The sequence below is a fragment of the Arvicanthis niloticus genome, chromosome 19 (genome assembly GCF_011762505.2).
Source record: "Arvicanthis niloticus isolate mArvNil1 chromosome 19, mArvNil1.pat.X, whole genome shotgun sequence".
NCBI lineage: Eukaryota > Metazoa > Chordata > Mammalia > Rodentia > Muridae > Arvicanthis > Arvicanthis niloticus.
In genome coordinates this window covers 39,932,828-40,509,543 of record NC_047676.1, presented here as the reverse complement: position 1 = coordinate 40,509,543, position 576,716 = coordinate 39,932,828, and the positions used below count along the sequence as shown (strand labels likewise).

Below are 576,716 nucleotides of genomic sequence, written 5' to 3'. Positions count from 1 at the left end.
TTGGTAATGCAGGAACTGTATTGCTATCCAGATAGGAGTGGAATGTGACAGACTCATGGGTCTGAGGACAAGAGGCAACACAGATCCAGACCCAGCCTCAGCCCTTGTTTGGGGGCATTGAACAGTCCTATGTGAGTATCTGGGTAACATTTCCAACTCTGGAGTCTCACTCTAGGCCCTCTGTCACATAGCAGTTAGAATGAATGTTCTAAAACCCAAAGCTTCGCTAACAATTTTCCCATGGTCCCCATTGCCATGAGGATAAAGTCTTCCGCAGTTCAGGAAACAATGCTTGGAAGAGAAGCTGGTGAGGGAGTTGGGACCTTGACTCTGACTGGACTTATCGCTTTGCATTCTTGCATCTACTGTGTTCTATGTTAGCCACATTGTCCCTTTAAAAACAACCCCTGAGCACCTCGTGGATATAAGGAGGTCAGGATGCAAGGAAGAATGTGGCAGCCATAGGTTCAGAACTTGTGCTGCAGAGCTAGTTGGCTAAGTCGTAAAGCTGTCACAGGCATGGCACCTTCAGCCCGGGCAGAATGACAAGGCTATTCTTTCCACACACACCAGGTATGGTTTTCCAGTAGCATCTGTACCCCCTTATGATGGCTCTTCACTTACGAACATATTTTTCTAAAAGCATGGAACAAATACCTTGGGATCAGAGGCATCCTGTTTCCATTTCCTCACAACAGCAAGTAGAGAGCTCAAATACGGCGGGTGAGTGCCCAGACCCCGAGTGCTCAGGCACAGTAAGTACTCAGAAACCATGAATGCTCACACTGAATGCTCAGACAAGGGGAGTGCTCACACACAGTGAGTGTTCAGTCATTGAGTGCTTGACATGGTGGCTGCTCAGACAAGGGGAGTGCTCAGATATAGTGAGTGCTCAAATATAACAGTTGCTGAATGAAAGCAAAAATAGAATGGTTTTTAGTCTGCTTTTCTGCATAACCCCTTACAAGGCTCTTGAATTCTGATCCCTTCATTTCTAAATAATACGTCAGTTCCATGATTTGCATTAGAATGAATTATGATACTTTGACAGGTTTTTAGAGTGGTCTTAGTTAACCTACCAACTAGCTATTGTTTCTGGAAGCAGAACTCTCCCCCGGGGCAAGTAGAAACAACTGATGCATTCTCTGTGTGGTTTCAAGAAATAAAATAAATATGCAGTCATCAACTGCTATCTTAGCAGAGATTCATTGTACAGTATTATAGCATCATCTTTCACGAAGGATACTGGCATGCTCAAAGACCATCTGAAGAGTCTTCTTTTGCTGAAGTTTTGTGTGTGTGTGTGTGTGTGTGTGTGTGTGTGTGTGTGTAGGGGTCTGTGTTTTTGGTCCAGACTCCCCTCTGCAGTAGAATCCCTCAGCCCTGGTCTTAGTTATGGGTTTTATTGCTGTAAAGGGAAACTCTTATAAAGGCAAACATTTAATTGGCAATGGCTTACAGTTTCAGAGGTCTGTCATCATTTAGTCTGTCATCATCATGGCAGGAAGCATGGCAGCATCCAGACAGACATGATTCTGGAGAAGGAACTGAGAGTTCTATATTTTGATCAAAAGGCATCCAGAAGGAAACTGGCTGCTGCAGGCAGCTAGGAGGAGCCTCTTTCTTTTGCACTGGATAGAGCTTAACCACTAGGAGACCACAAAACCTGCCTATACAGTGACATACTTCCTCCAACAAGGCCACACCCACTCCAACAAGGCCACACCTCCTAATAGTCCCAGTTCCCAGGGGCCAAGCATATTCAAACCACCATATCCCTGTCATTCAAAGTGGTGGGATGCTTCCCAGAAGTGTTGCTATTATATCCTCAAGGTCTCCTCTCATTCTGTCAGCTTTTATGCAGTGAGCCATGCCATTCATGCCATGATGTTTATGTTGGGAGCCGACTTTAAGCAGAAAGAGGCTAGAAAGAAGCTATCAACTTTGCAGCCATCTGGAACCACATACCCTGATAGAGACTTGTTTTTCAACAGCCTACAACAGCTGAGCACACTCTGACAAACATCTTGTTTATCCCACATAGCTTGTTTTGCTGTTTAGTGACCCCAGCTTCATGGTGCATGTGGTAAAATGTTTTCACCTGTGCTCTCCTGCTTGTGCTTATAAATACCTAGGATTTCCTTGTAATAGGGAAAAATAGGAGAAGTCAATAAGAGAGGTCAATAGGGGAGTAGGGGAAATAAAGGAGTAACCAGACTTGACCACACACCCGGTCTTGTCTTCATTCTTCGAATCTCTTGCGCCTCCATTCCCACTCTCTCTTGACCAGAGCACTCAGCCCCAAAACATGGGGTAGTGTGGACAGCAACATAGTAGCCCCAAAGCATGGGGCAGTGTGGGGCAGTGTGGTCCTCAACAGTTTACACTGTTCAAACCCTTCCATTCTAAAGCAGTTTCTAAATTCAGTTTCCCATTCCCGCCCCCAAAGTGAAGCCTAAACACAAGCTTTGGGGAATACGGCACTTACAATTTGTTTGATTTTTAATACTAACATAGTACTTACTTGTGTCAATGATGACCCCGTTTGCTTTATTTAAATTAATTTTTATTCTTCTTCACCCATTGCAAGTTATAGGCAGCTACTGGCCCCAGTGCTCTTCCCCTATGTGAGCACCAACAGATTATCTCCCCAAGTTACATGTTAGATTGAGTGAGTAGCTACCCTGACTGGCCTGGGACAAGGGGCTATAGGCTACCAGCATAGCATTGTTGGTCAGTAACGGCAGCTTTCTGGAATAATAGGGGACTTTAGAACTAAAAACCAAAGGAATGAATACTGGAGAGAAAGTCATGAAAAGGAAAACAAGTTGGCAAGGACACAGGACAAAAGGAGTTGTTCATAGAAGAAGAAAATACCAGAAAAATCAAAATTGACAGAAGGCTGGATAAAGGAAGCTTTCGAGACCTAGTTTGAAATATCTGAGAATAATCTTGGACAGAGTAAAATGTAAGGATAAACAGAAGGAGAAAAACCACATGTGCTGCACTGCCAAGGGGCACATAGGACAGCAACTGGAAACACACTCTTCTATGTGATGCTATCTCTCTTCTTTTAGGAGGTCACTTCTCTTTTCTGGAGTATGTATAAAGTATAGTCTTGGATATCATTTAGAGAAAAGACAGGAATAAATCATTTAAAACCAATTGCTTGTGTTGAAGTACTCCCTCCTCAGCCCTGAACTAGAGTTCTGTCATCTCTGGAAGATCACTGAGCCACCCAGTATTCAGTCTGGCTCTCGGGAGTAGCTATAAGCAGTCACGCCTTGCAGTTAATATAGAGCTAATGAATTACATAAATAATTTACAGAGTCCCATTCAAGTATTATGTAGTGACTATCACCTGTGCTTTACTGGGTTTTCCCTCTGTCTATCAAGAAAGAATATAAATTATCCTTTGTTCCTCAAAAGATCAGCTGAATGGCCCTTTTCAGTCAGTACAGCTGTAACGTATGTAGGCTTAAATATGATCGGTCCCCTCAGAAATTCATGGTGAAATTTGATTGCCACTGTGGTTGGAAGGTGGGGCCTTTAAGAGCTGATTGTGTCGTTAGGATGAATTAGGGGCTTTATGATGAGACTGGGTCCCATAGAACTAGATGAGCAACCATGGGGCTGGGTTGTTACATCATGACCATGTCCATCTCTATGGTCCATGCACACATGTCTTTTCACCCACTTGTGCTTCTACTTCTCAAGATGAACTGAAGCAGCAGAATGTCCCCACTAGTGTGCTCTCAGACATACTAGTCTTGAGGACTATAAGCCAGAAATAAGTTTCTTTCTGTAGTTAATGACCCAGTCTTAAGAACTCTGTGAGAGCAACAGAAAACAGGCTGACAGACTCCGTGAGGGATGATGGGTGTGTTCTATGTTTGTGGGTCAGTTCCAGCAGTCAAATCCCATGTTGTTGTAGAACACTGAGGCTTCACACCACTCTAGCCCATTGTTCCATTATGTCCTCCTGGGCTAGGTCCCTGCCTGGTATCCACTGTCTTTCGAGAGAGGAGATGCTCATTCCCTCTGTATCCCCTATTAGCACCCAAGGCTGGCATTCTTTATCACTTTAGTGGACCCACCTTTTCTCCACCACTGGAGACATAGCTTCTCTCATTTGTTTTCACCTTCCACATGCATCACCCCACCACAGCCCCTGCTTGTCACAGTCACCTTCTCAATGGGACATGAGCATTTTAAGGACCCTGTTTATTTTTGGCTAAGCAGTGTGGAATGTTGAATCATCCTGGTTCTCACGTGCCAAAGACCAAGAAGCCCCAGGCTTTGTGGCAATGCTGATGGAGAACTATTCCAAAAAGTGTTCTGTTGCAAATACCATGGGGATGTCAATCAGATATAGACTCAAGGACCTCCCTTCTCTTCTGGAACCCAAATCTACTTCTAGGACCTGAAAAATCTCTATATCACAAATATTCCTTGCCAGAAATGTTTGAATATACATAACAAGATGTACTGGGAACAGGACCTAGTTCTATGAGGTTAATTTACATTTTCTATATACCTTAGGCACATAGCCTGAAGATCATTTTATGTGCTATTTTCAGTGTACCGATACTCCAACAGCAACTATCACATCTGGACAGTTGAAAATTCTTCCACTTGTGACACCACATCAGCACTCCAAAGTGCTCAAATTCAGATTAACGATGCTCAATCTGTTGAGGGCCAAGAAACTATTTTGAGAAGAAAAAAAAAAATTAAAGAGCCGGAAAACTCTCTTCCTCTTTCTCTAATTTGTCAGCTGCTGGTTGTCATCCAGAAGTTTGCTACCATCTAGGCCCCAGTGCGAGACACGGGATGCAAAAGAAAAACATACATCACACGATGAGTCTAACTGGAAATGTTTTTTTATGGAAATACTATTTCCAAAGAGTAAACATGACTTAAATAATCTTTACCCTTGGCACATAAAAGAATTATTCTCTCTCCATTTCTTGTCATGGGAAGGTTTCTCATCCCCACAAAGTTGCTTTTTTGGAAGAAATTTGTGAAAGCATACTATCTCCTAGGGCGATGTGTAATGTTTTTGAAACTGTACTTCAACAAGCAAAATAAAGAATGGGACCATAAGAACTCAGAGACATGGCACTCACTCATCTCCTATGAAAGCAGTCTTACTTAACTTATAGTCACTTAATAAAGTGGGGATCTGCTGTTAGTCCACGTCAAAAACATATTTATGAAAATATTCTCAAAAACGTTTGAACTACACAAAATGGGGTGGTTATATTTACTGAACTCATACTATGTGTTTTACGCCAAGGGTTGACACCTTACATGAAGCCCAAATACCCTAGCTTGTGCAGAATGTCCAGTTTTAGCACAGCTTAGTCTTGTGTCCTAAGGAAGTTCTTAGGGTGAGCCAGATTTACTGGCCTCTCTATATCTGCATCTCATAATATTCAAAACAACTATAAATATAATCTGTATTCTGTACACATGTTGAAATGCCACATGGTACCCCATAAATGTATAAAATAACTGCACTTAATACAAATTTTAAATGTTTCAATAAAAATGCCACCTACCCTGATTTAACCATTACATACTATGTATGAATCAAATGATCACTGGGCCTCACAAATTTATACAATTGAAATACAATAACGACTAAAACAATCCTCAAGTGCATGACACAGGCACCATAGCTGTCCTCATTCTGAAGATGAGAAAATTAGGTGAGCAAACTGCCCAAAAGTTTCCAGCCTAGAGAAGGGCCAACTTGGAACACAAACTCCTACTGATTTACATTCATTTGCTTTCAAAGTTCGCATCCCTAATTATTCTGGTCTTGACCATGAAGCCACGGTCTTTGAAGGTGTCTTTATTTTTGTCTTCATCCCTGGGATCAAGTTGCTCTATGGACTTTGCACCCAAAGAGCTGTTTCAAATCTGCTGTTAAATTAGAAAAAAAAAATCAATTACACAAGAAAACTACTTGTATCTCATTCAGTAGCAACAGAAAATTGAAGGCACATTGCATTTTCCAGAGCTTTGAAATGTTGTTTGGAGAAATGGAGGAAGCTGACCTTGGAGAGAAAACACAGGAGCAGAGAGGAACCTGAGCCTGTAAGGATCAGTGTTCGAGGGACAGGAGATGCCAGCCAGCAGCTCCAAGATCAGAACAGCACGATACGGTAAGTCACAGAGTGCCACCATGGGCAGTCCATCTATCCAAAGCCACAGGGCAGAAAAGGGACACTCCCATCTCAGTGTATTGGTCCACGAAAGCACATGTCAGTCTGCTCTGGGGAGATCACTGGCAGGATCTGGGGCCTGAGGATCTTTTTGGCCTCTTCAATCCACCTCTTTTCATTACTGCATTGGAAATAATTAGAGCTGGATTCATGCTGGTATTTCCAAAGCCCTTTTACATTCTGTCTCTTGAGTCTGGAGATGGTTCACCTTGCTACTGTGACTTTCTTCAAATATGAGTGTAATTACAAAAAACCCAAACCAAACCAAACCAACCAACCAACCAACCAACCAACCAAACACCCCCACAATATATGATTTTGTCCCAAAGACCTGCTCTAGAAAGGAGGAATAAAAAGTTTGAAACTCTGAGGGAGGGGAAAGAGAAGTCTTAAATATCTTGAAGGCCCTTCTGCGCTCTATTTTAAGAGGCGGCAACTGAGAGAGGGAAAGAGCTACTTTTAGCCTTGCGGCTACAGCAGCGAATACAGCCTTTGCAAGGAGGGAGGACCCACCCCGGCTTCACTTACTGCGAGCTTCTGCTTCCGTTCTGTGAGTTGCTACATCTCACAGGACAGCTCAGCCCCCAGGAAGAGTCTGAGCTGCCCTGACACTTGGCAAGGATACATCAAACCAGAAGAGAAAGGAAAGACATAGATAGCTTCATACCCCACAGAAAGAGCTCTGTAGACCCAAACTAGACAGAAGCAGAAAGCCGCAGGTAGGCCGCGTGGGGCAGTTCAGATCCGGAAGGTCCACAGAGGGATCCTGTGTGAAGCACTTGGCCCCCTGGCTGGGATACGCTGGAAGGGGGTGAAAAGTTTAAGTGGGGCCTCAACACTGGGGGGATTCCTTGGAGAAGATAATCACACACTTTCTCTTTCATGCCTGCCTGGGCGGGGGACAGTTTGCTCCACTGTGTTGGAGCCGTGGTGTGCGTCTCATTGCCTAAAACAATGGTATTAACTAGTTATAGAGAGAAACCTCCAAAACTTAAGCCATTTATTTCTCTTTTTAAACTGATTTGCTCAAGCCTTTTGTTACAGTCAACAAAACCCTGTGCACCTGCTAGCTTATTTCCAAGTGGAAACGGCCAGTGTCGAAAGAGTGTTTGGATTTTGCCTGAGGAAGAAATACAAAATTCTAGAGACAGGAATCAGGCTTCCTGTGCAAGACAGGAAGTATCGGTGTGTGAAGCCCTTTTGGTTCAGGGAGGGAAAGATCTCCCTCTAGGCTCTCTGAGAAGAAAGAAAAAGTCACTGGACTCCATGCTTGCTTGATGACTGAATCTTTGATGTTGACAAAGTCACTTAAAAGCAGGTTTTCTAAAAATCTCTTCAAAAACCAGGGCAAAAGCAATACATGGTTCAACCTCAGTGATGGAAGACTGCTTTATAGTTGAAGGGGAGACATCAATTATCCTGCTACACAAAATAAGCCTAAACCCCAGACTTCCTAAGCACTCAGAGAAACCTACCACTGAGAAAATCAGAAACATTCATGCTGGGAACTTGATCTTCTTCAGTTGGAATTCAGGTATGGAATAATCTGATAAAGACATTGAAAATGGTTCTGTGTAGGATGCTCAGGGAGTTATACAAGGGGAAATATGTCCATATGTTACTTACACATGACACAGATAAGGACTGGTGTATAAAGAAAAGAACTCTATTAAACCCACAGGCAGGGCAAGGCACACAAAGAAATGTTACAGGTTTTAACACAACAGAAATGAGATCTGGCCTCTTTCTGGGCATTATTTCACACAGTGGTATAGTTTGAAAGTGTCACATCCAAAATCCAGGGTCTGTCAATGTGATGAAATTGAGGGGAATAGGGGGACCTTTAAAGAGAGACCAAGTAGTGAGCTGCTTCCTCATACAAGGGCCTGACAGAGGGGTCTGTTGTAATTTTCCCTCCTGCCTGGGAGACTGAGGAAGAAATATTCTGAGTGTATGCAAGCCACTATCCAAAAAAGAAAAGGCAAGAAAGAGTATAAACTATAAGTTAACACAAAAAATTAATATTCAATTCTTCTCTCCACCTTATTATTTAGTAGCTTCTAGAAAGAACAATGGCTATTGGTTAAAAAAAATAGATTTTGGTTAATCTGGAAGATTTTTTTTTTTAATGCCTGAGGTTGTATCACATTTTTTAATAGTAAGTATTTGTCATACCAAGTTCTACTAACAGCAATTTTCAGATAATCACATTAATAAGAACAAATATCCTGATCCACTGACTTTAAAAAAAAAAAAATCAGTTGCCCTTTATGGCTGGTTACTTTCAGGTTGTCCATAAAGATCCTACTTACATATTTTAATGTGTAAGTCTTCCACACATGAAGCTACCCACAGCCTGTCCTCACCAGAGAATTTTAAACAGGGGCAATTGTGCCTTTACAGAAATTCAATTCTGGAACAAGAGGCCATGGCTGTAACAGACACGTAAGACAAACATATAAGGAGGAAAGATGAAAACCCATGACCAAGGTCAAATTTTTGTAGGAAGGCCAAACTATTTGCTGAGAACATCCTTGTGAAATAAGACAGTACAGTTCATTTTTCAGTCTAATGATGAGGGTAGCAGAAGATACTAAGGGGCTTGGAAACCCAGTGCTTGTGAGGCTGAAAAAGAAGATTGCTAAAAAGTGGAGGCTAGCCTGAGCTACTGAAACATTGACTCACAAATCTGAGGGAGGGGGCATGATTATTTAGAATGAGAAAACAAGAAAAACTCAGCCAGAAAACAAATTCAAAACCCCTTTGAGGCGACTTTGAGAAGTGTCCTTGTGCTCCTGCTCCATAAGTGCACTGAATTGCCTGTATGATCAGCACTCTGAAGGCTAAACAGTAAGCTGGGACTAGCTGGACTTCTTTGAACAAGCAGGAACAAGGAGTTTCCTGCATGTTTTTTAGTGCGCTGCTGTGTTCATAGGTGGTGATGAGGAGAGCTGACGAGAGCCAGCTGGGAGGATGGTGTTCTTTGTTTTGTTGACCATACAAGGATCCCAGTGTTATCTCTACCTTAGAGGGCAAGCAAGTAAGAATGAAATCAAGGACAGATTCAAGGTCTGAGTGTAGCTCAGTCCCTAGGAGGTGAATGAGAAATTAACTCTTCAAAATGTCACTCACTTCTAGACTTTCAGGATGAGAGGCCGGCACAGCTTAACTACATACCGAGACAGACCAACTTTGGTTTACAAATGACAGGAAAACAAAATGCTGGAAACATTTAAGATTGTTTTAGCACCAGAGGGTTAAAATTAGATATAAAATGGGGCATTGGGGGCCGATAAAATTAGAAGGTAGCATTAAGATTCGGAGCAACAGATGCCATAGGCTGTCACATTTGCCTGCTCTTTGATTCCTGCAGCTCTAGGTTTGCAGGTGCATTTGGATGTAAACTCTATGTACCTTCCCACCTTTCTGAACGTGTCGCCTGCCTCCCAAACCATGCAGCTGCCGTTGCCTGAATCTTAAGACGTTTCCTGGGTGCAACTCCAATTCTCTGCTTTTCCTCTTTTTCCTATCTCATAAAATGCCACGCAGACCAGGTTCCAACCGGAAACAGAATTGTACTTCTCAAGACATTTTAATGAGCACACCATCTATGAAAGAGTAGCAGAGACGGGGAATTAACAAGGGATGAAGATATACCTGGGGCAGCAAGATGAGAAGGCCACATCTTCTGCTGAAGGGACCAATATAATCCCACATTCTCATAAGGACTGGGATAGCCTTTAGGGGTTTGTTTACTGGGGGACACTGGCCCTGGCGAAATCTCAGTCTGCTGCACTGTGGAAGTAAGTAGGAAAAACAAGCCCTGAGTGTGGGAACAAACTGTGGCGACAGAGCCCCGAGGCGGGGCGTTCTACACTGGCGGGTCCCACATACACACAGCGGCAGACGGCAGACCGGCAGACCAGCGGCTGGGTCGGGAAGTCCCCCACGCTGGCCACACAACAGCGGGTCCCAATAGATACTAGAAAGTCTGGTTCCAAAGGCTGGAAACTTGGCGGCAGGTCCCAGAAGACTCGTGAAGTCCAAGAGATCCAAAGCTTTATTGTTCCTGGAGAATGTGGATGGGTCTGGATGAACCCCTCCCCACCCCTTCACCCCAAAGCCAGGGGGGAGCTGGCTTAAATAGGGAAGGGGAAAGAGGAGGAACTTAATTGAGCTATGCCCTGGGCCTTTAGATAACTCATGAATATGGAAATCTCGAGGCTGAGGCCTGTAAGTCACGCCCTCTACCTGTAGCTGTAGATGGTGATGCAAAACCTCTTCTGGGAGGAGCTTCTGAGCCAAACGTGTCTGCAAGGCACAGGTTAATGAAAGATGTGGACCACATGGAGGAGTCTGGAATCCGGGGGGCGTGGGGAGATATATGCTGTCCCTCATAGGCCATGTCCTCTTGGGTCTCCGGCTATCTCAAACCCAGTGCTCTACCGGGGAGACCAAACCATCTCTTCGGGGCCCTACACCTGAGAATAGGGATCACCTCATGTCCTGCGTGGAAACGTTACCTGTCAATAAAAAGCTGATGGCCTATTAGCAAGGGGCAGGAAGTAGAAGGTGGGAGTTCCGGTAAATAGATTGGAACTCTGGGAGATAGTAAGAGGCAGGAAGTTTGTCCTGGACTCTGAGGAAGTCAGGGACATGAAACTGAGGCGAGGTAACCAGCCATGTGGAAAGTATAGAATAGTTTAAATGGGCTATATAAGTTACAAGCCAAAGTTTATGGCCTAGGCATTTATTCATGAATAAAGAAGTCTCTGAGTTCTCATTTTTTTAAGAATTGTGGCATGGGTGGAAAAGCCCTTGGGTACACCTAAGCTTGTCCCTTCTCTGAGCTGTAATCCCTCTGCTCCTCAGTCCGTGCCTCTCATTGGGTGAAGCCAATTGGAAACGAAAATAGTGTAGTTTGTGTCAGAGTGGGGCTAGGAAGCACAGAGAATGTTTGGGTTGATGGCGACCAGGATGTCAGATTTCATGCAAGGATAATTCTAATTTTGCAAAATCGATAAGGAAACATGAGCTGGCGATTTAAAGTAACCGTCTCATGGTGGTCGACAACGAATCTTTTTACTTTTTGGAAACCTAAAATGTTCACATATGACTTTGAATTTTATCTTAGAAACAAAGAAACGTTAACTGGAGATGTATTGAATTTTCATTTTTGAAGAAAAAAAAAATCCCCATGGGTAGAAGGAAGGTGTTGTCCAACAAAAGTTCAGAACCAAATGAGAGAGGCCTTGGAGCTATTTGTTTCTAAAACCACTATTGGCTACGCAAACAATGTTTGACGGCGTTACATTGTGTCCCACTTCTGACCCTGCGAGTGGGTCTGGTATCCCACTCACACTGGTTAGTTTCTTTGTGCCCCATTGCTAATCGGTGAGTTTCAATTTCTCAAACAAAAACATCTCACCCTAAACTTCATACCACAAATGTCACCTAGAGACACGAACTTCATACGCCAAAAAAGTAGCAAACGTCACCTCAGATTATGTTTGATCTCTTGTTTTCACTCACTCCATGTCTTCCCTGTTTCAGCTTGAATACAGGCGAGGCGAGCTGGAGGGGCACAGTGACAGCTGTCTGCATCCGCGCAGGTGTCAGCCACACTCTGAGATCTTCTTCTATTCTTAGCACTGTCCTGGGCTCCCTGTGAGCTCACATTGGGCACCCAGTGAAACAAAAGTAGTCACTTTCTCCACGGAAGTATTTAGAACGCACAGAATGAGATAGCAAATATTCTAAATGCCTACGAGCAGCTGTTGGCGGCAAGCTTCCCGATGCTGGAATTCTTAACTTCCACCAGCTCCATCTCTAGCCAAAGTGGCAGTTTGGAAGAACGGAGGCACTAATCAAGTTGTGACAAGCATGTGCTGTGTGAACTCAGATGGCTGCGTGAGCTCAGGTTCCTCACCAGCCACAAGGTTATTTAAAACTTTAGACCAATAGAGACAGCAGGTGCTGACACTTGCCATCTCCCCTTCGAGATAGCGAGAATTAAGATTTCCTGAATTCAGCAATTCAAAGTTCTAATTTCCTACATCTAGCATATGAGACAATATACACTATGGATTAACAAATATTACCTCGAAACAAGTAGTATACAATGTCTACCAGTAAAACTCCTGGTAAGGTTCAGTTTTGCTTTGAAAAACTGAGTGTGGTCTATATGGGAACTTTTAAAAACTAAAATACCTGAAAATTCCCACTGATGTTTATAACTAGATTCAGACCCAGTTCCCAGGCTCTCCATTTTTAAATTAAAATGTACAGAAATAAAAATTTCTCTTTAAAGCTGTCCCCTCTCTTTCTAGCAATGCAGAAACTTTTCGTGCAATGAAATAAGAATCAGATCTCTTTACTATTTTGCCATGGGTTGTACAAACGGCCTTTCTGGAATTTTAGACTCATCAAACAGCAAAGCTGAGCACTCTCTAGAACCAACCAGAGTCTGCTAGTTCTCTGGTGGTTTTATTGTAAAAGCAACATGACTTCTGACTGCACAAACACATTTGAAAACCTTCCTTTCTGGCTACCAGTAAGAAAGACAACCTCCACATACCAGGAACTGTGGATACATTTTTTAATCCTCCTACAAGTTACAGCGATCCATCTCAAAAGTTTAAGCATTCCCGGGTGTCACTGGCTTTCGTCTTCCTCCTGGGGTATGAACAGGAAGCAGAAAGCTTTCACTTGGTCCCTAGTGGATCCTTTACTTCCACCACCAAGATTCCATCATGACAGAGGATGGCAGATAAATCTTTGGTTTCGACTCCTTCTGGCAGTTTGTACTGTCTGGTGAAGCTCCGTGATATAAACCCGTGTTCGTCCATTCTGGTTCCGTGCTGTGCTTTGATCAGCAGCCAGCCCTCGAAGGTCTGGATGATGATGTCTTCGGGCAGGAACTGGACCACATCCAGCAGGATCTGGAAACGGGATTTGCCTTCTCCAGGTGGCGTCTCAGTGGAGGCTGAGTCCTCTGCGAGAGCCTGTGGTGTGCCTGTGCCTCTGACTTTCCTCAGGTCCTCGATGGTTGGCCCGGGCAGTGCGTATAGAGCATGATCCAGTCTGCAGTCTTCCAAGCCCCGAGCTTCAAACTCCTCCTGATAACGCACTGGGGTCTCTATGAGGTGCCTCAAAATGATTTTTGCCATCGCAGAGGCAACTCCAGCGTTGAACCGCTTCCTTTCCGTGAGTGGTCAGCCCCTGGCGTTCCCTGCACACTTGATTCCCTGTCCTAGCTGCTTCGTTTACAGTCCTGCCCAGACAGCCGCTTAATTGGGGCTGAATCAGACCAGCACACTGACTCTTGTCTTTTCACACACACTGACAATGAATGGCTATTTATAGCTACCTCTGCGAGTTGCATTTAGCTCACAGCCTGTACCAGTGGGCCGGGCAAGGATCGCTCTTACATGCTCCCTTAGCCTTGGCAGGCCTGTCTGCCTTGTTCACCCCAAGAGACAAAGTAGAAACCAGAAGCCACTCTTGAAGATCACAACATGTGACCTCCCCGCGTGAACCATAGGGTGTGCAATCATCTTAAGCTAGCTGGACCTCTCCCCCTGTCTGAAAATCCCATCCAGGGAGAGAAGATTCTAGCTCTGATTTATGAGAAATAAAGACAGGTGCACCAATTTCAAACAGCTAATAAACTCCAACTAAGTTCTTATCCTGTACCATTCTTTTTACTCGTTTGTGCTTAAGGGACATCTGAGCCACAACAGCTGGTTTTTGTATATCTGACTCAGCAAAATGAGATGGGTTGACTAAGCCAGAAGGGTGTGAAACTTCAGAGGGAGGACAGAGGAGCTCAGGACTGACAGAAGTAGTCAATGCAGAGGGAAAAAATTGTCAAAGCGTTCAACTATTTTATATTAAAGTTCAGAAAACAAAGACTTAATCCAGTCAATACCATGCTATTTAGTTTGGGCAAAGACACTACACGTTATTTCTCAACTAAGGCACCCACTCATTGTCCTTCTACTGGCAAAGAATGAGGCAGCAGCTACAGAACATCTCCAGGATATGCTATGCAAAAATGAAGTCTGGGTGCTCGTCCAGTGCTCTACCACCAAAGTACAGCCCTACATCTTCGCCCAGGTCCAGCTTGCAGGCTACATCCAAGACTTCTGCTTCACAGCCCTGCAATAGAGTACCCGTGACTCCACGCTTGGCTATGTCAAGGACAGCCTAGCCATCTTTATGTTCTTTAAGCTGCCTAATGTTTGACGTATACCAGTCAGCAGAAAGGAACATTGACTAGCTGTTGATTTGTTTGTTTTTTTTTTTTAACTATCTTAAGGGTACAGGTAGGGTAATTTTCTGAACTTTGCTTCCTGAATTCTCAGTGAAAGCTACATTACTCTGGGGGGGGGGGGCGGGCAAAAACTATAGTTATTATGAAAAGAGAGAGTGAGTGATGCATTTATATAGAGAGAAAGATTATATAAACTCTCAAATATTGTATGACTGTTCAATGGTTTGTGGGTCTCTATAGTCATAGGACACACAGATATATGTGTATCTGTGGCATTACATATTCATGAGGAAGATGGAAGAGAACTCCAGTGGAAAAATAAAATCTGTCCCTAGAGTTGGGGCAAAGGAACAGTAATTAAAAGATGAGACACACTATGTAGTCTCCTTTGCTAATTGCTTACTAAGGCTTCTGTGACACAGTGACTCATAAGGTGCTTGGAGTCTGAGAGAGTTTTCTAGAAAGAGCCATGGAATGTTCTGTCTAGGGTGCTTGAGCCAAAAGAGAGCATCGTGATTACAGAAGGCGAAGGCACCTGCACCACTACAGTGCAAACTTTAAAATAAGAAGGAAGGCATTTCAGCTGGAGTGTAAGCACTCAGAATCAGAGCAGGAAGCCTAATGCTTGGTTAGCTGTTTAAGGAGTTGTTTTAAAGAGAAAAAAATAATCTTCATATTTTGATAGTCAAAAGACCAGTTGAGGTATTATTTTTCCAAATAAGATTTGGATTCTAGACTAGTATAAAGGTGTTAACTCAAATCTGTGCCTTGTTTCTTTTTTCTTCTTTCACTTTCTTTCTTTCTTTTCTTTTTTTTCTTTCTGGCCATATCTGTAAGAAATACATTTGTCACCATGACCCATTGAGGACACAGATGCATATCTGGTGAGGATCATCCAGCTTTATTGCACAGAGACCCTCTAATGATGGCATTCAGGCTCCTGAACAAATTTCACAGCCCTAGGTTGGCTACCAGTGATAGTGTAAAATACACCCACTTAAATGTCAATAGTATTGGGCAAAGCAGAGACCAAATTTTATTGTCTCTGTAAATTTTCCCTCTGTATAATTTAACCTTTGCTTTCTCTTCTGTCTGTAGCTGTGTATGACTTTGAGCAGGTGGGAGGAAGCAGAGTGAGCGGGATAGAGAGAAGAAGCATGACTCAGTCAGCTGCTTAAGAGGTGAAGGGCGAGGAGGTAGGCTTAGGAGCAAGAGTCAGTGGCAAGGTAACACTGAAACTATAATCTGTCAGGAACTAATCACAGCCTTCAAGCTACTGTCTCAAATAACCTGGGTGAAAAGGAGCAGAATCAGCCAGGGACTACCATGGGTTTTGATTCATTCTAGTGAGACATCTTTAAGAAAACCAACTATTGTCCTGCTTGAAAGAATGGATTGGCAAGAGGTCCCTGTGTCCCTTAGTGGACAGAGTCTGATCCGTACATGGGCAATAGTCTATTTCAGATATTTTCTTTAAAGCCAGTATGAAGTGGAAACTTGAAGGGTTCTTTGGAGAATCGGTTGTGTTTGGTGGTGTTTTGCTGAGGCAAATACATGAAAGAACGTTTCACTGGAGCAGACACAGGAGAAAGGATGTTCTGCCAAAGCAAGCACACAGAAAAACACGTGATGAGGGATTCTTTGCTAACAACATGCATGTATTGGTCTGCTTTACATTGAGTAGTTGAGCTCCGTTTGTCAGGACTCCCTGGACTCGGGCTGACTGGATGCACATGCTAAATCAAGACATATACTGAGGCAATACCCTTGCTGAGGCAAGGCACACGGAGGACACGTGATGTTTGGAGGGTGAATAGAATAGAATGACAGAGAGATAGCTAGGCTTGCTGGCACAGCTAGCTGTGCAGCACTTATAGGTCTTGTATCTTTGCTGATCTTCACTTCTCTGAGAGAGGCACAGCCCAGAACTTCTCCTGGTGTCCCTCTGGGTCCCTCCTGCTGACTCGAGCAGAGGCAGAGGACTGACTGTCTCTGTTAGGTCATATCACCACTGTTGCTAACCCTACTCTACTGAACTGGACTTCGGGTGTATCCGTGAAATGTTTGCAAATGGATCGAGCTGCTGTTGCCTGCTAACCTAGGACTCAACTGTCAGTTTCCAGACAACGCAGGTGGGAGTTTTCTAAACAGGCCTACTTCCCCCATATCCCTTCTTTTCCACTACCTGTAGTAGATTATGGGCTAACAGGGAGGTTAAAGCACTTAAGAACCATCATTAAAAATAGGGTTTAAAAAAAAATTAAAGTTATACCAGTAGTTTCAAGTTTCAAGTTTCAGTAAGGTTCTATTCCAGAATGAAACCCAGTGCCAACTAAGCTTTATGGGAGTTAAGGAAGGAGGCTCATTTACTCTTTAAATTTGAGCAAAGGACTCTTCAGACTAGAAAAAGAATAAAACGCTGGGTGGTGGTGGTGCACGCCTTTAATCCCAGCACTTGGGAGGCAGAGGCAGGCGGATTTCTGAGTTCGAGGCCAGCCTGGTCTACAGAGTGAGTTCCAGGACAGCCAGGACTACACAGAGAAACCCTGTCTCTAAAAAAAAAAAAAGAAAGAAAGAAAGAAAGAAAGAAAAAGAATAAAACAAGACAAACAAAACAAGTCAGAACACATATCCATGCCTAAGGGTTTCTACAATTTGCATAGCGGGGTTCCATTGGCCCACGTTGTAGACCAGTAGGTTTCACTGTGGACAGGAGCTATACAACAAACACACATGCATGCTTTCAGAGGATGAAGAGAGTCATCTTCCAGAAGCCCTGGTATAATTATATCACCCCTCCCCAAGCAAATATAACCATCCGTGCTTAGCTTCCTTGTGTTAAAACTACCACTATACGATCTACTTTGATAATTCTTTCTGAATCTACATTTTTGGTAGTTTCCCTTTTTATACCGTAAACTCTGCTCTATCAAAAGGTTCAGGACTGTGGCTGGGGAGTGGTTTGTGGATGAGGGCACCTGCTATGCAACATGAGAATCTGTGTTTGGGCCCCCAGCACACATGTAACATTCCCCAGAGCTGTGAGGAGCAGAGGCAGGAGGATTGCTAGGGCTTTCTGGCCCAACCAGCCTAGCCAAACAATGTTGAGCTCCAGGTTCATCGAGAAATCTTGCCTCAAGGGAGAGCATTAGATGACAGGGCCTGATGTCCTCCTCTGATCTTCATATGTATGCACACAGGCATGTATGTGTGCACGCATTCATCCACCTTCCCCCACAGTCTTCAAGTTGAGAAGATGATTCAACTGGAAAGTATTTGCCCAGCAAATATGAGGACCTGACTTCAAACCTAGAAAGAAGCTTGATATTGTGGCATGGGCTGGCAATCCTGTTGTGGACAAGGTGGAAACAAACATGTTCCTAGGGTTCACTGGCCAGCCAGCCCAGCCTAATTAGAGAACTCTGGGCCCGTAAGACACCCTGATTTTTGTTTTCTTTTGTTTAAACCAAAGTGGGCAACATCTCAGAAACAACACCCAAGGCTGACCTCAGCCTCCATACGCCCTTGCACAAACACGTGAGCACACACATATGCTCGCTTCAGTTCTCTTTAGCTGTTATTTATGAATCTAGTGTGGGATGAGGGTAGGGCATAAAACTAATTTTCTGGGAGGAACAGCTTAGTGGAACCCAGATGGTATGTAACTGAGTAAACTCTGAATTTCTGGACACAGAAGAGTGCTTTTGACTATGCCACTGAATATTCAATGCAGCGTGTCTCCACTCCTCCAACGAAACCAGTATGTAGCATCTGTCTCGGTCCATTTTAAACACCCCTATATGAAGAAATGGTTTCTAACATGTCATATGCTCCTTTGACTGCCTATATTTTTTTTTAAATGTAGCAGAACATGCTAATTCAGACTTGAAAGAAACAGATCTTTTCAAGATGTAAAGTGAACTGCGAAACCAAATCTAGATTTAGTATAATCCCTGGTCTGACTCCAAGTACACAGTGGTTTATTTTTTTAATGTTGTGACTGCCCCCTGGTGGCAGAGCCTAGAATTTCATGATCCGGAGGCTGATTCTTGAGAAGTAACTTTAATTCGGAACAGCAACTCTTATATCATCTGACTACATTTTCCAAATTAATGTTTGCCTATCAGCACAGATCACTACTTGGCACGGCCCGTACAGATTTTTATGACGTGTATTATATGGTGAGAGGAGAAAAGATGAAATGGGAAAATTTTGAAGGATAGATTTTGAACTCTTGCTTTCTGATTGAAAGTTACCAAAGTAAGAATATGGGCCCTACATAAATGTGGCCATAAAGGCATCAAAGCTGTGTTGTGATCAAAGGGAACACTTAAGTGACACAAAGTAACGACTTTGCCCTTTACCACATGAGCCAATGTCAAACCACAATCTCTGGGACACTCTTTTTCTTTTTTTGCTAGTAGAATGGTAAAATACACCTTTTAGACTTGCAACAAGGTTAGAAAAAAAAAAAAAACAGAATATGTAAGATAGAACCTTAACCACAGTAAATGTTCAGTAAGAACTAGATGTCGGTATTTAGATTATGATATCTTTGAAAAAAAGATCAAAGTCCTTTGGAGGAAAGCTGATTTCATACAGAACTACTTCAAGTTAATAGGTTACATTGCCATGTTTCTTTAAACATAAATCAGGGCCTTGAAAAATGCTAGCTATTACTGGATAAAACAGTGAGTTCTAGAGCTGGGCTAGACCAGGCCAGACTTACGAAAGTACTGACTCGTTGCCCTAGCAACGGAGCTGTCTTTATCAACCAGGATCAAATGGTTTTCTAAGTTTCTTCCCACATCCAATCAGAAGCCCTTTGGAGTTGGTAACATGATTCTTGAGTGTCTGGAAAATTGATCTTGAGAACCTCAAGTCTGCTTTTTCGACCCTGAGGGAAATTCCAAAAAAAAAAAAAAATACTCAGTACATTTTGCTCACAAGTGGTGGTTCCCAGGACCTTTGGAGTTCTCTCTTCTACATCGGTGTTCAGCTGAGAGGTCGGGTTAAAGAAAGTGTGGAATGGGCTGGAGATGGCTCAGTGGTTAAGAGCATTGACTCTTCTTCCTGAGGTCCTGAGTTCAATTCCCAGCAACCACATGGTGGCTCACAACCATCTGTAATGAGTTCCGATGCCCTTTTCTGGTGTATCTAAAGGTAGCTGAAGTGTACTCATACACATAAAATAAATAAAATCTTTAAAAAAAATTTTAAAAACGGTATATGCCACCAGGCCTGGACCTAAATTTAAAGAAAATGTGGAATTGGAGATGTGAGGTAGAAGAACCATGGAGAAGAGAGAGAGAACCAACAGCATCGGATCAGTGAGCACCAGGAGAGAAACAACAGCATCCGATTTCAGTTCCAAATACAGTACTGCAAAGGAGTGGACTGGTTCATGAGGCTCCTTTGAGGTTTCCAAAATAGAGAAAGAAGGAAAAGCATCCATATTGATTCCTGCAGCCTGCCCAGGTGTTCTCTAAACACTGTAGATTTCTTCTTTGTGGGTTCATTGCCCAGCTGTTTCTTTCCCACACACCTGGTGACCATCTCCAGCACTGACCGCCAGTACTGGGGTCACAAAGAGTTGCTTCAAATGCACCTTTTCACAGCAGGATTCTGGGATCTGATATAAGAAGTCGGTTAACTGGAGGTAAGACATTTATCCCCAGGACACTGGAGGAGAGATTTCTCATCATTTCTTCTTTCCCAAGCCAGGAACGCTGTCCTTGTTCAATCCCAGTTAAGATTTGCTTGGGCAGCCAGGCGGTGGTGGCGCACGCCTTTAATCCCAGCACTTGGGAGGCAGAGGCAGGCGGATTTCTGAGTTCGAGGCCAGCCTGGTCTACCGAGTGAGTTCCAGGTCAGCCAAGGCTATACAGAGAAACCCTGTCTCGAAAAACAAAAAAAAAAAAAAAAAAAAAAAACAAACAAAAACAAAAAACAAAACAAAACAAAAAAAAACAAAAAGATTTGCTTGGGCATTGGGCGCAAACTAGTGGTGCTATTTTGAGAGTTTCTGAAAACTTTAGAAGATGGAACATCACTGGAAGAAGTAGGCCATTGGGGTAGCTCTTGGGGGTATCATCTCCCTAGCCCTTTACGGTCCCTTTGTTTTCTGACCACCAAGTGACGAACAGCTTTCTTCTCCACATGTGCCTACTACCATAAAGTTCTAGCATCACAATGGGCTCAAAAAATGGGTCCATGTTACTGTGGACTGAGTCCTCAGACACCATGCCAAATAAATTGTTTCTCTCTTAACCAGATTGCCTATGTAACTTGGAACTGGAGTCCCAGTACATTAGGTCTTTTTTGCACTTCTTATGAGGTGTATAGTGAATACTTCCCAGCATGCCATGGGACAGTCAAGGCAAAACAGGTGTCTTTGTATCATCCCTGACTCTTTATTAGAGGATGCAAACTCATCAAAAAGCATTGCCTTACAGTTGGGAACTCCCTATAGACAGAAACAAATGGCTAAGAATCAATTCCCAAGCTGTTATTGGCTTGCCACTGTGTCTTGGAAAATATCATAGATCATTTGGATTCGGGTCTTTTTTTTTTTTTCTAAAGCTGGTCTGAGTTGATTTCTGTTAGCCTAGAAACACAAACAAAGGTGGTCCAGGACTCACTGTGGTTTGGCTTGATGACAGTGTAAAGGCACTCACATTCAGTAGAAACTAGACTTCTGTTTTCCTGTGCTGGTGACACGCCACATTGTGCTTTCCTTTTTTTTTTTTTTTTTTTTTTCTTTTGTTTTGTTTTGTTTTTGTTTATTCGAGACAGGGTTTCTCTGTGTAGCCCTGGCTGTCCTGGAACTCACTCTGTAGACCAGGCTGGCCTCGAACTCAGAAATCCACCTGCCTCTGCTTCCCAACACATTGTGCTTTCCAATCCCAGGCAGCCACATGATTATGAGGAGCGATGCATAGCCTTCCCCTCTTCGAATCAGACAGAGATAGCCTCACCACCCTCTGAGCTTGCAAAAACATCTTGACTTTATCCAAAAAGGCATGGGTTCCATGTTGCCATTCCAGGTCTCTGCAGATAAGCTAAGGATGTAGGATCATCTTGGTACTAACTGCATTCTGGGAGATAGCAGAGGCAGAGTGTGTCAGCTGGGTTCCCAGCAGGAAACGGGGCCCCTTAAAACTGAGAAATTTAAGGAAAGTTCCAAAAATAAAATATCTATAGTAGCGGAATAACTTGGGAGTATAGGAACAATGCAGTTCTTTCAGGGGCGATTAGAGCAGAGAGTCATCAGCCTTTGGGGGCTGGAGAATGCAATCCTTCCAGGGCTAGTAAGAAAGGGAGCCCTTCCGACTGTGAGGCCTAGAAAAGCTGAGCAGAGGAGGTGACTAATGTAATCCAGAGTGAGCATTTTGGAAAAAGTCCAGTGAAACAGGAGCTGTGACCCTCAGTGGAGAAACAGATAGAAAGGCCTGTTGTCCTCTCTGAGACTCAGAGAGGACCAACCAATCAGGTGAGTTCCCCAGGGAGCAGTTCCATGCTGAGCTTTAACTACTGGAGGCACAATCTCCCTATGAGAGAGAGAGAGAAAAAAAAATGAAATGTCCTCCACAGAGGAACCCAGCTTCTCATCCAGTTAGTGAAATGGAATCACTGAAGCCCCCTTTGGTCTAAGAAACAAACCCCTGAACACCTGGGTTAATCAGCTTAAGAACAACCCTGTTTTCCACACTTCCTAGCACAAGTGGGTAGAAATTTATGGTGCATTCACTCTCAGTGAGGGTGGGGCAATAAGTATCATTATGATCTCGGGCTCTTTAAAGCCGTAATAAATAAATAAATAAATAAAGTCCATTCTGAAAGTCTGAAAAGTGAAATGACCCCAAATCTGAAACTTTTTCCACCAACACAAGGCTAGGAGATAATTTCATGCTAGCTACCAATCTTCATTCCATGCAAAATTGGCTAAAGTACTGTGTAAAATTTTGTGGCTATTTGTATAAGGTATAAAAAAAAGTCTCAAATTCACACTTGGGTCCCACTGTTGAGATATCTTCATATATATATATATATATATATATATATATATATATATATATATATGTGTGTGTGTGTGTGTGTGTGTGTGTGTGTGTGTGTGTATGCATATATATGTATATGTATATGTATATGTATATGTATATGTATATATATATATATATATATATATATATATATATATATGTATGTATATATGTATGCATATATTCCAAATCTGGGGTGCAAATCATTCTTGGTCCCAAGCATCTTGAATACAAGATACTTGACCTGCTTATGAAGGAATAGGTTGTGTCTGTGATTATGAAATCTCAAGAGGGCAGAGATTAAGATTATTAAAAAAAAAAGTCTATGGCAAGCATAATGTTGAAAGGGGCAACTGCTGAGCCATTCCCAGTAACCTGGTGTGCACAGCAACCCTTCTATCCTGGCCTCCAGCAGGACCCCTGGCAGACCTTTTCTCTGTGGCACTTGCTTGTATAGAAGCCTGTGAGAGCGAGCTGACACTGTAACGTGCAACTTTGTTTCTGATGTGAAGGGGCTGCAGGTGGCAATGCTTTTACTGGTCCCTATTCTGTCTCAATTCCTGCTTTTAGACATAAAAAGATTTACTAGGTGGCCCGAGAGCTTCACTGTTACAAACCTGAAATCATCTGCTCCCTCTAGCGAGCCCAGCATCTTATTGATGGGGTCAGTATGAAGAGATTTGGACCCATAAATCAGGAGTCTCATGGCTACTAGGCCATTTCTACAGACATCCCTGGAATAGGCGTATGCAACTTTACATTTCCTTCTCTTCCCCAAGAAAACTGTACACAAACTGTTCCTCATTGACCTATTACCCCACTCATTTTCTAACTATAATTGTATTTATTTGGGGGGGGCTGTGTACACATGCTACCGTGTGCTTGTAAGAGGATACCTTTCAGGAGTTGGTTCTCTCCTTGTTCTGTGGGTTCCAGAGATAGACTGAGGTCATCCGGTTTGTGTGACAAACTCTCTTACCCACTGAGCCATCTTACTAGCTTCCCATTAAGTTTTTATTTGTTAGTTGAACGTTTATGGATATAACATAGTTATAGCATTAGGTTATTTTGTGGAATATTTTAGAGGGACATTAAAAAGGTCACATGACCATGTGTGTTATTCTTTGCTGTCTGAGGTCATTTCCACTAACTACTCCTCTGCTGCCTTCCCTCTGAGGGATGAACTCCTTGATAATCGGACATCAGCCTGTGGCCTGTATCTCTGGCTTCTTCCCAGTCTGTCTGATCCTCCTGACCCCAGCGACTTCTCATGCCTGGCAGTGAGCCCTGAGGGGCCATTCCATATAGCATGTGACCATATCTCTGGGGCTCAGCTTATAAACTTATAGGACCTGGATAGAATATCTCATCAGAGCTAGATCAGAGTTTTTCTTGGTAATTAGAAGATTCTAAACACGGTGTGTCCTAGTTAAGGTTTTATTGCTGTGAAGGGACACCATGACCAAGGCCCACGCCCACAGTGCCACACCTACTCCAACAAGGCCACACCTCCAAACAGTGCCACTCCCTGGGCCAAGCATATTCAAACCATGACGCTGTGGCTATCAGAGAAAAAAAAGAGGATTCCCCCAAAAGTGTTCTCTCTCTCTCTCTCTCTCTCTCTCTCTCTCTCTCTCTCTCTCTCTCTGTGTGTGTGTGTGTAAGCTTTACAGCACTCGTATTGAGTCCGTTTGTCACAAGTAGAATTCTAAATAGTTCCCAAGACTTCTCTCCTGGTTCGCATCCTACACCTCCATGTGATCCCTTCTGCTTGAGAGTGAGAAGGAACTGAAAATATGGAGTATTACTCACAGAGCACGTAGAGCGCAGAGGGCAGCATTAGATGTCTTTCTCTGTACTCTCCTCCTTGCCTTTTGCAGCAGGGTCTCTCAATGAGTCTCTGGTTCACCGGTTCAATACACTGGCTGGCCAGAGAGCTCTGAGGATCCAACTATCTCCAAGCCACCAGCATTATAGTCATGTCCCCCACCCCCAAGCTCTGATGTTGGCACCAAGGATCCACACTCAGGTCCTCACGATTGTGAGGCAGGCTTTTTACTGACTGAGCCAGTGCCGTGATGTATTATAATACTCGGAAATACACGGATGAATTTCAGCCCCCAAATCAGTTGATTCTAAATTTAAAAGGAGTTTGCACTGAGGGAGCTCACTTAGCCAGACAAAATGTCCTTTAAGCAACAGAGAGTTTCTTCTGTCAGTTCAGAAGACAAACAACAGCCATAGTGGAGTGTCTATGGAGAAGGGGCTTAAGGGGCTGGGGCTTAGTCCAAAGATCTCAAGGAACCGAATCCTGTCACCAAACAAGCTGAGTGGACTTGGAAGAGGTCACGAGCTACAGTGAGAACCAGCATTGAGATTCTGTTTGTCTGTACCCAGACCTTGACCCTTGGGAGCAGATACAAATGTGACTCCTTCCGGGCTGGGAAGATAGCAGTGGCTAAGGGCAGGTACTGATCTTACAAAGGTTCTGAGTTTGGTTCTCGGTACCGCATGAGGCAGCTCATAACTGCCTGTAACTACAGCTCCAGGGGGTTGGACACTTTTGGTCTCTGTGGACACCCATGCAACCATGCAAGCTTCCTCTTCCTTTCCCCCCTCTCTCCCTCTTCCTCTCCTTCTCCCTCTTCCCCATGCCTCTCATTTTATCATAGCTCTAGGTACCAGAGTAGATAAAATACTGCCTATATTGTTCTTGGAGACTTCCAACCCACGAACTATATGCATCATCATTAGGACAAGGGATTTTGGAACAACTGCCAATCCTCTCATCTAAAGTATACCAGGTGTCCAAGGAGCCATTTTGTAAAACATGAATTCACTGTCTACAGCCAGAACTCTTACTCAGTCACTACAGACCAGGTATACATAGACTGGCCCACAGGCAATTGTTACCTTAAGGGGACTTAGGTATTCCTGGTGGCCTTGATGTCCACAGACTGCACTGCTCAGTCTTTTGAGCAGAGAGTGGAATTAGAAGGATAAACAATGAAGCAAGCCTCCAGGCTCCTGTCATTGTCTTCAGATTCTGTTCAAATAGCAGCTGAAGCCACATGTACTCCAAGAAACCACACTGACAGCTAAGCGTCACAGAGGTACTGGAGCCTCAGCCTTTCTCTGCAGCTCCAACAGGTCGTATTGATCCCTGTTGGATTGTCCTGAATTTTGTTATGCATGTATCATGATCTGATGTGGTTGACCTGCGAATCCCCTCATCTTGCCCCTTTTTCTTGAGGAGGCTTCTAATGTTCATCTTGCTATGAAGGCTTCTCTAGCCAACCTAGTTTCCTTACTTTTCTCTGCCATAAGCATTACCCGGCGCTTCTCTCATGCTCCTAACTCCGTCTCAATATCTGCTTCACAGAGAGCCTGGCTAACTGAATGAGCATCAGTGGTCATGTATGGGATGGGAAAAGAAGAGTGGTACAATCTATAGAGAGAGAAGGAGGGAGGGGTGTGTGTGTGTGTACTCATTCATGCCTGTATACTTGTGTGCCTGTGTGTGTCTATGTGTGTGCACTCATTCATGCCTGTGTACTCGTGTGTGTGTGTGTGTGTGTGTGTATGAGAAAGAGAGAGAGAGAGAGAGAGAGAGAGACAGACAGACAGACAGACAGACAGACAGACAGACAGAGACAGACAGAAACACAAAGACAGAAAAAGAGAGGTAATTGGATTTTTAATCCATGACTTCCATGAAAACGATTGTAGGGGCCTTGGAATCACCTCACAAACCACTCAAACACCAATGTCAGTCAAACAGGGATGGTTTATTGAACGCCACACCCAAGACTGATCAATCAGGACCACAGGTCAGACTCTGAATCCGACTGTGACCTTGAGTCAAGATTCTATAGGGCTTTTAAAGACTCGGATCTGCAAACATCTGTACCAAGTTCTTCCATCAGTCAGGCTTAGGGGCTTCCTTGGGAACAGGTCTTTGCTGTACACTTATCCCGAGAGCATTATCCTTGGGGTACTCAATTGTGGCAGGGGTCTTTCCTTGGCTAACATTAATGTCTTAACTTGCCAATCAGGATGTCAGTTACCCATGTACATGCTTCTTTCTGCCAAGTAGGATGTCAGTTCCCCGGAAGGTCTTGGGAACTTGAACTTTACTCAAACCCTACTCAAAATGGAAGTATTATTCTAAGTAGTTTCTTATATTGGTGCATGTGTCTTTTATGTTGGGGTCCATCCCAGGAGCAGCTTATAAGCAAATACCATAAGCTTATGCACAGGTATACAAAGTGTTCTTGGATGGTTGGTTTAGGTTCAAGCTTATTGTGGGTAACTATACAGAACAGTTCTACTGACGTCTATCATGACTGGTTTCCAAGGGCATGGAACAAAGCGGAATCTATAATCAACTTGGGCATGAGAAAGTTTCCTAGTAACAATAGAAACAATATAAGAAAAAGTTTCTTTATAATATTAGTAACAGCACAAAATGTCAGGTAAGCCACAGTTACCTAGGCCTTAACATTCCATTTAGGCGTTAATATTTTACCAAGGCCTTAACACCTTTCACAAATTTCCTTTTTTTTTTCTTTTTTTCTTTTTTGTCACAAGGATAAGTAATCTACACTTGACAGCCTCTTCAAAAAAAAATGTAAGGATAAATTAAGACCACAAAGTCATCATCCTAATTATATCCTATATCATCCTAATTATATTCTATATATAGCCCCACCAATATGCATCCCCAACACAACAGAATCTACATTAAGTCTAAAAGAGCTGGAAAAAACACCAAGAAAATTCCCCCAAGGCAAGTGGAAGAAGGGACCTAAGGAGGAGAGTCCACACTAATTGAGGTAATCTTCTTAGACATTGTCTTGGAAAAGACAAGCAATTTCAGCTGATAACATTAAAAAGAAAGGAAAAGAAAATATCTAATAGCTTAGCTCTGGAGCTATTAAAAAATAAGCTATTTTAAGAAACGTGCTTCACTTGCTCTGTGTGTGAGAAGCCGAGAAGCTAAAATAGAGCTGTCTGTTTGGTGAGCTCTAGCATTTGAATCTATTGTAGCAAGATATATTTGTTACTTCTTTACTTGTTATTAAACATGTATCTGAAAATTCTCTATCTAGGAGCAACGTTGTAACACAGATCTGAAAGATTCATATAGTTAAAAAGCTCAGATTAAGTCAAGTGTGGTGGCACAAGCATATAATCGCAGGGGCTTAGGGTTCTGAGATGGGAGGATTATGATACCCAGACCAGCATGGGCTGCATTACAAAACTAACTAACTAACTAACTAACTAACTAAATAAATAAATAAATAAATAAATAAATAAATCTTTCATTACTACAAGAGTCAAACAGACAAATAATGAAAAGGTTAGAGATTGACAGGATAAATTTGTTTTTGCTTGAGTTGTGCATTTTTAGTAGGAAAAAATAGGTATTAGCTAGATATGGGAGAAAAATTTTCAGTCACTTGGTAAAGCATTGAAGCAAGGAGAGAGAGCAGATCATGTTATAAAGAACAGATGGGTCTGCAGGTATGGTCAGTCATTAAGAACTCTTCCTGGACCACTAGATTCCACGAACCTAAAATCTAAGACCGATCAGACAATGCCGTCTGAGGCCCATAGGAAACCTTCTCCCTTCTTGCTGTAGTCACCTCTCTGATGTTCCCAACAATGTATTTCAAACTTGCCCTGACTTACGACTTTGTTCTGCAAAACTTCATGAAACTGCTTTCACATTGAACATGGAATTCGGAGTAACCTGAATCTGTATTCATGGGCCACGGTCACTAAAATTAGGCTCTAGAATAAACTACTTATTCAAAAAACAAAAAAGCTGAATTCCATTTCTAGCACCCACAACAGGTGGCTCTCAACCTCCTCTAACTCCAGCTCCGGAGAAGCCAACACTCCTTTCTGGCCTCTGTGGGTATTTTTCTGCATGTAGTCATATTTCACACACATACCTCCATAAATAAGAATTTTTTTAAAAAAGATTTTTTTTTTTTTGAAAATGAGGCTTAGTTGGAAATGGGAAGGAACCGCATAGTATGTGTAATAGCCACGATCTATCAAGAAAACCAGTCAGATTTGCTGGTGTGTGCCTATACTCCTGGCGCTGGGAGACTAACAGACTGCTGTGGGGTTGGGGCCACTGGAGACTACATAGTGAGTCGTAGGACACCCTGGGCTACAGAGTAAGAGCTATCTCAAAATTAAGAGGAGGGAGGTTGCATCCAGCATCAATGTCAACAGGAAAGTACCGGAAGCCATAATTATGAAGACTATGCGTCTGTGTGGTTTGAGTTAGAATGGCCCCCGTAGGTTCATATAGTCAAATGCTTAGGGAGTGGCACTATTTGAAAGGATTAGGAGGTGTGTCCTTGTTGGAGGGAGTGTGTCACGGTTGGGGAGTGGGGGTGGGGCTGGTCTTTGAAGTTTCCAGAGCCCAAGTCAGGCTCAGTGGCTCTCTCTTCCCGCTGCCTGTAGAACTCTCAGCTTCTTCTCTAGCACCAAGTCTGCCTGCATCCTGCCATGCTCCCGACCACGCTGGACTAAACCTCTGTAACTGTAAGTCAAACCCAGTTGAATGTTTTCCTCTGTAACAGTTGCCGTAGCTGTCACTCTCAGGGAAGCTGTCCCATTTTTGTGGGGACGCTGATACAGCCTTGAGCAGAGACCTGAAGGCAGAAGGGCTGGGCCTTCTGCTGATAAGAAACTATCAGTTAGGCTGGGCCCCCAGCTCGCCCCTGCACAAGCTGGAAAACCCCATCTGCTCTTCTTCCAGTCCCGCCCACTCAGAGAAAACTCCAGGCTTAACGTGTCTCTGCATTTCTATCAACCCACCCAAGAGTGCCTGCCCAGGGGCTCAGTTTTTGCCCATGTATGGGCATAATTCCAGCTCCTAGCCCAAGTTCTATAAAACCCCTGCTTTAGCCCGATGTTCAACTCCATTGAACTCCTCACGTAAGATTGGTGAACCCACCGGGAGAGTTGTCTCTCAGTCTCTCAATAAACCTACCTTTATATACTTGATTTGGCTTGAATTGGCCTATTGCTTCGGTGGAGAAGCCTAGTATTGTCCCACAGAAGATCTTCAGCCCCGGTGGCACTTACACACAAACGTTGTCCCAATAACATCTGTGCTGGGTTTCATTTGGGTTTCTTGTTTGTTTTCTTTCTGATGCTGGGCATGAACTCATGGCCTCCTATGTGCTACGACAGTGCTCTACCACTAAGCTACAACAGACACGTCCTACAGAAGGTCTTGACTTTAACTTTCTGAGGGCCCTCAAGCCAGAATCACATGCACATGCTCACACAGCGTCTGCTGGATTTCCGAGGGACAGAAATTGTGTGACTCGATGTTTACTATTGTGTTAAGCATCTAAATTTGGGAATGATTTACTATGAAGCAAAAGAAAATGAAGACAGATATTGGATCCCTGAAGTTGAGAGGTAGCTTTGGAATAAAGAAAAAAAAATTAGAAGCTGAAAAGATTTTGAGAAGTGAGCTCCTGAAAGCATTGACTAGCAGACTTGAACACGTAGTAGGCTAGCAGGAAGGTAAGAGCCCTTAAGAGCTCTTCTGTAGCGCTTAGCAGGAAGTGAGGAACTCTCTACTTGAAAACCCAGGGAAAGTGGGTGTTTGTTGCATAGCAGCAGAAAATTAGTGTCACTGATGCCTTCAAGAATGAGAAAGTTAAAAATATTCCTAATTTGCTGGACATTATTTTAGACAATGGAGTCTCTAGACAGACACTGTAGAGTTTTCCTATCACTGCACATTGTGTATGAGGCTAACGGTTTGTTCTTCAGATGAGGTGGAACTATTTGAAAGAACCAGATTTCAGGAACTATATACATGAGGACTGTCATTCCCCACCTGAGATTGATTCAGGTAATAAGGTGCTGTCTAGCTGGTGCTACGATGGGGTAAATTTTGGGGGCCTTGATGTAACCAGGGTACCAGAGATTGTGCTGCCAGACACTGAGGCAGGTAAACCAGCTCAGGACTCGGCGTAGCTTGAATTATACACACACCGCCTTGAATTATACCCAACAAAGCACAAAGCAACGTGAACCTTCACTTCCACCAGGCTGCAGACACGCCTTTCTAAACAAAGCATCTGGCTGCTCCATTCTAATAGCGCCCTAGAAACCTCTTAGTAATTTCTCTTCTATAAGCAAACTGGAATCTGGGACAGTGGGCCAGTCTAGCCTGGTCTCATTTGGGACACGTGCTCAGTAAAGCAAAGTGTGTCCTCTAAGTGAAGTTTTAGGGGGAATGCTTTATTTACCATCTTATGTCTATACATGAGTAGCCATGAATAGGATTAAAAACAGATGCATTGTGGGAAAGGGCACAGATAGTGAGCAAAGGCTTACATAACTCAAACTTACCATGAAAATGGAAAACCACTCCTATTCCACTAACAGCCAAACTCTCCCTAGACCCATACAGGAAGACCCAGAAGTAAGCCGAAGTTCTTGAGTAAATCCCACTGAGAGCCCACTGCTTTCTTGCAGTGTAATTATTCTGTGCCTTTGCTTTGCTTCTGTATAAAATCTGTTGCTACTTGACCATGCAGTGTGTGGTTCTTCAGGTCTTCGCATGAAGATGCCCAGAGTCTGCAAACACAGGTGCGGTCAGATACCACCAGTAACATTACCACAAATGCCAACGAGCAAAGGCAAAACCTGAGTCTTCAAGTTAAGCTTCATTTAGAATTTAGGAAAGGAATGTAGTTAACACCCTAGAAAATTTTCCATCGCCTTTCTCCAATAGACTCATAGGAGGGGACAACGGCATCCAGGGAGAGCTCTGGTTTGGTAGAGGAAGGTCAACCACATTCTGAGAGTTGTGATATCCTGCCTGTTATCTTCCTCAAGCATCAATGCCTGAACTCAGGCATGTCTTGAAATGCTGCAAGCCTAGTTTATATCTGCTGATATCAACTGTGAACCCTCCAGGTACCACCTGGGCTACAGAGTTAACTTGAAACAAACAACCCATTAAGAGAGTATATTTACTAAGCCATTAGTGACTTGTATGGGCAGATTCCTTTTTACAATGTAGAAATCAACAGTCTCTATCCTTATTCCCTGCCGTGTAGAGGAGGTGAAAGCACTCTATTATGGTTAAGGAGGTGACTCTCTGAGGACTAGAGAACACTCAGTGGAAACAAGTCACCTTTACTTCTTGGTACCCATGTCCTTGAGTTCTGCTCTCTCATGCAGGACAAAGTTCTATCCTCCAGAGCCCATGGGATACCATAGAAATGAACAGGTGGTGTTTCCAAAGTAGCACAGGAGATGCTGTAAGTTTTTCCTAGCTTGTTCTCACTCTCTTTTAGATCCCTCATAGTGGAAGTCAGACAGTGCATAGTAACACATCGTCCTATGGAGAAAAATCCACAGCTGACAAAGGATAGAGTATCAATGCTAATTCCCCTGAAGACTTGATTAAATAGGCTGATGCATGGGCACTGCTGGGCACACAGTAAGAACAGTATTTAAAGTCTTTGTGGCATAGTAAAATCACCAAATCGTCATTTCTATACCACTTCTCTTTAGCACCATGAGATCATAAAAGACCCTTGAAGTGATGAGGTGGAGGCAGGAGGATCAGAAGTTCAAGTTTGTTCTCAGGAATTTAACTCTAGCCTGGGATAAACACATTTCTCGGGGGAGGGGGAGGGGAAGCAGTATTCACCCCTAGATCTATGAATATTTGATGTTCATACCCACTTTCCTGGAGAGTGGTGACATTGGTGGATATTATAATTAGAATTTACTTAAAATGCTTGCATTAAGCGGAGATGAACATTCCGTGGTCATGAGTGGTTCCTTACACTCAGCCTTTCCCCTTGTTTCCTCCCAGCTCCTTGGCACGGTATCCAAGCTGTCCTCGGCTAAATCTGTCACTTATTAGAACCTTCGGGACACGGCCTGACCACATGTCTTGATATTATCACTTCCGGTTCCTAAACATAAATACATAGTCAAAATGGCAGCAGTATGCAAAGGGCCTGCAGTGGTTTGAATATGCTTGGTCCATGCACACACATGCGGTGCCCACAGAAGACAGAAGATGACATTGGCTGTCCTGGAACTTGAGTTACAGAGAGATGCAGAACCCTGGATGATGGAAATGGAACCTAGGTCCTTGAAAGGGTAGGTGCTCTTAATTTCTATCTCCCCACCATCCACAGCCACCCCCTCTTGACTCACCCAGAGATGTCTTATGCTTTTTTCTTTCCAGGCAAATCATTAGTGGGATCTTGGGCTTCTATACCATTTATAATACAACCAGAAGCATGGATAGCAACATGTACCCTGCTCATGGGACTCAAATACCATTTCTTTCCCCAGAAAAGGCAAATCAGTATTTTTTTTTCTTTCCAAGGACTCAATGGCATTTCCAGTGGCACTGAAAGAGGCATCTCTCTTGTGGAAGTAAAGTTTTGATATCTATGTTAATGCCACCCTGGTGCTGTGTTCTAAATCCCAACACTTAGATTCTGAGCTGGCTGTTTTCTGTGGAGATTATAAACCCATATATGCCAACAGAAACTCACTCCTCTTCCTACCTTACGGACCGTGAGAAGTGGCTTGGTGGGGAAAGCATTTAATTTTCAACGCTTCAGAAGTTTAACATGTTAAATGCTTTCAAGACGCACAACATTAGAAAACATATCTGTTTATGGTTCTTGGAGAGAGACCCAGCTCAGAAGTTAGCTGCACAAATTGCCTTAGATTTTGAAGCTTTCTGCTTTCCTTTCTCAGAGGGGGGTGCACAGCTCTATGGCATGCAAGAGCACTGACACAGTAAATCCATCCACAACCAGAGAAGGGCAACCAGACAAACACCCCCAACTTTCTCCCTGCCTGGGGTGGGGGGTGGGGCGGCAATTCTGAGATGTGCCCTGAAAGGTTTTCAGAGACAAGACCTGAGTTACCCACAGTGGTACCCTGCTCATTAATACAGTCTCATGCAGTCTTTTTTTCCTTCCTTGACTTACTTACCAGACCCATTACTATATTTCCTGATATTATCTCACAAGTAAATAATCTGCGTCCAAGTCCTTATTTGGAATTAGCTTTGGGGAGCAAATCATAATGGAAAAAAATGTCCAAGATTGTAATTCAGAAGTTGTATGTGCACTCATAGACCTCTCGTGAGAGTGACCTCTGAAATGTTAAGAATCAGCACTTGACTTTCTGACTGTTTGGAAAATTCCTTTGCCGTTGCTCCAGGCCTTCCACAGACCAGGAGAAACTGGTAGATTGCCTGGCAGAGAGTGGATTGCAGCAAAGACCAGGAAAAACATAGTAGGCCTTAGTAAACATTGCTGAAGGTGTATGTGTGTGTGTGGGGGGGAAGGTTGTTTAATACACCCTAATTAGGCAGTCCGTCTCTTTGACACAAGTGTATAGCAATTGCTTGAGATTGTTGGGCCATGGAGAAAAAGCATGAAGCCTGGATGAATGAAAAGGAAAGCAAGATTTTGCAAACCTATTACAGAAAGCAGAACTGGAAGAAGCATAGGAAAGGTTGGAGAAACCAGTCCATGCTGCTGGACCCAACTTGAAGAAACCATTTCCAGTCACTGGGGAACTCCAGGCTGTCCAGGAGAATAGACTGTGAACTCTTACTGCTGAAGATAATCTGGGGGAACCGAGGTAGGAAGGCAGCCTCGGAGGCCCACAGGAAAGCAGCTGGATATTCTCAGCCCAGAGGTTAAAACTATCAGTGGAAGGAACTGACATAGATAAGGCTCAGAAAGCTGAAAGTACACACAACTGACTGAGTTCCCAATGAACCATAAAGCTAAGGGACAAGGGGACAAAACAGCCTCAGGGGTGAGTCTTATGGCACCGGAACAGTGAAGAGGGCATGAAAGAGTCAGCTCTGGCCTCTGTCAACCACTTTCTGGCTTCAAGGAATCGGAGTAGAGGGAACAGATCTAGGAAAAGCAGCAAGACGTCCATAGGCAGGGGTGCAGCTCCACTGACAGTGGCTAAGAGCTGGCTGTTGCACGGCGCTGGGGCCCTGACAGCCCAGAAAGGACAGCCTCTTTTCTTGAAAGAGGAAAACTCCGGGACACTGGGATTTGGTCCAGTAGATGCAGCCATGGTTCTTTCTTAATGATCGCAGAGAGGAAGAACTTTAGAAGTAGAAATTCCTGCTGCTGCCCAACTGACTAAAATGTTGAGATCAGTAGGTGTGGAGAATACCAGGTCATGCTAGCACATAGCTACCTGGTAAATTTTAAATACGTTTCCCCAGTAGAGACCTGCTGTTTTGTCTTTGTAGGCATCACAGGGATCTCTGGGTGGGACAAGAGCCTTCCTTTTGCTGCCCTGATTATATCAACAGCTTTGTAGGTATTCTGACTTCCATCTGGATCCAGCCAATGTGTGACCCTAAAAGGAGATCAGGGAAAGGGGGAGATGGGGACCAGGGTAACTTATTTCCATGCATTCCTCCATACGAGGCCATTCCAGACACATCAAAGATTATTACTTCTCTTAAAGAAGCCAGAAGCCAAAACTCCTGATTACCTTCTGTCCGTCCCTTTGTCTAGACGCCCTTGAATAATATCTCTTGCTGCCAGAGATGGAGTTTTCCTCTCACCCTGTAGTTTCCTAAGGCCCCACCCATTCCTTCATATTTGGTCCTGTGTAGAGTCCTTCTTGAATAACCCGTCTGAATAGACTATTTGTTTCCTGTTATGGCCCATCCGTTGCATTGACAGAGGTAGGAAAAGGGATGAGCCAGCCAGCTGGGCACAGTGGGAAGAGACTGAGGGCAGTTCCATATTATTCATAGTTAGAGTCCTTGTAGACCTTAGTAAGAAACAGCACTCAATCATGTCTAGCCCAAGGACTCAAAACAAGGACCTACAAGGGCCCAAAGTAGCATCTCTGTTAAGCCTTTCTCTCCTGACCAGATAGATGCCAGAGAGGCAAGAAGAAGGTCCAAACCTGATGTGCACAGTGAGCTGGAGCTGAGAGTGAAGGTTAAGTCCGTCCACATGGACAGTGGTTGACAATGAATCTCTCCATTCAGGACCAACCAAAACCATTTCTGTCCTGCCCCATAATCCCCAGTAACTCCCTAGCCTCAGGACACCCACCCATGAAGAACCTGGTGCAGAAATAAAAGGTGAAGCTCAGTGGGAGATCAGCTTCCCCTGGAGAGACTGAGAAACTCCCTTAGACGCCATGTAAGTGAGGGTGGGCTTTAGAGAGCATTGGAGCAGCTGCACGCCATAAAGTAAGTAATCTTGGTGGTCCAGCTAGAAAGTTAGATAGTAAGTGAGGCTAGGAGTCTGGCTAGTAGGAAAAGTGGCCCATTTAGAAAGCATTATTTATTTGCTGTCCAACAAAAGGCTCATGGTTTGAGAAGAACACGTGATATAGGTGTAAGAAAGCCTCATGTGAGACATCAGAGCAGGGAGGGAAGGCTGAATTGAGCCTGGCACTGAAGGACCATTATGCAGTCCCCCCGTGGAGGGATATATATATGTGTGTGTGTGTGTGTGTGTGTGCACGCACATTTTATTTATTTACATTTCAAATGTTATCCTCCTTCCCGGTCTCCCCTCCACAAACTCCCCATCCCATTCCCCTCCCCTCTTGCCTCTATGAGGGTGCTCCCCCACCCACCCATTCCCACCTTACCCCTCTAGCATACTCCTTCTCTGGGGTATCAAGCCTCCACAGGACCAAGCGCCTCCCGTCCCACTGATGCCAGATGAGGCTATCTTCTGCTACATATGTAGGGAGAGCCATGAACTGGCCCATGTATACTCTTTGGTTGGTAGTTTAGTCCCTGGGAGCTCTGAGGGGTCCAATTAATTGATACTGTTGTTCTTCCTATGGGATTACAGTCCCCTTCAGCTCCTTCAGCCCTTCCCCTAACTCTTCCAAAGGGCTTCCTGATCTCAGTCCAATGGTTGGCTGTGAGTATCTGCATCTGTATTATTCAGGTGCTGGCAGAGCCTTTCAGAGGAGAGCCATACCAGGCTCCTGTGTGTAAGCGCATCTTGGCATCAGCAATAGTGTCTGGGTTTGGTGTCTGTATATGGGATGGATCCCCAGGTGGGGCAGTCTCTGGATGGCCTTTCCTTCAGCCTCTGCTCCTTTTTTTTTTTTTTTTTTTTTTTTTGTCCCTGCATTTCCTTTGAACAGGAATGGTTCTGGGTTAAAATAGGTGGGTGGCCCCATCTGTCAACTGGGGGCCGTGCGTAGCCACTGGAGGTGGTCTCTACAGGTTCTATCTCCCCTCTGTTGGGTATTTCGGCTAATGTCCTGGGACCCTCTTCCATCTCTGGCATCTGGGACTTTCTAGTGGCTCCCCAAGTTCCCCACTCCCCACTGCTACTTATTTCTATTTGTTCTCCTGGCCCACTGGACTTCTCTCCTGTCTCTTCCCATACCTAGTCCTGTCCCCCTTTTTTCCTTCCCCTCCCCTCTCCCACTCAGGTCACTCCCTCCCTCTGCCTCCCATGATTATTTTGTTTCTCCATCTAAGTGAGTTTGAAGCATTCACACTTTGGCCTTCCTTCTTGTTAAGCTTCATATGGTCTGTTGTATCGTGGGCTAATATCCACTTATCAGTGAGTGCACACCATGTATGTCCTTTTGCGTCTGAGTTACCTCACTCAGGATGATATTTTCTAGTTCTATCCATTTGCCTACAAAGTTTGTGAAGTCATCATTTTTAATAGCTGAGTAGTAGTTCATTGTGTAAATGTACCACATTTTCTATATCCATTTGTCCCCTGAAGGATATCTGGGTTGTTTCCAGCTTCTGGCTATTATAAATAAGGCTGCTATGAACATAGTGGAGCACATGTCCTTGTTATATGTTGGAGCATCTTCTGGGTATATGCCCATGAGTGGTATAGCTGGGTCTTCAGGTAGAGCTATTTCCAATTTTCTGAGGAACCTCCAGACTGATTTCCAGAGTGGTTGTACCAGCTTGCAATCCCACCAATGGAGGAGTGTTCTTCTTTCTCCACATCCTCGCCAGCATCTACTATCACCTGAGTTTTTGATCTTAGCCATTCTGACTGGTGTGAGGTGGAATCTCAGGGTTGTTGTGATTTGCATTTCCCTGATGACTGAGGATGTTGAGCATTTCTTTGGGTGCTTCTTAGCCATTCAAGATTCCTCAGTTGAGAATTCTTTGTTTAGCTTTGTACCCCATTTTTTAATTGGGTTTTTTGGTTTTCTGGAGTCTGTCTTCTTGAGTTCTTTGTATATTTTGGATATTAACCCTCTATCAGATGTAGGGTTGGTGAAGATCTTTTCCTAATCTGTTGGTTGCCATTTTGTCCTATTGACAGTGTCCTTTGCCTTACAGAAGCTTTTCAGTTTCATGAGGTCTCATTGTCAGTTGTTGATCTTAGAGCCTGAGCCATTGGTGTTCTGTTCAGGAAAATTTCCCCTGTGCCAAAGTGTTTAAGGCTCTTTCCCACATTTTCTTCTATTAGATTCAATGTATCTGGTTTTATGTGGAAGTCCTTGATCCACTTGGACTTGTGCTTTGTACAATGAGATTAAAAAAAAAAAAAAAAGGTTCAATTTGCATTCTTCTAAATGCAGACCAACAGTTAGACCAGCACCATTTGTTTAAAATGCTGTCTTTTTTTTCCACTGGATGTTTTTGGCTTTTTTGTCAAAGATCAAGTGACCATAGGTATGTGGGTTCATTTGTCAGTCTTCAGTTGTATTCACTGATCTACCTGTCTGTCTCTGTACCAATACCATGTGGTTGTTATCACTATTGCTCTGTAGTACAGCTTGAGATCAGAGATGGTGATTCCCCAGAAGTTCTTTTATTATTGAGAATTGTTTTTGCCATCCTGGGTTTTTTTGTTATCCTGGGTTATTTTGTTGGAATTTCAATGGGGATTGTATTGAATCTGTAGACTGCTTTAGGTAAGATGGCCATTTTTACTATGCTAATTCTACTGATCCATGAGCAAGGAGATCTTTCCATCTTCTGAGATCTTCTTCAATTTCTTTCTTCAGAGACTTAAAGTTCTTGTCATAAAGATCTTTCACTTGCTTGGTTAGAGTTACACCAAGGTATTTTATATTATTTGTGACTATTGTGAAGAGCGTTGTTTCCTTAATTTCTTCCTCAGCCTCTTTATCTTTTGTGTTAAGAAGATTACTTATTTGTTTAGAATTTATTTTATATCCAGACACTTTGCTGAAGTTGTTTATCAGGTGTAAGAGTTCTCTGGTAGAATTTGGGGTGGCTTATGTGTACTATCATATCAACTGCAAATAGTGATACCTTGATTTCTTGCTTTCTGATTTGTGTCCCTTTGTCCTCCTTTTGTTGTCTAATTGTTCTGGTTAGACCTTCAAGTACTATATTAAATAGGGAGAGAGTGGGCAGCCTTGTCTAGTCCCTGATTTTAGTGGGGTTGCTTCAAGTTTCTTTCTATTTAGTTTGATGTTGGTTGTATATTACTTTTATTATGTTTAGGTATGGGCCTTGAATTCCTGATCTTTCCAAGACTTTAACATGAAGGGGTGTTGTATTTTGTTGAAGGCTTTTTCAGCATCGAATGAGATGATCATGTCATTGTTTTTCCCTTTGAGTTTGTTTATATATAGTGGATTATACTGATGGATTTTCGTATATTGAACCATCCCTGCATCCCTGGGATGAAGCCTACTTGATTGTGTCTCAGCAGTTAAGAGCACTGATTGCTCTTCCAGGGGTCCTGAGTTCCATTCCCAGCAACCATAGGGTGGCTCACAACCATCTGTAATAGGATTGGATGCCTTCTTCTGGTGTGTCTGAAGACGGACACAGCATAACATACATAACATAAATAAATCTTCAAAGAAAGGAAGGAAGGAAGGAAGGAAGGAAGGAACAAAGGAAGGAAGAAAGAAAGAAAGAAAGAAAGAGAAAGAAAGAAAACCATGATTAAAGGGTGACACATGGCCAATGGACAAAATGTCCTAGAGGCATTATTAAGCAAATAAGGTACTATCCAAGGCCCCCTAGGAAGATGTGGATAAATTAGCTTTGTAGCAGATAAAATCTTCCTCCAGTAAGCAGGTAAGAGCTATGAACCAACAAATAGTAAGTAGCAGCCCTGATAAAACCTGTCCCCGTAAACGGGTAGGCACTGATTTTGCAGATTAGGAAAGCGTGGTTTTGCTTTATCCCATTTGCAACATGAGCAAGGACAGGAAGAGATTGGGAAGAAAGGCGTCACGAGAAAGATATCTCCATAAATCATTCATTTCAACCCTCTTTGGTAAAATCAAAAGGCTACACTAGACTGGAGGTCAAAGACAGAGACAAAACGTAAAGAAAAGCCCCCTTAATGATCTGCTCGGATGACACCAGGCTTCCTAGGTTCTCATTAGAACCTCATCAAAACCTGCAAATGCCCCAAGCTCCAGCTTCTGGGCATTGAGCTTCTGTGAGGACAGAATTTTGAAAAGGAATTGTCCAGTCACTTGTTATCTTGTAATTACTGGGAGTAAAAGTTGTCTCTCAAAAAGCTTAGCTGTCACTTCCTAACAAGATGGCTGACACGCTCATCAGAAGTTTAACTATATCCCGCATTACATCTTCGTATTTCCATCACACTTCTGCTGGATGTCTGTGAGGGGAGGGTGTCTTCCTAGAGCCTAAAAGTAACAGGGTGGTAACAACTGCAGCACATGTTCTAGCAAAATAGGAGGCACTGTATCTTCCTCTAGTCTTCACAATGGCCCTGTAAGTACTCTGTTTGAGCCCATTTTTCAGCTTAGAAAGTTGAGGATTATAGAGTTTAGGTTGCTGCCTGTAGGTAGAGAGAAGGGATATGAAGCATGGAGCCCTAGAGTCCAAGCCTTGAACCACGGAGCTACACTTAGAGGTGGCCGTTTACCCCCACACCCCACTCACGCCCTGTAAGATCAGGGGACTATGCTCCAAAGCCTTACAACGGAGGCAAATGCCAGTCTATCCCATGGAAACTTTTGGAAATAAAATTAGGGCAAAGTTATGTTTAAAATGAATGAACAAACCCAGTCTGTATGTGCTAAGCTCTGGTGTTGAATCTCTCAGAAGAGCCTTTGTCGTTTCAAACCAGCCTTCACCTTAACAAAACTGGTTTTGTCCACGCATTTGAAACTATCATTCTCCCATATATTACTTCTAGAGATTTCCATGAAACAGTTTCCTCTATTATTGTGATGGTCCAGGGATAGTCCTTCAGCTTCCATAAGTGGTGTGGACGTCAAACAGACATATACCAAGAAAAGAAATGACCTTCCCAAGGCAGATACGGTTTAAGGTCATTTCTTTGGGTTAAGTATGTACCCCCAATTACAAACCACTGGTGAAGAAGGTGTTAAATTTAAAGGAGACTGAGACCAAGCTTTAAATAAAAGCTTAACTAAAAGAAACAATGAGCAAGAATCTGGGTATAGGACCATTGACTACCACCCTCAAAGAAGTACCACAATTCTGATTAATATAGGATCAGAACCAATTCATATTATTTTAGTGTTTCCTTGCAGTTAAGGGCACTGAAGAGTCTCCAAGGAATTATCATGAAATACTGCCTTTCTGAAGTATTATACTGATAACATTTTATTTGTACAGATTTAACCAGTTGACTGTTTTAGTAGAATTAATCTACACAATGTGACACATTTAAAAGGAAAGAGCATGATATTTATCTTGAAGAAGGTGGATGAACATAAAACTAAAACTCCAAGCACTATGCATATTCCTTAATTATGAAAACAAAATCAAACTCGTGTTTGGTTTTATGTTCTAAACTAAATACAAATTAACTTCCGAGTGTCACATTAGCGCTTCGCTAAGCTACCACTAGAGGGCACTATAAACAGATTACAGAGCAAATCCCCTAGACCCCGACTTTGTATACTGCTTTGTCTACGTTTGCCTTACTGAGTTTTAAATAGTTAATGATAAAAGTAAGAAGATACTCAACTTTGAGACTTAGTTGACTCCCCCCCCCCATATCTAGTTTCTCCAACATCTTCATGAATATGACTTCGGAGATTTTCACCATGGTTGGATATGTGCAAAGAAACATTAGGCTGCTCCGCCTGAGTAACTCGGAACCAGACAGTTCGCCTCAGGTTTCGTTTACTCTGAGAGCTTTCAAATGTTTTCCGATGCATCATCAAATTATAGAACGACGCACATCTGTGTGCTTACCCTGAGATTTAACTAGGAGATACATATATTTATTTTAATTTTTAAAGAAACACATTGTGGAAGCTGACAAAATGGCTCAGTGGGTGAGTGTTTTTATTCCTATAAGCATGAAGACTTGAATTTGAATCCCCAACATCCACATTAAAAAAAATAATAAAACTGGCAAGGTTATGCAAATAACCACAACATTGGGGGAGGTGGGAGCAGAAAGGCAGATCCCAGAAGCTTTCTGCTCAGCAGCTTCACTTGTACACCAAGCTTCATGTTCAGTGTTCAGCGACCCTGCCTTAAAGGAACGGAGTGGAGAGTGATGGCCGGCCTCTGGCCTTTGAGCGGGCATGCAATAGTTAGATAGATAGATAGATAGATAGATAGATAGATAGATAGATAGATAGATAGATAATAAATAGAATTGTGGAGAGGGTTAAAGCCTTTTGAAACTGTATCCTAGGTCCAATCGTTTCTCTTCTCTATTTTCACAAGTTCCAAACAGACCACTACTGAGAATTGATACAGTGGGTCCTTCTCATCCTTGGAACGGATTCATATTACAGTCATCGTGGAATTGGCACCATGGATTCAAGTTATAGTAGATAAAAATTAATAGAGGGAAAACTCAGCTATACTAAGGATGTACAAGTCTTTTTTCTTGTCACTCTGTAAACAAAATGAGATAAAAGTATTTACATAATATTTAAAATATATGAGATATTATAAGTAACCTAGAGATCCATGGGAGGATATGTGTGGACTATATGCAAATTGTATATGTAGATTATATGCAAGTATACTTTATAAGAAGAGACTTGAACATCCACAAGGGGTAACTGCAAGAGGTCCTAGAACCAATTCCCCATGGATACTGAGAGACAAACGGTACCTATTGTTATGGTCTAACAGATACTGTTATCCAATAGGTACTTTTCTTTCATTCTTACTTAATTGTTTTTGTCATCCCATTTGATTGGAACTTACATTTTCCTTCTATTCTTTTAGTAGTTTATTTTCAGGTCAGTATGTACATTGCACTTAAATTCTTCAGGGCACTTTAGTATGTTCTCCCCTGTCCCCTTCTCTCATGCATCGATAACATTGTCCCCACCCCCACTCCTCTCAACATTATTATTACCCGGCACTCATAAGTATTTCATTCCAAAGTTTTGAGTGTTGGTAGTGGGAGGAGCATTTCTCTTTATCAGCTCTCTCCACTATATTGCTGGAAATTCATAAACAGCCTAATGCTCTTTCTTCCCATCTGTCTGAATATCGTTATCCCTTTCAGTTTTGCGAGGCGTATTTAGTGTTTTGTATTTTCACGATGTCTTTCTATCTCCCATAGACAGACACTGTGTACATTCTACCTTCACCTGTGGTGGCCTGAATAAGAATGACCCCATACAGACTCATTTACTTCAGTGCTCGGTCCCTTTGTGGTGGAAATGTTTGAGGGAGGATTAGGAGGTGTGGCTTTGTTGGAGGAGGTGTGTCAGTAGGTGTGGCTTTGTTGGAGGAGGTGTGTCGGTGGGTGTGGCTTTGTTGGAGGAGGTGTGTCGGTAGGTGTGGCTTTGTTGGAGGAGGTGTGTCACTAGGGGGTGGGCCTTGAAGTTTCAAAAGCCCATTTCAAACTCAGATTCATAGTCTCTCTCTCCCTTTCCCCCTTTTCCTCCCCCCTCCCTCCCCCACCCCTGTCCCTCCTCCTCGGCTCCCTCTCCCTTCCCCCCCTCCCCACTCCAACTATTGGATATAAGCCCTCAGCTACGGGGCTCCAGTGCCATGTCTGCCTGCCTGCTGCCAGGTGGCTAGCATGCTGGCCATGGACCCAGGCTCTGAAACTGTCGGCAAGCCCCAGTTAAATACTTTCCTTTAAAGGTTGCCTTGGTCCTGAAGACCCCCATACTCATGAGACCCTTCCTCAAGTCTCGGGAGATCACGACCACCCAAAGATCACAAGAAACCATACCTGGATGCAATCAGCAGAGGCTTTATTAGGGAAGTTAGCCAGTGGTCAAAACTACAAGCTCTTTAGCTCCAAGAGCAAGGTTTTGGCCCAGAGTGGTGGGTTAAAGGGTCTTTTATAGCATGGGGTGGGGAAAGGAAGGCATTTTTGTGCGCTTACACATGATTGGTTGTTTTACAAATTTTGAACATAGCACTGGGAAGACCAAGGGAGGGGTAACCAAGAACAGTGGAACATTTCAGAGAATCTAGCCCAAATGATCTAGAGTCATGTGAAAATCACTGCACACTCATTCTTCTCAAAAATGTGGTTTTTACCATGCTATTGTGTCCTATCCTGCCATTTACCAACTATTTCAGATGAACTATCTTCCGGCTATAGCCCCGCCTAGGTGGCAGCATCTTTTATCTGTGGTCAGGAATGTGTCTTCCTGCCTTGGGCCTCTCCCACCCATAGGTGGGAGAGGCTTGAGGAATGTAATCCAGCAAGTGTCTTTCACCTGGAATGTGAAGGCCTGAAATCTTATTTTCAGTTCCGAGTTCTGGAATCTGCCCTTTTCCGGCTCAGGTCTAAGGTGAAAAACCTACACATATTTCATAAAATGGCCTTTATAATTTTTCACTCTACAGTCCTAGTGTCTTATCACAGCAAAGAAGGGTAACCAAGACAATGTTCCAATCATGCTTTCTGATTTCCCATTCTTTCCAGCCTTGCATCCTCTAATATAGAACAAACTTCTTCCCCAGCTGTCCATCAAACCTTCTGTGTTTCTTTGTTGTGATTTTTATTACATCCGTGGGCAACTCTTTCTCTTCGTTACCTCTAACCAAACACTGTTCTTCATAGACTATTAAAGAATCAAGTGTGAGAGCCTTGTGCCAGCTACCCCGTATCCATTGTTCTCTGTGGAGGCTCTTAAAATCTGTCACACAATTTAACATTGATCATGTACTCTCTTAAGCCTTTCCTTAAAGGATCGCTTTTCCTAGATCACAAAGCAGGATGTGTCATTTATTGGCTCTTTCATTTAACTGACAGATGGATGTAATAAGTTTTGAATTTTAGTTCATATTCAAAACACTTCAGCAGTTATTTACAAAGCACCTGTGATGTTTGTAGAAAATTTGCTGGGCTGGCTTTACAAGTGGCTTCCAGGTCTCTCTCTCTCTCTCTCTCTCTCTCTCTCTCTCTCTCTCTCTCTCTGTGTGTGTGTGTGTGTGTGTGTGTGTTCCTTTCATTTTTACAGTCATTCAGATATCCAATGACGATGAATGTGCAGGTCTCTGTGTGCCATACATTATGAAGAAACAAAAAGATACAGGGGCTGGGGGTGGGCACAAAAGCTACCCAACCTATTCACACTCTTGCATCAGGCATGGTATAATCTGGACCTAGCTGTCTGAATATGTACATCACTTACTGGCTGTGTGGCTATGTGGTCTTGGCAAGTTCTTCTCCAAGCTGTAGTTTGCTATTTACACAATGACAAATGGAGCAGCACTCGCTAAGAAGTTTTATTGGAGAGGAACTAAAACAGAGATGTGTGGATCTCCAGTTACCCCACTTGAGACAGCACATGGCAGTCTGTTGACCTGGATATCATACTTCAGAAGAGAGACACATACTCCCCCACACAATTGGTTATAAGGCTTCTAAATTTCAAGGTTGGAAAAGCCCTGGCTCCATCTTGGCATGATCAGCACCTGGAATTCAATAGCAGTAAGATAGGATGGCATTTTGCCTACAACACCATTCAGCGTAGCGTTGGTGGCCGAGGAGAGGGCCTGATGATCTGTTTGCAAGATCAAGAAGCCAAAATAAAAGCTGTGGTAGAGCCCAGCTCAGCTTCTATGCCTGAGAAAGCCCCAGCTCCTATAAAGGCCTCAGACTATCTGGGCTTGAATCTCAGTTCAGCCATCTGCAAACAAGCCAGCAAGGCACAGTTTTGTTTTGTTTTGTTTTGTTTTCCATGAAACTTGGCAGTCAGCCAGCTCTTCTTTTCTGGGAGGTCAGCAATCATTTTCAGACCAATCAACACTCTCTTAACTGTCTTCATCTGTGACACGGGAATGAAAATAGTTTGGGTGGTGTGAGTTTTAATTGTTTGTTTAGAATATGCACAATAGGGAGACCAGAAAAAGGCCCATGCAACCTGCTTGCTTCTTTTCTTTACTATTACACAGCTCAGGACCAAACCTATGGAATGGTGTCTCCCAGAGTTGGCTGGGTCTTCCTCTATAGAGTAACAACCAAGACAATTCCCCACAGATCTACCCACCATCCAACTCGATCTAGAAAATTCCCCATGAAGACTGTCTCCCCAGGTGATTCCAGGCTACATCAACCTGACAGTTAAAGCTAACCAGTATACTTTTTCTGCCATTGCCCCACCCATCTCTCCTGTAAAAACCATTTGCGTACCTGAGTTATCACAGGTGGTCTTTTTCAGGGGGAAGTAGCTGAAGACAACACCATCTTTCCAGAGTGCCAGCATTTGAACAAAGGTCCTTCCCATTAACTCCTGTTTCTTGTGTATTCCTTTCACATGTATTGACTCTTGGGTAAGGAGTAGTTGGAATTAGGTCTGGTAACAAACCCAAAGCCAAACCACAGCATACAGTATGAGCCATGGTAAGGTACATGGAATAAGACATAAAGCTTTGCCATCAAGGAAATTATAGCATATAGGTATTGAGGTTGGTCTGTTGCTATATATTGTAATGCTATATGTAATACCAGAAGGTCTAGGCCTATGAGTGACTTCTCATATTTAAAAGCTTTTGTTGTGCAAACCTTCTTCCTTGATGTAAAACTATCGGTTAAATAAAGTTGGCTACAACCAATTACTGGAAGGATTAGGGGTTGGTGGGTTTGGAGTGGTCTAATTGGAGAGACCAGAGGGGAAGGAGGAAGAACAGGAAGAGAGAGGAAGCCTCCATGAGGGAGGGGAGATGGACGATGAGCACATGGCACGGAGAAACAGCAAGTATCTGGGGTACACAACTGGGCGGGGGTAGCCAGGCCAGGAGTTAGAAGAGTACATTAGGAGTTACATCCCAGTAATTGTCAAAGTCAAATAAAATAATCATAGTCTGAGTCTCATTTATTTGTAAGCTAGTCAGGGATAAGCTTAAACTGGTTATACTACATGTTGACACCCAATTCGGGGGCATGAACCCACGACCTTGAGGTTAAGAGTACCATGCTCTTACTGATTGAGCTAGCTGGGCTTTTTACCCCACCAAGCAGCCCACTTCAACAGGATTGTGGAAGACCAAAGGGCAGATATGGGTCTGGGTTCAGATGTGACTATCACCCTGTACCACCTGAACGTGATAGGAAGTAATAAAGATTATAGAGACATATATTTATCTTAATAAACCCGAGGATTAAAAACTTGGAATACAATAATTCTTAAGAGGTTAATCAATAAGAGACCAAAATCCAGGTGAATGGAGTTGTCAACAGACAGTTTTTTAAAATAAGGATGGCAGCCTGACAATCCACGGCCCTCCTACTTACCCCACATTTTTGTGTCAGATGATAAAATGGGGTGTGGTAGGTTAACGACAAGAAGGGTGAGCAATGGTCCTCAAACCACAGAGCCCTCTGCTGACTTCTTGTTTTTCATTGTTATTACATCTCTCCTCTTTTCTGTTACTCGGGACTTGATTTGTTCATTTCTACAAATGGATATGAATTATTCATATCACCGAGCTTCAGACTGATGCTTCTCCACACTCCTATGGTCTGTAATAACCTCATTGTTCACCCGCCAGTTCCCCACACCCTTCCCAATTTCTAGCCATCCCTACTCCATGTTTAGTTGACTTTTAAAGCTCCCATATATGAAGTACAACATGCGGTAATTTCAATCAAAATTAAAAGCTCTTCCAGTTTTCTTAGATTGACTCCTGTATTACTAATTGATAACCCTCTTATCCCTTACAGCTGTCCTTGTTCTTTAAAAAAATAAAGCAATACATTTCTTTGTGATAGAAGGGTATTTCAAACATCCAGGAAATATGAACATCCATGAGAAAGGCGTGTGGGAACGAGACACACACAGATATCATGTTTTAGCATCTACTACATGCCGGGTGCTGGCTTAGGAAAAAGGGACAAGAACCACTTTTTCATGTGTGACATAACTGGAACCCAAATGTGTAAAGCTGGTATTGGTAAAGGAAAAAAAAAGACCAATATATGTGTTTCTATACTTGTTTTGTCTATCTCATTTCATTAAACTGACATATCCCGCTGAACCATTTCAAAACAAATGTGAGACATCATGACATTTTATCCTTTAATACTCTAGCACGCACTTTAAAAAACACCTAAAGCCGTTCATGCTCTGATAATTACAACACCATTATCACACCTAACAATTAGTGATAATCTCTAATCCACTCTAAACACCCAGCTGTGCTTTAGGCTCCCCTTGCTTTTGATCCTCAGATGCCTCATCCTCTCATCGGTGTTCAGCTCTGATCCTGGAGATGCTGGCTTCGACAGCCAATCAGTGTCAACCAGTGGAAGGTACCCATAGACACGAGAGGCAGTGAGGCACACTAGCAAGAACCAGAGGGTCCGGGAGGAACCGGGATGCGTTTTCTCTTCCTCTCCCCACCAAGTCACTGCCAGAACTCTCTTGTTAGGCAGTACCGTTTCAACAGCTACTCTGAGCTCATCACTCTCCATAGGCTTGCTCCTTCCGCTCTCAGAAGGGCTGGCAGTGGCTTCTCCACAAAGCCACGGATGTGTCAGCAACTTACTAGTTCTTTTACCTCCCCATATATCTCCGCAGTCTCTTCCTTAGATGATTTATGATTCAGTTTTCTTGACCCTGCCCTCTCTTTCCTGGGAAGACTCCCCCTCATATTTGAACACTCCATAAACAGTCACACTTATCCAATGTGTATTTTTTAAACTTTCCCTTTAACCAAAATCCAATCAAAGATCTTGTGCTGGATTTGTTTCTGCCCCTTTAGTGTCTTAATCAAGAGTCCTGTCTCTTCTGAGACCCATACCAATCCTGTTACAGAAGACACGCATGCGTATGCATGCAGAAGGTGTCCAGTTGCTTTCTCACAGCGTCACTTAGATTTTTTTTTTTTTTTTTTTTTTTTTGCATCAGCTTTAACTTGAATCAAGTCAAATCTTTAGGTCCAACTTCCATTTTAACCCTGCTAACCAGAAGACAGATCATTTCATATAATTTATAAAGTATTAGCACAGAGTCACATGTGTTAGAAATAGTGGGATCATTAGATAGTAATTTCAGTTACCAAAAAAGAAGGGCCATAGTTTTCCATTGTGATTGTAAAAGGAGACCCATCGTGCTATTTACAAGTGAACTGTTGAGGTGATACATTGTGATAGTTTTTTTTTCCCCCTCTCCCTTGGTGACACAGACATAGGCCAGATTAGACCAGATTAAAAGTAGATAAAGGCAGGTTTATTAGATGGCAATTCTTCAGTGGGTTCAAGAATCTCACAGGTGGAGGTCAGTGAAGTCACCCATCCAGGCTAAAGCAAGGGGGTTTTATGGGTCTTTGGAGCAGGGTGATGACACAAGAGCTAGGAGCTGAGATTATGGATATACATGATCAAAAAAAACCGAGCACCTGGGCGGGCACTCTTGGGTGGTTTGCGGGAAACATAGAGACAAGGGTGTTGACATGTTAGCCCAGAGTTTTCTCCAAGCAGGTGAGGGAGTTTTCTCTGGACAGAGTTGGGGAAGGCAGATGGGATTTCTCAGCTTATGCAAGAGATGAGCAGGGGTCCAGGCCTAACACAGTGATGTGATGCAAATCTCTGTGCTCTGCCTGACCTTTTTAACATCGGCTATTTATCCGGGCCTACTAAGACTGTTTTGTTACATCTTGCAAAGGTATTGTTTTCTCCCGTTACTTCTGCTCCTATGAGGCAGCATCCCTTTGTATTGTGTTTCATTTATTTTTCCTGATTAGAGTTGCTACAGTAAGAGCAGGATAAAACCCCATCTCTCCCCCAATATTCAATTTCTCACTCTGAAATCAGGTAATCATTGCAACGCCAGAAACTATCTATACAGAATTAAATTAATGAGGTCTGACAATCCAATACAATTAAGCTTAATTGGTTACCATGGAAATTGAATGCTGCACCTTCTGATATGAAATGAATTCAGCAGATCTGCCTTTTCTACTTCTGGCTGTTGCTGCTGTGGTGTCATACCCTAGTCATCCATGCAACTTCAGCACTAATGGAAACAGACCCTGAGTAGCACAAACTGTAGGAAGAAAAACCATTATCAACAGCTGGCAATTATACCACAATTACATTGTGATCTCACAGGCGTACTCAAAAAATGCATGCTAAGGCCTACATCTTCTTTGCGTGGCAGCTGTTAGTTTCACAAATCTTTGATCATGAGATTCTGGGTGCTAAGCTCCACTGCCCTGTGCTTTCTCAATGTGTACACTGAAATAAGCCGTTCTGATCCCCTAAGTGCTTCTGTCTGAAAGAAATAATGGATTTCTAAAAGCTAAGTGCTTAGACTTCTGGATTCTGTTTGGGGTTTTATATGCGATCATTAGGGGCTAGCTATTTGGTGTCCTTAAGCACCCTTTTGAATGTCTTGGTCACTTGATAATTGCCATCACATGTGTTTGCCATAGGTAGCTACAGCCATTTGCCAAGTGTCCTGTGGAGAATATGACCTGCTAGTCAGGATGTCAAACCTCCTCTGGATGGCTCAACTTTTCTCTACAATTACCCTTTAGTAGCTATTCCTCAGTTGCAAACACTTCGCCAGACAGAGAGAACCCATCTGGGGGGGGGAGGGGGAAGCAGACAGTATAGCCACTCAGCAATTAACTAAATCATTCTCCAACAGGATCAACAATAATTACCTGAAATTCTTAACATCCCTTCATCATTGCAAATAAAACCTCCGTCTACAGGTGATGAAACATTTATGGCCATTGAGAATATATGCAGTGATTCATAGATGCCCAGTGCCTCTAGGCTATAGGATGTATAAACAGTTGCATTATGGTCTGTCTGGTTATTGGACTTCTGTTCTCTGAGCATCCCTTGTCCTTCCGTGTCTGCTCCTCCACATTTGCAGGACTTGTCTCCTGCAAACCACAATTTGCAGTGTGTTCATTTTTTGTGGAGGCATAGAAAATTAGGACAGACTTAGTGGCTTAAAACATCACTCGTTTATTATCCCAGTGTTTTGTAGTTCAGGAATTGGAGTTCACTGTGCTGACACTTGGCCCATGACCTCACCAAGCCCATGCCAAGTGTCAGCTAGCATCTTGTTTGAAGACTCGAGGTGAAAATCCACTTCCTAACTCATTCACGTCAATGGTGTAACTGAGTTCTTGACAGCTCAAGGACTCAGGTCTCCATTCCCTTGCTGGCCGTCAGTGGGAGACTAGGCTCTTCTCAGTTGCTGTGGGAACATTTTCTGCAGGAAACACACAACCCAAGCTGGAAGTAGAGGTGAGAGAAAGTAGGAAAAGCTAAGTACTTTGGGCCACTAGGTAACACCACGGCTAAACAGCCAATCCTTCCTTTTCTTGTACTGAGAACTAAACCCAGAGCATCAAGCATACTAAGCAAATCTGTCAGCCCTGTGGCATGAGCTCTTCACTGTGGCAGGCTCTAAGCCACAGAATAGCAAACTGTGGCCCATGGACCAAGTGTGGCACATAACATCAATCCTATAAGCTGAAGAGTTTTAAACATTTCTCTCGTTTGAAGATTTAATTACTCGTGTGTTCATATGGGTGCACATATGCATTGCATGGGTGCTGTTGGAGAGCAGAGGCGTTGTATCCCTGGAGATAGTGTTCTAAGTGATTGTGAACTCCCTGGTGTGGCTGCTGGGAACCAAAATCAGTTCCCTGCAAAAGTAATAAGCTCTCAGAACTGCTGAGCCAGCCCTCTAGTCCCAGGCTGAAACATTTCCAATGGCTACATTTTAAATGGCTTCTGTGTCTTTGTAATATCATGTTTTGATGCTTAGGTAACACAGGCTAAAGCTCACGTACTGGTTGGCTCTCTACAAGACAAAAAAATAGTGGAACTTTGAATTCTATGCAGAGCAGCTTCATATCAGCTCAGTCAGAAGAGAGGCAGATTAGAAGGGAGGGATGGGGAAGAGGGGCTTGATGATGAAGCAGGGAAGAGACCGAAGACATCTAACAGAAAAAGCGAGCTGGCAAACCTGATAGCAGGGCAGTCCTAAAAAGTAAAACTGCCATTCAAAACTCCCTGAAGTATAATATGATTTTTTTAAAGTCTTTGTATAACTTATAATAATAAAAAAAACCCTCTTGTTTTAATTTACATATCATTTGGTTACTAATAAAGTTGGATTTCTTTTCATATGCTAATTTGAAGAATTGCAAATGAATGCTACAAATAAAATGAGCAGATTTCTGAACCAAGGAAGAAGCAAAAATAGTTAATAGCCATAAAACTAGGTATCTACAGAATGGAACATATATTAAAAGTCTCAATTAAAAAATGAGCAAACATTTACTTTTAAATTAATTGGTGATATCCAATGCACGTCTGAAGCATTACTTCTGAGTTCAAGGATTCATGGTTGGGCATTCTCTAACATCAAGGGCAATTTCCAGTGTTTGAGGCCAGTTCACTCACTGCTGTCTTAGTCAGACCCTATAGTTGTATCCTCAAGGAAACACAAAAAGGACATATTTCCACAAAGGGAAAATAAAGTGTATAAAACTAAGCTTTAAATTTTCTATATAAATATTTTACCCTCAGACAAGAGTGAAACTCTCTGTGGTGGTTTGAATGAGATTAGCCCTCAGAGGCTCATGTGCTTCAATAATTGGTCCCTAGTTGGTGGAACTGTTTGGGAAGGATTGGGAGGTGTGGCCTTATTAGAGGCGGTGTGTCACTGCAGGTGGGCTTTGAGGTTTCAAAGTCTATGCCATTCCGAGTTAGTTCCCTCTGTCTTGTGCTTGTGGGTGAAGATGTAAGCTCTCAGCTACTGCTCTGGTAGCATGCCTGGCCACTGCCATGTTCCCAGCTATGATGGTTACAGACTCTAACCAACCCTCTAAAACAGTAAATCCCAAATAAACTCTTTCTGCTATGAGTTGCCTTGGTCATGGTGTCTTCTCACAGTAGTAGAAAAGTAACCAAGCCATTCACTTTAGGATCAAATTAGGGTCTCTCCATGGTCTCCTCCTCCAAGAGATGCCTCTTTGCAACGTTGGCTGTCTGTCTTCTACATCAGGACTTTGATAAAGTAGCTGGAAGTTTTTGTTCTTGAAAACAAGAAAACAGTCACGATCTAAAGAGCTCAGTTAAAAGCATACTGGTTCTAAATTGAGAAGGATCCTATCGGCACAGTGGAAGACTGTGTAAAATTCCATGTAAAAAGAATTCAGTGCTTAGCACAGAGACACACAGGAAGTCAATAGCTCACAACTGTACTCCGAACAATTCACGACCCCCGCCCCCCACCTAAGTCGCCTACTATACCACATTTTTTCCTTACTACCAAAATAAATAAAAGGATAGAGGCTTTAACTTCTCTGAAGAATCTATGCTTCAACTCACTCAAAATCTGAACAACCTCAAAAGCTTCCACCCAACACATGCAGAATGACAAACTTAGAAAAGTCACTCATTATCGGGCAATGGAACATCCAGAAAACTTGGTAAGGTCGAATGGATTCAGAAACTCCAGTACACACATTCTGTACCCACTCCCATTTCAAAATACAAGTACTTATTCTTTATATCCCAGAGAAATCTACCCTGGAAGTTTGGCTACTTGCTTCTTAGGTAGCTTTTTAAGGACTTTCTCTATTTTCAACATTTCCTATAAACTGGTTTCAAGAGCCCAAAGCTTGTCTAAGTCTGTCGACTGTATTGGTAAGAATGATTTATTACTGGAACTTTACCATCCCGATGGCACTATATCGTAAAGTGCAATGCCAAGGCCTGACAATTTTAGTGATGTTAAGATTGATAAATATATTAGGAGGTGCCTCCATATAACAGAAGTACATAGGATAATGATTTATCAACCATTTGCTGTGTTCTAGGTCTATTTCATTGAGATGAGCTGCTGGTCTGTGTGTTCAGCCCTTATTTGGGTCTCAGTTTGAAAGACAAATGCAGACTTAAAAAGCATTTGGGGTGATGATAAGTTTTAACTTTGAGTTAGGTATCCTAGGAAATGAAGAATGTATTATTAATACTGTTGGATACAATCATAACATTGTGATGGGGCAGAGGGGTTGGAGTGGTCCTTGCCTTCTACAAATGTTCTATTCAGTTTCCCTTGGTCCTCTTTAGAAGACATGTGAGCTTCAAAACAGGATGAACTTGTCTAAGCCAGCCTTTGTTCCCCTTGCTGGGGCAAACCACAGTAACAGATACACGGAGGAGTGAAAATTGAGTTGTAAATTTGCCTTGGTGACTACATGGTTTTTGCCAACATGTTGTTTGAGGTGGTATCTGGACCAGCTTTCTTGTATGTAAGGAAGGGCTTACAAATACATTTGGACCTTATCAGAAAATTATGTCTATACAGTGAAGAAGCAAATCTTGAAAGCAGGAGGTCAGTCACCAAATTCCCCGTTATATTAAACTATCTGGTGAAACTGTGAAGATGGATATGCTTGAAGAACGTGTGGCTGTGTGTTCAGAGCCTGGAGCAGAGTTGTCACACCAAAGCACATGGTCTCTATTGACAGTGAATGCCTAAGATCCTTCAAGAAGCTGGAGCCCTTCCCCCATGTAAGGCTGCAAGAGACCAGCTGTCCTGCTGATGGAGATGCAGCTATGCTGATATTTCTCTTGCTCTTATTTTTATTCGTATAATGGGGGCTTTTTAGTTCCCAATGGCAAAGCTTAGAACACTAATTCCAACTCCTTTCTTTCATAAACCCTATGAAGTGCACTACATTGTCAATCCCAAGATTTGTTGCTGTTGTTATTATTAGTTTGATTTTTAGGAATGTGTATGTCATAGTAAAATTAAGTATGCACCAAGGTCAAGTGGGTTTTTTTTTTTTTTTCCCTCCACTTACCAGAAACCTGATAGAGAACTAATTACTACAATTCCTCTGTGGCTGGAGAAATGGCTCAGTTGGTAAAGTGTCTGTAATACAAGCAAGAAGATCTGAGTTTGGATTCACCAGAACTCACATTAAAAAAAAAAAAAAAAAAAGCTGATATGATGCCTTCGTGTATAACCCCAGTACTGGGGGTAGGGGTTAGTGGGGGATTCCTGAAGCTCATTGACAGGTTGGTCTTGCTGAACCAATAAGCTTCAAGTTCAGTGAGAGACCTTGCCTTTCAAAAATAAAGATGGCAAGCAATTGAGGAAAGACATTTGATATCCATTGTGGTCTCCATAAGCAGACACACACACACACACAAACATATCACACTTTCCAAATATGTTAATTAATTTAATTTCTCTGTAATGTCTTGCTTTTTAATTTTGAAAAATAGTATTATCACCTGTCGCAAGGATTTCTAAAGCTGTGTATATAAAACACTCAATATGCTGTCTAACATGTGGGAGGAGCTGAATAAACAGTAGCTATTATTATCTATAGACAAGCTTCTGTTGTCTACCCACTGCTGTTGAGCCAGACAATCACAAAGAAACCAGGCCAACCAGTCTGCAGGTATTTTGACACTAACACTCAGTGGCTCTCATATCCTCATTTCTGTACTGCCAAGCCTCAGAGACACAAGTCTCTCTTTGTTCCCTCCCATAGTCTGTAGGCTGCAGCCCAAGTGAGTAGCTACACCCCAAGCCATGAGCCTGGTTGTCACAGAAGGCTCAGAAAACTCTGAGACCCTTGCAACAACAAAGTCAGTTGTGGTCTGGTAGACTGCAACAAGGCCCTGGAGACTTGCCGTGGCGTTTCCAGGTACCCTACTGCCAATTTGTGATAAAGCATGGCCGGATAGCTCTTCTCAGAGGAACTTCAAACTTCAGAGCCTCATTCAGGGACTCCATCGCCCCTCATATCACCCCATGCTTTCTTGTTGTTCCTGGCTGCAAAAGTTTGGTCAAAGGAAATCTTGCAAAGAATTCTGTCTACAGCAGAGTCTTCATTCAGGGAAAACAGATGGAAAGGGAACTTGGCGGGGCTCTAATAGACAGTTGGTCCATGTTCATCATGGTTGTCACATGTACATTTTTGGTAGAATGTAAGGGGAGTTTGAAAGCACAGAACTGAACTAAAGGCAGAGCTCTTGCCTCATGGGTGCTCTCCTGAGGGTTGTTCACTTAATGTAAAGAAAGACAGTCCTCAAACAACCAGTAGTGTTTACTCCAATAGGAATGTGCATAAACTGGCTGTATTCAGGAGGCTGATGCCAGGAGAAACATTTTAAAAGCCTAAAAGGAAAAATTTACAGCCTACTTGGATACAATGTTCTTTGATCATGGAGAGCCCAGCAGGAGTTTGCCTCAGCACGGAAGTGCCACTGGTAGCAGGGCACCTCTCTGAATTGTTGCAACCTTAAAGAATGTAAAAGACATACATTGTTACATATGGCTGGATATACACAGGAAGAAGCTTTCAAAATGCAGGGATGTGTGTAGAGGGAGAAATCTGTGTTGGTCCTTGAGAAAGCCCTGAAGAAAGTCATTGTCTCAAACAGACCTGTACAATTTCCAGGTTTTCCTGGAATTTGGAGAACTCCCTTTGTACTTACCAGATGATCCTGGGGAAATTACACTCCCTTTCTTGGGGTTTATTAATTTCTTTGTTTTATTAATGAAAGAATATAAAAACCGATTCAAGCAGAAGGTTGAATTTTATTAGAGTTTAAAAGAATACTCCAGGGTAGGAAAGCTCTGTAGCTGCCCAGGGGAGGTGACCTGATGGGAGGGGCCATTACTTTGTCACCAGCACAGAGATCACTAGTGGGCTTTTTCTCCCCCTCAGTGACACAGATCTAGGCAAGATCAGACAAGATTAGAAGTAGATAAAGGCAGGTTTATTAGGAGACAGCTCTTCAGTGGGTTCGCTGATCTCACAGTGAAGTCACCCATCTAAGGAGGTTTTATGGGTCTTGAGCTTGGGATGATGACGTGCAAGCTAAGAACTAGGATTATGCCTATACATGGAGAACCTGGACAGGCCCTCTTGGTGATTTGCTGGAAACATTTAGACGATGAGATGACATGTTGGTCACAAGTTTTCTCCAAGTGGGTTTGGGTGGAGAGGTGAGGTGGGGTGGACGGGAGAGACAGGGGTTTTCAGCTTGTTCGGGGCGGGGAACATGAGCAGGGATTCCAGCCTAATAATAATGTGGTAGTCCATGGTGTGGAAGGGGCTTTAGAAAAAAAGTAAGAAAGCCCAAGGAACCAGGAAAAGCATAGTTAAGGTTCTGGTCCTCATCTAAATGAAAGAGACGGGTGGTGGGGGCTGGAGAGAAAAAGCCAGCCCTGACTCAGAGAGGTGGACAGATCCATCCTACCTCATGGTGGCTCGACTTGTAAAGAGTAGGCTATCAGGTGGGGATTCTGGGAAAGAAAAGTACAATAAATACTTCATTAAAAGAAAGGTTACCCCCCCCCCCCATCCCTTTAGCATGGCTTACGGTAAGCCTGTCTTTTTAGAGATGATCCCTTGGCCAGGTGATTGACAAGGCCCTACTGGAATGTTAGGTCTCCATCTAGGCCAGAGATTCTGTTTTCTTCACCAGAAGTCCTTTTCTCTTATTGGAAGTTTATTGCTGATCTAACACTGGCTCCAGGTTTGTCCAAATCCCCACATAAAACTATTGTATTTGGTGTCACCCATTTTCATAGGGAAGGAGGTCTGGGGTTCCTCTGTGATGCTCCTGGGACTCTGCTCTCCTCTCTGGCTGTTAAGAATCTGACTAGCCCTCTTGCTGTGCACACTGCCTCACTCAGTCTCTCCTTGGCCAAGATATCACCATATTGCACCTAGGACCAGACTGGTACCACATCCCACTGAAGGTCTGGCTCAGGACAGTGACATGATCTGGGGAGAAGAAAAGGAGAAATGAGCAGTGGCTTCTGAAAGTCAGAGATAGAAATAGAGGCATGATATTCAACGTAGGAAGAAATTGCAGCCCACGCTTACAGTATTATGTGCTGATGTGACTGTCACACATTCCTCAGCTTTACAAAGATATAGAGGTTCTTTAGAAAGATCCTGAAAGGATTCCATTTTGGAGAAGCTGTGACTCTCTGGGACATTTGTTTCCCAACCTGGCCAGTCTTTAGTGTTATCTACATTTCAGTCAACTTGCTTCTGTCTGTTCATATTTTTTTCAAGCAGAGGTGATCATGGTGATGGATACATACTGTTAAGGAGATGCATCCTGCTAAGGGACACGTGTGTGCTGTCCATGCAGAAGCACCTGCTGCCTGAAGTGAAGCTCCCAGACAGTGTAGCATGCCCGTGGAATGTGCTAACAGAACTCCAATTGTTTCCTACAAAGTGCTTCTAGACTTGAGGTCTCAGTGCTTTGCTCATGAGCTAGAGAGTACAAGCTCTTACAGGTCCTAGAAAGGAAGGTTTTAGAAGCTTAGCGGCAGCTTGTTTTTTTTAAAAAAAAAAAAAAAAAAAAAAGAAGAAGAAGAAAGAAAAAGAAAAGGGAAAGCAGATGTTGGTTTGAAATTTAATTCTAGATTTAATTCTAAGAACTGGCAGTAAGAGTCTGCTTCTTCACTGGAGTGATGGAGAGAAAGGATGGTCAATTATAACCAACCCCTGTGTGCGTGCAGTATTAGGAGAGCATAAAGCCAATTATTTAAAAAACTCATTAGCTTTCACCACCATTGAAAACAAGAGTAAGGGGCAAAACAATATCAAAACTGACACAAGAGATTTGGGACACATAGACGTTATACATGTCACTTGCTATTCTGAAGTTCTTGGGCTATCTAGATGTCTTAAAAACATTTTCACACACAGAGAAGCAAACCTTAAAAGAATTACCACCAACTTTCTAGATTCCTCTTTCGAAGTGAATTAATAACACATACAGTAAAGGATTTTTACTTAAAATTTGGAGAAAGACTAAAAATATTCACATTCTTAAAGTCAGCCCAGTTTAACAGGTAACAGATGATGCCTAACTAGGGTTGCTTCTAGGTTAGATTGAAGAAAGTTTTCAAGTTTATTATTTGCCTAGATAAAGTATACTAGTAATGAGTGTGAATATTTTCTATCTGGAAAGTTGCTGCACTTGAGTTTTACTTCAAGCAGAAAGATTACCTCAAAGGGAAAAACAAAGCTCCCTTGAGGATGTGTCCCAAAAACACGGACCTCAGCTATTTATCCAAACAAGTTCTGTATAGTGTGTGGTGTAAGTACTATAACTTCATTGGAAGTGTATATTAATTGTCTGTGGTTGCATTAAAAACTTACTCCCAAATTTAAGAGCTTAAAACAACCATTATCTCACAGAGTCTTGAAGGTCAGGACCCAGGAGTGGCTCAGATGGATGCAGGAGATCATTGTCAAACTGTGACCAGAGGCTGGAGTCGTCTGAAGGGTTAGCAGAGGTTCCCCAGCATGTTCACATGGCCCTTGACAGAGTAACCAAAAAGAGATGAAAACTACGATGTCTTGGAAACTACGTAACATCTCGTCCTGTCTTGCTTTAATGCAGATGAGTTCCCATACAGTGTGTGTCTTAGTTAGGGTTTACTGCTTCAAACAAACACCATGACCAAGGCAACTCTTATAAAACAACATTTAATTGGGGCTGGCTTACAGGTTCTGAGGTTCAGTCCCTTATAAAAGCAGAAGCATGGCAGCATCCAGGCAGGCACGGTAGAGGAGAAGCTGAGAGTTCTACATCTTCATCTGAAGGCCTCTAGGATAAGACGCATTTCCAGGCAGCTAGAATGAGGGTCTCATTTTTTGTTTGTTTGTTTGTTTTTCGAGACAGGGTTTCTCTGTGTAAGCCTGGCTGTCCTGGAACTCACTCTGTAGACCAGGCTGGCCTCGAACTCAGAAATCCACCTGCCTCTGCCTCCCAAGTGCTGGGATTAAAGGCATGCACCACCACTGCCTGGCTAGAATGAGGGTCTTAAAGCTCACACCTACAGTGACACACTTCAACGAGGCCACAACCTACTCCAACCTTCTAATACTGCCACTCCTCAGGCCAAGCATATTCAAACCATCACAGTGTGGGAGGGACCAATACAGTGTGTAAGTACCAGGAGAAGGCCATGTTATAGACTAGCAGTCAGAGTCTGCCCTCAGGCCTTTAGGAGTCATGTCTCTCCCACATATAAAATGCATTCACTCCACTGGGCTAAAGTTCTTATTTTATAATGGTGTCAACTCAAGAATCAGAGTCTTGTGGTTTTAATCATGTCCAATTGCATACGTGATTCCTCACACATAGTTTTTTGAGTATTAGCTATATTTTCTCATTGCAGTGACAAAAATACCAGACAAAAATTAATCTAAGGGAGAAAAGATTTACCCTGACTCATCATGGTGGGGAGACACATGGGCAGGAGATGAGGCGCTGGTCATACCCAAGAGCCAGAGATCGATGAATGCTGACGCTCAGCTCAGGTTCCCATTCCTGTCTTGTCTGGTACCCTAGGCTTTGGAATGTTCCTACCTCCATGATCCTAATCTAGAGATTTCTTCACAGTTGTGCCCACAGGATTGTCTCCTAGGCAATTCTAGAGACTGTTCTATAGACAACCCAAACAAACCATCACAAGTGCAGTTCCCTCCAGAGGAAGGAACATGCAAACACTGACTATGCAATATTAGATCAGGAATAGAATAAGCATCACATGTATTCATATTTTAAAGGAGATAAATTGGATCAGCTCTCAAATCCAAGCAAGATATGTTGAATTGCCATGAGGCTCAGTCCTATCCTGGGATTTTCCTATGCTTCTTGACTATATCCTCTGAGTTATACTTCCTTTTCCATAAAGTGTAGTATATGGACACCATTTTTTTCTGAGCTTTTGGTACACTAGGGATAGGATGGGTAAAAGGGCCCTTGACTGTCTCTGTCCCCTTGGGTTCTTATTAGAAAGATATCTACTGATTTGAGTTTTTTTTTTTTTTTTTTTTTAAATTCATGATTCTTCTGTGACTTTTATCAGGTGGATTTCCTTAGACAAAAGTCACACAAAAATGTCTGCAAGATATTAAATCCCTTTTTCATCTTGTGATTCTGTGAAGGGCAATGTTCTTAAGCTTCTTAGAAGCCCTATTTTGAGAGGATCTATGAATCATAGCCTTAATTGGTTTGAAGTGTGATTCTCCCACAAAGGTTCACATATTAAAGGCTTAGTCTCCAGAGTGGTGTGATTAGGAGGGAGTAGAGCCTTTATAAACTGGGGAATAGTGAGAGATCTTTAGATCATCCGAGGCATCCTTGTTTCCATTCTCTGGGCATCCAATCATCTGTCTGCTTCTAAGGCATGTCCACCATAGCCATCCACCACAAAGTGAGGTAGTAAATGAGTTTTGCCTACCCTGCCTTTTTTGCCCTATTCAGAATCTAAGCCTTCAAAACCGTAAGCTAAATATACCATTTCCTTTTTATATGTTAGCTGCCTTGACTATTTCTCTGTAGTAATGCAAAGCTGACAAATACAATAGTCTCTTGTGTGACTGGTGTGGTGCTCCTTAGGCATCCTCTTGATGACTTTGAGATCATAGCAAAGAATTTATAGTCCCTCCCTCAGCTTCAACTTTTGGCCGTGTTACCATGACAACGCCCTGGATTTAACCTTTGCTTTTAAGGTACTTCTTAATTTTTAAAATCGTTTGTCATCTCTAGAGGCTGGGATTCTTCGAGTCCTGGCTCCTACCTAGTTAGTGGTTGTTCCTTTAACTTATCTCTCTCCACTTGTGTCTTATAAAGGGCTAAGGGAAGCCATATGGTGCCTTTAACAGGCTGTCTTGAAATCCCCTCAGCTGGATCATCCAGTTCTTTATTTACATGTTCTGCTTTGCACATCACTGCACGCAACACTGTTTTTTAAGATTTCTGGCTCTACCTCAGAATTCTAAGACCTGTTTTCAACACAGTTTTCCTCACTTTATTTTAAACCTCAACCAGAACATGACTATGATCCTTACATTCTTCCCACCTGCCTCCTTTGCCTAATTCCAAAGCCATGCCTGCTCTTTGGCTATTCTTTATGGCTGTCTCTTGCAATATTACAAATCACCCCAAAGTTTTTTATATTAAAATAATAAACACTTATTATCTCACACAATTTCAGAGGACTGGGAATCCAGGAATAGTTTGGTGGTGATTTTTGGGCTCAAGGTATCTCATGAGGCTTCACTCATATGTAAGCCAGGGCTGTTTTTGTCTTCTCGGGTACAGCTGAAGGTTCCATTTCTAGTCTAACTTATAGGGATGTTGGAAAAATGACTTCCTCTTAGGAATGCACATAAGACGGGGGAGAGGGGATAACACAATATCTTTATAACCTGATCTCCGAAGATGTTGCATCGTGTTACAACTACAATATTGCATTAGTCAGACAGATAAAAAGTGGGGAGGGTGTGAGTACTTGAAGTTGAGATTATTGGGGGATAATTTTGGAGGATATCAGAGGGTTAAATGTTTCTCTTCCCAGGGTCCACTGAAAAGTAACAGCAATGCAAGAACAAAGCAGAGAGGTCAAAATCTTAACTTAATTACTGAAAAGGCTCATCAGAGGAGGCTTAGCTGTGTGGATGCAAAACACATCGATACTTGACCACAGAATTAGAATTGGCTATCCAAATAAGGAAGTGCAAGACAATTTTTTTTTTTTTTTGCCTCCTCCAGAGTTTATCACATAGAGAGCAAGACAAACTTTACCTTTGACGTGATAGGAGCAATCTACAGGGGTAGGAATAAGTCAGAGAGAGGACTGGGAGAGGACATCGATGTGTCTCTCTCCTTCCACAAGAACGGGAATCTGGAGGTGAAAAAAAATCTATTCCTCCAAGCAGATCACAGGTGTAACTTGGTTCTCACAGTTGCGCATGCTCAGTGCTAGGCCTTATCCCTCAGGGATTTGCATGCCTTTACAAGGTCACAGGAAATGCTGGCATAGCTGGCCTGAGAACCCTAGTTTAATATTAGCTGAACACCTACAGTGCATGGGTGTTTTAAATGGCTGCCGTTTCTTATTTGCAATGGAATTAGTCTTCATAACAATATAAGGCTGGCCTCATCAACCTGTTTTCCTGCATTAGACAGAAAAGGAGACCAAGGTGCAGAAGTGAAGCAGATGGCCAGGTTTCTTCCCTCCTTGCCATGCAGAACCAATTTCCCAGCCAGGTCTGGCTCCAAAGTCTGTGCTCTTTCTTCTGCATCTGCTTATCTTCAGTTACCAAGGACCAAGTATTAGTAGGAGCCGGAGACTAAACAATAATTTCCTAGAGCTTTTTCTACTACCTCCACTTCTGATCTTCCTAGCTTGTGGTCTCAAACACAACCTGCTCCATTTCACTTTGCAAAGCAAATTGTAGGACTGAGGAAATGGCTCAGTCAGGAAAGTGTAGCATAAGCTTAAGGACCTGAGTTTGATCTCCAGTACCCATGAACAAAATGAACTATGGTGGCAGGTGCCTATAATCCCAACACTGAGGAGACAGAGAAAGATGGAGCCCTAGAGCTCGCTGACCAGTCAGCCTAGCCAAAGTTGGGAGCCCAAGACCCCAAAGAGAGACCCTGTCTCAGTTATTAACCCTAAGGAATAATACCTGAGGTTGACCTCTGGCCTCTACAAGCACACACACACACACACACACACACACACACACACACATATACACACATACATACACACACACTTGTGTCTTGTGTGTGCACATTGTATACTCTGCACAACATAGTCAAATTGATTTCACATATATGCATGGCAGAGGTAAATGAATGTATTTTTTTGCTTTTCACTGCCCAGAAGGTGGACTCTGCTACTTCGACAGCCTGCTTTGCCCTCTGACACCATTGGGTTTATTCTCCCTAGTAGTAAGCAGAGAATGGAAGAATCTTCAATCAGCTCAGACTGAATACCTTCCTCCACAGAGGACTCAAACCCTCCAAGAGCCATTGCTCTTAAGTGGCCTGAAACTCCTTCTGTTTTTGTTGCTTCAGACATAGGGGCTGCACCACAGCCCTCAGAGTTCTGCACTATCCATGTGGGTTTGTTCCCTGTCTGTGCTTACACGTTTGTGAATAATACTCCCCTCTTGCATATTTCCACTTGGATTCACTATTTCCTCAAGCTCCTCTGTGAGCATCTCCCTGAACACAGTTAAGAGTTTTGCTTTCCTCAATTCAGCCCAGGTGACTTAGTTTCAGGTTCCTGCCTTCCTCTTGGAACTAGGTAAATCCATGGAATCCCTGCTGTTGTCCAGATGGTCAGACCTCCACCAGCATTCTTGGTTTAAAGGTGCAAAACACCTGCTTCTGGCATATGTTTACTTTGTGGGTAGACCAGATGGCAGGAGAACTTGGAAGGTTCTGCTGGCAGAAGTCCTATCATCAAAATTCCTGCTGTGTTTTAGAACCCTCCAATTTTCTCCCTTACAACAGCCACTTATTCTAACAGCAGGTAAATTATCCCTGAAAGGAAAACAGAGATGAAATTGTCAGTCAAAGATTCTTGTGCTAAATGAGTTTCAGCTGTTTCCTATTTTGGCAGCCAGCTGCAAGCTGGGTTTTACAGAAGGAAATGGGAGATCTATCTAGATTTCAGAACAATGTTCAAGGTATGTGGGGAGGGTGGTCTTTTTGAAGGTATCCTTGGAGGAGGGATTAGATCTTGAAATGTAGATCAAGAGCCAGGGATGCTTATTTGCCTGCTATGAAAGAGATGATGCCAAACAACAGGGAATAACCCCTCAGGAACTTCAATGTTCCAAGAATATTTATGTTACTGAAAAACCCGTATATAATTATCTAAGCAATTGTGTTTTGTTTTATAGAAGGTAGAGGGAGGCAGGCAATGGGATGGTGAACATTTGTCTATATGCAACTTGAATGTTTACTGAAATTCCCATCAAATTCAACTGCCACATAAATTGATGCAATTGCAGCATATGTCCTGATGTTTTGTTTAAATTTTACCACGTTGGTCATGATTTGTGGAAGGCAGTACTACTCTCAGTCTATATAAATAGGTGTAACATTTAAGACAATTCTATAAAAGTACTTAGTGCCTGACAGTCAACTTCATTATTTGTTAGTCCCATGATGTTGTCATCTCTTGTGATCGTGGTGATAGATTTTATGACATAGATTCATGTATCCTAGGATGGCCTCCAACACACTGTCTAGCAGAGGCTCGCCTTTAATACATACCTTCACTTCCAAGTGCTGAGATTACAGACATGTACCACCATTACCCAGTAGAATTGCATCCTACTGTACATAATGAAATCTATAAAGAAAATATCCCTGCATATAACATTAAAATCAACAATATACTAATGAGAATATGCATGTATACATGTGTGTGTATGCAAATATATGCAAATAAAACACTTAAAATATTTCTTTTAAGAGCTTGGAAAGAGGGTTCAGTTGCTAAAGTGCTTGACATGCAAGTGTAAGGACCCGAGTCTGGATCTCCAGGACACGTGAAGAAGTGGAGTGCAGTGGTGCACACCTGTGATCCCAGGACTGGGGAGGCAGAGCCAGGTGCATCCCTGAACTCGGGTTCAGTAAAAGGCTCTGTATCAAAGGAAAAAAGGAAAGAAAAAAGAAAAAGAAAAAGTGGAGACTGAGGAAGACCACTGACAAACTGACATTGTCCTCCAAGCCTCCACACCTCCCACAACTCCCCCCACATAGATGTGTAGCCATATATGAGCTTATACCACATACATACATACATACATACACACATGCATATATACATACACACATACATAATACATACATACATACATACTTCTTTCCAGAATAGTTGAAGGAATATGGTAAAGTACTTACTATAGAGGTTGGCTCAGGATGTTATAGATTTGAGATTCCCACATAGACCTCTGTGTTCTGGTGGCTGAAGATGCCATGGAGAAGGTCCTCTAAAGGAAAATCTGTAGCAGGATATTTACTCTGCTACATTGTATTCACAGTGGAGCTCTGTGATTGGGCAGTAAAAGAGGAGGTGGAGCTGGGAGAAGAAAAGAGGAAGGGGAGGAGAGAAGGAAGATTAAGGAGGAGAGATTAGCAACATGGAGGAAGACAGATGGGTAGAAAGCAGCCCTGGGTAACAATTTATATCTAAAGGTTAAATATTGGGCATTTCCAAATATATAAATCTATTGGATAATCTTTAAGCATTAAAGAGTCTTTATTCTACTGGGTACCATGAAGATGGCGGGTATTGTCTGGGGCTCAGCCGAGCTATGTGGGCACAGCATGGTGGATTGGCAGAGCCATCCGCCATGCTGGTATCTTATGGGTGCCAGGGCCAGTGCTTCTAGTTAGCTGGAACTGCGACCAGAGCAGGAGCAGCAGGAACATGGTGGCTGCCCAGAAACAAGCCTGACAGGGCACCATTTTCTAAATATTAGCCATTACAAAAATCCCCTTTGGGGAGACGTCATGAAGAAAGTTATGTGGAAAAAAGCAAAGGGAAGACTGTTGTGCACAAGGACCCTTCAGATGTGTAAAAGACCTAGGAGTCCCAGTGGACCACATTCACTATTGATACTACCTGTTGTTATTGTGTAAGCTTAGGTCAAGACCCTGCCACATTTGTTTCTTCTTTTATCTGGTAAAAAATCAAATGTCCAATGAATGTCCAAGAGTCACTCAAACAAAAATCTCCTGCAATAAAGATTCTAGTGTTTATTTCTTAAGATTCTGTTTAACAAATAACTATTTGTAACTTCTTTGCAATGTAATTGTTATCATATTTTGGAACTTTAGTGCCTATAATTTTCAATATAACTGAGTCTGTGTAAGTACAGTAAGCACTCATGTAGAAGGTTATCTGGCCAAATTGAGCACAAATCAGAATCCGACTTACCTTCCTTCTTTTTGTTATATTTCACTTATTTACAAGTTAGGAGATACCTTTGACATTTTTTTTTCACTCTTCTACCAGATAAATTGACACAATGTAGCTTAATGTTTGTGCCTTCTTACGGAAAGTCAGTATGTTTTTGGAATTCCTGCTACTGTCCAGGAGGTCAGACCTCCACCAGTGCTTTTGGTTTAAAGGTACAAAACATTTCCTTCTGGCCCCGAGCTTGCTTTGTAAGTAGATCAGGATCAGTAGACCAAATAACCTGAGATCTTGCAAAGTACTGCTGGCAGAATTCCTGTCATCAAAATTCTTACTGTATTTTAAACCCCACAATTTTATGCTTTGTGGTGGTTTGAATATGTTTAGCCCACTGGAAGTGACACTATTAGGAGGTGTGGCCTTACTGGAGGAGGTGTGGCCTTACTGGAGGAGGTGTGGCCTTACTGGAGGAGGTGTGGCCTTGTTGGAGGAAGTGTGTCACTCTGGGGGTAGTCTTTGGAGGTCTCCCCTGCTCAGGCTCCACCCAGGGAATAAGCCAGTCTTCTCCTGGCTGCCTTGGATTAAGATGTACAACTCTAGGCTCTTCTAGCACTGTGTCTCTGGACACTGCCCTGCTTCCTGCTATGATGATTATGGACTAACCCTCTAAAACTATAAGCCAGCCCCAATTAAATGTTTGCCTTTATAAGAGTTACCTTGATCATGTTGTCTCTTCACATCAGTGAAAACCCAAACTAAGAAATACCTTATACCAGCCATTTATTCTAAGGGCTTTAATAGTAATAAAAGCTGAACGGGCACCATGCTCAACTGTACTCATTTCCCTGACTTCCTAGCTCTTAGGGAGAGCTCTCAGGATTTCCCCTGACACTCCCATCCCTGTCCTTCATCTTTTTCCTCAGGATCTAATGCACCCAATGAGTGACATTAATGTACAAGGAGCTACAAGCAATGACAATTGTTGACTGCTTACTTGTTACTCCTACTAGACCCTTGAGGCTTATCATCCTTTCTCATATACCTGCCCTTAACCATGGCTTGTCATTGCTTTGTTACTTGGCAACACTGACTCACTGCTGGCTATTCCAATGGAGAGCCAAGATCAGGTGCATTTCCCACATAGTCTTATCCATTTTTCTGTTTCAGTACCACTGAATGGGTAAGTCATTTTAAAAGGGCTGGGAGTGGTATTTTGGCTCTGGCTTCATATCCAGACTTGAGGGACTGTGCCTGGTGGTAACATTGTTTTTTAAATTTAATTTAGATTTCTTTATTTGTTGATTGATGGTTCACAGGAGTGGGTGCACCACAGCACATGTGTGAGATCAGGGGACAACTTGTGGAAGTCAGTTCTCCCATTCTACTGCATGGATTCTGGGGTTTGAATCTCAGTTAACAGGCTCGACAGCAAGTTCCTTTAGCTGCTGAGCCATCTCACTGGTCACAGTGATGACATTCTTAGTAGACAGCAATATTGTGAGCATCAAATGGAAAGACAGGAAATGCAAAAGACTTAGATGGGTTTTTGTAGCAGAATTGCTATCATGATAGTGAAAGGCTTAAAACTCTCTAGAAGAAGGACTGAGACCTTTATGTGACAGAAGATAAGGGACACCTAAAAGTCCACACCAGATCTCATTGACAGATCTTGAGAGAGCTACATGAGACCCCACTAATTTTGATCAAGACACATGGGGTTAAGCAGGGATCAGATGAGTTGCCCACAGCCTTTCTAGACTAGCTCACAGAGACATTCTGTCAGTATAGGCAAGGCTTCAGAGGCTAGAGAGACTACAAGATAAGTTATTAAAAGATTTAGTGTAAGTTGCTGAAAAAAATATACTATACCAGGGAGAAAGGAAAAGAGTGGAGAAAGAAAAAGAAAAAAGATAAAAGGTTTAGTGTAAGTTGCTAAGAAAGTCTACCATATCAGGGACGTGATAAAAGAGGCTGAGGAAATATATCATGAGAGAGAGAGAGAAACAGAGAAAGGAAAAGAGACCAGTGTGCACATTGCAAATAAAGGAGTCAGCTGCGGAGACCAAGAGTGCCCTAACAAATAAAAGCCAGGGCCAGGAAATCCCAGGCCTTGAAAAAATACCCTAAATGATGAAGATATTAACTCTGTGTGAAGACAGCAATTGAGATAGATGGGACTTAGACCCACTCCTCCTCCAAGCCAATGGACCAAAATATATTCATAGACTACTCAAAAAATAATGGACCAAGAGATGAGATGGGTATCCCATTCATTCATGGTCATCCTAGACTGTCCCTACCCTCTGTCAGGTCGAGACTTACTCCCCAAGATGGGAGCCCAGATACATGTCCTACCCAATGGGCTGCAACTAACTGACAAGAACTCAAAGATAGAGAAAAGGCTTCTCCTACTGATCCCGGACGGGAGCCGAGGCAACTTGCCTTATAGACGGAAGCAGTTTTCTCCATGCTGGTCAGAGACAAGCTGGTGCTGCTGTGGTGAATGACACAAATGTCATCAGGGCTGACTCTCCAACCCTGGACTTGTCGGTGCAGAGAGCAGCCTTGGAACTTGGAGCTGACAAGAAAATCAAAATCTACATGGACAACAGGTATGCCTTTGCCAAAGCCCATGTCCACAGGGCTATATACCAAGAGAGAAGACTGCTCAGATTGCTAGCCATCCTGCTAACTACTATATAGGGAAAAAGAGACAATGGTGCACACAAGAAGAAAGAACAATACTCCCCAGAAAACAAAAGACTTACTAGGCTAAATGCACAGATAGACTCTTGAGATATAAGTACATCCAAACAGTCAAGAGATCTAAAACATATGATGAACCTCAGGTTTTGGGCCAGAGAAATAATAAGACAATATAAGATAAGCCAGCAAGCAAATGCTTGTGAGACTTAGAATAAATAAAAAAAATACCTAAGAGAAAACAGCCCAGAATAGAGATCTTCCTGAGGTTTCAAGTATCTAAGATAATTAGATCAGATAGCAGTCTTTTTTTGTTGTTGTTGTTTCTAAGATAAGTCAGAACTTGTCAGAGATATGAGAAACTAATTAAAAACTCCATTGTTCATACTGTCTCCAGAGCTCAGGACAGGTAGAGAAAATAAACAGAACTCTAAAAAAAGCCTTAACTAAATTGCCCTCAGGAACTGGCGCTGGCTGGGAAGTGTCACTTCCCTTGTCCCTATTCCAAACCCAGAATGTCCCTCTTGTGAGAGAAATGATTTTTCAGGCTACTAAGAGACTGTTCCTGGTACTGTTGACGATCCGACCTCCATTGAAGTTCACCAACACCTGTGCCTGATGCCACTGAAGACCAGCCAGACACCCGAACAACCCCCTCAAACTCAAGGTCACCAGCTGTTCTACAAGGCCAAAGAGCAACAGGCCTTGACTCCTGAGATATCCCTACCCTAGAGACACAGAGATAATACAACCTTAGAGGGTGGGGCTTAAAATATATACACCCAAAATTAAATGACTCTTTTGGCCTACAATAAGATGACTCTAGAATCTAAAACAGATATTTTAAGATTAAGATTATTCAGAAAGAAGAAGAGGAGAATGAAAGAAATTTTTTAAGGGGCCCCAAACTAATAAAGTAACAAGGCCCTGTAGATTCTTTCTCCCAAACCTAAGTAACTGAAACCACTGCCTGCAGGGTTTGCTAGCCGGAGGCCTAGTTGATTAGTTACTAAAAATATAGAGTTATAAGACAAAGGACAAAGGCCTGTTAAATCTTCCAAGGACCTAGCTGGACATAAAGATAAAAAACGTATGCAAAGACACCTTTAAATAGAAAATAGAGATGTGCCCTGGAGTATGTCTAAATGAATAATGGGCCATCTGGTGTTCCTCCAAACCCTTCCCCCCCACCCCCACACTTGAGGTCTTCTCAAGGTCCAAGAAACTACAATTTAAGTTTAACTAGATACTATGCTAACTTAGATAAGCTTCCGCCTGCAGGAACTGCCCTCTGCCCCATTGACCGGTATAGCCTGCTGATGTAAAGCAGCCAATTGTGTACACCCGCACATAAGTTTCCCCCCTTTCCTCACCCCATGGCTATAAAAACCTTAAACCCTGGAGCCTTGGGGTCGTCCTCTCTGTCTCTTGCATGAGACACGTGTTGGGCAGCCTGGAGCACTCTGTCATTAAACCACCTCATGTGCTTGCAACAAGTCAGTGTCTTGTGTGTCCTTGGGTGCGTGCCATCCTGATACTCGAGTAGGGTTCCTGAGGTCCCCTTCTAGAGAGTCTTAAGCCTTTCATTAGCACAGTAACTTTGCAAACTCATCAAGTCACTACTTGCATGAATGGGTTAATCTATTCATGAGGTTAGAAACCTAGTCACCTTTTTATTCATGTATTTATTTGTATCATGTGTTTATTTGTTTCCTTTTAATTATGTGCACATATGTGGGGGTTGTGCATATGAATTCCCAATGCACATGGAGGCCAGAGGCCAGAAGAGAGTGCTGGACATCCTGGAGCTGAAATTACTGGCAATTGTGAGACATACCTTATGGGTATGAGGAACCAAACTCCCATTCTCTGTAAGACCAGTACACACTCTTTACCACTGAGCTGTCTCTCTAGCCCCTACAAGCACCTCTTAACACCTATTTGGTCCTACATTTTAATATGTCATGATGGAGATTAGACTTCAACCTAAATTTCAGAGGAGGCAACCATAGCCCACCTGGTCCCCACTGAGCACAATTTGTGCAAGTCCCATGCTTCCTCTACTTTCTCCTCAAGCCCTAAACCTTCTCTGCCTTATCTATCAACATGACTTCCAGTGAGTATGGACTTGGTGTTTAAGCAATTCTAAGTCACTTGTTTGACTGTCCTGTTTAGTATAAATAATCTTAAATTATACCACTTAGGGCCTTCCCTCAAGAGTTCCTAGTTTAGGAGGTCTGAGGTGGAGCTGAAGAATTTTAATGTCATCAATTTCCCAAGAATTGTTGGTCTGGAAACAATAGCTGCAGAATCATTGGCTAATTGAGAACATGTTTTGGTCACTGTTACCCCAACACCAGGCACTTGTCTTCAAAGACCCCCCCTCTCTGAGTGAATCTTAAAATATTAATCTCGAACTGGGTGTGACGATGCATACCTTTAGACCCAGCACTCAGGAGGCAAAGGTAAGTGGATCTCTGAGTTCAAGGCCAGCCTGGTCTACAAAACAAGTTTAGGACAGCCAGGGCTACATAGAAAAATTCTGTCTTGAAAAATAAAACTAAATTAGTCTCTGTCATAAAATTTGAAGATATCGGGACTTAGGATCATCAGTGTCCATGATCTCCTGAATACATCCCAGACTCTTCAAAGCAAACCTGGTTCTGTTCTTTGAGTTAGGTTTCTCTCTGGAATAGCCAAGTTGAGACCTAGTAAAAAGTAGAACTCTGTACGTCTTAGAGACCACAAAACCTTGTGTAGGTCTCTGCAGAGATGTCACCTCTTACTTTTGACTAAACAGGGACTTCTAAAATAAAGACAACTTAATGAGACCTATTCTTAAAGTAAAAAGAGGGTCAGAGATATAGCTCAGTAGCAGAACACTTGCCTAGTACGTAGGAGGGCCTGGATTCAATCCTGAAAGCTAAGTAGTTAGAGGTGTAACCCTGAAAACTCTTTATGTATCTACTTCCCAAAACATTATTTAGTTCACATATATTGCCTTGACAGCAACAAAATTTTGAAAATTTAAATGTTTTAGAATTCACGTTTACTTAATCTGTTGCATGTATGAGCAAGTGTGTTTTCATACAGATGAAAGATATGTGCATATGACATGGGGCACATGTGGATTAAAAAGGTAACTCTCAGGAGTCCATTCTTACTTTCTACCATGTGGATCCTAGGGAATCAAACTTAGATCATCAGGCTTGGTGGCAACTGCCTTTACCTTCCTTTAACCACTGAGCCATCCTGCCAACTCTTGAAATACATTTAAAAAAAACCAATCTACATCTCTGTCTTCCTCCCTTCTTCCCTCCTTCCTTTCCTACTCCCATCCTCCACTGAAAATTGAACCCAGAACCTCACGCATGCTAGGCAATTGAGCTTATATCCCCAGCCCTCTTCTTTATTTTCAAACATAATCCCATTAAGTTGTCTAGATTGTCACAGACAGACCTTGGATTTTCAATCTTCCTGCCTTGTTCTCTCAAGAGGATAGGCTCTTTCGTTTTAAAGCAAGTGAAGGTTTTGTTTGCTTATTTGTTTGTTTGGTTTTGGTTTTGGCTTTGCTTCTATGGTTTGGTATGGCAATACACACACCTTCAATCCCAGTATTCTGGAACAGAGCTAAGCAGATCCCTGTGTGTTGGAGGTTAGCCTGGTCTACATAATGTGTTCCAGGCCAGCCAGAGCGACATAGTGAGACTCTGTCCATTTCAAAAATAAAGTAAGTGCTTTTCTAATTATAATATAATTATAATGATTGCTCAGAAAGCTGTAATTCTGGCCAGATTTACCTAAGCAGCTACCTCTTCCCAACCTCTGCACCCTACAAACCTCTTACATGTTTATTTCCTATCTAGATTCAAGCCACCATAGGGAAGGGAAGTTTATGAGAGAGTAATGCTTGTGAAATTGCAACTAATGCTTCCTGTCTCACCTCCACCTGGCTAGTATAGGCCAAGCTTATATTGCCATAGAACAGTTTCTGATCCATTGGACAGCAGGGGAAGAGTATAGAGAGTCATCCAGGTGGAAAGGGCACATTGTAAAGGGTCAGCAACATCAGGTCAGGGAGGAGTGGAACCAGATGGGATTTCCAGGACTCACAGCACCCAAAACAAGCTTCCTCATTCTTCCTTACCATGGACTGGGGCCAGAAGGGGACTTAGAAAAGATGTGAATCTTTATTAAAGTTTCTTGTGTGGCTGAGTCTGGGACTGAAACTCATACCCATGAGCCATGAAAACATAATAACAATAACTGTTATCTTGTCTAGTAACGTTTATAAAGTCTCTTAAGTTGGGACTTTATGGTTTCCTGTTCTTAATCTCTAAAATAACATCATTAGCTTTTCTGTGGGGACCAGTCAATGTACTTCCTTTTGCTTCTTGACAAAACATTTTAAGCATCCAAACTTGTGGGTTGCCCTGGTGCTGTTTAGATTTTGATGTTAATTCTGCTTCCTCAAGAGAAGTTGTCCCGGACAAGGAGTAGATCCTATACTCACATGATCTCACTGAACCTTCTTCCCATTCTGACTGGTCAAATAAAGGCTAGAGCCAATGATTGGTCAGTGGAAGGGAAAGGTGGGACTAGCGGTCTCACAGAGGGAAGAGGAGAGAGAGGAGAATGGAGGAAGAAGAGGTGAAAGGAAGATGGAACAGAACCACACGGCCTGAACAAGCTGCAAGTAGCAAGAGGTCTCACAGCTGGGGAATAAATTAATATAGTGATAGATCTGCCCAATCTAGGCATATAGGTTATAAGTATAATAACTAGTTGTGGGGTTTTTATACGGGCTTATTGGGGTAAGAATATATGGCAACACAAAGTCTCTGTAATGATCACCTGTGGAGCCATAGAGCCTGAGGAATCATTTCAAATTAACTCGAAACTCTATGCACCCCACAGAGTTTCCCCTCATAAAACTAACTTAACCAGGGGCATCTTGCCTCATCTTCAAGAGAGAAGGCCCAGAAAGGGTGGTATCACTACCTACATTGTTCACTTTAAGGTGGCATTGAAAAGCACAGTGCTGATCACCCCAGTTCCCTTCTCACCCATCATGTATCACAATATGATGCTCCATACAGACGTGAGCAGTTCCAGCTCACAAATCTGTAAGGCAATGGCCACAGCTCGCCTACCATCTTCCCAACTGATTGCAGTAGTGTTTTCAATATTTTGTTTTTTACAAGGAACAAGTTGACGGCTACATGGAGAAACACCAACCTTCAAACATGTACAAAGCCTTACCTAGGAGACGTGCCAGGTGGTGGCTATGCACACCACCAGCTTCCCTGCATATTGTCAAGTCGCTTTCTAAAGCACCATGCCTAGTTTACTCTCTCAACAATGCTTGAGTGTTTCTATTTGTCCATTTCCTTGCCAATGCTTTGTACTGGTTTTTATACGTTCTGATAACCTTTGGGGTTTTAAATGATGTATTATTTTTAAATTTTATTTACCTGATTACTAGAGAAGCTGGGCAGTTTTTTTTTTTTTTTTTTTTTAATTTTTTTGCTGGCAGATACAGTATTTTTCTTGAAGAGCTGGCTAGCAGTGTTTGGGTTTATTTTCTTACTTTTCTTTTTCCTCCTCCTCCTCCTCCTCCTCCTCCTCCTCCTCCTCCTCCTCTTCTTTCTCCTCCTCCTCCTCTTCCTCCTCTTCCTCCTCCTCTTCTTCTCCTTCTTCTGTTTTATTGTTTTATAAGAGTTCTATTTTTTTAAACTATGGTTGGGAATTATATTTTCCACATCTATCCTTTCTCTTTACTTTTGCTATTTTAGTGCATAATTTGTTTTTAGTTTTGTGAAGACCAATGTTAGGCTTCTCTGTTGGTGTTTTTGTCTCATTTCTATAACCTAAGAGATAGAGAATACTTTCCATCCAAGAATTTGTCTAAGAGTTCTGCCATTAACACTTATATCTGTAATGTTCTTGGAAGTGATTTGTTGTTTGGGAGCCGACTTTAAGCAGAAAGCAGCTAGTAACGAAAATGGGGCAAGACATAAGTGAGTAAAAACAGATGAAAAAGGCTTTAAAGATGAAAGGAGTAAATTGCAGGCTGCTCTGAGTCAAGAGAGCCAAACAGATAAATAGATAAATAGAAGGTTGCTCTAGGCAGAGAGCTGAGAGAATGATAATGTTGATTGATTTAACTTTTAAAAAGGGTGTGATTCTGAGTTGTATAGTTATATTTTTCCTCTGGATAAAAGGTCAATATAAAGGCTTTTCTGGTTACTGGCCAAAGGATAGACAGATTTGGGAAAAAGGGTTTTTCTATGAGTTTTCTGATGAGGTCATTAAGGTAGTAGTTATATCTTCCAGAATTATATGGATCAGACATGACAGAGGTAGGCCTCCAGAACACTAGATTCCAGAGAAACAAAATAATTATCTTGATACTAAAACTTATTTTGAGATTTGTATATTATAGAATACACAGCTTTGGTGAATGAATCTTATCACCTGCATGTTCACTGATGCCCTGGACTTCCAGCTGGATGCAGTTAAGACAGACATCAGAGGCTTATCAATTTACCCTTCCCCTCATCCCTCTTCAAATATCTCTTTTTTTTTTTCTTTTTTGTTTTTCAAGACAGGGTTTCTCTGTGTAGTCCTGGCTGTCCTGGAACTTACTCTGTAGACCAGGATGGCCTCGAACTCACCTCTTCAAATATCTCAACGCCCATGTTCAGCTTGAAGAAGTTAATGAAGAGTTGACGCCCCAATTCCCTGGACTTGGGGACGCAGGTGGTTAATATTAGGGTGTCTTTCTAGGGAAAAGTAATGGTTTTATTGGAACAGGAAAGAAAAGCTAAAATTGATTACACAGCCATAATCTATTGGTAGAAATCTGTATGATTGTTACTAAGCTGATACAAATTCAGGGATTTCATTGGTATAATTTCTTCTATTGAAAATTTGTGGGTACAAGGCTTAGACCTTTTACTTTTCCAAAGGGGAAGTTGTGTGTTGCCTTAAAGAGTGTTGCTTTTATACCAACTATTTAGGCATTAAATCTCTTATCTCTTGGGTTGATGCTGTTCAACAGACTGATGGCTTTTGTACAGCAACAGATATATGCTATTCAAATAAACCCATACAGGTCCATTATTACAGGCTGGAAGTAGGGGACTCTGAAACCTCTGTCATCAAGACTGACGAGGATTAACCCCTAACTTATGCGCTAAGCCGGATAGTCAATGACAGGTAAGAGAACAGACCGAGACCCTTGCCCCTAAAAGAAGGGAGGCCTCACCATCCTAAGACAGGAGCTCAACCAATGGCTGTTGAGTATCCAAGAACGGGAAAGGGAGGCTGGGGTCCTTTGTTCTGACCTAAGGCAGGCACGGTTTCCGTAAGTTTTCCCAGCTTTCCCTTTTGAAAAAAATTTAAAAAGGGGGACCTGTTGGGAGCCGACTTTAAGCAGAAAGCAGCTAGAAAGAAGCTATCAACTTTGCAGCCATCTCGAACCATATACCCTGATGAGAGACTTGTTTTTCAACAGCCTACAACAGCTGAGCACACTCTGAAAAACATCTTGTTTATCCCACATAGCTTGTTTTACTGTTTAGTGACCCCAGCTGCATGGTGCACGTGGTAAAATGTTTTCACCTGTGTTCTCCTGCTTGTGCTTATAAATTCCCAGGATTTCCTTGTAATAGTGTCAATAGGAGAAGTCAAAGAGAGGTATGTGTGTGTGGTCAGTAGGAGGTATGAATATAGTCTGTGAGAGACAGTAAACGAGACTTGACATCCTGTCTTGTCTTCATTCTTTGCGTCTCTTGCCCCTCCATTCCCACTCTCTCTCTTGACCAGAGCACTTAGCCCCAAAGTGTGGGGCAGTGTGGACAGCAACATAGTAGCCCCAAAGTGTGGGGCAGTGCAGTCCTCAACAATTTGTTGATATTAGTGTGCAGTAGAGTCTGCTGTGATAGAGATCTTCCAACCTGGCCAATGACACTGACTATCATAGAACCCAAATTCACGGTAACAAGATAAACAGAATGGTACAGTTGTAGTGACCACAATAGTGACCACAATGGGACTGTTGATGGCATCATGAAAGGAAGAGGCCATCAACAGAAACTTACTCTAATCTAACTGCACTCCTTTCTGACCAGCAGCTACATATGGGGATATATATATATATATATATATATATATATATATATATACACACACACACACACACACACACACACACATATATCCTTTTTGTGTTATTACCCATGTTAGGGTATTAGGGTGGGACCATTCAGTGATGCAGCTGTCTGAGTCACCCATACTCCTATAAATAAATAGTGTCAATAATTCATTGGTTTTCTAAGTTGGACCTGAATGGTATCACTTCTCTGGCTTTTTGGTATCCTATTTCTAGAAATTATGCCTTCTTTATATCTCCCCAATAAAAGTGACACAACAGACTCTTATTTATTCTTGTGAACAGACACCAGTGTTTTCTTAGTGAGATTTACTTGTTTGTGAAATCATTTCTCCCATAAAATATAAAAAAGAAGCATGGCATTGAGTTAAGGACTCTGTGTGATGGTAATTAAAACAACATGTAATACCTTCTTTATGATCTCCAACATTATGTATGCATAGTTCTTTGTTCTCCCATGGAAATAATATAATTAGTCAAGTCCACAAAAAACAAACAAACAAACAAACAAACATATATCTTATAATTAGTCAAACTAACTTTTAAAAATCAAATATATTTGTTGAAAACTATTTCATTCACCACTGTGCCATTCATAGCTAGGAGAAACACACATTTGCTTGAAACTCTAGCTGTTCTAGGAACAAATGTTCCCATTCTTCCTGGACCCATTTCTGTGGTAGCTTTGAGACAAAAATGTCTTGGCCAAAGACTTTATTTTTCTAATCCCAGGGAAGATACAAACTCAGCAATAGTGTGTTGCTCCAAACTGGTCGTCTAAAGACCTCCCACTGAGAGCTCCATAAACTTACAGCTTGGGTTACTCAGTGAGGTCACCCCATGCAGGTCGGTGGGCAGATGGCCAAGCTTTGATATAAGGCTGTAATCAGATTCCAAAACAAGTATACACATACAGCCTTTTTCCTTGTCTCTAGCTTAAACTCGTGATTTATAACAACACTGCAAAACTCCTAAGAGGAGTAGATCATGTCAACTTGGTATAATGTTTCCAAATAATTGTTTCAAGTATATTTCAGGGAAGCTTCTACAATTTTTGTTTTTTAACCCGCATGTAATTTTCTATTACAGGATTAAAAAAAAACAAGTACCCTATTTATTTTAAATTGAGCATAATTTACAAGAAAATATGGGGCTAGAAGGAAGCTTACAGAGAATTTAGTTCAGTAATCGTGCCCAACTTTGCTTGTACTATTATCTATAGCCATAAAAAATATCTATTTCAGATTGGCAAGATGGCGTAGCATGAAAAGATCCTGCCACTTGGTCTGACAACTTGAGTTTAGTCCTCAGGAACTACAGGATACAAGGAGAGACTTAATTCCCAAAAGTTCTCTTCCATCTTCCACACACAGTCTGTGGGGTATATTCCCCAACCTCCTCACATACAAAATAAACAATTCAATAAGCTAATAAAAATATCAACGCCAAATAAACAACACTGGGAGGGTGTGCCTAAATATCAGCGTTTTCCAATGACTCTTGAGTGAATACATTATACAACTGAGGTTGAGAAGCTCAAACATCGAAATGAGATTCGTGGAATTTAAGTGACTTTTCATTATGTTTTAAATTTGTATGGCAGCCATTCACCACATGGTGGCTGTTTAAATTAAAATACATTCAAGGTAAATAAAATTTAACTTACACACATTTTGCAACTATTCAATATCTACATGTAGCTAGTGGCTACCATATCAAGCAGAGAAGATACAGAGATATCTGTCAAGACAGTCACTTCTTTTAGCTATTGCTGTGAGAGATAATTCCATATGTCTTCATAAACACATTTTTCTAACGCATGGCCAAGAATTGTCTTATGCCTCACTATAGGTTTCGATGAAAGCATTAATCAACTTCACACACATTAAAAGTCATTATTCCACAATGACAAAATATTTTTAAAGCAAGAAGATCTCAACAGTAGCTTGAAGCTCAACGAAGCACCTAATACCACAATAAAGATGAAAGCTTCATAGGCCAGCATGCATGTCACTCAAATCCGTACCCCCTCTACCCTTAAGTTCATGGATGACAATCCAAAAGAACAACCTGTTTCCTTGACTGGCAAGCAAAGCGTATTGGAAGAGATGCAAAAGCCACAATTCCCACTGAGTGGCCCATCAGGCCCAAAGCCGGTTCACAAGCATGTCCAGGCACAGCCCTGTCCTCAAGAGTGTCTCTCATAGAAGAGAAACCGGTGGAGGACAGTACGTCCTCTTTATGAACCAAAAACTAAGGCACAGTCGAAGAACCAAGAGACAACACCAAGTCTTCTCATTCTTAGTATCATTGGATTTATCACCCCCCGTTGTCCTGTTTTAAATTTATTGAACAGATTTTTATCCCTTAAAACATCTTGGCCTCTTAGGGTAAACATGCACAGGACAGCAGAACTGATACAGCAGGTATTGGTGCTGGAGAAATTTTTGTTGAGTTGGTGGTATTTTTGCCAGTGCAACTATCTTTTTTTTCTTTTTTTTAAATCAACATTTGCTAACTGTGTTTGTTCAGTTGTGTTATGAAATGGAAATGTAATACCACTGTTCCTTGTGAATATGTTGTTCCGTGTCATGTGGCTCCCATTCCCAAGTGTATTACATCAAGTCATGAGCTAATCAAGCCTAAGATGAAACTAGAGGAAGCCAGCTAGCCAACAGCATAGGAAGCCAATCTTAGAGATTACAGTGTCCCAAGCATTTCACAGAGATTGCATCACTTAATTCCCACAACTCACAAGAAGCTAAGTGGTAATATTATTCTTTTACAGATCCTAAATAACTTTAGTTAAATTCTCACAGCTAGTAAGTAGTAGACTTGAACTTTGAATCCTGTCAGTCTAGCTTTTTGTTTTAAAGACAGCAGTTTCCTGTTTTCAACATGGACTTCATAAAAAAGGTCATACTTGATTTTTCAGGGATAAGATCAGAGACACAGGAATGGACTGGCCATCTGGGCGAGGACAAGAATGCTACTTGGTAACAAGGTGTGGCTTGGACAGTTGAGATTCCAAGGTCTGCAAGGTTACCACGGTCAGAAAACTGCCTCCTAGCTAATTTGACACTGATACTTTCTGTTCTTTGGCAACAGTAGCAGTTGCAAAAGCCAGTCTAAGAAAAAGAAGGGGAGGGCAGGAAACAAAATAGCAGTAGTTGTAGGTGCCCCTTCTGTGGTTATGCAACATTCCCCAGTGTCTGGGTTCTGAGAAGACAAGGGGGAGGTTAAGGTTTCCTGCCCCAAGGCAGGGGGCCTGAGATGGAGAGATATCTGCATTAATTAGATCGTTATATAAAACATCACCTTTCTTCAGGCCATATTCTCGCTTTGGTAACCTTTACAAATCTCAGCGTGTTTCCACATTTCATTCCCAAATGCAAACAAGAAACACAGTCAGCTCCAGCATCACCAGCATCCCAGCTAGAGCAAACCAAATTATTTTCTCACCCAGGCGGCAGTTTGAGGTCCGTATCAGCATTAGAAGGCACTTGGAGTCATTTGTAGCCACTCTGTTTCTTTGCTCATTGTACCACAGCGAAGTACTGCAACTTTCCCAAGTAGTCTTGTGTAAAGCCCTTTGAACTCCTTCTACAAAGCCTCAAGGATTTTATTTTTTAAAAGGTAGACTTGGGCGGGGCTGACCAGATGACTCCAGCTGTTAAAAGTGCCTGCTGCCCTTGCAGAAGGCCAGATCTCAGTTCTCAGCACCCACATAAGGTAGCTCACGACTTGACCTATCTCCAGCTGTGGGGGCTCTGACTCCTAGCCTCTATAGGCATACACACACACACACACACACACACACACACACACACACAAAATCTATTAAAAGAAAATAAACTTGAAGAAATTGTGCTTTAGGAGGAGTTTGAGGTTTACCTCAGAACTGAGTTTCAACACACAGCTTGCATAACCTCTCCACATCCTATCAGCATCCCATGCAGAGCAGTCTGTTTATTGCAAGTGATGTGCTAATACAAGTCTAGTCATTGTTGGTCTTGTAGATTCCACGGGGCTAGACAAATGTGCAATGAATGACATGGAGCCACTATTGTAACATCATTCAATTATTTATCTTTAAATAGTATTGTCTTGAGTTTTCTGCTCGTGATTTTAAAATATACTTTATTTTTCAGAGCAGTTTTAGGTTCAAATCAAAACCGAGCAGAGAGTACCGAGTCACACACATACCCTTTCTTCACACACACTCTGCCTCCCTTACCATTAATATCCTGTGCCAGAATCCAATGGCTATAATTGGTGACCTGTCACTGGCGAATCATGGTCATGGAAAGCCCACAGTTGATGACAGGCCCAGTCTCCGTGGTATATGTCCTATGGGCTTTGAACAGATGTCTAATGGCATGTATCCACCATTATAGTATTACTGAGAATCATTTCGCTGCCCTAAAACCTTCTGTGCTCCATCTATCTACCTTTTCCTCCTGTTCTGGCAACCACTGAGTAGTTTGTGGTCCTCACAGCCTTGCCTTTTCTGGCACATCAGAAAGTTGAGATCATATAGTCCGTAGTTTTTCAGAAGACTTCTATCGTGGAGTAATGTACGCTTAAGATTTCAGAACATTTTATGCTCCATAGAACTTTTTTTTTCCCCCTCCAGAGACAAGGTCTCATGGGTCCCAGGCTTGCTCAAGCTCAGTGTTACCAAGGATGCCACTGAATTTTGGATACTTTTGCCTCCATCTATAAATGCTGAGATTACAGGCACAATGGGTTTTATGTGGTGATGGGGATTGAAGCCAGGACTTTATGCCTGCTAGGCAAGCACTCTTCCAAGTGAGTTAGACTCCCAGCCAGCTCATTTATCACAGCCCATAAATAATATCACATTGTCTGGATGCACCACAGATTATTTATCCACTCACCTACTGAGGAGCATTTTGGTAAAGACCATTGTAAACTTTTGTGAGAAAAACATTATAGGTGCATAAATTATCAGTTCGCTTGGTAACATATGAGTTTGACTGTTGCATCATCTGCCCATAACTTTTAGATCTATTAGGCAAGGTATATACCATTTATATTTTTTGGTGAAATTCTGTTGTGTACACCCAAACTCATAGCTGATTATGACTTAGTACATTTCTATCACAGAATATGAATGCATGGGGAATTTATAAAGATCAGAGGTATTTCACAGTTTGTGGGGACTGGGATGTCTAAGATGATGTCGCTGGTAAACTATTTCATCTCTGGTTCCAATATGGCACCTTATAGCTGCATCCTCCCGAGGAGAGGAAAACCATTTTTATATGGGAGAGGAGACGAACAAAGAGCCTTTTAACTCAATTCATAAGGGCAAAGTGCTCAGAACCTAACCCCCTTCCAAAGGGCTACACCGGAAGAAGCTGCTGCCCTGTGGATTAAATTGCCAACACACAAAGTTTGGAGGAGACAAATACATACAAACCATAGCAGGTACTGTGTGAATACTCAGTCCTGAGAGTCCCTGCTTGTTTTTGCTGGATAATTCATGAATTGTCTCATTGTTTATGGAAAGCTAAGAGACTGTGAATTCACTACCAGTTCCTTTGTGCTTGGTCTGACAGTGAATGACAGCAGACAAGGTTGGGGCTCTGAGACACTCCTCAGGCAGCCAGCCCAAGAGCCAGAAATCTGCAGTTGCCTTGGCAACAGCGGAAGTTTCCTGTCACGGGCTGAAAAGCTCGATGTCTCTTCATTTGTGAAAAGTCTATTTTACGCTCTCAGTCTGCCTGCAGCATAAATATGCCAGGAAGGGGCCCCTCAGGATTGAATTTCCTTTTTCTGATTTCGAAATACAGATTTAAAACTCATAGTAGGAGGTGAAAAGCAGACCTACACACACACACACACACACACACACACACACACACACACACACACACAGTGTCATCAGATACAAATACTCCAATGCAGCCAGAATCCAGTCCGGACAATTCCATTTAGATAGCAGCGACTGTTCTCGAACATCACAGAGAGAGAGAACTCAGTGATCTTCTCCCAGACATGCTCTATGCCACTCGTTGCATTTTTAAATTCTCACACAGAGCTTTTTGAATAGGTGAAAAAAACTGCGATATCCTTAGTAATAACATATTTGACAGCACCCACTATACCTTAAGTATCGTTGAAAGAATTCAGCACACAACTCCACATACAGCCTTGCTCTGGTCTGAATTACTTAGGAAGCTCCCCAGGCCTCGCATGGACAATAGGCATTCTCTTCTCAACCTCCTCTAATTGATGCTTCTGTTGGAGCCCAAAAGGGCTGCAATTTCCTTGATTGTCTCTTCCTCAGAATTCCCCCAGACTACTGCTTATCCCAAAAGCCTAAATTTCTGCCTGTGCCAGCTACAGGTATGTAAATAACATTTAAGCTTCCTTCCTCCCTTTGAAGAGTTAAGAGCCAAGTCCCTAACAAACATCCGCTGGGTTTTATTTTAGAACGGAGAGAGTAACTGGATTCCCTAAAGCAACAAGCTTCCCCTACATCTATTCTACCTTGAAATCATCTGGGGTGGCCACCACCCAAGTGGATGACATACCTGGGCAGGGAGGATTTACCAGGAACACAGAGGAGAACATTTGGTACTGAGTGGGTCTAGCAGGTCCCACGATCATACCCTGAAGTCTGAAACTGAAAAGGACAGAGCTTAGGTGGCTTTTCCTTTGCCATAGCAGAGGATAACAGGAGGGTCAGCGTTGTTAAGAGTAACATCAGAAGTGTCCCATTTGCAGGAAACAGACTGAAGTGAGAGGCAGGTTAAGTGTCCGAGATGTGTGTATCTGAGGCAGTCTCTGTTCACTGGACTCACCTCCCTCCCATCTTGGTCTGAGGTAAGCATGCTGTCTCTTTTGTTGGGGTTTTTAAGCACACTCTTGTCTCTATGAAGAATTCAGGGTCCTAGAGGACCCTGCACTGAGAAAGAGTAAAGAAAATTGGGTCTTTATCCACATGGTGCTTCCAAGACAGCTGTTAACATATTTGTCTCTCAACAAACACTTCACAACTAGAGGCTGAGCGATAAGCTCTCAGAAAAGGGTCAACGGATTCAAAGGAGAGGAAATGCCTGGCCATATGAGACAGGCTCCAGAGGCCAGCCTGGGACAGGGAAGGAACCTCTCTTTCTAAGATATAGATTCATTAACATTATCTGTTTGAAAAGAATTGATCTGAAAAGCAGAAGTCATGCAGACAAGAACAGCCAGTGCTAAGTAAGACAGAGCTGGGTGATTGATGGCTCGGCTACTTTAAAATTCCAGAAAGTAAGAGAGTTTGCCTGCCTAGAGGGGCCATAAACATCATGGCCCACTGATACAGGTCATAGGTGACAGTGATTGCTCCAAAGTCACTGAGGAGTAATAAGTCATTCAGCCCAACAGATGCATCAATGAACTTCAGAGTCTTGCACCATGATGCCTTAAAAAAAGTCGGTACACAATTATTGTACATGTAATAATCCAAATCTTATATCTATAGTTTTAAAATATCATGTAGCCTTTAACTTTGAAAGTACAGCTTTAAGAAACTTGTATGTGTTTATTCCTTATGCTACATACTTATATTTATATATAAATAAATGAGGCCTTGCAAGCAGGCATGAGATACTCACATTATCTGTAAAAAGTCTATGAATACAAAATCATTTTCTGTCAGTTGCCAGAGTTCTGAGATTTAGACACTGGGGAGCACAAGTCTTGTATAAGACTAGTCCAGCTGGACATAATTCTGTCGGTTTGTGTGTATTTGATATGTCTTTAGAGGTAGGCGACTGTAACAGTCATTGTTATGTCCTGTCCAGTGCTTGGTAAGTACATGCAACAACTATATGGCCTGCAGGAAAGTTTTGATTGGCAAGGTTGGTGTTCTTAAATTTAAATCCTTTGTTTGCGGCTCTTAATAGTCTACATATTCGATCCAAACAGCACCGGTTTATTTTCTGCACGGATCAACAATCCTGCCTAGGGAATGGCGTGGCAGACCCAGCATTGTTGAACTCCTTGACACCAAGGGCATTTCTATGGGTAGGAGCCGTGGGTATTTATTCCTGAATTAATGTTAACCCAGACAAGGGAAAAGATGGCAATCTTGCTGAAAACAGCACTAAAGTCTGCCAGACCACTTAGATATTGTGTTGTACATATTCCTCAAAATCTTACAGTATAATCTTCCTCCAGATACATATTTTATAGGAAGAAAATTAAATTTCAAATAGCTTCTCCAAGATGGCTAGTTACTCTATATTTCCTTACAGGTTTGACTCTGAAACCCACACTCTTAGAGTGTAATTAATTAATTAATTAATTAATCAACCAACCAACCTAAGGTATTTTCACTTGAGAAGGAAATAGGTTGACTTGATGAGCCCTGTAGATACTGTTCAGGGGAAATTTAATGTTGATTTTTTTTTTTTTTTTTTTTTTTTTTTTTTTTTTTTTTTTTTTTTTTTTTAACAATTCAGGTTCTTACAGGTTTGGTAAGTGAGAAAATCAAGTTACACACCTCTGACAGAATCTGTTTGCTTAACCTGCTTCATAAGGTATCGTAGAAAGAAATATACTCTGCCCTATAGGAGCCCTGTTAGGACATATCTCCCCCATGCCGCATAGCCCCAAATACCTGGCAGCTTCCCCGAACTCTACAACTCTACGTCAGCAAACCAGAAAGTGAAATATCAGAAAAATCTCTTCAAAATTTCACCACTCTAGACAAGAGCAGTCTTCCCACGCTAGCCAGAACCTTCTCTTCTGTACTCCATTGCTGGAGCATTCAGAAGCCAGCCTACTAGGAAGTCTCTGTCACCTGGGTGCCATGTATGACTTGGAACAGGCTTCTCAAGACTCCATTAATCGGGGCTTTTGTTTATCATCATCATCATCATCATCATCATCATCATCATCATCATCATCATGATGTCTCTAACCCACAAATTGCACATCAACAGTAAGACATGGCCCACAGTGAGCCTGCAAATGTTACAAGACTCTAAACATCACAGAATGGCCTTTTTTTTGGGGGGGGGGGGGGCAAGAAAACCCATGAGCTAATTGAAGAGAGAAAATGAAAGCTCGATTAACTAGAGAAGAGGAAAAACAGATCAATAAAGGCCGTTTGCTGATTTGGAAGATGGAGAAGAGCTGAGGAGGTGTGGATAAAGTACAGACCAGGGATCTATAAATAAGATAACAAAAGTTTTGGAGAAAGACATCTTAACATATTTTAATTACATTTAGTTATCTTGTATGTACACACACGCATACGACACGACACAGTGTGCATGCGGAGGTCAGGGGAAAACTTGTAGGAGTTGGTTCTCTCCTTCCACCACACGGCACACGGGGCACAGGTATTGAATTTAGGTTGTCAGGCTTGGTGCTGTCTTTATCCACTGAGCCATTTTGCTGGCCTAAAAGAGGACTTTAAAAGTCCCCTACATTCACTTGTATGGTCTTCAGTGTGCTTTTTTTTTTTTTTTTTTTCTTCCCCGAATAAGGCTTTTAAATTATCTGTGGGCACCCTGTTAGCACGTATCTTCCCACTCCATATAGCCCCAAATACTTGGTTCTCCTTTGCTGCACACAACGCCAGCAAATCAGAAAGCAGAATATCGCTCTTTGCCCCATCTACTGCGACAATGAAGACCATTCTCAGCAATCAGACTGTCGACATTCCAGAAAATGTCGACGTCACTCTGAAGGGGCGCACAGTCATTGTGAAGGGCCCCAAGGAACTCTGCAGAGGGTCTTCAATCACATTAATGTATAGCTGAGTCTTCTTGGAAAGAAAAAGAAAAGGCTCTGTGTTGACAAATGGTGGGGTAACAGAAAGAAACTGGCCACTGTCAGAACCATCTGCAATCATGTTCAGAACACGATTACGATGGGCTTGTTACAAGATGAGGTCTGCGCATGCTCACTTCCCCATCAACGTCGTTATTCAGGAGAATGGGTCTTTTGGTTGAAATCCAAAATTTCTTGGGTGAAAAAATACATCCGCAGGGTTCGGATGAGGAACAGTGTTGCTTGTTCTGTCTCCCAAGCCCAGAAGGATGAATTAATACTTGAAGGAAATGATACTGAACTTGTTTCAAATTCCGCGGCTCTGATTCAGCAAGCTACAACAGTTAAAAACAAAGATATCAGAAAAATTTTGGATGGCGTCTATGTGTCTGAGAAGGGAACCGTGCAGCAGGCTGACGAGTGAGGCCTCAGTTTCCTAGCTCCAGAGACAAGATTCTGATCAGAAGTACAATTTGGGCTCTTTGAGGACAATAAAGGACTTATATATTGAAAAAAAAAAGCAGAATATCAGAAAAATCTCTTCAAAACCATTTATATATGATCATACATATATGTATGTATATATCTATATGTATAAGATCACTCACTATATAAGTTACATAGAGATAAGGGGACAGATAGAGGAACACAAAGAATATTCCACTTGAGATCTATTTGAAGGAGATGACATGTCTGTAAATTTGAATTTTATGACCTCCATGGATCCAAGTCCGAGAACAGTCATTAAATGTACTCAGATTCTAAGAATTGTGCACTTCTGTTTGAGATGGCATTCCTGTATTCATGACATTGAATAAAAATGTAGACTACAAGATCTTTTATAACTTAGTCTGGTCATTCTTGCATTTCTCGTTGTTCATATAAGATCAACTCTAATTTAATGAAGAAAGAAACAGTTTAAGAACTGGAGTACCTAGAGGTAGGAACAATCCTGGGATCAGGCTTCTGACCTGGATTTTCAAATTTTACTAACTGCGTATCTTATCACACAAAGACACATAGAGAGAGTGAGGGATAAAGACAGACTAGGAAATCCTTGGGATGGTCTCTCCACCCAGACATCTATACGGCAGAACTTACGTGTTGGAACACAGGATCTGCGGAAGGCAAGGACTTCCTGGGGACACTGGCACGAGAAGCTACCCATCACGCAGCCACAGCCCATCGCAGCTGTGCCTGGAGCATGGCATGTTCCTACAGCAGCCTTAACTTAGCTTTGCTGAGGCCAGTGCGAATGAAAGGGCTCTGCCCTTCTAAACATTTCTTCCTAAAGATGAGAGATACACGCTCTGGTAACCGATTCTGCCTTTCCTTATGCATGTGCAGTGGTGGATGCGCCTTTAATCCCAGCACTTGGGAGGCAGAGGCAGGCAGATTTCTGAGTTCGAGGCCAGCCTGGTCTACAAAGTGAGTTCCAGGACAGCCAGGGCTACACAGAGAAACCCTGTCTCGAAAAAAACAAAAAGAACGAACGAACGAACGAACGAAAGAAAGAGAGAGAGAAAGAAAGAAAGAAAGAAGTAGACATTTCTTTCCTGCCTCTCCTCTTTCCCTTCCTATTGCAAGCCTTTTCCTCTTTAATTCAAGTGACTTCCATGACACTTTAAGATCTAGTGTTCTCTCTACCCCATCGCTTATCTCTCTTTCTCTCTCTCTCAACTTTAAAAAACCAAGGTAATGAGGTCTGGAGTATGTGACTAGATAGGTCATGGGCCTTAGGGGAAAATCTACTACTATTATTCTGCTAAATGGACATAGCAATAATCAACTCCTAATGACTTATTGCTATGTCCACAGCTCAGCTGTCACTCAGCCCTCATTAGAGAATCTTCCTTTTGCAATAGATGTACTTAACAGAGACCTACAATAGTCAGCCTACAGGGAATAAGAGACTAGGGGCTATTTAGCCCGTTGGCTAATATAACATGTCTGTATAACATGTCTCCCCTCAATGCTCAGAAATCTATGCAGAAGAGGAGGCAGAAAGATTGCAAGAGCCAGGGGCTGTGAATAGCTCCAAGGAGACAGTGTTTCCAAACACAGCGGGCAGGTGTACATATGACCTCACAGTGGTTGTGACTGGATGCACAGAACCTGAACAAGCTCAAGCCAACAAAAACTCCAAGCATGGAGGGAGTGAGGGAAGACAATGTCTCACCCTTAGCTGGGGACTTACTGGCATTTGATTGCTGCTGGGGGAGGGAAGTCAGTTTCTTCAATCGCATGGCACTGTGGTGACGATACTCCAGGGCAGGCCCCACTCACAGGAAGAGTTAGCCAACATAAACTGGGATTAATTTTTTTTTTAAGTGAGAGACAGAGAGTTGGGGAGGTAGGGAGGTGGGAAAACATCTGGGAGGGGTTACAGGAGAGAATGGATATGATCAAACACATTGTGTAAAGTCCTCAAAGAACTAATAAAAATATTTTTAAATGAGAACATTTTAAAGATAATTGCATATCTGGTGAAAATTAGAAAGTGATCATAAATCTTAGATTTACATACCCAGCTGATCACTGAAACATGAAGCCCACGATAATTTTGCAAAACCAACAAATAAAACAAAAACAAATAATAGTAAACAGATACCGAGATTGAAACCAAGTGACAAAGTGTACAAAAATCACTGAAATGGGAAGTCAACAGAATTAGGATGTGTGTGCATGCTGGAAGAGGTCACATGGCTAGATGATAGAAAAAGAATAAAGAGAAATCATTGAATCTAAACTTTGCTTTTTTTTAAATATCAATAAAATTGGTAGATTTTTAGCTAGATGCACTGAAAAACGGAGAAGACTCCAACTACTAAAATCAGAAAGGGAACGGATTTTCATGCTGACTCTGTGGAACTTACAGTAATTTTAAGGGTACTGCTTAGAGTTTGTGCTTCAACCAATTGGACAACTTATTAAATTGAACACATTTCTAGACAGCCCAAACCTATTAAAACAAAATCAGATGGAATTCATGCCTGGAACTTTAAACTGAGAGAAGAACCCGTGGCTGGGTAGACCACAGGCTCGAAGGACAGCCAAGTACTATTATTCTGCCAAACAGACATTGTATCACAGTGCTCCCCAAATACTTACCTTCACGCACATCGATGAGCGCATCTCTCCGCCTTCATTAGAGAAGCCTCATTTTGAAGTAGATGATAACAATACAGAAATCTAGTCAAAACACAGAGAATAAAAGACTATGAAGTGGTCACCCTTAAGAAGGACGTCTATTATCATACTTCCTTTCCCTAAGGGTCAGGGATCATCACAGAAAAGGGACTGGAAAGATTGTAAGATTGAGAGTTAGTGGAGAATCACTCTGCAGTGGTTGTCTCTAGACATGGTAGGGACGTAACTCACAGCCGCTGTGGTTACATGTGCATAGGATGTAAACAAGATCAACCTGCATAAAAGTCTGTCACGGTTGGGGTCGGACCTCATGAAGTCTTCTTACCAACAGCTGAGGAGCTGTTGTCAGCTGTGGATGCTGAGGGAGGCAGAATCAGTTTTCTTTAGATGTGGTCCCTAATAGTCTGTCCATGTTCCAGGACATATTCCTTCAGCCATGCACATACTGAAAACACTAAGTGTTCTTGGTAGGATTTAAAACAGTGCATGGGCCAGACACGGTGCCACACACCTTTAATCCCAGCCCTCAGGAGGTAGAGGCAGGCATATCTCCAAGTCTGTGGCTAGCTCAGTCTACATAGCAAGTCCTAGGCCAGTTAGAACTACATAGAGAGAACCTGTTTCAAAAAAAAAACAAAAACAAAAACAAAAAATAAACCCAAAATAATCAAACAAACACCAATACTGAAAGAGATGTTAGGAGGGAGAAGTAGCAACAAAGGGTGGTGGGAGGGAGTGGAGATGACTTTGAAGAAAAAATTATATTCATGTATGAGATTCTAAAAATGTAAGTTTACAAAAATGGAAAATTTAACTATACCTATAGTTAGTAGCATATTGAATGAGTGATAAGTTAATCTCTCAACAAAAAAAAGCCCCAGAGCTTACAGGATTTGCTGATATTTTCTACTCAATAATTAAAAAGCCAACAACAAGCAGAGAACACTTCCTCACTAGTTCTATGAGTATAGTTGTCTTCCTTTTTGTTGAAATGGTAAGACACCATGACCAATGCAACTTAGAAAAGAAAAGTGTTTGACTTGGGACTCACAGTTAGAGAAGTTAGAGTCCATGACCATCACAGCAGCGAACGTGGCAAGAGGCAGGCAGGATTCTCTGATTCAGGAACTGAGATCTCACATCTTGATCCACAAGCAAGGCAGAGAGAACTAATGGGAACAGTATGGGCGTGTGAAACCTCAACGCCTTCCCCCAGTGACACATGTCCTCCTACAAAGCTACACCTCCTAGTCTTCCCAGTGAGTCCTATCAACTGTGGTCAAGTGTTCAAATCTATGAGCCTCCCTTTCACAGCTGAAAACACACAGCAAACTAAGACTAAGAGAAAAACAATCTCAACAAAGTAAAAGGCACATGTGAAAGACCTACAGCAGACTCATATACAATGGTGGAAGACTGAGAACTCTGGCTGAGATCTGGCTGAGATCTGGGATGGGACCAGGATGCCTCTCATTACCACTTCTCTTGATGATCACTCTGTAAGTTCTAGCCAGAGCCACTCAACAAGAAAAACAAACCAAAGGCATCCAAGCTGGGAAAACTGTCTGTTCACAAATGGCACAACAGTATAACTACAGTTATAAATAGTCTATACACACTTTCCAAAAATCTGGTAAAGCTCTGGTGGCTTAAATGAGAATGGCTCTCCTGTAGGCTCATGTATTTGAAAACTTGGTCCCAGTTCATGGGACTCTTTGGGAAGGACCAGGAGGTGTGGCCTTGTTGGAGGACATGTGTCATGACACAGGGTTTTGATGTTTCAAAAGCCTGTGCCATTCCCCTTTAACTCTGCATGCCTTGCTTGTGGATCAAGATGGGAACTCTCAACTACTGCTCCAGCACCATGCCCGCTTGCCTGCTGCCATGATCCCTGCTGTGATGGTTATGGATTCTCAACCTCTGTAACTGTAAGCCCTGAATAAGCTCTTCCTTGTATTAGTTGCCTTGGTCATAGTGACCAAGATAAGCAACTTTTTCTTATCATAGCAAGAAAAAGTTACTAAGACAAAATGAATAAGTGATCCCAACAAAGTTAGAATAGTTAAAGTTAGATAGTCTGCAAAAGAACCTAGAGACTCAGAGCATACAAGTATCAGTAGGCTTTCTACATGTTGATAATAAACACACTGAGAAAGAAAATAGTGCCTGGGCCTTTAAGAGAGGAGACCTGGATCCAAGCCCTGGCTCGGATGCTGGACATTATGTAACCTGTGGAGAACTGCTGAGCCGGCCAGTCAGTTTCTCCCTCTTCTCTCCTCTCCCCTTCCTTTTCCCCTCTCCTCTCCTCTCTTCTCCTCCCCTCCCCTCCCCTCTCCCCTCCCCTTCCCCCCCTCTCCTCTCTTTTCCTCTCCTCTCTTCTTCCTCTTCCCCTCATCTCCTCTCTCCCTCCGCCCTGTATGTGTATGACGTATGTGCACACATGTGTATATACACACACATGTGTATATACCATGGTCATAAGACAGAGTAGGTGTTTTGCTGTATCACCCTCACCTTATTCCTCTGAGACATCTTTCACTGTACCTGAAAATAGGAGGCTGGCAGCCAGCAAGCCACAAAGAGCCTCCTATCTCTGCCCAGCACAGCCAAACCCAGCTTTTTAGATGGATCTGGGATCCAAACTCTAATGCTGTCCAGCAAGTGCTGTTACCCTCACCATCTCCTAAAGTCAGTTTTCTTCATTTTAAAAATGGGTCTCTATTCATAGTTCCAAACTGTAAATAATTTAAATGCCAATTATCTCATGTAGGGAAAGGCAAAAACTGGTGTATTCACAGACTAGAAGATTTTTTTTATAGCAATCAAAAGGAATTATCTACCAACAGGTGCTATAAAATGCAAAAAGACCCATATACAAGAGATCATTGGACATAAGCTATAGAATTCCATGTATATAAAAGGCACATTTAGAGCCGGAAATTATATTGTTGACTGTGTAGGCTTAAGAGTAGAAATAGGAGGTAGCTGTAAATAGAATGAGGAAATAAAAATGATTTACCAGGTCATTTCATGCTGATGAAAAAAAAAATCCATCAATAGAACATTACAATACTAAATATATATACACCAAATACGGACACACCCAAATTCATAAAACAAATTGTATTAAATGTAAAGCCACAGATTAACTCCAACACAGAAATAATGGGTGATGTGTTATTGATCCACACTGACCAACTAACTGGTCATCCCAACACTGAAGCATTTTAATTAAGTGATGTCACAGATCAAGTAAGCTAACAAATATATACAGAAGATTACATGCAAACACTGTAGAATATACAATCTTTTCTGCAGTCCATAGAGCTTTCTCTAAAATATATTATTAGGGCATAGAACAAGTGTTAGTAAATATAGAAAGTGAAGTAATTTTTTATATTCTGACAACAATGAAATAAAACTATAAATCAACAGCAAGAGAAATTATAGAATATCAGCATGCCCAAGAGACTGAACATTAGTGAACGATTGACGGGTCATTGAAGAAATCAAGAAGGAAATTAAAACATTTTCTAGAACTTAATGAAAATGAAGACACAACATGCCAAAGCCTACAGGAGATGATGAAAGCAGTCCTTAAGAGGGATATTTATAGCTCTAAGTGTCTACATTAATTTCAATAGATGCAGATAAAGCTTTTAACAAAATCCAATCATTATAAAAGTTCAGAAAAAAACTGGGAGTTAAAGGAATGAGTGTGAGCATAACAAAGGCTATACTTGGCAAATCTGTAGCTAACAGTACATCAAATGGAGGAAACAAAAAGCATTTTCTCTAAAATCAGGAACAAGACAAGGCTATTTCCCTTCCACAGTCTAGTCAATGAATGTAGTACTGAAGTCTTAGCTAGAACAACAGAATTGAGAAGAAAAGCTAGGAAATACAAATTGAAAAGAAGCCAAAGCACCTGTTTCCAAGAGATAGAATTCTGTATGCAAGACCTTGATGACTGCATCACTAAATTCTTAGAAAGGATAATCACTTTCAGCCAAGGGGCAGGATTTAAAATAAACATACAAATACCAGTAACCTTTCTATATGCTGATAACAAACACAGTGAGAAAGAAAACAGGAGAAATCTTCCCTCACAGTTTCCAAAGGGAGAAGCCTTATAAGAAGTCTAACCAAGGAAGTGAAAGATCCCTTTAACAAAACCCTTAAACACTTGGGAGAAACTGAAGCAGACACTAAATGATGAGAAGACATCCTATCCTTGTGGATTGGAGGAATTAATATTGTGACAATGGCTGTCCTACCAAAAGCAATCTCCAGGTTCAGTGCAAGCCAATCAAGTTTCCAGTGCTATTCTTCACACAAATAGAAAAAAATTAAAATTCATTTGGAAGCACAAAAGGCATTGGAAAGGGAGGGTAGAGGTATTACATACATCATATTACAGAGACACAGTAACAAAAACAGAAATGCATATCAATGAGACAGAACAGAAGATGCCGGCATAAAACCACACAGTTATAGCCACTCGTTCTTTTTACAAAGATGGCAGAGAGAGAGAGAGAGAGAGAGAGAGAGAGAGAGAGAGAGAGAGAGAAGAAGAAGAAGAAGAAGAAGAAGAAGAAGAAGAAGAAGAAGAAGAAGAAGAAGAGGAGGAGGAGGAGGAGGAGAAGGGAATGGAAGAGAAAGGGAGTAGAGGGGAGAGAGGGGAAGAGAGGAAAGCATTGTGGAGAAAAAAACCCAGCCTCTTTAAGAGATGTTGCTAGAAAAAAAATGAATACTCATACATAAAAGAATGAAATTAGATTCCTTCAATCTAGTTTCAAAAAGTCAACTCTACATGGACCGAAGACATTAACATAAGACCTGAAACTCCCAAATTTTTACAGTAAAAAGAAAAAATACTTTAAGATATACCATAGCCAACAACTTTCAGAATAGGACTCAAATCAGCCAGAAAATAAGGCCAATAATGAACAAGTGGGACTTGGTGAGATTTAAAAGATTACAGCAAGGAAACCAGTTACCGGAGTAAGGAGACAATCTACAGAACTTGGAAAATTCTTTGATCTTTAAATATCAGACATAAGAATAATACCTAGGATATATAAAAAAAATTTTAAAGATGAAATAAGGAATCAGACAGCCCAATAGATGGGATGATAAAAGGATCAGACAGTTCTCAAAACATGAAATGAAAACAGCCAATACACACACACACACACACACACACACACACACACACACACACATTCAACTTCATTGCCATTTGAGGAATGTAAACCAAAATTACAGGGAGATCCATTTATTCCCAGCCACAATGCCTGAAAAAACGAATGCTGATAAATCCATGCACTAAAGAGAATACATATGCATTGCTGGTGGGAATATAAACAAGTCAAACCAATTAAAGATGAAGAAGAAGGAGAAGAAGAAGGAGAGGGAGAAGAAGAAGAAGAAGAGGAGGAGGAGGAGGAGGAGGAGGAGGAGGAGGAGGAGGAGGAGGAGGAGGAGGAGGAGGAGGAGGAGGAGGAGGAGGAAGTGTGTCGTCAACCGGGCAGTGGTGGCACACGCCTTTAATCCCAGCACTTGGGAGGCAAAGGCAGGTGGATTCCTGAGTTTGAGGCCAGCCTGGTCTACAGAGTGAGTTCCAGGACAGCCAGGGCTATACAGAGAAACCCTGTCTTTAAAACCAAAACCAAAACCAAAACAAAACAAAAATAGCTTCTCCTTTTCTCCACCATCGTGTGCAATACATCTGATTCAGCTTCTCATCATGTCTTTTCTCAAAACTTTCAGAATCAAGAGATTTCTGGCCAAGAAACAAAAGCAGAATTGTCCTGTTCCTCAATGGATTTGGATGAAAACTGGTAATGAAATCAGTTACAACGCCAAGAGAAGGCACAGTAAGAGAACGAAGCTGGGTCTATAAGGATTCACACAATGGCAAGACTGAGGGTTTACATTGAATTATGGCCATCCATCAGTCCTACCACACAGAGTCTAACTTTTTTTTTTTTTTTTTTTGGTTTTTCGAGACAGGGTTTCTCTGTGTAGTCCTGGCTGTCCTGGAACTCACTCTGTAGACCAGGCTGGCCTCGAACTCAGAAATCTGCCTGCCTCTGCCTCCCAAGTGCTGGGATTAAAGGCGTGAGCCACCACCTCCCGGCTGAGTCTAATATTTTTAACCTAGAGACTTGCTCATGTCTAAACTGGAGGTGTGGTTTGTCTAGTAATAAAATGTAGGATCTTTCAAAAAAAAATCTAAAAATAGATCTTCCTCATGACCAACCTATACCACAATTTAGCATTTACTCAAAAGACTCCAAGCCCACTTGTAACAGAGATGTTTGCATGCCAGTGCTTATTGTAGCAGTATTTGCAATATCTAATTATGGAACCAACCCAGGTAATGAACAACAGAAGATGAATAAGAAGAATGTAGTATCTGTATATAATACTACTATAATATAATACTACTCTAACATGTGTAATGGAATCTTCTTTGTTTTAAAGAATGCAGTCATGCCATTTGCAGGTGAATGGATGGAACTGGGGACAACCACATTTAAAAAATTAAGCCAGTCATGGGGGAAAAAAGCACAATTTGTCTCACTTGCAGTTTCTAGATTTTTACATAGTTATATGAAATATGTATTATATAAAATGAAAATGAAGTGGAAATATAAGGGAGAAATGAAAAGGAAGAGAGAAAAAAGATAAAGGAGGGTAGGGAGACCTAGAGGAAAATATGTTTAACATGCAATATATACTTGCAAAAATATTTTTAAACTTTTTATTGTGTTTTATTATTTAAGGGTGGTATCCCAGTGCATACAGAGGTCAGGGGACAACTCTAGGGAGTTGACTCTTTTCTTCTTTCATGTGGGTCCTGGGAATTGAACTTGATATCAGGCTTGGTGGCTGGTAATTTTACCTGCCATGTTACCAGCCCGAGGAAATCTTTTAAAATATATAATAAAATGTTCTAAACCTGTTATACATTATTACCTGACTCGGTGAAGTTATGAGATATCACTGAATTGGACACTTGAACTAGATTAATTCTGTAATATATACTAGATTAAAGAAATTCAAATTACTCTTAGATTTTATAATATCCTAATCAGAATGGCTTAGATCAAGAAAAAAAACCAAACCATTGGTGAAGATGCAGGGTAAGAGGAATGCTCATTCACTGTTGGTGGGGTTGCAAGTTGGTGCAGTCACTATGGAAATTGGCATGCAGAATTCCCAAATATTTAAAAGTAGATCTACCAGTGTACCAGGTGACCAATCTCAGTCACTCCTTGGCATCTGCCCAGAGGACTTGACATCACATTCCACAGACATTTGCTCAGCCTTCTTCGTTGCTACCTCTATTCACAATACCTAAAAATGGAAATAACCTCAGTGCTTCTCAACTGATGAGTGAATAATGGAAATGTGGTATAATTAAACAATGAAATACTGTGCAGCCATGGAGAAAAATGGAATTTGCAAGTAAACAAATGAAGCTGTAGTAAGTGAGGTAACCCAGGCCCAGAAATACAAATGCTGCATGTTTTCTCTTGTTCATGGATCCTAGCTTCCAGCCTTTGGATTATAAAACTGGAAGTATTCAAGGAAGCCAGGAAAACAGGACCTTGAAGAAAGAGGGTGAAGGAAACCTAGACTGGGGAGACAGGCACTGTGCAGGGGTAATAAAGTACAAGATAAAAAAGGACCTTTAAAGGGGTGGGGAAGGGCACTGCAGAGGGAGAGGGAAAGAGAAATAACACTAAAGATGTTTGAATGCCATAGAGAGACATTATTTTAGAAGCTTACTTAAAAATAAATACATGTGTGTCCATATTCATACAAGCACACATATATGTGTGCATATTCAGACATGCTTATACATATATACATGCATACATATGTACATACATACATGACACATGGAGTATTTGGTGCTCCCTCTATGAGCAAGTCACTAACAAAAATCTCACTACTAAGCCATGGGAACTCTTCCTTTGAATTGAAGTTTGGAAGAATACAAGAGTTTCCAAAAATAGTATTTCTTAACCATTTAGCAGTCAAATGACCCTTCCACAGACCATCAGAAAGCATGAATATTTACATTATGATCCACAACAGTAGCAAAATTATAGTTATGAGGTAGCAGTGTAAATGATTTTATGGCTGGGGGTCACTACAACATGAGGAAGTGTACCAAGGGGTTGGTACATTCGGAAGGTTGAGAGCCTCCGTGCTAAAACGATATAGGCTATTACCGTAGCCCTTGGTTGCTTCCCCAAACTTGAAGGTAAGAGCACATTGCTGAAGACACCACACCCTTTGGAAACAGGACTTGGAGGAATTGAGCTGGAACTGACCTGGGAAGCTCTTGACTGGAGGCCTAGCTCACATAGAACAGAAGGTACTATGTAAGCTCCCAAGGGAGGGGAAGAAGTAGTCCTGCTCAGCTGTGAAGCTTATGAACCATAACAATGATTGGATCAGCAAGATATCCCCAGTGGTGCAGTAGTGGTACTTTGATCTTAGACTAAATCAACAGCTGTGACTTAAGGCAAGCTCAATAGGAGGAAATTCATGCATGATACTATAAACCTAGCCATGTGTTTGTAGATGGAGAAGTCATAGACCCGTGTCTCAGTTAGGGTTTTATTACTGTGAACAGACACCATGACCAAGGCAACTCTTATAAAGGACAACATTTAATTTGGGCTGGCTTACAGGTTCAGAGTTTAGTCCATTGTCATCAAGGTGGGAGCATGGCATCATCCAGGCATACATGGGACTGGAATTGCTGAGAGTTCTACATCTCCATCCAAAGGCAGACAGAAGATTGGCTCCCAATGGTTAGGAGGAAGGTCTCATTGCCCATCTCCACAACGACACACTTCCTCCAACAAGGCCACCCCTACTCCAACAAGGCCACACCTAATAGTGCCACTCCCTGGGCCAAGCATATTCCAACCACCACAACCTGGGATCAGAATCTATTGCCAGGTTCTTAAAACAATATAATTTCTAACTGTATTTTAAATAGTTATCCTTATACCCACAGATAAGTGTAACTGTCACCCCTCATCAAAGAAACCTCGTTTTGCAGCAGGTAGAGACTATTACAGAAATACAGAAATGGTCAAAATGTGGAGAATAAATAACTGGATGGGGCAGGGGGAACAACTCCAACTGATACCTCTGCGATGCACCTCCTATATGGAAGGCCCAGGAAAACACAGCAGAAGATGGGACAGAATGGTTGTGAAGTCCAGAAGCTTAGGATGTCTGCTGCTAGATACTGTCCTCTAGACATAACAGGGAAAATTTCCCTATGGAATCTTAACAATATGATTACCATGCTAAGGCTGGCATGACATCACCAGTTGACATGCCAATGTGTACAGAGGAAATTGCATGTATCCTTACTGTTAGATGAAGAGTTACATGTGGTCAAGCTGAGAGATACATGCTTTCTCTGGGGATGACTTCTGTATTGGATGTCCAATCCCAACCTTTCAGCCCTGGACACACACACACACAGACACACACACACACACACACACACATGTATATGTAATATATATGTAATGTATGTGTATATGTATGTGTATATGTGTGTGTATATATGTATATATATGTGTGTGTATATACGTGTGTATATATGTGTATATATGTATATATATGTGTGTGTGCATACACATACACACACACACACACACACACACACACACACACACAAGGAATCATAAACAGACTCCAAAGAAGATTCTATGTACATGTATATATGTGTAACAAAAACAACTACAGAAGAGATCATGAATTTGGGAGCGATGGGGGCACACAAGGATCTGGAGAAGGGAGGGACGGGGTCTTGTATACGTGATGCTTATGTATAAACTTCTCAAAGTATTATTTCAGAATATTCATTTTTAAAATACTGTTTTTTCAAAAAGATGGCCCAACTCACTTATTTGTAACAGTCTGCTTAAAAAAAAAAAAAAAAAAAAAAAAAAAAAACAAATGGCAGTATCTATGGCAGAGGTTAAAAGGATACAGGACATCCTGTGGTTAATGAGTGAGTGAGGAGATTTATAAATTTCTCAAGGTCTGGCACATGCAGACACATAAGCAATTGCTGTTTGCAGTAACATCCAAATATGGGCTTTTGTAAACATGGGAGGAAAACTCAGTACGAGATATTTTTCTATGTATGTTTAATATAAACCTACCGTATATAAATAAGTTCTACTTCTTGCCTTTACTCTGCTAATCACAACATTCTATGATGACACTGAGAACATTATATGGATACATATCATTTAAACATCACACTTAGTTTTTTCTATTTTGTTTCATAAGACATCGTAATAAAACCTTTGCCCATAACTCCTAAGACAGTCAGTCATAGGTGAGACCTAGTGGAGGAACTGACTTAGAAGCTCTGAATGGATGATGGGTTTTGCTGATGTGTGTCTCCAATTTCAGGACCGAAACTATCCTGTGTGCCGTCACCGACCCCACAATGGTACTGATCTGTAATGATTTTATCCTTTCATTCTGTCAGTCATTTTTGTGGTTCTGGGGATCAAACCCAGGGCCTCTTGCATGCTAGGCAAGCACTCTATCCCTGAGCTGTAGCCCAATTATTCGACAAGAATACTTTTCAAGGGATAGCTTCTTTGAGTTGAAATCTTAGAGGCTCCTAGTTGTTGCACCTCCATCCTAAGGTCGTAGTCTACCATGTCAGGACAGCTTTTCTGAGCTTGGTGCAAAACGGAGGACTCCCTTTTCTTAGCGGGGCTTCTTCTTTTCTGCCTGATCTGAGGATCCACAGCCCCAGTCTTCTACCTGAGGAATGTTACATAGTCCTTAGGGAAATTTCAGGTTAAACTTCCTGTAATGTCTCTCCATGCAAATGAGGTAGCCCCAAAACCCTAAGCCAAACTTCACCAAGAGAGCTGCTTCACTGAATAATTTCAGAGAGCTGTAACACTAAGATTCTCTGAGAAGGCCTCCACCCGAGCCCCACTCTGCATTCGCTGTCCAACCAGGATGCTGCTGACCCATATATTCTGGACTTTGCTTTATCTTCCCCTCATTGGAGTACAGCAGTGTCTAGACACCCCGAGGGAAGAAGCAGAAAATGGAACCACAGCTAGTGAGGCTTCACATTTCCTGGTGTTTAGTAGGCATGTATTATTTCTGTCGGTTGTTGGCTCATGGGTGGCCTTTGTGTCTATTTGTGTTATTTTAATTATTCATGTGTAGAAGTTTTAAGTGTTCTTAGAAATAAGGAAGCTTTCTGAATGCAGGTTTGTAGAAGCTACAGGGAGGGTGTGAGAGGGAAACAAAAGCCCCACATTGCTTTATAACTTAGTCAAAGGGCACGGCTCTGACCATAACTGCTATCTCTACAGTCACAATCTTGCTGTCAGCGCAACACCAGTTCCGAAATAACGGCCCCATAGGCCCAAAGTTCAAAAAGCTCCTGAACCTCAGGGCTGACTGAGGATTAAATGGGAATCCAAGACTTGTGAACATAGCGGCCTTCAAGTAAATTTTTCTCAAACTACAAATGATCGAGTCACAGTACAATAATATCTCCCAGATCACTAAGCAACTTATCAGGAACTCTGTTCTTATCTCACATCAAGCTTAGAGTGGAGGGCATCATAAACGCTGCAGTTTGACAAGAGCTATATTCGATAGTCATAAGCCAGTGTGCACCATGACTTACAACCACATACATCTGCACTGGTCCAGACAATTTGTTAAAATCCCACAGCATAGACCTAAGCTTCCTGAAAACAACATCTTTGTAATAAATTATACAATAATTCTAAAAATTATTTCTTAGCAACTTGGGAAAGTTTCACCTCTTGGAGTTGTTATTAATAAGTAAAAAAATATATTTGAGAGTATCCATAAATAAGGAACTGCTAAGACAATGGGGAAAACCCTATTCTTCAAAAATGATACTAGCTAGCTATGTGACTGGGAAAATGATTTTGGTTCCATATCTCATCAATAAAATAAATATTTTAGAAAGACCACCTTTACCCAAGTTCTATGTAACAGTTAAACAAAACAAAACAAACTATAAGTCAAGACCATCCAAAAATATTCAGATATTCTAGGCAAGTAAAAAATTATTACTGTTTGTTAGATCAGATCTAATAAATTTATTACTGTTTCTTTTTAAGACACTGTGCTTGAATGTTGTTGTTGCCGCTATTATTGTAGTTTTGCTTTTGTTTTTCAATGGGGTAGGTTTTATGTAGGAAAATAATTCTGTTAAGCTCATTGAATCACAATGTCGTATCTATAATCCCGTTTGAACTTCAGTTCTCATGTAAAGAAATGTAAGAAGGAACTTTGACCATTTCAAAGAGAAGGAAGCACAAACACAGAGTCCCCCAAATGACGAGGTCATGCAGTATATGAGAGAAAGTCCAGTGAGTCTGAGCCCAAGTTCTTGGGTCTACAGGGGGACTTGGAGGAAAACAGTAGAAGTCAGTCACCCTGAAATGTGTTCTGAACTTGCAAGAGAATATCTGAACAAGAGAAGATGTAGTAACTTCTCAAATCCTCCCTTTCCTCGTCTGTAAAAGGAAAATAGAGTCCTTTCTTGGCCTCAAGGCTGTGCTGGCGCTGATTAATCATTAAGACTCTATGTGCTGAACTCCAGTCTAAGCAGAGAACCAAGTGTGAGTGGGTGAACTTTGAACCCTTCAGAGGCACAGGGCAAGAGTTAAGACTTATTTCCTAATATCTTTACTTAACAGTACTTTTTGTTTTGTTTTGAATATAAGACTTATTTCTTTAAAGCCTAGTCTGTTTCTAAGGTTCTTTACTGAGTTCTAGGTTTAGATCTTTCTAGATCCAAGTCTGATACTTGAGGGACATGGAAAGATCATGTTTTTGTTTTTGTGTTCATGGACTACCTTGTGACACTGTAGTTGAAAGCATCCTCCGGAGAGCCCATGTCCAGCTGCTGTAAAGTCCTTCATTGCTCTGGGGGACATCCTTAGGGCCTGGAGAACTGGGTCTTGGCATAGAGAGTTAGCAGCCTATATCATATATATTATAGTTATATATTATAGCCTATATCATCTATAATATATATATATATATATATATATATATATATATATATATATATATCAGCCTGTATTGTTGGTTATCTTTTCTCCTGTATTGCTCTCAACTTGTTCCTTGCAGAAGCAATTCAAGGATTGTTTGTTTGAAGGAGTGGTATGCAATGGCAAGGAAATTATTTAATAACTTATACAATATTACATGTTAAGTTCTACAACTGTCGAGGAATGTTTAATCGCTTAATCTCGAAGATCAGGGTCTTCTTTTTTTCTTCAGTTTTAATAACATTTAACAATCCCTGTACTAATTGTTTGCCTTGCTGCTGAGACAAAAATGCGGCACCTGTCACATTACAGGTCAGGAAACAGAGATTCTCAGCTGGCTTCCTCCTCCTCATTCAGTCTGGCATTCAGGGTCTCTCTTCCCACCTCTCTAACCTAATCAAGCAATTATCCCTCACAGACATGCCCAGAAGTCTGTTTCCATAGTGACTTTATTTATTATGTATGTGTGAGTGTGTGGGTGCACACACACCCAGAGGACAACCTGTAGGATTCAGTTTTATCCCTCCCCTAAATAACATTTTCCTCCTGACTCTTCCTGCTTCATGGTTCTTCCGTGGCCCATCCATGGTGATTGTAAATCCTATCAAAATGGTCACAATTAACTGTCATAATCCCCAACTTTTGGATTCTTTTGGGTAGAAGTTAGGGTGTTCCACACATCCTCCCAAGGGGTTTTACAATTAACAATGGATTAGGCAATTTGTACAAGGCCATCAGCATAATAAAGAACATAGTCAGACCAGAGGCCCTCTGTCTCAAGAATTTCTTCAGATTCTGTTCCTTTTGTACTTTCAAAAGACATTTATTTGTATACTGTCAGCCTGTGGCAGGACCTCAGGGCATATCCTTTCTGAAAAAGAAAAGCTTCAAGAAGAGAGGTGCTGGCAAATTTTCTTACTTAAACCAGGAATTAGCATCCTTTTTCAGTAAAGGTTCCAGAGGTAAATATCTCTGTAGGTTGATGACCTCTGTTGCCGACCATTCAACTCTGCCACCACAGTGAGAAAGCAGTGTAACAACAGTACTGTAGCGGGTACCATCCATATTTGTATAAAGCTCAGTGATTGGGTTGCATGAGAGGTCGGCGGAGTGAGGAGAGGAACAGGAGAAGGAAGAGGAGGAGCTAGGGCAGAGATGTAGGAGCCTTGGAGAACCATGGGTGTATTGAGAGCAGTCTTGGGTAACAATTTATATTTAGGTTAGGTAATTGGTTAACACTTCCAATTGTGTGGTCATCTTGTTAATTTGAGCGTTACCAAACATATAAAGCCTTTGGATATCTTTAAGCATTAGAGTCTCATTTCTACTGGGTACTGTGTGGATGGCGGGATGGTCTGGGCTCAGCCCAGCCTTGTGAAGACAGTGTGGTAGATAGGTAGAGCCATCCACGCTAACGTCTTGTGAGTGCCAGGGCTGGTGTTCTGGCCCACCTGAGCCAGCGGCCTGAGCCTCGGTAGCAGCAAGACCAGCCTTGTCTAGTTGGTAAGATGGTGGCCTGTCAAGGCCCACTCTGTCACTCTGGTCCAAGGGTCAGGGCCTAGCAAGAGACTCGAAGAATGGAGACAAGACAGGGTGTGTGATCAAGTCCTGTTTATTGTCTCTCTTATTGTCGCCCCTATTGTCTCCCTTTTCTCTTATTGTCTCTCTTTGAAGGGAAGTCTGGGGTATTTATACACTTTGTCACATGCCTTGTAGGTGCGTGGATACCACATGACTTGCAGTTGTGGATATGAAGTAAGCCTTACAGGCGTGTATACCATGGATAGCACGTGCATCATGCACCTTGCAGGTGTGTATACCAAGTGCGCCTTGCAGCTGGGGTCACTAAACAGCAAAACAAGATATGTGGGATAAACAAGATATTTATCAGAGTGTGCTTCAGCTGTTGTAGACTGTTGAAAAACAAACCTCTTATCAGGGTATATGGCTCGAGATGGTTGCAAAGCGGATAGTTACTTTCTAGCTGCTTTCTGCTAGAAGTTGGCTCCCGACAGTGGCCCATAACTACAAGCCAGATCAGGTGCGCCGTTATAAATATTACCATCAACACAGTACAAAAACAAATAAGCTACATTCAACCAAACAGGCTTGGTTTGTCCCAGTTAGTTTTCCCGAATCTCTGACCTAGGCGTTGGTACTATTAGGACCAATCACTCTCCTATAAAATGCTTTAGAAAACGTTAGTGAAAAATGTTTGGCCCTGAGTCTTAGTCACATAGGGAGGTAAGATTTCTTTCAAGATATATCCATTCTGGTATTTCTAAAAGGCCACTCCACATTTACTGCACAAACATACAGTGCACATTCGACTCAAGTGTTGTGAACTCATGAAAGATTAATGCAGAGTTAGCCGTCTATGTGCAGGTGAGGAAGCAGATAAAGTCTTGAATCTGCTGTCTGAAAAAAAATGTGTGCAGAGGAGTTTATAAGATAAGGAACTGATGAGGGTTGTGCTTAAAGAGCTGTTGAGACGGTGACACATTTTGTCTGAGAGTAAACTATATAAGTGATATAAAACAATAAACACACACCTGACATTTATCCCAATAACTCTTTCATCTTAATCATAGTACAATGAGTTTGGTTTGCCTAAAAGAGAAGACAAAGCTCACTTTTAAAAAAATCGTCATAAAGATGAAAGACTGTGGTCTTTTTTCTAGACTCGAACAAATGTCTTTTCAAAATGTCAGGGCGCTCTTCTGTACGTGCTGGTTATCGGCTGAGAGATGCTAAGCTTGCTTTGCCGGGCTCTCCCACTTGTTGCCAGCTAACCAACTGTCAGTCTGGGTCAAGACAGAATACAGATGGTGCACTCAGAATAAAGCCATTCTGAGGGGTCAGCGGAGTTTTGCGGAATCTCTAGGGTGTAGAACACTAAAATGAGGTGGGGGAGTAGAGGGTTAAAATGGGCGGTGACAGTGAAAATGTGTCTTTTTTTAGGCCCCAAAATATAACACTGGACCAGCACTCATAAGATATAGGCAGTCTCAGAGGAAACAGTAGTCTTCGCTCATGGGTCAGGTAGGATCTGACAGTTGTCAACTTAATGCTTGTTCCTGTCCATAGCTGGGAAGTCAGCTTGCCAGGATCCCTGTCCCAGGACAATTTCAGTAAGAATTAGTGTGCAGAGAAACTCACTTGACATTTGCAAGAAAGAACATAACTTTTTGAAGGTCATGTGGACTAGACAGTGTGATGGACAGACATAGATGTCGCTGGTGGGTTCTGCTATTTCTCTTTCCTTCCTCTGTCTTCACCTCATTTTTTTTTTTCAGGGTTCATGCCACTCAGCTCAGCCTCCAGTCCAGCTTTAGACACCTGGGGGTGACAGTTTCTACAGACTTCCTTCCAATCTCCTATCTATGTGTTCCACTCAGCCACCAAGCATACTAGGACGCACTGACTTTTCCATGAACTCTGCCTTGCTTAGATGCCTTGGTGCTCCATGAACTAGCTAAAGACACCATCATTATTTCTTCAACCATTTGTCTCTACTGGAAACCTTTCCAGGCCAGAGCCGCCCACGGTTTGACTGAGAAAAGTCATCATCTTTTGTTTCAGTAACTCCTTTCTCCCCGAATTTATTTTTATTTATTTACTTCTTTGGCTAGCAGTCCTCTTCTCCTAATGGACCTCCAGGCACTCAGCCTTGTAGGGAAGGAAGCAGAGGCTCTGATTCTACTCCACTCTACAGATCTTTCCATTCACTAAATAAAGAGATCTCTTAGTACAGACCGTCCAGGTCAGCTACAGGGGCAGAGAATTGGTTCAGGGTAAGAGAGGGCCCAAAGAGGAAAGAAAAAGTCTCTGGCTGAACGTCTAAGAAAACCAGAGAAATTACAACTTCATGGGTTAGAGTGATGGCTCAGTAGTTAAAGCACACTTCCTGATCTTCCAGAGGACCAGAATTCATCTCCCAGCACCTAAGTTAAGCATCTTACAACTGCCTATAACTTCAGCTCCAGGGGATCTGGCATCTTCTGTTCTCCACAGGTGCCCACATGTGGTAAGTAGGGCTCTACAGATGTGAACGTGGGATGCCTCCCTTGTAGTTGGTGTAAGAGCTGTGGATACTACTCTGCTCCCTTCCTCTGCAATGATGTCTGTGGAAACGTGTGTTGGTGCAGTAGAACTTCCAGGTGAAAGCTCTCTGAAGAGCTGAAGACGGCTGCACTGCCTGACCCCCATAGCTTCCCCTCCCTCCCTTGCCTCCCTCGTATAGAGTGCTGGATGCTCCAAGACTAGCAATTCCTACTTGCTCCTTCAACCTAAAGGAGGCAACCGGTCTCTCGCCAGCTCTGATTCTATTGTTCTGAACCTTACACTCACTCTTGTAATCTGGGTTTCCTAAACTCTCCTCTTTCTTTTGTAATGTTATTCATATTTCCCATCAAGAATCTGACTGACAGTGTGTTTGCTGAGTGTGAAATGAGCCTAGGGACAGAAAAAGCTGGCTCCCACATGTATAAAATAATTCATCCAGAAAGGAAAAATCAGTTTTCAAAGCAGTGTTCTAAGATCATTGTCTAAACAACCACTCAAAACACACAAAAGTTCCCCTACCTATTTCAGCACAATGGGTGTTCAATGCTTACAGTGATCTTGTTTGCTTGTTTAATAGGCTTATGGGAAATAGCTTGCTTCATTCTAATTGGTATTCTTTCTTTAAATATTCCCTTATGAGTCTAAGTTTATGTTTAGGAGAATTAGTAATCAATACAAGCTAAGAACCAGGGCTGAAGGCTCATCTTTAAAAGGAGTCCATCTACAGACTTCTACCAGAAAGCCTGAGATTTGCAAGGCTTGTTGTTGAGTTACTTATGCATGTGCAGAGAGACCAGAAAAATAGAAAAAGCAGAACGGCCAACGGCATGAAGAAAATCAACACCAGTGTATGCAAGGCCCAATCTAATATCTGATTCTTCCTGTCTGGATACAGCCTTTAAGCCTCTCCTCTAATGGTGGTAATTGACTTCTGTATCCGAGATGCCATGTATCTACTACCATAATTGTTTGTAAGAGCTGCTTTGCTGTAATTACCCCTTTCTGTTTTATTAGCTTTTTAGTTCAATGACATTTTTCCAATATCCAAAACAATGTTGCACTTCCTCATATCTTTAAGTTTCTGATCAAATCTGCCACAGATAAATTCTTGGCAGCCAGAAGATATCATTCAGAAGGGTTTTCATGTTCTAACAGTTTTAGAGAGATTTCCAATGTGCCCACTCGTCACCGGATTTCTCAATGTAAAGGAACGCAAAGGATCACACTCTGTTCTTGTGTGGCTACTGGGTCAACAAGGCATGAATATTAGCTTCGATTTTATCCCTCAGAGGAAATAAGTGGTAATTCATTAAAGTTTCCATTTCCAAAATTACAGTGAAAAAATTCCTTTGTTTCAGACAAAACTTCTTGTGATTGCCTACCTCTGTGATTTTCCTGTTTTGTGCGCGTGCTGAGAATCTGAAGACTTCAGGCTTGGACAGTGTCTTAGTCAGTGTTTTATTGCTATGAAGAGACACTATGACTGCAGCAATTCTTATGAAAGAGAGCATTTAATTGGGGCTTGCTTAAACTCAGAAGTCGTAGTGGAAGGCATGGTGGTATGCAGGCAGACATAGTGCTGGAGAGGTAGCTCGGAGTTCTATATCCAGATAGTCAGGCAGCAGGAAAAGGCAGAAATGCTGGGCCTGGCTTGAGCATTTGAAACCCCAAAGCCCGTCTCCAGGGGCATACCTCCTCCAATAAGTCCACACCTCCTCCAACAAGGCCACACCTCCTAATCCCTGTCAAATATGGCAGCCACTCCCTAACTACCAAGCGTTCAAATCTATGAGTCAGTGGGGTCCATTCCTATTCTAACCACCACACACAGCAAGCACTTAATTCATTGAGCCATCTTCCCGGCCTCCAAACAAGTGTTAACACCTCTTGCAGTCTCCTAACACTTGGGTGTTTTTGTTGGGCTAGGATCCTGACAGAAACTAATTGCTGTGATCTCTCTTACAAGCCTGTATCTCCCATACAATTTTACTCATCATAAATGTAGACACATGTGCTCCAAAAGACTCGAGTAACACAATCGGGGAGACTGCGTTATCATGCTAATACAACGTTAGTTAGGACTAACACCTATCTTTTCCTTTACTTCCGAGGAACTATCTTCATAGAGAGTCTGTGCAAGTGCTATGACGGCCTAAAGTAAAAGGCTAACTGTAGGCAGTTTGTATGAAAAAGCCCAAGTGCCAAGGTGAGAAAGCTCCAGGATACTATGCATATCCCAGATCTTGCAGCAGAACCAGACTGAGGCTAGATGTCGCCTAACAGCAACTCCGTATCTTCAGTCTTTTAGCTAACTGCAGCCCAACTTGAGTATGGCCCTAGCCAATCAGATTCAACTCTGTCCAGGTAAAGCAGTGTCTCATCACGCCACACTCAGAACAAAGCAAATGCCCAATTGTAACCAATTAGACTACTTTTGAGAGTCACTTCCATCTCTGTTTATAAACACTCCTGCCCACACTACAGGGCGATCCCTCTGAACTTCCGATTCTGAGTCTAGCGGGGGTGGGGGGTGTGGGAATCGTTCACTCATCTTTTGCCTAAAACGTCTAATTTAATTTAACCAACGTTTATATTTCAGTAAGCCGACTTCACCTTCTACTTCCCTTTCTCTTCGGGGTGCTTCTGGAGAGGACTTCTTCAGTAAATTTCTTGCATAAGATTCTTGTTCTCAGACAATGTCCAGCCTATCCTAGCTGGCCTTTGGGACGTTTCATGTTAAAGTACAAGCCATCTGATGCCAGATTCTGCCTATGCAATTGGCAGAGAACACTTCAGTCCTATCAGCCAGGCTAGCCGGGACATCATCAACACTTTAAACACTTTCCTCCAACTTGTTAAACTTTAATTATGAGACTTTGCATAGAGATGTACTCAATGTGTGGAGATAAATCTATCTTTTAATATATTACTATTGCAACTCACTTGGGGCTTTAAACTGTATATTGTTTTAGTTATTTTCTGGTTTTATATGTTTATTATTTAAATGGCCAGTTGAATACTTGTATCACAATTAACCTAACACTATTTTCTAAATCTATCAGTCTTAGCAGCTTGAAACACTCTGTCACATTTTAATGCATACATCATTCTTAAGTTTGTCTTCTGAATTTATTTTATACTGATTTCTGTAATGCTGTGACAGTTTCAAAATTGGTGTCATCTTATTGAAGTAATATGGGGTATTGTTATATTATAGTAATATATTAATTACTGTGTTACTCCATTTCAATTTCAGATAAACTTTTGAATTCAGGCAATTAAAAAAGCTGAAGAAGTCATTGTATACTTCTGGTATGATTTTATGCATATTATGTTTCTATTTGCATTTCACAAAAAAATATCTTGGGCATATTGTTTAGGGTCTCATTATTCCAATTTTTAAAATGTAAGTCTCGGCCCCAGTCAGTGAGCCATCACCGAGGACTCAGCTGCCTCCCCCTTGAGCCCCTCTGCTTCCTGATGCTCCGCCCCCTCCCCTCCTCCCGCTTTCTCCACCATCCACAGGCTGTTTCCACGGAGGAAAAGAAATCCTATGTCTGCTATCCAGAACTTCCACTCTTTCAACCCCTTTACTGATGCAAGTAAGGGTGATGACCTGCTTCCTGCTGGCACTGAGGATTATCTTCATGCAAGAATTCAACAGAGAAACTGCAGCAAGACCCATACAACTGTCCAAGGAACCAGTGATGATTGTGATAAAAAGAAACTAGTGAAGGCCTTTAAGAAGAAATTTGCCTGCAATTGGTACTGTAATTGAGCATCCAGAATATGGAGAAGTAATTCAGCTACAGGGTGACCAGCACAAGAACACATGCCAGTTCCTGATAGAGATTAGACCAGCTAAGGATGATCAGCTGAATCAGGTTCATGGGTTTTAAGTGTTTGTGGCTCTCAGAAGCTTAAGTGAGGATTTCCTTGCAATGAGAAGAATTTCCCTTCTGTCCTTTGTCACGAGTTTAAAATCCTCACAACTTATATAATGTAACCACTTGGAGTCCGCTCTTAACTTGGACTAGTGTAACCCCTTCATGCTATTATTTTCAGTAAAGTTGCATAGTTTTAATAGTCTTTATATCCTAAACATATTCTTAGATCGCATTCATATTTACAGTTAGAGGAACAACTGCTTTTTGACAATTACTGTAATATGTAAAAGAGCTATTGTTGTGTGAGATCTTACATCTCACGAAACTATTGTTTTCGTAAATAATTTTCAATCAGGTTGTTCATTTAACTTTAATGTTCCATAAATGTGCCAGTATATTTCCACTTGCAAAGTAAAATCTACAGAAAGTTTTGAAAGTAAGTCTAATAATTTCCTCATTAAGAAGCCCTGGGATCTCCAAGGAGTCATTGAAGACAGCAGTGTTAAGCCTGACCTCAAACATTACGCACTCCTATGCATGCCAGCTGGCTTCTGTTCGGATTAATCAATCATCGAGAGCAGATGTTTAAGTTGTTATGTTTTGAACACCACCTGTATTTCCATCTACAGATTGACTCTCACTCAAATATGCAATGTACCATACTGTTCTCGGATCCCAAGGGTATTTAATGAACCATCCAAAAAAATATGAATGTTTTCTTTAAGAAGAGAACACTTAATAGCTTGCTTGTGAGCCAGTGCTCTGCATGAATTCATATGCATAACCTTCATTAACTTAAGACTGTTTACAAACCTGTTTACTATGTGCCAGTTTTCAACTTAGAGTGTAGAGATGGAAAGAGACCAGACATCAGTTAGGGTACTGTCTTAGTTAAGGTTTTACTGCTGTGAACAGACACCATGACCAAAGCACTCTTATAAGGACAATATTTAATTGGGGCTGGCTTACAGGTTCAGAGGTTCAGTTCATTATCATCAAGGCCAGAACATGGCAGCATCCAAGTAGGCATTGTGCAGGGGAGCTGAGAGTTCTGCATCTTCATCAGAAGGCTGCTAGAAGACTGACTTCCAGGCAGCTAGGATGAGGATCTTAAAGCCCACACCCACAGTGACACACTTCCTCCAACAAGGTCACACCTACTCTAACAAGGTCACACCTTCTAATAGTGCCACTCCCTGGGTCAACCATATACAAACCATCACAGGTACTGTGTGCTGGAAGGACACAGTAACATAAAGGCTTCTGAGAGGGTATCTAACCTAGTTCTAGAGCCTCAGAGAATTTTCAGGATATGAATTGGAAATTAAAATGCAAAGGGAAACTAGAGCAATAAAGAGAGTTTTCCTTCTTAGCAGCAGGTAAAGTAAAGCCAGAAAAGGAGGGTAGTAAGATGTCTGTTTCCTCAGTTTCCAGATTAATGGCCTTGATCTTAGGTGCTGTTAAGAATTTAGCTGGAGGATCTGGAGAGATGGTTAAGAACACACTGGCTATTCCTTCAAAGGACCTGGGTTCAATTCCCAGCACCCTCATGGTGGCTTGCAACCATCTCTAGTTCCAGTTCCTGGAGATCTGACACCCTCTTTTGGCTTCTCTGGGCACCAGGCATGGGTATGGAGTCTAGACATAAACACAAGCAAAACATGCATAGGCATGAAATGAACATAAAATATTTTTATAACATGAAGGCAGAAGACCAATTGATTGAATAAGACTAAGACTTTTTAAAGAAAAAGATTTGGCTTGCAAGTTTAGCAAAACAATGTATCAGCCATAGTGATCCCAGAGGTCTGATTATAAAGCATAATAATAATAATAATACATGAATACGCTAAAATATAAAAGCAGACTATTTGGGGGTTTTCCTCTCTTCTATTTACTTGGAGTCATGCCAAATTGAACTAGAAATTATTTCTCCTAAAAAATAACAAAAACCCTGCTGGTTACCAAGTTCTTATTAGGCCCACAGGTCAGTCAGCAGATCTGCTGTTATCACAGGAACATGGACATTCAACCCAGTTTCTAGATTATTCTATTCCCTACTCAACTTTTCACAGCTACTTTTGTATTTTAAATGCATTTCCTTCATCACCCTAACCAATGTTCAATTATGACAGCTACCTTCTTGATGCTCCCAGCAGAGAGGATGATTGAAACAGACTCTGGTGTAGCGATGGAGTAAGAAAACTGGAGGGTGTGGTTTTTTTTTTTTTTTTTTTTTTTTTTTTTTTTTTTTTTTTTGGAGAGGTATGGCCCCCATAGACTCATGTATTTGAATGCTTGTCATAGGGAGTGGCACTACTAGAAGGTGTGGCCTTGTTGAAGAAAGTGTGTCACTGTGGGGCAGGTTTGAAGTCATATGTGCTCGAGCTACACCCAGTGTGATATTCAGTCTCTCCTTGTTGCCTGCAGATCCAGACCTCCAGTACCATGTCTGCCTGCACACTGTCACACTCCACACTCTGAAACTGTAAGCCAGCCCCAACTGAATGTTTTCTTTATAATGGTTGCCATGGCCATGGTGTCTCTTCACAGCAATGGAAACCCTAAGACAAAGGGGAGGCCTGGGAGGTGGAACAGACCTTAGGAACCTAGCAGAAACAAGGACTTGAATATTATTGGTTACATTTTGCATTTATTCATGTCTCTAAAGACTGACAAGCAGTTTTTTCCCCAAATGACAACTGCTCCATATATGGCTTCATTTATGACTTATGATTAAATGAACAGGCCTTTGCTTTTGACCATCTACAGTGTGCCAGTTTAACTCTCTAACCCCAATGTTTAAAGAATCCCAAGAAAAGCCTATAAGGTGACATGATTCTTCCATAGATGCTACTCCTGTTTCTTCTGTGCACACAATGCTCTTTAAAAACTCAAACAAGTGGGGGGGCGATGAAGATAAGAAAGACAGAGAGATCCCGACACCACATTTGATAAGCAAGTGTACTGAACAGCTACCTCCATAATGAGATCTTGCCACCTCAGATCTCTAAAATTAGCCAGCCCAATCAATTTTTCAAAGCCATTATCTCATTCTAACTGTCTATATCCTGAAGCATTTAGTTAAAAAGCAAAACATGAGCTGGGAATGCTGGCACATACCTTTAATCGCAACATTCATAATGCTGAGGCAGGAGAATTTTGTTCAAGGCAAGACCCTGTCTCAAAAACATACCTAAAAGGCAAAAATGTTCCGTGCCACTTCTCTGGCCTCACTTCCTATACTTCCTTCCCTTTGCTTATCGCTGCTAATCAGTGGGGTTCGTTCTGCTATTCCAGCTCTCATGCTAAAGATTAGGACTTGTAGAGTTACTGTTTGTTCTGTCTGAAGCACCAAGCATTCCAGACCTTGGCATGGCTGGCTCCACCAGCTTCAAAGGTCATCTTAGGGAGACCTTCTGCAATCGTACAGCTTGTAGCGACCTCCACGATATTTATTGTGTTCGTGACATTGATCAATATCTCAAACTTTATGGCACATAGCTTGTTCTCTCGATATCTTAACAAGCTACCATTAATAGGACTGCCCAGCTAGATGCAGCACGAAGTAGAACTATACCCTCGATCGATGAAGTGTTTCAGGGATAGGCATTCCCAGCTGAGATTAAGTAAGTGGGTCAACCCTATCGTCAACAACTTGGAATTAGATCTTTCCATTTTCACATTGTCCTTATGACCTCTCATGGCTTCCAGGCAGCTACAGAAGGCACAACAAGTATTCTGAAGTAAAACGGAAACAGTGGGGAGTGCACATCCAAGAAAACAATTCTTCCAAGGATCCAGTGGAATACTTTCACCAAAGTTGCAGTGGCCAGCTTCAAGAGAGACTGAGAAAGCAAGTGCCTGCCATTCTTAGGTTCTCCACAGCATAAAAATGGCCTCTGATATAAGGTAGTCAGGAAAGCAAGGCACTGAAAAGACAAGACACAATTTTTAACAATGTCCGTCTCTAGGTCCTTATCCACAAAATGCAAATCTCCAAGAGTAAATGTCCAGAGGTGTGGAGCCAACCCAACCTCTGTACTTACCAGCTAACAGGAACCTATGCTTTCCCTTGTTGCTTAAGCTACTTTGCATTTTATTGCACTGTTTGCAATCAGCACCACCCTAAGTGATAGGCACCCAGTCTGATAAACCGATGAAATCCTGCAGTGTTTAGGCCTCCCATGCCAGACTGGGTTACACATAAGGAGGAGGCACAGCATTTGAGGACCATAATATTTGCAGGAATCTGTGTAAGCTGACTTTTAATTTGCAACTAAAGAAAAATTAATAGAAGCTTGGTGGTACAGTGCGGATAACATTTTTATCTTTATTTCAATGCCACTGGAAAACAGTTTTTATGTTTTATGGAGGAAAATGCTCACAAAAAAAGAAAATGTCTGGAGCTCCTGAAACAGTAAGACAAGACATAAGTCCACTTTGTATGAGTCCTGCAAATTTCGGGTCGATCATGACCCGAAATTCAACCTAAAGAGTTGAAAAGAATAGCAAGGTGGAAAGATGGGCCACGGAAGGAAAGGAAGAGGACTGGAGAAGATAAGAACGGACAAGGGTTACTATAATTTCTGTGTATGGGTGATGGCCTTGATTACAAGTTCTACGGGGATATTTTAGCTGTGGGCCCTGACTGCTATTCTAGGATTCCAACTCTTTTCCATCTTTTGAAGCAAGCTCTCAGACTTAGGCTTACAGTTGCTGGCATCAACATCTGGGTTAGATTTTTTTTATATATATATTGTAAGTTAGTATCCTGTGCCTATTATAATGTCAGGTTCTACATGAGGCCAAATTAAAGATGAAAGCAAAAAAGAAAAAAAAAAAAAGGAAAGGAAAATAAAGAAGCCTTACTAGAGATCCTGAGTCCTGATTATTTTGTTCCCAAAAGTGTCCGACTATTCACAATAAAGTAAAGGAAAATGTTTTAAGACTATTCGTTTTAATATTAAAACCTGAGCCACAGCCAGGGGGGAAAAAGCACACAGCTACTGTTAAAAGACCTGTACATTTATAGAATCAAATGCACAGCCAGACAGTTGCAGATGCACGGTGTCAGAACCACATGCACAGCAGCTGCTTTGATGTTGTCCTCCGGAGGCCGCTCTCCACTGAGACCAGCCTGGAAGCTGAGATGCACTGTGTCTGTTGGCAGCACAGTAGGGAGGCTGGACAGGGGAGCTGGTTGGTGCTCTTGCCTCGGGATTTAGTGTGAAAAGGGTCTAAGCAGGAGGTGAGGAGCTACCCTGGCTAAGCTGGAGCAGCAGGGTTTAGGAAGAATCCCCACTTGGCATCTTCCTCCTTGCACATTCATGAATACCCTAACTGCCTCCATCCATCCAAAAACAACACAATTATTTTGGGTCTTAAGTTTTAAAGCTGATGCTTCCAGAACTAGCACGATGGTCGCCCAACATCTCAAATTTACTTACAGCTATTGATCTGTACACTTAGAAAATTACAATATTAAAAATCTGATGATCCCTCTAAAACAATGAGTCATTTAAAAACAACAACAACAACAAACAACAACTTTCTCTGGCAGTTCATCATCAAAATTCTTTCTGTATGCTGGGTGTATATGCATACTTTTAACCCCAGCACTCAGGAGACAGAGGCAGACAGATCTCTGTGAGTTCCAGGACAGTCAGGGTTACACAGAAAGATTCTTTCTCGAAAAAAGAAAAAAGAAAAAAGAAAAATGAATGTATGGAAGTCCAAGGCTAACAAGCACTGTTCTTCCAAGAGTGACTCTGTAGTTCGTCTCCTTTTTCTACTCTTGAAATCGTTTCTGCACTTTGTCCCCTGTGCTCTTGGTTTTCCCACAGGATTGCGCACAGAATGATGCGGTCAGCCGCCCACCTTGCTTCCCCAACTTTCAAACTAGAAACCGAGCTCCAGTCTGTTTTAAATTTCATCTTTTATTGTTCGATGTCACCTGTGGAAAAATGCATGAAATGAATATATAGCGTGACAAATAGTTACATCATAAATACTTATAAAGTTGCTTTTGTTTAGGAGATAGAGCAGTCTGGGAGCCCCCCCCCCCCCCCCCCGCCTCCCTCGGCTCCCTTAGTTTCCTAGGTGTTAGAAACTGTTATTAAAAAAATTCAAGAGGCTCTTTGCCCTTTTTTCATTTTTCCCGCCCGTGCATATTTCACGGGCACACTTGAAGCACACTTAAGCTTTCTAAGTAGCCGTGGTCTTGCTCGGAGCTGAGGCTTCCACATCTTCGTTTTACTCTACTTCTATCCTTTGGTTCTTCCTCCAGGAAGAGCTGTAATGTACCAACCATTGCTTCGATGCTAATTGATTAATTCCACCCCCGGTGCTTAGGTATTAATAATTCTCCTCGCCTGCTACACTGCTACACTGAAAAGGAAAGGGGATGTGTCTTGCCTAGAGTCACATTTGGACAATTTAATTAGTCAACAGAGGCATCCATGAGTCAAAATAAATCGGAGTGACGCTGCAGAGGACTACATGACACCTGCTTACTGTGTATCGGCTCTGCCTTTCATGTTCGTTACTCTCTTTGACTTATTTATCTACAAAGTCTAGATCATAGCCCAAATCTCGGTTTAGTCCTTCTTTTAATATTTGGACAGGTGGCAAACTGTTTTTAAGCTGCAAAGGAAGCAGACTGGATTAAGATTTATTAAATGTATTATTGTGTATATAGGGTATGTACAAAGTGTCATGTCCAAGAATATATTGTCAAATTCAAAGTTTCAAAGTTATTCCCTCTAAAAAAAATTTATAATTTTATTTCCAACATTAGGTCCTCTTTGATTCATTTTCAGTTAGTTTTGACAAGTGGTATTAAGGTAAGGGCCCAACTTGACTCTTTGGTATGTGGATATCCAGTTTTTTCAGTATCATTTGTTGAAAGGAGAACCATATGTACATTGCTTGACCATATTTGTACGTGAGCTTAGTTCTGATCTCTCCATTCTATTCCATTCATCCAGACATCTTTATTTATATCGGTACCACATCATTTTAACTGAAGGACTGGAGAGAGAGTCCAGCAGCTATGAGTTTATAAGTTTGCTGTACAGCCATGAGGAGCAGGGATTGGATCTAAGTACCCACCCAACAACTCAGAGGTCCCACTCATGGCTGGAACCTCAATTCCAAGGGTGGCAGAAACAGGAGAATCTCTGAGGCTTGCTGGCTTCTGACCTAGCTGAGAAAATGTGAGCCCCAGGCTCGGGAGAGACCTTGCCTCAAATAGGCAGGGAGTGATGAAGAAGGATACTCCCTTGATGTTCGTATACCCCCACTCACATAAACATTGAAATAAAGTCTTTAAAGTAAAGAAAAGTGGGGCTGGAGAGATGAGTCAGAGGTTAAGAGCACTGGCTGCTCTTCCAGACGACCTGAGTTCAATTCCCAGCATCTACATGGCAGCTCACAACTGTCTGTAACTTCAGTTCCAGGAGATCTGACACCCTCATACAGACCTACATGTAGGCAAGATGCCAACACACATAAAATAACAATAAATAAAACATGATTAAAAAATAAAGAAGAGCCGGGCGGTGGTGGCGCATGCCTTTAATCCCAGCACTTGGGAGGCAGAGGCAGGCGGATTTCTGAGTTTGAGGCCAGCCTGGTCTGGTCTACAGAGTGAGTTCCAGGACAGCCAGGGATACACAGAGAAACCCTGTCTCGAAAAACCAAAAAAAAAAAAAAAAAAAAATGCACAAGCAAGATAAAAAAATAAAGACGAAAAGGATAGAGGAGGAGGAAGAGGAAGAGGAAAAAGAGGAGAAAAAAGAGGAGAAGGATGAAGAGGAGGAGGAGGGGAAAGAGGAGGAGAGGCTAAATTTCAAGTGGTATTGTGCTTTGGAATGTATGGTTAGGACTCATGCCAACTCCATCCCCTAGAAGTGACATAGGATGCTGTGACTATTCTATGAGACCTAAGACAGAAGCCCACTTTGTTTTTTTTTTCTGTCAGAGGACTTGGTGGTAAGCCTTTCAGATCCATATCATCTAAGCAGTAGAGGAATCATTATACCACCTTTTGGAGGCTATGATGGGGTTTTCCTCTTTATTGGCAGAACTAAAAAATCCCCAACTACAAGTTAGGAAGGCCTAGTCAGAAGTTCTGATATCCCCCTGGTGTGTAAGGGTTGAAGACTTCTGTGGTGGTTTGAATGAAAATGGCCCACAGACTCAAAGGGAGTGGCACTATTGGGGGTGTGGTCTTGTCGGAGTAGGTGTGGCCCTGTTGGAGGAAGTGTGTCACTGGGGTGGGCTTTGAGGTTTCAGAAGCTCAAGTCAGGCCCAGTGTCACTCTCTTCCTGCTGCCTGCCAATCCGGATGTAGAACTCTCAGCTACCTCTCTAGCACCATGCCTGCCTGTGCCATGCTTCCTACCCACCATGATGATAATGGACTAAGCATCTGAACTGTAAGTCAGCCCCAGTTAAATGTTTTCCTTTCTAAGAGTTGCCATGGTCACAGTGTTGCTTCACAGCTATGGAACCCGGGCAAGGACAAATTCTTACTGCTCTAAATTATTGTGGCTTTTACAATTGCCCTGATCCAATGTGTCAGAACTTTTGGGGAAGCTAAAGAAGTAGGGGGAGAGTTAATCAGTCTGTTGTAGCAGCTAGATGCCTGCTCCGGCCAAGCACTGTACTATTTAAGCTAATTAAAAACAGAAACCTATAAACTGTCTGCAGCTGCATTACTTTAATGACTCCAGGCTTGGCTAAGTATTTTGCTATTTTTAAAGTCAGTCATTTTTTCCATGCCCACATTTTGTTTTGCCATCATATGTATGTGGCAAGAATTTTTCCATAGCTTTAAAAGTAGAATATAACATTAAGCTAATTTTCTCCCTCACAATTATCGCTGTGACTACTTCAGTCTCTGAGATTTTCCCCTGTCCCTTCCCATTGTGTCTCCAACTTTTGTTCTTTCTGAGAGAGGTTCCAGGGGTGGAGAAGGTAGTTAAGATGTTCGATCAAAATGATGGGAAATAGTAAAGTGTCTTAGTTGCTTGTTCTTACTGCGGTAATGATTGAAAGCAACTTCGAAGGATAGGATTGACTTGGCTTACAAGTTACAGTCCACCATCAGCGGAAGCCAAGGCAGAAACCTGGAGGCAGGAACTGAAGCACAGACCACAGAGGAACACTGCTTACTGCTTGCTCAGCCCATTTTCCTATACAACCTCAAACTACCTGCCCCAAAGTGGCACAACTCACAGTGGGCTGCCCCTACCCCAACCTCAGTCATCAATCAAGAAAATGCCTCCACAGACTTACCTACAGGCCAATCTGTAGGCAAGTTATTCAGTTGAGAGCTCCTTTTTCCCAAATATGTCTAGGCTTGTGTTAAGTTGACAGCATATAGCCACTCCTTTCTTGCCTAGGATTGAATTTAGACTTAGTGTGGGCTGCTTTTAAAATTATCTTCGCTACAAAGCACATAGTAAGAGAAGACTAAAATTAAGTAGAATCACCCAGCTTAGAATTAAACAGACTCCCACACTCCAAGCTGTGGTCCTGGGGAGAAATCAGAGCACTGAGGACACAAGAGGAGCCACTGGGTCACAGGACCTGATGCCAAGAGCCTGAGTATGACCTAACATTTATTCTCAGCAGAAATGTGATCTTTCTGGAGAAATAGCAGTTTGTTTAACGGCTAACAGTTTAGAAGGTGCAAGCATGCTCAGGTTTTTTTAAGTTAAAAGAAATCACAACCATATGCTGGTGAGATGGCTCAGTGGGTCAAGGCACAAGGCTGGCGACCTGAGTTCAGTCAACTCGCAAAAAACGGTGGAAGGAGAGAGTTAGCGTCCCAAAGTTGTCCTCTGATCTCCACACTGTGGTGTGAATCTCACTCCCCTGCCACATTACACACACACACACACACACACACACACACACACACAACTGCTGGTCTGGAATTCAAGATTGCTCAAAGTTTACCCTGATCATGGAGAACAGCTAACAGTTTGGGTGGCTAATCAGGGACTGAAAGAGATCAGGACAGGAAGACTGTGTCCAGGGAACCAGAATGTGACTACAGCAGTCACATAAGAAGGTATTTCTGTTGTATGTCAACACTTCCCCAGAGGTGATAGATAGCCTATTCCCAGCCAGCCTTTCCCTTGGCCAATGATCCCATGAGGATGGCATTTATGCAAGGGCTACAACATGGGTTCCTTTTTACCACAGCTAACCAGACTAAGGCTGCTCTAGGGTGCCCAGTCTCCTGGCAGTACAAACCAACACTGAACTCCAAATATGGCACCATTCCTTGAGGGTGAGCGTGAGCCCAGGAGAACTAGCTAGCCACCTGCTGCCAGATTGATTACAATGATGCATCGAGCCACATTCATCACAGAAGTAGCACTGCTTTGTTCCCTGGGGAATAGATACCCACGGTGGAAAAGGATTCCACTTTACCTCTCTGTGCTGGTGTCAGAACTACTATCTGGGGTAATAACACAACTCGTATTTTACAAAGCATCGCTCTGGAGAAGACACTAACTTTACAGTAGACAAGGACTCATGACTTTAGAATTTATCCTGTCCCCATGATTGCTAAAGCAAATGGCAGAACTATGAGTCAGGCTTTGAAGAGTTTTAGTCCCTGCTGCATGGAAACACCTGTTAGGCCCAGAAAATATGGATGCCCTGGGATGAGATTTATGGTGAAAGTCAGATTGCACTTTTTCTCCGTAGCCAGGACTTTTGGAATCAAGGTCGAAGTAGGAATGGCGCTTCTTACTGTTACTACTGGTGACACAGATCGAAAGTTTGCTTTCTGACCTCAGAATTTCAGGTTCTACTGTTTAAGAGTTCTTCATTCCCAAAAGGAGAATGCTCCTACCCAGAGACACAGAAAGGAGTTTATTAACTTGGAAGTTGAGGTTGCAGTGTGCCCACCCTAGACTCCTCATGTAGTCAATGTTGGGAAACTGTAGTTACAGCCTGGGAAGGCTACCGTGGGCAGCAGGTGGAATTCAATTCACACATTGCTACAAACTGGGGCGGGGGGGGGGGTAGCGGGGAGGATCTCTGACATGTAGATTCAGGCATCCCAATGTTTTAGACAGAATTGCTTCCCCCCAAAATATAGGTTGGAATTCTAACCCTTTGTAATATGGAAACAGAGTCTTTGTTGATGTAACTAAATTAAAATGAGATCATAAATAATTAAGGTTGGCCCTGGTCCAGAGTGGTTGGTGTTGTAAGCAGAAATACAGAGGGAAGTTGGGCATGTGACAACAGATGCATGCTCTAGACAAGGAATTCTGGGAATTTCTGAAAATTGCCCAAAGCTAAGAGAGTGGGCTGGGATAGCCTGTTCACCTTCTTTGCTTCCAAGAAAGAACCAAACCTGATGATATTTTTATTGCAGACTTCAGTCCTCCAGCATGATGAGGAAATACATTTCTGTCATTTAAAGATACTGAGCACTGGTAATTTTTATGTCAGCCCAAGGAAGATTTATATGATTGTACATAGTTATGTGCATGTATTCTTAATATTAACACTAGGAGAAAACTACAAAACTCAATCCAGATCAAGTTGCCAATGGCTCAGAATCTCAAGGAATATGAAGGGCTTGCATCTCTACAATAGGCAAGGACCCAGGGAAAATTTTAAGTGCTTGTTAAGGACCAAAAGAATATGGAGTACTTAAAAGCTACATAATCACCTGTAAAAACAGGGTACATATAGGTATTTGTACTTTATTTTGGTGTGAATACACCAAACACACACACACACACACACACACACACACACACACTCTGTGTCTTTTCCAAGTTCCTTACTCATAGTAGTAATTAAATTTATATCTCTATATTAACTGTATCAACAGGAAGTATGACTCAGCCAAAATCAAAATGAATTTGATCCAAGAGGAATAAAGAGATTTTTCTGTGGGGAGAGCGTTAAGGCATTTTTAACAGGTGGTGTAGCAGTGGTAATGGCTCTTGTAGAAGCACGATTTTGCAAAGGTCTTTAGTTAGATGGTAAGTCTGGATAAGGAGGAATGTGTAGATGCCAACTATGAAGGGATGGACTGTGGTCACTTTCAACTGTTGGGTTTCCTGTGCTGGAAGATCCTCTGCTCTCCTGAACTGACATCTATGTTCCTGAGCTGGCACTGGCAATGAGAGAAACCTCGGAAAGATTTGTAAAGCAGAAGTTATGATGCAGTCGGATTACTTTACACCCTGGATGTCAGCATGTCGGTGGAGAGTGTCACATTGTGCCAGTCATCTGTTCACAAATGGGGCAACGCTTATGCCCCTGGTGCTACCAGGATTCCAAGCTCCTGAGCCATAAGAAGATGTGCGTTTGGTGATGAGACAAGCAAACTTTTGCAACATCAGGGATGAGGATGGTAGGAAACAGATACCCAGTCTGGGTCAGCTTTAGAGAGTCTAGCTCATTCTTGGTAGTTTAAGTTTACCTTTGTTTTTCTTCTAATCTTCTGGTTTAGCTAAATTAGTGGCCTTGGGCTCAAAACCTGAGGCAGAGACCACAGCCTTGTGTAGTCCTTCCATTCACACCTGGTTGTTTGAAGTCTTAGTCATGTAATCAATTCCCTTTTCTACTTACTTGCCGCAGCTCTTCCTTAGCCTGTTACGAATGTTTGATCAGCTTAATTCAAGCGATAATTTGCATATCCTTAAAATGAACTTGACTTCATGGTTTCCTTTAAAACTTTTTGTTATTTCACAATATCTCATAACATGTAAAAATCTCTCCTATAGACAAAATGTTCAAGTGTATAGTTACATACCTACACCCTTACAAAGAAAATGTGCCCGTATGAAATGAAGCTTCATGAAGTTACCTGTCCACTTGGAATGTCTGATTCTATCTATCCACTTGGTTTCATCATTGCATACTCTGTGGAGAGTGGTTTTAGTAGTAACTAGGAGGCGGTTCTGATGGGGTTTAGTAGAGATTTAATGAGGGGGCTCGTTACATTAGACTAGACACGGGAGTCAAGAGAGTGGGAAAACCCAAAGAAATGGCAGAAGCCATTTCCACCTCCATTCACAAAGGGACAAAAGACGAAACCGGTATCACCGTAAATCTACCGAGCACCGAGTCTCTGGAAAGGCGCTGCCAACAAGAGCATTACTGATGCTGTTATGTACCAATTACCACATGGTTGCAGGATAGGAATGTGGGAGTGGGGCAATACCCCAACCGATCTTCAATTCCTACTTTACCTCCAACTGACATTTCCCATAGCAGCAGATCTGGGTGACAGAGTAAGTATGGTTGGTCAGAGACCGGAAATGAGGAGTGATGGTCTGAGAACAAAGATGATATTAAGAGGGGGAAAAGGTATTTATGGCTCATTATGAACAAATGACCTATAGAGTTTCAACCGTACTATGACAATCAGATGGAGGGTGAAATAGAACAGCTTATTCCTCAGCCAGCTTGCAGCTATAGCAGTCCATTTGCATGATATGATCTACGAGCATCTCTTGAGAATACTGTCCTGTCTCCACATGGGTAAAATAGTTCAACCTCCATTTCGTTAAAGGAATTGAAATCTAGTACAATTAGGCTGGTTAATGGGGGAGGGAATTTAGGTTGCTTTGTTCAGGCTCTGCCTGCTTTATGTGATCTTTCTAGAACAGAAGAAAATAGGCGGTGCTTCTAAACAGTAAGTACCTCGCAGCCGAATTAGCTCTGTGGAATATAATATACCATAACACTCACTCAATTTATTAAGGTAAATTATGCAAAAAAAAAAAAGTTCAAGGGAAGGGGAGAGATGTTAGGTAGCTTTATTGGCTTTCTCCCCAGGCTCATCTGTGGCTCCTGTTCTGCCTCCATAGGAGCAAACCCCTTCAGCTCCTTCAGTCTTCTCTCTAACTCCTCCATTGGGAACCCTTGATCAGTTCAATGGTTGGCTGTGAGCATCCGCCTCTGTATGTAGCCAGTGCTCTTAACTGCTGAGCCATCTCTCCAGCCCATGAGAAAAAGTCACTTTTAGTGCTTGCTATACAACAGGCACATGTATTCTATGGCTTTATATATGGTTAAACAGTAACAATAACCCTAACAATAACCTAACAATTCTAACAGGCAAGTTCTTCTTCTTCTTTTTTTTTTTTTTTTAAGACTATTGTTATCATTTAGCAAACAAAGTAGTGGGTTTCATCCGAAACATTCCACAAACAAGCTTTCTTGTTAGCAATTTACAGTTGAAGACCTTAGGCATGGAACACTGCTCTTAACCCCCCTCGACAACTAAACCATAAAAGATGGTGAATTTCAATGTAAAATCTGTCTCTAGACCTATTTGGCCCAGGTCACTGAGAGATCTGTCTCAAAGAAAAGTTGGAAGGCACCTGAGGAACCGCAGCAGAGGTTGACCTTGAAGTTGCCCTCTGACCTTTCCACACACAGGCGTTCACATGCGTGCACACTCACATTTAACTGCCCACACATCCATATGCACATGGATTTTCTCTAAAATTCACGGTGTTAATCGCCAATTTACTCTGCATCTCGGGAGGAACCTTTTGTGGCCTATTTCACACCAGAACATCCTATGTGAGGGGGACATATTAGTATTTAACCACTCCAGTTTCCTCTGGCTAGGTGGTGCTATGAATATGATGCAAACTTTATGAGGCATACAACTGAGCTCAAACATTCATATGAGACTTCACATCCGTAGTTCTGTCAGGAGAAACTTCTGAGCAGAATAATAATACGTAGGTGGGAGAAGCAGTTTATTCCCATGCAAGGACTACCCGTGCTTTCGGCCGTTTGATAGAGTGCCTACACAGCCTTTTACTCCTTGAGACTGATTTAAATGGCTTAATTTTGTACTTGTCAAACACAAGGAACAGGGTGAGTCCTTCTGAATTAGATGTGCTGGAAACAGCTGTTAATTTATTAAATCTGCATACAGCCTGGTTGTCCCCTAAGAAAGCAGGATGGTGTTCTCCTGTGACAGATGTCTGCTCTCTTCTCAGCATCCAGGTGTGGGCTGGGACCTGACTCAGCTTCATCCTGCAACCTTAATCAAGTCACCCTTACCCTTTTTCCTTTTTTAATGCAGGGAGTGTTTTGGCTTTTTGAACACTCGGCTTATCACATTTGCTATGGTATATCATGATATTCTCTCTCTGTTCCATGGTCCAGAAGTGTCGATTTCTGCCTTTAGAGTCCAGACCCTGACAAAAGGTGCCATTTAGTTTCAGATGGTGCTGCATTAAACACAAAATATCTGAAGTCTTCATTATCTCAGATGGGCCCAAAAGAAAGAAAGATAGAAGAAGATGCTATGTAATCTGATAATCTATTTACCCACTGCCTCATTACTGTGAGACAGAAATATTCCTAAGAGTGACCAGCTATATTAATTAGCGTGGACTCAAGGACTGTTAAATTATTTTTGGTAGAGGTCTTTTTTGTATTCAAGTCGACTCATATTTTCACATGTGATTCTTGTGTGTCTCGATTCCTAGACATTTTGAAAACAATTCATCAAGTTTTAGGAGGGATGTCAAATCACTTTCATAAAATGAGTTTCAGATCCTGAGAACTAAGGGGTTTACCATTGCATTGTGCTGTTTGGGACCCATGACTAACAGCCCTTATAGCACATCCACAGTGGTAGCCTTTTCCTGAAAGACCTAAACAAAGAAACAGAGCTCTGTGGCTGCCCCTACCAGTCACAGCCAAGTATCTCCTGACTGTTAATTACTCCTGAGAAGAACAACGACAGAGACAGTGCAATTTGAACCTCTTATTTTTAATAGGAACCGCTCACTGTCAGGAGAGTACTGTAATTTCCTTTTTCTTGGCGTTTAACTTATTGAAGTGACCCATTGTAGCAGATACTATAAGATTGTTTATCTTATGGTTAAGCAGAATGATTTAATCTGTATGGTATTTGTGGGTTATCTAGCCCTCCAGTCTTTTTACTGAAGAATATCACATTTTACAAATAAGAAACAAAAAAAGAAAAAAAAAAAGAATATCATATTTGGGCCATAGTATCTTTGTAAATAGTATAAACTGTGTTGTTCATATTAGCAAATCAGACGCTAATCAGCTTTGTATCAAGCTGCAATATCTGTGTTTCTTTTTCTTTTCTTTTGAAATATGCCCTAAAGGCTGGAGCCTGGCAAAAACAAAAGCAATTTTTTTTCCCTTGGTTAATTCAAAACATCGCCTACCTATCGGTATTTTGTATACGGCTTAGAAAATTTAATTTGAGAGTCTAGACATTATCAGAGTAGGATGTTGCATAGAGAGCATTTGTACAAATAAAATGGGTTAGAGTCTCGAACTGAAAGTGGTTCTTCTAACATAGCTACAACCTACAACAATTTATCATACGCTTCCTTCTACATCTTGAAAGGTTTACCTAAATCGTGTTCTCAATATAGATATCTCTACTGACAAGGTTCAACAGTTCTTCATTTCTGTGCTTTGTCGTTGGCAGAGACAGTCTTGTGTCCACTGTGAAGCACCTTTTTAATAATTCTACCTTTGGAAGACAGACGGAGCTTCAGAGATGTAGTTGCTAGAGGAGACCACAGCCAGATGGCACAGTGGAGAACGCTGATGGTCAGCTGCTTCCTTTGGTTGCTAAAGAGGATCCCTTACTGATGCATCTGGCTGCTCACATGGTGGCCCAAAATGCAGACTTTAGGGGGACACAAAGCTGGCAGACTCCTACGGTTGCTCATCTACAAATGCTAGATGCTACAATCTATTTTTGGTCACAAGAACCACCAGCAGCCACCTCACGTTTTTATTGCTCTTAATCCCGGTTTGGTTCAATTTGTCAACATTTTGATGAGAATCATGGTTCGAACATTGAGTCAGTTTCCTAAAGTTCTGAGTAGGAGTAGGAATTTTCTACAGCTCCAGGCCAACTCAAAATCACTATGAAGCACCCCCCAACACCACTCACATATCCTCCAATAATGTTTCCAGTGCAGAGAAGTAGAGCCAGCCTTGGTCCATGTATTCATGGCTAATCTTCACAACCTTGAGGAATTTGCCTATAGGCTATACCCATCTCTGATCCTTAAGCTTTTTACAGAGAGTCAAGCACCTAAGATTTAAAGTTAGGTCTTGTTTTCTATCAAAGCCTAATCTAACTGTCGAGATAAGAGAAAGAAAAGCATGTGGTATAAGTATCACCAAGCACAGTCATGGTGGTAGATGTAAACTGTCATCTTTGGATCCCTTGACATCCCGTGAAGCCGCTGGCCTTGGTCCATTGTTTCAGTTGCTACTGATGAGACTTCTCAAAACTCTTAGACTGTATTGTCATGGTATTTTTTTTTTTTTTTTTTTTTTTACAATGCCAGAGTGAAGTCTATTAACTCCTTTGTACCCTGGTTTCTTTGGCAGCAGCTTGAGCAGTAGAAAGGTGGAATTTCATATCTAGCTTCATCCAGGAGATCTAGCACCACAACACACACACCATCAGTGGTCAGCCATGGCGTGTGCTAGAATATGCACATGCACAAAGGTAATATGCAGAGGCCACGGTGGAAGAAACATGGTGAGGCTCACACTCAAGTTTGGATGGCCCTAACTTGACTGGTTGTATACAAAGCATGATTCGCTGACACATTGCGACAGAGTGCACGGTGTTGCTCCTCTGGTACACATTTCCTCAGAGCATTTGACAGCACTGAAACGCACGAAAAAATATCCCAGTGTCAGCAGATTCCTGTTTGGAGAAAAGTCTCTTATAACAGCGTTGTAATGAACCAGTCTGCCTGGTGAGAAATTAAGCACAATGAGTCATAGCGATAATAGAGGGGCGGTATGGGAAACCATGAGCCCATGAATCCCTAGCTCCCAAGACACCTATTAACTAGTCTGTTAATGCCTACTTTATGCATATTCTCTTCTTCAGGCCTTACCTTCCAAGAAGAAGAACTGATGCTATATTTAAGTAACTAATTTAAAACTGTGTTTATTTCTTCTGGAGGATTCAACTATAAAATAACTTGCAGTGAAAAATCATGTCTCAGGGGATTCTCTGCTTTATTATGTTTCATTTATAGGCAGCGCAAACTGTTGAGGAGTAGAAAGGCATACTGGGAGGAAAGGTCAGAGCATGAGGCCAGGGCTGTGCCGTAATCAGGGCATTTAGGAAGTAGCGTATCAGCCAGAGGGTTCCCTTCAGCCTGCTAGAGAGAATCCTGGCCTTACAAGCCCAATATCCAATACCTTCAAATATCCTGTCTTGCAGTTTAGGGCTAAAGCAAATGCAGGTAAAAGGAATGTGGTGAGATGCAAGAGTGAAGGAAGAAACCAGACAAATATGCTTTGTGTTGGTACAGAGTAAACAGATCTGTGAAACAAGGGATGGCTCAGTAACAAAATCATGAGTATGGGGTGTTTCATGCAGGCTGAAGATGCCAATGGGGTTAGATGCCAGAAACCTGGATAAATATATGGACGTAATTAGCTTTTATATTAACACTACATATAAAGCAGACTGCCAAAGGCTGAAAGACCCCAAAGAGAGAGAAAAGGCTGGGGATTTTTACCGGAGATGAAGACTCTTGTTTGTGTGACAGGAAAATAATTTCAACTTGAGAAACACCGTGAGTAAGGGGTCCTCAAGTTAGTAGCACTTGTTAAGTTTACGGGTTTTTGTGCAGCCAGGGGCATCATGGGCAATGTTGACAGGTATCAAAGTAGAAGATGCATGTGATGCACGCTGGCACGACTTCCTGTCGGAGGACAGGAACGGAAGTGGTAGGGGGATAGAAGAAATACATGAACCAGGAGAGGGACCCTGCATGGACCTGTGATTGCAGTGGAATTCCGTGAACCTTGTTCTTAAAATGCTACAGCCATGAAACGTTGGGAAGATTTCAGGCATTTGGTGAGCAAATGTATCAAAACGGCTGAGGCGATCGGGAGCAGTTGATATTTTCGCAGCATTGCTGTGGGTCATGTTGAGACTTTAATGGACTTTCCTTTTACAGATTAGGCTCATCAGGCTTCTTTAAATATAACTCTTCAGAATATGTACCCTGGCCACCAGTTTATTTTGCATAAAATAACAGTGCGGCCGACATCCGAGCATTTGCCAAGTATTGAAGCAGGCTCTGAAACTACATAACCCAACAAGACACTGTTTTTCTTTCAAGGAACTCAGACTAGTAGGGAATGGACTAAAACCAGCAGCGGCATCCAACACTTCCATAATGCTTGCTGTGTGCCAGGCGTCATTCTAGGTGTATGCCATTATTAATCTTTTTTTTTTTTTTTTTTTTTTTTTTTTTTGGTTTTTCGAGACAGGGTTTCTCTGTGTAGTCCTGGCTGTCCTGGAACTCACTCTGTAGACCAGGCTGGCCTTGAACTCAGAAATCCGCCTGTCTCTGCCTCCCAAGTGCTGGGATTAAAGGCGTGCGCCACCACCGCCCGGCCCCGCCATTATTAATCTTCATAACTGTGTGAGGTGAGTATTTGTGGGTAATAAGTTAGTATAAGAGAAATTATATAACATGCCTAAGGTCATGGAACTGGAAAGAGATAATGCTAAGATTCAAACCCAGACAGACTGGCAAATGAGCGTACATTCTCCCCTTCCTGATGCTTGAAACAATTTTATTATACCATTGTTTGCCTTCGACAAACTCTAGTTACAGCAATAAGACTATAGAGAATGGTAATTGTAATCTTTGCATCCATCCTCTATGGATTTTTCTCATCAGGCTGCTCTAGGGCAACTGCTTAGTGGCCAACTGACTACTCACTGAACAAGAGGTGTCATAGGCCAGGAGGGAGCCCAGGTCACACGTGGGGAAAGGCAGGCCATGCTCTCCTTCAGCCCTCACTCACATATCAAAGTCACAGTGAGGCACATTACTCAGAAGGGGCAAAATCCTCCAGCACAAGAGAGGATGTAAACGTGCCACCTCCCATTCTAGTGAACCCAGCCTTCCAGGAGAGCATCTAATGTTCTTAACCACTGTATTAAAACAATATAAGTACCACAGAAATACACAGTTCAGCTCAATGAAAGAAGAGACTGCTTGTCAAATTAAGGATAGCTAAATAATGTGCTTGGTATTTCTGAGTTATTAGTTTGAATCTACATGTCAATTTGGAGAGATTTTAATTTTTTTCACCAGCCTTTATATCTATCAGAACATTGTGTCTCTAGACATTTTCTGAAATCCCACAATTCTGAGAATTACTCTCAGGTACTTAAAAAAAAAAAAGCATAAAGTTAGCCTTAAAACACATTCTAAAACTCACTTGCTAACTTTGTTGCTAAGTAAATTTAGCAATGAGCTTCATATTGATTTTTAGGTAGTGGCAAAATGAAAAGAAATTGACGTGCAAATGTGTTTTATATACCAAGCTACCACTGATCGATCTGTGGAGGAATTGCTTTTTTTCTTTTTTATTCTGTGACAGAGACTTAGCTACAGTTCCTCAGTGTCCTTGATCAGGTTTGGGTGTCGCGGTTACTGAAACTCCTGGAGATGTTGTGGTGCATGTGTCTTTTCTGTACTCTGCAAATGTTTCAGGTTTGAACATTTTTGCTCCAGGGATTTTGTGTGGAATTTGACAGTAAACATGCCATGCATAGTGCTTCCACAAGAAGGATTTCAAACATGAGTTTCTTTAGTGGTAGTTCATTCTTAAGTCTTATGGCTTCTTGTAGATCCTTTCAGTCTTGAGATGGTCTTCACTTTTCAAGTTTGCTAGAATTCAAATTCCTTCAACAGGTAGTACTTGTCATTGGTTAATAGTTTTCTGTCTTCACCAAAGACTAAGATCTGGGATGAAGAGTCCTATTACCTTGGTATCTCAATAGACAGTAGGTGTTTAATAAGCTCGTGAAATAAATGAGCCTATACAAATAAATGAACCTTCCCCAAATATCAACATGTCTATCTTGCTGTGTAGATTGTGTTCCTCATGTTTATGGGGTGAGCTACACATGATTTCAAGAGTCCATCACTGTTGACACCCCCTCATAAAAGGTAGTTAGGTTGGTCATTGGATCCTCCCCAGAAAGTCCATCTGCTCCTCAAGCCATTTGTATGCCAGTGTGTCCTAACTGAACATGGTTCTAGTTTCCAGGAGGGTTACAGCATACAGGCTTGGGGAAGTTAATTAAGGCTCGCTCTATCTGCATGGTTATGGGGAACATTTAACCCATGTTGGGTTAGAAGTTTCTAGTGAAGCTGTTTTGGGTCATCTGTACTTCTGCTGATAACCCCTGCAAAAGACTGAACTAGGGCCTCGTACATGCGTGTCCAGTACTCTGTTGCCAAACTATATATCTAGCCAATTTCTACTTTTGTATTTTGAGACGGGGGTCTTGCTGAATTGACAAGCCTTGAATAGCATCTGTATTGTAAGCTGGTCTGGCACTGGTGACCCTCCTCCTTTGGTCTACAAAGAGGCTGTCAGTGCAGGTTTGTGGCACAGAGGCTAATTTCCAGCTGCTTTAACTCAAGTGCTAGTTTGGATTAGTGCTTTGATACATGTAAACATGCAAAGGTGAGACCAGGATCATCTCTCTATCATGGGTTTTAGAGATTAGGTTCTGTGGTTAGGGTTTAGTTTGGTTTGGTTAAGAATTCATGCTTTTCTCATTTCTTAGGTACTAATAAGCTCAGATTTCACGCAATTTACTTTCTTTGCGTAAAATCAGCGTGGTAGACCAAAACACGGCCTCCAGATATACTTGGGTCTTAGTTGCTTCTCTGTTGCTGTGATAAAACACTGATGAAACACAACTTATGAAACGGAGGGTGACACTCCATCATTGAGGTAAGTCAAGGCAGGAACCAAAGCTGGAACTGAAATGAAGACTATGGAGCAGAGCTACTTACCGGCTTACTCTACTGGCTTGCTCGCCATGGATCACTCAGCTTGCTTTTTAAGTAATATATTTTATTTTTTGAAATTAAAAGATAATTATATCATTTTCCCCTTCCCCTTTCTCCCTTCAACCCTTCCATGTAAGTCCTCTCGTTCTCAGATTCATGGCCTTTCTGACTCACACACACAGGTATGCAAATATATATACATGTATATGTATGCATATGTATATGTGTGATATTCCTAAATAACGTATGGAGCTTGCTTTCTTATATGACCCAGGACCATCTGCCTAGGTGTGGCCCAGCCCACAATGGGCTGGGCTCTCTTACATCAGTCATTAATCAAAGGCCAGTCTGATGGAAGTATTTTCTCATTTACGGTTCTTTCTTCCCATGTGAACCTAGCTTTTGTCAAGTTGACAAAAACAAAACAAAACAAAACAAAACAAAACAAAACAAAACAAAACAAAACCCTAACCTGCACAGGTCCTAATCTCTAAAACCTATGATGTTACCTTATATGGCAAAAGCAACTTGGAAGATGTGATTAAATTTCTTGTCAGGAAGAGAGTATCTTTATCTTCAAGCCTAAATGCAATGTCTTTATAGGCCAGGGGAGATTAGACTGTAAAAGAACAGGTGACAATGTGACCACAAAGGCAAAGACAGGAGTGATGTGATACTTGCCAGAAGTAAGGGGATGCTGGCATCCTCAGAAGCTGAAAAAAATGATGCCGTGCTTAGCAACTTCCTCGGTGCAGTTCCACGTTGAACCTTAGAGCTCATTTGTCCTAACATGATTCTTTTGCAATAATCGTACAAGAAGTGGATTTTCTCGCATTCTTACATTGAGTTTGGCAATCAATTTGGCATCAGGGCGGCTACTTTCTCTAGCCAGTCCATTGTATAAATAAGGTCAGGAATGGAAAGTGGGCATGCCAATCAGGGATAGCAACAGCTCAGAGAAAATGATATTTCTTCTTGACATTTGCAGGCAAAGAGTGACCCCTCACCACTAACTGATGACAATTAGATATACATCACTTGGGTAAGCCTCCACCGGTGAGAAAGTACCCATCAATCTAGGATCACGGCTCTCCTATTTATAACCTGCCTGTACACGAGTTTCCCAGCAAGATGGCTCTTTAGGGACAAGAATCCCCATTCTCTCCGACCAGCTAGTTTATTGTAATAAAGCTCTTTATCACTGCGTTGCCTCTTAACTGACAGAGTTTCTGTACAGAGTAAGCAGAGGGACTCGCCTGCATGGAAGCATCAGGATAAAGAGTTGTGGATAGTTTTATAAGCAAATGCTCACTGCAATATTTATAATATGCTCTGTCACAGAGGATTTGTTAACGTAGTATATTTATAAAAGAGAACTTTATGTAGCCATTAAACATTAATGGGGCATTTCCTGTCCCAGTGAAGTTCAGGGTTACCATGTATGATGCATTAACTGCTAAAGGCAGTTTTCTTTCTTCCTTCCTTCCTTCCTTCCTTCCTTCCTTCCTTCCTTTCTTTCTTCCTTTCTTTCTTTCTCGCTCCCTCTTTCTCTCTTTCCTTCTTTGGCAGTTCTGCAACTTTATTTGACATTCAGCAGGTTAGCTCTCATCTGTATTTATGGTCTGTAGATTTTTGAGTGTTGTAACAGGCACATATGTTACTAATGTAGAGCTTGTTTGGTGAATCCTCATCCTCGTTACGTTTTGTGGAAAAACATACTCCAATGTGATATGGAAATTCCCTTGACCCAGATGGCTTTATTGAGCCTGGTGTCAATGCGCACATCCAGAGTCCCCATCTCCTTCATGGCAAATTTCCTGACTTCTCTGAGTGCCCGAGGAGCACGCTTCCTGAAGCCCACTCCATGGATGCGCTTGTGAATGTTGATGGTGTATTCTTTGGTCACCACCTCGTTGATGGCAAAATGGCTCTTCATCTTCTTGACACCCTTCTTGGCAGGAGCCATCTGTCAGGCTTGAGTAGGAAAGGATGAACACAGAGGATTATGGGAAGGAAAGTCACGTTGCCGTACAACTTCCCTAAGTTATGTCTTAAACAAATGTGTAACAACAAATGAGTGGGTGGAAGTAGCCGTTATTGGCTTTCCTGGATGGTAGAATTTAGAAGACCAAGTTGTAAAAATACACTTGTTTGAGTTGCCTAAGAGTGACACTTTAACAATAGCAGTAACAAATTTTCCCCTGAAAGGCTCACTGGCAGACCTTATGGGATTGTGGAACTTCTTGGTTTTAACAGCAACATCTGAGACCTGGGTCCTCACATCCTGTGTAGTAATGCAATTGCCTCATGAGTTTGTACCTGTTTTCTTATGCATCTGGAAGAGAGTCATTGTTCTTAACTGGAAGAAGGCAGGACTCAATGAGATCATACCTTATTGAGGACTGAAGCCTGAAAATTGGCATGCAGTAAGGTGAGTTGAATAAACACATCCCAAATCTCCTCACGATGTGACTAAGGACCTTGCTACCGACCCCGTCAGCTACAACCACTGCTAGTAGTGCCTTGTGCTGGAACATCACTGTGGAGCTGGCATTTGCCCTCTACTCAGTGGGAATAGTCTACTCTGTTACCATCTCAGAAGATACCTAATTGAAAAATTATGCTCCATATGGAGTTCTGCTGGAGCTTCTGTTTTTTTTTTTTTTTTTTTTTTGGGAGGGGGGCAAGGATTTTTTCAAAATACAAAATATGATTTTAGAAATATATTAGACTGAACATATTTTCATATGACTTCATTTCACAGTCATAATAAAGATGCAAATGATTCAGATTAAGGTAGTGTCATGGTGCTGTCTTCAGAACTTTTCTGTAGGTTTTTCCCTGTCTCTGCTTTGGGTCCATTTACTGATTTTGATTTCTAGAGGCGACAAAAACTATTATTTAGCCTAATGATGTTTTCCTAAATTTAGTTGTTAAAGGAAATGCAGAAGTTGAGTGGTCGGTCCCACATGCTTGTTTTTTGTATAGATATTGCCAGACCTCTTAAAACTTTACATAATCAAGCCAGGCAGTGGTGGTGCACGCCTTTAATCCCAGCACTTGGGAGGCAGAGGCAGGCAGATTTCTGAGTTCAGGGATGGCCTGGTCTATAGAGTGAGTTCCAGGACAGCCAGGGCTACACAGAGAAACCCTGTCTCGAAAACATTGGGGAAAAAAAAACTTTACATAATCACTAAGACAATAGATGGAAAGTCTCTCTGCTAAGTCAATTCTTTATCTCATTTGGGGTGTGCTGAATCATGGAAAGAAAAATGAAAATAAGAAAAAACAAATTGTTGCTTGACTGAGTTACTTTTGCTAGCCTTTTGGAAAGCTTTTGATTTCTGTAATTTCAACCAGATGTGACAAAGACCAGGTTTATGGAAGTCTTTCAGTTTCAGAATCCAGGTCAAAAATCTTTTCTAAACTTATATGTGCTTGAGTTAACAGAATGGCAAGAAAAAAATCAAAATTGGATCTACTGGCTTAATGCAAATGAGACTCCCTAGCCCTGGAGTAAAACAAAACAAAACAAACAAAAACCAAATTAACTCCTTTCAAGAAGTTATTACTTAAACACATATACCTTGAAAATTATAACAATAAAGGCCAGCCCTATACATGTGTATGTATACAATCAAAGTCCTCTAATTACCCTGAAAGCCATCTTTCCTCATTTGGTATCTGAGCAAACAGGTTCAGAGATTAGATAATGCATCTAGTCACACGGCTCAAGAGTCAAGAGCAGAAAGGGCTACACACCTTATCTGATTATGTGTATACTGGGTGAATTTTGTGGTTTTCTATAATGAACTATACAGTTTTTTATAATAACGATTTTCACTGCCCTGGTGTAAACTTTCAATGATATTTGTTACCTGAAGATTCACACAAAAAAAGTTGTGTGTGTGTGGGGGGGGGGTGGGGGTCGCAGAGATAGAGGGAAACTTCAGTAACCTCCATCTTAAAGGACAGCAGTGTTTGACAGGAACTAACAGAATAGTATTTTTGCAACTTAGTGTTCCAAATTCTATCATTCAGAATACTTCTTTGACATATGACATCTGAGCAAAGAATATGAGTTCACTAAAAACTTCACTATATTATAAAACTTCATAAATGTTTAACAGCTGTATAAAGTTTTATTGTGTAAGTGTGCCATGTTAACAAATCATTATGAGATGCTGCTGCTGCTTCTTCTTCTTCTTCTTCTTCTTCTTCTTCTTCTTCTTCTTCTTCTTCTTCTTCTTTTTCTTCTTCGACAAGGTTTCTCTGTGTAGCTTTGCTGGTAGTCTCAAATTTAGGGATCTGCATATCTCTTTGCTGGGATTAAAGGCACCACCACACCCAACAAGATTCTATTATAACATTACAGCAAATGTTCACTTATAACAGCTCTTATCCTAAGAATTTCTAGAAATGGCATTACAAAAGATATGACACATTTTAATATTCATTTTTGAATGAATATTACTTAGAGTTTACTTCTTTCCATACCCAACTCCAAATGGCATGCTTATCTTGTCTCATCTTTGCCTTGACTGAGTGAATATATGCCCTTTCTAGCCTGAATCTTGGAGGGCAAGGAAAAAAAAAAAGTCCAGAAACGATTGTTATCTTTACCTATTATTTGACTCCATTTTTACTCAATTCCAGATATATTTTTTTTTTAACTAGGAAACTCAAAAGTCTCAAGTGCATCAGCGCTTTAACTTCTTTTTCCTAAGGATCACAAACAGTACTACTTGGGCCCTTTGGAGGACTTTCACAATCCCTCTGCTCATTTTATTCAGATACATTGGATCATGGTCAATGTAACTGGACTTTAAGGCATGCAAAGATCAGTTGAGTGTCTCCTTCAGTGTTTGGGGTGATCAATTTGCTTGTGACGTTCTCCAAGGTTGTTTAGGGTTCTAAGAGTCTCTAAGTTCCTAGCCTGGGCTGCACTGGTGCTGAGCCGCAGGAAGGTCAAGTTCAAGTTGTCTGCCTTAGCAGACTCCCTGGAGGATCAACGAGGTCCCCACTGCTGCACAGCTTGCCTTCTTTAAGGTGTCCCTTCAGACCCGCAGGTTCTGGACGTCTCAAGGCCACAGGAAGGCACTCGGGGCAGAAAAAGTAAGTTTTGGTGACTACTCCGCCTCCCAGCGTCCCGGGCAGGCTGGTTTCTTAGGAAGGGGTGGGCGGGGACGCCGCCGTTCTTCAGCCTCAGGCTGGGAGCTTTGCTGGGACTCCAGCCGACTGGAGGCTCAGGGAGCGGGCGAAGCTCCGAGAGCCACAGCGCGCTTCCGCCCGCCCCTCCCCCAGCACACAGGAACCAGCCCCGTCCCGGGTCCCGCGCTTCTCTGCTGCCCTCCACCGGGGGACGGCTTTTTATAGGCGCTCCGGCCAATGAGCGGGCTCCTTTTTCTTTGCCCGCCCTCCCGGCCAATCGCCGCTTCCTTGGTGTAGTCTTCGGCTCCTCGGCTGCTCTCGGCGATTTTCGCTGTTGCTGGCTTTTTCAGGAGCTGCTCGCTCGCAGCCCGAGACGCTGCTTTTTTTTTTTTTCCGGGTTCGGAGCCATTCCGGATGCTTTAGGCTGCCGGATGTCTGATCTCCGGATAACTGAGGCGTTTCTGTACATGGATTATCTGGTAGGTGCGGGGCGCCGGCGGCATGTCGCCTCTCGGATCTCGCGGTGGCCCATGGCCCCCTGCCTGGAGCAGCAGCCTCTCGGTTTTCTTTCTTTGGGATGGGATGCCTTGGGTTGCTTTCTCCCGGGGCTGGCTCTGAGGGGCGGCGTCCGGGGAGAGGCCGGGCTGACAGGTAAAGGCGCGGAGGGGACCGGCGGGACTGCGGGAGATGGGGCCACGCTCCCCGCGCCTCTCCGTGCTCCCGGCGCAGGACTTTCTTTCCGGGGAAGCTGGAGTTTTCCGCTCTCCCCTTAGCAGAACTCCAGGTGCTATTAAAGAGCCATAAGCAGAATGGCTCGCTAAGTGCCGGGCAGGTCCGGTCATTTGGTTGTTATTAGATCTCTAAAGAAATGACCTGGGTCGTGGCGGGATTTTAAAAACACATTACCAGAAAGTAGACTGGACTAAACCACATTGCAACCGGGCCTGAGCAGGATTGGGCAGGGACAGGCATTGCCCCACGGCTCTGGCTCTGGTTGTGGTGCACGCCGCTTTTGTGCATAGTGTGCACGGTTTGGCAACCGGTTTTAGATCAGCCCTGTGCTGGGAAGTTTAGGTAGGAAAAGTTTTTTAGCACAGCGCTGGAATGGAACACTTAGACGTGTTTCTAGCATTGTGCAAGCCTCTCGTGTTTTGTTCCAGAAATTGTATTTCCACAGAGCTGCCTGTTTGTGGTCAAGCAGATCCTCTTCGACATGAACTGTGTCCCATACAATTTCTGTGTTGATGGTGTTAGAATGAACCGCTGTTGCCATGCAGTGCTGAAGTAGATGGTTAGAAGCGTTGGCCCTTCTGTCACCCTGTAGGGACACATGGTTTTCCACTGCGGATTGGCCTGGCAGAGATTTGCCAGTGCCTTCTAGGAATTACACTTAAGACTGTACAGAGAAAGACTGAATACTTTCCAAATCAAGAAAGAGAGGTCTGCGTTATAATGTTACCTGTGTATAAGGGTTTATTTAAATATGTAGGAACTGGCAAGGATTGGCAACCAATTATTGCACGACCTTGAGAACGGAGCCGAAATCAAAGAATCTCAGTTGAAATTTGGCTTTGCTGTTTATGTATTTATGGCAATAACTTCTATCTTTGTCATAAAGGGGTGTTACCACTGCACCAGGTTAAGTGGATTTTCTGTGAATATTCTTTAAGTGCCTTGTAGGTTGATAAATCTCACATGTGGCCAGAGGGCTCTTTTGAAAGTTAAATGATTGGTTGATTTGTAGTTTATCCATGCCATGCTATAGCTATGTCTTGTAATCTGCCCCACAAAAAGCCAGTTTGCTGAGAAAAATTACCAAATAAGAAGAAAGTATAGGGTATCTTCCTTGTACTGCTAATTTTGGATACTTGGCGATTCAGAGAGGAATTCCGGGGTTCTCATTATGTGCTGAGACTGTTGTAGTACTTCAGCACATAGCAGTACCAGGCTCACTAAAAAAACTGAGGGAAAATAGGATTACAGATTACTCAGGTTACCTTCCATCTAGACATGGGTTCAGGATAGGTGGATGAATACTTGTAAGCATAAGGTTACACTGGGAGTTTGGGTCACTGTCACTGGGCCCTGGGTTTGACTTTGACTTGGTCTGTCTGTTTTACCTGTTTTGCCCCAGCACCTTGTTTGGCTTTTGTAGAAAATCATTGTTTTGTCACTTTCCGTATGCTTTCAATAATTCCCAAGTGCAGTGAAACTAACTGTCCCCATAAAAGTCATTGGCTGTACTGGGGGTGGGGTGGGGGAGAAAACAAGTCTTAAAGGAGACAGGTCAGGTTTTATGAATGTGTTAGGTATCCCTGTGAAAACACTGAAGAAAGTCCTTCACTCCTAAATGGACTGGAGGGTAAACAAAACAAACTCCCGCCTTCCCGAGGTAGCTTTACTGTGCTTTTTCGCTGATCCTCGCCCAGAGAAAGCAGTGAGCTACATCGCTCTGTTCTCCTTGTCTTCCAGGCAACTTGTTTGCTCATGTATAATCTTTGTGTGGTGTCTGTTTAAAATCCTATTTCTGAAAAATACAGGATCAATTTCTTTGATTGAGCCAGGCATCTTATTAATCGATTCCTAAGTTCTTCTATTTCCCTTCCAGGAGGAGGGAAAAAAATGTTTCTTTCATTCCAAGTTGAACTGCAGGCTTTGCTGAGTGTGTTGTGGCCCACACTCTGCCTCAACACTTTGCCTTAACACTTTTGGGGCTAAGTGCTCTGGTCAAGAGAGAGAGAGAGAGTGTGTGGCTCTTGGGGCAAGAGACGCGAAGAATGGAGACAAGACAGGGTGTGATTCAGTCTCTTCTATTTTCGCAAGTCTCCTTTATTGAGTCTCTCTCTTTAAGTCTCTTCTCTATTTTCTCAAGTCTCTCTTATTGACGGGAATTCTGAGGTATTTATATACACAAGCAGGAGAACACAGGTGAAAACATTTTACCACGTGCACCATACAGCTGAGGTCACTAAACAGCAAAACAAGCTATGTGGGATAAACAATATATTTATCAGAGTGTGCTTCAGCTGTTATAGGCTTTTGACAACCAAGTCTTTCATCAGGGTATATGGTTCTAGATGGCTGCAAAGTTGATCTAGCCGCTTTCTACTAGTCGGCTCCCAACAGAGTGGACTAGAGCAAGTGCCCTATTCATGCAACTGTCAGGAGTAATGATGTGCCATCCATCCGTCCGTCCGTCCGTCTGTCTGTCTGTCTGTCCTTTCTTCTCTTTAAACAGTACTCTGCATTGTTGTTATGTTGTAAGGAAAAGCTGTGTGTGGAGGTGTTACCCATTGTTCTTTATTTGGGTGCCATTACTTAACTTATTTTATTTGGAGGAGAGTCCAAGGAAGGCAAAAAGAGTTGTGTGTGTTTGTGTGTGTGAGTATGTATGTGCGTGCATATGTGTACATGAGTGTGTGTGCATGCTATTTTTTTTTTTTTTTTTTTTTTTTTTGGTTTTTCGAAACAGGGTTTCTCTGTATAGCCTTGGCTGACCTGGAACTCACTCTGTAGACCAGGCTGGCTTCGAACTCAGAAATCCACCTGCCTCTGCCTCCCAAGTGCTGGGATTAAAGGCGTGTGGCACCACTGCCCGTCTGTGCATGCTATTTTTAACAACTTCTGATAGCATTGACATAGTAAGACAGATGAGGGAAGCTCTCTGATCTTAGAAGTTGCAGTTAATTTCTTGAATGTTCTCAGAGGTGACAGCTGAGGTGAAGGCTCTGTCTTAATATTTAAGATGGAGGCTTTATTGATCTTGGTTCGGGGAAAAAGGGATACTTTGCAAATCCTAAATAATTACATGTTACACCGGCTACTGTGCCTGGCATGGAGTCAGAGCCCAGGATTACATGTTGATGAATGGATGTGAGATGGGAGAGGTAATTCTGTTCTCCTCTGGCTTCTAAACTGAGACAAGATAGTATCTGTTTGGATTAGGTATTTTGATTTTTGGAATGCAGGATGTATCCTTTACACTTAAGATGATCAAGATAGAATTTGTTTAGTAATTTAAACATAAAAGTCTTATCTTTTCTAGATAATGCGGGTGTCATCGGAGGAGGTCATATCTCTTTCCCTTTTCTCTGGAGCAATTTTCTAAGTTATGTTCTAACCTGACAGGTATTTGATTCAGGATTTAGCTGTCACCAACAAACAGCCTACCCCTCTCCCTCTGATGGGTTAAGGCAATGTTCAGAGCTTTATAAAGAGAAAGAACAGGATATAACTTATAATGAGAGAATGATACTGTATTAAAGTTCTCTAGAGTCACAAAACTTATGGAATGAATCTCTACAGAAAAAGGGAATTTATTGGAATGGCTTACAGACTGTAGTCCAGCAATGGCCAGCTGTGAATGGAAAGTCCGGGAATGTAGTACTTGCTCAGTCCCACAAGGCTGGGTGTCTCAGCTGGTCTGAATATGCTGCAACCCTGAAGAAGTAGGCTCCAGTGCCAGAGAAGGAATGGATGTGCTAGCTAGCAAGGTGAGGGCAAGGAGGTAAAGAACACGACCTTTCTTCTTCCATGTCCTTATATAGACTGCCAGCAGATGGTGTGGCCCAGGTTAAAGATGTGTCTTTAGTTTTGGACTAAAGGGATGTGTCTTCCCACATCAAGATTTAGATTAAAGGTGTGTATCTTCCTACCTCAAAGGTCCAGGCTAGAAGTGGATTCACATACTTTAAACCAAAGAGAAAATCTCTCACAGGTGTGTCCTTCATTTCTGGATTGTAGTTCATTCCAGATATAGTCAAGCTGACAACCAAGACTGGCCTTCCCAGATCCCTTCTGAATTTCTATCTGTGGAGGCTGGACAGGGTCAGCTTCTACATTGCTTTTAGTTCAAAATGTTTTTGCCTTGTATGTAAACCTGTGTGGATTTCACCCATTCCTCTTTGTACCACAAACACAACAACAATAAAGTTCATCATTTTTCATATAATACCAGTGATGATTAAAAGAGACAGTGGGGGTAAACTTACTTATAACCATTACATTGCTTTTCTTTTTTATCTTTTGAGACATGGTTTCTCTGTGTACCCCTTGCTATCCTGGAACTTACTTTGTAGACCATGTTGTCCTCGAACCCAAAGACCTGCCTCCTCTGCCTCCTGAGTGCTGGGGTTAAAGGCTTGCACCACCTCCTCCAGGTGTATACATTGGTTCTCAAATAAATATGTTAACACATCATGATTATGTTGCTGACACTGTATTTCCTGATGAATCACTGTTATTTAATGGTAAGGATTGGGTTGCATTTTAAAATAGCCTGAATATATTGAAGAGTTGGGAGGGTATTCGGCAAGCAAGAAGTGGTAAGACTTTTTGAGGATCCTTTATTACCTCTAAAGAGTAAAACTACATTCTCACTGTTCTTTTCTTTAAAGGTTTATTTGTATCACATGTATGATATATGTATCTTGCCTGCATGTATGTCTGTGCAGCGTATGTGCACAGCCAGTGTCTGCAGAGGGCAGAAGAGGGCATCAGATCCCCTGGATCTAGAGTGACAGGTTGGGATCTGCCAGGTGGGTGCTGGGAATGGAACCCAGGTCTTCTGCAAGATCCATTTCTCCAGTCTTCTCATATATTCCTCAGTCCATTCAACAAATACTTATGCAACCCGACTTGTACATGTTCCAGGAAGTCACGGAGAATGGACTACAGTGCTCTCCTTGGTTGCAGGACTGCGAGGGAAATGACTCTTGGGGAGCATGTGGAAGGACAGGTTGAAGATGGCCTATGGGGAGAAGGCAGGTTCTGACATGCTCTGTTGCTTTCTAGTGCGTTTCTCTATTGCATGTGTTTCTTCGTTTTATTACAAAAGGAAATGTCAAGCTAGACTCGCAAATGCGTCAAGTGTTTGATTGGTCTTAGATGCTGTCTTTTGTTCTTTGCATTTCTCTCTTATGCTTGGGAATTAGTAAAGTTAACTTACTAAGCTTTCTTCTTTGTGGTCACTGATGAACTTGGCCTAGTTTCTTGGTCACAGGCTATACCTGCCCAAGAAGGTAGGTGCTTGTGTGTGTGTGTGTATTCCCCAAGTTCACACAGCTAGTAAGTGAGTGAGCTGACCTTGTGGCCCTAGGGCCCCTCTTCACTGTCTCCACCCCCAAGCCATTCTCCCTAGTGCAGGGCAGGGATGCAGGCTCTTGGTGTTAAAGGCTGATGCAACACAGTTGGATATTTATATGTTTCATGTACATACAAGTACCCTTTATAGAGAAGGCTAGCTGGAAGATGTGTGCTCAGCCTTCTGTCTCAATGCGTCTGGTCACTGAGGTGACCTTCAGACTCTGAAGTGTCATCAGCAGACACAGATGCATCTCTAAGCATCATTACTGTCACCTTCAGGGTGGCTTCTGCTTCCTACTGCTGTTTCCTCTTGATCCCGTTATGGGCACTCAGGATCTACTTGTTAAGTCTGTTGTCCGCCTTTACCGAGTACAGCTTAGGAAATGAGACCGGCTAGCAGACACTGGGCCTCAAGCAGACTGTGGCTTCAGCGGAGGACATTAACTATAAAGGGATTTGTGACGACAATTTAGGGGATGGGGAGTTGGGTGGAAGATAGCTATTGTTTAGTGAGGATATGAAAACTTCCCCTGATGCTTTTCATAAACTGAGTAATGATGAAGTATTGAGTAGCTTTTCATTACTTAAGGATGTACTAGAGTCACATTTTATTTTTATGAATTTGGTTTCGGCTCTTATTTCTGCACATCCAAGGTCAGGTGCTGCTTCTGTTGCTGGCCTTCTTATCGGCAAAGTTCTGTTATACTGCAGGGGTTTACCTGGAGAGATAGGGGATGCTTATGCCTGTGTTTGTATAGTCTCCCTCCTTTGTATATAACAGTCTTTCTTCTTTTTATAAAATCACTAGGATCCAATCATAGAGCCTCTACCCCAGTGAACGTGGTCATGTCCTCCAAGTGGCCGGCAGCTACTTTTAGTTATTCTGGGTCATCTCCCCAAATGCTTCAGGAGTCAAAGAAGCTGCATTTTGGTGGATCTTCACCACTATCTTGAAATTCTTGATTTTGAACAAGGTGTTTTGTGTCTTCATTTTGTATATGGTCCTGACTTGTCCTGTTGAAATAGAGACACTCTTAGGACCTGAGCTGTAGCCTGCATCCGAGCTGGTTCCCGACATCTTAATTCCTTTTCTAGCACTGCATTCTAGCCTGGTACCTGGTCAAGTGGAGGCTGTGCACTGAGAATAGTGTGTGTGTTGCATCATCTAATTCAACCATGTTCTATACCCGTTCATCCGCTACTTATAACAGATTTAGAAAAGAGGAGACTTGAGGCTCTGAAAGGTTGAGTATTTGCTGGGATAATGCAATCAGTAGAGAGGGGCAGGGCCGGCATTTAAGTCTAACTTGTTAGATCCCAGGCCCATGCTTATAAACATGGTTCTATAAAGCTTAGCTGCAATAATGAATAACTGTGGAGGAGGTGCCCAGACACAACGCTGGAAATCGAAGGGTCACTTGATTGCCACTGTCTCTTGGTTTCTTAAGAGGCCCTCTGGGAACTCCAACTGTGTGGGTGTGTGCCTTGAGGCAAGCACCTGCTCACACCTGTTGCCTCCTCCATTTTTGCATAAACATTAGCCGCTGTTCTTTGACTTGCAGCCCAACACACCTACGTGATCTCCAGTGACTGGCCGCTTCTTGGAAGGTTGAATTTGTAGGACAAGCTCCTCTGGTTCCATTGTAAACTGGTTTGCTGGGAACTAGTCTGGCCACTGGACTGCTTCTCCTTGGGCCTGAGGATTTTTTTTCTGGTGTTTCAGAGAGGGATTCCTCTGGGTTCTTTGTCTGATAGGATGGTTGCTGATGTTGCTTCTAATTATGGGGGGTGGGGTGGGGACAAGCATTCGAGTGTAGAGACACTTGAATACCATTGGCTGCAGCACAGAGAGCCTGACTGGTTCCAGCCATCCTGGACCAATGTCAGGAGTTAAAAAAGGAAGTAATGGAAGTCTTTTGTGTCCTTACTGCTTTAAATCAGCAGGTGTAACGTTTTGCATTTTAACTTCAAACTTTGTGCTTTTTAAAATCAGATAGGCAAGCAAACAAAAAAACCAAAGGGACTTCCAGGCCACAGCTAGCTTTTTCCACACCTTGCTTCTCTGCTGCTGTCCCTAGTGACAGCTCTGTAGAAGTTAGTGGGTCTCATTTTCATGCCTCTTTAGGACAAATGGAGGGGTGCTTAAATTGTTAAGAGTATTTTGTATGTTAACGTTTGTACAGGAACTGTGACATACCACTCTCTTGAAACCTGCTTTTAACCTTCTCTGATGATATTTCTGAGCTTAGTAAATGTTGCTTAGATCAGTATTTGATTCATGTCTTTGGTTTTGAAGTTACCATTTTTTTGGTTACCTGTAGAGATCTTACCTGCATTTGACAGGTTAAGGGAATGATGTTGGTCCTGAGAGGCGTTTGGTGTTTTTAGCATTACATGCAAGTCATCAAAATGGAATTTTGTCATGTTAATTGCAGCTTTTGCAAAAGTCCACCAGTTTGTTTTTGAGTTTTGAAGTCACTTTTCTTTTTCTTTTTTTGTTTTTGTTTTTTGTTTTGTTTTGTTTTTTTCAAGACAGGGTTTCTCTGTGTAGTCCTGGCTGTCCTGGAACTCACTCTGTAGACCAGGCTGGCCTGGAACTCAGAAATCTGCCTGCCTCTGCCTCCCAAGTGCTGGGACTAAAGGCGTGCGCCACCACTGCCCGGCTGAAGTCACTTTTCTAATTGCAGTAACACATGAGCTGAATGTAGGTCAGGACTGAGATGATTTTGATAGCATGCTTATTATTAAAGTAAAAGCTTGGAGAAAGACACAGCAGAACATAAGGGGAAAATCAGTTCCTAGCAATCCAGAGACAGACAGTTGCCGGGCATTTTAGTATGTTGTCCCAAAGTCTGTATATAGGCTACTTACTATCCATAAGTCCACTCATCCTGGACTTATAATGGAAAAACTGTCTCATAACCTGCTGGTTTATACTTAAAGACTCTTCAGTTAATAACTTCTCTTCTGCAGCATGAAATCTCTGCACTGTGTTGGCAAACTGTAATTCACTCACTAGTTATCTTTCCTTACGATATCATGCTGCTGGGTAGTGGCAGCCCAGGTCTCTAATCCCAGCCATCAGAAGGCACAGGCAGAGGGATCCGTGTGAGTTCAAGGACAGCCTGGTTTAAAGGGCAAGTTCTAGGACAATCAGGGCCACCCAGGGAAACCTTGTCTCAAAACAAACAAACAACCCCCCCCCAAAAAAAAAAAAAAAACAAAAAACAAGCCACCACCACCAACAAAAGCAAAAGCAAACAACCAAGACATTGTGTTTCTTCTAGTTTTGGCTAATGTCAGGAACACCGTCAGTGACATTCTATGTTTTCTGGTTTCATTTTTGTCACAGTGATAGATAGAACACACTGACCAAAAGCAACTTAGGGGAGAATGGGTTCATTTCAGCTTGGAATTCCAGGCTGTAGTGTATTGTTAAGGAAGGCAGGGCGCACAGCTATGGCGCGTCCACAGTCTGTAGCAGTGAGAAGTGAGTGTGCCCACTCTGCCTGCTACTTCCTTTCTGCGAGCTCTTTTCAGTCTTAACACAGGTCAGGGCACCGCCCGTTGAATGGTGCTACCCGTAGTGGGCTAGGTTCTTCTACATCAATAAACAATCAAGGTAATCCCAGATAGACATACCATAAGTCAAGCTGATCTAGGTGATTCCTCCATGGAGATTCTCCAGATGATTCCAACTTGGGTCTAGTTGATCGTTTAATTAGCACCACTGGTACACACTTGGGGTTTTCCCAGAACGAGTAAAAAGTAGTTGCATGATATTGTAGTGTGGTGGTTTGAATATGCTTGGCCCAGAGAGTGGCACTATTTGGAGGTGTGGCCTTGTTGGAGGAAGTATGTCATTGTGGGGGTGGGCTTTAAGACCCTCATCCTAGCTGCCAGGAAGCCAGTCTTCTCCTGTTTGGCTTCAGAACAAGATGTAGAACTCTCAGCTCCTGCTGTGCCATACCTGTCTGGATGCTGCCATGCTCCAGCCTTGATGATAATGGACTGAACCTCTAAACCTGTAAGCCAGCCCCAATTAAATGTCCTTTATAAGAGTTGCCTTGGTCATGGTATCTGTTCACAGCAGAATAACTAATACATTTAGTGAATCTTAACTACTGAAGGGGGCTCCAGTGTCAAAGAGGTTTGGGAAACTGTCAGAACTAAACAGGTTCCTTTACTGTACAGCCAATAAACAGCTGGCCATACATGCTAATGTGCATGGTGACTCTTTAAAGGGAAGTTGTTAGAGACAGTGTTCTTAGTCCTTTGAGGGTAATTTGGCTTTATGATCAAATCCGAAAAGTAGAAATTTTGGGTCAAAAGTTACCTATATTTAAGGTTCTTGATATTGATTAAATAACTTAATATTTGTAATGTACTCAGAATTGTTTCTGAAAGGAACCAGCCACTTTTTGTTATGATAAAGTATTGAAGTGAAGTTGGTGATAGTGATACTAATTACTATTGGTGGAAAATTACTGTATGCCAGATTCTGTGGGAAATGCTAAATAGCTGTCTGTCCTTTCAGCTACCCTGTGAGAGTTACAGCAGCTGTTCTTTTCTTTTTTTCTTTTGTTTTCTTTTCTTTTCTTTTCTTTCTTGTCTGTCTGTCTGTCTGTCTGTCTTTCCTGCTTGTATGTCTCTATCTATGTCTTAGATGGTTGAGGGGGCTAAAGACCAAGAAGAGCTGAAAAGTCATGACTGCCTTAGTTGTTGCAGGACTGATGACAACTTTATGTGTCTGTCGTTTTTATTAGAGAATAAAACTGAGTTTGAACCCAGATGTTCCATCTGTAATCTGTGTAATATGAAGTATTTCTCAAATCTTTACCTGTGCCAACAAAGAGGAATATTATAGAACAGTCATTAATTTACATATTTTAAGAAATTTCCAGAGCTTTATGGATATTAGATTGTTTCTTATTTGAAATGATACTGATTGCTGCAATCTCCTAAAATGTTATTATCAGGCAGAATTAAAAGATGATAGCCAAGTTCTTTAGTTTATATGTATGTATTTAGAATGTACTTATTTCTAAAATTCCAAATATTGGGGATGGGGTCTAATACACGTCACCCCAGACCACCAATTCCTCTTTTGCAAAACTTGGATAATTAGAGTCTTTGTATAGTTTGCACAAGTAAAAACATAGTCAATAGATCGGAAAGTAGGTTTATACTTTATTACTTCCATTTTTTTTGTTATTTTATGTACTTCCTAAAATAGTGATCTTTACTTCCGTTTTAACTTGATGATTTATATGACTGTAAAATTGCCTCTACATACTTTATCATTCATTTACTCAGTTCACTTTTGTTTATAAGCCTTTTATTTTCTGGTGCTCTTGGGCACAAGGGATATATAAGCGTATAAAAGACAGTGACTTCCCTTCCAGTTGCTTAAAAACTCCTGTGCAGTGAGAACCAAGCAGTTGCCTTCTGGGCTGTGTAGTCTTAGAGGAGAATAAAGGTGCAGATGGAGCACAGAAAAGGGGAACTCAGCCTAGACTCGGAGAGCAGGAGTGCTTGCCAGAGGAATTCTTTTTAATTTGTAACATGGAAATGTAGTAAGGTTGGCCTAGTGACAGGCATTGCCAGGGCCATGCAGGGGACAACTGTGCAGAGACTTGAAGGGCCCTGACCTGGAGGTTCACGGATTTTGCTAGGCTGGCTGGCCAGCAAGCCCTGGCGATCCTCCTGTCTGTCTTCCCTGTGCTGAAATTAAGATTCGTGAACCTCCAGGTTCAGTGAGAGATCTTGTCTCAAAACTAAGTTGAAGAACCATTGGGGAATTCACTCAACATTGACCTCTGACCTCTACATGGATGTACAGACACACACACACACAAGCAATGCCTAACACTTGTTACTTACTGTGCACAGTGCCGTAGTGTGCTGTCAACACTGTGGGAAGGACAGTGCCTGCCGTGTCGTTTCGTGTTATATGTTGTCATCACTTTAGGGATTAGGAGGCTGAGACGTAGAGAAATCAAGTATCATAGCTAAGATGTCATGGAGGCTGAATTTGAACCTAGGTCTGGCCAGTGTCCAAGCTTATGTCCCCCACCACTTAGATAGTAATGTGAGACTTTCTGGTGCTGTTATTAGGGTTGCCTTAGACCTGTACACCTTTGAGACACCAAACAAGCCCCTGTTCAACTTGCTGGGGTTCCTATTGTGAAAACGGTAGACTAGCCATGCCCTCCATTGGGTTTCCTATCCCCAATACAAATTACATTATGTCTCAGTGAAGGCATAGGCTGCAGGCTTCTTAATATCATCGGAATTTGATACAGGTACACAGGATAAGGTACCTTGAACAAATGGTTGGATGGAGAGGCTGCCTAAGTCGTAGCTAAGGGCACTGATTATGGAGCCATACTAAATACATTAGCATTCTAAATACATTTTGGAGCCAGACTAAATATATGCTCCTCACCTGCTAGGTAGCCTTTGTGCCTTAGTTTCCTTCTGTGCAAAATAGGTATAATGGTGTGCACATACATTGTATGATGCTTCAGTCTGTATGTGTGGTAGTAAGCATTGTATCTCTTGGTGATGCTGTAGGTATCTTAGTTTGTGCAAATGTCTTACTTGATGTTTGCACAAGGAAAAAGTCACACAGTGTTGTGTTTTCTCAGAGTGTATTGCTACAGCTAATGTTCAGTTCTTCGTGTGTATATCTGTGTGTGTGTAACTTAAAAGAATGTGATACTGTTAAGTACTGTACAAGTGTTTTCTATGATTGTATTGGGACTTAATATCAAACAAGGACGTACGTGACTGTCATCACCCGGCGGTTGTACTTCAGTTCTGTTCGCTCTAACATGCTAGGCTTTCAACACTCTTCCTCCTTCCACCTACTAAGCATGGTGCAGAGGAACTGGGTTAAAGATACTGGAGGCGTTGGCTGGTGTTTTGAGTGGCAGCTATTTCTAATTCACAGGGGTGAAGGTCCTGGCTTGGCATATGGTGGCCCATATCTGTCCTCAGGCCAGTTCGCCTTAGAGCTTTTATGTGAGTGTAGGCAAACGTGATGGTGTGTTTCAACCCAATTGGGCAAGCTCCTTTTGGAATTACATGCATGCCTGGAACTCTCAGTTCCTCTGTGGTTGAAATCTAAACAGTTTGAAAGTCAGGGTTTGCCCTTGGGGACTTCAGTCCCTCACATGGGGTTTAACTGGCTGTTCCTTTATCCCTTCTTCTGTTCTGAAGGTTTCCTGAGAGGCTGATTTATGGCACAATGCTGGGGTCCTTCATCATGTTGGATGCTTCCCGAGTGGGACTTCTTTTTCCAAATCACTCTGCTAGATGTAGCAAACCTTTGGTGATGATTGGACTACTTTCTCTTTGTTTGATTTTGTGTAGAAATACTGTTGCTCTGTATTTCCTCCCTGGGACACCCCTTCCCCCATTGTTGGCCTTTCAAGTTTGTTTTTTTTTTTTTTTTTTTCTAAATGACATGTTAATCATTTATTTGAAACATAGTAACTTAAGGTATTTTAAAGACTGGATCACCGAAGAAGGAACATTTTATCTCTGCTGGGTTTCCTGAATTTCTGCCTGTTTCAGGGCCTCTGGTTTCCTGGCCCTGGGCTATCAGTAGGTTGGCCTTTTCAGCCAGAAGGGCAGACTCTTTGTAGTTTCTAGGGACATGAGCCACCATTTTCCTGAAGGTTGAATGTGTAGGATGATTTTTTTTTCTTTTCACCCATATACATCTATTTGGGGATAATGCTTAACTATATAGATTGTCTTCGGAGATATTCATAGGAAAATATTTTCCATGTTTACTATCCTATCAATAATTGTGTGAACTTAATATTTGCTGCTTTTAAATACTTTCAAAAAGTAGAATTAGTAAAAATTGTTTTCCCTCCATGTCATGTACAGGTCTCCATTGTTTTGTGGGATCTAAAGATAAGGCCTTAGGTGAAGTTTAATACTATGTCTTTAAAAAACCATGAAGACTAGGTCTTCAGTTGCTGATTCTAAAGCTTTTGCTCAGATTCTTTAATTGAAGAAGATACCAGCATAATGGGAACACATTACTTTAAGAATTTGAAATTATAAAGAACTATACAAGATAGGGTACACATTTTAACTCTTTATACAAAGGGCATCTTGATTAAGTTGACGTAAACGAGTATGATTCTGAAGAATGGTGAGGAATCAAGAGGTTGTAATGAGGGCTGGGGAGATGGCTCAGTCAGTAGCGTGTTTGCTGGACAGTCATGAAGAATGAAGATCCAAGTTCAATCCCAGAACCCACAAGGAAAAGCCATGGGTGGTGCTGTGCGCTTGTATTATCAGAGATGGGAAGGTGGAGACAGGTGGATCCCTGGGGTGCTGAGAGAGAGAGAGAGAGAGAGAGAGAGAGAGAGAGAGAGAGAGAGAGAGAGAGAGACTGAGACTGACTCTGTCTTAAAAACAGCCAAGGTGAGGGGTCCTAAGCAGTGTCACCTGAGGTTGGCCTCTGACCTCCACACGTGTGCACACATGGGCACAGGCACAAGCACAACCACCCACCTGCACATACACAAATGTGTATATGAGAATGTAAAGAGACCACTGATTTGATTCTTTTCACATTTGTTTTAAACTTGTCTTTGTTGCTGTTGTTGCTGCGGCTCAAATCCAGACTGCTTAGGGATGTCACAGGGGGAAGACGATTTGTCCTAGCGCAGTGATATGGAAACAATAGAGTAGCCGTGTGTGAATATCCTTCCAAAAAACGGTGTGGGAAAGGAGAGAACAATTAACAAGGCTTTTTGTTTTGCTAAGTGCCGTTTTAATCTTTGTTGCTTTGTCTGAAGTGAAACATAGTAACTTCAGGTGGTTCATCTGAAGTCCTGTGTTCTCCTGAAACACCTGACAAGACATTCTAGTTCTTAAAATATGACAAGACATTCTAGTTCTTAAAATATTCCGTGAAGAAGAGGACATCCCATCAGTTTGGGAGAAGAAAAACTGTAAACTCCTCTGCAACCCCTTGACTTTCCTTTGTGCCTGACTTCTCCTTCAACAAATACCCATTAGAGAGCTTACTGTTTGTCAGGCACTCAGCTAATACAAGGAAGGCTCTTTTAGCTAAGACTGGAGCCTGTTCTGTTGAATGTCTTATACTTTTTGTGATGGTGAAGTCCCAGAGTACAGGGTCAGACCTGGTGGACACATTTCCTTTTGAAGAGGGGTCAGTTGGTAACTGTGTAGGCTTTAAGAGTCAGTCATTGTGGCTCAGTTTTTAGGCCCATTATTGTAGTTACACGAGCAGCCACAGATATTAAACATGTTTACCACATTAACAGACAGGACAAAATTTGGTCTGCAGATTGTAGTTTCCCTGTTACTGGGCTGATAGAAGAGAAGCCATATTGCAGCTATTGAATTGAGTTTTTGTTTCTGTTCTTTGAGAGTGTGCACGTATGTGCGCCCATACACACATGTGTATGTGTGTATGCATATGTATATATGTATTATATATACATACATGTGAAGTAGCATGATTGATCAGTGGTTCTAGTGATTTGAAGAACATAAGCAGGCCTCTGTGACTCCAGAACCATACCTCCAAGATGCGGGCCAGAATGAAAGGGAGGCCAGGGGCCAAGGAGAACTCTCTTTTGGTTTATGGTTTACTCAGAGGCCTGGAGTAGGAGCTGGCCACCTGGCTGAGACAACACGGAAGGCCTTCATGTGGAATGCTCCCGATGGAATCAGCCAGCTTCCCTTTAGCATGTCGTATTTACAGTGTGTGGTAGGCAAGGAGGATTTCTAATGTTTCTTTTCAGCAGTGGACTGATTTCTTCCCACCCATCTTTGTGTGGAATTATACAACAAACTATTTTATCTTGTAGTTTTTAAGTAATTGCTATTTTCTTTCTATTACTGAGAACAGGTTGTTTTAGATTAGCACAGAAACTGAACTAGGACGTAAAGACGGGATCTGGAGATGCAGCTCACTGGTTCTGTGCTTACCCAGCATTCCTTAGCTCACTACCCAGCACTGGAACAAACAAACAAACAAACAAACACAAAACCAGACAAGTCTCAGTGTTGGAGCTCTTGCCACATGCAAGCTGTAGAGACTTGATACCTGAAGGTTTGTATCCTAGGGGATTTGGTTCAGTGGTTTGTTCTTTTATTTTTGGTGTGGTACTAAGGGAAAACGAAGATTCCAACAGCAGTGGAGTTGCAAATGTGATAGATTGTGAAGTAGCCCCTGTGCCTTTGAAAGTTAATCTTCAGTCTTAAGACAGAACAAGGCATGCACCCTCCTACCGTGCTCCTGCTTCTGGCAGCACAAGCTAGTGTGGGGGTGGTTTCCAGGGCCTTGAAGTTTGAAACAGGGAGCATTTGGATATGTGCTTGCCTTTGTTTCAGTCTCTAAGATAATTAGAATTCAACTTTCATTTACAAACCCGTTCTCCTGTATCACAGTGCTCTTTGCAAGTGCATTTAGGGAACAAAGTTTGAAACCACAGGTGTGTCCTCTCACACCTTGGCCTTGGGGTAGTAGCTCTCAGCTTTTTCCCTCCGACAGAGAAGCTTAGAAATCCTCAAGCTGTTCTCACCAAGGGTGGGATGAGTGTTGAAACACCCAGCACATGCTAGTACCTAACTAAATGTCATTCCTCCTCCCTCGGCTGGTGGCTTGCAAAGTAAGGCCGGCTGTGTTATCTGAATGTTGTGTGTTTCTGTTTGACCTCAGCAGGTCTGGTGATTAGGTGTTGTTTTTCACTTTAAAGGGATGCTTGAATGGGAAAGAATTCTGCCTCAGAAACACTTGTTTTTCACGTGGGGGGGGGGGGCTTACGTGGTGATGGTGATGGTGGTGGTAATGGTGGTGGTGATGGTGGTGGTGGTGGTGGTGGGAAAAGTTGTGCTTTCATCTTCTGACCTGAGAATGACTGGGGTTGGTGACAGGTGGAAGTCAGTTTAAGAAGTTTAGCTTACACATGTAGTCAGAAATGCAGGCAATAACCTCACAGGCTTTCATTATTAGGCTGTCAGTCTGTTACTTTTGGCATTTATGAGGAAACCCGTATGTCAGTAAAGGCCAGCGGATATGCACATGCACGTTTTGAAGACACAAGGATCCAGACAGCAAAGAAGTGAGGGAGAAATTGCCTTCGCTTGACAGCTGTTTCTTAGGGGTGGGCTGAGGATAAAGTTGGCAAGACTGAGGAAGAAGTGGAGAGGGAAATAGACTGAATGCCCAAGGCAAAAGCAGGCAAGTCTTACAACCCAGGTTGGGCACACAGAAGTCTGGGACTTAACAAAAGCCTCAAGCGATTCCCTGACTGTATTGATTGGGGGAATGCTTATCTTCAGCAAGTGACAGTGGCTGTTCACACCCATTGTGGGAGCTGTGGTGTCACATATCAAAGAGTGTGGTCCAGAGAGCTGGTTCTGAAACAAGGTCCAGTCGTGAGCTTGATAAGAACTTGCTGCTGAGGATGGTGTGATGATGTGTGAGCTTGAGTCCTGGTCTTCAGGAGGTGATGGACCTGACCTGGTTGGAACCATGCTCTGGCTAAAGGGAGGAAACTGGAGTAGACGAAGCCCAGAAGGGAACTCTCTTGGCTGAGCCCCTGGTGTCTCCTTACATGATCCTGTTAGATGAGTGGGTTTAGTATGAGTTTTCTCTTCAGGTACAAGGGCCAGTGATTGACAGTAAGATAAGTAACTGTTCTAAGATCACTCCTAGATTTGTGTTACCTAAAACAAACCTTTTCATTGTTAAACCTTTTTTTTTAAACAATGTCAGAAAACCAGGAGTACCAGATTGCTTTATTTATAAACAAGTGATAGTAGCATTTATGAAATAGGTATTAGAACTTATTATCCCACTACCAATGATTCCTTACCCCCAGCCCCCGTTGATCCAGAGAAGAAGTAGTAATGTCATAAAAAGGACTTGCCCATTGGACTATTTAGAAGGGTTTAAATATAGACTTGATAATAGCTTTTTTTCTCAACAAAAAATTCAACAAAAGTCTCTAAATGAGAATACCTAAGTTTTTATACAAAACAAAATAAAAAAACCCTCAAAAACAACAGAAAACCTCAACAAAACAAAACAAAACCTCAACAAACCATTGCTGAAATTTGTGTTAATTATAGAAAAGGGATTGAAGAGGAGAAAATGGAGAATGAATCCGTACTTTGTAGAGCTGAGTATCTTTGTCCTCATGACCCTGAACAGTGCTCGTTAGTATCCCGTGGTCAGGACATAAGAAATTGAAGGCTCCTGATTATGAATGATATAAAATATTAAGTAGCATTCAAGATTAAAACATTGAGTGATGGTGAATGATGATGAAATCTTATGTTCTACCTTCTTCAATCTGTACACAATGCTTTGCCTCTCTGGACAGTGAGTGCTACAGGATCTGGCTAGAAATCAGTGATAGTTTCTCACCTGCCTGCCCACTCATCTACCTACCTACTTCCTTCCTTTCTCCCTGCATTCTTTTTAAAATTCTTAATTAAAGTGTAATTATCATTTCCCCCTTCCTTCCCTTCACTCCATCCCATGTCACCTCTCTGCAACCTCTCCTACGCAAACTTGATGGATTCTTCTTCGTTCATTACTATTACTATACAACACAGCACGCTATACAAACACTCACATAGATACATACACACAGGACCATATACATCCTTCTGAGTCCATTTACTGTTGCTTGTGTATATATGATTCAGTGCTCACCACCTGGAGTTGGATAACGCTTTACGGGCTCATCTCTGGGAAAGACCAGTTAGTTCTGTTCTCTCAGCAGACATTGGTCTCTTGTAGTTTTTTACCTGGGTTAGAGCCCTGTAAGGTTCCTCCTTTCCATGTTAGCATGTCTGTTGGTGTTGTCACCTTTTAGGTCTTGTTTAGGCAGTCATGCTGTTGAGGTATCACTGGTATAGGTTTCCCGTCATTTCAAGGCGACACAGTCTCACAACAGACTTCTTGGTCCTGCGGCTCTTAGCACCCGCCTCACCCCCATGGTGTTCCCTGAGCGTTAGATCTCGGAGTTCATTGATTCAGCCATGACCAGTTGGCCTCTGCATTTTGACCAGTTTTGATTTTTTTGAACTGGTCTCTGCTGCAGGCAGGGGTTGGTGAGAGGTAAGAGTAAACTGTGGTATAAAGCTAAGCATCGTGGTGGCGTGGTAAAGTGGAGGCAGAAGCTTCCTCTCTAACATCCATGACCTCACTAGCCCTGAGTCAGTGTTCCGGTACCGGGCATGACTTCCCTTGCCTTGAGCAGGCCCTACAAACAATCAGACAAACATTGGTTACCACTGAAATATGAGTGCTTCTACTATGGGTCTCTTGGCACCCTAGTCATTGCTGTGGTTCATAGGCATTAGAGCCCCGTAGATCTGTCGCTCGCTTCTCTCCTTTGACAGCTCGCATAGCAGATTCTGGCACTGTGGAAGCTAAACCTCAGAAAGACTTTCAGGTCACATCCAGCTCCAATCTCCTGAGTCCTTCATCTCAAGTGGTTAGTGTCTCTAGCTTTAGGGACCCACTTTCAACCTCTGGTAGGTAACCATGGGCAACAGTACTAACCTGTGTTGTCTTTCGAGCCTCTTGGATAACCCTGACCAACAACTCAGAAGGACGTTTCTCATGTCTGGGTTTTTTGATAGATAGTGTATGTTCTTAGGGAGTCCATTGTCAACTCAAGTGGCGTGACTTCATTTAAGACACACACACCATTTTCTTGTGTATATATGCACATATACTTATATTTTATATGTAATTTTAGGCAAATATAAAAATAATGTAAGTCCTTATGGAACACGTGTGTGTGTGTGTGTGTGTGTGTGTGGTGTTACTTCCCCCTCCCTCATCCTTTTGTATTGTCCTCCATCCGAACGAAAGCTCTCTTCCTCATTTTGCTGTTTCCTCCTCATATCTTGGCCTCAGATTCTGAGTATAGAGTGCTGAGAACTGGGCCCTCTGGCTTTGCAAAGTCTGCTTTTTCAGGGGAGTTAATATCATGGCTTAGCATGACATGTATCTTCCACCATCCTAAAACCAGGCTTCGGGCTTCCCATTTTTCTCAGTTCCAAGGCCTGGAAAACTGTTCAGAGGGTTAAGTTGTACAAGTATGAGAGCTGGGAGTTTGGATCCCTGGAAACCATGTCATAGCTGTGTTGGCTTGGTGGTGTGCTGGTAATCTTAGCATGTGGAAACAGGGAGTCCTTGGAGCAAGTAACTTAGTTGAAACTGGTCAGCTCTAGGTTCAGTGAGAGACACTGCTTTAACAAATAAAGTGGAAAGTAGTTGAGGAAGATATCTGATGTCAACGTCACCTGACGTCAACCTCAGGTCTCTATGTGCATAAGACCACTTGCATGCACATATGCCCCTACACACACACACAGACACACACACACACACACACACACAAACACACACCCCTCAGTTCTACCCTTTAGAAATGAGAGCTTGGCACATTCTCTCCACATGTTAGTTTCTGGCACTTCCGATCTAGAGAGAAAGAATGTGATTCTTTTTCCTTCTGGATCACAGTCTGGACATTAGCAGCTTAGCAGGGACAGTGACCTGCTGTATGATGCTTGTGGGCAGAGGAACAGCAGAGCGCTGACCTGCTAAGGAGGATGTTTGCCGGATTAACCTGAGGAGATGTCAGGTAGTCTGTTCACAGTCAACAGTGACCAGTACCTAAAGTAAAGTGAAGCATGGCCGGTCAGCAGGTTAGGAGGTTTCAGGGCAAGGCCATCGGCTCTCCTGTGCCCGCAGAGCCTGTCACTTGTGTCTGGTCCACCTTTGCACCCCCTTTCACCTCCCAATGTTTTAAGTGTCCATGCAGTAGACTAGAAACTCTCCTGATACCTGTAACTATGGGTTCAATGTTCCTACTGTGTCCCCAAAGTCCCCCGTGCATGCCTTGTTTCTGTTGCACATTAATGTGATACACCTGTCTGTCATAAGAAATGTAAATTATTTCTTCGTTCGGAGCTGGAAGAGTAATCACATCAGGGTTTGGTCTCCATATTGTTTCATACTTGGTACTGTCTGCAAGTGAATGCCACATGGGGGCTCTCCAGATTCTTCTTTCCTACCTCCTTTTATTCTTGTGTTGAGTTTTTAGCCCCTGGTCCTAACAGACAGGGAAGACACATATTCTCAAGGCAGTGACTGCTAACTATTTTCTTTTGCTAAATTAAAATAGTTCTTCCTTTTCCTCTATTCTTTAAGATCCGAATTTTCAGAGTTATTCTTGTCTTCCACAGAAGATAAAAGTTTCAGTCAAAATTTATTTTTCTTTGTGTAGTGGGTGGGATTTCTAGTGGTGTCTTGCTAAAGTGGTGAAGTCCATAAATTCTAATCGGGTGTATGTCTTCGTTGGGTTATTTTGCTAGATGACTTTTCATATCTGAGGTTATTTCTGCTAGGTTGCCTTTTAAGTCTTGATTAATTTTACAGAGAGGTCAGTGATTTCAAGTCCCTGGTCCCAACTGTAGATTTCTTAGGAAGCATAGATTTTTACTCTTAGGGAGCTAGTATTGTTGAAAATATTTAATCTCAATTAGGGGTTTCTACCCCTCCCTTGATCATTCAGCTCCCAGATAAAAGACACACAACATTTATACTTATAATTAACCCTTAAAGCACTAGAACTGGGCAGATATCTACCCTCTAGGCTATTAGTATCTATTTCCCTATCAATAACCCTGATTTATAACTTGTCATGTTCTATCTGGGCCACTCTTAACTCCAATTGGCCAGCCCTCATGGCTATGTTTTCATGACTCACCTACTCCATGGTGTCTTCTCCTCTCTCCACCTTCCTCTCCCCTCTCGTGGTCTTGCCTCCTCTGACCCCAAGCCCTGGAACTGAAACTCTGCTTACTTCTCTTCTGCCCAGCTGTAGGCTGTTGGCATCTTTATTCAACCAATAGTTTTAAATTAAGGAGCAAGGACACATAGCATCACTTGGTGTGTGTGAAGATTCTCTGGCTCCTGGACAAGTATTTAGCACTACAATACACAGCCACAGACCAACCCTCAACACTCTGGTAGTCTTTTTACCACCAAAGCCACCTTAGAAAACATCCAGAGGCCAGTTAGAGTGGCATTGGTTATGTTTTCTTCAGGCAGATTCCCGGCATCCTTTTTCTCATTTGAGGAAGCTGTGGAATACATACCGTGGAGCAAGGCTCCACATTTTGCCAACAAGGACTAATTTTATTTTGTAGTGAGGTTTTTTGTTTGTTTGTTTGTTTTTTGTTTGTTTTTTTGTTTTTGTTTTTGTTTTTTTTGAGACAGGGTTTCTCTGTGTAGTCCTGGCTGTCCTGGAACTCATTCTGTAGACCAGGCTGGCCTCGAACTCAGAAATCTGCCTGCCTCTGCCTCCCAAGTGCTGGGATTAAAGGTGTGCACCACCGTCACCCGGCTGCTTTTTTTTTTTTTTTAAAGTTATTTTTCCATGTGAGGAAATACCTTCTGAGTATACTCTGGAAGTCAAGTGATTTGTTGTTAATGTTTGCAGTAACAGCTCCAACAGAAGGCCATACCAGTTCTACACTAGGTGGCCTTCCCAGACTCCCTGTAGTGCCTGAGGAAAGGCAATGGACCTTTACTCGGAAGTGCTGCCCACACACTTCTGCAGAGCTCCTGTGTACCGTGGGTCTCCACTTGCCAGTCTGCACGCCCCGTGTCTTTGCTGCCATCCCATCCGTACAGAGATGCTGTTGAGAAAATGCCTAGTCAGTCCATTGGATTTGGAAACAGGTGTCCCCAGGCCTGGGCCTCATTCCAAGGTGCGTCTTGCTCCGCCCCCTTTCTTGTTTTACCAGTTTTTCCATCTTATTCCCAGGACTCTGGGCTTGGCTCTGTTAAGTTTGTGTTATCACAACAAGCAAAATTACAGAGGAGACAATAAAGGAAGGCCATCTTGCTTTATATCACGATGAAGGACTGCATAGGACATCAAAACTGGAACTGGCCATTATGTTAAGCATTTAAAAAGGAGCTCTCTTAAAAATACCCCCTGACAGAATTGAAATACTTTAAAATCAGGTTGACTTTACACTATATGGCAAATAGCTTTTGTTTTCTGCCATCTTGTTGAAGTGTTTTTTTTTTTTCTTCCAATATTTTCATGGTTACCTTTGAAATTTCTTTCTTTCTTTCTTCCTTCCTTCCTTTCTTTCTATCTATCTATCTTTCTTTCTTTCTTTCTTTTTTTTTTTTGTTTTTGTTTTTGTTTTTTGTTTTTTGTTTTTTGAGACAGGGTTTCTCTGTGTAGCCCTGGCTGTCCTGGAACTCACTGTAGACCAGGCTGGCCTCGAACTCAGAAATCCACCTGCCTCTGCCTCCCAAGTGCTGGGATTAGAGGCGTGCGCCACCACCGCCCAGCACCTTTGAAATTTCTTAGGAAAACAATTGTAAGATTAAGTAATCACATCAATTTTAAAGCTGACTTTTTTTTCCTGGTTTTTTTCTCTTTTGTACACATTTTAAGTAGACTCCTCTTAACATATTTTAACCCATCTGTGGTTTGTTTTTGACAACCTGTTGTCCCCCCTCCCCTGCCACCTCCCCCACATGTTCCTAGAATGAGATAGCAAAGAGGATGTGATTGGTTTGGAAAAAATTTTCCTTAGTTCGTCTTCTGACCAGTCCAGGTGCAGATTTGTGAATGGCAACTTTGAGGCTCCTGGGTCACAGTGTATCTGGCTATTTATCTTCGTTGAAAAATTGGAGATAATTTCGTGAGCATCCTTCAGTCTGAGCTGTGTCTTCTCTTTTAGAGATTTACTGTAAAAATAGGGTTTTGTACATGCTCCTAAGGCCTGGGAAAGAATATGAAGTATAATCATGTTAAATTTACTGACAGTTCCTATGCCACGATTAAAGGATGCTTGGCTTCTAAGTGCTCCTTTGTACCTACCTCTCCCTAATTAGAGGGGAGAGGCCGTCCTGAGAATAAGATTGTTGGCATGAATTTGGAGTCTGGGTGGTGGACAGCCACTTGGGCTGAGGTGGGCTGTTCAAGGGTTTGGCAGTGTTTGTGAGGATTAGAGGTTAGAGAGAGGGGAGGGGGAAGTAACGGTGTTATTCAGGAAAATGTTACTTGAGGTATGTTGAGCGCTTGAGCTTCTGAGGGTTGGAAGAAGGAAGGGGTGGAGAGTAGGTTCTCACTACAGAAGATGAACTATTTCTCTCTAAAAGTCAAAGCCCTTTGAGAGTTTACAGAGAAATGTAAATGTTTATAGTCTTTTCTTGTGGTTTTGGGGGTTACCCTAGTAACTTTTCAGTTGCTATAATAAAACACTCAGACAAAAAGCAAGTTGGGGAAGAAAGGGGTTTCCTTTACTTTGGCTCAAGGTTCTTAAGTGATGGAGTCCCACACATCGGGGAAGGCATGGCAGATGTCAAGGAAGGATAGCCATAGGAGTAGGCCTCTGGCTAATTACATTTGTATCACATACAGGCAGCAGAAAGGGACAGAAAGGAGAGCCATGCTGTAAACCCTCATAGCCTGACCCTGTGATGAACATCGTCCAGGAAGGCTCCACCCACCAAAAGATTCTATCGCCTTCCCAGGCATGACTACTGGGGATTCAGTGTTTAGTCACACTGGGGGCTGTTTCTCATTCCCGCCGCACTGGGGCGCCTACTTTATAAAGGATTTATTTTCCTTTATGTGTGTATGTGATATATATATAGCAGCTCTTGTCATTGTCATCTTCAGGCTGGCTCATCTTCATGTACCCGCCATTCTGTGTGTGCTCATTACAGGTCAGGATTGTCATCAGAGAGTAAATCTTAGTTACAGAGAGCAGAAGTAGGGCAGAAGAGAAAAGGGTGCAGGGTGAGGCTAGAGAGCAATTTTCCTAGTCATCTGTCACTTATACTTCATTTCCAGGGTCAGTCACATGACACCTGCCTCCAGGGAAGGCTGCCAAACAGTCTTTTATTTGGGTGGGATACAATTAATATTTTTCACTTGGGGAAAAAAAAAAAAAAAACCCTTTTTCCATCTCACAGAGAAAGAGTTATTAAGTTACTATTATGTTACAGAGGTAAAGTACCGAATAATTTCCAAAGGTAGATGGAAAGAGTGGAGGTTGGCCAAGTTCACGGACCTTTTCAGTTTCCGGGTTTGAGACAACCAGTGGCGTTATCCCAGGATGATTCAGTCATGCGTTCACTAAAAATAGCTCTAGTAGTATTACAGTTATGGTAATGAGACCCTAATATGAAGTGATTGCTAACATTCACTGATCTTTTCAATCTAGGACCAGTGAGTGATTGGAATGTTTGGAGTGTTTTGTTGCGTTAATAACTTTATCCAGCGAGTTATTGTCTCAGTCTGATGTACCATTCTGTTTATTATGTGCAAGTAGCCTTCAGCTTTTCAGTCTTCTTCTGACTAACTTCCTCTCATACTGAATTCAATGTCCTGTGGAAATTGTCTGAAGACATGGGAATCTTTGATAGAAAGTGCTTGGTATGACTACTGGTTGGCCTTCAAAATGGATCATTTTTCAAAGCCATCTTTTTTACCACCATGGGAATCTAGGGAATCCTCTACCTACTGTCTTTGGCGCAACAGATAAAACCACCCATGCTGAGATTTGTGGCATCAAAAAATCTATGGAGAAACTTTTACGTGATGACAATAAGCCAAAATACCATGTTAGTCTGTATAAAGCTAGGGTTACTTTGACTATGTACTAATTTAGTGTGCTAAAAGTAGCCAGCTAAAGAAAGTCAGAGCATCTGGTACTCATGTTCACTGTTCACTAGTTGTGAGTTTTAGGAACTTAATCTTGACTGAGTCTATGAGTTCTACATCCAGAACTTCCTTAGTGTCATGAGGTCAAGGACTCAGCCTCTCAAACTTGAGCCTATTCAATGCATCGTGTATGCGCATTTCTCTCTTTGTGCTGGTTTCTTTTCTGTTCATTACAGGGATTGTGGGCATTTATGTGGTAATAAAAATTGAACTAAACAATTTGTATCCAAGAGGGTGGAGAGGTGATGGCTTATTCTGTACAGTGACTGTTGCACAAGTATGAGGACCCAAGTTCCAGAACCCACATTAAAAACCAAGTGTGGCATGGGGTATCTGCAATCCCAGCGCTGAGGGAAGAGAGGGTTATGATGGCCTGCCGAGCCAGTCAGTGAGCATCAGGTTCATGGAGGGGGCCTGGTCTCAAAAAAATAAGATGGAAGAATGAGAGATGAGATGAGATGAGATGAGATGAGATGAGATGAAATGAGAGATGGCTCAGTGGTTAGGAGCACTGGCTGATTTTTCCAGAGGACCCAAGTTCAATTCCCAGAACCCACCTACATGGTATGGTGGCTCACAGTCTGTAATTCTAGTTCCAGGGGGTTCCAGCACCTTCTTCTGGCCTTCACAGGCACTCCATGCACATGTCACACAGATAAAAACATGCAGGCAAAACTTCCACCAAATAAAAATGAGTAAATCTTAAAAAAACAAAACAAAACACCACCTCTACTCCAGGGCAGCAAAAGTTCTGTTTTTTTTTTGTTGTTGTTGTTTTTTATTTTTTTTTTTTTAAAGATGGAGAGCCATTGTGGAAGAGAGCTGGCACCAACCTCTGGCCTCTTTGTGTACCTGCACATACACGTTCACATCCACCTGCGCATGTGCACACACCCATATGGTACATTTATACATACATCCACTAAAAGCTATATCAAAGATGTTATCTTTGGAATCGCTTAGGAAATATGCCTAAAACAAAATGTAATTAAAGCACTGTAAGTCACATTTTTTAACTGATGTGCTTGAAGTCGAGAATGGAATGTCTGGTTTAAGCTTCATGACAACATGGTGTTTATTGTGTTTAGTGATCCTTGTCTTCTATCATCTAGCCTAGGGAAAAGCAGATAGATGGAAGAAATTCGACAACTTGCTCACAAAGCAGATGTCCAAAAAAAAAAAAAAAAAAAAAAAAAAATTAGAGTATTTTCTTTAAAGAAAATAACAGGGGAGGAAACAGAGGCAATTCTTTGGTGAGGCATTTAATTGTAATCTGTTCTCACTGCAGCCAAGCACAGCACAGCCTGAATATGGCCAGCTCTTATTTGCTGTTTGTAGAAATGGTGTTTATATGGGAGCACTGTATATTTTTGGAGTGCCAAATGACATGAAAAAAATAAGTAAAAGACCACGTGTTGAAGAACACTGGGAATTGGCCCCCACTGCCCAATTTTGGAACGTACTACAGTCTAACATGAGCTACTTCTGTAAGTAACTCTGCTCTTAGGTATATAAACCCTAAAGAAATGATCTAATTACAAGGCCTATGTAGGGAGTGGTTGGTTGTAGCAGAAGTATTCATAGATGCAAAGTATCAAAAATGTATAAATATCTGTCAGTAATAAACTGGATTAAAATAAACCATGGAGTTTGTACTAGTAGTTGCTGTGATGAAACACCATGACTAAGGCAACTTATAATAAAAAAAATGTCTGATTTGGGGCTCACAGTTCCAGAGGGGAGAGCCCATGGCCATCATGGTGGTGGGGTATGGAGGCAGGCAGGCAGGCAGGCACTGGAGCAGTAGCTGAGAGCTCATGTCTTGATCCACAAGCATGAAGTAGAGAGTGCTAACTGGGAATGGTGTGGGCTTTTGAAACCTCAAAGGCTGGCCCCAGTGGCACGCCCTCTTCAACAAGGACACACCTCCTAACCCTTCCAAATAGTTCTTCCAACAGTTCTGCGCATGAGTTGTTCAAACATATGAGCCTGTGGGAGCCATTCTCTGTAAAAACAGGACAGTGGGTTATCCTCCAGCAACACAGATAACATAGGCATAGCACACCGTGGAGATACCTTCACAGTGTTGAGAGAAGGAAGTCGTAGAAAAGCACAGGAATTCATTTCTATGAACTTGAAGCAGAAATTCAGCTTGTGGTTGTTTCTCAGGCAGCAGTTCTCAACACTACTTTGCCCTACAGGGATCCATAGCAACACATAGGGGCCTTTGGGTTGTTACAACCTGGGGTAACGATGGAAGGGAGGCTATTGGCATCTAGTGAATCCAAGCCAGGAGATTGCTACACATCTCACAGTATAATTGTCTAATCGCTGAAGAATCGTCTAGACTGAAATGATCAGTAGTGTAAGGTCAAGACACTGAAAGTGGAGGGAAGGAAATTAGCTTCAAACGGTACAATAATGTTCTACTTTAGTGGCTGGAATGCTATTCTATAAACTATGTCTCCTTTACTCTATTTCACAATGCAGCAATAAGAAAACAGGGAAAGAAAGAAGACAACAGGGATTTGTTTGTTGTTATGAGGCTGGGTGAATTGACTATTGCCTCACTCCTGTTTCTTCAGGAATACGGGAGGCATCTCTCAGGGTAAACCGTAAACAAGTCTTTAAAAAAATATCTTAAGATTCAGTGACAAAATGTCTTGGCATTGTCCCTCTGAAGGTCCAAGGAGGGAGTTCTGAGGTTGTAGGCAGGGGACACTGTTTCCTTTTGGATGTTAAATTATGGTTTTAAGTAAAGATTTCCGAAGATTTGCCCAAAGTCATTTTGTTTTCTCACCCAAGTTTCACTGATGATGTATTAATGTATACAAAAAGTTGAAGGAGATTGTTTAAAATGAATAATGCAGAATTCCAAGGAAAAGATAAGAACTCAGACTGTCCCCACCTTCCTTGCGAACAGGAGCCCGTCTTGTGTTTGTCTTCACATCTCTGGGACTTTTGCATAGCATCCAGCACATGGCAAGTACAGGGATGTTGAATGTTCTGTTGTATTCAAGTGAGCCCTTTTATGTTAATTTTCCTTTATGAGTGATAAAGTTATTCCACCTTTTGTTTAGTGGCATATCACAGGTGGGCATTTGTCCCCAGAAAGATGACATTGTGTACTTGGAATTATTTGGTGCAGTTTTTAGTCTTCTGAGAAGCAAATGGCAAGTTTTGGCTTGGCGTTGCAAAATTGAGTTGGAGGAGTGTGGGGGTGTGTGAAGGGGAGAGTTTATACTTCATTTTTACTGTGACCACATTACTGTGACCGCATTACTGTGACCGCATAGCTGAGCAGAAATCTTAAAAGAGGAAAAACTGCCCCATTGACCTACCTCCTCTGTGGTGCTTCCCCTTGTAAAGTTTCTTGAACATACACAGATGATGTCTTCTGCTGGAGATGTAAGTGTTCATCACCTGAACCTATTGGCACATGAGATCCAGACAATCATGGGGACCAGCAGAAGCAGAGAGAACCTCTGTTCATCAGACATCTATTAAAGTGGAGAGGAGAGAGGGTGGGGAAGATAGACTCTAGACACAGTTCTGAGGAGGTTGACGCTGGGCAAGTGGAGTCTTCCTGAGCAAAGCTGCATGTTAAAGAAATTCCATGTTGGGAGGAAAAATCCCACCTCCAGGCCTCTTACCTTTAGGCCTTGGCAGATACACAGCTCAGCAGGAGCGATGTGGTGAGCCCCAAGTTGTGGCAGCTGGGAGCTGACAATCAACTGTGCTTCTGTGGAAGGGAAGTTTGAGGGACACGTCTCCATGGCTGCCTCGGTGAGTCAACAACACAGCAGAGTGTGAGTCCAAAGACACTAAAATGGAAAATTCCAGAAGTTTAAATTGCATGCTATTCTGAGCAGCAAGATGGATCTTGGGTTGTCTCGTATCCTCCTGTAGTATATGAATCCCCTCTAGGCCTGGTGTATGTTTGCTGTATACACTCCTCGCTCACTAAGGTCATTTAACTTTTCGGCTCTTGTTATTAAATAAACTGTCACCGTATTACATCGCTTATGTTCAAGTAATTTTTAACAGTGGACTGAAAGGCGCAAAGCTAGTGATGTGGACAGTTTTATTCCAATGTAGTCATTCTATTGAGTTACTCTATTTTATTAGTTGTTATTAATTGCTTGCTATGTCTAATTTATTAATTAAGCTTTGATATAAGAATGCACACATAAGATAAGTATACTGCATACAGAATTTGGTATTATCTGAAGTTTTAGAAACTTACTGAAGGTCTTGGAATGTTCCCCCAGAGGATGGAAGTGTACTCAATCGTTTATATCTAGGATCTGGGAATACCAGGACCGCCATTAACAGTCATCCTGTGCATTCATCAGTAAATACCTAGCATCTAGCCTGGTCCTGAGCCCTTGCAGGTGTTCGTCTCTGAGTCCTCAGTAAACATTATCTGCACGTGGATTCATTTCAAGGCTCATAAAATTAGCCCCTAGAAGGGAAGTGCTGTGGTTTGAGGTCTGTCCCCCTAAAGAATTTGTATGCTAAAACTTTAACTATCAGTGTGGTGGCACTGGAGATGGGACCATTGCCAGATGCTCAGGTGTACGTGAGGTTGTGCGGGTGGAGCCTTCAGAAGATTACTGTCTTAGAAGAAGAGTAGCCAGAGGCTTGCTTCCTGTCTCATAGTCTGCTGTGTGAACAGCAGCTGTGAAAGTGGTCATCTGTAACCAAAGTGGAGTGCTCACCAGCACCTGACCACGTGGGCATCCTGATGGAAGATTTCTTGCCTCCTGTACCATGACAGGATTTCTGTAGTAGTATTGTGGCAAAGTACACTAGCATGGTGAGGGGGGGAAATACACATTAGTTATTAGACAGAGAGCATGTGCCAACCAAACGTTCATGTTGAAAATAATTTTTGAATTATTGAAAATTATTGAAAATTCATATTGGAAATAAATGCTAATTTCCAAATAGAAACAGAGAGAGGAGGGACAGTTAAAAGATGTGGGCTAGTTTATACATAAGAAACAGTGTTCTGTGGCTGAGGTTAAGTGCTTTTAATGTACTGCCAAATGGCATTTAAAAGGCAAGAACAAAAATTTTATACTAGAGATCCTTAATTTGAAGTTATCAGGACCCAAATGTAGCATGTATTGAACAGATAAAAGGAATAAAAGTAAATGTGTTGTACAAGGGTGATGTATTCTGCAACCTTTAAACATTGAAAACCTCAACAGAGTCATTACACAAAGACAGCAGCAGCCTGTGTGTGCTCTCCCCTGACTCCTCCAAGGCTTGAAAGAGATCGACCATTGTCTAGACGCTCTGGTATAGAAGATGGGAAAACTTTAGTTACAGCAAACAATTACCAGGGGTATATTTATAATGACTCCTAAAACAGGAACAAACAGAAACAGTGCTGGGGGGAGGGGGGAGCGGACTGTATAACACAACAAACAAAAACCAAGTAAAACTGTATTCCCAACCAGGCACCCCAGGAGATAAGTCCTCACTTCCTGTGGGTGTGGCTCAGGAGGCTGTGGTTCTCCTGTAATATCAGGATATATTACAAAGAGGTTTTGAGTTTCTGGTACAAAAGGCGTCCTGTTGTGTGGTTCTAGACCGTTTTGGGTATTAAGTAACATTCATATGGTTCTGGTCAGGAAGGCCGAAGGGAAGTCACTTCAGGCCAAAAGTTCACAGTACAATTGTAGTTCTGTGATTTTATGAGATCCTGGCAATGCAGAGTGGCCAGGCTTAATCATGTGACTTGGGTTTCTGTGGTCAGGTGTGGATAAACTCGGTCCCAGTGGTGCATGAGGCATTGCTTTGGACTTCCCTCTTGAGTTGGGGGGCAAGGGTTCTTCATGGGCCCTACAATTGCCACCAGACTTAGCTGAGAACTACAGCCATCATGTAACCAGAAGCACAGTGGTTTTTGTTCTACCTGATGCTAGCTAGATACAGGGTGGGTAGGATGATACATTTAGCTTCCTGTGGATTTGTAAACCCCTTTGAAACCTTCACAGAGGGCAGGTGCAGGTGATGGAGTTGGGGGGTTGGTTGACCAAGAGCTTCTTAGGAATCGAGCTATTTAAGACAAGGAAGCCACAGGGGCTGATTGCTTGCTTATCACTGCGAGCAGCTGTGCAAAGTAAACTCAAGCAAGTGATGAGTGAGCTTGGAGATAAATAACAGCAGGAAAGTGTGCTTGACTTACAGGGTTTGGTTAGTAATAAGAGGTTTAAAAACGACTTCAATTCTCGTTTGCCTTTGCAGAACCGTTGAATAGTGCTTTACCACTAAAGCAAGCTTTCTACTTCAGATGAGTAACCGTCTGGGAGGACACGGAGGAAGAGTCAGTTGGTAGTGAGTGGAGATTATTCAACTTCTGTGACTTCTTTGGGAGGCAGATTGGGAGAGCTGCCTGTTTTATTAAAATAAAATGATAAGGGTAAGTTTTTACTAGTGGTGCTATTAGTGTTTGCACATAGTACTACTGTAAGCACAATTATGAAAGTGATTTTTTTTCTCAGTCTGATTGTCTAGGACTGATAAAATCTTGGCTGACTTGACCTTCAGTGTTATATATTGTGGCATATGAGGACGGTGTTAGCTGCTTACGCTGTGACAGATACCACGGCCTTTTTCTTTCTGGCTTAAAGCAGTACAAACTGTATTCTCTTGCAGCTTTGGAGACAGAGAGGCTGAAGTGAGTTTTACTGGGATAAAGTGCAGGCCCTGTTCTTCGGAGAGGTCCTGGGGGGAACGCATTCCCTGTTGTCTTGAGCTTCTTGTGGTCGCCTGTGTTCTCTGACTTGTGGTCTTTGCCAGCGTTGCTCTCCCTCCGACCTTTGCTCCGGCTCCAAACTTTTCTGTGACTTTGAGATCCTTAATTCTCATCTCCCAGGTAACCTTGTGGTTCCATCAGGCCTACCTGCATAATTGAGGATTACTGCCCATAAGCTCCTTAATCCCATCTGTTGCATTTGAGTAGCTATGAGAGCTTGCGTTCTATCACTGCGATGAGATGAAACACCCACAATGAAAAGCAACTCTGGGAGGAGAGGGTTTCTTTGGCATACAAGTCCCAGTCAGTCTGTTATTGAGGGAAGTCAGAGCAGGAACCTGGAGGCAGGAACTGAAGTAGAGGTGTAAAGCCCACTGGGAAAGGACCTCACCGATCCGTGGAGAACTGCAGACGCACCCCAAATCACTCACGAGAAACACAACTTGATGCAATCACATGAGGTTTACTGGCTAGCCAGGGCTGTCTTCACTTCAAGCCCACGCAGGGGCAGAGGAATTCAGCCTCAAATAAAAGAAGTTTACAGCTTTTAAGGGGGAATCTACAAACCAGGTGGGGGGGTGGAGTTAGGGAAGGGGAAAGGCTGAGAGTGGAGTTAGGGAAGGGGGAAGGAGTGGGAACAGGTCACTAGGTCATCCATACATTTGATCTCAAATTCTTAAGATGGATGGTGTGTCACTTTATAATTGGCTATTTCGAACTAGTTTCACACTATATATCATGAGCTCCAGTTCAAGGGGGTCAGGCTTATCTCAAACTTTTAGCATCCTGGCACCAACTGTCTCAAGGCTGTTAGTTCAAAGCTCGGCCAGGCTAATCTCGGGCCCATAGCATCCTGACACCATGAATCTTAAGGTTAGTTTAGTTAGGGCCATCTGTTCAAATGGTCAGCTAATTTCCTGGGACTGAGGTGACACAGTGTTTGGCTTAGAGGTTTTTATGTCTTTGCTTTTAAGAGTAGGGTCCAGGGGATCAACTTATGATTTTTCTATCTTTCAGAGGCTGTGGAAGTATGCTTCTCACTAGCCTGCTCTCTCCTGGCTTGCTCAGTTTACTTTCTTATACAACCCTCGACTGTTCACAGTGGACTGGGCCCTCCCACATCAATCATTAATCAAAAAAAAAAAAAAAAATGCAGCACAGACTTCCTATAGGCCAGTCTTACAGAGGCATTTGTTTGGTTTTTTTTCAATTAAGATTTCCTCTTTCAAGATGACCGTAGCTTGTGGTAGTTGACAAAATATTAGTCACAATAGCTGAATTCATGGGTTTCTGGAGTAAGGAAGGGTATGGACATTTTGAGGGGAAGTTTAGAGTATCTTAATGCAGTCTGTCCTGGAGGAGATGCCAGTGTAGGCCTGATGCTAAGATTGGAATGTTATCGTCATCGTCATCGTCATCGTTATCGTCATCGTTATCGTCATCATCATGATGCAGACAGGCATTAGCAGTACATTCAGAGTATGTTGAATGGCTGAGTGACTGTAGTTGGGGACAGGGGGAGGAGTGGTAATGAGTCCAGCTGTTTACTGAGGTAATGCTTGAGACTCCAGCATAGACTGAACTGTGCGGGAGGCTGAGTTGTCTGTAGTCATGGCAAAGGAATAAAAAGCTTCAAGATAAAGTGAGGCAGAGATGGGACCCGCCTCAGGACAGTGCTGTAGCACTGAAGACTGCCCACACTGACCCACCCCCTAAAGATTTTACACCTCCCCAACTTCACAGTACCACCCATTGGGACCAAGTGCTGAAACACCGGTGCTTATGGGGAACATGGGATATTTCACAATTTGAACCTGTGTTTGTGTGTGTATGTGTGTGTCTGTTTGTGTGGCTGTGTGTGTGTGTATTTGTATGTGCGTGTCTGTGTGTGTATGTATTTGCCACAGAAAGATTAGTTAACATATGTAGTTTGGGTTGTTTCTGACACTTCTGAGGAGTGTACGAAAAGGTTGTATGTTTTGAGGCCGAAAATGACACTTGAGATTGATTTATTTTTTACTTCCAATAAAATAATCCTCAAGTAGAAGACTCTGACTTATGTCTCTGACTTTCCTGGGAGGTGAATTAAAAAGGTTTAGATTTAATGAACCTATTAAGAGCTGTTCTCTTTGCTGTTTAGGTAGTAACTAGTCATAGTATAGAATCTAGTAAAACAGTTACACCGTGGGATGCATGTGGTTTGTGGAGTGCCTAAGATTATCTTTTGAAATTGGATTTCAGTTAAGAATAAGATAAAATCTCTTTGGTTTGGGTGTTTTAGCCTGGGGAATGCTGAAGTCAAGACTTCTTTATGCAATCCTTCCTGATGGTCCTTCCCACGAGTCCCTTGGTGTTTCTATTGCTTCTATGAAACACCATGACCAAAAAAGCAAGTTGGGGAGGAAAGGGTTTACTCAGCTTACACTTTCACATTGCTGTTCAACATTAAAGGAAAGTCAGGACAGGAACTCAAACAGGACAGAATTGTAGCCGCCTGCGGCCACAAGTCAACTGGGTTCACCTGAAAGGGGGGCTGGGAATTGAAGGGGGAAGGAGGGCGTGAAGAGATGAGGCCAAGACAAAGTTCTCTGATCAAGGCCCCAAGCTTTAATGTTCAGCTCTCAATTTAAAGGGGAAGGTCCAACCCACAACCCCTCCTGGTTCCAGATGGGTGGGATAATCCATAGTCCGTTCCAGGTCACCAGAGATGTCTCAAGGCAAGCCCAGGGGCAGTTCTGCTTCTGTGTTCTGGGCAGTCAAGGTGGGTAACTCCACCTAGATCCTGTCACTTGACCTTGTTGTGGTAAACAAGGTCTCTCAGGCCTGCTCATGGTGGGGGGGAAGGGTACACAGAATCCTTGAGGCAGGAGTTGATGCAGAGGCCATGGAGCGGTGCTGCTTGCTGGCTTGCTTCCCATGGCTTGCTCAGCTTGCTTTCTTATAGAATCCAGGGCCAGCCTAGTGATGGCATCACCACAGTGGGCTGGGCCCTCCCCATTGACCACTAATTAAGAAAATGTCTTACCGGTGGATCTCATGGAAGCAATTTAGAAATTGAGGTTCCCTCCTTTTAGATAACTTTAGTTTTGTGTGTCAAGTTGACATAAGACTAGCCAGTGCACCCCCACAAAATACTCACCATTTTCCTACCCTTACTCTTGCTCAGGCCCCGTGCTCCTGTCAGTGTGGAGTTTGCTAGCCTGGCTCAGTGCACTGCCTGGCTCGCTATGGAGCCCCTCTCTCTATGCAGCCCCGCTCGCTGCACACCCAGGAGTGGACCTAGGCTTCACCTCTATGTAGTCACGTCTCCGGTTTGGGCTCTGTGATTTCAGTCCCTCTCCTCTCTGTTGGACCCCCAGTGCTAACAGTACCATTTTGTGCCAAAGAACGTACCTACACGCCTTATTTGCACACTGGGCAGATTACTTATATCACAGCCTCAGAACTGTTTAGTAAGCTTTTTCTAACCTAGGCCTCACTGTAATCTTATCGAAGAAAGCAGCCATGCTGCTCTGTATTCAGTGGCTCCACCACTTCATCACCACCACAGCTGCAAAGGCTGCCTCCTCCTCCTCTTCCCTCTTCCTTTCCTCTTCCCCTTCCCTTTTCTTCCTCCTTTCTTCTTCCCCTTCCCTTCTCCTCCTTTTCCTCTTCCCCTTCCCCCCTCCTCCCACCTCACTGTCTCTCTTCAGTTTCTATTGCTACACACTGTAGCCAGGGTAGCACTAGAACTGGAAATTGCTAGAGAGGTCATGCCCACTTCAAGCTCAAGAGATCTGCCTGCCTCTGCCTCCCTAGTGCTGGGTGAACAGTTGATTGAATTATAGGTTTTGTTTTGTTTTTGTTTTCCAAAGAAGTCCCTACTGATGCCCCTTGACCCATGATGGTTTTATGTATTGAAAAACTCGTGATAAGTCAAACCAGAATGATTGAACTCACCAACTGTCACTGCTTAGCAACTCCGTGCCGCAGAGGTCAGTTGATTCACTCATGATTGTCTAGCTGACTGGGAACTGTGGCTCTCTTGGTCAATTGCACCTCCAGTCAGGGCCTTATAGCACACTACAAGGCCAGGACTAACATTTGAAGTATGGTCTCTCCTGGACTTGTAGCATTGCAAAGTCTAAGAATCATTAAACTGAGATCCTATAAATTGGGAATTGTGCTGGCTTCCCATTACTGACAAATACTAGAGACCATTAACTTATGAAAAGGCAGAGGTTACTTTGGCCCCTGGTTTGGAGGTCTCCAGTCTGTGCCTGCTTGGCTCTGTTGCTTTTGGCTTGTGAGGAGGTAGTGTATCATATGGTAGGAATATTCACAGAGCAGAACTGGTCGCACCATGACCCAGGAAACAAACACAAATTTAAAGGATTCAAATTATAGCAGGAACTGAGACATCCTCAGAGACATGTCCCTAGAGAGGGGACAGAGACATGGCATGGAGTGACATGTTGGAAATCTAATTTGGAGCAAGAATTTAGCTTGATCTGTTCTGGGTTCTGAATGCTAGAGTCAGACACTCTATCACTTTCCAGATGGTTGGCATGTGAAGTGAATGTAAATTTAATCTGGAATGATTTTGTGCATTTTTTTGTAATATTCTTTGATATTTTTTGAAGGCCACCCTAGCTCTTTTGCAAGATATCTTTCAGTTAAGATTTATCTGGTAGTTTCTTCATACTTAGACTCTGATAGGAAATTTTAGACAATAACATTATAGATGACATTCTGTTTTCAGTGCTTCTCATCAGGTACATGATACCCTTAGCTTATCTTATTGTTGATGGTTGTCTTTCCTCGAATTCATAATCTGAATTCTGTTTTCTTGATTTGTCCAAAGTTCATGAATTGTATTATGTTAACCCATAGTATCCAGCATGCATTCACTACACAATCTATTTCACTATATCTTTGCATATGGTTTTAGAGGTCAGGTAAAAATTAAGTTGTCTTTGTGTTACTGTTTCTTTATAGAAAGATAATGAATCAATCACTCTCAGTCTGGAAGCTGTGAGACCCTAGGTTGAGGTCTTCATGGGGACCTTTCCGAATTGGAACACGTGGGAGGGATCACTTGGAAATCGTGAGAGCAGATAAGAGACACCGAAAAGAGCTCACTTTTATGACAAAGTGACGTCTACTGTACAGAGTCGCTTGCTATGGAAGCCCTATCAGGGGAATGGTGCCTCATAACGTAGGGCCCACCTCCCAACTGCACAGGCAGTGAAGCTCAGTATGAATTTGGGAGGGGACATTGAATCCATAGAATGAGGTCAGTATGGCTTGCTGTACTTCCTTTCTAGAGCCATAATATTAGGCTTGGTGGGTTGCAGTGTGAATCCTTTCTTGAGTGGCTTTTCTGGGTATCGTCCACACTCAACACTCGCTTCTCACGAGGCCTCGTTGCCTTGTGCTGTTCACTGCCTCCCTGCGCCCCTGCTTTCCCTATCAAGGGTTAGTGGTGTGACATAATGGTTATAGCTGCAGCTATGGAGATGGGATTCTATTCCATGTTAACTAAACATTTCTTACCCCTTAACTGGATTTGTTTTTTAAGGCACAACAGAAAAGGAATAGGAGACTTGGCTAATAAACATCATTATCATTAATAAAGGGCCTTCTTGAACTTTATGAGTGTGTGTGTGTGTGTGTGTGTGTGTGTATGTGTTTCACTTGTGTGGCTGGGTAGAAGAGGCTCTTATTTGATTTAAAAAAAAAAAACCATTCTATTTAACATAGGAACTTAAAAGATTTTGAACTTTCCAAGCTAAATGACACAGTAGCCCTTAATTCTTAGCATGAAGTGTCCATTCTGGAAATATGCATTTTTATGTTGTTTCTTTTTCTAGCTGGTTGGTATCTTGCCATGATAACATAAAATGGCAAAAGCAACTTAAGGGAGAAAGGACTCATTTGGTTTGCAGTTTGAGGGGATCATGCGCATCACGGCAGGTAAGACAGTAGGCGGAGGAGGCGTGGATGGTCCATCGCATCCACACTCTCAAGCAGAGGATGAATACAGAGCTGCACAGCCTGTCCCTAGTGATTGCCTTTTTCTAGCAAACTTATGGAACATTTAGCAGGAAGTACCAGAGAGCACTACCAGCCGGAGACAGATGTGGGCCTCGGTGTGACATTTCACACTCAACCTGCGTCAGCTGGCTTTGTTTTCTTGTTAAAATCTTGGTCTTCAGGACCAGTCGATAGGAAGAATAATTTTTCTTCCTCTGTCTAAGAATTATGTAAAAATGGTTAAATGACAGGAAATATTTTATTCATAGTTCATAGTTTGGGGACAAACTTACATTTTAGGTTTTTAAAGCAGAGCTAATAGGTCAATATTATTTCTGTTTTAAGGTTTTCTAATTCTGTGATTAAAAACCCAATAACCAAAGCAACTTGGGGAGGAAGTTCCCACTTCCATGTCATGGTTTGTCATCAAGGGTAGTCAGGGCAGGACCTTAGAGGCAGGAACTGAAGCAGAAGCCTTGGCGGGTGCTGCTGCTTGGCTTGCTTCTCGTGGCTTGCTCAGCCTGCTTTCTTATACGACACAGGACCATCTGCAGGAAATGATACCACCCATACTAAACTGGGCCTTCCCACATCAGTCATGAATTAAGAAAATGCTCCACAGGCTTGCCCACAAGCCAGTGTGGGAGCTTTCTTCTTTAACTTTTGGTTGATTCTCCGTGGATTTCACATCACGCACCCCAACCCACTCATCTCCCGGCCTTTTGAATCAACCCTCCACCCTTGTAAGCTCCAACCCCCCAAAATAAAAACAAAACAAAAATAAACATAAAACAAAGCATGGAAAACATCTCATTGTGGAAGCTGTAGTGTGTCACAGTGTGCCACACAGTACACCCTTTTGTCCACGCTTCTTTACTTGCAAAGGTTCCTTGCAATGAGTCATTGGTCTGGTTCAAGGCCCCTGGCTTCTGCTACACTGTCAATATTAGATCCTCAGTTTGGACTTTTCTTGGACAGCCTGTTGTTGCCCTGTGTCATGGAGATCCTGCAGCTTTGGAGGGGCAACTCAAAGCCCTGGTTCTAGGCCTGGTTGGTAGCTGAGTTGATCAGCTGGGACATCTTCTTGAGTTTTCCTCTTCCCAAATAGCTCTAGCTTGTGTCAAGTTGACAGAAAACTAAGCGGACAGTCATGTGTACAGAAAATGTGATGAGATGGTTTAGTCTTTGCTTACTATACTTCAAGCTTTTTTACACAGTACAAAAACGAATCTGAAAGAGAACTGTACTTACTTCTCTCAGTAGAGTTAGTTTGAATCCTCTATATCTGAGGGGTTTAATTAAGTCTCTGGCATGCAGTAAGCTACCTGATAACTGACTAGCTATAGGATCCTTTGTGGTGAGAGAAAGAGAATGCTCTGTCCAAGCTCTTCTCCCACCCACTTCTCCCCCATTTCTTCCCTCCCTGATACATTGTGCTAGCACTTGTTTTGACTGTGTAATAAATCTCTTGTTTAGGATAGAGAGGATTTTCTGGGTCCCTTATAGATAGATACCCATGTGACTCCAGTCACCTGTGTGACTCCAGCATGCACCATGAGGGGTGACAGCATGAGTAGATGGACTACTGGGAAGTCACTACTGAGTTGCTGCCGTTGGCAGCCCCTTTCTGAATATATTGTTCAGGGCAGTGAACAATTTCTTTTACTTGGAAGGTAGCTAGAATCAAAATGGTCTCCGTTATTTTGAGTAGTTCCAGAGTTAGGTTCAAGGCAATTGCCTGTAGTTTAGAAGATTTACTCTGACTGTAGGCTTGAAAATGGTAGGATACAATTGCCTAGTTCTTTGTACCTTGTGTCCACAAAGAAACTATCTGAAAATGAGTCCCATTATTATTATTAATTATTATGATTATTATCATCATCATCAATTATCATTATTATTTTGTGTACTTTATAAATAACATAACAGCAAGTTTGCTTTCGGATTATCTTCTGTGGCTGCTGCTACTGGTGGCAGGTGACTTAGTATGTTCACAAGATTTTCTTCCAAGTTCATTCCATCTTTCACGGGTGTGATGGGTATTTTTGGTTTTTAACTTCATCCGTGACTAAAACCCAAGTGACTGGGTACACCTGTGTGGAATTTTTTTCTTTTTCTTTTTGATGTTTGAGAAAGGGTTCCTCTGTGTAGGCTTGGCTGTTCTGGAACTTGCTCTGTAGACCACGCTGGCTTTGAACTCTTAGAGATCCCTTTGCCTCTGCCTCGGGAGTGATGGGACTAAAGACATGCACCATCACATCCGGCTGGGATTTTTTTTTCTTAATTAAATTATTTGGAGTGGGAGGATCCACTTTTAATCCAGATCTTTTGAAGTGGGAAGGTCCACCTTAAGGCTGGGTAGCAGCCTGTATAAAAGACATGAAAAAGAGGTAGAGAGAGGCAGGGATATAGTGAATTTGAGGCCAGTCTGGGCTACATAGAGAATTTATTGCTAGGGTATGGGTTACATAGAACACCCTTTCTCAAAAAACTTAATGGCTAGGAAAATGAATGTGCTAAGTGAGACACCCTTCCGGTTTGCTTTTTATTACTGCAATAAATACCATGACCACAAGCAGTCTGGGGAAGGAATGGTTTATTTAGCTTACATTTCCAAATCACAGTCCATCATTGAGAGAAATTTGGTGGGAACTCAAGGCAGGCCCCTGGATCCTGGAACTGATGGAGGAATGCTGCTTACTGGCTTGCTTCTCCTGGTTTGCTCAGCTTGCTTTCTTTACCACCTGCCCAGGGCTTACCCTGTCCGCAGTGGGATGGGCCTTCCCACGTCAATCATTTCTCAAGAAAATCTTCCACAGGCCTACTTACAGGCCAGTCTTAGGGATCCATTTTCTCAAGTGGCTTCCTTTTCCCAGAGGACCCTAGCTTTGTCAAGTTAACTAACTAACCACTAACACACACGTATGCAGGGACTACAGATGGAATAGTTTGGGAGAACAAAGAAAATGGCCTTGGCTTCAGATGTGCAAATGGAAGGTGCCCAGTGGGAAGTACATCCTTGTAGCCCACAGGCGCTTTTCCATTTGCTTGGGCAGGTCTGTCTTTGATTGGTTCTCAGTGCTGTCTCTGCAGCCCCGGAGTTGCCTGACTCAAGAAGTGCTTGTCAGATGGATGGATACGGTTTTGGGTATCTTCCGAGTATAGAGTATTGCTGTTGCTTTGCTCCCACTGGTTCGTTACATGGCTTGCTCCATTTTCCTGCTCCCCTTTGTCACAGAGCCTTAGGGTTCTACATAATGGGGGAGGAAGCAAGCATCCATCCATCCATACACATATATGTAGAGACATACGCCGTCATTATGATTTTACCTGCCATGATTAATGCCTTCTGGATATGACAGAGCCACTCCACTCGTGAACTCAAAGCAGCTGTCGATACCTGCAGGGCATCTGCACAAGATCAAGCCAGTCAGCTTCCCAGAAGGAATGGGAGGGGCTTCCAAGGCTTTCTCCTAGTGAGGCACTATTGGCAGCTGGTGGCTGCTGGAGGAGAGGTTTTTCTTCAGAAGTGTGGCTCTGCTCATTTTCAGTGGATGACTCTACAACCGTGTACATACAGGTTGGACTCAGTGGGTCAATGAAAACAAAAGGGACATGAGGTTGGAAGAAGGAAGTCTTGGGGTGCTTCTGGAGGAGTTAGATTGGGTGGGTATGATTTGTATACATTTACCATGAATTCTCAAAAACATTTAAAATATTAAATTTTTTCATAGAGCACTTGTGTCTTTTGATGATGTAATTCCTTTTGTGTTTCTGATTATACAGCAGGGTAGAACCACCTTTAAAGGAAGTTTTCTTCACCATGTCTTAGTCCTATGTAGTCTTACTTTGTTTGCAGTGAGAGGTCTTGTTTGAACTACCATTCTTTCAGCCTTAGATAGGTTCAAATGCAAGCATTAGAGTTGGGATATTGTACAACTGATGATATTAGAGTTAATTTTTAATTTTTTCTCTTTCACTCATGTATATTTCACTTGTACCTATTATAATTGTTTTTAATAAAAGCAACAAAAATCAGAATACAGCACTGTGCTACTGATGCTGTAACGTCTGTCTGATATTTTTTTCCCATCAGTTGCAAGCAGCACAGTGGAAAATTTGGAATATTGTTACCCTGCTTCCCACCCCATCCGAGTGAAGTCAACCTGGATGAGAAGATAAGCCAGAAGCTTTACTGCCCAGTGACCCCCTTTGTGGCCATTGTGTTCCCAGCCTGCTTTTTGTTGCCAGCGTCTGGCCAAAGGAATGCAAGTGCCTGTTCATTGCACTGAATTTCGTCATCTAATTTCCTGTCTAGTTTTAATATAATATGAAAGGAACACAAGCAGATTTTTTTTTTCCTGGAGGGGTAAAATGAGTGAACTTAACAAACAATTGTATAAAACCTTTGTAGCATTGGGCATGAAAAAATGTTCATTTCGATGAGATGGCATGCAGAGTTTAAGTAGGAACTCTCAGCTCCTGGACAGTAAGAAGGACAGATCAGTATGGGTTTTGTTGTTGTCTGTTTTAATCAATATCATATTTATGAGATAGAAGAAAGTTATTGTTCACTGAAATAAGGAAAAAGTAAACTAATACTGTTTAGGCATGAGATATAAAATGTAAATATAGTTACTAAAGAAATAGGAAGAATTTGAGTTTTTCTTTCTTTTAATAGATTATCTATCTATCTATCTATCTATCTATCAATCAATCATCTATCTATCTAATTTGCCTCTCTCCTTCTTTTCCTCCTCTTTTTCTTCCTCTCTGTAGTGTTACCTGGCTTTGAACTCACTAGCCTCCTGCCTCAGTTTCCCAAGATGTCCAGCATGGGTTATCTACCTTATTCTGCTTTGTCTGTCTTTGGTTGTAAAGGAGTGTTGCAACCAGAATCTTGAATCTGGGATCAGAAAGTTGTTGAAGTTCGAGTTTAGGGCATATGAGGGAAAGGAATGATTTATGCATAAAAACGTTTGCTTGAAACTTTAGTTTTATAAATAAAGAGGTTGAGTTAAATGATCCTGAAATGAAATGGCCCCTAACTCACACGTGTTTAAATGGCCCTCATTTTCCATTGATTTAATGACTATTAGAGAAAAGCATTTATATTAACAACATGGACTATCCCAGACACATTTAACACATTAGCTGAGCAATTAAACCAACACATTGTCCTTTGGACACATTAATGTGAAATCCAATTTACTGAATCCAATTTATTTTCCTGATTTAGTCATAGAAATAAGAGCAAATGACCTCTTTCCCCAGAAAAAGTGGTGGTCATTAGGGAGTGTGTGTGCAATGTGACTGTTCCCTATATGGCAGGTTAAGATGTCTGTGTGTGTGCAATGACAGTAAGGATGTTCTGTGTGTGCAGTGGGGCTGTGTTACACACATGACAAGTAAGGGTGGGCTATTGTCTTGCCTGTTCCCCACTCCAAGCCTGTGAGCGCGTGTAAGGCACTATCATCCTTTCATATATCCTTGTAACTATGTAGCTAATTATATATATATATATATATACACACACACACACACACATATGTGTGTATATATAACTAATTATATATACCCACATATATACATATATGTATATATACATACATATGTAACTAATTATAAATGTATGTATATATGTATGTGTGTATATATGTATATATAATTATATCATTCTTTCATATATCCTTGTAACTATGTAACTATATAGCTATATATATATAAAACTAATTATATATACCCATATATATGTATATATGTTACTAATTATAAATGTGTGTGTGCGTATATATATGTGTGTGTGTATATATATATATACACACACACATATATATATATATATAATTATATCATCCTTTCGTATATCCTTGCATCTATGTAACTAATTATCATAGACCAAACTGTAAGAGGCTTTCACCTTGGTGATCACCTGTAGACAAGGATGTAGCTCTGAGAGACTGCAGCTTTCATTAGTGACTGTGATAAAGTCAGCTCTCTGCCCGGTAACTTGGTCTTATAAATATGAGTCAAAAGAAGCATAATCTACTAAACTGCCAGTAGGATGACCTACAAGGTCAATGACATCAGTGCTAGCCAGACTTCAAAATTAGCAGACAGTCAGGGCCAGTTGCTAATGATGTACAGGTCAGAGATGAATAGAGAGGGGCTTCAGGTACCTCTAGCTGGGTGGGTAGCACATGCGCAGAACACGATCATCTCCCATTGTTTGGGATATCTAGGGATAGCCTAAAGAACTGACTTCTATCAGTTATCTCGGCCTTTATCCACTTCCGGCCCTGACCTATAAAATCCCCCAGACGAGGACATTCAATAGCTTTTCCTCTCTTGGAAGCCCCTCCCACTCTCAGCTCCGACTTTTCCATAATTTCTCACCTGTCCTTAGTTTCACACTTTTTCTTAATTCTACTTAGCTTGTGTCTGCCCTGCCTACGCCCATGAGTTTCTGCATACTTTACCTTCACTGGAGTGTGACCGTAAACTCAAAGGCCACTGTATTGGGTTGATTTTTCATGGTCATTGAGTTTCCAGTATCTGTGGTCCCTGAGTCAGAACAACTGGACTGAGCAGTCCTGCCGTACACAAGATTTCTGCATCAATATACTATTAAAAAACTTATGTAGTTAATTGTTGTGATTCAGCAAGATGGTGAACTATTAACCTTGTTTTGAAAAGCTAGGTACTATCTATCCATCTATCTATCTATCTATCTATCTATCTATCTATCTATCGACAAAGTCTCAGTATGTAGCTCTGGCTGTGCTACTGGCTGGAACTCACTGTGACAAAGACCTGTCTGCCTTTACTTCTGGAATGCTGGGATTAAAGGCATGTGCTACTGTGTCTGGCTTAAAAAGCTGGTTTATTGATGAGAATATGTATCAGCCAGGGAGACATCATGGCCTAGGCGTCCATGCACAAGGTGGATGTGGCTGGCACTGCTCGGACGTCAATGGCTAGTTGGATGAGGACTGTTTATTTATTTAGTGTGCATAAATGTTTGCCTGCCTATGTGTCTATATCCCACGTGTGTTCCTGTTGCCTGACAAGGCCAGAAGAGGATGTTGAACCCCTGGGACTAAAGTTACAGAAAGTAATGAGTTCTCATATTGGTGCTGAGAATTGAACCCATGTCTTGTGCAAGGCATTAGCTTTATCTTACCTAACCTGGTGCTTCTTCTCTTTCTGCTTATACAGAGAAACATGGCATTTAGCTAGATTCTGGGCAGCTCAATGGAGGGAACTAGGTTAGGAAGAAGAAGGGAGAACAGAATGCAGGGTGCATATTCCAGCGGCACCACTAAAGATGCACATACTGTGTGTCTTACAGTTATATGGCCAAGGGAATGAGTTAGCACTTTTCACCAAGACTACAGACCCGAGTAAAGGTTCGTGTCACGTGGAAAGCTGACAAGATTAGATCCATTTGGGGGAAGTGAGTTCAGATAGCTGCATGAATTCTAGCGTTGATCTGCCTGATCCTGTCCATGAGCATCCATGAGTCACGCTAGGCTGTTCTACTCCTGGCACAGAGGCCTGATGGTAGCTGGGCCATGTCTGAACAGCCCCAGGTACACTCTGTTCAGCTTTCTCTGCATGATCATCCAGTTATTTGTGTATGACTCGGGCCTCAATTGAGAGCCCAGAACATAGCTTGGCAGGATTGAGGGTGTCTCTGTTGGCAGATGAGAGTTCATGCAGCTGTCCGGAGTGAGCACAGTGCTGGCACTCTCCTTTGGATTGGTCTGTAGCTGTTGATATTTTAAATGTGCATTTGCCTTCTAGAGCCCAATCAGCGTTATGTCCTTCCTCCCCATTGCTCCGCCCACCACAGTGAGCTAGAGAGGATGCTGTGGGCCCATGATCCTGATGTTTCTCAGCAGCATTATCCAGCCACTGAATTTTAGGAAGAAATTGAGGTCCTTTGTTCCCCTCCACCCCACTTCTTGTAACCTGGCTGGCTTTCTCTCCTAGAGGAAACTGAATTGCTAGGGACTTGGGCTCCCGTGATCCTGTCATTTGTGTGTTTTGGGTCTGTCTGAGGTTTTTATGTCATTCCCCCTGCCCACCTCCCCCAGTCTTTGTTACTTCCAAGTAACTAGATTGTTCTCTGATTACTTCAGACCTCAGAGGCAAGGCCGCATCTCTGACCTTCACCTGCCCTCCTTTCTTCTGCTCCTCCTTCCCAACAGGCCATTAACTAGACTTTCCTCAAGGCAGGCCATAAAACTAAAAATATATCCTAATTTTCTCTCACCTTTCTGTTTTGGAGCTGGCCATAAAGAAACCTCTGACCTAGCTTATCTAATAGAGGGCACAGGACTCGAGTTCCAGAAGGGGTCCTGCCCCTTATGGGGGTGGGAGAGGAATACTCCTCAGGGAGTCAAGAATCTGAGCAGACAGGCCACCCTGGGTTTCTTCTCAAGGTCTGTTAGACTCAGTCACACTCTTTTGCCCAGTCAGTAGTGCCAATGCAACTCCCTTTGTAAAGAACCCAAGGGAAGGGTCTGGATGGCTTCTAGAGAGCAGGACTTGTGGGGGTTCCTCGGGGTGGTACAGGGAGGACCCCTTCTTACACACTCCACTTCTGTATCTTTTCATCTGTATCTTTAAACATTCTTCTTAATAACCTGCTAAACATCAGTGTTTCCTTGTATCCTCTGAGCAGCTCTAGAGAGGGTTGGTAAGAACCCTCATGTGGTACAGACTTTTGGTCAGGAGTCTAGAAATGGTGTGTGCTGTGTATATACTAGGAGGTACGAGTGGGATGTGGTTTTGCACTGTGTCAGTATTGCTGCTGACAGGGTTGTGTGCTGGGGGGCTCCTATATACTGGAGCTATTCTGTAGACAGTGTAGGAGGAGTAGTTGAACCCATGCTAAGGTTGTAATTCAGGAGTCCTACAGGTGCCTGGCTCTCTCAAAAGTGGTTAATGACTAATGATCACTCTTTTCTCAACATCTCAGTTTTCTCATTGTAAAATAGGGCTAAACAGAATTGAAACTGATAAAACAAAACCATGATGCCCTCCATTGAGAATCTATGGGTAAGATGGGGATGGTTCGACTTCTAAAGCGCCTTACCTACTAGCAGCCTGCGGTTCTGGGAGAGTGGGATCAACTTAGTGCATCTCCACAACACTTCTCCACTAAGTGTGTTTTGTAAATACAAGGTGCTATTGTGATGGAAGCAAATACTGTAAGTCGGTACTCCTGTGTTTATGCACAGCTCTGCAAAGAAATCCATAGGGGCGACAAAACCCAACAATTTCGGCCTGTAAATGAGTGCCTGTTGCTTCTTTGCTGGTGGCATTGGCCTTCTGAGGACTTGGAAAGGGAAAAGGTATGTTTCACCACCAGGAAATCAGAGTCTTCTCCTCTGGCAAGCAACCACATGCAGTACTTATTGTGGTTATTTCTTGCCCACAGTTTTTGCACGCATTTTAAAATTGGAAAGTTGGAAATAATTATACTCAAAATGAATCCAACACCTGACCTCCTTGCTTGTACTGAGCTTGGTTCTGCATCCCGTGTGGTCACTGGTGCTGACACTGATTTGAGGTCCCTTATGATGTATATCCTATGAACATGATTTACTTTTCAAATAGGAATTGCTATTAGTGGGGAATCCGTGCAGTTTGTCTGTGTAACTCAGGCCAGAAACCGATAAGCCGGGTGCCACCTGTCTGTGGCTGAGTTAACTGGATGGCATGTTGCCTCTGTTCCCTGCTGCTCTATTTGTTTATTGAGAGTTAAGGTTGGATTTGCTCTGGAGCAGGGCAGCCATGACAGGATAGGCAATTATTTATTCTAATATGAGTACTTACAGTTATTTCCTTAAAGAATGTTTTTAGGTGTGAAATTCTGGGGCCAAGGGTATAGATCCTGAGAGATAGACTAGCTTATACTTCTCCCAGCTAAATGCTACCATGACTACCTTCTTCCATATTTCAACACTAAATATTATAATTTAAGTCAAAACAAAGTCTTATTACTGAGATGCAGGAGCATCTTGCCCACCTTCTATCTTTTTTTCTTTTTTTGAGTTTATACTAATGATAGCTTTGTGGTTTTTACTACTGAATTGAAAATTTTTTTAATAAAGTGATTTCTGTTTGAAATTTTATATTCCCTTTTGTGTATGGTAAGGTTCTTTTGTCATTTGCTTGTTTGCTTTTAGACAAGGGTCAATGTATGTAGTCCTGGATGTCCTGGAGCTCGATATATAGACCAAGCTATCCTGAGATCCACCTGCCTCTGCTTCCCAAGTGCTGGGATTAAAGGTGTCACCATGTCTGGCCTGACATATTCATTTTCTTTACATCAGTTTCTAGCCATTCTAAAAGGAAAATAAGAAAAACAAAACCGTGAAACAACCATCTGGAGTAGTTTGCAGTATATCTACAATAATTATATATATGTCCATTTGGGCTACTGTCCTTTCCTGAGAACATGATATCAGAAGATTTAAGCCCTGAAATAGTGGGGAAAGTTACAAGGCCTGCCCACAATTGCCCAAGATGGTTTGCTTAGTCTGTTCTATCCCATAATTGGTCCAAGGTGGTTAACTTTTTCATAAAACCATCATGGGAGTTTCTGTGACTTATAGCCACAGTGCTTCCTCCTGTCAAGTTCTCTGTGACTATCAAGACCAGTGAGGAAAAGAAGTCTAGACCCCAAACTCTTGCTCCCGTTGTCTTTAGACACATAGTGTGGTGACCAGGCTAGAGGAGAATGCCAGAAGCTATATCGTTGTTTCTGTGACATCACAGATGCTGAATGAAATAAGTTTCAGGGAATCAAATATATAATCATGCGGTAAATCAAAGTCATTACATAAAAAGGGCCCGTGTAGACGAGCTACACAGCAGGTCCCCAAGCTGAAAATTGTGAGCACCTCTTAAGGTTGAGAACGGGTCCTGAGTCTGTTCTCCTGTGGAAGCTGGCAAAGGAGGAGTATTGTCTGATTTGAGCGGAGGCTCCTCTGTTCCAGATGCACACCACCGGTATTGCACGGAGGCAGAGTTTTGATACTCTCTGTTTTAACCCAAATGATCTTTTACTTTTTTTTGAAAGAGAATGTGTTTATAAATATTCTGTTTTTCTTGGTGGCTTCAGCCACCGTTCAGCTCCCGTCTGCGTTCTAGAAAGTTGCTAGTGATTTTTTAAAGCTAATGCAATTTTACTAAAATATCATGAGTTGACACTATATCCACTGGATTTAGTTATTAGTCACAAAACCCACAAAACAGATAAATAAAACATAAAATGAAACAGAAGATTAGTCATAAAAGGACCTTGAATACCATTTCCTCGTGAAGTCAATAACTCCTTGTTAAATATCTATCCCCCCCCCACTTTAATTAGTAGTGGCAAATTTTACTCCTTATCACTAAAATGCAAACTTTTAAAAAAATATTAGATGTAAAAAAACAATTTATCCCTTCTTTATAGTGTTGGTGATAATTCTATCTTTTAGAATATAACTTTTATGGGCATACAGTTTATGAACCTTTTTCTTCCAAGAACTCAGTTGCTTGTACACAAATTCTGTGTTACACTTTTATTTGACAAGTCACTTAGTGCAAACCCTGCCTCTTGAAGTCATTGAGACAAAAGGAGCCAGGCTCAGAGCTTTCAAACTGTAAGTTCCATTTTCTTACAGTGGCACTGCACATTTTAAGTAACAAATGATAATCCTTTTTTCTTCTTTGTAGAATTTATCTTTTTATTTACATTATATCCCAATTGTAACCCTGTCCCCCATCCCCCATACCCCCTTTAGTGGTCTTAAAAGATCACTCACTATTCAGGAAATTTCAGAAAGAACTTTTAACTTGGATAAACAATAACTCATTGATTTCTTAACCTAACATATGCTTTTATAACGTGCCCTACTTTTAAACAAGCTGATCTTTTATCTCAGTTGTGTAATCGACTGTACCTTTAAAGTTAGCTAGGTTTTTCATCTTTTCTTGTGACTTGGCAGAGAAACCACTTGTGTCTACGTTGAAGTCTTGTCCTTTGGTGTATGGTTAGTGTCCTTATTACAGACCTGCTGATGGCAGCTCGGAAACAAACTTCAAAAGCAACAAACATATTCCTTCTAAAAGGAAGTCTGAAGACTTTGACTTTACAACTTCTGGTTGTGCTTTTGCAACTGAAAGGCTATGAAGAAATGAACTGAGCTAAACCAAGTAGCTCAATGGGGGGAAATGGAAGAAGTTTCCACAATTACTAAATTTCCCAGCAAATCTTTTGCCTGGAGTAGTGTTGAGATCTTCTTTCTGAATGTTAAGTGCATTCACGAGTTTAACACAGTGTTGACTCAATTACGCCATTTATCCAGGTAGCCCTGAGCACTAGGTCTGTAGTGCAGAACAATATATTATCTGTCTTCTGTGTGCTGATAGAGTTGAGTATCACTGAGTGCATTCTTCTAGGTCACCATTTTTAATTTATTCATCAAACAGTTTTGTGGGCTCAACTTTTCTTCCCTAAATTTGTAGTCATTACTATTCCTTATGTGAAGTTTGCTTAGGAGCTGTGCACTGTGTCAGTGTCTCAACCTTGAGCGGTGATTGGAATCCCGTGAGTGACAAAGGCTGGTGGCTAGGTAAAGCCGGTGGCACAGGTTTGTAATTAATGCCTTCAGGGCTGGTGTTCAGAGCGGTGTAGCATGAGCGAGGTACCAGGTGCCGTCCCCAGCAGTGAGAAGGGGAGCTTGGACAAATACAAGGCTGAGGGCTAGGCTTCACACCTAGGTTTGTGATGGAATTGTTTGCTAAGGAACTCAGTGGTGGGGGTTTGTAGTTGGGGTTTTGTAATGTTCCCCAGGTGATTTTAGTGTGCAGAACAGGTTGGCATCTTAGGACTTGTAAAATAGTTTAGCATTCAGAATATGAAGTCTGAATTTTCTTGGCTCCATCCTTCTTCTTTAGATCCGGGGAAGGGTTTTGTTAACCATTTCAAAATACATTATTGGGCAATTTAAAAAATTATTCAGGGTGTGTGTGTGTGTGTCTGTGTATGTTTGTGTGTGTCTGTCTGTCTGTCTCTGTGTGTCTGTGTGTGTGTCTGTGTATGTGTGTCTGTGTCTCTCTCTGTCTCTCTCTGTCTCTCTCTGTCTCTCTCTCTCTCTCTCTCTCTCTCTCTCTCTCTCTGTGTGTGTGTGTGTGTGTGTGTGTGTGTGTAGTCCTGTCTGTACTTTGTTATGAGCTCTGGAGCTCAAACTCAGGTTGAAAGGCTTGCAGGACAAGCAATTTCCTTCTGAGCCATCTTGTCCACCCTAACTGAACCTTTCCTTAGTTCTTGTTTGATTGACAGCATTAGGTTTTCCCGAGGCTCTCCGAGCCATGCTTAATAAATTGAAAAGGTATAGGACTGGATTGAAAACAGACTTTAAGCAAAGTTACCTAACAGTGTAAGATTAACTTTGTATCCATTTGTGTCTTGTAATTCTCAATCTCTGGAGCTGGCTTGTCCTGACAACAGATGCCTATTGGAGAGGAATTCCCAGTTGACTCTGCCTGTTTTGCATCTGGTACCCCTGCCTCTCATCTTCAGTGTTCCTGCTGTCACCGAAGGCAGCTCCTTATCCGTGATCTTTATAAACCCTCCTCTTCACATCCCCAGTTCTTCCTACCAGCTTCTCCCTCATAGACCTTCCTCTGTGTCCCCTCCAGAGCCTTCATGATCTTGTTCCTCCTACATTAGACTGAAGAATCATGCTGCTCCTTACTTTAAACTGGGTTTTGAAAATCCAGGGTCTTTCTGGCTGACCAGTTCTCATACCTGATGCATGTGCTTCCCCACTCAGCTTGACTCCCAGGCATTGTCCACACTACACTTCATAATGTCAGTGCCAGTCCCAGCCATTATCATGGAGAAGATTGTTCCAGGCTGTCTGACAGAAACCGATCTCCCTGTTCTTGTGCTCAAATGACTTAAAAGCTTTCCTTGGTCCTCTGTTACGCTTTCAGGATTCCTAGGAACCTCTTAAATAACTGAGGATTTCCTTCTTTACCTCAGCAGCTGCCTTTCTTTTGTTGTTTGGCATTTTTTAAGCATGTTTGTTTTGCACGTGCTTGCAGGCATGAATGGGTTTGCATATTTGTGCATGCACAGGTCACAGACCCGTGTGTCAAGGTCAGAGGACAGCCTGCAGGAGAGTTGGTTGTTTCTTTCCACTGTGTTGGTTCTGAGGATTGAACTCACGTCACTATACTTAGTGGCATGTGCCTTTACCCTCTGAGCCATCTTCCTCTGACTTATAATTAAAAAAATATTTCCCTGTCTGCATCTACATTCCTCCCGTATGCTCAGAAACTCCTTTCCTGAGAGAGTAGGGGTAGGAATCCTTTCATTTTTTCCTTCTAACTTTTGTATTACATTTTCTCCATCTCCCCATGACTTTTTCATCTGTCATTTGTAGGATTCAGAGTGGAGCAAGGCAAACTCAAGACTTTGAGGGATTCTGCAACTATTTATCTTATGCCAGGCGTGTGAAAGAGACCTTCCTTCTCAGGAGCCGTGCAAATCCCGCCCCCATAGATGTTACCTTCTAGAAGGGAAGACCCACAGTTAGCAAATCAATAAGTGCATACAGGGGTATCAGGTGGTAATAAGACTTGCAGCACTTAATAAATTAGGGGGAGGCATTTACTGGGTGGGAATCAGTAAGTAGGCCAGGCAGAGAGGCCAGCACAAATCCTGAAGCTAAGAGAGCTTGTTCAATCAGGGGAACAGCCAAGTATAGCTGGAGGAACTAGGGGGCAAGGGAAAGAGGGGAGGGGTGGGGGACATGAGGATTGGGACAATGAGGGTACTGTCTTGTCATTATAAGGAGTTTAGCTTTGATTCTGAGAATGATGGGACGTGATTGGCACATTTCCCATCCTTTTGAAGCTACTTTGTGATAACATCCTTCCTTCCTCCCCTCCCCCCCCCCAACCTGGGAGGCTGCTTATAGCATATATATGATCCTTATCTGTCATTGGAATCATTTCTGCTATTTTGGGGAGGTTACAGTCGTGGGATAAGTCAGTCACAGGAAGGAGGGCGCTAATAGTTAGAACTGGGTTCAGGAAGAGTACAGGAGGGAAGGCACTGGATGGGCTTATGGGAAGAGAGGCTGAGATATCTGAAGAGGCTCCAAGGAGAGGGATGAAGTGAGGGGTGGGCATCCTTCCCAGCAAGCACCTTGTGCTGAAGTCTGCAGAAGTTAGACTTTATTCTTTGGAGAATTAGGAATTGGAGACAGCAAGTGATACGAGTGTCTGAAAGAGTGCTCCATAGTGGATTATGTAATGTAGAGTCTGTTCAGCCCAATAGTTAAGGGTATCTCATTCACCATTTGCTAGTGCCTATGACTAACACTTAGTTAATCTAGGTATCAGTTTTCTTCTTTATACAACAAGGAAATAATACACCTTTGTCCTCAGAGGTGTTGAGGATTAGATGAGATATTCTGCACGTGCCCTCTCCGGTGTCTGTCACATAGGAATCTCCTCTGGTTTGGTATCTCACTTTTTCTTTATTTCCCACCTCTCATTTTGAATTTTGTAATAAGACTAGAAATGGGCTGGGGGTGCAGTGTGTGGTAGAAGCTCTTTCCTGTCTTGTAGGAGTCGTTGTTTTTCATCTCTGTATTACAATGCCCCAAACCAAAAAACTAAAACCAACAGGAAAAAACAAGACAAGAAAGAACTCCTCCCCCAAACAAGAACAATGATGAGGCCCCAGAAAAGAAAGTGAGATAAAAAATTTGTGTGGTGTGTGTCTGTGTGTGTGTGTCTGTCTGTCTGTCTGGTCTCTCTGTCTGCCCCTCACCTACCACATGGTAGATAAACACTCTTACTGAGCTGTGTCTTTGGCCCTCTTTTTTTTTTTTTTTTTTTTTTTTTTTTTCTCGAGACAGGGTTTCTCTGTGTAGTCCTGGCTGTCCTGGAACTCACTCTGTAGACCAGGCTGGCCTTGAACTCAGAAATCCGCCTGCCTCTGCCTCCCAAGTGCTGGGATTAAAGGCGTGCGCCACCAATGCCCGATGTTTTTCTTCTTAATTAGGGATTTATGCTTTGTAATTAGTTCCACTGTTAAAAATTTCTTGAGGAACTTCCATTCACTTCTGCCAGAGGTTTCCACCATCTCTCATGGAAAGAAGACAAATACTATGTTTCTTTTAAGAGCGGAAAATACTAAAATGTTCCTGAGCTGGTGGTGGTTGTTTTTGTTTGTTTGTTTTTTTTCCTGTGTTGTCTGACTTTGTGTGCTAAGTCTAAAACAAAGGAGACAACAAAAGCCGGGAGGTGAGGTTCTAAATCTCTTGGTTTTCCTTGAGCTTTGGGTAGCCTCATGTAGGGTTTTTGACCACTCTGCTCTGGGAATGTAGGTGCGTTCTTACAGGTTGCTGTTTCCTCCGTGTAGAGGAAGGCAGACCTGGATGCCCTTCAGGGCCTGGGTCTGAGAGTCACAGCTAGAGATGTTTAAGCCTTCATGGCTGGAAGCATTCTTCATGAACATGTTAGCTGGCTGGTTCCCAAAGAAGCCAGGCAAATCCTCCTTTATGTTTCCGTATTGACTTGTTATCAGTGGACCTTGCTTGAACATTGATCATGGCGGGATGCCAATTGTCCCGTAGTTTCCTCTGTAAGACTTGTTTGTTTTTTTTTTTTTTTTTTAGATTTTTTTTTAATTAGATATTTTATTTACACTTCAGATGGCATCCCCTATCCCCATTCCCCCCACCCCCCCTTAGGAAACCCCTATCCCATGCCCCCTTTTCCTTTTTGCATTTATACATTTTTTTTAAAAAATGTTAATCATAGGCTTTATAAGTTTGGAATTGTTCAATCAGAGGTGTAACCCACTGACCGACCTAGATATAACAACTATCTTTGACTGGTGGAGATACATGAATATCTGCCTCCCTGTCTCCCCCCTCTTTCTCTCTTTCATCACCTAGCTTCTCCTCTCCTTCTTCTTCTTCTTCTCTTCTTACTCCTTTTCTCTCTGTAAGACTTGTAATGAGAGGTTCGCATGCTTATTAGAAAAGGCTGAATGAGTAGACAGACACAGTGCTGAAAAGGAGAAGCATTGGGGACTTTAATCCAAGACAAAATTGAATTCTGTAAGATGCTTGTTTTGTTCTACTTGGTTATCACTTAGAGTTCACAACAAACATTTGTCAGTAGGTCCTGCATATCAGGAACTGGGTTAGTCCCAAGGATGATGAAAAGAAGTGGTTTCTGGGGATGACAAATAATATTTCCAGACAGTGTGACAGTAGCTGAGCTATACAGGTGTGGGTAGGGTTGGGGACACCCTGGTGATGCTGACAGGAGAGGAGGATGGATACATACTGAGGCCCTGTGTCTAATGGGGATACTACCATTGATGGAGCTGAGGGATCAAAGCAGGTTCTGAGTTGACCAAAACTGAGTTGAGTGAAAGTCCTTGGGGTATTAAGGATTCAGCATGATTTTGTCAAAGAGACATTGCCGTGCGAGTCGTGTTCTGGTCTTTGTCCGACAGTTTGTTTTCAGACTGGGAAGGAGAGTTCACAGCTTGGTTTCAAAAAAACGAAGACAGGGTTGTTGCTGTGACCTCACAACACATCTTTGGTTTTAGACATTTTGGATGTCTGCCTTGTTTTTTCCCTCTCCTTTGTGTTTGGGAGTGTCAAAAAGGATTTCACAGAGGAAACGGGGTAGTGATGTTTTGTTTGTTTTGAGGTCGTTGAGTTTAGATTGTGTGTTCATTTGTGGAATGTGAATGACAGGATGTAGTTTTGGGGTCCTCCCTGCCAGCAGACCCCACATCAAGGTTATTCTGGGAAGTCTTATCCAAAGTTAACTGTAAAATACAGGGCTGACCTTTGTCAAACAGGAAACAGATATAAATAACCATTGAGTCTTATTTCAAACCAAGCGACTTTCTCACACATAGTCTAATAATGCGTTTTAAAAAGTAATTTCCTTTTTTTAAAAGAACACTTTAATTCTTTTGTTTCCAGGCCACTTTCAATAAGAAACTTTCTCACCTTAATGTGTGTACAGTGGCTCTTTCCCTCCAACAGTGGGAAAATTGCACTTATTGGCATTCGAGTTAAGCATAAATTTATGGAAAACGTTGAAAATGTTTTTATGTGAGTTGTTTGTCTTGTAGTTTTTCCTGTGTATATTTCTGTAGTCTTTGGCTCCTGATTAAGAACTGTAGCGCTAGCATGTTAGCGTTTCTCAACTTTCAGCATTGTACACAGTCTCTTTAGACATCCATGTCTTCCTGAGGCACCCTCACGGCTTTCACGTGCTGCAGGTTGATTATGTTTCATGTGTGTTTGTGTGCAGGTATACTGTATGCACATTTATACACATATCTTTGCTGTTTATGTAGACAGAGGAAGATTTCTCTGTTCCCTGAATAGACGGTGCTTGCCCAAGCTGGATGTTAGCATGTGAATGAAAGTAGTTACTGAACATACAGTGGTGACAGAGATGAGAACAGATGCCAGGTGCTTGGAAATCCACGTGCAAGTGACCAGAGATCCACCTTATTTATGGGGGCGCTGAGTTGGGTCGTGAAGGACTGGCTTCCTGGTGGTGTTAGCAGGAAGTTCAGGGCTGCAAAGAAAGGCTCCCCCACTCTAATTGACTGGCCTTGAGAAGGTAAAACATCACTCTTGATCAAGAGGTTGTATTGCACAACCAAAGCAGAGGAAGTGTGCTTGGTTTTTTTTTATTCTAACCCAGGTGGGGACTGTGCCTTTTCCTCATTGGCTGAAGTAAGACCTCATAGTCTTTCAGGATTGGCTAATCCTAAAAGAATCAGTATGTGCTAAAAAGGAGGAAAGGCTTACTGTACTAAGGAGAATGAGGCCCCTGCTCCAGGCTTTTTGATGGCTAGACTGCAGTAGGGGCCCCAATCTTACCTGGTGGGTTAAGATTAAAAAATTTGCATAGAGATTTCCCCCTAACGCCCTTCCCCCCTCACCCCCCAAGGAAATAGAAAAATCCAATTTGCATCTTTGTCATTGGCACAGTTTTAAAGTGTTTGATAGAAAAGACTTATATTTTATGTTTTATTACAACCTGGATATTGGGAGTGGTGTGCTGGGAACTGGGATGTGGTGTATGGAGAAAGAGGCTGGTTTCGCACATGTTGAGTTTGAGGCTTGCTTGGGAGGCCCAGGTGGATTTTGGTAACAGGCTTGAGTGTCAGGAGCTTGTTGCACCCTGAAGTAGGGCTGTAGAGGAAGCTGCTTGGGAATGAATGCAGTCCTAAAACTAGTTAGATATTGGGGCTGGACTGGAGCGCACAAGCTATTGAAGGATTGTGTGGGTCAGAACAGCCTCTGATTAGCGGGTAGGAGTTGCGGCCGGGTTGAACTCAGACTAGGGGGCAATAGAAGAGTTCTGTGGGGCTTTTCTTACATGTAGGACTTAATTAAAATATTTGTGGAAGTGTTTTGATTTGGCAGAGAAAAGAAATGAGATAAAGTGAAAGTTACTTTGTTTTTAAATGGTCGGTGCTGAGGTCTATATAAAATCTGTGAATATATTAAATTTTAATGAGTATAAATTAAGATGATTTAGCTCCGGAAGTGATCCTCAAAGAATCCCCAAACCCACTACTGCACAACGCCTGTTTCTGGGACATTCCTGGGGCGAAAGGGATTTAGGCTTAGAATTCTATCAACTATACCTCCCCGAGGTGGACATAAATATGAACAGACAATGCGGTGCCCTGATGTAAATCCTTCTGACCTAGTTTAACCTGGAGAGACCAAGAAACTGCCAAGGGAATGGCCTCGATCATGCTATTATTTGGAAATTGAGACACATATCTTTCAACAATGCCCAGGGCCCAAGTGCCTCTGGGAGCTTGCTGGAGACAAAAACAGCTCAACCAGCAGGAATTGGGACCCAGGCCTCCACCTCCACGCTGTTCTTTTGTGAAGTCATCTTATTTCCTCTTTAATAAACATGATCCTTCACATTTAGAATTTTATTAATCCAGAGAGTCTTTCTGTTCATTTCATCTAAAGGCCCTTCTCTGTTTTTGTTTGAAGTTTTGATTTGGGTTACTTCTGCCCAGTTAGAGAAGACTCCGAAGAGGAGGGACTTTTTCTCCAACACACAGTATTCCATAGGTTTCTTTGTACATAGTTCTTTTTACATACCATAGGCTGCTAGTTGCATATATCAAATTATTAATTTCTTTTGAATATCATACCTTCCCCCCTTCTTTTTGAGACAGTCTTGCTTTGAAGTCTAGACTGGTTTTGATTAGAATTAGACCTGCCTGAGCCTTCCTGTTTTGGGGATGGGGTATGGGGATGGGGGTGTGAGAAGGTGGAGGGAGGAAGGGGTATTTCCTACACTAATACCATGCAATGTTCCTAATGGTTTCTTTAGAGGGGTTTTGAGAGGAACTAAATAAAGGGATGGGACGTAGTCTGAAGTTTAGGAAGACTGGAGGAGGGAAGACTGACATGGTGCAAGGCATCTTAGAGCATCATTTTACATAAAATTGAGCATCATTTTACGTAGTAATTGTCTGTGAATCAAATTTGGTTCCACATGGGATCTTCCTTAGACTTTTCCTTGTATTCATCTTAGAAATCAGGTACATTGAAAATTAGTGTTGATATTCATAGACTCAAAATTATAGTTGGGATTTAAAAACACTTGTTAGTGAGATGGTTCAGTAGGTACAGGTGCTTGCTACCAAACCTGACTACCTGAGTTCTGCCCTGAAACTCTTAGGATGGGAGAAGAGAACAAACCTCTCCCCCCCAAGGATGTCTTCTGAGAGGTGGTGTGTGTGTGTGGGGGGGGGGGGAGGAGGCGACACATGCTAAATAAACAAATGTAATTTACCTAAACTTAATCTGAAACGTCAGCCCGTTCTATAGCTTGTAATCAGTGGTGGCCATTAACCTTTCGGTGATGTTTTTAGGGCCAGCCACTTTCTTTGTCAAGGGAACTTGGGGACCAGGGGAAATGGGAGGAGCCCTGAGTGGTGGCAGATGGTGTTGCCCTGAGCTCAGTTGTGATGGCCTGTCAGTCAAATGAGTTTCTGATTAAAACCCCATTACTCTCTGCCACAGGAAGTCCTGGTCTCCTCTGCCCTTGCAGGGTGTTTTATTCACTTGACCTTTATTGTGTTTGATTTTGTAATCTCAACTTTTTTTTTCTCTTTTATTCTTTTTCCACATTTGGGCGTAGACAGGAGAGAATTCCTGCCCATGTTTTTGGGAGTGGTGCCGAAACACATTTATTTTGTTCGGCATTTTCTGCCCCATCCTTCCTTACAGATAAAGACCCTTTCTTTCTGCATGATTATGAGACTACTGGGTTTGGGCGTGCCTTTCTGTAATGCTTTGATATGAAAAACTGCACAGAAACTCCTAAACGTCTATGACATGGATCCTGGAGAATATTAGCTTCTCAGTTATTTTTAGGCAGACCTGTCGTTTCCTAAGTATGAGCAGTGGAGGCATGTGGCACTCTCCTGTTTCCCTGATAAATTCTTGTGGGCATTAGTAAATACGAGGACACTCTAGAGTTTCCCCTTATCTGAGTGGTATTTCAGGGAATTCCTATAAAATGATGAAAAATGTGTTCCTGAAGGGAACTCTTATGTCATTTATTCTACACAGATCATTTTATGGTGAGGCCCAGTGACGGGAATTGATTTGTCCTCCGTGATTAAGAGAGAGAAATGTAGACTCAATTGCAGGTGCCTGCTCTTTCATGTTCCAGCGCACACCACGTAGTCTCTGGGTTCCCGTTAAAAATTAGGTCTAAATCTCTCACTCATGTGGACCAAGGGGCAGCAGTCTGTGAAGCCTCGTATGGAGTTTCTTGATCTTAAATGTTGACAGCAAATTTTGAGAAGCTATAAGGTAGAGGCCCCTGGTCCACACATTTATTATTATTGTTATTATTGTTATTACTAATGTCAACAGGCTTCACAGGAAGTGTGTGGCTTTTGGAAAACAGGGAAGGGGGGAGGCCCACTCGTGAATGAATGTCTTAGATTCCTGCTCTCAGGATCTCAGTGATCTCAGTGATCACTGTTTGTCCCCATGACTTAAGTGTCTTCCCTGCCCTCTGTAAGTATCCGCAATTAAAACATTACTGCCAATCATCACATTTTTTTGGACTTATTTTTATAACTTATTGCAGATTTTTTGGGGAAGCTATTTTTATGACAGTCTCTTGGTGCCTGCACTTGCAAGGCTTTATTTACAATACAGTTTATGAGGTAAATAAAAAGGGCACATAATGTCATCTTGTCAGCTCGGATGCGTTATGTTGTACACACGGCAGGCTTGTGAGTTCTCCTAGATTACTATTCGCAGTGGGCTCCAGTTTGGTTTAGTATAGCTCTTTCAGGGTTTCTTCAAAATATATTTCCTCAAAAGATATTGCCAGGACAGTTTCCCAACACTAATAACAGTTTTATAGGGATAACTGATCATACTTTCACCGACTGTCACCTGGTTTTGGTTTTGTCATGATCCCCCCCCCCCCTTTTAAAATCTCTATCCTGAGCAGGTAAGTAAAATTCTATTTTTATTCATTATTCTTGGGGGTATAGTGTGTAATTAAATGATTGAGGGTTGTTTGTTTTATTCATACACACACACACACACACACACACACACACACACACACGTATGTAGATATCTCTTATGGTGAGAGCCATATATATTTCTAGCTTGCATGGCTGTGCAAATGTGCTAGAAGTTTGTCTTGAGAGCTTGATTTATACAACTAATAAATTGCAAAGGTCTAAACAAAGCCATTGCCGGTCCTGGTGAGGGTCACACTCTTAATTTCACTTGGGATGTTTAAGGGACTCTGAGCTTGAACTCTGAGGTTGCCGCCTCAGACTGCAAGAAGCAGAAAGGGCCAGGTATCGCTTCTAGCTGTTCTGACTTCAGAAAAACAGAATATTGTTATTGGAATTTGGGAGTCCTTATATTGTTACCAGACGATACAGGGGAAACTTGTTTCCCTTTTGAGGGGTTCTTAGTCTCATTCATCAGTAAAAGAATTTAAGAGTGGTCTCAAACAGAAGCGCAAGGACAATTTTATTAGGGTTTGAAAGCCATACTGTTTAAGCGAGCGTAATAGCGGACAAACAGCCATATGGCAGCCAGGGAGACTTTAGCACAAGGAATGGAGAAGAATGATCTAGAAAAGCGTTCTGGACTCACTCCAAGCTACCTGGCTAATGACCTGTAAGTTACTGTGCTATGGAAGGGCATTCTAGGGAGGAAAACTCTAGAACCCACGAAAGGAAAAGCGTTCTACCAATCTCTGAGTGTGGCTTAAGGTGAGTGTCTCTTCCTCAGGCTGGTCTCTGAGCCAGCAGGCTTAGATGCCCCAGTGGTTTGCTAGTCTCCACCAAAGCCAAGGAGTTTCTTCTGTTGACTTGGAATTTTTTCCTCTACCAAGGTACTAGAACCGAACAGACTTGCTTATCCTCCTTTGAGGCCCTAAGATCGAATGGGCCTTACCTGGTTGTGGGAAATGGAACATACAGTTACTAACAAGAGTTAGTCTAAAGATCAAATGGTTGGGTTTTAACCTTCGGAATGCACATGTCGCGCATATTATAAAAGAGACTGAGATAACCAGAGCGGTCACGAGTTGAGCCAGTGCTAGGTAGAGTAAGGGCCAAGGATACTAATGGGGAAGGAAGAAACTCACGTGGTCCTTTTCTTATGTGTCAGGAAGCAAAAAGGTGTGTGTGTGTGTTCGTTTGTACTTGTGGGTGGGCGGGTGGGTGGGCGTGGTGAGAGCTACGGGGTCCCCAGGCCCCTTGGGAAGACCTTGTTGAGCAGAGTCGGAGAAGTGGCTAGGCTAGAGTTGGATTATTTGCGCTGCGTGTTTGACCTTGGACGGATCATCATCTTAGCGTCCGTGGTGGGGGAGGCTCTGGAGGTCCGTACCTAGCTCTGTTTCTTTACTTCCACCAAGATCTTTGTGTTGCAGACATTAGAACTAGTTATAAAAGAAGTCCAAACTGACAGCGATTGCCCCTCACTGGTCCTCCGCCTTTTGGTGGTAACAGAGTAACAGACCCCAGTCCTCCCCAGGACAAGGGCATTCCTTCTGAGAGGTCTTAGAACACTGAAAGGAGGCGCTTAAACCATGACATGCTTTCTGAGTTTCCGGGTGTGCTTGCTTTTCATTCGAATGTCAAAAGGTAAGATCCAGGGCCTTACCCAGACCAGGCAAGCCCTCTACCAGGTACTGACTCACGATCCGAGCTGAGCTGGAGTTTTCTAACCTTAGATGTTTGCCTTACAGCCGGTCTACACATGCCTCTATTATACAGGAATCTGACTTAACACAAAATTACATAATTGCTTATTTTGAGAAGACCCATACTCCAGTGCATTTGAGTCATGACAGAAAGTTGAGTTATGTTCTGAGCTCCATTTAAAAAGGCAGCAAATTATATAATAATACCATTATCCCGACGTTTACTGGGAGATTGTTATTTGAGGAGCGCATACAAAAGTCATTTGATCTTAGGGGAAAATACATGTCAGCTTAATTACCCATAATCTACAGGTGAGGAAATAAAAGACCAAAAAGCTAAATACAGTGCCATGTAGAAGGAATCTTCTTTCAGTAAATTCATTTTCTATGGTGAGTAATGGTAATGTATACTTGGGATATTTTGAATACACAACTTTGGGGTAGACTGTCTTAAGGATGTTAGAGTTGCCTGGTACTGTATTCTGAAGGCTTATTTTTAATAGAAGAATTAAGAATCAGAGTTTCAGTTCATTACCCTTAGATAGAGTTGTGCTTCCTCAGTAAGTTCTGAAGCTTTTATCTGAGGCTTTTATCTATCTGGACTCAGCAGCACCACATCTGATTAGTCCTTTGAGAAGATTCAGATCGTGAGGAACCCTTCCTTGTGAAGGATCAGCTTTTGTTTGTTTGCTTGGTCTAGGTCAGTCGTAGTTTTCATAAGGGCACAGCCTAAAGTCATCTGAGAGAAGACGCTTCAGTTGAGTAATTGCCTAAATCACATTGGCCTGTGAGACAATCTGCAGGACTGCCTTGGTTATTAGTCCATAAAGGGACTTATACACTTGCCACAGTACCCTTAGTCAGATGGCTGTGAGTTATGTTAGAAAGGTAACTCAGCATACTGGACAGTGTCATCCATAAACAGACGGCCCTGGGTTGTGTTAGAAAGGTAACTCAGCATACTGGATATCCCCACCCTTAGTCGGATGGCCCTGGGTTATGTTAGAAAGGTAGCTTGAGCCTGTTTTCGAGCCAGCGGGTGGCCTTCCTCTGTGCTTTCTGCTTCAAGCTCCTGCCTGAGTTCCTGCCCTGCCCTCCCTCAGTGATGGATTGTGACCTGGAAGTGCTTAAGTCAAACATACCCTCTCCTTCCATAGTTATTACTGATGAGAATCTTACCATAGCAACAGAAAGGAAACTACCATGGTCTGCAGATATTTTCCAATAGCCTGTTGTAGGCATTAAGGACTCGATAGCAGACTAGACACTAACTAGTACTGTCGTTGTGGCAGGTGGCATCTCTATACCAAACACTTGCAGTGTAATGTGTGTTGGGTGTTCTAGAAAGGATGAGAGTAAAGTGTTGTGTGAGTGTAGATAAAGGATCCCCAGTGGACCCCAGGGTGGACTTTTTGCTGCCTTCTCATTTTGGAAGTGTTCCTCTCTGTGTGCATGTGCTCTCAGGTATATACCAGTATAAAGTAAATTTAAGGTAAATCTAAAACGTGAGGATCTGGTATGACCTACTGACATCATTGAGTGGCTTCAGAATGGCAGAGCACCGAAGACTGTGGGTGTTACATCAGTCAGAGTTAGGTTTGAGAGGAGTACTCTGAGGATTGTGTGGTCTTTCAGGAACCCAGCCTTCTCTCTTGTTGCTTCAGTTTCTGCGGTGTTTGGTAGAAACCTTGTTGTCCAGAATAGCCACTCGAGCTCAAGATGACACACTAGTGTTTCAGACTTCAGGAAGAAGGACGGACAATAGTCTGCCCGTCTTGTTTAAGGAAACTATCTTGAAACGCCCCCCCCCCCCCAAATTCAGAGCATAAACAAATGGGTCACACTGAACTACAGATAAGGCCAGATACATTTTCCCCACTGGGCTGTGTACCCAGACATCCCCTGTCCAGAAGAAGAACCTCTTGCTACCCCAGAAAAACCAAAATACCTAGTCAGTGTTTGTGGGGGGAAGGCTGATCACACAGTTATGTTCACGTGGCTATGCTAGCATTTGTGTAGAAAAGAGATTTTCGTTTTATTAGTTGCTTACAAGCCTGTGACTACAGAGGTGATATTTGAACTATACTTCTCGTATTGGTTTTTTTTTTTTTTTTTTTTTTTTTTGGTTTGTTTGCTTGCTTGCTTGCTTGGTTTTGTTTTGCTGCTGTTTAGATAATAGAGTTAGCTGCTTCTACATGACATCATATGGAATCTTCAGAATCCGCATTAATAAAAGCTTCCTGCCTCACCACATGATTCGTTTCATACCCAGTAATAGTTATATGGCTTCCCTTAGTGTCTGTTTTACAGGACACACTGGCGTACATGACCTAATGCCATTTCCACCATGCAGGGTACTCGGGGATGGAACAAACACCCCCAACTTTGGCATGTTGAGTAAGAACTATTCAAGAAAATGAATTTGTAACAACTTTGAGATGACAGTGACCTTTGGTGCCCAATACAGCCCTCACTGGGGAAGTGACCGCACACCGGTCAGTCTTAGGTTTTGTATTCCGTTTGTTTCAGAAGTTAAGGGGTTTGGGGATACCACCTGGCAGTGTCCTCTTTCCCTCCTTGCCCCACCCCCTTGTCTTTTGTTGTTGTGTGTTGTAGGATCAATCCTGGGGGAAACGTTTTCCACAGAATTTGAACCTGGAGGACATGCTGGACTCACTTGTAGTGCCTCTGGAAAGCAAAGGGTCACCAGCCGGGAGGCTGGGTTTAGCTCTAGCCACCAAATGGCAGGTTGCTTTCTCCTTTGCCATCCAAGTGTTTTCCAACGCTGTTAAACTCAGGGATGAAGTGATGACTATGACAGCAAGCATTAACAGAGAGTAATGATCTGAATTCTGGTCTCCACCCAGAAGAATGTACCAATTTCGGGGCTGGAGAGACGGCTCAGCTGTTAAGAGCGCTTGCTTTTTCTTACAGAGGACTCAGTTCAGTTCCTAAAACCCACAGGACAAGCTCACAAAGGTCCTTACTCTTGTTCCAGGGGATCTGATGCCCTCTTGTGGTATCTTAGGGAACTGCATGAAATGGTGCACACACATAAACATGCTTTGCAAAACACTCCATACATAAAAGTAAACTATATAAATCTTTTTAATAAAAATCCTACTTTATAAACTACCACTACTTTAGATATATGCTGACACTCTTGTGATTTCATTTTATTGCGTTTAAAATGTAGATCCAATTAGAATTTATTCAAGAGTCAGCTTAATTTGTGGGACTAGCTTCTTATTTTATAATTCATTTCCATGTTTTTAGAAATATATACCAGCATGATAAAATTCCAGATAGGCATTCTGTCTTCATATATAGAGAAGTCGGGAAGTAATAAATACCAAGAGAGGTCAGAATATGTCTTAAAGAAGCCTGTCGAACTAGCCGTCTCCCACATAACGTGAGTTTGAAACTTCCGTGCCGCTCAAACTGGGCCACACGCCATGCAGTGCTCGCTCTGACCTTTAGTTTTAAGTTTGCGCTGCCTGTTAACAAAGGGTACATCAGTTCCATTTTCTTGAGGCAGTTTGGCTGACTGATAGGATGCGGCAGAGTCACAGGAAACCTAAGTGATAATCTTGGGCTTAAGATGGGTTACGAGATGAGTGGGTTTCAATTGCACAAAGAGAACGTGTTGTAGTGGGTGCCCGCCAACGTTGTGATCAGGAGGAGACACCCACACATCATGAGGTAGAATTTCATAGGGAGTGTGACCCGAGAGAATTGTCTTACTCTGTCTGGCTGTTTAAGCCGACTTGGAGGTCTTTGGCACTCAGAAAGAATCCATTTTTGAAGTATAATTTATGATTGTTTTGGTAGCTGGTCCTCAAGTTATAGGTGGAAAGGTGTGCCCCCTGGTGGCTTCTATGTGTCAGTGCCACTGAATAGTTCCCCAACTAGACGTTAGTTCCTTGCGTCTAGTTAAGCGGAATAAAGCCAGTTCTTACTTGAAACACTGTGTTCATTAAGCTGTTGTGGAGGCTAGGGTACAGAAATTCCAAGTTCAAGGCCAGAGGCCATCTCTGGGATAGTATTGTAGCACTTTATAGATCCCAGAATTTAACAGTTGACAAAGGAATACTCTTTCATTCAGTCAATAGAAATTGGACTAGGATAGCTGTCCCTGCCAGTTTTTAGGTGTGGCAGAGAGGGTTTCTGTGCCACCCAACTCTGTGTCCTCACTGTGGGAGTTAGACATTGAGTTTCCTTGATAAAGATGTCCTCTGATTTTAAAATCAAATAGACCATTTCTACTGTGACTCAGTCTTTTGATATCCTTGTGAATTAAGTTGAATTATTTACATTTAGGAGAAATAATTATGTTCATAATATATTTACATTTCTTTTCCTATCTAGTTATTTTTAACTAAAGTTGCTTATACCCTTCAAACAGTAAAAAAAAAAAATCTACCACTACTTTTTCTGTTAATATATAATCCCTCCTCTCAAACAATAAATGTATGCTTCCTTAAATCTGGGTATATGTTTGTGTTCTAAGGATATAATTGAACCTATTACTCAATAGTCTATAACTATTTTTCAATCTATTTTAAGTGTTTTTTTCCATGTTATTATTTTTTAAACTGTTATGCATAAAGCCGGGGACTTTTTTCACCTATGTCATTTAAAGAAACTTGCATAGAATTAAATTTTTTTTGACATTAGCCAACAAAGTCAATCAAAGGGATACCTTAAGCATTGACTCTAATTTTCCAAGGCCTTTGCAGGTCTCATGAAGAGTGTTGTGTTTTCATAGGTATGAGTTGAGAGCCATTTTAATATCTGGAAGTCAGGCTAATAATCACCTGAATTTTATCTGTTAGCATTAATTAGTGCTTCTAAGTACTGAGAGCATATTTGCTCAATTAATAAAACATAATTTAGTGGATTATTTGGGATAGCTGACCTGTCATTGTTACTGATAGTCTTGGTCACTTTGACTTGCCATTCTTGGTAGTCAACTTGACTACATGTGGCGTTAACTAAAACCCAGTGGGCTGGGATTACCTGTCCCATTTTTTTTTTTTTCATTTCCTTTTGTCCTTTTTGTTGTATTCAAAACAGGGTCTCTGGGCTGGAGAGATGGCTCAGCCATTAAAGGCTAGGCTCACAACCAAAAATACAAGCTAGGGTTTCTTTGTGTAGCCCTACTATCCTGGACTTCTGTAGACCAGGCTGGCCTGAATTCATAGATTCACCTGCCTCCCAAGTACTGGGAGTAAAGGTGTGCACTGCCACCACCCAGCTGAGGGGTTCTTTTCTTTTTTTGAACTGGGAAGAGCCACTTTTAATTTGGATTTTTTGAGGTAGGAAGATCTCCCTTTAGTCTGGATTCTACCTTCTGGTGGTAGCCTATAGAAAGGACGTGGAAGAAGGACACTCTTGTTCTTTGCCTGCCTGTCCTCAGTCTCACTAGAGGGCCCATTCCTTTACTGGCATGAGAGCCCACTTCTTTGGGATTCTAGTGTATACTGAAGACCAGCTGAGGAAGCCAGCATTGTAGACTGAACAAGTCCTGCATTCTTGGGACTTGTATTGGTAGACAGCCATTGTTGAATCACAGCCTCCAAGCCATTCTAATGAATTCCTGTGTGTGTGTGTGTGTGTACATACATATCTCTATATATGTATGTGTATGTGTCTATGTATGTATGTATGTGTGTGTGTGTATACTCATGTGCATGTATATGTGTGTATATGTATAAATATATTTATTTTTTTAATATGAGTTCCATTCTTCTAGGGAACCCATAACCTCAACTAAATACAATACAATATAATACAATACAATACAATACAATACAATACAACTAAATACAATACAATAGTCAGCCCGTAAGAATTTAAGAAAGAAGGGCTTCTTTTGTTATCTAATGTTCCTTTTGGCATTTAATTATTAGTAACTCTCAGTAAGAGTTAGTTTCACATTTTCTTAGTTCTTAAGTCATGCTACAAAAAAGAAAGAAAGAAAGAAAGAAAGAAAGAGAAAAAAAGTTGCTCATGCCCCCATATTCAGGTTATATTTGAGTTTTCTTTTGTAAGGTGCTAACTACTAGCAATCCTAAGATGTCTTGTGGTCTCTGAATTTATTAAGGTCCACTAGAGGCTGCCTTTCATTTCTTCGGGAGTGGGGTGGGGGTTGTAAAGCAAGTTTGAGTGTATAATTCTATTTTGTTTTTGGGACCTAGCCCTGTTAACTCTCAGAGTAAATTCACTACAGTTCTTAAACTGAGACACGAGGAGACTGTCATGTATGGCTTTTAGATTGGTATTCTTGATGGTGAATGTTGTCATGTGGGGTGGAGATGGTTAGGGAAACCTGATGGCTAAGCCTAGCCGACTTCAAAGTGTGTGTGTGTCTGTCTGTCTGTCTGTGTGTGTGTGTGTGTCTGTGTGTATGTGTGTAATGGTGATAAAACAGACAGACCTTGGTTAATTGAAGGACCCAGAGAAGTATGCACCTCCAAATCATTCCCAGGGAGAAAGCAGTGGGGGAGGTCGGGAGTTGTTAGGTGCCTTTTCCCTGTCACGCTGTCACGTGCCAGCTGCCTGTGTAGAGGGGAGGATGTGCTAGAGAAGGCACAGCACTAAGAAGAGAGAACACATTTCCACACAGCCACTTGGAGGAGCCTCTCTGGTTGTTTGTTTGTTTGTTTGATTGATTGATTGATTTTTGAGACAGGGTCTCACTGTCCATTTGCTGGCCTAGAACTCATCCATGCATCTCTGCCTCCAGAGTGCCGGGATGGAAGGCATACGACACTATACCCTGGCTGGGCAATTCCTTTGTAAACCGTATCTGTCTGTCTTGATTCGAAGCTCATTCTTTGTGGACCTTGCCCAGGTAATGCTTGCCCCAGAGCTTCCAAGCCACCCTTGACAAAAGCATCAGGAAGACACAAGACATGGAGCCCAGTTCCTAAGCTTTTGGTCTGTGCTGGCCTTGGATGGAATCTGCCTGTGCTCCAGGAGGTCCTGGGTATATTCGTAGAGACATAGCTTTAGCCAAATCCCTCTGAGCCCCGGTTGCATGGAAGAAGCACTCCAGCTCTTGTTAGTAGCACAGCTTAGCCCCCACCCTAAAGAGCACAGTTAGACAAAGAGGTTAGAACAACAAATCAGATCAGTGAGAGGTAAACAAATTCCCTTGGCTGCAGTTGTTCATAGATAAATAAGGCCCAAGTCAGATCTCTGCCTGGAAAACGGTGCTTCGTATTGTTTGCATGTTTCTTTTATAAATTATACTTTGTTATACCAGGTCTTCCTAGTTCTCCAATAAAGTAAATTGTGTTTGGGGGTTGTCTAAGATTCTGCCGTCCCATCAGGATTCCATAGCTTAGTGCTTTCCCCCGGGTAGCCACCAGGGGGCAGGTACAGACAGCCAAATACTGTGAAATTCTCCTCTGACGTTGTGCGCTGCAACTGGGTAGAGAAGAAAATGCAATCTCAGTCTGACCTGAGTTTATTAGCCATCCCCACGGGCTTTTGCTATTCCCTGAGTCAGGTTTTCTAGGAAGGTCGCACTTGTGTGGGGTGCTCTAGAGAAGGCCACCACATGGTTTAAGTCTTCAGACACTTGGGGAAGGCTTAGTCCAGGAATGGCTGCTGAAACCTGAGGTCTGACCACTGGGAGCCAAGGTGGAAAAAGTGGTCTTTATGCTGTAAGAATATCAAAGATGTCCCTCCAAACAGGACGGGGAGGAACCCTTCACAGATAGCACCACTTGCTTTTCCCAAGTGGAAACAAATTAATCTGAGGGATGGCACACCTGTCTTGTGTGACTCCACAGGCTTCAGATTCATTCCCGATTCCCAGGTACCATCTGGGCAGCACCTCTCCTCAGGCCAGCTGCCCCCCTCCACCTCTGATCGTCTCTGGGCTCTGATGGTCTCCATTTTGCTTGTCCAGCTCTTAAATTCACTTTTAACTTGTTTGTTCCATTTAACTCTCTTCACTAAAATGGATGTGGTTTCAGCATTTCTGACAAGTTTCTCAGGTTAACGTTTTAACTCATCCTAGTTCTCTTCTGGAACAATATCTGTTTCTTCATGCCTCTCTGAGCTATACTAACTTTCTCAATGGGCCTTTTCCTTTCCTTCAGTCCTTTTGTTGGGATCATAACTGGAGTTGTCAGGAGAGGACAGAAAGTCCATCTTGGTTAGGGGACTTATCAGGTATGGCCAGGGACTCCCACTTCATTTCAAATAATAGTAATTCAAATCTAGGTTTGGAAAATGTGTGTTTTTACGGAAAGCATGCTAACTGCTCAGGCTTGCCCTGTCAGGAACATGTGGAGGAGAGAGAAGCCAGGATGCTTCCATGTGTCACTGAGAAAAAAGTGGATTCTGAAGGGAAACAGGAAGAGATGCAAAAGAGGTGGAAAAATCAAGAAGAAACAAATGGGTGCCGGAAGCTCCTTGGAGGAAGTGCTTGTGATGTATTTTCACACGGAAAGTGTACAGGAAGTGTTCAGGCTGCTTGCCTTTAGGATGTGTGCAGAGTCACATGATTTGTCCTGTTCAACGCCTTAACTCGGCTGCCCCACTGCATCTTTTGCTGTTCAGAAGAGATAAGATGTGTTTCTTAACCTGCCTGAGACATCCCTACTTACCAGACGAGTTTGTAGAACTTAGTGATTCTGTTATGGTTTTCGTTCACCTCTACTGGAGATTTGCAGTGCGTAGATTAGAGCCTTTCAGATGGTTATACCACAGTGACTACCAGCAAGTCTTCCAGCCTTCAAGACTTTTCTTCAACATTTAGTGAAGGAGTCTCACGGTAGTGCCAGCCTCTCAGAGAGCCTGAGGATTAAGAGAAGGCAGTGAAGAACCTCCTCAAGGCAGCTAAGATAGTTGGCTTAGTCAGGCCTCCTCGCTTCCCGTGGGAGGGCATGCCGAGACACACCATTATTGAGGGACTCGGGGCTCACTGTCTCTTTCCTTCCCTTGTGGATGGGGACAGGGTGAGCCTGAGCTGCTCAGCCTTCACACCAGCAAAACCAGTGTTCTTTCTGGCGTTTGGAAGCTGAACATCCCTAATCCCCAAGCCTGGAATCAGCGGAAGAGGAGGCATTTAAATCCCATTTAATTGCCTGCCCATGTCTTTCCCACTGCCTCCTGGGCCCTGAAGAAAGACTGCAATGCCAGAATTCTGAGCAGAGTTGTTACTGCGATTCCTTCCAGGCCTGGCTAACTGATCAGATGCAGTAGAGGGTTCATACCTAAGGATTCATTCATGAGGTCTGCTGCTCCAACCTTGATCTTTTTGTTTCATTATTTTTTTTTCCTCTAGAAATATGGGCATATAAAAATCTCAGGAAGTAGGATGCATCTGCTGATTAAAAACTTAAACAATAAAAGCTTGTTATAAAATGAAAAAAATGAGAGTCCGCCCCCCACCCCGCCCCCTTTCACCACTCCCACTCTCAAGGGGCGGTGACAGCGGTCGCTTTTACACTGGCGATGTCCAAGTTTTCGATTTCAGTCCCCAAGTCCCTCTTGAGTTTCATAATCCAATCTCTAACTCGTTGAGCCCAGATGCTGGTTTATAACCATTTATATTTTCCATATCACTGTTTGTATTTATGTATCTGAGCCACTTGAAAGTTTCGGAATTTTGGCAGATGGAGCCAATCCATAAGTCCAGCCATCAACTAATTAATTTTTAGTTTGCTTGTTTTTACACTGCCTGTCTGTCCTTCTGCCTGTCTTTCTTGCTGGCTCCTCAAAGTAAATTCCTTACTTTTTCTTTTTTTCCCCCAACCCTATTTCCTGTTATGATTCCCACCTTCCTCTCTGTGTCTGAACTCTCTTCTTCACAGCACAGGGCCATCTTATGAGAGAACCCGTCCCTCTAGGCTGCAGCGGTCCGTCACCTCTGTGCATTCTCACACTGGAGCTGTTGGAGTTCAGCCAGCTCCTCCTCGGACTTGGACGGTTACCCTGGCCTCTCCTCCCAACAGCACTCTGCTGAGACTTGACTTCCTAAACCTGAGTGTCCTCAAGTCCCTTCCCTGCATGGCCACAAACATTTTATCCAAATCCAGTTGAAGCTCTCAACACATCTGGCTCTGGAGCCTGCCCTGACTTTTTATTCAGCTTGGTTTTCCGAGTGTTCAGTGCTCCCCCTGTCCTGGGCAGTCAAGGCTCTGCTCTGTGTTGAGGTAGTATTCCTCTGGCCTCCTTCTTCTCACAACAAGGAGAGGCCTTGCTTGCGTCCTATATTCTCTTGTTCTCCTGGTGTGTTCTCAGTGTAGGGTGTGGTCATTTTGCCTGTGTCAGGATGATAGTTTGGACCCCCTGTTTCAATTGATTAGAGGTGGGGTTTTTTTTTTTTTTTTTTGAAAGACCATATTGCAGGACTTTTAAATGCTATTTAATGCTCTGTAGTAAGTCCTCAGGTAAACACTTCTTGGATTTTTCTTGAAGCTTTGTCTTGAGAACTTTAAAAGTGAGTCTGTAGTGTGCCATAGGCAGATAAGGCTACTAACGAGTTCTCAGGCCGCTGTGTAAGCAATTTGTGTGCATTGGTTATTGGTCCTTCTGTAGGCCTGAGTGGCCTGTGAGCCTCTGGAGTTGTAGTAACTTAGTTTCTGAACTGTAGCCTGCTGCATGTGCTTCCTAAATGCTACAAAAACAGTTTGGTGTTTCAGTACCTTTAGAATGTTGAAAACATTCCCCCAATAGTTTTAATTATTAACATTTAATTATTATTAATTATTTAATAATAATATTTATTATTTAATAATAATTATTATTTAATAATAATTAACTATTAATCATTATTAATAGTTTTAATTATTAACATTAATCTTAACATTTTCTATATTTTTAACAAAAATTATTTTATGTGAGTCTTTTTTAATGTGGGTGGGTGTTTTGCCTATATGTATGTCTGTGTAGCACATGCGTGCATGGTGTCCTCAGAGGTCAGAAGAGTGCATCACATCCCTTGAAACTGGAGTCACAGAGCTACTGTAAGCTACCTTATGGGTACCAGGAATCGAACCTGGATCCTCTGGAAGAGCAGCCAGTGTTCTTAACCACTGAGCCACCTCTCCTGCCCTCGGGTGATTATTTTAGTTAAGCCATTTTGACAAGATTTTAACTTTTAAAACATTGTGTTGAACACACTGATTTAGCTTTTAATGAAAATAGGCAGTTTATTATTTTTTTTCACTCAATCTTTGAGCATTTCATGTCTACCGTGTGTCTTGGTCCTGTCTACCTATATTACCTCCTCTGCTTCCTCTTAGAAACCCCATCCCACCTCCCCTTCATCCTTCCTATTTCCCATCCTTATTTATTTACTTATTCTTTTCAATCCCCGAGTCTAGTTAGTGCCGCCCATAGACATGAACATGGAACCTGGCTCGCCTACTGGAGCATGTGGAACCTGTCACTGACCACACTCAGAGAGAGAAGTGACTCCTTCCTTCCACTGGGAGCCATCAGGTGACAGCAGCTCCTCAGGTAGGGCTGGGCCTCAGGAGCCTGTCTCTAGTCGGTACTAGCATTAAACTGGCTGGATCCTGTGTAGATATTGTGTAGGCAGCCATACATAGCTGCTATAAGTTCATATGTGTATCAGCCATGTCCTGTCCAAAGGATTGCATTTCTCGGCACCCCTCCCCATCTGCTTACTTTCTGTCCACCCTGCCATCCCTTAATAGTCTTCGAGCTTGGGGTGGAGGGGGTGGAGGGAGGAAGATGATAAAAATGTCCCCACCCATGAGACTTATTTCCAACATTTGGGTGATAATGCACCCACCGCTACCCACTGCAGTAAGTCTCTCCAATCAGGTTGGGGAACAGTGCAAATCTACAGATGTAAAGGAATCTTTAGGAGACAGTTTGACAACATGGACATTCGGATGTGTGAAGAAGCCTTCAAAAGCTCTACTGATTTGGAAACTAATTAGAAATACAGGTTTTTGTTTTTCTTTTAAAAAAGAAGTTTCAATCGAAGTACCCCGAATTTAGTGCCGGTCCCAGTGCCAGGCAGGGGGTATCTCCCTACAAGTTACTGATCAGAGAGGTCCCAGAGATATCCAGAACCAGATAGACTTTTGCCATTGCTCTTGGCTGCCCACCCCTCAGTAGATGGTAAGACTCTGTTGGTGAACACATCACACTCTTTGGCTGCAAGACACAGAGAAATAATCGGGAACTCACCAGGAAACTCATGGCTGGCTACCTTTCATAGTTCTACAAGGTTCCATACAGGCATCTGGTTTTTTAAAAAGAACACATTAGGAGTCTTATGTACTGCTATTGTAACATGCAATGCTACAATACTGACTTGCCGGGCAAGATGTGCTCACTGTGCAATAGTGGGTGTGACTGGGAGCAGAAGCTAAAGCAGTACTCCTGATTGGATCTGACATGTGTTCCACAGGAGGGAATTCATGCCAGATGCTGTAAACAAGGTCGGTTGTTTGGTTTTGTTCTTTTGTTTTAATGGTGAGAGGATGGTTTGTCCTTTTCATGAAGAGGTGATAACTTGTTACCACGTGACATCATAGTCAAACTTGCCTGGTGATAAGATGTAGGAAGGCCAGTTAACTCCCAAGTGACTTGAATTCCTGAATTCTCCTGAATTCCATCCAGTCTCAAGCTAAGGAGCGGGGCCTGGGGAGAGACATCCCACCTCTCCCTGGTGCTCTGCACCAGCAACTGTTCCTTCTCTTTATTAGACTGAGAGGTCAGTGCCTGGGAGTGAAGGGGTGTGTCCCCACTCCTCTCTTAGCTGTCCCCTCTTAGCTTCAGCTGCACAGAGGTTCCAGCCCCTTAAAAGGTAATGACTTTGCATGCTTGATTAACAAGCAGTGTTCTGGTTTGTTGCTGACCCAGGCCTGCCAGAGTTAACTGAGCTGGAAGGTTCTGGAAAGTGGTGGCTTGTATGGAACACCATAGTGTCTTTTGGATCTTGCTTTTGTTTTGAGTTTTGTTTTTCACGTGCTGGGATTCAACCAAGCAAACCTGGAGGGTTGCGGGACACATTCTGAAGCGTAAGGTCATTTTTTTTTTTTTTTTTTTTTTTTTTTTTTTTTTTTGCCACACTTGATCTGTAAATCTTTAGCTGAAGAGGATTACTGTGACTTACTGGGATTTTATCCCAAGGGACTTCTCTAAAGTCTGCTCCCTCTTGAATTTTTTTCTTCACTGGACGGCTCTAGCTGAGGTGTATCCCTCAGGAGTAGGAATGGGCCTGCAGTTGCAGGGAAGTGTTTTCTTACCCTTCTAGGATCCAGCCTTCATCTCACGCTGGCTCACTTTTATTTTTTACCTCTAGTTTCCCTTCTCTCCTTTCCCTCTTTTCTTTCTCTTTTTCTCTCTCCTGACTCCATTTCTGGCCAAATATGTCTCTAGGAGCCCTTGATTTGTTGTTTGTTTGGGGGCTGACCTGTTCTGAGCTTGACGGAAATTTGGCATTCGTATGAAATTGGTTTGCTTACATGTAGGTCTTTGTGTGAAATCCATGCTTAGGAAGAATAGGGTGTATGTGTGTGTGTATATATATGTATACACGTGTATATATATGTGTGTGTGTGTATATACATACATATACATATATATATGTATACACACACACACATATATATATAAAAATTTGTTTTTGAACCAGTTAGAGCCTCATTAACTTCATAGAAGATGGGTATGCATAGCGCTCTCTCTCTCTCTCTCTCTCTCTCTCTCTCTCTCTCTCTCTCTGTGTGTGTGTGTGTGTGCTATCACCTCAAGTGCTTTCTCTGTTGTAAAATCTGAAAGAAGGGAAAATAAAAGACTCGTCCCCCAAGAGCATTGTCTAGGCTGATCTAGAATGTCAGTGTGCTTCATTTACAGCGGAGTCAGCCTCCTTTGCATCACGGTGTGGTTCCCCTTCACCCTGGGCCCTGGACACATTCCCAGGAAAGCCCATGAAATCATTTCCTTGACCCCATCTCCAGACCTCCATGAGACGTACCACAGCCCTTGCTTGTATTTTGAGCCTTAGCATTACGAAACAGAGAAAATCAAGTGAACACAAAATGCTCACATATACCCAAAATGTGGTACAGACTAAAGGTTAAAAAAAATGAAGAAGAAATGGGAATTCTTTTCTCGTGTATGGTAAAGCAATCTGGGGGAAGAAATTAGGTTTTCAGTAGAAACAAAGTCTCAGATAGGAGGAGGGTCGGTGGCAGCTCCCTGGCCAGCGCCTTAAATTCTAGATTTTTGCTTAGAATTAAAGAGGAAGAAAAGACACATCTACTAATCCCACTTTGAATTTATAAACCTCAGTACCAGGACCATGGCTGTGGATCTTCCGGAGGCCCAGGCTGCTCAGGCTGGCCTTCCAGTTTGCTGTTCACCATGAGTCCCCAGAGCTCAACCAAGAACAATAAAGTCTGTGTTGAGCGGTGTGTCATCTGGGGCCTCTTCCTGGTTTTAGAGAGAGAATTATATGGGGCTTGTTATTTAATTGAATTAGCAAATAGGTCTGTAAGTAAACAGAGTCAGGACATACTGTTCCGCCTGTGCTCCATGGTCTCCTGGAATGCCCGGGGTGCTGAGAGACATGCTGTTCGGAAGATGTTTCTGTTCAGCGGAAAAAAATGCCTCAGTACTGGGATCCCCTGCTAGAGGGTTTCCAGGTAATGAGACACCAGGAAGCCATCAGTAGGGAGAAGCCAGCTGACTGAAGTTCACCAGCAGATTCCACACACCGCTCTAGGAAACTGTCTGCCTCCTTTGGGATCTTGTGCTTTTTGTCTTTCTTCTGTAGCAAAGGAAAGGAGAATGGAGTTTGTGGGAGGGTAGAAGTCAACTGTGTTTATCAGCTGAGTCAGCTTCTAAGCTTCTTTGACCTTGATGGTCAACCATTTTCCCTGTCTGCCAGCCACATGTGTGGACATAGGGTAACAGGTAACTTTGGAATGCTGTATAACCTGTAAAATGTATAAGTCAGGGCGTTGCTGTGCTCAGCCACTGGCCACACAATTAAAGCTCTTGTGCAGTTATAGGTGTATCATAAAAGGAGGAGAATGGTTTTAAAATCTATTCCAGAAATGTCTTTATTTTCTATGTTTAAGATGGGATACTCTAGTAACCCTTGGCTTCAGTCAAGGCTGCTGCTGGCTTTTCTCTAAGATGTCAGTGGCTTATTCTCGCTGTGGATTCAGAAGGACAGATTTTTCCCTGTTTGGTTTAAGTTTCTGATTTGACTGAATGGTCACCCAGTAGCTTTAAAGGACAGTTAACATGAACAAGGAACTTTAGGGCCACAAAGTTCCTTCTGTGCTTATAATAAAACTACATTATAAAACGTTATCAGTGACTATTGCTTCTTTCTCTCTTTTTCTTTCTTTTTGGTGACCACTGTCATTTCTCACAGAGAAACCACTATGATATACATTTCATGGATTCAAAACCCAGACCTACTGGGGGGGGAAGCCCCCGAAGAACTTGTATTTAATTAATATGTAATTTATTTAATTAGTTCCCTGCCTCTTTCTTTTGTGGTGATTGTCTTGATTTCTGGTTCCAGTTTTTACAACAGGGAGAGTTTCAGGCGTTTTCTGGTTCACCTCACATTGTCCACAACGCACCCCGCCCCTCCCACACCCCCACCCCTCCCACCTCACCCCTCTTACTCCCCCCAACCCCCCCAGTCGGTGAACTTGAGACTTGGTACGTTTTACTCTCTTTCACTCCCGTCTTCTCTCTGTGGCGGCTTTGCAAAAACAGTTTTGTGCAAGCAGACATGACTTAACTCTGCTCCGCACATAGAGAACTATTCAACTTTACTTTTATGTGTTTTGAATACTGCCTCATGCAAGACTGTGACAGCAATAAAGTATGCATGGGCGACCTTGCTTTAACAGCGAAAGGGAGCTGCTTTTAATTAATAAGTGGATCTCTTTATGTCTGGGATTTTCAGTTTATTTTGTGGTTCTTTAGAGTTCTTCAATTATGTGGCCTAAAAGGACTATGTTAGTGGAGACTAAATCCCTTTCAAAAAATCCATCACTTAAATGTTTTCTGTCTGTAATCTCTGGGTTTTTTTTTCCCCCTTCAGATTATTGTTTTTTTTTTTTTAATGCAAAAACCAAAAGGACCCGGCAGTAGCAGTTTTTGTCTAAAGCGTTAGCATGTATAGCCTATAATTGCAGCATGTATATTTTAAGCCATAGTGGAGTACAGCACCATGTTCTCCAAAGGAAAATCTGTACAGATCTGTGATCTTCACTTGGGACATCATGGCAGCTCCATTTAAATTATAGAGTCTCTTCTGTTGTATTTTCTTCTCCTGACATCTGCTTTTAAGTGACTTAAAAATAATCGGCCAAACTCCTATGTAGCATCTGCTGAAGGCTTCCAAGAGTTCTGGTGACTACCATTGTGGTCTTATGTCTATACATGTAGATTTTTGAATCAGTTCAGTCAAAACCTAGAATACCATTGTGTCTTATGACTTCCCCAACATGCTTTCTCCCAGAAGGGTTTCAGTGCTGAGGCAGGAGGCCTCAGACAGGCTTGGCCCAAAGGGAACTCCTGAGACCGTGATGATGGGAAGCAGCACGAATTGCCTTCATGGATGAACATATCCACAGGTGATTATTGCAGACTTACATGCCTGTTTGTTCTCTGTGTTCCCAAAAGCAAGATCTGACTGAGGGACACACTTTGGGGGTTTAAAAGAACTGTCTGGGCATGAGAGGTGATAGTGTCCTTGGTGGGTTGTTCACGGAAGGAAATCTCACACGTCAAAGCTAGAAAACAAAGTCACACTTTAGAATGGTGCTTGGGAAAATGAAAAAAAAAATCCGTCTCTCTAAAAGTGAGACCCGAGTTTCCTGTTTTCTCTCTGGCATCTTTGATGCTGTCACCCTTAGGTTTCCTTTGGTAAGACACTGATAAACCAGGGGCTGCCCTTGTCTCCACCGACCTGACAGTGTATCACATCAGCCAGTAGATGGCAGTACTGTTCCACTCCTGCACTTTTTAGATCCTTGGCCGCACTGTCTAACATTTCATTACAGTCTAATTTTGAAAATGCCTGATTAGCTACATTAAGCAATGTTTGGGTGATTTTTTCCCCCCTTTTAAACTTACAGAATTACAACCACTGCCTGAAAGGAAGCCATTATTGGTAGACAACATGATTATCAGTTGCAATTTAGTCCGTGTAATCGGGGAGCAGCGCATGGATGTTTAATTATATTTGTAAAAACAGTCAGTATAAATATATAAAATGGTTAACAAGAATGATTATGATTTCCCAGTTATTTTAGATCAGTATTTTTATCTGAACTCTCCCTAGAGTACTACCTAATCATTACGGAGAATCCTGCCAATGGAATAGTTCTTAGTTCTGCTGAGAAATCTTGATGTATAATTAACTCACAGACTAAGCTAGATCACATCTGTACAGTATATTTCTTTGGACATTAGGACAAGGGCCGTCCTTGGAAAAGGTGGATTTCGTTCTTGTGTTGAGTCTCTGAAGGCCTCTCAGGAATTGTATATATAGTTCAGAAAAACAGGCTATTCTTCTGATTTTTTTTTTCTTTTTCTTTTTCTTTTTCTTTTTCTTTTTTTTTTTTTTTTTTTTTTTTTTTTTTTTTTTTGTGATCTAAATTATGTTGTAGTAACCGGCCAGCTCTGTGGCTTAGGATGAATGTAAAGTAAACACATTCTCATTCACCCTGGAAATTTGTGCAGCTGATTGACAGTTGATGTACTTCAAGAACTTTTCTTATTTAACGTACTTGACTATGGGGAGACTTCTTGTTGGATGAGGTGTTAAAACTGGTAGATTCCCCCAATCGTTAAGAAACAAAAGCACCATGTTATTAATATTACATTTGAAATCTTTGTCAGGAAATACTTTGGGAGGTGTCTTCCTTGGAAAGAGAATGTTAAGAAAACCACTGCCCTGACTGTCAATCACTAGCGTTGTAAAGTCGTAGACTCCGTCTGGCCTTCTAAAAATTCACATTTTAGAAGTGGCAGTAGATGCTTGCCATTGTCCCGTGTTGCCTCTGCATATTCTAGCAGGTACACTTGTGGGACATGAAGCGTCTACACATTGCGGGGCAGAAGGGATTTGCCCCAGTTCCCATTTTAAGCTTAGGTTATGTGGGTAAATCTATAGTAACCGTGTAAGCCTGAAATTTGCTGCATAAGCCACAGTCTTCTGATAGACAAAGCATGTAATTCCTCACTGGTTTTGCTGTGTAACCCACCTCCTGGGGCCTGGATAACACACTCGGACAATTCATCTGGTTGAATGTGTGTGTTTGCGCACATCCATACACACATAATGCAGGCGCATGGATTATAGCTGTTATAAAATAAAATAATAAAATAAAATACGCTGGTGGGAGTTTGTATGACTTAGGGAATTTGTATGAGTGAAATAGAGACATGACATATTTATTGCCTCCTAGCAGACAAAGTATAATAATAACAACATATTGCTAAGGTGTTTTTTTTTTTGTCATAGTCCCCCTCCCCCCACATCAGATTCTGATGGGAGATGATGTCATTCAGCCAGGAAGCACAGGCATCAAACTTACTGGTAGTACTGCCCAGTGGACAGAAACATTCTTCCATTAAAAACTCCCTTTCAGTAGCAAGGTGGTGAGGGTCAGATAGTGCATCTGTGCCCTCTAATGATGTATTTTTAAAATTGCGCCTTAAAATTGTAGAAGATAAATGTTTACGAACGGGCCGTTCAATTCAAATTTTAATTTATTGCTGCTTTATAGAATTTTGGGAAAAGTCAAGATTCTTAGTGTTTGACCCACACGGCATAGATTTCATGAGCAATGTTCTTCTCCAGCTAGAGGATAAAGGTGCAGGGGATGGGGGTGGGAGGGGGATGGAGTGGGGAGCTTTGTTTCCATTTTATGCGTAGCCAGACTTGCTCTTATGTTTGTAATATTTAAAGGAGTTCAATAGGAGGCCCTTGATTCTTTGATCTAATGCCACAGTCAGTTTAATGAGAAAGATTTTTCATATTGTGGTATTGAACATTTTTGCCACTTCAGACCGATATGTTATAATATTCGATTTACACCTCGTACCCCATCTTTTATTTCACATCCCCGAGTCCGCCCTCTTCCCTCTGCTGAAACAGGTAATTACAAAGGTCCTCAGATCAATTTTTGTAAAGGGGCACTCTGACGGGTACCAAGACTGAACCGTGACATGAGCCTTTTCCCAATACAATGGGTGGCCTAACATTCCTCTGGAAGCCCAGGCTCATTAAATATTCGGCTCCTTCCCCCCCCCAGGCCTCCCCCCCTTCACACACTTAGCTCCAGTCTCACTAAGTCTGGGGTTTCTTCACTGAAGACTTAGGAAAATGGCTTGGAGTCCTCAGATTGAATTTTTCATGTGTATGACTTCATGATAGCATTAGCTGTGCTTTGATCCATGTGTGAATGGCGCTGGGTCGACGCTTATTGCCATATCCAGATGGTGTTACAGGGAACCAACAGTTGTGTTTTAAGATTTCTCAATAGACTGTCTAGACTGTCCGTGCAGCAGACAGATACAGCCACCCATCAAATTAGCGTTTGTCAGATTTATGGTAATGGCTCACCAAAGCCTTCCTGTCATTGACACGAAGATTTACGCCTCCAGAGTTATTTTGTCTTCCACAGAATATAGCTTGCGATTGCTCGGATTTAAAAAAAAAAAAAAAAAAAAAAAAAGTTTAAGACAGAAAAGTCTCCTCGGTGAATGTGAGCTGTTTCTGAATGAAAAGGAAAATATAAAAGGAATTAAACAGTGGCTGAGGCTCAGGGTCTGTATTGATTAGGGAAAGGCTCCCTTCCCGCCATGCCCTTCCCCATCCCCCACAAGTGATAAGACTGGGGACTCCGTGGCTATGGCTGGTGTCTTCCATTTGCCCCTGTTGGAAAGAAAAACATGTATGTGGGTGACTGTGGCCAGATTTTGCCCTTTCATGTTGTTACTCCTAGTAATGTGATCTGCTGTCCCATCGCCGTGGGAGTAACCTTTTGACAGGCAGTATGTCCACTCTCGGTGGAAATGTTTTCCCATGTCTGGCTGGGCTGCCTTTGATCCTGCCTCCTTCCAGTGTGGGGTCACAGCTACCACACTCTTCCGAGAGTCCCAGGTTTCCTCCAGGAAAGTGAGAGACACAGGGGCTTAAGATAAATAAATAAATAAATATGACCCAAACCCCTCTTTGGCGTTCAATCATCAATGCTACGGAGCTGGGTAGTGTTGCGGATGCCACATGGCATATCCGGGGACATTTCAGGCTGGACTGGCCCAGCACAATTTTTTTTTTTTTTTTTTTTTAAATGCTTGGGTCACAGGGATGAGCCTTTGCACATCTTTCATCCAAAGCAGTTTGAGGAGTGAAGGCCGTCCCCATCCTGAGCGTGCTGAGGCATGTCTGGAAATGTGGTTTTCTCTTACTGTCCATTGGTGTAAATGAGGGGTGGCTGGGAGGCGGTGGGTAGGGAGGGTTAAAATTCTGAGACTTTGGCTTGGCAGAGAGTATGAAGGAGACTGACTTGGTGGGGATGAAAGGCTGCAAGGACCAAAGCAAGTTCTTCCACTTCTCTGAGACCTGGCATTTGGGGAAACCCATGCTGACCATTTTTCTGCATCAGAATGGAGATGGAGAAGGACCTGTCACCTCTTCTCCAGGAAGCAATGGAGGTGGCATCCATTACTGAGTGCAGGGAGGGACCCAGGCTCCTTGTCAGCTTGTTTTGGTCCCCTTGTGGCTTTTCCTTGCAGCCTCCAGTTCCTTCCTTCCATCTTGGCCCTTGCCATGAAGCCATACTTTGGTAGACTACTATCCTGGTCTGTCTTTAAAGGCCTTTCTGTGTGGGCTTAAATTTAATTGCAAATGCTTTATCAGCTGTATCAAAGATGCAGTAACTTGGTGTTCAAGATAGATCTCTCTGCATTATGTTCCAGTCCCCACCCCCCGCCCCTGAGCAGTGAAATAATGGCTTTTCAGCCTTGCTCCCATTCAGGTGTTCAAGTTAAATGTGTCCTAAGTTACATTTTTCCTGCATTGATTCTTCAGGATATTAGGATTTTGCTTTATTAGCTTTTTAACATGAGTTATGACCAATTTTTGGGAAAGAATCTGATTATCTAAGTTGTAAACTTAGATGATTTCTCAGAAAAATATGGGAACATTTTGTTGAATGATTTTTTTTTTCCTTCCAAAGCTGCCCCCTTCTCTCACTGTTTCTCTTTCTTCTTGTTTTACCTAACCCAAGAGGATGCTTGGTTTTTATCCCCTTGGCAGTGCACATTTCTTCTGGACACTCGGTGATCTTTCCTAAGTTTTGATGAACTTGTACATGCAGACATGTGGCCATCCTGTCTTTCCACAGACTCTTCAGGGTTTTGACAGTGGAGAGGGTGCTGTAGGGTGCCCAATCCTTGACCAGCCACAAGACTTACCATTTTGGACTTGAAAACTATTTTAAATTCGTTGTAAGAAGAAACAGTATAAATTTTACAAGACACATTTATAGTGTTTTTAAAAAGTTAACTACCCTTCTTACACGTGTGTTTTGCTGGAAATTGGAAGAGCTGAATGGAATGCTAGTCTTTTAGCAATGTGTGAAGTTATTTAGGTAAAATTCCCCCGCCTCCACCTCTTTAGTTTAAGGCTTTCCTCTCTCCTCCACAGTGGTCACTGGGGTTTCCTATTTTTAGAAGGGAGTTTTGACAGTCCATTTTATGCCTTGTTTACTTGATCAGATGACATATTTAAAGGAACCACAGGATGTTAGAGCTTTAGGGGACCTCAGAGGGCGTCTGATTTAACAACCTCATTTTTTTCTAGTTGTCGAAACCGCAGTATGGATAGGTTAAGTATTTGAAGTTGTCAGGAGAACCATTCCCCATCTCTTAAGTTTACTTTTACGTGACTAGTGATAGATACGCCTTTAATAGGTGTGCCCCCTCCACTGAATTCGCTTGCTCTCTGCCTCCATTTGACTACTTGGTTTAAAGCTAAGAAAGCACATTCCATTTTGTGCGGCAGATTATATACCAGTGGAGACAGCATAAACCACAGAGCCCAACGGAACACACAGTGTTAAATGTAGGCACGATACCTATATTTTTCTTTCTGCCAAGGCTGCAGTGTGTCTAACATGGGGCAGTTGTGAACTTGTCTAAACTACTGACACCTTGTGTTGTGTAAGAAACTTGAAGGCACCCACAACTTCCCTCACTGTCAAGTGTGGTTGTGCTACGTGGTTCTGAGCAATAATCTCATGGTGTGTGTGTGTGTGTGTGGGGGGAACTTGGGGGGGAAAACTTTTGCTCTCTTGTGAGGAGGGATCCATGTTTCTATCTTGCTCAGATCCCCTCCCCCAACTCTTCTTAATATGGCTGTGGCCTTTAGATGGTAGGTAGCTTTCTTACTGTCTTGGGAGAGACACTAGCTTCTTTTCAGTCCTGATTACCTAAACCAGAGATTGGTATTTTTATTAATCGAGTGACTGGGAAATTATAGCAAGTGGGCTGATCGTATCTTTCTGTGCATTGCTATTTTGACACAGCTTTGGCTGTTTGGTATTGAGTGTGGCAGTGACAAAGTTGGGTATTGACGGAGTCCTGCCTCCAGCCTGTATGGTCTACTTCACTGCTGTGTGCTCACGCGTGCATGTGTGTGATATGTACATGTGTGTATACAGAGGGGCGGTAGCACAGATGCTATGTTCAATCTCTTCTCCTTTAAATCCGGTTGTACTTTGTTGAAAACACCATAGAGTAAATTTTATGCTACTTGCAGCCAATCACATTCTTAGTAGAATTAACCCGTAACCCAGATCTTGAACACATTTGTGACCTGCTTTTTTTTTTTTTTTTTTTTTTTTTTTTTTTTTGCTATTGAAATTACTCTTTGTTTGGTTAAGTAGGGAGGGGTGTTCTAGATAGCCAGATCCCTTAGTTTGAGTACTGTGTACTCTTCATTTTCTCCCTAAACTTTCCGACTTCAAAGCAGGATCACTCAGGAGTCAAAAGGCATGTGCCACCAAACCTACGAACCAAGTTGGATCCCTGGGACTTCCTCAGAGGAAAGAAAGAACCGATTCTTGCAAGTTGTCACCTGACCTCTAGGTGCCTGGCCAGGTGACGCACAGGTATACACACTCACACACTCACATACACACTCACATACATATACAGTCACATACATACTCACATACACACATACATACACAGTCACACACACTCACATATTCACATACATATACATTCACATACACACCCACCCACACTTAAAATAATTTTTTTAAAAAGAGGCATCTATAGCAATAGTAACAAGAAACTGTCGAAATGCTTAAGTGTTTACATGCTGTCTAAAACTAACACTAGCTCTTTGGGGCTTCTAATCTTATAACTGTCCAAGGGATTGCTTCCTGGGTCGAAGGTAAGGAAAGTTGTCAGGTCTTTAATCAGCGAACAGTCTCCTGGTAAATCTTAGCACCCCAAGGGGCAACTTAACTCAATTCCTTCTTTGGTGCTACTGCTCCCCCTCCTCTTCTTCCTTCACTTCCTACTCCAGACTTGATGTCCAGTGACTTGTAAGACTGGGAGAAAACCACACCAACTCTGTAGCAGCACACTGTACTGTGTGTACCCTAAACCCATCACTGGCCTGATAGGAGGAAAACAAACAAACAAACAAACAAAAAACTCCTGAAAAACTGTAGACCTTACTTATTCTAGGTCTAGAGTTGCAGTCTGTCTTTTGAGCATAAAGGAAAATTTAGTTTGATTTTTGGCTCAAGATAGAGTACCCCTCATACATTACTGCACAGATGACTAAAAATACTCATTAAAATGTGTGTGTGTGTGTGTGTTTATTTTTGTGGATACAAGTCTCGATAGTATCTCTCCTTGCTTTACAAGACTCTGTGATGAATTATTGCACTAAGGCCACTCAATTGGTTTCTAGAAGACGGCAAACTAATCACGGGCTATTTGTCAACTTAATTAACTTCTCTGTCACCCTTACATGTTCAAGGAAAAGACGTTGGACAATATGCGTTTAGAGTAGTTTTCAATTGTAAGATGGCCCCACTTGTCAAATATCTTTCTGATTGTTGGAAACCCCTTGAAGATTAGTTGATTCAAACAACAACAAAACATCCTTTGGAGAAATCAAAGTCCCCATGTCCTCATTAATCTCAGTAGGGCATCTGGAAATGTCCTTTAATTTTAAGATCTCAGAGGTTTAGCCATATGCAGGTGTCCATCAGTGAGAGAGAAATTATCTGGACGATGAAAGGTCGTGGCTACATTTGAGTTTCATGATGACATTTTGCACCGCTGTATCTCGATAATGTATTCACGATGGATTTTAGTACAGTTGACATTTTATTGAAATGCCATATTAGTGTCTACAAGTCATAATCTTAAGCTATAGATTTCCAAAGATATTTGAGAATTGGTTGGAAAGTAAGAGTAGATTCCAGTAACAGCAGATAATGCTGGCTTATTATTTTCATCAAAATACTCTTGCCTTACTGAGGGGATGATAGTTCATGAAAGAAAGAATTTTAATTGGACTGGAGAATTTTATGGTATGGATGCTCTGTCACACAATCTTAGTAGGTATTTTAACGCAGGTATATTCAGCCATTCTCTACAGGGAATGTTACTTTATAACAAAGAAAAGCGGCTTTTGAATCGATCTTGTTATGCTCGCCTTTCTTATGTTTCTGCCTTTCAGCTCACATGGAAGACAAAAAGGAATACAATTTTGTTATTGTATCTCAGGAAAATATTAAGACACAAAGAATCAATTGCGTGATTTCTACCCAGAGTTCCCTTTTATAGTTTTCAGGTAACTGTCTCCCTGGCTATTCTGAAAGCACATTCTAATTAATACTCTGTAAACTTCTACCTCACTGTGGTTTTATAATGTGAAGAGAAAAGTGTGACTGATGAAAAAGGTAGCTGTCTTTTTGGAAGGAGGAGGTAGTTATGAATTAATAACAGATAAAAAATTGGAGAGGCTGCCAGTTTCAAAGGCTCGGGAAGAATGTTGACTTTGCAAATAGCGCTCACAAATTAGTCTCTTTTTTTTTTTATACAGTGTGTCTGGCCAGTGTCTAGGCACTATAACTGACTTGAGGTGAGTGATTTCTCTTCGTTAAACGTTCTTTCAAGTAACAAAGACCTCAAGACAGTCCTTTGAAAAGAACTGAGCTACTGCACTGCAGAATACAGGCATACATATTTTTCTAATGATTTCATAAACATTCAAGTGGGTACATGAGTGAATTGGAGTCCACATCTCTTACCTTGTGTATTATTTAGTATTTTTTTTTTAAATCAGGGCTGTATGTCAATCTATGTTTAAAATGTCAAATTATTTCATAGACATGTAAAAATGAACTGTGATCCTTCCTCCTCCAGTTCCCACTTCTTTCTCTGGTTTTGTTATTTTCAACTATTTAGCTTTTGTTTTTCTTTTTATCTATTGCTGTGTCCCTAGTCAGTGTGTTCATGCTTTTGCTGCCTCTTGCCTGTCTAGTTGACATCCTCAGTGGTCCCCAGGCTTGTAAGGAGGATTAACTTTTTCCTTTCCTTGTTCTCCTCAGCAAACAGTTTTTCTCTCTATCATCTCCTCCTCAGAATGCCAGGATGTTAATTCTGTGGACTTGGGTAGATTCAACTCTCTTCATGGCTGCCATCTGCTATAGTACGCTTATGTTTCCCCACCCAATCTGATTTTCCTTAGGGTGAATTATTGTGATATTTCCTTAGTTGCTATGTTATTGATTTATTCTCGTTTGCTCCGCCCCCAGTTATAAGAGATCTTCTCTTCCCAATGTGATAATCGGGACGTTATCAAATCCTGTCAAATTAACCTTCTTGCTGACTTCTCCCAGAGCCTCTGATCTGCTTCTTTTTGGGCTGATTGCTATCCAGGGTTGTGTGGCTGTCATCCATGGCGGCCCCTGAATTGCCATGCTGGGGACCCGTTCTCCTGTGAGGTCCCTGCTGGCATCCAGGTCTTCTTTCTTCGCTCACCCCAGGGTGCATGGGAGGTCACGATTTTGAGACCTTTCTTATCAAGCTCATGATTGATGGCTTAGTTGGTGCAGACAGAGTCCTGGGCTGGGCATTATTTTCCCTCACAATTTCAAAGGCATTGTGCCATTTGTTTTTAAGTTTCCAGTGTGGCATCCAGAGGCGCCGTCCTATTTAGTCCCCAAGCCTTTGTCTCTTAACATTTTTCGTTGTCAGGATTTTGTTTATTTTTAATCGTGTTTGGCAACTGTAGTTTTCTGACATTCCATACTGTGCTTTGCTCTACAGCCCTGTGTGTAGCCAGGACTAGGCCCTTTGAGGGGCTGGAGATTCAAATCCTTAAGTTCTGCAAAGTTTTCTTGGAATTCCTTTCATTTCTCTTGGCGCTTTTTTTTTTTTTTTTTTTTTTTTTTTTTTTTTTTTTTTTTTTTTATAGCATTTCTTAATTGTCAACACTTTTATTTTGTGTTTTTCAATTATATCCTGTTTTCTGGGACATTTGTCCCCTTCAAATTTAAGACTTTTATTGTGTTTCCAATTTCTGCTCACCTCCTTTTTCCTACTTTTTTTTTTTTTTTTTTTAATGACATCCCATTGCTAATTTTTCTTTCATGGCTACCATGTAGTTTATTTACTTGTTTTAAAAATATTTATTTATTTATGCCTCTGAGTGCTTGCCTGCTGGTATGCCTGTGTACCACGTGCATGCCTGGCACCCTCCAAAGTCAGAAGAGGGTGTCAGATCCCCTTAGAACTAGAGTTAACAGATAGTTGTGAGCCATGTATGGATGCTAGGGACTGAACCTGGGTCCCCTGCAAGAGCTACCAGTGCTCTGAACTGCTAAATCGTCTCTCCAGCTACTGTTTATGTACTTTGGAGAAAAGGATTGTAGCCCTCGAACTCCTGACCCTCCTCCCTCCACCTTCCAACTATTAGGATTGAAGACTTGTGCCACCGTGGTTTATGGGGTTCTGGGGTTCAATGTTGGGCTTTATGCGCACCGGGAAAGTACTCTCCTGGCAACTGCTTGCTTACCCCTCCCCCCATGTCTTTTAACTTTAGACTTTAAAAATACATGGATATAAGCTTGGATGCCATTATCTGTGCTTAATGGTCAGCTATCATGTTTTTGCTTTTTTTCTGTGTTTTTGTTGTCTGTTGTTTTTATTAATAGCTTTTCTCAGATGTCTGGCGGTTCTTGCATGTCTGTATTAGAAGGATTCCCAATCATCAGGTCTTTAGGTGTTCTCTCTTGGGCTAGTTAGGTTCTCCAAAAACGAATCTTTCAAGGACCAGCTTGGTGAGGATAAGCCTGGAAGTCAGGGTTCGGGACGTCACTGTGGATAGGGCTGGGCACCTGGTATCCCGGCTACCAAGAGTCTCACCATATTCTTCTTAGTGCTGTGTGCTTTGCCTGTAACGTGTGCCTGAGGAATTCTAGACACGAGACCCTGTTTGGTCTTTTTAGGAAAACGATGTGAAGTCTTTGGTGGTTGGGCAGTTGTCCAGCTTCATGAGGTCAGGGAGAGAACCTAAAATCCAGTCCCTTCCTGAAAGGGCTTTGAGCTAGTCTGCTTTTAGCAGTATGTTGTCCTGCATCTGGGGTGTTGATCCACTCACCACTGAGCTTCTGTTCCTTTCTGTGGGGTCCATTTGTTCATTTCTCTACTCTGCTCATTTAGGTTTAGAGTCATGTGCACGGAAGAGTATCAGCTACAGTCTTCCGTGCTCCTGGTGACTGGAGCTGTATTTGATGTCCAAGCCTGTGCAACATTTTAGAAATCATTTTAAAATTATCTCTTTTAAAATTATTTTGGTACAGTTTCAGGAGCAAGCATTTATCTTGCCACTTGGACTTGAAGTCTACTCCTTTTTTTTTTTTTTTCTCTGTAACAGTCACTGCAGCCCAAAGGATGGCTGTGGTATGAGGCCTTCCACACAGAGCAGTGGGCCTGAGTGAGAGAGCACACACAGGCTCTGCTCAGTCTGTGTCTTTTGTGTTTCTAGGAAGGGGTAACAGTTGCAGGTCACAGCGTCTGCTGTAGAGAGGTTTGGCGAGCAGATGCACAGTCTCGTTCTTATGCATGCACAGGGAGCTGGCACCTTTGCAGTCTGAAGGAGCCTGGCACTAGGAGTGGGTCACAGGCTCCTCCCTGCTCTCAGTGGGTTTGGATCCCTGTTCACAGTCTGCTTTCCATGGGTCACTGGCCTCCTCCTCAGGAAGAGTAAGACATCTCTCAGTGGAGCATGGGCGATCAGAAAAGGGGGCCTGCAGTGTCCAGTCCACACGGTGTGCTTCTGAATGGCTTAGTGTTTCATGAGTGGGTTTCGCTGTTAATTATGAACATCCCGCATCTGGATTGCTACATGAAGGCTGTCGGAGCCCATCCTCCTGGGCCAGAGGGGCTTGTGTAGCTGCACTCCTGTGTTTGGCTTCCTGTTTCTTTCTCTTGCTCGCACTTCCTCTTCCACTTACAGCTCCTCCTCTTCCACATGGGGCTTTCCCATTTCTGTAGCAAATCAAGTCTTTTACCTCCTTGGGCAAACTGCAGCTCCTTCTCCCTGGACGTTGGTCTCATTATTCTCTGTCTGGTAACTCCTACTTTCAGCTGAGACAGCCCCCCCCCCCCCCCCCGGGGCCCTTCATCTAAATTAGGCTACCTTTGTCAGACATCTCCCCTCAGCTCCTGGTCGTATAATTGATAATCTGTTAAACTTTTTCAAGGTTCACCATGCTTACTCACTTCTCAGGGGTTAACCGTCGAGTCTCATGATTCCCCTCTTACTGTGTGGCTTCCTCTCTGGACTCTCTTTGGATGAATGATCAGTCAATCAAGACTGATCAAGTGAATGAAGTCTATCAGCTCAGGACACTGATCCTGCTGGCAGCTTCTGTAAGCTGTAGCTGTAAAGGGGCTCTGGTTATTTTAAGTACTGGAATCTGTTCTTTACCCCTGTATCTGTATGTCTTGCATATATTTGTATGCAAATTATATAGCTTATATGATTAAGCAGGCTTAGATGTTGCACTTGATCATTATAAAGTCTGATAATTATTACTCCTACTCTTTGTTTGTTTGTTTGTTGTTATTCTCTCTCAGTGTTCCATGGCTGGGACAGAATACCTGAGGAGACCCACCTGAAGGCGGGGCAAGGTTTACTTCTGTCTATGGTCTATGGGCTCTATTACTTCTGGCTTACATTGAGGCAGGTGTTTGAATTTAAATCTGAAATGTGTCCCACAAGCTCAGGGTTTAAATGTTTAGCCCCCCCATTATGCTACTGTTTTGATGTCTGTGGAGATGTTGAGGAGGTTGTGCCTGGGTGGTGAATATTGGTCACTTGAAGGTCATACCTGTCCCTGGTCCTGGTCTCTCTTGGCTTACCAGTGCACCACGTGAACAAACCACCGCCTCACACTCCATTGCTGAGATGCCACACCTTCCCTGCTGTGATGGACCTTATGGTTTAAAACCACAGGCTTAAGCAAACCTTGCCATTCCTATATTGGTCTATTTGGTGTTTTGTCCCAGAGATGCAGAAGTCACTGATAGAGGAATCTGACAGAAGACCTCTGATGGTAGCTGGAAAGCAAGTAAGAAAGTCCCATTGTCCCCTTTGGTGTTGTGTGCTTTGTGACCACTAAGCCTGTGACTGGAATGAGAGGTTATCTTCAAGGGACACTGTGTCTCCCAATCTGACTATCAGACTATTGAAGTAATGGATCATGAAGAAATGGGAATCTCCCCAGGGATCTCACATTGGGAGGAGGAAAGGGTACTAGGCAGAGGGCGAATTTGTCTTCCTGAAGGAGATTTTACCCATTTCCAACAGCTTGTCAGACCACCTTGCAAGATGAAACTAAGACCATGGTAATGATGGGTCAGTGGAGGGCAGGACCACATCTTGACCATGACTGTTTAGACCTGCGTATCCTCTGAACTTTGATCTCACTCAGAACCCTGTGGACTTGAGGGGTTTGCTGGATCCTTTTGTTCCTCTTCCCAATGTGGCTACACTGGATGCATCTCCTCTTTCTGCTTCTAATTTAGCTCTTTGAAGATGGGTGAGACTTGACTTGAAGTACAGGTTATGACCCCCAAGTTCCATGGCAAGTCCAACCCCTAGCACAGATAGCATGAAAACTAAGCCTTTAGCGCCTAGCTCTGAGGCACTTGGTGGTCCTTACTAGAACTTTTCAAAGTTTATTGATTTAACGTAGCCTAGAGCAGTAGTTCTCAACCTTTCTCATGCTGTGGCCCTTCCTACAGATCCTCATGCTGTGGTGACTCCCAACTATAAAATTTTTTATTGTTACTTCATAACTAATTTTAATATTGTTACGAATCATAATGTAGGATATCTGATATCCGACCCCAAAGGGGTTGTGTCCCCCCAGGTTGAGAACCCCTGGTCTAGATTAAGCCAAAGAAATCATAGTAGTAGAAGTAGGGGGATGGTCCAAGCAAATAGGGGGAGGGTTAAGGGAAGGAGACAAGCTCCTCTATTCTACTGAATATAGACAATTGAGGCCGCCTCTCATTTCCCTCTAGGCTATGATGAACTTGAAGAAGGCAGTAGGGAGGTTGAATAGCGCCCCTCATGTAAGTAAGCTTATTATTTCCAGAGGCACCTTGGTCCCAAAGGAGAGCAACATGGCTTTCATCCGTCCGGTTCTGCACAGCAAAATGTCAGTTAAGTGTGATGCTGCCCAAATAAGATCATGTACGGGGTGCCAGCTGTCACGTCCTGAGTGGGACTCAGGTACTGCAGTTTAAAGGAGTGCAGCCCCACCCAGTTTCTAGAGGATTCCACACTAACAGTCAAAGACTTGTTCTTCACTAATGCAAGATGACCCCTCCAGCAAAAGGGCAGCACTTTGTGGGGGCATTGGTATATTAGGATCCAGGTACAGGCCCCAAACTCTTTTTTATATATATATATTCTTACTAAAAAAAAAAAATAGCTTGATAAAAAGCTAATATATATTATATATATATATATATATATTATATATTATATATATATTATATATATTATATTATATATAATATATATTATATAATAATATATTATATAATATAATATAATATATATATTATAATATATAATATATATAACATATATTATATATATTATATATATTATATATATTATATAATATAATATATATATATATTAGCTTTTTATCCTCTCTGGTTTTTCCCTGAGGGGCAGTATAATGTAACCACCACCACCACCACCACCTCCATCACCACCACCTCCATCACCACTACCACCACCACCACCACCACCACCACCTCCATCACCACTACCACCACCACCACCACCACCACCACCACCATCACCACCACCACCATCACCACCATCACCACCACCACCACCACCATTATTTTGGAAGCAGATGGAGACCTGTGTTTAAATCCCAGATCTTGTTAGTTGTGTATCTCGGGAGCAGTTTCTTTGGCAACAGGTACCTTCACATGGAACTTGATTAACATGCTATCCTCTCATGTTTAAAGATTTAAGTGCAGTGATCCTTCAAACATGCTTGCCAGAGACTTCACCCAGAGTGAGGGCCCTGAGTACAGAGCTCATAGCAGGCTTCTCAAAAGTACATGGCAACTGACAGCAAAGGTAGTTGGCAATCCCATGTTCCTCTCTGAAGAGAGTGTGCAAGCCATGATCATTCTAGCATAGTGGTTTTCAACCTTCCTAATGCTGTGACCCCTTAATACAGTTCCTCATGTTGTGCTGACCCCCAGCCACAAAATTAATTTCATTGCTACTTCCTAAGTGTAATTTTTCTGCTGTTAATGAATCATAATGCAAATATCCATGTTTTCTGATGGTCTGAGGTGACCCCTGTGAAACAGGCTTTGACACCAAGGGGGTCACGACCCACAGGTTGAGAACAACTGTTCTAGTTGTTTTCAGTGTTAATCACTGGAGTTCTGCTTGCCTTAAACTGGATACAGGGTTAAGAACTTGAGTTTTAATTATGGCCACTGATAACAATGCCAAGAAAAAAAACTTTCAGGTTTTAAATGTTTTAACCTGCACAGAAATAGGGGTGGGGTGGGGCACAAAACTTGTCATGGTATTACCACTATCAGCAACTTTGAATGTGTCGACTAGGCCTTGGGTAATTTAAATCTTGGGTTCTAAAAAGACTCCAGCCTGCAGTTGGTTTAAACACCAACTAAATGATTGATAGAAATTCAGACGTAGGTACCACAGGTTCTGATGAGCAATTCAGAGCAATATCTGTCGCCTAAAGCCTTTGCTCACTCTTGACAGTTTGAGGTTAAGTTCTCAGAAGTGTTGAGGAAAAGGGGGGGGGGACGGGACGTGAAGTCCAGATTCCTTCAAGCCTTCTGTGGGAGCCCTGGGATGGAGTAGTCTGGCAGAGACGGTGGTCCTGTGCGTCCAGTGTGGGCCTTTGTTTTCTTTTCTCTGTCTCCGTTGGTCACAGAATTGTTACAGCGGGACATTCTGTGTCTTGGTTAATATTTTACAAACATAGATGCTGATTTTTCTCTCTTACAGTGAAAATCATTTATAATTCAGAAACTCATTTTTGTCACTCAACTTTGCTGTGGTGTCTAGGTAGTAACTTCCGGGTCTGGGGGAGTTTTAGAACTGTACTAGTAAAAACAAGCACTAGACTGTGTGGTCGAGCAATGTGAGCCGTCACCAGTGTGGACATTAGGAAAACTACTCTCGGGATGTCACTGAGCTCGGGTTGTGACTTCCTCCCCGTCCTGGGAAGTTTATAATCTCTGAGTGAGTGAGCTCTGTCCGACAGCAGCAAGGATGCTCTGCCGAGGTGAGAAGTCTTGTGCATGCTCTACCTCAAAGGGGATTCTTGAAAGCTTCACATTCACGATGCAGTTCTAGGAAGCACTCATCTGCATACCAAAATATTTGAGGGTTCCAGGGACTGAAGTGATTTTTAGTAGTCAGCATTACTAAGAAACAGAGGCTAGTGTAAGGTTACCAAAAACTATAATTTCATGCACCAGCTATGTTAATCATAGGATATTTGCTATCATTTCATACTCGTTAGGGAATAGGAACCGGATATTGTTACAGTCGTTCTACTTGTGCCCCAGGAAAGAACTGGTGTTAGGCAGGAAGCTTTTCTAATGGCTGTGAGAGGGCGTTTGGATGCCAGGCAATACATTTGTAAAGATCCCCGTTAACAGTAAGGCTGCATATCAGCTATTCCTATATGATTCCTGACATTAACAGATTACAATTACAGAGGAGCAACAAAATAACCTTATGGTTGGGGTCACCACACCATGAGGAACCGTACTGAAGGTCACGGTGTTCGGAAGGGTGAGAACAATCGGAATCACTTGATCATTGGTTGCTTTCCTCTGAAAGCCAGCCACGCCTGTCATCGGCACGGTATCCCCCCCCCCTTTGGTTCTGCCTCCTCTCCTTCTCTCTTTCCTGCCTAAGACTTATGATTTTGAGGGTCCATATGGATTAACCCAGGATTTTTTTTAAAAGCATAAAACATGGGCATTTTGAAAGTCATAGGAATGAGCTCTTTAAACAAAACAAAACAAAACAAAACAAAACAAAACAAAACAAACCCCTACGTTTAATGATTCTTGATCCCTTAAGAGCCTTACTGTTGAACCTGTTTTGAGGTAGGAACACTGAAAAAGATCCTCTCATGCCATAGAGGAGCCAAGGGGAGGCGGGGGCGGGGAGAATCCCTTTCCCTTGTCTCTCTCCTGAAACCTGGGACTATGCCATGGGGTACAGGGGCGAGAGAGGTGCCGGGAGAAAAATCTCTTATTCCCTTACATTTCTTGACACCTGTCCTTTCGCTCACCCGATTTTTATGCACATGTGGTGTAAAATGTGGGGCTTGAAGTTTCCAGGGAGTCTGAGTGACTATAAAGAGATCAGGGAGGGAATTTATGTGATTGGAAGCTACCTTTTAAAGAAATCTTTAGCCCACGATATTTGTCGAAACACCAGAAGAAAGGCTGTTCAGCACTATTGCAGCAGATAGTGGGGCCATTGCAAAAGGGTCCCGCTGACAGGGAGACGGTGTGTTCAATTCTCCATCCAGTATGAACTGACAGGAGTGTCCAGCCAACACGCAGTACAGGGGGCAGACATCGGGAATAAGGTGGATTCTGGCCAACCAGAGTTCTTGTGGAAGACAGGCCAGGGTAATGAACCACAGCTGGGGACTGGTAGAAACTGGGGCACCCTATCAGAGGTGAAGGGGATCGGCCTCTAAGAATGAGAGGGCTCTTCAGTGTGTTTACCTAGCCTGGTGCATTGCTGAGGCTAGACTTTTTTTTTTTTTTTTTTTAAACAAAGAAGTAGGTGCTCAGCTGGTGGTTCTGAAGTCTGTCTGAGTAGGCAAAGGATCCCTGGAAGACTCTTAAAGCCCAGAAGCCTGCTCCTTCTATGGCAGTGTGCTATGTGGATCATTGGTGAAGTGAATGAAGTAGGGAGGCACCGGAAAGCCTACCTCTATGAAACAAACTGAGAATAATGGGCTTGGAGAGGGCCACCCAGCTCCTCTCAGTGGCAAGCCGGAGGGAAGAGCTGAGCGCCAACCATGCTGTCGAGATAGATGCCAAGCGTCACATGAGACACCTAAACACACAAATGCCGTAGGTGATGCCGACACCAAGTCGTCCCCCCAACCCCCAGCTGAACTCCAAGAAAGTGGTGAAAACAAATCTGATCAGTTGGGGAGACAGGCACTTTTCTTGTTAATGTTGTGACATCTGTTTTGTCTTATGCGTGGTAGATTACAGAAGTGTAAGAAAAAATTTTGTCACCAACAGATGAGCTAGGGTAAAATGTATTTTCTCTGGCACTTGAGTCAAGGCTCTCTCTTGTGAATGTGAGGTTAGTGGAACACTGACCTCTGCTTAACCCCTGGGCAGGTTACAGGTAATTCTGTTTTTGGAGCTGGGTTGTAATTGTATTGACTGGTTTCGAGAGTTTTTTTTTCCCCCTCTCCCCTTCCTTGAGTAATATTGAGCTCAGTTGGTTTGCTAACCCTTGTTTCTACACCCTGGTTTTCATGCAAGTCCCGGCATAAGCTCTCCCTCTGTGGGCTTTTCATGTCTTGGCCGCCTCTCAAAGCTCCAGGTAAGCAAATTTGGCTGTTGTGTGTCTGATGGAGGCTTGTCGTTTTGATACGCCATTATACTCCGTGTTCTCTAAGCCTTTTAAAATTGCTGAATGTTTCAAATAAGCGAACGAGCTGATGTTGTTTGGACTTGCATCTCCTCCTCCCACCCCCCAAATGCTAAGGTACTGATTGAATCTTGTTGGTGCAAAACATCCAGACCTTTTTAATGTATGCACTAGACAGATTGCTTGTAAGAAATGTAGGCAGGTAAAAGGATTAGTTTTAATTATGTTCAGAGCTAGTGTGATCATGAAGCCGGGGCAGGCAGCCCCTCCTGCTTTTCTGTGACACCAGCCTTAAGACATGTACCCGAAAGGCGTGTTAAAAGAACAGTCATTTAACGTACTTTCCTTGGCCTTCGGGAGATGTTTCTCATTACCTGGAGAACTCCCAGACACGTCCATGCTGCTTTCTTCAATGAATTCCTGGCTAGTGTTTCCTCTCCTTTCCCTTTTGTCTCATGCTTGCAATTCCCGAAGCTCTGTCAGCACATTTTCACACTGGGTCTTTTAAAACGAGCCAAAGGTGGGATGGTATGACATGAACCTGGAGCACACCAACACGGCGGAGAGAGGCGGGAAGAGGGAAGGCAGGAAGGCAGGTGCCAGCACAGGGCCTCTTCCAATGACCTGCCCTTAGGTTTTTCTTTTTTTCTGGTCTCTCTTTGAGGTACACATTAGGATCCCTGGTTGGACAGTAGGATGGAAGGAGACCCAGACTCAGTCTTTTCCTATTTTGTTGGAAATCAAAAAAAGATTCAAACATTAGAATATTTGAATATTAAAATTGTCATTGAGTTAACTTTAATATTAAAATTGGTATTGAAATAAAAATGGAAGCTCTTTTAGAGCTACCATTGCAAACAAACAAACAAACAAACAAACAAACAAACAAACAACCAGGCCCAGCCCTGTGCTCCTCAGCCTCTGTCTTACCGTTCACCTGGTTGATCTCCATCAGAGTGGAACTTTGTTGGTATTTGAAAAGTTCTTTGTCTGCTTTTCCTTTATCACTCAAGCTGGAAACCTTCAGCGTTTGATACTTGTTTTCACTGTTAGAATATGTAGTGAGAACAAGTGTGCTTTGAGATAGCTCAATCTTTGACCAGAGAACTGTTTGAATCCTTGCTGCCAAAGGTTTCTTTAGAAAATGAATTATGAGAGTGTCTCTTCACTTTAACACATTTTAAATATTTAGGATAAATTTTACAACAACAAATTAAAGGGCTGGGTTTTTTTTTTTTTGGGGGGGGGGGGGGGTACTAGTTCCCCATTACCTACCTTTTATTTATGTGCCTCTTGTAACTGTTTTCAAAATCCTGAAAACAGTTTGAAAATCCTGACTGGGGAGATTGCCGAAATAAACATTGCGTGGCCTTTAAACTGCACAGCATTCTGAGAAGTTGGAATGCAGACCTGTGCCATCCTGCTTTGTCTCTCTAAGGATGAGAGTCATTGTTTTGTTGGGTGGGATTGGCACTGTATACGCACCCACCTGTTGGCTACTTGGAAGTGTTATGTTATCAGACCAACTGTCCTAATGTTGTAACACCTGGGCTCGGCCAGCCCTATTGTACTTGCTGGTATGAAGCTGCCAGTTTATTACAGTGTATCATTATAAATGTGCTGCTTCTATGGTGCTGTTGCTAATATCTTTCCTGTATCTGGTGTACAAATTAGACTTTATCACAACTGTGTGTTAAGAAGACAGAGCATGGTGCATGTGGGGTTCACTGCTACTCACAGCGCAGGCATTTACTGGGAGTTTAAGAACTTAACTGTTTGCAGATAAGAGAGGACTCATGTGTGTGTTTTAGCTTAGACAGAGTTGGTTATTTTGTGCTCTTTTGTACAATCACAATGAGTTACACATTGCAAAACCTGCCAGATTCTTTTCTTTACAAATGGGCAAATCAAAAAAAAAGCTATTAGGTCATGTGAAAGTATAAAGTGTGCTGTGACCTAAAACATCCTTAATTTGAGCAATAAAGGAAAATGTAACGTGTAGCTGGTGGGGATCTCGAGGGACCAGCTTGGGACTCAGAGCACCCTGCTTCTTCCAGGCTCTGCCTCAAAATAATGTTTCGTTCTCGATACTCAAAGATGTTCAGACAACTTGGACTGTGCTACTACAGTTCAGTCTGATGGGCTTTAAGTGAAAGAAAGAAAACAACGGGAAGTGAATAACTCTACCCATGCTAAAGCAAACAAAGCTCTTCAGTGTCGGGAAAAGTTGAAAATGAGCGTGTCTGTTTCCTGCAGGAACGTAGACCACCACCTGGACCAGGTGTTTCTACTGCTTGGGGACCAGTATGTTGTCAGCAATTCAGTCTCCAGAGCCCGCATTCTTATCAATTAAAACACAGTAGGGCCAGTCATTCTAATGATCCATTCTCTACCCAGTCTCCATTTGATGGAGGTAAATCACAAACTACCATAAAAGCATAAACATATTTCTTAACATTCCTATTAAAGATCTTGTTTCATAATCTATAATTTCTAGTCTATCGTAGGAAGTAGCATCGGTTATGTCAATTCCAGAATCTTGAATAGCAACTAGAAATTTGTTTTCTATTCATCTTGAGTGTAGTCGGTGGCATGGTAAACTAGACATGGGAATAGCAGTGATAAACAGTTACTAGTACAATGCTATTGCAAGCATATCACATTATGAATAATTTAATCCTTACAGTAACTACATTCTAGTTCTCCTTGTTGAGATAAGACTCAAAGGTCTTAGGTGGTCTGGCGGAAGTGGCTCAGCAAGTGAGTTATGCCCTGCAATCAAGCCCATAAGATTTCTAGGATTTGCCCGCATTCTCAGTTTAGCTCTGGCCTGCTGAGGAAGCTTCACTCAGAAAAAATCCCACAGAACTTGGTGGTTTTTACACAAAAGGACTGTTTGTTATAAATCAAGTGTTCTTAGCTGCTAAGCCATAGCTGTTGATATTCCTAATGAATGAAATTTGGGCTCATTTTCTTTCATATTTTTACTGATGGCTGTCTAAACATGGGAGTTTAGTTTCCTTTTTGTTGGAAATGGTCCTATATTGAATATTGGTGCTCAAGTAAATATTGACCACAAGAAGCTTGAGTTTTCAAGAGGATCACCTTGGCTGTATAGGTGGTTTTTCTTATGAAGAGGTGTAGTACTAATAATCAAATATTTCAAATACACACACACACACACAGAGAGAGAGAAAGATTTGGACAGTTAATGGTTTTCTTTGCTTTCAAAGAATATTTTCTGTGTCATATTAATTCTATTATTTTTATAATTAATATTTTTCATGGTCCTTTTTGCTTTTACTCTTACAAAGTTTTTCAAACTTAAAGACCAGGTGTATCTTTTTTATCTTTTTTTTTTTTTTGAAACGCCCAAGGAAATTATACATTAGGATAGAAATGGTTGGCTAGAATATTTTAGCTCACCTAAAATAAGGCTAGAGAATGTGTCTGGGTTGGTTATCATGGACTCCAGATTGTCTTGGAACTGTCTGTATGGCTTGAACTCTTGGCCCTCCTGTCTTTACTTCCCCAGTGCTGGAATTGCAGGCCTGTGCTTATATGATGCCTTTCTTACACTCACCCCTCTCTCCTCTTTTAGTACTGGAACTGAACTTGGGACTTTACATATGCTACATTTTGGGTTGTATTTAACTGATCTATGCAGTTTGCTTGAGACCAACCATAAATAACTTTATACATTGAGTTATCTAGATCAAACCACTCTGAATAAAGAGTGAGAAACCATAATGAGTCCACAACATTTTGACTCTAATATAATATAGTAGCTTCTGCATTAACAATACACCTAAACATGAAAGTCCGGAATGTCATGTGAGTCTGTAGTGGACAGAAGGTAGAAACTCTGGGCCTTGACAAATGATAATGGTACTGCCTCTTGAACAAAGGAAAAGTAGACTCATTTTTTTTAATGAGTAAAAATACGTTTCTAGTATCTTCAGTTGTATCTTCATGTCATTTCTATCTACCGGTAGAGAAAGATTGGGGATACTCTGTATTTTGTGAGACACTCAGGTGGGCCCTTTCGATTTCTGAGAAGAATAAGTCTTCCCCTGTACTTGTGAAGTTCACACAGCTAAGTTATATGACAGAGGTCGATGATGCTTTCTTTATTTTGTGTATTTGGTGTATCAGGTAGGCTCATGTCAATTCTTCTCATGGTTTTCCACAAAACTCTGGGCCTTGACAAATGATAATGATACTGCCTCTTGGACAAAGGAAAAGTAGACTCATTTTTTTTTTCTTATGAGTGAAAATTTTCTAAGCATTTTTAATGTGTAAAATCACTGTTGAGAATATAACAGTATGTAAGGACTCTTTGTAGCTGCTGTTATCTCTGTCTCATTGTTGTGTCACAGAGGTATTTATTTATTTATTTATTTATTGCCAGGTCACTTTTTTAAATTGGTGTGACATTAGATTTTTTTCATTTTGGTGGCTGGAGAGTTTTCACCCAGCTGAAAACCATCAACCATTTAGACTCCATGCTTCATTTGAATTGTGATTCTGGATGCAAGTCAAGGATGACAACTGTGAGTTTCATAACTTTTTCTAACTTGATTCAAAATGTTTTCGGGCCAAAATAATGTCTGAGGCAGTTTCTGCCTTCTGCTGGCGAAGCACTATGGAGGTTATCAAGGTCAACACTGCTGCTGGGTCTCATAAAAATGAAGGAGCAGCGAGGAGGGAGCCTTCGTCATCTCTTGTCCTTGCCTCTGTTTATCCAGCAGTGGCTTATCTCTTCTTGCTCAACATGGATATGTCACTGGGATGTGCCTCTAAAAGGAGAACTATTATTCGAAGGTTGAGTGGACGAGAGCAGGCTATAGAAAGTCAGAGTTGGAATAATTCCAGTGTGCCGATCAAGTTTCCACAGTATTTACTACCTTACTCTCCCGTAGGGTAACTAATTGAAGTGAACATTTTCATTTGGGGATCTCGGTATTTACAGTTGTCATGCTCCAGGATATTCCATCTCCAAATTATTTCGTTTTTTTTTTTTCTTTTAAATACAGTTTTGTTTATTAAGCGTCTTAGTTAAGGTTTCACTACTGTGAACAGACACCATGACCAAGGCATCTCTTATAAGGACAACATTTAATTGGGGTAGGCTTACAGGTTCAGAGGTTCAGTCCATTATCTTCTAGGTGAGAGCATGGCAGCATCCAGGCAGGCATGGTGCAGAAGGAGCTCAGATCAGTTCTACATCTTCATCTGAAGGCTGCTAGCAGAATACTGGCTTCCAGGCAGCTAGGATGAGGGTCTTATAGCTCACACCCACACCTATTCCAACAACTCCACACCTACTTCAAGAGGGCCACATTTTCTGATAGTGCCACTCCCTGGGCCAAGCAAATACAAACCATAACATTAAGGTAAAACGGATTGGCTTTATAAACATATATCTGGATAATTAATACAGATTCACTTGAGCTACTAAGGTGGATCAAATACTGACTAGGCACCTAGCACGTCTAGGTGTAATACATGTGTTGATATAATTACATTTCTGACAAAATTTATTTAAAATAATAGAGTGTAAATCCTATAGAACTACTTAACAGGTAGAATTCATACAAATAGGATGCTTGAGGCACTAGCATATGTCATGGACACATGGCTAGAGACCAGATAAGGATGCTACAAGATTTGTAGTCTTGTGCATTTTTGGTTTGATTTGCTTGTTTGTGAGACAGGTTCTCCTATAATCCAGACTGACTTGTTAACTGCTAGCCATGTAGTCAAAGTAACCTTGAGCTTTTGGTCCCCCTGCCTCCACCTCTTGAATGCCACTGTGCTCAGGGATTTATTGTTTTAGATGGTAGGCTAATTTTGGTGATGTACTTGCCTTTAAAAATGATAAATGCCCATTCATGAAGTATATGACTAGAGCATAGAATTTCATCAGCTGTCATGAACAGAAAGGCTATACGGAGGAATAGGGTGATGTTCCCAGTTTTTATAACTTGCTTTGGCAAAAGGGCTCTAGTGTCTATGATCTTTGCAGGAGAGGAATCCTGGCTTGTGTGATTCTCATAGGTGAGAAAGAAGGGTAAGAGAGAAGATGAGAGAGACCTTGATCTTGAGGCTTCTAAGGTCTTTGGTGTCCTTCTCTTCCAAGCTCTCAACAAGCCAGAGTGTCGTACTTTGGAGAGATGTTTTTGAGTCCCAGTAAAGTCATGGGTGCTGGAGAGGAGGAAACTGGCAGAAGATTTTAGAGGAGCTTGTGGCTTTTATCTTGAGTGCGACAGACATGGGGGGCTTGGAGGTTCTTCACATGAGAAGTGACCAATGTGTTTTAACAAGACGGCTGGCTACCGTGTCGTAAATAGATTGTAGGAGGTTAGAGTGGAAACGGAAAGCCAGTGAAAAGCTCTTGCAGTAATCAAGCAGCAGATGATAGCGGGCTGGACGAGAGTGAAGAGGGTGGGGTGATGAGAAGTAGTTGGATTCTGGATCTATTTTGAAGCTGTTGTTGACAGGATTTCCTGATGGGTTGGACATGCGGTCTGAGGTGGGGAGAAGAAGTGCCAAGGATTATTCTAGTTTCTGGCTTCAGCAATGAAAGAGCAAAACAAACAAACAAACAAACAAACAAACAAACAATAAATAGTTGTTAACTTCAAAGAGGTGACTTGGAGAAGGAACGTGTTTGGGATAAGCTATAACGTTATTTTCCCCATAGTTTTCTAAACTGTAAAATACACAGAACATACAGTGCTTAAAGATTTTAAGTGTAGTATAATGGCTTTAAGTTGCTTTGTCATGATGTGATGCCATCAATGTCATCCAGCTCTATGATGTCCCATCTTTATAGCAAAGAAATTGTATACCAGTGTCTTTCTATTCTTGTCTGCTAGTTCTTGCTGCCACCGCTCGGTATTGGCTCTTTGGTTTTTCTGTCCTCAGCTACTCACATAATCAGAATGACAGCTTTGGGCATCTTTTGAAATTGGTTTCTTTCACAGAGAGTTATGATCTTGGGATTGATCCAGACTGTAACACACGTGAGGTTTTTTTTTTTTTTTTTTTTTTTTTTTAAAGACTAAATAATATTGTAGTGTATGCATAGCCTGCAGTTTTGTGTATCTTTATAGCTATCCATAGACGCAGACACAGGACCGCTTGCTTCTGTGTTTCACCTCTTGCTGTCAAGGCTGCAGTGAACACGGAGGTACAGATATGTCTTTGAGATAGACTCGGAGGTTGCATACTGGATCATAGAGTGAGTCTCTTGTTGATTTCTATAGAAACTGCTCTGCTGTTTTCCCTGATGACTGTAGTACTGTATGTTCAACTCCTGTATTTTTGTTTGTGTGTACATCTGCATAATGCATAAGTTGGAGTCCCAAACTCAATATATTAGTATTAAGAAGCAAGGCCTTTAAGGCCTTTAAGAAGAAGGGCACCGTGATTAAAATCTTTCGGTGCACTTATAAGCCGTCTATGTATCTTCTTTGGAGAAAAGTCTGCTCTATGTTTGAATGTCTTTAGGTCCAAATTTAGTTAAATTTTGTGTATTTTGTCTTTCCTGTGTTACTGTAATTAGAATTATTTTCAATTTTTTTTGGAAGTAGCATCATTGGGACTGGAAATATGGCTCAGTGAGTCAAGTGCTTCTTGTGCAAGTCTGAAGACCTGAGTTCGAATCACCAGCTCGCAGTTAAAAGCTAGATGTGGTAATACGTGTCTGTAATTCTAGCACAGGAGGGGCTAGGCAGAGATAGTGGATCCCTGGGCCTCCCTCACCAGCCAGTATACTCAAAATAGGGAGCTCAGGTTAAATGAGGGTCTCTAGTTCAACAAATCAGATGAAGATGCAGTTGGTGAAGACACACTGATATCTAGTTGCAACATTGGTCACATAGGCATGCATGGATAATACACAGATGCACACACACACACACACACACACACACATACACACACACACCATTGTGAACACAAGCACATCACTGTATGGATTTTGTTGTTGAGGGTTAGGAATTATTTACATTATTGATCTCTTATCAGATGAGGTTTTGACATTTTTTTTTTCCATTCAGTGATGTATTATTTATTGCCACATTGCTGCAACAGAAGCAGTTTAAGGAAGGAAAGCTTTGCTCAGGGTCTCGGGCCTGCATGGTCCATCACAGCCACACAGATCTGATCACCTGATCACCTGTGTAGACAGTCAGGAGGCTTAGAGATGACTGCTGGCATGCAGCTTGCTTCTTCCCTTTCATTCAGTAGACCACACAGTAGACCACACAGCCCATGGAACAGAGCCGCCCACATTTAGGGCAGTCTCTCAATCTCAGCTAACTTAATCTAGATGATTTCTCACAAACGCCCCATGATTTGTCTCCATGGTGATTCTAAACCTGTCAGATGGACAGTCGAGATACACACATGGCATTTTTTTTTCATACTGTTGAGTTTTTGAAATTCTGAACATCCGCATTTACGTGTGCCTCGACTTTGATGTCAGACCTAGGAAAGGATTGTCAAATGCAATATTATGAACTTTAGTTTGAATTACATAGTTTTAGGTCTTACATTTTAGGACTCTGACCCAGTTCACAAAGTCAACTGTTCTACGTGGTATTAAATGGGGGTGGGGACGGTTTTTTGTTTTCTTTTCAGGTGGATATGCAGTTTTGTTTAGAATACGGTCTTGTGTTCATTGAATAGTCTTGAGGTCCTTGTCTATCATTACTTGGCCATTCAGATCAGGGTCTAGTTCCGTCCATTGGTTTATGTCTGTCTCTGTGCCACTACTACACCATTTTTGATTACTGTAACTTTAAGTCCTGAGGTCAACTCCAACCCCTTTGGTTTTATTTTGTCTGTGTTGTCCCTTGAGATTCCATATGAACTTACGTCACAAAGACATCATGGGAAATACCTATGCACCGCACAGATCCTGTAGAATGCTTTGTGGGGAGCTGACAGGGCATCAGTGCAGATGATGTAGCTTCACTTATATCTTCTTTATTTTTATTCATCGTTGTTTTGTATTTTTCATAGCATAAGTCTTTCGATTCTTTGGTTTAATTGATGATCCATTTTATCACTATTATGCTACTAGAATTGCAGTTGTTTTTGTAAGATGGCCTTTGGCAGCATAGAGGTGTGCAACTGCCGATCATGGTTGGCTTTGTAGAATTTCATTCTAATTGGAAGGGTTTCCCACATTTAAGGTATCATCCACAAATGGGTAATTTCACTTCCTCCTTTTGAATCTGGATTCTTCTGGTTTTTGCTTTTTATTTTAAATTTAGTTGCTCTGGTTATAATTTCCAGTTATGTACACATTAGACGTGATGAAAGCATGTACTTTTTCCTCTGGTCATTTAAAAAGATTTCAGTCTTTCACCATTTGAATGTGACACGTATAGTTTAAGGTGACTTCTGTGTTGATATAGATTCCTTGCATGTTTATTGAGTATTTTTAAAATTATTAAATGTTACTTAATTTTCCACTATTACTTGATGTCAGTTTTGTCTTTCATTCTGTTACTGAATGGTATGTCATTACATTTTTATAAAAGGAACCATTCTGGCATTCCAGATATAAATTCCATTTGATAGAGATATATAGAGATAGAGAAATAGATACATTTTATGTATTAATGAATTTAATTTGCTAGTATATTTGAAGTAAGTGTATCAGTGTTGACCACAGATACATATTTTTCTTGTGTCTTTGCCTGGTTTTGGTATCCAGGTAATGGCGATTATACAAAATAGTTTGACGTATCCCCTCCTCTTCAATTAACACTAGTTCCTTAAGTGGTTTGTGGGAATATTCCAGTGAAGCTGGATTTCATTAGGAGATTTTGACTATTTTTGCAATCTTTTTTTTTTTTTTTTTTTTTCTGATCATAGTCCAAAATACAGAGTCTCTGTTTCTTCATGAGTGAGTCTTGGTTGTTTTCTATTTCTAGAAACTTGTTCATTTTCCTGGGTTATGCTGTTTCTTGGAATATAATTATGTATAGTACTCTAATCCTTCTCACCTCTGTAGAGTGACGTGATTTATTGCTTTTGTTTCTGATTAGTAGTTAGAACCCCCACCCACTCCTCTCCAGAGTCCGTCTATGTGTAAATCTCTCAGTTGTGTTAATCTCTTGGAAGAACCATTTGGCTTCATCAATTCCGCTGCAGTTTTCTATTGTTGACTCTTTGTTTGCCTCCCCCTCCCTGCCCATCCTTCTCTTTCTTCCCCTTGTATTCTTTATTTCCCTCTCCTGGGAAGAATAATGAGCAGCACGATTTATGCCCTTATGTGATCATCTAACAGCAAGGAGAAATTTGGTGCAGAAGCCAAAGAGGCCCGCTTGTGCAATGTTCTTGGGTAGACTTGAGGGAAGGCAGCTTAGCTTAGTGGAGGGATGAATTTTGATCAGCACAGGATAATGTGTCCATAAAGTTGGCCTTAACGTGTCCTTAGCTTTAGACTGGAAGACAGTAAAATGCCAAGGAAATGCAAAGGCAGTGAGCTATTGGAATGATTTAGGGGAGATGTCAGTGAATAAATATATATATATATATATATATATATATATATATATATATATATATATAACTTGGATCTAGATGCCATGGTTAAGACACGGTATTTCTGTTGCAGTGAGTTGGGAAGCATTCTCTGCAGATTGGCGTGAGCAGCCAGGAGGAAGCCAGTGACTTGCTGGCAGAAGGCTTTAGTTGAAGAACAGGAGCTTCAGTCTAGGGTTAGAGCCCTGACCAAGGTGTCTGAGTCCCTGGATCCGATCCCCAGAACTGCCAAAAAGAAGTCTGTTTGAAATTTTGAATTATGCATACACGCAATGTAGTAAATAAGTTCACGTTGTTGGTACTTTGATAATGAGTTCAAGATAATATTGTTTTCTTAGAGTCATCAAATTGAATAATTGATTTAAACAGGAACTTATAAGTTTTTTTTTGTTTGTTTTTTTTTTTTAAAAAAAACCTAGGAGAATGTTCGAAAACTTACTATTCACTAAATTGGGTAGTAGTTTATAGAAGTCATAAGAATTTAGTACTTGGAAACATTTTCTGTGTGAAGTGTTTGAAGTACTTTAAAAATAAATTCGGATGTACTATGTTTAGAAATGTTAGTTAAAAGTCTGGAGGGAGTATGACAGAGTTTGTTAATGAGGTTAACTGTTAACCGAAGCCCTTCTTAAATGTGATTTCTGTAATTTACTAGATTTACGAGCAATTGGATTTATAAGCTAAAGGTTTTAAACTTCCAGTTTTAACAATTTAAACCTTAATTTGCCCAAACAAGAATCTTTTCTGTACAGGAATACCTGAAAACTTTCCCTGTGTGTGCACAGCCTCTCGCCTGTGGATTTAGGTCACCTGGTGGTTGTCATGTAAACTCTGACTCCTCCTAAAATGACTCAGTTATTGCTCTGCTCCGTGTTGGTTTCTAATGCTGGGCATACAAAATTTATAACCACAATTTTAATTTTTTTCCCCATCCTGCATCCTAAAAACCTCAACATAGATACCGCCTTCATCTTAATATAGTCATTATAAGGGCTGTCTGCTAGGCTCTCTCAGGAAACAGCATTTTCAAATTAGCAATGTGCAACGTCTTTAAAAAGCTGATGCCACTTCTATTTTCAAAGGTGTGGACAGGATATCAAGATGATCCCTTGTCCCACAGGAGCAAAGAGCTATTTTTGGACCTCATTGGTGGAGAGGCTCCATGGAGGGTCTGACAGTGTCAGGTGTGATGTGAGCCAGCTCTGTGGTACATCCCCGTTGCTTTCAAGAAGAAAGCAAAGTTGGAGGAATCGCTTGATTTCATTCTTCTCTTCTGTACTTTATTGGCTGTAACTAGAAACTGCAGTGCATGAGTGCCCACTGATGCAGTCTGTGGAGACCAGCCTCCCAGCTCCAAAGAAGGGTAGAGACTGGTTGGGGGCCTGCAAGCCAGTGTTCAGGAAAGACCATAGTGGGCTATTCTTCCTGGGACATGTTCTAACTAGGGGTCCCCAACCATGTGCTTATTCTTTTGTTTGTGGCTGTGCTCTTCAGTCCTTTTACTATGGAAGATTCTGGTTGAATTATTCCCCCCTCCCCACATTGCTTGTGGTACCCTCTGTTTATTCAGTAATAGTGCCCCTGGTAACACATTGGAATACCATTGATTTGCTTTATGAAGATAAACATTCGGGAAATGTTTAGGAATTGTGTGAAACCTGAAAGGTGCAAATATTTAAAATACAATGAGTTAATAGCAGGTGGCCTTTTAATATGGTATACTTGGGTTTTTTTTTTTTTTTTTTTTTTTTTTTTTTTGTTTAATCTTTTGAGTTCCCATTGACTTAAATAAAACAAATATTGGGTTCCTTTTCTGTAGGTCTTTGAAAGTCACCAAGGTACCTTTCAGTCTGCCGTCTGGCTGAAGTTTACTTTGCCACTGAGGCCACATGTGTCAGGGTTAGAGATTATCAAAGTATTCAGGGCTCTCTGTGATCTCCCTCCACATTTGTATTATTGGGTGGAATACATATGTGTGCATGCACATGGGCAGACCAGCACACATGCCCTTGTATTTGGGTATGGAGGCCAGAGGTAAAATTACACTGTCTCCTTCTATTGCTCTTTCCATTAAAAAAAATTAAATAGATGTATGTATGTGTTTGTGTGCGTGTGCGTGTGTGTGTGTGTTGCTTACATGTATATCTGTCTGCCTTCTACATAACTGGTACTTGCAGAGGTTAGTAGAGGGCAGATCCCAAGGAACAGGAATTGGGGACGGTTGTCCGCCACCATGTGGGTGCTGGGGACTGATCCCCAGTTCTTTGGAAGAGCAACAAGTTCTCTTAACTACCAAGCCATCTCTCTAGTGCCCAAGCATTATTTTTTGAGACCAGGCCTTTCACTGAAATTGGACTTCACTTATTGGCTAGCTTGTCTGGCCTGTGAGTCCCTTGAGTCCCTTGTCCCTGCCTCCCAGATGGCCAAATTTTTATGTGGTATCAAGGGATCCAAACTCAGGTTCTCGTGCTTGCTCAGTAAGCCTTTTCCCTATCTCCTAACCTGGCGAACTCCATCTTAAAACATTTCTGTACTGCCTATCCTTAGGCCTTGGGAGTTTCAATAGCTAGTTTCTGCTTGGGAGGGATGAGATTCACATTTTTCATTCACATTTGGTCAAACTGTATTTGTTGTGTCTTCTCTTATTGACTTGTTAATTCACATTTTTTTTTTCTGTGAGAGATCGTTTGTGGTTTATAGTAAAAGAGCTAGTATGTGATTAAACACTTTAAAATATATCGTTTCAAATCATATGCTTTAGGATACCTTGTTCTTTGTATTACTTTGGCCAAGGACATACTAGGAATATGCAAGAAATTTAAAATTTATAAGGTTGAAAAGAGAGCTGTGGATTTTAGAAGTGTTACCAGTTAAGATAATTTGAGGGCAATTTAACAATTTTTCCACCTGATCTCCTTCTGATGATATGACTATAAGGCATTATTTTAATATATGCAGAATTTATTTAGACCAAAATGATCTCAGATTTTTCTATTCCTGTAAATTTTTTCTGGTGATGTCTTTTCTTTTCTGTCTATTTCTTCCTCCTCCTCCTCTTCTTCCTCCATCCTCCTCCATTCTCCTCCTCTTTTTTTGTTTTGTTGGTGGTGCTGGTGTTTTTGTCTTCTTTTGAGGTTTCTCTGTTTTCTTGGCTGACCTAGAACTTGCTCTGTAGAGTTCCAAACTGGCTTGAACTCATAGAGATCCATCTGCCTCTGTCTCTCAAGTGCTGGGATTAAAGGTGTGTGCCACTGTGCCTGGCCATCTTCATTTTTGTAGTTTGATGTATGTTAGATCCTCTCCATACATTTTTATATGCTTTCCGTCAGTGATGAATATTTTTCGTTTTGCAAACACTGTCTCTTGTTGTCCATAAATAATTTTCTTAAGGATCTTTCCCCTTAAACCTATTTTAACTATATAATTGATATCAATACTAAGGTCAAATAATCATAAATATGTCCTTTCTCGTTTATGAGATGCCAAAGAAGCTATGGGATCTATTTAGAATGGAACCATAATATTTTATACAGAATATTATAAATTGTTTCCAAACAGTCATCAAATGAGGCATAATATCTTTAAAAAAAAAAAAAAAAAAAAAAAAAACAAATCTAATGCAGCGATTTTCAACCTTCCTAATGCTGGGACACTTTAATACAATTTTTCTTGTTGTGGTTACCCCGATCATAAAATTATTTCATTGCTACTTCATAACTGCAGTTTTGCTATTGCTACGAATGGTAATGTAAATATATGATATGCAGGGTATCTGATATATGACTCCCAAGGGGGTCACAACCCATAGGTTGAGAACCATTGATTTAAGCATTTTCCTTTCATTTCCCTTGCCCTTTAATTTAATTTCCCTTTGTCCCTTTAATATGACAGTTTACTGCAAAGTTTTAAATCTTATTCTCTTGGGAAAGCTAAGTTCGCTAGCCAAAGACAGTGTTTGATTTCTTACCTATTTGGTGTTAACTGTAAATGCACTTGTTCTGGTTCTTCACATGTTCCAGATAAGCAGTTTTAACAGTTGCTTCATGATTATGGTATTTTCTGCAATTTGGAAAAGGGAAACCTGAAGGATTCAGTATTCCATACTAGCTAGATAAATATGTGGAAAGCCAGAATGGATTTATTTAAAGTAAGTAAATAAATGACTGTGTGCATGCATACATGCCTAGAAACTCAGTCACACATCCTTTAGGAGTTTAAGAGGTTTTATATGTTTCTAGTTTCTAGTGACAGCAGTAACCCAGACTGCCCAACCGTGCCTTTGTTTTTAGTTGAGAAAAAATAGGTGCTACCCTGGGCTCCATGGGTCCCGGGTGTCATTTTGCCTGCTGTCAGATATGAACGTCAAGGCAAAGCCACACGAGTATCAAATGATATAATGTATCAAGATGAGTAAGGAAAGGGGAGAGAGAAGGCAGAGGTCAGGAAGGCTGAGTAAGAAGACAAAACCCATTTGCCCAGCAAATCCCAGCTTAGTTTGCTCTCTCGCCTCCGTCCCGGCTGGTTGGCCTTCCTCCTCAGGAGGCTGTGGTTTCTGTCGGAATGTCTATGGAAGTGGAACATAAGCAAATCTTGTTCTAATTTGTATCTATAAAGTCAGCTCTCTGATATACCATAGACCACAATGTAGACTTGAGAGTCTGCTGGGCTTTCCTGCAGATGAATGCTAGGTATTCTACAGCATACTGTAACAGCGTAAGAGTCAGAGGTCCTTCTTTTCATTGATACTCTAAAAAAAATTTTTTTTCCCTCAACTCCATGGCAGCCAGGGTCTGGGCTGAGCCAGTTGGATGGTCTCTGGCTGGAGCATTGAGTTCTGCTGCGGCTGTGGCAGAGCTGGGTTTAAGCCAGCAGCCAGTCAGGGTTAGGTGACCAAAGTAGCAGTGACCACTGTGGTAACTAACACTCTGGGTTTCTTGGTTCTTGGGAACCTGTGAGTCTTTTTACTCGTTCTGTGAATTACCAGGCTCCCGGTATATCATTTTTACATTCTTTGCAATCAGAGAAAAATACTCAGTGTACTCATGTCTCATAGTTTTCTGTTGAGTGTGAGCAGTCCTTTGATAGAGTGTGTGCTTCGACAGCCGCTGCCCCCCCCCCCCCGACATCTTGAAAGATGGTACTTGAATATTCTAATACCTTTGTCAGTTTGTTATAAGATTCTCTTACCATCTGTAAGGTATGTGTTCTTATATGACTTTTACGGAATAAAGTACTAAAAAACATTTATGACATAAATATAATTCCATATGCTTTCACTTTTTTGAGGTGTGAACAGATTATTTTTTTTTATTGGTATCCGGTTTTGGTAAGTGATTTGTGGGTGCTGAAGAAAATCTGTTGATATCTCATAGGCGGTTTCAGTTGTCTGCCTTAGTCCTGTGCTCAGCTTTTGCGCGTGATGTTTGATCATAATGAAAAGTGCCTCTTTAATAAAACACACCTTTAAATAACTCAGATTAATTCCAGCTTTTAAAGTGAGAAGATGTCTTGAACCACCCCTGCTGCCAGCTCAGCTGTGGATCTGAGATATCCAGCTGTGCCCTCTCTGCCTTTTTCATCACCGATAACAGACTTTGTGATCAGAATCTGTCTGGCACGTGTGCTGATGTGTGAGGAGGGATAACATCTCGCTCACTGTATTGGCTCCTCACCACTAGACCATAGTAAACATTTGTCTTTGTCAGCAGCTAAAGCAGCGTTCTTTGAGGATGCACAGGGATTGAATATGCCTCTGCCCTTAGCCTTTTGTCTGAGTCTTCCTATTGAGTGACTTACTGTCCAAGAACCAATTTAATATTAGGATAGACTAGTATGTTTAAAACTTGCCTTTGAGTTTTCCTTTTCTAAGGCAAGAAAATAAAATTCTGTGCTCTCACATTATATTAATATTATATTATATAATGAGTAATTTTAATTGATTTTACTATAGTAAACCAGAAGAACTGACTGCCTTTGTTATTAGTCACCACTGGCATTTGGTGTTTATCAGCTCTTTGATCAATGGATGAATAAATAAACCCTAAACATGAATTATGTTTAATTATATGTCATGAAAAGAATCAACAAAAGTCAATGTTCTTTAGGAAAACAATGGTCTAAGTAAAAAAATAAAAAGACAAAATAAAACTTCATTATAATAATGATAATACCAATTAATTGTTAATTGTTATATACTATGCTTTCATTTGGTAAATAATACCTTGTACACTCCAGTGATCCCCAGAGGCGATCTTATTTCCTAGATTAGGCGATGGCCATCACTGAAATAACTCATCTTGGTGGCTCTGGGGCTGTCCATTTTAGGTTTATCTCACACACATTTAATCAAAGTGGTACACTTACTGGGGCATACGTGTCCCATGGCCAGTTGGATGCTGGGCCAGATATCCTGTTCTAAAGTTGAACTAGTACCTTCATGCAATTGCTCAGATGATTCAGTGGGGGGAGACGGACAGCAAATGCACATGACAGAACGAGGGTGTTGTGGTAGTGAAAGAGGGAAGAAGCCAAAGAAGAACATAAAGAACATCATTCAGGTTAGACTGAGGAGCACAGAAGTTCTAGGAGATAGGAATGAACTTTGAATACTGCAGAGAGAGATGGCGGGCATTGATAGGTAGGCTTCTTAGATGACATGGAGCAAGTAACCGAGTATGTGGTTCCCATTGGGTCCAAGCATATAGTGGGAAAATAATATAAAGAATTGTTATTGTATGTTGTATGTGTGTGTGTGTGTGTGTGATTTTTGTTGTTGTTATTGTTGTATCAAATCCTGTTTTATATGATTTACAGACATTTCATGGAACCAGAGATGACAGCTAAGGCCAGATTTAAAAAAAAAAAAAAAAAAAAGAGCTTTGTCTGCTCGTATATTGTATCACCCTCATAGATACAGATGGTTACAAGAATATTTTAAGTCATGAAAATGGTTGTGTGTGTTTTAGAGAGATCATAGCCTTTTGGAGATGGGAGAGAGTAATGCTTGAGGTAATGACATCAGCAGACACCATAATTGTCCTGAGGACAGTTCTGACCAAAGGCCTAAGGAAGTAAGTGCAGAGGTGGGTAGATGTATAGGAATCGGAGACTCTGGAGTATGTGGGAGTGAGCTTTATTTTTGTGGAGCCCAACAACTTAAGCAGAAGAATAGACTTTCCTGTTAAGGACTCTAAGATGAAGATGTTCATAGAATTTATTTTCTTCTTTGGCATTGCAAGCCTCTCAGTCTGAAGTTCTGTAGCGTTAAGAGAGGAAAGAACTTGGTTGAGCCCCTTCCTAGTAGCTTTGGGTGACACTTCAGTTCACCTGAAGGATGGAGATCAGGGAGCTGGTTCTCTTGAAATGTTTTTAAGATCTGACTCATTCCAAATGCATAAACTATAGAAAGAAATGCTTAACATGTTTTGTTTTGTTTTGTTTTGTTGTTTTTTGTTTTTTGTTTTTTTTTTTTTTTGTATTTTCAAGACCTACTTTCTGTTGAGAAACGTTCTGTTCGCATAATGGCGGTGGTGGTGGGATATATGAAATGTATTAGTGTTTCATTTTTGACTAAATTTCTATTTCTTCACTCTTTAAGGAAAAAAAAATCATATATTTTCTAAAACTGATGTAGGCGAAGCCCTGTTAGGGAGATGCCTTTGAAAGCCTATAAAACTTAAGTTCTGTAACAGACAACTATGCCTAGGGATTGCATCACTGGTTTTAGTGAATAGTTCTGCCGTTATAAAAGTTTATGCTTAAAAATCAGATTTTCTGTCCAAGTATTATGAGATAAAAATCCTATGTTAAAAATAAGAAGCATGTATTTTTATATTTTTAGTTTAGCTTCCCTTTTGAATCTCCTAGTTTTTTTCATTTTGACTCTTACCTCTCTGAGCTGTGTAAACCGTGCGACAGATCTCCCAAGTCTGGATAAACAGGAGTATATGAGAATCCTGAATTGGTCTCTTTAAATCTAGTTGTTCCATACATGCCCTAACTTTGAAAACCCCACTTCCGGTTAATCTTGAAACACCCGCATCAGGCCTGGTGAATGCTCCTCATCAAGGATGGCCACCGATATGCAGATGCAGACCGAGAGCCACGTGGGCCCCTGGTCTGGCTCAGCGCGGCAGGTCTGGCTCAGTGCGCCAGGCAGCACTCTGTTCCATTCAGAGCCTCAGATGTCTGCCCCTCTGCAAAGCTGTGAGGCCAGTGTCTATAGCTGCTAAGCATGAAATCCCCTGCTTCTGTTTGTTTCTTTTGTTGCCACGAGTTAATAGGGACAGAGACAGGAGACAGCCCAGAACAAAGCAGAAATAATGGAGTATTTCACCCCAAAAGAGGAATGTGGGTTGAGAAATACAAAGGGTACTGCAAAGACAGACTTATGTCCGGGAGGCACTGTGGTGTATCTGGTAGCAGCTCCAGCCATGGGACAATCCCAGACCAGAGCCTTCATCTGGGAGCTCCCAGCCTACATGGCCCAAAGGTTTGACCCATCGTCTGTGAAAACAGTTTATTGTTTTTCCCACTAGGGTTTTAAAGGGCAGTGGGATTTTTTTCACCTCAAAAAGTGGATTGCTCTTGCCAGGCAGGGAAGTCTTCCGGGCTGTCTGCCGTTCAAGGGCGACAGTATTCCGTCCCCCTGCTTAGTATTTTTGTTGCGTTTGGTGAGGTTTTGATCTTACACTCTTCTCACATGTTTGCAAGAACTCGGGGGCTTCCACGGCTATGGGACATGTTTGACATTCATTTATCGTCTTCCAGATAGAGACTGGCTTCAAGAAGGCATGTTCCTTCTAGATCATTGTCTTATGCATACATTTCGGTGAGATCTGCCTTATTCAAGGATTTTCCCTCCCATAGCTCCTTCAATCAGCTTCATTTGTCTTTCTTATTAGCTTACTTTATCGAAGCAAAATTTACATACACACAATATATATATATGTATACATATATATGTACATATATGCATATACATTATATGTGTATATATGTACATATATACATATATATGTATATATAAAACAAAATAACATATATTTAAAGGACTGTCATAGTAGATAAGTGGTGTCTTTTCCAAGGGCGAAAAGGGCTTAAATGAACGAAGTGGATTGGCCAAGCCTCTCTTCTCTTTCCCTGCTGCCTGCTTTAGAGTGTTAGTGGAACAGGCACAGGAAGTGATGGACGGAGAAAGGGGTGTCAACACAGCATCATCACATCCTTGTCTGGAATGAAAGGCACATCATGATAAAGCTGCCAGTGCAGGGGAAAGGAATGTGAGTCGTGGCGCCGTTGTCAGGTGTCTTTCACTTCAATCAAGCCATCAGCCTTTTCTCTAGGTCTCTCTGACTTCTTCAAAACAACTGAACCATCCCATTTATGATGCTCTGGTCCCTGGGTCTAGATGTAGCAGTTCCCAACATCTAAGGACATGAGCCAGGAGTCTGGAGGAACTGAACAGCTCCTGCCCCAGCCCTGACTCTTTGTAGTGCCTGGCAGCAGCATCTTACTACCTAGGTTGCCCTTAAGAGTGACTCTGAAGTTGCTTTTCCATGGTACACTCTCAGATGTGAGGATTGAGATTTCCAGAGGCTCCAGAAAGTTCTAGAGGTTCCAGAAACAGTTCTGGAGCTAGACTGCTGGGACCTGAATTCTGTTCGTAGTAGACAAGCCACCTCACCTCTTTGAACCTCAGTTTTCTGGTCTTGAAATCAGAATTATTGAATTAATACTCCACAATTACTTGTACTTGGGTTGAACTTAGACTGCCTTCTTTTTCTTCCTTTTTGACCTATGTGGCACCCAGGAGTCCTGATCCTGATGTCTCTCTTCTGCAGAACTTAAGCAGTTCAGACACATCCTTCCACACATTTGGAATTGATTTGTATTTTGTACTGCATTACATTTTCAAAAGACAGACTCATGTTTGATTATTTTGAGCACTTATGAAGCCATTTCTAACACTGTTAATAAAATGAGTGGGGTGTGTGTGGGGGACCCAACAACAACAAAGACAACAGTTTTAGAAGTTAAATGTCCCTCCACAGGTAGTAGGCATGTATCATGCATACATGTAAAATATTTAATTTTTAGAAAGACAAAAATGTAAAAATAACATCCACTGGCCTCTTTCTCATTTTGAGTCCAGGCTGGGTGAGACACAGATGTAGAAAGAGGTGAGTTTTCTTTTATGGTACAGCCTTGACTCAGAGATGTCTCATGAATCTAACAAGCATTTCCTAAGTGTTGTGCTCAGTGCTGTTCTTGTATTAAAAAAGAAAGGAAGGAAAGAAAGAAAGTAAGAAAGAAGGAAAGAAAGAAAGAAAGAGGAAGGAAAGAAGAAAGAAAGAAAGAAAGAGCGAGCATGACTATCTGTTGCAGAAACCATCAGGTTTTTTTTGGGAGGGTGGGGGGGCGTCTGGTGAGGCCCATATTTAAATAACGAAAAAACTGTGGCTTCGGCAGTATCTGTGTGGCTGGGAGAAGACCTGAAGCTGGCTGAAGAAAACTTTCCAGCAACTATAGAAGCTTCAACCGAATTGGAGTCGTGCTCAGAATAAACTCTCGTATTCATGGTGTAAAACAGAGCATTGATTGAAACACATGCCATGTCCCACAAGGCTGGGAATTTCATGCCACAGGATGGTCGGGAATCCTGGCAGTGCAGGGCAATGCCAGAGCACAGCTTTCCAGCAAGCCTCCCATCCAGCAATATGTGGTGCCAGGATAATTCTCTGGCTGTTTGGATATCTGGCCACTCTCAGAATCTATAAAAGTTTAGCTTTTAGAACCACCAATGAAACTAAAAATGGATATATCCTTGGGTTTGAGTGCATATTTCTATCAGCTGGTAAATTCAGTAGGGGGAAAAAAAAAAAAAAAAAAAACACGTGGCAGTCTTACCTGCAGGGCTGGCAGTGTACACAGCACTAAGGAATGAGGAGGAGGAGGAGGATGAAGAAGTGCCTGCCCTCCCTGAAGTACTTTCAACAGGGGCTCAGCCAGTAGACAGAGAAGGGATGACCAAGATCATAGTAGTAAGAAGGCCAAGTGTTTGCGCTGTTTGAAGGACTACTGTGTAATTTGGAGAATAGTTGGAGTCTTCAAGGGCCAATGAAGTCCATAGCTACATGCCAAATGAGTACTTTGCAGCGCCGGTTCATTATGCAGAGATTCAACAAGTACCTACTGTGTTCTCTGCATGGCTGCATCTGCCAACTGTCTAACACTGTTCGCAACAAAAATGGGCAAAGCTTAAGACCCTGAGTATCTTACTGTAGGGCTGGCTACCAGACTTATCCAAAGCCCTGCTTTTACTCTTGAAGTCTTATTTGTTCTCAAATAATTTATTCTCAATACACACAACCTTCATCCTCTTTTCAAAAAGGAACAAGTAATAACTGACCCTGTGGAAAAAGGCTGAAATATTCTAGGCAAGGGGGTCGGTGATGGTGGCACCCCCTGAGAGTGGGATCACAATTCAGGCTGCTCTGTTCTTTGTCTCCTGCTGCATAGGGCCCTGGATTTTGTGTGCAGGTCCTGGGTTGAGAGCTAGGGTGGGGTTGGGAATATGAGTGTCTGCTCTGGGCTGATAGAAGGGGCTCCAGGCTGGGCTGTGTGTCGGGCTGCCAGACCCAGGGAAGCTAACTAGCAGCCAAGATACCTTAGGAAAGTGAGCATCAGGACGAATGGTTATTTGTTCGTCTGGCGCCTTTCTTCGGAGCATAAAGCATTGAACTCATGCTTCCTAACATCCCCCTGAAGAAAGGAAGTGGCAGATAGTGTTAAATGTTACTGGTTAATCATGGGGAAGCTGAAACACGGATAGGCTTATTTATGGGGCTCGAGCAGAGTCACACAATGCCGCAGTGTCTGGCCTGGGAATGAAGCCCGAGTTTGCCGCTCGCTGTCAGGACTGCCGACAGCATTGTGTCTCGCATTGTACAGGCATGAAAGGGGCTTACTCTTAACAATGCGAGGGCTGCTGTAGGAGACAAACACAGTGACCTTTGGTACAGTATAGTCTAGAGGCCAAAGTGAGTAATTTTAAGTAAATTGACTATAAGATCCAAAGCTTCATTAGGCTTTAAAACAAGAAACAAATGAAAACTCTGTACAGTTTTAGGAGCTGACTTAAAAAGTGCGAACATTCCTCCCAGCTTTGAAATGGCACAGACTTAAAAGTTCTATGTTGTTGGCTCAAATTATAGCACTTTCTCTGTTAACCATGGCATTTGTTTTCAATACATATGTATTTGTAGGTTTGTGGGATAGGTTTTAAATATTTTTTTTTGTAAGAATTACCAGTCCAACATTTTTTTTTTTCTACAGTGTTGTATTTCCCTAGTCTGAGCACAGCAGAAGGGTGAGGCTTTTTTTTTTCATTCAGATTGAGTTTGGGCTCCATCAGAGCTGGGGACTCCGGACAGTGGTGGGGTGTGCCCAGGGCATTGTCATTCTGGGTGACATTGCAGGCTGTGTGAGTCAGCCATGGGATGGAGCTGACACTCCGGGGAAGAAGAGAAGAGGAAAGAGAGCAGAATATTTTTGCTCAATTGTCTTCTGTCAGTGTTTGAGGCTTCCCGACATGAATCAAAAGATGATACAGATTTTGGTGGGCTTGGGTATAAAGTTGCTGTGTTCAGGATTTTAAAGAGAACATGGAAATGACATTGGATAACTTTGGGCAAAATCTGTCATATCTATCTATCATCTATGTATGTATCTATGTATGTATCTATGTATGTATCTATGTATGTATCTATGTTATCTATCTATCTATCTATCTATCTATCTATCTATCTATCTATCTATCTATCTATAGATGTGTGCATGCCACAGCATCTTTGTAGAGGTCAGAAGATAGATAACTTGTGGGAGTCAGCTCTCCCCTTCTACCACATGGGAATGAACTGAGGTCCTTCAGCTTGGTGGCAAGCACCTTTACTCATTGAACCATCCTGCCAGCCTCACACACTTCATGTTGTATTTAAGATTTATAGTAATTTGGTTCACATAGTGGGGCCAGTCCCCCTGCCCTCCAGGAGCTGGTCCAGAGGAACTATAGGAGAAGAGCTGAGGGAGCCAGGGTCTGGTTTCTAGAGAAATAAAGTCCTTCCTTGTTTCTTTAAACAAAGACCAAAGCAGCCAGTATAGAAGACCCCTCTTAATGTAAACAACTGCTAGCCATTGGCCACCATTAAGGAAATATCCATGCTCATGCAGAGGTCTGTCTAGTCACGAGGAGTCTAAAGGACCAGGAAGAGTCATGGACAGTGTGTGCCATTCTCCATGTGAGTCCAGAAAGTGATGTGCTGATGTAGAGAAAGCTATCAACTGTGTGGTCCTTGATCTTGTAGGAGAAAGCATAGTCGGAGTAAAGTAAAGGCCAAGGAAGAGTGACAATGATACCATGGTAGGGTGGGAAGCCATAGGAAGCAGCCTGAAATCATTAGGACTCCTCAGACTTCAAAAGAAGAGAGGAAGTTTGATTAGAGCTTAATAAATCTGTGTAGAATATGGATCATAAAATTGTCTACCAGAAGTCAGCAAAACCTCTTAAAAACTGGGGGAAAATGAACTTGGGGTAAAAATATCCTCTAGTGTACTCAGAAAGTAGATCTTGTACTTCAAAAAGTGGTCTTGGGGGGACTTGGCTAACTTCTGGTGTTGACGTGTAAAAGCCAAGGGTTTCTCTTACTTGGATACTTGCCTTTTGAACACAGGGGCCCAGAGATCAAGTATCCTCGTAGCCCTTGAGCTTTCTCTTCTCCTTTTAATGTAAACCTTAAATATCATTCCTTCTCCATCCAACTATGACTTATTGAGGGTAGCGTCTTTGCTCTGTCCACTGTCGGGCACTGGGGCTATGAGATAATATCGGACTCACGTGGTTCCCACAGTCTGGTGGGGAATGCTAAACTGTAATCATCTGTATGATGGATTTGCAGACATGCAATGAGAACTTGGCATCAGTTGCTAACACAGTCTCTGGTCAGAGCTGTCTGCTCCCAGGAAAGGGTGGTTAACCTGCAACCAAAGAGCCGTTGGCAAACCTCTGTGTTGGCAGCACAGAGGAGGGAACAGCATAGGCGAATGTCTCAGGTGACAGATACTCAGCAAGGCTTGGAAACAGTGGTCGACATGAGGTTGGAACCATGATAAGAGTTTACAACTACAGGTCAGGAGATGTCACTGAGGAAAGTTAAGCATATAGAATGGATTGTGTTTCCATGAACAGTCACAGTAGGTGCTGTGGAGAACGGAGGGCAAGGTTAAATATTTCTGGAACCAGTGGTAGAGTGGCGTTATCTAGGTAGACCACAGCCTTGGCGGAGAAATCCAATCCATGGACTCTAGAGTGGCAGTTCTCAACCTGTGGGTCATGACCCCCACAGGGCATAGCAGACATCCTGTGCATCAGATATTTACATTACAATTCATAACGCTAGCAAAATTATAGTTATGAAATGGCATTGGAAATAATTCTGTGGCTGGGGTCACTGCTACATGAACTGTTATTAAAGGGCTGCAGCCTTAGGAAGATTGAGAATTGTTTACTCTAGGGGCTATTTCAGTCGTCACATGGACTAGACTTGAGCACATGTTAGAAATGAGGGAGAGGAATACTCAGGCTTGATCATGAGAGAATGGCTGCCAAGTAGCACTCAGATCTTATCTGAGAGGAATCGCCACATCTTACAGTTCTTTTTTTCTCTATGGGCTCAGACAATCAAATGAGGAGTTTTCTTTTCTCTTTACTTGCGTTTCTAGTCTCTTACGAATTAATGTTCATTTCAAACAAATATGGGGAGCATTGAAAGTTCCGCAAAGTGGTGTATAGTCAACACCTTAACTGGATTTGAGATGAATTGAAATATCAAACATTTCACGAATGATAGCCTATAACTATAAACCCCTGTCTTGACTCGTGAAGACCAAGTAAGTTTGTGTGGCTCAGAAACTGTATTATAGTTTATAGAACCCCAAGGTCAGTTAACATCAAACCCAAGGTAGCAAAGACCAAGAGGGCATGGATTCTTTTGTGACAAGATTCTTTCAAAGTGTCATCAAAACAGTATGACAGTACTCAGAGGCACACCGTTCCTGTGTGCCCTGGCATCAGTGCCCAGTCCCAGATAACAGTCCAGAACTTGACCAGAGTCTTAGCGTTCTTCACTCAGCGTCACTGGTAGGGCTTTTCCATGTTTGCTTTCTCGCATGCTCCACCAGATGGAGGTGGGGGGAGTAAGAGACTTAGACTTTTTCTGAGCCAGTTAATTGCAGATTTCAAGACCCTTCACCTGCAAGTACTTCAGCATGTGTTTTCTCAGAACAACGACTTTTTTTTCTTACATAATGACAGCACGGTTATTTAATTCAGGAAATTTAACCTTATGCAACACTGTTATCTAATGTGCAGTCTATATTCAGTCCTCACTATTGTCCCAATAATGTCATTTATGGCACTTTCTTCCTCCCAGTTCAGGATCTAATCTAAGATGCATTGCAGTTCATATTATGTCTTCTGACTCTTCACAAGGAGTGGCTCCTTAGTCTCCGACTTTTGAGACAGTGGTAATTTAGAAAACAGACTAGGTATTATACAGGATGCTTCTGAGATTGGCTTCCTGTAACTTCCTCGTGGGTAGGTTTAAAGGATGTACACTAGTGGGATGCTGTTAGAACCCCATGCCTGTTGCTCCTGCCATATCTAGCATGGTGGCATTGTAAACAGGTCTCATGGTGGTTGTGTAACACTCTCAGGAATGTTGATTACTTTGACAAAATGGTATGGCCCAGGTGTCGCCACCTGAAGCCCTTGCAGTCCGGCTTAAATTTGATGGGGGTACTTAGTTAACATCTTCACGTTTGTTTCACTGTTTTAACTTTTACTGATGCTTACCTCCATTTCTTTCTCTTGGCAGTGTTTTCGAGCACTTTGCTGCAAGGGACCACCGCCTGCTCGCCCTGAATATGATTTGGTTTGCATAGGTCTCACAGGCTCTGGGAAGACCAGTCTGTTGTCCAAGCTCTGCAGCGAAAGCCCGGAGAACGTTGTGTCAACCACAGGTGGGTGTTGTATTGAGTGTCTGTCCCCAGGGTAGCCAGTTTCAACCTATGCTGCTTATATGGCCTCTACTGCCCATTCAGTCCATAACCTTGTGCTTCAGTACCACGCCTATTTCAGCTTTAAATCCTCTGTCTCTTTTTCTGGAAAAAAAATATTAGCATGCAATAGCTATGTTCCACATCACCTTCTCAGTGACAGGATAAATCAAGCTCACAAAAATACTTATAAAACCTAATCCCAGAGTCTGAGAAGTTTCTAGCCTTGAGCTTCACTGAGTGCTGTCCCCCTTGCAGGTGACTCCAGCTGACTCTTGCTGGTCACGTGCATCCTCCACAGCAGTGGTGCAGTACACTGAACTTCCTCCTCTCACCCTTTGTCATACAATGACAGTTTGAGCACTATTGATCCTTTACTTTCTACCGTGTTTTATGATTTGACGTCAGTCAAAATACAGGAGTTTAAAAAATGTTTTTTTGAGATTTATTTATTTTTATTTTACATGTCATATTTTACCTGAATGTATGTCTATGCCAGACAAGGGCACAGATACCCTGGGACTGGTGTTAACAGGTATTTGTTAGTAATCATGTGGGTTCTGGGAATTGAACCCAGGTCCTCTGGAAGAACAGTTAGTGCTATTAACTGCTAAGTCCTCTTTCTTGCTCCAAATAGTGTTGCCATTTTTGTTTTTTAAATCAGGAGGTATTGTGCCCCTATGCAGAGGGGCAATACCTGTCAGTATGAAGACATTTTGGCTGTGATACTGGGTGAGGATGCTTCTGGCTTATACAATAGTTTTAGGCTCGAGATGTCAGTATGTGGTCTGTAGTTCACAAGGCATCTCCCACAGCGAGAACTCACCTAACCTAAAATGGCACCATCAGCAAAGTTGAGAATCCTGCTTCCACTTCTCCCTAATACTTCCTCTTTACTCTTTTGACAATGAGACAGAAAAGAAGAGTGTGTGTTCACCACAATAATGGCAGAGTGGCTGTCGGTGAAGAGAAGGGCCACTGAGGCAGAATTACCCATCAGAAAAAAAGCAAGGCAAAGCATTTTCTGGGGCAGATAAAAACGTAGCTCTTTCAGCCCAACTTTTGAAACCTTGCCATTAGATGCTGTTATAAGAGACCCCAGTGGTACGGACATGTAGCCCACTGATCAAAAGACATTTAAGCTCACATCCAGGATTTATTTAAAAATAAAAAAAGAAGAAGCCGTCATCAGCGCCATGTGCTGTGCAGTGGTGGGATGCATGGTAAAGTTTTCCCCATTGGGTTTGAAGCTGATGAGTAAGCCAGGTTAGTCAGCAGGGACAAGAGACTGGGGAAGAGGAAGAAAGAGAAAGCATAGTTATGAGAACTTGGAGTGTGCATCAGGGTAGGGCCTCCTAGAACTGTGTTTCTGCACGGCTCTCATGGCATTTCAGGTGGCAAGTAATAAGAGAAATACTGAGTCTGGGCAAACCTTTTATACCAAATTCAGAAATTTTAGCTTCATCTATAGTATACAGAGATCTCAGAGTTTTATAAGCAAGGAAACAACACCATTTGAGAAGGATGTGGCTGGCTTTGATTTGGGGTATAAACTGACAGGAGCCCCTGGATGATGGTGATGGTGCACTTGAGGTGCCCTTGAAGGCCTTAAGTGAGGCACTCACAGGAAAAACAGAAAGCCGAGAATGGCGAGAGCCATGTTTGAGGGAATTGGCAGGACTTGGTAATCAGTTGGCTTGGGACGCAAAAGGAAAGAGACGCCAACACTGACTCAATCCCTGGCTCAGCTTGATGGCGGATGAGGAAATCATTCACTCGGGTTTCTTAAGTAGGAAAAATGTTGGTGATCAGGACTTCACATCAGTTCAGCTCAGGTTTAGAGAAAGCTACGTTAGAGGAACATGTAGACCTTTCTACATCTTAAGAGTCAAAGATTAAAAAGATGATTGGTCTATAAAGAAATGTATGTGTGTCTATGCCTCGAGTAAAGGAGAGGGTCAGAGCAGGTGTCGTAGTAAGTACTGGGAACTCTGCAGAGGGCGAGAGGAGAATCGATGCATGGCCCCTTCCTCTGTGCAGAGCTCCTCAGCAGCCTCCTTTTCCTATAGGCAGCACTGAATTCACCCTCCTGCTCTACCTGGCTCCGTAGTCCTCCCGTCAGTGCCTATCAACAGCTTCATTCCCATGCCTGCCTCACCCGCCTGCTCTTCCTAAGCTACTAAGGGCAGACAGCACATCCTACTTGATATTCTACAAACAGAGGCACAGAGTGTGGACTTAGACGTAGACATTTATTGAACAAATAAGCAAATGATACTAAGTTTGATCTCCATGGTGTTTTTTTTACCTACCTTACTTACCCTCTGTGAGCTTCATAATATCTTCTTAAGTAAGAATTATTATTGTTTATGCTGCTTTTAAGTCACCTGAGTAAGGTACAGTGATCTGTTCATTTTAACATAGCTAGGCATGGAGGTAGGATGCCAAGTATGGTTTTTAGATGAAGTTCAGGGATACTTAAGGCCTCAGATTTCTGATGCAAGCACATGGTTGTCTCTAAATGCCTATCTTTTGAGTAACACACTGTGAAGTTATATAAACACCATTAGCATTATCTCAGGCAAAGTAGCATCCAAATTAAATGTAAGAACAACAAAAAAGTACCATTTCCCTCACCTGTCAGGCGTCATGTGACAATGTGTGCAGAAGAGCAGTGTTGAATAACAATGGGAAACTTCCCTGCAAATGGTTTCATAGTTTATTAGTAAATTGTGGTGTGTTTTAAATTTGTTTCTGTAAGATTTTTAAGTAATTTATGTTTCCGTTTTGCTGGAACTAATCATAACACTTCTGTTAGCTGATTTTCTGTTGAATTAGATAGCAAGTTGGCTGACGTTTTGGACCTCAAAATTCTTTGAGTTGCAGCTATCTTGAGCTTGGCTCAGTGCCTCTCTGGAGGCTTCTTTAGAGGTCCTTGCCATCAATAAGTTTATCCCGGGTTTGGAAGATAACATTTCCAATGGTTCACACTTGATTGCGTAGTAAATGCCAGGTCCTATGTAAGATACTGTGGTTTGTGTTGTGCTCTGTGATGTGGGTTGTCCTGGTCAGTATAGGTATGTGGTTTTTAGCCTGAGAGATCAAAAATGGCTTCCTAGTGATCATTATATGAAAAAGTACTTCACAAGATGGTTAGGATCCTAAGCCATGATGAATGGGGCAAGGATATGTGGGATCTAAATAAAATAAATGATTCCGAGAAAAGTCTGTCTTACTGGTCAAGGTCCATGGTACAGCAGTGTAGGAGGTGTTGGTGTCAGGCCTAGAGAATGGAGAGATCTGTTGAGACACCTATAAAATAAAGAGATGAGTCAACAGAGACAATAAATCTCTGGATGGTGAGTTAGGAGCACATGAAATTAGTATTGTGAAAATGGCATTTATATTGGCTGGTGGAAAAATAAATTTTTAAAAAAGATTTAATTTTATGTAGGTGAGTACACCATTGCTCTCTTCAGACACACCAGAAGAGGGCATCGGATCTCATTACAGATGGTTGTGAGCCACCATGTGGTTGCTGGGAATTGAACTCAGGACCTCTGGAAGAGCAGTCACTGCTCTTAGCCATTGAGCCATCTTTCCAGCTCGAAAAAGAAAATTTAATTATGACTCAAGTTTACAGGAAAGTAGTAAAAAGAAGTAGAGAAACCAGATCAGGAAGTTTTAAAGGAAAAGAAAAATGAGAAGGGTGCTTGGGACATCCTTTTTTTTTTTTTTTTTTTTTTTTTTTGTATTGGTGGGACATCTAGCAGTGTTTCAGATGCCGAAGTAAAAGGTTCGAAAAAATTTAGAATGGCGGGTACAGACTTGAGATGCTACTAAAATGTGGGTTTGAATGAGGTTGTCTAGAAACACCAGAGAGCAGAGGGGCGCTAAGCACCAACTGTACATCATTCATCTATTATGTACTTATTGAGTGTTTTATTGTGTCTGCCACTGAGCCAGGCTGTAGCACAGCATCCGTTAATAAGTCAGACAAACATCCCCACCCTTGAGAGCTTATATTCCTGCATCTGTGGTTGTTAAGGAATCTTAATCCAAGCAATTCTATATAATATGATGTAAGTCAGGTACAGCCAAGAAAAAAAAACAAAAAACAAAAAACAAAACAGTCCAGTCAAAAATCTTAAAAAAAAAAAAGGGGGCCCTTGGTTATAGTAGCAATATGCTAAATAATGATACTTGTAGAACAGTTTCAGTAGATTATTAGGCTAGAAACCACCTAGAGAAATGAGGAAGTAGTACATAAAAAGTGTCAATGAGTCATACAAACTCCAATCATTACTTCTTGGTTCCTCATAAGATTATATATAAACCACTTTTTTTCAGGACACATAAAAAAGAACGTGCTATGGACATTTGTTTCGATAAGAACAGTGAGCACTCTAGTAGATGTATGTAGGAATGGTCATCTGAGAGGGAACGAAAGTCTGAAGGGGTTCAAGGGAGGATAGAAAGAACACCTCTAACACCTCTACCTCCAGACTGCTGGGATTAAAGGTGTGTGCCACCACAGGCAGGCCCCAGTGCCAGACTTTATAAGCTTCAGAACAAAGAGTAGTGTGGAGAACAATGAAGTCTGTTGCATACTGATGAAGGGATCATTTTACCTGAGAGAACTGAGTGCTTATGCACCTAACAGTAGGTCTTCAAAGTACACAAGACAAAAAATAGTAGACAAACTCAGAGTTAAAATGAGAAATATCTCTTCCACCAATTGAACGTTATAGGCTGGCAGTCAGTCTAGAGATGGTAGACTTGAGCAGTGCTGTCCACCAACATAACCCAGTTAACTTTTACAGATCATCCTACCCAACCACAGAAGACAGCCATGTCTCCCAAGTGCCTTGGAACATGTACTAACTTAAATTATCATCTACTATAATACTTAAAGCAAATATCAGTTAGTTTTTATGGACTCCTAAGCTAAATATATTTTCAAATTTTAACAGGCATATCCAATCCAGCCTTTAAACATTGTCATCTGCAAAATTCTTGCCAGTGGAGTTGATTGAGGATGTCCTCCCACACACATCTCATATCACACACACACACACACACACACATCTTACAGTGTTTTGAGTAAGTTTGGGCTGTATGTGCTCCCCAGACTATGGGTTGGACAGGCCCATCATTTTCTTGTGGTTGAACTAGAAATCATTAACAAGAACGTTTTTAGGATGGTTTCCAAATATATTTGAAAACTAAATTGTTTCTAGCTAACCTATTAATTGATAACTCACAAGAGAAAATCTAACCCACTTGTACCAAATGACAAGTTTTCAGAATTTGTGATATGTCTCTTAAAAGTGGTACTTCAGGGGAAGTATGTAGGGCTAAGCACTGGGCTTGGGGCTGGTGAGATGGCTCAGTGGTTAAGAGCACTGACTGCTCTTCCAGAAATCGTGAGTTCAAATCCAACCACCCACGTGATGCCTTACAATCATCCATAGCTCCAGTTCCAGGAGAGCTAACACCTTCTTCTAGCCCCAGGGCACATGTGGTACATAGACAGACATACAAGTAAAACTCACAAACACATAAAGAAATCTTAAAAGAAAAAGATAAGAGAAGAAAGAAAAGAAGGGCCTCGGATCAATGGACTGAGCTTCGAAGAGAAACTAAAACAAAATAATAGATTAAACTCTAAATAGAAAAGAAATAATGAAGATCAAAGTTTAAAAGCCACTTAAGCTAATTAGTAATAGAAAGGATTAATGAAACCAAGACACTTGATTATATATTTTGAAAAAAATAAATACAATTGATATGACTTAGCTACAGTTATCAGGAAAAAATTTTAAAAAGAGATAAAATTGGCTCCGGTCTGGGCCTGGGCACGGGCACTGAGCAGATCTTGGGTGGCAGCTCTGCCCCCAATCTCTAAGAACCCAGAGGAAGAGGGGATCCCAGGTGCTCTAACTCGGGCAGTATCCTGTCTGAGCTTGAGCACTGATGATGATAGAGGACTTCAAGAAGGACAGAAATAACACTCTCAAAGAATTTGAGGAGAACACAGGTAAACAGGTAGAAACCCTTAAAGTGGAAACACAAAAATCCCTTAAAGACTTACAAGAGAACACAACCAAACAGGTGAAGGAATTGAACAAAACCATCCAGGACATAAAAATGGAAGTAGAAACAATCAAGAAATCACAAAGGGAGACTACCCTGGAGATAGAAAACCTAAGAAAGAAATCAGGTGTCATTGACACAAGCATCACCAACAGAATACAAGAGATAGAAGAGAAAATCTCAGGTGCAGAAGATATCATAGAAAATATTAACACAACTGTTAAAGAAAATGCAAAATGCAAAAAGTTCTTAACACAAAACATCCAGGAAATTCAGGACACAATGAGAAGAACAAACCTAAGAATAATAAGTATAGATGAGAGTGAAGATTCCCAACTTAAAGGGCCAATAAATATCTTCAACAAAATTATAGAAGAAAACTTCTCTAAAGAAAGAGATGCCCATAAACATACAAGAAGCCTATAGAATGCCAAATAGACTAGACCAGACAAGAAATACCTCCCATCACATAATAATCAAAACACCAAGTGCACAAAACAAAGAATATTAAATGCAGTAAGGGAGAAAGGCCAAGTAACATATAAACCAAAACTATCAGAATTACACCAGACTTCTCACCAGAGACTATAAAAGCTAGAAGATGCTGAACAGATGTCATACAGACCCTAAGAGAACACAAATGCCAGCCCTGGCTACTATACCCAGCAAAACTCTCAATTACCATAGATGGAGAAACCAAGATATTCCACAACAAAACCAAATTTACACAATATCTTTCCACAAACCCAGCATTACAAAGGATAATAGCAGGAAAGCTCCAATACAAGGAGGGAAATTATACCCTAGAAAGAGCAAGAAAGTAACCCTCTTCCAACAAATCCAAAAGAAGATAGCCACACAAAGATAACTTCACTTCTAATAACAAAAATAACAGGAGACAACAATCACTGTTCTTTAATATCTCTTAACATCAATGGACTCAATTCCCCAATTAAAAGACATCGGCTAATGGACTGGATACATAAACGGGACCCAGCATTTTACTGCATACAGGAAACCCACCTCAGTACAAAGACAGACTTTACCTTAGAGTAAAAGGCTGGAAAACAATTTTTCAAGCAAATGGTCCTAAGAAACAAGCTGGAGTAGCCATTCTAAAATCTCCAGCCTGAGAACACAAAAGGAGGGACTCATGGCTCCACCTGTATAGGTAGTTGAGGGAGGCCTTGCCAGGCATCAGTGGAAGTGGACAGCCTAGGTACCTGAAAGTTTGTATTCCCTAGTGTTGGGGAATTTCAAGAGCAGGGAGGCAGGAATGAGAGGATGGTGGGAGCACACCCTCATAGTAATTGGAGGGGGGTTAGGGGTTAGGCATCAGTGGATGTGGAGGGCCTTGGTGCCTGAAAGATTGGATTCCCTAGTGTTGAGGAATTTGAGATCAGGGAGGTGAAAATGGGAGGATGGTGGGAGCACACCTTCATAGAAATGCCCAGAGTTATATAGATTAGACATGATAGAGGCAGGCAGCCAGAAGACTAGATTCCAGAATTCAAACAAACAGTTATCTTAATACTAAAATTTGTTTTGAGAATTGTATATTGCAGGATACATAGCCTTGGTGTATCTACTCATCAGGCAAGCTGAGCACACCTGCTGGAACCTCTGATGTCCTGGAATTCCAGCCAGATGCAGTGAAGACACAGTGTCAGAGGCTTATCAATTTATTCTTTCCCCCAACCCCTCTTCTCATATCTCAACACCCATAATCAGCTTGAAGAAGTTAATGAAGAGTCAGCACCCCTATTCCCTGGGCTTGGGAACTGAGGTGGTTAATATTGGGCTGTCTTTCTAGGGAAAAGTAGTGGTTTTGGTGGAACAGGGAGGATTAGCTAGGATTTATTGCATAGCCATAACTTACTGGTAAAAATATGTATAATTGTTATTAAGATGAAGTTATAATTTTTTAAATGGTACACAATTTACTTTGATTTCAAATGTAAGGTTTTCATTGGTACGAGCTTCTTATAAATATAAAAATGACATGAATATTGTTACTATCATAGGCATTGCGCCTGTATAACACATTTAGGAATACAAGGCTTAGACCCAGTCCTTCTTTAACATTTTTAACTTATTTGAGATGGTTAGATTGTGTGTGAGTTAAGGGCTTATAGCAAATTCATGGCTTTGAGTCTATTGTTAGGGAGCTTTCTATATTTTATTTAGAAATAGCTGAGAGGAGTTAACAGACAACAGCCCAGATAGCCTTACATGGATAGTTGGTTTTCAAAACATCAGAAATCCACAGAATTGACATTACAAACATTTCTGTATTAATTCATTTTGATTAGATCATTTTGATTATCATTGCTCCTGATAGCTTCCTGTCTTGGTTTCCAAGAAGAAATTGAGCATCTTTGGAGTTATTCCAATTGTGGTGAGACAGACACTAGGCAAGAATTGCCTCTTTCCATCTACAGACAAAATATTGTCCAGAAAAGGACACACTTGCAGAATAGTCGACTGATTATATCTGCCAAGACAGAGTAATCAGCCCTTAATAATTCTGCATCACTAGGTCTGTCAGATGATCCTGGGCCAAAAGGCTGAAGATTAGATGCTCCAACATTCTGTAGTATAGGGACTGCCCAGGTGTCCAGCGGTCTCTACAAATTGGTTATGTTTTAGAAGCTATGCTTTGTGCTTCCCATAATCTCAGTTAACTCAGTCATTCTGGATTTCTGATGGGGTTGAAAACTTATAGTCTCATAGCCAATCCTTGCTATTTACTTTGAGAGAAAACATTTGAGAGGATGGTTTTCAGCTGACATTCATTCCAAAGCCAAGAAAAAAAAAAGCCAGGTTCAGAACTAAGCCTTTTATTTAGGAGAGATGACAGAGATTCTGCTTAGTCAACAAAATGATGGACTGGGTATTAGGTCTATCTTGCACCTTACTGACATAAATTAGTATAGTTATGCTCTAACTGTATTTTGAGAGAAAAGTTTTATTTAAGAGGAAGGGTGATATGTAGGAGGAGCTAAGGTGGGAGGAGCACAGAGAGGAGGAATAAGGAGAGGAGGAGCTAGGTGATGAGAAAGAAAGAGAGAGGGGGCCAGACATGGAGGCGGATATTCACATGTCTCCGCCAGTTAAAGATAGTTGATATATCTAGATTGGGTATTAGGTTACACTTCTGATTGATATTGAGCATTACCAAACTTACAAAGCCTTTGGTTGACCTTAAAAAAAATTGTATAAAAGCAAAAAGGAGAAGGGGGTGTGGGATAGGGGTTTTCTAGGGAGGGGAAATGGGGAAAGGGGATGGCATCTGAAATGTAAATAAAATATCCAATAAAAAAAAGAGATAAAATTGCCAATACCTTGCAAATGACAGAATAACATTTAACACACGAGATTTAACTATTAACATCAGCTTTCTGCCAATGAGTTTGAGCATTAGGATGAAGTGCACATTTCTTTGAAATGACAAACCCCCCAGTTATACTCAGGATGTAGAGAATCCTGATAGGTCCTTGCCTCCTGAAGAAATTGAAATTATAGTTTAAAAAACCTCTAAGTTGGCATCATTTATGGATCTTGCTAAACATTTTTAGGGTGGGCGGAGTGTTGGCAAAGAGGAAAAATGTTAGTTTCCTACATTTTCTAGAAATTTAAAGAGGAGCTAAAACTGAACATTTCCTTTCTATGACTAGCATTAATCTAATACTAAAATCAGATAATCCAACAGTATACACTACAATGGCAGATTAGTAGTAGGTTATAACTAAGTCTCCTTTATACTCGGGATGTAGAGCTGGGTTTACATGAAAACTTCAGTCTCAAGAAAGGCTCAGTAGTCATGTGTTTGCCTAGCATGTACAAAACCCCAGGTTCAATCCCCAGCACCATCAAAGAGGAAGGAAACTTAGTTTTCAATATCTTTAATTTAAAAAATAGGAAATCACTGATGAGATTTTAGATATCCAACATTGATTTCTGATGAAAAATTCTCAACATAGTAAGAAATAGAATTTGTCATAAATAACTAATATAAAAGAAGCTATATGTTTAAGGCAATTCCTTGAAATATTGTTTGTAAGTAAAACTTTAAGGCAATGTAAGTGCCCTAAAACAAGGGAACTTGTTAAATAAAATTTAGAACTTTAATTGAAATGGTTTAGATTGGAATATATATTGTCTTCTGTTGAAGAAATTGAAAGAATTAAATTTATATTCATGTTTAAAAATTAAATTATATAAACATGCATTTGAATGTAAACTGGGACAGAACATATGATGATGATGATGTACTTTGTTGATGTGGTATGGGGAAATTTTATTGTTCTAAATTATTTCTCTGTTTTATAACATTTTGAAAATATAAATCAAATTAAGGTGAAACAATTAAGAAGGGGGTCTTTGTTAAGCCTGGGTTTCTTAGGAATTGATAGCAATCCTTAAGAAGGGCAGGTCCACCCAGTTTCAGCAAAGCAAGCATGCCTGCTTCTTTTCCAGGAAGAAAGGGAATCCAAATTTTATTGGATCGTTAACTTCAGCAATCTTTCAGCTTTGACATAATTTTAAAAAGATACTTAAATTGTCAAAACTCAACAGGCCAAGAAATCCTCCAGAGAGCAGGACCTGTTGGCAGAGAGGAAGCTGGGAGGCTTCTCCTGAGGTCTAAGACAAGAGCGAGTGCTCTCTGAGGGAGCACCTTGCATCCGGAGCTATTAGGAACTTGTTGATAAGAACAGTTATTAAACTGTAGATTATTTACTTTGCCTTTTGTTTTTGAACCAAAAGAATGGAATCTAAATGCTTGGAATAATGTGTCCATAGAGCTCAAGAACTACGGAGAGAAAATTGAATTGAATTGAATTGAATTGAATTGAATTGAATTGAATTGAATTGAAAAGATGTTGAAAATCTCTCTCAGGAGATCTGTACATTTATATTTCTGCTCTTGAAAAATTGTCAGTGGACAAAGGTCATGACAATCTGAAAAGAAAGACAGAAAAAGGTCCCAAGAAGTTGAGGGAAGTGTTGAAATAACTTCAGTATTCGCTGCACATGGGCTAACCAGAGAAGCAAGCTAAATAGTAAATCTTGGTATCTGCCAAAGGATTGCACTTTACCAATGCCAGTCGATTCAATTTCCTTTTATGATGTTGAAATCCTATTGAGAAGAATTTTGCTGGTTTTTTGTCCAAACATCACAAAACTGTCATGGCATAAATAATGCTTTTGGTCCTGGTTGGGACCACCAGATCTCTGGAATGCCTTCCCTTCAGCCCTTCAGTTCTTTAGAGGGATCCAGGAATTCCAGAAGCACCATCAAGTATGCAAGTGCGTTTGTGCAGGCTTGGGGGAGGGAGAGACACAGACCTGGGGTGTAGGCCCAAGTAAAACATTTATGTGTTACACATGATGGATAAAATTAGACTGACCTTCCTTTCCAGACTAAGTTTGTTACAATTCCAGGAATGCTTTCCCTTTGCAAAACTTTCAAATCCATCTCCCCCTGTATTACAGGTTTTGTTAGATTTAAGGATTGCAAAACATTGACTGAGAGGCTATGCAAACAATTATTTCCCCAGAGAGTTAGCAAGTCATATATTTATTAAAATTTGTGGGGTTAAATCTTAGGGGAGGTTTCAGTCTTAGTAATGTAGCTTAGATTGGCCAGGAAAAAATGAGCCGGTAACTCAGGTTTCGGCCATCCTGCTATTTGAATGGTGCCCAGGGAGACCTACCCTCGAAGTCTCCAGCCAAATTCTAGAGGCCATTAGGAATTGACTCAGCTGTTACTATTACTTCCTTCTTCTTGTTTATTATAAATAATGGGATTCTAATTTTAGAGGAAATCGTAAGGAGCCACTCTGCTTGTTTATAGCTGGGAACTCAAAGCCAAATCCATATGAAAATATGACCACGAGTTTGAACGCTCTGAAGGAGTGTCTTGTCACATTAGCACAGACACACAGAGGGACAGTCCGAGGGCTCAAGATCTGAAGAAGCAGGAGGTGTTCATGCTATCTGGGCCCAGTCAGTTGGTAGCTACCTCTTTCTTCCCCGAGTTCCAGGTCTTATTAAATAATGTCTAGCAAGAAGGTTTTTCTAAACTCAACGCTATTATTTTCGTTCCAGTAATAAGTAAAACAGCAATGTTGTGTAGACCTGAAAAGAAAATTAATTTGGCTTGCTCATGTCAAATTATTTATAGACACAAAGGAAAATAAATGTGTGGGCTTATTAGTCACACGTGCTGCCCAGTCAGAGCCAACCGCTTTAGCTCAACAGGAAGCAACATTAGTGTGAAGCCACCTGCTTACTGGTGCGTGCAGGAGTCGCCGCAACGCTGCAGGACTCTGGTGACAAGACCTGGGTTCAAGTATTCTATATAGCATTTAGCTTTGTTTTCTTCTTGGGAGAGTGTAGTGATGGTACCATTGAGGTTTGCCACAACAGGTAAAAAAAAATCTTTAGCAACGTTGGAATGTGAAAGAACATGCATTTAAAAAAACAAAACAAAACAAAAAAAATTAAACAACAAAACATATCAGAAAGAACCTCTCTGCTAAAATCAAGCAGCTAGTAATGGGTAGAACCAATATTTGAGCCCAGACTTCTTACTCTGTAGCCTGTGCTTTTATTTCTTAAATCCTTGGAGAGAAGTTTTTGATAATTTGACTTAAAAAAAAAAAAAAAAAAAACTCTACTAAATATTAACTCTTCACCTCTTCTAGCCCACTGTAAACAGAAATATCATATAGTGTGGTTTTTCTTCTCTCCTTGGTTGGACTTATGTGAACTGAAAATGTTATTTAATCCCTTTAGTTTTGTTTAGTCTATGTAGATCATCCAAAATAGAGAAACATTGTTTCTCTTACATAAAAAGTGCATTTCTTTCTATCTTTTTTTTTTTTTTCACTGATGATCTAGATTTTTTTTTTTCCCAGCAACAATTATTATAGCTGCTGCTGATACGGAGACTGCAGTCAGAGAGGTCATAAATACATTTGTAGTATAAATCTAGCTACACATGTTCATTTTGAGGAGAAAACATGAACATTTCACGGAAACATTTATATGCCTATAAATAAAATTCCTCGGTTACTTTAGTCACAAAAAACCATTGATGTTTTCGTAGCTAATTTATCATGGAGGATCTGCAAAGAGCTAAAGGCAGTAACAAGTCACATTACCTGCCTATTGGATTAATACACTTCTAAAGTTGTGTTTCGCCTATAGCTGTGGCCATTTCTGGAAGGCTTTTATTTCTCTGTTGAGTCCCTGCCTGTTGTCAGCTTTTAAGAAACAAAGCCAATTAAACATTACCGCTGTGCTCCATAACTTTCTTTTGGAAAGTTGGGACCTGCCCTGCTTCTCTGGAAAATCCATTCTTGAGAGTTGTCGTGAACATAACCACTAATAGACTGTTTAGCATCTGCAGAGGCCTTTTGTTTCCAGGATTTCACAACCATGGCCGTTTAATCCACAGAATATCCATGTGAGGTAGGTAGATATATTCAAGCATCCAAATCTCCTGCAGGGGAATTTTGGTACCTGTAGGAGTATTGTGATTGGCACAGACTGTCCCTGATTTCCCAGAGGCCAGACACCTGGAGAGGCTTTGCTTCAGGCCTGGGTATACACCAGCATTTCAGCACAGAGGTCTCTCTCTCTCTCTCTCTCTCTCTCTCTCTCTCTCTCTCTCCCTCCCTCCCTCCCTCCCTCCCTCCCTCCCTCCCTCCCTCATTCCCTCTCTCTCTCTCCCTCTCTCCCTCCCTCCCCAACAACCTCCTCTCTCCCCCCACCTCCTCCCTCATTTTGCCCCTCTCTTTTCTGTTTTATAAGTATCCAGTGTCTTTCTGCACCATGCACCATAGGCCTGTAATAGACCCAGTACCTATATCTTGTCATCCTATGACAAGGCTGTGGAGTAGATTCTGTTATTTGTTTGACAAGCACGAAAGCTAAGGCTACTGGGCTGCCCACAGTAAAAGAACTGTAGTGAGTCTAGTTCTGTCTGATTCCAAATCAGTTCTTCAAATGCTGCCTTTAAAATAGAGTCTAATGTATAGCGTATCAGATTGCTGGAAGAACGTGGAGAGAAGGCATGCAACAGATAGGCCAGGCTAAAAGGGTGCATCCTGTTTACAAGGCAGAGCCATGCCATGCAATCTCTCTCACCCACAGAATGCTTAGGAGAACTCGTCTCTCTTACCACTGCCAATGATAACATCACAAATGAAAAGTACTTGGATGTTCTTCTTCTTTACTGATAATTATGTTGAAAAATGACTATTTCCTTGTAATAGCACATGTGAAAACCGTTACTGAAAAATTAGCTTTAAAAAATTAGTAGGAGTTTTAATTTCAAAAAAAAAAAAAGAAGAAAAGAACACAAGTACATGGAAAAGATACTCAGTTGAAATACAAGAGTCTGTTGCAGGTTTTCAGGTCTCTAATTCTTTCTCAAGTCATGGCTGGTCCAATACCTTGTGAGTCCTTTCAGAAATATCCAGTGTGTGTCTTTCTACATGTGTGCGCATAATTCTTTGTCTTCAGTATGAATAGTTAAGTCCTAAGTATACTGTTAAAGCGGAACTGTATTCTGTGAGCATTGTCAGTGTTTTATGACATTCTTTAAATGATTATTTATTTTACTTTTTAAAGAAAAAGTATAGTTGTATATTATTGTGTCCTTAAATGAAATACTGGTGAGTACAAGAAAATTATAAGATAGTTTCCACTAAGTGTTTTAATTACTAGTTCCTGGGCTATATTTGAGACAAAAGTGTAATATATTAAGAATTAGATCCATAGATCCCAGTAGATTTGATTTTTTTTTGAAATTTCTCAGTTTTTCCCGCTTTGATAAAATAAATTACATAGCTCTTTCATGCTAAAAAGCAGGTAATATTTTGAGGGGAAGGGAATAGTGTTCTATTCAGTGATGTTTCAGAGCAGTGGAAGATAATGTGAGGCTGTTTTGTCTTGGAAGTGGTATGTGTCTGGTTTAAATATAACCTATGGAGAGCAAGCTTTAGTTTTCTCTAAACACAAGCTCTGACCATCATATGTGTCTCAATGTAAAAGTTGAGTTGCTAATTCTTTTCTTTCTGTTTTCTAATTTTAGGTTTTAGTATAAAGGCAGTGCCATTCCAGAACGCCGTTTTGAATGTAAAAGAACTTGGAGGTATAACTTTTACAATCCTCTCTACGTCTGCTCTTGACTTTACAAGTTGCGATTTGTGTATTACATGTAATTAAAATGTGATAATATATTCTAGACGAATGATTATCTCCTTCTCTTAATATATTTTGTAGTAATACTTTCTTTCCTTTACATGTATATTAGCAGTTATTCTAGAGCTATAAGTAATATAAACTTTGCTTTCTTATGTGTGAATCAAAGGACTAACACTAAGAGCAGCTGGTATGCTTTATCATTGACTTTTTATTTGCTAATTATTCTAAAAGGAAGCCTATGAAAAGAATCTTAAAAGGTTAAATTAAAAAATAAGCGACATAGGGCAAAGAAATACATTTAAGTGTAAATTTATACTGCAGGTCCGATTGTATCCAGTCTTTTTAGAATCTATTTGTTCCGATAATAAATCTTTGCCAATGGGTTCTTTGCTGGCTAGGCACATTTATTGGATAGGCTGTACCCCACAGCATCCATCAGTCAGTCTTTCATTTCACTCTCTGTCTGGCATTTTTTTGTTTTTCAGTTGTGTTTTATGTCAGTCGGGGTCTTAACCCATGCAAATAGATTAACAAAGAAATCGGTCAATTCAGTGAACCTACTAAATTCTCTTGTGGCCCCAGAAAATGCTAAGCGCCAGAGTTCAGTATAATATCGGCAAGCTTAGTGACTTAGAAGAACATTCTCTTCTGTCTTCTTAATCATCTGTGATGGTGACCTTACCCTGCTTTTTGTTGTTGGTTTTTTTTTCCCTTCTCTGTCAAGGTCACTTCTAATTGTGACTTATTTTTGGTGTTGTGAAATGGAGACACTTAGCTTTATGCCATGTTCTTAATGCTTGGTGTGTTACTATACTGTCCAATCAAGTGTTGACTGCCCTTTCCAGGCGTCCGACAGTGTGACAGCTAACAGTGACTTTTATAACATTGATATCAGAAAGCATCTGTGATTGAGCAATTATAGTTTTTTCTTAAATTGCTTGGTGTTACCATTTTACAGTGTCCTAGGACCATGAATAGTGATCTTAGCCAGAAAGCAGTCAAACAGTAAAATACAAACATCCTTGTGATAACTTCTGTGTAAAAAGTTTTAAGACTGCTTTCTAATAGATTGACTATTTGAATATTGCTTTGTTTTCTGCTTATCTCTTCTTCCAGTGACAATAATAGTTGTAGACATTTCAGAGTCATAGATACTAATATAAACATGTATAGACTCTAAGTGTATGGTTTGAAAAACTCTCTTGGTTTTAGTTATTAGGCTAGATTTAAAAAAAGACTTTCATTGAACATTCATCAGAGATAACATCAAATTTGTGAATTGGCAAGGTATTTATTGTATAAGATGTTTATCTGAGTGAAATAAATAGTGAATGTTTTATAACATTTAAGAAAAATAAATGATTGGACCTAGCATTGACCATATGCCATTGAAACTGAGCACAGTGAAAGATGAACTCGGAAGGGTGGGGATCTGTGGGATAGGTGTATGTCTTTTCTCAAGGAGGTTTATTTCTACCACAAACAAAACTGACCTGACAGTTTGATGAGATGGAAATTACAATGAAGAGGATGCCATAGGTGTATACTGGTCTCTTTTTAATTCATTACTTACTATTAGGAGGTCGAACAGTATAGATACAAACCAGAACCTCTGGGGCTGGAGCCGTAGGCTAGTTCTAGACTAATGATGATGGAGTTTGTGTGTGCATTAGTGTGGGAGAGCAAACTTCTGGCCAACCATACATCATTTTTCCTCTGTCAACTTTAACAAACCTGTTGCCATTGAGTAACCATCTCAGGAAAAGGTAGACTTCTTATTATAATTTGTGTATCTGCTTTGTAGTGTCAGGGGTAGGCAGCAGAGGCAGTTGATTTTTAGATGGGTTACCCACTTGTTTATTTATTGAAAACAGGCTTGGGTACTTCATTTTATCTCACTCTGGAAGGAGCATGGACAGAGCCAGGCCAGCACTTAAAGGAAGTCAACTTTTTGGGGGGATTTAAAGTATTTCTGGGTACTGAGGAAATCATCTCAATGCCAGCCATTTAGGGAGACATATAACTTAGTGAAATCAAGTTGCCTGGGAACTACTTGAGCAAGTATTCTAAGCTCAGTGGGAGAGTTGAGTGTTTCAGGACGGCTGTGGGATGGCAGATGACCTGCATGCACCAATGCTGGGCTGCTCAGAAAGATGGTCACTGGAGTCCAGTCAGTTTGTCAGTGTAGAGAAGAATGCAAAATTCAAGGGAGAGACCAAGCAAGGAGCTGATAAAGGCCGTTGGTGGGAGTGAAGGAAGATGAGGTATCACAGGGAAGGTTCAGACAGTCATCTTTATCCTTCGGTTAACACAGGAGAGTGGCGTGCCCTGTTCCTCCCCCACTGACCTGCAGACCCATGCTCTACCCTTCCAGGCAATGCCAAGGCTTGCTATCATTCCCCGTCCCAACCTTAAGTTACATTTTTTTTTAATGTTTTAAAATGAAAAGGACATGAACTACTGTCTTCCTTCTTCGGAGCACAGGATAAAGTAACAATGATGATTGGAACTTAGTTTAATGAAAGTCACCTCGGGCCATCTTAATAACAAACTATGTTTGTACCTATAACTGATCCGTGCTTTGTATATACGTGTATTTATCACATGTATGTGAAATATATACACTACATAGGGATACATAACGGTATGTTACTTTGCATTTCGGTTTTGTGATTCTCGGTCACATTGGTTCCTTCTTACATAGCATTTCCTCTCAGTTTACACAGTCATCCCACCATAGTGTGTCCGGGGCTGAGAATCAGTGTAAGTACAACACAGCCCCTATACATTTGGTGACAGAGGGAATCCTGGATACACCTGTAGGGAATTAACGAAAGTTTGGAAAATCCTGAAATGAATGGGTCAAAGCAACATCTAAAGTTGTAGAGAAATGCTGACATAGAGAGCAATCAGTATGGCCTGAGGGGTGTGAAGGGCTGGTTGTTTCCAGTATCCACGAGAGCTTGTCCTCCGCAGCTTTTCTGTCATGCCCGCCAGGCCGCACTGGTTATGCTTATGGTTTTGTTACCAAGTATTAATTGTATGTCATAATGGATCTCACGGAGACATCTGTATGCATCTATAAAAAACTATTCCAGTCATATCCGCCCTGTTATCCCTGGGCCTCTTCTCATTTCTGTTGAAATGAGAACACACCCAGAAAAGGAAAAGCAAGAGGGAGCACTGGCCTTATCTAGGAGGGACTCTGGATGGACAGATGGACAGATGGATTGTTCTTTCAATGATTTTTTTCTTCTCCAGTAACTAGTTTCCAGACTCAGTCACTGTGTTTGATTCCAGGACTATCTATGTTCCTGAGTATTTTCTTGTCTGTAAAACGTGGTAACAGTTTTTATGTCAAGTCATCTTGTGAGGGCCTGGCTTATAGCTAATATTATGCAAGATTTGTCGTCAGTAAAATTATATTCTTATTACTCTCCTAACCATACACACACGTACACACACACGCACGCACGCACACACAAATTAAAGAAAAATTCTACTTTCAATGAAAACTTTTCCCTCATGGTCTTTTAAATTAACAAATTTCAGGTAAACTTCTTTCTTCCCTTTTATCCTGCCCTGCCCCCTTTATCTTGCCCTCCTTCCTTCTCCTCTTCTCCCCCACCCCAACAATATACTCTTTTCTCCTGTTACGTTATGTTTCCAGTTATGGCATCAAAAGGCCACCAGGATGGGAGCACGTTCACTTAGCACTCCTCAGGAGCTGATAGTCAACTTTTCTTCTTTTTGCCTCTTTCCACCCCACCACCATAACTTCTGTTTTTAGGTTTCACCTGAAAAATCTCTTGTCTGTCTTCACCTCCTGATTATTCTCTACTTAGTTCTTGTAATTCAAGCGGATTACCAAAGTAAGGGATGTATCTAGTGTTTAGGCTGAGCTAAAAGCGTAGTCTACACTGCAGTGACATCACAGTTCAGATAGTTTCTCACCTCTGAAATTTGCAGTTCTTAAATCTATGGAGTTTATGCATTCATGGATACTCTTTTCCTAATTGGAAATTTCATGTGTGAATAGATAGCATACGGAAATGAAAGCTTGATTTGTTAGCAATTTTTTTTTTTATCTATTGATAAAGATCCAGACAGGATCATATTTCTTAACTGAATTCTGAATCCATGAATGATTTTGCCAAACCATTTATCTTCTCTTCCCCCTCTAATATTTAACAGGTTATGTCTGAATTGTCTCTCTGTCCTCCCTCAGCCTCCATCCCTACCCTGTCTCCATCCCTACCCCCTGTATCTTCTTTGGCAGTCTTGTCTTTGAACATGACATTCAGAAAGGTAAAGGAAAGCTGATAAGCAGTTAGCTGTCCCTGATAGCGTAGTATTCATGGCTACTAGTTGTCAATCAAACGGAAAAATGTCCTTGTTAGTTTCATTGTGTTGTTTGTGGTCCTAGACCCTGTAAAGAAAAGAAGGCAGCAAGGAGCTGTAGAACGGGTGAGTTATCTGCAGCCATGGCTAGCTCAGCTGGCACAGTTGTCACTGAAGGGTTTTTCAGGATTGTCAGCTCAGCTATTTTTTTTTTTTTAAGGCTGTGTCTTTGAGCAGCCAGCTGTTACAGGAAACAGATGTTGACTGTGTCCTGCCTTCTTGTTTGCTTGGAGGAACCACCTCCTCACAGGGAAAGGTACTGTTAGCTGTCCCGCTGGCTGTCTCTGGGTGCTGTTTCTTCTATCTGTCCAGCGTATTTGCATCTGTTAATTTCTCCAGAAACTGTCCAGGGCAAACTTCTTGTCACGAGACCCAGGGGACACAGCTGCCTGTTTCTTGTAATTTCTGCCTTTGTATTCAGGCCATTTGATGTCCTTCACCACCACCACCACCCCCTCCAAAAGAAATTTTCTTGTTACCCCTTGCTGGAAGTTATTTTAGAGGAAAGTATTGCTCTTTTTATATCTTGCATACACTCTCCCCTGTGTTTATTGTGCATTATTCCTTGGCCCTGCCACAACATCTTATGGGGGGAAGAGGCTCAGGACATCCTTAAAAATACTGTTAATTCTTAGGGTTATGATAGAGGATTAGGTATAAGACAGTGGAAGCCAGGGAGTTGATTTTGTGCTAGAAAAAGAAAGGATGTAGTCATATAGATAGCAGAGGTCGCTGTGGCTTGGGAGTTGGGTGGAGTCCCTAGAACATCTTGCCAGTATCAGAGCAGCATGACAGTTGAAAAAAGTTCTAGACATCTGCAGAGATGGGTGCAGGGGTAAAAAAAGACACAGAACTGTGTCCAAGGCAAAAGAACATGATAACGCAGAAGGCCTAGATAAGGCCGTGTTTGTGGGATACTGTAGCTCCATCCAAGTAAGTGAAGTGTAAGCAACTATACCCAAGAAAATATGAATGTTCTATATCTGTTACAGAATTGTAAGGAAGAAATGTCACTCGGCAAGGAGCCTTCTCTCCGGACACCCTGCCACTTCGTGTCTGAGCCTCGTGCTGTGTTTTGATATCTGTAAAATGCAAGGTTTAATACATTACCCCAACTTTATTTCCCAAGGGATTGGGCTGGAAGAGAAAAATTAAATTGCCTAAAGCTCCTTGGGAAAGATGCTTTAAGAATGGACAGTGGTATTTTCTCTAATTCTCCTTTTATAATCGTGGACCCATTGTAATGTTTAGTGTTGAATGATTGAAGCTTCTTGATAGAGGATTGTTTCCTTACCTAAGAAAATAACCAGGCCTTTCTTTACTAGGAATAGCCAGTTGACTCCTGGCTCCCTGGGTCATGTACTCTATCAGTTAAGCTTAGGCTCTACTAGGGGAAATGATGTTGGGACAGAGCCAAGTCACTTGGATGGGAGTTAAAAGGCCACAGCTATCTGAATTGGTTGAACAGGATCCCAGGGTGGTGGTGTTCAAGCGTTTTTTACACTTGCTAAGGGAAAGCTGAGCCAAACAGTCAGCAGAGCCAAACAAATGAACCTAGAGGCCCAGAAGTCCGTTACTGGCTCATGTAGACCTGACCTTAATTTTTTGTTTTCTCCTGGAGGAGTGCCCTAGGAAATTTTAAAAATCTATCTTTTTGGTCATTTTCCAGTGTAGTACGGAACAGTCCACTTCTAAGACTGTATACATAAAGATTATTCTAGAAACTCGTTTCCTGGCCCTTTGACCCCCCGGCAATAGGGATCTCATGTGCTTCTGAAGGTTGCACTGTTTCCCATTTTGAGAGGCTCGGGTCATTCCCCACTTGCAGCCCTACCAACCATATTCTTGGAACATTTGTGCTGCGTTCTCTGCTTAGCTTCTTGTCGCTCACAAGGGAATAGGTATTACTGCTTCTCCCAGGGGTTACCGTAATAACAACCAGTTTTCATTGTGTATTCGGTTTCAGAGTGTTGTCGCAGCAACAGCACTGGAAGTCAGGAGACCAGTGTTTTCCTCCAACAAAACAAATCATGGGGACATTGGGCAAGGCCCTTGGCTTTCCCAAAGTAGTTTTCTTTCCATGCTGGTAGCTGCTGATACTGATAGCTCTTCTCCTGTTGGAGTATAACAGAACCCATGTATTTGACCTTAGAACTCATAGTGTGTGCCTTACCCTTACTCCTGAGCTAGTGCATAGGGTGGTACAGCGCTGGGGCCTTCCTTTCTCCCTTCCACCTCAATCTCAGTTACTTATTTTATCTTTAGTTATGGCAGGTAGATATGTAGATATGTATTTATATTTTATGTGTTGTATGAGCAACACACACACAAACACACACACACACACACACACCCTCTAACTGGAATGAGTTCAGGATGCAGTGTAGGTTGAGATAGAATAGAGGAGATTTCACAGAGAAGAATGCAGACAAACACATACGGGACAAAAGTCATGGAGGGAACAGTAGGTTCAGTTTTGGGCTGGGATAGATGGGAGACTTACAAAGCATTAAAAACACATGCATATCAGCAGTTTCAGGACAGAGGGTATATTGTTAAATTATTCCTCAAGATACTAGAGTAATGATAGATCCCTTCAAAGGAGAAAGTTGGCTTGTTAGTATTTAATTCATGTTATTTAATATCAATTATATATTTTACCTCCAGAATACAATTCCTGCTGTACAGATTCGTGTACACACATTCATACAATCACCCTTTGACTTAGTTTTTTTCATGGGAGAGAGGCATTGGCCATAGTGATTATATAAGCACTCAGACTTTGATAGACTCTTATAGTTGTAGTGGCATCTTAGCAACTGATGAAGACATAATACACTCTTAATGATACATCACTCACCAAACTAAATTAAAGCTCTGACATATCCAATACTGAATAAAACAGATCGTTGACATTGTTGGTGGCATTATATACTTACTGATTTTTAATTTCCTAAGGTCCAAAGTATTGTAAAAAAGGACTGCCAAAGGTGCACGATCATTTAAATCTTGAAGTTACCGATATTTTGGCCATCCTTCTGAGAGCTACCAGAATGAACAGTATTGCTATAGAAAGTTAGTTGTGAATTTTAATATAAGCACATAAAGTAATGACACTTAAGTAACTTACATGACTAAAAAATGAAAGTCTGAGTTTTTTTTTTTTTATAAAGGTCTCTATTTTTTCCCTTCCTGTTTCAAAACCATGGTATCGAACGCAGTGTATGCGTGTATGTGTGTGAAAATGATCAAACAATGGCAAATTAAATCTATCACCAAGGTAGAATGAAATCTGTAACAAAGAAAGCAACACAAGACAAAGCTTAAGACACAGACAATGGAGGCATGAAATAGAGGAGGAACGCACCAGGATTATTAATCAAAGAGCTCATCAGAATTATTAATTGGAACTCCACCTTTGGAGCTGTGCCTTTATTTTTCTTTTCTCCCTGCTCTAAGTAGTGGATAGCAGCTGTGTTTACCCACAAACTAAATCCTTGAATGTGGGTGCTAGACCCAGAGAGGTAGGGCAGTGTCTCAATCTATACTGACTGCCAGGTGGGTGAGAAAGCCCACACACACAGGAGACAAGCCACTTGTCTGTCCCCATTAATCACTGAAAACAGACAGTGGTAAACAAAAGAGCTGGCAGACAGATACTCTCAAACAAAGAAGAGCATGTAATTATGACACACCACAGTATGAACAAAGTCAACACCATAAAGGAAAGATACCCAATCCAAAATGGGAAGAGAATGTCTCAAAGACCAGGAGATAATCGAGCAATCCGGAGATGGTCGGAGAGCTACAGAAAGGCTTTGCGGTCATGAGAGAATCAAACACAGAACTTAGGAATTTAAATTTGACTTTACAACTTTGAGTAAAAATGTTGACGCAACTTATGTATGAATTATTGAAACTACAGATCGAGCTAGAGAATTTTGTCAGAATGCCATGCAGAACAAATATTTTGAAAGTATGAAAAAGCTATAGGAAATAGTTATAGAAGTGGGGTATGGATGGATGGATGAATAAATATTCAGATTTAGCGTTTCTGAAATAGAAATCAACTGTTAATTATGGTATCACACGTACGTGCGTGTGTGTGTGCATGTACATACATTACTTTATAGTCATGTGTGTATGTGTGTGGTCTATGTCTGTGTGTCCCATGTCACATGAATGAAGTTAGAGGCAGGTAGAGTAAAAGACGCATAGAACCTATTATATTCTTACATTATTCAACTATAATTAATGAAAGAAAGTTTCAAGTTTACCAAAGGGTATATAGCAACAGTAAAAATTGGTTGATATATTTATGAGTGAATTTTTAAAAACAGTTCAAAAGGCTGTATGTTCAAGTAATGTAACAAATTTAGACAGCGAAAGAGAGTTTCCCTAGAATCAAGTGTATTTTTTCCATGAAAATTTCATTTTTAAAGAATGAATTTTTCAAATTTGGTTTATTTTATGTATGTGGTTTTTTCCCTGTGTGTAAGCACGTGCACCATGTGCATTTCCGGTGCCCGTGTATGTCAGAAGGCATCAGATTTTGTGTATCTGGAATCACTGATGTTTCTAAACTACCATCTGGGTTCTGCAAGAGAAACAAGTGCTCTTAACCACTGGTCAATCTCATCAGTCCCTAAAGAATGAAAGAAAGGAAATATAACAAAAACAGATAAATTCAGGGAAAAAAATAAAACCAGCAAAAGCTATGATAAATAAAAAGCATATATATCATAATAAATATAAATAATTAAATTCATTTTTAAATGACATGAAAATAACATAAATACCTTTGAGAAGACAGTTCAGCAAGGTATGTGGTAACATAAAAAAAATATGAAGCTGTAGAAATGGTATCCTAAAAATGTCATTGAAACATTGTACTCAAAGTCATGTTAATTCAGATAAACTAGAAAAGAAATTATTGGGTAGACTACAGGACTTCATTCCACTACACTAAGATAGCTCAATAACCACAAACTTTTAAAATATTCAGCTCTATAATTCTGAAAGCCAAAACTGAGGATCATAGAAAAAGAACTAATAAATAGGGAAAGAAATAATAGATTTATAATCAGGAGAGGAATTTAGCTTGGCTTTCAAAGTCAACCATCACAATTTAAAAGACTAACGCATTTGAATAGTAACTTAATAAACTTGGTCTAATTGATAATTAGTATCTTTTGTTTTTACTTATTTCTTTTACTTAAGTGCTCTTTAATGAGAGTTGTGCATGAGAGTTCTCTACTCCTGCGTCTTCTCAGTAATTTCTTTCTTGTATTCACCCTTCTCCTTTCCCACTTGTCAAAACTTGGCTTCACTTTCCGGGACTCTACTTGTGGTCTTTGTCCAGCTTGAGCCTGGTGATAGCCATCTTGCCGGGGGTGAGAGGGGGTGCCCACATGGCACGTTGTACCATTCGCCTTTGCTTGCTACAATCATTCAGTATAGATGACCGTTCTTTTTGTATACCTGAACCACTTTGCCTATCTTCTTGCCTTTGTAGTGTCCTTGGGTAACTCAAACTTCACTGTCTTTTCAAACAGGCATAGACTGACCATTCTAACTTCTGTGTCAGCTCTTTGGAAGGAGGGGAAGACCTGACCTTTCTTCACAGGTCAGAATGTTCATCGAAATGCCGTTTATGGTTTTTACTTTAGTCAAAAGTCACAAAGGGACTGATTTCATTTTAGTGGCTGCGGATCCTGTGATGGCAGCAAGATGGAGAGGGTCTACATGTGACTTCCAGTTCTGATAATCGTGTATTTGATACTCGAAACAGAAATATATATTTCTTTGAAATATACATAATTTTATACTGGTTATCATATTTGTGCTTTCGAATTAAAGTCAATTAAAAGAAATTAGACAAGGGAAAAAGACACCAAACAAGATTTCAGGGTATTCTAACCTTGTATCATAAATAAAATTTAAATTTATGTGACTTCATATTCAGTTTAAAACTCAAAACAAACAAACCACCACAACAAAAACCAAAGATCTTAAAACTTTCAGTAGAAAACATATGAGAAAATTTTTGTGACACTGGATTGAGATAAGATCTTTTAGACTCTTCCTTACTTTTAAAGACTTCTGCACTTTAAAAGAGCAGGAAAGACAAACCATAACTAAAGAAAAGGCCTTATTTGTAAATTTTTTGTAAAAGAATTGGATCCAGGTGTGGAGAAATACAAGTGAAATTAAATAATAAGAAAATGTTATTTAAAAGTAGATAAAGGGATTTTGTATACTTATTCCAAATATTAGCTTACAGAGTTGGGTAGCATCTAGTGATAAGAGATACATATATTTAAAATACTGCATCTATGTTAGTGTCTTTCTAAAATAAAAGTAATTGGACCATGAGATACAGAACTGGCACCTTTCTCACACTTCGAGTAGAAGTATAAAATAATGTAATGGGCGAGGGAGGGGGGTCTGGAGAGATGGCTCAGTGGTTAAGAGCACTGATTGCTCTTCCAGAGGTCCTGAGTTCAATTCCCAGCAACCACATGGTGGCTTACAACCATTTGTAATATGATCCTATGCCATCTTTTGGTGTTTCTGAAATCATCTACAGTCTACTCATATAAATAAATAAAGTAATGTAATTTTCATAGTTTCCAAAAGGGGAAGATACACCAATTCCATCATAACCATAGTGTTCTAAGAATGAAATAAACGGAGATGGGGAAAACAAGAGCCTTGAGATAAAAATAAACCATAAAGATCATTTTAAAGTAAAGTCTTATATGTAAATGTTCATAGGAACTTCATTTTGCTACATCAGAAAATAACACCAATTAGTGGACAGAAAAATCACAATTCATCTGTATGGTAGACTGCTGTTCATTAATGAAAATAAATAATACATTGGTACCTGCACCAATATATATGGATCTCAAAATCCTTAGGTCTAGTGAAAGAAGGAAGACAAAATAAAATAGTATAGGGTAATTTGTATGGTATAATATAGCATTATAGTAAAATATAATGTAATATGGGATATATATGTTTATGGAAAATGCAAACTAATATTATACCCTAATGACTAGTGGTTGCCTGTGGATGGAGAGAAAGGAGACAAGGGTTAAAAAAAAAAAAAAAAGAAGAAGGCGCAAAGAGGTCATAGAACACTCTTGAGGTAGTAGATATATTTATTTTCTGTGTTTAGGGAATGGTTTCACATACATACCTATATGCAACTTATCAAATCATGTTAAATTTGCACAGGTTCCTAGTTGTCAGTTATATATGTAAAACAAGAGAAAACATGTTGGGTTCCCTTAAAATAAAGATGGCTTTAACCATCTCGGGTTAACAATCATGTACATATATTTCTGGTGGGATCTTGGATTTTTTTTCCCCCCTTTGGGTTACTTTCCAATTAACATAGACACAAGGAAAAGACTGAGAAAGAACTATAGCATTTGCTACATATTCACACGCAACTGATCATTAGGGCTGCATATTAACTTAAAATGCTACGATTAAGATGTTTTCAGGTCTGTTGATTTAATATGCAGTGTTTCAAAATCTCATTGCTTGCTAATAAAAGAAACCAGAATTAATTTGTCTGTGTGCGGCAGCCTGCAATTAATGAAAAGAAATATGCGTGGCAGATTCATTATAGAAAGAGTGAGAAATTTCTCAGCATAGCCCAGTTGTGGTTCATGCTATCGTGGTTCTCAAAACTGTCTTGCTGGGGTGTTCTCTTCCCAACCTTGATTTTTGCAGAAGGTATTTGGATGATTCTGCCATTGGTAGAGTGTAGGTTTCATAGAAAGTAGTGAGAAGGGGCAACGGCGACGGCGGTGGCATTAAGATGAAAGAAAGCACACTTGAAAGTGTCTGCTTCTAAAGCAAGGAGAATAATTGTAGTTTTGAAATCTACCGTGCGTGCGTGTGTGCGTGTTTCTTTTTGTGTGTGTAGTATGGCTTTGGTTGTTTACAATCCTTCAGTTTGTCTCCTTGAGCTGATCTTACACAAGCCGTATGTTATTCAGACTATGCCTGTGTGTTAGTTTTCCAGTCAGGCCTTATAGTGATTTAAAAAGTAAGGCATTTCCCCCTTCTATTCTTTCAAGTCACGTTCATCTAAAATAGTACACGAGAGCGTGTCATAGTATGTTTTCTGTCTGTTCTCTGGTTGCCATCGGTGAACTCCATAGTGGGGAACCATTGCTATCATGTTCATTTCTGTTTTCTAGGCGGTTTTGTTACGTGGTATTAGATATTAAACCAGGAACCTTATGTGTCCCTGTTCTTTTTCTTTTTTGTTTGTCTGTTTTTGTGTTTTGTTTTTTGTTTTGGTACAGGGCCTCCCTATGTGACCCTGGCTGTCCTAGAACCCACTATATTTACCAGGTTGGCCTTGAACTCAGAGATTCACCTGCCTCTGCCTCCCAAGTGCTGGGACTAGAAGTATGCACCACCATGTCTGGCTCCATGTTCTATTTTTGCTCTGTGCTAATGATAGATTGCAAATTTAGAGTCTATGTAATTTTTAAAGAGTCCTTAATCTTAAAATCGGTTGGTGGTGGCTGCTTGCCAGGACAATGGTGAGATGAATATATTATTAACAAGCTCATGATTTAGAAAAGAGGGCAGAGTGCTAATTTCATTTTTTTTTCCATTTTTCTTCGCAAGTTTTTAAAGCTAATTTAGATAATCATTTCACTTCTGTTGTATCAATTAGGCTGAGTCTGCCTATTGAGATGGTTAGACTCTGGGAAGGTAAAAATGCAGGTTATCTTTGTTAGGAATTTAATTGTCAGAGCAGGGTGGAGATTAGGGCTGTCCAGTGTGCATAGGTTAAGCTTTTTAAATGTGGCTTATCTCTGATGCTGTTGCTCTCCTTGTCTACAGTAGTCTGTTTTGCAAACATTTAAGCTGTTGTCTGAGGAACTGCAGTTTTAACAAATGAAAATTCCTTTAAGTAGTCTCAGTGCTAAGAGCCGAGGTGATTCTATCGTAAGTGTAGAAATATACAAAAGATCAAAAATTATTTAGGCATGTCTTTGAACAGACCTAGATTTTTCTAGTCATTTCTCATTTTTTCTCTCTCTCTCTCTCTCTCTCTCTCTCTCTCTCTCTCTCTCTCTCTCTGTGAGTGTGTGTGTGTCCATGAAAAAGTGATAAGAGGCTTGGACTGTGAGCACTGGAAACCATCCAACCCAAGAGAAGGGCTGGCTGCTGGCAGCTTCTGACGGTGCAGAGTTGAAATGTAGTCATTCCCGGGCCCCAAACTGATGTAAACACAGCTGTTTTCTTCAATCCCATCAAAAAAGCTCCTTTGCTCCCCACGTTGAGTTTATTGCTTATGTGTTAGTGTGATGGTTTAGTTTTAACTTTCACTAGGGTATCCTTACCCTAGCATAGCAGGAATAAAATGAATGAAAGACAAGACAGTACTAAATGCAAGAGCCTCTTGCCAGGTGGAGTTACTTTGAGTTTCTTAAAGCCTGTGAAAGGATCCGGATATATATGCAGGCATACAGGCCCGGAGGAAAGACCCAAATCCAGCCACATTTCTACCCAAGCAATGTGCATAGCACATACCACATGCCAGGAGGAAGCACCTCCTTCTGTAAGGAGTAACTGTTACCAGCCTTTGCCATGCTCTGGTTCAGATCACTCCAGTTTGGAGTCAAGCATGCTTAAGTTCTCTCCCCATGGTGCCAAGAGTTCAAGGCCGCCCTTTGTCCTGTTTTTTCAGGTAGTTGATGATTCTATGCTTTTAGCTTTGGCAGTCTTCCCTATGTCTCTCTGGTGCTTTTGATAGTAAACCTGATTTCTTAATGGTCGTCAAAGGGTGCTGCTTTGCCCCATTACATATAGATCTAAGGCAGCATGTAACTTTTGTCTCTGGGTGAAGCTGCCCATTCCTGTATTTTTTTCTCCTTCTGGTTGCTGGAGGTGGTTTCCTTCTGATCTTTGGAGAGAAGAAGGAAAACAGCAAAGAACTCTTGACACCACTCCTTCATTCTAATCTGAGAAATTTTATATACAGTATGTCTTTGGGGTTCTTTATTTCAGTTCATCCGTGCCCTTCTCTGAACTGACCTGCTTATCAAGCCCTAAGGCAATTAAAAAAATATTTATGGTTAGGAGTAAGAGGTGAGTTTGGGTTTATCTACTGAGGCATTTGTCAGAAATCAATGGCCATGTTCTTCCTCTATTACATTACACATGACCGAATAACATAACTACGTTTTAAAACAAAGGTATGGCTTCTCAGTCCCTAGATAAAAGGAAATCCTGTTTTGTGTTGCTTTGTTGCATAAGTATTAAATACTATCCAAATGTTAAGGATTCTAATGGTTTATCCTGTTAGATTGCTTGCATACAGTGTGCTGTTTAAATTAATACTCTGCTAGTGTGATTAAAGGAATTCAGGTTAACAGATGTGGATGCCACTGGAATTTCACCATCCCATTCACCTGTGCGCACTGTAGTTTTGGAAACAATTGGTCCAATCTAGTCTCTCTGCTTTCTGAAATACTACTACTGAGGGCCTGTTTTCAATTTTTTTTTTTATCATTTTATTGAAAAATCTATATAATAAAAGTATACTTTTGATAGATTTTTAGATAATTTTCAACATTTTAAAATAATTGTTGATTTTATAAAAGTTTATCTCCAGTTTCATTTTGATTTTGTATATTTTGTATCTGATTTAATATATATGTTTTCCAGATGGTTTCTGATGCATACATTGAGTTTAAGTTTGTCTTATTTAGGCCCTGGCGTGGTGCCTCAGGCCTTTAGTCTCAGGATTCAGGAGGCAGAGGCAATTGGATCTCTGTGAGTTTCAAGCCAGCCTAGTCTACATAGTGATCTCTGGGTCAGCCAGGGATACATTTAAGAAGAAAATGAAAGAGAGGGAACAGAAGACAAAAGAAAGAGCAGTCAGTGCGATGCACTACTGTGGTTATTTCCCTGTACCACTTTCCCTCAAAAACTTTCTTAAAAGTCAAGGTTGCTGGCTTTTTAAAAAATCTTCCATGTCATCATTTACAGCTATCATATAAACCTTGACTTTGCAATGACGTTCTTTGGAGAAAGTCTCTTTAGCCTGTTGTGAAACTGAACGCTTTTACACACCCCTCCTGTCATCGAGGACAGCGTGTCTCTGAACAAGAAAAGAAGAACGAAGAGTGCATGCGTTCACAAGTCTGGGAACTCTTGATGTTAGCATTTTCTTCCTTTCCCAGTCCTTTCTGCCTTAGTGTGGTCCCTACCTCTGACTTGCCTTGTTTTTATTTATTGGAAAGGCTGAAATGGTAACCTTGAGTGACATCACAGCCTTTAGCAGTTTTATGGTTTTCAGTAGGGTTTTGTCTGTCTTGTTTTTCTTGGGGCTTTTTCTCAGATGGACAAGTCATCATTAGAGAGAAGGAGCCAATGGGAATTGAGAATACTTCATGGTTTTCTCGATTCTTCTCCCAAAGAACAGAGCCTTGGGTAGCACAGAGTGAACCCTGCAAGAGACAGGGCTTGTCCTTGCTCAGCTCCACTGGGACTTTGGTTCAGGGAGTTCAGTGGGGCAGGTCACCAGAGAAGGATACAGGAACAAGCTCAGGGCGACCATGTGCATCATTTGGCCCCTACACAGACCATGTGAAACCTTCTTTGGGACTGGAAAATGCCTGACGTGGCTATTCTAGAGTCTGTCGCCTCCAGGTTCCCTGGCCCCATCCTTGTTTTTAATATGTGATGGGTGCTTTGTACTTTTAGAACATTACTGGAGGTCGCTGACCTAGGGGAGCTTGAAGTGGAAAAAAAAAAAAAAAAAAAAAGATAGATACAGCAGTTCTAAATCAAGTTTAAAACAACAAAACATTTTAATATCTGTAGCTGGAAGGGACATGCTTGGAGCTGTGCAAACTGGCAGGCAGCAGTGGTGTAGCTGGAGAGGAGCTGAGTCTTGAGCCAGTTTTGGACACAAACTGAGCTCCGTAGAAAGGAACCCAGGCAGACTCCCCTTTCCAGCTTCCCAGTAATGTCAGAAGGGACAGTCCTGGCAGTGCTCTGGGTTTGTATGCCGGGACAGATATAAACAGCAAAACTCTCTGCCCTGTGGCTATAAAAAGAAATATTTTTTATGATGTATTCATTGTTTCAGAGCAGGCTGTGAGTTGTGTTTAACATTTAATTCCTATGCACTTCAAAACCCGGGGTTCTGTCTTCCCAAGTGCTTAAGCACTCTCAGATGTTTTATTGTGTAACATTTTCTCCAGATTCTTCTTGTAATGTATGTGTCCCCCCAACCCACACAATCTGTTAAAAGATCAGTTTGTGTGAATCTTGACACAGCGATTCTGTTTCATGGCTTTAATCTGAATGTGGATTGTTGCAGCTGGAAGCATGTGATTAGTGGGGCTGGGTTGTTGATCACAAAAACAGATATTTTATATCTAGGCAAAAGGTATCAAAAGCTGGACTTGCTTTTATCTTACTGAACCTAACTCAGACTTCAGTTCACCTTCAAATTCTGCGTATCATTCGAATTCTTCCTAAGCTTGGGGATGTGTAGCTCTTGTGATACAAGTGTTTATTGTAGGTATTTAAGGGATGGTTAGAAAACTGACATATTTGACATATTAACTATAGATTGTCATGCCTTTATTTTGTGTTTGTGTGCGTGAGCGTGTATGCAGATATACAGTCATACGTTCATGTGTGAACATGCTGACAAGAGTACAAAGTTAGCCTAGGAGTCAGTGCACAGAATGACACTGTGGCAGAGTTTAGAAGTTCACCCTCAGTTGCTTAGATATTTTTATAGATTGGTGCTGGCCGGCTTTATGTCAACGTGATGCGTGTTAAGAGTTGTTTTGCAAAAGGGAACGTCAATTGAGAAATGCCCCTATCAAGCCTGTGGCACATTGTTTTGATTAAGGATTGATGTGAGAGGGTCTAGCCCACTGTGGGTACTGATACTCCTGGGTTGTAGTCCTGTAGGCTGAGAAGGCCACAAGGAACAAGGCAATAAGCCAGCGCTTCCCCATAGCCCATGCATTTGTTTCTGCCTCTGGGTTCCTGCCTTGAGTTCCTGCCATAACTTCCACGGACAATAGGTGTGCTTGCCATCCTTCTCAAAAGCTGTGTCAGACAGGTGGCTATACACAGCCTTCTTAACAGAGGAGCCTTGGAGGTTATTTGAGTTATAAAATACATACTAATTTAGCTGTCACTCAAACCTGTTAAGCCAAACTTACAAACAAGCAAAAATTGTCTTGAAATCCATGACATGATGTTGTGTGGTCTCAGATTGTAGACTGGCATGATAGAGAAGTTAGTATCCTGGAAATCATGTGTGAATATACGTGTATATGTATGCATGTATGCATGTACATGCATGTGCACATGCGTGTGTGCTTGTTGAGCAAAATGGACACACTTGTGTCCTTGGAGCAATGATGGCAAATACATTGTCCCAACATGTCCATCTTGCTGTTATTCATTCTGAAAGGCTTTTTTCAAACCTAAATATTTCCCATTTCCTCCACTCACATGACATGGTCTTATAATCTTTGTCTGCCATGGCTGTCCTCTAGACCAGTTTTAAAGTGGGCCCACATGAAGTTCATAGAATGCAGCGCCATGGCTCCTGGTCTCATTAGATGCTGGTATCTTCTGCCTCCAGTGCTGTTTCTCTTTGTGCCAGCCATCCATGACCTCACACCCCATTGGCTCACATTAGGCTTGCCTCAAAACAGCCCGCCTCTTGCTGTTTCTGTTCCTTAGTCAATTTCAAACACTAGACATTACTTGTATTGCTATTGAATTTCATTGTGTAAATACTGGCTTATGGTTCCAGCTTTTAATATTTTAATAGTCTCTCTCTCTCTCTCTTTCTCTCTCTCTCTCTATATATATATATATATATATATGTGTGTGTGTGTGTGTGTGTGTGTATAAACATATATATATGTTTAAATTTTTTCACCCAACATATTAGCAATTTCTTTCAGCTCTGGGCCATCTGTAAATGTTAATGTGATACCTTAAAAGTTTTTGTTCAATTAAGACATATAAATGTGTCAAAGTATCTTCTCTATGCTGGTCTTGTGCTTCATGCTAGAGATAATGAGATGACTAGAATATAACCATTCCTTTGGGAAGCTCACAGGCCACAGGGAATAATAGACATGCAATTACCTAACTATTATGTGGTGTGATAATTGCTGTAATAGAGCTGTGTGTAAAACGCTGAGACCAAAGGTTGGTTGGAAACCATAGAAAAGGTAACTGGTTCTGTGTTGGCGAGGACCCATGAATTTCCAGTCATGGCAGACGTTAGCTACCTAACTGCTGCCTTTCCTTTACCATTGCTCCCCTTTTTGTTTCATTCTTAGCCAAAGACACAACAGAAGGCTTGTCAAATATTTTCCTGAAACGATCTTTATAGCCTCGCACTTTCCGAGTGGACCTAGAAACCTGGCAGGTCCCTCCAAAAGGAATAGAGAGTTATTGGGACTTTTTTTGTGGTGCACCTGTGGTAGTTCATCATAATCTAAATATTTGAGTCCAGGGCCAGTTTTCCCATCAGCAATCCTCTGCTAATGTCCTCGTTCTCGATGGTTTGATAACAGTGCTTGGAGCGGTTTGGAGATGACACCAGGTTCTGCTATCTCAGTAGGTAATCTGTCTAGATCTGTAGACTTGAGTTGCACTCAATCTTCAAACTCCAAATTCCTTTGAACTCTTTCCAGAGTGAGAATCATCCTTTTTCCATCCTTTCTGCCTCCCCCACTTTATCTGTTCTTAGTAATTTTGCAAGTGTAAATTCATGGGGAGCTTTTCATTTTTCCTTTCATCCTGCATTCATTGTCTTTCTCTTTAGGATGGTGGGCCATTTTTTCTTCCTTTTTCTTCTTCCTTTTTTTTTTTTTTTTTTTTTTTTTAGCTATGATATTGAAAAGTTTTATAAACATTAAGGTTGGTAAACGTTTTGGGTGTCATGGTTTCTGGGGTAACACGTGAGTCAGTTCTTCCTGAAGGGTCACAGTCAAATCAGTTAGATTCATCATTGTCTTCTACTTATCCTTGCCATGAAAACATCAAATGAGTAAGAAATACATTTATTAAACCCAAGGCTGTTATGGGTTATGTTATGTCATGTGTCTAATAATGCCTGGCTCTGATGTTGTGACTGTCACTATTGTTGTATTTGCCACTAAGACTGGACAAGTCACACTTAGCCATCGACTATACTTGTATAGGCCGTGGCCTCCATTTTCTACATTGTCTGTCCTTTGGGTGGTTGTACTAATGGCCTGCCCTCCTTTTTATTTACTGTTTTCCCTGTTAGGGTCACTATTGCTGTGATGAAACATCATGACAAAAGCAATTTGGGGAGGAAAGGGTTTATTTCAGCTTACACTCCCAGGTAACAGTTTATCACTGAAGGAAGTCAGGATGGGAACCTGGAGGCAGGAGCTGATGCAAAGGCTGTGGAGCTGTGGTTACTTTCCTATGGAACCCAGGACCACCTGCCCAGGGATGGAACCACCCACAGTGGGCTGAGCCCTCCCCATCAATAACTAATTAAGAATATTCATTACAGCTGGATCTTATGGAAGCATTTTCTAAGTTGAGGTTCTCTCCTTTCAAATAACTCTGGCTGTGTCAAGTTGACATAAAACTAGCCAGCACAATTGATTCCTTGTCGGTTTGACACACAAACACTTGATTGTTAAGCCGTAACCTTTTCTTTTTTCTTCTTTCTCAAATTACACATTAATATGAACATTACAATATAACATTCTAAATTGTAAATGTCCCACAGTCTTTAAAAATTAAAGTGCCTAAGAATTCTGTATCTTTAAAATTCAAAGCTTTTTAAAATTCAAAGTCTCTCATTTGGGGGCACCTGTAAAAAATTTTTTAAAAAGTAATAAATTAAATACTTTGTTATTTCAAGAAAGAAGAACCAAGGCATAGTCACAATCTGAACAAAGCAAAATCAAACTTCCAAAATATAAATTCAGTATCCAATTCAGTGTCCAGTTATCTGGGATTCACTCACAATCTTTTGGGCTCCTCCAAAGGGCTCGGGTCACTTCTTCAGATCCACCCTCGGAAGCATACACAGCTTCTCTTCTAAGCTCAGGATGGCTCTGATCCACCTGCTGATGTTCTTGGTCATTCTCTGGTACTGGCATCTTGAAAACTGCTGGTGTCTCTTGCTGGAACTGGGCTTTATGGTCACTATGAGCCTCTTCTGGGCTCTCCTCAGGGACTGCAGCCCCACCAGATGGGGCTAAGCCTCAGCTGCTCTCCATGACCGCTTCATGCCATCCAAACCAATACCACCTGGGTGACAATGACTCTTTCATTACCAAGTTCAGCTGTCACCACAACAAGGTGTATAAGCTTGACCACGTCTAGAACACAGCTTCTGTGTGCTGACCCTGAGGAAACATTTTCCAGATGACTTCACTCAGTGACGGTGATCTCTTAGTCATAGCTGACTCTTTAGCCACAGCCAGCCAACATCCATTGTCCCAGTGAAGCAAAGGTTTGCTTTAATGGTCCTGGTCTCTTGTTAATCACAGCCAGTTTTTCAGGTCCAGCTGACCAGACACTACAGATTCTTCACACAAATGACCCTGTAAACTTTTTTGCTTCCCTCTGAAACTTTATAAGCCAGGCTTCCATCATCATCTGCATTGTTCTCAAAATTCTAATTTTCCAAGCTCCTACAGAAGAGTTTACTGAATTTGCAACACTCAATGACTTTTCTAGCCCAAAGTTCCAAAGTCCGTTCACATTCCTCCCCTAAAGAACATGGTCAGTTCTATCACAGCAATATCCCCACTCCTGGTAGCAATTTTTGTCCTAGTTAGGGTTACTTTTGCTGTGATGATACACCACGACTAAAGCAACTTGAAGAGGAAAGGGTGTATTCCACCTTGGACTTCCAGGCTAGCTATTTTTTCCTCATTTCTTCAAAATACTTGACAAGTGTAACTTAAGGAAGTGCTTATTATTTGCTCATGGCTCAAGGGTACAGTCTATCATTGCAGTGAAGTCATGGTGTCATGAGCTTGAGGCAGCTGATCACATAGCATCCACAGTCATAAAGCAGGGCAAGGGGAGGGGGACTGGAATTGTCATACTCTACTTACTGTCTCCTTTTGTGCATTCTGGGACCCTAGCTTGTAGAATGGTAATGCCTACAGCTAGGGTGGATCTTTCCACTTTAGTTAACTCTATCCAGAAATTTTCTCACAGTCAAGTCATGCTCAGAAATTTGTCTTCTGGATGATTCTCTACCTTACCAATTGATAATCAATATTAACCACCGCATTGACTTAACATATGCATCGATTGTTCTAATTCATTTGAACTGTAGGGATTTTTTTAAAGAATATTTGTTATTGACAGTTTCATACCTGTATGTACAATGTATCTTGATCATATCCATCCTCAATATACCTCTCCAACTCTGCCCCCAACACTTCTCCCTCCGTCCTTCATGACCTCTTAGTTTGTTGTTTTAAAACAATCCATTGACCCCTGGTAGTGTTGTCTTCACAAGTGTGGCACCATCTTTTGGGGAGAATGTTAGGTTTTTAATTGGCTTGATAATGTCTAACAAGTAATGATAAAATTGCTTAACTCTGGGCTTCTGCTCTTGGCAGTTACGTCTCAGATGTCCAGTATAGTTGTAAATATTGTCCTTTATACTTGGGTATATGGTATACTGCTGTCTGTGTATCTAGAAATTTTTCCTCACCAAACATACATTTTTAGTGATTTTTAAAAGCAGTTCCTTAGATAATATTAAAAACAGAATGTTAGGGTCAAAATACTTACTTAAAGATGTGTCTTTATTTCTTATGTTTAAGTATTTGCCTGCATGTATGTGCTTCTTGTGCATACCATACCTTTTGCCTATGTATACCAGAGGAAAAGGTCAGATCTGTTAGAATTGGAGCCATAGATAGACAAGTACAAGCCACTGTTTGGATGCTAGTCACCAAACCCAGGTCCTCTGCAAGATTGGCAGTTGCTCTTAACCACTGAGTCATCTCTCTAGCTCCTGCAGATCAAAATATTTTAAGACTCTGCTACATTAGGAATATATTTTGTTTCTATTGCTACATAGATTTATATTTCTATTAGGATTATATTATATTAATTTTTGATTTCATATTTCTAATTGCTTTAAAATAACATTTACATATTTTTTAGATAATTGAGTAAGTAAAATGTTACCATATACTATTATGTTTTATTTGTTAAAACTTAAAGTTAAATTTTTAACTTCATGGTCTGTTGGTAATTATTCTTATCTCATCATTTTGCCCTTTAATATATGGCTACTTTATATACCAGTTATTTTAGGCGAAATTTCACTTGAAATTTTTTTCTTCAGATTTTTATTGGTTATGTGTTAAGGTTTTTGGTAAATTTGGAGGAAGAACTGAAGTTTTTATTATGTCATGTGATAGTTTATACTAGGTATGTTTTTAAAGATTTATTTAATTATATTTAGTTATGTGTTTATGTGCCAGTGTATGTGCACGTGTATGCCAGCATCCTCAGAAGTAGAAGTCAGAGGCATTGAGTCCTCCTGAAGCTACAGTTACAGGTTGTCACCATCTGACTCGGGTGCTGGGAACCAAACTGGAGTCCTCTGGAAGTGCAGTACACACTCTTACCCACTGAGCCATCTCTCTGGCACCACAGTGTTTTATGCTGTATATACATGTTTGTATACCACTTACATAAACTTCAGGAGGTATTTTCAGAGCATCATATTTTGTTAATACAAAGAATTTTCCATTGTGTTAAAGGGAAATTTCTAAACACTTAAATTTATTTCTAATTATCAGTAGAACCAATTTAGTTCTAAGTCTTCCAGTTATTTCTTTTGGTTTCCTATGTGTTTGCACATCATCGCAAGTGATGACCCTTTACTTCCCAGGGTCAGCATCTCTTACATTAATTACCATTCTGTCATAATACTAGAACCTTAAGAACACTGGTGTGTCTGATGGCAATGTAGCCATGTTAATGTTGTGCACTCTCTACCCCTAGAATAGTACTTGGAACTCAAAGGACCACATCAAAAAACTTTGGTAGAGGAAATTCACTTGAATCTCAGCAGTCAAAATTTTGACTAGAATTGATGAAGCTAAAGACGTTGTGTATAAATAACATGACTACAAAATAGAAAGTCATAAATGACACGGAAAAACATCCATCATAGACTACTTTGGCCGAATAGTCGGGAAAAGATTGTGCACAGATACTATGGGGAAAAAAATGATCCCATGTTTCTAGTGGTATTTAATACCAGCCTTGTGAATAGATTATCCTTAAGAATGGAGGGAAAGTAGATCTTAGCAAAGAAAGGAAACTCACAGACAATAGTAGTAAGGAAGAATCATTGACATTGGGTGAATGTCGGGTAAAGGTTTGCAAATTGTATGTGTGGATCAGGTCATCAAGAACTTTGTATGGCAGGCCCCATTCTTTGACTAATGCTTCCCCAGCTCTTCCATAATATCAGATACATTGAAGCGATTATATTTTCTTGGCATATAACTATGAACAGAAACTGCCAACTACTGGAGTTGAGGAGTAGATATAGGGACACATGGCTCAGGCCACGCTAGTTGCCCAAGGGCTACAAGGCTCTTGGCACATCTTCCATCAAACTAGAGCACATTTGAGTTTGGAAACACAGGAGTGTTCTGTTTTATCAATGTTTCTCTCAAATTCCAACTGAAAGCTGTTTTGAGGTATTTTGCCCAGAAAACCGCTTTGTTCGTTTCACATGAACATACAGACTCCCCTTTAACGGTACCATCTATGTTTGAGTTTCACAGTTGAAATCCCAAGAGTCTCATGTATTAATCTTGCCTTCAGAACCAAGGGTTTGGGTTTAAAGCAGAGATGTAAGTCTGAATGCACCTCAGGTTCTTACTTTCTTGCTCAATCACCACAGACTTTTAGATGTCTCAGGTCTGAGCCATCACACTTTTATGATTTTATGATAATTGTAGTTCAGTGTCAGAACCTTGGATTTTGACATGGGGATTCTCTTAGTAAGTATATCTATCATTTCAGATCCTTCTTTCACGGATAGCATACTGCTCAAATAGTAATCAAGTTATTACACTTCATGTCTGAAGGAGCTGTTGTAGACTAAACAAAATTATCTTAATGAGTGATTTTCTAAAAAAGCATTTCCCTTGATTAAAGAACCTAGTGTAAGTACCAAAGCACCATAATTTAATGCTGCTTCATCTCGACCAGTCAGGTTAGCAAGGCAGGTGCTTCACAGCTCCCTGTGTTTCCTGGCATTTAACCAGGAAAAAAAATCCTGATTTAATATCTCTAGAGATTTTAATAATAGGAATAGATTAAAAAGTTAACAATTTGATCTTAATTTTCTCTAGATGTAATGATGATAATTTGGTTGTTAAAGGATCTTATCTTTAGAGATCTATGCAAAAGAAATGAAATTAACATTCATAGACAACGTCAAAATAGTTCAGAGATGGAATCAGAAGTTCAACTGGGCAGGATTGAGGGGCATCAGGACTGGGTGGCAGTTTTCACCACACTTTTAGATGTGATTGCATCTGCCTGTTCACTTCTCCCTATAACAAGAATGAAAGTATCAGGAGTGTAAGCCATTGTTTTATTTGAGCAACATCACGAAGATGGTCCTGTCGTGTTGGGAGCCGACTTTAGCAGAAAGCGGCTAGATCAACTTTGCAGCCATCTGGAACCATATACCCTGACGAAAGATTTGGTTTTCAATAGCCTACAACAGCTGAAGCACACTCTGATATCCCACATATTTTGTGTTGCTGTTTACTGGCCCCAGGTGCAAGGTGCACGTGGTAGTCACGCCTGCAAGGCATTGCAGTTCACGTGCTGTCCACGTGCTATCTACGCCATACATGCCTGTAAGGCACACGTGCTATCCACGCCTGCAAGGTATTGCGGTGCACGTGCTGTCCACGCTATAGACGCCTGTACGGCTTACGTCATATCAACACCTGCAAGGCACGTGGTATCCACGCGCCTACAAGGCACGTGGCAAAAGCCTATAAATAGCTCCGAATTCCCTTCAATAAACGAGACTTGATCAGAATCTCTGTCTTGTCTCCATTCTTCGCGTCTCTTCCCCTTTATCCCCACTCTCTCTCTCGCTAGACCCTGACCCTCGGACCGGAACGGGCAGTACGGGCTGCAACAGTTTGGTGCCCAAGCGTGGGGGGTTCACGACACTGTCGGGAGGGAAGATGGCTCCTCGGGGCTGTGTTAAGTCTAGACCGCTGTGCTCTCCTTTCTGTAATTTTCTTAGCTTTTTAGTATCTTCTTTTGTAGATTCCTGTCTCCGTTATAACTCTCTATTTTGCTACTGTCCATGTCCCTCTCTCCAGTGGATTCATCCTTCCCTCCATCTCCCACAAATGATTTACTACTTCTAATATGCTCTGAGTGGAGAGCCAAGAAATTAAGTGTGATCACATTTTTTTTTTCTCTAGGCAAAATTTCTGTGCAGGCCCCCGGGACCTTTCAGTGTCTTAGGCGGGTGAGCTTTAGGATGTTAGTTTGAGGACATTTCTGTTTCCCGCCCACGACTTCTAGTTTTCAGTTGTGTTCTGCATAGTTGATATATCCTGTGGCTGTTTAGATTTGAGTTATAAGGATAGGGTTTATTTTATTTGCCCATTCTTAGTGCAGTGATGATGGTAATAATATTTGCTTTAAAGGCTCACAGAAGTGTAACTTCCCCATGTTAGTAATACTTTGAAAGGCAGAAACCGTTTATTGTGATTTTAAGGACAGGCTGGTGTTACTCAGAAGTATTACAAAGCCAAAATGAGCTAGATAGAGGCATACAGATATTACAAAGTTGGTGACCTGCTAACTTGTGAGTCAATGGATCAGGCAGGGGCCATGCCTAATTGGTTTGCTCCTGGATTTGTAACTCCCAGTGTTTTGTGTGACATATAGAAGCTGCTCAATAAATGTCTGGTAGTTGGCATAGTAGACATAGGTCATATCATTTTATTTGAGCACGCATTATATAGTGATGGTGGTTTGCTCGTGGGCACAGCTGCTCAGCGTACCCAGAATTAATCCTAAAGCCCATGTGCAGAAAATTGTCAGCTCCAGGCAATTATTGCAAAGAGCTGGCTCTGCAAAACTCTATGTACTGTGATATGTCTAGTTCTGTCCATTGAAAGGACACACATTTTCCTCCAGATAACAATACACAGACAAAAGCAGGTTTGTAAAAATGAAAGGGAGTCTTTGCAGGGAAATAATACTTGGGTTCAGATTTGAAGTGCTCACTGGAATTGTCTAGGTAAGTCATAATTGAAGCAGAGGAGCATTGCAGGAGTTTGAGAGTATCCATAGTTACCAGGTCACCCTGGCTAGAAAGGAAGGGCAAGCTGATGGAGTGACAGTTTGTAGACTCTTCAGAGTTGAAGTACAAGATTAAAAATGTCTTTTAAGATTCACAGTTTGAATTTTGGCTTTCAGCTCTTAGCCTGGGAATTCAGGAGGCTTTAGGGGAGGTGATATAGCAAGAGGAAGGTCCATTTGGGGACAAGTTGAGTTTAAAATACCTGGAGCGCATCTAGAAGGGGACATATAGTAGATGATAGAACATTTATTCATTTATTTGCTTACTTACTTACTGGTTTCTTGAGACGAGGTCTCATTATTTTCTCTGACTTTCCCGGAACTCACTCTGTAGACTGGGCTGGCTTTTAACTCTCAGACATCTGCCTGCCTCTGCCTCCTGAGTGCTGGGATTGAAGACTTGGGCCACCATCATGCCCAGATATGACAGTAGAACATGTACATGGTATTTTAGAGATATTAGACATAGCTGAAACAGTGAATACAAACACTGGCAAAGTAAGTGTGTACAGAGAGAAGAACATGAACAGAGGCATGGGCATATCAGCAGAGGTTATTCTCACTGGAGATCTATGTGTATGCAGTACAGACACCATGCCTGCCTCTCTCTCTCTCTCTCTCTCTCTCTCTCTCTCTCTCTCTCTCTCTCTCTCTTCTTTCTTCTTCTTTTTTTTTTTTTAACCTCTGGAGTATAACATAGCATATGTGGCACCCAGGAAGTCCTCCTAGAGTTTAGTTTTCAGGTGTCACTTTTGAAAGACGCATTGGAGAGTGCAGTGAATAACATTGGCTAGATCAAGAATGGGCTTCTGAGAAGACTCTCCATAACTTATTAAGACTTTGCCCCTGTAGTTCGTTAATCCACACAGGGGAGCAGCTCCCTAGCTGTGTGTTTGAGTTCATTTTCTGTTGCTGTTCAAAAGTCTACCCTAAAGTTAGAGACTAAACATGAATTTCCTCAGTAAGTTGAACATAGAAGTACCATAACTATTACCAGCTATTTTACTCTTAGGCGGTAATTTTTTTTTTTTTTTTTCATTTAAACCCTGAAAAGAGGACAGGTATGGCATGGAGCTTCACTCCTCTGATGGCAGAACTTAGAAGGCTGAGACTCTGAGTTTGAAGTTAGCCTGGGCTCTAGATTGAGACTCTTATCTCCAGAGAAATAAGGGGGGGAAATCCCAAAAATGTTCTAACAAATTGTGATGAATTGAATATGCTTGACCCAGAAATGGCAGGCACTATAAGAAATGTGGCCATGTTGGAAGAAGTGTGTCATTGTGGGCATAATCTTTAAGACCCTCATTCTAGCTGCCTGAAAGCCAGTCTTCTCATGCTGGCCTTGGGAACAAGATTTAGAACTCACAGCTCTTCCTACAGCATGCCTTCCTCTGGATGCTGCCATATTCCTGCCTTGATGATAATGGACCAAACCTCTGAACCTGTGATCCAATCCCAATTAAATGTTGTCCGTATAAGAGATGCCTTGGTCATGGTGTCTGTTCACATTGGTAAAACACAAACTGAAACAAACTTTCTTGATAGTGTAAGTATCAAGTTTGTATAACAAGTTTATTTAAAATAAGCAGGATATAGAAACAGCTTCCATATCTATTTGCAAGTGAGTGGATAAAGTAGAGTGCGCTGTTCATACAGTGGGATGGTGTTCATACAGCGGGATGCCGGTCATCCACAAAGGGATCCCTCTGTAGGTTCTCTTGCTGTTGGGAAATCTCAGTTCCTTGGAAAGTTTTAGATGGAAGCTTTGGGAGCTTGTAAACCAAGAATGAGGTGAAACATGGGATAGCGCGATGGAATTAGAAGTTAGGGTTTTCGTCACCCAATATGGGAAATGACGTCACCTTGCTTGTTCATATTTTGTTTGTTACATAAAAGGCCCTAGATCTACTTGTGCTTAGTGGGAAGAGATGACACAAATGTGTTGACATCAGAAGCCCAGCCTCCAGACAGCATCTTACAGATGCTTCACCACATCAGGTTTCTGTGCCTCGTGGGTAATTTGTGTTGAGACAGCTGGATCTTCTTCCTGTAAATTTAAAAATCATGTTTGTGTGCCTGTGGCAGCACTATGGCAGGTATAAAAGTAGTAGCTCTTGACTTTGTGAAAATCTTAAGAATATGGGATATTGTCTTAGTGCTACCTGATTGTGTTTAGAATGTTTTTTTATTCATCAGTTCCTAGCAATGACACATCTTTAGAAAGAGTTGTGACCAAGACTGTGTACTGAAATCTGGCTCTTGACCTTAATCACTCCAAGTAAGGAAGAGATGAAACCGTAACACTACTCCGAACCAAAAAATAGGAGCAGGGTGAAGGATGTGGGTGGTTTGGGTGTTTTCCCCTCACAACTTCATTTTATGATCAACCATTTGTGTGGAACAGGAATTATTCAAACTAATAGTAAGCCCATGATTAGTATTTAAAGCAAAATTTTTAAAATGAATATAACCTATGTCAAGCAGAACAAAAGACACTTCATCCCCTCCTTACCATTGTTTTTACCCATCTAGAATAAGAGTGTGAAAGGGGTCTCCCTACTAGCCAGCTATGAAAAGAGGTACCAGCCTAATATTACAGCTTTAAGAGAATTCACTGTGGAGCTCCACTGGATACATAATACATGTTTCTTCTCATACTGTCTTTTCTTTTTCAGGCAATTGTATTGTTTAACCGGCCCAGTATAAATACAACTTAGGCAGTAGGCTTAGCTTCATTTGAATCCCACTGCCTCTCTCTTTTCTTCTGAGTGCTGTTCTTCATGGGAAACTGTATTTGAAAGTGAGGTCTTGGCCTCAGGCTGTTTCAAACTCATTTGTCTTCTCTTCGCTAATTCTCTGGTTCATAATCATTTTAGACTGTGACACTCCGTTTGTATTAGCCTCAGTTTCCAAGTGCTCTGTGTCACAGAACACACTTATATTTAAGCTAATTAAAACCAATTTCATTCTGAGGGTCCTACTTGCCTTTTGAGGTAATCGCATATAGCTCACAGCATCAAAGATGAAAGTTGGCAATTACTGATTTAATAATAGGATCCAGTATGACGAAATCTATTGCATGATGCATGTGCTTTCATGGCTAGTCTTATTTTCATGTATAGTAATTGTGTAAAAGAGGAAATGTGATCATGTTTAGATATGATTTTAATGCATCTAGCTTCAGGTCTAGAGAGTGCTTGTCTAGAGGTGTCTAGTGGAGGATCCTGTCACTACCTCCATTCATTGTGGCACTTTCCAAGCACAAAGGGAAAACTTACTTTTGAAAGGACAAGGTGGACTTCTGTGCTTTAGAAAGAAGCAGAATTCAAATAAATGTAGAAAGAAGAGAGAGAACAGACAAGAGTTAGGTTTGGGATATACAAAAACAAGAGACTGTTTATACTCAAGTCCATGAAGAATAAACCAGCGTAATATTCATTTATTAATATCATCAACAAATAATGTCTGTCTGCTCTGTACGGGCCCCGACGAGGCACCTAGAGATGCAGATTTGACCTTAACAAACAAGGAGTCTGTTGGGTGTCCACCAAAGTTGACAAAAGACAGGTGCCTAGTGAAGACAATTATGCTTACAGGCCATGAGGAGGTGGGTTATAGTTGCAAGAATGCCTGAGAAAATGCCTGAGACCACTTTGTGCCTAGGATTGTGTTTGCTTTTCTGCTAGCCATAATCCAGCCATATTTACTTAAAAGAGAACTGTATGTGAGCTGCTGAAGGAATGGTATGGAATTTTGGCTATCTGGGGACTCCGTACAAGAGGGAAAGAAAAGAGTAGCATGCATGGTAGGCCATGTGTCAGCCTTGAGGATCAGTGTCCCATAAATACTATTTTGATGAATTATACTTCTTTCTGTGTTTTTGTTTTGTTTCCTTTTAAAATCTAGCCCAGGCTAGCTTCATTACAGTAGTGAACATTTCCATGTGAAAGAATGACCTTTTTTTTTTTTTTTTTTTTTTTTTGATAGTGGAACAAAATCTGGACAACAAAGAGGGAGGGGGAAATCATGGGAGAATCAAAGTGACTGGAGGCTAAGGGAGATGTGGGCTGTGAGAGAAAGTTACTGGAAGAAGAGAAAGGCTTCATCCCAAATCAAAGCCTGGTTTATTTACAGAGCCTTGGCTCCCTCCGGAATTAGAGGACCTGACCCCATTGCCTGCAAATCTCAGTGCCCTCTAGACTTTTATTTCTAGCTCTTAGAACTCACGGTAGCTCAGGAGTTTGGGAAGTTATAGGCTTAAATACTGACTACATAATACCTTAAAAATAACAAAATGACACTTAATGCTTGTGAATACAACAGATTCTAAATACTGTGATAAAAAAAAATTTTTGTTTGTTTATCCTAACAGTCCTGTGCGATCAAGTTCTCTATTCTTATTTTTACTCTTGGGAGGGGAACCGTGCCCTGGGATGGTTAAGCTCATTAAGGTCCTTTGGATGCCTTGTGACAGAGCTTGGCTCTGAACCCGGGTATTTAGAATTGAGAAGCTATGGCACTGTTTGTCTTTCGGCTGTCTTTCCATCTGTGAGGACTAGCCTGCCGACCAAGCTGCATCCTGGTCCCAGTGCATGCATTTCTTATTTCATGGGAGAATTGCTTATTGAATTCTGGAAAAAAAAAAAAAAACAAAACAAAAAACATTAGAACCTTTGGAAAGCTTTAAAACAAAATTGATCACTAAACTGAGAGCTGTCTATATTTACGTAATTTGTAGTGTTCACTCACTTATTAAATTAGATACTCAGATCGCAGTGTAAAGTGATGAATGTACACCATTAAATTAAAGACGAGACCTGTAACCTCTCTGAAGTCTATCTTGACTGTTCCTTTGACATTCACTCTTTAGTACTTATGTGTAAACATAACCCTGGCAATACTTTTGACCTGGCAAGAAAGCTGAGCTTTGCCTTTAAGAGTTGTAGTAGTATTTCCGTGGAGGGCAGTGGAAAGAGAACAGAGAAAACATGGACAGAATCAGTAAGCTAGGTTGGAACAGCATTTGAAGTCAGATTGAACTCCAGATAGTGTGAGACAAAATTAATATGATCTTTTTGAGCATCCAGGTTTACAATCAGATTATTCTTATTTCTTTACCTCTTCTACCGATGAGACACTGCTGGTTTTAAACATTTTCTACATTCCGTGAATGTACATTAATGTATAACCATATACATCTCTTACTACTTTTTTCGTAAGATAGGTAGGTAAATTAAGGTGTGCCACTTAGAAAGAAATACTGTTGGAGGAACAGTCACCAGGCATGACACAAGCAGTGGCATTTGCAAAAAGTGAAAGAACTTACTTTCAGCAAATATGTAACACATACCCTTCGCTTCAACCGGGAACTTCCTGTTTGGGATTCTTCTGGTTGGGTTGTGATGGTCGGTGGCAGTTTAGAGCAGAATTATTCTCATACTAGTTTTTCTAATCTGGTCAACAGATTTTTTTTTCCCTCTGAATACCACAGAAATGCTTTGCTCTTCATATCTTCCTGGTGGCTCCAAAATTTTCTGCTAATGAATACTTAGAATGCCAGTTGTGATTGCCTCGGGGCTTATGGGTGTTCAAGGGAGTCAGTCCCTTGCTTTTACAGGACTGCAAAGGCCATCTGTTGCAGAACCGTCCCCACAGCCTTCTTTTTCTGCAGTGTTCCTGAGCTGCTGCTTAGGTATCAGGATCATGTAAGAACCACATCAGAAGACTCCTGAGGGCACAGGGCGGCGCTTATTCATAAATCCATGCTGCACTGTGGCTGTGTGTGTTCAGATATTAGCAGAGTGAACAGTCATTGTGTATCTATCTGTTTAAGGCAATCTATGTAATATTAGCAGTTGAAAGTTGAGCGATGCCTTGCTGAACTGGGATGTACCAGAAACATAAAAATGTAATTCAAATAACTATACTAACAAACCTCACCTTCAACCAAACAATGAATTATTTCTATAACATGGAATGATTGGGGGTGGAGTTCATTGTACATGCTGCCATTTGAGAAATTAAATATTTTATAAAAGTTAAAATCATTGAAAAGTATTTATTATGTTTTAATTTAATTACTTGTAAACCTTTGTGTTTCATATGTTTCAATATAGAAGGCCAGACACACAATTAGATTAAACTTCCCAGTGGCTTTCAGTCGACTTGGAAGATGGTATATCCATTTCGATAGCTATGCTACAAGGAGGAACGCATTACAGACAGAACCAAGGATAAAAGGCTTCATCTTTGAAACAATTATTACCTTCTAGAAGATCAAGGAAAACATGGTGCAATGGATAACACTCCATCTAGCCCTTGAAGGACACTTAGTGGTTTAAATGCGTCAGAGTAGAGTAGACAGACTCAGAAGTCCAGGCAGAGGAGATAACAGACCCAAAAGCAGGAAGGTGAGACATTTGGACAGGGTCCAGGGGAAAAAAAAAAACTCAGTTGCATTTGTGGGAGTACAATGCAGAAACAGTGGGAAACTCTGGGAACCTTGCAATCAAGGTATTTAATATCTTTGGGCTGTGTGCTGATGTAATTCTAGCAAAGTTTTTGGAGAAATCTTTAGTGGCTTGTGTTAGATCTGTGCCACCGCCAGGTTGAAAGCTGCTCCGGTCATGGAGATGGAAGGTGATGAAGGTGAGCAGCGCCACGAGGAGCTGGAAGGAAAGAGATAGCGGAATATGGCTACTGGAGTGCTCAAGTCCGCTTGTGAGGACCTGACACTGAATGTGATGTTGTAACCTTGTTTTAAATAACACAGGCACCAGAGCGCATATCAAATGGATGGATGGAGTGAGGAGACGGTGCCTGATGTGTCATTTATTAGCGATGTCTAAAGCTCTATTTTATATGACACAGGCTAAGGACCACCTCCCTTGGAATCTTCAACTGCCATGCTACCTTAAGTTTCGGTTCCTCGGCTATATACGTTGCAGAAATCTCTCTAGATACTAAAATATGTTAGATTCTAATTTGTACATATGAAGACCGTGAAGATTAGTGCGATCATTCTGTGTTCTCAGAGGCTTGAGATTTCATATCAATTCCCACTCTCCTGTCTTTAAACATGAGACAGGGTGAGAATAAAAATAATTCAAAGTTTGTGTTCCTTTTCAAATAAAACCCTAAATGCCTAAATCTTGACAGACAATAAGTATATATAGTTGTAAAGCCAGTCTGGGGTCTCAGGCACCTTCTTGCTTTTAAAACTAATTGAGCCTTCCAAATGCCTCCCTCTATATAGTCTCTGTGTGTCAGTATTTGCCCTGTTACAAGTTAAATTTGATAAAATTTAGAAATACTTTTAAAATCTTTTAAAATCAACAATTATAAACTCATATGGTAATACAAGCGGCATTTCAATGAAAATTAGCATTTAAGAACAGATATATAGATGATATATATTTTAGTCGTAGAAGAAGAGGGCTTGATTCTCATACCTGCCTCAGTCGTTAATCTATTTTTATGTGTAGTTTGGATTGGAGCATGTGGAGAAAATCCAGACTCACATAGATGTACAGTTCTAGAAGGGAGGCATCTTTTAATAGCCTTTTTGGATAACTGTTGGTTGTTTTCTCTGGCACTCCACTGAAATCCGTCAAGTGGTAGAGTCCTGAACGCCAGTTGCACTATGGAATCAAATCAACAAACTTCAGTTCCTGCACATCCGCCCTGACTGTCTTATATCAGGGCTTTATTAGTTTTTTAATCTATGCAAAAACCATTCCAAAGATCTAGATTCATCAAGCTCTTTGGCTTTTCCAAATAGTGACCCATTGCATTGTAAATATGAATCTGTTAATATTACCATCAATCTTCCTCAGTGAGAAGTGATTTGAGTGCACAGTAGCAGATACAACTTTTCCAAAACTCTGGCTTTTGCTTGAAAATAAATTTTATCCTTGGCAATGAATACTGATGCTTATTTTCCACAAAGTAGCATAAATCATAGTCTGAAATCATTAAAATTCCAGGTAAAAAGGGAAAGGAAAAAAGCAGGTGGTTTAACTTAAAACTCTAACAGTTGCATCATTTATCCTTGAAACCGTTGTTTGCAACAGTACGTCACAAGAATGTTTGCTGCATGCTACCGTTTGAGTCATATGGAATGTTTAAATAAAAAGATGCCTTTAGGTTAATTTAACAAGACTGATAATTTTTACTTCCTGATTCAGATATTCTTATGTTAAAATGACTGTCTCCCCCCCTTCTCTCTAAAAGTGTATGGCAATCAGAGATACATGCTTGCAGGCCTGCTACCCCAACCTACGTTCTTGTCACCCGCCAACAGTGTCAGTTACATCAGCTCCCCAGAGAATGTGAAAATGTCAACTCTGAAAACGGTCTGCCATCCCTAGTCCAGTTACAGCATAGTTTGGGCCTCTGGGCCTGCTGAAGCATGTTCAGAGGCTAGATTTTGAGAGCTGCTGCTTAGTGTTAGCAGGCATATTGGCCATCTCCTGTCCTGAGGATGTGGGTGTTATGAAAACCAAGTCTTGCTTTTCACTTTCATGTAATTTATTTTTTTGGTCTTGTCTTCGACTGAGCCAACAGTTGGTCAGATGGCCTGAATTGATACCTGCACTATTCTTTGCATGACTGAAAAGGCCCTATTGGTGTCTGCCCATAACCCCACTTATCAAACTGCCAGCATCTCTGCCTGGGGTTTTTTTCTCTTACTGCTGGCCCTTTCATTGGGCCAGCAGTAAGAGACAACAGACAGCTTGATAGCGCTGGGAAGGAAACATCGGCCCTCCTCAGTGGTATCCAGCCAGCAGACTGGTGGATGTGTAGGTAAGACTGTCTTCTTCACCACTGTGCCTGCTTTGTGCTGGCTCCAGCAGGATAAACCATGTCACCTCAGTGCTTCCTGGTTGGTGGCCTTCCCTTTGGGTTATATCTTGGTCTGATACACTTACCTCATTCTGGCTGTAATGTCTCTTGTATTTATTCCTCAGACTTTTTTTTTCCCTGGAGAATCCAAGAAAGAAAGCAGAAGCTGTTTGTGTACATGGTTCCTTTGAGCTCTAGCCTTTGGTTTGGTTTGGTTAACTGTTTCCACCTCACATTTTCTCCTGATGGATATATGTAATAATTTGCAATTTTTAAATTATAAAATGAGAAGTTTGGGTTTATGTAATGATTCTCCTTTTTCAGGCTATGTAGTTAGCTATCTGTTTAGGCTCTGGTAAGTTTTGTTGAATCTCTAAGGCTTGGGGAAGCTGGAGGTTTGACAGGTCGAGGCTGGCAGAAGCTCAGGTTTGGATAGGTGGAACTGTCTGACAGAATTACTCACAGGCATTGAATAGGAGACAAGGATCTTTAACCTAGACAGGACCATCCCAGATTATGCTCCTGAGGGATGCACAGTTCTTCAGTTATTGTCACTCTGCCTGGCCAACATAGCCACATATGTCCTATCTTCATATGTGTTGTTAGCTTGTGACCGTTGATTTCGTGTAACACACCCATTGACACTGTGATTCACCACCTCCACACCTTCCCTGTTTTCTTCCAGTTTATGTTCTTTGTTTGGGGATGCCATTCTCCTAGTGTGGATTCTCTGTTTTTGTTAGTGTGGGATCATTTCTTAAACATGTCCTCGTTCACATTGCACATCGCATTCATTCCACAGCTCTGGAGCAATTCTAAGTCTGGGAGACAATCCTCATGTAACAACGGGAAAAACAGCATCTTCTTTGCAGTCAGAAAAACTTGATCAAAATCTGTTATCTGTTTGTCCTAGGTAGGGTTACTATTGCTATGATGAAACATCAGGATCAAAGCAGCTTTCAGAAGGAAGGGCTTACTTGGCTTATGCTGTACATCACAGTTCATCCTCAAAGGATGTCAGGACAGGAACTCCAACAGGGCGGTATCCTGAAGGCATAAGCTGATACAGAAGCCATGGAGGGATGCTGCTTGCTGGCTTGCTCCTCTGTAACTTGCTCAGCCTGCTTTCTTGTAGAACCTAGGACCAGAAGCTTAGGGATGGAATAATCCACAAGGAGCTAGGCCATCCTCCAACAATCACTAGTTAAGGAAATGCTCTAAGGCCTTGCCTACAGCCCGATCTTATAGCTCCATTGTCTCATTCGAAGTTCTCTCCTCTCAGATGGTGATAGCTTGTGTCAAGTTGACATAAAGCTAGCCAGCACACTGTTAGCTGAACTTGGAGAAGAATTCTTATGTTTGGGCCCAGTTACTGCACCCATTCAGTGAGGACAATAGAGATGGAATCGACAAAGGGAGACTCGGTGTGATGGAGTAGGTTATGTGCTCTGTAGGTGTGCTAGAGAAGATGAAAATGGATGGCAATCACCTGTTGGTCTTCTGTGGGTGTTTGGTGAACCCTCGCTGTGTTTCTGGGACTGTCTTCTTCATCTTAGTCCTCCAATGTCAGAGTGGTGAGGGGAGGTTTCTCCTTTGATACCAAATGTTTGCTTTTTCAGAATAAACTTGCCAGGTCCTTTATCCTGTAGCTCTTTCATTATCTGCAGTTATGTGGCTTCCTTTTTTCTCTTTTCCTTTTGATTCTTTGTTTGGAGTTCTTAACTCTATTAGTATATTTATACTTTCTATCATATACTTAGATCTTCACTTACTTTGCTTTATATGTAGGTAGGAAGTCTTTGTAAAAATTTGAATATAGATGTGTATATCTTAATCTTTGCTGAATTCTTAATATTCCATCTTCAAAATGCAGATTAAATAGGATCTTAAAGAATCAAAAGAAGTTACTAGTCAAAAAAAGAACTGAAGTTATGCTGTGCCTGTTGGCACAGGCTTGAATCCGAGCTTTGGGAAAGCTGAGGCAGGAGGCTAACAATTTTAAGGCTAGTGTGGTTAAATAGAATGAGTTCAAGACCACCCTGGTAACTTAGAAAATCTTTGTGGAAAAACCTCAAGGTCTAGGAGTGGCTTCGTGGATAGATTGCATGTCTGTCATGTGTGGGAGGCTCTAGGATGGGTCCCCCAATAACACTTCTCCCTCAAAAGGTAACACTGAAGTTTGAGAGATGAGAAAGTGGTACAAGTTTGAAGTTACTCTCTGCCCACCCTTCTCTTGCTCTTTGAACAGTTTCTTCCTGCACTGGAAGTTTTACCTGTTAAAACATTCCTTCTGAGGCTATTTGTGCTCAAAGGCTTTCAAGTTTTCATTGAGGCTTAAGTCCTATTTGCAACTCAAGTTCCACAGGACCAGGCTTGACTGACCATTTCCTCATTTCGAGGGAAAGATATTCTTCCTCTTTTTGGATTTATTAGGCCTTTGGTAAGAGGATTGGAGAAAAAGGAGACAGACTCCCCATCCTGACTGCTGTCCCAGGTGAAGAGTACCACCCTACTCATCCTCCAGCATGGCCTCAGGCAGCAGCCCTCTCGGGAGCCATCTTTGTTAAGGGATAACCACAACTCTGCTGTAGCAGTGAGCCCCTTCCCATCCCCACGCAGAGCTGTAAATGGATCTCTGTGCCTGTTCCTGTATTCCTGCTGACCTAGCCACTCTTCAAGTCAGTCGTAAGGATGGGCAAGATCTTCAGCGGCACTCCCCGTGCAGTAGTCCCTAGCCATGTGCGGCATTTTAACGTTAAGTCGTCCCATTTTCCATCTACTGACATCTCAAGTGCTACTTCAGCAGCACTAATAAGCTGCTGTGTTCCCATGACCTGATGAGCAAATTGGTGACTAATTAGAAAATATTAACATTCAAAGTATGCCATGGATATGATCTGTCTTTCTGTCTCTCTGTCTCTCTCTGTCTCTCTGTCTCTGTCTCTCTGTCTCTCTCTGTCTCTCTGTCTCTGTCTCTGTCTCTGTCTCTCTCTCTGTGTGTGTGTGTGGTGTATTTCTGCTAGTTAGTTTTAAGTCAACTAGACATATGCTTGACTCACTTTGAAGAGAACTCCTGACCCTCAGAGTGAGCTGTGGAGCGGTTTTTTAATTGATTGAGATGAGAGAACTCAGTTAACTATAAGCAGTGTCAACCCAGGGCAGGTGGCCCTGGATGCTCTCAGATAGCTAGCCAAGCAAGCCTTTATAAGCAAACCAGTTTCCTCTGCATCCATTCCTGCCTCTAGGTTCCTATCCACCTTCCTGCATGACTTTCCTCAGTGAAGGGCTTTGGTATGGAACTGTAAGCTGAAGTAAACTCTTTCCTCTCCAAGTTGCTTTTGGTCATGGAGTTTGACACAACAACAAGCCCTAAGACAGTGATGTATATATGTGACTGGGTTCTGTGGGCTCAGGCAGCTGTGTATCCTAGTGGTGGTCAGAGGACAATCTCAAATGTCAATGCCTCCTTTCATCTTGTATGAAACAGAATCTCTCGTTTACCAATGTACATGCCACACTAGTTAGCCTGGATTCTTCTATGGATTGTCCTGTCTACCCATAGGATCATGTATGGCTTTACATGGGTTCTAGGAATCTGTCCTCATGCTTGGCACTGCGAGTGCTTTGCCCTCTGAGCCTCTCCCCAGTCTGTTCTTACAACTTTTAATAAATCAGTATCCGGCCTTCAGTGGTCAGGGCAGTTAGCAACAGCCTTTCTCACAGATCTTCTGTTGACACCTCCTCTTGGATTTAGATCTAAGTGTAAACACTATAAACCATGTTTAACATTGGTACCTAGCCATTTTATGTAATAATTGTAATTTAAGGGCTATAGAGCATGCATTTTTAATCTGTGAAGTCACAGTGGCTTCAGGCTGTGTGAGCTGGTATGTCCTTCCTGGGTGGAAAGTGACCATCAAATACGAGGCCATGGCCTTCCTAATTCATCTCCATTCTCAGAGCTCCTGGTAGCTCGGTCAATGACACAACCATTTCTCATTTTAATTTGGTTCCTCAGCTGTTGTCCACCCTGCCACCCATTTTCTCTGTACTGGTTTCCTTGGCCCTAGTCTGGGCTAACTAAAGCCATTGGCTTTTGGATAAACTGCAGTTTAGGATTCCAAACTCAGTGTTTGTGAAGAAATTCGGGGATTCCAAAGGTTTCATGGAGATTTTGTTGTAAGAGAGTAAAAAGTCTTTTCACTCTTAACAATCAAATATTTACATCTTCTGTCATGCAAAGAACACTGGAAAAACTACAGTATTTTCCTCCGCTTTTAATTGTTTTGTTTTTCCCCGGTTCATCAGTACTGTTGGTTGAGGTCTTGTCATTTTGTTTCACCATATGGCAAATAAAAGCATAGTTTCTCTTGGAAAGAGACACTGAGTTGCATTTCCATCGTTCCCCCGAGTTTCCAGTGGATGAGTTTGTTAAATATGTGTTCAGTGTTTTCTTCTTCATGCTTGTCCCCCTGGACTTCATGCAGTGGGGACGTATATGTGTTCCTCCAAGACAAAGATTCTTTCTAGAACAACCTTGGCTGGCCTGGAACTTTCTTTGTTGACCAGCATGGTCTTGAAGGCACAGCGGTCCACCTGACTCTGTCTTTGGAGTGTTGGAATTAAAGGTATGCACCACCACACCGGTGCAACTGCTTCTGATAGATTTATAGACCTTATACTTAATGTTGCTTTTATTGGATTTTATATTTTGTATTAAGATGAGTAATAACCTTCTAAATATATCTCTTTACACCCTTCCCCGTAGTCTTGTATGGACTAGATACTTAGAAAGGATTGATTGGGGACTATTTTAGAAGTAGTGCCACTTGGGGTGTAATATATGCATGCGTGTGTGCATTAGGTACCCTCCCTGCCACCATGACTTTTATGTGGCAATAGCGTTTTTTATTTAGCTCATCACTTTTGGTCAGTAATCACTCTGCCTCAGTCACATTTAGACTTAAGTGGGTTTTGAATGTATCATCTTGGACATAATAGTTTTGTGTGTTGGTTTTTGTATTAATACATTGAAGATGATAGTAGTGCCTTTCTTTGAGCTGTAGAGATGATATAGAGGTCAAAAAGACTGTGTTGCCCTCTCAGAGAATCCAGGTTCTGTTCCCAGCACCCACTTAGTGGTTAAACCTTCTCAATTCCAACTCCAGGAGATCTGATGCCCTCTCTGGCCTCTGCCAGCACTGTACATGCATGATGCACAGAGAATACACTCATACACATAAAGTAAAAACAAATAAACCTTTAATTTAAAAAAAGTATTACCCACCTCATCAGGTTGTTTTTGAGTGAACTAGTCCCCATAAGACACTTAGGCCATCACCAAGCATGGAAGAACTAGTTATTGGTTAGTTGCATTCACTGGTTTTCTATGGTTCCAGAATCAATGAGAGCATTCTGTCTGTTCTCATCGGCTTCGTTGAATTGACAGTAGAACAAACACTTGCATTGTTACATGAAAATTGTCTATCTCACATTTTTATGTTAGTAAAATTTGTAGTAAATTTTGGTACATATACACACAGTTCTTTGTTATTTTTAAATAGTCGTCACTGGATAAGTCGGCTGTCACTTCTGTCCCGCAGACTTATGGATGGGTTTCTAGCATATGGATAGTGTCTGGATTTAGCTTGTAACAGATGCTGTCAGTATCATACACAGATCTCCTTTACTGGGCCAGTGCATCCGTCTCCCAGCTGCTGTGCTATTGGTTGCTAATGACTCACACCTGTACCCTTCTCCAGAGGACCACTCTTGGCTGACAGTAACTGCCCCAGCCAGATATATTGGGAAATGATGAGATCTGGTCCCAGCCCCCTTCAAGTACCTAGGGGTGGCTCACAGCCAGTAACTATATGGAGATATCCTGGCCTATGGACTGGACGACTTATGTGATTTGATCCAGGCTCTAAGAGTTCCTTGGAGGATCAAGCTGGGGTGAGATCTCTGATGTCAGACCATGATCCTGCCCCCTACCCCTGTCTAGTTTACTACTTTCACTCCTGACTTCTCTTGACAGCATTCTTTTTATAATCATGCGTGTAAGCAGGGCCATTGCAGACTGTGCATCAGGGAACATCACCTTAGGTGTGGCCAGTCTCAGTGGCTTTCTTGTTCTATTGGTTCCCCTTTGCTTAAGCAATGGATTTCACATGTCAAATAATCCAGGGTTGAAATTACTTTGCTCTTTAGTTTTTCTTTATTTCCTTGGTTCCATCCTTTCTAATGTGTATCAACATTGTTCACATACCTCCTGTTTGTTTGTTTAAGGCTATTTTTCAAACTCCCTAATACTTTTATGTATCTAGGCTCTTCAGTATACTGCAAAGGTGAGTTATCCTACAGTTTAGATTAGTTTCAGAACCTAAGTCAATGAAACTTCCAGCCCTTAGTTATCGGAAGAATCGTATGTTCTACTCTTAATCCTCAGCATTGCTGCCAGGAATATAGTACATACTTAATAAATGTTAGCTGCCTTGTCACGCGTACTGATTTTTAATTTATTTGCCTTGCTCTAAGCAAACACTTCAGTGGTGGTACTTTAATGCGCTGTTGTCAGAACTTTCAGATTTCCTGTTTCTCACTGAGAATAGTTGCTGCCCAGTTTTATCCAGTGATGTGTTGGCTTGCCAGGGAGAACAGCCCTGATTCACTTCTACCAGCAGAATATTCCCACCGTGGCTCGTTTTGAACTGTTGATACGATATCACTGAATGTAGTGTTGGAAAGAAAGAGACATGAATGGCCTTTGCAAGCCACCGTACCCTAACTCTAGTTCCAAGTTGCACTGTCTGGGTCCCTTACATTTAACACAGTATGTTACACACGGGAGCCAAATGTCCAATATGTGACTGAAAACCAGAGTTACTAACTGATTGGGATTGGATCGTGTCGTGCAGATTAGTAAATTCCTTATCTAATTCTTGTTATATAACCAACTACATCCCCTTTGTTCAACACACACACACACACACACACACACACACCCTTCCTGGGCAAATTCAATTATTAAGACAATTTTATCAGAAATACTAAGAGCCATAAGACTGTCCTTCTGGATTTTTCTCCTAAGCGCCCTGTCTCGCTGACACCACGAGTGTGCTCATTGTCTTTTCTCTGCCTCAAGAGTAGTGAAACCAAGTGGATTTATACAGATATATGAAAGGCCAAGATTTTAGTGGTTCACAAATTTCAGTATTTAGTCATAAAAAGTTATTGTGCTAATAACTCTGTACTCGGAGTTAAACAAGGCTGCTCAGCTCCGTGTCGCAGTCCAGTGTCTGTTGCTACAACAAAGCACAGACTGAGCAATTTCTAACGAAAAACAATTTACGGTAAGTCTGGAGTCAGGGGGTCTGGTGAGGGTCACACTGTGTCTTGATGTGGCAGCTGACATCAGTGCTCATAGACACTGAGCAGGAAAGTGTGGTTGTGTGATCCTTATGTCATAAAGCCACATTCCATCATGGCACCCTTACCTTGTATCTCTAACCCGCATTACCCCCATAAATCCCAGCTCCAGACGCCATCAACATAAAATTAAAGATTAAGTTTCCATCACGTGAACACTTACTTGGTGAATATTTCAAGCGTAGCCTTGTTCTGTTAAAAGTTACCACCAAGCTTACAGCAATGGTATAACAAGATGCTATGGTGTATGTCTAGGTCATATTGCTCTCTGAGTTTTGTCGTCACTCAGTATGTGGAGCGTGTAGTTCATTTGGGACTGATAAACAAAGTCTAAAACATTTTTTTGTCTTTAATAAAAGGAGAGTTTTCCTGGTCATTTTCCCCCTATTTTGATAGAAAGCGTGAAGATCATTGTAAACCTCTGTGCTCTCTGTGGGCTATAATGCCTTCATCCTATCTACCTGGTCTGTATGTTTTAGATTCCTCGTCTATACCACAGACTTCAGCACTCAGTTTGAAAAGATACATGGGTTTCCAGTAGGAATTATTATTGGTGCGTTTCTAAGCTAATGAGTACCGTTTTTAAAATAGAAATGTGTTTCATTTGACAGGAGCTGATAATATCCGGAAATACTGGAGCCGCTACTACCAAGGATCTCAAGGGGTAATATTCGTATTGGACAGCGCCTCTTCAGAGGATGATTTAGAAACTGCTAGAAACGAACTGCACTCCGCTCTCCAGCACCCACAGCTATGCACTTTACCCTTTTTGATATTGGCCAATCATCAAGACAAGCCGGCAGCTCGCTCAGTACAAGAGGTATGCATGTCTCCTAAGTGCACTACGTCTGTCCACTGGGTTTGAGTGTTCAACTATTGCTGTCGCTGCACAGTCTAGGAAGATGGGCGTGCTGGGTGTGATGTTTCCTCCACAAAACCATCATTCTCATGGGAAGTGGGAAGCCCATTATGAATCCAGTGAAAAAGCATATTTTATACACCTAAGCTTGCTTGAAAAACAAATTCTTTTTTAACTGGAAGACATCCTTGGCTATTTTCCCATTTCTTTAGAGGTAAAGGTCTGGCTAGCTTAATATTTTAATTTAACCTTTGACTTGGTTCCTTCTCCACTAGCTTTCAGAGGGATCCACTGTGGATTTGATAGACATCACTCAGCCTCAAATATTGTGTTCTTGTCCCTCTGAAACACGTGCCGCTGTTGAAAACCTGATGTCTTATCTCTCAGGCTTCATGCTACCAAATATATTTCAACATGGCGCCACTGTTTGCTTTCCTAACCCAATTGTATTTCTTAGCTTGTTTCTCTCCTATGAAAGTGGGAGGCTATTCTGGGTAAACAGCGTCCTGCTGAGGCAAGTTTCTGATTTCTGGCACTAAAATAATAAGATGTAAATAGCTTATAACTTAGGTACAGTGGACTCAAACCACCACTGTTGCATTCCTTTGCTCCTACACTTTGTAGGGTATATGTTTTTCCCTCTCCAGAAAACTGCAATGCCTCGAGTGATATAGGATTTAAGTGATTAATAGGAATGAGGTTGCCCTTCAGTCTGAAAAAGCAGATAAGGTACGAAGAGTACAATGTGATTTAGCCCCAAGCCTCTCTCACGCTTAGCGAAGACCCATGGCTAGTAACTTTGTTCTTATGTCTGGCTTCGCATCAACTTATTCTAAGTGCATAGGATTAGTTTGAATGATTTATTGTAATTTCATAGTATTAAATGGAAGAGGGCCCATGTATAGATACTTTTCATTTGTTTAAAAAAAAAAACCAGTGAAACATTGTGGTTTATTACTCAGCCCACAGAGCTGTCTGTGGTTGCCTCCTTTTGTCTTCAAGACTCACTACCCTTTCACTTTAAGGATTCTGGAAAATATATTTGATAGTAATTTTAAAAAAGTAACAGCCCAGCACTTAGGAGGCAGAGGCAGGCAAATGTCTGATTTTTGAGGCCAGCTTGGGCTACAGAGCAAGTTCTAGTACAGCCAGGGCTACACAGGGAAACCCAGTCTTTTAACAACCCTCCCACACGCCGCACCCCCCCCCAAAAAAAAAAAAAAAAAAAAGAAAGAAAGAAAGAAACATAGCCATTTAGGTCATCACCATTCAGCCCTCCTGCAGTGTAGTTGTGATGCCTCCTGGATCTTAGCATCCCGGTCCTCAAGCTCATTTTGCACCATCAGACTTTCTATCTGCAGAAGGAATATGAGAGAATGTGTTGTTACCAGTGCTGTGTTTGTTTACATTCTGAGGTTCTTGACTCCAAAGTATATTGTTCTCACAGGCAATATGGAAACAGTGTTCCTATAAATGGAATAATCAGTGTTTGAAAAGTGTGGATGATATGTGAGAATGATGTTAGAGGTCGTAGCTGACAGGATTCCTTCCAGTTTTTAAAGAAACTTCTTGGATATCAGATAAGTAAGACAAACTCTTTTGAAAGACTTCTTTTCGTCATTTTCAGTTATGGCGGGAAGGGTACGTGAATGTGCCTGCAGATGCCCATGGAGGCGACAGGCATCGGGTCCCCTGGAAACTGAACTTGCATCCTATGGGAGAGCAGTACATGATGTTAACACTGGGCCATGTCTCCAGCCCTAACACAAACACTATTTACACTTAATACACGATTCACAGTACTCTCTGTAGAAATTAAAGACTCACATTGACTGGAGGAAGCTTCTAGCAGCTAATTGGTTCTGAGTGATCCTTGTATGTGTTGACTATTTCTCAGAGAGAGAGAGAGAGATCGAGAGAGAGTGAGAGAGAGAGAGAGAGAAGTATCCCCTTTTGATTCACTAACTGATATCTATCAATATGGAAGATTTATATTGTGTGAAAATGATTGCAAACCTGTATGTACTGGATGCCCGAGAACCTCCTTTTCCCTTTCCTTCCCGCTTGTATCAACTTTAGATAATTTTCTTAGGCGATTTTGCTTGTAAATAGAATTTATATAATACCAGTTTGAAGATATTTAGGCGCTTTCCCTTGTCAACACATATCCACACATGTTATGTTAGCAGAGCGTTTTAAGAGTATTTTATAGGGTAGGGGGAGAATTCCTTGGTAGACCTAAGGTCTGTAGACACACAATGAAGTGCTCACTCTAGCTTCAGTGTGGCTGCGAAAAGAAAGCAAAGCATCCAGTCTTTCTCTTAATGACAAAGAGGTTACTCTCTATAGTGTGTTTATATAAAGCCCGATTGAAATACTCTTAGGAATGTTTTAAGAATTAAATCAATACCTTATTGTTAGCATAAAAATGGAGTTGTGAAACTGAATCTTCCATGTTGTATAAACAATAGCCTCAAACTGGGTTGGAAACAGCAGGCCAGGGTAGGCCATTTAAAAGCAGGGTCCCATGTTACTTGAAATAAATACATTTTAGACGTCTGTGTAGAAATATCTTCAGACATCTTTTTGGCTACTCTTCCTTTCGTCAACACGCCACTCGATCTATGGACTTTTGCTCGTTTGTGTATATTTGGTGGTGCTTTGAGTGTTGAAGGTTGATATTTTACCCTGCAAAGTATCTGTGACTTTTAAGGGGGAAATTCTGCTAAAAAAAAAAAAAAAAAAATCAAGGAAGATACATTTAGCTTCCCAGGAAGCGCTAACAGTGTGACACAGTTAAGAAAAAACAGTGTACTCTTAGACCTGTTGTTTCCTCTCTTCCTGAAAATTACTCTATTTTATGTTTTTTTTTTTTTCCGGGGGGGGGGGGGGATTGTGCCAGGATTTGTCTGGTTTGCTCGAGTAAGATTTAAGAATTCACTTGTTTATTAAGTTAACTGTTAACTCAAACGTGAATGCAAGCCAGCGAGACCCAGAGGAGAAACGTGAATGGTCGCCAGGATTCCAACAAGATAAAAATCATCAGGAAGTTAAATATTTTAGCTGCATCTCATGCTGTGCATGTTGCTGTGTGTATGGAGCACGGAATTAAGAAAGGAAGACAATGGTTAAAATTACTCCATAACCCACAAAACGGGCAACTTGCCCAACTATCTCGATGCCCTTGGAGAAGCAAGTGGCATCTTGTAGGCAGCGTATCTTTCCTTCCCCTTCATTACTTACCTGGTAGTGATTTGTTCAACTTACAAGATTTTTAAAAATTGATAGTAGAAGCATACATTGCTTTTAAAAAACAAACAAACAAATAAACAAACAAACAAACCAACCCACACCATGGGAAAATACTGGGTAGAAGGACACCCTAGATGTTGTTGGAAAGCCAGGCAATTCTCACACCAGATGTTTGTTCTGCTCACTTTAGGGGAGGTGAGGTTCCTGTAGTTTGCCAGGATATATTCATAGAATCAATTTTTCTCTATGGAAAACATACTTAAAAAAAAAAAAAGCTAAACTCATGCCAAGTGGCCCAGCTGATAGATTAGGAGGAAATCTGGTCTAATTTAAATGGTAAAGCTGTAAAATGAGAACTCTTAAGAGTAAATCGTTCGGATTTTTATTTGTATTGAATTGTAATTGTATCTAATTTGTTTTACAACTCCCTTTGGAGAGCTTCCTTCAGTTCTGAAGTTACTACGTAGGCCCGGAGTATTTTCTGAGAAGTTAAGTTGATACGGTACTTAATAATGTGATCCTGTTTTCTCTCTACACGGTTGCTGACCACCGATTTTTTTACTTCCTGGCTTTTTTTTTTTTTTTTAAATCTTATTTTTGTTTTATTGGTTTTACTAGGCCATATAAAATGACACCTTTTGTTAATCTGGATGAAACAGTCCTTACTTTCAGCAGTTTGATTTGATTTGATGTTCATAAGTGCCCTTAATTCGAATTATGTAACTTTTTCAAAAATGCTGCATTAGATTAAGCAGGATTGAATGTTTTTACTGCTGCAAATATTAATGGAAAAATTTGAAGACCGTGAAACAGATTTTTGAAGCAGAATTATGAGGCCCAGGGACTTGATTAGCTTCCTGCTTCATTGACTATTTCTTGGGAAATACAGATTCTAAATTAGTGTGTCAATACCACAGCTGAAACTTGTGATTATTTTGCCTGTTAATTTTGATGCTGTGTGCTTGGAGCATGGTGCTATATTTGAAAATAATAGAGTAGAAATGTGAAGGGAGTATTTCCAAGCATTACTGGGTTCAAATTTTCTAAACACCGCATTCAATCCTTAGGGGGAGGGGTTTTAATCTGGAGGCAGCAGTTGTCTTATGGAAGAAGCATACTTGTGATTTTCATGGTTTTTATTTATCAAGCTTAATTGTAATTCCCGTTTAGAGATAGTCTTCACATTGCATGCCTTTTTCCTTTCTTTAATACATGTCACCAAATAATGCACCTCTAATTTGCATCTTTTATTTTGTATCGGTATTGCTCAACTACAGGGTAGTTCTCTTTAGTAGTTCTATGAAGGAACTGTAGACAAGGATCTTCTCAGAATTTCCACGATGACAAATCTTTTATTATAAAATGCAAAACACGGTTAAAATTGTATGAAGCACTAAGTTCTACTGACTGTCCCTTTCTATGTATGAAGAACAACAGTTTTCACTGGGAAGTGCTCTATCCTTGAGGCCTGAAGAGTTCTCCACGGACCCTGACCTGCCTCTTGGCAGCATTTTAGAATACTGATTTGATTTCACATAGAGCAGTGTACATACCTATGGTGTGAGCAGTTTGGAAACTCCCTTATGGGACATATACTTATTCTAAAATGATATAAGAGATACAGATAATTTTGTCCGTTCCTTACAGATGTCCTCCACACTGTTACAATTAAATTTTGTGAGGTAATGACAGGGTTTGGGAGTCTGTCCTCTGCTGAATGACTCGGTTATTTCTTAAAAATGTTCCTTGACCTACGAGAAAAGCTGAGTTAGCAATCCCCATTAATAGTTGCAAAAACATCATCATGAAATGTGCATTTTAAAGAGCATCTTTGAAGCCGAGAGTGCTGCAATCAGCCGACATACTGTATAGTCATTCAGGTTTCTATGTGCATTCTTTGAGAAAAAAATTAATTTCTTGGTTGTATATCTGCCCGGCTTGCTCTCACCATTCTTCCTTGTTACCTGTGTTTCTTCCATCTACTAGGTAATGAGAATGTCCCAAGTCTACCGTAAACTATTAAGACCCTCATTCCCAAACAAATCGGTTACTTTAGAAAGGAACATTTTTACCCAGGAAATTGCTTCAGTGGGGCAATAAAGAAACACATTTCAAGGTATGACAGCACATGTTCCCCAAAACAATCTCTTCCCCATTTTCTTCCTTTCTTCGGTGTTGGCATGTCTTTGCCTCATGTAAGGCTGGGAACGTTGGAAACCTGTAAAGACAATTTAATTCCTCCCGGTGTCCAGTTCTGTCTGTGTCCTTTTTTTCCCCTCAGCATGTGCAGAAGCTCTGCAGACTTCAGTCCTCCACCCTCAGCGTACTAGCTTCCTGTTGCAGTTTTCCTTCAACCTGCCCCAGTTTGGCTCTGCTTCTCCCTGAGAACCAGAAGGAACCACACCCCCTCCCTGTTTTCCATGATGTCCTTGTTAAAAGTGGTACTGTTTTCTGACTTATCCAGAGTCAGCTGAGAAACTCCACAGATCTCAAGTGTTATGTGCCGTGCAACTGGCTTTCTCTTTCTTTTCTCCTGTTCCCCTACCTCTCATTATTCTCACTTCTCCAGGAATGTTACCCTAAGACTACACATCACAACAGGAAGTCTTCTCCAGGCCCGTGACCACTTTAGGTGCACATCTCTGACTTCTGCTAGCACCCTGGACTTACCCAGATCATAATATTAAAATGATTTGTCTCTTAACTTTGCTGCCAACTTCTGAGATTCATAAACCCCCTTGAAGGATTCTGACTTGGTAGAGTCTTTGTTCCATGTTGCTGTTCAAAAGAATGACTACCTCTGGGTCTTGTCCCACGTGTGTTCCTGCTGGCACGGGGCTGCCTTCCTCATCCAGATTGCTGACTGCTATCTTTACTTAGTCCAGCTCTTCTCATCCCATCTAGACGAATACAGAGACTTTGGTTTTCCTGGGCTCCAGACCTGCTGTGTGCATTTGCTGAGAACCTTATCTGCAGGAGGTCCTCAGCACTCTGCCTGCAGTACTGTTTTTAGAGCTTTAAGCTGTTAATTATTGTATTTTCAAATGATTGATCTTATGCTCTTTCACTTGTGTTGGTTAGAGAGTCGTTTAATAGTGTTCCTTGTTGCTATTTTCTTCCCAAGATTCTCATAAAAAGTAGCAAATCTTCAGACCAAATAATAATCTTTTTATTTGTTTAAAAATAAAAAGTTGCTTTCTTCTCACCATGGTGAGCTTCTTTTCATTTACTAACATTGAATACTTTTTCTGTTTCTGTTTCTCATGTGAAGAGCGGTACACATGAAGTTCTGAGTAAATATAGCTGACGTGGTTTTAAAGTAATGAATACAATTTCATAAAAGCAAGTTTAGCCTTTAATGTAATAATTTCTTATATTGGTGAAATTTAGGACTTTTTAAAGATATTTTTCTTCTATATTTATATATTTTATAAGAAAGAATCATATCTATTGAAGTTAGAGGCCTGTTTTATTAAACAATACTTGCTTCTTGTCTCGTCAAAGCTATATGAATGTGTAATTATATGGCTATATTACCCTTCCTACCTATATTTCAAGTTTGTATTCTATAAAATGTATTTCATTAATTATTATTCATTGAAGTCAGAAAATTATTTTTGAGGCAGAAGTCTATAGTGCCATTCAGAAGGGACCACTGAATTGTTATTTATTTATTTCATTTGCAAAAGGAAACTCAGTTTGAGTTCATAGCTAACAAAGTTAATAAAATATTTGTTGAGTTAAATTAATTTGAAGATAGATACATAGTTAATGTCATTAAGTTGCTTTGAAGATAAAAAGCACAATAAGCGTTAGTTATTATCATTATGATAATTATTATCATTATTATTATTACATAGTGTCTGCTTAAAAAATACCCTTAGTTTCTCTGGTATGGCTGAGCCTAATGAGAGAGGTTAATATGCTGGATTTTGTCCAGGGCTGAGGATTTGAGACTTCATACACTGAAGATTTTTTTCCTTCATTAGATCAAGATGTTTTTGTTCTTTCTTTCCCCTCCCCCAAATTTAAAAAAAAAAAAAAAAAAAAAAAACTTCCTTTAGATTTGGTAACCTGGGAGTTATTTTTAATAGTTTCTTTCCTTATATAACTTCTGAAAGCATTGTCTAGATTTTTTTAAAGAGTCTGGAAAGTTCATGATGAATTTCTCTTCACAGATCTTGTTTCTTTGCTAACTATTTCTAAGTTGAAGAGAGCTCAAAATTATAATTTTTGTATTTAAAAAATAGAACATGAACCATGGGAATGAACTGTGGAAATTTCACTGTCCTTAATTTTTTTTTGAAATGAGAGTCTGTCATGGGAAGTTGCAAAAATAGCTTTAGCTATAACTACATAAATTAATCTCAGTGAGAATATCTTAAAGGAACTTCATTAGATTCTCTAGAATGAAAACCTTCAGAATTAAGTGTAATTCCTTACAAGATAAATTCCTTACAAGATAACTGCAAAGATCAGCATCAGAAGGCCAGAGAAAAGAAAATACCGAAACATTGTAGCAGGCATAAAAGTCAGATGCAGTCCTGGCTTCATAATCAATAAGACATTAGTGACATGTCTGAAGAAGACATTCTCTAATATTATTGCAAATTAAGTAATAAAAGACCCCAAGAGAATGAAAGAAAAGGTGGCTGGAGCCACTGAATTACAATTGACAACCTAAAGGCAGTTGAAGAACCAATTGCTGGGGTGATTGCAAAGCTATTCATATTGTGCAGCAGACAGAGCACACCAGAAAGCTGGAACAATGCCTTCTGTTCAGCAATATTGCTTCAAAAGAATGGAAAGAAGGGAACGGGAAGAGCCACTGACCCCGAGACCAATTTCCAGGCAGCTGCACAAACTATATACTGTAATTAAAGGTTTTGACCAGTAATCACTGGCAAAGCCAGACCACAGAAAGTCTGGGGAGCCAGCAAGGTTTCTAATGAGGCCGGCGTCTTTCATTGCAGCATGGAAAAAGCAGGTAAGAACACAGTCTTTTTTCTGGCCATGACTGAAAACACTCTGCTGTGTCCTCACAAAAATGAAAAATCACACGTGCGTGGCTTCCTATTCCCGAGAATGAAAACATGATATAAAAAATAATCCTTGCTTTCTACTTCTGTGACTTAGAAGGGGTATTTCCTCTTGCGTTGCCATCTTAGTTTTTTACCTGTGAGTTGCACCTACTTGGACAAAAACAGTGAATCCGTGCCTGCAATGGTACAGATAGATAATGGATAGCAAATACAGCTTAACAGTGGCCTTTCGTGGAGTGCACACAGACACCGTTAGTGAGTACTAATTTGCCTACCGAACCCCCCTCTCTCATTTACTGGGATCTACAATCTCTTTTTCTTTTTCTTTCTTTAGTAATATCCCTTTCTATAGAATTCTGCATGTGAGCTACAATCTCTTATTTTATTTATTTATTTATTTATTTTGTTTGTTTTTTTTTTTTCGAGACAGGACTAATGAGGTGTAGTCCTGGCTGTCCTGGAACTCACTCTGTAGACCAGGTTGGCCTCGAACTCAGAAATCCGCCTGCCTCTGCCTCCCAAGTGCTGGGATTAAAGGCATGCGCCACCACCACCTGGCACAATCTCTTATTTAGACAGTCATATAACAACCATGAACATTTATATGTTGAGAAAATTGATCTAGTAGCTTCAAGCAAAGATATAATGGATGCTCTCAGTACAAGTGTGAGGTTGTTCTATGAGGTCTGATGAAAAAAACAGCATCTCATTTTGGAAGCACCACATGGTTTTCTTCTGGCTGAATCCCTTATGATCTTTTGATACCATGGTATCTAACAGTAAAGAGACATTTGCCACCTTCTTCACTAGAAACTGTAATGTCTAAATTTGTATGCATATAGATCTTTGACCTTTCTCCTGCCACAAGTTTAGATATTTTCTACTGCATAGTTGCAGTGAGATCAGTTTTGAGGATTTTCTTTTTTATTGGGGCTTCTATTTTAAGTTTGGGTGCTAGATTCAGCTATGCTAAGCCCAGTGGAGAGAGATGATCTAAGTTCATGCTATAGCTGAAATGAGGTTTTGAGGTCTTAAATGAATACAGTACAGAGAATGGTTGGCCAGGAAGTCATTCCGTCGGATCTTTGGGATAGCTTTCAAAAAATGTGAACTTAAGCCAACCGAGCCATATGGGAAAAGGGCTCTGTATACGAGCTGTGAAATAATTTAGAGGTTGCGTGGAATGGTATGATTTTAACATTGAGAGTTTGTCAAATATTTATTTTTAGCATATAAAGTTACGACTAATAATTTGTCAAGCCAAAACAGAGCTTTGTTAAAAGGAGCCAAAGTGGAAAATCTGGGTAACTTGTGTACACTTTTGACAGGGGGAGCAAGGAGACGAAATGAGACCATGCTTGCTGAGGAATCAATCCTTTGGGAACAGCTGACAGGAGGTTGTGGTTCCTGGCTGTTCTGTAAAAGCAAGGTGCTCTCTCCCCAGACATTAGCATTGTGCCTTGACAGGAGGATTGAGTAGCCACCACAGGTTGCATATAGATGAAGCAGAAAGGCTCTCAGGACAGAGATAGAACTCATGTGCCCTTAGTCATATCTTCAATTCAGTTATTCTTATTCTGCAAAAACCAAAGGTTTGTATCCTAAAGCCGTGCTTTAAAAAACAAACAAACAAACAAAAACATGAAAACACACTCTTAAGTATACCTTTCTCTTTTTTATATATAAAGATTTATATTTTAATCCTAAAGTATTTTAATATAAACTGCTACTTGCCCATTTTGTTGAGCAATTTTCTTACATATTTCAATTATTTAAGTGGGAAATCAGAGATAGATAACTGTAAATGTGTGTTGCATATCTGGGCCAATAAAGGTGGATAGCAAGTTACCATATTTTTATACTGATATTTTTATTTGAATCTTAGGTTTGGATATCTTACTTACTATCTTTTGATTGATTTTTTTAACTTGGTAACTCTGGATTTTTCATGACTTTTACATTAATTGAGGCCAGTTTTATAATTAAAGGGGGGAAACAGATTTTCCGATAGAGCAGGTGGTAACAAGATTGCCTGAGCAATGGCTTATTATTGAGGTAATGTTATTGTTCGGTTGGATTTTTTTTTAAGATTGATAATTTGTATTTCATGTGTATGAGTGCTTTGTTGCATATATTATGTGCACTGTGCATTTGCCTGGTGCCCACATAGGCCAGAAGAGGGTGCTGGATCCCCCGCCACCATGTAGATGCTGGAACTAAGTTCACGCCTTATACTAGAGCCGCAAATGCTCTTTCTTATCCACTGAGCCATCTCTCCAGCCTCATGTTCTGTTTTGTTAATTTTTGTTTAATGATATATTCATTTTAAATTTATTTTGTCATTTTACCAGAACCTTTTTGGTTTTTTTTTCTTATTATGAAGATTTCTATATCCTAAGGATATTTCTCTCTCTCTCTCTCTCTCTCTCTCTCTCTCTCTCTCTCTCTCTCTCTCTCTGCAGTCTTCTCATGGTTCCAAATGTTGTAGGACCCCTTTAATAATTGACAATGTTACTTTAAGCAATGTAAACATAGAAAGTAAAGATTATTGTGCTTAATTCAAATTAACTATGGCTACAAGTCCATAAACATCGTTTTTGGTGACACAGTCGATATGTCTCAGTGATTTTATAGCTTTATACATTAAAAGTGAAATACAAAGATCCTAATAACCTTTTATTAATAGTAGTTAGTGAGCTTCCAGCTATGATATGCCATATAATTCTTTAGCCATGGCAATGCGCAGCTGGAAAAAGTATAGTATTAAACATTATCAAAGGTGGACATTAATGTGCATGCCTTTAATCTCAGCACCCAAGAGGGAGAAGCAGGTGGATTTCTGTGTGTTTGAGACCATCTTGGTCTATCTAGTGAGTTTTAGGGCAACCAGGATTGCATAGTGAGTCCCTAACTCAAAGAAAATAAAAGCAATGTATTTTTATGCTGTTAAAAGAAATAGTTATGTCTATAAATCCTAGATTTATTCTCTTTGGGGTTGGTTTTAGAGTAACTTCTGCAACTGGGGTTTTCTTTACAAAATGTAAGTTTAAAAAGTAATTGCATTTGAGATTACTTAATCCATTCCTCTGTCAATTAAGTTTCTGTAGGAAATACATGTTACTGCATTTGGATTTCCATGAATAGTAAATAATATAAACACACACACCATGAAATGTTAATGAGGACAGGAAAGTTCACAGTGGCTCTCTCTTCTGCTCATGTATCCTGCTTGGCTTTCATGCACAACTCTATCTTCAACAAGTTTGATTACCAAATATTGAGTCTTAAAAGGTTAGAAACAGCCTAATGGAATTTTGCCTAACAGCAAAATGAAGCGTAGACTACATATTGGTGAATATAATTATCTTAAAGGCATTGATACCACAAGAGTTGGTCAGTTCACTTATTATGTTTGATCTCTAGTTACCAACGTTTGGGTTTTAAGCAGCTTATTGAGTCACATGAGTGAGCTTAGAGACACCATGCTCTCTCGTTTTACAAAATGGATTTGCAAATCTCAGGTAGTCAGATCTCAATTGGGAAACTTTGCAAACATATAGCTAAGTGCAGCAGATAACATAAGGCGTGTACTCATCCATCATGCAGACGCAGCGAATGAGAACGCTTCCCCTTGGTGCGTTCCAGCTCCTTTCTGTAGAGAGACAGGCCATAAAAGATGACTTGGAAGCTATTCCTCTGTTCTCTCCTGTCTTTTTCCCATCCTCACTCATTTAAGAGCCAGTGCCATCTTGAAGTCTTTTCCTGCTTCACTACCTATCTGTGTTTCCAAGTGAGGTACAGGTGATTTCATGGATGGCTTCAGTTCAGAAGTGTATTATGTAGTATATTTGAGTGTACTTTCAAATTACGTGTATGAGTGTGTGTGTGTATATATACATATATGTGTGTGTGTGTGTGTGTGTGTGTGTGTATATACCATGTAGGTCCTAGTTTGCTCATTTTCAGTGGTCCATGTATTTCGGAACATGACCTCCTCTGGGAGTGTTTATGTATTCATTCCCTTACTGATAAAATTTAAGTTGTTTCTGGGTATTTCTGTTCATAAACAAAGCTGCTGGTGAATAGCTTTGAATATGTTTACGTGGGTATGCATGCCAGCATTTCCCAAGTACTACTGAAACTGTCAACTGGAAGCTATGGGGACCTAGGATCTAAGCATGGAGCCTAGTGGATACTCAGCTTTCGGTTTGGAGATGGTTACTGGCTCAGATGACTCAGAGAGTAGGATTTCTGAGGTTCCTCTTCCTCCTGAGCAGGTGAGTAATTGAGCATACACTTTGAATCTCTTTGTTCATCTGTAAAGTGGGATAACCCTAGACCCTGCCTCATAGTGACAAGGCTTAATGAAGGACTTCACAGGACGCCTGCCCCTCGCTGTCTTCCTCACTCCTGACAGACCTAATGGAATTTTGCCTAACAGCAAAATGAAGTGTAGACTATATATTGGTGAATATAATTATCTTAAAGGCTGTTTTGAGTCCCTAGGATGTTCAGTTAAGACAGTGAGAACTATGCCTGATGGGGTGGGGTGTGCCTCGGGGTTGTTCCTCAGGCTCACAAGAGGGAAACAGAAAGATGTCCAAGTTAGGCACACTCCATACATAGACTCTGGAATCTTCTTTAAAGACTGCATTCCAAATACAGGGAGGAAAGAACACAGAAGACTTTATACAACTTGTAATTTTTCTCAGAGTACATTATAAGTATTTGTGTTACTTTCACTCTGACATACATAATAGTATGCTTGTCAAAAATTTCTCTCTTTTTCACCATTAGGTAATAAAATCTACTTTTCTCTGAGGAAGAAACTAGGAAAATAAAATCTTGGGACTTTTCACTTGAGAAAATGAATAGTAAATTCTGCTGCAGACAGGTCGTTCTGTTCAATTTCAACAGGCCATGTTTGCAGTACTGTTAAATTAATATCTTCTCTCAAAAAATTTAAAAGCATGGATAAAATGTGTTCCTCTGAGAGGGCATGGACTGATGGTGGTGATGGGAGAGGTGTGGGCCACCTGCAGAGGTTCATGGCCTCCCAGAGGCCCAGAAATCTGCCTTTCAGGGCCTGTGATTGACAGCCTGCTTGTTTCCGCCTTTGAAGGCCCAAGAGGTTGCTGGGATTATTTTAGAGTGTATGTAGCACCGGTTCTTTCAGATTTAAATGGAATCTCCTCCAGCATTAAAGGTGGATTATTTTGTATTACTTTTATTGCTTTTCAAGTGTTTTTGGAAACATGTAAGCGTCCTCCTAAAAACTGGATTTCCTGGAGTGTACTTTCTTTTGGGGAAATTTTAAGAATTTGTCATAGACTTCTTAAAAGTCTGAAGTTTAACAGCCGACAGGACCTGATTAAAGCAAATTACTTTGTTAAAATCTGAAAACAGGGTGTGGGGGGGGGTCGGGGGGCGGGAGTGGGGGAGCTCATCCTATCTCTATATCCCTGCTAATAAATCAGACCTGTGTGTGTTTAACAAAAACGAGGGTGTGCTTTTTATCTCCTCCATTCTCGGTTTCTTTTGATCATTGATCTGGGTGACCCCACGCTCGGGGTTTTTTTTCTTCATTTGACATGGACAGATTTTTGAAGTATAGCTCTCCTTTGGGAACCCCGGCAGTTCCACTTGACTACCCTGTGATCTAATGAGCAGTAATGCGGAGCTACAGTGGCCATTTTGTGTGCTTTGACGAGGGGTGGCTAGACAGAGTGCGGCAGAAAGGCATGTCTGGGGAGAAAGGGGAGGCAGGGTGACAGAACAGTGTGAAAAAGACTTGTTAGCCCACATTAGTGTGCCTGATTTACTTCACAACAGGTCAAGAAAGGCCAGCAGCAGGGTTGTCCTGAAATTGCAAAGTTGAAATCCCCGGTATTAGAAAGCTTTCAGATCTCTGAAATTCCAAATTAATTCCATTAATTCCCAAGTTGGTTTTCAGTCACCTCTGAATCGCAGCAAAGAGGACTGTCACTTTCTCCTATCTTGCGTCTGTTTATAAAATAATTATGTGACCTTCGAGTCGTTTGCTGTTAGCAATTTTTAAAGCATCCTGTCATGCTTGGCCTGTCTCGCAGCGAGCGTGGATGTGAAAGAAACCAAACCACACATGGCTGCTGCACTCTCTGCTCTGTGCTCAACCCTAATGAGGAGCCCCTCATTCCTGTTTGGAAATGGTCTAAAAGTTTATCTAGGGGCTCATCACTCCATAACCAGAAGTAGCTCTTAACTGCTCCCATCTGCACAGAAGGGTATATGTGTGGCTTGCTTGTCTTCTTTTTAGAATATAATTAATAAAATCTAATTTGGAAGTAAAATTCCCCTACCTCCAACTGAAGTATTTTATATTTTGTCATTGTTTACACCTTTTAGGTGAAAGAGAATAGATTAGTTAGCGAAACTAACCTCATTTCTACAATTATGGCCCTAACAGTGACCTTACATCTAAGCCTAGTCTCTCTTCATCTCCAGAAGGGTCTTGGGATTTCTATACTACGAAAGAGAAATCCTTACAGTTGCTGATGATGCTCTTGTTATCTCAGTACCATATGTGAATTACCTACCACCCGATAAAATCCCTCTCCCACTGGGAGTAAAGAGTTATCTGACAGTATAGGCTTTTATTTGAACTCAATATGTATTATATATATTTGTGTATGTGTATATATATGTGTATAGACCCATTTATGTGTAAGAAATGCAAAATAGTGTGTGTGTGTGTGTTTGTGACAAATATAGACACCAAGAGAAATAGTATGTCACTGACTGATGTCATTGTATCAAGCTCCATGGTTAATGCTTGTGTGAGGGCACAATGTATGGAAGAGAAAATATTTCCTTTGTGCAACGAGGGTGTCCCAAGATAGACTAGCCTGCTCCTCCAGCCCTGATTTGGGCAATTTGGCTGTCTTAGAAAGAATGCTGTTGAGTGGATTAGCACGTGCTAGGTAGTTACCAGTCTACAGAAACTTAGCTATTGAAACTTTCCTGTTTTGTCCATATGCCTGCTTATCTATAACTTTTGAAAGAGGCCCCCTCAAAGGTAAAAAAAAATATATGCCTTGGTTCAGGATTTTAAGCCTGCTATTTTGTGTTTTTTTAATTTGTATTATTTATTTAATAAAAGCATGTATTTATTCTATTAACTAATACCCTTTGCACATTTACTGTGTACTTATCAAGTGTGTACTTATCACACACACACACACACACACACACACACACATCATCATCATCATCATCATCTTATATACTGCAAAAACAGGTATAAAGAAACATAAGTGCATCCCTTGTTCAAATTAACTTCATGGGACAGATAATTACAATGGCTTATGAACAGACCCATTAGCAATGATATAAAAAATACTATAGAGATAGGTGGGACCAAAGTTAATATGAATTCATGTGTATATAGCAGGAAACATATTTTACACACATCAGGTAATTTTTTAACTGTACTGAAAAGTTTCCTTTTATTTCTGCATCCATTTTTGAATGAAGACCCTAAGATCCATAGAAATGAAATAACGAATTATGCAAGATCAACCTAGTGACTTAAATCCCAAGCCTTTGGATTTCAAATCATAGGCTTTTCAAAACTCCAATACAACATGTCATTGAATTTTGAAAAACAAAAATATTTTATGAATTTGATTTCTGAAATATAATTTAATTTTCTCTTTTGACTTTGAAGTCTGGAATCAAGTGTTTTCTCTTTGGTTGCATCTTGCTTCTTGGATGGGTCCCAGCTGCCGATTTACAGATGGGCCCTTTCTACAAACGAGCTCAGTAGAAATGAGTGTGCTGTATTGAAGAAACTAAGCCAAACGAGTTTTATATACTGTGAAACAGAGTAGCTATTGTGTGGCCATACTGGGGGGAAGTCTGCAGATCTGGGCTTAACTCACTGTCCTGTCCATCTTTGTTTTGAGAAATAACACAAGACTGCACTGGGGAGCTAGTGACACCTCAAGCCATGGCTGTAAACACCCACTTCCTCCTGCAGCATCTCTGACTCATTGACTCCTGTCTTCATTCATCAACTTAACAAATTCTAGACAGTGAAGGGAAAGCAGGAAAGGGCCTTTGAGGTCCGAAGCAACAACTTAAAAAAAAAAAAAATTAGAGAGAGGCAAAAGTACATGCCACGTTTTGGTGAGAGTCGTTCTGAAGAGCTTCTGCTGTCTGAAATAATTCCTTTTTATTTTGATGCTTTATTAAATCGCCACCATCATCCAGAGCACAGGATGAAGGGATGATGGGATAGATTTCTAGATGGCAGGTCAGTTTGTCCACCTGTCCTCCAGGATGTTTCCAGCTCAGTGGCTGAAGAACTGAGCATTACAAAAATACCTCTTACCTCACAGCCGACTTTAGTCTTGATTTCATGCCACTGTTGACTTCTTCCACCCAAACAGTGACTCCAGAAACAGTTTCTCTCCTTAAGAAGGCCGTTTGCTCCTCCAAGAGAGCAAGTGTTGGTGCTAAACTTCTGTCTGTGTTACATACCCTCGTTCTTTGCTGTTGTAATCACTAATGTTTTATCTTTGTGTAGTCTACATTTTTTTAGAGTAGATTGGATTTTAGATGATTTTTCATTTTACTCTTGGATTTCAAATCATTAATATTGCAATTTTTATTCATAGCCCATGTACTTCTGACTAATAGAACTCTTCATTCCCCTCTTCAGAAATGGAAGAATGTGGCAATTTTAAGACAAGCCAAGTAAAAGTCTCATAAGATCTGGACATGGCCTGATCGTACAGGTCAGACATGTGGTTGAATGTCATGATGAACTGGTATGGCATTTGCTAAGCAGGTAGTAACTGACAGAAAATGGATGTACTCGCCCAGTATGACCTGTAAACCTCCAGTCATGAGAACTATTATCCTGGGACAATCACCTGAACTGCCTTTTGTCTGTTTTTGACAGAGTAAGTGCTACATGCACATTGACTCCAAGAACATAGTGGAAACATCTTCACTTTAGGGGATGGAACTGAGAAAAACTCGTGTGTGTGTGTGTGTGTGTGTGTGTGTGTGTGTGTGTGTGTGTATCTGTCTGTCTGTGTCTGTGTGTGTCTTTGTGTGTGTGCATATGTGAATCTGTGTAAACTACATGCAAAATTAAATAGGCCTTAGATGTTTATGATACTACACTCTAAACTTCCTAGCAATGGTGAGCTCACTGGATATGATATAATATTGGCACTTGGGAGGCAACAATAATCTGAAGTTATTTTTGTACCTTTCCAGAGATCACTTTTATATTTAAGAAGGAGCTCAAGCGGGGTTGGAGTGATGGCTCGGCAGCTAACAGCAGAGGACAGTACTTCTAGCCCCTACATGGAGGCTCACGACCATCTGTAACTCCAGTTCCATGAAATTTAATGCCCCTATCTGACCTTCACGGGCACCAGACACATAGGGCACAGACAAATATAGTCAACAGACATACACACAGGCAAAGCATTCATACTCATCAAATCTTTAAAAAGAATTTTTCCTTTCCAAGATGCTCAAATGAGTCGCTTTGGGGAATCCCTGTTGTCCTGGAGACCCCCACACATGTCTTCTGCTCTGGCATTATTGCTTTACAACATCCACCAAAATACCAGATAGCTCTCAAGGAGATAGATGATGGATGAGTACCAGTCTGTGTGCCAAGAGGCTTTAACTCAGTGCCAGAAAATTTTATGTTTAAGTGTAGCTATGGAGAATTAAAAAAAAAAAAAAAAGAGCATATTCCATGGATCAGACTTTCATGAGCACTCTACATTCAAAGGGAGACTCCTTCCTCAGTGATTACCAAGAGTATACTTAAGCATCCTTCTTGACAGTGAAGAACAGCACTGCTAACATAAAAGCATGACCTGCGTTATCTGATGCAAATTCTTTATGTGTCTACATGCGCATGTACCTGTGATGCACATACCTGTTATGGGGTGAGTCCTCTGTGATGAGACATCTGGAAGATGCTCTAGAAGTGTATGGATCCTGTTTCTGAGCAAAGATACTTAAAAGTCATGCTGTAGCCAGGTGATAGTAGTGCATGCCTTTAATCCCAGCACCCAGAAGGCAGAGGCAGGCAGATCCTTGCTCTACAGAATGAGTTCAGGACAGTCAAGAGAAGCCATTTCCAGATGGAAAAGGCCTGTCTCAGAACAATCAAACATGAAAGTCATGATATATGGCATTATAGGAAAAACTGATATAGGTTGGAGTAATACAATTTTTACAGCTTCATTCATGTTGATGTAAGATTGGACAAAACGAAGAGTTGTCTGAATGTCCTCTGGAATAGGGTCCTATCTGAGCCATAAGAAATCCCTCTGAAACCCAGCCTGTAAGGAAGAGAGAGGAAGGCTGCTAAGGCTGAGCGCCTAGGTAGCATGAAAACTGGGGGGCAGAAGAGGACCTGGTGGCTGTAGAGCTAGTAGAGAAGAGTTGATAAGCTCTGTGCCCTAGGTGACCTTGAGAAGCATTGAGTTTATCCATTCCTTCTGTGGAAGTTGGTCTCATGGGTTCTGGCTTGAGAGCTATACACATTGTATGGCCTTTACCTTTTCGTTTTCTCTTTTGTACGAATATGTGATAGTGAGGATTGAGCCCAGGCCTCGTGCATGCTAGACAAGTTGTCGAGTGCTCTGCCACTAACTTATACTCTTAGACGATTTCCCTCCCCCTTTTCTTTGGTACAAAACGAGTTATATATTTCATGTTTGACCGACTATTTAATTATGAATTCAGGAATCTGCTCCATCTATCCATACATTCCTTTACTCGGTATTCATCACCCGCCTCCCTTGTAGCCATTGTACATAGTGTTTTCTCTTCAGACCATGCATCTCTGTCCTTGAAGATCTGTGCAAGGACTCTAATTCCAGGAAGGTTTTGGATCTCGCTTCATGTATAGATAAATATGCTATATAGAGTACTACAAAGATGCTCCCATATTACGTCTACTGCAGATCCACAGGCTCTGGGCTATACATGTATAGAGTCTGTGGCTTAGCATTGTTTTAACAGAAGTTTCAGTTCTTGCCCATTAGCCATATGTAAGCAGCTAGAGACTGGGAGGGAGAGGAATGTGCGGAAATGTGTCTGACTTGGGATGTCTTGTTTTCCAGAATCCCTGCCAAGGTTTGGCAAGGCCAGAAAGGCAGAGGCTGGCACTAATCCATCCTCTATGCCCTACCCATCAGACGCCTGTTTTAGAGGCGTGACCTAGATTCCCTAGCTGGGACCAGAAGGGCCTCATTGCCCTCCTAGCTTCTCTGTTTTTTCATCTCCTCATCTCAAGCCTTGCTCAGCCATTAAGTTTAAAGAAAAGCTCCTAAGAGCTGTGCCAAAATGTGTCTGTCCTTCTCTGTGGCGTGAGTACAATTGTCAGTTGACACGTGGGCACACCACCTGGGGAACGAGCTTCCTGCAGCAGATGGAGTTTGGCTGCTCCAGGAGCAGACCCACAACTGGGATGCTGGAACAGATGCTCTGCAGTCCGTCTCTAGGTGTGTCCATCTCTGGATTCTCATCCGGCTGGTACTCCACTTTTCTTCATCTCATGTGTAGACATGGGCAAAGCCCTACCACCCTGCATCTTCAGCCTCAGGGTTTCTCCTGAACCCCATGCATGTCAAGTGTCTGGCTCTTTTCGGTGTGAAAGGAAAAGTTCCTCTGGACAGAGAACTGTGTGTAACTAAGGAGTGTGAATAGTGGCATTGAAAAACATAGGCTGTGAAAACATTTATATTAGCGTTTGCCAAAGGGTTGCTTGGCTAGTCTCTGTAGTGTTGACGCTTTAATTGCTTTTATTTTTTAATTTCCATCACAATAGTGCAGTTTGGATTTGAATCTATTGTTGGTAGATAGTCCTACAGAAAAGTAGTACCTTTCAAGCTTGCAAAGTCCATGAGAAGAAAACTTAGTTTCCCCTGTGGTTGGATACACACTCCTGTTTTATTGCTGATAATTGAAGAAATGTGAAAGTGGATCGCGCTGATTTCCAACCCAGTACTTAAAAATGTTAGAGGAAATTTAATCTAGTGAAACTCCTGTTTTTCAAATAAGAAAATACCAACGTTTCTAGCCATGCTTCTCAGCCCTTAAACAACTGCATGAGGGCAGGCGCCTCGTGAGTTTGGGGAATAGCCCACACTCTTCTTGCAACCTCTGTGGTTGTGTTGCTCCCATGACTTACTGCATTGATGTTCTCAGCAGTGTGTTCTTAGTCAAAAGAGGGCCTATGCTGACGTACTGCTTGACTTTTCTCACCATCCTGAAGATTTTATTACTTCCTCTCATTTTTTACTTCTTTTTTATTCTTTTCTTCTTCCCTATGAAATATTTAAAAACATGAAAATGTATTGAACATATATACATGTAGCTTAAAGACTAGTTATTAAAACAAGTGCCAGTGTCACCACCATACTATTAAGATCAAGACTACCAGGCCATCAAGATGGCTCAGGAGGTAAAGGTGCTTGCTACTAGGTGACAACTTGAGTTCAATCCTTGGGATCCACAGAGTAAAAAGAGAGAATCAACTCCTATTAGTTATTCTCTGTCCTCCACATGCATACCATGTTACAATGCATGTAGATGCATGTAACATATGGTAGGTAGGTAGGTAGACACATGATAGATGCTGTACTAAAATACTAAAAGGCATCCATAGTATCACCTGTATTTTGTTTTCACTCTGACTTTCATTTGTACAAAGTCCTTTCCTCCACCCAGAAGTAACAACTCTGTTGAATTTTAAGTTCTCTATTTTCTGCTTTTTTATACATTGGCCAATGTTTTATCATCCCCAAATCATATTATAAAAACAATTTTATACAATTTTAACAATTGAATATTACAAATACTAATCATCAAGATGGAGATCTGGCTTTGTTCATCGTTAGCTGTTAGAGGTTCATCCGTGATTATTATACTGTGCATCAGTCTTTGCTGTTGTATAATATTCTATTGACTTAACCATATATATGTCCATTCCTGGGTTGATGGAGAGTGGGCATTGTGCATTGTTTGGTTGTTGTAAGCATCACTGCTAAGGACAGTTCTGAGTATGTCTGATATATTTGTAAAGCCATTCCTCAGGAAAAAAAATGCAGAGTACATAAAACCAAGCCTACTAGGAACTTTGAGAAGTAGGTAAGAATTTCTTTTTATGCAGGTGTTTGTTGATGCTTGGTGCCTTAGGGTTTCCATTCCTATGAAGAAACACCATGACCAAGGCAACTCTTGCAAAGGAAAACATTTAATTGGGGCTGGCTTACAGTTTCAGAGGTTCAGTCTATTATTATCATAGCAGGAAGCATGGAAGTGTCCAAGCAGACATGGTGCTAGAGAAGGTGCTGAGAGTTTTGCATCTTGAGTTGAAGGTAACAAGGAGAGACTGGCATGCTCAGGCAACTGGGAGGATGCTCTCTTCCACAATGGGTAGAGCCTGAGCATAGGAGACTTCCAAAGTCCACACCCACAGTGACACACTTCCTCCAATAAGGACACACCTCCTAACAGTACCATTCTCTATGGGGCAAGCGTATTCAAACCACCACGATAGGTACTAGTCACCTTTCAAATCTTAACCAGCTTTGGTGCACAGAGAAAATGTGCACCAAAATTATGACTGATTTGTTGCTGTTAGTTATAATAAGTCTGCATTTTATGTTGAATTTTACAGCCAGTAAACTTGCTAGATTCTTGTAATTTGCTGTATATTTATGTTGACTTCAAGTTCTAATTTCATTACCAAGGGAAGTTTGTTTCGGCCATTTTCTTTCTTATTCTTGCAGTTTTTTTCTTGTCTTCCTGCATTATCCCATTTCTCCAGGATGACTTGGAGTAGTGTTGGTGTTCAAGCCTTGTAGCTGGGGAAAGCAGGGCTCCAGCTCAGATGCTTTGACTTATGTGCACACTGCAGGCTGTTTACTTGCTTGGTAGATGCTTTCAGTCTAGTGACAGGTAAGGAGTGCTTTGGGTATTTTTTGGTTATTGTTATTGTTTTGTATGAAAGATGTTCTTTTGTATTTTGCATTATAAATTTATATAATTATCAGGAATATGTGATTCCCTGTATTAGTGGGAGCTTATTAATGTGATAGATTTTTATTGCCTAATGTTTAATCACCTTTCCATAGTATGATATATGACTCCAGATAAACTTTCAGAAATTCTCTACCCTTAATTAATACATTCTAATTAGAGAAACAAAGCACAGTTGAATGAAAGTTAATAGATGTCATAAGAATAGATAGTAATTACTGTGAATTCAGTCATAGGCTATGATGGGTTATTTCAGCTTCCCAAAGAAAGTATTGTAGCAGAAAGTAAGAGTTCCTTGTGGTTTGCTTTCCCAAGTTGAGGTATTTAGAGATTCTGATAGCGTCAGGTAACCATTGCCGTAGGGTCCTGCTCCATGCAGATGGTATGTGTCATGGAAATGTTTAACATCTTGTTCACACATTGCTCTCCTGGAGCCTCTCTGTCCTCAGGAAGTGCCTTATGACTATACATTTTGTAAGTCATTATTCCCATTCTGGATTTGCTAGCAATACTCTCTTGGGTTTTTTTTTTCTTTCTTCTTAACAGGTGACTTGATTCTAAGAGTGGATTGGCCATGAGTAGTATTTTAAAACATCTTAATTCAACAGACATTTACAGGACCCCTCCCCCTTTCCCCAGTATAAGAAACACAGGGCCAGGCTCCCGTGTCAACAATCATACTGGATCTTAGGAAGCTTCTTGTCACTTAGAAGCTAGGGTTACAACATAACTGTGAGGCACAGGAGGCCTGTACAAGAACTGATGAAAACCCACACTCTGTTTTGCAACATCCACAATTGACTTGTCTGTGCAGCTTTGGCAATGTTGCTGAAACATTTCCACAGAAGAGCAAAGATTGAAGAAACGTGCCCTCCCTTCACCCCACTAATCCCCCCTCACCCACTGGTCTAATATGGGTCATTTCATTCCAGTCCTGAGCATTCACCGGTCTTTCTGCCTTCCTCAGTCCAGTCCAAAAGATTTTTATAAATCCCCTGCTCACACCCTGTGCCACTTCACTCCTGCCTAGGTGTTCATGCTCTGAGAGCCCCACAGGGCCTGTCCAGATCATGATTCATCATGTCTTTTTTCCTGGCAGTTTCTAGGTTATAAATTAGTTTCTCCTCTTGTTCGTTTTGTGTTCAGCTTTACTGTCTGCACGTCTTTTGCCCTCCCATATGCCCTTTGAAAGCAGTTCTGATAGTTCCTATAGTATTCTTCATAATAGAGCTATCCTCATGGAAAGTGTTTACTGTATGCATCATATTTTTGACCCATGCCCACAGTGGTGTCAAAATTCTGCTCATTACTACTTTGAGCCATTTAGTTTTATCTGTTATGTACAGCTGTGGTAGCAGTGACTCCTGGTTTCTTCTACCATACCCTTTGTGAAATTGCTCAGGGCCAACAGAAACAAGTCACATGCCTGTGCGTTAGCAGACTAGAATACTTTTAGTAAACACAGTTGTGGTCTAGCACCTCTGCCCATTTCTTGTAGCTGTTCAAGCCAGGGTACCACTTTATGAAAGTGGGAATTCAAAACTCCAAGCAAACATGCTTTGAGGTTATTCGTGATGAAGAGATCTGGCACTATAAATTGCTAAAGTAGTTTAATTTCATGGCTTAGTTTAGAAACCAGGAAATAAAGTCCAGGTTTTCACCAGTCACATGTATAAGTTACAAGAAATCATAAAAACCATGAAAATTATTTGCTGGTAGGATAAATGTGAGTTGGGCATGGTGTTGCATGCCTAGAATCCTGACACAGAGGAGAATTACTATATAAGGGAAGTTAGCCTGATCTACTTATCAAGACACTGTCTCAAAAGCCAAGAAGCAACAACAATGTGACATACATACATACATATACATATACATATACATATACATATACATATACATATACATATACATATATATATATATATATATTTCCCCCTCCTGGTTCCATGTTTTGACTTTCTGTTTTTAACATCATTAAGTCAGCTCTCTATAGGATCATTTTTTATGAGTATGAATGTTTTGCCTGCATGTTTGTCCAAACACTACCATGGGCATTCAGTGCCTATTGAGGCCAGAAGACAGCATTGGATCTTCTGGGAATGGAGTTACAGATGGTTGTTAACTACCATGTAGATGCTGGGAACTGAACCCGGGTCCTCTGGAAGAGTGCCCTGCTGAGGCTCCTTTCTATAGGAAATGAATTCCTGTTTTTATGCAGAGCAAGCCCAAAGTTAAGAAGAATAAATGCCAGATCTTCCTGCTCATTGTCAAACTAGTTGCCTTACTCTGCTTTAACCCAATCTGACTTCCTTGATTCCTGGCTGATCTGGCCAACTTGTGCATTTGTGTAAATTAGCAGGCTTTTCTGGAGTCTTTATCACACTTAACTAACTGTAAGTAGAGAGACTTCTAATTTTCTGCTTGTCAGGCCCACTTCTACCTCTCTCCCTCATACACTGTGCTGTCTGGAAAGTTTGTAAAACACATTACAATGGAAATCAACTGTTACTGTCAAGCAGAAACCTGTTAAAAACCCACATCTTAGGCTGGAGAGGTGGCTCAGTGGGTGAACTGCTTGCTTCCCATGAAGCAAACATGAAGACTTGAATTCAGATCACACGCCCTCATAAGAAGCACCTGTCACCTTAGTGCTGGGGGAGGGAGCAGAGGCACACAAAGCCAAGAAGCTCACTAGCTCACTAGCCAGCCACTCTAGTTATATAGTCAGTTCAAGGGTCATCTGGAGGTCCTTTTTCCAGGGTGGTGTGGGGGGAGGTAGGCACATCCTGATGTCAACTTCATATCTTAAAACTCCTCCTAAAAGTTCTAACGTTTCTGTGGTCAGAATAAGGGCATTTGCACTTTAAAAAAAAAAAAAAAAAAAAGAACTGAGGAGCAATTACAGAAGCCTTTTGAAAGTGCCTATGACTCTTGAAGTTATAACCAGTTCAACTGTTGCTAGACTTGTGTCAAATGAGCTGTTGTGTCCCAGTATTAAAGTTAAGCAATGGTGCTTAGAACACTAAGAAGTTAGAGTGATTTGTAGCCTTCCTAACCCAACATTTGCCAGCTCTTGTTGTTGTTGATGATGATGATGATGATGATGATGATGATGATGAAGAAGAAGAAGAAGAAGAAGAAGAAAGCCATGGCTACCACCACTGGCACTGACTGTCCTATAGATGAAAATGGAAATTTCAAGAACACCTCTTTTTTTTTTTTTTTTTTGGTTTTTCGAGACAGGGTTTCTCTGTGTAGCCCTGGCTGTCCTGGAACTCACTCTGTAGACCAGGCTGGCCTCGAACTCAGAAATCCACCTGCCTCTGCCTCTGCCTCCCAAGTGCTGGGATTAAAGGCGTGCGCCACCACTGCCCGGCCTCTAGAACACCCTTATTTTGCATTTAAAGACATAAGTTCAAATGTTTTGACCTACTTAGTTCTGAGATGGTCAAAATGTGAAACTGACAAGGATTTTGAAACAGTCTATACACAAATAGTGAGTGTTTGAAGCCAGTTCTCATCAAACTATTTGTGATGAAGGACCTGTCTTCCCCCTTAAACTATGAGTTGTCATATCCATCACCAACCGGCATTTCGGTGGATATGTTCCATAAAGGGGGACTAATGACATTCAAGAATCATGACCAAGTCAGATTTCATCAGAGCTCATTCTCTGTTTCTATATCCAATACTTCTTGTCCTCTGACCACCACTTAAATTAGTATAAACCATAGCAGCAGGTAAGAACAGGGCCACCGGGAGCACAGTAAGATGTTGGATGTGGTAAACTGTATTGCACGGCCAGTTAAGTATTGGCCGGGCTGTGTCTACTTGGATTCTCAGTCATTTACTAAGCTCTCTGAAGATCACAGCGTTAAATAGTGTCCACTGTGAGTCTTGTTTCCTTGCTCCGCAGGGAATGCACACAGTAGCTCTGTCATTTCTCTTCACTCAAGACGACTGGGTTGATCACTGTACACATGTAATATCCAAGACGCATTTATTCTGTAATATCAGGCAGCTGGTTTCTCGGGTTTCATACATTCATTTTATTAAGATCTGTATATACATTGCCTCAGGCATTAGCCAGAGAAATACTATTTGAACCGTAAAACAGCCTCACCGAGGATTCCTAAGTATGACCCCCTCCCACCCAATCATTTTCATATCGTGTTTTGTCCCTTTAGCAGCTTCCAAGATGATGTTTCCCAACTCCCATTACGCCCTAAGAATTTGCTTGGATGAGTCAAATCAGTTGTAGTCCTCTTTGCCAGAACATGGTGCCACACCCTTGGCAGGTAGGCAATATTGTCTTCATATGTTTGCAGGGTTACTGAGCATGATCAGCTCTTGGTCCCCCTGAGAGGACCTAACCCGACCCGCTCAGTTCACAGTGACCAGTGCCATAGAAAGATGGGGCCTCGGGGTGGGTGGGCAGCAAGAACTCTCTACACTGCATCTGGAAGTGTACAGAAACAGTGGCAGCTCATCGGCCCTCTCAGACAGATGTGGAGAGCAGCATCGAAGCAGAACAGTAGGCCAAGCAATTGCACTTTTCGTCTCCAAGCAACAAATAACTTTGGATAGATCCCTTTAAGTCATAGCCTCTGGATCTTTTCCCAAGGAAGTCGGTACCACTGCAGTGGCCCTAAAGCTAAAGTGTTACTTATCACTCCACCCCTCTGAGAGTGTCCAGATCTCTAAGATTCCATGAGCCCAAGAATAGTCTGAGTCCACCCAGCTACTCTAGCAGGAGCTGCCTGTGGAGTAAGACTCTCATTCTGAAACATACTGTGTCCTGCAGGCCTAACAACCCCCGTGTAGGTTTGGCTCCACAGCAGGCCCGCTCACTAAGGCCACTGGCACAAGACCATGCTGAGGTCTTCCATTTTCTCTTCTCTCTTCATTCAGTCACATAGCCTATAGCCAGTGGTTCCCCTGGAAGATTTCCTGATATTCTGAGTTGAGACTTCTGCCAAAGAGGAGACAGGGTGACTTGAGCCCCTTGGTTCCCATAGCACCCTGGTTATGGGGTAAACAGGGCCAGTGTGGGGTGGGGATAACTACTCCATGTCGGTAAGTCAGTCATCTGGTTGTATCAGTAATTTCACACACCGCTCCCTCCTCCTCTGTTATGTTATCTGTAATGAATCTCTGTTGAATAATGAAAGACAACCAGACTGATAACCTTTTCTGAAGCATTTTTATCCTTTGGAACAGAAAAACTCTCCTCTCTTCAGTAGCTCTAAAAAAAAAATCCATTAGATATTGTGCAGAAACCATAGTTCTACAAGGCTGTAGCCCTGTATTATCGTTATTATCAGTGGTCTACTCTAGGTCTGAGCTAAAAGTTTGACAGCTCAGTGAACCATTTGTTATAAACTCATTAGTGAAGGACAGGTGTAACATGCATACGTGTTAATCGAATCCCTGAAAGAAAGTAAATAAGAAACACAGCATTTCCAACCCTCTGATTTTTAACTATAATTGAAGGTATTCTCTCATGGAAAAACTTTTGACCTGAAGCAAAAATACGCATCACATTTAAATACATTCAAATTCATTTCATTGTCAGCGTCCAGCCAAAGCACAATTAATTCTTGCACAACTAACCCTGAAACTAGTTAGTCAGCAGAGCACTCGGGCCCCATAGCATAAGATGCTGAAGAAAGACATTTAAAAATTAAAGTGTACCATTGCATTGACTCCAGTTACATTAGGGGTTCTCCGAGACCCGTGGGCCTCAATTGTCTACACAGCCACAGAGGCCCTATGTGTTTGCTACACAGACACCCAGCAGAGTGCATGCATGAGCTTTTCTCTTTCTCTTTCTTTTGCTTTTTTTCTTTTTTTTAATTGGAGGGCATTGCTGGTGAAAAACAATTCTTTGATTTGTTCTCTTGACAGTAGAGAGACAGCCTGGTTATTTCTTTCTTGATAAATTAAGCCCCATTGTCAAACATAACTACCGAGGAAAAGAAATGCATTGTGTGAATCGGAACTTTTAGACTGCTTTGCTTACATAACCTCCCTTATGTTTCCCTCAGATATTTTCCTCTAAAATATGAAAGTATGTTGTTGGCCTGCACTGTTCTTCTCTCTCTCTCTCTCTCTCTCTCTCTCTCTCTCTCTCTCTCTCTCTCTCTCTCTCTCTCTCTCAACTTTCAACAAGGTTCTGTGCCAGAGTCAGAAATGACAAAAGTAACTTGAATCTACATCTTCTAATAAGTCCATTTCTTCAGCAGCCCTTCCTTATTTTCTTAAAATACCATTTATAGAAAACTTTGATTGGTTTGCATATGCTAAACAGTTATTTGCATATTGTTTAGCCCCCACCCCTTTTAAAATGCTGGCTCTAAACTAGGCCATAGATGAAACCTTCTGTGTTCTCAGCATTTAAAGTGCAGGAGAGATTTGCATTCAGAAGCAAGGGGTGAAGGACTGATGGGTCTCAGTAGGAGGGGTCTCGGTGCAAGGGTTTCCTTCATGTCTTAGCTAAAAGTGGCTCTGGAGATTGTGACTCTTTACTGTATCTAAGAGAAGGCAGAATATTCAAATTGCAGTTGTCATCAGAATGATGCCTTATTTTTATAATGATAGTTTGAAAAACTTATCAGAATTTTTGCCTTCCAGTTGTACATGCCTGTCTGTACGTGTATGTGTGACTCTGGAAGTACTAAATATCTGGTGGCTAAACTCTAAAGTGAGCTGATGGGGGAAAGTCAGAAGGGTCTGCATTCCATCTTGAAACTGATTAGCGTTTTCATGCTACTTAATATCCAAGAATCATTCCCCTATTTCTTCTGTTACCTACAAAGATACAATGGATGATTGCAGTCAAAGGACAGGTTGTTTGGGCAATGGTCTTCTGAAGTATTTGTAAGAATTTTGCTCATGGAGATGTTCACACAGTGAGAAGTGCTGGGGCACTGAGACTCATCAGGGGCTTCACGTCTTGCATCCCTAGAACATCAGTTCGTCGATGGAATGGCGGCCATCGACTATTTCAGTTCTTCGTTCTCAGGCTAATTATTCTCCCTGCCAACCATTCTGTAGCTCATTAGTGAAGAGAACATACAAGAACCCACCACCTAGATACCCACAAAAACCTTTGTATACCACATGCACTTTCATATGTTAAGATAATGTATTTTTGACTTTCACAATGAACCGAGTTAGGTTGCCCCCAAATAGTATGTTCAAGCTCTCTCCCATAAGGATGAGGTTCTGATCTGACAGGGTTGGTGAGGCCTTCAGGAAGAAGGCAACGCTCTGCATGCTGGGAGTCCTCACAGGAGTGACCACTTGGCCACTGGGTCTAGACATTCTCAGGAAACTCTGGCGTTTCTAATGGAAACGTTAACGCTTTCCAGACCCATTGTTCACTTAATAAATGGAGAGAGCTGTTCTTCCTCAGCTGCCTCACCACACTGCTGGAAACTGTAGTTCTGTAGCAGTTGGTTGGATTTTCTGTGAACAATGAACTTCTCAGGGCTTGGCCCATATAGGCGCCTGACACCAAGGCTCATATACTAAGTTCCGTCTCCAACTCTCACATGGTAAAAGGAATTATTCTCTGACCTTTGTGTGTGCGCGCACACACACACACACACACACACTAATTTTAAAACGAAATAAAATCACAAGATTTTAAAAATTTCAACAGTTTCAAATCTGACTATTTACTGGCCCTGGATATTCAGATTTCAACATATTTTCATAATAATTTAACATGATTTTTATAAATATTTAAGAAAAAAGTTTTAAGCACCTGGTTCTTTTGTTGTTGTTTTTTTCTTGGAGATGGTGAAGGAAGGCGTGAAATTATTTTATAGCCCAATCCAAATGCCTACTCTAAAAAGTATTAAGCAGAATGTCTCAGGCGTGGGGAGATGGCTCGGTGAGTTCCTGCTTGCAGCAAACGCATGCACGCACGCTTGCACGCGAGCCTGAGTTCTGGCCTCTGGTGCTCCTGTGGAACCAGATGGAGAACTGCTGGACTTCCAGTGCTGAGGAGGTAGACACAGTTCATCCTAAGGGCTTGCTGGCCAGCCAGTCTAGCCAAAGGGGGGGAAGGAAGACACTAACATCCTCAGGCAGTGGTTTCCACATGTGTGTGTGGACAGACAAGCACAACACATGTTTACACACCTGTGGTTCATAGGCTAAAGCTGTCCGTTCCTAAAGGCATTGTTGAAGAATTGTCACATGACACACTCTAAACTAGGTGACTTGAATATTGTACCACTTTGTAATCCCGAGCCAGCGTGCATCCCGTGCCGCATGGTGATGGCTCTTGTTTACCCCCTGCAGTTCTCCACCTTGCTTTTGTGAAGAATGCATATTTTTAATTTTCAAGAATATCTCTAACAGAGCACACATCTCTTCCTAAGCCCCTAATCAAGATGGGGCCTTTCTCCAGAAAGCACGTTGGGATCCAGAAGCTTATATACAGCCCGGCTCATAGATGCTTATATCCCAACAGACATTTATATCCCAACAGAACAAATTAATAGACATTTCAGTTCATTTGTCTTTTGAATTTTTGTGTTCTGAAACAGCTCCGGTGACTGCCCACCTCGGCCAGGTTTCCAGGCTTTATCTGTCACCTTATGGCTTGACAAGAGCAGCCTGACAGGGGATCCTCTGTCTCTCTTCCCTCATTAGCATGTCTTTGTTCTCCAGTATTGAAAATTAAAAAGGTTCTTTAATGACTTTTAGAGAGTGTTAATGTTCCCTAGTTTTTAAAGAGAAAAGAATAGTTTTTAAACAGTGAAATTCTGCATTACCACATCCTAAGAGCCTCTGCTTGTTACCTCACTGTCTTTGGATTCATGGTCATATCCAAGATTCTTTTAGTTCTTTCTTCTCTGGTCCTTGGGTTGGGTGGCTTCGGTCCATCCCAACAATGGATGCTTTGAGCAGTGAGCTCCAGTGCATAATTTTCCAGTGAAATCACAGCAAGGGGATGAGATGACAAAAGCTGACTTATTTTTCAGGAACTAGAAACAGCGCTGTAAAGTAGGCATCAATCCGTCTAGGGTTCCAGCTTGGCTTCGTCTCTCTGATAATTTCACGGCTCTGTCAATGGCAATGAGAAATTTCAAAATTGTAGCTTTCCAAATGGTCCTTGTTCGTTTGTAAATATTTTTACGAAGTTTGATATTTTAATGAAGTGCATGAATTATGAGTTCTTTTGAATTAAGTAATATACTGATAATTCATTTTAAAGAAATATTAAATGTATACTATATCATGAACTATAAAATATAATATATAATTATATAATATATAATGATAAAGGTAAACATAAAAATAGTGATAATTCATGAGATAAAGATGGACAACATTCCGCGAACTGATTTTGGTGACCATTGGATGTTTATGACGGATCAACACTTTGAAAACTAGTCTGTGCATTACTGGTATGCCTTCCTATGTTCATCCAAGGACGTATAGCATAGCCTTCATCCTGAAGGAGGGTTGACACAGCATTGAAGCATGCATTAGTCAGTTATTTGAAGGTTTTCTGGTCAATGTTCAACATGGCTTCTTTAGTCCTGTGATGCTTACCAGAGAGTGACACACTGTGAACGTGGCTTCCCATGTAATCCACACTTTGCTGCTATTCAAACCAACCTGCACCCAAAGCAAAAACTGTCCGGGGGCTTTTCAGTTGATTGTGGTACAGCGATGCTTAGGAGCTAATGATCTTCAGTGATGATGAAAAACCCCAGCAGTCTGGCCTTCAGGAGCAACTCAGCTGCTTGCTTTTTGTCCATTACCCTTAAGAGAGTATTAGAAAGAATGAGCAAATTAAATTAAATTTAAAAGACTCTTATGAGGGCAGTTTCTTTAAATACTGGAAATGCTATTGTTTGGAAAGAATAATTAGTTTAGAATTTATTTAGATTCATTGTAATCAAATTAGAATAATTCAAGAGACACATTGTTAGCTTGCGTGTTTTCCCATAGTGCTTTAGTAATTAAGTCTTTTGAAAGGAATGGTTTCTCAGATTCCGTAACTTACCAAAATGTTCACAGATACATTATAAACTATCCTATGCAATATAGTTACAGTCTGAGGTATGATAGAGCCTCTCTACTCAATTGGGCCCCGGAATAAGATTCTAAGAGGCTAATAAAAGAGAGTTAACTAAGGCTTGTAATTTAAATCTAAATGTTGAGACAGTCTGAATTGAAGTGACTTACCTTTTACAAGGGTAATATCTGTCTCATTGCTTTTTATTTTTAACAGCCTCTAGACTCCTTCCATGTTAATTAAGTCATGAGATTCCGTAAGGAACATTTACCATAAATGCTTGAACATTATTTTTCCTTTGGGACAGCGAACATAAGTTTTTTTTCAAGCGTTTGACATAGGACACTCTAGTCTGTCAGACCTTTTCAGAACTTGATGCCTTGTCGTTTGGGGCCAAGTTATGTAATGATTTAGCTCCTTAAACTTAGGGCCTAGATCCTGACTTCACTTTTCTGGGGAATTCTGCCTTGGGACAGGCAGTTCTGATTCAGTCTCTATACAGTGACTATCCTTAGACAAATCTAATAAAGTATCCAGTTGAATGGTTTTTTTTTTCTCTTTGTGCCTCATAAGACACTTTTAAAGACCCTTCTCTGAAGCCATCTTTTCTGTCTTGTTCTCTTGACTTTCCTACTATGGTCTGTCTGGTAGCAGACAATTGTAATTGCAAAATAATTACGATATGAAGAATGCATTGCTTTGGCTTTCCATTCTGTTCAAGAGAATTTAGAATGTGAAGACCTTCAAAATTAATTACAATATGTTAACAGTTCACCAATATTCTTATTTCTCTCTGCTGAGATTTGCTGTATGACAGTGGCATTATAGCTATCTCTGGAGTGACTTGAAATATGCCTGGCACAGTAGAATACGATGTCTTTCAAGAAGCTGAGGATTCACTGCTCCCTCAGCAGATACCAAAAGAAGGACCTGTGTTAGGTAGCACCTGAAGTAGCTCTGTTGTTGGCTTCTTATGCCACAAAATCCTTTTTAGGAATTCAGTGTTGTCTGCCACCAGAATGTTTTATACATAGTTCGGCTTTTTAAGACAACTATTATGATAGATTCAACATCATGGTATTTATGACCTTGTTTAGTTTTATCCTTGAAGTGTCAAAATCATAAAGCTCTGGGATCTGTTAAACTTACTGCCACCGTAAGCAAGGTTAATAAGTATCTGGGCCCAACTATCTGCTTCTACAGTCCCTATAGTCAAAGCTATTCAAGAGGCTGTAGCTTGAGCACAGAACTTTGAGGCTAGTCAGGGCAACACAGTGGGAGCCTATAAAAACATAGAGGAAGAGAGACAAATGCCAGCTAAAACTGTATTTGTACAAGATTCTTATTTTCATTCTGATTTAATTTTGTCGTGCAGATCATCTTAAAGACAGGTTGTCTGTGTTGTCATTCTCAAGTGTTTATCTTGGGGGTGAAGAGGAGTCCGTGGGTAAATGTGTTCTTTTCTTGCAAAGGTAATGCATTCCATTCCCAGCAGCCATGTGAGGAGGCTCACAGCCATCTGTAACTGCAGCTATAGGACGGTCCAACTCCTCTGACTTCTGTGGTACCTGCATTCACTTGCACATGCCTGTACACACACACACACACACACACACACACACTATAATTTTAAAATACTAAAACTAAGTCTTATCAAAAGAAGTAAATAAGTAGAGTCTATCATGAAGGCTTTGATCTTAATGTATATAAATTAACATGCTTTCATCGAGTCACCGTCTATAGCCCTCCGATTTCTCCCTCTGCCAATATCCTCAGCACACTGCACTAGATATTCTTGCTAACACTCTGAGGCATCCATATATATTTCAAATGGGATAACATGGAAAAACAAACAAACAAACCACAGCAGCGAAGACCAGCCTGCCGAGTCCGTGTACACATCCCGAGGCATCCAGATCTCATTCTCTTTACTAAGCCCACATTCTTCATGGTGCCCTGAATATGAGATAAATAATGATGATCTTATAGTTCCACATGACCTGTATTTGAGTTTGTTTCGAAGTGTTACGTTGCTCAAACAAAGGCTGAACAAAATCCTGAGTAACTGTGATCAGTTAATTAGGAGAAATATTAACTGAAATGTGTGTTTCAGTAGGAAGAAGCATTTTGTCTGACTAGACAGAGCACATCAGCTTTCTCATGGAGCCTTGTGTGCCTAGTGGCAGTCACAGCCCGGGGGAGGAAGAGCTGTGTTTACTCTCCCTGATTATACATTCATTGTGAATGTTCACTTGACCATTTGAATTATTTCAAAAGTCTCCTAATAGCTTCTTCAAGCCAGGTAGGAGACTTCACACATTAAAATGATGTGGCCGTGCCTGAGCTCATGACTCCCGTCCTCTCCATTCAATGCTTAGGGGTAGTCTGTCTTCTCTATTTTATGCTTTCTAGTGTTTCTCATCAGCTTACTAGATGTTAAAACATTTTCTCATGCCTACCTGCTCCGTAATACAAGGTCCACTCAACATATGTTTCTAGAACTCTTGTGTCACTAACAGAAATGGCATGATATAGCCAGGAAAATACAGGGATTAAAGAACACAGATAATGTATTTGTATGTACCTTTGATCTGCATGGTTTTTGTGGCAGGTACAGTTAAAAATCAAATAGGGAAGATCAATTTGGGAAGAAAATAGGTCGATTCTACCTGTGATCGATTTAGACTTTGAAATGATGGGCGGTAGAAACCAACAGCTCTGAACTTTGTGACTTTTCCTAGCAGTGTAACAAATTGTTGTGCAGCCGGTCTGGGGAAGACGATCCTGCTCCCAAAGGCCTCAGCATCCTTATGCATCAGGCTCCACAAAAGCAGAGACAAACACAGAGCCATCTTTCCATCTGGATCCTTTTCTCTTTGATTCTTCTCCAGTCTCCTCATTTGGGCGTAGTGCGTTTTATTTGCAATCTGAGGCGTATGTACTATATTACACTCTTAAGGAGGAGGAAAGGAATGATGATGACCACAGTCAACATTATTCTCGGCTCTTCCCCTAGGTGTAAGGTGCTTGATTCTCACAACCACAGTGAGATCGATTGCGTTCATCATTCAATCCCACAGCTGTTATCGTGCTTGATGCTTGCGTGTTCTTTCGATTTAAGGGATGGGATTTTTTTTCCCCCCACACACTATACCATTTGAAAATGTTAAACTCTAGATTTTGTATACAGTAAAAATGCTAATCAGTGAAAATGCCAAATTCGAGAGCTAGACATGGAGTTTGAATATTCTGAAAGTAAAATAGCTCTGCTCCGGCTTATCTCTGCTGCCAACACAAGTGCAGTTGGGAGACAACACCTGGGAAGATGGGGCCCCACCCAGTCCCCCGCCATCCATCTTGGCATTCCTGCTCAAGTTGTTCAGAAGTCTGGAATGTTCGAATAACCAGCAAGCAGCATTAAAATCAAGGTGAGTTGTGTGTGTACAGGCACCGCTACATTCCCACCTGGCTGATACGCATCCAACTGTAAACTTTCTTGTTGCTGCTAGTTTGAGCCACCTTCATGTCTCTTAGCATTTCTTTTAATCAGAGGGGACTAGGAGTAGGAAAACATGTCTTTGGGGTTTAAATGATGTCAGTAATTGGCAATAGGAGAAAGGAAACTTAATCTGAGACGATCACAGAGGCCTTGGTCTTCTCCTTTGATAGGGTAATGTCATCAACCCATTCCCACTGGCTTTTCCCAGGGGGTTATACTGTCTTCTGCCTGGTACTTTCATGTGAAAGCATTTTTCAAGCAACTTCTAAAGGGAAGCGTTGTTCCGATGTTTACTTGAGATCTGTGTTTTGGTACCTCCAGCAGCATGGGAGTTCATTTCAAACCCCCAAGTCCTCTTGTGTATGGGGTGAGAAATTCAAAATTACCCCTTATTTATACAGCCTTTGGCAGTTTGGGCACTGTGTTTTGTCACCTGTTTGCTGTCGTATGAAGAGCTGGAAAGTTTATGAAGAAATAGAAAATATGACTTTGAGCCCTTGACATTTTAAAATAAATGTACATATTGTTAGTGACAGACTGCTAAACTTGGCTTTAGACACTTAGCTATGTTTCTTGCCAAAAGTAATCCAGATGTGCATAATTTATCCGGCTGCCATATGTGCACTGACATGCCTTTCTATAATCAACTGTCTGTTCAGTATGGTTACAGTTAAATGTTCTTTTTTATCAACAGTCTTTTGAAATAGTACTGACTTGATCACTTGCTTTAAATTTAACAACGTCTCAAAGGCAATGCACATTCCGTTTGCCTTTAAACCTCAGTGACCAGACATGTTGAGTTTCTAGAAAAGACACTGAGGTCTAAATCCCCCAGGCCCCTGAATTTCGAGGAGAAGCTGGAGGATGCCGCCTTCACCAAGGTCCCGTTTGGATGATGTTCCTTTAGATGGTAGAATAGGAGATATGTGTGCCCAATGCAATACCATTGGATTAGCAACAAGGTCAAGTTTCTAACCACTCATTTGTTTTGAAAAGCAGTAGGAACAGGCAGTTAGGATCAAGTAAATATGTGGAAACAGGATCTTTTTACTCTTTCATACTTTATATGTCCTATTCAGACCATGCTTATGACCTTCCTGTGGGATATGGCACCATGCTGATTGCCAGGCATGATCTTTTGTGTTGAAGAAGGCATTTCCTTTCCTAGAGAAAATTTCAGCAAGTATGTGTCTTATTATTTCTGTGTCGCCAGTTTTAAAAACTAGCGTTTAAATATCTGGGAGAAATTTCTGGCTCCTGATGGTGACATTGCATTAGTGACTATCCTATGCCTGAGAGGAAGTTACCTTGAAACCGTGTCCTTGTTTTTTATACACAGTGACACCGAGCCACCATTATGTCTAGACAGCGTGTTTGCCAACGGTGTGTCCTTGCTTGTGTTTATCCACAGCTGCAATTAAGTTTTTTCCCACTGTCCCCATCTGTGCAGGCTAGCTGTGCAGCGACCTTGGCCAGTTCAAAATCTGTTCAGCCAAGCCCATGTGTAGAAAAAGCCCCAAAGACAGATGGCAGGGCCGATGATGGGGAACTGGTTGTCAGTGACTCTGGCTGATGATATCCAACCTGGTCACTCGACAGTGTGATTTTGAAGGCATGTCTAGAAACTCCGTTCCGAGAACATAGAAACTAACTCAGTTTTGTAGTAAAGGTCCTGATAGTGGGAATGATACCATCGTGAGTTTGGGACGTTTAGGGGAGGAGGGACTAAGTGTAGCATATCTGTTGTTAGGATTGCTCTAGCTAATATGTGGCTGCCATTTTATACTTAGTTACCGCTTTCCTTCACATGCTTCTCTAGAAACTTCTGGCCCCTCCTGCACCAGGAAAGGCTCTGGTGGGCTTCTTGCTTAAGGGTAGCAGCTTGGATCTGCACTTAAAAAATTAAAGACAAGTTTAAATTTGAAGGAGAACAAAAAAAAGAGGAAGTCCAATGTAGCATGAACTATAACTGGTTCACTTCCTTGTGCTTAATTGTAAATTTGAAATCTTTCATGAGCAGCTTACAGTTCTTCTTGTACATTGAAGATGTTCACATTGGTATCACTTTTTACTGATTAAAAATGTATTTCTTTCCCTATCTAAAAATGTAGCCTGTGATAGACAGGCACACACAGCCAGTTCTGCAGGAGGACATTAATGACTGCCATCATCCCAACTGCCCCCTTAGCCTGTATGACTGTAGCTCAATGATTCTGTAGTGATGTAAAATGCTCCAAACCACAGACTTATCCGGATGGAATCAATGTTATACATTTCCTTCTTTCAGTAATTTTAGCTTGTCGTCTTCTCTTCAAGAGAAACCTCTGTGAATCTTTAAAGCAATCCTGTTAGTATAGCCTTATGAAGGAATATATACTGGATTGTGTCCTGTTTAGCTGCCTTGCGTGACTCTGGGCATCACAGTGATACCTTGATGAGCTGTGTATCATTACTGACTTACTGTACAGCTGGTAGGGGTGTCCAACTAAGTAGCAGCAGAGCTGAGAGAAAACAGGACACCTCGACACAGAACTCACAACTCACTCTCCAAATCACTCCGCCATTTACTTTCTAATAATTCTAATAGCATCGTGTCCTGCAGAGAAGCTATCCAGGGTATCATTACAGTAGATGACACAATGTCATAATCCTGGTAAGATTTTAATGTATTGTCTTTGGGATATTTGGGTAAGTTTACTATAGGATCTTACCTGATTAGTCCATGCTCCAGTCTAACCATTCCAGGATCTGTAACACCTGGCTTACCTATTAGAGCAAGATTCCCTTTTATTAGGACAGCATCATATAGTCATTCATTCTTACGGCAACTTTACAGAGGTCTGGAAGTAGAAATCCCCGGAAGAAACTCCATCTTGAATAGCCCAAACAGCCCTGCCTGGTTTTCCTGAATTGTTAGGTGAATTCCTTCTCTGTGGAGTGCTTCTAGGCATGCCAAATTGTCCATGTCAGGTTCGTAAATTATGTTTTGTGTTTCTTATTGATTACGGACATCTTAACTTTCTGGCATTCGACTATACCTGTTTAAGTGTTGTGGTGCTTCCTAATGTTCTTCCACGCTCCACCTCCACTCCCACTTCCCTCTAACATTTGATAAAATGGCAGGAATATGGCTCAGAGTCTAACTGAGCTCAGGACCTGGCCCTGACACTTTGGGTGATTGCAGGAGTGTTGGAGTGTTGCCCGGGTATGAGTGCAGAGCACAGAGGTGGACTTTTAAGTGTCTTCCTCTTTTCGTCCCTGTTTTATTTTGAAGGGGAGAGGAGAAATCTCTCACAGAATGTGGAGCTTGCTATTTTAGCCATGCTGGCCAGCAAGTCCTTGTGTCCTTCAGTAACCACATCCCCAATGCCAGTGCTGCCACCACAACCTGTACTCCCCAGTGTCCTGCTTCTCCAGGTGTGCTGGGTATCTGAGTTTAGATACTCATGCTTGTACAGCCCCTGAACCACTGAATCCTTTCCCAATACCTATGCAGTATTAACTGCATGCCTATAGACAAGGTCTCTGAACCACCATTTCTTCACCGTCTAGCTCCATATTGAAGATGTGGTCGGTAAACAATGGGTCTCCACTGTTGAAGTGCTGACATTTTTGTAGGATAGATTTGTCGTAATACCAAGGAGCATTGATTGGTATCACTTGCAGAGGCCGGATACGTGGCATGCAAGAAAGTGGGACAGCTGATGAAGTTTAGCGAGTGAATGAGCGTCTATGGACTGACACTGAAGAAGCTGGACTAACTAAGACTTCTTGTCAGGAGGAGCAGCGGGAGCGTGGGGAGCCTGTGGTGAAATTCTCTGTGTCTACTCAGTCACCCAGCAGGTACCCTCTTACCAGGCAGTGTGCTGCAGACTGCACATAACAAAAGCTGGTTGGTACTCCAGACTGCACATAACAAAAGCTGGTTGGTACTCCGTGGAGAAAACTGGCTTGTTGGTCGCTCTGAATATTCACTACGAGCCCTTGAGTTTACTTTGTTCACCTAATGTACAGCACAGGCATTTGCTACAGAGTGACTAGACCTCCTTGCCGTATAGGAATTTCCTTTACATAGGTATGACTTGCAGATATTTATTTTTCTTCTAAAATGCCCCTTTAGATGTAATCAAATGAACTGAAGGAAATGAGTATATAAACATCTTGCAGAAACACTGCCATGCCTTCGAAGCACGGCATGGGAGCTGCCCTCCTGAGGTGTGCACTCCCTTGCTCAGGTCACGTGTTAATGCATGTGGTTCAGCTTCACAGAGTGAGCAGCTCTCAGACTTGTCACAAGTGAAAGCTTTATGACCGTGTTTCTCTTCACTGTGATGCAATTTCTGAAGTCAGTTGCTAAGGAAAAAAATTATTTTTTTTCCTAAAATGCATTGCAAATAGCAGCATATATTGTCAGTCTCGGTAATAATAACATCCAGGAAACAGGGCTTGTTCAGAGGAGAGAGACGGATATTGAGCTGTTTAGCAAATGCTGTCTCGGCAGTGAAGGATGTACCAGCTTTTTGTCCAGTGTCAAGTCACTTGCTCCCAGCAAGGAAACAAGCAAATGGAGCCAAGTCTCCATTCACTGTCATTTACATGTATCCTTCTTTAAAAATAATGCATTCAATTTACTGAATGTGCATTGGTGTTTTGCCTACATTCATGTCTCTGTAAGGGGATTCGATCCCCTGGAGCTGTAGTTATGGACAGTTGTGAGCTGCTAAGTGGGTGCTGGAAATTTAGCCTGGGTCCTCGTCTTCTTAAAGAACACAGTGTGCCTAACCACTGAACCATCTCTCCAGTCCCTACATATCCTTTTAAAGTAGAGTTTGCTGTACATCTAAGTATTCAGAAGAAACTTATTATCTTAATAGGCCTTTCTCCATCACTCTGATCCGATCCCTGGGTGTTAAAAGTCTATGTGAGGATATTAGAGACGTTAGGAAAACCTTGTGCTTTAATGATTCTATTCTATTTAGGCTTAGAAAGTTACCTTGCAGTCAGGTAGATCGATGGCAAATGAATTAATCTTAGAAAGATAGTTGTTTTATGTTTTCTCTCATTTGTAGTCCTGGATTTTACATAAAGACATAAAGTCACGTGTGTATGTGACATGGAAGTCAGTAAAACTGTTAGGATAATGTAGGGACTGAGGGGCTGGGAGGGCACCGGGAACAGTATGCTCAATAACGTACGATATATATAATTGTGTGGATTTTTCCAAATAATTTTGAAAGTAATGTTAAAATGAAGTTAAAATACCAAGACCAAGAAGAAAAAAGAAAGAAAGTAAACTATGTTGTTTCCATTTCAGTTTCTCTGTTTTAGTAATGGCTTTTCTGTTTTGATTTTATTCTTTTCACTTTAAGAAAATATGTCATAAGAATCTACAAAGTACAAAAACATCAACTTTACAATACGTATCTTTAAGTCGTAATTTGTATAACTTACCCTTATCAGTCTTGACACTGTTGACATTTGGAGCCAAGAATTCTGCTTGTGGAAATGTCTGTGTCTTACAGGAAGTGCTTCTCAGCATCGCCTGCTGGGGTCCGTGATGTGCCATCAGCACCCCCTAAATTGCAGTAATCAACAGTGTGTCCCCATGGGAGCAAATGTTCCCTTAGGGTCAAATGTGTACCTCCTCCTGTTTGAGATTTACTAGAAAACAGAATTCCCTGCTAGGACTCTTTCATGAAAAGGAACGTATTTTACAATTATATGCACAAAACTATATTCTGAATTTTCAGTCTTCTGTATGTGTACTTAAGAGAACACATATCAATATTAGCACCTTAGTCTCTTGTTGAATTTTTTTACAAGTAACATTATAAATGACACTTTTAGACATACACATTTTTAAAAAAGATTTATTTATGTATTTTATGTACAGAAGGACTCTATTTGCGTTGACGTCTGCATGACAAAAGAGGGCATCAGATCCCATTACAGATGGTTGTGAACCACCACCACATGGTCGTTGGGAATTGAACTCAGGACTTATGGAAGAGCAGACAGTGCTCTTAACCAGCGAGCTATCTCTACTGCCCAACATATATATACATTTTTAATTGGGATTTTAAAATTTTATTGATTAATTGATTTGGTTGACAGGATGGGGTGCATGCCCGTGCACAGGCCCCATGGTGCACATCTGGTCATAGGACAATTTGTAGGAGTTGGTTTTCTCCTTCTGCCACATAGGTCCCAGGGACCCAACTCAGTTCATCAGACTGAGCCTTTAGCAGCAGGTACCTTTACCCACTGAGCCATCTTGCTAACCCCTACTTAGATTTTTTTTTTCTTTTAGTACATATTTTGTGTCAACTAAATTGTCTTTGTACTTTTCTGTTAGCAGATAGAAGCTTAGGCTTCTAGCCAGACAAGATAAAACAGAAACTGCCAAGCACCCTGTAAGGAACGCAGGTCTCCTTGGCTCACAGAGAGCCTCCTTCACCTCCTGGGCCTTGAGCGCCATGTCACCTCAGTACAGGAGAAAACATTCAGGCTTTGGATTCACGCAGACGTGGGCTTGTTCGTATCACAGTTAGGGTCACACATACCCTAAAAGCATGCTCAAACACCTATCAAAAGAAGGGGGTGCAGCCTGTTAGCCTTGCTGCGATGCTAGAAGTCATGTATTCAGAACATCTAGCAGAGAATTCATTTCACTGATACTGGCTCATAGAAACAGTAAAACTCTGATTCATATTCTTTGTTCATCTTACCCAGTGCTGTCCAAATATTCTGCAGGCACCAAATAGGAGCCGTACTGTTCATCTAAATTTTCTAATAATCATCGGAAAATAAGAAGCAGAAGTGAAACTCATCTTAATTGTACTTTAACTCAGTATTTATAAATCCCATGACGTCGACATTAAGCATAGCTAGAAACTGCTGAGCTGTTTGTGCTCTTTCTCTGTTTAAGGCCCTGAGACACTCTCTGATTCTTTCAGCGGGTCTCCATTGGAACCAGCTGCTTTTTAAGTACTCAGAAGTTGGCTCTAACTAGTGCTTCGTGGTGACCTGCATGGCTTTAGGCCATACATGAACGACACCAAGTGAACATGTACTCTTATGGCAAATGAGTCACCACCGAACATGATAGAAATAGTTCCCTTTATAATAAACAAACAGTGATTATCCTCAGTTTTCTTCTTGTTTATAGCAATATGGAAAAACTGCCCATATTACTATATTTTGTCTTTAACTTATTGGATTTTTTTAAATCTTTGGAATGTCACTTCTACCACCATTGCTTTGTATTGCTTTGCTGTACATTATGTTAAATTTGCTTTTCAATTACGTGTTTCACTTAGTATGACCAAACTCTTTCAACAAGTATCTCTTGAGTACTTAGCACATTTCCCCCAACCATTTAGACATAGTTTTGCTTTTATAGTTACCTGTGGTGAGATGTAATCCAAAAATACTAAATGGAAAATTTCAGAAGTAAACAGTTTATAAGTTTTAAATAGCATGCCATTTTGAGTCACCTGATAAAGCCCTGTGCCCCCCTACTCTGTCTCCAAGGACTTACGTCATTCACCGTATCCATCCTGTATATGCTGCCTGCCTGTTAGATCACTTAGTAGCTGTGGTGCCTAAACATCATTATCAGTGTGACTAGACTTAGAAACATCTAGGAGACATGCGCATCCCTGGATGTGTCTATGAAGGTATGTCTAAAGATCCTTAACTGAAGAGAGAAAGATCTACCCTGAATATGAGCTGGAGTCTCAGACTAAGTAGAGAGGAAAGAGGAGACAGTGAGGGAAGCCACTTGCTTCCGTGTCTGACTGCTTTCTGATTGTGGACTCAGTGTGACCTTATACTCTTGCTGCTGTGGACTGTACCCCCAAACTGAGCCAAAATGAACCAACACACCCTTCCTCCCTTCGTCCTTCCCTCCACCCCTCCTTTCTGTTGCTTTTATTACATAGTTTCTTTCACAAAAATAAGGAAAAGTATCTTGCAGAGTAGCCATCTTGGATATGGGGTAGAATATTGTCATATTGTTGTGCTTGTGATCAAATAATGCTTGCTTCACTTAATAAGTGCCCACATTATTATTTACCAAGAGCTATCCTTATTAGTAGTTATGGTTAATCTGCTGCTGTGGCTGATTTACAGTGTAAAGCTTACCGTAGGTGTATGTTCAGAAAACATATAGCCTGTATAGGCTTCTCTACTCTCCGTGATTCCAGACATATACTGTGGGTTTTAGAATGACTCCTCGTGGTACAGGATGACTACTGTATGTGCCAGACACTGTTCTCTTCCATTAGCATTTAGTGGTCAAAAAATACCCACTTTCCAGATGAGGAAACTAAGGCAATGAGTGGCCAAATCACATGCCTGGGGACATAGAGAACAAGCAAAAGATGTGGGTTGGGGATTGAGGAGCACTGATGGTACAGCTCTGTGCTCTCCACGGTGTGGCTATCTTCCCTTTCGTGTGTTCATCTTTTCTGACCACGACCTAATCCCTTTTGCTTGGCCCACTAGTTACATGTGAGAAGTCTCAAGACCTATTATTGTCCCCAAACACTCCTACTTCATTTCCTTTAAAGTACATTTTGTTGTTTGTTTTAAGACTATTTATTTGAGATGTGAGGAACAAGAGGGAAATGAAGAGGGTCTCAGATCTCCCTTCCTTCCCTGCCTTTAAAGGACAGCCCTTTGCTGTGTGTTTTCTGGGCTTATTAGAGAAATACATTCTTCCCTCTGCAAGCTCAGGTCTGGCAAAGGGAAGCAAACTGGCCAGACTAGTGTATGGCTGTCACATAGTATGTCTGCACTCATGAGTCAGAATGCTACCTCTGAATTCCTGAAGGAACTCGAGAAAAAGAAATGTATTCTACAAGCCTGACTAATTCCACAGAGTGGGCAAGATAAATGGTGGGAAAACCCGAACCAGCTTCTCTGTGACCCTTCGAGATTCCGCTGGTGCCCTAAGAAAAATGTTAAAAATGATGTGGTCAGAACAGGAATGTCACAGCCCTGAGGAGCGCAGTGGAGGGAGAAGTGCTAATTTAAAGAGAAGCTTGTTAACATTACAGCCACCTCTAATGGTCATATAAATATTAATAAAGCTTTAAACGCCTCCCAGATTAGCTTTATTTTTAAATCAAAAGTGCAAGACAGGGAAGTGGTAATTTGTGTTAGTCCAGCAGATATAAAATTAACTGAGATAAAAACAAGAAGTAGCAGGCAAGCCCTTTGGGTGAAGAAAATAATGAGTTGTTCTAACTCGTTTCGACAGTCGCAAGAGAAACATCGGGAGACGTGAGTTCACGGTACTGAGTTTGGAGTCTGTCAGTACACATCAGCCCCCCTCCACACCAGAATCAGGAGAAAAGGCAGCTCCATCCTGGATCGGCTCCTCTCTGGTCCTGATTGTACCCAGTGAGAACGCTACACCCCTTCCCAGTCTGTGACCTCTCAGCCTCCTGGGGCAGGACTGCTGCTTGATGCTCTAGAGGGAGGGTCTGGTGAACACAGGAAGCTCATTGTGTCCTCCAGGTCTGCCATGCATTTCCCAACAGTTTGGCAACGCTGTGGAAACCAGCTACAGAATCCTCCTATTTCCTAGGGAATGTCTGTCAAGCCACAGACACGCCAGCCTCTCCCTGCCCCTTGAAGATGCTGCCAGCTGCACCCATTGACACACTGCACCCTAGAAATCCCCAACAATGAACGATGTTTATTATCAGCTCTTTAGTTTATAGCTTCGGGTATTGTTTTTGTTTTTTTTTTTTTTAAATTTTATTTTTAATTCCTAGCATCTTAGACTTTGTATGTGAGGAATTTCCTTTTGAAGTTATGCAGAACAGAACGCTTGCCCTGTTACCTATGGGCACTAAGCAGAGTGGGTTGCCCAACTAGGCATTTGTAAGGGAAGTCAAGGCACTTGAGAGGAGCTAGTTTACAGGGCTGATTCTAGAGGTGCTGGGCCTCACTGCCTTCAGCCTCTGCTCGAGTTCATGTGCTTCTGAGGGCTCGGTGTTCCCTTCTGGCTGTTTCTTTTTGTGATATCCTGGAAAAGGGGATGTCTACTTCCCCCTTCTCATTACTGGAGCCAGCTCCTTTTCTCTGTCAACTCCCCTTATTACATATTAGTTTTCTTGTTCAATTTTTTTTTTTTTAAATCTGGTCTAGAACCTGACTGAGGATACCAGTTGTTAAAACTGATAGTCACTGTCATCAAATGTCCCAAATACTGTGATTTTAGCCCGTATTGGTTTCATAAAATAGCTTGAAAAGCAACTTTGTAGCTTCTTTTGTTGTTTGAGTCGAAGTAAGGACAAGCCCTAAATTGCCATGACCCCAAGTAAGTTGCTCTAAATTGTCTACCAAACACACTGTAGAGAGATGTGTCACTCAGTACAAAGAGCCATAACTCGTATGGACCCTTTAAGAAAGGACACAGTGAGACAATTTATTTCCACTATTTTAGGAGATGCATTATATTCATATGACATTTGATTTTTAATAGCTCTGCTGTTCCATTCATGTCGTAAAGGTAACCATTACCAAAACTTGTATGCATTTCTAGACCAGTGTATCTTCTTTCTCACATTCTACATATATACTGTAGTATATCCATGGGCTCTCGCTTTCTGTGATCGTACTTTATCATAAATGTTGTTCTATCATTGTACCACTGGATTCTAACCAGGAGATGAAGTGAATATGTCATTATTTTGATACAGCTAATTAAATCACCATCCAAAAAACTGACAGTTGGAAATCATGCACTATGTTGAATATGAAATTTGAAAAACAGTGGTGGCACATTCCTTTAATCCCAGCACTTGGAAGACAGAGGCAGGCGGATCTCTATGAGTTTCAAGACAGCCAGAGCTACATAGAGAGACTCTGTCTCAAAAAATCAAAAATAAAAACAACCAAAAAAGATTTTTAAAAAAAGAAGAAGAAAACAACAACAAAACAAAAAGAGAAAAAGAAACCTGAAACCCACCACAAGGTACCTCTGTAGGAAATGCAGCATTCCCTTTAAGTCTTTGCACAGTCCTCAGCTTACCTGGTCAGGTTTTAATAGTTGCCAGCCTAACTGGGTTTTGTTTATAAGGGGAAACAGTGGGTAGATTTTTAGGAACTCCAGGGAGAACATCTGTTTCCTTGGGATTTGCTTCAAGAGAGTCATACAGGGCAGACTTCGAGGTCCATGGAGAAGCACATGAGGAAGGACATGAACGGTCACCTGCCCTGGCTTTCCCTCTAGACTCCAAGTTATTTTTCTAGTGCATGTAAGATCCGCTCCGACTTCCAACCAACTATAAGTCTCTACTTCAAAAATTTGGGAACCTTTAAAAAGTGATTCCTCTTGTCTTTTGGGAGAGTCAAGCTCTTCATTTCTTTTTATTTAAAAACAAAAAACAAGGAAACCTGTCCTGTCTGTCAGTTCTTATGAGATTGCATCAAGTAGTCTTGAGTGTGTGTTAGTACATGTCTTGAGGCATCTCTCTGTATGTTTGTTCTTTCCTGTTCCCATCGGCATGACATTAGTTCTATCGTAGACCTTGGTCTTGGGATCTAGACCTTAGAACTTGGTATCTATGGCCCTGTATGCCAAGGGGATTCGTGGTGAGGAAATACAGTCATGTGTCCAAGGGTATCCCGCTGATAAGGAGCAGGAGCTAGGACTCAGAGTCAAGTGCACTGGGCTATGCAGTACATGACCTTTGCACTCCCCTCCACAAGAGGCCAGGTGCCGCCTGGCGACTCTTCTCACCTCACTGTATCTGATAAATCGTTTACGAAATGAAAGGTTTAATTAGATGACCATAGATATATTAGATGTATACTGAGTTGTCTCAAAAGATCTAGAAGAAAGGATTTTTGAATGTAGTGCAAAGAAACAACAAATAGTTGAGGACATCACCATGCTTACATTGAGCTGAACACTATAGAATACTCATGGGTTGAAATTTAACATTGGGCAGAATGTCTCTGTATCAGGCAAAGGGAAGGAGGCAAGTTAGACGTTCTTTCAGGTTCTGCCCCTTGATCCACCTGTTTATGGTGTTTGCTATTGGAATAATAAACACAACTATCATCATCATCATCATCATCACCATCATCAACAGTGTTTCTCTCTATAGTTTAGCTGCACTGGAACTCACTATGTAGCACAGGGTGGCTTGAACTCACAGCATTCCCCCTATCCCCCAACAGCTCAGTATTCCAAGTGCTAACATTATAGGTATGAGCCACCATGCCCACATTACATTTTTATAAGCAGACATTGCCAATGTTAGGCTATTTGTTGTACATACATGTGAACTCGAACTTGGAACCAACTCTCTGGCCTCCTCCTGTTCCTAGACAGTCACATAACTCTCTTTATGGGAGAAGCGTAGCCATGGTAAATGTGAGAAGAGCCTGCCGGTTCACTAACGTGACACTTCCGCTGAGTAGTCTGTCACATTATGGTGACCCACACAAACCCAGAGATGAGCAACGCTCAGAACCCCTGCACTTAGGGAACACTTAGTTTCTGGACTTCTGCTCACGAGTGGTGCAGAACAGGAAGTGAACATAGATCTCAGTAACACAATATGAATGTGAAATAATGGTGAAGCAGAGCATCATGGGAATTGAGGAAGCAAGTGTGGGTGGGCCTTGAATGCATGGAAAGCAAAGGGGGCCATTTGCAATCTACCATAAGATTCCACTATTTGATATGTCCAGAACAGTAAAATCCAGAGAGACAGAAAGTAAGTCCACAGTTGCCTATGGCTATGGAAGGCTGACATTGGTAGGCAATACCCTTTGACGGCTAATAAGTGGATGCTCTGTGATATCATGCAACTATCCTAAAGTGGAGGGTATTTGTTTGAGACAGGATCTCTCTCCATATTATTGACTGGCTGGGAACTCACTGTGTAGACCACCTATCTCTGCCTCACTTCTGGGATCAAAGGAGAGTACCACCATACCTACCTTAGTTGCTGCTCTTGATTAAGTGACACATTCCCAATGTGGGGTCATTTAAACCTTTTATTTTAGAATGATGTAAATATACAGGATTGTTGTGAAGGGAGGACCATGTGCTCTGTGTAGCCTATTCAAAGCTATCCGTGTTAGTAACAAGCAGGTACTTGTTAAGGTTAAAGAATTGCTGTATTCAGACATCCTTTGTTTTTACCTAGTGCCTTTTCTGGCAGTTTTGTACCAGTAGAGGCTCCTGGATATTTGTTTCGTGCCTTGGGCTGTAATCCAATACTGTGTTATTCTGTTGCTCAATGTTAGTTTTATTCATGAGACTTATTTGGCTTCTATGTCTCTTGAGTGTCCCATCATTTTTGTAGGGTTGTGACTTTTGTGTTTGGGGTTGTTTGGTTTTGGTTTTGTCCTTCCAAACTCTCCAGCACTACAGGATGTTCCACATTCATTTTGTACAGTTCTGGAATCATCTCTAGTCTTAGCATCAGGTATTTCTCAAAAACAGCCCTGGGTTCTTTCATCGGACAGTAGAATTAGAAAACCATGATCTCGGTGCTCAGGGCGTTCATTGCTACTGAGGTATTGTTGCTTCTAGGCCCTCTCAGCTGACAGGGCAAAGATGTATGTACGTGTCTGTAATCCATATGTATATATGGATTATGTTCCTATAAATATTTTCATATGCAATCCTCTGTATTTATAGTAGGCCAATTCAAGTTCATACTGATGTTTTCAGCTCTTATTCATCCACAGATGGATCACGCCAGCGTTACACCCTTCCTATTTGTGGCCTCTCATTCTAGCAGTGAAATCCCTGGCTCCTCTAGCCCCTATTCACAGTAGTGTTCAGTTTTAATATACTTTGTATTAATATATTTTAATATATCAGCATATATGTGAGTTATAATATTATATATATATATATATATATATATATATATGAACATGAGAAAATTATGCCTAGTTCTCCTTACCTTTAGTCTTATAGACAGCCTGTCTCTTTTCAAAAGAGATAGGCCAACCCTTCATCCTCCCAAACCCTTTGGTGGTTTGTTTTTTGTCACTTTCTGCTTTCCATGCCAGGATTCCCCTGACTCTGTAGTTGCCTTTTAAAGTATGCATGCAGTATCCATATCTAATCTTTGTACTACAGTTAAATGTGGATTATAATAAGTGCTTAGTGTCTTGCACCTGCTTTTCTGATACCATACAAAATACTTTCACCTCCATATTTTTTACGTGTATATCAGCACATTGTCGCTGTCTTTAGACACAGCAGAAGAGAGTATCAGATCCCATTGCAGATGGTTATGTGCCACCATGTGATTGCTAGGAATTGAACTCAGGACCTCTGGAAGAGCAGTCAGTGCTCTTGATCACTGAGTCATCTCTCTAGCCCCCTTTTTACAATTCTCTATGAAGGTGCTTAAACAGTTGTATGTAGGCTTTTGTATGAACTTAAAATTTTCTGATAGCATAGTAAACATCACTGCTGGTTCACATGCTAAAATAGTATTTAGTTTAAAAGAAACTGCCACACTAAGGTTGGTATGCTGCCTCATACCTTTTCTCTTCTCTTCTCTTCTCTTCTCTTCTCTTCTCTTCTCTTCTCTTCTCTTCTCTTCTTTTCTTTTCTTTTTTGATGTGAAAATCTTTATTGGATATCTTATTTACATTTCACATGCCAACCCCTTTCCCCATTTCTTCTCCCTAGAAAACTCCTATCCCATCCCCGCTTCTCCTTTTTGCTTTTATACAATATTTTTAATGTTAATCAAATGCTTTATAGGTTAGGTAATGCTCAATAACAAGATGCCCATACAATCAGAAGTGTAACCCAATACCCAACCTAGATATATCAACTATCTTTGACTGGCAGAAACACTCGAACATCCACCTCCATGTCTACCCCCCTCTTGTCACCTAGCTCCTCCTCTCCTTCTCCTCTCCTTCTCCTCTCCTTACTCCTCCCACCTTAGCTCCTCCTACATATCACCCTTCCTGTTAAAATAAAACTTTTCTCTTAAAATACAATTAGAGCATAACTATACCAATTTGGGTCAGTAAGGTACAAGATAGACCTAATACCCAGTCCATCATTTTGTTGACTAAACAGAACCTCTGTCATCCCTCCTAACTAAAAGACTTAGTTCTGAACCTGGCTTTTTTTCTTGGCTTTAAAATGAATGTCAGCTGAAAACCATCCTCTCAAACCTTTTCTCTCAAAGTAAATAGCCTGGATTGGCTATGAGACTATAAGTCTTCAACCTCATCAGAAATCCAAAATAACTGAGTTAACTGAAATTATGGGAAGCACAAAGCATAGCTTCTAAAACTTAGCCAAATTATAGAGACCGCTGAACACTTGGACAGTCCCTATACTACAAAACGTTGGAGCATCTGATCTTCAGCCTTCTGGCCCAGGATCATCTGACAGACCTAGTAATGCAGAATTATTAAGGGCTGATTACTCTGTCTTGGCAGATATAATCAGTCGACTATTCCACAAGTGTGTCCTTTTCTGGACAGTAATTTTTCTGTAGATGAAAAGAGGCAAGTCTTGCCTAGTGGCTGTCTCACCACAACTGGAGTAACTCCAAAGATGCTCAGTTTCTTCTTAGAATCCAAGACAGGAAGCTGTCAGGGGCAGACAGGTCAAAATGATCAAAATGAACATTAATACAGAAATGTTTGTAACATCAATTCTGTAGACTTCTGATGTTTTGAAAACCAACTATCCATGTAAGGCAATCTGGACTGTTGTCTCTTAACTTCTCTCAGCTATTTCTAAATAAAATATAGAAAACACCCTAACAATAAACTCAGAGCCATGAATTTGCTATAGGCCCTTAACTCACAGGCTAACCATCTCAAATCAGTTACAAAAGTTAAAGAAGGACTGGGTCTAAGCCTTGTATTCCTAAATGTGTTATATAGGCACAGTGCCTATGAGAGTAACAATATTAATCTCATATATCATTAAGAAGCTCATACCAATGAAAACCTTCAATTTGAAATCAAAGTAAATTTTGTACCATTTAAGAAATTATAATTTCATCTTAATAACAATTATACATATTTCTACAAATAGATTATGGCTATGCAATAAATCCTAGCTAATCCTCTCTGTTCCAAGAAAACCACTACTTTTCCCTAGAAAGACAGCCCGATATTAACCACCTCAGTCCCCAAGCCCAGGGAATAGGGGCGCTGACTCTTCATTAACTTCTTCAAGCTGATTATAGGCATTGAGATACTAGAAGAGGAGCAGGGGGAAGAGTAAATTGATAAGCCAACACTAGGGAATTCAAACTTTCAGGTACCAAGGCCATCCACTTCCACTGATGCCTGGCAAGGCTACCCCCAACTACCTATACAGGTGGAGCCATGAGTCCCTCCTTTTGTTTTCTCAGGCTGGAGATTTTAGAATGGCTACTCCAGCTTGTTTCTTAGGACCATTTGCTTGAAAATTTGTTTTCCAGCCTTTTACTCTAAGGTAGAGTCTGTCTTTGCACTGAGGCGGGTTTCCTGTATGCAGTAAAATGCTGGGTCCCGTTTATGTATCCAGTCCATTAGCCTATGTCTTTTAATTGGGGAATTGAGTCCATTGATGTTAAGAAATATTAAAGAACAGTGATTGTTGCTTCCTGTTATTTTTGTTTTTAGAGGTGAAATTATCTTTGTGTGGCTTTCCTCTTTTGGATTTGTTGGAAGAGGATTACTTTCTTGCTCTTTCTAGGGTATAATTTCCCTCCTTGTATTGGAGCTTTCCTGCTATTATCCTTTGTAATGCTGGGTTTGTGGAAAGATATTGTGTAAATTTGGTTTTGTGGAATATCTTAGTTTCTCCATCTATGGTAATTGAGAGTTTTGCTGGGTATAGTAGCCAGGGCTGGCATTTGTGTTCTCTTAGGGTCTGTATGACATCTGTCCAGCATCTTCTAGCTTTTATAGTATCTGGTGAGAAATCTGGTGTAATTCTGATAGGTCTGCCTTTATATGTTACTTGGCCTTTCTCCCTTACTGCATTTAATATTCTTTCTTTGTTTTGTGCACTTGGTGTTTTGATTATTATGTGACGGGAGGTATTTCTTTTCTGGTCTAGTCTATTTGGCATTCTATAGGCTTCTTGTATGTTTATGGGCATCTCATTCTTTAGATTAAGGAAGTTTTCTTCTATAATTTTGTTGAAGATATTTATTGGCCCTTTAAGTTGGGAATCTTCACTCTCATCTATACCTATTATCTTTAGGTTTGGTCTCCTCATTGTGTCCTGGATTTCCTGGATGTTTTGTGTTTAGAACTTTTTGCATTTTGCATTTTCTTTGACAGTTGTGTCAATATTTTCATAGTATCTTCTGCACCTGAGATTTTCTCTTCTATCTCTTGTATTCTGTTGGTGACGCTTGTGTCTATGACTCCTGATTTCTTTCCTAGGTTTTCTATCTCCAGAGTAGTCTCCCTTTGTGATTTCTTTTTTTGTTTCTACTTCCATTTTTATGTCCTGGATGGTTTTGTTCAATTCCTTCACCTGTTTGTTTGTGTTCTCTTGTAATTCTTTAAGGAATTTTTGTGTTTCCACTTTAAGGGCTTCTAGCTGTTTACCTGTGTTCTCCTCAAATTCTTTGAGAGTGTTATTTATGTTTTTCTTAAAGTCCTCAATCATCATCATTAGAAGTGATTTTAACTCTGAATCTTGCTTTCCTAGTAATATGGGGAATTCTGGACTTTCTTGTGTGGGAGAACTAGGTTCTAATGATGCCAAATACCCTGGGTTGCTGATGCTTGTGTTCTTGTGCTTGCCTTTCGCCATCTGGATCTCCTTAGTGCTACCTGCCCTGCCTCTGACTGGAGCCTGTCTTTCCTATTATCTTGGTTGTATCAGAACTGTGAGGGGTGGGTGTTACTACTGGGGTAAGAGCTGGGGCCCAAGATCTGCTCAGTGCTCTGGGCCAGGAGTAACTTCTGGGGTCCTTGTGGGTCCCAGTTACTTTCTGTCTGGGGAGGATGTTACTGTCTGCTTACCTAAGATACTGCCTGGGTTAGAGCACCTGGGAGCCCCGCTGCCTCTGGGTTCTTAGAGATTGGGTGCAGAGCTGCTGCCCAGGATCTGCTCAGTGCTCAGGCCTAGACCAGAAGGCTCATACCTTTTCTTATACCCAAGAAAAAGTCAGAAGTTTGAGGCTAGCCTGGGCTACATAGTAAGTTCCAAGCCAGCCTGAGGTTTATTGTATGAGCCTTTACAAAGAAAATAACGAAGGAAAAATCTAGAAGAGAAGAAAGTGGCAAGCTGTGTCATAAAGCAGTGCATTTTGCATTCCTGCCTCTGACAAGAGGGATGCTGCTGCCTGCATCTTCTTCAGCAGTCAGCATTGCTAGTCTTGTGGGTTTTAGCCTTTTTAGTAGATACATAGTCAGATTGCTTATTTTAATTTGGAATCGTTTGTGCCAATTGGTGCTAGGTACCATGTACTGTGCTAGCTGCCTATTTGATGAGGTGAACATTCAAACCTTTTTGCCTGTTTTTTGTTTTGTTTTGTTTTGTTTTAATCGGGTTGTTTGCTATTTTAGGCTCTGTAATTTGTATGTATTACATACATTCTTTTGTGTACTTCAGTTCTTTGGTTAAATTATTAAAGTAACAGAACATTTTAAAAACAGGCTTTCTATTGTAGCTATAAAGGTTTATTTTTATTTTTAAACTTAAGGTTTTACAAGTTGGTAAGTTGTAATAATACCCTACTATAATACCAGAAGTTGGAAAGCAGAGGCAGTAAGACCAAAATGTTATGGCCAGTTTGGACTATGTTACAAGATTTTGTCTCAAGTAAAAAAACAAACAAAAGTAATAATAATTTAGGTTTCAATCTCTAACTTAATTAGTCTTGAACTTTGAGTGTGGTACATAATCACAGAAGACACATTTTCTTCCTTCTTAAAATTAGAATAAATAAATAAATAAATAAATAGAGTAGAATAGGATAGAATAACAAGTACCTCATTTGTATGTGTGTGTAAATTTATTGAACATAACATTATTAACTAGAGTTTCAGCAAATACTAGACAGTTCACTGTGTATGGCATAGGAATTCTCAATAAACATGGGTACGCATACTTGCATCAATGGAGAATCTGGTGCCTGTTTTGTGTCTGGCATTGGGATACATCCATAAGTCTCTGTCACGGGCTTTGTAGAATCATGTAAAGAGAATTACAATGCTGTGTTCAAAATTTTAAAAGCTCTTGTGAAAGAAGACCCCAGAAGCAGAGTTTAAATTGGTAGGCCCTTCTAAGGGTTCAAGCAGGAGGCTTTAGGAGCCAAGAAGGGAAAATTCAAAATGAGAATGGAGAGACCAAGCAGGAAGTCATCTCAGTGGTTAGTTTGCGAGTTGGAGAAGATAGAGAAGGTAATTAGGCTGGGTGGCCTCTCTGATTGGGGGATAATAAAGAACTGATTTATTTTCTCCAAGAAAATCAAGCTTTAAATATACATAGTATCTCCAGTCATTTTTTTTTTTTAATGCGACTCATAAGGACTGAAACTCAAGTACAAATAACGAGAGAAAACTAGCCACTTAAATCAGATAGGAAACCTTCAAGATTAATTTCCTGTTTTCATTAACCACCCACAATTCTCATAGTCATCACTGAGCATTTTAAGAGACAGCACTGGATCCTCTCCTGTGTTGAAGGTGGAGTGTACAGCCTTGATCCATGGTGTGGTTGGCCCAACAACAAAGAGAGCTGCACAATCTCTTCTCCAATTCTAAGTTAAACAGAGCTGAGCCATAATTCCCCTGTGGATTTATAAGGAAGAGTTAAATCCCTCCCAGTGTAATGTAGCACCAGATCGAAGTAAACAGACTATGATTTCAGCGCTAGACACAGCCCTAAGGCACAAGAAATCACACTGTCACAGAGAGGATATGTGGCTGCTGCTATTTCGGTCCTTGAGCTCTTTGTTATCACAGAGTTGAAGGCTCTCCAGATGAGGAAGAGTGTTAACCAGTGCAAGGAGAGAACTCCCTGCTCTGGGCTAGTGGAATGGATGAGAGAGGAAACCATAGTGCCCTGTGACACAGAAATATGGGCTCTGCTCAATACACTGGCCTCACTACTTCTCTTACTGGAAACACGTTCTTCAGAAGAACAAATGCAGGGCAAAGCTTAAAACTCTGTTTTATAAAATGGTTAATTTCACTCATGATTACTGTAATTTAATTTTAACAGCTTCCAGTTGCAAAACATCAACCTTGGAAATATAAATATATATATATATATATATATATATATATATGTGTGTGTGTATATATATATATATGACTAAATATGTATATATATGTATATTTAGTCATATGGCCATATATATATATATATATATATATATATATATATATATATATTTATAACCATATATTACTATATATTTATATACAGGTATAGTCATGTATGTCCCTATATGTGTATATTTATAGTCACACATGTGACTATATGGATGTATAGATATATGTGACATATAAAGATATATTTATAGTCATATATATTTATAGTCATATAAATAGATGCATATATATTAAGTATACATTTATAGTCATACACACATATAGTCAGTAAAAATATGTGACTGAGAATATACAGCAGAAATGATTAGACTGCAAGAAGATATTTCTATTTTCATCAGTGTGCGGGTTTTGCAAGTTGCTTTAGTATGTTTGTTCTCATTATACATCTCAAGACAGGAAAACAACAGGAGAGTGTTGGGCCCACTGAGCCTGCTATGTGAGCTACGATGTTCCTAGTCAGCCGCATGGTTTGGGTCAACTGATATTGGTCTCATTTTAGTGACCATAGCCAGCAATCCTCCAAAAAGAGTTTCATTTTCCTCCTGGATATGGAGGAAACCGGATAGCCACCTTTATAATAGACTAATGGTCCTCTTGGGGAAGACTAGGTGAAAGACAATAGTATGTGACAAAAACCAGAATGTGATGAGCTGCAACTGGGTGTGGAGTGCCATTAAACCAAGTAGGAGACAAACCAAGAAGCAGCTAAAAGCTGGGGTCTCAATTCATAGAGAAAGACGTAGGAAAACTTTGGTGATTATTCCAGCATTAATGTGGAAAACATCAGTATATAATGTTAACATGTCTTGCCATCATATAATAATAAATACATAAATCAGGCATACAAGCTCCCACGCTGTAATGAACTCACTGAAGATCATCCAACTTGATGTCTGATCGATCTATACAGTCGCTATAGATGTAAGTCATGGAAGACTTTATACCAGCGTGGAGGTCTTGACTACCCTACTACTCACTGATGAGACTGAACGGGTGCTTCCATCCCAGCAACTCTTCTGAGGACCTCATGTGGTCATTTTGCTGTGCTCCCTGGCTGCACTTTCTCATCACCCGGCTGTACCATCAGTGAGTATCCGACCGTAGGTGCCTAACCTCCTTCCTTGATATTTTGTATGAAGCCTTAGAATGGTATCTTCCATTCCTCTGTAGTAGCTGTCACTTTGGCTCCTTTCTTTTTCAGCCCTATAGCCACCATGACCAGTCAGACATGACATGTACTTGGAAGGAAGAAGGCCAATACAGGAAGTAGGCTGCCAAGCTATTAACTAAAGTGGCTACACCGGGGTCATCTCAGTCTACGCTTCTATCATGATTTTCTCTATTAGTATAACCAAATCATTCTGCATCATTTCTGAGCCCCTCAGTGGAACCACTCCTTGGCTAGTTCCATTGAACATAGACTCCTGATACCAGTGCACTCTGTTTCTACAACACTAAATCTTCATCTTCCCTCTTTGTTGAAGAAACCCTTACACCCCTGCTGCCGTTAGGACAGAGTCCATGATTGGATTTAGTCTACTTTACAAATATGTCTTTTCAGTGGTCTGAGTTTCATGACCCAGATCCCAGATACTGAGAGAGTGAAACATCTATCTTCCTTGATGCAGACCTGGAGCAAGAACAGACTCAAGGAGCACGCACAGGCTAGAGTCAAGTCAAGCCTTGTGGTCCCAGCACTAAAGAGACAAAATTGTGGATCACTTTGGGCCAGAGGCTGCTCTGGGCTACATAGTTGAGTTCCTGGGCCACAGATTGACATCTTGTCCCAAAGTAAAAGTAAAACAGAGAATGTCCAGATTCCTGATGATGGCTCACCACACCTTCCATACCCTTCTGTTCATCTTCATCTCTTGTGGATTCCTTCCTGCCCTTCGGACACGTGTCTGAACTCACCCAGTTCTTTAAATCTCATTTTAACTTAAAAACTAAAGGCTGGGCTGGAGAGATAGCTCAGCGGTTAAGAGCACTGACCACTCTTCCAACAGTCCTGAGTTCAATTCCCAGCAAATACGTGGTGGCTCACAACCATCTGTAATGGGATCCAATGCCTTCTAGTGTGTCTGAAGACAGCGACTGTACTCAAATAAATAAAGTAAATAAATAAATCTTTAAAAAATAATAAAAGCAGTTTCATCATTTCTGTATCATTTTTCCTCCTTAAAATTTAAAACATAATTACATGATTTCCCTCTTCTTCCTATCCCTTTCAAATCCATGGCTCTTTATTCGTTATTATTACTGTTAAGGTATGTGTATGTATGTATGGGAAAAGGGGAGATGAAAAATGTAAGTGCAACTTGCTAAGTCCATTTAAGGAGTATGTGTGCGTGCGTGCGTGCATGTGTGTATGTGTGTGTTATGAATAATCACTTGATATTGGATAACCATTTAGGGTGCTTACCTCTGGGGAAGACTAATTCTCCCTCTCTTAGTTTTTAGCTCTTCATCTAGGGATAGGACCCCACACAATCTCCTCCATCCATACTGGCATGCAAACTGGTGGTGCCCTTGTCTAAGAATTATTTAAGATTATCATACTTTGAGTCTTCACAGGTACAGTCTTCCTGCATTGTATAGAAGACTATATCTTTCCACAGGCTTCCTGGTTACACTCTTTCTTCCCTTTCTTGTATGATGTTCCCTGAGCCTTGGGTGTAAGGGTCACCTTGCAGCTGTATTGACAGGCTGGGCTCCCCACAGTCAGGGTGTTCTCTGCATTTTAACTAGTTATAGTTTTCTATAATGGTGTCAGTCAGTCTGCTGTGAAAAGAACCATCTTTGATAAGGTCCTGAGCTGTGGTAATCTATTGATAGAAGAATAAGCATTTGGAATAGTTTAAGAACATGGCAGTGTTAGGTTCTTCTCTAACTTACCACAGGTTGGCTAGGTTTTCAATACCAGGCTTGATTTCTCTTCTGTTGAGTGGACTAGTTTCCAATTAGGCAGTTACTGGTTATCTCACATATGTCCCATAGGTACCTTTGGAGATACTTGCCATGCTTGGTTGTTGTTGTGGTTCCTAGGCTCCACAGCTGGATAGGACTAGTGAATGCTTTCCTCTGTTGGCAGCTTGCAGAGCACTGTATAGTATTATGAAAGCTCGCCCTCAGGGAGGAAGGCATTTGGAGCAAATCCAGCTCAGTTCTCCCAAGTTCTGTCTTCAGTGTGTGGTGTCTTCAGCCAATTCTGGGGCACAGCAGAGGGTAACAGTAATCGTCTGCCTTCTCTGGGGACTCTCTTGTACCTCCCTAACCAACCACAACTGGAAAGAAGGATCCTCATGCCTGATATAAATAAAGGTTTTTAGTTAAATAGTCTGTGGCATGTGCATACTCATATGCTTAATATATATTATAATTTTAGCTAAATATAAAATAATATGAATTTATGGCTTTTTCGGGTACCCTTAGTGTTATTTATCCCTTCTGCCAAGCTCTTTCTATATAGACGTCTTTTCTCCCTCCCCAGTTATAAAGCCCCTTCCCGTTTCTCCTTCACATCACCTCTACATGCTGTTCCCATCCTTAGCTTCCCCGCTCCTTCCATGGTCCTCTTTGCATATGGCATTTCTATGCATTGTACTCACTGTATTCTCTCTCTACTGCCCTTTACATCCCCTCCTACCTCCTCCCTGTCTCTGTCCACATCCCCAGTGGCTCCCCCTCCTTTCTCCCACCAAATTCCACAGAAGACAGAAAATATGTGATACTTGTCTTTTTTTGTGTGTCTGGTTTATTTCACATCTACATGATAATCTCCAGTTCTAGCCATTGTCTTGCAAACAACATGATTTTATTCCCCTTTATATTTGAAGAAAACTCTAATGTGTATATATTACTGTATTTTCTTTACCTACCTAACATGTTAGTGGGCCCGCAGGCTCATTATGTCTGTTGCCTGTTGTGATGAGCATCTTCTTGCCAGCCATTCCGATAGGATCATTTCCTTCACAAAAAATCCCTGGAGCAGTGTATTGCTTCTGCTGTTAGCCTGTCAATTTATCATATACTTTCTGCTTTTACTCAAAATGTTAATATACTTTGCAGTGGTTGTTATTTTTTTAGTGTTTTTATCGTGTTTTTTTAATCCTGTTCTCATTCATGGAGTTTACTACCTATCCATATCCAATAAGAATATTGAGTTTGGTCATTACCTCATGATCTGTTTATTCTCAGCTCACACGGAGACAGGAAACTGTAGAGATTCAGGTGTTTAGAGCCATCTCTTTTGATGTAGATATGATGTTACTTTAGCCAACACCCTACATGAGGGTGGAGTCAGGCCAGGTAATATAAGAGCTACCAACTGAAGACGTCAGAAAGAGGAAATGAACACAGTGGTTTTCTTCCAACTTTCCTTTAAGGCTCTTTCTACCCCAATTAAGACATCAGACTTTTAAATAAATGCCAGTTAGATTCCATTGCCTCCTGTTGGATGAAAAGCAGATGCTAAAAAAATGTTCTCTACGTTGTTGATATTTGCAAACTCCTTGCACCTCCCACCTTACTTCTGGGACAGAAAGACCAAACGGCTCGCAATGCAATAAGCAGCTCACAGTAGTCTTTTTTTTTTCTTTTCTTTTTGGTTCCTTCCTTACTCTACAGTAAGAGTATCTCATCAAAGGTCTCCATGTGATGTGTAAATTACCATCTCACTGTGTAAGCAGTTTGCATCTGATACTGGGTATAGCAACACGTCAAACACCTATCATAAGTAAGCAGGAGGCAGACGTAGGTGCAGTAAAGGATTTGGGAGTTCGTGTTGGCAAGCTTGGGTGCAGATAATGAGAAGAAGGGCTGGCCATTTGGCTCAGTAGTAGTGCACCCACCTAGCACATGCAGGATCTTGGTTCTCTCACTAGCATCAAAAACATAAACAGTAAAAAGGAAAGGTGCTGAAGAAGATACAGCCCCAGCCCAGTGTCCTTGCCTTCTAGTTTGTCAGGCAGTGGGCTTTGTTATATCACTAAGGTTGCGACTAATGGTGTATTAAAGAAACTCTGTGCTGAGTGTCTAGGAGACTTCTTTATAAAACTCACATTGGGGTAGAAACCCTGTAATGGGCTCAGGCAAGGGATAGAAAAGCAGGCATTGATTCCTTTCCCATAGTTACACATCCAGGAACACCCAGTCACTTGTAGAGCAAAGCCTCACTCTAACCAGCAGTGGTTGGCTGGGCTTGCTGCCGTCCCTCAGGCTGTAGAAACCCCAGAAATGTGCTCCGAGTTCAAAAGCTGGCCTGCTGACATCTTGGCCAGAGAAATTCGTTAAAAAAAAAAAAAAAAAAAAAAAAAGGAAATCTTAAATAGAAAGCAGCCTGCAGCTTTAAAACTAGTTTAAAATAAAATTCTACCAATTCAGAGGAACAGAAATTTGAAGTTGCCAAATGTTTTTGTGTGGTGACAGCCAATGCTTGTGGAGCACTGTATCACCACCTCCATCATCATCGTCGTCATCATCATTAGCAGCAGCAGCAGTACCACCACCACCATCATCATCACCATCATAGGCAGGAACTGAAGTAGCCCAGGCTGGTTTCAAACTCACTGTGTAGACAAGGATGACTTGATCCGTTTTTGTTCATTCACTGAGACAAATTCTCACCACATAGCCCAGGCTGGTCTTCACCACATGCCCATTCTGCTCTCTCAGCCCCCACAGTATTTAGATCTGTGGCATTTTCCATTTGAACTCAGAGCACCGTGGGTATTTGAAATTGCAAGAAAATCATCTAAGTAGAAGACTTGCTGTCTTGACATGTTACAACCTGTAAATACAATGCAGGAGCTAGGAAAATGATTGTCTCATGCTTGGCTAGATCCTTACTCAACCCTGGACCACCTGCCATGACATGCTGTTGCCAAATAGGCTGGGCCCTCCTGCATCAGTTAACGATGAAGACTGTCCTCACAGGCATGCCTCTGAGCTGAGAAATCGGTCAAAAAGTCTTTCTCAGGTGACTCTAGGCTGTGTCAAGTTGACAGTTGAAGTCAATAGTATGTATATGAAGACAGTCTGTTCAAGGCTTTGTACTGTTCACAGGTGACGGGTCCAGTAGGGTTCCCAGATTACACATAAAAATGGGCTATAGCATTTCTAACTCAAGAGATAAGGAAAAATATTGCTCAAAATGTACGAGCAGTATTACCAAGGTTACTATTATAGAATTCTTTATAAAATCTTGGAGAATTATAGAATTCAGAAATTATAGATTGACTTTCATGTACTCAAACTTTTATAGAAGGCCCCCTACATCCCAAATACTGTGTAATACTGCACCGTGCAGGTAAGTTAAAAGATAAGTAGGACTTCCACTCCCTAGTCCTGGGGAGCTAGCAGTACATTCTCTCTCTCTCTCTCTCTCTCTCTCTCTCTCTCTCTCTCTCTCTCTCTCTCTCACACACACACACACACACACACACAGAGACACACCCCAGATAGATGGATGGATAGATAGATAGATAGATAGATAGATAGATAGATAGATAGAGGTATATAAGTAATACTATGGCTGGTATAAAATGCTCAGGCCCAGAGTTCACATCCAACAGCCAAACACCTGTAACCCCAGTGTGGAGGGCTATGACCCCACACACACACACACAAATAAAAATAAAATAATGAAGAAGGGGTAGCACATGCCTTTAGTTCCAGCAGTAGTGTGGCAGAGTCAGGCATTCGAGGCTAGTCTGATTTACATAGCGACTTCCAGGCCAACCAGGTATATGCAGGGAGACATTATCTCAGGGAGGAAAGGAGGAAAGAAATCCAAGGCAGTAGACTCATTCAGTCATCACGCGATACCCTGCACCGTGCAGCCTAGCAGCAAGAATTCCTCCATCAGATGCCAACACTGTGTTCTTGAGCTTTATAAAATTACTCAGTCTAAGATAGTCTGTTGTAGCAACACGAAGCAGACTAATACAGGGTCATTCCTCGTGTTGTTCTTTAACTATGGTCCCAAATCTGTCTTTTTAACAATGAAACAGACAAGTGATTATGTCCCTGGACGTCTATAATACTTTCATGATATGCAGCATACTGTATTAGATAAAAATCCCCTGGGACGGGCATAGTCCTAATTATATTTTGAAAGAAAAAGTTGCTAAGACCCTCTTGCCTTTCATTTGCAACTATTACGAAATCACCTGGTGGCTCTGTTACCAATAGTGCTTTGCCCATGTATGCTCAACCTTCAGTCCTTTGCCTTGGGCTCCCTCTGGATCATCCAGAGTTCTCTGGTTAAGAGTTTGTGAGACTGCACTTGCTTCTCCAAGTATCCTTCAGTGGATGTTCTCCATCCAACTCTGAACTCCTAATATGTGATCCAGAGCTGGAAGACATTCCTAGAGATGCGGTGAACAGTGTTCCACTGAATGAATAAAGCCTGTACCTCTCTTGATATGGAGGAATTAATTCTTAAAGAAGCATATGATTGCAATAATATTTTAATAGCCAGTTCATACTTGTGTCTCCTACTGAGCCTTGTAGACTGATCAAACCCTGTAGCCTTGAGCAAGGCGACTAACCCGTTCTGTCCTCAGTTCTTCCAGGCATGACAATAAGGGTCACACCTGCCTCCTGTTTATGGTAATTACGGATAATAAGATGTTAAATTAAATTTATTGGCCGTGTTGTACTTGAAATTCAAGGTGACCTGGTTGTTGTGCAGATGTAGTTTTAAGAAAGACAAAAGAACCATTGACAAGAAAGCAGTCTGTTTCCAAAGCATATTAAATGGCCTTTGGGGGGAAAAAAAAAATTGGGTTTCCTAGGATTTCACATTCTTTGACCCTTACTACTTCTGTTTTAGCAATAAAAGGTTTAGTGTGACTACTCTATAAATAGGTTTTCGATTTATATTGCCAGATAGTACACGATTTGATGAGAGTGAAGATGGTTTCCCTGAGAGGCCGTGTTCACCGGTTTATATATTGTCTCGCAATGCGTCTCTGTTTTTCCTTGGCTTCCAGGCCTCTTAGGCATATTACGTTCTCCAACAGAATGTTCTCTTGGCTGACCTGAGCACAGCAGTGGCTGGAGCTGTTCTCCCCTCACAGGCACTGATGTAGCAGTCATCGGAATAAAATATGGTCCTAAGGAGAATCCAGCTGGGGCCACAGGAGTTAAAAAGTGAAGCCCAGCCTGGTTCTTAGGGACCAGCCTACACAGAGCAGAGTGCTAGCGACAACCACATTTCAGTGCATTTCATAAAACTCACCGATTCCCCACCCCCCCACCCCACCCCGCATCATTGAGACCATGGAATAATTATGCCCATGGCACCCAAAGGATTTTAGAAGATATGTTCTACCTTTCAAAGGTAGTACAGACCAGCAGAGCAGTTAGGACATTTCAGTATAACATTAACTCTGGTGGGACTGGTGGGCCTGCTTGACTTAGAGGATTTAATACTCATTCCCGATGGACGACTAGTTCATTTCTGACCAGTCTCCTGCTACATACTCCTTGGGAACTGTGGACATGGGCTCCAAACTATTAGCTGTAGTCCTTTCACAAAAAAACTTGTTTACGTCAGGGACAGAGTGCAGTTGGTGTGCTTTAACAAACACGATGCATGATGCATGCTTAATGCCTTTGAGAAACAATGTACCATTGCTACCAGGCAAGTCTGATTTTAGTGCACAGTGAAGTTTAAAGAGAATGTATTAAAACACAAAAATCAGAGTCTTGTCAGAGGCCTTCCGTGAGTCACATAAACACAGGAGGGACTGAAGCCAATGCTTATGCAGTGAGTTGGACAGCTTCAGTGGGTGTGGTGGCAGGGCGCTATAGTCCCCATTCAGGGAGGCCCATGCAGGAGGAAAGTTCTAGATTAGGTTAAATGTCTTCAGTAATTGAGCCATAGTTCTTGTTGTAAAATAGACCGTGTGGCTTATAGTTTCCACAAAGCACATCAATTTACAGGTTTGTGTTCACAGAGTTGATGCGCCTTTGTGGATTCTTGTGAATATTGAAATGTAAGAGATAGAAAGTACATGTGCCCTTTTTTTCTAATAAATTTCTCCCCATTTCTAATTTATTTAACTTGTAAAGAGATTCTAAGAGCCATAGACTGTCTAATAAAAACCTGAGTACTGGACATGAGAAAACCCCTTTCCAATTTGGGGGGGGGGGAGGGGAGTTCAAGAGCCTCCCAAAATAATATAGGTTATTGCTGGTGCTCCTCACTTCCTCCCCAGAATTTGACAATAATTTCTCATTGCTGAGGACACCACACACTTCAGACAGGACTTGAGAGACTAGAGCTGGATCTGATCCAAAAGTCTCCTCCCTGAGGACTGGCTCATAATGCCGTAAAATTCTATGCAAGTGGCCAAGGGAAGAAAACATTCAGTCGTTCTACCCATCAATGAGGCCTGTACACTATTGACCAGGCATGCCACGGTAGCCCCAAAGGTACAATAGTGGCACTTGGATATTGGGAATAGCTATCTAATTGGACTTTTAAGGTCTGCTCAGTAGGAAGGAATCCATGCCTAGTACTATAAGCCAAATTTCCATGGCGGGTGGGGTCACAGTACCTAGGGGAGATCCTACTGCTGCCTCATTCCTAAGCCAGCATAATTCTGATTGCATTCTAAATGCTTACCCTAGAGTCACAGGTAAGGGTAGCTCTCCTGATCCAAGAAGTGTCTGTTGGCAGGAGATAGAGACCGTGTGTTTATGTTAGACTTGAGATATGGCCCTGTGAGAATGATGATTTCTCCAAAGGAGACAACCATCTTAGCATCTCATTGACCTTTTTACCTCTGTGATTGTAAGGGTGTGTGTGTGTGTGTGTGTGTGTGTGTGTGTGTGTGTGTGTGTTTTTCTTTTTTACAAATAAGGTTAGTGTGTTTGCTGAGCCAAAAATGATGTTTATAAGTTCTGGTGTATCATTGAATCCTGCATGTAAATTTCTAGATAGTTTTTGTTGTTGTTGTTTTAGTTTTCAAGACAGGGTTTCTTTGTGTAGCCCTGGGTATCCTGGTACTCATAGACCAGGCTAGTTTCAAACTCAGAAACCTACCTACCTTTGACCCCTAGTCTTAGGATTAAAGGTGTGCTTTACCACCTCCCGGCTAGATAACTTTTTTAAATTTGATACTGATATCTTCAATTGTTTTAATTTTTTAAGTTATAGTCATTTGCATATTTACTTATTATTTGTGCAGGTGCAGAGGTCAAAGGACAACTTTGACCTTTGTGCAGGAGCCAGGTCCCTCCTTCTACCATGTGGAATCCTAGGAATTGAACTTAGGTTCTCAGGCTTGGCAGCAAATGCTTTTACTCAGAGTCATCTAGCCAGCCCTTTATTTCAGTTTTGACAGAACTTCGAATGTGTATTAAGTATATGTGGAGGTCAGAGGTCAGCACAGTAACTTCTCTAATTTTTTTTTTTTTTTTTTTTTTGGTACAGCTGTTTATTTGTTCAAATGAGCAATAAGCTATTTACAAAAACCTAAATCTCTAAACACAAAAACTAAAATTGTGTAATCTACCAAATGTCAGAAATCTAAATAAATAGAAAACTACACATTTGATCTGTGAGATGAGAACAAATATTCTGTGGAAATGGCAGATTCCTTTCCCTTTTGTCTCCCCCCAAAAAACTCATGACCACAAAAGTCATCCAAAAATACTTAATACTTAAATAAGACATTTAACCACATCCCACCTTATTTTTTGAGACAGGCTCTCTCATTAGATCCGCTGCTCACCTAGGCAGCTGTACTGGCTGGCTGGGGATTTTCCTGTCTCTCCTCCTAAGCACTGACATTTTGGGGTTCTATGCCTGGCTTTCCCAGTGGGTTCTGGAGATAGAACTGTTTCTCCTGCTTTCATGACAAGCACTTTACTACATAGCAATCTTCCAGGTCCCTACTGTTAGAATTTCAATATTGGCTTTCTCTACTGGCTAATAATTCAGTTGCCTATAATGCATTTCATTTTTTGATGAATTTTATAAAGATTCATACTTCATTTTTAAAAAATGTACTTTTATTTTGCTTTTTTGAGACAGGGTTTCTCTGTGTAGCCCTGGCTGTCCTGGAACTCACTCTGTAGACCAGGCTGGCCTCGAACTCAGAAATCTGCCTGCCTCTGCCTCCCAAGTGCTGGGACTAAAGGCGTGCGCCACCACTGCCCGGCCATACTTCATTTTTGATGAACTATCGATAGAACACAAGTCTCTCCTCTCTTTGGAATATTTCTGTTAAACAGTAGACATGTTTGCAGTTTATCATTAAGATGAGGTTCATCTTGAAACATTTTGAGTTGTCAATTGGAAAATCCATTGCCAGCCCATCACAATATGTATAGGTAAAAATACACTTTTAAATAAATGTCCTGTTAAATAAATTTTCAACAAATGTCTAGACTGCTAAGCACAACTCTGTCTGTCCTGAAGACAATATGATTATATCAAGGGAGTCTTATGTCTTCATTACATGGTTACTACAGTGTATAGTGTTTGGACAAAATAGAATTTTCCTAATATCCCAAGCAAGGCAAAGGAAGCACAACCCTTTAGAAATAGCAGCAATTTCATTACACTCACAGGAGAGTTTCTTACATGCCCTCGTTAAGAGAAAAATCCATAGCTGTAGTCAGCCTTAAATTACAGAGCATTAAACTAATTACATATACTATATATTCATTTGGCTGCTAAAATATTATTGATTTGTAATTCTTGGTTAAATAGTATAACTGAATTATTAAATAAGTTATTTCTAAAGCATATAATAGTTTGAGGATTAGGGTAGATAATTTAATTCTTTCACAAAAAGTCCATAATACAGAATTTGGAAAGCCTCATACTGAAAAGTTTATTTTTATTGCCAAGAAGCAGTGGGGAGAAATTATAGGGTTTTGGGTGTGTTTTAATGAGCAGTAATGTGACCTGGAGTCACAGAGAAGAGGGAGGAGAAGGAGCCAGTTCAGTGTAGCCACATACAAAGGATCTTAAGTTCCACTCACTGCTATCCCATGTTGAGTGTGTGTTTCCTTCTTCCATCCTTGTCTGGACGCTCACAGCGGTGGCCAACCATCCTAGATCATGCATTCTAGAGTGTTTGCGGTGCCTTCTAGAGTGCATGGTATTATCACTTGAAAAGTAAAATCTAATAATATGGTGGAGGTGTTGGGAATCCCTCGGTTGTTGGTATTCTTAAATTCCACGGTGATATTTAGGTACCCAAAGTATAACACAATCTGTGTGTCTGAACTCTAGAAGGAATCTTTCTGCTATTTCAGTCACCTGTAAACTTTTCTTTCTCTTTGCAAGTATTTCTAAGTTCAATTTGTACAAAAGATGAAGGGAAAGTCTTCCTTAAAGCTTAGTGTTCACTTTAGGGTTTATTAGTTTCTGCAGTTAATACTAGAGACATGTGTACTTGGAAAGCACTTTAACTTTTATCCAGGGTAATTCTCAATACTTTTGTTCCTTTTTCTTACTTTTCATAGCTTAGTAGGTTCTGATATTTAAGGTACTAGAACTTCACCAACCTAAAAATAGACCAATTCTGGCAAATAGAAACAGTTCTTATAAGGCATAGTATTCCCCCACAGACTTATTTCTAGGCTTTAATTAGACATGAAACAAGAGAACATATTCTTCCTTATATACAAGGAATCAATCCTTTGTATAAATCACCAGTTAAAAATAAAATCAGGGGCCAGTGCTATGGCTCATTGTGTAAGGGTGCTTGCCACTAAGCCATAGGACCTGAGATTGATCCCTGGAACTCTCATGGTAACAGAGAACTGACTCCAGCAAGTTGTCCAACATGTGTGTGTGAGCATATGCAAACACACACATACACAATTAAATATTAATAAAATGTTCTCACCATTGTGTATGTATATTTATTTCCATTTGCAAAAAGTTATTTACTTTTCAAGCCTCAAATAAAATCATTGTGGATATATAATCTGGCCTATTTAATAAATAGTTAATATTTAATAACAGCAAATTTATTTAATATGAGAAATCGAATTTGGCATGGCAAACTTGGTTTGGGTTGTTTTAAAAATTATAATAAATACAATTGATTCTGAAAAAATTAGGTTTTTGTTTTATGAGGGATTGTTTGGTATACTTTTGTTGTTTGCTCTTGGTTTTTGTTTTATTTTCTTTGTTTTTGAGACAGGGTCTCACTATGTAGCTCTAGCTGTCCTAGAACTCACTATGTAGACCTGACTGGCCTGTAACTCAAAGAGATCCACCTTCTTCCGCCTCCCTAGTGCAAGAATTAAAGCTATATGCCACCATGCCTGGTTTATGGTTAGGCTTTTATTGGCCTGGAAACAGAGACCTGTGTCCCATCCACTGTATCTGCCTGCTATTTTAATCCTCTGACAGCTGTAAGAGACGCTTGTCATTCAGCCTCTATGAAGCAGTGATTTAAAGGAAAAAAGCACCCCACTAAGGTGCACCCTCAAAGTTGACAGCACATCTAGGAAAACAGTGCAGAAACCAGCTTTTGCCTTTGGCAAGTATTGGAATAATGAAAATTGGACTGAACTTATCTTCTAAATGTTTCATTATTATTATTATTATTATTATTATTATTATTATTATTATTATTATTTTAAATAAAAAGTATTCTGATATTTACTAGTGTGAAAAATAAAGAGGCTACAGTAATATAGTTGCTGAATTTTATGTGAGATTTTTTTTTTTTAAATGTTGCAAATAATATGTACTTTCTTTGAAACATGTAATTTACATGGGGCATGTTTTGTTTTAAGTAATTTGATGTTTAATCAGCTTTGCTCTTATATCTCATTTTATTGGTATCTAGGGATAATTGTTACTTCAGGTACTTTTGTTTATATAGATGCGGTTATAAATATGTATATTTGAGACAAGATCTCACTGTATAGCCCTGGCAGTCCTGAACTCACTGTATAGTCCAGGCTGGCCTCAAGCACACAGGGATCCTTAAGTCCTAGGATTAGCTATGTACCACCATACCCAGCCCTCAAGTGGTTTTTGTTAACTTAGCATCTTACTGGACTCACATTTCCTTCCTTAAGTATCAAAGATATTTTGAAATAGAAAAAAAAATGCACTGAGTATGAAGTAACCAAAGCGAGAAGAGAAGCATTCATATCAGGGATAGACAGTTCTGGGTGTTAGACTGTGGACTTGGTTGTCTGTCTTCCACTTCTACAAGTTCTGCCAGTTCAGTGAGGCACCAGTGCCTGGACATCTCCCTCCAGGAGGAGTGCAAATTTTTTTCTGACTCATCTCAGTTCTGTTCTTCAAAAGAGTCATGTTTTCCTGTCCTATTACATTTCTTGTGACCCAAGACATCACAAACATATCTCATTTATTTTGTCACTGCCTGAGGAGATTGCTACAAGGATATGTATTTTGCTTTTTTTTAAGTCACGGATTTTTGTAATTAATTTTAAAATAAAATGGGTCATCTGTGGCTCACATATCATCCGCTAGTCCTGTAGGAGAATTCAATTACTGTGTCTGCGACTCTCTCCTCCAGACAGTTCCTTATTTGATATTGTGAGCAATCATTGAATATCGTTGTGCATTTTTAAAAAAAAAACTGGAGGCTGATTCTGTACCGCACTCGCTCAGCTCTGCCAAGCATAGGAGTCAATATGTTTCCATGCCTGAAACATTCTCAGTTAACTCATAGTTTAATTAATGAAACCTCTTTCATTTAGTATACTTTGCTTCCATACATTCTCAACAAGAAGTTATATTTTTAAAGGATTACATATGCCCCAACGTGTTACAGTGATTCAATGCTTCCTTCTAAGTTAACTTTTATAGTGTTTCAGGGCTACCAAATTGTTCAAGATTTTTGTTGTTGTTGTTGTTGTTGTTGTTGTTGTTGTTTTCTTTGAAGAGTTAATAGGGCTGCCTACAGTGTAGACTTATTTCTAGAAGTATTTATACTTTGGATTTCATGGTGACCATCATTTACTTTAAAAAGAAAATGGATGGTTTTTCCTCCATTGTATTTAAAAGCGAGCGTCTTCCCTCTAAGCCTCTCTAAGGACACTCTTGTTCTAGTGTCAGTGGTAGGGAGCACTAGTTGGTAAGTCTATTAGGGCTTTTGTGTGGACATTGTTTTTAATCTACCATTAGCTTGCCTCAGCAAGACATACTTACAGTCCCCTACCTCTGCGGCTAGGCATTGTGGGAGTCAAATTAATCACCAATGAATTGGACTAATCTACCATTTTTAGTGAAAACCAAATATCTTTTTTGTTGTTGGTTTTTACAGAGTTGCTCTTTAAAACGTGTAGTGGGTTGTATTTAAATCTCCAACCCAAATAAGACCAGTCAACTCAGTAATTATGAATATATTCTGTAAGCCTAGATTGAGCAGATACCCCTACATTCCTCTGTTCCCCAGCTATGAGACCCTTATAACTTGAGGATTTTGCAGACCCTGCGTCTGTCCTTCTACCTCCTGCTTCCCAGTTGTCCTCTCCGTTGTCTTCCTCCTCCATTGTCTTCCTCCTGTCCTCCTCTGCTCTCTTCCACCCACCTTTATTTCTCCACCTCCCCTTCTTCTGCCCAATCACTGGCTCCAGCCTTTATTTTACAAATTAAGATGGGCAGAAGGTTCATTAGAATTCACCTGTGTAATGACTCACACCTCCTCTGCAGCCCTTCACAGGAAAGGGGAATTAGTATCAAAATACAAGGCCGGGCTATCCACAACAAACACAGGCAAATCTCAAGTTGTCCTCCTGCCTCAGTTCCTGAGTGTCCCAATCACAGGCAGATTCTCCCAGCCCTAGCTTTAGGACTCCCTCTTGATTCCTTTGCCTTTGTGAAAATAATCTGAGGGAATAGTAAAGCAAGCAAACCTGAAATAGAATGCTTCACCATCACTCAGTAAAATGTGATGATCTTAGTGACGGTGTTGTTCTAAGAATTATGTCTACAGTGTTAACAAGTTTTCTACAGCTCCCAGAGAGACATTCTAAGAGATAGAATACATTGCTGCAGTCTCTTATTGGATGTTTCTGTAGATTCCAGCTTCTCTATAATAAGAATACAAATCAGTTTATCAAATAAAACATTAGGCAAAAATTTCAATTTAATCTCGTTTCTCTACACGAGATTAAATTTAGTCTTATAAAACGAGATTTATTTTAGTCTTATAAAAATGAAACAAATCATTGAAAATTTACCACCTTTTTAAAGGTTTATTCTGAGGAAAACGGTAATGATTCCTAAACTTAAGCAGTTCCATCTTGGCTCGTTTACTATTTTTTTTAGATTGTCATCATATCTGGCCCTTAGTGTACCTACAAAATAGATGTGCCAAAAGAGATAGAGGAGGGAGGTTTTATTTGTTAAACAAATGTGACATTAAACTTAAAAAGAAAACAAAAAGGTATTTTAAAAGTTCCTGTGTCTCCTCAAGGAAGCCTTTGTGATGAGTGGGTCTGGGACAGAGATGGGGTGGGGACCAGCTAGGAGGAGTGGGGGAGGGGAAACTGCAATTCGGATGTAATATATGAGAGAAGAATAATTTCCCCCAGGAATTGGCTGTTTGACAGAATTTGCTTTTTCTTTTCCAGTATAATTGTTCGACAAATTGTACATGAGTGAGTGTGTGTGTGTGTGTGTGTGTGTACGTTTGTATATGTTATGGGCATGGAAGACATATCAGTGGTCATTTACTAAAAAAACACATCATTATAGTTTTGCCACGTCTGAAAATATTTTCTTTTTTTCTTAGCAACAATAACAATCCCAAATGCTACTTCTGTGAAGAGCGGCGTATTTTAGAACTTGTTTTTATTAATGGGACACACTCATGTGAGCTTTAAATTATGCCCCCCCTCAGTATGATGTCCATAAAAATATCCTTATATCCCTGAGTGAATTGTATCCCCAAAGCAATGGTTGCCCAGCCTGTCCCCTGAGTGTTATCCATAGAGCTTGTCAAATGTTATCTGAGACAGATGAACAATCCTCCTTCCTCACAGTTGCTATGCACTCTATCGTCAGCATCCTGCACGAGATAAAACATGGATGTTTTCATTACAACATCTTTCAGAGTCATTTCATCATGAAACAGAGTGTGTCTATTCATCTGCTCTGACTGAGTGGCCAGCATGACATCCAAGCTGCGGTTCCAGGAACTTGTTGGTGCCCTCTTAATGGGCTGAGCCTCGGGTTATCTTTCCCTAATGGTGCATAGGAGTGGCTCACAGATACTAATTTTAGTCATGATAGTCTTAAATGTCTGTCTGAGTAAATGACTCACGATATTGGGAAAACCCTTGTGTGACACAAAGCCTCTTTATTACAAGTGTCTCGGGGATGGTTTAGTCCTTTGATAGACTAAGATGGGTCCTGTCTCCTCGACCTGATCTGAGACTCTGTCCTCCTGGTTTCGGAGAGCTCACCTGTCACTTCGTGTACATGGGTGTTACTTGTGGAGAGGCGTCCCCAGATATAGATCGAAGCTGTCTCTGTATCTGCTATTTGTCTCTCAAAGTGGCTTCCAAGTTGGCTTCTCCCTTGAAACTCTATAAAAATGACACATGGCTGGCTTGATTGTCTCTGTAGTCAGAGCTGAGCTCTGCCTAGCACGTCGTTATTTGGGTTTGACACTCTACTGGCTCCACTGAAGTCCTGGGTGCCTTGCACACACTTGCCTTGTAGGCTTTCCTTGCTACATGGGAATCCTTTTCCTTGCTCACCACGCTCTTAACTCCTTTTCTGACCTTTCTTAGTTTTAAGTGTGGGATCTTGAACCAGGTCCTCGTGCATGCTAGTCACAAGTACCACCACTGAGTACACCTTCTCTTCACGTGGTCATGGCCGGCCTCTACTTCTCTTCTTCCTCTCTCTTCTTCTATCTTCTTCCTCCTCTTTTGCCCTATCTCCTGAATAAACCTCCCCCTGCCCCTTGGAACTGTGCAGTCTGGAGTGGTCTGTTCTGAACTGCGGTTGGAGGTCTGAGCTAACAACTAACAGTGTCTCCTAAAGGACTAGTGTGTCCAAGCCAGAGGATCCATTACTGCGGGGGAGACTAGAGCAAGAAGGCTCTGACTCCTTCAGTGGCTTAGTCAGTGGTGTTAGTTGATGGGTGAGGAGGCCTGGTTGGAGGAAATATGTTCCTAGGGCCATGCCTTGGAAGCATATCTTCTCTCTGGCCCCATTGTGTCTCACTGCTTCTCGTCCACTCTGAGGTCTGTTGTGATCTACTCCATTTCCCCTCCTAGAAGCCAAGTAACCGTGTGCTGAAACCTGCTTTGCTTGGGTACTTTGTCATAGTACCCGAAAGCTGACTAGCGCACTTATCAGCGGACTTTCCTGTTGCCGGGTCGTAAGCGTTGATGCATTGGCGGGTAAATGAGAAATCTCTTAGAATTCAGTCTCCGTTGTCAAATACCATACTCTGTAGTTCTGTAGACAGTACTGGCTGTAGAGCCTTGGGGGATTGCACCTGAATTTCTTAAGGAAGCTGATGCTGAGAAACTTTCCTTGGCCCTCTTGAATGTTTGGGTACTGTTGTTAATTGAAAATTAATATAACTTTGCTACATGAAAGCTTGTTTATGAAGTAGACTGAATTTTAGCATAACTAAATAGGAGCTATTCACTCAACAGTTGTTTTATTGAGCAGTTTCTATGTTCCAGTTAAAGTTGGAATGTATTAGTATCTCTGCAAGCTGAGCCACACTTCAAGGGTGACCTGAGCAAAACTTGAGAGCATACCTTCAAAAATTAATTTTAAAATATCAGCATTAACTTAATTCCTAATCAAAACTATAAAATGATTGCACATGAAACTAGTTGCTTCTACAGCAAATGGCTGCAGCCCTGGCCCTTGCTCATGTTTGGAAATTATCCTGTCAGACCTTCTGTTTCATGATGGAAGCTGAGATATCACAGGAAGCTGGTATTTCCAGTATTCCTGCCAAAGAGGGATGTTGAGGACTCTAGTTTGCAAAGTTCTAGAAATATTTCTGAGGAAAAAAAAAAAAGTGCCAAGAAGGTTCCAGCTAAGCTGATTTCGTGGCACGTGAAATATTCTCAGAAATTAATGGCTGTTCTAAACTGACACCCTAGTAGCTTAAAATATTCAAAGCCCCTCCTGCTGTCTTTTCCCCGGGAAATAGTTCTCTCACTGATTTGATTAGGCTTCATAATTACCAAAACAAACAGACAGACACTTGCCAGGGGTAGAGGAACTTTTCCCACTAAGTTGAGGAAAGGAAGGAAAAAGAAGAAGGGATTGTAACTTTGTGATCCCTTCGGTTCAAAAAGAACCACACTGCTTTTGTTCACAGACTTTCCAGTTTTAAACTCCTGGTCATGAAAATGTGATCACGGTATATTAGAAGTTTGCCTCGGGTCCTTTATCAGCTTAACATCATCTCCAAGGTTCCAATTAATTTTTGAGAAATTGAATTAAGTTCTGTTTCCTCACGGAATCTCCTTCCTAAGCACAATATTGGGTTTGCTGTTCTTGGCATGGAGATTGCTTTCAGTGTTTACTATTGTTTTCCTTCTTCCTCTCCCCTCTATCACTGTATCATTCAGCCAGCAGATACAGGAGGCCCAGGTGAGCCTGCTGCCCTTGGCCCTGTTAGCTTCACACAGAGAGGATTGTTTCACCCAGGGACCTGCCCAATTAGTGGCCAGAGAGTCTGAGTCTTCTTCTAGGGTAACAAGTGAGCCTGGGACTGAGTCCTGCTTTCTTCTATAAGTTTTAAATAGTTATAACTTTTAAAAACCATGGCTGTGCACTGTAAACTGATACGTAGACATCATGGATAGCCTGCCTTGGTCATTTTTGTGTCACTTTATGTCACTCATTCCTGAGATGTTTGTTAATCCGCTAGCTTGATTAGTAAATTTGTATACAAATGGCTTTGCCACCTCTGAATGATCTTTTTTAAAAGGACCTGGATTTAAGATGTCTTGCTTCGCCAGGCAGTGGTGTTATACGCCTTTAGTCCCAGCACTTGGGAGGCAGAGGCAGGCGGATTTCTGAGTTCGAGGCCAGCCTGGTCTACAGAGTGAGTTCCAGGGCAGCCAGGCCTATACAGAGAAACCGTGTCTTAAAAAACAAAACAAAAAAACCAAACAAGATGTCATGCTTCATTCTCTGAGGGCCTTGGAGGTGCCTGGCAATACCTATAAGTATGTGCTGAGAAATTGTTGACATAGAAGGTTTTTTATCCAGATTACTGAGCAATGGACTACTATCTATTCTAGCTAAGTGTGTTATCAATGTTGTTAGACATTGAAATGGGGCTACATATTCTCTGATGACAAGAATATTGTCATCACTAATTGTGACTAGCTCATATGTGTGGCTAGGAAGCTCAGTACAGCCATTGTTTTACTCCCAGAGACAACAACTATGTGAATCCGGTTAATACCACATTGACCCGGAAATGACACTTAGATACTAATTTAAAATTTTTATGACATTGATAAATCTTACCCAGTTTAAAGTATCAAGAAGGTCCAGGCGGCTGATAAGCTGGTTCCTTGGATAGAAACACGTACTGCCAAGCCTGAGGATCCAAGCATGGCTCCCTGAAGCCATGCAGACAAAACCTACTCTTGAGAGTTGATCTCTGACCTCCGCATACACACCATGGTATGTGTAGGCGCAGATGTTCACACACATCAGACATTAGGAGTTACAGTTATTAGTATGCACTGAGCATGCATTAGCTACCTTCATCAGTCTATCAAAGCACTGTGACCTTTATATAGTTTAATCCTGTCCATAGATGTGCTGTTGACTTTTACTTTGAAAATAGCAGAAAGTTGGGTCTAAAGAGATGGCTCAAGAGTTAGGACCATGGACTGTCCATGAAAAGACGTGAGTTTGATTCCCAGCACACAACCATCTGTATGTAGTTCCAGCTCTGGGGGATATCCATATGTACATACTCACATACAAGCACATACATACACATGTAAAAATAAATGTTTGTAAAAAAGAATAACTGCAAATATATATGTATGCACTTCCAAGTCTGGTATGGTGCTGGCTTCCATACCAGACTTGTGATTGCCTGAAACATTCCCTCTGGCACAGGGGAGACTGCCATTCGGGCTCCAGGTTAACTGAGCCCTTAATGGAGCTGGAGAGATGGTTCAGTGGTTAGGTATACTGGCTGCTCTTCCAAAGCGCCAGGGTTCAATTCCCAGCACCCACATGGCAGCTCACAGTTGTCTGTAATTCCAGTTCCAGGGAAGCTGACACCCTCACACAGGCAGACATACATACAGAACACCTGTATACATAAAATAAATAAATAAATCATTCAGAAAAACCGAGCCCTTTGTTCTGCTCTCCGGCATTTCCTTGTATCTCTCTTCTCAGTCCTGAAGGCGGCTGTGTCTCCTTCATATCTGCTTCGTGACAAGCACTTCAGGCCATGATGGTTTAGATTTGACCATAAATACAGTCTATCCAAAGGGAGGAAGCATGTGTTGTTTTTATTCATGTTTTCATTTTTCTTCCTTCCTAACATTCCAGCTTGTATCAGTCACCATGTCTGTTGTTTCTAGAACTTTCTTCAGTCATTATTTCAGGGCAGGCACGCTAGTGACACATTCTCAGCCTTCCTTCTCTGAGGATGCCCTTGTTTCCCTTTCATTTCTGAAGGATGTTTTCACTAGGAGTGAGATGTCAGTTGAAAGGCCTTTCCTTTCAGCGCCTGGACAGGTCGTGCTACTTCCTTCAGGCTCACACAGCCTCTGCTGGGAATGCAGGGTCCTTTCAATTATTTATCCTTGAGGTGGCTGCCCTCTTATTGCATTCAGCCTTCTTCTCTGAAAGGTGTTTTGTTTTTTTTGTTTTTGGTTTTTTTTTTTGTTTTTTTTTTTTTTAAGAAGTTTGGTTGTGGTGTGTCAAGAAACAGTTTCTCCTGGGTTTCTCAGTGGTTCTGGCTTCTCTCAGCCTTTTACATCTGTAGGCTTACGTCTTTTACAGATTGGGGAAATATTCATTCGCTGTTTCTCGTTTTCCTTTTCTTTAAGTTCCCAAACCCAGGACCGTATGTATGTTAGGCAAGCACTATTCTGGCATTATTTCTCAGAGGGAAGACAAATCCTCCCCACCCTCTTCCCCGTTTTCATCTTGGACTCCAAATGTAAACAAGGGAGATGGTTTTGTCCCATGGGTTTCTGGAGCCGTGGCCACTGTTTGCCTTGGTTCCCCAGCTCTGTCCTGACTTTCACTGACTTCCACAATAGGCTTTCTCATTTTCTCTTCCTTGTTCACATTGAGTAATCTGGATCGCTGTTTGAAGAACTAAATCACACTACTGCTTCCTTCTGAGTATGTTCAGGGCCATATGATCTCACTTCTATAGTGTTAAGTTCTAAAATGGATGCTTGGTTTTGCTGTTCTATTTCCTGACAGCTTTTTTTTTTCCTTTGTATTATATGCCATGAATCTTTCTAACTGTACACTAAGACTTTTTTTGTCACCACACATAGTGACCCATACGTATAATCCCAACACTCAGGAGGCTGAGGCAGGAGGGTTATGAGTTTGGGTTCACCCTTTACTTCATAAAGAGACTTTGTCTCAAACAAAAAACAAAAGAGAAAACATTTTAGTAGTAGCTGATTAAAAATCCTTGTCAAGTAAGTCTAACATCTATCATCTTGGTATTGATGTCTATTAACTTTTCTCACCCAGGTTACAATTATCCTGGCTCATGGCACAAGGACTGGTTTTCCATTGGACTTTGGAGATACAGCTGTGATTTCCCCCCCCCCAAATGTATATGGGTATTTTGCCTGAATATATGTAGGTGTACCATGTGCATGTCTGGTGTCCACAGAGGCCAGAAGAGGGCACCTGAGCCCCTGGAACTGGAGTTACAGATGGTTGTGTGTTACCATGTGGGTGCTGGGAACTGAACATGGGTCCTCTGGAAGAGTAGCCAATGCTCTTAACCACTGAGACATGTCCCCAGCCCCATAGGCAGTGCTTTTTACAAACTCTGATTCTTTTTCAGTCTCCTCTTGTGTAGAAATTCTCTGATACCTCTCTGCTTAGACTGAGCTTGGAAGGTCTGACTCCTAACTAGGTCTTCATTGACCCTTGCTGGGTAGTCACACCCCACTATTACTTGGCAGAGTAAGGGCTCTAGGTCCATTAGACCTCCCTGGCTTGTCAAGAGAAATGAATATTCCTTTCTACTTTTCCTTATGGAGTCTCTGCGGGAAGTTGACTGCTTACTGCTGGGTAGTGGTGAAAGATCTATTTAAATAAGTGACTGAATGCTTCTTGTGGTGGTGGCAGGAGGGGCACCCTCCTGGGTGCAGCTTCAGCTTCCTCCAGTAGTTAGTCTCCACTGATCTTGTGAGGTGGGAAGGGAGGGAACCTTCACAGTTGAGTTTTAATGTTCTTTTAGCATTGAAGACTGATGTGTTTAGAAGCAAATTTAATACTTCTGATATTAATTTAGGTATTCTGGTTGTGCTTCTCTTAGCTGTACAGATATATTTAGTTTTTGTCAGACTAGCTGGTAACAAAGCTCAAAGCTTCCATCTTGACTGGTGTTGGAGCATCTCATTTGAAAACTGCTAATTTGCTTCTCAGATGTGAGAAGAAGATAATAATTGCAAAGTGTGTTGTAGATGAAAGGGTTTAAGGTTTTTGTACGTATTTGTGAAAAACAGTGAAATTATAAGTCTGGTTTTTTTTTTTATATATATATTCAGTGCTTAAATTCCTTCCTGACTCTTTATGCAACATCTAAATTAGAAAGGCCACTTTTTTTGCTCTAGATATTTACAGACTGGAGTGTATTATATTTATAAGGGGTTATGGTGTCCTGGTCATTATAGTGTTCTATTGTAAAAGTCATACCTTTTCATCAAATTTAGGAGTTTGTTATATTTCTGGAATTATGTAAGCATAGTAGAGCTAAAGTAGAAAATTGGGAATTTATTGACAGATTTAGAGACCTAGGTCATTCTAGGACCTCATGGCCTCGGTTCCCTCAGCTGTTGTTCCACATATTAATTAGATGGACTTCTCTGCTGATTTACCTACTACTACTTGAAGTTGCCACAAATAGTCTCAGCTAATTCATTCATTTGCTAATAAAGCTTCTGAAGAAACAGCAATTCTGAATGTCTTCCAAATAAGGAATCCCAGGCAATCACTTTGGTCTTGGTTCCAAGCCAACGTAAAGGTACTGAGGCAGAAGCTGACTGGCTAAGTACTCCGTGCTTGCGCTATAAGGTCTCACGTAAGAGCCGCATGAACAACCTTACTATAAGGTAGCAAATTTATATAACATTTTAGCTGGGTTAAGGGCGTTGTAACTAAAATTAAAATGTTTTTCTCATTCAGGGTTCTTGTTCTGGGATTTAGAAGGTATTTTCTATTTTTTAATCATAAATTGTTCTATTTTATAAATTAATTTTTTTTCATTAAGTTGGTTGGTGAAACTGCCAGTGGCATTTCCTTGACCAAACACCAGTGAATGAAGAACGATGTCAAATTAGTCCAGGCAGTGGTCTTATCCCTTAGTCTTCTATGCAGATATTATCTTCAGATGCACAAATCACAAAGCAGAAACGGGCTAGGATGCATGAACCACTATGGTGTTTAGCTCGGCTTTGTTGAGGAAGAGGGCGACTTTCTTACCAAGCTTGTTGCTCCCCGGCCTCGCACCAGGCTAGACTTTACGGTTTGTTTAGCTCTGAAGGGATGACAGACTTGGGGGATGGTGAGGCAGCTTAGTGTTGGAATGTAAATACATGTAGAGCCTGCCTCCTTTTCTTTAGCATCTCTTTAAACTAAGAGGAAAAAAAAAATCAGTGAATGAATGAGTAGCAGCATGGTGAAATCCCTAAATGTTTGAGTTAAAATTTTTGGATGTCTGAAATCCTATGTGGATCCTTTTCCCAGCTCCGGGCGCATTCAGATGCACTCAGCGGGAAGCTTCATGGAGACGCACATTTGGGCCGAAGGTCTTTGAACAGGCCTTTTTCTTAACTTGTGCCCTTTCTTCCTTAGAAAAAAAAAAGTAATGGCTTAAGTCTGACCAAAGAACAATCTTTTTTGTATGTTCCTTATACAAATTTACTTCTGGTTCACAGATCTTTGCCCACGACCTATGTCTGCAATCCTTGGGTTTAAAACAGCATATATCCTACCACACAGACACACTACAGGAAAATGCCAAATTAGAGACTTAATGCCATGCTGGGGGAAAAAAAAAAAAAAAAAACAAAAGGTGACCAATTATCACTCAGTTCACCAAAGCTCAAATGTGAAATTCACAGGAAAAAATGTGTGTGTGTGTGTGTGTGTGTGTGTGTGTGTGTGTGTGTGTGTGCGTGTGTGTGTGTGTCTGCGTGTGCGTGTGCGTGTGTGTGTGTGTGTATAAAATAAAGTGTGTGTATATATATGCATATGAAGTAATTTACGTAGTAGAGTCTGGGACGACAGGTATACTTCATGGTGTGATTGGGTTTGAGTTCAGAGATTTCCAAACAAAACAGAGCAACAGAGACCGTGAGAAAGATGCCGGCCGTGAACCTACGGACTGTGAGGCTCTCTGAGCCTTCTAAACGCTGCAGGCTTTTACAGGGCGTTGCCTCTCATTCTCCGGTTTTTTTTTTTTTTTTTTTTTTTTATAAGTATCCGTGAATCATGGCAGTTTACAGGGTCTGCCTGTCTAGGAAGTGTGGAGATTTATTAATTTCCCCCCTCAGCTTTGCCTCAGCCATTCTCCAGCCCATTCCAGTTCCCCCGACTGTCTTTTGTCTCTCGCTTAAGTTCTGTGGACAGGAGCAAGAGGGAGAGGCTCTGGGGGTTAATGGAAGGGTTAGAGAGCAGAAGGAATGGGACGGGAAGGGGGCCTTTTAAACCTACTTTTCAAAGGACCCCAGTTACTGCTTTGGGCTCATTTTTCCATTCTGCCTATTGGGAGGGTTTCTTTCACAGAGGCACCGATTTCCCCCCTGAAACTGCCACTGTGTGCTTCTGGGTGGTGTGGGAATGCCGACCTGGTCTGGTGACAGCACAGCTAGAAGTCAAGCTGCCACAATAGCCAGGGCATCCTGGTTGCACCCTGGTCAATCAGAGGAGCCCCATTCGCTACCGGAATAGAAGCCCCTCTGTACTAGCCTTTGCTTGCCAGCCCAGCCTGATGGATGGTACCATACAGAAAATGCTAAAGCACCATAGGCTCTCACTCCGCCTCTTCAGTTCATCTGAAGTTAATAAAAAGGACCGGCCAGGGTGCCCATGTTTGTATGTGAATGGACACACACACTATGTTAGAATATGTCAGGCGTAAGCTATCCGTGGTGTTCAAGGGTGGGATTCAAAGGTCACTTGTATTGATGGAAATTCCACACACATTCACGTTCTCACTGTTGTTAGGAGATTTCAGTTCCAGCAGAGAGCCCAATGCTGCTTTGGGTTAGAGAGAGAGAGAGAGACAGATCAAACGGAGTGCCCGGACTCAGACAGAAGCAATCAAGATGAAAGGGCTGGCAGGTTCACCTTGCTGTTATCTTGGCCTTTTTGTGGTCAGCACTCATTTGAAGGATTGGCCATTCCAGCTTGGAAGGTGCTCTCTCTTCATTCTAGCAAACTTGTTTTCAGTAGGAACTGGGATAAGAGGCTGTAAATGTAAAACTCTCACAGGGAGTGTTTTCAAAGGGTCAGGACCCCAAAGCAGTCTTTCTGAGAATGCCCTTGCTGGAGGCCAGAAAGCCAGAAAATTGGTGTGCCTCTTGCTTTTCCCTATGAGCACCTCTGCCTAAAGGCTGCCCTGAGAGGACACATGAATACCAACTAGAAGGACTGTCTTCTCCTCCTCTGCACACCTCGCCCTAGAGAGTCTGCCATAAGAACTTCTAAAAGCCCTAGACTACCAGACATGGAGACACATGCCATCAATCCCAGCACTAGAGAAGTAGAGGCAGACAGATCTCTGTGACATGGATGCCAGCCTGATCTATGAGGGAAAACCCTAAGACAGACAGACAGACAGACAGACAGACAGACAGACAGACAGAGACAGACAGGGTTTCAAGCAGCTTGATGATACCCTAGTTCCTGGGACCCGCCCACTCACTGTACATGCTTAGTAGACACTCGCTTGCATTTCCTTCTTCTCTCGTCCCCTCCCATTTCTTCTTCCTGTCTCCATCTCACCCTCCCACATAGGAATCTACAATAAACTTCTCTCTAGACTCAACCCTCAGTGGTCTGTGGGTTCCATTCCTCCAGCTTTCTAAACAAGAACCCCAAAGCCACGAGCTCATGGTAGCTTTGGTAACCATTGGATTTTTCAGGACCTTACCTCTCTGAGCAATGTCCCATGCTTCTCAATCACATCCTAATATACCTGTATCCATAACCTCAAGACACTAAGATGTATTTAACTACTCAGTGAAGCACGGAAAATAATATTGTATGTGGAAAACATCATTTTCAGGGAAACTGATGCCCTCTTCCAGCTTTCATAACTGCACATATGAGGTGCACAGACATGTAAGCAAAACACCCATTAGCAGAAAGTAATGATTAAATTTTTAATAGAGTTAAGATTTGAGTGAGGTATTAGTATGCAGTGATTAACTTTTCAGCAAGCAGAGAAAAGGCAAGGAAGCCTGAGGAGGGACACGGGACCCTGAGTAGTGTATGTGTTCAACATTCATCTAGAAATTATTTTATATATCTTGCCGAGGAGAGTGTTTAAAGACAAGGTTGCAGAAAGGCTGCTCACGACCTCTGGCTGGCCCCTGAGGCAGATGGACACCTGGGTGATGGACTAGGGGACCCAGCTTCTCCTCCTCTGCACACCTCACCCTAGAGTCTGCCACAAGCCCTTTTAAAAGCCCTACGTTATCAAACATGGTGACATGCCTTTAATGACGACACTGGAGAAGTAGAGTGTGTAGCCTAAGATAAATCGCAAACGTACGGCCTCATGTTCAAAAATGAAGAATTTCAAGAACATCACAGCAGAAGGTGCTTGTGAATGCTAAGGCTGTGTCCACACAGGCAAGCACCATGCGGTAGAGCCCGTCTTTGTGACCGTCCCCTGTAACTGATGATTTCCCCAAGTCTATTGTCATACTCTGTGTCTCCTAGTGGTTTTTATAAGGACTACTGGACAAAGGGTAACAAATATTTGGAAGAAACTGAAAGAAACAAGATGTAAAACCAGAAATGGTATCTGATGCATGTCTGTCATCCCAGCACTCCAGAGGCTTAGGCAGGAGGACCATAAGGTCCGAGCCAGCCTGGGCTATGCAAGATTCTGTGTCAAACAAAGGATGTTTCTATCTTGAATACTCATACATGCCAAGCTGTGTTTCTCGGTGAAGAGAGCAGAGGACAGAACGGTAGGATAGTAAGGAGAAAAGGGGTAACAAGTGATGTCGTAGAATTATCATCCTCAACAACCGTCCATGTATGAAAACATCCTCATAAGCAAATGAGGAAAACAGGGAAGATGTCACATCGGCAATTCAGATGCACGGAAGAAGGTGGGAAGGAGAGGTTTACATTACCTCAGTTACCTTCCCCTACTTGCAGTATGGTACAGAAAGATACTATGGAGATGGTTTGGGGGGAATAAAAGTATAGGACTGTTTTTGAACCATAACCCCAAGTCCACCACAATAAACAACTAGCTATGAGCAGCCTCCCCTGGCTTCTGATTATAGACCACCACCCATAAACTGAGCTCCAGATATGCCCCAGTGTTGAGAAGGAATCCAAAGTCCTTTCAAAGCACATTTAATCTTCAGTCAGATTAAATACAGATCCTTCGGCTTTAGACAGTCCTCAGCGGAAGCAGCCCCGGGATTATGTCAGCCAGAGTTGCCACGTATGTCTAGCCTAGCACTGTGCCAGCTTCTGTGGCCACAGAATTCCAGGCTGGTACCATGGTAATCTCAGGCTTAGGGATGATACCAGATGGCCTGCTCAGCAACCCTGGACATGATTACTAGTGAAGGCCATTCACAGATGAAGCCAATCTGTGAGAACTGGCTGAGTCCTTCTTCCAGGGCACAGATACAGACTCACAGGAACAGGAGTGTCCAGGGAAACATGTCACTAGATAGATATAATCGAAAGTGACTGCCCTGAAGAAATGGAGATGGACGGATTGCCTGACAAAGAATTCAAAATCGGGGAACTTCAAGAGAATGCAGAGACACTACTGTAGTAAAAATCTGTAATAAGTATTGTTCCATGTGAGGGAAAACGTAAATGTGTTATGAGCAGCTGACATTTTTTTTTCCCTGTAACAGTGGGAAAATTATTAAGGAACCAGTATTTTAAAACCTTCTAACTTTAAATTCTATGCTTCTAATAGCCACAGGGGTTATTGGAAGATTTAGTTCCACATTACCTAATTTTCAACTTAATTTTTAAAAAGTAACACATGGATGTTAAGTATTTCAAATGAGCTAGGTCTGGGCATGCAGGTCTGTGTATTTGCTTAGAATGCATAAGGCCCCTAGGTTCCACACACTACACACACACATACACACACACACACACACACACACACACACACAAAACCTCTTTTCTTCTTAAAGCCTATCTTACATATGTGTGATTTGCAAGGTGAAATTAACCTTCTATCACTAATTCTCAGCATTGTTTCTCATTTAATCTGTCTTTCTATAGCTTAATTTCTATATAATTATTAAATATTAATATAAATCATCAATCATTCAAGATAAAGCATAATTGCTGTTTATGGGGTATAAAGGAAAAAGCAAATTTAACAGTCATAGAACTGAAATCAAACAAGAGAAACTTCAACTGGATGCAGGTAACGACAAAAACCAGTCCAGTGCTATGAGCATGAGTATTGATAACTCATGGGCTATTTACTTGTAGAGATTGTGACGTGTGCTTATGGAAAGGAATAAATGATGTTGTATGTCTTCGGAAACTATAATTTGATTGAGAGATTCTTAATATTGTAATAGGATTTTAAGATGTATGCATACCTTTAGGCAGTTACATAAACTGTGTTTACATCTATGGAATATTTTTTGTTATTTATTATTTATCTACTTATTTATTTTACATGTACCTGTCTGTGTGCACATATGCATACACAGCTCCTGTGTGGAAGCTGGAAGATCACAGTGTTAATCAGTTCTTAACTCCCACCCTGTGCATCCCAGGGATCAATTCACCGCCAGGCTAGGCCCTTATCTGCTGAGACATCTCAATGGTCCCTATGGTTACATTTATACAAAATTATTTTGTTAATAACATAAGAAACACAGGTACTATAAATTTACAGTCTCTAGTCTGTTGGTTAAAATAATAAAAACCTTAAAGCTCCTTTGACACCACAGCAAAAGCAGGTTGGTAACCCTTCCTTCACTGCCTTAATTAAGTGACTATTTCAACTTTCCCTTCCCAAATTTTACCCAGGCAAATCATATATATAGATATACATATAGATATAGATACACATAATTTTCTTCTCACTTCTTCCTCTAACCACTCCCATGTAGCCCTTTCCCACTTCCTCTCAAATTCAGACATTTTAGTTATTGTTGATACATATATATATATATATATATATATATATATATGCTAGGTTTTGTGTCACTTATATGGATATGTGTTTATGACTAACCACTTGATATTGGATAATCATTTAGGAAGCTCATCCCTGGGGTAAGACTGATTCTCCCTCAGTGGTCATTAATTTCCCGTAGCTCTTCATCTGTGGGTAAGCAAGTCTTTTAGCTTTGGTTTCTGATGTTGTCTTCGGTTAAATGATTCCTTAGACAAGGAGTTGAAAGTGGGATTCGTGGGATTTCTCGTTCCCATCGATCTTGGGAAGAATGCTGCTTCCAAAGGCTTGTACCTTTTCTCTATTTTTTTTTTTTAAATGTCATAACTAAAGAAGTGTGCTTACTTTTATAAGTGTACACTGGGGGAAGGGTGGCTGCAGAGATTGTTTGGTACTGCAGCTTTTTTAGGAGACTTGGATTCAGTTCCCAGCATCTACATAACAGCTTACAACCTTCTATAACTTGATTTCTAAGGTATCAGATGTCCTGTTTGGACCTCCTGGGACACTAGACACTGCATGCAGTACACAGACATACATGCATCCCAAAACACCTGTATAAATAAAATAAAAATAAACTGTTTTCTGAAAATAAAAAAAAATAAAGGAAATGTACACATAGAAATAGATCTAGGTCACGTAGAAGATCTTACTGTAATAGTGTGACTCACCTTTCTTGGGGCAGTGACGATAAAGCTTGGTAGAATGTCAGCGCTGTTGTAATCTAGAAAACAGTATTGTGAGACTGCAGGGTGAAGCATTCCCAGTTCATATGCATGCACTCGCGTTTTTCTGCAGCTTGAGTGTCTTGCATGACTCTATATTAAGGTCAAACATCCTTTCAAGCTGCAGATCTGCTCCTGTGGGGTGAGGCTTGCTGGCACCTCTCCAGCTCTCTGCATAGACTAGCGTTTCTCTGACAGTCTGATCTTTGATTGCTCCTTTTGAACTTTTAATATTAGCTGTAGACTCAGAGTTGATATGGTTTATCTTTTCTGTTCTCTTTACCATTCCCTCCTTCTCTCTCTCTTTCCCTCTCTCCTTCCCTTTCTCTACTCCCATCCTTTCTTCCTTCTGATTCTCAGGAGTCACTTTGATCAGAGCAACAATAACTAATATTATTTCTTCAGAGGCCAGTATCATCCTTTGATGGCCTTAGCGATGGCCTTTATATAGTCTATAGTTACCCAGATCCAAATTAGATGTAAAAATAAGATGGGAAACTGGGGAGACCATTCAGATTTGTTGTGTTAGCATTAGGACCTGATTGTGATTCCTAGTGACCATATTAAAAAGCACAGGACCCTCGGTCTGGGTGTGGGGGTGCACAGAGTGATCCATGGCACTCATTGGTCAGCCAGCTTAGCATACTCCAAGAGCTCTAGGCCAGTAGAGACCTTGTCTCCGGAAAAACCAAGTCCCATAGTACTTCCTGGGGAGCGATGCCTAAGCTTGTCCTCTTTCCTCCACATGCACACAATACCCATGCATACACATGCGCGCGCACACACAATAATAAATCAATATCTTTCAGATACTTGGGTTTGTTTTCTCATATGTCTTGCTAACCGACTCTGTAGATAATTCCAGTGGAACCATTTTTTTATTTTACGAAACAATAAAAAAAGAAAGAAAGAAAAGGTCTTGTAGTGAAAGTGTCAATTAGATTATTACCTCACGTAATACTTTTTTTTTTCTTTAAGAATTTGTGTTTTATTTACAGCTTGTCTTGTTTTCTTTTAGGACTGATCATGCTCTTGGCACTTTTAAAGTTAAATGTAAGGTGACTGCTTTCAGTGGGTGTGAAATGTTTAACCACAGGCCTCCTTTTTTGGGCTACTTAGAGCCTTGGTGAATTTGCCCCCAAAGAAAGAACTGAAGTGGGGTGCTGTGTTTTTTTTTTTTTCTTTAGGGAAGGCTTCCCTTTTTAACTCCAGGTCTTCTAAAAGAATGCAAATTACTTCTGAGCAGTCATCTTTCTCTCTGTTTAGAGATGTAAATATTTGTCTTCACCCTACCCCAACCCCCAGCCTGTTGTTCCCTCCTCCCCCTGCCCACTCCCCACTGTGAAGAGAGAGAGAGAGAGAAGAGAGTCTCTCTTCTGTCAGCCCCGGTCTCTTTTTCCCTCATCTCAACTCCAGGGTGGACTGGGGATTGAGGACAAACTTTTCATTTGCTTTTGTTAGAAGCTTTGATGCCTGAAACTGTTGAGACATCAGTTGGGAGATGTTCTGTTCCCCAGACCCGAGAACTCACTCTTGGCAGAGAAGGCTGACACTATACATTATCTTTAACATGCAGTATTTACTGTGTTTGACTTAATGAAGTCTTGAGCCTTAATAATATGATGATTATTGTGGTTGATTAGTGTTCTTGTAACAAATCAGTCTGATGCTGCCTGAGTTCCCTCTCATGGGCTAAAGAGACAGCAGTTCACACAGCCAATCCCATTGGGTTATAAGCCTTAATGCTATCGAGAGAACTCTGGGCAGTGTCTTCTGAAACAAGTACCTACTTATCGAGTATAATGGAAAACTTTCAAAAACATAGCCAGACAAATTAATACTGGATCACAATGCTCTTTAAAAAGCATAGGATTATATTTAAACAAATAAACTAAATGATAGATGTAATTTTTATGGAAAGCTAATAACCCGTAATTTTGGTTGATCCCTGAAGGAAACCAAGAGTGTCAAATCTAAAGTTAATGACAATACTATCTTTTCTCAGTCGATTAAAAAGCTTGAAAGAAACTTTTTGTTAGGCTTGGGCAATTCGACAGTGATGATGAATAAGGACAAGTGAAAAAAAAAAGAACTTTTATTTAGGCTGCTAAATATTAGTAGGAATCCAGAGGTGTGTGTTGCATATTTATGTATGTACATGCATACATATACATAAATATAATTCTAAGGTATCTGTGTTTTATTTTTTACGAATTTGGGAGATTTGTTTATACTAAAGCAGACGTGTTGCTAGGATATGATGCTCAGGCCGTTTTCAGAACTTTGAAATAACCTTAAATACAATTAATTTTTAGTGTTTGCTTATCTTATATTTAAAAGAGTCAGTCATAAGAATAAAATGACAGTGCCAAAATATATACTAGGGATGCAAAATTGTTTCCAATTAAACTCAAGCTTTAGTTTTCCACTTGGGGTGAAAAGAAGACCAATTCATTTGAAGAATTCTGAGAAGCAGTTGACAAACCTTTGGGAAAAATGCCAAAAACAAGGAGTTAGTTAAAACTGGGAACCAGCTTCAGAGTTTCTCTTATTCACATGACAAAGTAGCAATCAAAATCCACTCCTGTGATTTGTCACATCTGGGAGGAATGCCACCACAGCTAAAGGGACAGTCTCTGGCTTTGGTGCAGAAATGAGTAAACAGGACAGTGTGAAGAAAAGTCTTGGTGACTGACCCTTAGCCTGCAAGCTGTGAGCTGCCAGAAGCACAGAGGTCAGAAGTATGACATATGACGGGTTTCATCTGTGCTTTTAAAGGTTTTGATGTCAGAGCCCAGAGCTTTGGGTACAAAAGGTTCAGCCCTCAACACGGTTTTCAGAGTGTGTTTCATGGTAGCACTGCATCAGCATGCTGGGAGTTGGGGTTGAAAGATGGCCATGTGCCATGGGCCCCCATCCACCCATTGTTATAGGACACGTGTTACTTTTCTCCTCCCTCTCCCCTCACCCTTGTTTAGGAGTTGCTCATCAGGGTCAGAAAGTTTGCAGTTTTTGATTTTTTTTTTTTTTTTTAAAGATTTCTAGGATGGCTATTCCAGTACTTTATATAAAGCATATATCTCTAGGATATATTTTGGCACTGTCCTTTCATTTTTGTGGCTGACTGAGAAACAGTATTTTCTTTTAAGTATAAAACTACTTAACAGTTCATATCCAGGGGTCTGTGTGAAATGTTACCTGGCAGCATTCTAAGTAGCCCAGAAATAACCAGCTACTATGACAGTAAAGACAACCCATGGCACCAGGCACCTAGATTCCGTGCTCTGCCTCTACATGGGAAGGAGTTGATTAGGACTCAGGAGGTGATCTAAAACAGTCATAATCAGTGAGTTTTGTGTGTGTGCCTATGTGTGTATACAATACATTAAGGATGGAACCTGGGGCCTTGCACATGGTATATAAATACCACCCTCCATATATTACCTCAATAGAGTGTTCTGAAGAACAGTAGAATAACTCATCAGTAAATGACTTGATGCAGAAAGTGATTCAGAAGGGACTAACTGCGAGCCCTGGAGACTTGCTGCCTGCTGCACGGTGTGAGTTATTTAACCTCGCTGTTTTCTTGACTGTAGTCAACGTAGTAATGTAGTCAGTATAGTAATGTAACTACCTTGTTGGTTTTTCTATGTGAGAGTGAAGTGAATTAGCATATGTGAAGTGCCTAGAAGATGATCACCAGTAGGCAGGTTAGTTCTTGGGACCACCTCAATGCCAAAGAGACCCACCAGGAAGTCAGTTACTACAGTTTTATGTAAAAGTGCAGAAGTGAAGGTCTAGAAAGACCTCTGTGTGGGTCAAAGTGCTGGCAGAAAGGATGAGTGAGAGGTCTTATTCACATCTGTGTTGTGTTCTTTGTAGGCTTGTTTTGCTCTCTCTGTTGTCATATTGAGGTCAGGGAGCCTCTGTATCTCTTATTGACTAGCGTCTGCTTTCTCAGCTTGTTTTGGGTCCTTGGTTTGGATGAAGTGTTCATCGGCTGTATGTACATGGACCTGTTCCTTGTTGCTCTTAAAGCAAGGGGGCATGATAAAGATGTTACCAAATTTCTAAGGTTTCGTTCCAAGTGTAAGACAATATATATGTTCCAACTGAGATCCCCCTGCCTCCCTAGACTTAAGAAATACAAACATGACAGGTGAATTCTTCGGCAGCTTAAGCCTGTTTCCATAGCTCCGGCAGTGTTTGGAGACAAACAGTTCGATTTCTAAGGGAATTGTCAAAATTCTTTTGAAGACCTTCTGCATAATCATGGATCTCCTATATGTGTGTTTGTTTCCTGAATTCCCTACATAAAGCCCACAATTGCAACCAGTCAGATCATGATGGGATTGGAGGAAAAACTGAGATACCCACTTGCTTGGGATTCTCAGTCCCATTGATAAAAGAATTGAAGAATGGACTCGAACTGAAGCTTAGTGGAAATTTTACTGTAGTTTAAAGGAATCACAAGCTGTAAATCTCACCTGCTGGCTGGAGGAGAATGGAAAAGAGAAGGGGGTGTGGGGGTGGGGAACGCCATGCCATTTGGGTTAAAATGGCATGAAGGCAGCCACATGGCCAAAGGAGAGCTGCATGGGGGGGTGGGGGGGAGAAGAGGGACACACACTTAGAAGAGAGAGAGAAAAGGAAAAGAATTCCACTTCCGACGTTTTATGGCCGCATCTCTGTAAAAGACTGTTCTAGTGGAGGCTGGAAGTCTGGGAAATAAACATACATTCTCTCTTCTATCTCTTTAACATGGCTTAGGGAGACCGCACCTCATAGGAGGTGGGTGGTTCTGCCCTCCTGAGGGATGGTTCCTGCCTAGGTGGAATGGAAGTCTCCACCCAGGCCAGAGATTTCATTCTCTAGAAGGAAATAGTTTTCCTTTAATGGGCCTTAAAACACCTTTGTAACCATTGATTGTGATACATAGTGGCAGTGTTCTCACTTACAGTTCTTGCTAGGGTATGGAGCAAAGAGATATAGCCTCCTTCATATGCTGTCTGATCATTCCATTGTGTTCTTGACATCCCTTTAGATAAGACTTCATAGTGCATACCACGTTTCCTTCTGTTGTACAGAAGTCACCTCATAGTTCGGTTGCCAAATATATTAAATGGAAAGTTCCAGAAGCCAGCAGTTCTCAAAATTCTTAGGTTCTCAATTGCACACCACCCACCCACCTCTGTCATCAAGGCAGAAACATGGCAGCATCCAGGCAGGTGTAGTGCAGGAGCTGAGAGTTCTACATCTTCATCTAAAGGCTGCTAGCAGAATACTGACTTCCAGGCAGCTAGGATGAGGGTCTTAAAGCCCACACCCACAGTGACACACCTACTCCAACAAGGCCACACCTCCAAATAGTGCCACTCCCTGGACTAAGCATATTCAAACCATGACAAGGCATCTTAGTCACCCGTTCAAGAGCTCAAGTATGATGGTGTGGTTACCTCTATTTTAACAGCCAAAAGGGATAGTTATCCTTTTATTTGCATAAACCAGAGGGAAGCTATAAAGTACTTCCTCTAAATAAAAAGCTAGAAAGTCCTCAGTTCAATATTGAACCAAAAAGAATTAGATGTTAAGTTTGCTACACTTCATGGTAAGAACAAATCTTACACCCATGAAATTGTGCAGAAGAGAAAAAAAAGGAAAAATATTAGAAGGAAAAACAAATTAATGCTAGCTTTGCTGCCGCGCCTCATGGTGCCCAAACTGTAGCCCAGCTTAGGTAAGACAGGACATGCTTTAGGTTATGGAGGCCAGTGCTGTCTGCAGCTTTGAGGCATCTATCAAGAAGCCTGGGATACATCTTCTTTTCGTAAGGGAGAATATTGTGTTTGTAATTTCCAAAATGAACTAGTCTAGTCCAGGAGTTACATTGTGAGGAACCCTGAGAGTCCATTTGCGGTTTCAGAATGTATCCTAAAACCCATGCCCTTTGCCAGAATCCCTGAGCTGCAAACTCAGTCTTTTCCATGTCCTCCAAAGCATTTCCCACTGACTACCCAGTGCCAGCCCCCTTTGCTCAGTTTACATTGCTTGGTAGAAACGTCTTGACTACCAAGACCTGTCCTAGGACCTCTCTTTGGGCTTTCTTACACATCAGTATCTGACTGGTCAAGAGAAAATGACCAAGGTACCCAAATTAACTAGTATTGAATGTAATCAGAAATTTAGATCCTGGGCAGACATCGAGATCCACATTGCAGGGCATGTCAACATTGGGGAAATTTGCAACTGTATGCATCTGTTAGCGATCAGTGTCCTGACTTAACAGGCAAGTTTAAAATTACTGATTACGCCTATGTGCTTCTGATTCCTTCTTGCAAAACAGATGAGGAGTTTTTGTCCAAAATTTGTTCCAAATCCTATTTTTTGGCAGCAAGCTAGGTTTAGTCAGTGTGAATAGAGTATGCTCTCCGAGTCTTGATTACTATGTCTAAAATATCTCACCAGTGTCCGCTTGGTCTTCTTGGGTTATTACCGCTAATGTTAAACAGCAGCAACTTCTTTTAAGCTAGTGGAAAACGTTGCAACTGAGACTCTGACAACCTTTCTAACATCTCCCCAAACCCCATTCCTGCTCTTCAGTTTCCCAGTCCTGAATGCTGAAGTTAACCTTTGTAGCTCAAGGCCTTTGCCTTCATTAAGTTACAGGGCAGCTAAATGGAAAGAGGTTATTATTATTAAATTGACTTTCACTTTGTCCCAAGTGCCTTCCATCTCTCCTAGTAGCCCAGGACACATTTCTGAGTTCTTTATCTTATGCTCACTAAAACAGGAAAATTGCTGAACCCGTAATCCTATGAGAGAGACAATCAATTTGTTTTTTCATAACAATGACTTTTTATGTTATTGTTTGTGTGTATATGTATGTCTGCAATATGTGTGTTAGAGTTTGTGTATATATGTGTGTGTGTGTGTGTGTGTGTGTGTGTGTGTGTGTGTGTGTGCGTGCGCATGTGCATGCATGCTGGCCTACCACAGCACATACCGAGAAAGCCAAAGGACAACTTTGAAGAGTCGGACCTCTCCTTCCACCATGATCTCTGTAAATAGAATTCCTGTGATGGGGTTTGCAAGCACTTTACCCACCGTGCCATTGTGTAGTGTTCGTAGTCACAACCACAAACCTTGTGGACTGGATTAATAGCTGTTTGGCTCCTTGTGACATTATCTTGGGTACAGATGTCTATAGTGAACTTGCATGATATAATATAAATTGTACCCTCAGACAGAGCCTTTGATGGACCAGCATGAGACTCTAGCAGTAATATAAGGTGAAACAGCCCTCTGAGCCTGAGATGCAAATTTGAGCCCAGTTACTACACTCTGGCCCACCAGAGGCTGCTAGCTCCTTTTGCTCACACTGAGAGATAAGCATTTGCTGGGGGGGGGGGGGGGGGAGGGCTCATTCATTGTTGACTCAAATTAATCATTGCGTGAAGCAGCATTCAGCCCTTAGGAAAAGTTAGTTACCTTGTTTGGAATCTAAGATGCTGGAACGGTAAACTTTGAAAACATGCTTTGATGCTCAGATTTAACAAAAAGTTCAAAGAAAATAAAAGCCCTTAAAAAAAAAAAAACAAAAAACAAACCTAATACCCTGCCACTTCTCGTGGCTTTAAAATGCGAAGTGTTTCTTCTCACAAGCAAATAAGGCAGAGGTCATTATTTTTGTAGCTTGCCATAGCAAGAGGAGTGTGATGGTTTTTTTTTTTATAGTGTTTTGGGAAAGAGCGTTCATCAGAGAAACCTAACTGGAGTGGTGGACTGGCTTTTACTGATGTAGGTACAGTGCCTTCTGCATACCCTGCCTTCCTTGTTGGGTGCTCATGAGACAGAGGTTAAAACTCCCGTCGAAGGTGAGAAGTGCGTGTAGTACCCAAGCACACAAACCCGTTTGTGAGGGAGGATTACTAGTAGTGCTTGTGACATAACAGACAGGGCCTACCACAAAATGGAAATATTCTCATCCCTGAAGCTGCTTTAAAGTGCCATTACAAATGTCTTCTGTCCATGGTCCTCGGCTCAGGCTCCATTTTCCGTCAGATTGTACTTGAAGAACACGGGGTCAAAGGTGAAATTCCTAAAAAATCTCCAGGCTCAGGTTGCACAGAGCTTAGAGGTAGCATGTGTAAGGCCCTGGATCCAAGCCATCTTATCACTACCCATTGATAATGATAAGTTCAGAAAGTTCAGGCTAGTGACCACACAGTACTTAGCACATAACCCTTCTTGGCCTGGATGCCTTTCAAAAGTGGGGTCCTGTGTGGACGTGCATGGGATTTGCATATCCCCAAAGCCAACCTTGGACACAGGTGTGATCACTACACGATCTAACATGTCATTCTGAAACCCTTTTCAAGTTAGAAAGAAATTGAGCAAGTTTATATAAATCAAGTTTATTAAGTAGATGTTTTGTGGAGTTTGCTTTGGATTGGAGTTGGGGGGTAGTTTCTAATGTGGGAAGGGACGAACAAGGTATAAAGACTTGGAACAGGTAATAACTTGAAGGAATACAGTGAATGATGCATGCTCCAAAGGCAGTCCAAAGAGTTAGTTAAACTTCGGTTGCAGAACTTGCCATCCTGAATCTTAGATGCCACTACAGAAAGATGGGCAGCCACCCTTAGGAGGCTTCTGATTTGTTTTCTAGTGGATTTGTATAGTTTTTAAATTTGCTTTGGAAAAGCACTATAGAAAAAGACCCCAGCAGTTAGATCCCATGCTTGTGAACCAAGGGCCTCAACCCTCTAAAGAAGCCGTAAACTGCAGAGTTATCCATAGTTGGCCCAGCTTCTTGCCTTGCACACAGCATAGACTTAGGCATGGGGAAAGCTGGCCATTAGTCCCCAGTTTCTTACTTGTTAACTGGACAAATATGTTACAAGCTTCCTACCATTCTATCAAATACCCAAGATAAGGGTCACCAACTTATAAAGAGAAGGGATTTATGCTAGCTCGAAGTTTTAGAGACGCCAGTCTGTGGTAACTGAGCAAAACAGCCTATCATGGTAAGAAGGATATTTTGAAGCAGGGTAAGGGGGTGGGGCAAAGAAGATAGAGAAGGACTGAAGTCCCTCATTCTCTGCCAGGGCATATCCCCAGGGGACTGACATCTCCCACAAGCCCTACCTCCTACAGTTCCGTACCTCCCAGTGACACTAGGCTGCCATTATGCCTTTTATACATGGAATTGTGAGGCCACCCTACTCTACCCTACAATAATGACTTTGTGAGTATGTTTAACTACTCAGAAGCTCTTTCAATTCCAGCACAAAATAATAATTACTATTTGCTTCATAAAATGAGTGAATTTGTAGTATATATTTATGCATATTCTTGTGTGCACGCTGTCACGTTTTACATACTCTGAAACCAGTGTTATTGGTTCCATTTCGTTTATTGATGAAGAATCTGGAGCTGCAGCTCAGTGGTAGAACTTAGAACTCTGCCCTGAGTTCAGTCCCCAGAACCATATTGGGAGAAATTAATTTAGAAAAACCTTCAGACAACAGTAGCCAACTTGGAAGGAAATTGCGTTGTCCAGCTTGTACCTGTTCACGTCTCAGGAGCAAAGTCATTAATCACCTGTGTTCTGTACCTGAGACCCAGATTTGAGGGCATTTCAAACATATCTGCTTAGTTTTCTGCTCAAGGTGTCTAGATCAGTAGTCATATTAGCTTCTCTTCCTCCTCTTCTTCCTCTTCCTCCTCTTCCTCCTTCTCTTCCTCTTCTTCCTCTACCTCTTCCTCCTCCTCTTCTTCATCTTCCTCCTCTTCTTCTTTCTCTTCCTCCTCCAACTCCTCCTATGACCCTTTTTGAAAAATGTATATTGGTGTTTTGCTTATATGCATATCTGTGTGAGGGTAGTGGATTCCCTGGAATTGGAGCTACGAGCTGCAGTGTGTATGCTGGGAATTGAACCAGGATCCTTTGAAAGAGAGACCAATGCTCTTAACCTCTGAGCCATCTCTCCAGCCCAATAGTAACATCATCTTATTCTCCCCAGTTTCAACTCTCACAGAAGGTGGTAATTTGCCTCTTTTGGTCACAACTTCACTGTCTTTATTAGGTTTTGGGGTTTTTTTTTTGTTTGTTTTGTTTTTTTATTTTTTGCTATAATAAAACACCATGACCTAACGTATGGCGGGGGGGGGGGGAGGCTTTATTTCATGTCATCATTTCACTTTGTGTGTGTGTGTGTGTGTTTGAGATAGGATCTCACTATATAGTTCCCTGGCTGGCCTGAAACTTGCTGTGTTAACCAGGCTGGACTTAAACACACAGAGATCCATCTGCTTCTGTCTCCCAAATGATTCAGTTAAAGGAGTGTGCCACCATGCTGGACCCATTCTTTCTCTTTATCCAGGGAAGTCAGGGCAGGAACTGAAGCAGAAATCATGGAGGAGCGCTGCTTATGGACTTGCTCAGCCTGCATTCTTAGTGTACCCAGGCCTACCAGCTCAGGGTTGGCACTACACACAATGAACTGGGCCCTCCGACATCAATCATCAATTAAGAAAATGGCCTATTGACTTGTCAGTGGGCAATGGCATAGAGGCGTTTTCTCAATCAAGAGTCCTTTTTCCAAGATGAACTAAGCTTGTGTCAGGTTGACATGAAAACTAGCACACTTGCTGGCAGTCTCACAGGAACACAGATGTATCGAGGCATTGTCGCAAATGGACTTAGTGTTCAATGATTGAGGGTGGGGGTGGGGATGAAGGAAAACAGAGAAAAGAGAGGCATGCTCCTGTCACCTATGATGCTGCCTTCTGCTATACAGTTTCTGTTCGCTGCCATTCTCTAAAGGTGGTCCTCAATCCTTGTGGGTATAGAAGTGATAGACACTGCTCCCCAGGGTCTCTGATGACCAACATCAGTGCTTCCCTCCCTCTCTGTCATACCTTGCTGTCTGTCACACTTATTTTATGTGTATTTTCTTTGCTTTTTCTCATGCTTCTCAACTTATTTTGTCACTGTGCACCATTGGTTTTATTGTTGTTGTTGTTTTTGGTGATGGTGGTGGTGGTGGTGGTGGTGGTGGTGGTGGTGGTGGTGGTGGTGGTGGTGGTTGCTCTGTTTCTGGCACAGGGTGTCACTATAATAGCCCTTGTTAGCCTAGAACTCACAATCCCCCACACTGATTTCCACCTCTTCTTCCAACTTGCTTCTTTCCTTCAGCCTCTGTTTGCGTTCTTCCCCATTCAAGTACAACCCTGTCAGATCTGAGCCCCACAGCTCCTCCTTTCCCTTTCGGTTCCTCCTCATGCCCTCTGCTTGCCCAGCCCTCTGCTGACCACACCACTGTGATGTCGTCTCTCACTCTCTTCTCTAACTGTGCCTTATGAATGTCCCTTATGAATGACATGTCCCTATGTCACATTGGCCCCAGCATCCCTCTTTCACTAAGTAGACCCATTTTCCAGCTGGAATTTATTCCCTGTCCTCAACCTGTCCTTTGTTCTGTATCTTGTACAACCTGAGCTAGCAGTGGGCCTGCCATTTATAACCGCCGCATCTGGCACAGTCTCATCAACGCAGGCAGCTCCATCGTGGATCAGGTACCTGATTCCAGACTGATCGTGGGCAGTGTCTCAGCTCTCAGGCTGAGTTTCATGCCCTCCTCTCTGAAAAAGTATGCTACTTCTGTACTTGTCCGTCTCTAACCTGACTTGTACAGTTCTGCTGGGGTTTCCTCCCGAAACACAGGGGTGCTTTCCATATAGGACTTAGGTCCTAGTCACCTCTGCCTCCTCTGTACTGAGCTACAGTGCCTTGTATGCAGTAGCCACTCTCAGGATGCTAAATGCAACTGAGTAAAGAAGGAAGGAAAGAGAAATGAAAGGTGACACATTGAAAGGAGGATTAGAAGGATAAAAGGCAAGAAGCTAAAGGGGCGAGGCCCGCTGCCTGTCTGTAAACACTCCGGTTACTCCTGATGTTTGACTGGATGGAGGCTTCATTAATGTCCCTGACCACTTTTCAGGTTTTTGGTTTTGTTTTTTGAAAAGAGAGACACATTCGGCACATAAAGAAACCAGAGAAAGCGGACTCAGTGCCCTTCACAGATATCCTGCAAAGTTTCCAGGCAGCCCACTTGCAGATGGAGATGCCCTAATGGCCTCTAGTCCCGTGCCTACAGACTAAGAAACGGAGGTGGGAGGCATTTAAATGGCTTAGCTAGCTAATGGGAGAGCCAACAACCAATCCTCTTCCAGCATACCTATTAAGAAATCATGCTTTGTCTTTTCCAAGAGGCTCCAGGTCAATATGTAAGGTGGGAGATTGCCGTGAGCCTTGAGGACTTGATGCTTAACAAATCTTTCCAAAGATTCTCATTAGGTTCTCTGAAGGACTCAGCATTGTTGGAAATGGTAGTTTTCAGTTCGTGTGTGTGTGTGTGTGTGTGTGTGTGTGTGTACATGTATATGCATGGGGAGACCAGTTGAGTTAGACTTTGCTGCTTAGGAATTGAGTTTTTGAGACAAGGTCTCTTTGTTGGCCTGAAGCATACCACGGAGACTAAGTTGGCTGGCCAGCAAGCCCTCGGGGATACTCTTGTTTGTACTTCCTAAATGCAGGGATTGCAAACACGTGCTATCACACTAACATTATAAACATGGGATCTTGAGCTTGAACTCAAGACCCCATGCTTTTGAGGAAGGAATTTACCTATTCAGCTATCTCTCTAAGCCCTTCATGTCCGTTTCTAAGTTGGTGAACCGCATAGATGTGAAATCACTGTGTTTAAATTGGAGCTGAGGACTGGCCCTGACTCTCTCCCCACTGATCTCCTCTCTCCTCTGTTGTAATGACCATAGAAGAATTGAAACGCAGCTCAAATCATAGTTGTGACCTGCTGATGAGATCCTTCATCCATCGACTGTGAACACTTCCTGGGTCCAGGTTGGCAGTCTTCTGCTGAGGGTGTTGGACTTGTTAAGTGTTTGTGTTCATGCCTCATCTCTGTCTGCACTGGGACTCAGGTTTCTTCACCTGGAGTCCCCTCTGTAGGTGGTACAGCAGTCTCAGAGGACACTGTTCTACAATCCCTTCTCCATGGCTTAGGACCTCAGCTAGGAGGCAGGACTAAAGTCAAGTAAAAGTCTAAGAGACATGTGATGTTCACCCACTTCCCCAGATTTAGGCTGCTAAAGTAGCCAGCCTGCTGTGCACATTCCTTGGAAGAAGCCCATGAGGAAGCAAAGTTGAATCTAGATACTAAGATGCACCCTCCTACCCCCATACTCACACCTTTTTTCTTGCAGGATTTTGTTTGTATAGCTTCACTGGACAAAATAATGGACTTATAGTGAAGACAGGGTCGTGGACACCATGTACTTCCGTCACCTTCACTTCCTGTTTTCTTTCCTCCCCCTCCTCCATTGCTACTCTTGTTCCTCTTTCTAAGTAGTCTCCTTTCTATGTTCATGTATTTAAAAATTCTGTATATTATATATGAGAAATAATATGCCATATTTGTCTTTCTCAGTCTGGCTTAGTTCACTGAACGTGATGAATTCCGGTTTTGTCTGTGTTCCTGGATGACTGAAACTCCACTGTATATATAATACCATGCTTCCTTTACTTCCCCTTCCATTGCTGGCCACCCTGGTTTGCTTCAAGTATTGGAACTAGCACACATACCTCTCAAACCATATATGCAACTTGAACGTCACCGTTGTTTTGGCTTTGTTTCTTTTTGTAGATACAGACTCTTTCAGCTCCTGATTCTACATGGGAAAAAGTCCTGCTCCTACCTGGGGGACTGCTGAAAACATATGGGGATGTCTTTGATGCTCACTTGACTAGGAAGCACTAGCTGTGTTTTATGGACTAAGGCCAGGATAAGGCCAGCATGCAACAGGAAGAATGCCCCTATCTCAAGACATGCCATTGGTATCACCTTTGAGAAGCCAGCACTTTGATGAAAGTTTCTTGTTCTTTGTTGTACTATGTTGACGAACTATGGGTGTCTTAGCTATATTGGCAACCTGGACATTACTATTCTAACTCTTTTTTCCTGATGTCAGACTTTCAATACATCTTCCAAAATGCCACAAAACCAAGATTGGTGTATCAGTGCACCAATCATGCAATCCTAATATCCAGAGATGTTTGTGAATACAACTAACATTTTATACATACTCTCCTCTCTACTGTACTTTTAAAGCATGGCTCAGGGCCCATCAGAAAACAAGGTGCTTAATTTTACCCGTGTGTTTCTGCAGTGCTTCGGATAGAGCCTAGGATCCCATTGAGAGAGGGGTGTCTCTGCAGGTGCCTGGCAGGGAAATGAACTGAGAAGAAGTGAGGATGAAAACTCAGTTTAGATTAACTTTGTCAACCTAGAGCAAACCTGCTAGAGCAGTGGTTCTCAACCTGGGGGTCATGACCCCCTTGGGAAACCTCTATCCAAAAAAAACCCATTTTCATTGGCGATTCATAACAGTAGCAAGATTACAGTTATACAGGTTACAGAGGTAGCAATGAAAATAATTTCATGGTTGGGGGTCAACACAGCATGAAAGGGACTATTAAAGGGTCACAGTGTTGGGAAGGTTGAGAACCACTGTTATAGAGAGTCTGTTGCCTGGTGGTTTATCCACAACAAATTTAAACACAGTTTAACTTGGATAAAAGCTTCCTAGTGTAATACAATTTCCGGTGCACAAGGACGCATCATTGCGTTGAAACTTAACTCAGAGTACATGTCATTTCTTCTGAGAAGATGGGTTCTAGAGATAGGCTGTACTGGCTGGCTTAAAGGGCTACAGAAGGGTCTAGCCCAGTCTCAGCCATGCAGACAGTGTAGAGGTCATCTGGGCTGTTAGCTACCTCTGGTCTTAGTTATGGGAGCTTTCGGGGAACCTCTGGCTACATAGATACTGCAAGGGTCATTTAGACTTAGGTATCTCCAGTCCTGATTGTAGGAGCGTCATATGGCCTGACCCTGAGATATCCAAGATCACCAGTCTCTTAAACCCATGCCGTTCCCAGCTTTCTTACATCTTTCCCATTGGAAAGACAATCCTATGTGGTCATCATTCTCTGTTCTAACATCCGGGAGATTAGTGGGTGCAAGGACTTGAAAGTTGTGTTCCCGACATTTCCTATATAACTAAGGAAGTGTTTTCTCATTGAGCCACATGTCAGCCCAGTAGAAGACCTTTTCAATAATTCTAGAGACAGAAAAGAATTAAAATCTTTGGATGAGGAAGCCAGTATGCTCCGTGTTTAACTGTGCCTTGGAGCTTTGAAACATGCTCACTGTTGGTGGTCTCACCGAGCGAGCCACTTCAGACAGGGTAGGAGTCAGGGACAGGGCTAAGAAAGGGTTTCTCTCTCTCCTGTTTAATGTACATTTTCAAGGCCCTGGTTTGAATGTGTCTGAGATAATTGGTGCCCCTTGGAGGGCACTCTGCTAAGCAGCTAATTCAGCCCCTCTTCCCCAGGGAGGATAATTGTTGTTAAAAACAAAACAAAACAAAACAAAAAAAAAGTAAAATGTGTTGTTTTCTCGTGTAATTATGTAACTGACATCTCTATATAATAATACATTTGGGTGGTCTGTCCTGAAATCCTTGGTTTGTTAGGAAACATTACCGTTTCCACCAGTAATAACTTACTCCTAAATATTATGAAAGAATTTCATATTGTTACATTGCATCATTACAGTAATCAGAAGCTAAACTCTCTAAATGACTTTGTCGCTGGCAAGGGCCTCTAGGGCATTTTGTTTTGTTTTGTTTATTTGTTTGTTTGTTTTGCTGTTTTTTTCTTAAGTGAGCGAAAATGGTCCTGAGATGGAATGCAATATGATATGGCAGCATGTCTGAAAGTAACAGATTACAAGTCTGTCAAAGGAGAATGCAGGGCCTCAAAGCCTCTATGGTCACAACATGGGGTATCCTTCTTGCTACCATCTCTCTCCATTGGTTCATTTTGCCCCAGTGCACTGGGTTAGGACCTAGGATCTTCCCTGCTGTAGCAACCACAAATATCTTAACAATGAGCACACTGCCATTAGAGTTGAGTTCATTTTAACCCACGTTGGTAATGTAGTTCTGGGCCTTGCTGATTAAAAAATGACCCACTTAACACAACTGAATGGAGTCCCCCACCCCACCCCATAATTCTTCTGGGACTGCAGATTGCTATGGTCCTGAGGAGATAACCATCACTAATCCCAGATTCAGCCAGGACTTGACTCTAACGAATCATGATGGCTGATTATTCCACCCGAGGCATTCAGCTAAATTGCTTTTACCTCAAATTTGTGTGGGAGGTCTTTGCAAGGTAGCAGAGAGGAGAGTAAGTCTGCAGATAAAACTGGGAGAAAGAAGAGATCCCTGGGGTAAAAGAAATGGGAAGTGAAGTGAACGTATAGGAAGTTTTAAAAGGCAGGGTCATAGTTGACGAGAGTTGGTTTTAAAAGATAAAAAAAAAAAAAAAAAAAGGCTAAGTTTGGTAGCACACACCTGTCATTCCAGTACTAGAGAGGCGGACAAAAGGACTGCCATTGGTTCTAGGTCAGCCTGGCTACATACTGAGGTCCTGTTTCAATCTCCTCTCCACCCACCACCCACCTCAAATAAAGACCTTAAATGGGAAAAGAGAAAGTCTGAGATAATAGCAAAGCCAGCATTATGGACTCATTCAGCAGTTTGTCAGCAGCGACCATGCACAGAGAAGTCTGAGGCTTTGTAGAGGGTCTCTGTTTTTCGAGATACTAGGGGTGGGGCCATCTCTCAAAAGAAACCTCCACTTGGTGCTTACTGGAGGGCACCATCTGTAACTGAAATGGGTGGTTTCTACTTAACATCCTGAATTAATGCTTCCAGTGTCTCTTCACAAAGAAAATGTTTGATGTCTAGTATTTAGCTGTTTAATGTTTAACCTTTTATGCAGTGTATTAATGCCCTCCTGCCATTGTACCTAGATATCGAGTATTTTTTTCATTAGAGACCGATAGGCATCTATAATTGTTAATTCAATGGCAGTGTTGGTGGTGGCTATTAGGTTATGTTACAACACAAAACAGTGGTCACATAAAAAGGTTCTAGTTCATGCAAACTAAACAAGTCACCTAATCATAGAAACTTGTGGGGAAAACCGAAATTTAACATGTTTTTTAATGCTTTTCCATGGAGATTACCATACAAGCATTGTTAAGGGATGAGCAATCTGGGGTGTCAGTGCTTTCATCTGAAGATAAGGTATACGTCAAAACTGGTATAGATTCAGTTCTGTGCACGCACACGTGCATACACACACACACACACACTCATTCATTCAGCAGTTTATCAGCAGTGGCAAATGGAACCAGTGCATAGAAGTCAAAGGGTCTATAGTGTGATTTTAGAGAGACTTAGAGTAGCATCATCTCAGAAAGAAACCACCACTTGGTGCTGGGCTCTGTGTGTGCGCGCGTGCATGTGTGCCCGCATGTGTTCTGACTTTAGCACAGGACTCCATCACTCAGAAAAATGAACAGTCCCTTGTTACTGTTCAAGTTCCCACCCCGGGGTACCACAGTCACTCCATAGAGGATATTTGGAATTTTAGAGTTGGTGATTTTCAGACTCCCCCCACACCCCCAACACACTAGTACCTTGAAGTAGTTCACAGTTTCAACATTAGGTGGCGCTACATTCCTTTTGATGATGTCATCTCTCTCTAAGGTTGAGTTTGGGGACGTAAAAGGCAGATACTATATGGTACATAATAGAGGTTAAGTAGTGTAACTGGAAGCATCCAACCCGACCCTAAGACTTGAGAAGTTGCACGGGGGCCTGACAGATATGCATATCCTTTCCTAAGGACTTGTGATTTAAAAATAAATGTACACTCTTTGGTTATTTTAACTCTTAGTATTGTTTTCTTCAAATTCCTACTAGCTTACAAGCATCTACTTAGGGATTGTTTGAACCTAACTGCTTAATAAATGAGCTGTTAGGCATTTTATTTGGCCAAGAGACAGTATGAAAACTTTCCAAGACTAACGAATTCATGGATCAAGAAAGTCGGGAACCAAAACTCAACTGTGAACTATCACGCAGCCCACTGGAGTTGTATTGCACGTCTCCAGTAGACTGTCTTGTTGACACATATGTTCCTGACTCCGCCCATCTATCCTGCCTGACTAGAGTGAGCTGCACTACCATGTTGCTTACGCCCTCCCTTCAACGTGGGAGCTCTGTCCTTCTCACTAAATCCAAAAGAGTAGATATTCTCTACCAAGCAGGTCACAGGAGTTCTAAAATTTGACTGTAAATTAAAAAAAAAAAAAAAAAAAAAAAAATCTCACAGTAAATTCAGATCACTCAGCCTTTTGGTTTTATTTCAAAACTGGAGTTGTATTCTCGGGGGTGAGGGTAGTAAATAAATTAAATTAATCCCAGAACAGATTAAAAGCTATGCTTAAGAAAATATGATACTTTGAAATTATTCAAAGAGGAAAAGTGGTTTTGTTTTTATTTTAAAGTGTCTCAAAAATAAATCCCAAATGACACAACAAACCCAAGTCAATGCTGCAGATGACTTACAGGTGCTTTTCCAGTTCATCATAAAACAGTTCTTTACTTGCAAGAATATTCATGACAGAGCTTCCTGAGATTTGAACCTCCCCGGGGGGGGGGGCATTTGAGATATGATTTAAATTTTTTAAAATTCAGTTTCCCTCCAATTTTTTTTTTCACAAGCAAAACTTTGGATTTAAACAGGGTACATCTGTTTTCAGAAAATACCTACCCGTAGGGTGTGTAATAAAGAGTAAGAATACCCACCCATGGGGCAGTGTGTGTGTGTGTGTGTGTGTGATGCACATGCATGAAAATGACCACCCATGGGGCCATGTGTGGAATATCTGCACTCTACAGAGCTCACACTCAGCTCCCAACAGCTTCCCATTGAACACACACACACACACACACACACACACACACACACACACACACACACGGAGCTCAGGCGCTAAACTGCCTTGGCTTTGGCTTGCATTTGATCCTGTTGGGAATGAGGCTAATTGGTTAAGAATTTCCATCTTAGTAAGGCTGTTAGTGCTTGAAATTAATTGGAATTTTTACAAAATATTTAAGGCTTACTTGTGCAGAGGCCTTGGCTTTCCTGGAGCTGGATATATTGATATTTCCAGATTTCCTGATGTATCATCTATACAGATGCCCACCGGAGGAGCAAGTTTTATTTAGTAATTGTTTGATTGTGATGGGTTGTTGGCATCCTCTTGTTCAGCAGGGGACATCTGCATGCATACCTTCTTTAAAACCCTTTCTGGCTTCCTAACATGCTAATTACTGCCCCACTTTCAATCTGGTCTCACAAAACAAGTGCCCTGAAAATGTTTACATTCAAAGTGCCTTTTGCATGAGCATATCAAAGTTCTCTGTAAACACTAATTACCTCACATTGTTCTGTGAGTCTCATTTTTCTGTCCCAAAATGAGGCTTCCAATCCTTTGTCCTTATATAGTGTCCACCTATGGACACAGTTACTGTAGATTTCTCAAGGAGAGAGGGCATCGGTCCTAGCAATTTTGTGTCTCTTTGTTGCTAACGCCTAGCTTTACAAACTGCAAGGGATGCACACGTGTACATACACACAAGCATACACATGCTCGTACACACGTGCTTCCTCTGGAAGGGTCTATGGGGCATGGTGGTGTCATCACCTTTCCTATCAGCAATGAGTTGACCAGTCTGACAACTGTAACATCTTCCAAATGCTCAGAGAGCACGGTGACTCACATTCTAAGAGGAAACTGCGATGTCCTTTTTTATTTTTAATCCCTTTCCCCTTTTTTGTGACACAAAATTTTTGAAATCTGAGAGTTACCTTTTAAGGAGTTTCAGGATAACTACACACGAATGTGACAGTGTGCGCATGCAACACACACTCGTCGACGCATGACACTGTCTCATGTGCCAGGTCATTTTGAAACCTTATCTTTTATCCTTCATTAACTAAACAACGTATGTTTCATTTTCTTCATTTCACAGAGGCAGAAAATGAGATGCAAGGGTGTGAACTACTTTGCTCAGTGGGTGGTAAAGAGTGGAATCCCTGCCAGGTCAGATTGCACGGCCAACCCTGCAGGCAGGTGTCATTGTCCTCCCCTGCTCCTGTTATATCTTCAAGGGCTTTGTACAGGGTTTTTTTTTTTTTTTTTTTTTTTTTTTTTTTTTTTTTTTTTAGGACTAGCGGTATAGCATCCTCAAGTAATAGTTTACCTATCTGGTCTGGTTTTGTTCATTTCTGTTTGTTTGTTTGTTTGTTTGTTTGTTTGTTTTCTGGCTTTCATTCCCTCCCACAGCATCGCATTTTATTTGTGTTGTGCATTTTGAAGACCACAGTATAAGGCCCCATGCAAGAATGAATGAACTCCATCAAAGTAAGCTGTACGCTTTCGGGTTGAGCTGAAAGATGCCGCTCTCTGCTCTTACTTAGAATTTCTGACCAGGGACTGGCAACAACAGCGCCATCAGCTCTATGCTTGTCTTGCATTGTAGGAAGCCCTGGGTTCCAACCCTGTGCTGTATTAGCACTGGGCGTGGCGCACACCTGCAGTCACAGCACTGGAGAGGGGCAGGCAGGGACAGCAGCAGCTCAGAATCATCCTTGGTTAGATAGTGAATTTGAGTTTGAGCCCAGGCTGGGATACAGGCCACCCTGCCTTGGGGGTGGGGGGCAGGGGATCTGCAATCAGAGTCGTAAACTGGAAGAGGACATGCCTTCTGAGTTCTGTGGTTACAAGAGATTAGTATGATGAGACCCAAAGACTAGTCACAATGGGGGTCATTTCCCAGGCACACAGGAAAATTCCTACCATTAATATCAGGGACTGGTGTTCTTTGCATCTTTGAAATCTGGAGACCTGGGACTAGGGGTTGATCTTGAGTACATGGGTCCAGTTATATTATGCATTCTATCCCTGTATGTGTTTGAGGATGCCATTATAAAGAGCAAGTATGTTGTATACTTGCGTTCAGCTACAATGTGCAAACTGGATGGTGGTGTCATCTGGACTGGAGGAGATACTGTCACACCCTCACTGTAGCTGTAGCTCCCAGGCAGCTGTGCAAAAGAAAGATAACAAGAAACCAAACCCAAGACCAGAGCCTCAAACACTTCTGGCATCTCTGGGCAAAGCAAAGGACATTGCTGGCTTCAGGCAGAGCCAAGCTTTTGACAAGAATCAAAGTCCCTGGCCCTAAAACAGCCTGCCTAGTCTCTGGTCTCCTGTTTCTATCATTTCCCCTTATCTGTGATCCTCAAGAGTAGGAACACTTATAGAGACAGAAATCAGATTGGCACTGCCAGAGACCGAGAGTAGAGGAAATGGAGAATTACTGTTTGTTGTTTTGTAAGGTGGAAAGGCCAGGAAGATGAGGCATGATGGTGGTTGTATAACATTTAAGTGTCCATACTTGAAGCACAGTTGGTGTAGTCAGTTGCACTGGGCGAGGTTGGTTTCTGAAGTGTTGGGAGCACCCCTAAAGTTGTCCAGGTAATGTTTGTACTCCACTCGACCTCCGTAAGGAGATGGGCTAAACTTCCTGGGATGACAGAGTCTGTCCCATTCTTGGGAAAGCCCTTACATTGGAAGAAGAAAAGATCTTCTCAAGTGGGTCCTGCTGTCAGTGGAACTGGATTTTACCTGTGCAGGGGGAAGTTAAGAGTTTTATTCTCAGCAAATTGACTGAAGAATAATGCAATCTTAAAAAAAAATAAAAAAATGTATTGTTGAATTAACAGCGATTTAAAAAAAAAAACCAGCCCCCCCCCCAAAAAAAAAAAAACAATGGTTAAAGAATACATTTGTCAGGAAATTGGAAAAGGCCAGTTAGCCATTGCTACCTATGTAGAGTAATTACACACACACACACACACACACACACACACACACACACACAAAATAAAATAAAAAGGAAGTAAGTGGAAGTAACCCAGCAACATTTGAAATTAGTTTATTAATATTTATTATTATACTATACTATTAATATGTGTGTGCACATGCACACATGTGCGAACCGGGAGAGGCAGGGCACTGGATCTCTGGAGCCGGAGTTTCAGTTACCTGTGATCTGCCTGACTTGGGTGTTGGGAGTGGAGCTGTATTCTTCTGAAAGAGCACCGTGTGCTCCTAAGTGCTGAGCTACCCCCTCTGTCTCCTACGCTGATGGTCTTAAAAGTTGGAAGCTGATACTGATGGAGATGGCGTTAGCACATTAGAAAGGGAAAGGGTGGAGACCCACGTCAGTGCTACTGTGTGAGCCTTTGGGCCTCCAGAAAGACTTTTGTCACTACCATTATTCTTGTGCACTATAGATTACGTTGAACTGAACTGAATGCCATCTCTTCAGAATATAATATCCATAATGTTCAAAATAGAGTTTCTGTAGTACGGAGGAGAGGAGAAAAAGGAGAGGAGGAAGGGGGAGGGGAGCAAGGGAAAGCAAGAAAGGAAAAGGCCCAGAATCCACGCATATCAAGTAAGATCACACCAGGAACAACTGTTCATGTCATGAGAAACTCAACTCCACATGTGGAACAGCTGGAGACAGAAAGCAGTGGGAAGAGAATGGAACTGAAGGAAGAAGGAGAAAACAGAGAAGGCTCTGAAGTGAGGCCCAGGCTGTGGGTCCTTTTCCAGTTTTTATGGCAAAGACTGAGATTCTTTAAATGCATTGTTCCAATTTCTTTTCTTGCTATCATTTCTCTAAATACGTGACTGTGGACAGCTAGGACCAAATATTTGGGAGCAGGGAGAGAACTGAGTGGGGGTGGACTTTGGGGTGATGCACAGCCTATGAGAAAGGCCGGTGGTTGCATCCTTCAGACAGGTAGAAAATGGAGGGAACTGGCCCTAGAGGCTGTGCTCTGGGGAGTCATCCTGAGCCTGGTAGAGGCTGCCTGAGGTTACCTAATGGCTTTCTTCCGTCTCTTCTTTGTGAATCATCCACCCTACCCTTCGGCAGTACATGTTTGAGTCACTGCTGAATGCAGATATCTCATTAGACTGGGAATTAAGGGCTATTAAAAATGATTTGCTGCTGGTCCCAGATTAAAGACAGCAGACCAATTTACCATTGCAGTCGCCCTGGTCCAAAATAAAATGCAAATTGTCAAGATGGAGCAGTTAGAGGAAAGCAGGGTGAACTGGAGCGCACCCCCTCTGACGCTCTTCAAAGAGAAAACGTTTGCTGAGATGGCACAAGTTAAGTGGCCTCCCTTAACCTGCGCAGAGATAGAATCCCCCAACTGAAAACAGAGACTGTCATCAGTCTGGAGAGCGCGTTCAGAGAGCAGATCTAAGTTCTCTTAAGTCCCTTAAGGTCTGAAAACATTGAATCAGTTAATGATCTTGAAGACAATGTATTTTTAAAATTATACTTGTTTTATATTATATATTCTCTCTCTGTTTCTTTCAGTCTCTCTGTCTGTCTCTCTGTCTCTGTCTGTCTCTCTCTCTCTCTCTCTGTCTCTCACACACACACAGATAAATTACCTCTAAAAAACAAGAACCTAGCAATCCCATGAACAACTGTGAGTTTTCACGTGCATTTCGAGTCATCTATCTCAGAAAGTGTCCCATTGTCTTCTGTTTATAATGAACATGATATCATCCACTGCACTAAGACCCACTGATCCTGTAACTGTAAAGGCAGTTACGTTACATATCTGGAGTGATTACAGGTTATTAAGTCCTTCATTTGTGATAACTTAGCCATGCTTCCCAGAAATACTAAAACATGAGGTCATCTTTTCGGAATCTAATTCTTGTGCCCCCCCTTCCCCCCAACCCCCCCTCCAGCACTGTACATTAATTGGGCAAAGAAATGGGTTTCTTGTGACTTTTTCATACTTGTACCTGAGATACCTTGATCATTTACACTCTTGTACTCCTCAACCCCCACCCCCGGCTTCACACACACACACACACACACACACACCCCACGCATGTCTCTTTCCAGGTCTAGACTCCATCTATGAGAGAAAATGTGATACTTCTCTTTGTTAGTCTGCCTCATTTTGCTTAACGTGACCTCCTGTTCCCATTCCCAGGGCTTCTTTATGGCTGCCGACTCTCGTATAGATCTAGCCTTTATCTGGTTGCCCGTTCGTGAGCTCAGAACTATTCCATACCTTAGCTATTGTGCTGTGGTAAACAGTGAAGTGTGCAGCCATCTCTGCTGAGTATTGATCTCTTTGGGTACAAACCAGGGAGGGATGAGCTGCACTGAGTTCTAACTTTAGGTTTTTAGGTAACAAGAAGATTCTTGAGCTTCTCTCCCCAGCTCTACACCTCAGTTATCCCTCAGACGTGACTATCGTGTACTCAGCGTATAAAACAGCTGTTACGAACTGGATGATTTGTCCCAAGAAAATTAAAATGGGCCAATTAAAAAAAAAAAATCTGTCAAGCTCAAGCAATGTTGGAAAACGTAAGACTCGCTGGTTTTCCCTCGGCTGCCTCAGTGGTCTGCATCCTTGTTGCTCTTTCCTTGCTTGCGTGCCTGAGGCCTGAATCCCATCTGTTCTTGTGTCTCAAGTGGCTTTTTTATTCCCACAAGGAAAGTCTAGGCCATTTACCTGTCTGTGGAAAATGCTTCATGGTTTTCCCCAAGCGTTCTTATGGATATTATTATCAGTGTCACTCGAGTCTTTAGAAATGGGAGACCTAAATAGAGTGAGTATTTTCAACCCCTGTTTGTAGACTGTTTCCAGAGGCCTGACAAGTATCCAGAAAGAGTCAGACGCTGGACTCTCACCCTTAAGAACAAGCTAGCCTCGAACTCACAGAGCTGGGACTAAAGGCATGCACCACCACACCGGGCTCTGCTCTCACTCTTGTCACTGATATTTTCATCTCATTTTCCACTGGATCAGCTAACCTGACAGACAGGGAAATGTATAATCTCCCCCCCCCCCACCCCCTGCCCCAGGGTTGCAATTTCTTTTCCTTGAAGATTCTTTTCTGATATTCTGATGTCACCAGTTGATTAATGAACAATTGAGGTCTGTAGTTTTTAGTATCGATTATCAGTTTGACAGGACCTAGAATCACCCAGGAAGCAAACCTCTGGTGTGTTAGTGAGGAAGCTTCTAGGCTGAGTTCACTGAAGTGGGAAGAGTGACCCTAGCTGTGAGCAACACTGTCTCGTGAGCTGTGGTTCTGGACTGAACAGAAAGGAGAAACTGAGCTGGGTACCCAAATTTATCTCGTCCTCTCACTGTGGGTACAGTGTGGCCAGTTGTCAAACACTCCTGCCCCATGACTTCTCTAGCCTGGACCCTCGGACCTTGAGCCAGAATAAACCTTCCCTTGCTGGAGTCACTTTTTATCAGATGTTTTGTCACAAGGAGAAAAGTAACTAACCCAAGGCCTATCTGAACCACACCATTCCCAGAAGTGGGTTTGCCTGGCCATTTATTTCCTGAGCCCAGGGATGTAGGGCTGATCTAAGGAAGGTCCTTCAATATGTTTGAGCGCTTTGCTATGGAGTTTGCTTTTCCTTAAACACATCTTTGTTCTAGGAGAAAAGATTCACTGCTGTAATCTAAACCCACCACTAATGTTCTCTCTTAAATGTCAAATTCTTCCTGTATGTGTACCCTTACTTTATTTAGTAGAAACTTTTAACTTCATCTATAAATTTCATTTAAACTATAAATTTCTTCTAAAAAGTACAAAACAATCATGTTCATAGTCTAAGTAGCCATAGCAGAGCACTTAAAATTGTGATTTAAAGTTAGGTCTTCAGCTTCAAAATTCTCTACGTGAAGTGTCTAGTAGCCACTAGTTAGTTGTGAGAATCCTTTCCTCATCTGTGAAATAACAAGACCACCATAATGTTGATGTCATAAGGAGTAGTAAAACGTAAACTGAGTTCTTCACATGCTCCTGGCAACACACAGATGCTTCTTTGAAGAGTGACTGGATATTATTTTTCAAGCTACTGAGAAACAGAGAAATAGAAGATAGATAGATAGGACGTAGGGTGTGTGTGAGAAGCTCTGGTACAATTACAAAATGGCAGTGGGAAAGATAACCAAGGAAGGGCAGAAGTAAGGTCGTATGTTGCAATGCACACCTGCAGTCCTAGCATTTGGTAGATGGAGGAAAGTGACCAGGATCTCAGGATCATCAGCGGCATAGGATGCTTGAAGCCAGCCTGGGGTACATGAGACCTGTGTGGGGGAAAAAAAGGTAAGGTCAACTTGGAAGATGGCTGGGTTAGTAAAATGACTGCTACACAGGTGTGAGGATCTGAGTTCAGATCCTCCAACCCTACATCAAAAGTCAAGCATGTTGATGTAGGCCTGTAATGCCAGCCTTGGAGAAGCAGAACCATGGATCCCTGGTGCTCAGCGGTCAGCTCGTCTTGCCTAATCAGTTAGCTCCGTGTTTAAGAAAGGTCCTGTCTCAAGAAAAAGAAAGTTGGACAGAAAACTCTGGCCACTTATGCATCTCCCTTCCTCGCCCCACCCACCCACAGTAGGGCCATTTAGATATTAATGTCTTTCAATCCAAGATTTCAGGCAGTAAAATCAATTGAATCCAAAGATATGAACTGTTAAGTCAAAACTACAGTTGAAAGAAACAGGGATCAGGACTGTAAATTGTGCCAAAGAAGCAAAGTTGCCAGGTCGGTTCTGAAGGGTTCTCTTTCTGAGGAGAAATCTCTGGATTTTTGAGTGCTTATTACTTACCATAGGAAGCACCGTTGGTACCATGGTGAAGGGAAGTTTCAGAATCAGCCCACCCAGAAAACCCCTCTTCCCACAGTGCTGCAACAGGGCCAGGTCCCTGTTAAAGACAGAAATTAAAGGGAGTGCAGGCTGAGAGCCTCGGTGCTTGCTGAGGCTGGAGGATCTGCAAATGGCAGAGTTTGTAAGGGAGGATGTTTTCTTCTCTTGTTGACATCGGTGTCGCCCACCTCTAGATGTGCTATTCTGAAAACCTGACTTAGAACAAGCAGTGCTGCAGAAATGGCAAGAGCCCCGCAGTAAAAAATTCAGTCTCCTGACTCACGCGCTAGACAGGCCTTAATGTGGCCGTGCCTGGGTGGTTCTGGAAATTAGTATTCCACCCCTACAAATCTAAACCACTTGCTACTTGGACAGCACCTTGTGTTTTACAAAACATCTATCCACAAAGACGAGTTTAGATACATTGTTATAAGGACACTTTCTTATCCCCTTTTGGGACGAGGAGCTGGATCTTGGCTAGCTGTGGACACAGCGTGACATAGCTTTCTATATGAGGGGAGGGGAGCTCTCTCTATATAGAATAGCATGTTTGAAATTTTCAAAGAATCCTGGACTTCAACATTCTTCTTGTCTGAGAGTTTTCTTTCAGTCGCTATGACAAGTGAACAAATTAGGGAGTAGAGGGGGAGCAAAAACAGTTTCAGCAAAGGCAAGAAGATCATCTGCTGAGCGGTCAGCCTTCCAGCCTCTCAGCAGGGGCATTAAGACTTAAAGTCAGGAGCCTCTTGTCCTCATTGCAAACCTAATAGCTAGCTGCCTTGGCTGAGGTGCAGTCTCACACATACAGAGCCCAGAACCTTAAATATATGTGAAAATATATGACTGCCGTGTGATTAATAAAAAAAAAAAAAAATGCAAATTCACCTGCAATCATCCCTGAATTTGTAATACATCCTGAGCCTTAGACAGCCTCTCTGGAGATATAGATGACTTGTAGGATTCAGTCACGCCACCACCCTCACCCCCCACCCCACCCCAAGTTTCTCTTTCCACTTTCCTTTTTTACATTGAAGTGTTGGGAAACAGGTAGCCCAGGTGACCCCGTCCCTTTGTTGACATAGAGTCTGGGAAACAGCACCCCCCCCCCCCAGATAAAGATAGTGTGCTAGATGGTCTTGGTTCTTTCCACCTATTCTGAGTGGAGTGACTCAGACATTCCACTTAAGTGGCATACTTTGTATCTTTCATCTGAAGAGTATAAATACTTCTTAAAAGTCCACATGGAGACAGAGGAAGGAAATGAGCAAAGGAGCATGGGGCGGGGCCTGCCCAAGCTCACCCTGGGCACCAATGGAAGCAGGACACAGAACCTGATTCTCCTGGCTCCAGTTCATTGTTCTCAGGCCTTTCTTCCAGTGACTTGATAAGACGTTTGCTTCTCCAATTTCATCATCAAAGAGCCTGGGCCTGAAATACTTATATTTTATGATAGTATCTTCCAAAATACGATCTCCTCTATCATCCGGGTCAATCAGCTGGGTTAGTTTATTTTGGCAAAGTTGTATGGACTTAGGCTCTGAGATTATATTGACCTATAATTCCATAAAAACTAAGACCGGGTATTCATGACACAGACTTGATGGGAATGTTTTCCAGTCAAGCAAAGCTTAACCTTACAGATGAAGTTATTGGTGCCTGTTATCTCTAAGTGGGGCAAACCACTACATGTAGAAGACAGCTAGACTGAATTAATGAGACAAATGAAGCAGTGGCTGGTCTTGATTGTTTTGTGTGCATGTGTTTATGTAATGAATTTATCAGTATTTTTACTTTGTTGATCTATCAATAATAACTTTTTTATTTGTTGTATATATAATAAAAAAATTTATGTACTACCATGGACAGGCCCATTCTCTTTTTACTCATTTTCTTCCTCTGCCTCCATGACTTTTACAAAGTATTTATACTCTTAGGATGAAAGATACAAAGTATCTTATTAACACCCTCAACCAGTCATCATGGGGTGGCAAGGCACCAGCAGAGACAAAGTGTGAAGTTAAGTCCTGTCGGAGTCCATCATCCTGTTTTGAGTCCATCATCCATCCAATGATTGATCCAAGAGCTCCCGTTCTAAGTAGCACTTGCATGCTGTTGCTTTGCTTGGCAGCCTCTTTCCTGCATGCATGGCTTTCCTTCTGAATACCAACATTGCTGGACCACCGTCGTCACCTTCAGCTCAACACCAGAAGAGTCTCAAATGGGTTTGTTCTTGTAGCTGTTCTTGCTTTTGTCCTGTTTGTCCGGTTCCATTGACATGGCACTCGCGTGTGTCAAGCAATTCTTGGACCGGTCATCTTGTCTGCTGTCTTAGCCTTATTGCCACCACATTTTCCCAAGCCTTTTCCCCCCTCCTCCTGCTAGAAATCTGTTCTTATCGGTTGCCTGTTTAAAATTGTGCATTGGCTCCTCATGTCCCAAAGTATAAAAGTTCACATTCTTTGGCACAGCACAGACGGCCCTCCCTCTGTGACCTACCCCTGCCCTCCTCCTGTGTTCCCAGCCACTTTGGCTCATGACATGTGACAGCTAGTGAGGTGCCGCAGCTTTCCAAATGGGTCATGTCATCCCCTTGTTCCTCCATATGCATGCCCGTCTTACTCAATCCAGATGTGTCTGACACATCACATTCGACCCCTACCTTAGTGGGCACTCCTTGCCCTAGACCCTCTGCAAGGGTTGTCAGGTTTCTATTTCTGCTACCTTAGCCTAATACGTAGGGCAAGAAGAGTGCCCAACTCCTGTCTGTGAGGAATGGTGGGATCAAGCAGTCTGCTTCTTTCCTGTATATATGATCACACGCAGTCTCAGTCCAGGACACTAACTCTTCAGTGTGGTAGTGGGCGAGCTTTCTTGACAGAAAGGTGTGGCCTCTTAGTATGCTTTTTACCATTTTTATTATTAGAGTTCCACAGCCAGACAACCTATGCAGAGCCAGGGACTCTGGCCAAACAGCTGTACTGATGTCCCTAGACCTATCAGCAGCCGTGGGCAGGGCAGGTCAACATGTTCCATTCCCCACCCACCTGCAGGCCCTGTGGCTGCTCGTGTCTCAGCTGGCTTAAGTCCTTTCCCAGCGGGATCATGTAGACACTTTTCCTTCAGTTCTTTTCATTTTCAAACTCTTTCTCAATAAGACACTTAGTGTTGCCACACCCGGTGAGCATGGATGCTCCTAGCCTCCTGTGGAGAATGAAGCTGTTAAGTATTGACAATGAGAAGGAACAGAATTAGACACCCAGAATTTCATTCACAGCCCTCAGGGTGTGGTCTGTGTGGTGGGCGAATGCAGCACCAACCAAGGATTTGGGTGTCCCAGAAAGCTGGGATCATCATGAAATTATCAGGAATATGTTGAAACAAGGAGAAGCTCTCAACAGGGGCATTTCTCTCAGAATGCATGGTCAGACCATGAAATCGGTCCTTCCAGCAATGGGCACTTCACCACATCAAGTTCCAGGTGGCCGAGACTGGGGGTGTTTCTGGTGACTCACTGAAAGCAGCTGCCGAATCTTTCAGGCTAGCTTTCTATCTGCCTCATGTCTTGTTTTCCACTTGTGAACTGGTGTGGAGAAAAGATTTAAAACAGTACAGGGGTTGTAGATATAAGAAAAAGGGATTACGTTTACTATTGTTACTATTGTTTTTATTTCTCTGTGTAGCCCTAGATGTTTCGGAACAGGCTTCATAGACCAGGCTGGCCTCAAACTCAGAGATCCATCTGCTTCTGCCTAGTGCTGGGATTAAAGGTGTGTGCCACCATCATCTGGCCAAAAGGATTACATATGTAGGCTGGATCAGAAATCATTGGTTTCCCAGGAGTAAAGCCCTGACTGCAACCACTCATTTCAGTGACCTCCCAGCACTCCCGTGCTGCTCCTTGACCTCTGACCTCTGAGATGCAGGACCAGATGACCTCCCATGCTGCTTTGCACTTGTGTCTGGATATCTTTCCAGTTAGAAGGAAAAGGGAGGAAGGTTTCACCTCCTTCCAGTAAAGAAGCTAGAGGGTGTTGGTGGGTGGGTGTTTTGTTGTTGTTGTTGTTTTGTAACTTGTGAGTTCATATGTGGTGCTCATTAGGGACCCTCTGAGAATTCAAACAGACTTTAATCAATTCTGCAGCTATAGTCGCCTGAAATGTTCTGTGCTCAGCAAAGCACAGGCTGAGTCATGAAGGCCAGTAACAAACTAGATGTCTAAGTTCTGTCGGCTTCGATGCAGCTTCTGTTCACTCTGTTAACTGCTGAAACAATGCCTGTCTAGTCACTTATTTGTTGAGGGAGTGACCTTATAAGTAAATAAGTGAAATTAAATAAACAAGTGATGTTACATTACTAATTGATTCTGCTAGAACAAGTCAAAGCAAGAGCCTCTGAAGTCTGCCTCTGATCTTTTCTCACAGACACATTGTTTCCAAGCAGTGAAAACCCGAGCACTGAGGCCCATTTGTTTGCATTAAAAATTATTTATGTCTTCCAAAACGTGGGAGAAATTCCTCCAAGGGGCAGGGCATACTTCATATATTATGCCGTGGGGCATATTATTGAAGAGAGTACTCACCCCATGACTTTATAGAACTACATTTTTATTCTCTTAGGTTAAGACTCACTTGGCGCCCCCAGCACTCACAGCATCTTAGTCTCCGAGATACTGTCTCAGGTCGGTTTCCTCTTGTCCAGATCAATCTGGACAGCAGGATAGGGTTGGAAGGCAACCTCCCAAGAGGTAGGTCGACAGCATCACCTTGCTGAAGGGAAGGCTGTGTCCAGTACAAGTTAGAAAGTAGGTGTGTGATTGGAGTCACGAAAAAAAGAGTGTCTACCTTGCACAAAATGTTTCTTACAGCATCAGTGTTCAAAAGGGCAGGGTTGGTTCCATCTGTGACATGGCTGACAGCAAATACTCCTGTTTCTCACTTCTGGTCTCTCCCCAGGATCTCCCACCTGGGGTCTTCTTTATCTGGTGAGGTTTCTGCGTAGTCCCAGGCACACTTCATAGGCTGGGTCAGGGAAACACAAAAGGACCTACTCAGCATTATTTATACAGGGCCCCTGACTGTTTAGATTATTCACATTTCTGCTCTAAACAATTGTTTATTTATCCACCACATAGCTGTAGTATAACCCATCTGGGTAATACTTACTGTCTGGACACTTGTGCTTACTTGTGGGGCATGCACAAAACTCCTTTTTCTCATGTGTTCTAGTTGAGAGCAACAGTTCATAAACACAGGAGTAGCACAGAGAGGCCAAAGGGTGCGAAATTAGTAAGATGGGTTCACATAGCAAAGATTGAATCTAGGGAGAGCAGGGTCTCACTGGTTAGGGGACATGGTTCTCAATAGAGAGATCATCAGAACAGACCTGGCTTACAGCAAGCAAGTGGTACAGAGCCAAGATGACTAGCTTTTGCCAGCCTGCAGTGCAGGCACGCCTGCAGCATTAAAATAACAAGATTGGTCAAGTCTGAGAAGTTAGAAGAGAAGAGAAAGAAGAGCCTTAGTATGGAGGGATTTAGCCTTAGTATGGAGGCCCTTTGTGGGATCGTCAACAGAGGAGTCACAAGAGCTGGCATGTGTGCTAGAAAGATATCTGGGTCTCTTCTGTGGTGCTACAGCCCATGGGAAGAAGAGTAGAAGCCAGGAGACCAATGGAGAGGTTATTGCCAAAACAGACTGGAGATAGTTGTCTGGTGTAGACCAGAGCAGTCATAATCTTGGTACTTTCAAGATAGAAAAGTCCACACTTCGCCTCATGCCGTAGCTTGAGAGAAAAGAAGAATCAAGACATTTTTGAGATTTGGGAGGACCTACGCAAGTAGAAAAATCAAGTTGCTAGGAGATTTAGGAGACTCAACTAGTTTCTTTAATTGCCCGTACCTGTTAGACACCAATGGGGAGAGATGGAATGGGCAGTCAGGGCCCGGGGAAGCAGTAGAAGAGGGAGGAGTCAGGAGAGCACTCAGGAGCAAGCCTTGGATGCCACCACGGAAGAGGTAAGCAGAAGGACAGCTACTGTAGCCAGGGAAGCCCAGTCACCGGTTGAAGATGGAGGAAGGTCCCTGTAGGAAAAAAGCTACAGCTCAGACAGCGGTACCATATCCTTGATTGATGCAGGGGGGGAAGGAAAAATGCAAAACGGAAACAGATGCTTTATTACTTTAAATGTGGTTTACACATTTGGCTATCTACTGTGAATTCAGACAAAGCTGGATCGTGGTGTGTAAATACTCTGAACTTAGTTTTCATCGAATTCTGTGACCTTCCCAGTTGATTTAGAAGAACGCCATATAACAATCTCTCCTTCTTAATGGGAGACATTAAACCCGGTGACACTTTTCTCTATTAGTGTTAAGCTATCAGGAGAGTATCAAGAGAACTTGTTGTTAGCGGGTTACAAACCGTTAGCTTCCTTAGCTCAGCCCAATTGGTTTTTAATCACCTGATGTATTGGTTTCCAAACTTGTTTTGTTTCAAGATCTGCTTGATTCTTTATGTAGAAAGAGTGTGTCTGCTGTATATTTGAATTGTATGTATTTAGAAATACAGCTTCAGAATTCAGCTATAGCTCATAGCATAGAAAGAAACCCTACTTCTCATTAAAAGCTGGAGAAGACATCCTTTAAAAGCAAATCTTTTGCATAGCTCTGCTAATGTCCAACCTACTCTTTTATGAACTGTGTGTTTTGTATCAGTAGCTTTGGAGTTATCAGGTTATGTTCTCTGCTATTAAAATTTGGACAGTGAGTTACAGTTTCAACTTTTATTACCAGTCATGTCTTTTAAAAGTCTGATTCTGTTCCATTACTAACCCCCTAACGGGATGCATTTGGGAGGGACGGAAATGTTTGCTGCTTAACCTTAGAATAATGTAGCTTGTTTCAAAGTGACTGTTCAGTTGTGGCCCTGGAAAAAATAATCTTTACTCAGTCACAAAATTTAAAGCTTTGGATTTATGAAATGCTTAATCTAGCTAAAATGTTAAGATTTTTTTTTTCACAAACAAAAAGGGAGACTTTAATTGGAAATATCTTAGGATCATACTAAAAATGACTGTCATCTCAGTTTATAATGTCTCAGAAAAATTAGACCATTAAAATTAGTTAAGTTTATGTGTATTTTGTGATAATAAAATTTCTGAAGCAAACTTAAAACCAGTGTAAATTTTTGCAGTGTGCGTTGCTCTTGGTCATGTGATCTCAGATCAATGACAGCAGCTGTTATAAAACAAAACATTTAATTGGGTTTATTACAGTTCAGAGGTTCAATCCATTATCATCCTGTTGGGGAGCATGGTGGCATGGTTCTGTGTACTGAGTATTCATGGTACATGAGTAAGTGAGAATTCTCTATCCGGAACTGCATACACAAGAAGAGAGAGACTCTGGCCTTGGAATGGGGTTTTTGAAACCTCAAAGTCCACCCTAGTTTCACACTTCCTCCAATGAGGCCACACCCCCCAATCCTTTAAAATTGTAAATCCCCCCTGATGATAAAGTAAGTATTCAAGTCTATGAGCTTGTTGGGGCCATTCTCATTCAAACTACCACAGCCTGCTTTTTGCAGTTATTTTTCCAGCAGGCATCTCAGTGGTACAGACAGTCTACATGTGATAGAGGGAATATCTAGATCTGTCTTTGCATGTTTTCAGACCATTGCAAACATGAGCAGCACAGAAGCATTCCTGTCAGCTCTAGCAGCCAGTAATTCTGAAGCAAAGGCATGCGCTCTGTGTAGGGTATGCCTGCTGTATTCTGATACTGGCATCTGGTACAGTAGTGCAGCTAAAGAATGAGATCTCTTTGTTGTGTTCCCACTGAAGGGTTCTTTCTGCATGATCTATAGAAAATTCCTTAACCAGGGATACCTAAAGCTGTTGAAAAGTGTGCAAGAAAACCAAGGTTTCTGGGTCTAAAATCTCTAATGATAAGACAATTATACTGTCTTATATTCTGTTGGCCAATGCAATTGTAGTCTGTCCCCATCTCACCCACACCCCCACACACATACACACACATACATGCACTATATCCTCTGGCTCAACCACATGTCTATATAATTCTGTATGAAGTAAGGATAGGAGATGCCTGTACTCTGTCCAGAAAATTTAAAAGACTTGTTCAAAGTAATATGGTTAAAAAAATAACTCAACTGAGACCTTTGAACCCAAGTCACTTTGACTCAGGTTAGTAACGCAGTAGTAGGAAGCAAAATTAATCTCATCAATTGTGATCTTAAAAATTATGGCCCCAAATAAGGAAACTGGTTTTTGGAGGGGAGAAAGCAATGATGACTCTCATTTTGGTGAAAAACACCAGAAATTTTTAACATGAGGAAAGCTTGCTTTTTCTAAACATTTACACTTCTGTGCCAACTTGTAATTTTTCTTATATTCTCATTTTTATCTAGTTTTAAAAAAATGTATCATAGAAAATTCCAAGCATTTATAAAAGTTGAGAGAATAGTATACTAACCCCACATATCCATCACCCAGTCAACAGCTCATTGATAGTTTTCTTTAATCTCTATTCCTAGGTATTCCTGACCCCATGCTGGCTTGTCGCTAAGCTCATCCCAAAAAGCTTACCATTTCATGCATAGATTTGATGCAATGATGATTACAGTCATGAATAAAGCAAATAATTAAAAAAAAATTTTTAAATGAACAAAGCCTATACAAGGGTTGTTTAGCACTGAAGATTGCATCACTTCAGCAGGAATTCAATTACCAAATCTTCCCTTCCTGGCCTCTCAGCATCAGATACTAGCTGTAGGTATGCCAAGGGGTGCATAAGGAGGCTTGTTCCTAAACACATTCTGTGTACTCAACATGAGATGCAGCATACCATCCAACTGGAGTCATGAACGCTCTCTCTCTCTCTCGCTCTCTCACTCTCTCGCTCTCTCACTCTCTCGCTCTCTCACTCTCTCTCACTCTGCCTTAATCACTTCATGTTGTATTTATGCTCGAATACATCTTTAAGACATTGTCCTATATAAGGAAATATATGGGAATGGTTCTTTCAGCCACTTCTGGGTGGACAACCTGAAGTGTTGCTGTTGCAGAGAAAGCATTCATTGGTTCTGAGTATTTTTTTTTCTTTAAGTTCTTTTGTTGTCTAATTGGAAAGCTGGTAAAATACTATCATTTTCCAGATAAAGTTCTTGGCAAGATTTCTCTCTCTCAAACCCCCTAGGACAGGCCACTGCTCCATGAAAACATGAGTCAAATACATTACAAATTTCCCAGGGAGAATCAACATCTTTTCCAGCTGTTTGGATAGTTTGTCTAACATCTGACCAAAGCCCTCATCTCTGAATATTGTTCTGGGCTTTTACACTTTGACTTTGATTCGTTCAATATTATAATTTAAAAGCTGAGCCAAGAGTTTGAATCCTCACTAAAAGACTTTTAACTCTTATCACCTAAAACAATAATAATTTTTTTAAAACCAAAAGAAACCAAAGAGTCAGACTATTACCTTAGGCATTTCTCTTGAAAAATGAAAAAAAAAAAAATCTCTCTGAATTCCATCAAACCTCCCATTCTTCACCCCTAGGTAATTTTTCTTATTATTAATAAAGTGAAGTATCTCTCAACTCTAACATCATAAAGAATTAAACTTGTTTTGATTGATTAGTTTCAGGTTTCCTACTTTAAATGTCTCCTAGCATCGGCCAGTTTGTTTAATTTATTCAGAAGGAATGTATTTGTGATCATTCCAATTAATTTCTTGTCTGTTTTGTCTGGCATCTGTGTGAAACTAGTTATAATAGCTTTAAAGTTTGGCAAGCGGTACAGTAAACTGCCCAAGGTGGGATGGAAAAATTTCAGGACCCAATTAACAAGCCAGCTTGTTCCCCAGCTATCTACACAAGATCATCTGTTGCCTCCAGGTGTCTCTATAACCGTTAGGAACGTTTGATGAGTGAGTTCGGGGGAGAAGGTGAGATGGAGCAACTGTGCCTTTAAGATGGGTTTCATGGGTAAAGGCAAAATATCAGTTAATGCAGTACCTCTCTGGTCCCCTTCCTCCCTTCCTTACCATCCCCATCCCCACTGGGGGAAGTGGGACAAAGTAGGCATTAAGAAGCCTGTAGGGAGAGGTAGACCTAAAACTAGTGGTAGGCTATCTTTGTTTACCCAGCACCTATGAGACCTTGGATTCAGTCCTCAGAAGGGAGAAGGGAGGGTAGGGCTGAAACTGTATTCAAGGCATTATTCAAACAAAGCATGTGTCTTCTGTACCCACCTGAAATGAGCAACACAGCAGTGTAATAACCTAATTAAGATAACCTAATAGCTACAATCAAAACTCACCTACTTTGAACAATTATTTTTGTCCTGATTTTGTCTCTTTTTGTTCACCTTTTTAAATAGAAAACAGAAACGTGACATTCTTTGTGGCCACATTTGCTATCATTTGGTCAGAATTTCCTGTCAAGCTTCACCTATGGTTGGAAAGTAGGAACTAGATGCATTCTTGAACATGCACTTCAACATGAAGGCAAGTTTTCTCTCAGATCTGCTCCTGTAAAAAATGTAAATTTCACCTCAATTTAAGTGTTTTAAATGACCCAGCCCGTGTTACCAATAAAGAGTTTTATCCGTGTCATTTTCATTATTGAAACAACAACAAAAAGGTTTTTAGAACTTCCACACTCTGGAATATTCTAAACACTGGAAAATGATTCCTAGACAGAATTCAAAGATCATTCTCCTACTGCATATCTATACTGGATTTTATTAAGAGAGTTATACTTAAAGCAGAAAGTGTGTGTGTGTGAGTGTGTGTGTGTGTGTGAGTGTGTGTGTGTGTGTGTGTGTGTGTGTGAGTGTGTGTGTGTGTGTACTTTGTTTTTGTTTTCTTACTGGAAATACAGACCAACTTGTTCTTATCTGTTTAGATAACTCTGATTCATCATCGTATGTACCTAAATTAATTAATCTTACTCTTTGTCTCTTTGTTCACACTACATTTCGCTCTTGGCAAATGTGCCGAGCCGACTGTTGTCACATGTTTTTAATTTTTGAAAAAAAAAAAATCCATCTCTCTTAAGATAGACATGGAAAGCAAAACCAACTGCAGAGAGCTCACAGTAAGAGGAGCGCGGCTGACACGCTGCCATGAAGAGTTACCAAAAACCTATGATTCTATTTGGCCTCCTCTCCTTAGCTAGGGAATCCAGATTATTGTGTACCTAATAGTGCTTTTGTAAACACTTCAGCATTTTAAAAAATATATGCTGTGGTGGAAAAAGCATACCTGACTTGTAAACACATAGTTACTAAAGACACTAAAACATACGCAGAGACGTTTAAAGGCATAAAATGTACTGGAACAATAAGAAAGAGACTGTTAACCTGTTCCACGTACAACGCAAGCCAGCCCTTCCCCAAACCAGTCTCCTCCAGATCCTTGGGGCTCTGGCAATGAGGAGGTCTCAGCCACATCCGTGAATCATTGGCTTTCTGCTGCTCCCGTGGTAAAGTTGAAATTATGTCTAATTTGTCAAGGTAATGTGTGTGTTTGATTTGACTATGAATCACACTGTCCTGCTTTTAGCTATCTCAGTGAACTTGGTCTCAATGAAAATGTTTTTTATATTTCAAGGCCGTTGTGAGTTTTTAGCCTTAGGCCTTTCCCCCCAAAGTTCAAAACAGCTAGATGTTTTAGATTTCTGGGTTTTCATGTGTTGGGCCTTAGATTATGATAAAGGACAAGAGAAATAGAGAGGAAAAGGCTAGGCATGACATGTTTTGCTGAATATAATACTGACTGCTTGAAATGTGAGCTTTTCAGGCAGATGCATCTTGCTGCAGATACCAGGCCAGTGTGTCTAACTGTTTCCTGTACAAAAGAGGCAGGACCTCAACCTGATGTCCCAGTCGCTGCTCCTGTCTTCCATGCCTCATCACACACAATCTTCATGTCTTATTTTCTGTTTTGTTGGTTTGTTTGTTTTCATATTGCTGGAGATTGAACCCGTGGCCTATCCATGCTAGTCGAGCACAGCACCACTGAGCTACGTCTGCTGCTACAGGATCCTTAGAAACGCTGTCACCCTGGCTATCTGCAATCGCTCATCTTTTCTCTGTTCCTCCTCCCCTGAACTCCAGCTCCTCTTCCTCTCCCCAGCCAGTGCTTTATACAAGATCACATCTTTAGTTTGGATTTGACACTTACTGGTCATCTCATTCTTTGACCTTTTATCTCTTTCTCATTGTTATCTGGTCCCCATTCCTATTTTCCTCCATGTTCACAGCTTCTTTGGCCCTGCTCAAGTGCCTGTGGGATGTCTAGCAGGCCGCTGGCTCTCGTCATTCTTCTCCCCGTTTGTGCTCGCTCTGGTCTACTTGCTTCAGTTTTCTTTAGGAAATGGCAGTGCATGCCACCAACTAGTTCTGTACGTCATTCTCATACCATGCCCACTTACTGAATTTTACCACATCCAACATAGCCATAAATTGTAAAGCCATCCACTTTTCTTCTCATCCCTGTGGCCAACAGCTGTCATCTACTTTTTTCTTCTCCCTCTTGCCTTGACCTTATTATTTAATAATTGTATGCGTCCTTGTCATTAAAGGGACTATTTGGAGAGCCAAGACACAATTTGAATGATAAATTTATCACATCTAAGCTAGCTTAAGCTGTAATTCAATAAAAACGGGACTATCCTTGGCAATGTTAGAAAATGGCAATAAAAGATAAATAACTTGAAATTATCTTAAACATTTTCTGCTAAGTAATATTTCCTATTGTACTGAAGAATTTTACACATACAAATTTTCCATAGAATTGCCATCTATAAATTGATTTCTGTTTTCCCAGGAGAGCATTTACATACATCTTCATTGGTATTTCTAGATCTGACTATCATTGTTTCTTGACAGGATTATAAGGCTGGACCAGAACTCAGTAAGCCAGTATCTGGTTGGTACACATTTAGTCTCTTTCCAGTTTTTCATTATTGTAACAAAGCATTTTTTTTGTGGTTTTTGTTTTTAACTGTCTATTTTCTGAGGAGGGGTTACTGCATGTTAAATGTGCCCCTTTGAGGAGAAGTATTGTCTAGAACTTATAGTTTGCCCAGTAGTAATCATAGGGTTAAAATCAGTTTATAGCCCTGTCCTGACAGAATATGAATTTGTCTTTGTTCTCCACAATGATCATCATTATTATACTTTTGGATTGTTTTTAAACAGCTAGACAGATAATAATGTCAGTCCAGTTCTAATTTTAGACGAATTTTCAAAATGTTGGGTTATCCAGTTGCCAAACCCATAATAGATGAGAAGCAGGAAATTGGAGGAAGAAAGATGAGTTGTTACAGTCAGATCCATTGGCAATAGTGTGAGGTACGGGCAGACAGAGCAACAGTGGGGACAGACACAAAAACACCCAAAAACTAGAATCCCACAATGCACAGCGCACGGTCCATTGAAATGAAGTCCTGTCAGCCCACCTCTGCTCTGAGCTCTAAGGCTTTCACTGTATTTACGTGTAGTGCTCCATCTCAGCATTCCAAAATCTACTGTGGTGGCAGAACTCAGGCTTGTAACTTGTAAAACTTTCATTTTTGATCAAAAATATCATAAATAAGTGTTGTCTTTTTAACTGTTGTGTAATTTTCCTAAGTGCTAGATAAAATATTTAATACAAGATACTTTCCAAGGAATCTTTAAGGCTCTAGGCAAAATGGCTACTAGAAGACATGGTGTGTAGATTTCAATGTTAAGGATCTATAGTGTGTAAAAAAGAGAATTATTTGTCTCCTCTAGCTTAGAAAATAAGTCACACATGAAAAACAGGTTTCTAAAAAGTAGGGCTTCCTTTTTCTGGCAAGAATTTTCTCATGAAATGTTTTGCAAACTATTAGGCTTCAAAGGAATGTTGGTTATCAATAAATGACAGCTCTTCCATTTTATAGAAAAGACAACCAGTGTTTTTTTCAATGTAGCAGGGTGACTTTATAACAAGTTCTATAATGTGAACATGTCAGATCAGAATTCAGTGTCTGATTGTCAAAGCTGCTGAACAAAGAATGTATGCATTCTAAGAGAAAGAAAGAAAGAAAGGAAGGAAGGAAGGAAGGAAGGAAGGAAGAAAGAAAGAAAAGAAAGAAAAAGAGAAAGAAAAAACGATTAACTAACTATGAAAATGGCAGCTACGCCAAGGACCCTGTTGGTTCTGGTTTATGGATGTGTTTAAAACCAGCAGGGTGGAGTCGCCGACGTAACTCAGCCACTGCCTAACATTTATTCATAAGGCCCTGGGCTCATTTCTCAGTAAAGAAGAGGAAAATGCCGTTTGCGATCTTTCTCAACGGTCAAACTCTTTCCACAGGGAAAACACAAATAAGGAGTGGGTTTACTGTGCAATGTGTGCAATGTTAGTTGGTGTCAGTGACAACCCTTTTTAATAAAGAGAACCTTCAATAAAGGGATGGCCCCTGCCAGAGGAGACTGGTGCAGGTCCCACTAGCTGAAGAAGTTGGTCCTTGTGGTCACAACCAGGCTCACTGGGGCAGAGGCTTAACCTTCCCGCTTTCCCTACTGCGGTGGGAAGCAGGCCCCATGTGGCTGCCACCTCTCATCTACAAACTTCAGAGAAGAAAAGCAACCCCTGGCCTTACATCTAGGGAATCTAGGAGCAGTAAAAAAAGAAGACAAATTTCTGCTGGAGAAGAACTGGCCATCTCTTTCCAGGAGCCATGGTAATCAATTATTGAGAATATGAGCTTATTCAAGCAACATTTTAAAGTTAGTTTTATATCCTTCAGCTTTCATTCTGTATGAGGTTTTTTTTTTTTTTTTTTTCCATGAAATTCATACATTGGATGAGAAAACAAAGTGAAACTTCTCCTCTGTTTGTCAGAAGACTGTATGATTTTCTGTGCTGGCTCCTATGAGGAAATGCTATTTTTCACCCAAAAGCAGACTAACTTCAGTTCTTCAGTTCTGGAATAAGGGTTTCAAGATGTATTTTTACCATGCCAAAGTCTGAAGGAAAAAAAAAAAAAAAGAAGAAGAAGAAGCCTTGGAAAACCAAAATCTTAATGTGGATATCTGACAAGCACGCTCTGATCTTCTTTCTTGGAGATATCATATTCAGTGCTCATTTGAGGGAGGAAAAGACGTGCTAATTGGTTGTTTTCTACAGTCAGGTTCTTCCCATCCTTCATTACCTGTTTGGGTTTTTTAATTTTTTTTTTCATTCTTATTTTTTTTTTATCTATCTATTTATTTCTTTTTCAGTGTATGGTATAGGGAATACTCCTGTGTCTCTTTCAAATGTGCTCTTGATGCTGGAGTCACAGGGGCCACACAGTAGTGGCTGTCCAGAGGCAGGTCGTATGTTTTTGGGTTCCATGGTTTATTCTCATTCCCTCATTTAAAACTCTAGAAGACCAGAGTTCTCGACTCTGGGGGAGGTTTCTAGGCCTCACTTGGTTTGGGTTTGGCTTATTTTGATAATTCCTTTTTTTTTAAAACCACTTTATTGCTTCCTCCCCCTGTATATCCATGGGGTAGTACCTTCATATTTAAAGTGCACCCTGAGACTCTCGTGTATCCTCTGGGCCCAGGTCCAATGCAAATGAGTCCATGATAAATCATGAAGTCTATCACATCACTTAAGTCGAACAACACCCTCAATTATCTCTCATTACTTTTGATGGGCCCAGGCAACATGTATACACTTGACATATACTTCTGGTCGACCCTTGCATGAGGACAATGAACAAATGTTAAGGTTTTGAGATTTTTTTTTTTTTTTTTTTTACTAGCTGATTCAGATATGCTTCCAGATGAAACTTACTTCACATACACTGACAACACACTCTCGTGTGGTTCTAATTATAGACCCTGGGCTCACTTCCAGCTCTCGAGATCATTCTCAGAGAAGATTCTATAGCTATGAGTATGACTTTTTCAGTGAGTTAATATTGTTTGGTAACATAGAATTTCAGCTATATTTTGTTGTTGTTAATGGTAACTATATAAATTATAGTAACAGTACATATGACATCATAGCTGTTTGTTTGTTTGTTTGCTTGCTTGCTTGCTTGCTTGCTTGTTCTAAGGCAAGGTCTTGCTATGTAACCTAATCGGGTCGCAAAACTCTCCGTCCACCAATCTTTTTTTCACCTCCCAGCTTCTGAGGTTACAGGCAAACACCACTGCGCCAAGATATACCATACCTTTTAAATTATGGATCTGTGATTTCCAACTGTTTGCTAGAACAAATTATGTAAGCATGTTGCAAGAACAGTTTGCTAATGCCTGTCAAAAATACAATACTTTTCCATTTTCTCTAGAGACATACTTGAAGAAATACATCAAACTTTATGCAGAGAAGTGTCTATTGAAATGTTGCTGACATAGTAACAGCTCGTGAAAAACCTAAGCATCTCTCAGTAGGGAAGATTAACTGTATTACCTCTGTGCAGTAGAATACCATGCAACTCCTGAAAAAAAAAAAAAAAAGAAAAGTTAGTTTCTATATATTGCTGTTAAAACATGTTTATGATAAAAATCAAAAATGGCAAACAGGTTGCAGAAGTCTGCATGGTAGTTGGTGAGTCTATTTTTCTGTTAACATACACAATAAATTAATATATACAATTGCCCTCTCTTCAGACAGAGGTTTGGATTCTTGGAGGCAGTGGATGAGCACAGATACGGTGAGGGGTAATTTACAGGGTGGGTCTTGGCTGAGAGAAAATCACGTGGCATTTACCTTCTGCCTCTCAGCCTTCTCTACTGTCGCACTTTCCAGCCTCGTACATGTTTCTATCTCCTGCTTAAAAAGTCATTTGTTCTTCAGCCATGTAGTTAACAGAACTGGACTTTTTTTTTTTCTCATTTGCGTTTTTATACATCACGGCTAACAATAGATTTAAATCTCCAGAGTCAGAAACTTTTTGAGCACCCTCCTGATGCCACAAGGGGAAAATCCCATATCCTGACCTCATTTGATAGTCTAAGGTACAGGTGCTCTGACACTGTTATACAAAATCACCTTGAGGCTGTGTGTCAAGTGTGTGTAAGATACAAATGGATGGGGGTTTAGATTTGGGCCCCATCCCCAATTATCTCATTATTCAAGTGTTTCAAAATCCTAAACTCTGTGAAATCTGAAAGAACTTTAGGCACAAGCATTTTGGGATAGAAGATATTATTTTAAAATATAATAATAAGCAATGAAACAGTTTTATTTTAATGATTTTTTTATATTATGATCATATTTTATTAGTTTATTTTACAGTCATACTCCTTATCCTAAAATTGACTTCCACGGTCTGTGATCATACTTATTAATGAGTGTTTTTACTTGCCCAAGCAGAAACTGAAAAAATTTTCAAACTGCCCATAGCATTATTTTAAGTAGAATGACTGTTTTCTGTTCTTGGTTATTTTCCAGTCCTTGTCTTAGATATACATAGAAAATAACCTAAGAGCAAATACCTAAAGCGCCAAAATTTGACCCTGTGGTAAATCCACAAGTTACAAGGTGATTGGTAAAGTTAGGCCCTGGAACTTAGAAATGTTATTAGAACATATTTACCCTATTATCCCTTTTTTGTATTAATTCACTTATTCATCCCCAGGTAATGAGAAATTAAGATACAAATTCTATACCAAGGTGTTGGCTCCCAAGAGCACGGAATGCATTTCTGGATGATGGGTGGGGAGAATGACTGGATGCTTGGGTAGTTGGGCCACCCTTGCCTACATCCCTAACATCATTCCTTAAATGGGTATCCTAGGATACCCACATCAGTATATTGAATGTCAGAACAGTTCATCTAGAGTCAGAAGAGATGGACAGCTGTCTTTGAAAACTAAAAAGGAAAAGAAATGAGCTGGTTAGTGGGCTCAATGAGTAAAACACTTACCACCATGCCCAATGCCATGACACCTGACACCATGCCCAATGACCTGAGTTAAATCCTCAGGACCCCCATGATGTAAGGAGAGAACTCTCTCCTACAAGTTGTCCTCTGACTTTCACAAGTAGGCTGTGACATTCACATATGGGTGCATAACACATACACACTAAATGTAATTAAAAAAAATTAAAGAGGATAATTCAAAAAAGAAAAAAAAACATGGAAGATATCATTTCTTATATAGAACAGAGTTCTTGAACTACTATATGATCAGCCCAAGATCTAAAAGCAATCCTAGACCTTAGAAGTGGAGTTCAGGCTAAATATTAATGCACGGGTGTATAAGGCTAACAGAATCCAACACCATTTCCTATTTCAGTCTTAACTTTGAAGCAGAAACCTTGAATGTATTTGTCTTAGTTAGGGTTTTACTGCTGTGAACAGACACCATGACCAAGGCAGCTCTTATAAAGGACAACATTTAATTGGGGCTGGCTTACAGGTTCAGAGGTTCAGCCCATTATCATCAAAGCAGGAGCATGGCAGCATCCAGGCAGGCATGGTGCAGGGGGAGCTGAGGGTTCAACGTCCTTATACAAAGCAAGCTAGGAGCAGACCATCTTCTATGTGGCTAGGAGAAGGGTCTCAAAGTCTGCCCCCATATTGACACACTTCCTTCAGGGAGGTCACACCTACTCCAACAAGGCCACACCTCCAAATAATGCCACTTCCTGGGCCAAGGGTATTGAAACCACCACATTCCTCTACCTGGCCTACATAGGTTTATTCAAACATATAAGTCTATGGGAGCTATACCTAAACATAACATAACACATAATACATACAGTCCAACTTCAAAAAGTACCCATATTCTATAGTAGTGCCAACAATGTTAAAAGTCCAAAGTTCAAAGTCTTTTCTGAAATTCATTCAGTCACTTAACTGTAATCTCCCATAAAGTCAAAATCAAAAAGCAGATCACATACCTTAAATATCACAGGATATACAGTACCATTCCAAAATGTCATAGTAAATAAATACTGGAACAGACACGACTAAGAACTAGCTGGGCAAACTCCAAACTCCATGTCTGATGTCAAAGTGTTCTACATCCCCAACTCTTTTCATCTTTATTGTCTGCAGCACAATTCTCTTTGGCTGGTTCTAGTCACCGTTAGCAGCTTTCCTCAGCAGGTGTCCCACGACTCTGATATCTTAAACATCTTGGGGTCTCCAAAGCAACTTCAACTTTACAGTTCCAGTTTCTTGGATCCACACATGGTCTTCTGGGCTCCTCCAAAGGGCTTGGGTCACTTCTCCATCTCTGGCCTCTGTAGCACTTGAGGCTCTGGTCGACTTCACTGTTACTTATTGTTCTTGGTGATCATCCTGTGGTACTGGCATCTCCAATACACTGGGGTCTTCTGCTGCAACTAGGCTTCACCAATAGCCTCTCATAGGCTTTCTTCTTAATGGCAAACCTCGGCTTCTTTGCATGACCCCTTCATCCCTGGGCCATCAACTGCAACTGAGGCTGCACCTTCGCCAATGGCCTCTCACAGTGCCCAGCCTCAGTGGCTCTCCACAACTCCTTCATAACTTTGAAACCAGTACCACCTGGGTAATTCTTACACATTACCAAATCCAACTGCTGCATGAGGTACAGTGTTCTCTGGAACATAGCTTCTTTGTGCTCTCAGAAAACACTTCCTTCAGTGATGCTGGTCACCATTAATTTCTTAGCTCCAGCTAACCAGCATCAATTGTCCCAGTAGTCACTTCTATATTTGACTCTAAAGACCGAGAGCCACATGACCAAAGCTGTTGAGATCTGCTGCTTGCTGGAGCTGGAACATGGCCCCTTGTTCTGTTACATCATCACCAGCTTTCTGTTTTCCAATTCTTCACTGCCTACGCTTGGCTGTCCTGGAACTTGCTCTGTAGATTGACCTTGAATTCTAGAGATCTGCATGGCTCTGTCTTCAGAGTGTTGGGATAAAAGGCATGCACCACCATGCCTGGACTTAAACTCTTCTCGACTTGGAACTTGCTCCATACCAGGCTGGCCTTGAACTCAGAGATATGCTTGCCTTTGTCTCTTGGGATTAAAGGTGTGTTCCTTCACGCTTAGACCTAAATTTAGGTGGGTGGAATCTTACCCCAAGGTCACCACTCCCTTATTCTGTTTATCTCCTTGGATACTAGATTCAGCTGCATTCACTTGCTGATACCCTTCATTACTTGAACCTTGTGTTTTATATGTTTCCTTTCTCAGCTTGTTCCTTTTCATTAAAATGTTCTTCATAAGACTAAACCAGAAAGCCGGGCCACGGCGGCGGCGCACGCCTTTAATCCTAGCACTTGGGAGGCGTAGACAGGTGGATTTCTGAGTTCGAGGCCAGCCTGGTCTACAGAGTGAGTTCCAGGACAGAGAAACCTGTCTTGGAAAACAAACAAACAAACAAACAAACAAAAAAAGACTAAACCAGAGAACAAAGTCTCTGATGGGCTTTGTTGAGACTTCCTATGTCAATGCAATTAAAATGAATCTCTTTACCTTAGCCTCAGGTAGACTCTTCAGACAAGGGCAAAAAGCAGCCACATTCTTCACTAAAATACCACAAAAACCGTCTCTAGAAAGTCTGCTCCACTGAAACCTCTTGGGCCAAGTCTAAACAGTTCAAATCACTCTCAGCTACAAAGTCTTCTATATTCCTACTAAGATGGCCCATTAAGCACCACTAAAAACATTCTACTGCTTTCCAAATCTTAAGTCCCCAAATCCACATTTCTCCAAATAAAAGCATAGTCAGACGTATCACACCAATACCCCAGTCTCTGGTACCATCTTCTATCTTAGAGTTTTACTGCTGTGAACTGATACCATGACCGAGGCAACTGTTATAAGGGCATCATTTGATTGGAGCTGGCTTACAGATTCAGTCCATTATCATCCAGGTGGAAAGGAAGCATGGCGGCGTCCAGGCAGGCATGATTCGGGAGGAGCTGAGAGTTCTACATCTTCATCCAAAGGAAGCCACGAGCAGACTGTCTCCCACAAGGCTTTGAGGAGGGTGTCAAAGCCCATCCGAAAGTGACACAGTTCCTCCAAGGAGGCTGTATCTATTCTAACAAGGCCACACCTCCTAATAATGCCACTCTGTGGGTGAAGCGTATTGAAACTACCACAGCATTAAAGCTTAAAGCTCCTACATATTATGTGGTCTGTATAGCTGTACAAACCAAGGCTAGAGTATTGTGACAGACCAGAGAATTTATTATCCATATTAGTTGTTACTCCTTTTCCCCCCTTAAATGCTGAAAATGTAACTACAGAATAATAGGGTTGTTCTCACCTTCACATGGCTGTTGTCTCCTTTCACCTATAAACAAACAAAGAGAAAAGGCTCTCCTGCCTCCTCCTCCTTCCCCTGTCCCTCTTGTGATATATTGTCGTATTATTAGGGAACTGGAGAAAGGGCAGTTAAAAGCCCATATTGCTCTTGCAGAGGCCTTGGGTTCAGTTCCCAGCATCCACATGGTTGCTTACATTCGTCTGTATCTTCAGCTCTAGGGCATCCACAGCTCTCGTCTGACCTCCACAGGCACCAGATATATGTGCGGTGCGTATACATACATGCAGGCAAAACACTGAGACACATAAAATAAGATAAATAAATCTTTTTTTAAAAAAATTAAGTAGCAATATTTGAAAAAGAGGATTGAACTGTACAACTCAGTTAATTTTATTAACTTGCTTTATTTACTGAAACTTTACACATGCAATTTATAGTAAGTTCCCCCACTCAGTAACACTAACACCTTACATTTATATTCATATATATTTATAGCTTCTTACTGGTTCCAAGACACCTGTATTGCCTTCCTTGATTTCTATGAGGTAGATAGAGCGTCTTCTACAGACTCAGAGCAGTTGAGTAGGTAAGGCATCTCTCACGGGATTGCAGAGCCTTGTAATTGGCAATCTAATCAGAGCTCAGTTTTCTCCTCTATACCACAGCTGTATCTCCTGGTAATGAAGAGTTCAGAACACACATAAATATTTATAAACATTATGTCATTGTTCTGAACGAGTGGCTCTTACTGTTTTGACTACTTTATGGCAGTGGAGCGGTGCAGCAAGGCAGAGGGTTGCAAAGTTTCACTCTACGGCAGTTTTATATTCCCTCGGCTGGGAAAGCTCCCTCTTCTGCTAGCAACAGCATTCTTATGTAACAACAAATAAAGAACATTTTCCTATCTGTCATCTAATAAAACAGGTTCCAGGATTATTTGTTCTTGTCACGTGCTTACGTCCACCTTGCGACCCTTGCCACGGTTTCCTTTTCTTCCTATGTTGTGAGACCCTGATGCTATTTCTCATTTAAATGTTTTTCACTTAACACCTATAGAATATAAATAGAGTAATAAAGCAGTCATGGGCAGGTTAATGGAGTTTCATCTTTTCTTCGTGTTTAAAACTATGTAGGGATTATTTCATATCTTAAACAAAAATTGCAGTAGAATTAAAAAGGCATTTCCCTAGAGATAGGGATTGAAATTTGAAAATAAATCACTACTAACTTTGAGCCAATAAAAAAGAATCATGGAGGTGGCTTTTTCTTGTTTCACATTCTTTTTTTTTTTTCCCTTTAATGCAACATGAAAACTAGAGAGTCTCATATAAAAGAGGCCCAAAAGCACGTTTTGTACCTAAGCTAAAAATTACTTTTGTGGCCTTTGACATGCCAAAGGACTTTGCTATTATAAAGCAAGCATAAGGAGAAATCTTTTCAACCTTTCAGAAATTTAAACATAAACTGTTTTTGTCTATGTAAGGACTCGATCCTTTCAGTCTCCTTCGCATACAATTTCCAAAATCACAGCACAGATTGTCCAAAAGACATTTGTACTAATTGTTCTGTTTATGAAATCTGAGTTGCCATTCCACAAAGTACAAAATATAAAAGAAATATTTTTTTTCTTTTATCCGAAGCTAAGAGAATAGCAAGCCGTTATATAATGTGGCAGTGGGCAAGGGAAAAACACTGGTTTAATTTTAAAGCATTCATTCAAAGAGCAAACACTCCATGTGAAAACTAATTTTATCCAGGTCTCTATGTATTTATTTACCGGTATTTTTAGTGGTCATCACATCAGAAGTATGTGGAAAGAAGGGAAGTTTTCCAGAAAGTGTGTGAAGGTATTCTGGTATTATCTAGATCAGTGCTTTTAAAAATAAAGTCTGCAGACCAATGCCAGTCCGCAGAATGTTTATACCAGTATGCAAGATGATAAATATAGACATTGAAGGAAAGCATGTAAGTAAGCAACATGGCAGCTGGGTGTCTCCAAATATATGATTATGTATTCAGCATACCTCAGGTCCATGATGGGTGACAACCAGATAAGTTCCACACCACAGATGCTATTAGAAGCTCTGATCCTCTTCAGGGGCTACAGCCTTCTTCTGGAAGGATTGGAGTATAAGTGTTTGTTGCAGGCTCTGCAGAATGGCAGTGACTCAATTCTCTGAAACCAAAGTGCCGAGGAATACGGATGAACAAATAAATATGTCTGTGTTCCCATGAATATTTATGACATCAATGCTGAATTTCATTGAACTTTTTTATATGTCACAAAATACTTTTGTTATCTGCATTTTCCCCCATTCAATCATGAAAAGTGGTGAACATTGTAGTTCCATGGACCATATAAAACCAGGCAGCGAGCCAGATTTGGCCCACAGGTAGACAGCCTCTGTCTGTGGCTTAGGGAACCAAGACAGGCTGTTGTTTCCCAGTCTTTGGGATTTAAGTTGCTGCTTGCCTTCATGCTGGATTTTCAGTAGTTATTGGAGTATCCTGTAGAACATTCCAGAACATTGTGTTGGTAAACTCCAGAAAGAAAACATTCCAGGTGCCACTGTGGGAATGTATTTCAGGATTCCCTGTGACCTGCTGATTTACATACCTTTGCTACAGCTTAATTTTTAATATATAAAAGAAGATCCTGATTGGAAGAACTTTTAATCAAGAATCTGAGCACTACAGTGGGTTATTTCAGTTTACCTGGGATGGGTATTAGAGACTGCAGGAGCTGAAATCCCTAATTCATGGTTGCTCCAAAATGAAGAAGTGAGGTGTTTTGGATGGTAATCAATGCTGGAAAGTAATAGATTATGCCAACAACATAGAAAATTGCTAAGATCCTCCCCCCACCTCCTGTCTGAGACCATTCTTCTCCTGGGCCAGTTTCCAGCTACAGCAAGCTGACTGTCCCATGCTGTTCTGTCAAGTGTTCCTTTAGTTTAAAGAGGGCTTCTCACTCTCCCGGCCACTATACCTCCTTTTGTTACTGGGCTCTTCACAAATTCATCAAATCATAGCATTCATACTTAAGAGTTTATATGTGGGATGGTTTGGGTTGGTTTTTCTCTTCCTTGTTGATGGAGGCCTTTCACCTGGCCTCACCTAAATGACTTCCAGTAAATGCCAGCGTGAACTAGGAAGCCATTTGTTAGCAAAGCCTCCGCCAACCCACTCCAGGGTTCCTGTGTTTCTTCTTTTCCTTTGTGTTTTTCCCTCTTCACATATGCATCAGACTTTTGAAAGGAGAATTACTTGTAGGATTTCAAACTTGGGGAAGCTTTCATTGGGTTGAAAAGCTTACATTTCAAGCTGATACGATAGAACCTGCTGTCAGAATTCATGTTTCCTTGTTCTGACTGGAAACACAAGAGGTTGACATTGGTACCCATGCCAGGGCATTTTTGGACTAAGTCAAGTGCTTTAAAAGTGGGAACTGTGGAGCAAGCCAGTGTTCAAAGGGACATGCCCTTGGGATAGAAGCAAGCCCATTAAGGCTATGTTTGAGCATGTTTGATCTCACACATGCTGTCCTGCAGGTCAGCCTTTCCAGTGACAAAGAAGCTCCCCCTCCTGAAATCCGAGAACAAGTCATGAACATTGGTTTTTCAATCCTAACAGACATTAGTTTCAAACCCAGCAGCATTTTAAAATAATCCTCCTTTTCATGTTAAAATATAAGTTAAGCTGTTATAAATGCTTCCTTTATCATTCATATTTGGTTATACAGTGTGTTAGCCCCATTCTTTCCATAGACTCATAAGCAAAGTGTCCTTTCATGTTGCATTTTGGGTTTTGAGTAGCATGCTAATTACATGTCCAGTCTGTCAGCTACATGAAATGAGGGATCCTGGCTACCACTGGGAATTTACAATGCTACGTCCAGTGAAAATCTTACCTTAAATCGTTGTCTTGCACAGACTGAATGTCATTCATGTAACTAATGTTTCTCAGGCCTGTCCATGTGCCAGAACTTACGCAGCTTTTAGTTTATTTAGGATTTTCTTAAAGATCATGAAATGTTTTTCATCAAGTGATATTTATAACCAGAGACACATGAAACAAAGAAAATTTATATAACTTAAGAACCAGTCCTCTTCAGAATGGAAGCCAATGGCAGTGCTCTGTGTGTGTGGTGTGTGTGTGTGTGTGTGTGTGTGTGTGTATGTATGTGTCTTTGTATATGTATGCATGTATGTATGTGTATTTTGCATGTGCCTGTTTTCCTGGGTGTCTTTGTATATGTTTGTGTGTGTGTGTGCGTGCACGCACACATGTGTGCGCATGTATATAGAAAGGTTTTTTCAAAGATTTATTATGTATATGAGTACGTTGTAGCCATCTTCAGACACACCAGAAGAGGGTATTAGATCCCATTACAGATGGCTGTGAGCCACCATATGGTTGCTGGGAATTGAACTCAGGACCTCTGGAAGAACAGTTGGTGCTCTTAACTGTTGAACCACCTCTCCAGCCCCTAGAAAGGTTTTTGAGTTCCGGACACGTGCATTGTGTTAGAGTTTCTGTTGCTGCTATAAAACACCATGACCAAAAAGAAAATTGGGGAGAAAAGAGTTGATTTGGCTTACTCTTCTGTATCACTGTTCATCATCACAGGAAGTCAGGACAGGAACTCAAACAGGGCAGGAACCTGGGGTCAGGGGCTGATGCAGAAGCCATGGAGGGGTGCTGCTTACCGGCTTACTCAACATGGCTGGCTCAGACTGCTTTCTTACAGAACCCACCAGTCCAGGGATGGCACCTCCCACAATTGTCCGAGCTTTCCCCCAATCAATCATTAATTAAGAAAATGCCCTATAGGCTTACACACAGCCCAGACTTACAGAGGCGCTTTTCTAATTGAGATTCCCTCCTCTCAGATGACTCTATCCTGTGTCAGGTTGACATGAAACTAGCCAGGACATGAATGTCTGTTCCATGTAGCATGTCTCAGTAAAGCCCAGTCCTTCTCAGTGAATTGAGTTCTCACCAGTGTGGGAGGATGATGGATAGACATAATTCTGACACTCTTATTGACAGATTATCTGCTCCCTGCTTCTAGATAAGTGTTTTAGGAAGTATATTACCATTAGTAACAAAGGGAAGTCAGAATATATATATAAATAAGTGAAGTATCTTAATAGTTCTTTTAATAAAGCTGTGGCCACTTGGAAGTAACAACTTCATTACTATAACTGTAGCTATCTTGAAATCTACTAGATAAAGACTCTAACTACATAGACTGGTGGTTTGGGGCTATCAGATTGCTTGCATTGCTTGGTCTCTTTCAGTCACTGAATAGTACTGTCTAGGACCAGGTTTATAGTGCTTCATCCCAAGAAAGCCACAGTTCCAATTTCAGGTCTATAAAGCTGCAAATAAATCAGGGCAGATTTTACCCACTCAGCCTGTTTGGTGCTGCAAGCTTCTAAAAGGAGCCTTACTTGCATTCTCATATTCGTGACTCAAATTGGGTGGGAGATGACCCTAATCCTGGTTAAGGAGGCTCCTAGTGGGTCGAAGCTCTTCTCCTTAGACAGGTTTTTTCATTCGTTCTTCCTCCCCCCCCAACCCCCCAGTCTCGGAGCGTTCGATTTACTATCGATATCTCACGCCTCTGAGGTCTCCATCAGCCCCTGATGCTTTCAGCTGTGCCTGGTCCGTTTCTTTTCTTTCTAATCTGTTTATTTTGTGATGATATTATTGTGTTCATCACCATTTCCTTTTTAAATCTCTCATCTGATCTTACTCTTCCAACCTGCCTCATCAGTGATGTGGCCATCTCTGTTTGTATTAGCTCTGTAGTGCAGTGGCCTCACAAGGAGTTGAGGCTAGGTGGAAAGGACTGTCTTCTTACTTCCTTTGCTCCCTCCCCTTTCTCTCACCAACCCCACCCCCACTCTTTGCTTCTGTTTCCCTGCTTAGGTACTGTACTTTTCTCTCTGTTAGTCTTTGTTTGTTGGTTGGTTGGTTTTTGTTTCTTGTTTTTTGTTTTTCGAGACATGGTTTCTCTGTGTAGTCCTGGCTGCCCTGGAACTCAGTCTGTAGACCAGGCTGGCCTCGAACTCAGAAATCCGCCTGCCTCTGCTTCCCAAGTGCTGGGATTAAAGGCATGCACCACCACCGCCCGGCTCTCTCTGTTAGTCTTAAGTGTTCCAGTGGGGACTCTTTCTGTTTCCAGGCATTGGTACACTGTCTCCATCTCTCACTTGGTTTTGGCTGATCTCACTTTGGTTTTGTACCTTGGGCTTTATTCAGTGTGAGGCCTTGGCCTGATATCCCATGTGCTACAGAAGAGGTAGAGATAGGGCTTCATACAGTTGGTTGCACAGTCCGGGCTTTGCTGTTCTTTTCAGTGATGTCCTGACTGAGCTGTGTTCTACATCTGCAGACATGTGTCTCTCTGGAGGAGGAGGCCTATGGAGTTTGGCCTCTCTGCCTATGGGTTGTTTTTCCAGTTCACTGAGGTGATGGCAAGACTTTCATTTGTTTGTGTCTTTGTTTGTTTTTATTTAATTTATCTGTTTGTTGAGTCAGCCACGTACATGCGTCGAGGTCAGAAGACAACTCAGGGGTTCTGTTCTCTCTGTCCACTACGTATATCGTGGAGATTGAATGCTTGGTCACATGCACCATTGCCCATCACAGAGCCGCATTGCCAGCCCTCATTTGTTTGGTTTTGAAAGAAAAGGTGAGCCCAGCTCCTTTCTTCCCTTGCTAAATCCTACCTCGAACAGGTTTTGTATGGTTTGCTGGGGCAAAGAGAATCTGTTTACCTCAACCTTGGCATCATCAGCCCTCAACGATGGAAGGGTATGATACCTGAGTATCCTCTCTCCATTCTCTATTTCCTCCCTCTCTCTCTCTCTCTCTCTCTCTCTCTCTCTCTCTCTCTCTCTCACACACACACACACACACACACACACACTGATTCAAATCTTACCTGTGCTCCTTTTTGTGTGAACTCTGTGATCTATGGTCAATACAATGGCATTGATACAGACCTTGATAGCACAAACCCAGATTTGACACAATTGCCACTCAGCTCCCCCTTCCCTTCGTCCCAGCCCTTGTTCCTTATTTCATTAGTTTTACAGTAATAAGATCTCACATACATGATTGAATTTGTTAGTCTTCATGTTCGGTTATAATGGAGTTTGGCTATAATTAATTAGGTCTGCTTGGCAGTGACTCATCCTTCCTCCTCCTCTTCCTCTTCTCCCCCTTCCCCCATTCCTCCTCCTCCCAGGCACATGTCGAAGAAGGGTCTTCACTCTGGGGAGATTCTTCAGTCTTTTCTCCAAGCAGCCAAAATGCTACCCAGGTCCATGTCTTCCTAAACTGGAGGCTACATCATGGTTTCCAGGACTTATCCACCTAACTTACCCATCTCCAATGTGTCTGTTTGGTTTTTTGTTTTTTTGGGTTTTTGTTTTGTTTTGTTTTGTTTTTTCTTGAAACTTCTATCCCCTAAAACCACTTTTAGAGATTCTAGTATGGTGTTCTTCTTAACTTGTCAAGTTTCTATTAACTTTTTCTGAACAACCTTTTAATGGTGGTTTTAAGTTTATTCCACTAGGGTTTAGGCAAAGATTTTTAGACTCTAGTTTTTTTTTTTTTCTTTTTTTAAAGATTTTTATTTATTTATTTAATGTGTATGACAGACCAGAAGAGGGTATGGGATTCCATTACAGGTGGTTGTGAGCCACCATGTGGTTGCTGGGAATTGAACTCAGGACCTCTGGAAGAGCAATCAGTGCTCTTAACCACTGAGCCATCTCTCCAGCCTCCTAGACTCTAGTTTTAATTCTCTTGTTTTAACCTAGTTCTGCGCTGGGCACCTCACATCTGTCCCTCTGAATATCCACAAGTACTCATCAGTGGGCATCGGTATTCTTCCCTCCACTAACACCATCTAAGACAGTCAAGGTTCCCAGTGCCAGCCTGCTAACTGGAGGAAGGGCCAGGCCAAACACAGACTCTGAAGAAGGTCACACTCTAGTCCTCTGGGTGCTGTGCCACTTGCCTTTTCCTGACGGATGTTGTATACCTCAACCCCTCCTACTAAGCTTCATTTATTTCATCTCCAAAATGAGAGAGTCTGGCCTGCAAGATCCTTCCCAGCTCTGAATGTCTGTGTTTATGGTTTGTAGAATGAGAAGACTACATTTTACCTTAACATAAATTTATTTGACTTTACATTTAATAGGAATGACCATATATTTCAAGTTTAAATATATATTTACATATTTCTGCAGCCAGGAATTTTAGATTATATAAACCTTTTTGTTTTCTGCACTCATTTTTCAGGTGCATTGGAATGTCCCCGCTTTTCTTGTTTCATATACAATGTTTGTAGTGGCGAAGTCTAATCCGAGGTAGGGTTTTGTCCTCTCTGTTGTTTTGTTTTAACACTGTCAGTGTGTTATCAACACACGAGGCTATAGGAGTTGGAGGAAATAACTAAGTAAACTTAAGTAATTTCACTTGGAAGTTAAACCTTCACTCATGACCCAAAGAAACCGAGTTAGCTGCCAAAGATTGCATTAAGAAGACAGCAGCTCTTGCCTCTAAGAGTTTGAAATCTACAGGATAAGTCTCTGGTGCCATTGTGTTTTAGCTCCTGTGCACATGCCCAGTAAACAGCGAACATGTCTGTGTTTATCTGCAAAGCAATATCAGTGCAGAGCTTAGGAAGCAGCAGAAATGGTAGTGACCAGTTAGGACAGAAAGTAGGGGACATGAAGACTCCTGTGGAAGGACTAGGGAGCACTTAAGGACGAGACTATGAGGTAGGACTCCAGAGCATCCAAAGGAGAGAAGTGGAAACTGACCCACATCTTCTGTGTGTGTTGCAAGTTTCCTTCTTAGTCTTGGGCTGTCCAGCCTTAGATCCACAAGACCTCAGCCTCCCTGATCCTTTGCCTTGGAATCAACATCGAACATTTGGCTTCTGCCTCTTCTTTTGTAAGCGTCAACACCGTCCCAGGGGAAGGATCCATGGAAGCAGTGAGCTCATGTTGGCCTTTCCCTGGATAGCACAATGTTATCGGGTTCTTGCTTAGCCATGTTTTTCTCATCTCCATTTTGAACACCTTGTACTTAACCAAACACTTTACCAGACTGTAGGAATGGTGAACAAGAAATAGCACCTGAGACGATGGATTTCTGCATCAGGAAGTTAGAAGTTAAAGAAGACAGGATAAGGTACTGGAAGGAATGGACATCACCGATGCTGTAGTAAGGCAGTCATTACCAGACCGTCCAGGCGTTTCTTTGCTTTTTCAACTCTTTCTCCTATATTCTGAGTCTCTTGAGTCCCATATCTGGGCCCATTGCTAAGACTTACAGAAATCCCTTTAGCTAAAACTCAGGTATTCAAACTCTGACATGCAATTGGTTCTTTGCCACACATGGCAGTTTTGACCATATAGGTCAAAGGCCTTATAGATAAGCTGAGTGCTGCGGGGGGGGGGGGGGGGGGTGTTAGAGGAAAGTGTGTGACCTGGAGGGTGAGTGGCCCACACCCTGGGGAGGGGGACGGGGGAAGAAAGAGAGAGAGACAGAGACAGAGAGACAGAGACAGAGAGACAGCTTGTGAGATGGAAAAGAGTTAGGAAAGGACAGGAGAGGAGAAAAGGGGAAAATATAAAGTAAATCTTATGGCCCTTATCCTGTGCCCTGTATCTAGGCCATTTGTCCGGTGTCCCATCAGGAATGTGCACCTTGCTTGTTTTTTATCTGATCGTTCAAGCAAGGAAGTTTATTGGAAGATATTCTATGGGTCCCTGTGCTGGAGAATGGATCCAAGTTGAATCCATCCTGCCAGAGCAGCTGGGCCGTGGAGTTGCTGAGGAGAATTGTGATCCTTGGCAAAACCAGACATGGGCATCACTTATCACTGGCTAAAGCCCTTGAAAAACATTTTGTCTCTAAAGAAAACAATTTAAACCCAACAATCCTTGCTTCATTTACTTTTAATGACAGGCCCATTCTGTGGGGTTTTTTTCTGCATGAACTTACCCGACCTCCTATAAAAAGAAAATCTACCTCAGATGTGGGGATTCATTCATTATCTGTTCCATTCTGTTCTTTCCCAAGAACAGTAGGTCTTCCGTGTGTTTTCTGTACATAGTCATGTTTTGAAGGATTGTGGGCACGTTTTTGTGAATTTGGCCATAGCTTAGTGATGTGTAATAATGGATTTCTTCATATTTTAAATATTTTTAAGGAGACTAAACAGAAGTAGAAGAAAAGAAGTAGAAGAATAACTAATATTTTGGTTCGTGAGTAAGGTTGTGAAATAAACCATGGATATTTTGTAAAATCGTAAAAAAAAAAATGTTTCAAGGGACTGCAGAAATATCTCAGTGGCTAAGAGCAGTTGGTGCCCTGAAAGAGCACTGGAGTCCTGGGCCTAGAATGTTAGGTGGCTCTCAGCCACTGATGGATGACTCTAGCTCTAGAGAACCCTGTGCCTTCCTTTAACCTCTGCTCACACTTGTATGTCCATGCACAGCACTTGCACACACATGCTCACACACACACATACACTTAATAAAATCTTTTTTAAAAAACAATTCACTATTATAAAATAGTAATAAAGGAACCCTCATAATTAAGTTGCTAACTGAAGAGCTTCAGATAACATTTTTTTAAAATAAACCTTAAACAACTTTTATGAAACAATTTGCTTTAACACAACATTGAAACTAAGGAAGCATTATGAGGGGCTTGAGATAGCTCAGCAGTTCAGAGCCCTTGTTTCTCTTCCAGAGGCTGGAAGCTCCATTCTCAGCACCCACATGGTACCTTTCATTTGTCTGTAACTCTAACTCCAGGAGATTTAAGTCCCCCTTCTGGCCTCCACAGACACCACCACATGTACATGGTGCACAAACAAACATGGAGGTAAAACAACCATACCTGTAAAGTAAAAAAATAACTATTTTTAAGACACATGAGACTAAGTCAGCTGTGCGACATGATTGTTGAATGTACATTCTACGTGCTGGAAGTGCGAGCACATTACAAATGGAGAAAAGCACCAAGATGTCACTTGCCTGTGTGTCTTAGAAGCCTAAGAATATCTGTTACCTTCCCCCTGCCTGGCACAGGGGAAATCACAGCTGAGAACAGTCAAGGCTGTGTTGTTGCTCTCAGAAATCTGCATGGGGAAATAAGATCCACATAACCATAGAAAAGTAATTCTAAGTAATTCACCCTGGTTAGCTATGAAGGTAGGACTGGTAAGCTGAGAACGGCATGCTAAAACTACCAAACGGTGAGTGCCACACACTCTGGTGCTGAATGAAGACTCGGTTCTGGCTTCTGAGAGTTGGAACACCCAGGCAATAGACCGCTGGGTGAAAATTACAGAAAGGTTACCGGTAGGAAAGTGTGTGCAGCCTGTTTTTAAAACATGCTTTCTTCATTCTTTGCACATACAATTGATATCAGAGAGTTCCCCATGCGTGTGGCAGGGAAGATCCTAAGTTAGTGTACAGGACTTTACTTCCAGTGAGCGGTGGCTAGTCTTGATGTCATAGACGCTATGATCCAGTTTAAACGTTTTGCTTTTTAACATAGTTTAGGAGAAGTGTGGATGAGCCACTTTTATGACTTTAAAAAAGAAAAAAAAAAAGAAAAAAAAAAAACAAAGTTATTCTATATGCTTAGAGGTTTTTCTGAATTCTTAGTAGGTTCTCCTAAAATCTAAATACCATGTTATTTAAGGATTTTTTAATATATAAGCCTCTAGATCAAATAGAGAATCTTGTCAATACATTAGTATTAGATGTATCTCTGATCATGGTCACTGTTTCTGAAAGTGCCTTTGAGCATTGTCCTGCTCTTGGTATGAATTCTGCGGGTGCTGTTTTTCCGAGAATGGTGTGGATGCTGTGATTGGATTAGTGATGGATGCACTGTTGGGGCTGGAAGGTCCCTTCACAACACCACCCCACCACCTTAGACTTACCTCCCATTCTGTAGCCTGGCCCAGTGACAGAGCTTTGGCTTATAATGCTTAGTTTTTGTTTGTTTGGCTGGTTTGTTAATTTAAATTTGTACATACTCACCGGGAATATTTGGTCTTAAATGTTTCAAACATTGTTTAAACTACTGACCTAAGAGTTATCGTAGAAACAAAGTGGTATAGAAATACTGAAAATCACATCGGGTGGACTGACTCTCTCTCTCTCTCTCTCTCTCTCTCTCTCTCTCTCTCTCTCTCTCTCTCTCGCGCGCGCGCGCGCGCGCGCGCGCGCGTGTGTGTGTGTGTGTGTGTGTGTGTGTGTGTAAAATCGTAAAAAAAAATGTTTCAAGGGACTGCAGAAATATCTCAGTGGCTAAGAGCAGTTGGTGCCCTGAAAGAGCACTGGAGTGCGCACACATGTATGCACGCACTATACTTAGTCCCCCATAACCTTTTATCTCTCAAGATGCGTAATTTGTCATGTAGGATCTATAGGAGGCCAGTTTTGTAGCTGGTCACAATGCCAGAGATGCAAGCCATTGACATGGAGCCTCGGGGCAGGAGAGCTCTTGGCAGGGTTCTCTACCCAGTGGGTGTTTCCTTCAGCTCCATCAGGTCTGTGTTCCCTTGGGGGAATTTGTACCCAAAGAGTATTGAGTTTTTCTGTTGACTTCCTTCCAAAAGCATGTGTTTTCTGCATTCCTATTTTATGGTTCCCTGCAAAGGAGGAACAGTTTCTTTCCTTATTTGGTTTGGATTTGATTAGCCATGCCTGGGATTAGTTTGGTCTTTTTAAAGTAAAACAAATGAGAGGTAGCACAGGGCAGCGCCCACCGCACTGAGCCAAGATGCAGCAGGCCAGAGTTCTGATCTCAGCCTTCCCGGTGTCAATCAGAACAGAGCTGCCTCTGCTTCACTAGCGCTGGCCCTCCAGTTAGATACAGAGGATGTGCACCAATAAAATGAGAAGCACAGGTTGCCAACCTCACTTTAGTCTCAGAAATCTACTCTTTTTATAGTGACTGCAATGGTAACAATGTCAACAGTAACAGACATTTCCTCCAACAACCCTGAAACATGGCTGTTACTTTTTTTTTTTTTTAGGTAACAACACAAAGGCTTGCATCAGATCATTCAGATAGCAGGTTCAAAGTAGTATTGAAACCCATGTAACTTCGGTGCCTTGCAGTTGCAGATTTTCTAAGCTGGACATTACACACACAGGTGTCAGAATCAGACAAGTCTGAGCTTAAATCACGCCTGCTTCCCAGCAGTGTGAATTGTGGCCATGTTGATAAGCTTCTCTCTGAGCGGCACTCATCTATGACACGTGACACAGATATGACGTCTATGTCATGAAGAAGACAGATGTGCATGCGCACAGTACGTGGTGCACGCGTGTGCGCACACACACACACACGAAGGTGGGGGGGGAGTGCACTGACAGGAGCAAGGGAGCAAATGGTGGCTCGGCCTTGCCTGTTGAGTTGTGAACATTGTTTCTAAGAATAGAGACTTAATATGAGAATGCTTATAAAATAAAATTGTTGTTTGGTGTCTATGTACCCATCTCCCCCAGAAGGTTAATTCTTCATAACTGATTTCTTAGGGTTGTTTTTTTCCCCCCTTTTTATTCTTTCCTTTTTAAGTCTATGAAGAAGTTGCCGAGATTGTGTAGGAGTTGCAGTTTTTGTTGCTGTTGCTTTGGGGAGATAGGAATACCGGCATGCAAACGAGATGTAAATTCTCCACTCCTTGCCAGTGGTCCTTAGTATTCCCAAATCCACTTAGGAGTGCTGAAAACACTCAGCTACATTTCAGAGATCTCTCTCACCAAGTCAGTGAGAGCTGTCTGCCAAGCACTGAAGTGCTAGGGGGCTTCCAGTGTCTCTGAACAGAGACATGTAAAGCTGTGGGGTTTTTTTGTTTTTTTTTTTTAAAGTAAGTCATGTGCTAGACACCACCAAAGAGGACAAGCTTGCTTTGGTACTGTCTGGTCAGCTAGGGGTTGAACAGTATCCTACCGTTAATAATTCAAAACTATTTAAGTCACTACTTATCACTGTGTCAACCCTGAACAAGCATGTGTCTGCTTATTAGCAATCGCTGCTCCTGAACAGGATGTGTGTAAAGAAAACAGTGCCTTCAGTAAGTAGGATCAGGCGGGTCAGGATGCAAGTGTTTACTTGGAAGCAAGTAACACCCAGTGGACTTGGATGGTTTAGTAGACACTTTCACATTCATTTATCAATGATTTACTTCTTTAATCTCCTGCATCCACTAAGTAGGGGAGGCTCTTAATTGTCTTCTTGTGTCTGGTCAGTCTGCCATTCCTTGTCTCTTATTAAAGACATTGTTGAAAATTTTCACCTCTAGGAGAGGGCTGTGAATTCACCCATGGGAGAGCGATTCTCTGCATAACTAGCCTAATTTTTTAAAAGTCCAATCACAGCAGTCATTGTTCCAGTACACTTTAGCTCTGGGATGTGACCGGTTTGCATGTTGAATCCGAGTCAGTGAAACCTCCTAAAGAAAGATGTATAGTGTGCTTTATGCATCGCCACTGGAAGAATTTCTGCTTTGAAGCCCGATGCGAACACTTAATTTTTATTTGCTATTATAAAAGAGTCTCTTTGAGCTGACAAATATGAAAATATGACTGTGGTTTGGGCAGGCATCCAGAAACTTGAGAGAGAATGACGCCTTTATCTTGCGAACGTCCTCTGACTACTGCAGTATTCCGCTAATAGATGGGGAATGGGTAATAACACCCTTCAGGCCTCCCTCTATTAGACTGCTCTTCCTACAAACTGTAGGGAGAGATGTATGTGTCAGGTGGTGAGCATTGAGTGCACATTTATTTGAATCTCCCATCTTTGGGCAGCTGTTAAATTTATTGAAGAGCTCTGGGTGGCCAGGTTTCTTTCCTTCTTTCTCTTTCTTTCTTTCTTTCTTTCTTTCTTTCTTTCTTTCTTTCTTTCTTTCTTTCTTTCTTTTTCCCTCAATTTATATGCTGTCCTCTCTGGAATTTCAGTGAGGCACTAAGAGGCTGCTTGTCTGTGTACAGGCACTTTCATATTCTCAGGATTTCTCACAAGATGACATTAACAACTCTTATACTCCCCGACCATTTCCCAGTACCTAAGAATTCTGTGGTTCATCTCGCATCCTCTGCAGATGTAGCCAGTACAGTGATATCTAAAGACAGTTGTCATACTGTAACAACAAACAAAGACGTTGTAAAGGGTTCAATAGCACACACTCCAGGGGGAAGAGCTTCCCTTGATCAGCTAAATAATGCGCGCTCTGATCATTTATCAAGTCTTTCACTAAGCAGCTCCCATGGTTTGAACATTCATTCAGAGCCCCTGGTGAAATCCTGATGACCCCCTTTTCATAAAAATTGTCAGAGTAAAACCAAACAATTTTTTTTTTTTTTTTTTTTTTTTTTTTTACTAATCTGGACTGATTTAGGGTTAGAGCTTAAGGGATTCTGCTTACCCGGTGCTCATTTATATAACCTTGGTAATATTCAGAATTTAAATCTAGCCTTTGGGCATTCTGTTTAAGCCAGATTGTGGAAACACCTTACAGATGTTGTTGTAAAACATATAATATTGTAAAGCATGTGATATCGGCCATCATACTGCACTGACCTCAGCAACTTAAAAGAAAGCAGAGACACTCGGCCCAAGGGACCTTTACATTTAACTGGTACTGAAGTAAACATCCGGATACTTTGGAATGTTCTTACTTAATCTTTACTGATAAAGGAAAACCTCTCTTCTAAGAATCTAATGAGATGGCTTAGTTAGTAAGCTGATTGGTGCTCATGCGTGAGGAGCTAAGTTCAAACCCCAGCACCCACCTGACAGCGAGGGAGGCAGTGCACACCCATAAACCAATACTAGAGACTTGGAGGAAGCTGTGTCCCTGGATCTGGCTGGCCAGCTACTCTAGCCAAAGCAGCAAGCACCAGGTTCAGTGAGACTCCTGTCTCAAAGAGCAACTGAGGAGAAGTCCACAATGTTAACTGGGAACCTCCAGAAGCACACATACATCCATTGTGTGTGTACACACACACATAACCATGTATACCACGCCAAAAATGTCCGTTTTTCTCTCCATATAGGTATATAGAAATAAGTAGTTATCTTAGAGATACTTGGAGCTAATTACATAACAGTTTTTCATTTTTGAGGCTGGAAGACAGTTCTTGCTGAGGACCCAAATCCAGTCTCCAGCAGCACACGGTAGCTCACAGCCACCTAGAACCCCAGTCCCAGGGGATCTGATGTCACCATGCAGCCACCATGCCAGGCGGTTGGCTCTGCACCTGGGAGCTTCACGGACTTAATGCTGGCACTGTTCAGTGTTACCTGTAACTGAACACAGCAGGGAACGATAAAGACCACAAATTACCGGTGTATCCCACTTTCAGTTTCCAATTTTGGCCAGTACTTTTGATGAAGGCACAGAGTCTTCCAGAACGTTTATAATTTTGTCACATCATTTCACTGGTGTAAATCTGTGCCTCAACCCACATGGCGATCCACTTACCAAGTTTTTTTTTTCTTTTCCTTGCTTACTTGCTTGTCATTTAGAAAGCTTAGGCCTGGAAATACTAGGTCCATCTTGTTACTGGTCTTTGTGCCAGAGGCAAAAGCCATTGGCAAAGTTCTAAGCAGAGGGGAGCTGTTGGCAGTCAAGGGCTCGTGGGTGTTGCTTAGTTCCGCTTGGTTTATACTCCCATGGGGGAGTTCATATCCAAAGCATTTTAAGTTTAGTTTTCTACTGCCTTCTCTTACCCTCAGCAAAAACACATGTTTTTCTGCATTCTTTATCCCGGTTCTCCTTTACAAGGCAGAAGTTCCCTCACGTTTACTGTTTTGATTCGTTTGAAAATAATCATAATTCTGTTGACCTTTGTTGGTTTGTTGTTGTGATGGGACAGCGTAAAGATATAAAGACTTCTCATCTCATTTTCCCAATGAACACAAACACCAAAATTCAAAGTCCACCAAAGTGTGGGCCCATTCCCAGAAATCCTGTGTTATTATAAAATAATAAACTTCAGCGGTACCCCGAGGCCATACATGATGTAGGCTTGACTTATCGAAAGCCCCGTGTACACAGGAAATATGGGAGAAAGACAGGACCGGAACCCCTTTCCTAGCCTACAAGCTGGCTTGCAGGGTACTTACTGAAAAATAGCAAACAAATGTAAGAACAGCTCACCTCCTGGGGATGAGTGTACTATAATTAGAGGAAAAATTGCATTTGGGAAAATCTTCCCTAAACTTTTAAATAATGAAGCATGATGTTAATGGTATGTATTAATAACATTTACATTATATATTAACATGTATCCTCCTGTAAATCAAATTAAGTTGGGACTTTATACGTATCCTAAGGATTCAACTCTGAGATGAGCTATAAGTAGAAAGCATCCCATGCTTCTTTCTTTCCCTCCTTTCTCTTGTTGGGGTCACATTTGTTATCACGAATCTTTCTGGGGTGCAAATAAATAACAGGTGAGTGCTGAAATTCCACGTGGAATCTGGGGTGCAGTCCCGCCACCGAGTTACACTGCGAACCCACATTGCATGCCCTTAAAATGTCATGCAGACAGCTTAATGTTCTAGGCTAGTTGACAGCTTGTCTATTGTAAAACCCCTTGACTCAGCATCCAGATTACAGTGGATAATTGAAAATAAACAATGGTGTTCCCAGGTTGCCTTGCCCATGGGAATGTCTTCTGTACTCAGCACCTGTATTCATTGACTACTGAAGTATTCTCCTGGGATACTCAACAGCCTAATATGTGTTCTTTAGTGACTTAGCCTCCAATTAACTCTGATTCCAAAGCCAGGACCTTCTGCCCACTTTGAGTGTAGAACAAATAATGGTTCTTTAATTTGAGCAATGCTTCTTCTCCTCTTTCTCCTCTTTTTCCTCTTTCTCCTCTTTCTCCTGTTTCTTTTCTTTCTCCTCTTCTTCCTCCTCTTCCTCCTCCCCTTCTTCCTCCTCTTCCTCCTCCTCTTCCTCTTCTTCTTCCTCTTCCTCCTCCTCTTCTTTCTCCTCTTCCTCTTCATCTTTTCTTCTTCTTCTTCCTCCTCCTCCTCTTTCTTCTTCTTCATCTTCTGCTGGTACCTCAAGGGATATAATATCATTCATCCTTAACATAAAACCCCATGTAAATTATTTGGCTCCCTATTAGTATTTGATATAAAATGGATCTTGAATAAATGGACCAGCCTATCCTAGAACAGATTGTGAAGAAAGAGAACACTTCAGGTCAGCAGCAGATGCCTGTGACTTAACTCTTAGATTCCTATCGATTGTTTGTTTGTTTGTTTCATTATTGTTGTCTGTTTTCCTTTTCCTCATTAGAATATAGACCTTTTATTTGTATATTTCATTTGTATGTTCTGCCTCACTCTGACATTCTCTCTCTCTCTCTCTCTCTCTCTCTCTCTCTCTCTCTGTGTGTGTGTGTGTGTGTGCATGCTGGTCATACTTATAGTATGATCTACCCATCACTGTGATCCTCACCCCCTGTAAGTTCCATGTCTCTGAACACTGCTACCAGATAAGAGGATTGATTGTCTTTGAAGAACTAAAAGTGAATTGGTATTGCATCATGAAAGAAGAGTAGTTTTTGGTGGTAGTGGTGGTAATGGTGGTTTTGTTGTTGTTTGGTTGTTGTTGTTTTTTGTTTTTGGTTTACTGGAAACACATTTCTGATTGGTATAGATATTTGCAGTTACTACTTCCTAATATATATGTAGAGTAGACAACCTTTTGGCTGTTGGTATGCTGCCTTTTATAGCAGTCTTTGGGTGACAGGGGCTATCTTGACTTCTCTGCTTTCTTTAGGTGGCTGCACCAGTACATTATGTAATTCTTGATTCCCAGGGCAAGGCCTTGAGCTTTACAATACTCCCATTGAGGGGAAACTATTTATCTCTCTTTCCTCGTCTCTCCTCTGCTTCTATCTAGCCAATCTGCATGCTTTTATGTATTTAAATTTTTGAACCTCTTCCTTATCTGGAATGCTTATCTAAACAAAGAGTTAGATGGTTCTGATAACTGAGACCTAGGGAACTGTTTCTTTTTGAGTTCATGAAAACTTTAAAGATGATCTCTTCTGAAGTTTTTTTTTTTTCTTTGTCTTTTTGTATTTATTTCTGTTTACAGAAGAATGAAATTTCAGAATCAAAATTACAAGTAGTTTTTGCCACAGTCTGAATACTTGGGCTTATAGAAACTGGCAAAATCATTAGACTTTAAGTGGCCTTCTATGACACTGTTGTTACAGTAGAAATCATTTCATTCTGAATGTGAAGCAGGCATCGGTGCAAGCCATGGATCTTACTCAGTACAGACATGTGGCAGTGATGGAAGAGAGTGCCCAAGACATCTTGTGAACTCTGCTAAGACTATAACATTTCCTCCTAGATCCAGTCACCAGGCAGCCACTTCCTGGAATAACAAGGGCCTGGTGGTCTCTCTTTCAAGCTTACACCATAAATCTACTAAGAGAGAAGGAAGAAAACCGGGAGGGAGGCAGCAAGGGAGAGAGGATGAGGAGCAAGAGACTGCCTAAGTAGTATCCCTGATCATTTATATAATGTAGGTGACTGGCTCCATTTGTTTGCAAAACACCTTCAAGGTTCTCTCTGAATTTACGGCCTCACACTTACAAAGGGTATTTGGCAAAGTCTGTCCTCTCTTTAACCTGAAGTCATCTGCTGGGTCTGAGCCTCTCTATTTATTCACACTTCTCACAAGGATCAAAAACTAGGAGTGAATGGATGAAGGCTCCCTGTAGGATGATCACGGCCAGAAGAGCAACACAGACTTCCTACCAGCCTGCTTATATTAACTTTGCAATTAAATAAGTTCAATCCAAATTTTCAGCTCAAACTACTGTCCTCTCTTAGTATCTGAACCCGCTAAGAAACTGTAAGCCATCAAAGTTCTCTTCAGAGCTTAACTTAATCAAAGGCTGATCTCAAAGCCTGTGTCCTCCATGAAGTCCCCAGGAGCATCGGCCGGTGCCAGCCTATCCTTGTCCTGAGAATGAGGCTGGAGGAAAATCACAATGTTTACAGTTATGGACTTATGTCTCTATACAACAAGCTCCTAGCCAAGTGAGCATGTGGCTTCTCTACCTAGGCCACATGGTAGCATCATTATCCTAGATGAGGCAACTGAAGCTCCTGGTAGTTAAGTACCAAGGTGATGTGATCACCAAAGGGCAAAGCTAGAATTCAGATGTAGACTGTTAACATCTGAGGACCTCTAAGTTGTCATATCCCTCATTCGAGACCTACGATTTTGTTACTCTTGATGACTGAAGACCCCTAAACTTGGGAGACCCTTACTCAAGTCTCAGGAAATCATGGCCACCCACAAACTCACAAGACACTGTATCTGGATGCAATCAGCAGAGGTTTATTAGGGAGGGAAGAGAGCTGGTAGCCAACGGTCAAACTGCTCACCCACGCAGGAGTAGACTTTGACCCCAGCCAGCAAGCTGAGGGGCTTTTTTTATAGCACGGGGTGGGGAAAGGGAGGAATTTTAGGGTGGTAATACATTATTGGTTGCATTTTCGTGCAGTTACACATGATTGGTTGTTTTACAAATTTTGAACATCAGCAGGCTATAATACTGGGAAGACCTGGGGTGGGGGGGTAGGTAACCAAGAACAGTGGAAAGTTAGCTAGTTCTTGGAACAACCCAGATGACTTGCATCTTCCTCTGTGGTCAGAAATGTGTCTTCCTGCTTTGGGCCTTCCCCACACTGAGGCTTGAGGAATGTTGCTCTTTCCGAATGGGCAGTGAAGGCCTGAAATCTTACATTCAGTTCTGCTTTCTGGAACCTGCATTCTTTTTGCTCAGGTCTAGGGGTAGAGAAAAAACTTGTATATATTTTATAAAATGGTCTTTATAATTTTTCACTCTACAATGACCACCTTATTTTACTTGTTTCTACATCTCTGGGTTATGTAACTTTACACTTGTACGTCCAGACACATCCACCATGACCGAGTAAGCTTTCTTGTCCATACTGTATTTCAATGAGCACAGCATAGTCCCGGACATAGATCTGTGAGCGACGTTCTCAGGGCTGTGCTGGATTGAGACAAGAAGTACTGAGGGAGAGAGAGGGAGACATAATAAGGACCTAGAAAACCGTATGGTGACCATGACTGAGAGAGCTGGAGGTAAGGGCAGGTCCTTGAACAGAAGTAACAGCCAAATGAGTCAGCATGCACGGAAACGTGTCTGTAGCGGGAGACAGACAGAGCGCATGCACACGTGTTTATTTCTGTCTGTCTGACCAAATCATGTGTAATTTGGCAAGGTCAAGCTTTGAGTAGGAAGGAGGTAGACAGGAGAAGGTTAGATGGTCAATAGAGGAAAGGCAAGTCTCCATTCTTGAGAGACTTGGAGCTAATGAAGAGATCAAGAGAAAAGGGTTTAGAGACGTGTTGGAAGCCAACTACCTGTAGTGTGTGGGCTTCATTAGCTCACTCGTTGCAATCTAGGAGAAGAGGGGTGGGGGCCTGGTAGTAGTTGCAAGACTAGTGACCAAACAGTGCTACTGATCACCTAGGAATGAACTTACATCACTATGACAGTGACAGCGAAGTCAATGGAAGGTGCTGAGGTTACAAAGGCAGCTGGACATTGTTTTAAAGATCATAGCCAACTCAAGGTTGCTTAGTCCATTAAGTCGGTACCTTCAGGCAGGCTGTGTTCTGGTTCTGTCTAATATTGTAGGAATATTTTAGAAACAGTTTTTTTTTTTCCTGGAAAGTTTTTCCATAAGCCCATAGATACCATATTAAAAGAAGCTAAAGTAGAGGGTGAGTGAGTACTAGGAAGGGGAGAGAAAAAGAAGTATCCTGAAGGTGGGTGGGCACCATCCCAGAGGCTTCTTCACATGACAAAGGAAACTGGTCCCCAGGCTCCATGACTTAACACCACGTCCAAAACGGCCTGATGGCTGTGTAGAGCTGGGGAAGGGACAGGTGTGGTAGGAACCAAAAACGAGCAGCTTTGTGGAGAAGGCCTTGAGTATAAAGGCAGGGAGACTAAATGTTAGGTAGGAGCCAAGCTCATGCCCTTAGCCGCCGCCATAGCTTGCCCTGGGTTTCCTCGCTTTCCTCATCTGGGTCTGGAGCTGCTAACGTGAGAGGCCTGAGAGAGATGGTGTGTAAGTTAAGTCCCCTTCTGGCTTGAGAATTCTGACTCTAAGAATATCTTTTCCGTATCAGTTCTTTGGAATGAATCTTATTTTCAGCTCGCATAAACAGTTTTAAGATGCTGTTTGGAATCATTAAAGTAACACTAAGAAAGACGAGGAGTAATCAGACGAATTGTGAATATCTCCCATAATGTCGTTTGTGCGACAATCTGCTAAAAAAAAAAAAAAAAAAAAAAATTCAAGCTAATAAAAGTAAGGGATAAATACCAAGCAAATGCATTTTGAGGATGCTAATGAACATTGCAGCAGCTTTCCAGCCGCCGAGGCCTACGCTGCTCCCCAGCTGCTGCTCAAGGTGCGTCTGGGCTTTGCGAAATCTGACACAGCGCTGGACAAATACGGTTGTCCCGACACTTTTATTACCTCCTTTTCCTGAAAGTCATAACCTAACACCAGGAAGAGAACTCAGAGCTACATCTTATTTGTCTCCACTGTTTTGCCTTCTGCGTGGGATCTCTCATCCAGCCCTTCCCAGCTAAGGTCTGAAACTGTGGGTGAAAAGTGTATCTTTTAATTTTTTAGTTTAGCAGCGCTTGCCTGGCCTGAGAAACAATCACACTTAAAAAAAAGAAAGAAAGAAAGAAAGAAAGAAAGAAAGAAAGAAAGAAAGAAAGAAAGAAAGAACCTATTAGCAAATTACAACCCTAGTTGCCGTTGTTGTTTTATACATTATACAGATTTTTGTTTTAACGTACCTAAGAATATGGCAGAAATGGAAGTCTGTCTCGTTGGAGGTTTCTATAAAATGAGTTGCCTTCCTCCAGAAGGCTTCATGTATTTGACAGCTTCCAGCATGATCACTCATCTCCAGCTCTCAGAGGTCTAGCCTTTGACAAGGCTTGGGTGGGGAGGGGGTGGGGGAGGATACCCAGCCTTTCAGATGCAGCTGCATCCTACAAATGTAAATCGCAAACACAAACTTGTTTCTAGTTAGATTGGTGGATCTCTTTCTTCAGGCATGGGAGGCGGGGGTGGAGTGGGGGGGTGTTGTTTGAGCTATGTGAGTCTAATTCAGTCTGAATTAGAAGTGACAAAGACCAGCCCTGCACTGATAGAGGGACCTGGCTGTCCCAAATGTGTTCAACTTTAAGTTCCTGTCTCCCGGTGAGACTTCATTAGGATGTAGTTAGTACTTATGACACTGCTTATTCTTATAAGACAGCCTATTATATCAGTATCAAAATAACTGCAAGTTTCATGTAGGTCAGGTATATTTTCTTTATAATTTCACAAAACAGTCTCTGTATCCTCTGGACATTCGGTTAAGGCCAGTCAGTCCATCTCCAACCTTTACAGAGTGCTCATTAAAGAAAGTGAACGTTCTCCCTGAGAGAACACACACTTTTCTGTCTGTTTTCTCTTGTGTTTCTGGTTTGGGATCTGCAGAGTGCAAATGTCCGAAGAGTTAGCAAAGTGACTGTCCTCATCCTGTGATGTTAAAAAAAAAAAAAAAAAATCTGACTTTCTTTCACCCGCCTCAGGTCAAGACAGGATTCTGTTCTTATGTATCATTACATATGTAGCAGTCGTTCTAGTATTGAGCTGTTGGTCCATCCCTTTGAGACCCACCTTGTAGTGACTCCACATGACATCCCCCAAGACCTGTTAGAATTCCACAACCCAAGGGAGAACTCTTGGCTGATAGAAAACGTCTAGAACCATCTAGTAGCTCTTCTGCCAGCCTTCATTCTGACTGGATTGGCTAGGGCCAATGCTGTAACCCTGCTTAAACAGCCCATGTGTCTTATCTGCACACAAGACGTCTACAAGAGTCCGTCCTTAAAATTATTAGAGTCACTGTCATTTTTTCTTAAAGGCGTTCAAGGACTCAGTGAGCTAAGACAGAACAGGAATCCTTTTTGATGCAATACCAGATTCCTTTCTCCTAGTTCTAGGACACAGACTTGGACTGTGCCCTGTTCTTGCTGAACACATGCTGGCACAGCGGCGTTGACTGACCTTGTAGCACCATGCATAGGTTTCAGACATGAGAAGGAAAGAACTGGAATTTGGAGGAAAGCATGCAAGAAACTCAGCCCAGGGACTCATCAGAAGACCGAATAAGGCTTCTTCTTTTCAGAGTGGCTTGCCAGATCAGTCAGTACCCAGCAAGCCAGCCATAAGAAGTACTTAACTGAGAAGGGACTGCTGGATCCACCAGGCTTTAAACATATGCAGTAAATTTCTATAGCTCTGTGTCCATAAGGCTGGATTCTAAAGGTACACTAGAACTTTATTTTAGAAGATTGAATAGCTAAAAAATTAAAAAGCAGTGTGATGTGACCCAGTGGTTTTGAGGAATTCCACCTTTATTTAGGTCACTCATGCTGACATTAAAGGACCTGTTTTAATATTTTATAAGCAGTGTATCACTCTCAATGAAGTTGTCTACAAAAATCAACCTGAGGTAACTTTGGTTGTACCTTGTCATATAGATATATAGTTATACAGATACCTATGAGTATAACTTGCTCCTGGAACACTGGCTCAAGAGGAAAGGTAGGAGTATCCACCATGTGACTTTGTGCTCACACAATGTAATAGCTGTTAGCAAGGCAACGGGCTACTCTGAGGAAGACTATGGTTTCCAATAGGTCTGGGTAGGGCGAGGCATCACATCCTGTTTGGCCCTGGATGAATGGCTTCTCTCTGTGTGAGCCTCCATTGTGGTGTGAGTTGAATGCAGGTGGTGATGCATTGTCTAACAGGATGATAAGGAAAACTCAGCAGTGTGCCTGTCTTGGCTAGGGTAGCAGGAGTTACCATTCAGTCCATAGTCTCTGTGGCTTTCCACTGTGTCACCACACAGTCTAGTATGAGGGGGTGGGGCACTTGTTATCCCAAGATCCTGATATTTTCTATCTTACTGAACTCCCTCTGGGTCTTTAGGACCTGCTTTGTTTAACTATTCTTGAAATGAACACAGAGCATGCACACAGACCGGGGATATCTCATGGAGAAACCAACATCATTTCTATGGTGCTTATCATTTATACTCCAGTCCCAAGATTGAGGACCTAGCCAGACCCAAGCTCTGAGGTGTAATGTTGTCCTTTGCCCTAGAGGAAGAAGGCTCAGATAGTGTGCACCTGTAGACTCTGCCACCGCTGTCAAAGGCACTTGCCCAGGACCTGGCACAATGGAAATAGGTCAAATTTTGCTTGTTTGTTTGTTTGTTTGTTTGTTTTGTTTTGTTTTTAACAATTACAGAAGCTCTCTTGAACAACTACAGTAATGCTTGCCATTTGGACAGCAACTCAGACCACAAAAGCCTCAACTAATTTTTTCATGGGAGAGTCATTTTTCTTAGGGGACATACTTATTTTTATTTTCTGTGAGTGGTTTTCATGTGTGCAGTACCCATGGAGGCCAGAAGGGGGCATAGGATCACCTGGAACTGGAGTAACAAAGTTGTGAGCCTCCTTGTGGGTGTTGGGAACTGAACCCCAAGTCCTCTGTAAAACCAGCCTGTGTTCTTAACCACTGAGCCATCTCTCTAGCCCTAGGACAGCTATTTTTACACAAAACAGTAAAATCATAAATCATGAAAGAAAACGAAGCAAAATGCAAAGTTGGAGCCAAAACAAACATACCAATCATGTGAGGCCCTTTCTTCTTGCCCACAACTATATCCATACCTTGTATATGTGGGGAGGAGGTGTTGTGAGTTTGGGCTATTTTACAGAAAGTCGAATAATAATTTGAGTATGATAGCCACCCAACCAACCCTCCAAAAAAATTATAAAATTAGTTGTAGTGAGGAAAGATGTGCCCTCTCGTGAGATTTTATCTTTAACAACAAACTGTTTAAGGGAAAAAACAAGTTGAGAAAGCTCAAAGCAGAAAAAAGAAAGTGATCTCCCGTTATAAATCCTACATTCAAATCCCAGCTCTTTAAAAAAAAAAAAATCCGTATATTTCACATATATTTCAATTCCATTTATAACAGTAGCCATACTCAGGACACTCCCTGGACTTAAGACCCTATGGTGTTTATTCCAAACGTCTTTGAGGTCAGTTCTCATTTCCCAATTTTTAAAAGATTTAGGGAACAAAAAGTGTTGGCCAACTTGTTCACAACTCCATGGTCAGAAAATAAAAAGACGTTGGATCTTTCCTGAAGGAGCTGAGATGTGGAACAACAGAGGTGGTAGCCCCAAAACCAGTGTCTCCAGTCACTGTCCAAATGAGTGAGCTGGTACTGACAAGTGGACTCCAGAACCCAGGGTTCCATGGATGAACATCAGCTGCCTTCATCCCCTGATGTCACTGGACAGAAATATGCCAGGCCTGTGCCTGCCTTAAGCCTTTGGTCTGAGAATCATAGCTGCTTGTTCAAAGCACACACACAAGCCGCTGCTCCCTGTTTTGTTTCACCTCTGTCTCCAACTCTCACCCCACCCCGCCCTCCCTCCCCCGCCCCATATCAGGGAAGAAAGTGCTAATTTTACTTTGTTTCCTGTTCTTCATGAGAAAATAAGCGGATTCAGGCTGCTCTGCACCCCGTCACAGTGCTAGATGTCTTGGCAGAAACAGATAATTTCTCAGGAGGACTAGCTGCTCTCACGTTTGTGCATAGGATGGCAAATACCTAAGGTTTTGCAGACTGCACCACATTCATTACAGAGGCTCCCTAATTCCTTCCAAGCCTGGCAGATCTGACCGGGAGGGCTTCTGCTATTTACTACGAAGTCTATTGGATAACACCTTTGGCACACACCTCTGAAACTTACAGTGTGGTGCTTGAAGTTGTTAAAGAAAACTGTGTGACTGCTGATCTTTGCAATATGGTTCCTGTTTGCACAAGAGACTGACAGTGATCTGTAACAAAAGCCTCGGATGGGGAGGTGTGATGAGGGCTGTATCGTGGCCTATACACATTGCCAAGGAAGTGTTCGCCCACACCTGCTGCTTCCGAGATAGGTCCGTGACGTTCCCCTCCCCGAGCGAAAGCAGATGCAGCATGAAATAAAAAGCCCAATGTAAGTTCATATCTTAGAAAGCCAATTAATTGTACATCTACTTGTACTGATGTCACTGCGTAATTAGAGTATCAATTTGTCCTGATACTTTTAAAGTTTAATGGACCTTCAAAAGGCATGCTTTTTTTCTTTCTTTCTTTCTTTCTTCCTTTCTTTCCTTCTCCATTCCTTCTCTGCCTCTCTTTCTCTCTCTCTCCCTCTCTCTCTCTCTTTCTTTCTTTCCTTCTTTCCTGTCTGCATCACCAAATTACAACTCCTGTACTTGAATGCATAGGCTCTGATCGGCTCCTTGAATTAAAAATATATTTAAAAAAAAACTCATCTGGTTTGGGTTCCTAATATTCTCTCCAGTAATTCAACTCCTGGATTACACTTGCCAGATGCCAGTGTCTTCTGCTGCTGTTTCTTTATAGCCAGATCCCTGGGGCTTAGCATTTACGAGGGTGCCGGCCTGCTTCTGCTTCAAAAGCCTTGTTATCATCCTCAAGTCCTCAATATTAATTGCAGAAATTCTGATACATTTTAGAAACATCACCTTCCCATGTTCCCCCAGATCAACACCACACTCGTTTGCACATTTGTGTAAATACTTTCAAACATTCCCTGCCAGGCACCTTTGCCACATCTACCTTTTCTAAGGGAGGTCTCTTTAATTCCCTATCCGTGGAGGCTTCTCTGCATTAGTCTCTGATTCATTAGTAGTTAGGCACTTGGTGTCTAGCTTTCTTGGCAGTGGTACAAGCTGAAGTCTCAGCTATGCCTTGGCCGTCTGTTCTCATGGCATATGCCATGAGATTTCTAAGAATGGGTAACTCAGAGCATCTTTCCAGTCTCAGTCAAAGATTGATAGCTCAGGATCTGCAGTGCGCGTCAGCATGGTGCTGCCTCATGTCTATTTACCCAAAGTGTTTTGAGGAATGTGGCTTCCGCTTTAAAGGCACACTCATAAAATATGGAGCAAGACGGGCCCCCTTCTCTCCTCTGGCAGAGGAGTCTGACAAGTGAGGGACCAGAACAGTGTGACATCCTTCTGGAGACAAGGCTGAGAAACCGTGCGGCCACTTCTGAGCACCACGGGAGCTTCGTCATAGCTGTTCTTCTCAAGCCAGACCCTGGCACCGTGCTGCCTGCTGGAGCAAAAAGAGATTTAAGGAAATGAACTGGTGGCATTTTTAAAAGAGTCCTGTCTTCGATGTCAGCCCCTGGAATGGCAGTGATGCGGAATCCTTAGTTACTATGCTCTGGGAAGGCAGTGTCTTAGACATTATGTGTGTGGCCACTGTCACAAAGTCAGTGTAGGCTCCTAGTGCATATTGGCAGTGTCTGAGTCGGGACTCCCATCTCTGAAGAATGGAGCCCTTGTCTACAAAGCATGTGCACCTTATCTCTCCCCTTACAGGCTCAAGCTGATGGAATAATTCTCCATCAAATCTTCTGTGTTGAAATTCCTAAGAGAACTTTTTGATGATTCAGTGTATCGGCATGTTTCCACTATCTTCCTATCTGAAGTGATATCAGAGACATGCTTAATAAGTTGCAGCTCTCAAGTAAGTTGCTACAGTCAGGCCTAAAAGGCTTTTTTCAGGCACTTTCAGAGGCCCACTTCCCTTATCTCCTTCATTTCAGGGCCTTCTAGAGAACAGATGGCTGGTGCTTGTCCAAAGGGACAGGATTTCCTATCTGGTGCTTTTGTTCCCCAGAAAGAAAAGAAAAGGAAAACAGTTGCCTTCCCCCAGAGATTGAATCTGAAGCAAAGTGAAGCTCTATGTCTCCCTCCCCCTCCCCCTCCCCCTCCCCTCCCCCTCCCCCTCCCCCTCCCCCTCCCCTTCCCCCTCCCCCACAGGCTGTCTCCTATAGAGCAGTGTAGCTACTAAATGTCAGTGGTTTGTGTGACAGGGAGGCCACATCTCCCACACACAGACCAGACTGCAGAGGCGAAGGACCAACTGTGGCATACTTGAAGAATTTCCAGGGTGACTTGCCAGTCCTCCCTCTGTAATGCTTTGTGCCTCCTTGGGATGTAAAGAACTTTTGAGTGCAAGTATAAGGGCTCTCTGTTTGTTACCTAGCCTTTTCCCTATTCCAAACAAGAGTCTCTGCCTTTATTTTTAAGAATCCTAGGTTAGGCCTTTGCTTGCAGGCCAGGCTTAGAACCAATACCTTAAAAGGTGTGTAGCTTCCTCCGCCCTAGTTAATACTTTCAAAAAAAAAATTAATACTCTGTGTTCTGGGACCTCATTTTCCATTTCTCTCTGTGTTCTACATTTTCGTTCTTGCTGTAGATACAGCCAGGTTGGGTTTTAAAATATTCTCTTAATTAAATCTGTTCTGAGTGTTTTATGAGTTTTAGAACTTCTACTTTAGAATAGGAGCCAAATCGGGAAGCAAATGGGTGAACGCACGAAGTCAGCCAGCAAGTCAAAAGCCAACTCAAGAACAAAGTATTTGATCTTTCTTCCTCGGTGCTCCGCGAAACTCAAAGACTATGTCGCACGTTGTCCAGGAAGCGTTGCTCTTCACAGGCCAGTGTCTTAAAAGAGTAGAGACTCAAGTATGTTAGTGATATTTCACATTTCTTCCAATTATTACTATTTTTTTTTTTTTACAACTGAAGTAAGCTGACAAGAGCAGCTGGGATGGAAATCTCTTACTGACTGGGTCATAAAAGTACAAGCTCATAGAAGGAACAAATTTTTCTAGAACAACATAGATATTGTTAAAACTGCTTAATGACATTTGTTAGGTTATAATTTTCTAGGTTCTTTTTCGATTACATTCATTTTTTTTTTTTTCTTTTCCCCATGAGACTCAGGCGGAGATGCACGGGACATAGTGGGATTCGAACTCGCAGAGGCAGAGAGAGCAGAGGGCCCGCCCTCTGCAGGCGGCCACCTTAGCCACTGTGCCACTGCCAGTTTGCTTTTCAATTGCATTCTAATAGTCTGTGAATTGTATCATCTCTTGCATGCACTCGTGACTTTGCTTATAGGTAAATCCCACACCCTGGAAGTGCCCGTGATCTTTCACATACACCTGCAGCATGCCTTCTAAGAGTTCTCATCCTCTTCCCTGGCAGCCCGTAAGTCCTTTAAAGCCTGGTTGTCTGTCCACAGCATAGTGCCTGGTACGTAGTGAGGATCTCAGCAAGCTGGATAAATAAAAAGAGAGATGATCTGCCTGTCTCCAAGGAGACCTTGCCTTGCTGTAGCTTGGTGTGACTAGTTCTGTGCTCCAGCATCTTTGTCCAAAGAGCAAGGGCAAGACAAAGAAGAGAGGACTACAGCCCCCGCCTCTTCTTCTTCGTAGTTGGTTCAGAGAGCCCTCACTGGGCATCTGGTCCACACAGGCCCTGCTCCAGATGTGGGGTTAGCCAAGAGAATGAGAGGGCATGCTTTGTGAAAAGTTCCCTGAGACCTAAAATCTGCCTTCATTCTGGAAAATGCACATCCCAGTAGGGGGATGGAAAAGGAATCAAAGGAGACATAGACACGGGCTGAGTAAGCCATCCATGCTCGAGAGAAGGGACACCAAAGAAAGGGGACAGATCAGAGCAGAAAGAGGTTCCTCATTGGGTCTGTTGGGTAAGTAGCAACTGAGGCACAAAAATTAATGCATGGCATACTGGGGAGAGAGCAAGCACTCTGGGACACTGCGTCGCTGAGTAGTAAGACGGAGGCTTTTCAGCTAGAGGTGTTTTCTTAGTGCTTGCTTCCCAAGTTGGGTTGCCAGTAGTTGGAGGGGAGAGTCTTTTTATTCATTTAATGTGTCCATTAGAAGTTTCCCTCCAGGAAGGCAATCAGGAATGTTGACAGCTTTCATGAATGTTCTACACACCGTAGAGTGTATCCTCATTCCCGTGTCCTGGCCACTCACTAGTGTAGAGACATAATGAAGTATCAGAGACACCAAGAAGAAAAGACAAGAAAGAAAAGGATAAAGATGAAAAGTTCACGTTGTATAAACTCTCAGGAGCTGTGAGTTTGTGAGGAGTGACCGTGTGTGTGTGTGTGTGTGTGTGTGTGTGTGTGTGTATGTGTGTTATCAATGGTTGTCGTGAAGAACTAGAGAAGGAAACTTCTTCAGCTGTAATGGTTGATCACAAGAAGTGGCATTGGAGTTGGGTCTTTAGCAAGACTGTTTCTAGTAGTGTTGTTGGAGGAGAGGGGGAGGTGCCAGCACTTTTCTAAGCACTTTATATATCTTGCAAATGAACTCTGGAAGGTAGGTATTATTCTTTTATTTTTAGGTATTATAATAATTATTATTATGCCCTAATTTAGAACCAAAAGACTTAGAGCAGTTAAGGAACTTACCCAAAATCAAACATCTCGTAAGTGGTAAAGTAGGAACCTGAGTATAGATGGCTTGACCTCTGATCCAGTTAACAATGACAGTGGAAGTCACTGTCCCAAATAGTCCCAATAATGATCACCCACTTGAAGTCAGGGAGAAGGCCCTAAAAAAGTGTCTTGAACAAAGAACACGGGGTTGATGAAAACAATCAGATTTGAGGGCTTGACTGTATGCCACTTGGCTGGAACGTTAGAAGAACAAGAACTTCATGAAAAATGGCCACCCTGTTGTGTAGTATAGACCCATGGTTTGTCTTTCAAGTCCTTTCCATCATTGACAAGCATACCAGATGGTATATTACTGGATTTTCCTATGTGAGTAGTCTGTCTTTCATCACTAAAACATAAGGGCCAGGGGTATAGAATTATTCTGCTTTCTTCCCTGCTGTGTTTTGAGCTTTCTCAAGGGTATGTAGCATTAAATCCAAGTCACTCAGGGGTCCACGACCTTCTAACAATTTCTGGCATCTTGAGGACTCATGTCATATATGGGCAGCCACCAGTGAACCCAGACTGCATCACAGGAGTCAGGTGCTAGAGTGTCTAGTGTTGCCCTGTGGGACATGGGTTGCCTCAGTAATTGTAATAAAGAAGCCCAAAGGTAGAAAGAAGCTTCTGTGGAATCCTCTCAAAGACGGGTTGCTGATCTGGATTGATTTTTGTTTTGGACATGGAAGCTGGGTCTCATTCCACCATTATTAAGCTACCTGAAGTTGTATGATGTCATTTCATTTTCTGCTGTAGAGACAGAGCTTCATGTAGCCTAGGCTAGCCTTAAGCTCGTTGAAGCTTGCTTTGAACACCACCTCTTTCTGCCTCCACCTCTCAAATGCTAGTCTTACAGGCTGGTGTGATGATAGCAGGCTCTGTTTTACTGTGTGTAATCATTGCTCTTTGACTGAGACCCACTGCTTTGTTGTTGGGACTACGTTAGCATGTCCCATGCAGACTGACTAGGCGTTCACCACATCTCAACTCCTGCTCTATGGTTTTGATAGAGTCGTTAACCTTGCTAACCTCAGAGTCCTTTGGAAGCGAGAGTGGAAGCCCCTTCCTGAATGGACGTGAGGGTCTAATGAGTTCATATATTGTTTTAAGTCTTAATGTAGCACTGGCGTTTAGGATTGAGACCTGGATTTCCAGAAGGAAAGGAAACTAGAGATTAAAGGCAGACGCTAGTTCTCTCATCGAGTTTAGTCAGAGTCCTACAGATAACTGGGCTGCAGCTTTTCCCCCTTTAGACTTCCCTTCACCATCCTGGAAAATGATTTTAGAGTGTCGTTAGAGTTGATTGATTGGTGTTATTAAAAATGCCCGCTGATCTCTGATAAGTTGAAGATAGAACTGGGCAGCTCAGTTAAAATCTCAGTTCCCTATGACACCAAGGGTGGATGCAAACTGTTAGCCACAGAAGAGAGGAACTACATCTGATACAAAAACCATCCCAAGCATCATTTGCTTTAAATAACAAGGCAATTGATCAGCCTGCTGGGTTTGCTAAAAGTGCTTTGCTCTTTTTAAGACATTTTTTTTTCTTTCTGCAATACGTAAGCACCTAGTCCTAAAATACATTTCAATTGAGTTTCTTACATTGAAATGACTCTGTTAAAACTAGAATCTGTACTCAACAGTGAGAATGTTGTCAAACACTTTTAAGCTCCTAAAATAGTAGGAGTTATCTCAAGACAAGCCTTGGCTGGTGGGCGGGGGTCGGGGGTCGGGGGAGGGCTTGGTGTGGTGCTCTGTTAGTGGTTATGGCCAGTGAAGCTATGACCACATACTAGTGTTCAAAGCCAGGCAGAGATTCGGCCCTGCTCATGTCTGTCTGTCTGTCTGGCCCACTACTTCCTTCTACAAAGACTTGCCAGTGACTTCATAAGAAAATAGTGACCCAAAAAATGAAGCAAAAGATCAGGATCAGGACATAACTGTGTGTGTGTTATGTTCCCACTGTGTGTGTGTGTGTGTGTGTGTGTGTGTGTGTGTGTGTGTGTGTGACTGTTAAACCTAGGGGCCCCTGCTTCCTAGGCTATGCTTTCCTGTGGACCCATATTCCTAGCCCAGGAAAGACATTGTAATAACACCAAGTCTGGAAGGTCAGTTCACTATTCCAGCTGAGTTTCACGTTTAGTGCCCCGAATTTGGGGGAAAATAAAAGAGCTAAAGAATCACGACCTCTGACATTCTTCTCTTAATAGGAAAACAGGGTAGATTTGTCTTCAACGGAAAATGAAAGCACAGTTGTATCAGTTTTTCTTCCCATGGGAGGTACTGAGTAATCTAATGAGGGGTCCATGACAAAAAAATCCCACATTCAATATTGTTCTGGGTCTTTTTTTTTTTTTTTTTTGTTAGGCACAAATTATTATTAGACTTGATATCAAACATAAGCCATAGTGGGGAGAAATTCAACAAATTGAACATCACCGAAATTAGTAGGCACGACATTATATCACTTGGCCAACGAGCATGAGCTGTCATCAGAGACGTGCGTGCTCATACATTCCACTGCATGTATGGAAGAGAATGGGTAGGGTTTAAAAGCCTGAGTCCAGATAGCTATGGGATGCAGGACAACGGGAACTTGTCTGTATTCCTGGTGGGGATGCATAGTGGTGTCACTCTAAACTAAACAGAAATAATTAAGTTCCTAGTATGAAAATGCCATAAGTGGCTGTGTAGCCTTCAGCAGGCTGAACCTGACGTCATAAGAAGACCATGCAACACCCTATAAAGAAATAACCCTTTGAACGATCTCTTCTAAGCCTCCATTCTTGCAAAAGGCAGTCTGACAAATCAGAGGTTAGGAGGCTTCACTTCCTGCTTGAGGACCGAAGAATCCTGAGGGATTTGGAATTGCCTGAAAGGTCACCCACCTTCCAGAATACCATTATGGAGAGTTATCGGTTATTGCTTTCCCATGGGGACAACTACCACTTATTGGTCTTTCTGCTGTGCGGTGGGTGAGTATCGGGTATGTCTGCATGTAGGGTGGGTTTTTTTTTTTTTTTTTTTTTTTTTTTTTTTTTTTTTTTTCTTTAATCCCCTTCCTACTCTTTGGTATATTTGAAAGTGTATTTTTATTTCAGTATGTTTTTGAGGTATAAAAAGTATAGGCACATGTCTCAAGTCCAGTAGTTTAAAAGTATATAAAGAAATGTTAATAATATCTTCTCCCTACATACTCTGTGAAATTGCAACCCAAAGTTATGAGTTTGATGTGGTGACCTCTACACTTTCCTCTGCTCCAACAGTTTCCCTAACTGTGCATAGAATATGCACAGACTTACAGGTGTAAGGTTAGTGAGTTCTTGATTAAAGCCATATATATCTAGTGGCAAGTAGGAAAAAGTTTCCCTACAGCTGATTATAGCATGCTTGTTTGTGTTGACATGACAGAAGGGAGGGGTAATGCAGTTAGCACTTCAGAATATCATAATAAAACTCTGTGCACAGAGCCCTCCAAGTCCTGAACCTGGCCAGACTTGATAGGGTGTGAGAAGTGGGCATTTTTCTGATGATTTCATGTTTCTTCATATTTCAAATCTGTGCGCATGGTACAAGTGTAGGGAAGTTTCTGAGTTTGGAGACTGACTCCCGTACATCTTCTAGTGGTCCTAATGCTGGGACCCTTTATTACTACAGTTCTTTATGTTGTGGTGACCCCAACCATAGGATATATTTATTGACAATTTTCATTGCTACTTCATAGCTATAATTTTGCTACCATTATGAATGATAATGTAATATCTGACATTCTGGATATCGGGTATGGGACCCCTGTGAAAGGGTTGTTTGACCTCCACAGGGGTTGAGATCCACCTTTCTCAAAAGCCGATGGCCACATCCCCTTTCCCATGGGTACTCACAAGCAGAGTAGTAGTCTTGTCTGTGGTGATACCTCCGGTGGGTATCTATAAGTCTGAAGCAAGATGGCTAACTTTTTAAAGAAAGAGGGGAGGGCCACCTTTTGTGAAAGAGCTTCCATGGCAATGATATTTGAGACATTTCTAGATGTTCCAGCCTTTGCAGCTATCTCTAGAATACTGTGTGCAGAGGACATTTTCCGTGTTTCCAGGTTGTCATTAACCTAAAGACTAAGATTACAGCAAGGAAACAGTAAGTCTGTCTGTCCCTTTTCTCCATGCCCCATTCTCCTCGGTCTTCTCCCCCACCCACAAAAGCCACACAGACATACAGGAAGGGATACATACCCATGCATACCTTTCGTTTACTTTATTCTTAAACTGGGAAACCAATAATTCTAGGTAGAGTCTGTGTCAGCAAATTGGCCTTGCTACAAGGGATGTCTAAGGAAGGCTTTAGTATGCCCATTTCACAGATGCAAAAATAGATGACTGTGGTGTGTACAAACACAGAGAAAAGAGTTCCAAGGCACAGTGGCCACTCAGTAGTTAAGTAAAAAGCAAGTCTCCTGCTGGGAAGCCGTAATTCTTGCTAGCCTCACGTGTAAGTAAGTACGGTAACCTGGAAAATCACTGCTTCATGACATCCAGTTGGTTAATCCCTTCTCTGTCAATCACTTCCATGCAAGCTGAATAGGCTATAAATTCGCATTTCTGGAGCCACATGGTCAAAATAGCACTTTATATTCAGTGTGAAATTCTTAAAATGAAACCCAGCTGGCAGATGGGAAGAAATGGAGAGGGGAATATTGGGTTTGCAAGGGGTTCGTGGTTTTTCCAGAGAGCTTTCCTGTGCTTTGTGCAGATATTGGAATATTTTTAAGCATCTATGATGCAGCACAAATGAGTTTAACCTGGACTGTGTGTCTCATTTGCAGTGCTTCATAAAAACCACGAGAAGCATAAGCAGTCCCCCCCCCCCACACGCACCCATTCTCTTGCCTACAAAGAAATTTTGCTCATTTAGACAACCGTTTTTCAAGTCTTTCATAAGCGCTAGGTAATAAGTTGTGTCTTTTGGTGCTTGAAATAATTCCTTGCCTTAGTAACTTAATTTGTGAGAGTGCAAAGAACTGTCTCAGCTCCAGTCTGTTTCCACCTCTGCAGAACTGCTCAGTCTCTCCTCCACTGTCCATGTCTTTTGCTTTCCGTGGGCTGGGTAGGAAGTATTCAAGTATCTTTATGACTGAAAGGTCATCATCCCTGTCATGACCAAGCAAACCACAGCCTAAAGCATGATGCTTTCTGTCATTGTTCACTTCCTGTGACTCTCCATTCCCAGCTGAAGGGCACCAGAGAGCAGTGCAGTCAGTGGCCAGGTTGCTGCAAGTCGACCATCTGTGGCGCTGTATAAGAAGTCAGATACAAGTATTTCAGCAGCTGCAAGAGATTTCAGATTTCCCAGATGTTTGATGAAAACCCTTGTTTTGTTTAACTACTAAAAAATGTGCAGCTTATGGATGTTGTCGGTCTGGATGAAAAGCTAGGAGTCAAATGAGAGAGAATGCGTTTCTCAAATACAGATTTCTCCAGAGGCACGTTTTTCTTTTCACGTGAAAGAATACATTAAAAGCAGCCACCCAAAGTTTGCAAATCTGTTTCAAAAATTCGAGTCCTTTATGCTTAAACAGGATAAAGACAAGCTTTTGGATAACTCCTACATTGAAGAGGACATTTGTGAGCACATAGCATTATGTGCTGCTTCTTTGCGTTAATGTATTTCCTTCATATTGACACCCACCCTGCATGTGCTTTAAAAGAACTGATACTATGCACAAGCTGCATGTTCTTGTTCGGCCATCGTAGTATCATCACTTTGCAAATGGAAAAGTTTAAGGAATTGTAGTCATTTTGAAGTAACATAAAGCACTAAAATCCCCTGTTACCTAAAGAATTCTAAGCGTGGAAGATGCTGATGCAAGCCATTGATTAAAAACAAACAAACAAACAAACAAACCATGGGGCAGTTTTCCTCATTGATATGTGTACTTTATGGTTCTCTTTCTGTTTCTGCTCCCGCCCCCTCCAAAAATAGGCATAAGTTCTAGTTAGAAAGTATTATTTCAAGGCCGGACAGTAGTGGTGCACAGCTTTAATCGCAGCACTCAAGAGGCAGAGGCAAGTGGATCTCTGAGTTCTAGGACAGCCTGGTCTACACAGAGAAACCCTGTCTCCAAACAAAAGAAAAAAAAAAAAAAGAAAAGAAAACACTATGTCATTCAGGATAATTAAACGTTTACTAAAGCAGTATTCATCTGTGGGACTGGTGTGTGTGTGTGTGTGTGTGTGTGTGTGTGTGTGTGTGTGTGTTATGTTTGAACATTTTAATTTCATGTCCTTAGACTTCCCTTCACCAAAGGATTTGAGGTGACAGACATGAGTATCGATTCTGACAGTGGACATGTTTTCGTATAGCACCCTGAACATCAGACTGCCGCGGGTGTTAATGACTTCCCCTCTGAGAAAGCTTTTGATTCAGACATGATGAGAAGTGTGCTTGGCAGTCCAGGGCTGTGAGGACACAGCAGCCCACTGGCCTCCTCTCAACTGATAGTTGAACAGTTAGTCAAGTGTGGGTGTAGCTGGGAGTGTGATGCCCTAAGATCAATCAGTAAAGCCCTGGGTTCCTTTCCCAGCATTGGAGAAAATAGAAAAAGAAAACAATTAGTTAAAATGGGAAGTTATTTTAACTTAGACATACTAATAACACTAATCTTTTCATACTGGGTCGAGGGGTTTTCCTGAATGCTGAACCACGAATGTGAGCTCTGTGTTTTGTTTCTAACACTGTATAGAGCATGGCCATTCTCCTCCGAGGTGCAGCTTTCTGTTTCTTTAAAATAAAACCAAGACATAAACATACTCAAAGCAATCTTCCCTTCCAGTCCTTTATCAGTTTTGGAAAATGTCTTACTGAAATCTAATTCAATAGCAGTTTGTTTTTAATTCATTGGCTTCGTTACATTCTTTGAATACCTTCCACTTAATTTTTCATAGAAATAGACATTATCTCCTCAAGTTCATATTTCATCTGTTGGCATCACATCAATTAAGCTACTTAATGATAAGAACAAGCATGATTGCTGTGAGAATTGTGAAGCAACTTGGGGAGCAGACATGGTAGAAAAACAGTCCGCCGGTCGTGAGCATCTGCCATGATTTTGCATGGCCTGTCAAAACCCACTGTGTGGGAGGCTTCAAGCATCGTCTTGTACTGGGACAATGGAGACTCAGCTAACCCTAGATGATTAAGCGGGAACTAATCAACGAAGCCTTTATTCTAGCTGTGTATTGTTTTTAAATTAACCAAAGATTGTCCTTACCTGTGATGGCTTTGTATTTCGCCATCACTTTCTTAAATTAGTCATGCGGCCGATATCAGTGCTCCACTACCTTCGTTTCTTTCAGGTCATCTGACTTAACCCACTCTGTATCTACCAGTCCCTTCCATTATTATGTAAGACTTGTTCTAAGTCATTTCTGTTGTCCCCTAGCCAGAAGCAGTGACTGTGTGGTAGATCGTAGCAGTTTTCTTGTTGTAGTAGTTACAGTCTGGTTTGATGTATACAGACTTGACTCTGCGGATGCACGTTGATTATTCCCTTTGAACAAAAGGGGCCGGAGGGTGGGAACCATCGGCTGTACTGTCTGTTCCGCGCTGTCTGCCTTTCCAGTTCAGATCCTAAATCCCATCACTTCAGGAAAGATCCTGATGGTTCCTGCCACTCAACCAAGACCTGAATTCCTCCCATGGCCTTTGTTCTTTGAATTTTGATGAATGATTTCTCAGCCTTAGCATTGTTTTGGTTTTGAGGGATGGAGCGTTCTTTGTTGAGGGGAGGGGGTAATCACCCTGTGGAATTTATAGTGATAACCCTGGTTTAGACCCACTAGAACCCTCTCCCCTGTACCCTTTCTCCCCATTGTCACAGCCAGTACCGTCCCTAGATATTACTGGACATCCCCTGAGACCTGTGATTACTTCTCATCTTTCCATGATTGATAATTAGTGGCTTCAACTCACTGTAGGGTGATGAGAACCCCAGACCACACGAGTAGTACTGTGGGGCATACAGCCCATGACTTTTTGTACCTTCCTCTCTGCTGTTCTCTTTATGTTTGTGGTAATGATCTCCACACTTGCCTTTCACAGGCTTTAAGCTGAGTTCAACTGGTCCTATGTAGGGTTTAGGCTAAAATTCCTCAGAATGGAGTGTCACTTAGCTTTTCTTGCTTTGGGCTGCCTGTAAGCCTCCTTTTAAGCTCATCCTTCTCTAAGCTGCCAGGAAATGAGGCTCTGGGCTGAGTTGCCAGCAGGGAAAGAAATTCTCTCCCCATGACTGACAACATGGACCTTAGTTTCAAGAGCATGTGTTACCTGGGCCCCTCGGTCAGATGTGTGGCTCAGAAGTTGGCACACCTTCTGCCTCCACCCCCACCCTGATTTGCCTTCCTATTCAACCTTTCCTCCCAGTGTTTCTTTCCATCGTGGCTCCTTGCTGTTGCCAGATGACAAACTGCTGACAGGAATACCCCTAGAATACTGGTGGATCTGGACAGCGCCATTGGCACCATCCGCTAGCAGCTGAGCAACTCATGGCTCGCCATATATGTCTCCCCCTTAAGGCCCAAGAATTTGAATGGGCCTCAACATCTGATTGCTGTCTTGTGAAACCAGAGCGCTGGCATAGTGCCCCAGGCCAATGTTGACCACGTGTGTTTGGATCCCACATATTACTTACACTTGATGTTGCTGCTGCTTTCTTTGCCCAACACCTCAGTGGGCACCTCATCCATTATGAAAACCAGATAAAGTTGAAAATAGAAACCATTGTTTTTGAGAAATTTTGTGTATGTAATAATTCTGTCACTGTAGATTAACTATGTCTGTTGCTGTATATTATGTCAAATCAGAGAATCCTCTGTGTTGGGGAGCTGACAGGGGTTCCGTGAACCAATTTAGGGCTGGCGAATTTAGATAAGCAGAGAAAATAGACCCCAAACAGTCAAAGCTTATCCCTCAGGTTGTCTAAGAGCAACCAGTAATGTCTGTTCGTAGTGTAGAGCTATGAAATCTAGCAAGCTGAATATGGGGCATTGCCAGAAACCTATTATCATATGCAATAGACATTTAAGAAAGATCGCAAAAAGAAATAGGTCCAGGAATTGTCATTCACAGGGTCAGCTAACATCAAATGACACAGAGAGTTTTATGAAAATAAATCTTTGGGAGAACAAATGTGTTGTTCCCTGTGACGAAGGGTGGATCTGAAACATACTATGTTTCCTTCCCCTTCTTCTCGTGCTGTTTGACACAATCAAAGGTTATAGTGGGAAAGAAGTGTTTTCTGCAACACAAAGCATAGACTCAGAACTGCAGTGCTTTCGGAACACATCTGGCTCTCCAAGTGAAGCTTCCAGCAGCCAAAGGGACATAATGCCCATCTCAGCTACTGAGGCAGCATCACTGGTGGTAACTGATGAGTTGTTTTTCTTTTTCAAGTCCCCACCCCCAGCCCCTTCAACTTCATAAAATATAAAACTCATATCTTTAGCCTGCATTTTATAATACCAGGACATCCAGCCAGCCAGCCATTTCAATATGCACAGTTAATGGCTATTAAGTTTAAAAAAAAAAAAAACTTAAAAGAATCAATTTCACGGTGACTGCATCTAGTTAAGCAAGTCATTTAAGCAACGTTTTACTCGTGTGTAGCAGACCATTTTATAAGTTACTGATAGCTTTACAAGCCTGTGTTTCAGACAAGCTAATTGGTTGTCTCTGATATGTGTTTGGGGCTTTCGCTCATTAACCTCCTTTCCTGTCTAGTACATATTTGATGAGCTCCCGTACATACAGGTAAGACTCTTAAACAGCCACGTTGTACTGCCAGGAAAAAGTTTTTCAGAGATACTTAACCATATCTGCTTTCTTAAGTAAAGGTCAATTATACTCGAAAAGGATCCCAAACAAGAAAGAATCGTGTTTATAACATCCCAGAAGCGTTTGGTACCAAGAATGAGTGCCCTTCTGCAAGGACACAAAATAGAGGGATCACAGGAAGGAGGGAGAGACCAGAAGAAAACGACGTGGGGCTGAGCCTGGCTGCCTCTGTAATTAATGGTGTTATAGATCGTTATTGAAAGGGCTGCCTGCACCTGCATGCAAAGACAAGCACACTACACGGCTCCCCCTTTAGCATGTGTCAGTGCTTTCCATCCTGAGATAAGAATTGGACGCTTTGTTTGGACACAGATTAAAGGAATAGCTCAGAACACAAGTGTCCTATTGGTCATAGATTTTTGGAGTGGCTCTCTTTTCCATGATAGGTTGTTTACTTTTCTGTTTGCAAAACAACCCTTTGCAGCTGCCTGTGGGCATGTGTGTAATAGAGTTTAAACCAATTAGACCTACAGTTTTGAAACTGTTTATGAGATCAGCCTTCTGCGTGAAGTCTTGATTAATTAGAGCGGGAACTCTCTCTGATATTTGTCTGCTGTCACTTTCGTGTGGGGGTGAAGTACGAGAGCTGGTCTGCTGCCTTTGTCATGACCGTTCAGCTCTTGATGTCCATTTTATTTTAAAAGAAATAAATAAGCATCTCCTGGGTGCAGCAATATAATAGGTGCCTAAGAGAGAACAGAACAATTTTTTTTTCATTGTCTGTATTCCCAAGGACCTAAGGTCCATCACATATGAAAAATGTACAGGAGAATTAGCCAAGTTTGTGTTATCATCTTCGAAAATGGAGTTTGCCGCAAACTTGTATAGACGTTCTATCAAGCCTGGTGTCCTCTGTCATTAGTTTATGCAGGAATTATTTATAATGCTGGGTATAATGAAAGCAACTCATAGAACCGAAGAGCTCATAGGTCATGGGCCTTGACCATGGGATTCAAAGCCTATTACTCAACCAGTATTATCTTTCTGCAGTTCCTTGGGCTTACTCTTCCTTCATTTTACAACCCTGTGCTCAAACGTTCTATCTGAGCTTCATTTGTCATGACCGATCGCTGCCTGCAGCTGCCAGAGCCCTTCCTTGAGCATTCACATCCTGCTAAAACTACCTACTAGGCAAACCTCCCCTTGATAGCCTTGTGAATCTCCGAGCCCACTTGGTTTCCTCTACCAAGGTGTATTTCCATTTTGTGAACTACTGGAATGGGATTCTTGGTCCTTAACGCACAGAATTCTTCAGGGAATCCAAATATGGTGCTAGGTGTGAGCGGTTGACTATCTCTAAAATATGGAACTGGTTAAATATCCATAGTGGGGGAAGCTATTAGGCAGGTCCTCTGACTTAGGGCTCCTGATCTCTGAGTGAAAAACAAATTCTTTAACATATTGACTTTTGTATCTTATTGCATGCCCTTAGTGCTAGTGAGTTTAGAGATCCCAAGCTGTGCACAAAATACAAGTGCCTAACTTTTTATACTAATAAGAGATACGAGTCTTAAAAAATAGTGTGAAAGGAAAATAGAATTTCTCAATGTGCTCAAATCAACCAACAAAGAGATTAAAACAGAATCATATGGCCGTGTGATCCAAGAAAATAACATTTAATGTGAAAGATAGAAGGTTCAGTTTCCTCCAAGAGGATAGCCCTTGATAAGTCGACCACACTCCAGTGGAAGGCCACAGATCAAAGAATATTTGACTAGCACAAACTGGCCTTAATTGGGGTAGGGGCACTCAAGGGTGGGAAGGGAGAGTGGAGTTAGATCTGGGAAGGCAAATAGGATCAAAACACTTTGTGCAGAATTATCAGAGGACTAATTAAAATATAAACAAATAAAGAAAGAAACAAAAAGTAGAAGTTGGCTCAACCTTAAGAATCTAAGGAAAAGTGCAATCTAAAGTCAAAGCAAGTGGGAGGAAAAAAACGAGAGAAATGAGCCTGGAATTAAATGGAATGCAGATTAGGAAAACACTAGAGAAACCTAGGATACCCTGGGATACCATGGGAAAGAGAACCGGCTCCCATAAGTTGTACTCTGACCTCCACGTGGAGGACACAGCAATCATGTACACATGTGGGTATGTGCATGCATGTACACACATGCACACACACACACACACACATCCCACAATTCCCAATACTAGCAAATAAGTCCAGATATATATATATATATATATATATATATATATATATATATATGAATGAATATTTGTGTGACCAACTTGATTTTATATCAGGAATGCAAGGCTCTTCTCATATACAGAAAACAATACACAGAATCCATATCCTCACAAAAGATGCAGAAGCATTTGGCCACATAGAGTAAACATAATAACCTCAGTTGTTTCCCTCATAGAAAAGATATAGGGGAAAGGAAAATGTATTTCTACAAAAACTTGGATTTCTTTCATGTCAACATCATTCCCAATAGCCAGAAAGTGGAACTAACCCAAATATCTGTCAGCCAATGACAGGATCAATGAAGTGAGACCTGTCATGTCCTGGAATATGATTTAGCCATAAAAAGGAGAGCAGGACACAGGACAATGGGTGTGTGGACCACAAAACACTAAAAGAAGCCAGTCACAAAGTAACCAGTCACCAAGTCACTCACACAGTGTGTGTGGCCTCGTGTGTGTAAAGTACTCAGAACACACAAAGCTTTAATGGAAAAAGCAAATTATAACCTCTCAGGGACATGCTGAGATAGGAGCTGAGATGTGGTTGCTGATAAGGAGTTTCTTTTCTAGGTGGAATATTCTAGACCTAGATAGTGGTGTTTATTTCACAGCTGTGTGAATATGAGAGAGAGAGAGAGAGAGAGAGAGAGAGAGAGAGAGAGAGAGAGAGAGAGAGAGAAATTTAAATAGGAGACATTACCAAAGTATATATCAATAAAAGAGTATCTGTAAATCCAAGTGTAGGTGTGTTTGCTCAAGGACAATAGAGCCCAGCCAAGTAGTGAAGGCAATTAGAATTTTCAGAGGTGTCCACTTATGGAATTTATAATATTCTAGAATTTGACAGTCATTGAATAATTTGACAGAAAAAAACTTTGAAGGTTCTCAACTACTTAAGGATATTTTGGTCACTACACATTCTAGATGTTTTAAAAGGATATTCACTAAATGTATTGAATTGATAAAATGTTGCAATATTTCTTTATAAGTGAACCTAGTCTTACAGCTACATTGAATTTAAAAGGCTTATGAATTAATACTAAAATTTTAAATTGACTACCAAATGTTCAAAAAAAAAAAAAAAAAAAAAACCCTAGGCTTTAGGCAGTATACATTTATAAATTATATATTCCTTCTAAAACTGCAAGAAGAGGTAGCTAGTATTTCTGTGTACTAAGAGCCATCCTTAAAGAACGCCAAAACCTTAAGGTGACAGATGACAAGACTGAATGGCTGTTGGGGTGTGTTAATAGGGGACTTGGCAGAAACATTCCCTGTACCCTGGATAGCTCCTGTGGCCTGTTGGAGCTATGGTCTCTACATGGAGACCAACCAGGCTGAACATAAAAAGGAATTAAAATACAGCTTTGCTTAGAGACAGCCAACCTGCCAGCTCCCATATCTGACATCATAACTGGAGCCACATTGGGAACAGCAAATTCTCCCATCCCAGTGACGTGCAAGTCCAAGTGAGGAAGAAGTGGTCCAACAGGATCAGATCAAACCATCGCAGAAGCTTGTTGCACAGACCACGAACTCCTGTGCTTACCTGTTACAGAGAACACAAAGCAGGACATTCTAAGCCAGAGCCTGGACTATGAACATTCCAGGCTGTGTGACATGCTGTCTGTCTCTGTGGCAATTACCCAAATTTGCAGTTGTAGCATAAAAGCAGCCATAGATAATATTTAAGTGAGCAAGCATGCCCTCTTCCAGTAAAACTTTATTTATAAGGAATTCATGGTGCCTGGGTGTGGTACTGATGATCCACAGAGGCTGCTGTTTCCCTACCACCACCACCACTCCCAATGGTTTTTTTCTATACCTCTAAGGTCTCCTGTTGAGATAATAGGACTTCAGCCATGTTTTTAAAAATGATGGGCTGGGGGAAAGCACGGTGGTTCAAACTTCTACTGTCAGAGCCAGGTGGATCTCTACAGTTTGAGACCAATCTGGGCTATATAACAAGTTCTAGGCCATCCAGAGCTACCAAGGGAAACCCTGCCTTAAAAAGGGTCTTGTGGGAGGTTGGGGGAGAGGGGTACCTATAAGCTGATCCTTTCCATCTGTGGGTAGAAGAAGCTCCATGTAGAAGCAGGAGTTTCAGCAAAGGTCTCCAGGCTGGAATCCCTGAAGGTTGCCGAGGATAGGGGAGGAGCCTCAAACACCAGAATACTAAATCTCTCCCGTCAGTCTGTGGAGACCAGAAGCAACCTACCTACCTCTGGCTCTTGCATGGTGATCTAATAAGCAGGGTTTTGTTTTGTTTTTAAATAAAACAAGCCCCCAGGCATATTAAAAAATGGAGGTAGTTTGGGCTATACTTCTAGGTTAGCAGATTAAGCACATCTGGTAATGCCAATCAGCTCTGACTTCTCCCAACAATGAAATGAGATCATTGTCTTTGGCCATTCTGGGACATGCTAAGTTCCCTGTGCAATGGGAAACTGGGTTTCTATATAATTATTGTTCTAACGTATAACAACATCCTGTACACCACAGAGGTTACTGGCTTGGGAAAGAGACGTATAACAAAGGCAAGGCTTACTCACAGGTAATAACCTTAAGTCATCTGTCTGGCTTGTGCTCATTCCAAGGTCAGGCAGCTGCACTGAACGTGAGCTTCCTTAAGAAGCTGTATGGTGAGCACAGTACACACAGTCCTCTTGAAACCAAGCTTTCACTCCCTGCGTGCACTCCCATACATAGTAACACTGAACTGAGGAGACATCAGAGGTCACTTTCTGTTCCTCGTTAGTACTCAGTAAGAAGCTAGTGTCCATTCTGTGCAATATCATTGGGAACGTTGCTTATGGATTTTGATTGTATTATTTATTTATGTCCTTAATGACATATTTAGTGCCTTTCTAAGGATTTCAAGATCCCCCGAGCAGTACATCCAATGGAGGACAGCTGTGCGGCTCTCTGGACCAACCTTCCTTTGAACAAGCTGCCAACAATGTACTCTGAAGAATCTTAAATGATATCCCGCCACTATCTCCAGACTTATCCTGGAGCCACTGCCTGGGCACAGTTCTCGCTGACTCTGGTGAAGGTTACCAGTGTAAGCCGAGAGCTCCCATAATCAAGGCAGCAGAGCTAGATAAGCCAGTTAGCAAGCACGCAGACAAAGTTGGGGTTCCCCCCCCCAATGGGTAACAGGTTAGCAGCTGACTCTAGAAAGGAAAAGAGAAAGATTGCTGGTGAGTTGCAGTTGAAGATTTTTGGGGTCTAAGAATACTGCAAAACGTTGATGATTTCATGACTTACACAGTTCCCCATCTTCATCCTCAGAGCTGCAAAGAGAAGACACATGGTCAGCTGTTTCTAGTCCTGGTTCCGACAGCCCCCAGCCTATGACTCAGGAGGAAATTTACAAGTAACACTAAAAAAGGTTTTCCCTGTCATTACAACAGGTTCATCTACTGAAGAGATGAAAGCCAGGGGCCAGGATAGAGATGAGCAAACTCCTGTTCCCTTCCTTAACAGTCATGGGAAAGGCCCGGCAAAACTGCAGTCAATACAGGTCCTCTTGACGGCTTAGAAATCGGAGCAGAGAGATTAAGGTCATATATTCCAATCTAACTCACAAACTACTGTTGAGGGATGTGAGTGTAGCTCAGGGCTAGAGGACTTCCTTAGCATATGCAAGACTCAGAGTTTGCCTCCTGTTACCCGATTAGAACAAAACAAACAAACAGCAAAAGAAACCACCTACGGTGGCCAGTTCGTGTATTTAAAATTATAGGAAAACAGTAAAGGGTTCCATCAATGGACTAACTCAGTTGCATTCCCAGCTAGACTGCGCCTCTATAGACAAAGCCCACAACTGCAGTTTTTGGTTTTGTGTTTGTTTTTTGAGACAAGGCTTCCTTGTGTAGTTCATAAGTGAGCCTGGGACTCTCTGGGTAGACTAAGCTGGCCTTGAACTCACAGAGATTCACCTGCCTCTGCCTCCTGAGTGGTAGGTTTAAAGATATGTGCCACCACACCAGGCACAGGCTGTAGTTCATTCTCCAGGCCTTCTGGTTCTGAGGTCTTCATACTGTCAACAGCATTAACAGGTGATCTACCATGTTGGTTTCCAGAGAGGAGAAAGAATCTGCTCCTATTTCTCAAGTCTCTTTAGCAGCCCCCTAATAGAATGCTTATCAAATCGTTTCCCGTAATGTAAGAGCTAATCTCATAGCCTGCAATCCCATGAGTCTAGAAGGGCTGGAGACAGAAACCTGGCCAGGCTGTTGCTGCTTCTGCTTGGGATTCTGTCTCGAAGTTTTACCTCCGTTCTACCTCCTCAGTCACTGCAGACAGCACACCGGCATGGTTGGCTTGTCCCACCTCCACTGCCTTTGCACAGCCTCTTCAGTCTTGCACAAGGGATAGTAGGTGTGTGAATGAAGTTTTCCAGGAAACCAGCCTGTACAATCTAAAATACCAAAATTGCATAGAATGCTTGAGACCCTCCACTACAAGCTGTCATAAGCCATCCACAGACTTAAGAAAAGCCACTTAAAGTCCACGAGTGTTTTGCAAAAGAAGCACATGGGGTTTTCCTAGATCTGGGGAAGTACAAGAGAGGGAAATACTCAGCTTCTATCAGTGGTCGCAGGCAGGTATAAAAGACACCACAGGGGTTAGGTAGACAGTTCTCAACAGGCCAGGTCCACCCAGGTGATGTTTTAGGCATCAGAGGGTGGGATATAGCATCTTTAGCTTTCGCAATTACCAACGGGTGCTTGTGGCGTTTAATTCTCCAGAATGAGAGATGACGTAGTTTGATGAACAGCACAGTCAGTCCCACATGATACGCTGTTCCTCCCTGACTCTGTCTTTAATGTCTAACCACACATTCATGTGGGTCAGAGCTCTGTTTGTAAATAGCCAAGCTCAGAACCTAAATTTATTTCACGTAAAACACCAAGTTAGACCTGCTCTAGCATTCCCCCACCCCCAACCCTGGCTTACCAAAGTATACAAGAGAAAAGTAGGTCGCCCGTGGGCACATACTCCATACACACCTTAATAACAAAAACAGAAAGCAGACGGTTTATCACTGTAAGTATAAGGAAGTTTGCAGGTGTTAAACAAAGAAAGGTCAATGATCAGAGTTAGGAACTTCTAACAATTTAGTCACAGAGATTCAAAGTAAAGTATGTAAAAGGGAAAAAAATGAGAGTCAGCATCCTCGCAATCGAATCTGTAACCCTGGGACCTGGGAAGGACTGCCTCAGGGCTTCACTACTGAAGGGAAGGTAATGGCCATGCCCAGTCCTGGGAAAGGGATTCCTGTGGCGTGTGACGTCTCGAGAGCTTAACAGCTGCTATAACCATTAGCAACAACGGAACCACCGTGTCTTCTGTTATAAAAAGACTGTGTGGTGGCTTCAACCTGTGAATGATGGAATCTGGTCATGCAGAGCTAAAATAGGTTGGCTACTTTCGGTGGCTTTGTTTTTCTATCTCTAGGGTGGACACATGGCTACCGACGAATGCCCACTCTGTGACTATCCCGAAAATAGCTAAATGACCACAGGTTGCCAGGCAGCTGTGTTCTGATGTCACTCCTTCTCCTAACACTTCCAACTGACTGTGACATGTACGCAGCAGGAAAGTGTTTCAAAAGACTTAGGCTCATATTTAGAACTTGTCTCTTTAACAAGAAAACAATCTTGAACGGCAAGCCTCCTCTCAGAGGCAACTTCTTCGCATTTTAAAGGAAACTCGGATTTAAAGTCATCTTTCATGTTGGTCAAACTTTAACGCTGTTCTTTCAGATGATCATCAACATAAGAATTAAAACGCTGATAATAAGCCAACATGACAGTAAGTTTTATTGTAACAGTGCTGGGGAAGTAAAACCCGATGTCGGGTTAGGATAAGAAAACAAAATTGAAATGTATTCTGAAGGCATTAGGATTGGACAGCCTCACAGGCATCGTGTTAAGCACTGGAAACCCTGATGGTGAAAAGCTGTGTTTTGACAGCAGAGAAACTTAGGTACTCGGCATCTAGGGATCTGAACCTTGTTTTAAGACTTATATTATAAAGTGTATGGAATCCTTCGAATGCCAGCTGGGTGGCTGTGGCACCGTGAGGTGCCCACTTAGGTTACAGTGCTGAAAATCTCAAGTTACTCCACAGTATTTGTCAGCTTAACGCCACTGGGTTCCTCTGTCTGTTGACCACCCTGTCTTCGTAGCTTCCGTTTCCTTCTGTTTAGGATTCAGCGAAACCTACCTTTGGCCATCTTTGCTCTCTTCCAAGTGTGCCCGTGTGATAAAGGAGCTAAAACTCCCTAGGCTTTATGTCTGTCAGAAATCTGAAAGGTGACCAGTTACTTGACGACCATTAAACTCCACATTGTTGTCAAATTAGCTGGAATTTTGCTGTAAGGGTTAATCTGTGTGGTTTGGTTTGGTTCTGGGGTTGTTTTGTTTTATTTTGGTTTGCCTTTCTTTTTGAGCCAGGGTCTCACTGTGTCTCCCTGGATGCCTGACACTCACTGTGTAGAACAATCTGGCCTCAACTCAGATATGTCAGCTTCAGACTTCCGAGTGCTGGGATTAAAGGTGTGTACCACCACGCCACCCAGCCTGAATCTGTGCGATTTTTTAAATGAAACCCTCAGAAGAAATCTTGCTAATGAGATACAGTCACCCACTTAATTGCTTTTTATTACTGAGTTGCTCATAATCAGGGATCTTTTCCAATTATCATCATCATCATTGTGTTTTTCCAGGTAGGGTTTTTCTGTGTAGAACTACTTTTCCTAGACTAGGACCTAGGCCTAGACTCTGTAGTCCAGGCTGGCCTCAAACTCAGAGATCTGCCTGCCTCTGCACCGTAGGGATTAAAGGTGTATGCCCCCAATATCCCTCCCCAATTACCGTTATTTAAAAGGCTGCCCTTTTGAATTAAGGTCATAAAGTGTCAGTGGTATAGCTTACTTCATGTGCCAGAATTTGAATATTTATCTGTTGATCCCAGAAGGTGGGAAGCATCACTGATCAAACACCAGATTGCTTTATAAAATGGCAGTCCCAATTCCTGGGATTGCTGGTAGATGCTAAAGTGGAAAAAGCAAGACAAAGAGCTTGGATTTACATCCTTTGGGGAAGCCCTCTCCTCCTAACTGTGGTGGTTACCATATTCCATACCTAACCTTCTGCAGCCCTCTACTCACCTGCTAACCAAGGGCTCCCCCTGTCAGCTCTCCTCTCTGTGACCAGGATTAGCCTCTGGCATTGGTAGTTATTACATAAAGCCCTTAAGGTTCTCTTGGAAGGAAACTATTTTCAATATCCAGGAAGGAAAACTCTGAGGATGGAGTTGGGGTGGGTGGACTCTTGTTTGGTTTGGTGTTTTGGGTGTTGGGTTTTGTTTGTTTTGAACTTTCACGTATATCTATATCTATATCTATATATATGTTATATGTATATGCATGTTTACACACTGTATGCGGTTCGGGTGAAGGGTTCAGGACCGACACTGGGGTCTTTCTCCGCCACTGTCTCTCTTATTCGTTGAAGCAGATCTTGCAGTTGAACCCAGAACTCAGATTCAGCTAGCTAAGCTCGTCAGCTTACTTTAGGGATTTCTTTGTCAGGCTTCTGAGGGTGCTGGAATTATAGGCTACCACTCCCACCAAGCATTTACACAGGTTCTGGGGATCCAAATGCTGGTCCTCACATGTCTCAGCCAGCACGTTACCTGTTTAGCTATCTCCCCAAACCCTAAGTTTGTGTTAATAAGTATATATTCTCTTTAAATGATTTGTTCAGTATGTTGAGTGAAAAAATTATTCAGGCCGATTTTCTGAGCCATTGTTTTCTGATCTATGGATAAAATGAACTGACATTACTGTTCAGAATTCAAATTAAGAGGGTCCTTCAATTCTCATAGGCTTCTTTAAACAAATGAAAAAGGCATTTGTTGTTAATTTGTACAGTGTATAAGAGGAATTTTATGCATGTAGGCTTTTGAGATGGTGTCTCACTATGTTGCCCTGCCTGGCCTAGAAACTCAACTCACAGAGATGAGCCTGCCTCTGCCTCCCAAGTGCTGGTAGTAAAGGCGTGTACCACCACCATAATCGTCCTTTAGGAGAGGCCCTTTTAGAAATACTCTTGAACTATAAATTTTAACATTATTCTCATCTCTAAAGTAGTGCAACATTTGGTAATTTTTAGTCAGACGTGGTGGCGCACATCTGTACTTCTGGTCCTTTGGGGTCAGAGGCAGGAGGATTGGCTCCAAGTTTGAGGAGTTCCAGACCAGTCAGCCATTGTGAGACCCTGTTTCAAAAAGCAAATCCAAACAAAAGACAAATACCACGGACAAAGCTCTTAGTAATCTTGGGTCTATCTCCTTGCTCGTGAGAGCTGGTTTGGATGGGTGGTTCTGCTGATAACAGTCGTCTGGCCTTTATGATGGCGGAATGAAACACTTGGGGGTGGCAAGACGTTTTCTGGAAACGTTGCTCGGTGATAAGTACAAAGTTTTACTTCGGCCTACTATGTGTGAGTGAGTGAGGGCCGAAGGAAGTCTTTGCCTTCTCTGTCCCTCAGAGCAGTGCACTGGCATTTCTGTGAGCCCTAGTAGTGTAAAACTGATTCACTCAGGGGTTGGATCTTCCACTCCCAGCAAATCCAGGACAAGAGAGGCCTGACCCTTTAGCTCCTGTCCTTTCCTCCAGAAGATCCTTTCCTAGCCCTCAGAAGTGTCCATTAGAAATTTAAGGGAGTGAGAAAAGAAGATCACTAACATTGTGGGTTTTTTTGGTTTGGGGTTTTAGTTTTGGGGGTTGTTGTTGGTTGGTTGGTTGGTTGGTTTTTATGTGCTTCATGCTCTAGACAACTGTCCTAAGAGGTTTATAGGACCTATACTTTTTCAGCAGTTTGAGACAGCAAGCATTACATTGCTAGCAGTGGTTAGAGTAAATGGAATCTTTGTGGTGTTCTCTTGTGTTTCTCCCTGCACCATGGTACCTGTAATTCTTTCTCAGACTTCATAAGAACCCCCGTGTGGTTGAGTGTAAAGTTTGCAATGGTGGCTTGCAACCTGCACCTAAAGAAATCACTCCTAAGTTACAACATACAACCCTGTTACAGCCAGCTATAGACTGAAAGTCTTAGAAACACCTGACTGTTTATATAAATTCCACTTTCTACACAACAGCCCTGCCCCCTTCATCGATTAGGATCTTTATAGGAAAAAGGTCCTGGTGTAATTATTAACATAGCTCTCTTTTCCTCTTCAGATCAAAAAGTATTTTGAACTTGAACCACTGGCTCGCGGGAAACGCTGGATTCTGCAGGCCTGCTCTCTGGATGATGTGGACGCACTGAAGGACAGCTTCTCCCAGCTCATAAACTTGTTAGAAGAAAAAGACCATGAGGCAATGAGAATGTGAGACCTGACACAAAAGTTCCAGGAAAGCCTTGAACCCAATATGTTCAATCTGGGCCCATCCCGATTCCATGTTGGTATCGAGACTGGCCCAGCTTCGGTATCTGGTTTCCTCTAGCTATTTCAGACTTTCATCTCTCTATTAACGTGACTATTTTGTGAGTCAGGTGGATTATCATCGGCATTAACGTCAAGTACACACTACTGAGAGAGAATTGATTCTCTGTTTACCACTAGTTATATTCACCGCATGTCTCTTCCTCCTGTTGGTCTAAGAATCTCTTCTCTGCTTTGTGCTAAAGTGGATGGAACTCACCGCTCATGGAAATGAAACCCCATCTGAAGACCTCAGAAAGTCTCACATGTCTTCGCTAACTTTCCTGGATTTGGGATTGGAGAATTCTGAGACTCCACACGATGTATACGCCATGGACATTTCCATGATCTCTTAGGGGTTGGAGTTTTTTACATTTTATCTCGTCTAGTTTTCATATTATTTTCTTGTGTGTGTGAGGATATTGACTTTGTAGGCTGAGTGGAAAATGGCCACTCCAAACTTCACCTAATCATCTTCTCATAATACCGGCTCTGAAAAAGTCTAGAAAGTAGACATGCAAGAATTGCTTGACCCTACTGCAGCCATGTCCTCTTCCTTAGAAGGAGGGCATCCTAGCTGAAGGAGTGGGAGCCAATTTAGGCAAGAACAGGCATCACTGATTTGAATATGATCAACTCCTCAAATATTTCTTAATGGAGTCATTAGTCTGCATAAAACCGAGCTGCAACATACATGTTTGCTTTTCCTAAAAATCAGAAATATTTGAATGAAATCTAGAAAATGGCTTTTCAAATAATAAGCATAACAGCCAAAGTATAATTCACAGTTAGGACTTAAGCTGGCATGGATTTGATGAAGCTCAAAGATGAACCCCATTATTTATTCATCAAATCCTAATGTCTTTTAGGGGAGTCTTCTCAGGCCTCCATTTAGTAGTTAAAGGTCTGTCAGTATTTTTATTATAAACCTCTATTTTCAGGGGTGTCAGTGTGCCCTTAGAGTATACTGGGCTACAGCAAATAAATAGACTCAGTCTTTGAAACTATTTTTTTCCACTTAATTTAAATGATAAAATTGCCTGGAATAAAATGTACAGTTTTAGTACGATTTAGCACCTCTGAACTTTTCTAAATCAGGACTAATCTATGAATATTCAAGTTCATAGATGAAATATTCTTTGGCATATCCTTTAGACACTTGACCACTCATTAAAATACTAAGTGGCCAAATGATAGAAAACTGCTCCCTACGCCCAAGCAATAAAAAACATGTCTGTCATTTTTAGGTAGTGTAGACTGATACTCAGATGCCACAGACTTAATGCCATATTTATCACAGGGTGACAGGAAACCTTGTAACTCTCCAGAGGATAGTCCTTCGACCCCTCACAGAGCTCAAATGCAGTATTTGCGATTTCATCCTGTAAATGGATTTTAATAAAAACAACCCCACACTTCTTTAAGCCTTTTTAAATATATATACTACATGGACCAGAGAAGGACCCACGATGATTCATTTTGTCTAAAGTATCCTTGAATATTTTTAAAACGGTGTGGTGATCCATGGGCAGCACAAACCTTTAATCCCCATGACCAGTTACACAATTCCTGTTTTTATTTTGTCCCCTCGTGCTCATCTTCCGTGAAAATAAATAAATAAATGATTCTCTTTTTTTCAGGCTTTGCTCTCCCTGCAAGTTCATTAAATGTAGAATGTTGTCTTTTTGAAGATCCTGTGGCTGAGTGCTCCTCGCCATCTGTTAAATGACTTCCCGTTGTCTGTGTGTGTTCATGTGCACCAGCGATGGGCTTCTCCACAGCCCCGAGACTGTCTGAGGCGTCGCAGCCGTCAGAATGAAAACATTATCAATCAGTACCCAACAACAGCTGTTTTTGACAAGTTTCTGTCTGACGCCTAATGCTTTACAACTGTCAATAAGGCTCTTTCTTTGTCTAGCAGGTCGAAGCGCGCTGTCTTACTGCTTCCTCTTGGCATCCTGGACTCTGTAACCCTAGAATTTGCTGTGCTTGGGAAATCCAGGTGGGGGAGGGGAGAGGGGAGGGGAGGGGAGGTGGATGTGCGGCTTGTTCTTACTTTTGTGTAAGGTGCCACAGGTGTCTTGGTTTGCGTATTCAAAGACATAGGAAAACAGTCTGTTGTGTATTTCCTTAGTTAGCATCTTGTTATATTTATGGAAGTGGCCCATTTTTGTACCTTCTTAGCTAAAGCAGTTGCCTCTTTTTATACTGGCAATTAATTTATATAAGACTTTGTATCTACCGTACTTTACAGTATTGGTTGCTGGATAACTGCCACATCACCCTGTCTTTCTATTGAGATCTCCTCTCTCCGGACAGGCTCGTGTGGTCTTTGCTAGCAGCAAGAACTTGCCCTGGTCATGATTTATATGATTTCCACTGTCTTGCAATGAAAATAAATGCTTAGTAGAACGGGTGTTTCCAGACTGACTCTTTCCAGCCTTAGCATTTGAAAGCCCCAGATTTCTGTTGACTTTGTGTTGCCTATTTAAGTCTTCAAAATAAGTTCTGCTGCTCTTGAATCAAAACAAATGATTACTATGTGTGTCTTTTGGAGCTATTGTGAGAACCTTAAAAGAAAACGAAGCCAAGTGTCTTTTCCAGTTGGTTGTACTTGAGCGGCAGTTTAAAGCAGGAAGTTTACTGACCTAGCAGCCATTCCTTCAAAAGAGTAAGGAGCGTGGAGATTGGATGGGATGTGTCATCCTTCAGTCAAAGGACTGTCTTCCAACGTCTGTCCTGAATGTCAGTTTCTGCAAGTTGACTACAGTGAACTGTTTCTTCCAATGGTTTTGACGCCCTTAGGATGTCGGTGGTCTTAATGAGCTTAGGAGGACACGCTGTACATTCATTTACATGTTGGTCTTTAAGGATGGAAATGGGAAAGTATTAAAAATAGACAGATAAAAAATGAGAAATAAAAAGGGGAGAAAGTTATATGATGAGAGAGGAAAAATTCAAAGTCCTGCTCATGTTTCTTGTAAGCATAGCATTATCCTGACATGTACTACTTAAGCCCAGAGAGTTTGAAACACTTCCCCCTGAGTTTGCCAGCCACCCTGTCATCTCAGACCTTCCCAAGCAAGTGTGGACAGAATGCAAGATTTTTGAAGCAAATGGGTGCTTTTTCATATCCAGATTGCCGTCTCAGACTCAAATAGAAACGTAGTATCCATGCTGGCTTGATCCAGTGTTAGAAGGCATTGTCATTAACCTGAGCTCATGTAGCAAACCAACATGAGATGGCATGTGTGGGGTGAAGGGGCCAGGGGTGAGTCTACTACTCCCTTGGGAATCCTCATTTCAGTGTCTGGAGGGAGGATAAGTCTTTGTTATGTAGAAAGTTTGTAATCCTGGTTCCCTGTCTACCCTTGTTCTGCAGGCTGGGTCGGGAGGATCTGAAGTAAGTTACGCTGTGAAATGTATTCCCACATCTTGTAGGGGAATTCCTGACTCCCAAGAGCACACAACTTTTGGTCAGCATCCAGTCAGTGTGATTAAATGATTTGCATCTCTGGACTAAATGTTTCCAACTCAGATGCCTGTAGTGACAGATGAGCCCAGGGTTTGTCAGGGCCCCACCCTCCCACTATCGCAGAAGCATGCAAAGAGTCCCGTAGGACTCAGCCTGGGATGGCAGATCCATTTCCCCTCCCCTTTCTTACTCTCTTTGAATCAAAAACCTTCCCTTCTGTGAAAAGCTCACCACACCCCCACTGTTTCATCAGACCTGAGGATTCTTAACTTCCCACCATGAGAAGTTCTCTGTGACAGCCTCTTCCTAATGTGACTATAAAACCAGAGCAGAGCTTCAAAAGTCACGAAGAAGAATCTCTCCAGCATGTGCGCGTCTTGCCTCATGCTCTCCTATAAACAGTGAAGAAACACTCACAAGGCTTCCGCCCATTTTTATACACTCCATCTCTGTTCTGTGACTGCCAAGCTCTTCAGGAAACCCTAGTTTCAAAAGGCGGGTGTTCTGCAGTATTCTCGAACTTTCCTCTGTTCCTCTCTTAGGCATCTCCGTGGGTTCCTATGAATTATCACTTTATAAGACACTACCGTTGGCCTTGCAGTTTTCAAAGCATATTTGCTTGCCATATATCCTTTGTTAGCTTGCCGTATATACTTGGTGAGGTCACAGGGAACTGTGAAGAAGGAAAGGACCTTTTCAACGGAAGGCCTTCTTGGTCTCACCCAGGTTTATAACTCAGTCTTAATTCTGACCACTCCTCCATCTCCTGCTGCTCATGACCAACATGGATGCAGCCACTGTATGCTACCTTTGAGGGGGGAAATTTTATCTGATGTAGATATTCAAAGAATGGAGAACTTCCTTGTTCCCTTTTCTGAAATCTCTTACTCTGCCTGGTGCTTTCAAAACACTCTACACAAATACTCCCATGAGGCTCTTTGGATAGCAGCATTCCAGCCCTGGAGATGAGTGAGCTGTGTGTTCCCCAAAAGGGGTGGGAGGGGGGAAAGCCCTCTAGGGACAGAATAAAATAAGTCTTGAATAACCATCAGGTTCTCCCCACACCACCCCCTCCCATTATTTCCCTGCTTCCCTATGGACACTGGGGGTTGTTTAGGAAAAAAAAAAAACCTAAGATTGCTTACATCCCTGCTAGCCTCCCCAAAGGTGTGAAATCCAGCCTCACATGCTGCAGCCCCTCTGACAAGTGATTCATTGAGACCCGAGCTGGAGCTCCAGCATCAAACAGATGTCAGACGATACACCAAATGCCTATAAATGATTGGTTTGCAAGCAGTGGAAGGACTGCAAGACCTGGCCTAATGATGCTCCCCATGTCTGGACAAGTTTACAGAAGATGTGGGGGTGGGGGAACTGGTTTCAAAAAGAGTCTGGGAAGAAGGCTGTATCTGGGGGTGAGAAATGAAACCTCAGTTCCCACCTGAGAGGCTCCTGTTGGATTGAGTGGTTTCTGCTTGGTTTTGGGGCAATGTATAAAGGACTATCTAAAAAGTGTGTGTCAGGGGCACCCCACAGGCCAGATCAGTGTGATGCATTAAATCATTAGACGTAAATAGCTGAGGAAATTAAGGAACTAAATCGGCTTGGAGCAGAAACTGCTCACCAAAAGGCAGAGACAGGAATGCAAACAGTAAGTCTGGCTGTCATTCTCCATACTCTGGAGCAAGTCAAGCTTGGCTCTGGTCGTTCTCCAGTTCTTTTACAGCTTTCTAGACACGGTGTGTAAGCAGCTTCAATGGGATTTTTGAAAGGACAGCTTGTCCAGGCCTAGCTTACGCTTCTCCTTTTTAAGGTTTTTATTTTGTGACTAGGACTTTGGACTTTAATCATTTTCAGGCATTTGTTCATTCATTCGTTCCTACTATGTGTCAGGCATTGCGTCAGATGCCAGGTATACAACAGTAAATGGCCGACTTAGTTTTCACTTTTGTAGAATTTTAATTCCTGTAGCATTGAGTAAGTTGGATTATTTCTGTGAGCCCAGACACTAAGTGGGGCATTTTCTATATTAAAATATTTGTTCTTGTTCCTAATTCCTGGTCTTCAGTTCTCCTAATTTAGGATAGTTTTAATGCCACAATGTGGAACCACTAGTAAAAGCAGAAACTTAAACACAGACATCCATAGAAAGAGTTCTGTCTCCTTTAACATCTTTCTAAACAAAACCTCATAAAGCTAGGACTGTCTCTTCTGCTAGCTGATTGCTACAAGCATGTACTAACACAGCAAATATTGTGTTGGACGTGCACCTGACATTGTGTGTGTCTGTGTGTGTGTCCTGAATCACACAAAAATACTGAATAGAAATAAAACCTCTATTTCCATTCACTTTCTTATATTACAAATCACTCAAAATTTTAGGTAAACAGAAGGATCTATATATGAAAATAGATTTATTAAAATCTATGGATCAGTTGGAGTTCAACCCTTGACTAATAGGATGATGGACCTGGGCAATGATTCTCAGTATACAAATATCAAAAAAAAGAAGGAAACAAGCAAGCAGACATAGTATGCCCTGCGTGGCCTTTATTCCCATTGTCAGATGACACAAGTCTGATCAACTGGATGTAACTAACAATATTGCATGGGACAGAATATGACACTTGTTCAATGACGTATGAAATAACCAAACTGCAGACTATTGGAAATCTGACCGACAAATCAGTTGGTTCTTAAGTAAATGTCAAGAAGAAGAAAAGCAATGGGGGGACCATACATTAAAGGTGTAAACAGTCCTGTCAGAGAGTTACAGAGTGTGCAGCTTATTTAAATTCTGCTTACAACCACAAGCCTGTAAAAATAAAATATATGCTGCTTAGAGAAAAATCTACATAGCTGGATGGTGTGTACACTAGACAGTCTGATTCACTAGGATATTTTATATGTGATAATGAAACCATGACTGCATATCATAGAGGAAACTTTGTTAAATCAGTGGTGGATGACAAGATATTTATGGATGAATTATTCTGGTGCTCAAGATTTACTTCAGAATAATCTATTAAGGAGAGTAGACAGATAAAACATTGAGTCCATTATCTAATGCCAGCATAGCCAAATGATGGCAACAGGGCTCCAGATACTTTGGCGTTCTTTCCACCCCACCCCCTCAAGAAGTTTGGGAAAGGAAAGTAGGCAAGGTGTTAAAACAAATATCCCATGGAAAATGTCCACAATACAAAAGCAAACATATTGCCAGATTATATTTAGATGTGCTATAAAGCAGAAGAAAAGTTTATTCTAGTGGAAAAATTAGCAAAGGCCTTGACAAGGCACCTCTTGAAGAAAAGGATGGCCAAAGAGCTGTGGCCATTGGTAGTAGTCACGTGCACATAAAAAACAATTGCAAGATAGTACTGCACCTCACCCATATCACTAAAATTAAAGACAGTACAAAAAAAAAATAAATAAGAGAGTTAAGTCATCCGGCATGTTAATCATCACTGAGAGTGTGTGTCCTGAATCCAAGAAGGATGTTTGTAGCATGCTGACTGATCCCTGTTTGAGTCAGCCATGACTGGCTTCGACTTTGGCTTCACTCCTCACTAGCCCTGTGACATGGGTCAAATCACTTAAATGTCTGCCTTTCAGTTTTCTAATCCATAGCAAAGTAATAATATATCTACATCCTAAAGTCATCAAGGAGTTCAGTGTCATGGTCGATATAAAGCACTCAGTCTGAGAAGGCACTGACACACTAAGGAAGCACTCAGTGACGGATGCCGAAATGATTCCTGCAATATTTGAAGCAAGTGTCCCTTTGCTTTTCCAAGCTTTGCAGAAGGTGAGGCTTTAGAACCAAATGCACTGACTACCACACTGGACTTGGAATGCCACCCTTATTTGGTCCTGGATTCTTTTAGATCAGTAAATGCAGTTCCCGCTGGTGGCCTCCGAAGGCTATCCTACACCTGCCACCTGCTGACATATGGTATGTGCAATATGTTGAGTCAAGGTAAAAGCAATTGCTAAGATGTAATCTGATCTACACTGTTTATATACCTTAAGCATTCACTGACTCTAGCCCTCCCGTGTTGTGGAAAAGCCATTCCTGTAGTCTGCTTTTTAAAAATCTATAAATACAAAAGAATACACACGGTTTGGTATGTGCGTGCCTGTGCGTGTGTGTGTGTGCATGTGTGAATGTGTGCATGCATTGTTTTGATTGGCTAAAACTTTAAAGAAGTGTTTCCATGTCTAATACATTCTCTTCCATAAGTCTGGGACTACACTGAAGTGAGCTTTATCGCCAATGATCATAAAAGGTGACCCATGTTCATTATGGAAAACAGTGAAATGTTACTGGAGGGAACTCTAAAAGGCAGTGTTGGGATCACAGAACACTGTAGTGCATCACACTTGCATCTTACTTTCATTTCTACATACTTCTTCGGTTTTAAGCACATAGTCATCATAGCCATTATGTAACCAGGCTGACCTTTACCCTGATCCTCCTGCCCTGCCCTCCTCAGGGTTGGGATTTGAGGCATTGCTCACCATGGCTGGCTTCCTCTTTCTATACCTGATCAATACTGGCCTCTTAGGATGCATATTTTTTCGGAGCATGCTTTTATTTTCTAATGTATTCTGAAATTTTCTATGTTGGATTTTTTTTCCTAAAAAATGACCCTCAGCGGCTGCTTAGCTCTGACTATTAACATACTTAAATATTCCCTCATCATTGGCTACTCGGATCTCTGGTTTACATGTTTGCATTGTGCACTTTCCTTTCTTTTTCCATAGGCTACATAGAAAGCGAATGACAAAGTCTAATCAGAAGCACAAGACCAACATGTATGAATACCTGGAGGTCTTTAAGAATTTCCGGTTACCCTCCCAAGCCGCAGGATGCTGTCCCATCCCCCAACAAAACAGTTTTAGCGATGGGTACCTATGTAAGTTGAAGAGTCCGAAACTGGTTTCCAGAAAACTGTCCTGCCTTGCGTCATCAGAACACCTTCCTAAAACCCACGGGTGGGTGTGAAATAGCAGATATCTGTAGGCTTCCACCACGCCAGGACCTTGGTAGGCTTCCCAGGCTTTTGTCAGTGTCTTCAGCGTGACCCCTCTCTTTTTCTCAAATTCAGGGACCTATTCCACCTGCAGAAAACATACCCCTTTATGTTTCTACAGATGATCCAGTGAGGCGCTTGGAGGCCCCACACTTCAGGAGACCACGGATTCTGAACTTGGGACCACGCTAACCAAATCAGGAAGTGCATGGTTGACATACTTTGATTTAACCACTCTCAGAAAAGCACGTTTCTGTATTTTCTTGATCTCTCTCTCTCTTCTGCCCTACTTCACACAGTCAGTTAAAGTCGTGTTGCTCAGACTTGCCTAGAGAGCTCACAGATACAGATTCCCAACTGCCCAAGACGGCATCGGTAAGCCTACCCAGGTTCACAGCTCCTGGTGGTGACTACTTAGTTGCTTCCTTGTGAACGTGGGCTATTGTTTTTTAAAAATATCTCTTTATTTTTAAGTCAGCAAACAATGTGTTAGATATCACTATGACATTTTCAAACACACTGTATATGAGCTTCTCCTTCCCTCCACTCCCAGCCCTTAACCATCCCTGCCCTGAACCCCCCAGCCTCTCTTATTCATTCTTTCATGTTCTGTCCATTCTTTTCTACTGAATTGTTTTTTATTCTGCCCTAATTTAACATGCAGAAAAGGAAATTTAATTTCGTCTTGTGATAACTGGCATTAGAACAGTCTTAAAAGACACTGATGTAATCGACATTTTCTAGGGCAGCTGTAGCAGGAGAATATATGTCACTGGGGCCGACAGTAGAATTGCTAAGGCCGAGCTCACATGAAACGAGACTTGACAGCCAGCCTCCTTGCCTTTCTTAACTGTTCCCAGCTAGCTCTCTTTCCTCATGTATAAAATGAGAGTCTTAACAATTCTGTGAGGCGCCGCATTCGCCATTACAAGATGGCGCCGGCTTCTGCTTCCTGGTTCTTCACAGAAGCTTTACTTGAGAATGTGCCTGCGCATGTCGCGAAAACCGAGTATAACAATTGGATGAAAGATTTGAGCCAATGAGGGATCTGCATGTCTCCCAAAGCTCTATTTAAGCAGCGGGCTTTCTGAGCTTGGCATCCTTCCCCTTTTCTCCATCTTGAAGAGCTGTTCAATAAATGCTGTCAGAAGAATCCTGAGTGTGGTGTTCTCCTTATCGGCGAGGTAGCGCGTCACAAGTGGAACCGAAACCCGGGATGAAGCCGAACATCTCGGGGTTTTAACCAGTCACAAAGGACCCTGTTGGCTCGCAGAGGATTCAGAACTGACGGCGCGGAGAGTCTAGACGCTTTTCTGCAAGGGACTCCGGTAAGCGGGATACAGTGGAAGACACCCTGCGCTGGAGAACCAGTGGACTGACAGAGTCTCAACGTTAGAGCTCCAGTAAGTGGGATACAGTGGAAGACACCCTGCGCTGGAGAACCAGTCGACTGACGGAGCTGGCTGAATTCGGAAGTGAAACAAAAGTGATTGCATAGTAACAAAAATGGGGCAAAAACAGATGGAAAAGGTTTTAAAGATGCAAGGAGTAAATTGCAGGCTGCTCTGAGTCAAGAGAGCCAAGCAGATAGATAAAGGTTATAGTAACAAAAACGGGGCAAGGAAAAAATAAGCAGAAACAGATGAAAAAAGTTTTAAAGATGCAAGGAGTAAATTGCAGGCTGCTCTGAGTCAAGAGAGCCAAACAGATAAATAAATGTTATAGTAACGAAAATGGGGCAAGAAATAAGTGAGTAAAAACAGATGAAAAAGGCTTTAAAGACGCGAGGAATAAATAGAAGGCTGCTCTAGGCAGAGAGCTGAGCAGAATGATAATGTTAATTGATTTAACTTTCAAAATGGGTGTGATTCTGAGTTATATAGTTATATTTTTCTGGATAAAAACTCAATGTAAAGGTTTTTCTGGTTACTGGCTTAAGGAAAGGCTGATTTGGAAAAAGTTTTTCTATGTGTTTTCTGAAGAGGTCATTAAGGTAGTAGTTATGTCTTCCAGAATTATATGGATCAGACATGACAGAGGTAGGCCTCCAGAACACTAGATTCCAGAGAATCAATCAAAATAATTATCTTGATACTAAACCTTGTTTTGAGATTTGTATATTGCAGAATACACAGCTTTGGAGAACTAATCTTATCACCTGCATGTTCACTGATGCCCTGGACTTCCAGCTGGATGCAGTTAAGACAGACTTCAGATGCTTATCAATTTACCCTTCCCCTCATTCCTCTTCTAATATCTCAACACCCATGTTCAGCTTGACTCGCTTGGATTTCTCCCTGACCCAGGGATTCTCCTCGTGGATCTCTTTGGTCTTTTCTTACTTTAAGGAATGGGTGGGGGTAGGGTTATTTGGCTGCATGATCTTTGGGGGAGTGCTGCTTACCCTCTGGTTGCTCTGCAAATTCAAACAACAACATCAAAAGGATAAGGTGGTGATCATGCAAGCATTGCTTGCCGTGGAGCAGGGAACATCCCCTCAAGCCTGGTTGAATCTGCTTAAACAATGAGACACCATCACTTAACAGGATATCCTGGGGGCTCGTGTTCCCATTGCACCAGGTATCCTAGTGGTGGTCCTCCACACTTCCCGGGGCTCAGGTTCCCATTGCACGGGATAAAAGGTGTGGAGGGTCTTGTACTGTTTAACTGCCTTGAACGCCTATTGGTAGAACGGTGGGCTAGATCGGCAACCTAACAGCCCTCGATTGTTGTTGCAGTTTAATAAGGAAGGGGGAGATGTGAGGATCCGCATTCGCCATTACAAGATGGCGCAGGCTTCTGCTTCCTGGTTCTTCACAGAAGCTTTACTTGACAATACGCCTGCGCATGGCACGAAAACCGAGTATAACAATTGGATGAAAGATTTGAGCCAATGAGGGATCTGCACGTCTCCCAAAGCTTTATTTAAGCAGTGGGCTTTCTGAGCTTGGCGTCCTTCCCCTTTTCTCCATCTTGAAGAGCTGTTCAATAAATGCTGTCAGAAGAATCCTGAGTGTGGCGTTCTCCTTATCGGCGAGGTAGCGCTACACAATTCACATGAAATAAGTGTAGGATCTTCACGTGAGCGGAATGAAAACCTCTAAGACCAAAACTTAAGCACAGTGGCTGCCACATAGCAGATGTCCTGAGTGTTAAGCACTCGCATCTCTGAAGAACATTAGCTGTTCCCGGATGTGCCTCCATTACCTCCACCTTACTCTGGTGGTCCTCTGCGTTGTGATGCTGGTGCAGCTTTGCCAAGTGACCTGCTCCGCCCACCTCCAAGGTGGAAGACGGACAGCTGCAGTAATGCCAGTCCCTCAGGTTAGCCTGGTGTTCAGACCTCACTGCCCTTGTGGATGCCGATTTCAGGTAACCCATTCATCTCTGGCCCCCCATTATGGCCACCACATCATAGAAGATACAGGAAAACTCCAGAATACAGCTTATAGGGGTACACAACTCTTAATACTCCCTAGCAAGGAGCATCCATCGTCATTAGCCCACACCTTGGACTGTATGTCCAGGTCAAAGCCTGGCCTCTAAGGTGATCTCTGAAACTGCAGGTTGATGAGAAAAGGACTTTCTGAAGATTATTTTTTAAAACTACTTTTAGATCAGAAATAAACCTATTAAACCTATTATAGGACATATCTTGGAAAACATACTTCTACTTTTCCATACACAGAACAAAGTTACACTGGTTTTAACCTCACCCCGATGACACTGAAACAACAGTGCTCCAGCCAACATAGCTCTATGGGGCTTGGAGAGTGTGGTTTGTTGAAGACTGACAAATAGAACCTGGGTAGGCTTACCGATGCCGTCTTGGGCAGTTGGGAATCTGTATCTGTGAGCTCTCTAGGCAAGTCTGAGCAACACGACTTTAACTGACTGTGTGAAGTAGGGCAGAAGAGAGAGAGAGATCAAGAAAATACAGAAACGTGCTTTTCTGAGAGTGGTTAAATCAAAGTATGTCAACCATGCACTTCCTGATTTGGTTAGCGTGGTCCCAAGTTCAGAATCCGTGGTCTCCTGAAGTGTGGGGCCTCCAAGCGCCTCACTGGATCATCTGTAGAAACATAAAGGGGTATGTTTTCTGCAGGTGGAATAGGTCCCTGAATTTGAGAAAAAGAGAGGGGTCACGCTGAAGACACTGACAAAAGCCTGGGAAGCCTACCAAGGTCCTGGCGTGGTGGAAGCCTACAGATATCTGCTATTTCACACCCACCCGTGGGTTTTAGGAAGGTGTTCTGATGACGCAAGGCAGGACAGTTTTCTGGAAACCAGTTTCGGACTCTTCAACTTACATAGGTACCCATCGCTAAAACTGTTTTGTTGGGGGATAGGACAGCATCCTGCTGCTTCCAATCTTTTCCCACTTTGGAAGACCCAAACAGCCCTGCCGTGGTTCCTTGATGCCCTGAGTGCTGAAATGCTGTGGAAGGAGAAGCAACTGGCATAAAAGCCACCACCAACCCACCCCACCCCCAAGAAGAAATGAATGCTGTACCCGAACACACCCCGTACCGGAACATTCCCCACTCCCAATCTGAACACCACTTCACTCATCTACTCTTAGACAACGTGGTTACCAACAACTCGCATTTGCGCTTGCTCTAACTGAAAGAACCAAGATATCTGAGTGTCAGAGAATAGAACAAGGAATCAGATCTGTTAGCTTCTTCGGCTCACATCCCTACCCGCCCCCCCCCCCCCCGCCCCCAGTTGCAGAGGGGTGGGGCTTGTCACCCTGTGGAGGAGGCAGGGGCGGTTCCCCACTTCAATACAGTATCTACAGTACGCCTGGAAAAGCCATCAAAAGCCTTAAATGTACTAGCGCTGTTTACTTCACATTCCTAGCTATCTGCTGCCCAATTAACATGATTTGCAGCTGAGAAAATACTACTCGCCTCGGTCAGAGATAAATCGACTTTCCCCGAACTGTGAAACAAAGGGAGAGAGGCAATCATGTTTATAAAGTTATTGCAAACAAATGCACTTCAAAAGGAACCCCAGTGACAGATTTCGTTTCACAGGGTCCCTTGACAAGCATCCTCTGGGGGACCCTTTCTCCGCTACTGCTAGGGTTTTCAGTACTGGTCCACGGTTGTAGGATGGAAAGCAAGGTCCAGAAATAATCTAGCCTAAAGCCTCGACCTACCTGGTCCAGCCAGTTGATGACTGGCCCAGACAGCGGTTTGTAATACACACTTGATGGCAAAGATTTAGTACAAAAGAAAAAAAAAAAAGTTGACTATCTTGAATTGATAACTTTGATAGAATGATATCTTGAATATATTGACTTCAAATACTCCATCAAAATACATGTCACCTGTTTCTTTTTACTTAAAAAAAAAATCCCTATAGAACATTTAAAATGATGTGTGCCTCCCACCTGTGGCTGCCGTTATATTCCATTAGACAGTCTGTCAGTCTAGACTGTGGGTTGAGCAGGCCTGGGGGCAAAAGTCGGCAGGCGTGCAGAAGCCTAGTTCTCCTTGGTAAATGGAGTCGGGAGATTTTAGGCTAGCAGTGACCCCTCTTGCTGAAAGGAGGTATCTCTGTGACAAGAGCAGCATGTGGAGGCCAGGCTAACAGACTGCAAACCTGCCTTCCTTCTGGTTCTAATACTTAGCCTCAAAGGAACTTTAATATTTAAACCAAATGGCATGTGAGATTTCAGTAGGCTGATGTATTGCTCTCCATTCAGCCATTTGAGAAATCCTACAGAGGCCTCCACGCAGCTGAACCCCAGTTGCTGCCACAATCCCAGTGGAGGTCTGGCCGAGCACTAATGAGCTGAGGAAATTTTTTTCTCACTTGTTTGATATTAAATAGGCAAGCCTTTCGAATTAAACGTTTACAGATAGTGTGAAAATTGGAAGTTGTGGCTTTTAGCTGAGCCAAGTACAATAGCCGCCTGCAGTTGCCTGACAGTGAGATGGTGCAGCGGGTTTCCCTTGCCCAGAGTGCTTGAGGGGACTTCCTCCTTCCGGGGATGGATTGAACAGGCAGAGTGGTGGGCTCAGTCTATGAGGGTCCCATCTGTTCTGAGCATCCAGGTTTAACATATCATGAATTTAACTGGTTTAAGCCAAGAGCTTAGTGCTTTCCCATCATGAGGTTGGACTTCTGTTTAGAAGTCATTGTCTGTCATCATGTAAGAGGGTCCTCAGGTGACAACAGCAAGTGCTTTCTGAGCACTGACGTGGTCCTTTAAATACATTAGTCCACTTAATCTTCAGCACAGTGTGACATATAAGCGCTAATTTTGGTTTTGTTCTTTGTTGCTGTTGTTTTGTGTATGGTGGGGACTGGGTGCCCACATTGCCACAGAAACAACAAGCATATCTGGCAGAGTTGTGGGGTCAGTTCTTTCCTTCTACCTTTAAGTGGTTTCCTGGGATCAAAATGAGATCTTCAGGTTTGTGTTGCAAGCTGTCTACTCAATTAGCTGTTTCAGGGTGTGTGTGTGTGTGTGTGTGTGTGTTTGTTTTTGAGTTGCTTTGTGTTATAAAGAGGTAGAGACAACTATTAACCCAGACTGACTGACCAGAGCCCATACTTAGACTGAGAACCCTGCTATTTGTATGAAGAATGAGCAGAGAAGGACACCTCAGCAGTACCCAGCAGAAACAGCAAAATGGCAAGTAAGAACTGTAGTCAGTCAGAATGGGACCAACGTGAGTCAATGAGACAAACGTAAGGTGTTTGGTTTTTGTTTTATCCCAACAAAGCTTTGGGGGGTCAAATGGACCACCCTTGATCTCTAGGGAAGACCTGCCTGGGATGCCTTTCAGATTTCAGTAGGTCCTGCCTCAGGCTGGAGGCCACATGGTATGGGAGAAGACAGCCTTGCTTTCATTGAGAAATCTCTTCAAGTCAAATCATTTCTGCTGATTGATGTCCAAATGGGTGTTCGAAGTGAAGCTCAGACCTCCAGGAACTCAGTCATCTCTGCCCCCACAGTGTGATCCTGAGGGACCACACACAGAGCTGGTTAAATATAATGGTGAGAAAAACAGGTAACTGTGCGAGAAGCTTCAGATTTAAGGTCTTGCCCCCAACCACACACCACTCATATGGGCCTTTTCCCATTCATGTCTGCCACTGGGAAATAGCATTCCATTCCCAAATGGAAGCTGACCATACTAAGCTTTCCTATAAAGAATGATCTCTCTTGGGGCTAGGGGTGTAGCTTAGTTGGTAGGGTGCTTGCCCAGCATATGAGAGACCCTGGGTTTGATCCCTAGCCTCTGGCAAACCAGACCTAGCGGTATGTTCCTATAATCCCAGCATTTGGGAGGTAAAAGCAGTGAGTTCAAGGACATCCTGGGATACATAAAACCCTGTTTAAGAGAGGGGGGAAGAGAGAGAATAGTCTCTGTGTGTATGTAAGATAAAAATCAGTATTTTAGGGATGTCAAGATGGTTTGGTGGGTAAGGGCACCTGCCACACAAGCCTGACAACCTGTGTTCAATCCCAGAACCCACATAAAGATGGAAGAGTTGTCTTCTGGCCTCCATGCCTATGCCATGGCACACACCCCTCTCCACCCAGACACACACCCCAGTAATAAAATTGTAAAAAGAAAATTTAAATAAAAAGCCACATGCAAGTAGGGATAGGAAGGGTGACATTGGAAGGATTTCCTGTAACCAAGACTCCGCTCTCTGCTGAGATTCCTTAAGAAGTGAAAGATTAGCCAAAAAGTACTGGTGAATGTGTAAGCAGGTGGATCACTTAGTTCGAGGCCAGCCTGGTCTACAAAGGGAGTTCCAGGACAGCCAGAGCTACATAGAAAAACCCTGTCTTAAAAAAACCTAAAAGAAAGAGAGAGAGAGAGAGAGAGAGAGAGAGAGAGAGAGAGAGAGAGAAAGAGGAAAAAAGAAAAGAAAAAGAAAGGAAGGAAGGAAGAAAAAAGGAAGGAAGGAAGAAAGAAAGAAAGAAAGAAAAAAGATTAAAGCTAACACTGATAACTTTCCTGCTTCTTTTCCTTGAACCAGGTAGTCATATCTGATGCTCAGTTAGAGCATGAGGTATCTTCCATGTAGCACCTTGCTCAAGACCATCAAAGCTACAAAGACAGATAAATGAGAAATCTGGAGACATGAGGCCCTTAGAAGATGAGAAGTTGAAACCATTAGGACAGTTGGGGAAGGTCCTGACATCTCTCCAGCACAAGTGTGTGGCCATTAAAACTGCATATAGTTATAATTACAGATGCAGACAAAATAGGGATAAGCCAGTCTCTGATTGAAACTAAAGCTTCTGGGGGCGGGTAAGGGGTAGGTTTTATGGTGCGTTTTCTTGTTGTTGCTGTTTGTTTGTTTTTGAGACAAGGTTTTTCTGTGTAGCCCTGGCTGTCCTGGAACTTGCTCTGTAGATCAGACTGACCTCAAACTGAGATTTCCTGCCTTTGCCTCCGGAGTACTAGGATTAAAGGTGTGTGCCACCTCCACCCTAAAAGCTTCCATTCTCTTTGGGATGTACGTACTGGGCCCTTCTTGGCTTCTCCTGGATCCACATAAGCACCCAATGGGTGCTATTGAACCTGTGGAACCTGTCTTGTCTTTCCTTTTGAAGAATTTCTATTAGCTACAGTACATACAGAGTCTCTTCATTGTCTAACTAACCCTCAAAGTGTTAACTTCCAAATGACTTCCTGGGCTCGACACACAGAGGACGAGGAAAGCTGTGTTAGCCTGTTGTCAGTATGCTGTGCTGGACACATTCCTTAATGTGTGTCAACTCTGCAGCTCACTCAACTTTTCCAGATGTGGCTGGCTGGGCTGCCGAGCTGGTGACACTGCAGATGGATGGCCATGGCCCCACTGCTGGCAGATGAACATGGCACCTTTGATGTGATGGGGTGACTCTTCTCATCTCCTAGCCAGAAGGAAAAGCTATTTTCTTCTGCCGAGTTTTCTGCAGTCCTACCTCAAGGAGACTACATAATCTTCAGCATCCAGGAGCACTCTATGCTGAGATCTCAGGTTCTGAGTGTAGAGCCAGCAGTCTCTGGGAGGCAGAATAAATGTTAAGGAGGACTGTCAGAAAGGAATCTCTTAAAAGGCTATGTCTACACACACACATACACACACACACACACACACACACACACACACACACACGATTCCATTAAGTACGTCACACACATGATATTCCATTTTGCCCATTTCATCAAATTGTGTCATAAGCACACACAAAGTAAGGTACCAGTGTCCTCAGCAATCCTGGATCTCTTACCCGCCCATGTCCTGCATGCGGAAATGTCAAAATGTGATATCTCCCTTCCACAGTAAGAAATATTAATTGAAATCTACAGACGCGAAAGATGTCTTTAGCCTCTTTCTTCCTGACAAAGAGGAATCGTGAAGGGGTGAGGGGTGGTGTACAATCATCTTCAGCAGCATCAGGTAGGCGTAAGGGTTTTTGGTTTTAGGTTGGGGCATATTGTAGAACTTTCTTGAGATGGCCCTAATTGCATGGAAGCTTCTTGCCTAATCCAAACCCCACGAGGTTCACATGCTTATACAAATTAGAAACAAATGGCATGTTCAAAACTGCAGGGAAATAAATGAACAGAATGCCCAGGTGGAGAAGGCCGGGGAAATGAGTCTGCCCATTTATTTCAAGCTATTAAAGAGTCTGCAGGCCACACTAGGACTCTGGTGTGTGAGACGTGTGAGACGTCAAAGTGTTCCTCCCCTCACCCCTCCTTTGTGTGGTGGCAGGAAACAGCTCATCTGGGGCCTCCTCCAGCTGCTCCCAGTGCTCCCTCCCTGTTGTTAGGCAATTCACTTCCTCCTCCTCTCTGGGATCTCTAAATGCAGTCAGAGTCTTTTGCTCCTCCTCCAGTTCAGTATCCAGCTATGGTCCTGTATTCTGTTCCAGCAGCAGTGCTGTACCACGTGAGGATCAAGAAGGGCTTGTAAAAGTCCCTTCGGGGACACAAAGTCAAGACTGTGACAAGGGAGCTGAGGATGCAGCTCCGGTGGTAGAGTACTGACTCTGGCCTGCAGAAGGCGGCACTCTCCAGAACCACATAAACTGGGTATGATGGTGAAGACCTATAACCCTAGCTCTCAGGAGCTATAGGCAAGAGGAACCAAGGTTCAAGGTCATCTTTGGCCACATAGTGAGTTTGAGACCAGCCAAGGATACATTATGTCCTATCTCAAAAACAAAGAAGTACAGAGGAGAGTGATTTAATAGTGAGGGTATCTTTTAAAAAGCTATAAGGAATCACACTACTAACTATCTACCTTAAAACACCTATAATACACACAAACCAGTGTGTAAGTATACATGTAGAATTTAAATGGAATGCTCTCACCTGGGCTGACAATGCTCCTTCCAAGAGCCAAAAACCAGTTATCAAAAACCCCAACATTGGGCATGGGATGCTGTCTTTTGAGTTGTCAGGCATGGTTGTTTAAGACACCCCCCAAACATTACAAGCTATTGCTATTGCCCTTGGTTGCCTTCCCAACCCCCTAAAAGTGGAAGGTAAATCCTTATTGCTGAAGACACCATGTACTTCAGATGCAGGGCCCAGAGGACCCAGAACTGGATCTGGTCTGAAAGAAGCCTCCCTGAAAACTAGCTTTCAGGGTACCATAAAGTGCCATGCAAGCTTCCAAAAGAGGAAAGCAAGCAACAATTCTATCTAGTTATGACACCTGTGAACCACAGCAACAACCTGCATGGCTTGATAATGATATGTGTGCAATAGTGGCACACGTACCTCAGTGGTAACCAACAGCTGTCTAATCGAACTTAAGATTCCCTCCACAAGAGGGAAATCACGCCCAGTGCAGAAAACCTAACCCATTACTCGTGAAGTCATAGATCTTGAAAGAGGATTTACAACCATGCTTTACTGAACCAGCATAATCTCTAACTACAACTAAATATTTGTCCTTACACTCACGGGTAAGTATAGTCCTCACTCCTCACCAAGGAAATGACTCCGTGAAATGAACAGAGACCATTACAGAAAACCAAAGCCAATCAAAATGCAGAATTGTGTAGCCTCATCTGAACTGATACATCTACAAGACACTTCCACACCCAGGGCTCAGGGAACATTGCAGAAGAGGAGGTGGACAGATCGTAAGAGGGAGTTTGTTGTGAGATCGTGTCTCCTAGGAGTGTCAAGAGGTACACTCATGAAGTCTCACCTAAAGCCTGAGGTGAGTAGGAACAGTGATGGACGTGCTCATGTGGATGGAGAGGAGAGAAGCCCAGGGAGCCTCAATCAAGATAGATAGATAGATAGATAGATAGATAGATAGATAGATAGATAGATAGATAATGATAATAATTTAAAAACCCTACAGGCAACTAAAGAATGCTAAAAGTGGGAGAAACAGTCTTCCCCATGGAAGAGAACACCAATTGGTTATCCAATACCAAATAGTCAGCCCTGAAAGCATACATACAAGTAACACTATACAGACTGAGTAGATTGTATTGGGTTTAGGTGTGTGTGTGTGTGTGTGTGTGTGTGTGTGTGTGTGTAAAGCATTAATTAATCAAACAGAGGTCATGACTTTGAGGAAAAAAAGAGCAAGGACAGTATATGAGACAATGTAGAGAAAGGAAAGGTAAGGGGGAAATGATATAATTTCACTATAATCGCAAAAAATAAAAGAAATAAACTGTGACATCACATTAGTCGTGGTTTGGAATGCGCTCCATTCCTGAATATTTGGGAGCATTATTGAACTTCAGTTTTTCCCATCTGGAAAACAGGATTAATGCTCACTTTGCCAAGACATGGTGAGCAAAGACCACACATGTAAAGCCACAGCAAAACACTTGCCACATATTTGGCCCCCCATCAAAGTCATTTGTAACAGCACAAGGGAAATAGTTTTTTTTATTTTAGTTCCATACATGAGACTAGTTGTTAATGAGCCTACAGAAGTTTGTTTATTCAGAAGGTATAGTGAGAGTGCTGTAAGGCTCCCACCATCAGTGTGACAGAGTCTAGTGGTTAACTTATTTGAGAAGGCCAGCTTGCTCCAGCCCTCCTCTCAGAGTAACAAATGAAGACCTTTCTCTGTAGGCTAGGGATGTAACTATTGTAGACTGCTTACCTACTATGCCCAAGGAACTGGGTTCAATATCTAGCACAAACACCCACATAGTCACCAGGAACAACCCACCTCCATGTTGTGACCAATTGATTTTACAGAATTAATTTTTAAAAACAGCATTGTGTTTTATTAGACAATACCCTTTACATGATAGATATCTTTTAAAGCTCACTTTTGGTTGCAACAACAGCTTGCTTCTATTCTTTTTTTTTGACCTTTCACAGGGCTGGTTCAAAGATGATCTAATAAAAACAAAAACAACAAAAATAAATAAAACAAACAAAATACTAAAGTGTGGGGCTGTGAAAGGGGTCTTGGTTTTTGGTAGAAGCGCTGGCTGGAAGTAGCCCAGAGATCCTGCAAGGGACTGGCATCTATTCCGCTGTGTGCCCAGAATCCAGGCTCCTAACAATGGCATGGACCTCTGTTTGATCTGCCCCCTTCAGTCACATAGGATCCAGCCCCTTCCTAAGAGGTTTATGTCACCCTACACAGGTAGAGGGCGTGACTACAGGCTTCAGCCTCAAAAAATTTCCATATTAATGAGTTACCTAAAGGCCAGAGAGTGTAGCTAATTAAGTGACCTTCCTCCCCCTCTCCCTCCGACCATCTATCATCTGCCATGTCAATAAAGTTCTTGGAAGCCCAGACTTTCTCGTGTTGTTGGGATCTGCCGTCATGCTGCCATTGTGGAGGACTTCTCTGCATTCCAGCCACAGGAGGCGCTGTTCAAGCCAAGTGAGTAGAACAAGTGAGCACTTCCCTCGGGGTGCCACCAGAACCCTCTCCTTTCCCCTTGTCTCTCTCAGAACATGCACCCGCGCACCCACAGTCTCTGTTCTGCTGCCCCCTGTGGTATCTGGGGGCCCCCTAATAGAGACACTGACCTCCGGGTCCATTCGAGAGCCCTGCGCAGACCGCAGAATCAGGCTGAGTTCACTCCCTGCCCCAGGGACGCCCCCAGTGCCCCATCACCAACCACTCAACAAGATTCAGAAACCCATGCCTACGACCACACGCGAGCTATCATTCCCCGCACTAAAGGATTCAGAACAAATGGAAGACGTGGAGGACAAAGTTGTAAAGTCCAAAATCTTCCCACTAAATAGCTAGATATGTACAGTTTTAGGTTCATAAATCCCATAGAGGAAAATACAGAGTCTCCATATACACCTGTCCCCGGCACATCCAGAGGCTCCGCCACCATCAGCATTCTCCATCACAGTGGTACACCTGAACCCAAACAACACATTCTAACCATTTAAAGTTCATGACTGGCATTGGGGCTCATCTCTCAGATTTCATAGTGTCTGCATTTGAATAAATATATCTTCACATACAGCCATCATTACAGCACGGTATAGAAAAGTTTTCGTTGTCCCCTAAATCCTCTGCATTCTACCTGTTTAACTCCCTGACCCTCGACTCAAGATCTTTTTACCGTGCCTATGCGCCTACATTTTAAAAACTGTCACAGAGTTGCACTAATACAGTAAGTAGCCTTTAGGTGAGTTCTTTTCCTTCAATATTGAGCATCTTAAGACACTGGGCCGAGGGTATTCCTCCATCTTTTTTATGGTTATGTATCTTCTCTTCTTTGTAGTATGGGATAACATTCCATTATCTAGACAGTCTATGGTTAATTTATCTATCAACCTTCTGGAAAGCCTCTTGTGTGCTTCCAGGGTTGGGCAACTATCAGCAGAGCTACTCCAATTATCTGGATGTAGGTTCTTTGGGAACATAGCATTTCAACTCTCTCGGATGAATACCAGGGAGCACACTGGTTAAACATATGGTAAGAGTGTGTTTACTTTCGTTAAACCCCACCCAGCTGTCTTCCAGAGTGGCTGTCGTGCTTTCACAAGGCCCTGGGAACTGCAGGAGAGTGCTCATCGCTCCACATCCTCGTAAGTGTTTGGCGTTCTCCATGTTGCAGATTCGGTTAGTTAGTGTGTGTATAACAGCATCATTTTTAAAACTTGCATCTCCCTAATTTCACATGATGTGGAACATCCTTTTATGTGTGCTTGTTGTTGATATATGCACTTTGGTGAGCACCTATTAAGGTCTTTGCCCCGTGTTTTAAAAATCAAGTTGTTTACTTTTCTTGTTGGTCTTGCTGTGCTATGTTTTCATTAAAAGTGGCATGTTTTTAAATCTCTTTTGAGATTTCTTCTTTGACCCATATTTACAAATCCATTATGAATTATTTATGAATCCATGTACACTTAGCATGTTTGAGGAGGTTTTCTATTATATTAATATTTGTTGCTTCAAATCTGTTAGGCCAGCAAAACTGTTAGGCTCAGAGGGTACTTGATCCCAAGCCTGAATACCTGAGTTTAATCTCTGCACCCTACATAAGTAGAAAAAATAATTAACTCAATCAAGTTGTTCTCTGACCTCTATACATATACCATGATACATATGCACCTAAACACACAGACACACACACAATAATTATAGAAATATATGTAATAAAATATTTTAAAAATTTAAGGTGTGTTTTATGGCCTACAATGTGGTTTCCTACAGTAAGTAGTTCAAGCAAGCTGGAGAGCAACATTATTCTGTTCTGGTTGGGAAAAGTTTTTTTTTTTATAGGTGTTGAGTCCAATTGATTGAAGTATTATTGAGTTCAAGAATATTCCTAGTGATTCTATACTAACTGAATTTGTCCATTTGAAATCTCTACAAATATTTGTTTGCAAGAGAGAATAGCTTGGTAGCCAAGGTTTGGCCATGAATTTATGACCTTCTGGCCACAGACACTTGAATGCTGGGACTACAGATTAAAATGTTATTTATTTTAATTTTATGTGTATGAGTGTTTTGCATACATATGTGTATGTATGTGTGCATATGTGTGTATATATATACATATACATATGTACCATGTACATGCAGTTCCCACAGAAGCCAGAAGATGGCATTACAGATGGTTGTTAACCTCCATGTGGGTCCTGGGAACTGAACGTGAGTCCTTCAGAAGAGCAGCCAGGGCTCCTCACCACTAAGCCTGTCTACAGTCCTCCCCTCTCACTTTTGAAGAACAAGTTCACAGGGTACAGATTCATAGGTGTGCTTTTCATTTCATCTCTTTCCAAATTATTGTATTTTTTTTCTATTCTTTCCCTCCTGGTTGCTGAGGATAGATACATCAGATACAATGCTCATCTTTGTTTCTCTATATAAAGGGCATTATTCCACTTTGTCTTTTTTCATAAGTTTTTTTTTCTTTTTCACTGATTTTCTATAGGTTGAAAAATGCAGCTGTTGGCATTATCTTGCTGGATGCTCTCTGAACACTCAGGTTCTGTTTTCATTAAAGTCTGACATTTATTTTGGGAAAAATCTGAATCATTATTGTTTCAAACATTTCTTCCCTTCTTTCTTTATTCTCATTCTGGTATCCCTATAACATGTATGTATACCTCTTATAGTTGTCCTTGGTTACCCTGTCCTCTGTTTCTCCCAACATCTTTTTTTATTCTCTTTGTTTTTAAGTTCTGGAGATTTCTATTGAGATATCCTTAAACCCAGGGCTTCTTTCTCCAGTCATGCCCTGTTACTAATAAACCCATCAAAGTCATTCTTCGTTTCTGCTGCAGTGTTTTTGATCACTATCATCTCTCTCTGGTTCATTTTTTAGGATTTCCAACTCTCTGTTTACACTATTCATCTGTTTCTGCATGTTCCCTACTTGATCCATTAAGACCCTTGGCGTGTCATTCCTAGCTGTTCTAAATCCGCAGCCTGGCAATTCCAACATGCCTGCCACATCTTATTGTGGATGCCTGCTCTTTTTCTTCAAATGGTTTGTTTTGCCTTCTGGCATGCCTTGTAATTTTTTCTTGATAGCTGAGCATAGCACACTGTGAAAAAAAGAACTGAGTAGACTTCTAACACTGTGGGAAGGAGAAAGCACCCCACAGGCCTTTGATGATGTCTCCGTTCTTTGCAGAGCCTGTGCCTGTGCACCGAGGGCTTCCTTATCCCTTATACAGGGCGACTGGAGTAAGTCTGAGTTAGGCATCTCTTCTTTGTCAGTTATCTTTCATAATACCTAAGCAAGTTAGGTTCCTGTTAAGTTTCTCCTGAAGACATGCCTGTTAAGAACGGAGCATTGTGACATATGATAAAATGGCTTGTTTTCCCCGTCCCCTGTTAGATTATATTTCCCCCAGTGTTTACTATGGAAACCTGGTAAACTGTTCATAAGTCATATGACCAATGTAAGTTTCTAAGAAATGGTTTCTTTTTTTTTTTTTAAAGTAATTTTACATTTCTATCTTGAAACTACAATATTTCAAGTTACTTAGCATCCGTGCCAAAAAAAAAAAAAAAAAAAAAAATGGTGTTACTAGCCCTTTTAATTTAATTGTATCTATTTTATTAGTTTGTGGTTAAAATGTGCATTACTCTCTCACAAATGACTTGAAGCATTTCTTAATTTGCTGTTTGCCATGGGCATGCCCTCTCTGATAAAGTTCCTATTTAGATCTTTTACCCTTAAATTTCTTTTCTTCAATATTGTGATGCAAGATGTATGTATGTGTGTATGTGTGTGTGTGTATTGTATTTTGTGAAGAATTTTTTCAGTCTGTGAGATATCTTCATTTTCTGAACATCATTAAAGAGCAGAAACATTGTATTTTGACCACATACTATTTATCAATACTTTCTTTTCTAGTGATGTGTGTCTGTGTGTGTATGTGAATATATGTATATGTATGTGTGTGTATGTTAATGTGTATATGTGTGTGCATGTGTATGTATGTATGTGTTCATGTGGGTTTGTGTTTTAATTTGGTTGGTTGGTTGTTTTTTGGTTGTTTCCTTTTGTCCCAAAACAAGTCTTTTACCATGTTTCCCTGACAGTGTCCTCGTGTAAAGGCTTGTATTTAAACACATTTTGAAGTTTTAGGTTATAAATGTTATATAAAAGCCGGAGGAATGGCTCAACAGTTTAAAGCACTTACTCCTCTTCCAGAAGTTCCAAGTTGGTCCCAGCAGCCACATCGAGTGGCATGCGACCTCCTGTTCTCCAGTTCCAGGGCTCTGACATTTTCTTCTATACTCGATGGTCACTTGCATTCACCTCTACAAGCTCACACAAAGAAACACATTCACACATATTGAAAATGAGATATATCTTTTCAAAGTGATATATGAGAGTGAACTTTCTAAAGTGGCCTGGCAGAGCAAGGGTTCCTCAGGATGTTCTTAACTTACTACATATTGAGTAAAACCATTTTATTCTCTTTGCAATGCAGGTAATCACACTATGTGTGAGCTTGTAGAGATAAAGAAATGCTGCATAGGGGACATGGAGATTCCAAATATAATTGTGATTATTACTAATTATGCTAACTTTAAATTAAGAGCGTGGCCAGGAAGCCCACAGGCAACACCAGCAAGACGAAATCTATCGATTTGCATGCGCTACGTGTGTATCAGTCATAATTATCACTTTGGAAGTCATGACTGTTCACTTCATAGGTATTTACTCTGCTAGTGATTCATTATGTTCAAGGTACCTTTCTAGTAATAGCGACTGTATGTTATAGGCCACAACCCTCCTGCAATGAAATGTCATTATGTTGTGGTCCTCTTCCAATGGAAGCAATCCACGTCATGGTTTCAACATATTGCATGCTGGTTTTAAATGAGAACTCGGAGAAAATGAGTTGAATACAAATGCTATTTTTTTTTTTTCATCCTGCTGGCAAGTACCTTTCCATAAATATTCTCCTGAAATGGAAGTAGCCATGGGATGCAAGATAGTAAGCTGGATATCAGGCTGATGGGAACCAGCATCTGGGGCTATCTTTGTGTCTAAAGGCCCAGGACCATGGCAATAAATTCACAAGTCCAAAGCACCGATGTGGCCCTGAGTCTAAAATCAGAAAGGAAAAGAGAACTGCCCATCAATGATAATTGTCAACCACTCAGCATTCTGTATTTGTAACATGGCTTTTAGCCTTCACTTACTCCTTGCCACAGTCAAAGCTGGGGCAGGCCTCCCTGCTTTCCCCTCTGCTGGGTGTGTCAGCTGTGGCCACTAATATTCTGAATGACAAGCTCCCAGCAGTCAGAAGATCTTTTCATTAACTTTTTTCCTTTATAACTTTCGGATACGAAAATATTTTTAACAGACAGTAACAGCATATGCCTTTAATCCCAGCAATCTGGAGGCAGGAGTTTGAGGCTAGCCTGGTCTGTGGAGAGAATTTCAGGACAGCCAGGACTACACAGAGAAACCCTGTCTCAAAAGAAAAAAATATTTAAAGTATTCAAAGTAAAAAGTAAATACAATAAACATTTATATGCTTACCATCAATAATTACAAAGACATGATCAGTCAAATTTTATCTATCCATTTCCTCCCACCCAGTTGAAAGTGATTTTTAAAACAAATGCAGACCTTCTGTTGTTAGATCTGTAAATATTTTGACACATAGCTCTAAAAAATAATGATTTATTTTTTAAAAGAATTATCACATCTAAAAAAATAATTTTTTTATGTCTAGTCTATTTACTTAAATATTTTTTCATAGTATATGAAATATTTTTTCCTTCAGTTTCTCTATTGAAACCAGGCTTCTAGTAGAATTGTAGATTACATTATAATGGGTGTTATCTCTCAACTCTTAATCCAGGGGTTCCCTGACTATCTGTGCTTTTTTTTCCCCTCCCTTTACAGCTCATTTAATGAATCAAATCATTTCTATTACAGAATGTGTACCTGCTTCCCGAGGCCTCCCCCACAGTGTCTCTAATAATTTATTTTGTCTTCTGCATTTTCTGAGAGATGTTGGTTGGAGCTAGATTGGATCACGTTGGTTGGATGTCCTCAACCAGTACAAAGTGGTTTGTATTTCCAAAGGTAGACCCAAGGTATGTGATCTGCCCTCTTTCATTGTTATTTCAATATCCTCTGGATTATTATTATCTGGATTCACTAATTCCACCACAGGATGTGAAACGGTAGCATCCTATCACCTATTAGCAGGAGCGCATCTCTAAAGGGGAATTTTCCCTCACCTACTTCATGGCTTCCCAATGACATAATTTACACAAAAAAAAGGGTGGGTGAATGCTTGATTCTTTTTCACATATATAATCAAAACATTCCCCTCCTCTTCCTCTTCCTCCTCCTTTTCCTCCTCTTCCTCCTCAGTTATTTAATTAGATTTGGTTTTGTAACCTCAGAAATTTGCCTCATTTTATTAGAGTTGCCATTGCTGACTCTCAGATTGCCCTACACTCAGCTAGTGACAAACGCTTGAGTCTTTCTCACTCAGCATTCCCATGTTGATTTCCTAGGAGCATTGTAGTGGATTAACACAAATTCCAACTGAGTGGCTCAAAGTAGCAGCAATGAGTTATAGTCAGTTCTGGAAAGATTTTTAAAGCTAGAAGGCTAGTAGAGATGGAGGGATGGAGGGAGGAATGGATGAGGGAGTGATGGAGGGATGGAGGGATGGAGGGAGGTATGATGGAGGGATGGAGGGAGGGATGATGGAGAAGGGATGGAAGGATGGAGGGATATAGGGATGGACGAGGGAGGGGTGGATGGATGGAGAGAGAACCTTCTCTACACCACTCCCCTCACTCTGGCCATTACCCTGATTTGCTCAGATAGTTCATGGATCAGTCCAGTCTCTATCTTCTATGTATAATGGTCTCTCCCTTTGAGCCTAGTACAGACACTCCTCCTTCAAGAATCTGGTTACAGGATTAGGGTTCACTTAATACAGCAGACTCTACTTCCAAAGAAGGTCATATTTATAGGCACCAGGGGTGAGATCTTGAACATGTTTGAAGCAAACAAAATTCAATCCTGCACTGGGATAATTTTATTGCTTTTGGTAAGGCTGAATGGTGAGCTTGCTTTTACATTTCCGGATAAGACGCAGAATCCGCCTTTTAAAGTTGGATATGATGCTTAGAGACCTCCCTCTGTGAAATAAGAGTGGTTGCTTTTTGGCTAGTTATTACGTCTAGGCCTTTCCAAAGGACAGTGGGAACAAGTTTATTTCTTACAGATAAAATGCACTGTAAATCCATAGCTCACTTCAGATTCAAATTCTAGATTCCAGAGCACAATCCCATGAAACTATCACAATTACTCCAATTGAATACAGTCCTGCTTTTCAAAGGCACAGTACAATTATTTTCATTTTACCCCATAGCAAAGGCACAGACAAAAGTCTCAGAATAACAGAAGAGCATATCACTGATATGATTAGTGAAAATAGGTCAATATTTAAAAGTACTTTTGCAATTCTTTTATCTCTCTAGGTACATTTTTTTTTTTTTTTAAGAATGTTCACTGAAAGAATTGTGTATGCTGTCATTCAGTCATATAGTCAGAGGGCCACATTTGGTACATAGTCAGAGATGTTAATTGCATTGAATTTTTCATTTACTTTAAACATATATTTATTCTATTTGTTGTGGGTGTTTTCCCTGTAAGTAAGCCTGTTTGCCATGTGCATGATCAGTGCCTGAAGAGGCTTGAAAAGGATTCCAGATTCCCTAGAACTGGAAAGACAAGTCTCTGAGCTGGCATGTGGGTGGTGTAAGTCAAACCTGGGTCCACTGCAAGAGCATCTGGTGCTCTTAACCATTGAGCCGTCTTGCCGGCCTTAGTTTTAGTTTTTAAAATATTTTTTAAGCGATGTTATTTCTAAGAGCAGTTTTTAAGTTTGAAAAAAACACTGATCAAGATATACAGGGATTCTGAAAGCCTCCTCGATCCCCACACATGCCCGACATCTCGTCATCAGTATCCTTGCCCGAGTGGAACATTGGCGAGCCTACTAGTGGTCTCCATTGTCACCCACCATAGTTCACCTTGCTATTGATCCTTGGTATTGTACATTTCACAAGTGGGAACAGACACATAAAGACATATATCCAGACAACTGGCAGTTTTAGTTTTAGAGGGGTTTTTTGTGGGTGAGAGTTAAGACAGGGTCTCATCACATAACTGACTAGCTTAGAAAACTTACTCTGTAGACCAGGCTAGTCTTGAACTCACAAAGATCTACCTGCCTCTGCCTCCTAAGTGTTGGAATTAAAAGCGTTCACCACCACACCAGGATGAAGCTGCTACTTTATTTTATTTTTAGGCATTTAGTCTTTAAGATTTTTATTTTATGGATGTGTTTGAGTATATGTCACATGTGTCACAAGCCCCTGTGGAGGGCAGTTCTTTTCAGAGCCAGAGCTACAGAGATTTCTGAGCCACTTTATGTGGGTTCTGGGAGCCTATCTTGTGTCTTCTGAAAGAGCAGAAAACAGTTTTAAGTGATGAGCCATCTCTCCAGCTCTTTTGTTTTTTAAAAAGATTGATGTATTTATTTTATGTGTATGACTATACTGTAGCTATCTGGTGTAGACACACTAGCCACCATGTAGTTGCTGGGAATTGAACTCAGGACCTCAGGAAGACCAGTCAGTCTTAACCACTGAGCCATCTCTCTAGCCCTTCTTTGTTTTCAATGAAGTCTCTCTTTAGCAGTATATAGAACTTCAGTTCAGAGTGGCAACAACTCATTTACAATGCAAGTTGTAATTGTAGAACTCTAGCCTCTATGGCTTTCCTTTCTCTCCTTAGAAACAGTCATGAAGAAGCTTTGTTGTTTCATTTTGATGGCCTCATTCTAATCTGTGAATCAAAATAGTTGTACTTCAGTCTTTCTAGTATGGATGCCTTTTATTATATCAAATTTTTTTGCTTGTTTTGGTCAGAATCTTTAGTACAATCTTGAGTAAAAGTCACAAGTAGACATCCTTGTGTTTCTCCTAATCTTCAAAGACACCATTCACTCTTCAGTGATTAAGAGTGAGGGTGGGTGTACGTATTCCATAGGTATTCTTCACTATATGGAGTTCCTTTCTATCTCTAGTTCTTTGAGCTGCTGCTTTTTCCTCCCTCTCTCCTTCTTCCCTCCCCATCTTCTTCTATTTCTTCTTCTTCAACAAGGTTTTACTATGTAGCCCTGGCTGGCACCAAACTCACAGAGATCTACCTGCCTCTGCCTTGCAAGTGCTGGGATGGAAAGGCCTTAGTCTCTAAGTCAAATTATTGAGTGTTTCGTCTCAAAGACTGTTGAATTGTATGCATGTGGTACATTATATTAATTCATTTCAGCTGTTAAGCCAACCTGGCATTATTGAGGTAAATCTTAGTTTGTCCTGTTGTACATTTTCTATATATATTTTTAGTATTTTTTGAGAAGCTATATGTTTACTATATAGTCACAAGATATACTGGTTGGTAGTTTTATTTTCTTGAGAGAACTTTCTTTGGCTTTTGTGTTAAGTCAAAGGTAGTGGAATAAACTAAAAATTGTTCTCTCGATTTTCATTGTCTATAAGTTACTTTCCTTGGTTGGTGGTTCAAACTCTGAGAGCCCTAAGGGGCCAAGTTAGTTGACTCTGCTGGTCTTCCTGTGGAGTTCCTATACCGTTTGGGGCCTGCAATCTTTCCCCCTTTTCTTCCATGAGAGTCCCCAAGATCCATCCATTGTTTGGCTGTTGGTGTCTGTTTCTGTCTGAGTCAGCTGCTGGGTGAAGCCTCTCAGAAGACTACTAGACTCCTGTCTGCATGTATAACAGAGTATCATTAATAGTGTCAAGAACTGGTGCTTGCCCATGGGATGGGTTTCAAGTTGGGCCAGTTACTGTTTGGCCATTCCCTCAGTCTCTGCTCAATCCCCTATGTCTGCAGCCTCTCAGAGCCTGAACCACCAACCTTGGCCTCCTCGATATGCAGCTTGGTCTTTTTGTGGGTCCCGAACAACTGGAGAGGAGGCTATCCCAAAAACTGTTGTCTGACGGTGGGTCTGCTCTCCTACCTGGGCTGCCTTGTCTGGCCTCAGTGGGAGAGGAAGCTCCTAGTCCCTCAAGAGCCTGGAAGTTCCATGGTGGGGGAATACCCAGGGGGACCCACTGCTCAGAGGAGAAGGGGAGGTGGGATAGGGGAAGGATTGTTGGAGGGGGTGACCAGGAGGTCAGCAGTGAGTGGGATGTAAAGTGAATAAGTAAAAAAGAAAAGAAAGTAACTTTTATTTTATACTATAAAAAGATATGGGGATAATTTTGTTACTCTTTTTTTTAAAAAAGTGTTTATTTTGTGTACATACATGTATGTGTGTGTGAGAGAGACAGACAGACAGACACACACACACACACACAGAGAGAGAGAGAGAGAGAGAGAGAGAGAGAGAGAGAGAGAGAGAGAGAGAGAGAGAGAGAGAGAAGTAATTATGGAAGTCAGTTCTCATCTTCCGCCATGTGTTTCTCAAGGATTAAACTCAGGTCTGGAGGCTTGGCAGCAAGCACCTTTACCCACTAAGCCATCTCACCTGCCCCCATAGTCTCACTTCTTATAGCCTTATAGTCCTTCGTGAAGTAGATGCGTCTATGTTTGTTCAACCAGACTCCTATTTGAATTGTTTCCAGTCTTGAGCTGTTACAACTTATACTGCACGGACTTATCCTAATAATGAGCCTTTTAAAATATTTTTGTCTGTAATTCTTTAATATAGAGGCCCGAAAGGAAGATTAATGAGTTGAAGGGTAAACACACATGGAACACATTTGAAATTGTCAAGTTCTACTCTGCAACGATTGAACCAGTTTGCACTTTTAAAAGTCATTGTTTACACACAAGCTTTACCAACAAATTATTTTGCACATTTTTTTTTGTCATTGAGATAGTCATATTTACTGGAAAAAAAAAGATAGATTGACATGTTTTTACCTTAAGATTATTCACTTATAATGTAATTGAACTTTTTTTTTCTTCATGGATACATGCTACTTAAGGGTATTGAAAAGCTTTGCAGTTTACATTGAAAATATAATTTTCCCAGCTGAACAACATTTGGCTTTCGGTTACGATGCTTGCAATTTTTTTTTTTTAAACTCCACAAAAACTCCACATTGATTTTTAATGTTCATGATCTGTCCTCTTGACTTCACTTCTAAGTTGAGGACAAACACGGGGTTATTTGGAAAAGGTTAGAGTTATTTAGAAAGAACTCTGATTTGGAGGAGCATCCGTGCATGATGACCCAGAAACCTCAAACTCCTGACTTCTCTCAAAGCCAATGACACTCACCTTGCCTCCCTTCCCATTATTAACACAATCATTACCAGATATATAAATTATAAATTTCTGAGTAACTTCCTCTAACCTAAAAACTGTTTTCCTGTCCAGCTTTGTTAACCTGAGTACATAAACTGATGGTGAGAATCAGGCAGAGAGAAAACCCTTGGGTTAAACCAAAATGCCCATCATTATAAAATATCACTGACATACAGATTTGCTTCTAAAATCCATGCAGAGAATAGAGAGGGCTTTCTTTTTGTTTGGGGTTTTGTTCTTGTTGGTTTTTGTTTGTTTGTTTGTTTGTTTTGTTTGTTTTTTTGTTTTTGTTTTTTTTTGCTTGTTTTGTTTTGCTCCCCCCCTCCCCCCCAAGATAGGGTTTCTCTGTATAGCCCTGACTATCCTGGAACTCACTCTGTAGACCAGACAGGCATTGAACTGGCAGAGATCCTCCTGCCTCTGCCTCCTGAGTGCTGGGATTAAAGGCACACACCATCACATCCAGTAAATTTTGTTACTTTTAAAAATCAATTATGGGAATTCACATTTTCAATCACTCAGTAACATAATAGCAACATGGTCCTACCACCTGTCCTTTGACTTCCATTGCTATAGCATGCCTGTGTTTTAATTGGCATCATTGGTGGACTCTGAACACCTGCAGAACAGAGGGCTGTATACAATGTTGTAAAAGGGCCAATGCAAATATAAGTATAAATATATAGTGTTTTCCATGTAGGCTTTAGTGGTGTTGAGGTTGCATGCTTTGGGTTTTTGTGACTACTTTATTGACTCCTGTCATTTGGTTGCTGTCCTATACCTCTGCAGACTTTCTTTTCCCTTCATTTTATGACATAACAGAGAATACATCAAGCATAATTTCTGAGTTTAATTGGCCCCAAACATGCAATTGGTTTCAGAACATTGTTGTCACTACTCAACAGAGAACACAGAGAAAGGGTCTTGTATCTGGTTATAATTTAGAGGGGTCCCATTAACTTTAACATAGCCCCTGCTACTGGGTTAGGCTAAACTTGCAGAAACCTGAATTTTATCTCTACGTAGGAGTCAAAAGAGATAGAGCGAAAAAGTTGTAAGCAGGTTACAATGCTGACAAATTAGTTCCTAATTATTTTGCCCGAGGCTCTGCCCATGTTGCATGCAGAAACCGTTTTACCAGGACACTTGGAGAGTTTTGTTGCCTAAACCCATTTAATTTAAAACAAATGGGTCCATGTGATTATCTCAACCACAAGTACGTAACACAATGTGTAATATATTTAAAAGGCAAGAGGAAATTTGGTAATGGAATTTTAAAACTGTTTGAAAGAAAGAAACTTTGGGGAGAAAGAAAAGGAAGAAGGGGATTGGTGACGCCAGCTTGATTATTTTCAACCACCACCACAGCTGGACTTGGATTTGTACAATAAGAGAGCATGAAGCTATAAAAGATGCCAGCAGGAATCTAAGAGCCGGGATGCCACATGGAAAAATAAAGGACAAGACTTTAGATGCCCAGAAAAACTGCAAAATCCCCTCACTTTCAATATGCTCCATTTTCTGTGGGGGAAACACCCCAGTCTATACATTCTGTCCAGGAAATATCCAGGTAGGAACACAGCCTTCGCAGTGAGCACTCAGGTAGGTTTTCTTAACTCTCATTCTATACTCTGTTGCTTCCTAAGGTCTATGTGTCACAGGGACCAAATTCTAAAGTATTAATAAGACCACTAACTCTTCGTATATCCTGCACCTTTCCTGGGCACCATGGGTCATCTCACTTTAGCTATAGTAACCCTGTGACACTGACATTACTACTATCCTGCTCTTCCAGATGGTGGAACAGAGAAGTACCCTGACCAAGGTAAAGGCATGCAATCTCGTTCTTAACCATTCCAAGACTTGTCCTTCAAGGCATGCTAGTTGTCTTATGGATGCACTGGGGTGAATGGACTTTCAAAGGCCAACTGGTTCTGACCGAATATGCAAGATTTAGTGTTTCAGAACTGTATATTCTCTAATAGCATGGCAAATGAGATTTAAATAATAAATTTCTACATGTGAAGTTTGGCCTGCCAACATAGCTCTGTTGGTAGGGTACATGCCTAGCATAATCAAAGCCCTTGATTTAATTCCCAGTACTTTATAAACTGGTGTGGTGGTGCACAGCTCTAATTCCTACACTTAGTAAATAGAGGCTGGAGGTTCAGACACTCAAGGTCACCCTAAACTACGTAAAACCCTTTTAAAAACATGTATGTAATGTAATACATCTATTTGAAAAACAGTCACATTTCTGAACTGTCACCAGCACTGTAATGGATTTATTAGGTAGAATACATGAAACTACCCATCTTTTGATGTATAAAAATTTCTGCTTTGAGCCTTGTGGTGGTGGCGCACCACTACCCAGCACTGGGGAGGAAGAGGCAGGTAGATCTTTATGAGTGTGAGGTCAGTTTCATCTACAGTGAGTGCCAGGACTACACAGAGAAACCCCGTCTCAAAGGACAGTAGATAAATAAGTAAATAAACAAATAAATAGAAATTTCTGCTTTTTGTGGTTATATCTAATACTTTCACCACAGTTGAAAACATGATATTTCTTAGGGATCTAGCCATTTGTCCATCCATTCAGCAATGTTCATTAAGGGTTAACCAAACTGAGACTTATGTCAGTCCTTGGGGCACAGGCCACACACACACACATGAATCTTGCCCTTAAGAAATTCTGTCTTCAACAGGAGACAGACAAGCATAAAAAACAATTGCAATTAGAATCAGATTAATGCAGTCCTGAAGTTCTGCATGAAATATCCAGGGATACTGAGAAAAGGATGTGTACAGATGAAAGGGTGGTCTTCACACAGAGAGACAAGGCTGAGCAAAACTCTTGCTATAACTGCAAACAGTGTGCGACACATCCAAGGGACAAGGCTTTGGATGATGAAGAACAGCACATACGTGTTGTTGGGACAACAGCATGGCTGAAGCATAACTGCAGACATGTGTTGCTTAATGCCAGGGCTATGCTGAGAAATGCGTCATCTGACAATTTCATCATCACTGGACTATCACGAAGTTATTATAAACACAAGATACATGTGGCTGCTGCAGGCCAGCCGGCCTTCTGCATGGCAGAGACATCATTTTTCAATAAGTAGAAGTGCGAGGCTCCAAAGTAAAAGCAAATCTGGTCGAAGAAATACATAAGCCAGAAGCACAGTAGATTGCTCTCAAGCACTGTTCCTTTAAATGGCCAGCAATAGGTTGCTGACGCTAGTATTGTTGTAGACACATGGATAAAGCATTGCATTGTGACAGTGTAATGGCCACAGCGTTACCACGTAATTGCAAATTTTAATCTTGATTTTAATCTTCAGGTGGCCACCATCACATATAGTATCCATTCTGGACCAAGGTGCCCTTATGCGTCATCTAGCTATGTATAGTTTTGAATTTGGGCATGCCACTTAAAAGCTGTATGTCTTATGACAAGTTCCTTCCCATACCAGTGTTTTCATCTGCAACATGAAGATAACAATGATCACCTCATAAAATGATGACGAAGATCAGGCACAAAGCATATGTTAAAAGCTCAACAAAACTGTGTGTAAGTACTTAAATCATGACTACTTTTAGACTGGTTTTCTGATTTTACTTCCTTGTTAGCCAGCTCATCCCTGAGCCATCACCTGGGAAGTTTCAGCTCGTTCTCATGAGAGCAGTGCGTCCTGTGGTTATAGGGTACAGGTATTCTAGCTTCCTAGGAGATCTATAACCATCAAGAGCCTGCGGGTTTTCGTCAGGCCACAATGTAGTCTTGAATTTCCTCTGAAGTCTCCCATATCTGCTTGCGATCTCGCAAGTGTGTTTGTTAAGTTTCAAGAACAAACTTGTCAGCACACAAAAGTTCCCAGATGGCTTTCTCAAGGACTTTTTGAACTCTGTGGTCTTTGATTAGAGAGTTCCCAAGAGATCTGAGAGCAGATTTCGTGTGGCATCTATAAACGTGGCCATGAAAAATTGAGCAAATCATTGGTCCAGTCCAGCTCATCTCTTAACTACAGATGGATTTGTGGCAGGAAGACCAACATCACTTCTGGTGCCATTGACTGAGCCATGATCCTGGCCTTGGGAGTTCTGCAAACTTCTCAGCAGCGTCTTGGAAAAGAATAACCAGATACCGAGTGGTGCTCACCTCAAATACATGTCCTTGTTGTAGAATCATGCCTGTGAAGTGGGCACCATGCTGTCTTGATCTTTGAGTGGTTTTATTAGCGTCACCCACACGTTGTAATAGATTTGAGATGGCATTTAAGAGCTGCAAATACTAAGGTCCTGGGCCACAAGCACCCAGTAAAGTCAGCCGTATTAAATAAGGCTTAGTGCAACATGCCTCCCTGGCTGGCTTTCTACAGAGAATAGGGACTGAAAGGACGAGCACCCACACTTCTGCATGTGGGCCAGTAACCACAGGAGGGAAGAAAGAGTCTTTACATCTGAGTGACAGCAAAGAGTAGGGCTTGGTTATCAGAATCTCTTCTATAAAAACATCAGAGGCTCTATGATAAACATGGCAGGCACTACAGAACCTGAGGGGTGTTTCCACTTAGGACATCAATTTGTTTGTCTTTGTTACTCTGGTTTCAGTATGTTTTAAAACACTAAGCAAGAATCACATTGCTCTATTATTCAAAGGGTTAACTGCAGATCACTTTGGGGTAAAACACATTGAGTTGTTCAAGGCTTTGTCCCTGATGGCTGAGTTCTGATATAACCTTCATGCCATCCAAGGCAATAAATAGCAAAGGAGTTGGGGTGAATCCAGTTGTTTTTTTCACAGCGACTTTCATTGTAAGTATGTCAGATTTTAAAAAATGAGGCTCTATAAACCACATCATCACAGAGTCCTGTTGTCCTCCCATGGGGGTTTGCGGTTCCAAAGGCTTGCCTTTTTGGATCTAGTGTTGATGTGGGCCTGGGGACGCGTTAGAATGACGAAAAACAATTCTGGCACCAGATCACCTTGTGGCTGAGGTAAACTGGGGATCTTGTTCTGAAGAGGTTGGGGCCACTCGCCTCAGGTGCTTAGGAGAGATAGACCTTTGACTTCAACCTTTCAGACTTTGGAAACTCCTCGATGGTCACACACATTCACAACCATCTTGGCAGCCTGGACCCCCTCCCCCACGTCCGTGGAAATTCCTAGAAGTGGAAAGGCAAACTCAGCCCCAGGATGTTGGCAGGATCCAGTGTGTTACTAAAAATGGGGCTTCATGGATGGAGACTTTAGAGTCCTTAAGTGAAGAGAGAGGGAAGAGAGAGAGAGAGAGAGAGAGATTGATTGATTGATTTGTGCAATTATCAGTGACTCCAGAAACTTCAGTTGTTCTGAAATGGATCATTAGCAAAGACTGAAATCGGGTCACAGGAACACTGCTTCCCACCGAGAGCGAGGACGAGGGCGAGGGCGAGGGCGAGGGTGAGGGTGAGGGCGAGCCCATCTCTCTGAAGCCATACTCCTCCCTCCTATCTCAGCCAAGAGTGTCTCCTGAGGATAGTTAGGAACTGTTCGAGGGGTTTGGGGTTACAGACTTCATAACTGGCTCTTAATGCCACAGCCCACCTTCGCAGAAATCCCAAGCTCCCTGGCTCCTGGCTAATTGGGTCCTTTCCCAAACCCTAAATAATGGGACAAGGATAGAAGTCCGATTCTCTTCCAAAATGCAGAGGCGGAAAGCTGGATGACTGTGTTCCCTGAGTCTGGTCTGACTCCAGCCCCCTGGCTGATACCTACTGTGGGTCCTTGTGCAAAGACTAAGGGCTGGATTGAACCAGAGCAAGACTGCAGTTGCCTATGACAGCTTTTCTTATTCATAGCCATGTTCTCTCAGCCAAGACTGTGTTTCCTGGTACCTCTCTCGGGGTTCCAACGAGGAGCAGAGCAGTTGGATCATTTGATTCACTTTTTTTCCTAGAACAGGGAGCCTCCCATCTCTGTTTACTTCCCAAGGAGTACAGGACAAGACTCAAGAATGGGGCGCCTTAAGGGGCTGCTCCTGAAAGAGAAACAGCCCAAACGTGGGCCTGGATTTGCTAAATGTGTCCGTAGGCTTCCCACGTCAGGTAGAAACCGGCCCTACCTTCTCCATCCAGTGTGTTTCCTTTCCCAGGAACCCCTTCTCAGGACGAGGGAACTGCTTGTTTCCTGTAGATGACCTGTGTGAGTTTTTCTTTTCATTGTGGTTCTAGCATGTAACATCAAGTTGACCGTCAGTCGCAATGACTTTGAAGCTACAGGCCAGTAGTGACCAGCCGTTCCCACAACGCTGCACAATGATTTCTAGATTTTTTTTTTTTTATCCTGCAAAACTACAATGATACACACATGGAACTTTATTACACATGGAACAAAAACGTCCATGATAGTCCTACCCGCAGGCCTGACCACTGTTACTCTCCTTTCTAGGATTTTGATTACTTTACATCCCTTGCCTACCGTTTGTGAGGCCCTGGATTTGATCCCAAACCCTAGGAAGAGGAAGAACTTAGACCCCTAGTTCAGTGTTTGTCTTCCTGTAATGGGGTTATTTCAGTTAGTACAATATTCTCAAAGCTCACCTGTGGTAAAGTCCAAGAGTATTCCATCGTTTGTATATACTGTATTTCATTCATTCATTCACTCTTTCATCTTGATGCAAGATGTTTTCACCTCTTGATGATTGCGAATCATGGCATCATGACATAGGTGTGCAAACTGGTCTGTGATTCTGATTTTATATGGAGGGTTATATACTTAGAATGAAATTGTTGGACCACATAGTAATTCCGTTTTTGATTTGTATAATTTCCATAGTAACTTCACCCTTTTATATAGACTTCGGGTCTTTGAAATCATTTAGATATCCCTATGTCCTTTCCATACATGCTGTCCATAGCCATAGACTGTAGAATATAACCTGACCAAGACCAACCCCGCTGACCAAATAGAAGGCCCTTCTCAGGTCCAAGGGAAGTGAAATGCATGGTTGCCTTGGCTCTTGCATCACTGAGCAACACAAGCACTTAGCTAAGTCAATTCCATCCCTGCAGGCCTTTTTGTTGCATGTAGCCCTCCCCAACCCTGGGGAGAAGGCTTGACCACACCAGTCAATGTTACTCTCCTGGGTCTGATCGCAGGCTCGTCCTTGCTCCTATGTTAACAGTGGGTAGATATCTCTAGGTCCACTCCGTATGGGATCAGTGGCTTACTGAATACAGCTTGTTTGCTTCTGCTAGACAGCCCACAGTAGAAGAACAGTTGTTTATTTCCTGTCCAACCAGGCTAAGCATCTTAGATCTCATGCAAGAGGAGCCCATCTCTTCTGCACTTAAAAGGGGATCTAAGACCTGCAGAGCAATGGTAGGGTTGGCAGCTTTCCCCTGACTAGCTGTGGGCAACATGGCTTTCTAGTTTAAGAGCTTATGCTTTAGAAGTTTGTGTCTCTTCTACTCCCTCAGCTCTAATACTTCTTTAGCTATCCATATCACACACACATACACACACACACACACACACACACACACACATACAGACACACACACCATTTCTTTGCATTCACAATGCCCTCTATACACACATACACAGAGAGAGATGAAAGTGAAGGGGGAAGCAAACACAACCAGTAGAAGTAACAAATTGTTACTAATACCACGCTGTAATATAGTTTGTCAGAGATGGGTAGAGGGCTGGTTGAGGCCCCAAAAGAGAGAAGCAAACCGGAAGAGGAGCTGGAGAAAATCAACAGCTCCCATTTCTTTCCTCGTTTTTCTAGAAGCAGTCTGCAAAAGGTTTGGTTGAGCATTCATGAATTGTTGTGTTTTATGAATTGTCTGTGTTAGCAAAAGTGGAGTGAGCAAACACATTGTATTGTTCTCGACACCCCAGTTTGATATATCAATTCCAAGTTATAGAACACAGTAAGGAGATAACATACTCCCCAATGCTTCTGACTTTCGTCCCAATTAAGTCCATGTGGACCCCACGTGATGCCGTAGTGTGGGGAATCACCCCCTCCTCTTCTAGATGTTGCAGCCTCAATTAGGGAAGGCACAGATCAACATTTGGATTTGAAAGTAAGATACAGAAAGGGAATTGCTTGGCCCATAAATTGTTGAGGGAGTATCTAAGCTCTAAAATCATCAAGAAGATATTTGCTGGTATTACTTCAGTTTCTTTTGGATGAAAGAACTAGGAATCAGTTTGAGCTAGCTGCAGCAAAATATGTGTAGCTGGGTGTGGGGTGGTATAAGGATAAGAGCAGCTCACTGAACCCAAAGCAGGAAGTCAACCCAGTTTGAAGGACTGTGTCTGGGAGCCATGACTACAGCTTGGTAACAAATTCTGCCTTGAATTTCCACTGCTCTCAGGACAGGGCTTTCTCCTTCTTTCTCTCACAGAAGACAAGCTTTCTTTGATTTTTTTTTTTTTTTCTGGTCAAATTGCTGAATATGGCTTCCTATGGCTCCTGAATCAATACAATATCTTCCCAGCTACCCGAGGATTAGCTAGCTATTGGTCTGAATTCTTTGGAAGAAACAACTGATTGACATCACTTGGATCTAGGTCTGTAGTGTCCTGGTCTGTAGTGTCCTCATGACGTGCAGATAAAGAATCAATACCCCATTCTACAAAGGTAACTGTTGGGGGTTGGGGAGAGCATTCCCTGAGCCTCAGAAATATTTTCCAAGAGAAAAGGGTGTGGTCTACATCCTGAGCACTCGGTGTCTATTCCAGAAGAGTGCAAGCCAGAATTTTCTGGTTTTAGTTGTCCCTAAGTCTCCTCAGCTTAGGACACACGAGATATTTGTAAATCTTAGGGAAGCTCCTATTCACAACATTTTAGAGAATGGAACAGAATCCTGATTTTTAACTTATAAAACTAAATTAACCCAAGGGGGTGGGTATATATCGACTGCTACAACCAAGCCAAGAAAAACAGCTGCCTCCACATGCCTCTCCTCCTCCCCCTCCTCTTCTTCTTCCTCTTCTTCCTCTTCTTCCTCTTCTTCCCTTCTCTATTTCTTCCTCTGCATTAGTTTTATTCCCCAAGACTTGTCCTGGAAACATGGACATTTATCATCAGCCCTGGGTACATGTCATAAGCTGCACAGCTGAAGAGCTCAAAACTTTCTCATTGGGAAGTCCTAAAAGAACAACTTAGGAACTGTGCTGCTATGGATGCCCATCATCAGACCAACATCAATATCCAGGGCAGCCCACCAGCATCCTAATAGACAGAGTGCTGCTACAGGCACACACGATGACAGAGCCTGCCCATAAGCAGCTCTCTGTTGCCTCCCAAACTGAGAGCTGAACACAGAGGAAGCAAGCCAAAAGTTTCCCTAATGCAAGTGGCCCAGCATTCTCCCCTCCAACAGCTAAGACTTTCTGACCCAGGCGGGTTCCCACAGTCCTTACGCATGTGGGCTCGGGTGCTATGAGATTGGTTGGCTGCTAGCTATCCCTAGCAATAGACATACATTAGGCACAAGCCTAAGCATAACATTCCATATATTAACTAAAACAATCAGGTTTAGTGAAATAGGCACACTGCTTAGCAACCCAGTCCCAAGTAGGTTCTTCAAATTTGGCCAATTTCATAAATCTTCCATTTGCAACTAGATTCATGGTAAAGAATTCTGCCCTCCTCCCTCCCTCCCTCCCTCCCTCCCTCCCTCCCTCCCTCTCTCTGTCTCTGTCTCTGTCTCTATCTCTGTCTGTCTGTGTCTCTGTCTCTGTCTGTGTCTCTGTCTCTGTCTCTCTGTCTCTCTCTCTCTCTCCCCCTCCTCTGTACATGTATTTCAGATGTATCAGATATTCATAAAACAGTGAGTAGTAATTTATTGGTTTCAGCCCAAATGGTATTCATAGAAGAGAAAAGTTGATTGATTTCTGCTCTGACACACACACACATATAGTCTTATATATAATATATATATATATATATATATATATATATATATATATAGTCTTCCCAGTTCACTTAAAGTTCCACTTTGCTTTGGCATTGAGGTTTAACCTTTTGATATGTATTGTAATGCTAAATATTGGCACCCAAGTCCTGGTTGTTCCCAGGAACGAGAGAATCCACACATACAATGTGATCTTGCTCCTTAATTTAAAACTCTTGGTTAAATAAAGATGCTAACAGCTAATAGATGGGCAGAAGAGACATAGGCAGGATTTGAGGTTCCCGGGCTTGGGGACTGAGGAGACCACACGGGAGGAGAGGAAGGTGAAGAAAGGAGAAGACACTATGGGGTAAGAATCTTAAAATAATAGCCATGTGAGTTGGCTAATTGGAGTTAAGAGCGGCCCAGACAAAACATGGCAAACCATATAGTAGGGTTATTGGCAGGGAAATAGACAAAATAGCATAAAGGAGAGATGTCTGCCTGGCTCTAGTGCTGATTACAACTTATTAGAAACACAAAGGTTTTGTGTATCTTTTATCTGGGAAATGAATAATCACAGGTGGAGTAAAAGTCTTGGATTGCGATTAAATAATTTCTAAAACACTTTGGTATTATTTAATAACCTAGAGGAATTTTTATTGTTTATTAATTTATGGCACTGCTTTGAGTGAGAGTCTCAGTAAAGCTGGGCAATTTCAGACCTGCCCAAGAATGGGTTGTATGCCTACATAGGTCCATGGCTACAAAGGATGGTAGTGTGTTGGTTGATATTTGGGGCCCTTTCAACCTGTTGGTACCTCTAAGGAGGTACTGGCTAGTTTTATAGCAACTTGACACATGTATATAGTCATCTGAGGTAGTGAACCTCTATTGTCAAGAAATTGCCTCCATAAGATCTGTCAATAGGCGAGCCTGTAGGGCGTTTTCTTAATCGGTGACATTAGAAGCCCAGCCCATTGTGAGTGGTGCTATCCCTGGGATGGTAGTCCTGGGTCATAGGAAGTCAGACTGAGCAAGCCACTAAGCAGTACATGCCTCCATAGCTTCTACATCAGCTCCTGCCACCAGGTTCCTTCCCCAATTGAGTTGCCTTAACTTCCCTTAATGGACTGTGATTCAGGATATATAACCCAAACAAACCCTTTCCTCCCCAAGTTGCTTTTGGTCATAGTGTTGGTGGTGGTTTGTATATGCTTGGCTTGGAGAGTGGCACTTGTTGGAGAAAGTGTGCCACTACGAGTGTGGGCTTTGAGACCCTCCTCCTAGTCATGCAGGAGACTGAGATATAGAACATTTGGCTCCTCCAGCCTCATGTCTGCCTGGATGCAGCCATGCTCCAGCCTTGATGATAATGAACTGAACCTCTGAACCTGTAAGCCGGCCCCAATTAAATGTCCTTTATAAGTCTTGGTTGTGGTGTCTCCTCACAGCAATGGAAAGCCTAAGACGTTGTTTCATCAGAGCAATATTGATCTAAGACAAAGGATATTTTTTTTTTAAGTTTACTTCTGTGTATTGATACTTTGTCTATACATGTATCCATGTGCCAAACAGTTGAGAGCCACCATGTGGGTGCTGGGAATGGAACCCAGGTCCTCTGAAAGAGTTGTCATTGGTCTTAACTATAAGCTATCTCTCCAAACAGCTAAGGGTATTTTTAAAGTTTTATCTTATTTTTGCGTACATGTATGTCTGTGGGTGTATGCAAACATGAGAGTATGGGTATCTTAGAAGCCAGAAAAGGGTGTCGGATCCCTGTGAGCTGGTGTAACAAGTGGTAGTGAGCTGTTGTTGTGGGTGCTGGGAACTGACCTCTAGTTCCCTGAAAGAGCAGAAAGTTTTCTCAAGCCCAGAGCCATCTCTCCAGCCCTGGCTCTCTGTTTTATGAGTAGCAGATGCAGTCAGTTTAGTTTATATGTGATATCCACCTCATTTAAACTTGCTTGCATTTCCTTCTCAAGCCTATTTTGGAATATTGTCACAAAGAGACTAATGAGAAGCTTGGGAAACGTACTTTACAATACAGGAAATAAAGTGTTAGATAGCCAAGCCATGAACTGCTGAGTGTCTAGACGTGTTCAGTGGGGGAAGCATCCATCCTGTTTGGAAAAGAATGATCTGGCTGCAGAGGTAACAGTTGGGTCCTTCCCTCACTCAGGAGCAGTGACTGGGCATACAAGAGGGGAATCTAAGGTTCATCCTCCACTGGGGACACACATCAGGACCTGATTTTGTCTACGGTGGCTCAGCTCCTGCCAAAAAAAGAATTTTGCCACAGCTTTCGAACATATGATGCAAGCTTTGGTCTGTAAAAGGCACCCATTTCAAATTTAAGCATTTTTCCTTCAGAGGGATAAAAGAAAAGAAGACAAACACGTAAGTCCCAACACAGGGTGTGTTTATGACAGAGGGCTAGACAGGTCTCAGTCCCTCTACTCCATCCCTGACTGCCTGTAACAATGTGTATTAGCATAAAGGGGGCTTCAGATCTGGGTAGTAATGAGAATGGCAAAGCCTTCTGTGATTGATTATAATCAACACTCCCCCCCCACCCCTGTGAGGCTGGAACCCAGGGTCTTGAGCATGCCGGGCGAGCTCTCTGCCACTAAGCTATGCCCCAGTCCTTGGTAGTTCAGGCCAGATCTGAATTCACCTTCACCCTCTTGGAATGTGGTGCTCTAGGTGTGATCCACCATGGCTGCTTCAGCCTTCCCTTTTCCCTCACCACGTAACATAACGGCTTTCTACTTTCTTATCATTGTTTTTATTATTATTTTTTTTTTTTTGCATAAGTAATTCTTGGGAAACTTATACCTATTGACTCCCAGGCTGCTTCTAGGAAATCATCTGAATAATTTTTAAAACAAAAACAATCTTTGTACTTCTGCTAATTTTCTAAAGAGAAGTCCAAACCAGAGAAGAAGAAGAAAAAAGAAAAAAGAAAAAAACCAAAAAACTGGACAATAATTGCGTGTGTGGTGCCTGGGAGACACCCCCAGCTTAGAAGCGTAAATATAAAAAGACAAAGCAATTCCAAGTCATTAGCCGGGTCTTGGCTAAATGTCAGCAGTGTGTCCACTGTGCACCCCAAGCCTCCCCAGCCATGGATGGGCACTAGCCTCCCGCCCTGCTTCCTCCCCACAGTCACATTTCCCGTTAGGGAAGAAGAGAGAAGCTTTCATTCGCATTGTTTCTCTGGAATTAGACTTGCCAAGCTTTTCCAGTGAAGTCTGTCCCTTCGTCTGATCATTGTATTTTCTAACCCCCTCCCAACCCCCACCCTCCTCGCCAAACAATTTTACTGGAAAATCTCTTGGCACTAAGCTTCTACTTTTTTTCAGTTATCGCAGCCTTGAGTTCTCACTGGCTCACACGTAATGCCACTGGCCAAGTGTGAGTACAATATACTTCTTTTAAAACACTCTGCATTTTCGCAGCAGATGGGAATCAAAGGAGCTCTTACCAAGCCCATCGACCTTAGACTGGGGGTGGGGTGAGGGGCGGGGGCTCACTGGAGCTCAGAAGTCAGAGCCTGATTGGCAGGTTGTTTCATTGTTGATTCTTGGAGCACCAATCAGGATGGGCCATCCCTACGCACCGCTCTTGGAGCAGTGGGATCTGACTGAAAAGTTTGGTCTGGTGTTTTCCATCTTGGCTCTCTACGGGATATTGTGGCAGCATGTTGGGTATCTTTTTTATCTGGCCTCTCTGGTTGGTGATTTTGGGGTAAGGAACCTAATAGAACCTAATAGAACCTAATAGCGTTCAACCCCTTCTACTCTCTGGGAGAAGCCACCTCAATCAGCGTTTTTCTCTTTTCTTGGGAAGTTTCTTGGGATTGGCTTTGCATCAGCAGAGGTCAGGCCCTGCCTTTTGGGCAGATGTCAGGTTGGGCTTTTGAGACCTGTGAAGAAGAGCCTAGCTGTGCTCTCCTGATGGGTTTTGTCAGCAACAACCCCACATTCTTGTCTCAAGCTTTAGGTCTCCAGTGTCTAGACTCAACTGCTTCAGGGCTTGGAAGAGAAAAAGAAAATCGGTGACCGTGTCCCTCAGACTCCAGCACTACCCTTATCCATGAAGAAAGGAGCGAGGGGTGTGTTGGGGCGGGGAAACTCGTGCTCTAAGTTCCTGTGAAGATCAGAAGAACACAAAAGACAAGGAAGCGACGTAAGAAAGAACGTGACCCCTAGCAGAAGACCTGGGAAGGACACAGAAAAACGAGGTCTTTAGGGTTTTCTTCTAAGAGGGTTGTGTGGGAAGCCGAAAGGTCTTGTTAAGGTTTCTACTGTACTTTGTGGAGTTGTGTGTGGTTATGTTTTTAAATCAATGGCACTTTCATAATTAGTTCCTTGGCAAACCTTACTACAGAGAATCACCTGTTACAGTATGTCCTTATTCTGCTTACCCAGAGGCAACTGAGTTCGACTTACACACTTGTTCAGGTGTTCGCTGGATGGCAGTAGACACTGGAGGGGAAGGGGGAATTTAAAGTCTTCCAGATGCAAACGATTTAGACCTGCAGGAGAGATAAGAGATTGTGGAGTCACGGAGTATGCTCCGGGAGTCAAAGTGCTAATCCTAAATCAGAATTCTCTACCTTTTAGAACAACCTTGGGACATCCCAGCACAATTCCAAAGCTTGGGTCCCTTCTACATCATTCAAACCAGACACCTGACCATGGGCCAGGGGGATTAATACTGTCACCATGGCCCAAGTTCTCCTGGTTTATAGATCACACAAGACTAGAAATGTATCCTAGATGGAAGGACTATCAGTCTTCGAGCCTGGAGGCAGCCACAGGAGGTAGAGGTGGTTCTGAGTAGAATCGATACATTCTTGAAAGAATCTAAAGCTCCATTACTTAAAAGGTGGGCCAGCTGTGTCGCCACCACCTGGAACCTTCTTCCAAAACAAAGCGTTTGGCCGACATTGAGTTCTGTTCGCTTAGAACTGTAGTAGGGGAAATGTTTCTAAACTTTACTGTGTGTAGGAAACACCTGGGATCTTGTTAAAATGCAGATTCTGTTTCAGTAGGTCTGGGGCGCAGTCCAAGATCTTCCATTTCTAACAAGCTCCCAAATGATTCTAGCGCTGCCAATCTGTGGACCACACTTTGAGCTTCAGCAAAGGACTGGGAATAGCAACAGATGGAAGACGCTCAAAAAAAGCCAGTGCTCTGACGTGAAACTGCTCTGCTGGAATGGGGTGTGTACGGGGCAAGGAAGGGCACAGCACAGAGTGTCTTCAGGAGAATAAAGGATGCAGGGTGGACTTTACAGGTGAGGTTGCTGTCCCCAGAGATGCAGATAATAATGGTCACCATTGGGAGAGTCCCTTGCTGGGAACTTCCAGGAACTGCCAATTGGAGCTGGCATTGAATTACACAGAGAGAATCAAGTTAACAAGATTACTTAGCAGTTGGAACTCTCTTTGCACCCCAGTCTGAGTCACACTTGAGAATATTGAAACTGGCAGTTTTTATCACTTACTGTCTAGAAGGGGAGAATCAGTCTCTTCCCACACAAATCACTTCTCATCAAATCACTTCTGGGGCTTATGTATTCTTTTACTTACTTATTTATTTATTTATTTATTTACCCAGCAATGTTTATGAAGTACCTACTTTGTACCAGGCACCATGTTAAGATTTAGACTTGAATGTCTAGAAACCCATAGGGTTTCAGCCAACAGCTGAGACCTGGAGTTGCAACCCGATCCTCATTGGAGAGGATGCTGCAGCTTGAGAGAAGACAGTCACGCTGGCACAGTGCTCATAAACATCTTAGCTATTGTACAAACCCCACGCCTAACATCAACTGATGTCAATTTCAGAAATAAGACCATATATGATTCATTTGGAATCAGGCACTGGAAAAGCCAGTGCTGTTACTGGAAGGATCCCAACATGAGTTGGATCCTTACGCTAGGATAAGTCTGAGTACACAGTGTTGGGGAATGAAATGGCAACCATAAAGGGTATTGTATGACTCTGCTGGGCTGCAGTACCAGAAGCAATTTGAAAGTTTAGCTCTGGGCAGGGAACATGAGGATGTGAACTTGACCCTTGAGCTCGGGTTCTTCTAATGTAGAAGGGACTCTTCCTGTGGTATCTGGGAGGTCCTTTCCTTCCCACCCTATGAACTTGTGTGTTCAGAAGAACCCACAGGCACCCTATAAAAAGTGACTTGGGTCAGGTGAAGGCTTTCCTGTTTGTCAAGGTTGGGCTCACTTCCTGTCAAGGCAGAAAAACATCTTAGTCAATATGAGCTATAGTGGACCAGAGGCAGGAGAATGTGCAGTAACAACAAAACAAGAAACACAAATGAGCTCCAGCAGAACTAGAAACAAAAGGAGCTGGTCACTTGCAGTAGCGTCCGGGAACCCTATGGGAAAGTCATTATCTTTTTCGCTTTGCAAAGATGTGTTAGAATCCACAGCTCACGGCCATTAAATGCCTCGTATAAAGTTACAGGGCTGTAGGTGTAAGTGAAGAAGAGTAGAGGTTTCCTGGATGTGGTGTACCAAAACTTCATCCAAAACCTTGTAGAATTGAAGTTAACGGGGAGGGAAATGAGAAGCTATTAAGAAACAGAGACTGTAGAGACGGGGAAAGCTGTCATTATAGTTAGGGGTGTATATGCAAAAGGAAACAAAGAATCACTCAATTTGAGGGGCCTCTGTGTGTGGGCACTTAACCCACTGTGGGGGGCTACAAAGGAAGTGGAAGGTAGAGCTTTCTCTGGTCAAGGGATTGCGCAGTAGAGCCATAGAAATAGATACAACGTATATACACAATAACCAAGTAACATAAGGATAAAGTATGTACCTAAGTGATGACAGCTCTCTGAGGAGCCAGGAGGGATGCAGGAGGGAAGTAATTATACAAGTGTGTGGGCAAAAAGAACGTGAACAGAAAGTGGGAGCATCCACATGTACCCGGGGAGGAGCAGACTGCTGCAGCCAGTTCAAGTCTGTCCTCCTGAGCCAAGAGAGACCTTCAGTGCTTCCAGTTGCCAGGATCAGAGAGCACAGCTTGGTTGGAAAAGAGAGAGGTGAAAGAAAGATAGAGTTCCTTTGTGATCTACCCAAAGAATGGGCAAGTGGGACAGGCATGAGGGGTGGGCTGAAAGCACCCAGAACATGGAACAAAAACCTGAGATGAAGATGGGGATCATCTCCTTACCTTTCTTTTCTGAAGCACCCTGTGTCCCATCTGAAGTTATTCAGATGAAATTGGGATTTGTATAGAATGCGCTGGCTACCAGATAGCAAGCAGCCACTACTGCCTTTTTTAGCTCCCAGTATGACAAACATTTCTGTGAAGGCTCAGATAAAGATGTAGTTATACAGGGTAGGATGCTTCTTTTTCCACAAACCAAATCCTCCTAGCCAAAGCTGAGGGATTTGTTTAGAAGTGTGTGTGTGTGTGTGTGTGTGTGTGTGTGTGTTTTTAACATGGCATGTTGCTCCCGCAAAACACTGACTTCAACTCTGTCGCCCATTACCTATGACACTTCACCAAGCAGCAGTTGAGTTTCATAAATTTTTGTCTTTATCAACCTTTGATTATCAGACTAACATCTGAGTGTATGTGCATGCACACGCATGCACATGTGCAAATGTGTATGTGTATTCCATGAGTCTTTGAAGGGGTGGTAGGAATGTCTTCTTTCCTACTGAGTACTCAACTGTCTTCTGCTCTCAGCATCTTAATCAGCTTTGAGTGTCCATATTCACTACAAAGAGAAACTTCTCTCAAGGCCGAGAGTATTATTTGTCTGAGTATAAACATAGGTGTTTAGAAAGGAACTTAACCCCCATGCCACTTTAACTAAAGCAAGAGTAATGAGTTTCTCACCAGGGGCCAATGACATATATATATGCACATATATATATGCATATATATATATATGCATGGGTTCTCTCTTATGGAGCAGGTCTCAAGTCCAATTGGAGAGTGATTGGTTCTGTGCTGTCATGTTAGGATTGCACAAGGTGTGTGTGTGTGTGTTTGTGTGTGTGTGTGTGCACGCGCGCGCACGGGCATGCACTTGGCATCCTTAACAATAGTCTTTCCAGCAGTTCTGGTGCCAACTAAAAAGAGTGACAAGAGCCTGTATTGTTTAGGGACTCCTGGAGCTTCCCTGACCAGCACCATATGTATATACCGGTATCCTGTACCAGGTCCGGCGGCTTGTAGGGACAGCATTTCCAAAGAATGGGCAAGTAAGACAAGCATGAGGGGTGAGCTGAAAACACATAGAAAGTGGAAGAAAATTGTAAGCCAAAGTGTGGAAGAAGAGTTCATCTCCTTACTTTCCTTTCCTGAAGCACCCTGTGTCCCATCTGAAGTTCAGATGAAGTTGTGGTTCATATTGAATGTCTTAACTTCAAAAACGTAATATTTTTAATTGAGCTACATTTCACATGCCCCTTACTGTGGTCACCCCTTCTCCCTACCCCTTCCCCTCAACTCCTACTCCCCCCACCCCTCTGTTTATACCTCTCCTCCCTACTCTCAGTTTACCTGTGCTGTATCCCTTCATGCCAATGAGACCCTTCCAGGTTCCTGGCTTCTATGTGTACGCCAAGTCAGACACACATAGCGACAGACTGGGAGCTAGGCTCTATGTAGAGGAAAGAATATGGACCATTACTCTTTCTGGGCCAGCGTTACCTGACTCAGTATAACTTCATTCAGAATGGTCATCATTAAGAATTCAAAATGGCAACAAATACTGGCATGTGTGTGTGGAAAGGTGGCCCCTTGTATGCGGCTCATGTGGGTGCAAGCTAGTGCAGACCCTTTGGAAAGTAGTCTGGAAGTTGCTCAAAAAAAAACTGGAAATAAAACTATCATGTGGCCTGGCCATTCCACTCCTGTGCACGAACCGAAGGGAAATTATATCCTACTACAGAGACGTTTTGCACATCATGCTTATTGCAGCTCTTTTCATAATAGCTATGAAGGAGATTGAAGGAGGAGTGGGTTAAAACCATGGAGACGCACAAGGGAATTTTTTCATCTATAAATAAAAATAAAATTATGAAATCTGCAGGTAAATGGAGAAACTGAAAGTTTGGCCTATTGCTTTTCAAAGATGTAAACTGCCTTGATTTTTTTTTTTTAATTTTCCACAGGAAAATATTGTTTGTTGACATCTTTATGCTATGATTTCAGTATTGTTTCCTTCCTTGTGATCAGAGATTAGAAATAATTAAAATATGACATTTATCAACTTTGGAATATTGGAGAATGAGGAGATATTAGAAGGTTGGCTCTTGTTTGGAACACTTTCATAAATTGTTTTCCAAGGTATTTTGGTATTATATATACAGGTTCAAACATATAGATGACGGTGCAGACATGCAGACATGTTTTACACATACAGACAGTACCACTGAGAACTGGGGAAAATGACTATTGATTTATATACAAAAGAAAATAACTTTATTTTCTAAACTTTTGTTAGTTGAAATTATTCTTCATTTAAAACAATTCAAGAGGTCAATAGTTCTAGACATGATCTGACTTCATTGACTTCATTTAAATGCTGGGTCAGGCTTTGATGCTTGATGTGTTGGCCAATGTAACTGATCTTTCTATGGCAAGTTCCTCTTCTGGTGTACGTTTGGCACATCAGCCACCCAGGGCCCAGCTCCTTGCTGCACCTTGAAGATGAGCTCAGGTTTGGAGTGCACTTTTCCATGGACATCGGGCTGCTTGTAGAGATTCCCCTAGCATCATCCATGTCCCAGTGAAACCCACATTCTTAAGTGACAACAAGCCCAGAGCAGTATTCGTTTCCTCTGCTCTTGGAAGCACATAGGGGACCCTGGAATTAAGCTTCTCCTGACTTCTAGGTGGTCCAGTGTCCTCTCTGTGAATCCCTCAAGCACCAGCAATGGGCAAGGCAACAAATCCTGTGGCAGAGACACCTCAGCTTCCCAAGCAGAGCACTCAGAGCCTGAGAAGGCTTTTTAACGTGGCTGATAGATCCAAATCAAAGGGAAAAATAACGTACAAACTGAGCCACAAGTTAGCTAGACTCCCTTCTGTCGCATGAAGCCAACCTGCTCACTGATCTGTGAGAGGGAAGACTCTCCAGTGCTCACTTCTGTTTCCCTGTCCTTTGCTCAAAGACACACAGTGTTTATTCCTCCCTGGGCTTGGAAACCATGCTCCTTTAACAAAGGCGGACTCCTCTGTCCATCCAAGTCATGTTCTCATTGGATAGACAGTGGTACAGCATCATTGATATTGGATGAAACATTTCCTCTGCAGACAGAGGGGGAAAAAGGCTCTGGCTGTATATTTGCGATCAATATTTTAATATATTTAACTGGTTTAACATTTCAGAAATTAATGACTTAGAAATAAGACATTATTTTCTCTGCTTCCAGAAGAACTAATGTAATGCATGCCTGTGTGTGCTGTACATATCCATCTTCTGGTTACAGACCTAAGCTGATGGAAGACCTGCATCCTGCTTGAGCTCCCGAACTCAAGCTCTGCTTGATTGGTCATTGGATGGGTCCAGAAGTCAATCTCATATATCCCTAGATGATTCTCATTATCTTTAGAGCTGACGACTTACAGGGACTAAGAACGGAAATAACTCACTGTGAGAATAAACATTGCATTTTTAACACAGTGAATACGACATGGTCTTAGTGAAACTGGAATAAAGTACCATGAAAGAGACTATATAAAAGTGAACAACTAGAGGTGCAGCCACCGTATCATGGGATGCAGCATAAAATGGAGAGGCTGAGACGAAATAGGAACCAGGAGCAGTCAAAGGCGACGGTGAGAAAGTGCTTCTAGCTTCACAATTAAACTCTCTCTCAGAGCCTGATATCCCAGGCCTTTAATCCCAGCAGAGATAGGTGGATCTTTGTGATTCTGAGGCCAGCCTAGTCTATATAGAGAGTGCCCTATCCCAGGCCTTTAATCCCAGCAGAGATAGGTGGATCTTTGTGATTCTGAGGCCAGCCTAGTCTATATAGAGAGTGCCAGGATAGCCAGGACTACATAGAGAGACCTTCTCTCAAACAAACAAACAAACAAAAAAAAAACAAAACAAAACACAAAAAAAAAACAAAAAAACAAAACAAAAAAAAAAAACAAACAACTCCATTAGATGCAGAAATAGTAGAGTTCAAGCCAGTTATGTATAGAAATTCTTTCAGAGCAGAAAAAAGACGGAGAAAGCCACTTTTAAGTGAAAGGGAAAACATGGTGACTAAGATGGCATCACTCAGGGAATGGAGAGAACTAACCACGAGCCACAGATTTCCTGGAAAACAACCGCAAACTTAGAGTAATTAGAGAAAAACTGGTACCCCACAGCATGGAGAAGAAACTGTTTTTGAAATCAGGAAAAAAAAAAAAAAAGGCCTCAATTTGCACATAAAAACCTTACCTTAGCCAAGAATTGCTTTTAAAAAAGAAAGAGAAAAGCTAGGAAAACTTTGGATTACAAGGATCACTGAATCAGTTGGCATGAATATAGCCAGAAAAACAGACCCACAAATGAGCAAAATCAGAGCAGAGTTAAACTTTCTTCCCCAACTATAAATGCCAGAAAAATAACAGTGCTGTGATCGCAAGAGTTTGGAAGGAAACTTCTATAAAGCAAGAATACTGTACTCACTGCTTTCAATCTGTGAAGGCAACGGCTCAATCTCTGCCCAGATACCTGAGCTGTCCTTCTGTGTGCGGTCACTCCTTCTACCTGGAGTGTCGCTTTGCATGGTTTTAGTGATCCATAGTCAACCATGGTTTGCAAATACTCTGTGGAAAGTCTCTGAAATAAGCCATTCAGGAGATACCCCAGGAGAACAAGAACACTGTCTTGTGTCTGTCCTACCATTCACCACCTTGCTAGATCTATGACACATGGCCGACACCCAATAGCTATACACTCAATTGTCTTCAATTAAAGAGAGCACAGTGTACTTTGCTTTCGTTTGAATTTAAGAAGAACCAGATTTTTCTTTTTTTCTTCTTTAATGAGGTCTTTGCCTCTGAAGACGACGACGAGTATTGGCCTCCTTAGATGAAAAAGGTTATTTGTGAGCTAAGCATGTCTTTTGTTACTTTTTGAGTAAAATTTTGCTCCCTCCCCAACTGAATCCTCTTGAGATGCAGGTGCCAAGTTGGAACTTGACATGTAAGAGATGAATGGGGAAATGTCTATGAAGGGAAAGAGGAAAGAACACCAGAAGGCAGAGCCTTCAGACAGAGGCAACAGGATGAAGGGAGGTTGGGGAGGACAGACTCCAGCCTGCAGTGCCATTCTGAGATCCTCACTAGGTAGATGGATAGAGCTTCACCCAGCAAGGATGCCTATTACAGAAGCTCTACAGTAGCCAAGGCCAGGATAAGCTGCTGCAAAACCTCTCTATAGATATAGCACTGGCTGGCAACAGCTCAAGAGGCGTACAAGCTCAGCAGAGTGTAGCGCCTCCCAAGCAGCAGCATCTGGGTGCTGTCGATCAGCTGTACCTCTCTAGAAGAGAGATCTGAATGACACATCTCCATATCTGACACACTGAGTCAATGCAGTAGGATACAGAGAAGCTATCGAATGGAAAATTCTGGAAACAAACAGGAAAGGTAGGGGATGTGTGCTGGTCTGAGAAGCAAGGTAAAATCTGGGGTCACCCTGTTCCCTCCTGAAGAGTGTGACTTATCCGTCAAGCATATGGATGCTGACTGCACCTATCCCTCGGTAGCCATATTGGTTAACGGATTAACTCTCATAGTAGCATAGTGTTTCCATGTAAGTAACTCAGTTGAGGAGAGGCATAACTTGTATTACAGTGTATTTGTTGAAGGTGTTCTGTTTGGTTACTACCCATTTCTTGATAAAATATATCATATGTGGATTGTATAGAAAAAAGATAGTTTATACAGAGTTCAGTAATCAGGCATCCACTGAGTATCACAGACCATATTCCTTGTGGCTAGGAGCATGATTTTGTTATGTCCTGAAGAAATTATCGGAGGGTATACTCCAGATGAGTAAGTAATGAATCAGATTTGAGCTCTGAAAAAAACAAAAAAGTTAATCCTACCAAAACTACTGGCATTGGGAGGAGGAGATGAAAGCGGTGAAGGAGACAGTTATATCTAAGTAAGTGTTAAAATGTATAAGGGAATTTGTAACTGTTTTTTACTTTTGTCTCTATGAGCTTACAATGTAGCAGATTTCCTCTCGCACATGCTTAGCTTTGGTCTGTGGGTTCTGGCCCTTCCTCTCTGGGACACCATGCCTTGTCAGAGTTTATCCCTTCCCACCTCGCTTTCTGCTTTCATACCTCATGAGTTCTTCTACTGATCCGACCATTCCCTCTCTCATGGCCCGTTTCTAGTTTCTTGGACTCTACCCTCACACTCCTATATAAATATACACATCTACAAAATAGAAGGTAAGATGTAGGTAGGAGAGAAAATTTGTACTCTTTGTCTTTCTGAGCCAGAGTCACGTCACTTATTACATTTCCCAGTTCCATCCATTTCCCTAAATATTTCATAACTTCATATTTCTTTCCAGGTGAATGAAATTCCATTGTGTGTATGTACACATATTCTTTATCCATTCATCAATTCTTAGGAATCTAGTCTGACTCTGTTTCCTTCCCATTGTGAACAGAGAAGTAATGAACATGTACATACAAGTACGTCTTTAGTAGGCTCTAGAGGCTTTGGGTATACGCCCAGGAGTGGTAGAGCTGGGTCACATGGCAGTTCTATTTTTAGGTTTTGGGGGCCCTCCAGACTGATCTCTATAGTGATTGCACCAGTTTGCAGTCCCATCAAGGAGAATACGTTTCCTATTTCCCCACACCCTCACCAGCATTTGTTGTTGTTATTTCTTCATGCTAGCCTTTCTGTCTGGGGTGGGATGGAGTCTCAAAGGAGTTTTAATTTGCATTCCCCTGATGGCTAAGAATGGCGAACATTTTTTAAAATGTTTATTAGACATTTGAGAACTGTCTGGTCAGTTCAGTATCCCAGTTTTGAATCAAGTTGTTTTCTTGTGCAGTTGTTTTCATTCTCTCTGTAGTAGAGGTATTTATCCTCTGTTAGAAGTCTAGCTGGCAAAGATTTTCTCCCATTCCTGCAGGCTGTCGCTTCTTTGCTGTAAAGAAGCTTTTTAATTTCATGGGATCCCATTTGTCAGTGGTTGCCCTTATTTCCTGAGCGGCTGGAGTCCTATTCAGAAAGTTGCCCATACCAATAACTTGAAGTGATATCTTTATTTTTCAGCGGCTTCAGAGTGTCAGGTCCATGGTAATGTCTTTAATTTATCTAGAGTTGATCTCTGTGCAGAATGACAGATATGGATCTAGTGTCATCCTTTGACAACGTGGATATCCAGTTTTCCCCAGCACCATTTGAATTAATAGTTTTCTTTCAAGTGTTTTTAATTTTACCTTCATTTTTTTATCATTTTATTTTTTTAATAGTTAGTGTGTACCCACATGCCATGATTTGTGTGTGCAGATCAGAGGACAACTTGTATGACTTGGTTCTTCCCTTCCTCCACATGGGTCCTGGGGATTGAACTCACGTCACCAGGCTTGGCGGTAAGCGCCTTTATCAACTAAGCCATCTCACTGGCCCACACAACTTTAACACTTTTTAAACCTTAAAAGTGAAGACTACAGTAAGAATAGATGGCAAATGATAACAGTGAAACAGAGGAAATAAAAACCCCAGGAACCAGAAGCCAAGTCAAACGTCGGCTTCAAAGTGCTTCCATTAATTTCCACAGAGAATTGAGAAAAGAAAATATTGTGTCTATATTAGGATGTAGTTTTAAAAATTAGGGAAAGTCTTTGAAAATTAAAAAAAAAAAAGCTGAAATTAAACATTCAATAATAAGATTCTACCTTGCCCCTGAATTGTCCCCCAATTCCAGTTGTCTCTCTCAGTACTCTCTCCCTCCCTCCTCCCCGCACCTGATCCCTCCTGTTCTCATCCCCAATCCACCCATGATATCTCTCCTATTCCCACTTAAGCCCTCCTTGTTACTCAGCTTCTGTGCATCTATGATTGTGGTTAGCCTTTACTTTACATTAGTGTCCACTCATAAGTGAGTACATACCCTGTTTGTCTTTCTGGGCCTAGCCTACCTCACTCAAGATAATTTTTTTTTTCTCATTTCACTTATTTGCCTACAATTTTCATGTTGTTATTTTTTTTTTAAGAGCTGAATAATACTCTGTTGTATAAGTGTACCACATTTTCTCTCTCCATTCTTTGGTTGAGGGTAGAACTCCCAGGTATCTATTAGGGTAACCCTAGCTAACAGTCCTAGTAATGGGTGATAGGATACAGCCATCTCCTGTGGCCAGGAAATACTTCCCATGGAGAGATGGGATACCAACCCAGTCACAAAACGTTTGACCTACAATTTGTCTTGCCAGCAAGATGTGCTGAGGTAAAAGTGGCACAGAAATTTCGGGAGTGGCCAACCAATGACTGGTCCAGCTTAGACCTATGTAACAAGAGGGAGACTGACAGTGCCTTGGAGGACCAGAGACCAGAGGCCAGATGACCCAAAGACCTAGAATAGAACCAAGCATGTATGGCTGTATGCATATGTATACGTATAAATAAATGAAGTGGGTCCTAATGATATTCTGCTATTCTTATAGATGGCAAAACTACCATCAGAGAGGCTCCATCAACTGATGGAAACAGATGCAGAAACCCACAGCCAAAATCAGGCAGAACTCAATGAATCCTGAAGAAGAAGGGAAGAAAGGATTGTAGGAGCCAGAAGGGTCAAGGACACAAGAAAACCCACAGAACCAACACACCTGAACTCACAGGGGCTCACTGAAACTGGACTGATAATCAGGGTGCCTATGTGGAATGACCTAGGCCCTCTGCCTATGTGTAGCTGGTCTCATTGTGGGGCTCCTAACAGAGGGAGAATGGGCTATTTTTAAGGAGTTTGCTTGCTTTTGGGATTCTTTTTCCTCCTACTGGATCACCTTAGCCAGCCTTAAGATGAGGGGGGTACCTAGTCTTATTACAACTTGATATGTTACATGTGGTTGATATCCCTGGGGGGCCTGCCCTTTTCTGAAGGGAAGTGGGGGAAGAATGAATGTGGAGGGGAGAGATGGGAATGGGCAGTAGAAGGAGAGGAGGGGAAACAGTGATCCAGATGTAATATAGGGAAGAATAAATTAAATTTTTAAAAAGGCAATAATAGGATAGAAGGAAACTTCTAGAAGGTAGAATCCCAAGATGAGGTGGAAATGGCCCCCAAAAGACAAATACAATTAATTAACTGAAGAAATGCAACGTATAACTAGAGTTCCAAAAATGTCAGAGGTGGGTAATACAGAGATACAGTATCCAAAAAGATAAGGAAAAAATGTTTTATAGAACTGACAGATTGGTGGCTATCTCTGGATCAAATGGCTCATACAGTAAATGAAGAAAGATGAACAGTGAGTTTTCAGAATGGCAGAGATGGAAGACAACATGAAACCCACCCTCAAGCAAAAGCAGCCTATATACAATAGAAAGAGTGAAGTATCCAAGTCACTAGAATATGCTAGAAACTGCACATTGGCTACGGGGCAAAAAATGAAACAATCCCCAACAACACGGAGGTAGAACATTTTCACCCTATAACTAATTCTCTGCCTGATTTTTGCTTCCTCTGACTTCCTTTCTGTCCTCTGGTAGCATATCCGAATTTTCTTTTCAGGAGTGGAGAACTGTTAAGGATTACTACTGACATTTCTATGTAGTAATAAATTTTATAACAATTATTTTACTCTTTGTTTCACTATTTTCAATTCTCCCTGTCATTCTTTTAAACTATGATTTACTTCTCTGTGGGTGGGATGTAGACAGACTAATGATGCTTTCAAAGACTCCAAGACTCAAAACCACTTAGCTCTTAGTATTTTTTTTTCCTCAGGGAGTCTCTAGAAGAGGTTCTGCTAAACCAAGGAGGCAAATCTGTTGTAGCGCTCTCCAGGAACTGATCACGCCAAAAACAAACGTCAAGAATGAGTGAAGCCAAACTTGGGTGCATCTTACAGTTTGGGGTCAAGCGCTCCTTCCCGGTATATTGCAATAGCAGAAAGTGGTACCAGAGTCATCCTCTGCCTCCTCCATCTGCCCACATGGGCCTCACCCCAGATTACAGAACCAGAGGTGGAACTTTCCAGTGCTCTTGCAGTCAGCACTGGCCTATCCGTTCATCTGATTGGTCAGCCTGTGCACTCATCCTATTGGTCAGCCTATGCATTCATTCTATTGGTCAGTCTGTGCATTCATCTTATTGGGCAGCCTGTGCATTTATCTTATTGGTCAGCCTATGCATTCATTCTATTGGTCAGCCTATGCATTCATCCTATTGGTCAGCCTGAGCATTCATCCTATTGGTCAGCCTGTGCATTCATCCTATTGACCAGCCTATGCATTCATTCTATTGGTCAGCCTATACATTCATCCTATTGGTCAGCCTATGCATTCATCCTATTGGTCAGCCTGCGCATTCATCCTATTGGTCAGCCTGCGCATTCATCCTATTGGTCAGCCTGCGCATTCATCCTATTGGTCAGCCTGCGCATTCATCCTAGTGGTCAGCCTGTGCATTCATCCTAGTAGTCAGCCTGCGCATTCATCCTATTGGTCAGCCTGCGCATTCATCCTATTGGTCAGCCTGCGCATTCATCCTATTGGTCAGCCTGCGCATTCATCCTATTGGTCAGCCTGCGCATTCATCCTATTGGTCAGCCTGCGCATTCATCCTATTGGTCAGCCTGCGCATTCATCCTAGTGGTCAGCCTGTGCATTCATCCTAGTAGTCAGCCTGCGCATTCATCCTATTGGTCAGCCTGCGCATTCATCCTATTGGTCAGCCTGCGCATTCATCCTAGTGGTCAGCCTGTGCATTCATCCTAGTAGTCAGCCTGTGCATTCATCCTATTGGTCAGCCTGCGCATTCATCCTATTGGTCAGCCTGCGCATTCATCCTATTGGTCAGCCTGTGCATTCATCCTATTGGTCAGCCTGCGCATTCATCCTAGTGGTCAGCCTGTGCATTCATCCTATTGGTCAGCCTGCGCATTCATCCTAGTAGTCAGCCTGTGCATTCATCCTATTGGTCAGCCTGCGCATTCATCCTATTGGTCAGCCTGCGCACTCATCCTATTGGTCAGCCTGTGCATTCATCCTAGTGGTCAGCCTGTGCATTCATCCTATTGGTCAGCCTGCGCATTCATCCTAGTAGTCAGCCTGTGCATTCATCCTATTGGTCAGCCTGCGCATTCATCCTATTGATCAGCCTGCGCACTCATCCTATTGGTCAGCCTGCGCATTCATCCTAGTAGTCAGCCTGTGCGTTCATCCTATTGGTGAGCCTGCGCATTCATCCTATTGGTCAGCCTGTGCATTCATCCTATTGGTCAGCCTGTGCATTCATCCTATTGGTCAGCCTGTGCATTCATCCTATTGGTCAGCCTGTGCATTCATCCTATTGGTCAGCCTGTGCATTCATCCTATTGGTCAGCCTGTGCATTCATCCTATTGGTCAGCCTGTGCATTCATCCTATTGGTCAGCCTGTGCATTCATCCTAGTAGTCAGCCTGCGCATTCATCCTATTGGTCAGCCTGTGCATTCATCCTATTGGTCAGCCTGTGCATTCATCCTATTGGTCAGCCTGCGCATTCATCCTATTGGTCAGCCTGCGCATTCATCCTATTGGTCAGCCTGCGCATTCATCCTATTGGTCAGCCTGCGCATTCATCCTAGTAGTCAGCCTGTGCATTCATCCTATTGGTCAGCCTGTGCATTCATCCTATTGGTCAGCCTGTGCATTCATCCTATTGGTCAGCCTGCGCATTCATCCTATTGGTCAGCCTGCGCATTCATCCTATTGGTCAGCCTGCGCATTCATCCTATTGGTCAGCCTGCGCATTCATCCTAGTAGTCAGCCTGTGCATTCATCCTATTGGTCAGCCTGCGCATTCATCCTATTGGTCAGCCTGCGCATTCATCCTATTGGTCAGCCTGCGCATTCATCCTAGTAGTCAGCCTGTGCATTCATCCTATTGGTCAGCCTGCGCATTCATCCTATTGGTCAGCCTGCGCATTCATCCTATTGGTCAGCCTGCGCATTCATCCTAGTAGTCAGCCTGTGCATTCATCCTATTGGTCAGCCTGTGCATTCATCCTATTGGTCAGCCTGTGCATTCATCCTATTGGTCAGCCTGCGCATTCATCCTATTGGTCAGCCTGCGCACTCATCCTATTGGTCAGCCTGCGCATTCATCCTAGTAGTCAGCCTGTGCGTTCATCCTATTGGTGAGCCTGCGCATTCATCCTATTGGTCAGCCTGTGCATTCATCCTATTGGTCAGCCTGTGCATTCATCCTATTGGTCAGCCTGTGCATTCATCCTATTGGTCAGCCTGTGCATTCATCCTATTGGTCAGCCTGTGCATTCATCCTATTGGTCAGCCTGCGCATTCATCCTATTGGTCAGCCTGCGCATTCATCCTAGTAGTCAGCCTGTGCATTCATCCTATTGGTCAGCCTGCGCATTCATCCTATTGGTCAGCCTGCGCATTCATCCTATTGGTCAGCCTGCGCATTCATCCTATTGGTGAGCTCTATTGCACACATTGCTTCCTCAATGTGTAGGAGCACAGGCTTTGGTCCACTAAAACATGCAAAGTAGCTCTCCCTAAGTAATGTGAACTGTAACTGAGAAAGAGCAGAAGCCATTTTCGTTACTGTCTTAACTCCACTGTCCAGTTTAACGAGCACTCACTGGACAATCTGCAAAGGCATGCATTAAATTGTGGTTGTCCTTTTGATGACATGTATTCACTAATTCGTTTATTTACTTGTTTAAATAGGTTTCAGTTTCTAGGCTTTTGGATTCTAATTTGTGGCTGGGAGATGGAAGATTTTGAACAAAATGAGTGAAAAGCAGTAATATAAAACTTTCAGAGGACGACAGTAAATTCCTTAGTGGGCCAAGTCCCTCTACCTAATATTGATCTCTCCATCCAAGCATAAAAAGCATATTTCTGAGACCCAAAGGCTGTGTGCCTCCTCTTTGGGCACTAGGAAGTGGCAAGTCTTATTTCTATTTCTCCAAGGGTAGAATGGGGAGAGGCCAACCTGTTCCTGATTCCTGGAGAATCAGCCAGTGTCTGGCTTGCTTCCCAATTTCTAAAGGGCCTACGGAAGGGGGTGGGGGGAGGATGGATTTGAGACCAATGTGGTTCAAGTAGTAGGGTACCTCTCTCTCAAACTCAGAAGACTCCATTCTTCATGTCACCTGTTCACTTAAGATTATTAATTCTTGGTACTTCCTGGGAAACAGATCCCATGTCCTGGAGGCACTGAAGTGGGTCCCAATATGTGGTGTTAGGAGTGGATGGTTTTCACTCAAATATTCCAATGAGTGGCCTCCCCACTGAGAGATGGAATGCACGACTTGAAGCCAAGGAAGAGGAAAGTTATGTGTACACAGCAAAGGAGGAGAGTGAGAAGGATCCCCCTGTGTGCCTTACCCTCAATGCACTAAAGCAGTGGTTCTCAATCTTACTAATGCTGTAGCCCTTGAATACAGTTCCTCATATTGTGGTGACCCCAACCATAAAATTATTTTGTTGCTACTGCATTAACTGTAATTAATCATAATGTAAATATGATATGCAGGATATCTGATAGGCAACCCCTGTGAAGGGGGCATTTACAACCCACAAATTGAGATCCATTGCACTAAAGGAGAGAAGGGGGGGAGCAGAAGGGGAGGAGGAGAGGGAGAGAATATGACAGATGGTCCCAGGCTGAGTGTCTATGGCCAAGCCTGGAAGTTGAAGTTTAGTACCAAGAATGCTACCCAGTACAAAGCTGTCCACCTCAAAAGACACATTAGAATAACCTGGAAGTTTAGACAGAAATACCAATGCACATGACAACCTGCCAACTGACTGGAAACTCTGGGTATGCAGACTAAGTGGGTTTTGCCAGCTGGGGAACACTACCCAGCTGACTCTACTCTCCCGCTCGTCTCATGAAAGGGGACTGGGAGGCAGGTTACTTTCAGAATGTGTGGCCTGCTGTTCAGCTTCACCTCCTCCAAGACCACCCCCAAAACACTGAATTAGTTCCCACATTTTAGCAAGGTCCTCAGAGCATATGAAGGGATTCTAAAACCTGAGGTGCCGCTGAGAGAGGGAACGAAGGTTCTCGGCTGTGACTTGTTAAAACACCTATGTAGACTCTCAGCTCTTTGTACTTCCTCCTTCCAAGCTTGCCAAGCAGGAACGGGGATTCCTTGCCATAGAAAGGTAAGTAGAATTCTACCCTCTGGTAACCTTGGTGCCACCTATAGCCACAAGTTCAGCTAGGCAACCTATGGAATGGGATTTAGCAGGAAAATGTGTACTTGGCTACTTTTCTTCCCCCCATCCAATCCCTGCATGCATCTGGGGTATACGTAGGTTGATACTGCCTGCAAGACAGAGTAGCCTTCTCCCAGCACCTGGGCTGCATGAGCCCTTCAGGCAGAAGGCGCCCCCAGTATTAGTGGCTCCTTGGTACTAATTCTTTGGAAGGCCACTAGACAATCTGCACCCTAGTGTGTTCTCACTGTCTGGTGGAGAATTCAGTTGCAACCTAGAGCGATGTTGCTCTATTTACTGCTAGCGCCACTGCTTAGCTAACTTAAATGCCTTTTAGTTACTTAAGTCACAGGCCCCACTTGCCTTACAGGAAGCAGGCAGAGCAGTGAACAACAGGCACAACCGTTTGCCAGTTCAACAGATGACAAGGACCTTAGACCTGGATGTTGGAAATCAGGGATCAATGGAGAATGGCTGGCACTCAGCTACACCAGAGAAGAAACCCAACAATCTAAATCAGCTGTGATCCTGCCCTAGCTACAACGTGTTCCCAGCTGCCGTCACTCTGGACATTTTTTTCTTCTCTAAGTCCAGGTGAGTTACCCCACCTGCACCCTCCGTGCTGGTGAAATGGTTGGCGTTTACCTTGACTGGCTGGAGGAATACCCAGAGAGTTGATACAGAGGCTGGATATGTCTGAGAGCATGTTTCTAGAAGAGACTGACATTTGAATGACATAAGAAAGCTTTTTTCCACCAAAGGTGGGCAATGGTCAATCTGCTGAGGCCCTCAATAGAGACAGAAGGTGCCAGTCAAGTTGTCTCTTTTGGAGCCAGGATTTTGATTTCACCTTGTCAGACACCATATTTTCGGGCCTTTCGAACTCTGGAACTTACATCGATGCCCTAAAATGTCTCAGACCTTCTGCCGTGCACTGGTACTACCAGCCTCCCTGGTTCTCAGGTCTGTGGACAAGCCTGAGTTACACCATTAGCTTCCCTGAGCCTCCATCTTGCA

The 576,716-nt window shown here is 41.8% G+C and overlaps 3 protein-coding genes and 3 pseudogenes across 4 annotated transcripts; 4 read left to right on the top strand and 2 right to left on the bottom strand.

Moving 5' to 3' along the window:
• Positions 1-8,495: 8,495 nt before the first annotated feature.
• Positions 8,496-13,691, bottom strand: Hspb3 (heat shock protein family B (small) member 3). Its single transcript, XM_076916200.1, has one exon. It carries the CDS (start codon positions 13,400-13,402, stop codon positions 12,938-12,940), a length of 465 nt encoding a protein of 154 aa, XP_076772315.1. The 5' UTR covers positions 13,403-13,691; the 3' UTR covers positions 8,496-12,937.
• A 73,417-nt stretch (positions 13,692-87,108) lies between these two features.
• LOC117724035 (large ribosomal subunit protein uL6 pseudogene) lies at positions 87,109-87,871 on the top strand (annotated as a pseudogene).
• An 8,427-nt stretch (positions 87,872-96,298) lies between these two features.
• LOC117724065 (large ribosomal subunit protein eL39-like) lies at positions 96,299-96,454 on the top strand. The gene has a single exon (XM_034523698.1). It carries the CDS (start codon positions 96,299-96,301, stop codon positions 96,452-96,454), a length of 156 nt encoding a protein of 51 aa, XP_034379589.1.
• Positions 96,455-111,294: 14,840 nt separating this feature from the next.
• On the top strand, positions 111,295-111,640 carry LOC117724007 (eukaryotic translation initiation factor 1 pseudogene; annotated as a pseudogene).
• A 23,460-nt stretch (positions 111,641-135,100) lies between these two features.
• Positions 135,101-135,485, bottom strand: LOC117723977 (large ribosomal subunit protein eL31 pseudogene; annotated as a pseudogene).
• Positions 135,486-138,947: 3,462 nt separating this feature from the next.
• Arl15 (ARF like GTPase 15) lies at positions 138,948-513,990 on the top strand. 2 transcript variants are annotated; one of them, XM_076916199.1, is made up of 6 exons: positions 138,948-139,132; positions 170,783-170,957; positions 263,355-263,499; positions 278,738-278,797; positions 322,557-322,765; positions 511,334-513,990. In XM_076916199.1, the coding sequence occupies exons 2-6, from the start codon at positions 170,949-170,951 to the stop codon at positions 511,484-511,486; spliced, it is 576 nt and encodes a 191-aa protein (XP_076772314.1). In that variant the 5' UTR covers positions 138,948-139,132; positions 170,783-170,948; the 3' UTR covers positions 511,487-513,990. The 2 variants fall into 2 exon arrangements, with proteins under 2 accessions (XP_076772314.1, XP_034379476.1); XM_034523585.2 differs by lacking the exon at positions 170,783-170,957.
• Positions 513,991-576,716: the final 62,726 nt, after the last annotated feature.

Coding starts and splice junctions, on each gene's coding strand:
- Hspb3 (XM_076916200.1), bottom strand. CDS start 13,402: ATGGCAAAAATCATTTTGAGGCACCTCATAGAGACCCCAGTGCGTTAT.
- LOC117724065 (XM_034523698.1), top strand. CDS start 96,299: ATGTCTTTTCTCAAAACTTTCAGAATCAAGAGATTTCTGGCCAAGAAA.
- Arl15 (XM_034523585.2), top strand. CDS start 139,085: ATGTCTGATCTCCGGATAACTGAGGCGTTTCTGTACATGGATTATCTG. Junction 263,500..278,737: donor GAACGTTGTGTCAACCACAG/GTGGGTGTTGTA, acceptor TTCTAATTTTAG/GTTTTAGTATAAAGGCAGTG. Junction 278,798..322,556: donor GAATGTAAAAGAACTTGGAG/GTATAACTTTTA, acceptor TTCATTTGACAG/GAGCTGATAATATCCGGAAA.